Source organism: Prionailurus viverrinus, chromosome D4 (genome assembly GCF_022837055.1).
Source record: "Prionailurus viverrinus isolate Anna chromosome D4, UM_Priviv_1.0, whole genome shotgun sequence".
NCBI classification, from domain to species: Eukaryota; Metazoa; Chordata; class Mammalia; order Carnivora; family Felidae; genus Prionailurus; species Prionailurus viverrinus.
In genome coordinates, this window is record NC_062573.1 from 71,386,836 (window position 1) to 71,963,551 (window position 576,716).

General features: G+C 38.5%; 1 protein-coding gene, 1 long non-coding RNA gene and 1 pseudogene across 2 annotated transcripts; 1 reads left to right on the forward strand and 2 right to left on the reverse strand.

The window, feature by feature from the left end:
* Positions 1–37,933: 37,933 nt before the first annotated feature.
* On the reverse strand, positions 37,934–231,375 carry RORB (RAR related orphan receptor B). Its single transcript, XM_047831533.1, has 10 exons — positions 230,838–231,375; positions 95,221–95,306; positions 89,583–89,724; positions 80,521–80,922; positions 60,802–60,923; positions 59,267–59,399; positions 55,576–55,683; positions 53,956–54,066; positions 50,937–51,049; positions 37,934–38,885 (listed from the first exon to the last, which is right to left on the reverse strand). Exons 1-10 carry the CDS (start codon positions 230,842–230,844, stop codon positions 38,730–38,732), a joined length of 1,380 nt encoding a protein of 459 aa, XP_047687489.1. The 5' UTR covers positions 230,845–231,375; the 3' UTR covers positions 37,934–38,729.
* LOC125150996 (mediator of RNA polymerase II transcription subunit 6-like) lies at positions 107,252–107,982 on the forward strand (annotated as a pseudogene).
* A 560-nt stretch (positions 231,376–231,935) lies between the features above and the next one.
* LOC125150997 (uncharacterized) lies at positions 231,936–423,534 on the reverse strand. The gene is made up of 3 exons (XR_007146566.1): positions 423,121–423,534; positions 417,856–417,972; positions 231,936–232,104 (listed from the first exon to the last, which is right to left on the reverse strand). It is a non-coding gene; the product is annotated as an uncharacterized LOC125150997 (long non-coding RNA).
* Between the last annotated feature and the right edge of the window lie 153,182 nt (positions 423,535–576,716).

The following is a 576,716-nucleotide window of genomic DNA, read 5'->3' on the forward strand; positions in this document are numbered from 1 at the left end:
TGAGTTTGAACTGCGCACGTCCACTTATATGAGCATTGTTTATAGCACTGTACTGTAGATATATTGCCCTTGATTTTCTTAATAACATATTCTGTTCTCTAGCTTACTTTGCTGTGAAAACAGAGTTCATCACACATATAACATACAAAATATATGCTAATCACTGTTTATGTTATTGGTAAGACTTCTAGTCAATGGTAGGTTATTGGTAGTTAAGTTTTGGGGGAGCTAAAAGCTATGTACAGATTTTCAGCTATGGGGGGGGGGGGTTGACGCTCCCAATCCCTCTGCATTGTTCAAAGGTCAACTGTAACCTCTTTTAGAATTCTCATCTTCTCCCAGTGATTTTTTTTTTCATTGTGAAACTTTAGACATTCCATTTGCTATATTAGTATCCCAGAGGCCTTACAAGTATTATGGTAGAAACCCTATGACTAATGACTGTCCAAATGTGGACATAACAATTGCCTTTCCTTGCATGTATTTGGGGGAATCATCATTGATATCATGTGGTTGCATTTCAGCTACTAACGAGTCTTTTTTCTCTGTTTCCCTATCGGTCACCAAGTAAGAGGTTACAGAGCCTCAGGATGCTTTGGTAACCAAAAGAAACTCTTAGTGTGTGTTATAGGCTAAAATATGCCTTCCCTTCCTTCGCACCTCCCCCCAGATTCATGGGTTGAAATCCTAACTCCCAGTACCTCAGAATGTGACTGTATTTGGAGATAAGGTCTTAAAGAGGTAATCAGGTTAAATGAGGTCATTAAGGTGAACCCTGATCCGTATTACTGATGTCCTTATAAGGAGAGGAGATTAGAGCATGGACACACTCAGGAAAGATCATGTGAAGACACAAAGAGAAAGTGGCCACCTGCAAACCGAGGAGAGGTACCTCAAAGGAAACTAGACATGCCAACACCTTCCTCTGGGACTTCCAGCCTCCAGAACTGTGAGGGAATTAATTCCTTTTGTTTAAGCCACTCAGTCTGCACTACTTTGTTATGGCAGCCTTAGAAAACTGTTGTAGTTTGTCGCCATATTTGGGAACTCCTTACTTACTTTCGAAATTTTGTAGATAAGGACTTGAAGAGCAGAGAGACTGGTAACAACAAAGAGGAGGAGGAGGAGAGATGATTGTTGGATGCATTCATCTGCTGGGGGAGAGCATAGAGAGTCCTCATGGATGGTGGTAGGATTGTAAATTGTTTTATTGAGGGAGTAGAGGGCGGTGTGTTCTGGAAGTTCACATGAATGCGACAGACGAAGACAAACATGGGCTGGGGCTTCCTGAGACGGGATGATGACTGCTGAAGGGCTTCTGGGGATATCTTAGGGGATGGGTGGGGGGAGGTACACTCCTTAGTTTTGTACCACTGTTCAGTGTATATCCTACTCAAGAAATATTTATAGAGCCTTGCCATATCTTATGCCCTGACACTGAGGTTAGCCTTATTAGATAAGACCCATTTCTGTCTTCAGGGGTCTCCAGGACAAATAAAGAGTTTACAAAATGCTGATAATTATTGCTGAGCAGCAATAATTATAATGATAACTTATTAATACTATTATTATAGGTAACGTGTTGAGCACTCATTGTGTTTAAGGCATTGTGCTAAATGTATACTATGTGCAATTTCACTTATCTGAACCCCAACGTGATGGCTATGCCCATTATAAAGATTTGAAAATGCTGGTTGTAAGTTAAGTGACTTAATTAAATCAGCCACCCAAGGGAGAGCTAGGAGTTAAAGCTAGATCAAATCAGTAACAAAGAAGACTAGGCAATACTAGCCAGCATACTTGGAATTACTAGAGCATGCCTGAAAACTATAAAACACTTATGAAAGAAATTGAAGATTAAAAAAAGAAAAGGAAAATCATTCTGGGCTCATGGATTAGAAGAACAAATATTGTTAAAAATGGCTATACTACCCAAAGCAATCTATACATTTCATACCATCCCTGTCAAAATACCACCAGCATTTTTCACAGAACTAGAACAAACAATCCTAAAATTTTTATGGGACCATAAAAAACCCTGAAGAGTCAAAGCCATCTTGAAAAAGAAAAGTGAAGGAGGCATCACAACTTCGGACCTCAAGTTATATTAGAAAGCTATAGTGATGAAGACAGTATGGTACTGGCACAAAAACAGACACATAGATCAATGGAACAGAATAGAAAGTTCAGAAACGGACCCGCCACCATATGACCAACTAATCTTTGACAAAGCAAGAAACAATATCCAAGGGAAAAATGATAGTCTCTTCAATAAATGGTGTTAAGAAAACTGGACAGCAACATGCAAAAGAATGAAACTGGACCACTTTCTTATACGCAAAAATAAATTCAAAATGGGTGAAAGACCTAAATGTGAGATAGGAAACCATCAAAAAACCATCAAAAACACAGGCAGCAACCTCCTTGACCTCAGCCCTAGCAACTTCTTACTAGATACATCTCCTGAGGCAATGGAAGCAAAAGCAAAAATGAACTATTGGGGCCTCTTCAGGATAAAAAGCTTCTGCAAAGCAAAGGAAACAATAAAAGTAAATGGTAGCCTATAGAATGGGAGAAGATATTTGCAAATGACATATCATATAAAGGATTAGTATCCAAAATCTATAAAGAACTTACCAAACTCAACACCCAAAAAACAAATAATCCAGTTAAGAAATGGGCAGAAGACATGAACAGACATTTTTCCAAAGGAGACATCCAGATGGCCAACAGACACATGAAAATATGCTCAACATCACTCATCATCAGGGAAATACAGATCAAAATCATTATGAGATACTACCTCACACCTGTCAGAATGGCTAACGTCAACAACCCGGGAAATAACACATGTTGGCAAGGATGTGGAAAAAGGGGAATGCTCTTGTGCTGTTGGTGGGAATGCAAACTGGTGCAGCCACTCTGGAAAACAGTATGGAGGGTCCTTAAAAAGTTAAAAATACCTTATGACCCAGCAAGGTGCTACCAGTTATTTACCCAAAGGACACAAAAATACCGATTTGAAGGTATACATGCACCCTGATATTTATAGAAGCATTATCAACAATAGCCACATTGTGGAAAGAGCCCAAATGTGCAATGACTAATGAATGGATAAAGAAGATATAGTATGTGTACACAGTGGAGTATTACTCAGGCATCAAAAAGAATGAAAGCTTGCCATTTGCAATGATGTGGGTGGAGCTAGAGCATATTATACTAAGTGAAATAAGTCAGTCAGAGGAAGGCAAATATCATATGATTTCACTCATTTGCAGAATTTAAGAAACAAAACAGATGGGGCACTGGGGTGGCTTAGTCCGTTAGGTGTCTGACTTCAGCTCAGGTCATGATCTCATGGTTCGTGAGCTTGAGCCCCACATCAGGCTCTCTGTTGTCAGCACAGAGCCTGCTTTAGATCCTTTGTCCCCCTCTCTCCCTGCCCCTCCTGTGCTCAAGCGTGTGCTCTTGCTCTCTCAAAAATAAATAAACATTAGAAAAAAAAAAAAACAGGCGAACATAGCAGAAAAAAAAAAGGCAAACCATAAAACAGAATCTTAACTATAGAGAACAAACTGAAGGTTACTGGGAGCAGGGAGATGGGTGGAGGGATGAGTTAAATAGGTGATGGGTATTAAGGAGGGGACTTGTGATGAGCACTGGGTGTTGTATGTATGTGATGAATCACTAAATTCTACACCTGAAACAAACAAACAAAAAACAACCAGAAAAACAAAAGAATTGCTAAAGCATGCATTCCTGAATAGGCTGAAATGCATATTTGAATGTCAGGACCTAACTTAGGCCATCAGATGAGAAAATCCAAACTGTCCTCTGTGAAATGTTACCTTGTATCTTCGGCATCTGTCCATTTCAAGGGGGGGGGGGGGGAATCTTTCCTGCACAGTTAATGGCCATTTATAGACTATGTGAGTCCATGGTAAAGCCACTCCCTTTTGACATCATCACAATGTAAGTGCAAGAGGATGAGCGGGTTCTTTTAAGTTTGGCATTGTGTATGCCAGTGAAATTTTCTGCCTCTACTATGCTCTTTTTTTTTTTTTTTTTTTTGCCTCCCTAGACAATTAAATATTTTTTGGTGAACACAGCAACTAACTATTGGATAGCATCTCATGACATTCCAGTTTCTCAAATTACAGTGAAAAGTAGAATCTATGAAAACTACAAAAACTTAATCAGCCTGACCATCACACTGTGTCCCGGGAGGCCTTGGAAGATGGATTATAATCAGAGGGTTGCTTGAAGTACATGGAATTAGAACAAAGAGAGTTAGATAAATCAATTATTTAATGGTGTCTGACTAAGACATCCTGTTTCAACCCATCTCGTCCAAAGGGATGGGCCTGCTAGGCGGAGTGCAATACCAAAGTCTATAAAACTCCAGACGGATTCCAGAGGATGCGACAGAATTTCAGTTGGACTCTTAGATTAGCCTTAAGAAATATGGACCATAATTTCTTATGGAAATTTCTTATGGAAAATGTGGAAATATTTTCTCACCTCCTCTCCCCTCCCCTCCTCTTCCCTTTCCTTCCCTGACTGCAAATGTGGACCAAGAAACATCATTAATTTTACAAATAAGGCACCAATTTTTTCCAGAAATGTAGAATTAGAAAATGTGAGAGCAACAAAGATAGATGAAATAATGAGATCCAAAGAGACTGTGCTTTGCCCAAAGTTAATATAACTGTTTTCAGAAGAGAGACTAGAACTCAAGCCTTCTAAGTCACCATCATTTATCTTAATAATGGCCAAATTTGTGTTAAGGCAAATAGTGGTCTCTTGTTGTATTAAAATATTTCTCTATTTTCCTGGAAAATATGCAGGAGTTTCTGAGACTAAGTTTTTAACTTGGAAATATTTATATGGCTGTCATTAAGATGAGTCCAATAAGATTTAATTGTCTATGCTTTTCCATAATGATAATTCATGAGATATGTGATTGCAGAATTCTAGTTGCAAAATGATATTGCAAATTAATGCTTTTAACAATTCTCTTTACTTATTTGTATGTGTATATGTATGTATGTGTGTTTGTATAAGTGGAAAGTAGTTATTTGAATACCAGGCTTGGGTAACCATTGAAGATATCAAGTGAAAAGATTCTCTAACACTTGGAGTTCAGTGAATCTGTAAGATATTTCATTTATTGAGGATGATTTATGATCATTTCCTATTACCACAAAAAGCCTCTTAGCCCTATGGTATACCTTGAGTTTTCCCAGAATGGGTTACAGGGAATGGTAGAAAATTCTCTAGGCTTTGGAGCCAGATGGACTTAGGTTTGAACTGAAGCTTTACCACTGAATAGTTTGTGAGCTTGGGCAACTTGTTGAACCTTTCCGAAGCCAGTTGATCCTCTGAATATGGCAGGATAATCTGTTCATAAACTGACTTGTGTTTCTTCTTGCTATTTTCCATCCCAAGAACATAGGTGGATGCACTTGTCTCAGAGCATTAATGGCTTACTTCAGAAGTTGCAAGGTCCCAATATGCTAACCCCTTACTAAGATTTCTGGAACATTGATGAGGGCTGGAACTCGGAGTTGATGAAGCAGAGGAAATCTACCCCGGGAAAGAAAAGAGGAATTCATTCCTAGAGATAGGAAAGATGGTGGTGTTTTTGGTAAGAGGTATAGGGCTTGTGAAAGGGCTAGTTCATGGATATTAGGAGGAGTGACTGAGAACTATGGCCTGAGAAGTCATAAGGAGAAATGTATGTCCATGCTAGTCATGGACCAAATGGAGCCTCTTGCCTGTCAATGAATCACATGGGCTGGGACCCTGGGCCTGATGGCCTAAAGGTTAGAAACCCCTCCCTACTTTCCAAGTGCCCAGTAAACTACCTTTGTTATTACATGTTTTATAATTGTTTTATAATATGGCTAAGATTGATCCTTACCATTTTAGAGAGAGGGGACTTCTATCTAGATTTAGAAAAATAAGGAAATGTGCCATTTCTTGTACCTGAATGTTGTGGAGAACATTATCTCTGCAACCTAATCTCTGTCAAATAGGATTATTCTGAGAATTAGAGATAACATGCCTAGAGCACTTAGGGCAGTTTCTGGCACAAAATAGACATGCTGAGCAATTATTAATAATTATTATTTAAGATATTTTTATTTTGTCACCAAAGCAACCCCCAACTCAAGATTGGTGGACCTAAAGCTACTTCTCTCTTTTTAAAAAAAATTGACTTTATTTTTTTAGAACAGTTTTGGGTTCACAGGAAAATTGAACAAAAGATACAGAGATTTCCCATACACTCCTTGCCTCAACACATACATAACCTTCCCCATCTACTCCTCTTTTCAAACAGAAGGTAATATGATCGTTCATGAGATTGATCCTAGAATGCCAAAATTGAAGGAGTCCTATATTAGGGAATACTAAGCAACAACGGTAGACACCAAAATGTGGTGACTTAACATTCAAAAAAAAAAAAGTTTATTTCATGAGAGAGCACAAACAGGGGTGGGACAGAGAGAGAGCAGGAGAGAGAATCCCAAGTAGGCTCCGCACTGTCAACACAGAGCCCGACATGGGGCTTGATGTCACCAAACATGAGATCATGACCTGAGCCGAAATCAAGAGTCAGATTCTTAACCTGCCGAGCCACCTAGGAGACCCTTTCTTTAGAAATCTTTAATAAAAAATTCTCCTTATTTAGGAAAGGGCACACTTTTGACTAGCTGTCCATATCTTGCACCAGGCATCTTCAAAATATCATCAGATATATTCTCTTTTATTTTCCCATTATTCACTTACAATGGCAAAATCTGACACAAAAAGAAAGATGTAATTAAATGAAAGTAGGCTTTACTGAGCACTGCTAGTTTGGTAACAGCTACAAAATATGTCCATTGTAACTTTTCTTTCGCTGCTTGAACCCCACCCATTTTTCCCCTTACCATCCCTCTAAGCAACATCATGTGAAATCAAACATGTCTTGCCCTCATTTCTCAATTGCCTACAACCAGCTAGCAGGCATATAAGCAGTGAGGTAAGAGTAGAAATTTACATAAGGAGCCTATTAATATACTATACAAATGAGGGTCCTGTGGAGAATGTTAATTCATTTCTTACACTGAATGGCCATGATCACTGTAAATTTTCATCACGGCAAGAGCTAAGATGGAGGGGGAAAACTTGGGATATACCTAAGAGATGGGAATTGACTACATTTTGTGAAGAAAGTTAATTATCACCTACCATTTCCACAAAGTAGAGGGACTTAAAGGGTGCTTTGACTTCAAAGCTTGGGTGCATAAGCTTGGGAATAATTTTTAAGAGTTCTCTTGGATCATTTCTTGAAGAGCAGTGAGTGGGGAATTGAAACATTTTAATAAAATATTTCATTTTATCAGATTTTAAAAGTGAACCCATTTCTACAGTACTGTTATGAAAATTTATGATCTCTTTTTTAAGCTGCCTAAGAACCACGGCTGATAGAGCGTAGACTGGACTAGATGTTATCTTTTGTGACCCTCTCCTTCCCCTGCCCCATAGCAGCTGCTCAATTACTTTATTGGTTAGTCATTGATTCATTGATTTAACTAAGATTTATTCACTGTGCCAAGATTAGCAAGGTGGCTACTCACAGGTCTGTGGGAAGACACATGTTTAAAAACCTCACTCTACCGCAAGCTACAATTGAGCCATTTGCAAAATGCTTTTGAAGTCAAGTGAAGGAGGGACACACTCCCTCGAGAAGGAAGGGAGGGCTTCACAGAGAATGATAAGAATTTTACCTGGAGAAGGGAATGGCAGCCAGAAGAGATGCTTCGGAACTGATGAGTAGTTGTGTGGCTATTCCTAGGGCACATCATGGAATAAGGTAGGAGGTGGTAGGAAGTGCAAGTAGGCATGACCCTGTAATTGACTGAGTTCTAGCCAATGGTATGAACAAAAAGATGTGTTTCACTTCTAGGGATGACTCATAAAGCCTCCCATGTGTTCTCCTCAGTGTTCTTCTCCCCTCCCAGCGACTGGACTGTGGATACCCAAGGGCAATCTTGAGATTCATCTGTTGAACACGGAAGAACCGCTGTCAGCCTGGGCCCTAGACTGTTAAGTAAGCAAGAAACAAATGTCTATTTATTCTCCTTTCAAACAGGAGAATTTGGGGGGAAATTTGTTAAAAACGTCTTCCATGTAATTCTAAGGAGTTAAGTTTTACCATGCAGGCTAGGGAAGTTAGGAACTGTTCTCCACATATAGTTAATACTGACTTAATTAATTAATTGAGCAAACATTTATTAATTATACACTGAGTATAAACTTCTTGGCCTTAGAAGTAGGACACTGAATATGATGTAGACCCTGCCCATAAGCAAGTTGCGGTTTGGTGAGTGATTACAACCAGGAGAGATGGCTCTTAGGGTTTTTTGGGAAGCCCTTTAATTGCTCATCCCAACGACTCCTTCCAACTTCACTTCATATCACCATTACCACCATTATTTCTTTGATGTGTCTGAAGTTTTTCTCAATCTATGTCAAGCACATTTTTAGAAAATACTGCTATTTTGTTGATACCTGTTGTGTATAGGAAGTCTGAAGCAGCAACAATGACAGGTTTTACTGTCACAGGGTATTCTATGAGGTGTATACTGAGGGACACACAGACCCAAATCAATTGTCATAGCCCAGGGTCGAGAGAGAGAGCAAGTACATGCAGGGGATCTCCTATGGGTGCTTAATGTGCTTAGCAAGAGGAGGCTTCCTGGAGGGGCTCAATCTTGCGCTGAGTCCTGGGGAAATGAGAAAACTAGGGAAAGGCAGGGAGAAGGGCATGCCCAGCAGAGGGCGTGGCGGGGAACAGGAGCATCAGTGTTTTGGACCAACTGCTGTGGTTGCTTTGTGGAGGAGAGAGCGGAGGTTGAGAGTGGGAAATGATATGGTCGCCTTGATAAGTGAAAGGTCTTGAAGAAAGTGTTCAGGCTTGTTTGACCGAGATCTATTCCTTGATAACTATATAATAATTTAAGTGAGATGTGTAGGGAGAGAGGGAGCAAGGAAGGAAGCCCACTTTTATTGACTCAGCATAGCTGTCCCATAAATTCATTCTCTTGCTCCAAGAAACCTCATAAAACAATGAACATCGTGGCCCCGGTATAAACTGCCAAAGATTTCTTTGGCCACAGTCTACTTTTCAAGGTTGTTGGCACCTCTCTCATGGTCTGCGTGTCCTGGTCTGAGAAGTGAGTGTTGCATATTTGAGCCTGGTTGGTATTCCTCACCTACTGGTTTAGTAAGAGACCAATGTCATTGTACCTCAGGGTCTTAACTTGGGATTCAGGAGAAGCTTCCTTAGCAAAACACACAAAGAACTGTAGGTGCCCATGCTTTTAAACAATGAAAAATGTCCTTGCCCTGTTTCATTTTTAGAGGAAGTAATGATAACGGAGGGGTAAATCCTCTAGCAGGGAAGGAGCATTACAGCTGACCAGGTAGAGTTTCTCAAAAGGCCATGGACCATTGGTTCTCCTCATTGGGGTCATCGGCTCCACATTCTCCAGGAGTTGGAGGAATCTCCTGATACATGCTCTGGCCACAGTGCAGTCTAAGTTTTCTTTAGCAAGACAAGACCAAGGGTTTACTGGAAGGAAGGAGAAAAGTTTCGTGAACTGTTCTTAACTTTAGCATCAACTTTCCCAGCTGTGGCCATTTCAAAAATGTCCTCATCTGGTGCTGCCTTCCAGTATCTTCTCTTTTTCTACCGGTATTAACTGATTGCCTGTTTTAAACATCTGTGGGCCGTGTGCCTGATCCTTGCATCTCTGACTCCTGCCCCTGTTGAAAGTAATTCTTATATCATGAGAAAGTCTTCCCGTTGGATATCTCTGATGTACCTCCAACTCCTGCAGAGGAAGTATTTCATTAGATTTTGGAGAATTAGCAGAAAGCTCCGTCGGTCACTGGGCAAAGGGGGATTCTACTGTGTGGACCTCCCCTCACAGCTGCTCGCCTACCTGGGAAGGCTACTTTGGCCCTCTCTTCTGGGAAGAAGGAAGCCAGATAAATGAGCAGTATCTTTGTTCCTCTCTTCTGACACAGAGAGCACCCATGCCTTCTGATCTTATTTTTGGCCCCACTCAGGTACAGTTCCCTCCCCTGTGTCCAGCGAGATCAAGAAACTCACCCCAGCCTCCACACTGAGCCTTCCGACCCCACCAAAGACTTGAACTCGTGGTCCCAAGAGCAGGATGGATTAGCGCTCAGGGCTCCCACGCTGACTCTATCAAAGCTTTCCTCCGCACATCTCCATTATGTGAACAGCTCTGTTAACCAAACCTATTATCTTTCCCCCTTGGTTTCAAGTTGAGAAAGGGAAAGCAACTTCTTTAATGGCCCACAGATTGATGATTAACATTTTACATGTCCCTGCTGCTAAGTAAAAGAACTGCTTTGTGGACAGTGAAAATGCCTAGGAGAAAGAAGCGGGAGTCAGCTTGGTTTATTAAGTTGTGCTGCCTCATTAATCACAATCTTTTTTTATGGCCGTACTTAAAGGCCCATCCATTGTACTTCTCGGGAATGGGGTAGATCAAAAACAAGTGCTTTTAGTGCACCTTTGACATCTGGCAGAGCAGCCGGCTATGTGCGATATTGCTCTCAAGCAGTGTGGGGAGCTGCATTTTCTGTGACCATGCTGGCCCTTCTGATTTAAGCTACTGCAGAGGGCAATGAATTACCTTAAAGGAGCTCCACTGCCGAACTCCCAAGTTTTATGCCGGACCCCTGCCAGCTTCCCCACTTTATGAGTATGAACAATCAGACAATTGAACTGATTTGACTTTGCCACTCCCGGAGTTTCACTGCCGCGAACCCGGGGATGTAATGATGGCAATGCCATGCTAAGGGCTGCCCTGCCTAGCAGCGGTGCCCGCTGCCCGTTCAAGTAGGGCACCCATTCTTGTTAGCTGAAAACTCTTCTGATTTGCAGCAAGGGGAAAAACAGATCCCACGCAATCCGATTAACTCAGCTCCGAATGTTATTTTCATTTAACACTGTGGAACTAGGCAGTGTCCCAATTTTTGTTTTTAATGGTAAACTCATTAAAAGGCAGGGTTCTTTAGCAAGGAGTCTTCTAGCACGGGTGTGGAAGGCACCCACCAGGTCCCGATGCAGGTTGTTGACACGCACACTTAGAAACTTACGTGCATAACGCTCTGTACCTACCTGCTCCGTACACTGGCTCAGGCTTAACTTAGCATTGTCAAAAAAGGGCATCCGGTCCAGTCACAGTCTGAAAATGGGTAATTGGCAATGTTTACAACTCACGTCAGTGTATACTCATTCTAGCTCTTTGTGTGAAACTGAAGAGAAGTGCTAAGGTTTAGATCTTGTAAATTTTCTGTATCAGAGACCATATTTACTTTCAGGATTTATTACATGTAAAACAAATTTCCTCTAGAGGCACCTGGAGGGCTCAGTCAGTTGAGGTTGAGTGTCCGACTTCGGCTTGGGTCACAATCTCGCAGTTTGTGAGTTCAGGCCCCGTGTCTGGCTCTGTACTGACAGTTTGGAGCCTGGAGCCCGCTTTAGATTCTCTCTCTCTCTCTCTCTCTCTCTCTCTCTCTCTGCCCCTCCCCTGTTCACACTTTGTCTCTCTCTGTCTCTCTCAAAAATAAACATTAAACATTTAAAAAAAAAAAAACCCAAAACAAATTTCTTCTAATGTCTTTTGAAAATTACGTTATTGTATAGACAAGAACAATCCAATGCTCGTTGTGAAAAAATAAATACATAAAACTCAAACAGTGCAGCAGAGAATCCAAAAAGATTGTATAAGTAATCCACTATCTTACCACTGAGAGATTCTGATTATCAAAACTTCAGACATCTCTGTAAATGTACACTGATGGATTGTTTCATTCATTCATTTTGCATCTGTAAGAATGTAAATATAGTTAGAACAGTGTGGAAAATGTGATCCAGTGTATGTAAAATGAACACACACAACACACACATTTAAACATAAAAACACCCCTGGGATATCAGTCCCCTATGTTTAAATGTTTGCTTGACACAGACTGCTAGCCCTGGACTCCAGCAGACATCTAACACGATTTAATACCTAAACTCTTGATTTGTCCCTCCTCACCTCAAAAAAAAAAAAAAAAATATCCTCTGGTCAGAAGCTGCAAAAACTGGGGCCCGGGCCTGTGTTTAAGCTCCTTCCAGGTAAATACTGGTGACTGGGCTAGAGGGAGAGGTGGGGGAGGCATCCACTTGTCTCCCCAGTCTCTGGGGAGAATAGCAGTCAGCCACTATTTTTTTTTTTCAATATATGAAATTTATTGTCAAATTGGTTTCCATACAACACCCAGTGCTCATCCCAACAGGTGCCCTCTTCAATACCCATCACCCACCCTCCCCTCCCTCCCACCCCCCATCAGCCCTCAGTTTGTTCTCAGTTTTTAAGAGTCTCTTATGCTTTGGCTCTCTCCCACTCTAACCTCTTTTTCTTTTTTTCCTTCCCCTCCCCCATGGGTTTCTGTTAAGTTTCTCAGGATCCACATAAGAGTGAAAACATATGATATCTGTCTTTCTCTGTATGGCTTATTTCACTTAGCGTCACACTCTCCAGTTCCATCCACGTTGCTACAAAGGGCCGTATTTCGTTCTTTCTCATTGCCATGTAGTACTCCATTGTGTATATAAACCACGATTTCTTTATCCATTCATCAGTTGATGGACATTTAGGCTCTTTCCATAATTTGGCTATTGTTGAGAGTAGTCAGCCACTATTTTGATGCATAGGTGTTGCTCAGCTCCTTTTGGATTTATTTCAAAAGAAATTGTTTGCTTGTATATAGTTGTGCATTTGGTATGTCCACGCGAGGAGGGGAGCTCAGGAGCCTCCTATGTCACCATCTTGGACCAGAACTTGAAGTGGTTTATTTTTTTGAGTCTTTTCTCCTTGGGAGGTCAAGGCAGAGGAGAGGCAGGACAGGCTGTTCCCCATGTTCCAGGAATCCTGGGCCAAGGGTCCGTCTGCTGCCCTGAATCTCCTGACCTACCGCTGTTTAGCAGTTTTAGATGCCTTCCACGGAAGCTTGATTTGAACCATAGCTGGTTATCAGTGATTACATTAAAGCTTTTTTTTTTTTTTTTTTTTTTTTTTTAAAGAACATTCTTGGGGCACCTGGGTGGCTCAGTCAGTTGAATGTCTGACTTTCGGCTTAGGTCATGACATCACGGTTTGTGAGTTCGAGCCCCGGGTCAGGCTCTGTGCTGACTGCTCGGAGCCTGGAGCCTGCTTCGGATTCTGTGTCTCCCTCTCTCTCTGCCCCTCCCCCACTTGTGTGCTGTCTCTCTCTGTCTCTCAAAAACAAATGCAAAAAAATTATTTTTCAAAAGAACATTCTTGAGCCTATATTTATCAATACCAAATCATAACACTCAATTTCAATTCTTTATAGGCAATGAGTTTACTGTCTTTGCTTTAAAGATGTATTCTCCACTTTTTAATCTTCATAATTTTTGTCTGGAGTTCTGCATTGTATCATTTGAGACAAAAACTCTTTTTTTAGTGTTCAATTTTGTAATAACTGAAGTAAGGATTTAGATTCATCAGTCAACTCTTGTGATTCTTTAAAGCTTTATTAAAGGCAGTATAGTGTAAGGTCAGCCAGTTTCAAATTTGAATCCATAGTGCTGCAGTTCAAATCCTGGTGCCCCTTCTTGTTGACTGTATGATTTTGAGCAGAAAAGCGAACCTCTCTCTGTCTCAGGCTCCTCACTGGAAATGGAGAATAATAGTAGTAGCTACCTCATTGATTTGCACAAAAAGATTGGAATGGATGACTATAAGCACCCAGGAGAGTGCCTAGCATATAGCAAGTGCTATTAACTAGTATTATTTTCTCTTTTCTTTGTGTTTGGCTCATCCTTCAGTGTTTTGGTAAGTGTTTTGGGGACGTGTCTTCTACTTTATCCAGAAAAAGTATATAGTTACTATTATTCTGCAATCTTGCATATTTGAATACGATTTATTTTTATGTATTTATTTATTTATTTTTGCATCTTCACACAGGAACAAGAAATTGGTGGAGTAGGAATCTTGGATAATAATTCTTTTTCTCTGAAAGCTAGTAAATAGTGTTTTATTGTCTTTTAGCATTTACTGTTGCAAAAGTCAATGCAATTTTTGTCCCTTGAAGGTGAATTGTTTTATCTTCTTGGATTAATTAATCAATTCGATAAATATTTATTATGCTGTTTCTGTGTATGAGATGTAGTTATATGCTTTAGGTATATAACAGCAAACCAAACCTTGTGAAGCTGACCACCTCATTGAGGTATAGGGTGGGAGGAGGAATTAGCTAACTCTGGGTAATTGGGTAATAATTAATTAGCTAAACTCCAGTGTCTGAGGGAACAGTTCCCACAAGACTGCTCTCACTTCTGACACCAATTACAAGCTTGGGGTATTCACAAAACCACCTTCAGATTTGATGATTCACTAGAAGGTCTTACAGAACTTGCTACAGGCTTTTATGCTCATGGATATGGGTTATTACAGGGAAAAGATACACATTAGAAGCAGCCAAAGAAAGAGATACATAGGGTAGATACTTAGAGGAGTACAAAGCTTCTGGTTGGCCTCTCTCCATGGAGTCATGGTGGCATTACCTCCTCTTGATCATGATGTGTAACAATTGCTGAGCCAGGAGGCTCATCTATTTTTTACTGGGCTCAATTGCATATGTAGCCTGCCTTGCTGTATTTTAGTCTCTAGCCCCTCCTGGAGGTTGGGCTCCTACCTTTAGTCTCCTATCTCTCTGGAAGTTGGAACTGATGTGGCATGGCCGAAAGCCCCCATCATAACTCACATTGTTAGATTTTGTTGGATCTGGTGACCAAAACATCTAGATTAAGACACTCCTATTAGGACATTCCAGGGAGCTGTAGTTCATCTCGAGGAGCCAAGGGCAAAACCCAGACCTCCTTTTGGGTGAGGTTAATTCTTCACAGCACACCAGTATGTATACAACAAATGCAGTGAAGAGTAACAAAGCATAGTAAGGGGGGGGTAGAGAGAGCAGTGGAGGTGCTTTTTCTTGTAGATGGGGTGGCAAGAGAAGTCTCTCTTGAAGTTGTCTGTTACATCGCTTTTTTCATAGTTAACTTTTTGTCTTCTTGATAAATCTACTTAATTTTGATTAATTTCTGCTTTTGTCTACATTATATCTGTCTACTTTGTGTTTATTTTATTCTTGAGCTGAAAGCTTAGTTTTGTTTTTTAAAACATAAGAATATATATTCACATATATATTTATTGGTTCACACATATACATATTGCATCCCATTAAGTATTGGTATTTAGAGCTTAGATTACTTTCATTTCTTTTCTTTTTTTTTTTTTTAAGTTTATTTATCTTGAAAGAGAGAGAGAGAGAGAATGCGAGTCGGAGATGGGCAGAGAGGGAGAGAGAGACTCTCAAGCAGGCTTTGCGCTGACAGCACAGAGCCCAAAGCAGGGCTTGAACCCATGAATCATGAGGTCATGACCTGAGCTGAAAACCAGGAGTTGGGTGCTTAACTGACCGAGCCACCGAGGCACCTCAGATTACTTTTATTTCTAAACAATTTTTAATTTAAGAAGTTTTGATTTCCTCTTTATTCAGAAATTACTTAGAAGTTTATTTTTAAATTTCTGGGTGCTTTTTTTTTTTGGTGGTAGTGGTGTTTTTATTTTGTCCTTTAACTTCTAATTTTTTTCCATTGTGGTGAGTAATTTCTTCTTTTCGGAATTCATTGAGAGTTTCTTTGTGACTCAATACACAGTCCATGTTTACAAATGTTCCATGTGTTTGAAAATAATGTGCATTCTTTGTTTATTGGGTACAGAGCTAAATATTTATCTCTTAGATCAAAGTTGTTAACTGTCTAAATTTTCTTGAAAAACAATTAATTTTATCTTCTAGGATCTGTGATCTGTGTGATCTATTGTAGCTTTTTCAATTTCTCCTGGGAACTCTGATGGATTTTGATTTATATATTTTAAAACTACATTGATAAGTACATTAAAAAGTAGATGACTGTTGGGTGCCTGGGTGGTTCAGTCAGCTGAGTGTCGTACTCTTGATTTCAGCTCAGTTCATGATCCCAATGTTGTGAGACTAAGCCCTTCATTGGGCTCTGTGCTGAGTGTGGAACCTGCTTGGGATTCTCTCTCTCTCTCTCTCTCTCTCTCTCTCTCTCTCTCTCTGTCTCTCGAAAAAAAAAAAAAGATGACTGCTCAATCTTTTAGGTGGATTTGAAACTTAAAAAAATGCTAAATAGTCCATATTATAATGTTCTTAAATTCTGTTTTGTCTATCTTTGTATATACTTAAATGGTATTTTTGTTAGCAATTATCTAGGGCATATTTTTAAATTTCTTTATTTGCAATGTTCATGTGTCAATTTGTTTTGAGGCTCTCTTAAAACAAGACATATTTAAATTTTTACAAAAACCTGATTTGTGCCTCTACCTTTAAAAGGGAGAATTAACACATCTGTTTTAAATTATTACTATGCATAAACTTCTTTTTGAGTCATTTCATTACATTTTCTACATATTATGCTTTCTGTTGTTGTTGTTGTTGGTATTGTTGTTTTTCTCATTTTTCCTCTAGGAATTCATTGTGTTGACTCTTTTTCTGCTTTATGAGAAAGTTTGTTCATATGGGCTCTGTACTTTTATTGTTAATTTGTCACTGAACTTTATAGTATTATTAATGTAGTGAATGAGATTTTTTTCCATTTCATTTCTTAGTGATATAATTTAAAATTTAGGTTTCTGCATATTTATCATCCATGAAACTAATGAAATTATCTTTTTACTTTGAATAGATTTTTGAAAAGTAGTCTTTTGGATTTTCTAGATATTGTTTAGACTATAAGGATGATTTTGCATTCTACAGCTGGATTTTTCAAGTGCTGATTACAAATATTGATGATCTTCTTAGCACCCGTTTTTCCCCTAATGGGCTGTTGTGATGCTCAGATGAGGGATATATGTGAAAAGCATTGTAAGGTGTAAAGAAGTCTGCCATGGTTGGTCACTATTATCAGAGTGGGCCCTCAGTCAGCATGTGCTGATTCAGTCTGATACCTGACTTGGCCACCTTTACCACATGTTTCCTTTTTCAATTATCTGTGACCTTTCCAAAAGGCATATGGGATCCTGTGCCCAGAGACTTAGTAGGTTCTGTGGGAATTACTTATTCAGAAATGAATTACAACATAAAGCTTCCTTTTAGAGGCAGACATTAGGTTTTTTGGTTTTTCATTTTGTTTTGTTCTTCTGTTGATTCTGACAACACATCTGTCTAACACATGCATCCCTGTGGTCATTTGGTCAAATACAAAGCTGAGCAAATGCTTGCTTGAGCCCCAACCACCTGGCAGGACTTTGTGGTCTCAGCAAGAGTCTCTAGACTAGGAAATCCAAGGACACATTTCATTCCAGCTGAAGGCAGGACTATGATCTGATGATTTACTGTGAGACCCAAGCTTTACTATAGGCACCGTTTGGAATGGAAAGCTTGGGGATTTGCATCCATCGGGCACAAGGACCAGGAGCCAAGAGGTGAATAATAGACCAAAGCTGTTTCACCAGCTGGTGAGACTTTGTGATTGAATTCCAATGCAGGTAAAGTTGTGTTCATTACAAAGGGCAATTAGGCAAGCTGACACAGACCTTGCCTACAAGGGCTAGGGTGTTGGCCTAGAAGAGCCCTAGATTCCCACGAGACAAGTGGAAACTTGGAGAAAATATCCCCTGGCTTCTCCTAGGTTGAGTTCCATGAACTATTTCCTAACTAGAGAACTGGAGAGCCTCTGAGAGTCTTCTTCTGCTTTGTGCTCATCAGATATGTTCAGGTGTCAAAGCTGCTGTGACTCGTGTTGCTCCTTACACAAAAATAATACATTATTATCAAATATTAAGATTATTCATGAAATAATAATCATGTTTGCCTCATCCCTTGACTACAGATATACATATCAAATTATTCTGAACACCCAAGAAATCTGAGGACTGAGAGAACAAACTGAACAACTAGAGGAAGAAAAGATGACACATTGTAATGTGGAAAGTAGGAGGTACAGAGATGTGATTTAGGGAAAAAAAGAATCACAGGTGCTGTAGAGGGGAAGTAGTCCTGATCACGGTGAGGGGAGAGAGAGAGAGAGAGAGAGAGAAGTAAAGAAAGCAATATGCAAAGGATTGCATAAGAAAAATATTCACAAAAACTATTGGAGGAGGAAACATAATCTGGTATTATCCTAACACACAGAAGACAGAGACCTAGACAAAATGCCAAGATGAAGGAATCTTCCAAAGAAAGAACAAAAGAGGTCATGGCCAAGGATCTAATAAAAACAAATATAAGCAATGTGCCTAAATCAGAATTTAAAACAACAATTATAAGGATACTAGCCAGGCTTCAGAAAAGCATAGAAGACACCACGGAATCCCTTACCATAGTGATGAAAGATCTAAAAACTAGTTAGGTTGAAATAAAGAATGCTATAACCAAGATACAAATTGACTGGATGTAATGACAATAAGAATGGAAGAAACAAAAGAATGAATAAGTGATACAGAAGATACAATTATGGAAAATAATGAAGCTGAAAAGAAGAGGAAAAAAAATTGGATCATGAAGGTAGACTTAGGGAACTCAGTGACTCTATAAAGCATAATTACACTTGTATCATAGGAGTCTCAGAAAAGGAAAAGATGGAAATGGGGGCAGAAGGTTTATTTGAGCAAATTATAGCTGAAAACTTCCCTAATGTGGGAAAAGGAACAGACATCCAAATCCAGGAGGCAAAATAACTCCTATCAAAATCAATAAAAGTAGGCTAACACCAAAACATATTGTAGTAAAATTTGCAAAAATACAGAGATAAGGAAAAAATCCTGAAAGCAGCAAGGGAAAAGAAGTCCCTAACTTACAAGGGAAGACAAATCAGGCTTGCAGCAGATCTCACCACATAAACTTGGCAAGCTAGAAGGGAATGGCATGATATATTCAATGCGCTGAATGGGAAAAATATGCAGCCAAGAATACTTTATCCAGCAAGATTGTTATTCAGAATAGAAGGAGAGATAAAGAGTTTCCCAGACAAAGAAAAGCTAAAGGAGTTTGTGACCACTAACCCAGCCCTGCAAGAAATATTAAGGGGTGCTCTTTGAGTGGGAAAGAAATACCAAAAGCAATAAAGCTAGATAGGAATAGAGAACATCTCCAGAAACACTGACTTTATAGGTAATACAATGACACTAAATTAATATCTATCAATAATCACTCTGAATGTAAATGGAGTAAATGCTCCAATCAAAAGACATAGGGTATCAGATTGGATAAACAAACAAACAAACAAACAAACAAACAAACAAACAAGAAACTCATTGTAGAACTAAAGACACCTGCAGATTGAAAGTGGGGATGGACAACTATTTGTCATGCCAATGGATGTCAAAGCCAGAGTAGCCATACTCACGTCACACAAACTAGATTTTAAACCAAAGACTGTCACAAAAGATGAAGGGCACTATATCATAATAAAGCAGGCTTTCCAATAAGAAGATCTAACAATTGTAAATATTTATGCCCCCAACTTGAGAGAACCCAAATATAGAAATCAATTAATAACAAAGAAACTCGATAATAATACAAGAAGAGCAGGGGACTTTAACACCCCACTTATAGCAATGGACAGATCGTCTAAGCAGAAAATCAACAAGGAAACAGCTTTGAATGACACACTGGATCCGGTGGACTTAACAGATATATTCAGAACATTTCATCCTAAAACAGCAAAATACACATTCTTTTCAAGTGCACATGGAGCATTCTCCAGAATAGATCACATACTGGGTCACAAATCAGGCCTCAACAAATTCAAAAAGAATGAGATCATACCATGAATATTTTCAGAATACAACATTATGAAACTGGAACTCAACGGCAAGAAAAAATTTAGAAAGACCACAAAAACATGAAAGTTAAAGAACATCCTGCTAAAGAATGAATCGGTTAGACAGCAAAGTCAAGAAAAAAAAAATACATGGAAGCAAATGAAAATGAAAACATGACTGTCCAGAACCTTTGGGGTGCAGTGAAATCAGTCATAAGAGGGAAGTATATAGCACTGCAGGTTTACATTAAGAAGCAAGAAAAATATCAAATATACAACCTAATCTTACACCTAAAGGAGCTAGAAGAGGAACAGAAAATAAAGCCTAAAGCCAGCAGAAGGAAAATAATAAAGATTACAGCAGAAGTAAATGGATATAGAAACAAACAAACAAACACCACAGTAGAACACATCAACCAAACTAAGAGCTGGTTCTTTGAAAGAATTAGTAAAATTGATAAACCCCTAGCCAGACTTACCAAAAGGAAAAGAGTAAGGACCCAAATAAATGAAATCATGAATGAAAGAGGAGAGATCACAGCTAATACAACAGAAATACAAACAACTATAATATTATGAAAAATCATACACCACCAAATTGATCTGGAAGAAATGGACAAATTTCTAGAAACATACAAACTACCAAAATTGAAACAGGGAGAAATAGAAAATTTTAACAGACCCATAATCAGCAAAGAAATTGAATCAAAATTCTTCCAACAAACAAAAGTCCAGGGCCAGATGACTTCCCAGGGGGATTTTACCAAACATTTAAAGAAGAGTTAATAACTATTCTTCTCAAACTGTTCCAAAAAAAAAGGAAGGAAAACTTCCAAACTCATTCTGTGAGGCCAGAATTATCTTGATTCCAAAACTAGACAAAGACCCCACTATAAAGGAAAATTACAAGCCAGTGTCCTTGATGAAGATGAATGCGAAAATTCTCAACAGGATACTAGCAAATTGAATCCAACAGTACATTAAGAGAATTATTCACCACGATCAAGTGGCGTTTATTCCTGGGCTACACAGATGGTTCAATATTCATAAATCAATCAACGTGACATACTACGTTAATCAAGGAAAGATAAGAACCATAAGATCATGTCAATCATGCAGACAAAGCATTTGACAAAATACAGCATCCATTCTTGCTAAGAATGCTCAGCAAAGTAGGCATAAAGGGAACATACCTTAATATCACATAGACTATATACAAAAGACCCCAGCTAATATCACCCTCAATGGGGAAAAACGGAGAGCTTTTCTTCTATGGTCAGGAAGATGACAGGATGGCCACTCTCACCATTGTTGTTCAACATAGTACTAGAAGTCAGCCTCAGCAATCAGACGACAAAAAGAAATACATCCAAACCAGCAAGGAAGAAGTCAAACTTTCATTCTTTGCAGATGACATGATACTCTATGTAGAATACCCAAAAGTCTCCACCAAGAAATCTCTAGAACTGATATGTGAATTCAGCAAAGTCATAGGAAATGTACAGAAATCTGTTGAATTTCTGTACACCAATAATGAAGCAGCAGCAAGATAAATCAAGGAATGGATCCCATTTACAATTGCACCAACAACCATAAGATACCTAAGAATAAACCTAATCAAAGAGGTAAAAGATCTGTACTCTGAAAACTTATGAAAGAAATTGAAGATGACACAAAGAAAAGGAAAAATATTCCATGCTCACGGATTGGGGGAACAAATATTATTAAAATGTCTATACTGCACAAAGCAATCTACACATTTAATACAATCCTTATCAAAATATCACCAGCATTTGTCACAAAGCTAGAGCAAACAATCCTAAAATTTGTATGGAATCACAAAAGTCCCTGAATAGCAAAAAGAAATAGAAATAGAAAAAGCAAAGCAAAGCTGGAGGCATCACATTTCTGGACTTCAAGCTATATTAGTTGCAGCAATCAAGACAGTATGGTACTGGCACTAAAACAGACACATAGATCAATGGAACAGAATAGAAAACCCAGAAACAGACCCACAACCATATGGCCAACTAATCTTTGACAAAGCGGAAAGAATATCCAATGGAAAAAAGACAGTCTCTTCAACAAATGGCAATGGGAAAACTGGACAGCAATATGCAGAAGAATAAAACTGGACCACTTTCTTATACCATACACAAAAATAAATTCAAAATGGATGAAAGACCTAAATGTGAGATAGGAAACCATTAAAATCCTAGAGGAGGAGAATAGAATCAGCAACCTCTTTGAGCTTGGCCCCAGCAACTTCTTACTAGACATGTCTCCAAAGGCAGGGAAAATAAAAACAAATGAACTGTTGGGACCTCATCAAGGTCCCAAAAAAGCTTCTGTAAAGCAAAGGAAACAATCAGCAAAAGTAAAAGTGGCCTATGGAGTGCGAGAAGATAGTTGCAAATGACGTATCTGATAAAGGGTTACTATCCAAAATCTATAAAGAACTTACCAAACTCAACACGCAAAAAACAAATAATCCAGTTAAGAAACGGGCAGAAGACATAAATAGACACTTTTCTAAAGGAGACATCTGGATGGCTAATAGACACATGAAAAGTTGTTCGACATCACTCGTCACAGGGAAATGCAAATCAAAACCGTGGTAAGATAGCACCTCACACTTGTCAGAATGGCTAAAGTTAACAACACAGGAAACAACAGATGTTGGTGAGGATGAGGAGAAAGAGGAAGTATTTTGCACTGTAGGTGGGAATGCAAACTGGTGCAGCCACTCTGGAAAACAGTATGGAGTTTCCTCAGAAAGTTAAAAATAGAACTACCTTACAACCCAGAAATTGCACCACTAGGTATTTACCCAAATGATACAAAAATACCAATTTGAAGGGATACATGCACCCTGATGTTTACAGCAGCACTATCAACAATAGCCAAACTATGAAGGATTCCAAATGTGCATCGATTGATGAATGGATAAAGAAGATGTGGTATATATATATAATGGAATATTAGCCATCAGAAAAGAATAAAGTCTTGCCATTTGCAATGACATGGACGGAGCTAGAATGTATTATTGTAGGTGAAATAAAGTCAGTCAGAAAAAGACAAATACCATATGATTTCACTCATACGAGGAACTTAAGAACAAAACAGATGAACATAGAGGAATGAAAAAAGAGAAAGAGAAGCAAACCACAAGACACTCTTAACTATAGAGAACAAACTGAGTATTGATGGAGGGAGGTGGCTGGGGGATGGGCTAGATGGGTAGTGAGTGTTAAGGAGGGCACTTGTTATGATGAGCACTGGGTGTTATAGGTAAATGATGAATCACTAAATTCTCCTGAAACCAAGATTACCCAATATGTAAACTAACTAGAATTTAAATCACAACTTGAATCAAACCACAAAAATAAAAATAAGCTTTCTATTAGGCATTCCAGATCTTTTGTAACCAGCCTACTTTTGACTTTTTTTCTACTAATCTTCCACCATTGCTCACCATCAATTCAATTGTCTAAGGAGCCAGGCAGGTTAGGAAATGAGTAGAGAGCAAAACTAGAGAAAACCCGTCTTGTCTAAAGGGACAATTTTTCCAGATGAGAATATGGGAACATTGTTGTTAGATCTTCTGTTTTGTATAAAAGGATCTGGAGATTCTGATTTCATATGAAATTTACTATTTAAGAAAAGCCCAAACAAAATGTGTCTGAGGGTCATATTCAAGATCACAGCTACCAGTGCTCCATGTTATAGACTTCTCACTCTGTTTTTGCACGTTCTTTTCCCCCAACTGGAAATATTCCTTCTTCTGACAAACATCATGTCACACAGCTCAGGGCTCAGTTCAAATGGCACTCTTTCTCTGGATCGCCCCATTTTCTCCTACAGCGATTCCCAAATAGATATAATTACTCCTTCTTTCCGGTTATCCGAACCCTCTGTTTAAACACTTTGTTTGAAATGTGTCACTGCTTTTGTTAGCTGGTCTATCCACCCCACTTTGCTATGCCATGAAAATCTCAAGGACAGGGGCCATGCTAACTGCCTTTTTATCCTCTGGATCTGGTATAATGCTTAGTGCATAGTAAGCACTCAATGTTTTTTTGAATGCATGAGGGAAATAGACATGACTTCGGGATGTGAGGACTGAGCTCAGCTTTTTTCTGCTTAACTTTTATACGTTATTTTAGTTTGTTTTGTTTTGTTGATCACAATGCCTTGCCTTTTGGCAGTTGTTATCCCTGACCTCTAGGGAAAAGCATAAAAATAGCTAATACAATCTATGTGAAAAACTAGTGTGGAAAAACAATTTACTAGTTGTTTTGAGCAAATGTCTGGGCCCTTTCGTTGAAGAGTTTATCTTTAAAAAGTATTTTACTGCACAGTCCATTGAGGGCAATTGGGCAAACGTTTGTTCTTGCCAGGGTGAAGGGGAATGTGTGAGTGAGGTAAAAACTGGATATTGGACAGAACAGTCTAGATAGCACCCGGGACTCCTCTCCAAAATGTGAATTAGAAAGAGTAATCTGACTGCTACCTTGAATCTGTTTGGATAAGAGATTTAATATCTAAGAAATAGAGAAGTATTTCCCATAGAACGATTCCATTTAACTAGCTGAGGGTTGAGTCTCCACGAGTTCATATAACATTACTTGTAGGAATATAATTCTTAATTTCGGGGGGGGGGGCAGTATTTTGGAAAGGAGAATTTGGAGAGAGAAAACTTAAAACCCCCATCTCCTCACTAACCTGGAATAATCAATTTTAATTTAAAAAAATCGGGGCGCCTGGGTGGCGCAGTCGGTTAGGCGTCCGACTTCAGCCAGGTCACGATCTCACGGTCCGTGAGTTCGAGCCCCACGTCAGGCTCTGGGCTGATGGCTCGGAGCCTGGAGCCTGTTTCCGATTCTGTGTCTCCCTCTCTCTCTGCCCCTCCCCCGTTCATGCTCTGTCTCTCTCTGTCCCAAAAATAAAATAAACGTTGAGAAAAAAAAATTTTTTAAAAATCAATAAGGATGAAATTTTATTGTAGTTGGATGATGTAGAATTAAGTTATACACCAGGGGATTTTTTACAGGTGAATATTATTTTAATAATTAATATTTTTATGACTGGTTCCTCCAAGTCTCAAAACATCTTAGGGCTCAGTTGCTTTAAGAACAAAACAAAAGCAACAGTTTCCATGTGTGTATCATGTTTTTATCTTGTCTAGTATGTGCACAGGGAGTTTCACTGTGTAATGAGCAAGAATTCCCTAATGATGTGGATGTGGGGCTTGTGGAGGGAGAGTTTCTACAGACTGAGGGTCATGAGAGTTACTATTTATTTGGGGAGAGTCTTTCCTGACTCTGCTTCCCCCACTTATCTACCCCCCAACCCTCAGTCAGCTCCATCCCACCTTAAAATGGCATTCCCCAACTCCCCAAGATGTCAGAGAGCTGCAGGGCTTCAGGTTTGTAAAGTGTGGTGAGGATGGAAAGTACCAAGGAGGAAGTTGTTAACACGTTCTAGATGATACTAAATAGTATCAGTATGGATCACAGCTCAGGTAAAACTTTCCTGCCACTTGGCAGATGGAAAGGATTGTTAATTCCCTTCTCCATCCTGCTGGTTAAATATTTTTAGCTGGCTGTGAGGAAGTATAAATTCTCGGTTCATGTTTGGATAGAGAAGTGGGACATCTCATATCTGGGAAAAGTACATGGAAGGATGACGGAGGGTTTGGGATTGGCCAGCCGTACTTGAATCTCGGAATTCACACTTAATTCACTTACCTCTTAAATGCCTCCTATAGCATTCTTTAAACAACTTTATTTCTTCCCTCTACCCCGTTATTTTCTCATGCTGCTTCACCCTCTTTCCTTTGCATTATGAACAAGTTGTGTGATGTGTGGATTATTGGTTCACACAGGTGTTCAAGAAAAACCTTTATTTTCTTGAGATCAATTTTGAGTGTCATCTCATTGAGTGGGTGGGAAACTACAAAATATCATTGGAATGAACACTATATGAGAGGAAGTAACTTGTCTGTTTGTTCATTACTTCTTCCCTAGTTTTTATCAGCTGAATCGTGTCTCTTAAAAAACAAACCACAAAATATTTTGGCTTCTTAACCCCCGGTACCTCAGAATGTGATCCTTAGATATAGGGGCTTTATAGTGGTTATTGAGTTAAATTGAGCTCATTAGGGTGGTTCCCAATCCCATATGACATATAAAAAGGGGAAATTTGGACACAGATACATGCACAGGGTGCATGCCAGGTGAAGGTGAAAGCAGAGATTGGGATGATGCTTCTATATGCCAAAGATTTCCAGAACACCTGAGAGGTTAAGTGAGAGGCATGGAACAGATTCTTTCTCACAGCCCTCAGAGGAAACCAACCCTGCCGCCATGTTGATCTTGGATTTATAGCCTCCAGAACTGTGAGACAATACATCTCTGTCATTAAACCACCCAGTCTGTGGCTCTTTATTACAGCAGCCCTAGTGAACTATTATTGTAACGATTGACACACTGGCTGGCCATGGTAGGTTCTTAATAAGTAAGAGCTGAATGAATTAATAACTGCTGTCCCCCTCACAGGGGAGGTCTCTGCCAGGCCTAGAAACGGGGACTAAGTGCCTGTGTTCTAGTCAACATAATCACTGTGTATATCTTCATGATCCAAACCTCGAAGATGAACATTCTCTTCTTTGGTGCTCTGTGTGAGACAGAATCATCCTTGCTGGGACCGGGACGCAGGAGCCTGGGACTCAGCTTTCTACTTTGTAAAAATCCTTGAAGTAAGGAGTTGAGAGCCTAAGGTGTGAGTTTGAACCCGAGGAGGGAAAATGGAAAAACACAGATGAATTTCTCAAGAACAGTCTTTCCACAATAGCCAGAAATTGTTCAATTCTTCACATAAAAGGTTTGGGATCAGGTCTTCTCTCCTGTGGGTCAATAGCACAAATCAATGTGTATTAAGTATGTCTTTTTATTGTGATGCTTTGACATTTGGGGCCTTGCTGCCCCTCCAAAGACTAAAGACTCCCCCCTCCCAGGGCTAACCAATTCCTAGGATAGTAAATGATGCCCGGAAGTGATCCCTTCCAAATGTCTAGTGGCCAGTCGGAGCCCCTGCGCCAACCACTTCTTTTACTGGGTTCTCACAATCTGCTTACTGTCCCCCCCCCCCTAATTATCCAGGGGCCAGGTATGGAGGAGGACTAGAGACGGGTCCTATACCCCAGAGCCTGCTGAGATTATCCAGATCCAATGTTCTAAATTAGTCAATCCTAAACCTGCTCATCTTGCCTCATCAGTTCCTTGCCACAGAAACCACAAGAAAAGCTCTTTCCTGGTTTCTCCCCCATTCCTTCTGCCTTCTGACCAACCTGGTGCTTCCCCACATGGCATGGCATGGAATGGGTGCCCCCCTCTCTTGGGGACTTGGCAACAAACTCTTCAATGGTCACTATCTCCTGATCAGTTGGCCTCACTGTACCTGAATAATAACAAAACATAGGTTTTAAAACACAGGTGTCTACAAACGCCATGTTCTAAATGCACATATGACTGATACCATTGATATGGACAGAATCCCCAGTTGCCCCTCTTGTCACTGATAAGCGTTACTGGTTGTTCTGAAGAGGTTCTTCAAATGAACAATACTTGTCATTATGAGCAGGTTATGTTGTGAGAGATCTCTGGGATAACTGTGAATTTTTAGTGTGTGCAAAGGAAGACTGGGGTTCGGAAGTGAGAGATGTATTTTATTTAAGGCATTGATATGGTAAAGAGGTTTGGTCACACAGTGCTCGGCTTAGTCTCAATAAGCCAAACCAGCTTTTTTACTGGGGTAAAAGATAGGACAAAGAAGATTTTGTCTATTTTTTAAAATTATTATTATTTTTTTAACGTTTATTCATTTTTGAGAGTCAGACAGAGAGGGTGAGTAGGGAAGGGGCAGACACACACACACACACACACACACACACACACACACACACATAACACACACATACACACAGAATCTGAAGCAGGCTCCAGGCGCTGAGCTGTCAGCGTGGAGCCTGACATGGGGCTCGAACTCACTGACCATGAGACCGTGACCAGAGGTGAAGTTGGACGCTTGACTAACTGAGCCACCCAGGTGCCCCTGCTTTTGTCTCACTATTAAGAAATTTATTAAATAATTAACAGTGTTTTTAAAAAAAAAGAAAACAAAAAAACCAGAATGGCAATGATGAATGAATGACGAGTGATAATGACTTCAAGAGTAGAGTTAAATAGAGAATAAATGACCATCTGTAGGAGTATCCTGTAGTTGTTTTTGTAGTTAGTAGATTGGTCGTAATAAAATTGATCATTTATAGTTATTTGTATTATGTCGGTGTCCTCTTGTATATCCACCTCTCTTGGACCCTAAGAGCAGAGTCTAATCTCTATCTGTCATATTTCATGATTTGTTATTTTTGGTGAACAGTGCCCGGCATATAGTAGCAGAAATAAATATTTGTTGAATAAATGTTTGTTGCAGTACCTGGTAGGAAATGAAATGAGAGACTTTCTTGGATGCCTTTCACATTGGTGTCGGGACTGCTAAGTGTTTCTAAACCCCGGTTTCCTTTATCCTGTGGCCATATGAGTGGACAACATTCCCCACAACCTTTACTGTTGTTAAGCCAGGGGCCTAAATCTGATTGGTGGAATGTGGGTAGACCAGGTCCATCCAAACCTACTGGGTAATCTTGAATGCTCTCTCTTGCTTTCCACATCTCCTGGCCACACGCAAAGTAGCCAATGACTAAGAAGTGGCTTACCACTTTGCTGCAACGGGAATGCAGGATTACAACTGTAATAATTTCCATCTCTTAAAAAGCAGTAACTCTGCTAAAATTTCTTACTTGTACCGTGAAATAGCTAAATAAGTGATCTGTTCTCCAGATCCTCTTTCCCTCTTTTTTTAAAATAATGTTTTATAATGTTTATTTATTTTTGAGAGAGAGAGAGAGAGAGAGCACAAGCAGGGGAGGGGCAGAGAGATAAAGGGAGACACAGAATCCGAAGCAGACTCCAGGCTCCGAGCTGTCAGCACGGAGCCTGACATGGGGCTTGAACCCACAAACTGCGAGACCATGACCCGAACTGAAGTCAGACGCTTAACCGACTGAGCCACCCAGGTGCCCCAGATTCTCTTCTGTTTGACCGAGACTTTGTGATTTGATCAGACCAGACTGGGGGATTTGAGAGGGGTATACCAAGCCCGGGCTATTATGTCCAATTTGTTTTACAAATTGGGCTCCCTGGTTTTTCTGTTTTTGTTTTTTTGTTTTTGTTTTTGTTTCTTGCACAGCTGAGTCGTATGTCTAACCTCTAATAGCCACTCAGGCTCCTTCTCTTATTGCTTTTGGTTAAATCTTTTGAGAAAAGAGGGGAAAGAACATTCTTCTGGTGCCCTTTGCCGAGGGACTGCCATTTACACTTTCCCTGCTTATGGTAAAAAACATATCTAAATGGGGTGCCTCTGCAAGAAGGTGATTTGCTCAAGGGTAAAACCAGTGACATGGCAGCAAGTAGCTGGGAAGCTAAAATTACAAAAGGAAAATGGACTTCAATACATGTAGTGGACACATGTATTCAGTGCTTACACAATGCCATGCCCTGCTTCATGAACGCGGGAGATTTAAAGATCTGTGAGACATAGCTGTAAAAAATTTTTACAGTATCTTATTTTATAGTAATAGTTATTCAACCAGTTATGCTTACCAAGGTCAAGTTCTGAAAACAGTGAGAGAGTGTAGCCTGGTGTGTAGCCCGGTGGCTTGGTCATGTGAGACACCCCCTGCCTCCCACCAAGTTGGCATTAGGGGTCCGCTTCACTTCGGCTTCTCTGATTGGGTCAGGCATCTGCTGCCATGTAGAGTATGGTGACAAACCCTGGCCACTGCTTTGATCTCCCAAATGTCTCATGCACACTAGTGTGGTGTGACGCTGGGGACATGTCGCCAGTTCTTACTCTTAAATAGAGAAGAGAATCTATGGATGGAACAAAGCTGTGTGCACAAAAAATGGCTTACTTCATAATTTTTGATAATGCTATCAAAGGTTAGAAACTGTCATCCTGTGTGGTCCAACCGGAGTTGAAAAGGGTGAAGTTTCATTTTGTGTTTCACTGCTCCCTCGATCTAGGTTTCTGGAAAAAAAAAAAAGATTTTACAGTAAAGAGTTTTTTGATCAATTGTTGGTGCCAATTGGCATGAGCCTGGGATAGGTGGAGATAATATATGTGCTGTGTCTGACCAGTCATTTGAAGACCTGATCAGAAACCATGGGACAGACATGGTGCTCTAACAGAAAGATCGGGGAGGTTCTGTTTTTGTGTCCTCTGATCAGGGCCCCATGCAATCTGGAGGTCTGGAAAAGAGATGTTGCTTGAAACATTCTGCAAGGATTTCCACTGTTTCCAAAGACTGAAGTTGGGAGGAACGTTACCGAAGGCTCTCTAAGGCTCATCTTGTTGTGTGGGTCAGTGCCTTCAGTTTTAAAATCTGTTAAATCTTGCTTTAAGCTATTATTCTTGGAGCATTTCAGCTCTAGCGACGCCAACATGCAACAAACTCCAAGCACCTGAACAATCACCAGCCTCTCTCAGAATTGCCTTTTTCAGCATCTCTGAGAGTCTGTGATTATCCTCAATTACTTTCTACCACATCTCCGCATAAAACTCAGGGTGTTCATATGTCGGAGCATTGAATTTGGTGATGGAGCAGCGTGGTCTTGCTTTGTTAGAAAAAATCAGACCGAGAGACTTCATCATTAGTTATTATCTGAAAGCTTTCATCAGACATAGGGATTGTCACATTTATTGTAAACCTGCGGCAAGAGGTTCCAACAAAGTGTTTGCAGAGGCGTTGCTATGGCTTTGCTAGTTGGGGCTTTCTTTCATGAAAATTCTAGAAAAGGACGGCCACCGTCTTTGAGAGCTGCTGTTCTTATTTCTTTAAATTTCATTATTTATTTATTTATTTTTATTTTTGAGAGAGAGCAGGGGGGGAGAGAGAATGAGCAGGGGGCAGGGACAGAGGTGGGGGGGAGAGAGAGAGAACCTTAAGCAGTCTCCATGCTCAGCATGGGCTCAATTCCATGACCTTGGGATCATGACCCAAACCAAAATCAAGAGTTGGACGCTCAACCGACTGGGCCACCCAGGTGCCCTGCTGCTGCTTTTATTTTAATTGTAACTTACAGTGAAGTGTGGGTCTTCTCTCAATGAGCACTTCTAACTCAGGCCAGGTCCATGAGGGCAGAAGAATTGCCAGAAAGAAATTACCCATGATTTCTTGGAAAAGGGGCAACTCTGTAGGTGAGGGCCCATGGGATAATGTTTTGAAAGCCAAATTTATCTTTTTCATTCCCTCCTTGTTCCCTGTCAGGGGAAAGAAAACGACTAGGCAAGATTTTCATCTTTTTCTTCTTTTAATTTTGTTCAGCATTAAAGGAGGGAACTTCATAAACATTGATTGTCATTTACAGAAAACATTCAGAAATCATGTGTGCATTATCAGGGAATGCTAACAGTATTCAACTAATAATTTACAGGACATAAAATAAGGACAAAAACCTATTACATTCTAAAGTAATATAAAACTCTTTTTTTTTTAATTGTTAGGGAGTGCTGTTTTATTCTAGTATATTTATAATAAAAAAAACCCAAAACAACAACTCAATGCTTACTTCCTAAATGACTCAGGCTGCAGTTTTACTCACGTACACAGAAATTAGGGCTTATATATTAAACAAGGAGAGAGAGATCAGAAAATTGTAGATTTTAAAACTATATGTCACTGGGTTTATTTGTGGTTTGCCTTTTGCCTCTATAGGCCAATAATAATAGTAATATACGGTAATAGTGTAATTAAGCTCCAGAAAAATCAATGGTGACTATGGGAGGCATTATTCTTTTTAAAAAGGTACAATTAATATGCTTTTTAGAGTGAATGCTTTTATTTTTATGTATGTTTGGCAATGCAACTCTTGTGCATTGCCAGCAACGGTGTGCATGCTAACAAGAGATGTCAGGTGCACCTCACGGCCGCCCCTCAAGGTGCGATCCTGGTCGGTAGGTACAGCCGAGCCCCCGACAGTCCCCGGTTCCCCAACCGCTGGGGGACTTGGAGTCGTTCTTCACTTTAGACGTGCAGGTTGGAGCTAACATAAAAATTAAATTTCTGAATGTTGGAAGCATATGAAAATCATTTCTCTCAATCCTAAAAGCAGGGAAGCATTGTCAGGGATTTAAAAAATACTGGAAAGTCTCATTTAAATCTAAATATCTTTTTTTTTTATTATAAATTGATCATCATAAAATACTAGCCTTTTAAAGTCCTATTTGGGATGCAGGAAAAGCATCAGGTTCATCGGACTTGCTCCTGCCTGTGTTGTTAGAGCTCATATCACCTTCGATCTTCCTCCCTCTTGGGCTCTCCCCCAACCCTCCCCCAGGTTCTTTACAACATTTATTTGGTGAAGGTCAGTTATGGCTTCAGCAAATGAGTGATCTGACCTCAGGCTACTAATACGAAATAAACGTGTATAAAAATATTTTGTTCATCAGAAAGCAGAGTTTGTGTTCCTTAAGCTAGTCCATGCAGAAAGGATTTGGACAAAGCCATTTGCTACAAGGAAGGATGACTTATTCAGGCGATGTGTTTTTTGTTTTGTTTTGTTTTGCTTTTGCTTTTGTTTTCTTTTTAACTTTCCTTTTTCACGTCGTCTAGTTCAGATAGCGTTTGCAGGTCTTAGAGGCCAATCTTCAGTACAAATTCTTTGGAGCACATCTAATCGACAGCCCTGTCCCTTTCTCAGCTGTATTACAAAAAGAAGTGTACACATGACACCAATGGCCCGTCAAGATGCTTAACCTGTTTACAACCAGTTTCTGAGAAGTACATAACACGCAGAAAGGAAGCAAGTACATATTTGCTCTTTGTTGGTTTTCCCCCTCTAAAAAAATTGTTACAAAGTCTTAAGCTTAAACAGAGACATAGAAAAATCAGTGTATTCACTGTCTCCAGTTATTTACAGCAAAAATTACAGAGACAGCATACATTGTATTAGACCTTCCACAAGCATATATTAAAAGTAATTACATTTGAAAAAATATTTTTATTTTTCCTCTACATTTCTACAATACATACTCAGTTTTCTGTGGGTGTGGTTTTCATTCTTGTGTGTGTGGTTCCTCGGGTGGAGGAGACAGGACTGTGCTTGGGTGTGGGGTCTGTAGCTTTTCAGACATACCTAACGTGTGTCACGACAGAGGCACGCAGATGTCCTCCGTCAGCTACCGCCAGAAGAGTACGGTTTCATACAGGGATCGCGCTGCCCAGCTGGGGTGTAGACACCCCGTGCCTCCCTCAACTGGGGGCTTTTTCAATTCTGGTAACCTTGTGCTTTAGTTTTGGCCATGAGAACAATCACTGAGCTGCTTCTTCTGACCCACTGGAGGTCGTGCTTACAGTCATGCAGGAGGCAAAGATTACTATGGCCAATTCACTTCGAAGGGATCTCAGCAGCTTAGGCAAAAAGTGCACAGACAGATGACCTCCATCTGTTGCATAGGAATCTGAGGTCCCGCACTTCAGAACACGGAGGGGACTACGTTATCACGACTATAGGATAAATTCTGCAGATACGACTAAGGGAAAAATGAAACTTGTCACAGATAGTGAAGCCACACATTTAAAGAGACACACCGAGACTCAAAAACGTAAAAGTCGTGCATTTGACGTTCAGAAAAAAGTGGCAAGAAATCTAACCACCTGGCTCTGCAAAGCTAAGAGTTTGGGCAAGGCAAATAGAAATGTCCTTTATATGCCATCGTTAAATGAATTGTCTTCATTTTTAGACTGCTGTGTTTTCAATGGAACTCTTACTATGTCCTCCGGTAGTGATAGTCAAATATGGAAACCAAATTGAGTATCAGTGGGCAAGAGTTCTGCTCCCTCCCACCCCCCCCACCCCCGACTCTAATTCATTCTGAGTCCTGTCTGGCCAGACTTGCTGCCAGGAAACAGGCCCTTGGATTCAATTTTGTGCTAAACCAGAGGTTGCAAACTGTGAACCTTTTTCTGCACAGAGATGTATTTGTCTGGTCTGCATTAAGCTCTGAATCAACTGACATCACTTACAACTAGACAGATGTTATAAGATTCAGAAGCTTTAGCCACACTTGTGCTTTAGCTGACTATCGGATGTCCCCTTTCAGATGGGGCATTTCCTTGCCAGCTGGCCATTGGACCGCTTGCGCTCATTTGCATCGGCTCCCTGGCCCTTTTAGGCTCTTGGATTTTTAACCCTTGCTTTAAGGGAACACGTGCCTCTGGTCCTGAGACCTGGCCCCTGCCTGCCCCTCCAAAAATAGGTGGTCAACTCTTGTCTAAAGGCCCATGTGGTTTCCCATATCAGGTTGCTGCTTTTATTAACAGCTGGAAACAGAAAATTAAATACTACTTCGTCTAAAGCAGATGGTGGGCTTTTTTGTCTTCTTTATACAGGGGGCTTTGTGCAAAGTTTCACTACAGATGCATACTTTCAAGTTATTGCTGTTCTATTGAACGGTGGCTCTGTCAGGGCACAGGCATCCTTGCCTGAATTCACTGCCAATTGCAGTAACTTCATTGGAAGCGAAAGTGTATGGAAAAAGAGAGTCAGGGAAAAGTTATTTCTTCTAATTTCCAATGCAGTGGAATTTTTCCTTGCTTCTATAATAAATGGAAAAAAAGAACATGGAACAGAACTGATATCATTTGCATCTGACTGATGTTTTTGACAAAAGCTGGTTAAGTTTTAGGTTGTCCTTGGGACGGAAGAATCGCTTTTGCATTCAAGCCTGGTACGCTTGGGACTGTAGAGAGTGAGCGTGAGTTGACTAGCCATGTGCGTGGTTTTCTACAATTTAGCTTGACTGCTGTGAAGTTATGTGTCGAACAAGGCAGCTACGATAGGAAATGTATGGGTGTCTCCCCGGAATCTCTTATTCATGTCCAGAGTTGACTGTGATTTAGGGTGTCACAGATTGTGTCCAAGAAGTTGAATTACCCAAGAGACCACCACATTCTCCGTTTATGCCTACACTGTGGTCCTTTATTCCAGAGTCCTGAAGACCAGTATTTCAACAAGGGAAATCCAGAAAGGGTATGCTTGTAAGGGACACCTCTACTCTCAGCTTTCAGTCTCTGGGGAAAAAAGAGCCACAGAATAAGGGACACAAAGATGACCCAAGTCACGGACAGTAGGAGTTTGTGTGGCATATTAAACCAAATCTGGAATCCCTTCTTCTCCTGCATTCCCTCCAGAATCACAGTGGAATTTGAATTCACACAGCTTTACCTCCCTTGTCAGATTCAGGTAATGCCACTCAGATTTCTTATTTTCCTTGCTCAGGACTTGTACAGGAAGCTTGGGGCTGCTTGGGAGAGACATATTCCTATTAATAGGGTAGCTGGATTATTTGGCTCTTAGCAGATTTCAGAAAATGAGACTAAGTTGTCCTTATTCACGTGCAACTTTTCAACAAGTCCAAACAGTTAACAACACAAAGTTACTGCCTACTGTTCTGAAAGCCTTGTCAGAGAGGTTCTCTCCCTGGCGTATTTAATTTGTGCCATTTACGTTTTGTTGTCATTTTCCTGTTTTTTTTTTTCCCCCTCCTTTTTTTTTTCTTTTTCTTTTTTTTTAATGAAACATCCCTGAGTGGTTACAGTGCAATATCTGTGCCAAGCAGTGATTGTCATTTACGAAGCAAGAAGTGAAACGTACAGGTCACGGGTTCTTTCTTCCAGTGCCCGTTTTACCATGAAGGTGTGGTGAACATTTGTGAGTCTTCGTAGGGAAGGGACAGAGATTGCATGTGGTAAGGAAAGGCGATCTTAGCAAAATTTCAAAACGCCTCGAGATGTAGTCACAGGAGATGTTCAAAAAGGCAGCTTTTCAAGGCGTTTGTCGTTACCACTGAAAATGTGACTGGTGGTCTTTTAACGGACAGATTTGGCAACTGTGGCGAAGATGGCAATCTCTTTTCTCAACCGAAGTGGGCTGAGCGTGTACTCGTTTCCACTGTTTTGTTCTGGTTCGGTCGCTAGCTGTTTCCTGTCCCCTAGCTTCAAAAGGTTCATGCGGTCCCAGTGAAATGCTTGCACTAGTAGAAACGACAAACACATTCAAATCGAGTACCTCCTGAGGCAAATGTGGGGAGCAATCCTTTTCCTACATCACCCATGGGGCAGGGAGGAAAAAATTCTCAGCCACTTCATCAACAGAACCAATTTAAACCCTCTAAGGTAAATTGGAGGAAACAAACGATTCCCTTTGCAACTGAGCGGGAATTACAGGCGGACGATGGAAAACACTAGGCCAACAGAACAATGAAAACAAAGTTTGACATAAGTTCAAAGCTCAAAGGGAAACACCAAGCAGACACGTTGAGCATTGCCTATCACAAGCCAATCATAAAACATACATTGCATTTGGAAACGGCTTGGTTTAATTGAGCGCCTTCCATTACCCTGTTTTCCTAGCAATCAGTAAAGTAATCTTTCCATTAGAAGGAAATATGACTCTTGGAATTAATTCTTTATACAAAGAGCTAGCAGGAGTGACATTTACACCAAAAAGAACTGAGTCTCTACAGCCACATAATAAGCAGTCTGCAGCTGTCTTCTTAGACACCGAAGGTAATTTGGTTCAATGTAGTTAAATTAATTGAATATAACAGTAGTTGAGAAAGAGAGTCATTATTTTAAAGCCTTTTTGTTTTTCCCCATTGGTTTAGCATTCATCAATCATGCGGTGGGAAAAGGCTCTGTTTTCTAGAGAAAAGACTAGCACTACTGTCTGATCATCAACGAGGGGTTTTGTGGCCTTGCGGAGACAGCTCTCAAGACCACGTAACTTCAGGAGAGCGTCAGAGACTAAAAGGAAATCAAGGTTTCCACCGATGGAAACTTTACCGAGCAGGTGTGCGTGTGTGTGTTTGACGAGAAAAGGGCGGGTCCTCGGGAGCTGGCTGCTGGGCTTTACTCACAGGAGAGCGTGAATGTCACTGAGTTACATGAGGCTCTGCTCCGGCTTCCTTTTTAAAAACTCTTAATTTTGGATCGGCAAAGACCAAAGGCATAGGGCCTCGGGAGCACAGGCAGAACAAGCTGCTTGGGATTTATGCTTTTCTGGTATTCAGTTTGCTTGGGGAGCAGGTGGAGAGGTGAGACTTATACTAGGAAGTCTTAATACTCCAAGCCTCATATCCCCTCTTGTATTCTGTGTTTTTGACAAGTTGCTAAAAGAAAGAATCCCAGGCCAGACGGATGATCTAATTGCAAACTGCATAGGAAATAGTTTGGGCTTTGGGGTGTATTAGTTCTACGGAATAACTCCGATGTGTTTTCGTTATCTGTCAAGTTCTTGCTCTGTGTTTATAGTACAGCACTTTGGAGTTGAGAGAAATTAGAGGACCCCCCCCCCCCGCGCTAGAAGGACATATCACATCCTGCCTCCCCTTTTATTGCTGCTTTTTCTAACAAATGTAGCAAAGAGAGTGAATATAAAGAACCAAGCTCTTTCTACCTCTTCGTTGCCAAAAAAAGCCCCCCAAAACAAAAAAAAACCCTCAAAAAACAAAAAATATCAAACCCAGACACAACAGGTTAGAGAAAAAATGTCTACATGAAATGGCATCGGGGCCCTGGGTTCTGGTTTCCTCTGTGACTCTAATTTTATTAGAAAAAAATTGCTGGTGGTCAAACCTACAGACTGCATTTCTCTGGTGACAACACAGTGAGCACCAAAATCAGTTTTTTTACCCACCTGAAATCCAAAGGAAAAAAAAAAAGTGTTTTATGTGTCCTGGTGAAAAATAGGAAATAGTGATTGGTCAAAAAAGTCCTGGACTCCACAACGTTATCTGTGGCCGAATTCTTAAAACAGGAAAATGGCTCCAAATATTCCCCCCACCCCCCCACCCGCCGATATTTACCATCCTGACAAGGCTTTGATGTCATTGATAGAAACAGAGTTCTTATACAGAGGCCGTGCATTATATTTATTCCTTTGTAGACGTTATCTCTGAATTGGTACCATCCTGCCATCGACGATAGTTGAAGATTCTGGCTGGGAAAACAAAATCCTGATTGTCTAACATAAAGGTAACATATAACACAGAAGGTAAATAATATAAGAGAGCCTGACTGAACCTCCTTTGTTAGTATGTATGGGATTTTAGGTCACAGTGCATGTGCATGTGTAAGTAATAGTCATATATAATATTCTCAGATATTATATGCTTATTACATACATGCACAGTGCTTTCCAAGACAGCTACAAATTTACACATGCATCAGCTATCTAAAAACATAGAAATAGGTAAGCCTATTAAGTGGAATTTTCTTAAATTATATTTGAACAATTAACAGGAAAAGTAATCATGTAAAGTACCGCTCTGTTCTTGTACGTATCTACAATAAAATTCTATAAACAGTTGTCTCCCAAAACATACCCGAATAAAATAAAATTAAAAAAAAAAAAAAGATAACACCCAGTGTCCTATATTTGTATATTTATGGTCATTTCAAAAACAAACAAATAAAAGAGCCCCACTCAGGTGCGTATTTACATTCTTCAAACTGTAGCGGTGAAAAATAATTCTATTAAGTGCAGGACATTCCTAATGTTGCAGTAGTGACATTTTTCTTAAGTCTTCATGAACACATTGCTTTTGTCTTAATGGTGACGCATTCCACGACTAGGAGACAGTTCTCTCGTTGCCTTCATTTGCAGACGGTGGCACAGTCAGGATTAAAGAGCTCCTTGTACAATGGAGGAAAGAGTGTATTCACTATGTCTGGATGTGATTGTTTAAATACCTGCAGCTTCTCCCCGTGCAAGTTGCAGACCGCCGTGATGGTTGGTATCTTGGCTATTAACTGCGGAGTCGGGAGACCAGGGTCGGGTGTTGTTGTTGGGGGGGCGGGGGACGGGGAGTAGGGAGGTGGGGAGAAACAAAAGGGGAAGCTCATTAGTGCTCTGGCTTCTGAATCAGGGTCCTTCCTGGCCTGGGATGAAGGAAAATGGTTTTGGGAAAAGACGTTCACAAAGAAAGAAGGCTCACTTCCAGCTTCTCCTTCCCAACAAAACGAAACAAAACGCACCTCCTACCCCCCTCGGGAGAATAGAGAAGGCAAGCCAGCGGGGCCAAGCTTCCTGAGTCACTGCTCTTAAATAAAATGTGTATGGGAGGTAGTCGAGTTTAATCGATACGAGTGGGTGCTTTGCAGCCAGGCTGACTGAGTCAGAATCCTGGTTCCAAAATAGCTAAATGGCTGTTTGGCTGTGAAATACTCGGTCTCAGCTTTCTTATTTGTAAAATGGGCCTACTCATATTGTTGTGTGCACTGAGGTAATTCATATAAAAGTGGTAAGAACACTATAGGTGTGAAACGCAATTGGGAGCTAATATTATCTATTATTTCCCAAAGATTTTTATGATATGAACACGAGATTCTCGGTTTTGGAAGGCGACGTTGTTAGGAAAGGTAGGACCTAAACTGTACGAGGCGTGATCCATAACTGTCAGGACTAGCCTGCCTGAATCTTTCTAGTTCTTTCCCACTGTAATGCATAGAATGAAGCCTATATTTAATCAAGAGAGAATTTCAGAGGTCACTGGCACTTGCTTCCTTGAGGCATTTAAAAAACTCGTGGGGGAATATCCACTTACCATTGGTAGGTTTTATTGCATATGTATCATGCAGGACGTGATTTTATTTTATTTTTTTTGAGTTCAAATACCCAGAAGACATTTTAAAATGTCCACGGTTTGCAAAATGCTATAACGTTCTTAGAAGATGAACAGCTCTAGCTTTTCACATATTTATAATTTAGGAACATGTAGAATTCATCATTTCATGTCAAAATTAGCTTAAAACCAAGTATCATTGTGATCAAATTACTGTTGGAATCAGATGTGTTCTCATATAGAGAACACTGTCAGAAAAGATAAGCCTGATAGTTTATATAGCTGACCATAGGAACACTTGAAAGTGACGATAAAAATAAAATGAAATAAACCCCATCTAGTCATCAGTTAGGCTCATTGTGCCCCCTCCCCTATTCGGTAATAAGAAGCAATTTTCAGCCTTTGGAGTAAAAGAGCAAATAGATAATTAGTTACTTTGTGGCTCTTCAAAATCAGAAATTTCCACATTCATTAACTTTCCTTTTAACAACTCATGACTATGTAACCACACTATGAGCAATTCAAAATACCATAAGGATTAGAGCTGTTGACATATTCTTAAAGGGATCTAGAACACATAAAGAAATTTGGGGTGCGGACTTTCCATTTCCAGGGCTATTTAACGATAGGGGTAGCAAGAAGAAATGTGAAATCTTTGTTTATGGAATGGATGTTAAGTTTTAGACTGAGAATCCAGACTTTCTTTCCAACATTATGAGTTACTTAAACTCATAGCAGGCACTCTGCTAGCTGCCAAAATGCTTAAGACAGTACGGTTCTCTGCTTACAACCACCTTGTGAAGACAGATGTGAGTAACGTTACCACACACTCGAAAGCAGACTGAAAACCTGCGGTGGGTGCCATGCAGGAATGATCTAGAAGTGGTAGGTAAAAGGACATTCTGACTTCTTCTGTCAGGCCAGGGAAGGCCTCCCCGAGAAAGTGCCATTTAAGCTGAGCTCTGAAGTAAAAGCAAGAGCCAAACAGATGTTGGCGTCCATGATATGCCGCAGGGCCAGGCATAAAGATGGCGTCGTGCTTAGCGCACTGGAAGAATTGAGCAGTATGGGTGAGCAGGTCTAAGGGAAAAGGGGGAGAGATGGACGTGACCAGAATCCGCAAGTCTATGTTAAGATGCTTCGGAAGGGTTTCGGGCAAGCAAGAAAGATGATAAGAATCACACGATCGAAGAATCACTTTGGTTCCAGGGTAGAAAATGGTGTCTTTTCCGTATTTTCACAGGTAAAGATTATCCCAGTGTCCACATAGCTAAGGTCCCTTGGGAAATCATCCAAGCTCTCTCAACCAACTGGTTCACACAGACGGAGACTACAATTTGGAACACTTCTTATACATGACGGTCTCCCTGAAATAGCTATTGAATGCAGGGAGGTTTTGAAAGCTTTCTATAATCATCTGCAGTTGAACTGATGCTATGCAGAGCTCCTGAAACTTCCAGATGTGATTCTATAATGACTGCCAACCTTTACTCTGCATAAGAATCACTGGGGTGCTTCCTAAAAATGCAGATTCCTGGGATCTACCCCTAGGGACTCTATTTCAGTAAGTCTGGGTGGAGCTGAGACTCCACGTTTGAAACAAACATCTCCTGGGATACTGATGGACTCGGTCCATGGAATGGACATTAAAAGACACTATTATAGGGGCTTCTGGGGGACTCAGTCGGTTAAGCATCTGACTCTTGGTTTTGGCTCGGGTCATGATCTCACAGTTTCGTGAGTTTGAGCCCCGTGTGGGGCTCTGCTGGCAGCACGGGACCTGCTTGGGATTCTCTCTCTCCCTCCCTCTTTGCCCCTCCCCCACTTGCACTGTCTCTGTCTCTCTCAAAATAAATAAACTTAAAAAAAAAACTATTACAGAGGTTCAAATCATATAAATTTACAACTAATTTTCAAAATTGAAAAGTAAATTCTGTATCGAATTTGAAACAGTCCTGGGAGCCAAATGGAAAGTCAGCTCCTTCTCAGGAGGCAGAGACAGAATCATCATTCCCAGAGAAGGGAGGTTCCATTTGCTTAGCTCTATTAGTTTGCTGGGGGGACAGGTAATGGGATTCCCTGAGTTCCCTATGACACACAAATACAACATAGAGAAGATTAGCCTAGTGATAAAAACAAAAACAAAAACAAAAGCTATGGGTTAGAAAGCCCAACTGTTGGGTTTGAATCGCGGACCTGCTATTTACAGCTGTGTGATCTTGGGCAAGTCAGTTAACTTCTCAGCTTCCTTATCCATCAGACGGTCCCTACCTCAGAGGATTGTTGTCAGGGTTACCTGGGTCAATCCAAACTGTCTATAGCGGTGCCTGGGACATGGTGGCCATATACGTGTTAGGTGTTATGCTTCCGTTTCCACATAATGTTTCCTTCAAAGAGAGGAACAGTCAAGGCTATGCTCGATCAGGGGGCAAGAACCCAACGTAACCCTTAACTGAGCACCGAAAATGGAGTCACGTATTAATGTATGGGGAAATCAGCCATTTACTTTTGTTGAAATGAAAAAGCAACATCATATGGATGATCATTTTTTTGGAGCAATTAAAGTAACTTGCTGATCTAATAAACTGTGATGTATAAAGTAGAAGCCTATAGAATTCTTTTTTAAAATTTAATTATTTTTTTAAATTTACATCCAAGTTAGTTAGCACATAGTGCAACAATGATTTCAGGAGTAGATTCCTTAATGCCCCAGACCCATTGAGCCCATCCCCCCTCCCACAATCCCTCCAGTAACCCTCTGTAGCATCCTATATAATTCTTAAAACTTTTTTTTTTCCTTTAGTGAAGGGGAGATATGAGAAATTAGATGCATAAGAGGATGACCCTTCTGTAGTTGCTCATTTGCACTGGTAATATTTAGCCATGAGTTCGGCTTTGGAAAATGAATATGGACTCTTGCTTCCTTCCTGCTCCAAACTGGGGTTTAAGAAACGTCTGGTTCGGGTCCTAGCTCTTCCCTCTTTTATGGGATTTGGATCTTATCCCTGCTGCTCATCTGTATAATGGGCCGAGATGGTGAGGATAACTTTTTCTTAAGGGCAATGGGGCTGCTTGAGCAAAGAGCACCCTAACCTGCATGCTCTTGGAAGAGGCTGTTTTAGAAGCCTCCAGTCAGCTGTGGAAATAGAAGTTCTGACAGACAGGGGCATCCATCACTCCGGAGGCGGGAAGGGCCAGGAGGCCATGTGGACACAGCAGCAGCACTTGTCAGAGCCCAGAAGGGCCTGGTGGAGGAAGCAGCAGGCAGTCACTTACTTGCTCATTAATATTATGTACCGCAGCTGGGGGACCCCCATTTCAAAGGGAGTTTAGAGCAGCCTCCGCAGCAGTTAATGGCTCAACAACTTTTTAAACAGCTGGGGAGGTGATCCAGAAGCATTTGGAGATGGAGGGGGTAGTCAATTTCAAATCATCATGAAATGTCTTCATGTTTAAATAATCCCCATAGCAGGAGTAGACAGAGGGTCTAGAAAAAGGCATTTTCACCCTCCTCTTTCTCTTATGACCAAGCATTTCCTATAAGGAAGCTTTAGCTTATACCTACAGGGGTTGACCAGAAGAAAAAGCAGCTGTTGGAGAAGGGCCAATAATCCTATGCTTCTTTCTAGGGAGTGGTTTTATGAGAAAATCCACAATTTTATAACTAGTACATTCGATATGGAAAATGGAACATGCAGAGGGTAAAACTAGTGATTTTGTTCATACGGGCTTCCCGGCCATTGCGATGCCCTCCAACCTGAAGCAGGAAGCCAACGATGGTTTGACCAAAGTGGAAGAAACTTCAAAATCACTGATAAACACAGGGCACATCAAGTGAGGCTAACTATATCCATTTCACTTGCTCACTCGCTTTTCTATATTTTTTATTTTGCTATTTCCTTATTTCTTTATGTTTAGCTAGACCTAGACACGTGGATTAGAATTGGAATATCGGATTTGAAATATTCATCAGGTCATAAGCCTTCCCTGCCCCTCCTCACCCCATCCTTGGCATCCATGTGGAGCTGGCCAACTAAAGTGGCAGTGGACATTGATTCATCTGCAGTCGAAATCTGGAATTGGACCGAGAGCCAGCAGCTTACTTTCTAAATGTAGCGGAAACTTCCAGTAAGTGAAGAAGCTGAGAGCTAGCTGTATTTCACCACGCGGACCAGGGAAGCAGACTCAGCTGGTATTCAGGGCGGGGGAGAAGAAGGAAGGCTTTCCGATTCCTTGTTCCAGGGCCACCCTGAATGGTGGCCGAGTTTTCATCCTTAGGTTCCACGAGATCTCTCTCCGTTGTTTTATTTTTTTCTTTTTGCTTAAGCTAGTGTGAGTTGGTTCCTATTACTTGTTATTACAGACTTCTAATGAATGCACCAACTTCCAACTTGACGTGTGGGAAGTTGCATCAAGACCTCTCTTTTCATTTACGGACCGTTAGTCTAATGGAGAACCTCTGGGATGTCTGGGTGTTAGACATGTGGCGCACGCCAGCAAACTCTGGACAGCTAAAATGGACCAAAATAATCTGATCCTTCACAGGAATTCTGCAGGGGAACCGCTCAGGAACACCACCATGTGTCATCACCACTTTCTCCCTTGCATCTGGCACAGAGCACATGCTCCTAATAAACATATGCTGAGGTGGAAAACTACCCCAGAAGAAAGCTGTATTTCTTGAGTATGGATTCAGAATTTGAAATCTTGAGCGACGTGCTGAATTTCTTTCTATAGTTTTGCCTATGCATGGGTTATTTTAAAGCATAAATACCATTGTGAGGAAGCCGGAGAAGCCTAAGTAGGCCTTCTGGGGTGCCCGGTTTCACCCAGGGAAGTGGTTATGTGGGTATGTTACCTTTGTGATCATTCACTGCGCTATCTACTTATCATTTAAGAGCTTTTCAGCATGTGTTATACTTTAAAAAGCATGGGATTTTTTAAAAAAATTTTTTCTTAATATTTTTATTTATTTTTGAGACAGAGACAGAGCATGAACGGGGGAGTGGCAGAGAGAGAGGGAGACAAAGAATCGGAAGCAGGCTCTAGGCTCTGAGCCATCAGCACAGAGCCTGATGTGGGGCTCGAACTCACAGTCCGTGAGATCGTGACCTGAGCCGAAGTCGGACGCTCAACCGACTGAGCCACCCAGGTGCCCCCATGAGAATTTTTTTAACGTCTATTTATTCTGAGAGAGAGAGAAAGAAAGAGCATGCACGGAGCAACTGCACAAGCAGGGGAGGGGCAGAGACAGGGAGGGAGAGAGAATCCCAAGCAGGCTCCGCACTCTCAGTGCAGAGCCCAACATGGGGCTCAATCCCACGAACCATGAGATCATGACTTGAGCTGAAATCAAGAGTTGGATGCTTAATCGAGTGAGCCACCCAGGCGCCCCAGAAAGCACAGGAATTTTCAAGTGTGAAAAAAGCCCTAGCCAAATAGAAAGAGGAATGAGGAGGCTCATCATTTAGGTAGGGGCTCCCAAGTACTTGCTGGACAGACTGCTCTTTAAGATTAAAGTGACCCCAAATCCCTAAAGCCACCTATTAAGAATTCTAGTATAACACCTAGTGTCTTCCAAGAAGAAAGCAGACTTTAGATAGCAACATTCCATTATTAGTCAGGACATAGTCTGTTTTGACCTCATTGAGAAAACAACGAAGGTCAATGTAAATGATGCTGTGCGGTTCTCATCCATCTCTCAGGATTTGCTCCATAGACTCTGTGAATCAACATGGTTGTTTTTTTTTTTTTTTTTCTTTCTAAATCTAAATCAGAAGCACACCATTAATGTGAGAGTGACCAGGAATGACTCCTTTCAGGTAAAATTTCAATTTGTTAACATGTGAAATAGAGCTGTCTAAGCCTTCCATCTTGTAAGGTTTTATTTACTATCTTGGTTCTGTTACAGCAGAAAGAGAGGCTTCCCTCTCTATGTTGACAGTACAGTTTTGCTGCTGTTATGCTAGAAAGGGCCTCAGGATTTAAGACGTTAGTGTATCTGTTGGCTTGTACCTCTCCCAGCTCAACCCCTCACAGTTCTCTCTGGGAAGGCTAGAGCCTTCCAGATCTGAGAAAATGAACCTCAAGGAAACAGATTTGTCACCACATGGTGCAAACATTGTTCTTGTTCAGGACAATCTCTTTCCACAGTTTACCTGAGCTCTCTCCTGTGTTTTCATTAACATGGTGCAAACTTAGACGACTACCTTATGGATTGAAGGGTTGTGGTGGAACACCTTCCCTGGCAGCAAAGGCTTAAAAAGAGTGGAAGAGAGAAAGCCACAGGGGCAGGTAAGAACTTTTTGGCCATCCAGGAATAGGAGGAAAGAGAGGAGTGAGAGACATTCTGAGCTTTAGCATAATAACTAGACTCCTCCATATTCTAGAAGAATTAGAAGTTCCGTTGGCACAGAGCTGTATGTTTAAAAACACCCAGAAGGGTGGCGTGGCCCATCTATAGGGCATGACAAGGCATGAGCAATTGAACACTGTTTGGAGAAGTGAATTGAAGGCATGGTCGTCGCTGAAGTTGTGGTAAAATAAAATGGCACTCCCTCCAGTCCCTGCCTATGGCGAGATGAGTGAGCTTGGGGGTCCGACTTGCCCTACGAGCTCTCCACGCCTTTCCATTGGATATGTGTTGTTACGGAGTTTGCTACTTGTAAACTTCTCAGTACAGCCTGGGGCAAGAACATACCTTCAGGAGGGCTGCGTGTCTTTACAGGAGTGCTAGGAAAAGTAAATATACTGCCTAGTATCTCACGAGTCTGATGATCCAGGAGACTCAACAGTAGGGGCTGAAGACTTTACCAAACAAGCCTCCAGCTATGGCCTGACCCAGAGGCTGCACTTAGGGTAGGGCTGGGATGTGAGCAAGTCGTCCGGATCAAAGCCCTGCCTTTGGCCATGAGTGTGCTGCCACAACCTGGCCCAAACTAACTTGGCTCCTTTGTTTCCTTCACCCTCTGTCCTCTGGTCTGAGCAACAAAAATGGCAGATTTAGTGACTTGTCATAAAGGAAGCCCAGAGGCCAGAGAATGGAATTGTCACCAGTCTGCAGCTGAAATAGTCACTGCACCCTGGCAGTGGTCATGCTGGTCTCAGCTGAGTGGAGAAAGAACCACAGGAACAGGAACTCCCCCAGCACGCTCCTCTCCCAGGAAGTAAACACCTCAGACTGAGCCACCACGGCACCCAAAGCACAAGGTGATGGAGCCCCGGCTGAAGGCCTGACAGGAATGCTGAGCTCCGGCCGGGGGCTTCGAAAACACTGTGCTCTTTGCAGCTTTGGGGCCAGAATATCATCCTAAGCTAGATCACTGTAGCTTCAAGACTTTGAAGCTTTAAGACCTGGTGAGAGCAGTCTATTTCTTTATTAGCTGTAATGGTAGAATTACGAAAAAGTCCTTAAAATGAGTCCGTTGCACTGAGTATTAGAGGATGAATGAAGATGTCAGGAGCAAGCTTTGTTTTTCTCTCTTGGAGTCAAAGAACATTCTACAGAAGGGACCTTAATGACCAGCCAATCCAACCTACTCATTTCCTAGACAGGGAAAGTGAAATTCAGAGAACAGATGGGAGCTTAAAAATATATATGTTGTGGGTTTTTTTTTTTCATCTTTTATTTTTATGAGCTTAGCGAAAGTGACCAGTGTCCTCTTGTTTCCTGGCTTTTCAAATCCAGGATGCAGACAGATCTAACCATCACTTATGAGTTCAAACATACCTTGTACTTTCTTACCTCTTATCATTTCCCCATCACTTAGAATGCCAAACCCCATCTCCTCAGCCCTCCAACTTGCATTTTTTAAAAATGTTTATTTATTTATTTTGAGAGACACACAGAGAGAGGAAGCATGAGCAGGGGAGGGGCAGAGAGAGGGAGAATGAGAGCATCCCAAGTAGGCTCTGTGCTGTCGGCCCAGAGCCCAACGTGGGGCTCCATCCCCCAAACTGTGAGATCATGACCTGAGCCGAAATCAAGAGCTGGGTGCTTAACCAACTGAGCCACCCAGGCGCCCCCAGCTTCCATTTTTTGCGTTTTCATCCATTCGTGATTAACTCAAAAATACCACTTCCAATAAAAATGTCCCTGCCGAAACAGAATTTCTTCTGTCCACAGCTACAACAATAGCACTTACATACCGTACCTATTATGGACGTGCAGCTTGCTTGTACGTAATACCACTCGGTCCTCACAATAGCCACATGACCTTGACACTACCCTTAGTCACATTTTACAAATGAGGAAACTGAGGCACAGAGAAGTTAAGCCACTTTTGCAGGGTCACTCAGCTAGGCAATGGTTCTGATGGTTTATTATAAATATGCTACATACCATCACGATGCTGATAAGGAAAGGAAAATAAGTTCTCCAAAAGGTTTTTTTTTTTTTTTAAATATAAATAACTAAATCAGCAAAATGATTACTATATTGGGATTGAAATCGTCTAGTGAGTGGATACAGAATTCCTGAATTCTCATACCGTCCCTAGGTCCAAGTTTGGTGGAAAGGATAAGGCACGGCTACTTGAACTTTCATTTCAGGAAGTGAGCACGGCTGAAGTGTGGTGGAGACTGTTCTTTCGGGATGAAGCCCAGTGACTGCATCCGAGCCCTGCCTCTCTCACCTGATGTCCGTTACATTCCTTCAGGGGCAACCTGGTCGGCACTATAAAAAGTCTTTGCACATCACCCAGAAGGCAGATGTACCCCAACTACCGCAGACTTGAATACCACAGTCGGGTATGCGCACATTTTTCTAGAGATGGGTTTCATGATGTTTGCCAGGCTCCCCAAGGGGTCTATAAATAACAAATATTAAGAACGGTTGGCACTGTTAATAGAGGCACTGTAGAGGCCGAAGAGTTCCACGGCTATGAAGGCAGAAGGGGAATTTCTGCAAAGATGAGAATTTGTGGTAGGATAGACAAATAAAATGATTTCTTTTAGCGGGCACGATGAGAGGGCGTGCCTATACATCGATCGCACAGGGTCCTCACAGGGTTAAAGCAGTCAGGAACCTGAGACACTTACCCATCCCTCCTGCCACCCCCAGCCCTTGACAGCTGAGGAATCTGAGACTTAGACAAATAGAATGACTCAGCCAAAGCCACAAAGTTCAGGACTGGGATAAACTAGAATCCAGGGCTCATTCTGTTTCATGGTCCCTCCACCTTAGCTGGTGGTCCCTCCTTAGTTTCATGGTCCCTCCACAGAGCATCCTATTAAAATGCTGGCTTACAAGGAGGGGCCACACAAACCCCTATACCTACACATGACCTGTGGAAGCAATGCTTTGTCATCTGGCTCCAGTGAACCTTATACAAGAAATAATCCTCTCCTAACTCTTTCTCTGCTCCCCAGTTTTACAACACTTTATAAGAATAGGACTGAACTGTGTACTTCTCCCCTGAAAGATGGCGAGTGGAGAGGGGAGGTGACCCACAGTCAGTGTTTTATTTTTATTTTTTGTTGCCATTAAATATCTTTCATGCTTCAATTTCTGTCTCCTTTCTATAGCAAATACCTCCGACTGCCACCCTTAGAACACCAGGAGGTAAAAGATGGTGTAAGCGTGAGAATTTATGCACTGTAATATCTTAAACCTCAAAACATCTGTACAAAAGCAAAAAATGATAATCCTCATTATCCTCACATCAAGGCCTTAATTTTAAGACGGCAAATATGGGGAGGTCTTTGGGACATCCGAAATGCAGGAAACATCCCCTTCCATTAAGTGGCCAGATGTATTTATGGTATATTCTGCAGAGCGATTATAGAAACAGATGCATATATTTCTATAACCGTCTTTTCTGCCCAGGAGATCTGCAAGCATGTGGAAGGTTTGCCTTAGACCCAAAGAAAACTGAGGTGCAGAGACCAGGTGATTTGTCCTTGCTCACATAAAAAGTAGAAAGTTCTACCAAAGATAACTATCACTCTTCACTGTAAAATGAGGTGTTCATTTGAATAAAAATGTCACCATAATGAAACAGCATATTTGATTCATAGAGGTTTTTTTTTTTTTAAAGGAGCCTCTGTATGTGTGAAGTCATATCTGATAATATCTCCGAGAGAGTCTTCCCCCTTTTTTAAAAATAAAGAACTTTAAGAGCAAAGTGGGAGGGTTTTAATGTTTATAAATATAGACTAGGATTCTTATCATCTTTAACCAAGAATATGCCCCATTTCCTAGTTGCTTACCGGCTAAAAAAGTCCAGTTCTTAAGCAATCAAAGATACTTTATGATCTAAAATAATGCTGAGTATCAATCATGAGAATATACTTCCTCTTATGAGGATTCTACTCTGGTAAACATCTCTTCTTAAAGATCACTATTGTTAATTAAGCTGAACCAAGAAATTGATGGCATTTTGCCCCTGGGATTCTTCACCATTTTGAAGGGACCCCAGGGCATATCTTGTGTGAAAAGATTAGAACTGAAGGAAAATGTACAAGTAATCAGTCTAGTGTTCTACTCTGGGAAGGACTCTGACTTACAAGACACCTGAGAGGAAACCAAGCGGTATCTATTCGACTATGACCAATGCCAGGGAGCTCACAACCTCACCATGGTGTACCCCTCTGGTCAGCAATTTTAATCATTAAAAAAAATTTTTTTAATGTTTATTTATTTTTGAGAGAGAGACAGAGCGTGAGAGGGGGAGGGGCAGAGAGACAGGGAGATGCAGAACCCGAAGCAGGCTCCAGGCTCTGAGCTGTCAGCACAGAGCCTGACGTGGGGCTCGAACTCTCGAACCGCAAGATCATGATCTGAGCCAAAGTTGGCCGCTTAACCGACTGAGCCACCCAGGCGCCCCTCTTATCATTTTATAGTTCTCTTATTTTGAATAAATATCTACTTGCTCTTAACTTTGGCCCGCATCTGACTTCTAAAGTGACACAAAGTCTCCTCCTTCATCACATGTCAATTTTGAAGGCTTGATTCCCTGCTTCATGCTTTTGTTCTTCAGATAAAACGCTCTAGGTTTCTTTGCTTGTCTTCCTATGCCTGGGGTTCAGATCCATCAGTATCATCCTTTCCTAAGAAAGGCATTCTCCTCTCAATCTATTATAATTTACTAGTCTCCCTTTTAAAATGGCCACCTCGACATTTATGCACCTTTGGTAACTTCCAGAAATTGTTGCTGCTGATAAATGCCTTTGCTTTATAACTAGCCCTTTTTGGCCATAGTGCTTTGAGTGGCCACAGCTCTACGATCTGAGGACGTACCTTTGCCAAGGTCTCGTCATCCAGGTGATTCTTCTGAATCACATGTTGAAGTGCAAAATAAATTTTTTCCTGAAGCTTCTGGACCTTCCTTGGTTCTATCAGCCAGGCTCGGTCTGACAAAGGAAAAGAATTAGGTAAGAAGGGAGGGGATGTAACCTTTTACCTACATATATAAGTGCTTAGTTTCCGTTTACATAACCGCACATATTTTATAAGAAATACCCTGATGACAGTAATGCCAGATACACTGACACAGGACATGAGGATGGAAGCAGTTAGAACCCAATGGTTCCAATAAACACCAGTATTTTTTTTTTTTATTGCCTGTGACCATTTACATCTCTCACTCTTTTTGGGGGACATATCCTTAGATTCTTTCAAAGTAGAAGTCAGTGACTTACGAAGAAAATGAATTATAGAAGTAAGAAAATCTGCACAGGACTGTTTTTTGTATTCAGGATTCCCCTTCCCTTTTTAAACTATAATTCCCCTTCCCTTTTTAAACTATGCTATAATTCATAGAATCTGCATGTATCAGTTTCAAAAATTCAATCCCCCAAATTTAACTAAGCTGTTTTTCTACATGGAATTTTAAAATGGTGGATAAGATAATCCCTCCTTTCCTTCTTCCCATCCTACCTTCTTTTCTTTTTTCCTTCCAACATCCCTCTCTTCATTCCCTCCCACCCCCTCCCTCCTCCCTTCCTTTCTTCCAAGGAGCTTTATATGCCATGGTGACAAAATTCAGCCCAACATCAATGCCTCAGGTTGGCGCTTCAATGAAGAGACATCTAGAGTCTCCAAATGATGAACAAATACTCATGGAAAAGAACTTGGAAATGATCCATCTGAACACAGTTCAGGTCAGGCAAGAAACTCAATTCTGTAATCCTAGACAGGGTAAGGACAAGTCTAGCCAAGAGTTAAGCAAACCCTTACGTAAGTGAGCACAAAAGCCTTCAGTGACAATTGTCAATCAGAATAAATTAAGTTTCCTTCCCTCTCCCTTCCCTAAACTATCTGGAGCTGAACAGAGCGTGGCTATTAGGGTAAGAACTGGGGGAAGGGTGGGGTCTGGCATGAGATAGAGCAGGACATCTATCTGTCTTTCCTCTCTTTTTGAATGTGACACTAGGCCAGGGTGGCAGACGAGGTATTTGAGAGTTTCAGAAGCCTCTGAGTGTGGGTCTGCTACAAGGACTGGAAGATTTTCCACTAGGTAGAGTAAGAAATGTCCTGTTTCCAAACCCAGCAGAATTTGATGGCTATACTATGTTGTTTGGAAAAAGGCTTATAATTCAACTGAGTTCTGACCTATAAACAACAGGCTTGCCTTACATCTCGGGCAATTATCTTCATGGATTATTTAGGCTTAATAACACCATGTCGTAAGTATTTGCTGCTAGGAATTTACTGGCTTATTACAAACGTACCTAACAAGGACAGTGAACTTCGGCAACACGTTCTTTGAGCAAGCAGGAACCCAAATGAAGCCTCCTCCCTCATCTTAGAACCACAGGCTTAGAATGAATCTAACGCTGAACTATATTCCATAAAAACAGTCAAATGCAATAAGAAAGTGGTAGCAAGGAAAATTATTTGGCATGCGGTTGCTATCAGATATAAATCTTTCTTGTCACTTCTCCCATTTATCTTTGTGCTTCTAGGCCTGGGAAACTTGGTCAGGTTCAAAAAAAAAAAAAGAAAAAAAGTAAAACCAAAAGAGGCCTAGAGGAACAGCTTGATTGTAGACAGAGCCACAAAAGAAACTGTTAGTGATAACATGCCAAGTGATAATTTCCATTTTTGATAATGTGGTTAAATAAAAAACAGAAGCACATTAAAAAAAAACCTTCATAAGACTTAAAAATAAATAGATAAAGCCTCACTGATAGGAAGGGTAGAGGCTGGGGTTATCGGTAGATATCACTAGAATGACACGTCAATGTACCGTCACCGGTGAGATTAATTTCTTCCAGCCCCACTGAAAACTATGCTAAGGTATCAGAAGGAATCTCGTCTCTAAGGTGGATTTTATAGAAAGAATGAGGCTCTTGGCCGTAAAAATTATTAGGAATGGGTTCCAACAGAGAACTGTAAATGGCACTGCCATCTCCTCACCGAATTCTAACCGAGCAGACAGCTGAGAGACTGAGTTCTCCTTCTGGCTGAAGGAGCCACGTATTCATTAGCAATCTATACATTTTCGAGCTGGCATATACTTTTAAGCAGCATTTCAATTGCTACGATTCTGTGTGGCCTATAACCGTCACCCCTTACCTTCTCTGAAAATTTTGGTATTTTATTGCATTTTAGAGCTAGGTAGAAATGATCTTCATTATAATGAAGTCAAACCCTATTTATAGGCGAGGAAACTGCGGGTCTGGGAGGTCGAGCATTTAGGGTCCCACAGATAAATGATGACAGATCCCCGTTCTGGAATGTCCACTGGCACATCAGAGACTCTTCCTTTTCCAGTCTTTAGAGGGAGTCATTTTCCCCTCTGTTGTCCGTACCTCCTTTTAAAGCCCCTAATATCACTAATTTAGGTGGAGAAGCCAACACAAGAGGTATTTAAAGAGGAGAAGGTGTACGTTTTATTTACTTTTGTCCTCATGCTGGATCTCTCATTTAAATACATTTCTACTAAGTCTCACTTTTCTTCCTGGGCATTTTTTTTTTTTTTTTTTTTGCGATGTCTTTTATTCTCAGAATCAAAATAGGACTTAGCTGTAACTCAGGTCGCCGTGTGTCCTCATTTATCTGTTAAGAAATGCTTTCGCTTGTCTGAATCTGGAGTGACCCTTAGCACACATCCTACTCTTGCTTGTGGGGCAAAATCGGTCATTTTAATTAATTTAAGGCTACTTTCCTTTGAGTGGTCCATAAATATCACAAGCTTGTCAAAGTAAACACAGTTCTTTCAAATTTCTGCTGACTACCTAGGTTTAGTGGGGATAATCCACGTTAAAGATAGGACTTTCTTTTTTTTTTAAGACAGAGCCTCACACCTCCTTACCTGGAGATATCAGAACAGCAGATGAGAACAAAGCAATCTCCTCCTCAGTCAGCTGCAAGGAACACAAATTCTTTGCAAAGTCAAATGCTTCATTCACTAGGTCATCAGAACCTGTAAGAGAAGGCGGATTAAGTGAGAACACTTGAATGGAATGGGGCAAGAGTAAGAAAGTCCCATAGTCGAAAAGTTACTCAAGGACTTGCACACGAGGCAACAATATTTCCAAGTTCCTAATAATTATAGAATGAAGAAATTGGGAAACGTCTTGATCAAGTACGGAGTGTTGACGTCACCAATGAGGGGCTGACAGAAATGGTGTATGCTCATTGCCATATTCCCCTGGAAAGATATAAACTAAATCTAGTCTTGTAATGTTGAGATGAGTTCCAACTAGAAAAAATTTAATACGTGATTTCGGGATCCTTTGGTATAGAGACAGCATTCACAGAAAACCTAAAACATGATGTATGAGGGGCCAAGGGCTGTCAGTCTTAGTGGCGCTTGAACCTGGCAATTTAGAACGCCAAGAGGCCTCAAACTGAGATGTTAAAAACGTCTTACAGATGGAAGATGAGCTACCTTTCAATTTGGTAACTTCCCTGGAAATCTTACGGAGGGGGCAGGCGTTCTTGCTTTCTGCTTTCTGATGGATGCTTCAGGTCAGTCGCTTAGCAATTGTGAATTTTGGCAGAATAATGCTTCATCCCTACACTGATCCTTGGTAAATGTTTATTTTATGAAGCTGGAAATACAGCCAAGTTGCCTGCCAAGACTTTTCCTCCTTTCTTGAAAGTCTGGCCTTGTAGATGACATGGATGTGTATCAACTGCAGAAGGGATACGCTGCCTGTCGGATGGCCTTGCTGTTAGCTACCATATCAGCTAACAGCACAAAAGGTGAAAGGGCACTGGCCTTCCGTGATGCCCGTGGGCCGGGTATGGAACAAGTGGCACCGTCATCGTGAAAACCTTTCCTGGCATCGGCCCATCTGCTAACGTTCTTCTTATCTGCACCGTGTACTGATGACTGGATGTGAATGGTACACAACACTCCCGAAGATTGACTCTGCCCGTGCCCACCCACAGGAAAGGTCTGGGGATCATTTGGGGCAGGTTGGCACCCACTCTATCTGTGCTTCCAGAGCTGCATGACTTAACAGGAAGAATGTCAGTGCTCTTAGCGAGAAGCCAGTGAAGAAGCTCTTCTTTTAATTAAATATCTTAACTAACGATTATGGATTTACATAAGAAACTTAAGAGATCACCCATGGACCACCAGAGGTCTACCTAATATACTCTGTGGGGCAGTAAGCTACAAGGAAAATAAAAATTGATCCTTCAAAGAATGATCTAGAACACATCTCAGCTCTTCATTGATTTCTGAATGAGGTGTGGTCGATCTCAATGGGGTCTGTGGTTCGCTCCTGCCTTTCATATTAGGATGCACGATTGTGCATCTCACAGGTTGGATAAAATATTGGAGGCTCACCTGGTCCAGACCTTATCAAATGAGATACCAGTTCACATTAAAGAATCAAGGCATCTCATTTACCCACTTCGATCTGAGTGGAGAAACTGAAGGCAGCTAAGAAAATTATGTCACCACCAAAGGTAAACTTACCTAAGGCCTTGAACATCTGCATTCCTCCATATTTTCCTTCAAACAGAACAGTGTTGTTTAATGGGTTGAAGGCACGGCACATTCTCACTAACACCACTTCCAGGCAACCTATGTATAAAAAAAAAAAAAAAAAGAAAGAAAATAGGTATATATGTGCAATAGTAAAGCAATTCTTACTGTATTTAGGTCAACAGACTTAAAAAACTTTAAAACACACCCATGCAGATGCACAGACACACACATTCAGAAATGCATCAAGATGTCTTCCCAAGTAAAAGATAACTATATTAGAAAGAGATCTCTCTACATGCTTACGTGAGGAATTAAAGATAAGATACCTTAAATTAAATTAAATTTAAGATACCTTAAAGGTGGCTAAAATGCAGGGCAGCAACAGCACGTGTTGGGGAAGCATATATAGTTTTTGTTTTTTGTTTTCTGGACTAGTATTAAAGGTATTTTCCACTCATGAATTCACAAGGAGCTTTGCAGTTTGTTAACTTTTGTAGAAGTTTTGCTGTTGGGAAAACTTGCTCTCTGTTTCAGTTTTGAACATCCTCCATGTACATTTCAGCACAGGATGACTTTACACAGGAACCCCTTGAGGGTGTTTCTTGAGGGCACCATTTACATCTGATGTCTTGGAAATGAAGTTTTCTTGGTCAAATGAGTTTTGGCAAAACACTGAATATTATCTCACTTCAGAGAGTTATAATCCACATTCACAGATCAAAGGCTTGGGGAAGTCCCAACATGAAGGAACTTGTTCAACCTCAATGGACCCAGCATTTCTCTGAGTTCACTGTTAGCCCGGTGAGGGCGGGACCTTTGTCCGCAGCCACAGGTAGTGGTGCTTATTTCATTCACTAGTATAGCTCCAGGACCTCGAAAAGTTCCTGGCACGTAAATAAATAAATATTTAGTGAGTGAATTAGTTTGCCACCTTTGTTTTTCCCTCTGAACATTTATTGATGCTCTGAGGAACCAGCGCTGTGCAGTTTCTCCACATTATGGACAAATGGGCTTTTGCCCCGAAGTGTGTTGGAAGGTGACGGCCAGACTCAGAAGCCACAAATTTGCAGGAGAGCACGATACGGGTGCTTTGGTTACATCCATGGTGTTCCCAAGGGACCCGTGGTGCCTTTCTTATGCTGCCACTTAATATTTATGTCTCTGTCTTCTTTTTTTGATCTGCTGATTTCTCCTTGCTTTCCCTTATATGCCACCTAGCACAGGGGCTTACACATCGAAGGGGACTTGTCAATATTAATTAAAACAGTGTTTTTCTGACAAAAACAATAATAGGTACCGTTTATTGAGTATTTATAGGGTGGAAGTCACTTTCCTTGGCCCCTTACATTATTTTATTTGCTCCTTACAATACCATTTCAGGTGAATTTTTAAATGTTTATTTATTTGTCGAGAGAGAGAGAGAGAGAGAGAGAGAGAGAGGATCTGAAGCAAGCTCCACACTGACAGCAGCGAGCCCGACGTGGGGCTCGAACTCACGAACCGTGAAATCATGCTCTGAGCTGAAGTCAGATGCCTAACCGACTGAGCCACCCAGGTGCCTCCTGGGTGACTTTTATTAGCCCTTTCTTATAGGTGAGTTACAGGAGGCTTAAGGAGGTTACGTACTCTGCCTTTTATACTAGAGTCAACATTTTTACAGCAGCAGGGATGTTAAACGATTATATGGTGCAGTGGTTCTCCAATGTCAGTCTATGGACTGGTTATATCTGAGACTTGGCTGGAAAGACAGTGAAGTGGGTTCTGGGTTCTCTTCTAGGAGATTCAGACCCATGGGCCTCAGATGATGCCTCCGACTCAGAGCAGTCAATATTCTCCTCTGATGCTGCTGATGCAATTGTAAGTTTGGAATTCATTATTTCTGGCCCATCTCTTCATTTTGCAAATGAGGAAGCTGCCATCTACAGAGGTTAGCTCAAGGTCATGTATCAAATGTGGCAGATTTTTTTTTTTTTCCCAAGGAGAGCTGCAAAAATATGTTCCATCCCACATGCTTTTTAAGAGCCTTACCACTCCCCCATCAAGAAGGATCCATGTTCAGGGCGCCTGGGTGGCTCAGTCGGTTAAGCGTCCGACTCTTGGTTTCGGCCCAGGTCATGATCTCACGGCTTGTGAGTTTGAGCCCTGCATCGGGCCCGGTGCTGATGGTGCAGAGCCTGCTTGGGATTCTCTCTGCCTCCTTCTCTCACTGCCTCTCCCCTGCTTGCTCTCTCTCTCTCTCAAAATAAATAAATAAACTTAAAAAAAAAAAAGGGGCAGATCCAGTTCATCTACCCTTGAGCCCAGGTGAGCCGTCATGGCTGCCTTGACCAATAGAGTGGGGTGGAAATAGCACTGCATGACTTTTAAAGGTAAGCCAGAAAAATGCGATGCACTGTGGCCTTGTTCTCTTGGCGTGCTAGCTTTTGAAACCTCACAACCATGCTATGAGAAAATCCAAGAGGCCCATGGAGAGACTGACATGGATAGGAACTGGGGCCTGTGGCCCAGAGCCTTGGCCGAACTCGGGATCGTCAATCAGCACACAGTGCCAGCCGTGTGAGGGAGACAATTTAAAAGTGGATCCTCCTGCCTTCCGTCAAGTCCCTCAGTGAACACCACATGGAGCATTCCTCGCTGAGCCCTGCTCACATTGTAGCTTTGGGAGCAAAATAAATGATTACTGTCATCTTAACTAAGTTTTGGGGTTGTTTTTAGCCAGCAATAGATAACTGATAGGTCAAGTTCATGTTTGGGTCAAGGTCTGCATCAACTTTAATCACGTGGTGAGAAAGCAGCAGCGACTTAAACCTATTCTATTTGGCCCAAGTTCAAATGCCAGCTTTGCCATACGTTGGCTTTGTGATATTGAACACAGCCCTTCACTTCTGAGAATCTCCCCCTCCTTCTATAAGATGGAAATAATACTGGTGTCACGAGACTAAATGAGCTGTCATGGGCAAACATTAACATATGCAGGTGCGTTATCACACGCACACGTATACATATTATGCTTAGTACTCTGGCCCAGGTCCATGAGGGTTAACAAACACCATGGTGGCTCTTATTTTCTACTTTCAAAGCTGGGGGTCAGGGAAAGAAAATTTGTTTCCTGTTTGGGTAATACCATCTGCGAGGTCAGTCATGTGCGGAATTTCTTGAGCTCCTTCCTAAGTGTGCGTGTGTCACAGAGCATGTGTTGGAAGAAGGGGAGGGAAGGATTAGAGCTCAGGGAGTTTCTCCGGGTCTATACTGGCTGCAGGCTATCCTCATTAAAATGATTGGAGATGACCACAGAGGCAGAGCTCTGCTAGCCTGGATCCCCGCCCCCCCCCCCCACCCCAACAGAAGGCAAGTAGTGCATTTTAGAGCCAGCTCAGCAATTCAGCCACCTTGACACGCTAATTACTTGCACTGCCTGTCAAACTGGGTATCTCAACCTCTGCAATTAATAGCTCCACTTTCAATAAGCAAAATTGTGTTTGACTTCAAAGGGGAACTGAATGAGTATCAGGGCATTTTTATTACTGAGAGTTTCCTTTGGGAGTTGGCTGACAGTGTGGGTGGTAAAAATGAACTACATACTGGAAGGAAGATTTTTCTACAGCCAACACTGAGCAAAGGGTTGACCACCCCCCGGGCTAAAACAGGTGCCCCACCCATGAATCTTCTCCTCGCTTACCTGACTTCAGAAGTAGAATCTGATCATTTTGACAGAGCTCCATGAAGCCCGTTATCCGCTTTGCAAACTCTACCACATACTGGATGGCGTGAGTGATCTGGATGGCGCATTGCTGCCATAGTGCTTCCCTGGACTTCAAGAGACGAGACACACAACGTACATGGAGCAAAAGCAACGTGGAGAGTCAATGCAACATTCAGGGTTTCCCTCCTGGAGCTCACCCGTCACTTGGGGCCCAAGGTGGGACTCTACCCCATTCCTTCCAAAGAGGAAGACAGTATTTTTGAACAGACTGTTTTGCCCTGTTTGAGCCTTGCTACGGCACAAATGTCAATGTACTGAGACCGAAATAATGGAAACACTGCAATAATATGTAAAGATAGATATGTACGGTTTCTTTACTCTCTTTCTCCTCCTTCTGCTCACCTAAACAAACTCAGGCTCTTAGTCTGTTTTGTGAAAACAAACTTTTGCACTGAGGACTAGTGATTTCGTTCCCAGGCTTCTGTACGGTCACTTTTATGTGTGCCCAGCAGACACTGTATCTGTAAGATTTTTACGTTGTGTTCTTTTCCCGGAACTTACGGAGGTTGCTTTTTTGGTATAAAAAGAATTTCACGGGAAAAGACCTCAAATCAAATCACTCTCTTAAGTAATATAGAATCTCCGAAATGTATTTTGATCCTGGGGTTATTATCTTTGGAACTGGAAACATAAATCCAAGTGTATTGATTCTGCTTTTTATTGACCATAACAATACCTATGCTTTTGTTTCCTTATTTACATAAAAGGGGTAAGATATGATTGTTCCCGTGGAGAAAAATCAGTATTTTGTAATCATATGTTCAGATGTAGACACATTTATATATTTTATTTAAAATAAAATGATAATACCAGTCATTTACTAGTAGATCTTGTAATTGTGGCTATCAACCCCACAGGAAAGTAACGTGAATATATAACAGCAGCAAATTCCTTCTCTTAAAAACTTCTCTAATGGACAAAGTAGCAATCAAAAGAATAATGGTAATAATAATGAGGTGAGTTGTCTTTTTTTTTCCCTTTGGCCTTTTTAAACATGTAGGGCAAGAGAAACATTAAAGGTACTTTATTGCATATCTTTGTAGTATAGATTTACAACTATTATTACTGCTATAGTTTCTCAATCGTTTCTCTTCCTTGCCTGGCCCCAGGAAGCCACCGTGAAAAGGTTCTAAAGTCATCTGATGTGGGCACAGTCTCCCTGGTCACTTAAATAGGGCAGTGGTTTTTTTTTTTGTTTTTTTTTTTTTTACTTGGGGCGGTTTTGCCTTCCAGGGAACATTTGGAGACACCTGATTGTGACAACTGCGTGTGAGGGGGTTGCTATTGGCATCTAGTGGGTAGAGACAAGGGATGATGCTAACCATCCTACAGCGTGCAGGACAAGTCCCTACACAAAGGCTTATCCAACCCCAAATGTCAATAACGCTGAGTGAGAAAGCCGGAAATAGAGACATCACAGGGAGAAACATTGTCATAGTTTCCCAGAGTACCTTGCTCTGATAGGCTTTAATTTCCTCGTAGGTGTGGGTCTGCCATGCCAGCTGGTGCAGCTCCTCCGTGGTGTACTGACACGTCTCCAGGTGGGACTTAATGATGTTCTGTGCAATTCGATCTGTGGGAAAGAATGTCAGTTTGAGGGCTCGTGAATACATTCTCGCTCTGCAAAGAAACAAGCGCTTCACGTTTACCACCGGAATACCTTTGGAGACACTTCAGTTGTACTCGACTGTCTTTAACACTACTTACTCTCTATCTAACAATCTCCAAGCTGTTGTCCTCTTTTTTTCTCCCAATTTTCAGTCTTTTAATCAAAATTTACTGCCTTTACTTCCCCCTTTTGGTCACAAATCTGAGGGCTCATGAGTTGTAGAGTGTTCAAATAATTATTTTAAAAATAAATACAAACGACCACGTTTCCTACTCTGTGGCCTAAAATTCCACTAACAGTCTTGACATGTATGGTCCAAAGACTTTAAAATATCTTTAGAATCACTAGAGCTTTTCTTTAAAAAGGTTAAAAAGAGAAAATGATTACATTCACAAAAAAGCAGGAACAAACACCATCAAGTCTTTGGGGGCTGTTTACCTCAAATGAGTTGTATTCGGTATTAAACTTTCAATACTGAACATTCTTGATTTGGAGGTATGGAAATTGAGCAACAGAACCAGACACGGCAGATTTCTCAAAAATCTGCAGCGAGTTCCCTGAAGTTAGATACAGCTGTGAGGAGGTTCCCTCAAAATCCCCCCGCTCTTTGAAGAAGGCAACATCTTGGGAAACCAAAGGACACAGGGATTCTGTCTGGGGGGCCTGAGTAGAAAGGAAGATGACCACATTGTCTGCCTGATAACTGTTCTTGGCTAATAGAGAAATAGATTTTTTCTAGTGTTTTAGGTCATGCCATTTCAAATGCAATTTCTGTTCTTTCTAAATAGCCATATTTCATTTCTCCAGGATAACTCTCAAAGCAGTGCTTGTAAGTACCTTCCTTTTATCTCGCTAAGCTTCTGGTATATGTGGTATGAAATATATTGAGCTTTGGTGATGTAGAGAATAAAAAAACAGAAGCTTGCACCTCTAATGAACTTTCCAAAAAAAAAAAAATCTTGTAGAGCGCACTGCCTGGCATATTACAAACACTGAATAAATGGTACCCATAATTATCATTATTAGGACATTCTGTAGAATTTGTCATCAGGGAAGCAATGCGATGCCTCCAATTGGCACAAAACAGAGGTATTTAATTTTGGAGTCAGTGCTACTGAAGGAAGCCATTTCAATGTTTACTAGAGTTTCTCAATCAGAACCATCAAGCGCTAGATGTAGAAGATGCTACAAAATGCTAACTTAGGATTACAGTCATGCTCTATTGGGTTCCTCATTTAGCATTTCTAGACTTTCATTGCTTATCATATTCTAAAATCCTTTCTTTAAAAAATCCTATATGCAAATTTTATTGAATATCCTCCTATGTTGTTAAAAAAAAGGGCAGGAATTACTTTATACATCATATTAAAATAGATGTCATGGTTCATCATTTTTCAATTTCACTTGGGCAGTCTAATTACTTAGAAGCTAAAAAGAAAAACATATCTATTTCTCAGTCAGTATATAATGAAAACATAAGATTTCTATGGCTTTCTAGTTTTCAAACCTTTATCTTCTTGGTGTAGTCTGTTTTCATCTTCAAAGATATGCTGATTTGTCAGTAATTTACAGGCTTCAGGGTTTATAAGCAAAACTACAGCTGCCACTCAAAACTGCATTATGAAAAACTCTTTATCTGTTCCTTTATGGCATCTCCTGGGAACTACTGGCCAAGGTTTAAAAATTCTCTAGCCTTCTGCCACGAAAGCTTGGGGGTGTAGGGCATAAGGAGGAAGGAGTGGGCATAATAAATACATGGACAGGTTAAGGCAAAATTGGAAGTTAAATCCACACACAGGCTTTAGGACTCAGCTCAGATGTCCATTACTGGTGAAGGTTTCCCTCCTCCCCTGGCCCTTTGGTAGAGGGGTCGGCGGCTGTTACACTTGATTCTACCTCCAGAGGTCTTATTCCGCTCAGACTTGCACTGTGGTTATTTGTTTGGGTCTGTTTGTTTCTTACCCTTCGAGGTTGTGTGAATTCTTCAAGAGCTGGACTGTAGAGCCCAGCACAAGTGACTTCATATGCTCGTTCAACAAATATTTTTTGAAAGGCTATTATGAACCAGGTTATATAGATTTTTTTTAAAAAAGGACGTTGTCTCTTTTTTTAAAAGGATCTTACAATATCATGTATCATATCATATCATCATATCATATTGTATCATCATATCATAATATAATAAATGCCCTTGAGTTATTGTGGGAGCTCAAATAAGAATGTATCTAACTCAGTCTGGATCTGGGTCTGAGGAGAGGTTTGTCACATGGAGAAGAGATAGGTATACCTCAGGTAGAGGGAGTGATATTACAAAGGTACAGATAGAAAGCTAGTTAGGAGCTAGATAATTTCTCATATTACATTTCATGTCCTTACAGTCCTTACCTTTTACAACCAATTTCCCTCTTACTGAGGGAATGAGGGAGTGACTTTAGATCCATTTTTATAGAGCTAGCAAGTGGTGTTTTGAAATCAGGTTGTCTTTCCCGGCAAGAACACTATCGTGCTTACGGCACAGAGTGCATGGAGAGATGGGGAGAAATGAGACCAGGCAAGGAAATTGTCACTAGAGATCCAACAGCTGAGTAAGGCACGCCGAGGAATCTGGATTTTAACTTTAGGCAACGGGGAGCTAGTAGAAGCTGTGAAGCAGGAGAATGACACGGTCAGTTTTTTGTCTTACAAAGGTGACCTTGGCCATGGCAGAAAGATGAAGTGGCATTAGGGAGTACGTGAGATTAATCAGGGTTGGTGATCATTCAAGCAAGATATGAGGAGGTTCTGGATTCAAGACAGTTCTGAAATATTATGTACAGGACCAGAAGATGTGGCTGAGAAGGGGTGGAGAGAACATTAAATACGGAAGGTGCTCAACCAATGTTGAGTTAATAAAGGTAATATTGAAAATGTCCATCCATCCATCCACCCACCCACCCACCCACTCTTCCATTTTCTGCTTTATTTCACAAGGATTTTAGAAAGCTTATACTGATCCTGTGTTCAAAAATCTTTTTTTATTTTTTAATTTATTTTGAGAGAGAGAGAGTGTGCGTGCAAGCAGGGGTGGGACAGAGAGAGAGAGGGAGAAAGAGAATCCCAAGCAGGCTCTGTACTGTATTACGTAACTTGCTCTGTACTGTCACCGTGAGATCTTTTTTTTTTTTAACATTTATTTATTTTTGAGAGAGAGACAGAGTGTGAGTGGGGGAGGAGCAGAGAGAGAGAGGGAGACACAGAATCCGAAGCAGGCTCTAGGCTCTGAGCTGTCAGCACAGAGCCCAATGCGGGGCTCGAAATCACGAACTGTGAGATCATGACCTGAGTTGAAGTCGGACGCTTATCGACTGAGCCACCCAGGTGCCCCTCGAACCGTGACATCTTAAAGCCTAAGCACGCACGATGGCTTTGAGGTCAAACATCGAACGTGCGCTATTATTTCCCATGCCCTTGTGGCGAGAAATAGAAGGCAAATCTCTGTTTGACATAAGATTTATAACTATCAGCCACAGTAAAGACACAGTAGTGGCAGCTGCAGGACAGCCCTTCCCCACTTTGTTCCATGGGTCTGCCATGCAGAAGCAAGCCACATGCAAAACCTGACGGCCCTCTCAAGGCTCAGGTCAATAAAACACAGGGTAAAGCTAGACTTGGTCCCACGGGAGCAGGGCCCGAGGGCGCGTTCTGTCGCTGAGAAAGATGCATGGCCATTAGAGGAGATGGTCTGCCTGGACTGAGAGTCTGCAGTTGTGAAAAGGGGAGAAGGATTTAAGAGGAAGGGGACAAAGGGAGAGACAAAGAACACAGTATACAAAGTTCCTGCTAGGAGCCAAAGGAACTTTCAAGAGTCCTTGCCTGGAAAAACAGAAAAGGTAATAGTAAACGCAGTCCTCTCCAGGGACCGACCACATGAGAAGCCCAGACAAAGAGACTGAGGTAAAAGAGTAGAGGACAGAGAATCTTTCTGGGCAATCGCACGCCCTTCATCCGTTTCCCGGACTTGGATTGCAGTTGCTTGTTAGGGCCCAGTTCTCGTCGGATTCTTTAACCAGCGTGGGCCCTGGGTGGCACATGTTACAGACAGAGCCCGCCCGCACGGTGCTGGGATGAGGGGTTCGACAGCAGTATGGCCCAGGTGACTGGCAAAGGGGAAAGTTTCCCGCCCTGAGAAGCAATGTCCATGAACTCTACCCTCTGCTCTTCCTGATATCAGGGATGAGGCTAGATATTTCGAAAGTGGATAGGAACACGCAGCTACATTTTCTCAGGAGTTAAGATTGTATATGTGTTCTGTACATGTTCAGTGAGATAGTGGTTTGTCTCGCTCACTGAGAGTACGCAAGCTGCTTTGCTAGTTTATAAAACGATGTCAAGGAATGAGAAAAAAACAATTTTATATGCTCAGTCACTTCTTTTCGATCCTCATGAGGTGAAATGCAAACATAGATGCTGGCAAGGGAAAACTGGGTGTGTAATTACAGGTTAAAGTCTATGATCCTTATTTTCTGTTTATAAATTGTATGAAAAAATGGCTTGCTCTCACTTTCTCTCTACCCCTGCCACCGCCCACCGCCCCCCCCCCCCAAAATGGCTGTTGGTTTTTAGACTTTGACCCTGCTACTTTTCTTTATTTTTTAATTTTTTTTTCCAACGTTTATTTATTTTTGGGACAGAGAGAGACAGAGCATGAACGGGGGAGGGGCAGAGAGAGAGGGAAACACAGAATCGGAAACAGGCTCCAGGCTCTGAGCCATCAGCCCAGAGCCCGACGCGGGGCTCGAACTCACAGACCGCGAGATCGTGACCTGGCTGAAGTCGGACGCTTAACCGACTGCGCCACCCAGGCGCCCCACCCTGCTACTTTTCTTGAAGGAAGGCTTGTTGGCACACAAGACTTACAAGCGACTAATAGAGTTGGTAACTTCACATATTAAGTAATTTTCTTTATGAGATAGAAATAACAACATCTGAGTCAAGTGTAGGAGTCATCCTAGAAATCTTTAAAATAACTGTTATAGGGAAATGTTTATGGCACAGATTTTGGTACACATATCTCCAAACTCACCGAGTTGCATATTTAATAATAGGAACAGATTTTTGTATGCCAATTGTCCCCCAATAAAGAGAAAGTAACCGATATAAAAAAATAAAATAATAAAGAAAGTAACTGATGTAAGCAAATTACCATCGTTGATGAAACAATTCTAAAAAAAATATTTTTAAAATTGTCACACTTCTCTGGAACTCTTAGGGGGTAATCTTAAATCCACTTATGATGTGGGCGATAAGAAGAGAGAAATTAAAATTTTGCAGAGAAAGCTGGAATAAAATTGACGGTAATTCTCAGTGGTGCGTGCAAAAATTACAGAACCCTGGGGCTGGAGCTAACCTCTTTCTTCCATTTCCAAATGGACTGTATCTAAATAATTCCAGAAGTGAGTTGGCTCCCTAGTCTCTGTGCACACCTCTCCCCCATCCACATCAATGTTCATCATGATCTGTTGAATAAATCAAAAAAGTAGGAAGGAAGTCTTTCCTTAAAGCATTTAGAGATGGTTGAGATGCATATGATAAAGTTCACAAAGGTAAAGGGAGTTTTAAAGATCAATCATAACATTGGAGCTCTTGGGTGGCTCAGTCCGTTAAGCGTCTGACTTCGGCTCAGGTCATGATCTCGAGTCCGTGAGTTTGAGCCCCAAGTCGGGCTCTGTGATGACAGCTCAGAGCCTGGAGCCTGCTTCAGATTCTGTTTCCCTCTCTCTGCCCCTCCCCTGCTCACTCTCTCTCTCTCTCTCTCTCAAAAATAAATAAACATTAAACAAAATTAAAACATTAAAAAAAAAAAGAAAGGGGTGCCTGGGTGCCTCAGTCAGTTAAGCGTCTGACTTCGGCTCGGGTCATGATCTCACAGTTCACAAGTTTGAGCTGTATGTCAGGCTCTGTGCGGATCGCTCGGAGCCTGCTTCAGATTCTGTGTCTCCCTCTCTCTGTCTGCCTCTCTCCCACTTGCATGTGCGCTTGCTCTCTCTCTCTCAAAAGTAAAATAAACATTAAAAAATTTTTAAAAAGCTAATCATAGCACAATGCCAAAAATAATATTTGGAAGTAACCCTTAAAGAAATACACGAAAAATAGCTTTTCATATGTACTGCTCTGCACAGCAAAGCAGTTTGGAAACAAGTCGTCCAAATTAATTAATTCTCTGCAGAAAAAAAGGCTATGTGTGTCTATTTCAGCAAGAAATACATAAACTGACAAGCAAGGTGACAATTTCTTGTTTATAACTGTGATGCTATAAAATGAGGACCAGCTTGCAGCTTTTAAAATAGCAAGTGACCTTCTGCAACTCTGATTTCAACCACTCAGCGGGTTTTTTTCCACCAAAGGGGCTTATTTTAGCCCTCACTAGACATTTCAGCAAACGGTGCTCTCCAAAGGCTGCAGCATCTCTGACACGGATTACACAGGTGGTTTCATTAGAATCCCACATCCTGGGAGCGGGGAAAGTTGAGTATATCTTTAAAAACTGCTGCTTTCAGTGTTATTACCAAGAGCACCGTGGCCCAACTGTACCAAGGCGAGAAAGCTGAGACTCCACGCTATATATAGGACTAGAGGGGGTTGCATCTGAACTTCCTAATTCTTTCTCCTCCCCCTCCTTCTTTTTTTTTTTCATGAGAAAGTACGGCTTCTTCTTGGTGAACTATACCCTCTATTCATTTTCCTCCACAAGAGATTTCTTTTAAACTTGGAAGTATCCTCCCTAAAATACTGTATCTCAGCCTCCATCAAAATGATTAATGAATTTTTAATTTATCACTTGCCTTAAGGATCTAGAGAACCACTCAATTCTCTGTTTCTTTGGACTACTAGTGTGAAAGTGGAATTCTTAGGGGATTTACTTTGAATGAATGCCAGGATATCTCTACGGACTTGCTCAAGGCGAGTTTTAAGTGCCTGTGTTAGGTTTTTGGGATATCACAATTCCTCAGAATCCACGCTCCGAGGCAGTGACTATAATATATTAGAACAACTGGTTGAAAAGTGAAACATTGAACCAAGTGTGCATTTTGCTTTTTGACCATAGACCGCTAGGTTTGTACATTTTCTGTCATTACATAGAACAAGTGTACTGGTTAGGATGCACTAGGAGACAGTGTCAGAGAGGACAATGTCAATTTTAAGACCTTTCTGGTTTTTCTCATCTCTACTTAGTGATTATTGTTTTTCTAGCATAAATAGAATTGTGCTGTCAGCATAAAAACATCAACAACCTTTAAGCTTAATTAAAACAGCCACCTATTAGTGACGCATAGCCTCGACAGGAAAGTAGTATATTTGTAGCATTTAAGTTTCTCAAACTCTTTTAAGAAGGAGCTGGGGCATGAATAACCCACAGTCCCTTTGTTGGCGCACTTTCACCGTCTAACCACCATTACTCCCTCACCAGTGAATTAAGAGAGCTTCTGGTCTCCTTTTCGTACAAATTCTATTGCCAATTACTTTATCAAAAACTGGCATAACAGATTTGTACTTCATGTGGACTGAAACCAAAATGTTCGTAGAGTTCTTCAGAAACAATACATTAACAAAATAAGAGACGACGTCCTTAACTCTAAAAAATGATGAAAAGGTGATCCACACAGTTCAACAAAATAGGAACATAGAGAAAAACAATGAAAAAGATAAGTAATAGTATTATCTGAGCAAAGACTGAATGAATGGATGGTTAATAAAATGGCGAACATTTTCTCAAATTTCGGGAGGCTCAGGTAAGAGCATTTTAATAGAAGGAAAGGAAGCACAAAGTAAAGCGTAAAGAAAAACTGAAAGAATCTATCCAGCATTTGTGTTAAAGCCAAATGAAAAAAGCATCACGAGCAGCAAAAGAAATGAACCATCAAGGGGTGGCTTTCTTAATAATTTAATAATGGAAAGCTGTTTGGAGTCGCCAAGTGTTTTGTTTTATTGCGATGGTATATGTCTAACTTGGGGGGAAATTATAGTTTCTTTTCTTCAAACTAGCTGATAAAATTGAGAAAGAGTCTATTATGAAAACATTACATTTCAAAGTTAACTTTCACAGTGAAAGATCTCCTTCAAAGAACAATCAGAAAACATCAACTTACTTCAATGTCCTAGAGTTGATGAGTTCTAAGGGAGCTATCTTGTAAAACAGCAGAAGCCAATATGGACCCCTTTAGACTTCTCCTTTGTGCCCTTTGGGACGTCACTTAATATCTTAGAGTCTTAGTGTCTTTGGGTTTGATTTTCTATCTACAGAAGGATTTAGCAGCAGAGACATCTTCTAAGGGCTGTGTGAAGCATGGCGACTTGAGTCTGAGGGGCTACGTGGGAATTTCTCTTTGTTTTGATTCATAAGGGGAAGTCTTTCAGAGTTACAGACAGTGAGGGTACAGCTCACAGTCTGAAAAGCATTTGAAGAGTCTCAGATGGAACAAACAAGAACAAGGTAAGTCAGAGCCCATTAAAATCCTTCCCTGCTCTCTTGAAAAAAACTGCACCTCCATACCCTACCCAAAGGACAATTAGTGGGTCACAAATGATGAAAACCTAATTATGAAAACTGCTCACGGCCATCATTAGGATTGACTTTTTCTATTTGGATTTTGTTGGCATACGGACTGACCATTAGGTAATTAATTTTAAAGTTTATTTATTTATTTTTGAGAGAGAAAGAATCCCAAGCAGGCTCCACACTGCCAGCACGGAGCCCAACGCAAGCCTCCAACTCGCTAACTGTGAGATCATGACCTGAGCCAAAATCAAATCAAGAATTGGATGCTTGGCGGGGGGGCACCTGGGTGGCTCAGTCGGTTAAGCATCTAACTTCAGCTCAGGTCATGATCTCATGGTCCGTGAGTTCGAGCCCCGCGTTGGGCTCTGTGCTGTCAGTTCAGAGCCTGCAGCTTGCTTCGGCCCCCACTCACAATCTGTCTCTCTCTATCAAAAAAATGAATAAATGTTAAAAAATAAAAAATAAAAAATTTAAGAGTTGGATGCTTGGGGCGCGTGGGTGGCTCAGTCAGTTAAGCATCCAACTTTGGCTCAGGTCATGATCAAACTCAGGTTTGTGAGTTTGAGCCCCGCGTTTGGGCTCTGTGCTGACAGCTCAGAGCCTGGAGACTGCTTTGGATTCTGTGTCTCCCTCTCCCCCTTCCCCTCCTCGCACTCTATCTCTCTCTCTCTCTCAAAATAAATAAATAAATATTAGAAAAAAAAAAAAAAGAGTTGGATGCTTAACTGACTGAGCCACCCAGGTGCCCTGGATTGACCGTCAATTTCCTCCTCCTCCCCTTTAGTCAATGTACTTCTGACCTTAAGGAAAAACTAATTCAGAGGAAATATTTGGAGGTAACTTTTACATTTTCAAACATTTAATCTAAAATTTTAAAAGTAACTTGATTACTTAAATAAGGCCTTTAATTGACTAGTGTTTTAAAATAAGTTTTTTCTAAGTCATCTAGCACCAAATCGTCCTACGACAAACCTGTCTGAAAACCACAGAGCAGTTCCACAATGAGTCTTACAAATGTGACTCAAATTTAAAGAGCAAAATTTTTTCTCCTCAGCGTTGAAGGCATTTTGTCACAGGAAAAAGTTTATATCCAAAAATAAAAGCAAAGCAATAATAAAGTAAAACAAACAAACAAACAAAAAGTCTTTCCAGCTTGGAACACTTCCAACAGATCTCCCCACATTTGTGAACATCACAGAGGTAAATCCTGTACCTGTTGAGCAGAAGAGCCTCTGAAGTTGGTTGTATCTTCTGCCAACAAAACCTGAGTGTATTCACCTCCAGTCACCTGGCCATCAAATGCCATGTCTGTGTTCCATGGCCCATGTGGAACACATGGTTAACCTTAACCAGTTCTTCCCAAAATAGGTGCTTGAGACTATGGTGAAAGTGGTACATATCCACTCCAGTCAGTGGAAAAGCAACTCAGGGCTCTCACCAAGAGCCAGTGTCAAAGCTCTCAATGACCTGAAACGCTCTTCTGACATGGGGGCTATTTCAGAGGCTATCTTATAAGCATAGACATTTCCTCCCTCCACAAGCCATAGGCAGAATCTCTCTCTCCTTTCCTCTTCCTTACTGTGGAATATTTCATATCTACTATGGCTTTTGAAATTGAGTATATAAAGTGGAATTGGTTTTCTGGCAGCTTCTCAATATTGATTGATTGATTGATTGGCTGGTGGATTTTAGAGTTTTCTTACAATGTTCTGAATTCTGAATCAAAAATTAATCCCAAACTCGTATCTCTAGGAAAAGTCTACTGAGGAAGATCAATTTTGCGCATTTTTGTAAAAAAAAAATTTAATATTTGTTTATTTTTGAGAGACAGAGAGACACAGAGTGTGAGCAGGGGAGGGGCGGAGAGAGAGGGAGACACAGAATCTGAAGCAGGCTCCAGGCTCTGAGCTGTCAGCACAGAGCCTGACGTGGGGCTTGAACCCACCAACTGTGAGATCATGACCTGAGCTGAAGTCGGACGCTTGACCGAGTGAGCCACCCAGGTGCCTCAATTTTGCACATTTTCAACTGAAATTCTAAAAGGTGAGTTGGAATAATTACCTCACATAGCGAATGCTAGCACATTAGGAAAGCTGTATTACTGGGGGTACAAGCATGTAGGGATTCATGCTTGCATGAATGTACATGTATGCATTCAGGTACAAATACTTGAATTGCACGTATTTCTTTGTATTGCTTATAATGTAAGCCATATTTATATTTGTTTGTAGAGCCTTGCTGGTCACAAAGTACTTTTGTATCCATTATGCCATTTACTCCAGTTGTGGAGAATTGCTGCACTGAGCATGATACTAAAGTGGGTACAACATATCAGTGGGTGATTTTAGATCATCTTTGTGAGGTTACTAAAGAAAATCTAGAAGGATATGGATTTGAATGACCCTAGAAAAGAACTATAGTTCCCTGATCCTAGGACACTCTAGAATAATGCATGGCTACGGACTGGCCAATACAATAGTGTGACCACGGTAGAGATCCCAGAAATGTGACAAATGGAGTTGATTAGCCCAGTCCCCATACTCAGGAAATTTCTTTTAAGATAGAAAGCAGGATTCCAGAAATAGCAGCCTCTCCTGTAGGTGGCAAAGAACAAAGGGGTGTTAAAATTTCAGAGGAGTTGAGGAAGACCTGACCAAGGTGATCTGGGTAGGTCTGGGAGGTGAGGACAGGTGGATTTACCTTGAAGCTATGTCTGTACAGCATTTCATCCTTTACGTTGAATGTAACTAAACTTGGGGCATTTGGAGATTGGTTGCCACCTTCTTTTTCAGCTGCCTCTGGTTATCCTTGATTCTCATTTTAATCTGGTTTCTTGTTTTTGTTTTGTTTTGTTTTTTCAGGAGCAGGAATGGAGAGAAGACACTGGTACATAGTTCTGGTTTGACTGTGGTTATTAACTGCGTCACGGACAGGGTCATCCCACCCCCTAAGGTCTTCCTCCCTGTGAAGGAGGCAGGGCTGGCCATGGTCTCAGGCTAGGGTTTGAGCTTCTCTCAGGACAGTCTAGTTGCCAGCAAGCCCCCCTCTCCACCACCCTACCCTTCTCTTTGGGAAGTGGCTGTAACAAAGGGAATGTCTATACATAGGATCAAAGCTCCCACCACAAGGTGGGAGAGTCATAGTTTTTCAAAGTCATTATATGCAATCCACCTGATTTTTCAGATGAAGAGACGGAGCCTCAGAAAGCTGAACCAAGTTTGAACAAAGTCACATGGCGAGCATGTAGAGTAAGGACTCTCAATTTCAATGTGGTCCCTAAACTACCTGCAAAGGGCCTGTGGTTGGGGACGGGAGCAAGAGGTATTAGAGAACAGTGGAAGCTCACAAGGTGTCTTCTCCAAAAGCACGACAGGAAAAACAAACAACACTGCATTTTCCTTTTCCCCTATTGCTCGAATCATTTTTCTCATTTAGTCTATTTTTATCCATTTCAATGACTAAGCAGACAGTTGTTCTGGAATCGTGTGCGTACCTGTCTTTGCCACGAGTGCCTTGAGAGGGACGAGGGAAATACGTAGCTAGAGTTAAATTCTATTCCCTGTACCATATCTGAACGAGTAGTTAAATATGCATAGAGAAATGTATACTTATTAAATATACATGTGACTATGCATAGATAGATTCAAGCAGTTATAGAAGATTGATCTGTAGAAGCGTGTGTCATTAAAGGTGCTGCCTTAAGACCATAGCACCTGCTTGGTGTTAATAAGTAACGATTAAAACAGCAATCTTGATCGAATCCCCCAAATAAAACATACTAGCGATATCCACTCTGTCTCTGTGTAGACTTCATAGAATAAGGTGGTAGTGGAAGGGACTAGATCACTTTCATACTCCCCTCTTTTTGTACTCTCCTCTATTAATACTCAGCATCTGGAACAGGTAACTTTTTTCAAAAAAGAGGTTTACGTCTAGTTTTGATGCTTAAAATTTCAGGCTCCATAAACAGAACACACAAGAAAGATGAAACTAAATCTACATTTAAGATTATATAGGCGAGACCAAGGAGTTCATATTTCTTTGCCTTTATCTGGAGAGAAAATTACTGAATACAACAGCCAACTCAGGTAATGTGTGTAAAAGGCAGTTTATCCCCTTAGTCTCACAGCTACCTTGATGGATTTCCCCTACTGTTTTTAAAAGCATATTTGCAGGGCACCTGGGTGGCTTGGTCTGTTAAACATCCGACTCTTAGTTTCAGCTCAGGTCACGATCTCAAGGTTTGTGAGTTCGAGCCCCACACGGGCCTGTCAGCACAGAGCCTGCTTGGGATTCTCTCTCTCCCTGTCCCTCTCTCTCCCTTTCCCTCTCTCTCTGTCCCTACCTTACTTACTTGCTTTCTTTCTCTCTCAAAATAAATAAACTTACCCACAAATGTATGGCCACCTAATCTTTGACAAAGCAGGAAAGAATATTCAATGGGGTAAAGAGAGTCTCTTCAGCAAGTGGTGCTGGGAAAACTGGACAGTGACATGCATAAGAATGAACCGGGATCACTTTCTTATACCACACACAAAAATAAACTCAAAATGGAGGAAAGACCTAAATGTAAGACAGGAAGCCATCAAAATCCTCGAGGAGAAAGCAGGCAAAAACCTTTTTGATCTTGGCTGCAGCAACTTCTTACTCAACACGTCTCCGGAGGCAAGGGAAACAAAAGCAAAAATAAACTATTGGGACCTCATCAAAATAAACAGCTTCTGCACAGCGAAGGAAACAATCAGCAAAACTAAAAGACAACCAACGGAATGGGAGAAGGTACTTGCAAACGACATGTCAGATAAAGGGTTCGTATCCAAAATCTATAAAGAACTTATCAAACTCAACACCCAAAAAACAAATAATCCAGTGAAGAAACGGGCAAAAGACACGAATAGACACTTCTCCAAAGTAGACATCCAGATGGCCAACCGACACATGAAAAAATACTGAACACCACTCATCATCAGGGAAATACAACACAAAACCACAATGAGATACCACCTCACACCTGTCAAAATGGCTAACATGAACAACTCAGGCAGCAGCAGATGTTGGTGAGGATGAGGAGAAAGAGGAACACTTTTGCACTGCTGGTGGGAATGCACACTGGTGCAGCAGCCACTCTGGAAAACAGTATGGAGGTTCCTCAAAAAATCAGACATAGAACTACCCTATGACCTAGCAATTGCAATACTAGGTATTTATCCAAGGGATACGGGTATGCTGTTTTGAAGGGGCACATGCACCCCAATGTTCATAGCAGCGCTATCAACAATAGCCAAAGTAGGGAAAGAGCCCACATGTCCATCGATGGATGAATGGATCAGAAGGTGTGGTATATATATATATACAATGGAGTATTACTCGATAATCAAAAAGAATGAAATCTTGCCATTTGCAACTACGTGGATGGAACTGGAAGGTATTATGCTGAGCGCATTTAGTCAGCGAAAGACAAATATCATATGACTTCCCTCATATGAGGACTTTAAGATACAAAACAGATGAACATAAGGGAAGGGAAGCAAAAATAATACAAAAACAGGGAGGGGGACAAAACATAAGAGATATGGAGAACAAAAGAGATATGGAGAACAAAAGAGATATGGAGAACAAATGGAGGGTTAGTGAAGGGGTTGTGGGAGGGGGGATGGGCTAAATGGGTAAGGGGCACTGAGGAACCTACTTCTGAAATCATTGTTGCACTATACACTAATTTGGATGTAAATTAAAACAAGCAAACAAATCAACAAACTTAAAAAAATTAAAAAGAAATGAAAGCATTTGTTTGGTTATTTGGACTATCTTATTGTCTAGCTCCTCACAGATACATTATCAATCATCTTGGAACTTAAATGGGCTTTCGTTAAGAGTATTAGTCCTGCGGAATCCCCCAGCCCATCTGAGAGCGACGGCGGGGAGGGCATACAAGAGTCTCCCCTTTCTTCTTTGCTTGCTTGCCAGGTACCCCTTCCCCAGCATCCCCTCCCTACCACCAACCACTGCAAAATTTTACCCCGAAAGATAGAACACATCTTCATGCCAGCTTGCAGTGAAATTCCAGCTAAACCCAGTTAATACTCCTGCCTAAATATTCATCTGCAGCTTACTTTTGTCCCTGCGTTATTTCATCGCTTTTCCTCCGATGGGATTTTGAGAAACCCAAGGGTATAATTCTTGACATGTTTCATATTTTTGTTTGTTTATCCACATTTTGTTTTGCCTTACCAGGACCATGGGAGGAAGCCATCTCTGATAAGAGATATGGCTCGGGGCAAGCCATACCCCCCTCTTCCTCACCTCCAGGAGGGTTTGTGGTAACATCATGCCCAGGACTTACAGTAAAGGACGCACTGAATTGCAATGAGTTTTCTTCATGTCCACGTCGTAGCTGGTGAGGGCAGGAGCCACGGTCTGCTGGTTGTGAGTGCCTGGCACATTTCAAAAATATGTTTTTGAAAGAACGCCTGGCAGTCTGAGGTAGTAACCTACGTTGGAATTTAAGCTTTACCACTTAACTCACTCTGTTCAAGGAAAATCCCCTAATTTCTTCATCTGCACAATGGAATGATTTTGTCACTACCCACTTGAAGGCATTGCTATGAGGTTCAAAATGGCCAACATGCATTTTCTACACTTCTCTCCTTACATTGAGTCTTAGGTCCTTAACCTAAGAAGTCTGTAGTTTCTTTGGTACATTTTTAGAAAGACAAGTTTGCATTTTCTGGGGGATATTCCTGACTCTGATGATATTCCTTAAGCTTACTTTTTGGGATCTGCCTGCTTTTGCTTATACACTTGTTTGACGCTTTTTTTTTTTTTTAATTTTTTAAAATTTTTTTAAGTTTATTTATTTTTGAGACAGAGAGAGACAGAGCATGAACGGGGGAGGGTCAGAGAGAGAGGGAGACACAGAATCAGAAGCAGGCTCCAGGCTCTGAGCCATCAGCCCAGAGCCCGACGCGGGGCTCGAACTCACGGACCGCGAGATAGTGACCTGGCTGAAGTCGGACGCTTAACCGACTGAGCCACCCAGGCGCCCCTTGACGCTTTTTATAAAATATTTATTCATTTATTTTGAGAGAGAGAGTGGGGGGGGGGAGGGAAAGAGAGAGAGGGAGAGAGAGAATCCCAAGCAGGCTCTACACCATCAGTCTAGATCCCGACGTGGGGCTCAATCTCACCAAACGTGAGATCTCGACCTGAGCCCAAATCAAGAGTCGGACGCTTAACCAACTGAGCCACCCAGGCACCCCTGTTTGATGGTTCATAAACATGTATTTTTATTAAACAATTCCAAGCTGTAAGGCCATATTCTACATGAACTAGTCCGAAAACTGGTTTTACAGCTGTTTTTATGATAATTCAGTATCAGAATAGTGTCCTGCTTGTACACAGTTCACTGTTCCTTCAGAAACCAGAGGAAGCAGACCAGGGTTTCTAACAGCCAGGCACGATGTTCAGAAATCCTGTAGCGCCCTTACAGCCTTCAATTCACCCAGTCAAAAATGTGGCTAAAATCAGATTGTCTCTTTTGTCTGCATAGGGTTTGTTCTGTGACAGCTTGTCACCAGCTAGATTAGTATAGATGCTCATTAATCAAGTCAGGTCAGGGGAATCTGAGTGGCTCAGTCGGTTAAGCGTCTGACTTCAGCTCGGGTCATGATCTTACAGTTCACGGGTTCGAGCCTCTCATTAGGCTCTGTGCTGACAGCTCAGAGCCCGGAGCCTGCTTTAGATTCTGTGTCTCCCTCTCTCTCTCTGCCCCTCCCCCACTTGAGGGTCTCTCTGTGTCTCTCTCAAAATGAAAATCAACGTTAAAAAAAATCAAGCCAGGTCAGAAGGTCAGCTTTCCCACTCTGAGAGCTCCTTTGTAGCACCTAGAAGAGCAACAGGCAGGCAACAAACACCAAGCATGTTTTGCTATGGGAACGCCAACTAACTTGCGAGGGGCTCCCTTTGTCTGGTGGGAGGACATATAATATGATGGTCCAAAGAATCGCTTTTAATGTTACTCAGACCTGAGCTCATATGTTTATTATGCTTTTTTTTTAAAAGTTTTGTAATTTCTGAGCCTTTTTTTCCATCTGTAAAATGGACATAAACATACTTCCATAATAGGCATAATACAATTGTTACGAAAATTAAATATAGGACGTTGCTCAGCACAATGTAGGTGCTCAATAAAAGGTAATTATATTGTCTGTAACAGCTGGTAATGTTATTAATTATCGTGAGATGAATAAAATTGCAATACCATTTCTATTATAATAAGGCGAATGCTTGATTGGTACTGTCCTAAGAACTTAGGAATATTAACTCACTTCATCAACACACACTGGTGGGACTACTATTGTTCCAGGTTTACAACTGAGACTCAAAGAGGCTATTAGGTAACTTGCTCATGGGAAAGGGCACACCCGGTTTTGAACTCAGGCAAAATTCAGCTCTAGAATCATACCACCACCCCACACTACCGATGCCTTTCTGCCCAGCGATGCTGTTGCGGACTTAATGTTTTCGTGAAATGAGTGGCAGTTTTCTGGATGGTGCAGGAAAGAACAGTGTATCCCATTACTGCCGCTCCTCAAAGGTACCTACTTTTGATACCCATGGCAGGAGTTTGTGTCCACTAGATGGCGTTGTTGTGTTAACGAAACGAGAACCAAGTCAACACTTTGGCTTAGGAGCCAGCTAAATTTGAGACCAGCCACGACAATCTAATTCCATGCCTGACAGTCTGATGGAAGAAACCTCCAAACTTGACAGCATATCCAGAGAACTCTAAAGACTAGTGGTACCGAGAACTAGTTAGGAAAAATCTATGCTGGCTTTTTTCTGAGCATCGAAGTTTGCAGAAAATCTGGAGGCGTTCTGAAACCATGTAGTCCAAATACATCAGTTCATAAATAAATAGACTGAGGGCCAGAGAGGAAGTGTTACTTGGGAGAAGGGTACCCAGACTTGATGGCTTTGGCTGTAGTTCTCTTTCCCTAATACTTCCAACTGATTCTAAATCACAGAGAAACTGCTTTCTGAATTCTTGGAAGACTTTCTAAGTCTTCGTACGGGGCAGAAGACTGCCCGACGATGACGAGTTTTTGCCTCATTATGTCTTATACAGATGTTCAAAATCAGTAGCAGACTCAGACACTTAGCTATTAAGGAAAAAATGGAACCTATTTCTTTTTCTTTTTAACATGTCTCTTGGAAATTGAGTGAGCCCACCTTAAAAGACTGTCCCTATTGGTTGACAGTGCAGTTCGTGGATATTAAACCCAGAGCGGGTAACAGGGTAATAGATAAGCAAAAGGACTCTGGAATCAGACTGTCCTGGTGGACCCGAAGGTACCCTGGGAAGGTCATGAGACATCTCTAAGCCTCTGTGTCCACATCTGTAAAATGGGAATCCTACTTTTACTTATAAGGTGTTTGTAAAAATTAAATGTATGTGAAGTGCCTGTGACATCGTTAAAAAACAAGGTTAAAGGGAGCAATAATAATGAATAATGAATTTTTGTTGCGATAGCGGATGTTCTGTTTTCTGTGTCTCTCAGTTGTGAATGTCTTTACAGGGGCTTTGTCAATCACCTCTTCAGTCATGGTCACGTGCTAAATTGCTGAACGAGAGAAATAACGTTTCAGGTTGTATAACTGTGTAACATCACTTCTTCCTCACCCAGATGGCAGAAGTAGCCAGGATACATATGGCGTGTGCTTCATTATGTGTTCACGTCAACTTTATTTAAAACACTCGTAGGCTCCGGGCTCCTACTCACAGTTTAGACAGAGAAGGTGACTGGCATCCAAATAATAACAGCTAAGAGCAATTGAACACTTGCCGAGTGTCCAACATCCCTCTGCTTTGCGAGTATGAACTCAAAAATTCTTACTTACAACCGTGTGATCTAGGAACTAACACTTTTCTCTTTTTAAAGAGGAGGAAGCCGGGATCCAGCAACTCATCCCAGCTGAAAGAAGCCAGAGTCAGCATTTGAACTCAGGTGGCCTGGGTCTTAAGGACTCTGCTCGGCCAGGATGAGGTCAGGATGAGAGGGGGAGGTTGCTCCAAGGTTCCTGAGACCGAGCTTGCTCCCCACCCCCCAGCACCCAAATACCACAATGAAGCCTGATAGAAACATGCAGCCTCGGTACCCAGGAGGCTCATGTGTTCAACCATCAATATTTTTATAGCAGTTAGTTGATGAGCTCAACTGGTTAAACATTTAATAGACTCCTGAGCTTAACAGGGTAAAACAAAGTTGTAACAGGTCGGGAGAGCGCATACCTAGGGACAGGGCACTCTTGAGGACCACGCCTTAAGGGATCAAAGCTCACTGCAACCAAAGGAGGGTCAGGTTGCTGAAGCAAGCATGCCATCGTGCCTGTGACTAGCCCTGTTCGCTGTAACTCATTTGTTGCTCGTATGTTCCGTGACATTCCAGACTACCCTCTTTTCACTGCCAGTGATTCAGACTCTATTCCCATGTAGAATTCATGAATTCAGATTTACAAGAGGCTTAGCCATCTTTCTGGTCTACCCCTCTGCCTTTGAAAAGAAGCAAACTGAGGTCCCATTTGCTTACGGTTTGTCCCAAGTTATCTTAGAACAAGAATCGGAGCCCTGCTCATTCAGTTATCACATACCCGTTCTACATCCCTTCCCTATTTTATTTTAAATAGTATCACTCAGAATTCTTGCTGAAATTCCCGTGTTTATGCCAAATTGAGCCCAAATCCAACAGATAGGTTCTGTTCTTTAAGGATAGCATCTTTCCGTTTTCAATTTCTTCTCTCCTCCTTTGCTTGACATAAACTTTTATGGGGCTGGAGAACAATGCCATTTATTACAACACACTTTTTAAATCAGACAGTCTTATTATTATCATTTTTTTTTTCTTTAGAAGCCACGAATGCAAGTCATTGACTCTACACCTGAGAAAATGCCCGGCCTAAACAAGACCATGGCAGCTTCAAAGCGCGATTGCCAACAGCGAGGTGGGGGAGGAGACCGCCACTTACCGATTTCAGTCATCGTTATCCCGGGTGCTAGCTGCCCGTTGTTGAAAGAGCTATAGGTAAACAAGTTGGGTACGGAGGTGAGGTCATAGATAGGTTCTTGCTTTATCTGTTTGATTCCAGTCATGTCAAGTCCTGACTGATCAGGGGACGGCTGGCCGGAATCCACGCTGTAATAGCCCTCGGACTTGGGCAGGTCGATGACGTGTCCGTTGGCGTAGGCGCCGCCGGCCTCGTTGCTCAGGTTGCCCAGGCCGTTGCTGATGCTGCCGCTGTAGACCCTGGCGAGGGCTTCCGCCTCCCCGCTCTGCTGCTGCCGCTGCTCCTGCAGCCGCTGCTGGTGCTTCTGCACCTCGGCGTACAGGCTGTCCCTCTGCTTCTTGGACATCCTCCCGAACTTCACAGCTGCGTTGGAGAGACAAGCAGAAGAGGGCACTTGGGGTTATCATTCCCGATCCATCCGAGGGGTCACGGACGGTTGTCCCCTCGGCATCCAGCGCACAAAATCCCAGCACCATAGCGGAAGGCTCCATGCGTTCGCACCCCACATTTGGTGAAAGGCTATGTTCAGGGGTGTTGTGCTGGTGTTACGAGCAGAGCGAGAGCTAACCGTGAGCTAGGAAGGAATGCCAGGACTTAAGTTTATTTCTGATGGCCATGAAGTTAGAAGGCATATTTCCTGGTTCTTTCTTACGTGTGGGGGGAAAAAAAATCCACAAACCAAAAACTACAAATGGTACCTGCTGTTAAAATGTCAACCAACATTCAATATTAGCTTCCCCTACTAAGCATTAGGGTTCCTAGATTGTTGGATAGGGCCCTATTATTTCACCATTTTCATTTTTTTAAATCTCTGGACATGCCTCACCTTTTCATTATAAATGTTTATTTATTTATTTTTGAGTGAGACACAGAAAGAGAGAGGGAAACACAAGCGGGGGAGGAACAGAGAGAGAGGGAGACACAGAATCCGAAGCAGGCTCCAGGCTCCGAGCTGTCGGCACAGAGCCTGATGAGGGGCTCGAACTCACGAACTGAGAGATCATGACCTGAGCCGAAGTGGGACGCTTAATCGACTGAGCCACCCAGGCACCCCCTCACTATTTTCTACACAGCATGTTGGGTAAGACCAACGCTGTGGGCAGGGTGATAAACGCAATTTTAAGTATTTGTCTTCAGCTGGCTTTTGGGATCCAATTCAAAGAATATTTGGAAAACAGCAATCTTGTTAAGTCCAATACTCAGCAAGGAAGCCCACAGCCACCCCTCCTTTCTTGTTCTACCAGCCCCAAGTTTTATATTGCCCTTCTCTTCTGGCAAAATCCTTAGCCATCGTGAGGAAAAAGGAGGAAAAGTCTCTAAGAGGTCACAGAGTAATCTGAGGATGCTTTGATCTGAATTCATTGTTTCTTAACTGGTAGAGTTTGACCTCCTGATTTGTTATGGATATTGACATTCTCGCTCACAAACTGTCAACTCCCAGTTTAGGCTGTGAATATTTTAAGTGAGAGGCCACCTTGTCTGCATCATCAAACACCATGTCCTGCAGTTCATGTTAACGGTGGGGACTACGGCAAACTTGGAGGCTCCTGAGTTTCTATTTTCTTTTCTTTCGTGACAGTGTTCTCATCACCTGTTGGTATTTGGAAGCCCAGGGAATGTAGAAAGAAGGAAGTGGAGGGTAGGAACAGGTCCAGTTCCTGGATTCAGTTAGTCGGGTTCGTGAGAATGATTTCTGAAAATAACTACATGGTGAAGTGCTTAAGGACTCCCCAGCACAGAGGGCCCACAGAAGAGATTCCTACTGTGGAAGAGCCACCCCCCTCCCCGCTGGCCGAGTTCCATCAGTGCTCGTCTTCTCCTTCTGTTGGCTACAGTTATCAAATTTTATCTGAGCATCGGCTGTTCAGAATGGAGACCACATTTCCCAGCCTCCCTCACTGCCAGGTGCAGCTATGAGATTAAGTTCTGGATAAGAGGAGGTAAATAGAAATGCTGCATATACTTCTCAGTGTTGGGGCTCACTGTTTTCTTCTTTCCTGCCTGCTGGATTGTGGATATGAGGACTGGATTTGTAGCAGCCCAAACTTCCTGTTTTTCCTTAATCCTCAGTAAAAAAAAAAAAATAATAATGTTCAGGCAGGCATTCTGACGCTGCCTAAATAGAAAAACAAAGGGGTGATTTATCCAGTAAGTTTTCTGAATGAAGACAATTCATCTGTTTAATTCAGACCAAACTCCCCTTTCTACCTCTACTGTCATTTTAATAGAGTCTCGAATCATTTAGATCATTGTGTTTAACTTTGTTGGTAGAGATACTATCTTTATTAGGTTCTGTTTCTCAGAGACACATGGATTTGCTTATTAATTGCGGTGATATTTCCAGTTTGTCCATGGGGCAAATCCTAAAGTAAATTTTAGGGAAAGCATTCCTTTGTACCTTTCTATTATAACTTTACAAATATTATATATATTATGTAATATAATAATTTTTAAATAAATAAATTTATAAATAAATAAATATAAATTCTCTGGGGAAAAAACTTTTTATATCAGAAAAAAATAAATCATGATAACTTTTGATTCAGGAAGGACTTCCACCCCCCCCCCCCCGCCCCCCCACCCCACCCCCAGCAAGATATGAATGCGACATTCTTCTTTATTTGCTAACCTGTCTTTTGCATTCAGGTAGGTTCAGAACAGCAATTTGTTACAGAACTCCTGAGGATGATACAAAATTTCTATCTATTGGTAGATTAAGATTTTGGTGGAAGTAGATTACTTTCTGAGTTACTTTAGTAGAAGAGCTTTTGCATTTGTTTGTTTAAAATCTATTAGAGAGCAAAGACTGAGAAGAGGAGGCTCTTCTATCATGGAGACATAAATGCAGTGCCTCCTTTTAAAACCCTTTCCATTTAAACCTTGCTTTAGATTTCCATGCACTCTATAGTTAGGTGAAATATACTTGTGGTAGATTGATTTCATTAATGACCCTGATTCCTCTTAACTATTTCGATGACCTTCCTGGTGTAAATATGCAATGCCCTTTCATTCCAGGCAGGCACCCTGCCTCACCACTTGCCTCAGGGGCACGTTGATGAGGGAGCTTAAGGCAAGCTGACAGGTGACACCCCCCCCCCCCAACCCCTACCCCCAGGTGGGATATGTGTGATATTCCTCAAGCACTCCTGGCTGCCCAAGAACAAAGGAAAGGGGGAAAAATGATAGAGATCATAGTCCTGAAGGACCTAAAAGTCTCCATCAGCCCTCCAGAGTGATTGTGGGAAATAAAGGCTGAAGGAAATGGCATATAGAACTCCATTTCCTTATGGCCTGCAGCGCATTGATAAATACTGAGGCAGGCAGAGTAAAATGTTTCTCCAGGAACTAACTCCTTACTGTCTTCGTGTTAATGCTTCGCTAGAGGGAAAACAACTTTAGCTTGACACCAGCTCAGCCTCCAGTAACCAGTGAGTCTTTAGCATATGAAAATCTCTCTGGAAACTTCCCTGGGACTTTACCTCCCCCAACCCCACAGTATATAACCAGTCTCCCCTGGTTCCCTGGAAGCTCTTCCTGCCCACGGGTCCTGTCCCCATGCTTCAGTAAAATCACCTTTTTTGCACCAAAAGACATTTTCAAGAATTCTTTCTTGGTTGTCAGCTCTGGACCCCATGAGCCCCACTGTCACCCCCCAAAAACCTCATCAATGTGACCTGCTTTGGGCCAGTGAGATACTGACATACGTGATACAAACAGAAGCTACAAAAGTTCTTAGGTGACTGAATCTCTCACCACAAAAAGGATGTGCCTGCACTAGCTTGCTAGACGATAAGGTCTTTCCAGAGAAGGCCATCTACCCTCAGCAGAGGCACAGACTGACCTCTAGCTGGCAGCTGATGAATGAGCGAACCCAGTTAAGACTCTACATTTAATAATTTTAGGTCCAGAAATCTGCTGTTGACCATAGATCTCATAATCCAGGCAAACAATGTCAAATCAGTAGGCTGTCAAGACCTCTGTCCTGGTAAACATCTGAAAACCCAATGGTGAATAGTGATGCCTTTTCCAAGGTATTGACTTATCAGGTCACTGAGCAAACTGAAATATTTTCAGAGACGACCTAAAGCTCCACTACATTTTGGAACTAACAGACTTCATTCTAAATAAAGAACTTTGCTGGCAATTACTCTAATATTATTTTAGAATAGATTTTTCCATTCATGTCAGAAACAGTGATGTCCTAGTGGTTTTGTGCCCCTTTCCTATCATAAAAGTAATGGCATATTTGGGGAAAACAGTTACGGTACATGGAACAAATAAATCTACCCAACTTTCCTGACATGTATAGAATCCCTTTGTCACTACCTGTAAAAACATTTGTTGTATTCATAGGGGTATTTTTAACAAAGGCTGTATTAGTGTTCTATTTTCAAGGATTAACATTCTTCTTACCACTACCCATTAATCAGAATGGCACATGTTTTAAGTGTTTGCCCCTCTCAGACTTGAATCATTCTGTTAATGATTTTCACTTGAGTATAGAGGCAGCCTCTTGTTAAACTGCTAGCTCTCAAAGAAACTTGCACGATTCTGTATACATTGCAAGTGCCTTATAAATATTCAGTGATGGTGGTATTTACTCATGATATGCTCTTATCACTCACTCTGATCTCATACTAGCAAAGAACGATTTTATGCAAAGTATCGGGGATCTTTTCATTTTTATTTGGATTGTGGCATTCTAAGTGGAATGGAAGTTTTTGGAGTAACTGTAAAACAAAGTCATTGCTTCTTTGAAGATTTCTGCTTACCAACACACGACAACTAGATATATGCTGTTGGTTTCAAGAGAGCCCAATTGTAGAACTATCATCTGTGACTTTCTGTAGTCATTTTGGAAATTATTGTATCTCACAATCTTCTGGCTGTAAAGTTCACCATGCTCGTATCTTGTTGCTTCCCAAGTAAACTGGTCTTAATTTAACTTTTTTCAGTTTCAAGGATGTGCCTTTTTTTTATAGTGCTCCAAGCTTTGAACGTTTATTTATTTTTGGGACAGAGAGAGACAGAGCATGAATGGGGGAGGGGCAGAGAGAGAGGGAGACACAGAATCGGAAACAGTCTCCAGGCTCTGAGCCATCAGCCCAGAGCCCGACGCGGGGCTCGAACTCACGGACCGCGAGATCGTGACCTGGCTGAAGTCGGACGCTTAACCAACTGCGCCACCCAGGCGCCCCAATATAGAGCTCCAAGCTTTGTAGAAAAGATCAGATTCAATCTACCCAACCTTATTCCTAATTTCAAAATATTCTCTCACATCCCTCTCCTTTTCCAATAGAATTTCCTGTGATGGTCGAATGTCATCTATGCTTTCCAAAATGGTAGCCACAGGCACATGCGGCTATTGAGTGCTTGAAATACAGCTAGTGTGACTGAAGAAGTGAATTTTAAGTTGTATTTAATTCTATTTAATTTAAATTTAAATAGTGACATGTGGCTACCATTCTGGATATCGGACAATGCTGTTCTGGATAAATAGAAACCTAATTTGTGAAATGTGTCCTCGTAAGGTAGCTACTTACATATCGTTAGGAGGATGCCTATTCAATTATTGCAATGTGAGTATCATGTTTTCTCTTTGGGGCTCAGTATCTTCCTACGGACACCAAACATTTTTCTGGTTTTTATTTGTTTGTTTGTAGTAGTACGATTGGAAACAGTTTATCCGAAAGATTCCTGCAACTAACATTTATGAAGCTTCCAGTTAAAAAGAAAAGTAAATATGATGGTGGAGAATATGTGATGGGCATATACATGCTATCAGCTCTCACACATAAATACATGCATGTCTTCACCTTTAAAAATTTTTTTTAAGTAGTCTTCACGCCCAGTGAGGAGGCCAACGCGGGGCTTGAACTCATGACCCTGAGATCATGACCTGAGCTGAAATCAAGAATCGAACGCTTAACCAACTGAGCTACTCAGGCGTCCCGGTTTCACCTTTTTATACACATAAACACACGCGTATATATTCCAAGTGGATTTGATTTTTGATTCTCTGCCCAAACTAAATTTGAACAAATCTGTTACTGCTGAATTTTTTTGTCCACTCATCTATGTGCCATCATGGCTAATAAACCATGATCAAAGTGGAAATTCAGGACAGAATGAAAGTCCAGGGATTTTAAAAGTTATATCAAGCTATCTACAAGTAGCCATCCATGGTTTTTCAGTGGCCACGTAGGTGAAATAAACATTCTTGGTACCATGCATCCCTGACAGAAAACAAATGCGATTATCAAAATGAAGATGCCATTTTGTGTCTGAAGGAACGTGGGCAAGGTGTATGTGGAAAGAAGCTAGGTATGAGGGCATCTGAACTTGGTTACTAGCACTACGGTGAAAGCACTTTGAAAATACCTGCTCAACCAGTAGAAAGTAAATATAATCAATTAAGGGCAGGGGAAGTCCCAGCTCTCATTGCTGGGTCCTCACTACAAATAGGTAATCACCAATAAGTTCAGGGATTTTTAAGCCATCAATACCACAGGCCAGACATTACATATCAAACAGGAGATAAAACCTATTCAGCTACCCTGGTATTAGTAGAATTTATTTGGTATAAAGGAAATACTCTTTGTAATCAAGGTTCAGACGAAACTTCCTCTTGCGTAACAGGAAGAATTGTTCTCCCTTAGGAAGAATCCTTTTTTTTTTTTCCTTCTGCTGGAACCTCTTATCCTCATTTCCAACCACCGCTCCTACCCTGGAGCATTTCTCCTTGTCATTAGTTTTACATAAGACACAGTCAGGAGGTATTTTGGAGGATGTCCCTGGCATCCTCAGAATGGTCTCTGGATCTAAAACCAAGATGGGTCATTATCCTGAATCTCCAGTATCTTCAGACACTGTATTGTTTTTACTTGCAAGTTTATATGCTACACTACATTTCTTCCCCCCCCCCTTGAGAAAAGATCATGGCTCTGTCCATTAAATGACCCTCCCTCCCAACACACTTTTTTTTTTTGCCATGGTATTCAAACAATCTCCTAGATTTTGTAGACATTGGACCATAAGCCCATTTCTTGTCTATGATTCTGTTCACCAGCACAGACCAAAGATCTGCCCTTCCAAAAGAGACACTTCCTTTTATTGTAGGAAGAAGTAACAAAGAAAAATAACCAATGGCTCAATCTCTTTGCACAATTAGTGGAGTTTTTCATATACTGTCAATTAATATGCTGCCTCCATATAGCAGAAACAAAGTACAAAATCACCAACTAAAGTTCCCGTAGAATTGCACTAAATAAGTGCTTAAAACCACTAAATCCCCACCTTCCACTTTCTTCACTTTAGTTATGTGAAAGTACACACCCTAGGAGTATATTTACATGGCTAGCAAGTCTAGAAAAGCAAATAAACACAAAGTCAGGTAGTTAATAGAAAAGCTTGGAAACATATCTCTGCAGTTTTAGAAGCTACCTCTAAACTGAAGGGCTCAAGGTCAAATTCTTTTTATTTTCTGGATCCAATTTGCCTCATAGGTATACTTTTATGCAATACAAGTTTAGGTGGGATGGGAAGTAGAAAAAAAGGTAAACTTTTATGATATAAGTATTTGGAGAATGCAAGCTAAGAAGTAAGCAGTTTTTAGGTTTAGATATCAAGACTTATGCAGAACAGATTCTATCCAAATGAGTAAAAGGCTCACATTTAATTTAATAGCTCATAAAACTCCCTATATACCAAGAGATGGTGTATGCCAATTATCCCTATTTCTTTAAGATCTGGAAGTCTCCCTCTCTCCCTCCATCTCTCTGTCCCTCCCTCCTTTCTTCCTATCTTCCTTCCTTCCTTCCTTCCTTCCTTCCTTCCTTCCTTCCTTTTGTCCACACTACCTTGAACTTCATTAGAAGAATGTGACCAGGAGTAGAGAATCTACAATGATTCACATAAAGAGAATAAGTACCAGGGGAACTGTCTGTCTCAGGCTCTAGGTAAAAGAGAATTCCATGGTTCATTCAACAAACATTTAGGTGCCTGCCTTTAACCAGATCCTGAGGATACAGTGAGAACAAGACAGAAGTGCCCTCAGGACTCAGGGTGGCTCACAATCTGATACAGAAGTGCTGTAGCCAGTGTCGGGGGTGAGAGGGTGGGGGTAGGGTGGGAGATAATGAGTTTAGACGAGTGCTTAAAAATGGAAGCAACACTAGATAAAATTCTTTGTGTGTGTTTATTTGTCTTCTTTAATTAATCTAAGAAAATCAGTGGGGGGCCCAGCTCACCCATTTGGGTCATATTCTGAGAAGGACACCAGTTACACAGCCCTTTTAAGGCTTGGACTTATGTAATGGCTTTTGAAATTTTCATGATGCTTTAGAAAGTCCATGGCCAATAATAGTAGGGCTTCTGGGCTTCCTATGGAAGTAGGTTCTGCTGCTTAATATCTCCACACACCAAGCAACTCATGTACTAGTCAGACTCACCCAGTGACAAAATGGTCCTGGTTTGCCTGGCATGTTCCCTGGTTTTAGCTCTGAAAAATCTCACATCCTAGGAACCACTCATGCACATGCAAACTTTTGAACCTAGGCCAATGTGGCTTTCACCTAACCTTATTAGTACAGCTTGCTCCATGAGCTCCAGCAAAGTCTTTCCTGTATTCCTATTTCATGGGCAATGCAAAGTTTTTAGAATTTCTACCAGCACATTGTTTTCTTTTCTTTTTATCCCCAATTCCCTTTGTCTAAAATCCTTACAATGGCTTAAATAGACTCCAGCAAAGCATCCATGTGAAAGCCTTTAATTTTTTTACCAATGTTTATCTATTTTTGAGAGAGAGGGGGTGTGGTGGGGGGAGAATATGTCAGAAAGGGAGGGGCAAAGAGAGAGGGAGACACAGAATCTGAAGCAGGCTCCAGGCTCTGAGCTGTCAGCACAGCTTGAATTCATGAACCACAAGACCAAAACCTGAGCTGAGGTCAGATGCTTAACCAACGGAGCCACCCAAGCGCCCCAAGTGAAAACCTTTAAGTAAGAACCTGGAAGGCATGTCTTACCATCTCTCGACATCCCGAGGGCAAGACACTTCTGCAGTCGGCAGTGTTGGCAACGGTTTCTGTTGGTTCTGTCGATTAAACAGTTTCTCTGCCTTGGGCAGGAGTAAGAGGCATTGTTTTGTTGGCTCCTCCTGAAGAATCCCTAGAAGAAAAGAGAATGGGAGGGAGATATTATTTATAAGAAGGAAAACGGAGATAATTAACATACATGTTTGAGACAATTAACATACACATTTGCTATATTTTCTACTGTGAATGTAATGGAGTTTAATAAAAAAACAACAACAACGTTTTTTGGATACTTCTCCTTGGATATCTTACAGATGATTTGCCTGGGGGAAAATATGTACCATCTACAGAGATAGGAAGGCATCTTTCATTCATTCATTTAATCAGCGTTTACTAAAGACATTTGTGCACTGTGTTCTTTGCAAAGAAAAACAGGACAGGGTTCCGGGCATCAAAGGAATGGCAGAGGACAGTGTCACTGCTAAGCCAAATATGACAAAACTTGAGGAGGAAAATAACACAGGCTTATGTCAAGTGCTGTGGGGGACATTGGTCACAAGAGCCGTACTGAGGAGGGTGGGTTCAGCATGTGCCAATATCTTCCCGGTTTCTAAGAAGCATTTTACCCATTTGAAAAACTTTAAATACGCCCAGAAGGCATCTGCAAGGTTGTTTTTTTTAAACCAGTGATGTGCCTTATAATTAACCATATTTTTAAATAAAGCAAATATGGTATATATAAACTGTTCAATAAGAATAAGCAATAAATAGACTATAGAGATGTAGGAGGTTTTCGTGCAAGTTAGGTTTCTTTCTGGTACACAGTTAACTGCCATGAACCATACGTTACCATTCTAAATAAATCCATAACTGAGTTAATTATTAAAAAAATTTCTTGGGGCGCCTGGGTGGCGCAGTCGGTTAAGCCTCCGACTTCAGCCAGGTCCCGATCTCACGGTCTGTGAGTTCGAGCCCCGCGTCAGGCTCTGGGCTGATGGCTCGGAGCCTGGAGCCTGTTTCCGATTCTGTGTCTCCCTCTCTCTCTGCCCCTCCCCCGTTCATGCTCTGTCTCTCTCTGTCCCAAAAATAAATAAAAAACGTTGAAAAAAAAAATTAAAAAAAAAAAAATTTCTTTCGGGTGGCTAGGTGGCTCAGTTGGTTGTCTGACTTCGGCTCAGGTCATGATCTCGTGATTTGTGAGTTCGAGCCCCACATCAGGCTCTGCACTGACAGTGAAGGGCCTGCTTGGGATTCTCTCTCTCTCCTCACTCTCTGCTCCTCCCCCACTCCTGCTTTCTCTCTCTCTCTCAAAATAAATAAACTTAAAACAAATTTTTTTAATTAAAAAATTCTTTGGATACCATGTGCCTTAGCTATCTTACAGAAAACCCTAAAGGTGGGGCAGGGGGCTCCTGGGTGGCTCAATCAGTTACACATCCAACTTTAGCTCAAGGCACGATCTCGCAGTTTGTGGGTTCGAGCCCCACGTCACGCTCTGTGTTGACAGTTCGGAGCCTGGATCCCGCTTCAGATTCTGTGTCTCCCTCCCTCTCTGCCCTCCCCCTCTCATGCTCTGTCTCTCTCTCTCTTTCTGAAAAAATAAACATTAAAAAAATTAAAGAAAACGTTAAAAAAAAGAAAAGAAAACCCTAAAGAGGAAAATCTGGGTTTCCTCGATTATCAGCAGGAGGACAGAGCAGGGCTGGGACTAGGGTGTGGCTAGTCAGGCACCCATCTTGGCCGCAAAATTTAAGGATTGCCAAAAAACCTGTCAATCAGGGTAAGTAATATTTTAACACAATATATTAAGAATCAACATTAATGCAAAACACCCCAAAAAGTTTAAAGAGGATCAAGATCATCGATTTTCCTTTAGTTTTGGGCTCTCCTAGACATGGCCTGTCAGTATAAAGAGAGCTTGCCACTCTTTTCTTTTTTTTTAAGTTTATTTATTTTGAGAAAGACAGAGATGGTGTGAGTGGGGGAGGGGCAGAGAGAGGAAGAGAGAGAATCCCAAGCAGGCTCTGCACTGCCAGCACAGAGCCGGATTCAGGGCTTGAACTCAAGAAACTGCGAGATCATGACCTGAGCCAAAACCAAAAGTCGACGCTTAGCCGACTGAGCCACCCAGGTGCCCTGTGAGCTTGCCACTCTTATGAAGAACTTCGGAAATGGGTAACTCGGAAATGGGACAAGAGAGAAAAAAATGCCAAGTGGTTTTGTGTTGTAAGCCCCAAGCCATTCAAAACAAGGACTAGTTTGGTCCCCACGGACCAGTGGTGGCAGGATGAGATATCCAACTGTCCAGTGTGAATGAGTTCACAGAGCCCTTTCAAACAGAGATCCCATCCAAGCTGCCAGGGATTGAAAGGACGTACTCCATATACAAACGGTCCCTGACTTCAATGGTTCAATTTACGATTTTTCGACATTACAGATGGTCTGAAAGCAATACACATTCAGTAGAAATCATACTTCGAATTTTCAATCTGGATCTTTTCCCAGGCTAGTGAGAGACAGCACGATGCTCTTTTGTGACGCTGGGCAGGGCTGCGGCCACAGCTTCAGTCAGCCCAGCGATTGTGGGGGTCAACGACCGATAGCGCTCACAGCCATTCCGGTTTTCATGTTCTGTACAGTATTCAATAAATTACATAAGACATTCCATGCTTTATTACACAAGGGGCTTTGTGTTAGGCGATTTTGCCCAATTGTAGGCTAAAGCAAGTGTTCTGAGCACATTTAAGGTGGGCTAGGCAAAGCTATGATGTCCACTGGGTTAAGTGTATTAAATGCATTTTTGACTTAAGATGTGTTCCGCTCACAGTGAGTTTATAGGGACATGACCCCATGTAAGTCAAGGAAGATCTGTGCCAGCAAAGGTGTCAGAAAGCGAAACTTTGGCCCATCAGTCTTGGTGAAAGATGACTTGGGAATTTACATTTTCAGAAAGAATTGGTGGTTTTTTATCTTCGGATACTCCAGTGCCACTTAGCAAAAGAGCTGACAGAGAAGACTTCTAAAGTCACAGCTACAGGCCTAATTTAAGGCCAATTTGACATTAATTACGAGGCATTTCTTGCTTATCTGTTGCTCATTATTGCAAATGAGGTTTTTGGCACGAAAAAGAGATTCTGTTTCAAATGTTATTGAATGAATAGGAATTTGAATTAAGTGCGCAAGCTGAACTGATGTTATTTAAAATGGGTTGTTCATGTTGACTCAGAATGGTATTATGAAAATTCAGAGGTTGATACCGAATGCGCTGACACTGACATCTTATTCTAAACGGAATTTCTTGAGTTTTCCAGTTGGAGAAAAACACAGCATATTTACAAATGTGGGTTTTTCCATGAAAAAAAAAAAAAGTAGTGCCGCGTAAAATGTCATTTTGACTAAAACTTCAGAGTATGCTTCAAAATAGCATCATAATTTCTTTGATTGTGTTTCCTGCTTTAAATAGAAAAGATGGCCGTACCCTACACACTTGTTTTAGCTGTTGGTCTATGGAATATATTTGTAAGGTTAGTTAAACCTTCTGTGTAAAATGTTTTGCTTTTTAACAGGAACATACCTTCCTATTTTGAAATTGGGCATTTTCCAAAGAGAGCTTTCACAAGGACACAGATCTCCGCTTTGACACTGATCTAAAAATATATATGCTTGGTGGGTACTTAATAAACTAGACCAGAGGCCTTAAAAATACCTACTAAACCAACACAGTAGTGTAAATGCTTTCTCTGGAGGGTTTGGATTCCGAAATTATTAGCATTTATGAAGAAAACTATTTGCCTACCTCCTTGAGGTAGTAATAGCTTACTCTAACGAGGGTAAAAAATTGCTGATTAGGAATTTTGCTTTATTGTGTCTTCTGATGAGTTGAAAACTTTGCATCAAGGTGGATAACATGCAGTTCTTAATCATAGGTCCGCAGAGCAAACACAGGAATACAAGGAATATCTCAGGATGTTCAAATATGGATTATCACTAATCACCTTCGAGGTCAGGATGTCGATGGGCAAGTTACGTTCACGTTATTCTCCCTTCTCTGTGTCCTCTTCCCACTTTAGTTTCATTTCTTTCTTTTCCTTTTCTTTGCTTCAGTTTCAATTTCAGAATTCATACTTTTTGAGACCATTATGAAGACCTTGTTAAGTGTTGTCATAGCATGACTACTGGAGAGTTATGGTATGTTTTGTCTCATGTATGTTTGACTCTGTGAGGATTAAGATTAGTCCTTAGAATCCGTGATCGTGTTACATCTCTTTCAGGCTACTTATTTGTTTTTTTTTAATTAAAAAAATGTTTTAAGTAATCTCTACACCCAATGTGGGACTTGAACTCACAACACATGCTCTATGGACTGAGTCAGCCAGTGCCCACAGTCTACTGATATTAAATTCTTTCTGCTTGCATCTTTTTAAAAAAAATTTAAAAGTTTTAATTATTTATTAGAGATACAGAGAGAACACAAGTGGGGCAGGGGCAGAGAGAGAGGGAGACACAGAATCGGAAGCAGGCTCCAGGCTCTGAGCTGTCAGCACAGAGCCCAACGTGAGGCTCGAACTCACAAACTGTAATCATGACCTGAGCTGAAGTCAGACGCTTAACCGACTGAGCCACTCAGGCGCCTGCCCTGCTTGCATCTTTGATCAAAAATATGATTGTTTTCATCAATAACTTCGCCAACATATCACTTTTCACTCCCAGATTACACTGCATTTTGTTCCGGTGACACGTTGCCCTTTGAAATTAGGTGTGGAATTGTTTCTTATTTCCCCCTTGACACTTAGTGTCTCTTGTTTTTCCTTCTAAGGAAGAATTTTAAACACTGTGAAGTTTCAAGTTTCCCTTATTTCAGATTAAGTCTCCGTTAACTGCTATTTTCAACTTTGTATTTTAAGAGCATCTTGCTCATAGGAATTAGGTTGTTTTTGGAAGGATTGGTTCAATGTCCTTGGAGGGGAACGCTGGACCAAGAATGAAAAATCCTGTGTTTTTGGCCATACTTTTTCACTAACTAGATCAGTGATGTTGGCCAAATGACATAATCTTGTTTATACTTCATTATCTCAGTGAAAATGAGGAGGTTGGGGCAGATAATTTTTAATTACTTCAGAGATTATCTGGTATCCTTCTAACATTCCACGACTCTACTTCTTCTTTTCTGGAATGTGAGAATAAAGGATGAACATATGCATATTGCAACTGTTACCTTGAACTTCTTTTGTAAGCAGATAAGGAAACATAGGCCGTTGGCTTGCCATCTTTAACCTTTGGTTGTTTCATACAGTAATAAATGCCCTTGAGTTTACTGAAGGCAGTACAGTTAAAAGAGAGCAGGAGGCAGTATTTATATCTCTGTAAATGTGAATAATTCAAGCTCTTAAATAACAACCCATTTTCCAGTCGCGGTTGACCAGTTAGACGATCACAAAAAGCTGAAAGGCCAAGAACGGGAAGCCAACCCACCCACACACCAAGCAGAGATTCCCGAGTGTCAGCAGAAAGCACAAGAATCCTTTAGCAGGCCCTCTTTAAAAAGATGTCACCACGCGCACGGTGACATACACGGATGCCTGGGGCAAACACAGACGCTGTTGGCAGTGTCCTGTCAAAGTCCCCCTACCTTGCAGCCTTCGCACGTGATGACTCCGTAGTGGATCCCGGAGGACTTATCGCCACAAATTTTGCATGGTATCACTTCAATTTGTGCTGCAAGGGGAAAACAGACATTTTGAGCTTCTTCCTTTTGCTTGCCTGGCTCCCTCCCCACCTCCCCCTGGCACGACCTGAGTGTTGGAAGACCCTGGCGTGGGCTCACCCACCACTATTGGCCCGGCTTCCTGAATCTTCTTCTAAGTGAAAAGGTATCTGTCCATCTACCAAGGTTTGCTTTGTTTTTCGAAAACTACAAAATATAACCAGGGACCGGAAGTCTTCTAAACTCTTACTTCACTGCTTTCTCCTTTTTATTTATTTATTTTTTTAAAATGTTTGTTTTATTTCTTGTTGAGAGAGAGAGAAAGAGAAAGAGACAGAGTGAGAGGCTGAGGGGGAGTGGAAGAGATAGAGAGAGGGAGAAAGAGAATCCCAAGCAGGCTCTGCGCTGTCCGTGCAGAGCCTGATGTGGGGCTCGAACTCACAAACCATGAGATCATGACCTGAGCCGAAACCAAGAGTCGCACGCTCAACCGACTGAGCCACCCAGGCACCCCTGCTTTCTCCTTTTTAAACCTGACCCGGTTATTGGGGCGCCTGGGTGGCTCAGTCAGTTAAGTGTCCGACTCTTGATTTAAGCTCAGGTCATGATCTCACGGTTCGTGAGTTTGAGCCCCGCATCGGACTCTGCACTGACAGCTCAGAGCCTGGAGCCTGCTTGGGATCCTGTCTCTCTCCTTCTCTCTCTCTCTCTGCCCCTACCCTACTTGCACATGCTCTTGCTCTCTCTCTCTCTCAAAATAGACAAGTAAACTTAAAAATTTAAAAAAAAAAAAAGCACATTCAAAAAATAAACCTGACCTGATTATTAATTAGACTAAAAAAATCCCTTGAACCAGTGGCTTCGGTTTTCTTATTTTGCACTTCAAACATCAAGTCACTGAGAGTTATCATGCTGCCTATTTCAACAGTATTTTAAATAAGTAAACAAAGCAAAGCTGAAATGGAAGGGCGTGATTTTCTAAATAACGTGGCTGGATGTTTACTTCGAGTATGTCAGTGGTGACAATATTTATTGAGCACACTCCATACGTCCGCTAAAATAATAAAAGTTGTTGACACAAGATATATTAGTGACACAGATTATTTCATTCATAAAAAAAATCAATGCATGGAAAAACCAGGAGAAAATGATAGAAAATGCGGCTCCTATGACTTCAATACGAAGAAAATAATTTCGTGGAGATGAAGACATTAGGGTTGATTCCGAAGACTGTTGGGCTGTAGTGAAAGAAAAAGGCTGTTTCTGCAAGCAGAATGGAATGAAGGACGTCTGGAATGACTGTGGCTCGTGATCGTTGAGACAAACACCTCGGCTCCACTGGAGACGTGGGCCATATGGTTGGGTAGAGGGAGGGATAAGAGATTATGGAGCTCCTGGGAGTTAGGCAGAGGAATTTCTACCTGATACCACTGGCCACAAGGGCTCAAGGGAAGGAACGGGGTGACGACAGGATCCAAGTGGTGGTTTGGGTACCTCTGCTAACTGGAAACAGGCAGGAGACTAAAAGGCTATTCCGAACCCGGTGTCGGGAGATGGAAGTGTGGAAGACGTCAGTGGCAGGATAAGGGGAGAGGGAGAAGCAAATAGAAGGACAGTTCTATGAAGACAAATGAAGACAAAAGAGGTAGAAACTGATGAAGCCTCCAAAGATGACTTCTAGCTTCACCCTTAGGATGAGGTTCAACAGTTGGTTTGATACAAATGGAATTGTTGGTAAGGCAACCACTTTATGGAACATGGTGGGGGTGGGGGACAGGATTTCCAGTTTGCATGTGTGCATGTGCAAGCACCTGTATACAGAACCCTCTGGAAAGATGATTTTAAGGCATCAGCATTGAGGTTATGGATGAATCCACGAGATAAACTTTATTTAGAATGTAGTAATTCCTATGTCTCTGGTAGTATTCTAAGTGTTGTTAAAATTATACACACCAGGAAGATCTGCTATTCCCGTTCCCAATTTAAAATAATTATGCAAAATATGCCTCAAAGTGCTTTGTACATCAATCTGCCATGTGGATGCTTTTCTACAGTTTCTCACCCTTGAATATACAACACAGATAAATGCAAGACATAACCCTCATTGTCTTACTATTTTACATTTTAAAAAAGATAATACTTAGTTTGAGGAGAGCATCTTAAATTTTTTTTGAAATTCAATATTTCACGGTATGTTCAAATCACCTTTATAAGCAAAAAATTCAGCATTATGGCCTATTTTTCATATGAGAAAACTCAGACTCCAAGTGGTTAATGATGCCTTTGAGTTGAATTGGGAGCTGGCAACCAGAAATTAGCCAATTTTCCTGATATTTTGTTCTGTGACCCTTTCCCTGCTTACCACAGAGACACAACATGAATACAGTTTTCAATTTCTGTATTATTCTAATAGTGCCAGCTAAAGAGACAATGATAAAAATATCAAGAGACGAGACAAAGTCAACTAAAATACTTATTAGACTAATATTTCTAGTGCTTCTGTTTTTTCAGCTTTCAGATTATATGAACTAGTATTTGTTTTCAAGATTTTGTGATATGGGGAAAACATGCGAGATCTGATGTAATTTCTATTCTGTTTTCCTGGATTCCTGTCCCGAACCTGATAATGATTGGGTCCATAGGTAAGATAAAAGTCTTATTTTGTTTCCTGGTTTATAAAGTTAGCTGACAAACTTCATAGATTTGTGAAGTTTAATGAGATATTTTATGTAGAACTGCCTTGCAAATAGTGAAGAGCTACAAAATGTCAGTTTTTAACAGCGTCGGAATCATTGCTAACCGGTACTTCTAATGCTATTGGACGAGAATTATGACAAGCCACATTATTATTCCTTTACTAAAAATCTTATTTAAAAAATACAAATGAATGACACTATACATAATTTGTATTTTTTTTTTTTTAGCGATAACCTGTCACACAGTGGATTCTTTACAATGATTACAAAATTGACTAAAAATACCAGGTATCCATTGTACAGTTGTTAAGCTTATATGATATTAAGTCAGAGGTGCTCTTTGCATAAATTACTCCCCAGGGAGTAACTTACACGTGGGGAGAATCTGCTTCAATAAGTTCTTAATTATAAAATGATCTAACTCTAAAGGAAATGAAAATAGAGGTAATTTGCCCCCTAGGGTGTGAGAAGATGTTTTTGAAAGCCACAAAGGTTATCTTATACAACTTGGAAAATACAAATGGGATCAGGAATGATTCGGTAGAGTATCTGCATATTTATACATATTTATTATCTTAGCTCAACATGTAATCCTGAAGAACCATAAACATTTTAACAGTATTTTTAAAGAGAAAGAAGTCACTTAAAAGGACATACGTGTGTTGATATGTGTGGGGAGGGATTATCAGTTCAGAAAACCCATGGCCACTTTACCTATTAGGACAGAATGGGTTATATGAGGTTTGTTACAGGTGAAGATACTTTTTTTTTTTTTTTTTGAGAGAGAGAGAGCGCGCAAGTGAGCAAAGGGCAGAGAGAGAGAGAGAGAATCCCACGAGGGGCAGAGAGAGAGAGAGAGAAATGGGGCTCACCCCAAACAGGGCTCGTGTTTTACCCGAGGTGGGGATCATCCTTACCTGAAGCAGGGTTTGAGCTCACCTGATATGAGGCTCGAACTCACAAACCGTGAGATCGTGGCCTGAGCCAACGACAGATGCTTAATGACTGAACCACCCGGGCGCTCTAGCTGAAGATAAACGTAAATAATGTAAAGCACTAATCCTTTTCCTTTGTGCTCCTTTAAAATACACTGCTTCTGAGCTACAACATCATAGTTCATACTACGTATTTTATAATACTTCAAGGCGGAGTATTCCAGACAGAGATGAGGACAATGCATGACGTAATTGCTCCGATGTTTGCCCCTTCCAAATGTCTAGCCATTACTCCAGCCACTGTCTCCCGGGCAGTGATCTTGCAGTGAATGCAGACACGGTGGCGTGCTCTTTGTCATGGCTTCAGGCTGGACATCTAGGGAGGATTGGGTGGCTTGGACCCCACCAGCTGTGACAATGAAGGTGCTCTAAGGAAACTGTGGGGGAAGTTCAACTTTCCTCCTTTTGCACGACTCATGGATCAATTCAACGGCAGCGTTCTCTGAGGAACGACAAACGTAGGGGAGCCCCCATGCCCTGAGAGATGGCTCGAGGTGCGCTCTTTTCTCGCTTTCTACATTGCTTATATCTTCCGCTCCCTTATATTATTTCTATTGGTAATCCTCTGTGGAGACTATACTTAACATTGCATTTACCAATGAAATCTCTTTGTATACAAAAGCATATGTAAGTTTTGGGGGGAAATGGTATTCTTAAAGAATATCATGAGGGGCGCCTGGGTGGCGCAGTCGGTTAAGCCTCCGACTTCAGCCAGGTCCCGATCTCACGGTCTGTGAGTTCGAGCCCCGCGTCAGGCTCTGGGCTGATGGCTCAGAGCCTGGAGCCTGTTTCCGATTCTGTGTCTCCCTCTCTCTCTGCCCCTCCCCCGTTCATGCTCTGTCTCTCTCTGTCCCAAAAATAAATAAAAAACGTTGAAAAAAATTAAAAAAAAAAAAGAATATCATGAAATATTGAAACTAATTTGATGTTGTACCTTGTATTAGAACACTTAATGAAGTACAATTAATTTAACACCCTATGATTTATCAGGAAGGTCCTATTCAATAACTATAAACTAGTCACAGTTTGTGTCTTCTTTGAAGATGGCGTGTCTCTCCTCTCCCCCCAGCACCTCCTGAAGGCCCTTCCTTGCTTAGCACCCCTTACAACATTGCACAAAGCCACTGTGTGTTCAGTTCTTCCTGATTATCAAAACGTGCATGTCTTTTTGTTCTGCTCCCTCAGAACCCCCTGCTGGTGAATGCAGGTGTTAAGTGAGATGAACTAATCCAGGCTAATGCATTCACCAGAAAATGCATCACTTTGATGCACCAAAATACCTTAATTCTTTTTTTTTAAGCTTATTTATTTTGAGAGAGAGAGAGAGGGGGAGAGAGAGAGAGAGAGAGAGAGAGAGAGAGAGAGAGAATGAACAGGGGAGGGGCAGAGAGAGACAGGGAGAGAGAGAGAATTCCAAGCAGGATCTGGTGCTGTCCACCCAGAGCCCAGTGCAGGGCTCGAACCCACGAACTGTGAGATCATGACCTGAGCCAAAATCAAGAGTTGGTCACGGGACCAACTAAGGGACACAGGTGTTCCCAAGATACCTTAATTCTTAAAAGAATCCATCAGGCATGGCAGTCACAGTGGACTGTGCAGGCACTTTCTGGTCGAAGTAAACATTTTTATTGCATGTGTTCTTGTGGCTCTCATTTCCCCATTTCATCTCCTGTAACTCAACCTGGCCCCTTCTATAGTCTGGGCATTTTAAGCCCATGGAGGAAAGGTTCCAGGTCCAGTTAATACTTAAAAAAATTTTTTTTTCTATAGAGACCAAAAGAGAAGTTGTATAGCTCCTTAAAGCAGTAATCCTGATTTTCTTTCTTTCAGTACAACCAAGAGATTTGACATATTCCTTTTTATATTAAAAAAAAAAAAGCTTTAAACAATACTGATCTCCCATGTTTGGGCTGAGGAGTAATAATCAGAATCTTGAGATCAGGGTGGGTATATATTTTGGAATAGGTCCCCAAGTGATTCTGATATGGTCAGAATCTGATATGGTCAGATTCTGATCTCCCATTGAGGATTCAACGAATCAAGTCCTGAGCTAGGAATTCTCTGCAGCAGGAAAATCACCTGCAAAGGAAATAAGACCCAGGCACAAGGTGGTAATATGAAAACACAAAGGATGGGGCTACTGGGTGGCTCAGTGAGTTAAGTGTCCGACTTCAGCACGAGGCATGATCTCGCGGTTTGTGAGTTCGAGCCCCACGTCGGGCTCCGTGCTGACAGCTCAGAGCCTGAAGCCTGCTTCGGATTCCATGTCTCCGTCTCTCGCTGCCCCTCTCCCACTCACGCTCTGTCTCTCTCTCTCTCTCTCAAAAATAAATAAACGTTAAAAAGAAAATACGAGGAAATGACCAATAATTTCTCTCTGTGTCCTGACCTTTGGTTTGGGCTATACTTGTAGCATCTTGTTTTCTGCCTTTTTTTTTTTTTTTTTCCTTAAGGGAAATAAGAGGCATCTATTCAGTGCACAATAACTTCCATTCCTGGATACTGGGTTTGCTCCTCAGTTCCTGTTTCCCAGAATTTTACAGTTCTGCTAAAAGTGGGCAGTGCAGGAAAAACTCTTAGTGTCTGAAAGAAACACAATTTGCACATACGAAACTTCCAATAAGGATGACTCTTGTGGTGAAAATTCCCTCTGCGCCCGGTTTCAGCAGCCCAAGTTGTACTGTCTACCATTTGTGGGAAGCCCACATTAAAACCCCTGATTGTAGCTTCTCCCTCACTTCACTAGCAGATGGATAACTTTCTGCCTTTATGAGGCATACGATCTTCTGCTGTCACCTAAGAGCAAACCTATAGGATGAAGCAAGTATTTCTAAGATCTGGCTCCACTCTAAGTTTTGAGTGATCAGAAAAGAGCCCCAAGATTGAGGCGGAATGGAAGTGTGGGAAAAGGAGACCCTTAGGAAAAGAAGTAAGTGTCTTTGAGCTTCGATGTCATGCTAGGTGGTGAATCTAAGAGATTCCTGACATTGGACCAGGTACGTGTTCACGTACGTCTCTTCCGGGCGCACAGCATCTCAGTCCCAGCTTCCTGCTTAAATGCCACCTAGAGTGCTTGCAATTCAGTGCACTCTAATTCTTACTAGAATCCTCCAATTCCTCTATCGGCATTTGGGATCTCCCTTTCATCTTAACCTCTCCTCTCTCTCCTCTGTAATATTCTGCGTGGTGGTCTGTGTGAGTCTTCACTTCCCATCAGTTGATAGACAGCTTCTGAGCGACCTATAGATAAGATTTATTTTTCTATTATTATATCCCTGTACTACATGCCATTGGAAACTAGGGTAAGAAAAAAATTACTCTCAGATGAGAATGGCAAAAAATGATTTTTTTCAAAGGCATGATTTATAGGATTATTATGAAGGGAGTTGACTTATCTTACATAGGAGCCTTCAGCCCCGAAGAATTGTTCGCCTATGCTAACTCTTCAGAAGACTGAAATAACAGAGATTGAGACCAACATAGGACAGTAGCAGCCATTAGTATTATCATTAATAGCAATTACTGATAATAAGGGAAATATCCCCCTTGAAAGTCGTAGTGGTTTTAAACTCGTAAATTATGAATTAATTCCCATTAAACACATCTTGTCCTATCAAAGTTTTAATTATAACAAGATAATGTGTGTGTAGAACCTGACATCATTCAGGATGAAAGCAGTAATGTCTTCTGTATGGCATTGGCATGATCTGGGGGCATGTTAGAAATGCAAAGAATCAAGATTTACCTAAGACCGATTTGAATCAGAATTTGCTTTTTAACAAGCTTCCTAGGACAGACAGCATTGAAGTTTGAGAAGAACTGTTCTGTGATGTCCAGGTAATTATGGTTGTAGCTATTCTGAGAACTAATGGCATTTTTAATTTCTCCGGCATTAAGGAAAATTAGAAACTATACAGGATTCCGGAAAAGCAGTTCCTGCTATTGTCTGTTAGGTATTTCTCTTTTGTTCAAAAGGCAGGAGGACACTTGAAGGGTTAGTTACAAAAAGCCCTGGTCATTAACTGACAAGGCAGAAGAAAGAAAAGCCAGAAACATCTTGCATTGCTGTCATTAACACCCAGTGTACCCGGTTTCCTTTACAGGTTTCACGATTGTGAATGGCGTCTACATCATCTTCATGCTGTTAACACTGTGTGGTAGTACGTCCTCCCTCTTCTGTGGACTTGCTCTTGGGGTCTGGCCCATTAGCTGACTCTCTGGATACTCTGGCAGAAAAAAATCTCCCCTGAGAAGACTTTCAAAGGTAGTTTTTCTACTTAAAAATTTTAATTGCACAATTTTTTTTTTTTTTTTTTACTTCTTTTGGTGGCGGTAAGGAGGTGAAACAATATTTGAAACAGGAATGAACTAATTTCAGCTCTCCGCGGTAATTCCGGAAATGATACATTTGGAAAGCTGCCCCATCTCGTGGACGCAGATTAGGTAACACGGAGCTCAGGGGTCATGATGGCCACTCATCATATTCCTCCCATCTATCATCACGCTGTCCTGAGCCATAGTACTCAAAGCGTGGTCCCTGACCAGCAGCACAGCATCACCTGGGCGCTTGCTAGAAATTCAGGCATTTGCTTAATACCTTAGGCCAGTATAATCAGAATCTGCATTATAACATTATCTCTGTGATTCGTATGCACAGCGAAGTCTGAGAAGTTCTGGGAGAAAGAAAGGGAAGATAATCTACAATTTAAGTCTCAGGGTTGTCTGGCCCCAAACCACAACTCCATGTGAGGAGAACTTCGTATTGAAAAAAGAAGACATGTATTCTCGCTAGTTAATGTTTTCAGCCACAGAAAGAAGAAAACAGCCATTATTTTGCTTCGTGGAAAACCCTGTCTCTCGGTAGTTCCTTCGTGTGTTTCTGAGCCCCCTTCTCTAGTCTCCCTTACAGCTGAAATCTTCAACAGGAAGCTCATGTTTGTGAAACACCACCTTCACTGAAGGAGAACAAGAATGGCGAACTCTACACAGGTGACTCAGAGTGGCTCAGGCAGGCTTCATTCCCTTGATAAAAACTCAAAAAGAGAAAAAAACCCAGTTTCTGGAAGATGAAAAAAAGACAGCTTTTCTATGTTAAAAATCAAATTGCATGAAGAGTATGAACAGACAAATCACAGACAGACAGAAAATATTGTAGCACATGTATCTGATGGAGGGCTTTTATTCAAAATATTCAAAGAGTTCTCCAAATTCAAAAAAATGGGCCAAAGACCAGAACCATACACCTCAGCAAAGAAGGTGTATGGATAGCAAATAAGCGTATGATGAGATGCTCAACATCCTACGTCTTTAGGGAATTAGAAAATAAAACAACAATGTGATGCAACTACATGCTTATCAGAATGACGAAATCTAAAAAACTGACACCACCAAATGCTGGCAAGGATGCAGAGCAAAAGGAGGGCTTATTTGTTGCTGGTGGGAAGGCAAAATGGGACAGCCACTTTGGAAGGCAGTTTGGCAGTTTCTTATCAAACTACATCGTCTTACCCTAAGACCCAGCAACTGAATTGAAAACTGTCCATACAAAAACCTGCACTAATGTTGATGGCAACTTTATTCATACTTGCCCCACAAACAAGATATCCTTTTTAAACATTTTTTAAATGTTTATTTATTTATTTATTTGAGAGAGAGAGAGAGAGAGAGTGCAAGTAGGGGAGGGGCAGAGAGAGGGGGAGAGAGAGAGAATCCCCAGCAGGCACCAGCGCTGTCAGCATAGAGCCCGACGTGGGGCTCGATCCCACGAGCCATCAGATCATGGCCCAAGCCGAAATCAAGAGTCGGACACTTAAACGCCTGAGCCACCCAGGTGCCCCCCAAACAAGATGTCCTTTCACATGTGAGTGGATAAACCAACTGGGGGCCTGCAGACAAGGAGTATTATTCAGTGATTTAAAAAAAAAAAGGTGACCTATCAAACCATGAAAAATCATGGCAGAACCACATAGGCATACTGGTAAGTGAAGAAGGCAGTCTGGACAGGTTATGCACTATATAATTCCAAGTCTATGACATTTTGGAGAAGACAAAATAGAGACAGTAAAACAAAAGTCATTTGGGGGATGGATGCCTCACCAAGTAGGTGAGGCAGAGAGAATTGTTGGGGGTGTGAAATTGTTCCGTATGATATGAAGATGGACACATGTCTGTCTATTTGCTGAGACCCATAGAAAGACACAGCACAAAGAGTGAACCTTAAAGTACGGACTATAGTTAATAATGTATCAGGATTGGCTCCTCATTTGTAACAAATATATCACACTCATGCAAGGTATTAATAATAGAGGACAATTGTATGTGTGTGTGTGGGGGGTGAGTAGATATACGGAACTGTACTCAATTATTCTGTAAATCTAGAAATACATTCAACATTCAATTAGTTATTTAAAATAATTCCACAAAAGCACTTCTTTTTTCGAGGTAGTGAGGATCATGTGAGACGGCCCAACCAACACAAGTAAGGGATACTTTAAGACAATTGTTCCAGCAAATATTTATTTGTTTCAGGCCACAAACACATGCACATTCAAACTTCCATCTTCAAAATGAATACAGTGATTGGACAGCCCCACACAGGTCTAAATAATTTGAATACAGGGCAGACTCAGAGACTGCTAGATGCACATGGGGAAGAGATGTTGATTTTAACTGGGGGGAGCCTGGAAGGTTTGTGGATGAGGCGGTTTTTGAGCCACCTCTTAGACGGTGAGCAGGACTTCAAGTGGTAACTATGGAGGAAAACGGCACCCCTAAAATTGGTGACTAAAGATTGAAAGAGGAAAATTCAATGATGAGAATAAAATTCCAGATGAGGGATGTAAACTTATTTGGGGGGGGGCTCGTTATTGGGGTTAAATGACAGCAAACAGTGGCAGAATGCTTTCAGAATTATCATACAACTATGCTTTCCATACGTAGTCACAGACAACAGGCTGAACTACAGGAAATTGTCACTTTTTTATGCAAGGAAACACTCAGCATTGGCAATTTTATATGGCTCAATGGAGTATTACTGTTCACTGTGCTCTAAAAGGTGGTTTATATACTACTTTCTTAATGTTTTATTTATTTTTGAAACAGAGAGACAGAGAATGAGCAGGGGAGGGGCAGAGAGAGGAAGACACAGAATGTGAAACAGGGTCCAGGCTCTGAGCTGTCAGCACAGAGCCTGACGTGGGGCTCGAACCCACGAACCGCGAGATCATGACCTGAGATGAAGTTGGACGCTTAACCGACTGAGCCACTACTTTCTTTTCAAGAATACTTGGAAAGGCCAGTTAGCTGGGACATAGGTGATAAATATGAAAATAAAGACATTAAATTATATATCTGAAAATTCAAAGGTTGGAACAGGAACACTAAACACACACACACACACACACACACACACACACACACCCCAAGAAAATCCCAAGTGACTCAAGTGTGGGATGGAAAGCACACAATACTACTTCTCATTTTCTTCATTGGTAGAAGCAGTAGAGACCATTCCTGAAGTTCTCAGCACCTGTTCAGAGAGTTCAAAACCAAGAAAAATCTGTCTCTCTCTGCTTGGTGGAAAAGAAAGACTAAATCTCTTGAAATATGTTTAAAAAAAAAAAGAGACATGGCAGGACCACAGGGAGAAGAACTAAGTTATATTCTAAAATGCAGTGATCAGAATCCAATATCAATGCCTTTGCTCTGGAAAAGGGAAACCTTGTAAAATAAAAATGGCATGTCATCCTCTCATAAGATATTTGGGTGGATCACTGTCCCATATGAAGACAATGTCCACATATTATCAGAATGTTAGCACCATACTAACATTTTTTCCCCTAATGTAATAGTGTTATTTAACTGGCTCATAATGTCCTATAATTTGCTTGGATGACCAAAAACTAAACAGTGGCATTATTTGTCACCCTTTCATATTTATAAGCGTATCTGTTTTTTTCATATTCTCTCAGCCACTGATGCAGAAATTGATTATATAAGCAAACTTTAGCACGTAGATGAGATATTTACATCTGTTTTACGTGTCAGAGAGACAGAGGAGAGAGAGACAGAATGAAATGGAAAAGGAACAGTTACTTCAAAGACTTTCTTTGCCATCAGAGGGTTGGTTTAGGGAAAAATTTGTATGAAGAGACACTGCAACAGGACATTAGGGAGTTTTCACTTATGGGAGGACACTTTGGATGTAAAATGGCATCGGTGACTGTACTGTAAGAACTCAGATTTTAGGCGAGCGCTTTTGGAATTATGGCAGCCGTGGATATCCAAGATAAGCTGCTGGGAATCTCTTGGGTTGACTGTTCCTGGATCCCCATTTTGAACTGTGGATACGTCCCGGATTACATTTCAGAAAGAAGTAATCCTTTCTACGACAGGACATGTAACAATGAAGTGGTCAAAATGCAGAGGCTTACATTAAATCAAATGGTTGGAGTGGAATACATCCTTCTGCACTCTCAAGAGCCCATTCTTTTTTATCATTTGGAAGCAACAGCGGCAGTCTTCTACCCAAGTTATCCCACTGGCTGATTACTGTATCATTGCTGGAGTGATCTACCAGGCACCAGACCTGGGGTCAGTTATAAACTCTAGGGTGCTTACTACAGTGCATGGCATTCAATCAGCTTTTGATGAAGCTGTGTTGTACTGTCAATACCATCCTTCCCAGGTTATTGGTGGCACTTCAAAGATCGTGAAGAGCAAGATAAAGTCAAACCTAAAGCCAAAAGGAAAGAAGAACCAAGCTCTATTTTTCAGAGACAACGTGTGGAGGCTTTGCTCCTGGACCTTAGGCAGAAATTTCCACCCAAATTTGGGTAGCAAAAGTCTGGAGAAAAGCCTGTCCCAGTGGGTCAGACAAAGAAAGAGGCAGAATCTATACCAGAGACTGTTAAATCTGAGGAAAAGGAGACCGCGAAGAACGTCCAACAGATAGCGAGCACGAAAGGCCCCCGGAAAAACGAATGAGGCTTCAGTGAGTGCTGGTCAGAGAGAAGCCTGCAAGACTCCTCTTGTCCATTATTGGCACCTCATTACCATGACAGGCTCTTGAACTTTAAAATTCTTTGTCACGACCCTTCCATTTGTATAGAATGTGCTTGTTCTTTAAGAAGGATGTAAGGATCCTCATGCTTTTGATAGGAGTATTTTTTATGTATCTTTTGTAACCTTTCCCCTACTAGACTTGAGCAGCCTCTTACTCAAATGTATACTGCTATATATACATCTAAAAACAAAATAAAAGTATTTGTATAAATCAATAAAAAAACCCTCAGATTTTAGGCACTCATGTTTTGGATCATCTGCAAAAAAAAAAAAAAAACTTTATTTTTAAAGTTTATTTATTTATTTTGAGAAAGAGAGAGAGAAAGTGCACACGCAAGTGGGGGAGGGGCAGAGAGTGGGAGAGAGAGAGAGAGAGGGAGAGAAAGGGAGAGAGAGAGAATCCTGAGCAGGTTCCACACTGTCAGTGCAGAGCCCAATGCAGGGCTCGAACCCACGAACGATGAGATCATGACCTGAGCCCAAACCAAGAGTCAGATGCTTAACCGACTGAGCTACCCAGGCGCCCCTGATTTTATTTTTAAAGCAGATAATGCTACAGGAGCAAAACATATGGCAGGTTTCTGCATTGAGAATTACACTATTATATCATTTCATGTTCTAGCAAAGGCATATATAGGTTTAGTTCATCCTTACATAAATGGCCTTTTTCGAAAAATGAGGCACGTAGATTTTAAAGGAAGGTGTTCTCACCTTCACGCAGCACCAGAAATTATTTCAGGGGTCAAATGATAACTCAGGATGTCACCCTCAAAGCTCTGTCTTGTAATTTCACCCTATGCGAAATATCACAAAGGTCCCGTATCAATGTAGGCAAAGGCTTAGCCACTCAACAAATGGAGAATTATGAGTGCACAGCTCCCTCGAAGACCAAAGTGTCTGTTCTGCTGATATTGCACACTTTCCCTAAAGAGATTACCAGCATAATCCTAAACATTATAGGACCCAAGCTATCTTATTTTTGAGCTCATCAGATCCAGCATGCTGCACGTAATCCGTCCCAGCTTTACTCAGTGTTTATGTAAGCTGGGGAAAGAATTGTAGCACCAACGGTAACCAAGTACTGAGAACAAATATCGTCATTTTCAAAACACACTTTACCAAGTTTCTTTTTTTTGCTACAAGCCAAAAATGCATAATCATTGTTTGATAGTGTATGGTAACATTTGCATGGGGATGTTTGTGGCTGTGTTTCCTATACATTAGTTTCTACCAAAGGCCCTTTGAGAGGCTACCCGTGGACTGAATTGGTAGGAAAAAGTAAAGTGTTTTTTTTTTTTTTTGTCATTTCTTTAGAGGTTTGAGTTACTTTGGAGATACTTATTTTGGGGGGAAATAACGGAGGAAAAAGACTAGTGAAAATCAGAAACTGCTAAGCACAGTACTAAGTATTCTACGACAGTGACTTCACAAAAGCTGCGATTTCAATTTAGGATATTCCTTTTGATTGCACTCAAATTTAAAAGGAAAGTAAAATATTTGTTTCTCTTTGCAATACGTAAACACACATTGGCTCATATAATTCGTTTAAAAAAATGAGGTGTGTGTGTGTGCACATGCTCTTAAAATCAAAACCTGTTTTCTGTAATTTTATAACAGAGGGAAAATTCCTGTTTTTCTTTCCACCCCACCAAATCAGGAGAGAAAGGAACACTTATGTTTACCTGTCAGCCTCTGCTAATTGTAATTCAGACCCAAAGAGGATTAAGTGCATAGACGTTAATACGTCCAGTGTTATTAATTTCTAAACAACAATAGCAACAATAACCTGAGTAAATCTGTCAGTAGTGAGGATAAATAGTTGTTTAAAGACTCCATTGATGTCACAACTGCAATCTGCTGTTAATGGCTTATTTCACTGATACAGTCTTCAAATACATACATTGTGAAATCAGCGAATAATTGCATTGAAATAATATCCATTCTTGTCCAAAATTACAAGCAACAGGAGGCTCGAAGCATTGTGCAAAGATGTAATTCCGAGTTTATAAACATTTGGGGAAGTTTTAGTTTGATTAGTAACTTTTTTTGAACAATCGTTAGTTTTGTATTATTTGAACCTAACAATTATGTTAATTTACATTTTAATATTTCCAACTGTTGTTCATTGCTATTTAGTACTAGCCAAAAAATGGCAAAAAATCATACATCATATTGCCCTGAAATATTTTTAGAACAAAGGCTCAAAACCTTTCTATGTTATGAGATAATGTGCGTTTAGGGAACTAGGTACTAAGTTGTTAAAAATTTAGCAGAAAAACTCAAATAGGATTCACCTGATTGTTAATAATCATTCAACCAAATAGATCTTTTCTTTTCTTTTCTTTTCTTTTCTTTTTTTTCTTTTCTTTTTTCTTTTCTTTTTTCTTTCTTTCTTTGTTTCTTTGTTTCTTTCTTTCTTTGTTTCTTTCTTTCTTTGTTTCTTTCTTTTTTGAAACTAGATCTTTTACATAGGAGGAACTGTGTGGTATAATATATTTATGAACTGAATATTTAACAAGTCAGAAAAGTGAAATGATCATAATAATGATAATGCCAATGACTAAAATCAGAGCTACAAAATTGTGACAAGGATGTTCATAGAGTTAACCTCACGCTCGTGTAATGTGGCTGGTGACTACCTGAATTCATTCTCAAAACTCATGCATTTGGTAATTCACTACAGGGTATGATGATACTCACATATAAATATGTTCTCCAGTGTAAAATAAAGCTTGAGTGGCTTATTTATTATATACATTTGCAAGTCAGAAAATATTTTATTGTTCCCACACCTAGACCTCAATTTCTTTTGCTGAGAGCTTACAAACGCTTACTGTTGTTTTACCTGAAGGATAGTTCATACAGCTAAGCGTCAGAAGAGAGAAGAAAACGGAAAACTCACCAGTGGCGTCAGCTTTAGTTTTGAGCTCGTTCTCACACATTTTGACGTTAGCAATTAAAAGTCTAACTGAGAAATATTGCACTTTTCCCTGGAGGTCTGACGGCTGCCCCAGTGTTACTCCACAACTAGAATCCCAACAGACTGCATTAATGAGATTAAATGAAAGAGGGAGTTAAAGGCATCAACTGTTCCATTTCATTAAGTAAGGGTGAAGGGCTGCCCAGGCAAGGAAGGCAGGAGGGAGGATATTGGCTTTTCCTTTTGATAGCACTTATTCACAAAAGAATGCAGCATTTGCTAAATCACAGTCAGCAGTTTAAAAACGTTATCCAGCTGCCCCCAGAATTGTATGGAAATATATTATTTATATATATTTATTCTGCACTTAAATTCTTCTTTGTTCTCATCCCTTTGCAAACAGATCCAATAGGCATGTGCCATGTAAACAAGGGTCGTCTCTGTGATTCCAAAAGTATAATGCAATTTTCCTTCAGAATTACTTTGCTCCAATGATTCTAGACCCTCTGTTGAGGTCCAGGGATGAAGGATGGTGTGAAGGTATTACCGTGGTCCTGTTCTTCTAAATGCTGGATCATAGTTGTCTATGGAGTAATGAATACAGCATGAGATTTTAGAAGAGCATATTAGAAAGAAAACACGCATGCCTTACAGCATGTCTGTGGCAACAGAGCCTGGGAACCCGGTCTGAGGACTTAACACTAGGTGGGTCACCAACCTCAACCCTGAGGTCTAAAGTGACTTCATTCTCCCAGCATGCCCCAGTGCTCCCACTTGTAAAATAAGAATGACCAAGTCACCTAGACAGAAATTTCTGATCCTCAACCCTTGTCACCAGGAAGGATAAATATATTACTATGTAAAAATTGCGTTAACTTCCATAGAAAAGAGCATGATCTTTATGTGAGAGCAAAATGCTCCTGAGCAGCAGCATTATTTAACCTTTGCTTAGAGTTACCAGATTGATTGAGTGATGAATCTCAAACCTTTCTCTTCACCTTTTTCTTTCCTACCATCTGGGACAGTTCTTATTTTCTTTTCACTAATCATTTGTCACAAATGTTTCTTGATCTTCCCTACTATTCCTCTCTTCTCTTAAACATCTCTGTTTTTTCCTGACCTGCAGTAGAAACTGCTTTCCTTTTTTTTTTTAAAGTTTATTTATTTGAGAGACAGAGCGTGAGAGAGAGCCAGGGAGGGGCAGAGGGAGAGAGGGGGAGAGAGAGAATCCCAAGCAGGTTCTACACTGTCCGTGTAGACCCCGATGTGGGGCGCTATCTCACAAACCATAAGATCATAACCTGAGCCGAAATCAAGAGTCAGACGCTTAGCCAACTGAGCCACCCAGGTGCCCCGAAACTGCTTTTCAAAGGGAAGTAAGGCAAGGAATGGTGAGGTGGTCAGAGGAGGCTGTGCAAACCCACTCGGTATTATTGTCAGCATGGTGGAGCTGAGCCCAGTGGTTCTCAGCTTTGGATGCCCATTGGAATAATCTGGAGAATTTAAAAATATTGATGTCCAGGGATTTCTCTCTTACCTTCTTCCATTGATTTGTTTCGTGTGGGCATATGGGGTTTTTGAACAATTCCAAAGTGATTCTAACGGGCAGCCAGGTCTAAAGACCCCAGGAATGATTCTCAGAATCACCACAGACGCATGTCACATGTACAGGTTCCACTGAGTCAGAATCTTCTGAGGAGCCTGGGAAGCTATTGTAGTAAGCACTCATGTATTGGCAATGATTAGATAAGTTTTGGGAAAACCTTGGACTTTGAATTAGGACATCTGGTTTTAAATTCTTGGGTAGGTTACTTAACGTTTTCCGTGCTTCCGTTTGCATATCTCTAAAATAAGATCACAACAACTACCTACAAGATCACTGACCACTCCAACCACCATGATTACCCCGGGACCCTATGTATCTACCACTCATTGGTCCTGGTATTCTTCATTAATCCTTCTCAGATGCTTACGTTTAACCTTGACTATAAGCTCCTTAGGGATAAGCACTCTCTGTGTTTCCCAGTGTCTAGCGTAGGGATTCAATAAATGTATGGAGCCCATCAGTGGGTGAGTATATGCCTACTGATTGACTGCATCACTGGGGGATCATACACAAGTCTCACTGCCTGTCTGCTCCCACCATTTCCTTTACTTCAAGTTTCACTTTTCTGGCTATTGGATCTTTGGGGCTTACTGGCTTGCTGCTCCTTAGTGGAAATAAGAGAAGGTTAAGAAAAAAAATTTTTGCCTCTTTGTGTTCTTTATTTAATCTTAATTTGTAATTGGTTCTTAGTGTAGGAACAAGGTTGGAAAAAATAAACTCTCTTGATTTCCTCTTTTCCCTTAATCTATGACTCTCCTTCCTCCCCTTTGGGAATCATCTAATTGCCTCTTTGAACTGTTGTCCCACTGGCTTAGGTCTTTCCTCTGTCCTGTTGGTGGATTGCTTTTTCTCTGGTTAGAAGTATTATCATTAGTTGACCTCTCCTCCTGGATGACTCTCCCTGGACCCCACTCTGCTGTAGGCAGAGGCTCTTATATACTTCTCACACCAGCGTGGTACTTAGACTGTCTCTGGTATCACAAGTCATTAAGCTAGAGGGACAGAAAAGCTCTTAAAAAACAAACAAACAGGGGGCGCCTGGGTGGCGCAGTCGGTTAAGCGTCCGACTTCAGCCAGGTCATGATCTCGCGGTCCGTGAGTTCGAGCCCCGCGTCGGGCTCTGGGCGGATGGCTCAGAGCCTGGAGCCTGTTTCCGATTCTGTGTCTCCCTCTCTCTCTGCCCCTCCCCCGTTCATGCTCTGTCTCTCTCTGTCCCAAAATTAAATAAACGTTGAAAAAAAAAAAGAAAAAAAAAACAACAGACAAACAAACAAACAAACAATTCCCCAAATTCAGGGAGGAACATGAGAGAAGAAGCTTCTTAAACAAAAGAAATGTCATAACAGAGAAATGGCTTGGGGCGCCTGGGTGGCTCAGTTGGCTGAGCGTCTGACTCTTGGTTTTGGCTCAGGTCATGATCTCATGGTTTGTAGTATTGAGCCCCGTGTCCGGTTCTGTGCTGTTGGATTGGGATTCTCTGTCTCCCTCTCTCTCTGCCCCTCCCCCACGCGCATGCACGCACTTTCTCTCTCTCCCAGAAGTAAACAAATAAACATTACAAAAAGAGAATGAAATAGATTGATTTCATAGGAAACACTTCCTCTTTGGCGTTGGGGTTCTCAAAGTACAGGTCCCCAGATCAGCAGGGTCAGTAGCAGCACCTGGGAATTTGTTAGAAATGTGAATTCTTGGACCCAGTCCAGACCTACTGAATCAGAAACTCTTGGGGGGCGTGGCAGGGGTGTCCAGGTGCTTTCACAACCCTCCAGGTGGTTCTGAAGCACAGAGCCACTGGTTCACAGCATGGGTTTTTCAATCAGGAGGAGCCAGAGTTAATTCACAGCTCTGTCACATTCTGGTCGTGTGGTTTGGACAAGTTATTTAATCTCCTGACACCTCAGTTCTATCATTTGTAAAATGGCCATTAGAACACCTACCTGATGGAAGTGTTGAAGAATTTAAAGTGAGCTAATTCCTGTGAAGTACTCAGCACAGTCCTAAGCACAAAATAAGCACTCAGTTCCTCTGGGCCATTACTCTGATATTACCTCAGTGGAGAATAGAAAGTAGTTTGTACTTTAAAAACCTCCGCTCTCTGCTTTTACAAATGTCTCAAAACTTAGCTGCATGTTAAAATCACTTGGAGACCTTAAGAAAATATATCTGATTCCCAAGAGACTCACTGCAGATTAATTCAGTAAGAATTCTGGAAGTGAGGCCAGGCATTTTTATTTTAATTTCACAGAGGATGACAAGATGATTCTGATATACAATGTAATATACTGTTGTTATATATTAAAATCAATATTAAAAGAGGTGTGAGATTAAATGCAGGTAAGGATGAATCATGAGGAAAGTCAGATGTCATATTCATTATTTCCATGATTTCACCCTAATTCCATGGTACAGACGTACAGGGAAATGCTAAAATGTAGGTTCTAGACCAGGGTTCCCCACCTTGCCATTACTGACATTTTTAGGCTGGACAATTCTTTTTTTCTGGGCAGCTTTTCCATGAATTGTATTTATCTCTGGCCTCTGTCCTCTAGATGCCAGTATCATTCCTCAGTTGTGACAACCAAAGCTATACCAAGTATTGCCAAGCATCCCCTGGGGGGATGAAATAGTGACAACTCTAGTTCTAGAGTTTCCGTGTCTGGATACAAATCCAGGCTTTACTATGTAACAGCTGTATGATTATAGCAAGCTACAACTCCTTTGTGCCTCAGTTTCCCTTCTTCTGAAATGGAGGTAATAATACTTCCCTCATAGAGTTGTGTTGTGCGTTCGAAAGATAAAAGAGAAAATGCATCTAAAGCCCTGAGAACAGCATCTAGAGCATGGCAGACGTTACAGACTGAATGTTTATGTCCCCTCAAACTCTGATGCTGAGATCCTAACTCCCAATGTGATGGTATTAAGAAGTGGGGACTTTGGGAAGGTCCCCACTCATGAGGTCATGAGGTAGAGCCCGCATGAGTGGGATTAGTGCCTTTCTAAAAGGTCTCTGGAGAGCTCTCTTGCTCTCTTTTCACATTGTGAGGAGACAATGAGAAGTCAGCAGTCTGCAGCCTGAATGGGAGCTCTCACCAGACCCAACCATGTCAGCATCGTGATCTCAGACTTCCAGCCTCTAAAGCTGGGAGAAATTCGCTGTTTATGAGCCACCCAGTCTATAGTACTTTGCTATCATAGCTTGAATAGACTAAGATAGTACATATTTAGTAAATGTCAGCTATCATTTATGCATATGTGTGTGTAGATGTTATGTTATATATGTATATATAGCATATGTATGTGTTATATATGTATATATAGCATATATATATATATATATATATCTTGATAGTTTTATTTTGATTCCAAAATACTGGGAGAACTCTTTTCCTAAAGTCTTTACATGCAAGTTGTATATCCATTCATCAATTTATTCCCTGCGTAATGAATCAGAATGACTAAATACTCATATACGTCCTGGGGTCTGCAGCTGGTGTAGAAGACAGAGAGAAGAGTGAAAGCATAACAGAATCCGAGCGGGGTGGTTTCTATCCTTTTGGAACTACACATTAAAAAAAATTTTTTTAATGTTTATTTACTTTTGAGAGAGAGAGAGAAAGACAGCGCATGAGTGGGGCAGGGGTAGAGAGAGAGGGAGACACTGCCTTGAGAAAGCAGGCTCCAGGTTCTGAGCTGTCAGCACAGATGTGGGGCTCGAATTCACAAACCATGAGATCATGACCTGAGCCAAAGTCGGACGCTTAACCGACTGAGCCACCAAGGCGCCCCAAGTAATTTTTTATTTGCATAAAAAATGCTGAATATTTTATAAAAGATTTTATTTTTTAGATCAGTATTAGGCTTACAATAAATTTGAAAGAAAGATTTTCCACACACCTACTGCTCACCAATGCGCGTAACCTCCCCCATTATCAACATCCTTCACCAGAAAGGTACATTTTTTTTTTTTTTAACAAGGATGAGCTGACATTGACACATCATAATCACCCAAAGTCCGTAATTTACATTAGGGTTCACTCTTGGTGTTGTACATTCTATAGGTTTGGACAAATGTACAATGACTTATATCTATAATAGCATACTGTCCTAATAGCATATAATTTCACTGTCCTAGAAATCTTGTGTGTTCTGCCTATTCATCTTCCCCTGTCGCTTCCCCAAGCAACCACTGATCTTTTTATTATTTCCATTGTTTTGCTTTTAATATTTTTGATATTGATATTTTTGATAAATGGCTTAAATCCAAGCCATTTAGGAGTTGAGACCTGAACATTGGAAATGGCTGAAACCTAACTTCTTAAATTTGGTATTTGTTCATTTAGCAAATCCATGATTGTTGAATGCATCCGATATTTTGCTTCCCTTATGCATTCCAAGTATGTAACTGTACTTTGCAGGAGGGCCAAGAGATTTCCCTGGTTCTCATGTAGCATCTGTTTGGTTACGGTCAATCATGGGAGGTTCAGCACTTTGCAAGACATCCAGTTTCACTATTGCATTCTCCTGCTGATCAATCAATGATGATTTCCTAAAGCCCACATGTAGTATGCCCACAAGCCTTGCTGAAATGAAAATATGATGCCTCTGTTGTTCTATTGGTCTTATCGTATTATAGAGTTATAAAAGCTCTATCAAAAAGTGCTTGGCAGGGGGTGCCTGGGTGGCTCAGTCTGTTGAGTGTCAGACTTCGGCTCAGGTCACGATGTCACTGTTCACAGGTTCGAGCCCCACACAGGGCTCTGTGCTGACAGCTCAGAGCCTGGAGCTTACTTTATATTCTGTGTCTCCCTCTCTCTCTGCCCCTCCCCCACTCACGCTTTGTCTCTCTCACTCTCTCTCTCAAAAATATACATTAAAAGAAAAAAAGTGTTTGGGGTTAGTTTGCCATAACTTAATTTCTGGTGTCTCAAGATGAGTGCTGGTGATACAACTTTACCTCCCTGGTCCTATGGCTCTAGTTAGTAATTTGTTCTAAGGTTTTGCTATTGAGGGTCTTTAGTGCATATGTGTATATATGCATATATATGTATAGACATAACACATATCCATATCTGTATACACATATGGTATAAATACTTGCCTATATGTAATTCATCTTTCTCTGCCTGTTTCTGAATGTGGGGCATTTTAGTTATTTCTAATCTTCGGGAAGATTTTAGTTTGCCAGGAATCTCAAAGATTACCACGAAAGAAGAAACAATCTGCAATCTCCAATATAGCATTCATCTGGAGACTTGTCCTTACTTAAAGTAGCTAACTTCGCCCTCACAACCCTCTATTCACTGGTAAACTTCAACTCTGCCTTAACGACTCTTGTGCCTCCTTCCAGTCTGAAAGTCATTCTCCCGAGTGGAGGAGACACCATTGTTAAAAAGATGCAAAAAGATTGATACCATTAGAAGGTCTTCCAAGGTATCTTAACTTGGAAGTTGACTTCAGATAAGCTCCTCCGTAAGCCTGTATATGATGGAGACTAACATTACCCGGTGCCATGAGAGACAGTAGTAATTTTGCATGTTGCTGGACTTGCATCAGTGGATGTGATAGAGAAAAATCTGTTAGAAGATGGCTGACAGGACTGATAGGGAAATTCCAGTCCCCAACCAAAGGCTCCCCTTCTGCGTTCTTCTTTCCACCCTTCTTGCCGTGCTTTCTGCTAATGCGGGATGTGGAAGTAACAGACTATAAATTGTTCCCTCTGCTTATGCTCAGTGCTCAGACCTCTGGAGAGTGATCTCTGAGCCCGCCTGTGTAAAATAAACCTCCTGCCTTCCAAGATCTCCGAGTGCCACTTGGTTCTTCAGCCGGGTGATCCAGACCAGGTTCCATACCAGATGAGCTTTGAGGGCTTTAACCGGACCTGCATTATTGGATATTCTTGCATGGGCTTCATACATACCAGCTCAGAATTTTCTAGCAAAACCATTCTTATTTCTTAAGAGCCTGGTCTTCTTTCATTGCAGTAATCAGGAAAAATAACATTATAAACATCAGTAATTTTTCACCCTACGTATCTAGGCTCTGTTACTTACTGCTATGGCTTAGATTCTTTTTTTTCTTTCTGTATAAAGGCACCAACAGCATACCCTAATTTACATTTACATGAGAACCAGGCAATCCTGAATCCAGAATTCAGGTACGTTCATCAGGGCTAAGCCAACTCAGTTTTGCTCCAAAATCAGCAAAGGAGTTGAGTTTCTCATCTTGTATCTTCTAAGGAACATATTAGCCAAGAGACAACTTTTCAACCGGATACAGCAAATTCACTTAAAAATGTAGAGCCCAAGAATGGTAGCATTATCTCCGTGTGCAGTCCACGTTTGCATTAGGAGAAAGAAATCTGTCCCTAAAGTACCTTGCAAGATAGAACCGTGTACGGTTGTTTTCCTTCAGTCCTCCTGGGACCTCTTACACATGTCACGGCCAACCAACATCGTGAATATTTTTACTGAACAGAATAAGAAACAAATGGAGTATGTAAAACACAAACAAATCACATGTCGGTAAACTAAATGTAGATTTAGCATCCTTGAAGAACAAAATCTTTCCTCTGTAACTCAAAAGTGAAAGCAGGAGTTCACTCTGATCTAAAGTTCAAAGCAGGAAATCCAGAGGACTGATCAAAGGCAAGTAGATGGGGCGCCTGGCTGGCTCAGTTGGTGGAGTATGCAACGCTTGATCTCAGTGTCGTGAGTTCGAGCACCACATTGGGTGCAGAGATTACTTAAAATATTTTTGTTTGTTTTAAAGGCAAATATATGAAGCCATTCACAGTTTTCATGTGCAGAATCCCCCTCCAGGGCCTATAGAACTAAAGGGTCTCAGCTAGCAGAGACTGAGAACTTAGTGTGTTAAAGAGCTTCAGCTGCATTATCTTATGTATTGTCACAACTCTGGGAAGTACCGTGAGTACCCTCAAGTGGCTGGGAAAGAGACCGGGTCGCAGTGGGGCTAGGAAATAGAACCTTATAGTGGTGGTCTCAAAATGCGATCCACAGAGGAGTAGCCCCAGGATTGCCTCCCATTCCTCTGTACTTGTTAGAGTGCACATTCTTTGGACCACCCAGGATCTACTGAGGTGTGGTCCAGAAACTCCAGGAGTGAACATTATACCACTCTGTGTTTTAAGAAGCCCTCTGACTGATTTTAATGACTGCTAAAATCTGAGGACAGCGGCTTGTAGTCCACATTTAATAATGGTGAATCCATTTCTGTGTTGCCCATGCTCTAAATCATATACGCAAGGTATACAGACTTGTTCACAAAGGTGAGTGATATTTAGAAGCACCACAATGAAGACAGATGTGTTTACTGTTAAGTATTCAGCATTGCTTGTTCCTTCTATTTGAGTGAGTCCTGAAGGCCTGTTACCAGCTCTGGGGGTTTCAGCAGGCCTAGATGATTCCAGCAAAGAAGGACAAGTTGCATATTACGCAAGCCTTTCCCTCTTTATTTTTAAGGAGCAGACTGACACTGGGTTATCTCCTTGCTGGGTGCAGATTAGTGCTTGCCATGGTGGATAGCGTGCCCACACTGTGAAAAATGGAACACGTCACCACTGCTGAGGTTAAAATTCCACAAAATGTTTCTCTTGCAGACACTGCTGGCCCATAGAAAGTTTAACTAACCCATAGTGCTGTGAGTTTTTCGTTCTAAAGTTGACCTGGGATCCTCCTAGCCCTCATGAAATATGATTACCTATTATAAATCTGTGTGTCTGGATGAGAAACGAATTGTGACTTTATCTTCTCTTTCTACATTTTAATCATGATATGAAGCGGGGGTGGCATTTTTGTCACTACTGTTTTTACTTAGTATCATTAAGTGCCTTTACTACACTTCATGGGGGATGTTACTTCAGAACTCAAAGCAAGATTTAAACTCTAGTCCCCCTGAAGAAAGAAAGGGGAACAAAGAACAATGCATGCTTAAATTCATCTCTCCCTTTGCTTCCTAGGATTAAAGGGTTACTGCGTACAATCGGGAGGCTTACTCTATTTTGCCACAATAAAGGGTAAAATAATGTGTGTGTTGGGGGGGGGGATACAATTTAGCCAATGTAGTAACACTGCCCTGACATTTTTTTTATATTTTGTTTGTTGTCCTTAATACTTATTAGGTGTTCAAGTCGCTGTCTTAAGCACTATTAAGTGGTAAATTAAAGTTCTTTTCAAACTGCTTGAAAAGCATTATCAAAATATTGCTGTTTTGGAGGTCAACAAACCCTGAGGAATTTTTAGTGATAAATGTCATATCAAAGACTTAAAGACTTCTTTTCTTACCCTATTTAGGCAATTTTGGGGGGGGGGGTGCAGCTGAGATAAAATCACCAAGTAGAAATAATTGCTAGTTAACACCATTACACTTAGTAACAAAAAATAACTGGCTGATCTGCAGGAATAAACACTGAATTATTGTTTTATGGCTGAAAATTAAAAACTGTATCCCATCGGCTAAAGAATCTTTCAGATGAGTAGGGCATGAATGCTGCAGGAACATTTCAATAAATAAAGGACAATACATATCTTTGACTCTGTGACAGAAACCCTCATAGAGTGAATAACCCAATTTGCCCCTGCCCTTACAGCTAATGGGTCCAAGAATAGTGAATGCTTGGAATCTGAAAATTATCTTTTGTTTGCTAAAGGCAGTTGATGGGTGATGTGTTGGAGAAGGAACTGCCTTAGGTATGTTTCAGAAAAGTGCTTATTCTGATTTTCTGAAAAAAGACTAAATGGCCTCACTGAAGAGTTTATGTAGCTTAGGGTATGAAAAGATAAAATCGTTAGGATACCTTAAAACAGGAAAGAATTCAAACATTTACTCAAAAAACAAATCAGTATGAGACTTAAGACAGAGCTAATCAGTACCGGATGCATCGTCCTGCCTTATTTGAGATTCTAGATCATTTATTCTGAAAATAACAATGGGGCTTTTTTTTTTTTCTTTGAAGGATCTTATCCTATATAAATTATATGGATATGTGAACAACAAAATAACATTTTAGGCTTAAGCTCACATTCCATGTATAGGAAAATAATGCCAGCATACTGTGTTCTGTCCACATGTAATGGAATAAACTCTTTGCAATGGACTGAACATTTGTGTCTCCTCCAAATTCATATATTGAAACCTTAACCTCAAATATGATAGTATTAGGAGGTGCAACCTTTAGGAGGTAATGAGGTTGTGAGGGTGGAAACTTCGTGAATAGGATTAGTGTCCTTATAAGAAGACGGCAGAGAGCAAGCCAGCATGTGAGGATATGAGAAGTCTACAACCCAGAAGAGGGCCCTCACCAGAATCTGACCTTGGTCCCAGATTTTCAGCTTCCAGCACTGGGAGAAACAAATTTCTGTTGTTTCTAAGCCAGTAAGTCATGATACTTTGTTATAGCAGCCCAAATGGACTGACTCTCCCCTCTCCCTTTCCATGTTAGCATAATGGTAAAGTTGGAGCACACTTAGACCAGGCCAATACCTCGGTTCACCCTCTCCCACTTTCTAGAGGATTTCCAATTGTCTGTGGGTTTACATATGTAAAGTAGCAACTTTACAATGTCAAATGTTAATCTGAGTTTCTCACAGAATAATAAATTGGAGCCGTCTACAAGCTACTCAATTACATGTTAATTTCAGTTAATCAACATGATAAAAACTTGTAATCCACCAAGTAAGTTACTAGTCTAATGTAAAAATGAACCGGTGGAACTGTCATTTGCCTATTTTAAGAACTGGAAATAAAAAGGGCTTGTAATATTTAATTAGAGATTGGCCTTGAGGAATTCATGGCCCTCCCAGTGACTCGAGGATCACACTTTGAGAGACACTAGTTTGCAGCATGGGCTCCGGACCTGTGCTCATGTTCTAGTCCACTCAAGAGATGCATACTTAGTCAAGATGATCAACCTCGCTGTCTCTTGGTGTTCCCATCTAACAAATTGGTGTGATAACTCCTACCTCAAAGGGTTATTGGAAGAATAAAATGATATCCTGGTGCAGGGTAACTGGTCCATACGTGGCACCCAGAAAGTGGTCAGCATATGGTAGTCATTACTAAGCATGAAAACTGCCTATCCCATGGGGGACGTATATGTTTGGGGGTTGACTACCCGAAACTCCTATGACCTGGCGTATCGTGTATCAAGAAGAGCTGTCCCACTGACCACGCATTCCTCCCCCAGATGGGACCTCACCTCCCAAGCTAGTTCTTACTCCCTTTAATTCCATGACAGGAAAAATTACACCTAATGATTAATTCAGCAATAAATTCTTATCAAATGCATACTAATTGCCTAGGCCAGTGCTCATTTACACTCTCTAGTTATGCAGCTACCACGTTGCTTGTTATTTTGGGAGAACATTATAAACACTATCATTCTTACACTAATTATAACGGCAATAATGGTTATCATAAATAACAATACTTTATATGGCACATTTTTATGTACATTTCTATGTGCATTTTAGAATTTGAAAATGTTCACCATTTAGAAATGAAACCAATTTACATAGTGAATAATTTCTTGGCAAAGCAGAAGGAAAGGTATTAAATAACAGATATGGGGAGAAGAATTGTTGCCCAGACACTGGAGTTCTTCAGACAAAAATGGAGCTATGTCATTCTGGGGTCATCCATTTTTAACCCCTGTGCAAAGATGGCTAGAGACGAAACAGTTCAGGGACACGAGAGCCCGTTAACAAGGTCAGCTGCGAAGGGCGGACCCACACTTGTGGTCACATTGTACATCCTGTCATCATTAGAGCCAAATGCTGCAACACGTCTTTCTCAAGCACAACTTCTTTCCTTGTCCCCAGAACTTCCGCCTGCACTGTTTTTATATAACATAATACACAGTGCCAAAAGACAGCATGCACACATCTTTAAAAAATATTCTTTGAGACAATACAAAATTCATCCATTTGAAAATTCTTGAGTGCTTATTGGTGCCGGGTTCAGGAATTTAACCAACAGTTTATATAACAAATTTCATTTACATCTTAAGATTTGATTTGATTTTACTTTTGTTTTAGATAGTGTGTACACGTGCCTGTGTGCTGGTGTGCTTGTTGGGGACGGGCAGAGAGAGAGAGAGAGAGAGAGAGAGAGAGACTGAGAATCCTAAGGAGGCTCCATGCTCAGTGTGGAGCCTGACACAGGGTTTGATTCCATGACCCTGGGATCATGACCTGAGCCAAGATCAAGAGTCGATTGCTCAACCAACTGAGCCACCCAGATGCCCCACATCTTAAGATTTTATTTTATTAATTCTTTTAATGTTTCATTTATTTTGAGAGAGAGAGAGAGAGAGAGAGAGAGAGAGAGAGAAGGGGAGGGGCAGAGAGAGAGAGAGAATCCCAAGCAGGCTCTGCACTATCAGCACGGAGCCAGATGCGGGGCTCACACCCATGAACTATGAGATCATGACCTGAGCCGAAATCAAGAGTTGGACACTTAACTAACTGAGCCACCCAGGTGCCTCACATCTTAAGATTTTAATCTGAGGAAAAAGCGCAAAGTTTCAGCAAAAAAGCCACAGTGGAAGACATTTTATTCTGCCCGGAGGAACAGTGGGTAGGGTTGCTCTCTAAGGTTTCCAGTTTCCTGCAAGTACAGTGAGGGTGGTGGCTTTGACGAAAGGCCAGCCAGGAGTTAGATGCACTGTACTGATGTAGCTGGACCCCTGGTCAGCGTGATGTAGAGCAGGAAGAGTTGGTGCTGGGTGGCTAGCTTATGCCATGAGCTAAGCTAAGTTCAAGGTCCAGTCTTGCTTCTAAGGGGAGAATGTGGTTCTTCCTTATCACTATAGCTTGTGCCAAGCTTGGGGGGGGGGGGGGTTATGTTGCTTATTCTGCACATTTATACTAGAAGTATAGTCTTCTAGTAGCTATAGTCTAGGCTTACAGAAAGGAAAACTCATCCACTCCCATTCACCCACCGAGCCATAACAGGTTGCTGAGAGTTTGGAGTGAAAGTGCCCTGCCTGCATGACTCCAACCCCTTATTTTGCTCTTGATTACAGGTCCCTATAGACAGGTGGGCAAATAGGATTTCTAGCAATGTCACACAGTATTAAGTCTTTCTGCAATGAACATTTTGGAAATCTCATAGGAAGCTTTATAGTAAGAATTGAGATACTTAGAGTAATAATTTCTTTTCACAAATTTAATATGAGTGTCCTCAAGGGAAAGTAAATACTTTATTCACATGTGTTAGAACTTGTATGTGCACCAAATAACTCTGATATGATAAATAAGAGACTGTTTGTCTCTGATGGTTAGAGGTGAGGGGGGGGGCATTTATGGACTATCTTTTGAACTATTAAAATACTGTGTGTATATTATTTGAATATTCCCTATGCAGAATTAAATTCAATTAAAACTTAAAATAAAAACCAAACAATTGTGAAAATAGTTTCAAATAAACATTAATTTTAGGAGCTATGTAGTACTTCTTTAAATGGTTTGCCTTAATTCATTCAATTTTATCATAAGTGGTATCTAAGTTGTTTCTAAGACTTTTTTCCCTACAGTAAAATGCACATTTCTGTTTTATTTTCTTAGATTCCCATAAAAGGAACAGCTAAGAAAAAGGGCATAATTATTTTAAAGTTTCTTTGAACACTGAGCATGTTATGAGCATGCCTAATTATACTCTTTCTGACATTATTATTATTATTTCAAAACAGTAATTGCTAATGGAATAGGTGAAAAATGGCCTCTTGATATCTCAAGGTTATAATATGATAACATATTTACCCCGGATTCACTTCTATCTACCATTTAACATAAAATTGTGGTTCCTGTATAGTTTGTATCTGAGGAATGCAAATTACCAAAAGCTATTAGTCTAAGAAAATTATAATTTTAAAAGGAAATTCGGTCAAGTCAACCCTAGGTAGAAATAGTCTTTAGGTTTCTTTTGGTTTTGGTAAGATCTGCACTATTTTAGTTCTTTGTTGGATGGACAATGCAGAAGATAAACATTAGGACTGATAAAATAGGATTGTACTTCAACAAAGATTTTAATTTATTGCTGTTTCTAGTCCTGGAATTCATCTTTGGAATTTCTTACTACCTTAGTATCTGAGTCTATCTCAGTCAGAAAAGTATACCAAAGCCAACAGGAGACCTTTGAGTTGGTTCAGTTCATGTTGCACCAAATGACAGGTTTGGGACCATCTGTTGTTCAGATGAAATGGTGACTATGAGTGACAGTCTGGGTGGCCCATTAGTGATCTCAGGGACACGAAGTGCCCTCGTGAGGGACTTTGTGAAGGTTTCTGCATCCTAGGGAAGATGGCCAAAGCATCTCAGTGGTGAATAGAGAGGTTTAGCTTAATTATGAATACAACCTTCACCTACAGATAGTTTCCATAATCTGATTAAGGACACCACCAAAATCTGAAAATATCTCATTTCTCGCCTGCTCTGTGTCTGAAATTTCCCATTTGATCAGTTACTCCTTTGTTGAAGATATTCCTATCTCTAAGGAATTCCTTTTTTAAAAATTTATTTATTTTGAGAGGGAGCACGAGCAAGTGGGGGAAGGACAGAGAGAGAGGGACAGAGAGAGAATCCCAAGCAGGCTCGAGCCTGATCCTGGGCTCGAGCCCATGAACTGTGAGATCACTACCTGAGCCAAAATCAAGAGTCAAATGCTGAACCGACTGAGCCACCCAGGTGTCCCTCTAAGAAATTACTTTTAAGAATGAAACCACCTCTAAGGGCCCCTGCTCTTCTGAATGTGAACTAATTGTTTGGGGCTCAGGAGCTCAGCAAAGCTCTAAGTGAAGGATACATGGGATGGATAAGCTTTAATGGAGAAGGGGCAAGGGATATGCCTAGAGCTTCCCCAAGTGTCATCATTGAAAAGTAGTCTTTATGAAGCAGTGGCAAAGTTTGGCTATCTTGGGAGATGACATGAGACCAGCCAGGAGATAGCAGGATAAGAAGGGAAATTAGAAATCTGTGAAAGAAAAAATTCAACCCCTTCACAATTTGTCTAGGGCTGGTCCTTGTCTTCAATTGGTCTGGGGAAGTTCCATACCAGTACTATTTCAGTTTCTGAAATAGCTTGGATTTCTGGGATGTTTGACGTTTGCTTGGCATGGTCTGGCTCAGAGATGATCACGGGGCAGCCATTAGGACCCCAGAAGAAAGTCAGATATGGTGTAGCTAGAAGACAGAGCTACACCTCTGCCACAACTCACCCTTATGACCCTGGACGTGTCATTGAACCTTAATTCTCAATGTAGCTATAGTACTTACAACACACTGGCGATGATTTATTATTTCAAGTGAAAGAATAAAAGTTCTATAAACGCTAAAGTACTCTGAAATTACAGAATAAATACTATTGTCAGTTTTGCCATTATTATTAACAGTTCTCTAGGATTTTGCAATCTTTGGGAGCAGGGGAGGAAAAGAGGTGACCACATTCATAAGTTTAGTAGGTTGTTTTAGTTTTTTCCTTTAATTGTGGAAGAAATTACATAACAGATATGTTTTAAGTACATTCACCCTGTTATGGATCCATTGCCTGCATTCATCTCCAGAACTTTTCGTTTTCCCAGACTGAAACTCTGTACACTAACTCCCCATGCCTCCCTCCATCTAGTCTCTGGAAACCACCACTCTTTCTGTCTATAAACCTGATTACTTCTAGGTTTCTTATCTAAGTGGAATCAAACACCCTTTGTTCTTTTATGACCAACATAGTTCACTTAACATGATGTCTTCAAGATCTATGCATGGTCAGAATTTCCTTCCTGTTAAAGCCTGAATAATATTCTATTATATGAATATAACACACTTTGTTTATCCATTTATCTATAGGTGGCTGTTTGGGTTACTTCCGCCTTTTGATTATTGTGAATAATGCTGCTATGAACATGGCATATTGATTTCATTAAAAAACATTTCATGTGTGTGTGGTAGAAGCAAATTCCATAATTTTGACCTTGGTGGTCATTGAATAATAGCTAGCCTTTCAATTCATGGGATTTTTGTGTCTGATGGAAAGACTTTGGAGTTGGGAGCCCAGTGTTTTGCTATACACAGTAGAAACAAACCTAAGTTAGCTACGAAGAAATGTGTTTAGGAATTGCAGCCCAGTTAGAAAAGCATGTGTTATTGGTAATGTGGGCCTGTCGTGTAGACCTCTGTGGCTTAAGGAGATTCAATCATCTTTCTCTGAAGTGCAGATAGACAGTGAGCTGTCAAGGCTTTGAAAGGGAAATCTTTGGCAGGTTGGCACAACGTTTGGAAGAAAAGCAGTGGAGAGAGATTATCTCCTGGCAGTTCATCTTGTAGGAATTACAGACTTTTAGAGTGTTACAGGGCCTTTTGGAGATCACTAGTCTACCACTCCTCTCCTCCAACCTAGGGCCCCAAATAATTGATGGTAAATTGACAGTCCAAGAGAGTGAAGTTAAATTCTAGATCAGCACAGTCCAATAGAAATATAACGCAAACAATATACATAATTTAGAACTTTTCTAGCAGCCACATTAAAAAGTAACAAGAAACAGTTAAAACTAATTCCAATACGTTTTATTTAACCTAATACGTACCGAATATTATCATTTCAGCATGTAATCAATACACACATTATTAATGAGATATTTTACCTTCTTTTTCCATACAAGATCTTCAAAATTTGATATGCATTTTACACACCCATCTCAACGTGGATGTTAAATTTTTCAACGGTTTAAGTTAAATATAGTTCTGCCAAAAGAATATAGCTGAAATAAGTGGAAAAATATTTTACACTGCTTTAATATTTAAATTATGATTATATATAATTATAATTATATTAAATAAAAGTTAAATAGTTTTAATTTTTAGGGGCACGTTTCTAGTGCTCACTAGCTACGTGTGGCCAGTGGCCGCTGTCTTGAACAGTGCAGCTTTAGATAATACTTCCTTTCAGTTACAGAATCGAGGCCTGATATTCGTAGCCCCGTACTTATGCTGGTATCACTCCTACTTCATAGAGAGCGTGGTTCTCAAAGTGTGGTCTAGTGAACAGCAGCATCTGCATCACCTGAGAACTTGTCAGAAATGCAAATCTGAGGGACCTCTCCTAGACCTACTGTGACAGAAATTCTGGGGGTGGGACCCAGCAATCTATATTTTAGCCTGCCCACCAGGTGATTCTGATTCATGCTCCAGTTTGAAAACTACCACGATAGGTCTAAAGGCTTTTCTTGGGGCGAGGGATGCCAGGAGAACAAGAGCCTCCAATTTGCAGTGCTATCCAATAGAACTTTCTGCGCTGTCCAATATCACACGCACCAGCCGCATGGCCACTGGCCACGTGAAACAGGGCTAGTGCAGTAAGGAACTAGGTTTTAAATACTATTTAATTTTGATGACCTTAAATCTAAATTTAGGTAGCTGAGTTTGGCTAGCGGTTATCGAATGAGCCTCTCTTACAGGTGTGGGGTTTAGTGACTGTGCAGGGTCATTGGTCCAAACCTGCAGTGAGTTAAGGGTTAACTCAGAGGTGGAATCTGATAGGCAACAGCCCTGCCTTCTCCAGGGTTACTCTTTTAGAACAGAGATGAAGTGGATTCACTGAACCGGTGTGTGTTCTAAACCCAGGATTACTGGAATCAAAACAACCTGTAGCCCACTGCTTGCTCAAGACTTAGGGACTTATTTTTCCAGGTCAGAAGTAGAACTACAAGTTCTGACAAGGAGGCTATGACACAATAATGATATTTTGTAATTAATGATTGCACAAGCTGTTCTCTTTCTTTGGCTCTTGAGTTATCACAGTGGACAGTCTATTAATTTTTTAATGGTACAGGCAATCTGGCTGTGCTTATGGTGACCTTTTGTATTTTTTTTTTTTTTATTTGTTCATTCTCTTTTCTAGAAAATGCTTTCTGGAGCTGACAAATGTCCCTACCTTTCTCCTGGACCCTTTCCCCCTCCACAGTTCTGGAGCAATTACTATGGTTTCCTTGAGCGTCCAAAGTATAAGCATTTTCCACAGTGACAGAGAGAAAAAGAAAATGGCTGTGTTTCCAGGTACTAGATAGAAAAACCTCAGTGCTATGACTCTTCTTACTAAAAATGACAATGGATAGGAAGACAAGTGGCTTGGATTTTTTGTTCGGATCATCACATCTTCCTTCGACCAACTTAACTCCCATGTTTCTCTGGACGTGAGCCATATTTGATCATGTGACTGATGTAGGTTGTATGGAACTAGGATGTGGTTTCTGATGAACTGTACCTGGCAAAACAGAGGGACAGCGTAGCTGGCGGCACCACTGGGCCCCGTCACAGCGTGCTTTGTAACGCGGGTGCAGCCATGAGGGTAAGGTGCCCTCAAAACAACTCCAGTTCCTGAATCTCCCATCTGCCTACTCTTCCCAGAGACAGGAGACTCCGCTTGTACCTAGTTGTAAATGCTAGAACTTTTATGACGGCTGTGCCATTTTTATTTGTAAGTAGAACCAAAAACAACAACAACATATAATGCACAGAAGGTACCACATAAACTAATAAACTGGCAAAATAATTCTGTCGTTGACCAAAGGAAAGTGACACAAAGCTGTTGTTCTCGATACGTCTACCTGAAACCTTCCCGAACAATGGTCTACCTCATCCATCTGACACACCATAATTGGCAGACAGGGAAGTCTGATGGGAAAATAATGATCTCTTAAATACCTGAGAATGAAAAGCAAATTAAGTTAGCACAGTGTAAAAGGCATGTAATTACATAATGTCAATCCCGTTTTATACTGTTTAGTCTTAAACAGCACACGAAGAACGGGCATGTTTAGGAGAGAAAAAATAAAGTACCTCTTTAGCTGGGTTATGCCCTGCTTAGCCGGTGGAGCAATGATTGTACCAGCAAGAGGCTACCTGTACCCAAAGTCTTCTCTTTCTCCAGCCTGTCCTAATTTGTACCAACCCATGACAGGGTGAACATCATTTTGAGCCAAGGATTTTTTTTTGGTGCATAGATGTGTTCCTGAATAGGAAGATGACCGGGCTGCACATGGGTCAAAAAGGAAAGAGTCACAGACAGCCTTAAGTGGCCGAGAGAGACCCAACTGAAGGAGGATCCCGATCTTTGGCTGTACCCAAGTCTGGCTTTGCGACTTCAGGCTGGTTTTTACCATCCACCAAAAAGGAATATTCTCGGGGACTGGATTTGTAGAATGATCCGTGGTGATGATAGGGAAGCCGCATACAATAAAAAGGGCAGGAAATCCCAGAATGGAGAAGGATGAAGGGAAGCTGACAGGCTCAGTGGCATTTGGATCAGAGAGCCCACCTGCTCACTCTCCCAATCCTTTCCCTACCTTTCTCCCTTCCTGCTTTTCGTCCTTTTTTCTTCCTTTACTTTCTTCCTTTCTCCTTCTTTCACTGTTTCTTTCTTCCTTTCCTTCCAAATGGAAATACTAGTATTTTATATATATATAAATATACAGTATTTTATATATACATAGTATTTTATATAGTATATATACTATATATACTTATATGTAAAATAGTATACTATAGTATACTATTTTACATATAAGTATATATATATTTATATAGTATATATAGTATATATAAATATATATATTTATATAGTATATATAAAATACATAGTATTATACTAGTATTCCAGTATTATATACATATGTGTGTGTGTGTGTGTGTTCTTTGCAAAAACTTCATAGAATGCAGAGATCTAAAGAAGAAAGTAGATGCAAGTAATCCTATTTCCCAGAGAAAAACCACTGTTAAAGAGTTTAGAGTGTATTTGTTATGAACTTTTTCCTGGCATATTCCCATTTCTCTCTCTCTCACATATATGTGTGTGTGATAGTGTAATATAAAATATATATTTGAATTAAATATACTATATCAACATACATGTTAGGTACAAATTGTACATACAATTTCTGTGATACTTTATACTCAGCCCTATTTCTGCATATCCCCTAAGAAGCAGGCAAGTAAGAGTCAGGGTTCTTTTGTTTGAAGTTTAATTGAAATGATCCTTAAGAACCTGGAACCGGGTGTTGAAATATGGGAAGGGCATGTTGACATCTCTGAGTCCTCAGATATATCACGGGCAAATGCTATGTGATGTTCATAAATGTACATCTGGCACAAAAGCTTCATTCATTCCAAAGGTATACTATAGTATATAGAATAAATTAGGGTCCAATAGAGAGGATGTTCCTAATTTCAGTGTGTTGATGTTATGCTAGGTAACCTTTATCCCTTTAAAAACATACTAAAGCCTCATATATCCAGAGCGATATAGCTTTGAGCCTTTGCAAATTCCCCTCAAGTGCTGTGGTTGCTCTTTCAAGCATCGAGATTTTTCTCCTGGAGCCTCTTCTCGTGGAGAGGTTTCTAAAATAGGTTGCATAAGTTTTATCTTTCTTTAAACTAGTATTCTGAACGTGATTTAACGTTTTGGGAAGGTTCCGCTCCCTTTTAAGGATCCATTTCACTGATGTAACACACTGTGGCCTGGATCTTGTGAGGTATAGAAATGTTGGTATCGACACCAAAATGGTTTCAGATGGCTGTGCTGTCTGAGCTCTTCTGTCTTCTGTTTGCAGATCTCTGTCTCTTTCTTTATGGACAATCTATTGCCCTTCTGACTGAATCAGTGCGTTTTCCTGGGGCAACAGCATTAACTGTCCTGTCCCTTTCTTTCCATCCATTCCAACTCGCTCCTTCTAGGGAGGCCTTGGAAACCAGATAACCGAGCTTGCTGGAATTGTGTATAAAGTAGAATAAAACAGATGAATAAAAATAGACTCAGAATTAGGCCCGTCCTGATTCTACATGGAAGAATCAGCTACATGAGCTTCAGTAATTAGCTTCGTTGCCTATTTTGGTTATTCGAATTTTTTTTTAATTAAAAAAAAGTTGAGTCATGAGTACGGTGCCTGACACAAACAGTCAATAAATATGTCAAATTGAATGAAACTAAATTTCTGATGTGTATCTGCGGGTTGAGCTATCGATGGATAAAGGGCGACACTTGGACACTATCAGGATCTGGGCGGACCCTTAAAAACCACCGCAGGTAGAAAGCTGCTGTGACTGTCACCGGCTCAAGAAACAGTGTAGACCACCTGCTCTACAAGCAGTAGTACACAAGCAAGACCTTCCTAAGGTTCAGCAAGGTCTTCACGGGCCTGTCACCAACGAGATTCTCCAGTGCCCTAACTCCCTTCACCCCTGAATCGTGGCTTTTGGAACAGCCTTGACAGGCTCACAGTGTCTCCTGGCATCCATTGTAGGTTTTGAGACACGTTACTGAGACACGTTATTACCCAGCCTGAGTCTGGCTTCTCAGATTACACACAGGCAGTATCTGCTTTCCCCCTTGAGGTCCTTCACATCTACACTTCCACTGGCCCCTAAATCACCTATTCCTGGAAAATTTGCCCAGCAGTGAGTGATACAAGAATATCATTTTCTTGACACCCTTGGCTGTATCTTACTCTTCTTACTTCTACAAACTATACAGCAATGTCATGGGGATATTCCAAAAAACCTGGGGGTTGGAGCTGGTCAGCAGTCTAGGGGACCTCCCAGGGCAATGTTTCCTCAGCCTTAAGGTACACAGAAATACTCTAAAAATGCAGATCTTGGTTCAGTAGGTCCCAGGATGGACTTGAAAGTCTGCATTTCTAATAAATCCTTCTACTCCGAGTATTACATTTTCTCTACCAACAAAGCCAACTCCTGTCTTGTTATTCCTGATGTTCTGATGTTCCAGGGAAAAAAAAGCAGGAAGCAGGAGATTGAGGGCTCCTGGCAAAGTGAATATGGGTGGCGATGGTCAGTTTCCTATCAATATCTGAGCCACTGTACATAGGAGTCCACTCCCCATTTTGCTAAACCAAACAGAAACAAACCCTAAATAATGATACATTGCCAGCACACACAAAAAATCAACCGTCATCTCACATCGCAAACACACACACACACACACACACACACACACACACACACACACACAAACTTCTCAATAACATTCTAGGCATTAGAAATGATGAGAAACATATCTGGTTAAACGTAGGAGTTAGGGTCCCTTCTATTTGTTGTACATTAATAAATGAAATGTAGTTTATCTACTGGAATCCCTGTGATATAAACAATTTAATGGGAATACATTTGGCTTCCAGCTGTCAGTGAATTTAGGTAAATCCAGCCTTGAGAAAAACATGCTTTATGTGAAAAACAATTTCAAATTCCCTGAAAGCACCTATTTATTATCTCAACCATATCACTCTAGAGCAGTTAAATGAATAATCAGACCAGTCACCAGGACTTTATGATCTATGTCCACTTAGTATCAGCTTTCCACCTTCAATTAGAATGTTTATGGCTTTGTTTCATCTATGTTTGTTTGCTATAAATCTTAAGTTTTCTTTTTCTTTTTGTAACTAGGGTGTGTTTAACTTTTGTGTTCTCCTAAAACATTTTTAAAGCTAAGGGATTTCATCTTAAAAAGAGAATTAATGAGAAGACGGGATGTTTTACCTGCTGAATAGACATGGACTCCCGTCATGGAAGGCCATTCATTTACATGCAGACTATCATGGTCCCAATTCAACATTGGGGTGACTTTTTTTAAGGGCAATAGAAGGTTAGCTGAATTTTAGAAGCTCAGTCTACATTAAAGTCCATCTTATAAGATCTCAGTTTGGTTAGAAATTTCAGGGCTTTCTAGTATTTGGTGGAAGATGTCTTCACCATTCCCCTTTCCACTGCCATGCAGGGGCCTCTGAAATTTCCTTTAAAATCACCAAATTGCTCAGATTAGGAAGCTTTCCAAAGTGAAAATACAAATAACTCCTAACATGCAACAAAGTACCCTTTGGCATTCCTTGTGAAGGACAGGATACAAAGCTGGATGGGTCAGAGTTCTTACTTAGATTGACAGCCAATCATGGAAAGAGCCTTACAGTGTGTAGGTCAGTATGCATAACATTTTATTTCTTTTTATTTTATTTTATTTTATTTTATTTTATTTTATTTTATTTTATTTTAGAGAGAGAGGGAGAGAGCACAAGCAGAGGAGAGGGGCAGAAGCAGAGAGAGAGAGGGGGGGGCGGGGACAGGGAGAGAAAATCAAGCAGGCTTCATGTTCAGGGCGGAGCCTGACTTGGGGCTCATTCCCCTGACCCTGGGATCGTGACCTGGGACGAAATCAAGAGTTGGGCGCTCAACTGATCGAGCCCCCCAGGCACCATGCATAACATCTCACAAGTATTATCTTATTTAATCCTAATGAAAATCCCCATTTACTGGCGAGGAAATAGAAGATTGTGGAGGGTAAGTAAATTTCCCAAAGTGACACAATATGTAAGTGTAGAATCATAACTTGAACTAAGGTCTGGCTGAGATCAGAGTATAGACCACAGCACTATAACTCTTAGGGTATAACCCAGTCTATTAGCAAATACTGTTACTATATGACTGATAAATAATTTATGTTACATTTTAGAAGGACTCATAATTGACACAAAAGCAATCAGTCTGTCAACAAGCATATCTGAATGCCTCCTATGTGCCAGACGCAAACCTAGGCACTGAGGATAGTGGTAACCAAAAGAGATGTGCCTTTCTCTCCAGCAAGGGGTGCTGCTACTCAGTGTGCTTAGTGCGCTTAGTCCTAGAATCAGTAACGAGTGCTACTACTTCTACTATTATCATTGCTACTACGACTTGGACCTTGCTATGTGCCACGCAGGATTTTAAATGCTCTATTATCTCCTTGAAACAGGTACTGTTGTTAACTTTGTGTTACAGATAAGGAAACTGAGGCACAGATATTAAGCGACTTGCCCAAGGTCATACAGGTAGTAAGTGGAGGAGGTGGAATTAGAATCTAGGCAGCCTGACACCAAAGTCCATGTTCTTAGCTGCCACAGAAAGCCAATCATTATGATTGAAGTTGATCCTGGCATTCATATTTCATGCTATAGAATGAATTAATAGCAAATGTGCCAACTGCAACAGAAAGAATAAGGTGTGGGGCACCTGGGTAGCTCAGTCAGTTAAGCATCCGACTTGATTTTGGCTCAGGTGATGATCTCACGGTTCATGAGATCAAGGCCCGAGTCAGGTTCTGGGCTGACAGACGGCAATTGGGACAGCCTGATTGGGATTCACTCTCTCCCTTTCTCTCTCTGCCTCTCTCCCATGCATGCTCTCCCTCTTTCTCTCTCTAAACAAATGGATAAATAAACAAACAAACTTAAAAAAGAAGAAGATGTGCGTAACTAGAGACCCAACCTAGTGTCTGGGTCTGAAAATGCTTCTCTGAGGAAGACCGGAGGCTTGCAGTTTGGGATGGAGTGCAGAGAGGGCCAGCTTAATAGGTCCTTGAGAGAGGACAGAATGGGAGAGGCAGGAAGGTGTGTGAGAAGCCCCTATGATGCTCTCATCCTATGGTTTTTTCTTTTCCTTTTAAATTTAGTGTCGTGGATGTGGAGATAAGGAAGGAAAGTGAGGAAAGGATAATGGATATTTATTGAGTTAGGGTCCTTCGCTAGATGCATTCCAGACAATAAATGACTTTTAATTCTCACACATGTCCTGTGACACCATTTAAAGAATGAGAAAACTGAGGCTTCCAAAGTGACTTGCCCAGAGTCCCACAGCACGTCGGTGACACAGTCAGGTTTTAAATCCAGTCCAGTCCTGGGCTCTTGTCACTGACCATGGGGACTCTTTTTTTTTTTTTTTAATGTTTGAGCGAGAGAGTGCAAGTGGGGGAGGGGCAGAGAGAGAGAGGGACAGAGGATCCTAGGTGGGCTCTGTGCGGACAGCAGCGAGCCCAATGTGGGGCTTAAACTCACAAACTGTGAGATCATGACCCGAGTCAAAGATGGACACTCGACTGACTGAGACACCGAGGTGCCGGGGACCCTGTTTGAAGACAAAACTCTAAGTCATGGAATGGGGTCAGGACCTGTATAGTCAGGTTCCAGAAATGGAAGAAATAGTAGTGAGACCCAGAAACCCCATTACAATTCTTTTAGGGTCGCAAATTTTTTCATTCAATCACTGAAGAACCCCTCCCCCCTTCCTTAATTCCCCTTCCTGCCCATTCTATGTGCAAAATTACGAAATTCTTAGATTGAATCTAACTGAGGGAAAAATGATTCCAAAAAAATGTTATGACCTCAAACATGGATAAGTTTTTGAAAGGAATGTTTTAAAAATGTCCTATAATAGCATGTCCAAGCCATCCTGCTCTCTGAATGTTAACACAGTGTTTCATTTTAGAGAGAAATTATGGTCAGAATCACTCTTTTGCCAAACATGCATGGAAAAGCCTTTATCTCTTTCTGGGTCTCTTGTTTGTTTTTTTTTTTTTTTTAATTTTTTTTTTCAACGTTTATTTATTTTTGGGACAGAGAGAGACAGAGCATGAACGGGGGAGGGGCAGAGAGAGAGGGAGACACAGAATCGGAAACAGGCTCCAGGCTCTGAGCCATCAGCCCAGAGCCCAATGCGGGGCTCGAACTCCCGGACCGCGAGATCGTGACCTGGCTGAAGTCGGACGCTTAACTGACTGCGCCACCCAGGCGCCCCTGGGTCTCTTGTTTTTAAAAAAATTCCATCTAATGGTCAGAGCCAAACCCAAAGGAAAAACAAGAAGAAATAAGAAACGTTAACAGGGACAGCAGGCCAGAGAAATATACAACTGTTTTCCTCAGAGGATTAAAAGATATCTCGCTCTGAATCACTTTGTACCCATGCAACAAGGTAATACATGTTGTTTAGCTGACTAAACAAGATTCCATTGATAGCTTAAAAGCTCCGAGTGTTCTTATGTAATGAACTATTTCATGTACTAATGCCTCAAAAAGAATGAGAAATGCTTTTTTTTAAATCTTTTCTTCGGAAGAAAAGTTAACTGAATGATGAATTAAGAATATAATACTCTTGTTCTAAATCAAAGAATACTCAGCCATAATAAATGATGAGCTATAATAACATTAGGTCGTATATAATGCATTTATTAGGATGAGAGGTAAACTCATTTCCATCGCTAGCTTTGGCTCTTGAAAGCATTATTTTATGTGGAGATAAAAAAGCAGGTATTGATTTTTTTAAAGGCAAACATCCAAATTTATTGACTTGAGTTTGCCAAGGTCAATATTTTCCTCACAGAGCAATATATCTGTACGTTTACTGAGGCGCAGAATCAGGTTTTATGCTGTTATACATATTCTGGACACCCTGTGGTGTAGACTTTCAGAGTCCTTAGCCTAAATGCCTTTCTTTAGGTGAACAGATTGATTCTCACTGAAAGGACGCTCTAACCGATGCAAACCCCAAATCCCCAAACCATCAAATCATAAATACAGAGCACTGTGGGTCCACATGGTCAGCATTCTTTTAATTATTTTTTAGTTGTCCATAGGTTTTCCCATAATTTATCACACCACTGTCCATTTACATGAAGTTGTTAGTTTTATTTACGGAGAAAGTGAAGCTCAAAGTTAAACAGTCTGTTCTGCAAGGAAATACCAGCTAATATTGGTGCTAAGAAAATGCACACCTTGGTTAGGAGCCCACTGGAGACCAGACATGACTTTTAATATGGAGCATTAGATAAAGAAACAATGCATTCTCATTGACACAGACAGGAAAGGGCAATGCTGTTAATTTTATGATTACACTGAAGCTAAAAACTGTTCAGTCTGACCAGTCTCCTGAGTGATGCCAGCACACATCACTAGAATTTCTCTCACTATCTCTTCTCTGCTCGAAATTCAAGTACATGGCAAAGCACAAATAAAGACATTTGCCAGGCTCAGAGAGAAGATCCAACTTTGTCCATGTGGAGTGGCATAACACAGAAGCAAAAATAAGAGTTCCAAAAATAAAATTCTCTGAAAACACACATAACACACACACACACACTCGTACATACACAGTTTTATTTTTCTTGAATCAGTAAGTACCAATAAAAATAAGTGAAATATATTTCTCCGTAATATAAGCTATCTGTTAGTTCTAGAATTTCATATGCCATTGGCATCTCTCGATCATTAGCACTGTGGTAAATTATGGACATGTCCAGTGCTAAATATCCTGTATGAAAAACAGTGGTGTGGGTGGGAGTGGTGAGGAGGGATGAACAGGTGGAGCACGGAGGATTTTTAGGGCAGTGAAAATACTTTGTATTACTATTATGATAATGGGTACACACCCTTATACATTTATCCAAACCTATAGAACGTATAACACCAGGAGTGAACCCTAAGGTAAACTGTGGACTGTGGGTGATTATGATATGTTCGTATAGGTTAATCCTTGTTAAATAATGTACCATTCTGGTGAGCGAGCCTGAGAATGGGTAAAACTATGTATGTGTGGGGACGGGGAGTATATGCGAAGTCTCCGTACCTTCTTCTCACTTTTTCAGTGAAACTAAGACCGCTCTAAATAAAGTCTAAAAATAATGTCTTAAAATTGGCTGTGTAGATTTTTAAAAGTATATCTAAATGCTCATAAACTTACTTTGGGTGAGAATGAAGTGATAATATGCATACGCCTAAAAGTATTAGTTGAAAGCTAAATGTCAATAGCTTCTCATGGGGGAAAAAGAAGGGACTGATTGATAGCACACAGTAGTCCCGCCTTATCCACGGGGGATATGTCCCAAGACCCCCAGTGAAAACTGCAGATAGTCTGAGCCTTACATATACTATGTCTTTTTCAAATGCATACATACCTATATAGTAAAGTTTAATTTATAAATTAGGCACAGTAAGAGATGAACAACTAACAATAAAATAAGATTGTGATAATACGATGTAATGAAAGTTATGTAAATGAGGCCTCTCTCAAAATATCTTATTGTCCTATATTCACCCTTCTTGTGGTGGCATGGGATGATAAAATGCCTACATGATGACACCAAGTGAAGTGAACGGTGTAAGCATTGTGACGTAACGTTAGACCACTGTTGACCTTCTGACAATACATCAGAAGGAGGACGGTCTGCCTCCAGATGGCGGTTGACCAAGGGTCCCTGAAAGTGGGGAAATTGAAACCGCGGATAAGATGGGCTGATGTACCAATGAAGTTGTTCTTCTTCATAACCTAATGGTTAAGACAAACAAAAGGTAGACTATGGCTGTCATCTGACTTCCCTCTAACATTTAAAATTCAGAGAGACAGGAAGACTTACCACGATCGCTGAAAAGCAACAGATCTTCAGTTTGACAAACCTTGAGTAATTCATGATCTGGTTGAAAAATCTGATAGCAGACCCTTGCTTATATTCTTTACAAAAGCTCCATATAGAATATTGTTATTTAACTTTTGGAGAACTCCGTTAACTTCTGTATTTTCATACATTACTCTTTGGGTCCCTGATATATTTTGAAATTAGGCTAGGGAGAGTGGTTTACAAAATTTGGAATAAAAAGACTTACTTAGGATAGGCAGATGTGAGATACATCCTAACTGATAAGAATCTGTTGGGGCGCCTGGGTGGCGCAGTCGGTTAAGCGTCCGACTTCAGCCAGGTCACGATCTCGCGGTCCCTGAGTTCGAGCCCCGCGTCAGGCTCTGGGCTGATGGCTCGGAGCCTGGAGCCTGTTTCCGATTCTGTGTCTCCCTCTCTCTCTCTGCCCCTCCCCCGTTCATGCTCTATCTCTCTCTGTCCCAAAAATGAATAAAAAACGTTGAAAGAAAAAATTAAAAAAAGAATCTGTTGATGGGGAAGAGTCACAGTTATAAAATGCTTCCAATGCTCTCAGTGAAGCGTCTACATTTGAAAAAGGGTCACATCTATCTGTACAAGATAACATTTTTTAGCCTCAGGCAGGACTTTGTGTGCCTACAGGTTGGGTGACTCCGCCATTACCCTGAGGGCCTCTGGCTGGACCACTGCATTAACGCTGAGATTAAAAGGGAGAATGGAGGCCTTGTCCACCAGAGCCCCAGGCGTATTATCCCATAGCATTACATTAGTGCGGTTGTTTTGTATGTGACAACACAACTTTACATCCACGGACAGTCAGTCCAAGTGTCAGAAGCCTTCCAGCATTTAACTGGTGATCTCCCTTTGAAGGCAGGCTCCAGATTCATTCCATTTCTGCTTTCCTTTTGCTTACAGCTCCCTTAGTCTAAGGGTCTGCCACAATAGTTGCTGAAGAAAGATGCGTAACTATTGGCAAAGCATGGGTCTCCGTTACCGGTAAACAATGAGTTTATATAGAATAAACTCATATCTAGCTAAATGTGTCCTTAATGGTTTCTGTCCTCTGTGACACTGACCTGACGTGAAGAACCGTAGACTCTTGACTAAACAGATAACCTTTCCAATGCAACGAACGGCCTTGTGGAAGTCCCAGACTGCTCCAAAAACCTAGCGCACTACACTTCCCGGAGAAAGAAGAAGAAATCAACATTGAAATCAGTGCTTGCTACATGCCAATCATTATAGGAAGTCTTGTTTCATATAGTATCTCACTGCATCCTCACAACAACCCCATAGGTGGTTATAGGATCATAATACTCATTTTGTACCAGGCAACTGAGGCATAGAGAAGATAAATGTTTTGCCTAAGGTCGTCTAGCCAGTACAACTCCAGACTGACTGGCTCCAGAGAACGTCTGCCACTCCATTATACTGTCTACAGTGCTGTTGAAATGACAGAGCTGTATTAAAAAAATTAAAAAAGGACAAAACTCATGGGTAAGATTGCATAGGGATGGGAATAAAATTCTGTATGATCTGCAACACAGAGCCTACCAGGAATAGCCCATTTAATGATATCAGTGGATATCAGTGGTCTTTAATTGTCAGTCTGTGCAGTCAGAGTCTCAATCTGGAGAGAATGTTTATCATCAGGACTAGCATAGAGAGGGACAGCACAGGCTTTAATCCTCTGAAATGTCTTGTTAGCATCATGGAAGCCCTCGTGGAAAAGTTTCAGTTTGTACCAGCTCTACACAAAGATAGCATTTGCATAAACTTGAGAAAAGCCAAGGAAATTCTGAGCATGTTTCCTAGCGAATTTATTTTCTGGCTGGGCAAATGCTGAATTCTGCCTTGTGGAGGGAAAAGGCATCTTTAACTTGTAGACTACCCATCAGAACTAACACGGAGCATATTTGGAATCAGCCATCAGAGTCTGAAACATTTGAGAGGTTTAGAGCTAAGTTGTATTTACTCCTTAGATGCTACATCTCAACTGTAAGCCAATGCCCTCACATCCAGGAAGGATGAAGCTGGTTTATAGTCTGAAGGGTTTGTCTTCTGTAACTAGCAGATCATCGGCCTGGGGACAACTTTTGGCTAGACAAGCCTATTTGACTAGACAAGATGATTATTTTTGGCAAATAATTACACGTAGAATTAGCAAACCAAATAAAACAGATAATAAATACTCAGAAATAGGAACAATCTTGCAAAGGGAGAAAAAGGGGCATCGGTTTTGCAGAATTACCAGGACTCTGTACAGGAAATGGATCAGTGGATCCATAGGGACTGTCTGGATGTTCAGGGAAGATGCTTGGGGCATGTGAATCTTTGGGAATTGCCTGCGTGTGTCAATGCCCGTTCTTTAGTCCAAAGATTGCTTCATAAACCATGTACGTAGGCAATAGTAAATTTCTAAAGAGAAACACATGAGCCCTAGAATTAGAAAGTAGGTTTGTGTCAGTTCTAGAAGTGCTAAGCCTTGCAGACTTTGGGGGAAAGAGGATGGTATGGGAACCTAGGTATGCATTCCCTACCCTTCCATCTTCCCACACCAGGGTGTAGTCCATGTGCCACACAGCTGCCTTGTGTATCAACAGAGCCCTGAGGACACACAATCCCATGCAAAGATGGGAGCAAGTGGTAGAACAGCCTAAGTCTTCTCTTGAAGACATAGCAACTTTCACTTTACTAACCTTTGGAAGTAAATTTTGACATCTACCGAAGACTGGATCTATTTTTTCCCCCCAAGGATCAACTGCTGAGATCCTACAACTGTGTAACTTGTGCATATAAGAACTTTAGGAGGTTGCAAGCTCAAGTACCTTCTCAGGTTTGGGTAGGCAGCATATGTGGCTAACAGCAGTTGAGCACAAGACAACAGGGGATGGTGGAGACTGTGGCGAGCTGGGAAGCGTGTGCTCTATCCAAAGGAGCAGCTTTGCTCAGATCCTGCTGCCAGTTGCTAAGCACGGCTCTAGACATAAGGGGTGCCCCAAATTTTGTGTGACATCTTCCAATTTTTAAAAAATGTGTATTTATTTGAGAGAGAGAGAGAGAGAGAGACAGAGCGAGCACACGCACACAAGTGGAGGAGAGACAGAGAAAATCTCAAGCAGCCTGCCAGCTCAGCGTGGAACCCCAAACCAGGCTCAATTCCACAACTCTGAGATCACGACCTGAGTCAATGTCAAGAGTCGGACGCTTAACCGACAGCCACCCCGGTGCCCCTTCCCATTTTTTAACATCGGTAAATGGTTTGGGTATTTTCAAATCCTGTAGGGGTCAAACAAAATAATACTGTTGCAGGTATTTTGCTAACAGCCTTCCAATTTCTAACCTTTGTTAGGTTCTTTTTAACTTAATAATTTGGTCACATTATTAAGTGACGCTGGCATTCCTCACCCGCCATTCTTAGGCCATTTTTCTAATATTGGTGACAACTTCCACTCGTCTACTTAGCCTCTTGGCTAAGCTCTTTTTTGTACACATAGTAAAAGCCAATTGGAAATTGATATCAGAGACAAGGAGGAAGTAAATTACCACAGAAGAGCTAAAAAGCTCATAATTTCCACCTTAAACCTTGGTCTTATTCATATCATGGCCCAATAAACTTAGCAAACCAGTCATGAACTTCTCCATTTCACTTAAAATATAATGCTATTTTGGGTGTTATTTCTTCTGACAGAATGCAATATTTCATCCACGCTGGGAATTTCAAGAAGAGATATACATAGACACTGGATAGATGATAGAATGTTTATGTTGTCACCATAAGCCCAAGGAATCTGATTTTTCTTTGAACTGATTGATATGGGTGAGAATTCTTTATTTTACTTCATGAGTACAGACTTTAAGTAAGAACTAAAATAATAATGCTATTTTTAAATGTAAAATAACAACTATAGCAGGCATCTGAGTTTCTAAAGCTCTAGAGAAATAGCGGCATAAAAAATATAATCAAGTGATCCACCAGAGGAACGCCCCATGCTTTAATGCATACTGGCGGTCATGGATTCAAAACCAAATGTTGGCTCTTGGGAGGATCACTTCATGAAGAGACAATTTCATTGCAGGTTACACAGACTGGGGCCTTTGACTAGATTGATGCAGGTGCATCTGTAGGAAGAGTGGGATATTTGAAGAGATGGATGTAGGCTCACATTTTATCATTAATGCCTCTTGTGCCTTTGCATTCTGGTTTGAGGGCTACACACTTTTTCCTCTCAAGTAGATAGAGGTATTTCCTACCATTTTGGTGAAATTGCAAAGTCAATCAGTTCACTGCTGGTAAGCTTGCTAACAGAAGCCTTCCTTTGGTCTTAAGTTCCTGGGATAAGAGATAAAAACAAACAAACAAACAAACAAATCTGGTCTCCTTAGTAAATGATCTCTTCATTTGCTAGTCTGATTTTTATTCATCAGCTGATGAAGGAATGGAGCACATAGAAAACGTCTGTTTACAGTTTAAGAAAAAGGAGACCTTCTGGATCCCCCACCTTTGACCATGATCAGTTTTCTATAGAATGGTAACATTTTTGGTGCCTGATGGTGCATAAGCCTGTTTTCTAGGGCTCTGGATCTTTTAGAAGGTATGGGCTAAGTTCTCAAAATGCTGGTGAAATTTTATGAGGGAAGAAAGAAACTGGGAACCATATCCTTACTTCCACTTTGGGACCCAACGGAGATATGTAGGGTTTCTTGGGTTTTCTGCTACCAGTGGCAGGGACTTGAGCCTTCAAGATAGAGTGAAGGAGTCAGGCTGTTTTCCCATCTGAACTTCTGGCTCTTCTCCATAGCCTGATGGGACAAAACTCCATTCTCATCTGGAGATTCAATGGAGTATTTGATTCTAAAAGGGTATTTGATTCTAACTTTCCATTGCTTAATTTTGGACTTACTAGAGAAGTTGTCCTCACTACTACTTTTTCTGTTATAGAAATTCCCATTATATAGTTAGAGTGACTGAGGCATGGTTTATTTCAGTGATCTCCCCAACGTAAGGTGATATCATTGGTATGTAGAGTGTTCTTGCCACTCAACTGGGCTGATTTCTGTGAATTCCTTGGGGATTACAGCAGCTTCCTTGGGTCTCCGGAGAAAGCTACAGCTAGTTATTTGATCTACCATCCCTCACAAATAAAGTTTAGTGGCTTTAATTTCCTTCCTTGGAAAAACAGTATATTCCCTAAATCATTATAGAATTCTTTTTGAGGAGCTGCAGTAATAGGTAAGAGAAGTGACATTTTCTCTCAAATCATTCCATAGCCGCCATTAATTAGTACACCAAAAAGACTTCAATGTCTCACACTGTCTTGCAGGCAGTAATTCTCAGAAAGATGATTCTGAATCCCAGTTAAGGGGCAAGTCAGTGAAATAAGTCAGACAGAGACAAATACCGTGTGGTCTCACTTATATGCTGAATCTAAAAAACGGGACTCATAGAAGCAGAGAATAGAATAGTGGTTGCCGGGGCAGGGAGAATGGGAAATTGGGAGATGTTGGTCAAACGGTACAAACTTCCAGTTATAAGATGAGTAAGTTTGGGGGATCTAATGGACACCATGGGGACTACAGTTCACAATGCCATGTTGTACATTTGAGAATTGCTAAGAAAGACCTTAAATGTCCTCTTTATCACAAAAACAACAAAATGGAGATTTACAACAAAAACAATGGTGATGGCAATTACCTGAGATAAACTATGTGTTAACTAACCTTATTGTGCTAATCATTTTCCAATATACATGTGTATGAAGTAATCACATTTTACACCCTAAACTTGCCCAGTGTTATGTGTCACTTATATCTCAATAAAATTGGGGAGGAAAGGGGGCAAAACCACCAGAATAATTTCACTTTTTTGAATATTCATGCAAATCTTGGCAAGATGTAACATTGGCTTAGCAAATTAACATAGAACATAGAACATTCAAGTGTATTTCATGCATATTTTGGAGACTGTCACAGGGAAGTTTATGTTAAACTGTCTGATGATTGCCTCATTTCTTGTTGAGGCTTGCTACATGTGTGTCACTTCTAAATTTTACCTCCTCTTAAATAAAGGCCTTTTAAAGCTATTCTGAAATGCCTTCCAATGTTCTCTGGACAAATATGTCTATCCAAAGGGAACACAAACTGTCCCCTGGCAGAAGGGAGCCCAGGCTGACTGACACAAATTGAAATCAAAATCGAGTACTTTCAAATTCTTACAGTTGATGCTTTAGAAGATACTCCCATTGTGGTGATGTGACATGATGGGGAAAGTGCTTCTCAAGTTCAGGATTGCAATTTACATGCTTAGGCAAATAAGACTTCTTTTCCACCCCCCATTTATTTACCATCAACATTTTAATCTTGTGTGTCTATGCAACTCTTGTGCGTAACAACACGGTAGCTTTTGGTAAGAAAAAGAATGGCCCACCCCTCAGAGTCCAGTTAGCCCTGATGTGACTCAAGGAGGAAAGCCTTTGGGAATTCAGCCCTCTAATCATGCTTAAAAGAGGCCGCCAGAACTTCAAACAAACAAACCAAAGAAAGAAACTGAAAAAGAAAAAAAGTGAAAGTACACTCTGCAATATGTAACTTATTGTTAATATATAAATAAATAGTAGTCTTGCTATTACCTAACACTTAGTGTCTACTAGTTTTAAGTTCCATGTCCATATGCTTGACTTGCTCAAAGTCAAAATTGGAAACGCCTTAAGGAACTAAAATATTATGTACTAAGTGTAAATTATTATTTCAGATGAGGGAATCATGGAATAAGCATTAGAAAATCACAAAAAGAACTTAATGATCAGATAAAAGATTCATTTATATAATATATATATTTATATATGAAATGAATACAGTAAATAAACTGGCTTGCTGGGAAGAGGTACTCATCTGCTCATCTATCTATTATCTATCTATCTATCTATCTATCTATGTATCTACCGTCTATCTATCTATATAAAATCAAGGTCAGGAGTGCCTGGGTGACATAGATGGTTGAGTGTTGGACTCTTAGTTTTGGCTCATGTCATGATCCCAGGGTTGTGGGATTGAGCCTTGTATCAGGCTCCGTGCTGAGTGTGATTTTCTCTCTCTCTCTCTCTGCCCTTCTCCTGGTCACATTGCATTCTTTCTCTCTCAAAAATAAACATAAAAAAAAAAAAAAAGGAATCTACCACTTCAAATAAACTTCTAGTATTCAAAATAAAATCTTTTTCACTGCATTTTTATGGTACAATTTTTAAGAATCCATTTGAAAGACAACTGTGTCCCCTGGCTGTCATAACCAACTTCCCAGAGTCCTTCCATGCCCTGGACCTGGACACATTCACTAAACCAAATTAAATATAAAAAGGACCATCCCCAAAGAATATGTTCAGTTTGCATCTTAATCGTGCTCTCTGTAAACTGTTACTATTCTTTCTCACATGAGCATTCGAAGGCCTGATATAATCTATATTTTCCCTGACTTTCCTAGAACACCTATTTTTATCTTCTGATCTCGGTGGTCATTGGAAACAAGGCTTAAAATGTAGAAATAAGATTGCTCTTGGCTGACCCCTACTGGCCCAAGACTTTCAATACAGAAAAAGAGCAGCAAGAGAAATGAGAAATGCCCAGAAGACAGAATGCTTAGTTCCAATTTTTGTTCAGTGTTACTGCCCTCATTTCACAGGGTTGGAAACTGAGGATCAGAGAAGCCAAATAACTGGAAAGTAGGAGAGCAGTGACTTAAACTCAGGCTTGTCTTGTTTCTAAGCCTGTTTAGTTCAATTTCACTTTGGGGGTATCACTCTTTACTTAAATGTCTCTGAGGAAGTATTTGCTCTTGAGTTTTTTCAATTTTTATTTATTTATCATGAGAGAGAGAGAGAGAGAGAGAGAGAGAGAGAGAGAGAGAGAGAGAGTATGTGGGAGGGGGAGAGGGAGAGAGATTTCAAGCAAGCTCCATGCTGTTGGCACAGAGCCCAGTGTGGGGCTCCATCCCGTGAACTGTGAGATATGACCTGAGCCAACACCAAGAGCTGACCTTAACCGACTAAGCCACCCGGTTGCCCCATGTTTGCTCTTGATTTTGGAGGTGATCTACCACTCACCTCATGGTCTGTAGCACTCAGTCTCTCGCAAATGGAAATATACAAACTACTTTGCCTATTAACTAGCCTGTTCCACGTGAAGACTCATGTCCAGTGATGCCTGTGATTGTTCTCTAGAGCAAACGTAGGATGAGGCGAATGAAACCAGGTAGATTCGTAAAAGTAGACCTATGGCCACCTTGCATTTAAGCTCCTGACTCTAATTTAGGGAAGTGATAACTTAGAAAGCAAAGGGAAAAACACAAAGTTCATCCACAAAAGGGAGGTGGGACTCCTCTATAGAACCATTTGGACATAGTGAAGAAACTAAACCCGATTGATAGAATCAATTTCAGAAAGAAACCGAAGAACATAAAAGAAAGAAAACAGCAAAATCCAATTGTTTCCATGCATAAGATCCACAGATCATGCAGATACGCACACACCCGGAACCTCTGTGGCACTCGCCTGGGAGTCAGGAAGGTGTGGTGGCTGAGAGCATGGATTCTGCGACCAGTCCCCTTGGACACACAAACTGATTCCTCCCATTTCTAGGCTGTGCGACTGGAGATGAGTTAATTAGCATTAGTGTGCCTCAGTTTCCCTATGGGTTCATTATGAGTATCGAGTTAACATATATAAAGAACTTGCCAGTAATGGCATGTTGTAAGTCCTAGTTAACTGTTAGCTGTTATTATTATATCAGAATGTTCTTAATCAAAGGCATTTGGAACCCTACTGGTATGAAACTAAAAAAAAAAAAGCCTTTCAAAATAGCATTTTCTTAGTCTCTCAGTTGCTTCCATGGGCAGTTTCAAAAAATAGAAACTGATTAAAATTTTCAGTTTAAAAATGAAGCAATACAAGCTGATGGGATAGTTTTCCAAAATGAAATCCAGAGGTTTTCATGCTAGTCTTTTTAAAAAAGATATATGTTTGCATTATAATCATGGCCACATGTACAAGGACAATTCCATTTCCTCCCTCCTACTGAGCTCTCTTTTGTCCACTATGAAATCTTGAATTCCCTTTAAGTTCCTTTCTCCCTGAGCCTAGCTAATGCTCTGGTCTGCCACTGTTGCCCTTATCCCCACTTCTGTGATGTTTCCATACTTCAAGGCGGGCCACAGAATGGCTGGCATACAACTGGGAATTCCTGCAAGGCTCGCCAAGTTAATGGTGATTAGCTGCTACAGACAGGAGCCAGGATCAGGGTAGATGGTCCCAAACAATAGACTGTAACATTCATCCGCAAAAGCTTTCATCTCGAGAACATAACCTCTTGTGAGATATAACCGGAAGTCTCAAGGGTAATTGCATTTCGCTGGAATCAAACCTAACAAGTATTTTATAATTAAAGATCATGCTGGTTTCCTTTACCATCACCTGCAACTTAATCATGTACTTGAAGCTTCCCACAAATAGCAAGGCTGTTTAATATTTATTGAACATCCACAATTACCTCTACATTTTGTTTCTCTGGAAACACTCCTTTGGTCTGGCTTCTAGGGACCTTGAGGAAGACCATTATTTCATTAAGAAGGGAGGCAGAGAAATCCTGTGTGATAATATCATTAATGACACAAGCTTACATTTCACAACGACTTTTCATTTACAAAGTGCTTCCACATGTCTCATCTAATTTGATTTTCACAAATTTCTGTGTCCGATTTGTCCTCCTACTCTGTGGAATATAATATTCCCTGTATCTTCCATTAAGGAGACTGCTCTTTATCCCTTCCCCTTCTGACTTGCACTGTGTGCAAAATTTCAGGAGGCAAATCCCTAACTTGTAGACAGGAAAGTGGGTGCCAGTCAGACCTTTAAAAATTGAGCCTTTTGGGGGGGGCACCTGGGTGGCTCAGTCGGTTAAGCATCCGACTTCGGGTAATGATCTTGCGGTTCGTGAGTTCAAGCCCCATGTCAGGCTCTCTGCTGTCAGCACAGAGCATGCTTCAGATCCTCTGTTCCCCCCACCTTCCCCTCTCCCACTCGTGTTCACTCTCTCTCTCAAAAAATAAATAAATATAAAAAAATTAAAAAAAATTGGGCCTTTTGGAATAGTTAGCTTATTCCTGGGTCAATGTCCAGACATGTACAATGATTTTGGAAGCCTGTAACAGTGAATAAGTCACCGCCGATGGAACATTTTGCAAGCAACCTATAAGAGCACAGGCTTTGATGTCAGGCACATAGATTCAAATCATCCTGGCTCTGCCACTATCGGGTAGACCTGAAAAAGTTTCTCACCTTTTCTGGTTAAGGGAGTAGCAGTGCTAAGCCATGTGAACGGACATTCAGTTTAACTGAGAAAAGAGTCACAGCCACACAAACGCAGCTCTCTCCCTTCCTCCCTGAACTGGCTCTTCCAAGTGGATGTTGCCACTGAGAAATTCTAGAGCTGCCATTGAGGCTGAGTCTCCGCTTCCTCATTTGGAAAGTAAGAGGAATAATACCTATTTTTCGGGGTAATTTTAAAGACTAAACAAGGTGATTCTTTTATCACAGAGGCATAGAAAAGGCAATTTTGCAGCTGCTGTTAGTAAGAGTGAGGCATGCTTTCTGCCCTTTCTGTACCAGTCCAGGTACTTGGAACGTCCACGCTCATTCACACATGGCGCAATTGACTTTTGAAAAGAATCGGGACGTACTTAGAGTAATTTGAATTTCTTATGCTTCTTTGCTTCTGTATTCTTCTCGAACAAATACTCCTTTGCCCCCAACCCGTGCCAGGCTTCAGTCCCAGACAAGCTTTGAACCGAGCAGCGTTCGGCACTGGTTCTCCCTAACGGAATACTTCCTTTTTGGAGCACAGCACCCTATCTTTTTCTCTTCATTTATCATCTCAGAGGTCACTAGAATGAAAAGATCTCTCGCCTTCTTGCTAATGTCAAAATCGTCTCACTGTGGGCTTGGGTTCTCAACTGTATCGCTAGTTTGGGGCTTTTTCATGGTCTTTCCAAGTTCCAGATTTACATGATAACTTTACGTATCAGTTACAGAGGATCCAGGAAGGCTGAAGTTTTTACGCAATTCTGACTTTGTGAGACTTTGTTCCTTTACAATAATCTGGTTACACTGTAACATGGGCGGTGATATACGCCCAAAGGCTAAACGAATTGTGTTCTCAGCAGATACCGTGCTTAATTTCAGAGCTCTTTAAGGCTACTTCCTTATGCAATTGTTATTAACAGTGTATTTTAATGAACAGAGAACAAGATATGAAGGGAAAATGTCCATGAGGTGCTAGAAGATAATTTGAAGATAAACATTCAAGGAAACCAGCTTGACATATTAAGATGACTTAACAACATGGCAGGATGGGGGCTCTTCCTCTCATAAACTCGTTCTCTAAATTCAGATAGTACTTGATTTACTCAACATTGTGTCTACAGAGGACCTCCTGACAGTGACTCCGTGCCGGGACTGTTTGCTGACAATACAGTGGGAGGCATGTGTGTGAATGCAAGCTGTCCTTGCCCCCTTTTGGGGGAGGGGTGGGTATGATAAGGACAGTGCCAGCCGATCAGGGAAGCCACAATGGGGAGGCAGTCAGTCAAAGCTGCGGCTATCTAGCATGGACATCGTCTTCGTCTTGCTGGGGTGGTGCGGGTATCATAATGGCTCCTCTGTTCCTTTAAAATGCTGCTCAGATAATGGCCCGGCCTCCCACGCACTCGGAGAGGGTGCCTCTAGCTTTACGGAAACCCAATCCTGACCACAGACCTTATTTCCCCTTGCAGCTTTGATACCCTGTCCAGCCAAGTGACCCTCTGGGGACACAGTTGCTGTGTCTTTCGATGTGCTCCCCAGTGGTTTTCGAAATTGCTTCAAGAGCACCTGAGGACAGAGGTACCCCTGCCCGCCCTCCCCTCTCCCTCTCATGGCACACAGATATTGTCAAGAGTTTCATTAGTGAAGTTCTTTAACATTCATCTATGGAGACAAGCTGGCAGTTCGTTATCGCATTGAAAGGCAACCAAGAGAAGTTGGAAACCAGACTGTAACCGGGAGAATTTTTGCCAAGTGCTTTGTCCTTGCCACTTTCTGAAGCAGTGTAAGTCATTAGCAAGCCCATGCTAATTGAATTTGATTTAATGTCAACACTGTCACAGTCACATAGAGGACACCAATAAAATCCCAACCCTGTTTGCGGCAATCATTAGGCCCGGTTTTTTCACAACAAAAGCCCAGGCTTTGGTTGAAGGTTGTCCCATCAAGCTTAGAGAACACAGTGCTTTCCTGGCCTTCCACGGAATAAATTCAAACGCTGAAGTCATCATTTAGAGTGGACCCAAAACTGAGTGGGAAACATCCACTTGTACAAATGTCACAAGTGGCTGATGGGCCCGTCGTCAGTATCTGATGTGTCACCCCTTCAAAACAGTTATAGATCACACCTGAATTTTTTACAGGATGCACCAGTTGATCAAATGGCCAAGATGGCACCCTGTATTTTGTTCAAAAACTAAGCCTGATAGAGTTAAGATGTGGAAAAAGTGCATTTGAAAACTTGCCAATGGTTTCAGTGATCAAAACACATGTGAAACCTATAACCTCAAGTTATATATTTTATAGGTTGGGAAAGTGGGCCTCCTGACTGAATTACCAAAATAATTGAATGCCAAAAAAAAAAAAAAAAAAAAAGGTGAGATCTTAGTACTCTACAGTCAAAAGATTCTGAATGGTGGAAATCATCTGTTCAAATTCAGCTATAGTTTGCTAATTTTTAAATAGTCATTCGATAAGCAATTTCCTCACATTCTAGAAATTCTCATCCTTTGTGCCACATACATGACAACACAATGGGGAAGATATTTTAGTGGCATTGGGACCTGTTTGTCCTGTTACACCTGGATGAGGAAATATATGAAGTAATGAAGTGAATCCTGCTGAGGAAAAAAAGGAGATTTCAGCTGATTTTAGCTAGTTAGTCCCAAGACTGGCCTCGAGTGAGAAGGAAAAATATTCCAAGGGGTTTCCTTACCGGGTTCAATTTAGCTCTGGGCAGTGGCAGTGTGGTTCTGCTGGTTTTGTATCTCGTTGCCCTCAAGATCACCCTGTCTTCCTCCTGTGACCTGAACTTAAAGGGTGATACCATTGCCTCATCAATTGCCAATGCCACCAGTTCAATAACCGGATATCACTGTGGGGCATCTCTCTTGATGAGCGGCAACTAGAGATCTTGGCTTTCTCCAAAAATAGCCTGCGTGACTATGCCAAGAGCATCCCAGGTTTCCTCAGTCATCCAAGCTCAGGAAAGACTTTTCATCCCTGCACTTTCTTTGAGATGCTTTCATAGTCAACTAAAGATTGCATTTCCTGTGACTTCGGTCTTGAGACATAACTGACCATGGTATTTTCTCTAACGCCAGTACCCACGACGTCCATTTTTCTTTAAAACCAGCGACAATCGTTATATAAATAAATGTGATCTGTACTCCCCCTTCCTGTTGAATTTAGTGGCTTGAATTTTAAAAGAGAGGGGGAGAGAGAGAGAGAGAAAGAGAGAGAGAGAGAGAGGCTTTTATTTCGTCTCGCATGGCACAATAAGATTTCCTCTGGGGAACCTGCTTTCACTCAGCTCTGGCAAAAGTCGCAAATTGATATCTCGGGTGGAGATACGGTAGAATTTAGAAGTCCTTCCCCAGGTAGGGACAGAAGGTTCCCAGAGGGCTCTGTATTGTGCAACATAATGTAAGGTGGGACCAGGTAGGAGCCACAGGTGAGAGGGGGAGGTGCAGACACAGGAAAGACCTCAGCGTTCACTGAAGGAACGTCCCCTCTTAGCTCTGCTGCAGGAGATGGCTCAGAGACATTTATGCCACCCTGCATTTCAGCCTTGCCTCTACTCCAGGAGAGCAGATGGCTACATTAACATCTACAACCTCCGATTTCATCTAACAACAGGAGCAGGGCATAGTAGAGATGAGAGTTACATTAGATACCAGCACTCTCCTTTATGGAACTTGTAAGTTCAAAGTTTAAAAGAAACTTACTTCTTTTTCTATTATGAATTGAAAAGGGAATTATGATACAACACTTCTAAACTTTTGGTGATGTTAGGTGCTCCCCAGAAATGGTAACATTTGATTAAAACATCATAGATAGTTTAAGTGGAAAAAAAAACAGGATAAAATTCAGTTTTTAAAGTGCTTTTAATACTGTAATGTTTTTTAAGTAAAGAGGTGAGATGGTGAATAGAGAATTCTACCCTCTCTTTTGAGGAAAACAATGACTGTCCAACTCTAATAATTAAAAATAGTAGCTTTTTTTTTTTTAATGTACAGGAGCAAATGCTCTAGTAAAAAATACTGCCCTGTGTACTCTGCATGTAGTTCTATAACTCATCAATTCTTTTTTTTTTTGTAATGTTTACTTATTCTTGAGAGAGAGACAGAGAGAGACAGAGCACGAGCAGGGGAGGGGCAGAGACACAGAATCCAAAGCAGGCTCCAGGCTCTGAGCTGTCAGCACAGAGCCCGATGCGGGACTCCAACCCATGAACCGTGAGATCATAACCAGAGTTGAAGTTGGATGTTTAACCCACTGAGCCATCTAGGTGCCCCAATATAACTCACCAATTTTCACAAGCGGCTGCACACTACTCTAAAAGAAGTGTATAATTTAAGGGACACATTATTAGTCATGGTATAGGTGAAGTACTTTGTTTCAAATGTAATTTAGACAATATATCTTTAAGTTCTATTTTTTCTGAACAGTAATTTTGTTCCAGATTTACTGAGGTATATAGTTGATGAATAAAATTTTTTTAAAAGTATTTATTTCTGAGAGACAGAGAGACACACACAGCATGAGTGGGGGAGGAGCAGAGAGAGAGGGAGATACAGAATCCAAAGCAGCCTCCTGAGCTGAAGTCAGATGCTAAACCGACTGAGCCATCCAGGCACCCCTGATGAATAAAATTTTAAGATGTTTACAGTGAACAGGCAATGATTTGATATACATAACACATTGTGATACACATAGACATTGTGAAGGGATTCCACTCATTGAGTTCACACATCTGTCACCTCACATATTTGCTCTTTGTGTGTGTGTGTGTGTGTGTGTGTGTGTGTGTGTGTGTTTGAGAACACTAAGTTAAATCACAGAAACAGAGAGTAGAGAAGTGGTTGCCAGGGGCTGATGGGTGGGGAAAATACGAAGTTGGTAAAAAGATACAAACCTTCAGTTATTAAGATAAACAAGATCTAATTACCTAATGTGTAACATGACAACACTATATTGCAGAGTTCAAATTTGATAATAAGAGTAATTAAACTGTTCTTAGGAAACTCTCTGACCACTGTAGATACCAACATCAACCACACGATGTCACCAATAACTACAATACCGACTTAGAGCTCTGGGGAAGAACTTTAATGCATGCATTTCCCCATAGGTTAAATCATTTCGTATTTTGTTCATGAATTTTCTTTCTATTCATCAAACTACAAACACTTAATATCAATCTATTACTACATTTTTATTATTTACTATTAATTTATAACTATAGTGCAATTCTCAGAATTTATACATTTCTAAATTTATTTTTTAAAATATTAATAATGGAATTTAAAAATATCTTTTCAAAATATCCATTTGCTTATTAACTTTCACATATGTTATGATGATATAATTCAGGAGTGAGAAGAATTCATCAAAGATTAGTATTGAACACTGACTCTGCTGTGTTGCAGAGAGAGATACATTTATAACACGTGCACACACACACACACACACACACACACACACACACACAGCTGTATTACACTGTAGTCCAAATCGATACTACCTTCTGGTATTCTTTTCTTATGTGAAAGTTGGAAATAGGATAATCTTGCCCCTCAAAATTATATCAATCATGTTTAATATTTATTACATAATTATGCTTTTTGGCATAACACAAGATTAATTAAAATAATATTTTACTTCTCTTCATGAAGCAAAGCCAATCTTTTCTACTTCCAATTGTTTTCACAGATGCATTCTGAATATACAAGGTTAAAAAAAGTAAACATAATGTGATGGTAAAATCCATTTTTTTCTTTAAAATGGTTTATCATAATATTATGCTTAATTATGCAAATATGCTGGAGGATTTTTTATGGGTACATCAGCCAAATTCAAATACATTAAAGATGACAAATACATATTCATTTACACATTCAACACATATACGCCTGTATGCGAGATTCTATTAATTTAACAAATAATGACATGTAATGATACATTAAAAAGTGAGAAAGTATGGAAAAAACTATTTGACAAACTTATGTAAAAATCCATTTTACTAAAAATAACTCTAAGTTCTAGGGATTCATATTTTTTTGTTGTTGATTACTCTCTATGTCATTCCCAAAAAAGTTTCAGAGGAAGAAGGAACTTTAGTGTTATAAGATAGTTTCATTAGCCATAAAGAATATCCACTGAAGTTTTCAATTATTGGAATGTATAAGATGTTCCTTTCTAAGGTACATAAGAGAGGGAGGGAGAATAAAAAACATGATCTCAACCAAACACTTTAATAACATCTGAAAAAATGGAATAAAAATTTTAAATGCTTCCAAATATTTGGCAGGGAAAACATATAACTGAATTTTTTGTGGTTATGCCTGATGTTTGACTTTATCTGTATACAGCCAAAGAAAGAGAAATTTGCATTTGTATTATAGTTGTCAAAGAGTCACATTTGTGAAAAATGCAGTGCATGGTTTTCTCTTTATAAGTTCCCTGAGGTGTTTTTGACTTATTTATAAACAAGAATATTAAAATTTAAAGATCATTTCAAAGAATGAGTTGGGCCTCAAAAAGCAACACACATTTTATCTTTGAAGCAAAGTATCTGTGACTGGTCTTTACATGACATTTCAATGCAATACATCAAATTTATTAAATAATCTTACCCCCAGACACCATAAAGTACAATGTAAATAGTTATTACCTTTTTTGTATGTAACAAGCACTCTAGAATTGGCCTCACTTTTTATGCTGTCATCATAATGAACTTCAGCAAAAATTAGCATTGACATTTCTTTTTTTAAAAAATTTTTTTTTTCAACGTTTATTTATTTTTGGGACAGAGAGAGACAGAGCATGAACGGGGGAGGGGCAGAGAGAGAGGGAGACACAGAATCAGAAACAGGCTCCAGGCTCTGAGCCATCAGCCCAGAGCCTGACGCGGGGCTCGAACTCACGGACAGCGAGATCGTGACCTGGCTGAAGTCGGACGCTTAACCGACTGCGCCACCCAGGCGCCCCCGCATTGACATTTCTAATAAACCTTGACTATGGCCACACTATATAATTTAATATATATATATTTAATAACATACATTCCTATAAGTGTATATGTATATTCCTAATTCCTTTGAATGCAGTCCTTTTAACAACAACAAAATTTAAAAAATGGATCGCGCATTGTTATAAAAACTAAGAAAAATAAATCTGAACTTTGTAAGCTAAAGCTTAAAGTAATGGCAAATAGGTATTGCATTCATTAATAAAATCAAGGAAAATTGATTTTCCACAAATTTGTTTTTTTGTAGTCCATTAAAATTTTTCCCATTTGTGTGTTGCGATTGAAATAGGTTGATATATGCTTTATTCATATGATAACGTCTCAAGAGTTTATATTCATTTGAGGAACAAACTCTTTAACAAAAACGTTACTATTGGTACATTCACTATAATTTCTTTAGCAGGGGGATAGCTCTTACATGTGCCTAGAAGAGTATTTCTTATAATTGGAAATTTTGTGAAGTTTATGATTTTTAATATTTGGTATAATTATGATGAGGGATTTTCATAGCTGTAGAATTGTGACACTGTAAATATCCCGAGGAAACTATAAATATTCTAATAGATATTTATATTTAGAGATATAATCTTAGATTTAGGTTTGACCTGTTCATCTAATCTAGATGAAAATGCTAATTCAAATTTTAAGACAAGTTTCTAGATTTTTGGGGATGGAGAAGAAATGTTTACTACTCTCATAGTCATATTTTTTTGGCTAATTCTAATCATTAGGTGACCTTTCTTTATCCCCAATGTAATGACCTAAAAAAACCACAAGAATTTTGCTGGATTTCCATTTTCAGAAAATTTACATAAATATTTGCTGCAGGCCAATATGGAAACAGAATACTTTCCACCTGAACCAAGCAGCTTTGGGGAGTGCTGTCCAGTGCTGAATTTTATTTATTTTGTTTTGTTCAGCAAAACTGCACTTCTAACATGTGAAAGATGTTATAAAAGTTCGAAATATTTGGGTCTATTGGGAGTACTGAGAGCAGGAAGGAATGGAAAATATGAATGGAAATGATACACTCGATGATTAAACAGGAGAATTTACGTGTTTAAATTACAGATTTATGATTAGTGAACATATAGAAGGACTCTGAGTTGTTAAAACTCTGGGTTGTAAAAATAAAATGACATTAGATTTAAAAGCTCTGTGACAAATCATCTGACCGCTCCTGATGTTTGCTCTGTAATTGGTAAAAATGTGTTTTCTTTCATGGCCCTCCAGCCGAAAGGAAGTATAGATATTTGCAATATATTTGAATAAAAGCACCCGCTCACCCAAGAAAAGAGATAGGCTGTTTAAGAGTACTGAAAATCAGACTGCTGGGTCTTTACATTTCATAAGAGGAATCATTTTCCTTAAGACTGGCAGCAAAGTTTCAGAAAGAGAGGAGATGATGGTGCTGAATTAAATTTGATATGTGCCATTGCTTTGAAAAAGATGGTACCCATCAAAATTATGGTTTCTTTGTAGACCCTCATTGTCATACCTCCCCCACATTGACATACCTCTCATTGTCATAGAACCCACACGGTTCCTGTTCCTGAGAGCCGTAACATTGGGGAAGTCTACTCTTCACTCCTTGCCATTACCTCCTGTTCTTCCCCTTTTTCCTAGTTTGGTTACATGAGCTTAATTACTAAGAAGAAAATGTGAAGGCCCAATTGAACTGTGTCTAAGATGAATCTTGCTTCATCTCCTTTGGAACTCACCAGCTCTCCCAGGACTAGAAAGTCCTGTCAAATAGAGGGCATCCCTGCCCCAAATGAGGCAGGTAAGCAACAGCTTTTGGAAAGCCAAACCCACAGACCAAATTCCTTTAAGCAGAAGTTTCTGGGCTATTTTAGGTTCCCCCAAAGGCAGATAATTCATATCTAGTGATGACATCAATATGGTTCCATTGCTGAAATACTAATGACTTGTCTGATTTAATTGGGGCTATTAGCGGCTCCGTAGCTCAGGGGTTAGAGCACTGGTCTTGTAATTGGGGCTATTAGCCTTACATCTTACCTCACTTCCCACAGCTAACTTAGAGAGGGATTATCAGAAGCCTTAGAGACTTATAAAAGATGAAGATTTAGGTGGCATAAGGAACCCCTGTAGAAATATAAAACTGTTGATAATAGTATAGGCGAGATAATAAAATGAACATTACTGATAAAATAATGGAAAATAGCAGAAATAACATGTCCTTCAAAAATGACAAGAAATGTGTATGCAGTATACCATAACCTTCCAACATCTGCATGAAGCAGGATTATTTTTGAGGTTCTAACTTAAATGTTTAGATTTCATAAAGCTGGGAAAAGTTGGAGAGCTGTAAAAGCATTAATGGAGAGAGTTTTGACGAATGCATTTCTGGTCTTGAATTTTTATCATTTCTTTGCTTTCCTTTCAACAGTTGAGGTGATAAACGTTGGTAAAGGACAGAAAAGAAAGGGAACAGATTTACCCCTGGGTAGGGGACTATCTGACCTCCCTCAATAGATAACAAATACATAGGTGATTACGGTATTTTTCACTAATACTTTGTCAGTGCTTGAAAGCGAGATTATGACGCATGATGTATTTCTACAGAACCTTTTTAACAGAGAATTTTAGGACCGGAGATCATCAGAACATCTTATTCAAAGAGCCCCTGCCACTAATCAGGGCAGTTTCATCTGAATTAGACAATTCTGATATGCATGTAAGAGGAGGTCTTGAAGGGGATATGATTTATGCCGAAGTATGAAGAATAAAACTAGGAGATCTCACTGACAGAACGGCCACGGGTCAATCACATATAACACGAAAGAGACACAGTTTGCCAACACACAAACAGAAAAGCTTAAACAAAAATGTATGAAAAAGATGCTTTTTAAGAAAAAACATAAGATATTAAGACAGGTCTTTATATCGTACGTTTTGAAAGAAATGTAAAGATAAATAATCTTTATCTTAACTTGACTTCACAGTCTTTAAATTGAACTGCTTATAAGTCATGTAAGGGCCCACAAAATGGAGTGTCTTTAAAAATAAAGACAATCACATTGATCTGTAAGATATAGAGTGCTTATGATGAAGTCTGATGCTAATGCCAACTAAAACTGAATAATAAACGATAACCAAATTCATCACATGTGTGAGTTCTTAAAAGTTTATTTATTTTTGAGAGAGAGAAAGACAGAGTGCAAACAGTGGAGGAGCTAGAGAGAGAGGGAGACACAGAATCCAAAGCAGGCTCCAGGCTCTGAGCCGTCAGTGCAGAGCCTGACACAGGGCTCCAACTTACCAACTGTGAGATCATGACCTTAGCAGAGGTTGGACACTTAATCAACTGGGCCACTCAGGCACCCCTCATTTGTGTGATTTTAATCAAAGTTCTGATTTTAATGTAGCTGTCTCAACAATTCACTCCTGTAACCAAGGTCGTTAAGTGTTAAGCCAAAGAAGGAACCGTCAACAGCAACCCCATGGTTCTCTCTAGCAATTCTCAAACAGAAAATTTATTTGTGCAACTTTGTGAATAAGTGGATTTTGCCTGGGAAGCTCTCTTCTGAGGGCATATATTGTGGTGTGTGTTTGCAAAGAGTGAGTGCTAAGAATTATCCTGTTATCTGGTATTTATGTCATTAGGTCCTGGGTACCAGTTTCAAGTAATACAAATTGGAACCACCACTGAAAGAAATTTAACAATAAAATAGGAAATTTTAAAGAGATGCCTTATTTTCTTTTCATGTATCTGACAAGTGCCTATTGCATTAAAAATAAATTCTTTGTAAGAGTCACCACTGCTTGAAGATGCCAGTGAATCAATATTTACTCAATCCACACTGAGAAGATGTAAGTAGAAAGATGTTTGGATATTTTCTGCCAATCAAAAAGCTACATTTCCCTCTATGTCACCAGTCTAAGCCTAAGCTCCTGGCATCTTTACATCCTTAAAAAAAAAAGCACTAGGACTGAGATTCAGATCCTTTAAATCTCCACCTATCAGTGCTTTGTCTCATCCTATTTTTTAAAATCTTCTTTTCATTTCTAAGTACTTTTGAATCTTGGAGGATGCTATTTAAAAAAAACATGAAAACCATGTTTATATTCACTCTATTTACCTTTCACCAACTGGATATTTACAGACTATTGAAAGAATCATGGTCACTTATACAAAGTATGACTACAGAAATTCAAAAGGGGAAAAAAACCCAGAGAAAACAAGAGACGGAACAGTCAAAATAGTTCAGTTCTTTTCAGAGCTATCCCAAAATGGGAGAAAATGGTGGGTTTGCAAGTTAAAGCTATTTATGATTTATGTAACTCACAGGGAAGTAGTGATATAGTAGATGCAAGAAAGGCACACTACATGAGAAAATGGTTTTCTTGGAAAACAATTCTAATAAAGAGGCATAGCTGTCCTCACCTCGAACGTGAGGCATAAACACAGATTATGCTTCATTTATTCTTGCTCTAAGTTAACGAACTGTGGCTTTCATAGCCCCACACCTATTACATAGCTCAAAAACAATCTATGCAACTCCACCATGAAGGAGAAGGACATATGTTTAGGACGCTGACCTTACAGAGACTTAGAGGGGTTAGCGTCTGGTCTAAGGTAACATGGTGGGAAGGAGGTGATGCTAGCAAATGAACTTAGGTTTTCTGATCATAGTTTAGAATCCTTGATATTTTACGGTATAGAACATTACATATTGGAGCTTGATGGTAAGTGTTGTTTAGAAGAGGAGGAATGTGAAGCGGGAAGCTTAAATGCTGCAGTGGCAATTCTCTTTTCGTCTACGGATCTATTCTCTTTTCCTTTGTTTATGAACATCAACACTGGTCTTCTCTGCCTTGGGGCTTCTTACTGTATTTAGCCATTGAGAGGTACCTACTTTCACTCCCCCTGTTTTCTGGCACAACACTGGCAGTGATTACCTCCCTCAAGACTATCGTTTTTCTCAAATGCGTCCTCTAGGCCCTATCTCCCACAAAGTTCTAGCTCTAGCTCTTAACAGACTATCCCAAGGGCACGACTTCCTCTTTTGCCGGTTTTAAGTGCCTCTGCATCCCTTGTGGGTTTTCCTAACCCCACCCATATGTGTGAACCCTGTCCCTTCATTATGAGTCTCTTCAAGACACATCACTGTCAAAAATGCACAACTTCAATCTAATCATGAGGAAACATCAGACAAACCCAGTGAGGGACTTTCTATGAAATAATGGGCCTTTACACTTCAAAATGTCATCGCCATGAAAAAACAAAAAAACAGAAAAACAAAAACACGCTCAAGACATATTACAGATTAAAGGATACTAGAAAGACACGACAACTAAATGCAACGTGTGACCCGACTGGACTCCAGACAAGATTTAAAAGTTTTGCTATAAAGAACATTATTGGGAAAACAAGTGAAATATAAATAAGGTCCGCGCATTAGGTATTGGCAATGTATCATTGTTAATTTCTTGATTTTGATGACTGTAGTGTGAATATATGAGATACTGTCTTTGTTGTTAGGAAATGCACATTAAAATACTTAGGGAAGTGAAGAAACATCATGTCTTCACATGACTTTCAAGTGGAACAGAAAAAACTAATAATGTGGGGCCCCTGGGTAGTTCAGTGGGTTAAGCATCAGACTTCAGCTCAGGTCATGATCTTGAGGTTCAAGAGTTCTAGCCCTGTGTCGGGCTCTGTGCTGACAGCTCAGAGTCTGGAGCCTGCTTCACGTTCTGTGTCTCCCTTTCTCTCTGCTCCTCCCCTGCTATCTCTCTCTCTCTCTCTTTCTCTCTCTCAAAAATACATAAACATTAAAAAAAAGAAAAAAACTAATAATGTTTATGTATATAATATATACATGGTGATATATATAATCTCTCTCTATAGTCTTTATAAATGTCTCTTTCTATATTATATATAAAATTATACAAATTGTATATAATATAATATACATAAATTATATATATATGGAGAGAGAAAGAGAAGGAGAAAGGAAGAGAGAATGAGAAAGAAATACTGATAAAGTGTTAACAATTTGGGAATCTGGGTCAAGTGCACATAGGAGTATTTTGTACTATCCTTTTAACTTTTCTGTAAATCAGAAATATTTCAAAATAAAATCTTTTAAAAATTAAAAAAAAAGGTTTTTAAGAATTCTAGTGAGAGTGCTATCTCATACCAAGACCCTCACTGATAAGGATTCTAATCTCCATGTTAACTTCTGTCTACTAAAAAATGATAATCCCACCGTTCAACCCTTTCATTGCTTCACAGCCACATGAGCCACCATGGTGAAGGCCTGGGGAGGAGAAAAGATGGCCACCTAGCTCATCAGGTCTAAGAAGGGGTAAAGCAGCAGGAGAGTAATTGAGGTGCCTCCCAAGGCATTCAGAGCCCTAGCTTTGCTCCCAGTTGGGCTTCACAAATAAATGCAAATTTATGTTTCTTGATATTCTCGACATAAAATGTATCACTTAATGTCATGTATTATGTATACAAAAATTTATTCCCATCACACACACACACACACACACACACACACACACACACACACACACCATTGCAGAGGAGGTCAAAGTACATGATAAAGACTTCAACTTGAATTCCTGCTTCTTTTGACCTAACTCTGATTTGTCAAGAGTAATATTTCAGCACACCCTTGTAGGTAAGATACGGAGTCACACCTAACATAATTGGATTAGCAGGATAACAGATTCAAATATGCACCATATTTGGATGTAGAAGATTCACTGGTTCAAGGGTAGCAGAGTCAGGATTCCTAGTGATTTGGAAGATACCATCTTAGGCAAATGATCCAGATAACCGCCATCAGTGATATAACATACTGGTCCCTGATACAAGGTATTGAAAAGGACACAATATCACTTATATGATATTTTAGCTGAAAATGGAAATTCACTCTATTCATGAGAAAACATCAGATAAGCCCAAACAGAGCTGAGTGAAATTCTACATAATACCTGACCAAGTAGTCATCATAAGTGTTAAGTCCAAAAAACACAAGAAAGACTAAGAGATTCTCACAGGTTAGAGAGGCACATCAATGAAATAAAACACGGACTTCTGGATTCGATTTTGGAAGACAAGAACAATAGAGGAAACACTGGAGAAATTGTTAACATTAGGGGAAGTTGACTGCAGGGTCTATGTGAGCTCTCTGTATATATTTGCACTGTTCTGTCGGTCTCTAAAATTATTTAAAAATAGAAAATAAAAGATTGACAGGGATTCATTGTTTGTAATAAAACTATTGCAATTCTATCTTGAATATTTTAAGTTTTATGCATAAACATGGCACATTAAGTCCTAAAATGTTATTTTATATGAGACATAAAAGGTTTGAAATTTTAAACTCATATTCATTTAGTTGGTGCTTATAGAGAGACATTGAAGAATGATTCTAAAGGCTCAGAGTATTTATGCAAAGGCAAGATATTTACTTTGAGTATCTTTCAGGAGAATGTGGTACTTTATTCACTATCTCCCCTGATATTCAAGTCTATTTTTGATTGACACTTAGGACAAGAACTAGAGAAACATACATTGCTGGGAGGGGTTACTTGATCAGCTCAAATTCCTCTCATCTCTGGAAAGGACTCAAGGGAGAAGATTTCTACTGCTGCAATTTGGTGCAAATATTTCTTCTTCTGGTTCCATCCACTGGGATTATGTAGAAAAAGCATGGCTTATTCTTTCACACAAAAATGAAAGAAAAATTACACCTACTGGAGGCAACATGATCTTTAATTTGTTAAGGGCTGGGAGGAGTAACAGCTTCATATCTACTCCATAGACTGAAAGCCAAGACCACTGCCTGATGCTACATTTCAGGCCTAATCTTCATGACAGATGTATTTTCAGATAGCATCATGGAAATGTCATACATTTCAATAGTTCTAAGAGGATCATGTAAAGGAAACTGTAGCCTCCTGGTTGTAGTAAAAAGAACTATTTATTTGTCTTACTTTCACTTTTACTGGGGCAAATGCTTTTGAAATTATAGGTAAGTAGTAATCGTTTATACCTACTATATCGATCCTGATTATATGTAAGTTAAATCCACATATTAATAGATAGATTTCAAAAGGATGACCAAGGCCCTTTGAATCTGCTTTAAGATTTACTCAACAACCTTCAGCCTCTCTTTGGTAAAATCTCAAATGTTTTTACCCAGAGCTAAAGGTTATGAGAATATACATGTTTTTACGGATATACATACATGTATGTATAATTAACATACAGTATTCTATTGGTTTCAAGTGTAGATCATGGTGATTTAATATTTTTATACACTAAATGATTCCCGTGGTAAGTCTAGTTACCATCTGTCACTGTATGATGTTACTGCAATATTAGTGAGTATATCCTTTATGCTATGCATTACATCCCATGACTTATTTATCTTCTGAATGGAAGTTTGTACCTCTGAATCCTCTTCTATTAGGTAGAAGAACAGTAAGTAATCCTACGTGTTTGGGCTGCTCCTCAACTGTGCCCTCTTCTGGTAACCAACCTGTATCTGTAAATCTATTTCTATTCTGTTTGTTTGTTTTGGATTTGTCTTTCTCTGTCTAACTTATTGCACTTAGTGTAACGTCCTCTAGGTCCATCCATGTTGCTGCAAATGGCAAGATTTCATTATATGTATTTTCTTGAATCTATGAATAAGTAACTCTAATCATAATTTTCCCCCTGTATATTCACTTTAATAATCTGCTTTAGAGTTTGAGGTGATCAGAGCACAGCAATTGGTAATATATGGAGATACAGTGCTCTTTGGCTTGCTTTGTGTAAGATAACAATCTTGTGTAGCTGGAGAATTTAAGACATTGTGCTACAATGTGCCTTATGCTCTACCTTGGATTGAGTGCTTTCATTACGCACTCACAAGCATATGATAGATTAAAAATATCCTGCACTTTACGTTGTGACCTGCAATCTGAACTTTTTAGACTAGCCAGTAAGGGAAATAGCCAAAGGATGCTTCCAGAGATAGATTCGTCCTCTTAAATGATATGTTGTAGGAGAACCATGAGGTTTTTACATGTCATTGAAGAACCATGAATAGAAATGGGTAAATTGTAGAGGAAACAAATGCTCCAATTGTCTTAATATTTTTCAACACCTTGGCTATAGTTTTTTGAGAAATATGAGTTTCAAGAAGGATTCACTCCATATGATTATTCAGTATTAATACACTCAAATGAGATTTTGTAAATGGTTTGTAGTCTAACTTACAATGGGTTGTCTAATGGGTGTATGACATTTACATGGAATTCTTAAATTTTTCCTTAGTGTCCCTGCTCCGAAGACCGTGAGAACATCAACTCAACCACTTTCTGTATGACCTTGAACAATGTCTTTAAAAGAAGAAGGCCTTGTTTTCCTTTATAAACGAGATAGGATAATAGTATTATATCTATGGAAATGCTATAAGTATTTCAATATTGCTATCAAGGTATACTCATCTCCTTGGTGGTAAGATGTTGTAGAAAACCAGAATATTACTATTATAATCACATCTAGCTCAAATGAAAAGTAAGCCCAAAGGTCCTGTCTTTGTGTATAAAACTCCAGTCTGAAAGATCTAAATTTGCTTTTAAATTTCATCAACTTTCTAGCTCTATCAATAATGTGCAAAGTCAAAGGTGAAACTCTGGCTATATTAAAAACAAAACAAAACAAAAATAACTCACAGAGAGAAGAATAGTCAAGGAAAGGTGGTAGCTGAGGATATTGGGAAATGGGTTTCAGGGGCCAGAGGCAGGAGGGATGGCCCCCAGGAACTCCACAGGACAGCAGCCTCATTTTCACATTCTGGCCAAAGCAGCTCTGAAATTTCTGCCTTCCATTAATGACTGCACCTTGGATCTAGGAAGGCAATGTGTCTAAAGACTCATTATATTTTAGAAGCCACTACTTGGCATTCTGGTAAAGAAGGTAAAGAAAACAACTTGCTCAAAAGATGCAAATATGCAAGGAAATAGGGTTTACTGAGATCCTATGCCTTGGATTTTGAAATATAATAGTAAATTCCATATATTCTACCCCACTAGCCCATGGTGGTTATGAAATCCTATACCCCAAGTTTGGAAAAATGGGTACTAAATAATGCATTTTAAAATTGCTAACCACACTCCAGTTCAAGAGATTGAAGTCTTTATTAAATGGGTCTCTCCCTAGAATGTTCTTTTCATAATTGTTGCTAACAATGACCACTGACATATGTCTGCTTTTAATCAACCCTCTCCAAGGAGGACATTTAGCAGACAAGTGCTCACATCCTTTCTAGAGCTAAAGTCCCAGGATAACTGGCAGGTAACTTGTCTCAAGCCCTATATAAAACTACATTACAACACAAATTTGAATGGCTTGTGAAGAGAAGTGGGGTTTGCGGATTCTAGTTGTTTCTCCTCCTATTTCTTCTCATAATTGTGTTCTACCTTTCTCCCATTGTATTGCCATGATATTTTTAGTCTGTCTCCCCCAGAAGACGAGGAGCCCTGAAGGTCGGTACTCTGATTCACTTGTTTCCATGCTAGGGTGTGCTGAGTGAATGAATGAATGCAGTGTATCTTAAAAAGTGAATCTTCTGGTCATTAGAGTTCTGATGTCACCACATGGATCTGTTTAAATATAACCTGAGAGTGGAAATGACAGCTAAGGTAAGAAGGTAGAGAAAGAGGAAAAACTGACAGAAGTGATTGGGCATATCTCCAATAGGAGCCAATCCCAGGGCAGTAGATAGATTTTCAATGCTGCGTAATAGCACTCCCCAGCTCTGATGGTGACCTCTCCCCCCCTTCTTAGGCTCAATTGAATATCCTTTCAATCTGTAGGCACACAAACTGGATGGAGTTACCTGAGGTCACAAAAGAAAGGTAGCTTTGTGGGGTGTTATAATTCAAATGGAATAGAACATTGATCAAGATGTCCACATGATATGAAAAATAAAATATATAAAAATAGCATTTTTACAAATATTAAGGAAAATACATACTCCTTGACAAGAGAGCACAAACCTATGTGACCATCTGCTGGCAATGATTTGCTATTGAGAATGGGACTAGAATAGGTCATTTCCATTTTCTTCTTGTTTTAATATTTTAAGAATTTTATGTAATAATTGGTTATCACATCTGAAGTTCTAGAAGCTTGAAAGTTAATAGGAATATACAACACGAACCAATAAATGTTACTAATATGAGCAATGGGAAGGAAATCAAATATGGTGTTTTCTCCTTGTTAAAATATCAAAACCAAAATGGAAATGAAGGGGCAAGACAGAATTCCTGTGTCTATGCTTCTGATTGCTACAATTTGTAAATGAGGTTGCTTCAGTTGTGAGAAATGTCAAAGAGTTCTTTGCCATTACCACAGTTAAAGACAAAGTTCTGGAAGGCTGTCTTAACAATGACAGTGGGATCTTCTGTCAACGCGCAAACCTTCCCTTAGCCCAAATCACACATTTGGGTGTATTCACATATCTGAATACCTTACTGTGTGTTGCATGAGATGTTCCAGCGGCAAATCACAGAAACTGTGACTTATGTTGGCTGACGTGATTAAAAAATTTAGTAAGTTACTTAAAGCACCTGGAGGCAGTACAAGTTCAAAGAACAACACCATTAGCATTCTGGCTGTCCTCCTGGCACTGCCCTCCTCTGTCTGTAAGGTTTGCTCTTCCAGTTGGCTTTTCCCATGGTTTCAAGATGGCTGCCGGCTGCACCTGCGGCCACTTGCTTCCTTATTCATGTCTCCGGAAGAGCAACAGACCCTCTCCCCCCGCAAGTATGGCATGAAAGTCCTTCCTATCAGTTTATTCGGGCAAATAATGACATTAGAGAATGGCCTGTGATGATTGGCTTATACATCTTTCCAAGACTAATCCCAGGCAAGGGAGGGTGGTTCTCTTAATTGATTTAGACTGCAGATAGGAATAGGATCCACAGTGCCTGAGTCTTATGTACTAACTGGGAAAAGTTTGTCCCTGGGGTTACAAAAAAAGAAAGAAAGAAAGAAAGAAAGAAAGAAAGAAAGAAAGAAAGAAAGAAAGAAAGAGAAAGAAAAAGAAAATAGAGAAAAAGAAAAAGAAAAAGAAAAAAAAGGGCAGAGGGTTGAGTGCTGTGGGGTTCTAGTGAATACAAGAAAAGGGGTCAATAAATACCGGGTAGACAAGGAATAGTATCTACTACATGGTAGTACAGTTATAGTGAGAAAAAATTATCAAGATATAAATCAGACACCCAGACTCTATCGTGGCGGGGGGGGGGGGGGAGAGGGGGGATTGGCATTAACAAATCATTTGTGAGGAAACTCACAGAATTGCTGGGTTTCAGCTATTGCAACAGTAGCAAGCTGGTGTAAAAATAATTCTATGGCCCCATTCAGCTCCATTATCAGATTGTTACTCATTCCCTTCCTCCCCCTATCCTGGCTGCCTGCTCCCCAGAACACAAAGCACCCACTACAGCATATAGGTAAATACTTTTGAAGGAATGACTTCCTGGTGAATTTTTTTTTCTTTTTCATTTTCTTTCTTTCTTCCCCCCCCCCCCCCCCACCCCCGCCCCCCCATTTATCTCATGGCCGATCAGCCAATTGCTATGACCCAGCAAAGCAAAACAGTGTGTGGTGCAATTATCTGGGAAATATAAGACCATCTATGCCATCAGATAATGCAGGGAAGGGTGGGCTTTGTTTCCTGAACAACCTGCCTGGTCACTGTGGATGGTCCCCAAATCCTCAGATAAATGGACAGCCCTCCACTTTTCTTTGGCTGCATAACTCCGGCTCTTTGTGAATCAGGATCAAACTCCTTGCTGTAGAGATAAGATCATTTATGCCACATTTTAAAAGCAAGGGTTCCTTTTGAAAAGCTCATTTTCCTCTTTTAGTATCATATGACACTCTTTCACCATCCCAGAGAGGGTCCTAAGACCTACAGCAGAGGTGCTTGTGTTTCTACAATAGCATATATCAATAATAAGTTTAAGATATAAATGAATTGAATTCATATTATGCTTCTGTCTTCCCACAAATAGTTTCAGGAACTTACAGATATCATTTCAACAAAAGCCTTCTCATGGACGGCCATACATAATATGTTGAAATTTCTGAGAATAATTATTGTGTCTGTATAAAAATTACAAAGCAGAAAAAAAGGCCACCGATTTGTAATGGGAAACTTGATCTCCATGAAAGTGAATGAAAAACTTGCAGATACATGCAAATAAAAGAGCCATTGATAGTTTAGGACTCAACTAATAAAAAGAAATCACCAAATACATTTTTTAAAATGCAAACACTGGCTAAACTGTGGAATCGGCTGTAAGCGCTTGAGAGGGGACTTCTCTGAGAAATTTCTGCTGGGCTTACAGATGCTAATACCTTCCTATTTTCCCACGCTGACATCATATGCAAACTACCATGTCAAGAACGCATTTGCAGAATACATAAGCAGTGGAATGAAACATTATTACTTCTTATTTGCAGCTGCTGCCAGCCCCTGAGCCCAAGCTCTAATTGGAATTACAGTGCATTTAAAAGCAGTGGACACTCCAGGACCTGAATAACATACACAGAGCCGCCATCCAAGACCTACATTCTTTCAAAATGCATACTTCTGAAAACTCGAAAGTTAAATAAACCCCCATGCTTTGTGACTTGACAAATGCAGCGTTTTAAGGATACTTTAGCAGTTGTGAGTTCCAATCTTTGCAAAGTTTTGTGTGGATCGTTTTAAGCAGTGATAGATTTAAAATGGAAACATACCATACATGTATATTTACTAAGGTCCTATTTTTCTTTGATGAAAAGTAATTTTTAAAAGGCTGTTGGTTTCTTCTGGATTCTTCTCCTTCGCAATGAGCAAGCTCCCACTTTAAATGTTTCCTGATTACTGGCTGCTTCTCAGGCTAAGAAAAGCTGCTAAATCAGCTAGGACAAAGGTCCCCACTGTGGTGCATGAAAAAGAAGATTTACAGTCATATGCTATGCTGAACAGCCTTGTCAGGGCAACACAGTGCCCTGCGTCTGTGACAGGCTAAAACAAACCACACGCCAGCTCTGATTTCAGTCTTACATAAGAGGCAGTGGGGCTGTGGCCTCAGTGCTCAGGAGAATAAACTGGAGTGGGAAGGAGGCATAAGCGGGGGGAGGGGGCCAGGCTGTGCAATTAGCATGTGCCTCGTTTTAGTGACCAATTTCCTCAGATAGCTGATTCTCAATGTTGATTTGCTTCTTTGCCCATTTCTCCCCCCTCTCTGACTCCTCCTCTGCTTACCTCTTATGCACATAGACTCACTTGCAATCACACCTGCCAGAAATAACACCCAAGCATTAGGGTAACTGTATCGTATTTGGCTATATTAACAACCATAGAAAGGAGATGCCAGGTGAAGTTCTAGGATAACAAGATCTCTTTTTAGCGGGGACTGAATTCGTAATACCATCTGACCGGCAAAGAAAGGAGGGGGTACACTGCTATGGCCTGGTGCTACCAAATAGTCACTGGTCATCTGAATTTTCAGGCTAGTATTTCAACTATCTTTCCACTTCTACTGGGACCTTTGTATTAATTCATTCCTCAACAAACAAACAAACAGAAAGCTTGTATTCAAGCTATGATCAGATAAATGCTTGTGTAAATAGATAGTGGACCTCTATTCTTTTTTTTTTTTTTAAGTTATTCAAATTGCATCTGGAAGAGGCTGGACTTTGGGTAGTTCTACACTCTCTTCTAAGGTTTAGCTGTGGCTAAACAGGACTGGCTGTGCCTGCTCATTATTTATGCAGCTTCCAAACAACAAACTCCTGCAACTGTCCAAAAAGAAACGAAAGAGCCCAGGGCTTGGGTGAAGCATACCTTTCCCTGATGTAGGATAGGAGAGCGCAGACAAAAAGCAATGACGATTGGGCCCAAACTGGGCTTCTCGGGTTGCAACTGTAGAGAAAGGAAGGAAGTCCAGTTCAAGATGCAAACAGACCACACCAGGCGTCAGGAGGCCCAGGTTCTAGTCCTGGTTGTGATGCTAACCAGGGTCATCTCAAGCAAATCACATTATTCCTCTGCTTCTCAGCTGCCTCTCTTGTGCAATAAAGGTTGATCTAGGGGCTCCTGGGTGGCTCAGTCAGTTGAGCGTCCAGCCTCAGCTCAGCTCACGATCTCACGGTTCATGGGTTCGAGCCCCACGTCGGGCTCTGTGAGGACAGCTCAGAGCCTGGAGCCTGCTTCCGATTCTGTGTGTGTCTCTCTCTCTCTGCCCCTCCCCTTCTCATGCTCTGTCTCTCAAAAATAAATAAATGTTAAAAAAAATGAAAAACCCAAAGTTTGATCTAGGTCAGCAGTTCTCATACTTTAGCATAGGTCAAGAACGAGGACTGACAGATCTTGTTAAAGCACAAATTGCTGGGCCTCATCATCAGGGTGTTTGATTCAGCAGGGCTGGGGTGGAATGTGCATTTCTAACAATTTCCCAGGTGATGTTGATGTTGTGAGTCAGGGAACACTCGCTGGGAACTACTGACCTAGACGGTTTCCAATGGATCTGCAGGTTCTAAAGTACTGCACGTCATTTCATGTGCAGTCTAGTGTTATACGTGTTTATGCCTGGGTCAGGAGAACTGGAGAGTGGCCATAACTCAGCCTTCCATGGTTTGAGTAGAAAATCACAAGATTCCAGTTTTCTTCGAAGTCATTCACTTGACAGTTAAAACAGAAAGTGATGACAAATGTCTACCTGAAAGTGTAAAATGCTTTTTTTTTTTAAATTGGCAATCAATTTGTGTAGACAAATTGACCTGCAAAGATATAGATGGAAATTCATTTGTTGGCAGCTTCATGTTAATAGACTGTGCTCTCTCTTTGTATCTTCTTTTCCTGCATTTAAAATCATGTTTGTTATATACATTTCAGCATAGTCATTACATACTTGAAAGTCACTAAGAGAGTAGATCTTAAATGTTCTCACTATAAAAAAGGAATAGTAATTAGGTGATGTGATGCAGGTGTTAGCTAATTTTGTGATATCTAAGTGTATCAAATCAACACATTGTAGTCCTTAAACTTGCACAATATTCTGTGTCACTCATATCTCAATAAAGCTGGAAAAAATAAAAATCCTGTTTGTAATATAAATACACCTCATTGTTAAGGTGACTCTAGTTGTTGGTAAATAAATGCTGGTCTCTGCAGTCACTGGTGAATCACATGACGTTAATTCTGATTCTAGTTCTGTTGTTAACAAAATACAACCATAATTAAGTCATGTTACCACTCTGGGTCTCAAAGATCTTATCTACAAAATGAGAGCATTCTTGCCTTGAGTTAACAATATTTGTTTATGGTTCTGGATTTCCAAATATGTAAGTACATGAAATGTATATCTGTTTTAGAACCAAAATATAAATGAAAAAAGAGACAGACTATAGAAGTCCCATCTGGTAGTTCTAGATTTAAGGTTAGATAATTGTTTCAACAATTTCCTCTTACCAGGACGACCCCAGATTGGTCTTCCTGCTTCTGTTTCCGCTCCCTCCCTCTCTGGGTAAGATCTCCCAGTGGTTTCTCATTGCTTTCAGAATAAAATCCAAATTCTGTACTAAGGCTCTTACCCTTCCCCAACCCCACTTTTTCCAGATAGCCTTCTCCTAGTTTCCCAAACTTGATAGTGACCTTCCCTGAACAAGGCAAGTTGGTTTCCTTCTCAGGGCCTTTACACCAACAGGACCTTGCGTCTGAAATGCTCTCTAGGCTGAATCCTCCCTTCAATTCAGATCTCCAAAGAGATCCTCCATGACTGTCCAACCACTTTCTGTCACTTAGTCTTGTGTTAACTGCGTAGCATTTGTTACTGGCTATTGTTCTTGTTGGATATTTACATCTTCATCATCTGTGTCTGCGCACAATTCCTATGAGAATGTAAGTTCCGTGATGGCAGGAATCCTCTCTATACTGATCACCCTGTTCTTAGAGCCTGGTAGAGTACATGGTGAATTATATATGGTCAATACATTCATTTGTTGAATGAATGAATGAATGAGTGAGTGAATGATGCTACAAACATGATATGGGAGAAATCGTTTTGCTCTGCGTAGAAACATAAGCCTATATTAAACTAGTTAAACATTTATATTGTGTGTGCATATTGTATGTTAGGCACTTTTCCAAAGTATATAAACACTTACTTTGCATATCAAACTTAAGCTGTAGTACTATCATCATACTTCATGTTTTACAAATGAGGAGATTGAAGACCAGAGAAGTTAATGGACTTGATAAAAGTCAGAAAGCCAGTAAGTACCTGGTCAAGATTCAAATCCAGGTTGTCTGTTTTCAGCATATGTGCTCTTACCCATTATGTAATGGATGGTAAGATGAGGCTCTTAAGAGAATTACCCCCTCCAAAAAAATAAATAAATAAATCCTTACCAAATGACTATCCCATTTATGTTTAATCATTTCTACTGATAGAACTCTCACCTCTTCGGAATCAGCCCATTTTGTATATTGAATGCTCTGGTAAGAAGTTCTGCCATATCCTGTGACCCCAAATTTCTCCCAATGTTTCCTCTACCCGTTGGTCCTACTTTTCCTTAAGGCCTACAGAACAAATATAATCTGTCTTCCACATGACAACCCTTCAAATTTTAGAAGCTATTTAGCACTGCCTACCCAAATCTTCTTTCCTCTAATCTGAACATACCTTTATTCTTTCGATGGCTTCTTGCTTGGTAATACTTTAGCTCTCCAACTATACTGGTTGCTTCTTTAGTCTATATCCTCTAAAAATTCGGTGCCAGAATTAAATACAGTATTTTTCTTATGGTCTGATCAACACAAAAAAATGGATAAATTTTCTCCATTATTGATAATACAATTATATTAATGAATGTTATTAACAGAATTTATCAATGGGTATTAACAGAAAAAACAATGACTTTACGGATAGCCAAATCACCTACTGATTCCAACTTTTATTTGAAAATTTTAATTCACTTGTGATGTAGCAAAATTCTCTTTTTTTTTCATGTTTATTTTTGAGGGGAGGAGGGGCAGAGAGCGAGGGTGACAGAGGATCCGAAGCAGGCTCTGCGCTGAGAGCAGAGAGCCCAATGTGGGGCTCGAACTCACAAACTGTGAGATCATGAGGTGAGCTGACGTCAGATGCTTAACTGACTGAGCCACCCAGGTGCCCCCTATTTTCTTTAATTGTATAGCTTTGTGTTAAAATCATACTTTATTTTTTAAATAAAATCAATATCTTAAGCAAGTTAATCAGTTGAAACAATAACACCTGTGACAAGATTTCTTTTTCTACAATAGTGTTCCCTCAAACTGTGGACCACTGTTTATCAGTGGGTTATAAAAACTTTGTAGTGGATCGCTAAATCTCTAATTTCCTTAAAGTAAAAATAATTATGGAGAATGTCAAACACACAGAAAAGTGGGCAAAAGAACACAATCAACTAACAGGTGTATGTCACCCAGTCTCAATGATTATCATCTTATGGCCAATCTCATCTCAACCTCACCTACCCTCTCTCCTCCTGAATTATTGTGAAACAGATTCCAAGCATCATATCATTTCACCTAAAAACAAGAACATATAAGCGCTTTTTATTTTGGTAACTACCAAATTATTATCACATCTAAAAACAAATGCCTCAATGTCATCACATATTTAGTCATTATTCAAATTTCCCATGTTCTTATACACAAATTGTACAACCAACATTGAAAAACTTGAAGATAAAGAGCGCAGCACATGGAGTAAGGGCAGGCACTATTTTATGATGTGTAAATTTATGTGCACAATGTGTGTGTGTATCAGCACGTGTGTATGCGCACTGGGTCATAAGGAAAAATCTTTCAACAGTGGGTCCCAGTCAAAAAGTTTAAAAAGCCAGCTCTGGATGTGTAGCAATATTATTTACCAACATACTGAATTTTACCTGAGCATAGTTCTGAAACATAATTTCCTTTCTTCCGGTGAAGAGTTAACAAAATGAGTTCTAGACTCATCCATTCACTCCCTTTGTTACTATGGACAGATTACTATATGCATCCCTAGGACTTCATTTGGGAAACAAGTGGGAAGAATTAGCTCAAGTTTTCCAAACTGTGATGCTCTGAGCAGTGGGTCCACTGGGTATAGCATAAAGGTTTGGAAAATGCCACATACTGTATCACCAACTTGAAGAATCATGATGCTCATTAATAGCATTCAAGAAGACTCAGAAAGAACAGAATTCCTTTTAATATTTAAACCTTTTCTTCCCCCCAGAACTTTCTTCTTTCATAACATTAATCAACATCCCTGGATGATCTCAGGAAAGCCCCTTCCAGTTCTAATGTTCTACATACTGCAATTCTGGGGTCTAACATTAGATGATACCGAAGAGTTAATGTTCTTATATGAGAAAGGCATGGTTTCATTTGATTAGAGAAAGGTATCTGTGAAGAAAATCGAAAGCATAGCCCTGAAGTTGGTGGTGAGATTTATACCTCAAAGAGACAACTGCTTCCTTCCAGAGTTACACCCCGGATTATCCTGTGGATTGAGACAGTAATCAGAGTTTGGAGACATCCGTCTGACAGTGATTGCTGCTGTGTGCCCTGAAGCGTCCGGCCAGATAGCCTGCCTGTCCACACTGCCATGCCGTAGCTGTTTGCAGAATTTGCTGCTAACCCTATCTGGCTTCGTCCAGAGTTTGTGTTGTAACAACCCTGTCTGGTTTGCCGCATCCAGGCTGGTTATTTTCTCTGGATTCCCAGAGATTCCATTTTAGAAACAGTACTTTATTATGCCCTTAACAGTAATCTATCCTCCTGGGCTACAACTGGGCTGCCCCTTGGCCACTCTGCCTGACAAAAGAGAGAGAGAGAGAGAGAGAGAGAGAGAGAGAGAGAAAGTCTTATTTTAATATATTTGAATTAACAACTAGTTCTATGCTCGAAAAATCTTCAGCAGTTCTGTCAAATCAATTAAAAATATTCATGTTGTAAAACACAATCCACAATAAAGTTTTGAAGATCAAACAATGGTAACCACTATCATTTTTTTTTTCCAGGACAAACTTCTTGAGCTGCAATTACTCTGAGAGATTTTTATATATATTATGAATATATTATGAATATGCTTAAGATTAAACAAAACGAAATTATCTAAGTCTCCAATTATATTGTGTAATTTTAGATGCCTAAATTTCCAATAATGTGAGAGTAAATTTAATTTGCTTCAGTGGGCATGCTTTATCTCTAGATCAGTGCTGTCCAATAGAGTATAATGCAAGCTTCATATGTAATTTAAAATTTTCTAGAAGCCGCATTTTAAAAAGCATAAAAAGAAACAGGTGAAATTTTAATAACCCTTTTTAGTTAACCCAGTATATCCAAAGTATCATCATTTTAACAATGTAAGCAATATGAAAATCATCAGTAGGATATTTTAATTTTTTTTTTTTTGGAGTCCTCAAAGTCCATTGTGCATTTTATGCTTGTAGAACTTGTCAGTTTCAATTAGCCATATTTAACTGCTCAACAGCACCATGTGGCTAATGGCTGCCATATTGAACAGTGCAGCTCTAAATGTTCATGTATTTGTTTTTTGTGCTGCTCCTTTAGATTTTGCTGTTTATGACCAGCATGTAGGACTGACCCAAGAACTGCTTTCTTCCAGAGTAGTTATATAAAAGGGGAAGAGAAAACTGTTCGAAGTGACATCCTTTTCTGCCAAATGGACTGTCAAGTGGTAATTGAAAGGTAGAAGGGACCCAAGTTAGCATTGTCCAATTAAGAGGAAGTTGAGGAGAGCTAGAGATAAAAGCTACTTTTCTTTTGCTGGAAACTAATAGAAAAGCAGTTCTCAACCTGGCTAGGCTAAAAGACCACTTGTGGCGTTTTTCCAAACTTATAGTTACCCAAGCCCCCTCCTTGCTTTGCTAAATGAAAATTTCTGGAGATGGAGTTCAGGTCTAATTTGCAGTCAAAGTTAAGAACCACTTATCAGTGGTTCAGTTAATCAGTGCTTATTAAGTCAGTTAGGGCTGGAAAAGGGTACAGTTCTCAAAAGGGTGAGTTCTCTTCCTTACTGTCATCTGCATGGTATTTGGAAGTGACTTTTCTTTCATCGTATTTTAAAAGCATAGATTGGTTCTTTTCTACTTTAATTGAAAAAACACCCGAGATTAAAACAAATTCCACCCTTAAAACATCAACTGAATTAATGGTGGGAATATATAAAACACTTCAAAATAATTGAGAAAATATTGATAAATGTGTTTTTTTGGAATTTGAATTTCTATAATAAATTGATGAGAGCACTTAGTGTGGTCCAAAGAAAGGGAATTAGAAATAACACTCTGCCCTTAAAGGGGTAGAATGACACAAGCATCTCAGAGAATGTCAATGAGAATGTGAACATGTCCAACTTTCACAGAAAATTATTTGACAGTAGGTTGAAAGTCTCTAAATACTCAGCATTTGGTCCAGTATTCCCACTTTGATGTGGTTAAAGACAAAGAGTGTGAAATTTGAATAATGGATGGGAATCGCATCATTCTTAATAGATTTTATTTGAAAGAACATAAATATCCAATAATGGTACAATTATTAAACAAATAGGATGTTTTAAGTAGAATATTCTAAATGAAAGCTGCACAGTGAGTAGGCTGCTAAATTTGTTTGTAGCGTTATCTCAAATTTGCAAAACAAAAGCATGTATTTATACATATGCATAGAAAAGGCTGGAAGAAAATTCACCACTAGATGTCAAAGGGCTCACTAACCTTTGTTAATGTTTTTTGTTTGTTTTTTCGTTTTTTATGTATTTCTGCATTGTCCACACTCTCTGCAATGACTAGTTACTACTTTTGAAACAGATAGTGCTTTCTGGGTAGCTGTCTTGTGCAGGGAGCGGAGGCCACCATGTAAATGGTGGTTCCTGAGCTTGTGCAGTGCACTGCTTGTGTAACTGTGGGCGGCAGCTGAGATTATGTTGTAAATCCACTTATTCTGAAAAAAAAATGCAAAATAAGAAACACTATAAAGAATTCATCTGGAAAAAAAAATACTGAATTCCACGGGATGAAGGAAATCTTTTCTAACCAGAAAGCTCATTTCTAGTAGGTGATTTGGCCCTGTGTTATCTTGGAATCATATATTGTTGATACTTCTCAGCCAATAGGCACTGCTGTTTCGGAGAAGCTGGAGATGTGAAGACACTTTCTAAATACAAAAAACAAAACTAACCTCTTATCTCCACAAAGGTAATACCATTTCAATGCAAAAGGTAAGGTCTGCCAAGTAGAGAGGGTGACCATAAGCAAAGTGACAATAACAACAGCTACCTCACACACATGAGACGATCTCCCTTCTTTCCCTGGCCCTGTCCACCATGATCATCCCATTATTGGTAATGCTATTGCCCGAGATGCTCATGCTAAGAAAAACAGGGACTCATCCCTGCCTGATTTCTCATACACTATATTCAATCCATCAGCAACTCTTAGTTCTTTCTTTAGAAAGTATTTTAGTATACTTTTAATACATTAAATACTAAATGTTAATAACTCAGTATCAAAAAAAAAACCCAAAACACTTTCAGGGCTACGGTTGTGGTCCAAGACACTACTTTATAGCCTGGATTAACCATGTCAACTCCCCACTCCATCCTTGAGGGGATTCCCATTTTTACACAAGATAAACTTACATTCCTTGCAATTGTGCACAAGGTCCTATGTAATCATGGATTATGGTAATCATGAGCACTCTTTCCCCTTTGAATTCTCTGACCTTATCTTCTTGCACTTTGCTGTTCACTTAACACATCAGGTATTCTCCCACCTCAGGGCCTTTGCACGTGCTGTTCTCTCTGCTTGGGATGCTGCTCTTTAGCTGATATCCACATCTTTTACTCCCTCACCAACTTGAGATCTAGGCACAAATGTCACCATTTCAGTGAGGTCTCTCTAACCACCCTATTTAGAATCATGCCTCTTGAATCTACTATTAGAAATTCCCAGAAATTCCCAGCTATAACAAACCTTCCCCAATCTTGGTTCCCTTATCTTAATCCAGTACCCTTCACTCTCAGCTGCTCTTTTGTCCTTTGTTAACTGACAGAAATTTGTGTTAAAAAAAATGATTCAAGAAGACAATTTAGGTGATACAAATAAACACTACTCAACACTTCACGAAATGGACAGTCTCTGCTTGGAGAACTGCAAAATGGGGCAGCAGGCAGGATACTTTTACGGGATAAAAAATAAAGAATAAACAACAAGGAAGAGAAAATGAAAACAAAAAATCTGACTAGCTGCGGCCACACAGTTTACCTTGTTTAGGGTGAGAAGGAACAAGGAACCAAGTAGAGACCCCAGAGTTGGCTCAATGCTTGGGGAATGGCTGAGTGAATGTATACTGTGTTTCTGGTCAAAGGGAGCGTTTATAGGGACACAAAAGTTATCTAAGTTTCGATTTTCTGGTGCGGTAGGAGCAGGTCTGTTTTGGACAGGAGTGGCTCTATCTTGGGCCTAGAAATCTAGTTCAACATTTACAATCACCAAAACTGCCTTCCCACATCTCCCTACCTCTACACCTTAACGAACCTCGCCTCTTCTTCCTCTCTCTATCTTTCTTCCCTCCAAGGAAGATCAAAACTTATTTGAAGCTGTGATCTGCACTCATGCTCAGATCCCATTCCTTCCTCCCTGCCTCTGGGCTGTGCTTCATCAGGGATCACCTCACATACATTTTTCCTATGGTTTTCCATCCTCTCTACCAACCTACAACCTCTGATCTCTCCTCTTAAAAACAAATACAACCAACACAACCCAACAGATTTTGATCTTGACACTCTTCTTTCCTCCTTCTCATTGCCAAAATTCTTAGAACACAGCTCTTTGCTCTATTTTTATCACTACTAATTCATTCGCAAGTGATTTAAGATAGCTGAATCGGAACCCCCAGGTGTGGGTTCTGATTATACGCATTGCACAAAAAGAACAGAGTAACACCAGTGCCGAATCCACAGGTGATGCAGATGCACTGCGCTGGGCTGAGAACCACCGAGAACTGCCTCAGCTCCTGCCAGTCTGTTTGCTACCTCCCCAAATTTTTCCATCGAAGCTTTTCAGTGGTTAACCTTCTAATCATCAGAGCCAGTGGCTTTTTCTTAGCTCTCTGCCTCCTGAAACTCTCATCAGTTTACGAAGCCATTGATTATGTCTTCCTTCTCAACCCCATCTTTTCCCCCCACTTGCTTCTGTGATGGTGACCTACAGTGGCTCTTTGCTTTCTTTCTTTCTTTCTTTCTTTCTTTCTTTCTTTCTTTCTTTCTTTCTTTCTTTCTTTTTAATGTTTGTTTATTTTTGAGACAGGGGGGGAGGGAGGGGCAGAGAGAGAGAGGGAGACACAGAATCTGAACCAGGCTCTGGGCTCTGAGCTGTCAGCACAGGGTCCGACGCGGGGCTTGAACTCACGGACCACGAGATCATGACCTGAGCCAAAGTCGGATGCTCAACTGACTGAGCCACCCGGGTGCACCGGTTCTTCGCTTTCTTGATGCATCTTTGTTAGCAACTCTTTCTCCTGCCTCCTGAGTGCAGACAATCCCCCAGGGTTCTTACCTCAGCCCTCATCTCTTATCTCACTAGAGTCTTGAAATAGAAGCTGCTTTAGCAATTTCAACAGTGACCTTTCCGAGATGATTCCTCAAACTCTGGCATACCTCTCCTTTCTAGGTGTAAATTCAAATTTCTACCACCGTCCCACCGTCACCTTGAGTCTGCCATGGATAGCTAAAATCAACCCCATTATTGTTTCCTGTAACCCCAGTTTGAAACCTCCAAGTCCTTTTTCGATTATTTTATCTAGATTATCCCCAATAATCAAACAGAAGCAAAAGCCCACATTTTCCCTTTCTGCCAAGTCTTTGTGTCTGTCCTTTTTTTTTGCATAACAGAAAATTCTCACTACTATCACTCTCCTGGATTAAGAAACAGCCTGTAAATATCTTTCCATTGATAATTTTTATCTTTTTATTTGTATGTGTTTGCATATTATTAGATGAATATGCCTGAAACGAAATGTCGACTTTGACTCTGATTTAAAAGCTCTACCAGTGATTCATTTATAATTGGTTCTCACTAATGATAATAGACACATCATGCCCCCTGGGGGAAAAAATGATTTTCAGGTAAAATAAGAGTCACTAAACTAATTTCCATATTACAGATTATTATTCTCATGCTCATTATAAATCTCCAAAAAGGATGCATGAACTGTTTCCAAACTTACTTGACCCCGGAATTTTTTTCCTTTCAGAGGAACTGTCCTAACTTAACCAGATGATTTCTCTACAACTTCTCTCCAACCTCACCTCTCTGCCTTTACCCTGGTTTGTTCCTCTTCTTGAGGGGAGTACCTCTTTCTGTGATTCTCAAAGGCCTTTCTCAGACATTAGCTATGTTAAGAAACTTCTCCTAATTGGAGAATCGGATTCATCCACCTGCTGGAACAGAGAATGACTTAGCCATGATAATGTAAGATATAGTTACTATAAACATAGACTTGGGTCATGTCAAAGAGTCCACTGGGCTAGTTTTCTTTCTTTTCTTTTTTTTTTTTTTTTTTTTGCATAAGATAATGGAGAGATTTGATAGATTAAAAAAAGTCACTACATTATTACCTCTAGTAGATCTACCAGTGTGACAGAAATCACCATTATTTAAACAACGTTTTGGGTTATAACAGGGCATCCAAAAGGCCCCATTTGAAGCACAAAATTGGTAGGGATTAGCTTTAATTAAACCATGGGCTCCAGCCAACCTAACACTAGCTAGCTATCCCTTTGAAAAGCAAAAGGAAGGATCCCTGAAATGAAGCTGCAAGAAATCCTTGTGGCAATGGAAGTAGAAGACAAGAAGAAGAATCCACATTTCTGGCGTAAGTACATTAGGATTTCCAAAATCAGTTCCAAGACCTTTCCACGTTAAAGTGCCACAATATTCTCTGTAACGAATCCCAATTTTAAGATGAGGTAAACAAGCTTCTGAAGAGTTCAATGTCCCCACCTTCCCCATGGTACACAACCAGTTAGTGGCCATGCTGAATGCAAATTCTTTCCATTTTTTTACTGTTCATTTTTTTTTTATTTTTGAGAGAGAGAGAGAGAGAGAGAGTAAGCACGAGCAGGGGAGGGGCAGAGAGAGAGGGAGTCACAGAATCTGAAGCAGGCTCCGGGCTCTGAGCTGGCAGCACAGAGCCTGACGCGGGGCTCGAACTCACAAACTGTGAGATCATGACCTGAGCCAAAGTCGGACGCTTAACTGACTGAGCCACCCAGGTGTCCCTGAATGCCAATTCTAAAGATCTGCTTTCAAAGGTCTGTTTATCCCTGTAGATGATGAGGATCTGGCTGTGACCTTTGTCATCCTTCTGCAGGCTGGAGTTGACTCAGCTGATGGAACTGGCTAGGGGTGGGGAAGTCTTCCTCCCAGAGGATCGGGGTGCACATCGAGGGGAGAGGACTGTCTGTAGCGTTTCTGCAGGATGTGCACGGTAAAAAATCCAGAGGAGAGCTTGTGGTGATGGGGCCCCAGAATCAAGGCCTCCAGGAACTACAGTATTGCACATGAGCCTGATGAGGCAGGGATAGGAAGGGGCAGGGTAAACATGGAGGGAGGAGGGAGAAGAGGTTCAGGCTCTGAAGGCGGCCGATAGCACAGAACTAGCCCTCTAAACCGGGAGCACTCCCCTCAGTGAACGTGTGTATTTATTTATTTTGACCCACTGTGTGCAAATTAGAAAATTACGAAGCAATCAGCGGAGCACATCCCTTCCCTTCCCCCATCTTTGCTTTTAACAATTTCCAGTACAGAACTGTGCAATTGTGCACAGACATCCTGCGGTTGCTGGAAACTAAGGAACGGTCTTTGCGTGTGTGTGAGTGAAGAAAAGAGGGCTTGCTGTACCGGTGTGGGCCTTTTCAGCCTCCCTCACGTGACCAGATAGCAATCAACATCAATAGCTGTGTCCTCAAATCAGAAGGATAATGATAGAGAATGGAGCAAACAGGGGCACCGAGGCAAAGGGAGTGTGTGGAGGAGGCGGGGGCTGAGGGCGAGTAATGAAGACAGAATAAGAAAGCGAAAAGGCATTGTGCCTGCTGACAGTACATTTCACCGGCTCTTCCCCACCAAAGCGAGTCACTGGCACACTATTCTGAAAGATTCCATCCAATTTAAGCCCTAGGTCAAGGGATTGGAAACAAAATCCTCTAGCACTTGAGTCTAGCTTCAAGGTGTTCTATTTAATTGCAAGCCCACATCACATCCTCGTTTACACAGAGAGACGAAACTAGGCTCCCTATTATATGCATTTAGCTGAGACTGTCTCCCAGCAATTTCTTTTCGTGCTCAGATGAAGTGATATTAATTTCCTTCGCATTACCACAAAGGAAAACATTTCCCAACTCTCTTTTAAAGATCATTGATAAAGGATTATATTAGCTTTCGATACCAGCGATTAGGGAGACAGTATCTACTGACTCAATTTGTTTTTATTGGAACACATATGCATCATTTCGACAGTTCAAACTCTTCCATCAAAGCTAAGGTCTTTTTCACTCCAACTTCCTTGGGCTTCTAAATTAATCTGTTTTTCTTTATATAAGGTTTTTGCTTTTTTCCCCAAATATGCTCAGTCTTGTCTCTTATTTATTAGTCACATATTATGTATCACTTTTTGTTTTCTGAAACATAGTTAACAGATCCTTGTTTTGAATTTTATAATCCCAATACCTGAAGTCTTTCTGAATCTAGCTTTGCTGTCTAGTGTTTCTGTCGGAATGCCTTGTTTCCTTTAGCCGTTTGGGTCATTTTTGATTGCTAACTTACGTTTCTTAGAACTTTTTTCTGAATTCTTTGAGATTTGGATTGAAGTTTCAATTTTCTAGAGCAGATTGCATTTGCTTCTGTTAGGGATCTGAGGGTACCGGCAATTATTTAAAATACATTTTTGAGGGGTGCCTGGGTGGCTCAGCTGGTTAAGCTGCCAACTTTTGATTTCAGCTCAGGTCATGATCTCAGGGTTGCGCGATCCAGCCCCGCCTTGGCACTGAGCATGGAGCCTGCTTGGGATTCTATCTCTCTCTCTCTCCCTCTGCCCCCCCCGCCCATTCACATTCTCTCTCCCTCTCTTAATAAAATAAAATAAAATAACATAAAATAAAATAAAATAGTAAATTTTTAAATTGGATAGTGTTCCCCCCCCCACACACACATAGGTCCTATAAACGTGGGATGCAAACCCACAAAAGAACTATTTTGTGGTTATGAATTTCCAAAAGAAAGACTTTTTTCCTCTAATGCCAAGGGATTAATGGCCTTTCCCAGTTTTATGTGGGGGGTCTCTCACTAGAATCTCCATTTGGGGAAGGTCCTAAGATCATTATTCTGTCTCTTCAACTCTCTCCCCTACCCCCCGTGGTCATCAAAATGGAAGGTCCTGGGGGCTGGCAGATTCCTTGGGGTTGAAAAACGGCTTCAATGCACCTCTTCTCTCTCTCATTCTGGATTAGGTATGTTTATAAGTTTATTGAAGGCAAAGCATTTTTTTTTTCTATGTAGAACTTTATATTTAAACTCTGAAAATCATTTACACTTTAAACACATGTCAAAACGATAAACACTCCTTTTTTGTTTTTTTTGAACAGCATCATTGCCAAAACACAAAAATGTAGCTTAGGAAAACAATAAATCACAAGTTGAATAGATTCCGTTTAAGAAAATGGAAGGTGAGGGGCACTGGGATGGCTCAGTCGGTTAACCATCAGACTCTTGGTTTCAGCTCAGGTCGTGATCTCATGGTTTGTGGGTTCAAACCTTGAATCCAGCTTTGTGCTGAGAGCACAGAGCCTGCTTTGGATTCTCTCTCTCCCTCTCTCTCTCTGCTTCCTGCTCATGCTCTCTCTGTCTCTCTCTCAAATAAATAAAAGAAAAGAAAAGAAAATGGAAGGTGATTTAGAGGATAAGATGGTTGTTTACAGAGGGGATTGTCCTTTACTGTGGACACCACTTTTAGTTCTTAAACTATCTTTTAAATATAATAGTATAATAATAGCCTCCACTTCCTCTCAGTTTTGTTTTCCCTTTTTTTTTATGCCTCTCAGAAGTCTACTTTTTTGACTCTGGCAATGTACTCTTGTTTCTCGTTCTCATTGATTGCTGGTGGGGGTACAGCATGGTACAACCACTACAGAGAGATGGTTGGGAATATTTAGTAAAATAACAATTGCACTTACTTCTTGACCCAGCGATATCACTTCTGGAAATCTGTCCTACAGATTTACCTGCATGCCTACAAAATGGTGTACTTATGAAGTTGTTCACTGAAGCACTGTTTGTGAAAGAAAACATTCCAAATGATCAGCAATGGAGAGATGGTTAACCCAAATATAGGACATCTGACCAATGGAATACTTTGCATCTAGGAAAAAGGAGAAAGTTCCATGTACTAATAATGACATGTTTTAAAAAATATATTAAATAGAAAAAGCACAAAGTATAAAACAGAATACATTACATTCTTCCTTTGGACAATAAAGGAGGAAGTTACTAGTATATTTGCTCAACGTATTGATTTACTTAAGTATGTACCTAACACTTCAGGAACTCTTCTATGTATTTTTTTATGACTATCAACCCAATTCATCCTCATTTAAGACCCTTTAGGTAGATGATATTATCTCTGCTTTTGCAGGTGAAGAAACTGAAACACAGGTTATATAATATCTCCCAGGTCACATAGCTGGGAATAGAAGGATACACAAGAAACTAATAAGAATGATGAACTACAGTGGAGTAGATGGGGCGAGTGGGGTTGGAACAAGAGATCCCCATGTATACCCTGTTTATATATATTTTATGTTTTATATAATTTTTAGTTGCTTTTGGTGCTGAGGGGCTGCGTGGGTAGGTTGATCTGGTCTATGTAATTATCAAACTTCAGGTTTTTCTGGAATTGTGCTTGAAAATCATGTTTACTTTTACCCACACATGACAATCATAATAAAAGGTGGCCTCTGGTTTCCTATCCCCCTTTGTTACTTTACCTGCTTTATATTAGCTCATGATATTTACCAATAATGGTCATTTGTATTATTTTTGTTGTCATGTTTCTTTGTTCATGATTCGTCTCTCTTACTGAAATAATGAATAAAATGCTTTCTGAGGGCCAGAACCTTATCTAGTCTATTGATACTATAGCCCAGACACTAAGAGATAATGGTCCCCTTTCAATAAATATTTATTGAAGTTACTAATAGAACGTGACAGCTTAATCTCTCTACATAAGCATATACATTCGAAGTGAGTGGTTTTGTACATAATTTTCTGCTGCTTTCATTTGTTCTCATCCGAACAGTGACCAATCTTGGAATGCCATGCATTCATTTTCATGGTCTTCTGGAATTAGTTTCTCTAAGACATTGCATTTCAAGGGGTGTTACAAAGAGCAACCAGCAACTTCTCGATGAAATCTAATGCAAAACATACCTCGAGCTTTAAGAATAAAGGTACGTGCTTCTCTCTGATGTTTGCTACGGATTTCTGCTGTGGTTCTTCACTGACTGCTTATTTTCACAGGCCTTGCTCAACATATGAAACACATTCATGAAGGCCCTTCTACAGAATTTGTTTTACAATTTAATTTGATCTCTCTAACCTCATAAAAAAAAATGAACTTTTTCAGCATTTGCTTTTCTATCGATGTTCTCATGAGTAGTGGCAAAGGAAGTCACTCAGAATTTTGTTTTTGTGTCTAATTGCAAGAGTCCATCAGTAAAGACATTTCAGGAATAAAGATGAAAACAGCCACTGTTTTCTTCATGGAGGGGGGTCATTATTATCTCCATTTTTTAGATTACGGAGCTGAAGATCAGGGAGGTTGGGGAAATTGTCCAAGGTCACACAGCCCAGCTTGGATTCAAACCCAATTTTATCTGACTCCAAGGTCCATGCTCTTCATCACAACTGGACTACTTCCCTTTTACTATTTAGCTTTTCTTTTTAACCCCGTTTATTTATTTATTGTTTGCATCTTTGTCTTTTATTGCAAGCAACTCAAAATTATTTTATGAAGTAGATCATGCATAATAAATAAATACATATGTATACAAATGCCTCCCACAGTTCTCATTTTCTTTGTATATGAACTGAAATTAATAATTACTAATACAAGGGGCGCCTGGGTGGCTCACTGGGTTAAGTGTCAGACTTTGGCTCAGGACATGATCTCTTGGTTCGTGAGTTCAAGCCCCGCATGGGTCTCTGTGCTGACAGCTCAGAGCCTGGACCCTGTTTCAGATTCTGTGTGTGTGTGTGTGTGTGTGTGTGTCTCTCTCTCTCTCGCTGCCCCCTCCCCCATCTCGCCCTGTGTCTCTCTCTGCCTCTCAAAAATAAACATTGAAAAAACATTTTTTATATAATTACTAATACATAATTGAAGTAATAATTGAAGTACACAGTATTTATATTGCTATTGCTGAAGCAAAACACTACAAGAGAAAGTACTTTCACAGTAAATTGTGCTAAAGAGGTTGCCTCTTGGAAATGTTTTCCCTGCTTTTCAAATCCTAGTTTTGTTTTCTTTTATTTATCTTTAGGGTTTTTTTTTATTGTGAATAGTGGGCAAATGCAGATAAATTTCTCCAGTGATAACATTTCATTCCACTTTTAAAATTACCCAAGTGTTCTCGAGAATAAGAATACTGTGTGTTTTATCAGTTAACGAAAAATCTTTTTATTATTTCTATGTACTGCTGAAACTCATCAAATGACATTTAAAACTTCAAATGGCATGAATCTAGTCAGCAATGAAGCTCTTTGAAAATGTTTCATTTTAAACTAATGAATAAAATGCTTACTTTTGTAGCAGAATGAAGAAAGTTAAAATGTCATTCTTATTTTTAGGAAAACAAACACCTGCTTGAAGATTTCTTACATTTAACCAGGGTTGAGGGTTTCATGTGGAGGAAACAAATTAGGCTTTTCAAGTTTCAGGAGGGGACTTGCTTTTGAGTAGACAAAAGTAAGAGGCAAAAAATAAACCCCTTAAGAACTAGAAAGCCGTGCGTACAACAGTGCCTTTGCTTTCAGATGCTTAAAATATTCATGTCCCACTCACCTCTGTTTACTACATAAGTAAGAAAATGTAGTCTTTATTCTTCAAATCCCCTAAGCAGAAGCCAGATTTTTGTGCCAGAGAGCATGTGGAGGAGGTAATGATGAAGGAAGCATTGTGATGTCCTTAAAAATATTAGATTAGGAGAATAAAGGTTTCCGTCCCACTTCCAATTCTGTTCCTAGCTGGTTCTATAACCTGAAGTGAGTCATTTAAGCTCCTGGGGCTCAGTTTCCTTATTTGTAAAATGGGTTTTATATCTGCCTAATACATATCCTCAAATATTGTGGGAATCAGTTCAAATAAGTGAACTGCACGTGCAAAGAAGAAAAGTTCAGTATCAATAGGAGAGAGAGAATTCTTCCTTATGTGGGTCATGAGCATGTTCACACATTTGAGGAAAGCTTAAAAATGCTTCCTTTTCTATGCAAGTTAAAAGGGTTTTGAATGGCAAATATTAAACTTCTGTCTTTATCACTGTCTCACCAGGTGACCTTGGGCTAGTCAGCTGACACTTCCTCTTTGTAGTTTTTACATCTTCAGGATGTCAGGTCCCCCCCCCCCCCCCCGCCGCCCCACCCTTTTTCTGCAATGGGAACAATTTAATAAATGACTCCAGCTACACAATCCATTTTTGGAACCTTGAAGTTACTGACTTGGTCTTATTACTGCAAGACAGTCAGAGTTGGCAACTGATTTGAAATAGTATAGCCAATGGGTTTGCTAAAGAAAGTAAGGGAAAGGGGGATTGTGAACGGTTTATAATCTTTAATTACTTAATGGTGCTTTAATGTTCCCAAAAGGGGTGAAGAGTTTCAGTTAATGTATATTTCCAAGGACTTACATAAACTCAAAAAACTAGTTTGCTAACACAGTGTCCTTTCTTTACATCGCCCTACAAGATTATGTCAGAGTTAATATAATTTCTTTAATCTCCTCTTCCTTTTCTACCACCTCTTACATTTCTCCTCCTCCTTACCGTCATCATCATCATCATCATCAAACACTGAATTCCTACTCAATTTTAATGCAGTGCCTTAGCTCCTTTTAAGCGCAGAAAGTGTAACAGCTGATTCCTCCCTTTTTTCAAACCAAACCTAAAAATAGATGTTATATTAACTATTTAAACCTAAATTTTAACTAAGCCTGCATTTAAATATCTAAACCATCGACTGAATAAAGTCTTGTCTTTTCTTAGTTAGAAGCAAATTTGATGGAAAAATTTAATACTTTATACAAGCAGGGCAATTTTTTATATGTGATGAGACTTTGCAATAGATTTATTTTTTATATATGATTATGTTGTTTCCATTTGGGGGTTATCTTTTGGGCCAATGACCTGAGATTGTTTTCAGACACAATTTATTATTTCTTACATCTGTGACTTATAGATAATCAACAACAACAATCCTAAAACTCTACAATACTTTATTATTGAGTCACTGGTTTTTAGATTTAGTTCCTTATATTTGAAAAATATTAAATACGCTTAATTTGTACACCTCTAAACTATACATTCCAACACACATTATTAATAGGTTTCTTTTATTAGCAAGTTACTGCCTTCCTCCAAATAAGGATAGCTCTCGGGAATGATTTTCATGATATACCTTGAAACACTTCTGAAGCAGCCAGGCGTTGTGTGTGTCTGTGTGTGTGTGTGTGTGTGAATATGTTTACCATGAAACAACAAAGGGAGTCTAAAATCTGTGCAAATACTGAAATCATTTCTCAACATTCTTTTTAAATTTTTTTTAATGTTTATTTATTTTTGAGAGAGAGAGAGAGAGAGCGAGCAGGGGAGGGGTAGAGAGAGAGAGGGAGACACAGAATCCAAAGCAGGCTCTAGGCTCTGAGCTGTCAGCACAGAGCCCGACGTGGGACTCGAAATCATGAACCCATGAGATCATGACCTGAGCTGAAGTCAAACGCTTAACCCACTGGGCCACCCAGGTACCCTCAACACTCTTTTTTTTTTAATGTTTATTTATTTTTGAGACAGAGAGAGACAGAATGTGAGCAGGGGAGGGGCAAAGAGAGAGGGAGACACAGAATCTGAAGCAGGCTCCAGGCTCTGAGCTGTCAGCACAAAGCCAGACGTGGGACTCGATCCCATAAACTGCGAGATCATGACCCGAACTGAAGTCAGATGCTCAACCGACTGAGCCACCCAGGCGCCCCTCAACATTCTTAAGTTGAGAGATAAAAGTGGGAGTTTTTGATTTCATGAGGGTAAAGAGAAGGCTTCTGAGAGTGTATTTCACTGGAAGTAGGAGGAGAAACATGGGAAAATTTATCCCAAGATTTTTTTCATCTGTCATCCTAAGCATAGTTCTGGAATCCCAGAGACATGGACGTATATTCCCATTAGGCAGAGGCTCCCTTGATTTAGCCACTCTGAGTAACTTAGAAGCAATTGGGGAAAACTGGGTAGCCTTTATCCAATGAACAATGTCAATCCCTCTCCTGTGGCACAATGATTTATTTTTTATCTCCTTTCTCTACGTATTTTACTAAAGTGAACTGAACAGTATGTCTCTTTTTGTAAAAGGCACGCACGCACACGCACACACACACACACACACACACACACACACTCACACACTTCTATGTTGCTTTGGGAAAGACTGCAAGTTTTCATGTAAAATAACTGCATGTTTCACCTTGTTCTCCAGGGCTCCAAAATGCCAATCTTGTGATGTGCTGTCACAACTTATGCGTGACTGACTGGTTACAGTGCCCGCTGATCTATATGGAGAGGTGAGAATTTGTCACTGTGCATAAGCAGAAAGATCAGTCAGATACAGTGATAGATCTGTTCTTTGCCTGGATTCGTCTGCTGCTATATTAGGGTAGCTCGGCAGCTGCCAAATCCAATTGTTAGTCTGGGCTTGTGGTTGAGAAAACAGGAAAAGAAGAAATGATGTCCTGACATAGCCACTTTGGGGTGCAGTAGCTGCAGAGTGAAAATATTGTTGTGATAATTGTATCAAGATACTCCCTGACTCCACATCTACCACGGGGGATATAACAGCTGCTTCAGCATCCTTTCTCAGGCAATGCAGAGAGTTCATATGTTTGGCTTTGGGGTTCAAGTTGGCATCTGGGGTGCAAGGGGACAGACAGGGTCACACAGAACTCTGTCTGACTTTTCTAGGCGTGCTAATTAGAATTAGCATTTGTAATTAAAAATTAAGCCATCACTCTGGTGCCAGGGGCAAAATATGGCCAAATGACCCTTAAACAAGCTGCAGTAGTGTTCTATAAAAATATTACAGATTTTGCAAAACTCATTAATGATGCTGAAGACAATGTGCTCATTAGATTGGAGGGTATAAAATGTGCACAGTAGCTTATCTGCTTTTGTGCTCATTCACTCAGCTGTGTTCATTACTATTCATGTGGATTAAAGAGAGAAAAAAAGAAATAAGATCAAAGAAATAATATCAAGACATTATCAATCATATTTAACTGGTGCCCTTTGACAATCAACCTCCATTCAGCATTCCATATCTGAGAGGAACTTCTTTCTCAGAATGCTCTTTGCTCCCAAAGGGCATGCTGAAAGGCATTCTGTTTATCCTTCATCCCTTAATGAACCTGGCCATTTTAATAATAGCAAGAAAACAGGGAACACGGGGAAGAGATACGTATGAACTAGCAGGAGAAACTTCATCAAAAAAGTCACATTTGGACTCAAGTCTGTTGGAGAATACTCTGGAGAAATGAATACTTTTGTCAACAGATCAGTTATCCAGATGCCACAGTGGCCATCCGCTATTCGGATGGATTGTTTTCCCCATCACGACATGGCTAAATTAATGAGTCAATGGTAAAATGTCCACCTTTAAAGGGCCCTCTACCAAATCCATCCTGCAAATTTTTTTTTCAAGAACGTCACCAACTCATAATTCTTAGTAAGAGAACAGAATCAATATTCTTCAATGTCTGCAATTTCAGCAGCAGTGCATACATTAAAAAAGAATTAAAAACATTTCTCTAGGTCCCTTCTAATTAAGGAATCATAACTACTGTAGCTCATGGATATAATAACAAAGCCAAACTTGTGTAAGAACTGGCGCCATTATCTCCTTGGACTGACATTCAGTCATGCAATCAATTTAAATAAGCTTGACAGGCCCATCCACATTAAATGAATTTTTAAAGTTAGGGGGTAGATTAAAAAAAAAATAATAAGCAGCAGAGCTTGTTAACCCTTGGAGAACTGCATTGTGATTAAAAACAAAGATGTGGGGGTGCCTGGGTGGCTCAATGGGTTAAGCGTCTGACTTGGGCTCAGGTCATGATCTTGCGGTTCGAGCCCTGCATCAGGCTCCGCGGAGCCTGCTTGAGATTCTCTTTCTCTCCCTCTCTCTCTCTGCCCCTCCCCCACTTGTGTTTTGTTTCTCTCTCTCTCTCTCTCACTTTCTTTCTCAAAATAAATGAACCTAAAAAAAAAAAAAAGATGTGGAAGAGACCCTGCTTCCGTCTTACTGTCATTAGCATTATTCTGGGTAAGAATATTGCTGGTACTGCCACTGTTAGTAATTTTTCAGGACACTTTACAGAATGATTCACAAATGCAGATCTCATCATATTCCCAGGGTGGGAGCAGCCAAATAAGGGCTCCTGTAGAAGTATAAAGAAAAGTCTCGCAAAATTTTGCATAAATATGAGAAAAGCCACAGGAACAACATTTTGACACTGACTGGATCCTATCAGAAGAAAGTATCTATCATTTTGCTTCAAGGGGAAATTGCATTTGTGAGATAATTCCATAAAATGGATTAGAAAGTCTTTGAACGATGTTTGTGCAGAGCAGAGGTAGCAAATTCAAAGGGCTAGGCAGGTAGCAGAATGAGTGAAACAAGTCCAGTGGGCTCAGAGGACAGACAGTGTGTGCCCAGCTAAAGAGGGAAGCTGCTTCTTGGTGGCAGTTGTTGCCCTATAAGAATGGAGACCCAAAGCTCCTGATGTTTTACAAACAGAAACCGGAAATTTGGATTTTGGCGAAGTTTCCTGCTTTTAAAATGAGGGCAACTTATTTCAAAATGAGCCCAACCCTTAAACTAACCAACCAAAAAGCAGCCAGACAAAACAAGACAAAAAACGCCATTGGGATGCATCATACCAGCTGCCATTTGCAATTTACGGAGCATGTTATCACATTATCCGCGATCGTTAAGTCTCCTGAATATATGAAGAAGACTGTATACGCTGAAGACAGGGATTGTCATCTCAAAGAGTATTATTATGTATATTTGGAGAACTGACCCAAGTAAAGAAAGCAATTCTCCAACAATATTGCAAAAGTACAGTGTGCTACAGCATTGCATTCTTCCTTTTACTTAGTATTTACCTGGTAAGTATTTACTTCCTTTTACTTATTCTTAATAGTAAGAACGGATCAGATTTTTTTGAGAGATAAAGACCAGAAGGAGTGAATGAAACTGGAGAGAGAAAATAAATTCTAACCTTGGAGCGGTAGTTGAAGGTAAATATCAGACCCAGTTACTGAGAAAAAGGGAAGAAGCTGGGTAGGGCAGAGGATCTGTTTACATTCTGAATGGTCTTCACAGACATACATTTCTAGGCAGTGTGACTGCTGTGGAAATAAGACTGCAATCACAGTTGGTCATTTCCATGATGTGTAGCACAGCAGAGGAAAGAGTTATAGAAATATTCAGGTTTTGATTCTTAGAAACTCAATATTGACTGCAGAGGTCATGGATAGCTGATCAAGGATAGGTAAGCCTGAAAGAAAATTTCTGATTGCAAACAATTCCACGGCATTATATGTTCTTTTATTTTTATGCACAGTGACAGTGTGTCAGCTTAGATGAAAAGAAACACTGAAAGTTTTTCATGGGCTTCAAACATCACATAGCATTAATTCCGATGAAAAATTTCCAGATGTGACATTAAATAGCAATAATTTTGACACTGTGAATTTCAAGGCTAGGAATTCATCACCCCCTCCATGTAAATGGCACCCCATCTGCAAGAAGACTTAGTCTTTAAAACAGATTATCATCCAAGATTTAGCATGGTTAGACTCAAATTTTACTGGGGAGGCATGGAGAGAGAAAAGCTATTCTGAGTTGACTTATATTTATTTTTCTTCTTCTTTTTTAAACGTTTATCTGTTTACTTTGAGTGAGAGCACAGGGGAGGAGCAGAGAGAGGGAGAGACAAAATCCTGCTAACAGTGAGGAGCCCAGCGTGGGGCTTGAACCTACAAACCGCGAAATCATGACCTGAGCCGAGATCAACAGTCAGACGCTTAACCGACTGAGCCAAGCTCCCCATTATATTTATTTTTCTTTCAAAAGAAGATATCATAAAAATGTAGAGCTTATTTTTTTGTGTATCAAAGAAGCCAAATAATATTAAAATTTGATTGTCATCCTATTTAAAGAAGGCAATTACACAGTGGTTATACATATCTGAGGGTCAGATGTCTGAACCTAATATGTCTGAACCTTACAAACTGATCTCGTAATAGAATTGCATTTTATAGGAGGATAAAGTGGCATAAAACCATGAGTTTGATATTTGTGAAAAGGGAATGTCATTTAATCAGGGAGGGAAATTCAGCTTCCTCATTACTTCGAGATCTTCACTCTTTGCCTGGACATAATATGTAGATGACGGGGAGCTTTGGAGACACTTTTGATTTGGCAGAGTGCTGCACACGTTGGAACTGGACAGCTTTGGGGTTATGGCTGTGTCTTAAAAAGCAGAAAGCTTGAAACTACATTTTACCTTGATCAGTCATTGTCACTTTGATACAATAATCAGTGAAATCCCAGTGCTCAGGTTGTCAGTTTACATCTTCAACCAGATGTGAGCCCACTCATGCTGACTGACAACTTTCAAAGCAAACTGCCTCCCCAGCAAAGTGTTCCCATGTACCCAGAGTCTCTTTATGAGATAGTGTCTTTGTGGGGGAGGGGGTGCAGCGTTATCCTTATGTTGCAGAAGAAACGTTGAGATGAAGGACTTGATAGTCTAGTGCCTCATGAAACAACAAAAGAGAAACGAAGGGTTATAAATCAATAGATTTCTGGGATAAAAATCACACTTAATACACGGAAATGATTGGGGTGCCTGGGTGGCTCAGTCAGTTGGGCGTCTGACTTCAGCTCAGGTCATGATCTCTTGGACCATGAGTTCAAGCCCCACGTCGGGCTCTGTGCTGACGGCTCAGAGCCTGGAGCCTGCTTCAGATTCTGTGTCTCCCTCTCTCTCTGCCCTTCCCCCGCTCACGCTCTGTCTCTGTCTCTCAACAATGAATAAATGTTAAAAAAAAATAAATGGAAATGATTAAGAAAGAAGATGTCATTTAAAAAATATCTCAAGTGCTCATTGGGAAATAAACAATTAGCCCACATTAGGAATGAAAGATAGAAGAGCTGCTGTCTTTAATTTGCACCTAAAAAATGAAATAAAGGAAAATGAGTAATTTCAGGCCATAAGCCATCCGTGTTTCTGCCTGATTGGTAGACGAGTGCCTTTTGATTACCAGCAAAAATGGCAAGACTTGACAATTTCTCCTCTACTTCGTCCAACGTCCCCGGATCCAGCTGACGAGAAAGACCAAATTTCCTCTCCAGGCGGCCATCTGGCCAATTTCACTTGCAGAAAGCTTTGCAAAGATTTCACAGCAGCATCCACAACTTGGCCGGTGTCCTCTTTAAAGATATGGGCATCACTTTAGCTGTTGGGGCTTTATTTGGTTTCAAATTCAGGGTATGTCAAGTATGATAGTTTTGATTTTGCTAAGCCCAAAGAAAAGAGAATTTGCAGTTGACTCTCAAAAGGAGTGCATACAGCCATGTTTCCTTCCTTAACCACTGAAATCTAATAGGGAGTAAAATTTTACTTCTCTTTGGAAAGTATTTTGGATATGTGTAAATGCTCTTTCATAATACTTGGGCTGGGCTTGGGATTTATGTGAGATCTGTAGAAACGGAAAAGGAAGATCAGTCTTCGGAGGAAAACATGAATGCTTCCATGTTTGGGGGTGAGAGAATATTTGCACTGCACCTTTTGCCGAGGCATGACATCAGTCTGATACACTTCCATGTGATACTGCTCTGGAGTGTTCTAAATTAGTTAATATACCCGTTTAATGACAAATCCTCATATTTAGGATAGACACTAGTTTTTTCTTCTCCTAGGTATCATGGTCTTTTACACACAGACATGTAATAATAAAACTTAGTCTCCAACATTTATTGTTTACTGTGTTATTAGGCACTATTAAAAACACTTTTAAAATACTTTGTATTAGCTCTTTTAAATGAATTTCTTATTTTGATTGTCAGAACAGGACGCTCAGCCAGGTACTATTACTATGCCCATTCTGATGATAAGACATGGAGGCAAAGAAAGCCTCAACTTTCAAAGACGTAAATATCGAAGAAAATTCTACAGGGAGCGGAGGCTGTGGAGAGGTTTTTTTTATGATTAACAACTAAATCATTAAATCTGATCTTAATGTTATATTTTTCCTAGCATTCCATTAACCATTCTCAGCTTATTGGGTCCTTATGTATCACCTTTGTTCTTCTGTTCGATCTTCTTGCCACTACAAACTACCCTTCTTCCCTTCCTTCCTTTTCCCAGTAACAAATCAATCTTCAGAAGGTCTGGGGTTTCAATACCTCTTCCTTTTATGAAAAAAAAAGAACCACATTATTGTCTAAAAGTTTGTGCTTCCAAATTCTCTGATGGCATGAGGAATTACTTTTAAAATTATTAAACTTTTGCTACTTGCAAAAATACTCTCTTCATTCCTTAACCATCTTCATGGATAGAAAATATGGGATTCCCCTTTGAAAAAATGGTAACACAAAGAGAATTCAGTCAACATTTTGATGAAAGAAGCTTCATGAGTTTGAATCCTGCTGGTCTGAAATCCTAGCTCCAACAGTCACTAAGTAGATGACTCTGGGGATGTAATTTAATCTCTCGTAACTTCATATCCTCGTTTAAAACATGACAGTAATCACAGTATCCACTTCATGGGTTTGTTGTGAAGATGGAATAAAGTCACGCATGCCAATCCCTTAGCACAGTGCCTGGAACACAGTAGGCACACAAGAAATGTCAGTTCCTCTTCTTACCAGTGCAATAAAACCTAAAACCAAGCCCACAGAACTGGTGCCTCCTACCTCTTCAATAAATGCTAATTGCAACATGGCCAGCAAAGAAGAAAATCCTATCAGTAATGCTACAAAAAAGGACACATTACATTCATAAGAAATAATTTTCAGTTTGGCCCTGAATTGAATTGAATTGAAATGAACTGAATTGAAAACCCAATCGTAGTCACAGTTAATAGTGCACAGGCTGCTTTATCGGTCTCTATCTTTCTCTCATTTGATTGCACGTTACAGGTGGAAAGGGTAAGAAGACATTGGCCTGGAACACTAAATCCTGGATTGAAACATCTAGGGCTGCTGCCTTTCCCACTGCCAGACACACGTCTGTGCGAGGAGAGATTAGGAGACACTTGAGACATTGATGCCTGAGGCTTGCATTACTAACCATAATAAACAGTTTTCTTTTTTCAGTAAAGCAAATACGAAGGGAGCAGCTGTACTAGAATAGTATTTTCACAGTTACTTCTAGTAATAACTGCACTTTAAAAGTGTTTTCAACACTTGGACTACAAGAATCCGCCACTCCTTTTACGTAGATTACAGTTTTTACTGAAGTAGGGTCATTTCCTGCCCACCTCTTCCTTCAAGGTTTCTCTGCTCCTTGCCCCCACTGAAAAATGATCTCTTGTTTTGTGTCACTGAAGTTTAGGGAAAAGGAAGTGACAGATTTGGAGTGTCTTTTAAAAACAGATAGTTTAAAAATAAATTATGGCAAACTATATTTATGGTCATCTGTTGATAGTCTACATAGATCTCAGTCTTGGAAGATTTGCTCTGAAACTCCATTTGGAAATCGTGTGCAATTACGTCATCACTCACAACATGGTGTTAACAGCCATCTATCTTCAAGTGCATGAAGTCGACTGGCTAACCTATAAACATGCTGCTGGAGAGATATACACACAGAGAAATATTTTGGAAGAATGAAAATATTCTTAGTCAAAGTCTGGCCTCATTTGCAGTGACAAATGGATTTGAAGGAAATTCTCTAAACTCTTAAGAAATGCACATGGTACGTTGTGCATTTGTGTGAGTAGAGCTCGAACTCAGGCCCTGGGAATCTTAGACAAAACATGAACTGCTGTGGGCTCGGTTCTCTGTTCTGTAAAACCAGGGGTTGAACCAAATGATACCGAGTTTATGAATTCTAAAATCATTCTTGGCAATAATAAACATGGCTATCCTTTTATTGTGTAGACAGGTGAAAATAGTAATTCCCTGAAACTTCTTATCATGTTATCACCTCTATCCCTCTTGCTTTATTTTTCTTTGTAGATATGATTACCATCACAACACTATAGATTTTACTTTATCAAAATCATTATTATTGTTGTCTGTCTCTCCCTCCTGGAGTGTAGGTTTCATTAGGGTAGGGATTTCTGGTCTTTTCTGTTTGCTGCTGTATTCCCAGATCTTGGAACAGTGACTGGCACATGATAGGTGCTTAGTAAATCCTTACAGAATGAATGAGTCCTATAACTATTCATAATTTAGCATCCTGTTTTCTGTAGTAGAGTACTGTAATTAAAGCGTCCCCTTGCATTCTATCTAAAACTGCTTGAGAATAAATTTCCGATTTAAAATTTGAATAATAATCAAAGTCCTTTCACGCTGAAAGTTGTATTACTAATAACAGATAATGGTCGACTGCTCAGGCTAATAGTTTCTAGGTCCAAATTCTCATGGGTGTTATGGCTAGCTTTAATTAATTAGGATGTTTTTCCCAAACTGTGTTTTGTGAATAGCTGTAAATACATCAACATAGAATATTATGGAATAGAATTTAGATCTTTAAGCCCAATATTCCACTCAGTGAGGTTTATGTTTATAAACAGCCCTGAAAGTCAACCATACCAAGCTGTGCTTGAACATGTCAAAGATTGAGCCCAACACAGCTTTCTTAGGCAATTATTCCTCATTATGGATGGAAATCTGCTTTTTAGTAGCTTCAACTCATAAGGCTTGGCTCTACCAGTGTCATAGAATGTTTCCCTCTCTAACATTTAATCTTTATTGTCTTTGTTTTTTTATTTGGGGGTGGGAATTGGTAGGTTGATATTTATTATTGTTGTTTATTGTCTTGTTTGTTTTCTGTGTTTTATTTATTTTTTTAAGTTTATTTATTCTGCAAGAGAGAGAGAGAGCATGTGAGTGTGAGAAGGGGAGGGGCAGAGAGAGAATTCCAAGCAGGCTCCACGCTGTCAGCACGGAGCCCAGCGCAGGGCTCGATCCCACGAACTGTGAGATCATGACCTGAGCCAAAATCAGGAGTCCGATGCTCAACCAGCTGACCCACCCGGGCACCCCTGTTTTTAGGGTTTAAAAAAATTTTTTTTAACATTCATTTATTTTTGAGAGACAGAGTGTGAGCCAGGGAAGGGCCAAGAGAGACAGAGACACAGATTTCGAAGCAGGCTCCAGGCTCTAAGCTGTCAGCACAGAGCCCAACGTGGGGCTTGAGCTCATGAATCCTTAGATCATGACCTGAGCTGAAGTCAGACGCTTAACTGACTGAGCCACCCAGGCTAAAAACCCTGTTTTTAGGGTTTTAAAACATTCATTGCTGAAGAGGATAATCACCTGCTTTTTCTTCTGATCAGCCATGAGCATCCATCTCTGCCTTAGGTATTTCTTCTTGTATTGTTATAGAGGTATATTTTGAAATTAATTATAATCACATAATTAAAAAAACCAGAAATCATGGCAGCAAGACCAGAAGTCATGGGTGACAGACACGGTACTGTGCATCTAAGAAAATATACCTTTCCCAAATTTCTGGCACAATCTTTAATTTTTGGAAGTTGACAGGAAGCTTCTATTGGATGTCTCACACAAGCATCCCCAGTAGTCTAGAATTGTGAGAAACAAGCATTTGAAGAAAATGTACCCGCAGAACTGTGGCAGCCTTGGTCTACAGAAGTGAGAAAGGACAGTGAGTGCACACAGAAGAAGAAACTGGAGGACCGTGACGGACTATCCAGCTGAGTCTCAGTAAATCTTCAGGCTTTTTCTCACTGAAAAGTGTGTTGGTAAACTAGAGTGATGAATTTCAAGCTGCAATGGGGAATCATTTGGAAGTCTTTGCTAAAGGGGATGTTTGTTAAGTTACTGGGCCCCTTAGTGAGAGATTCTGATCCAGTAATGTGTGCATTTTAAATAAATTCCCCAGTAGTTCTCAGCAAGCCAGGAGCTGACCACATCTTGAGTGGTTCCAAATTAGGCAAGTCTGAGAGTCCATTTTGGTTTTCTGACTGTGAAAATAAGTACTTGTGAAAAAGCTGTAAATTAGATAGGAGCAGACGTTACTTTTTCTTAAAATTACTGCATCACATCTTGTATTTTCTAACTAGAAATCCAAAGGTCTTGACTTTTGCTGAGAAGCTGATTAACTTCTTCTTCTTCTTCTTCTTCTTCTCCTTCTCCTTCTCCTTCTCCTTCTCCTTCTCCTTCTCCTTCTCCTTCTTCTTTTCTATTTTCTCAATGTCTCTCAGTCTCAGCTTCTGTGCTGGAGTCACCTGAGATACTTCTGGTAAGAGATTCTAATTTAGTTGCAGATTTCAGTAAGCAAAAGTAAACACTCATCAGGTTGCTGCTAGAATGGGCATGGAAAACAAAAACAGTAGAGTTCTACACTGATTCTAAAAATTGAAAACAGGTCTTCTTTAATCTACTCCTCTTTCTCTAAGTACATCTGAACTAAAAAGCAAGTTTCCCACATACCTGTTCGCTTGCTGTATTCATAGAGGTAACATTCTAACATGTGGTGTGGTATCTTCTTTTTTAAGAGGGACTTAGGAATCAACATCTGGCTGGTTTAATAATTTGTGAAATGCAAGATTGGAAACGGAAGATTATTTGACCAGTTACAAAGATAAATCTCTAGCTTTCTCTAAGAAAGAATAAAAATAAAGTTCCATCACTCTACTACCTGACGATTAACTAGTCTCTATAATGGTTTGGGCTCCAGCTGAGTTCTAAAAAAGGATCTCAGAAATGACTTCTCCCTGCCTTGATGTTAGAAATCCTTTTTATATGGCATGCAAGCCTTTAGCCAGTGATGAAAAATCAATATAAGCTCCAATTCTTTATAACTTCTATATTTTACTTACAAAGGATTTAATCAGTCACAGTAGGAATTATGGCACATAGTACTCTTTTCTTTCTCCATTCAGTTGACAAAATGAGGTATTGCTTGTTTTCTGAAAATTGGAGTTAACACCATCATTCTTGATCTAAAGATGATATAGTTCGGGTTAATCATTTATGTTTATTTACCAGCATTGGGGAGGTAGATCACTGCGCAGACTCAGCTTTAAATTAAATTAAATATAACTTAGTGAGTAATTTTTAAATACTATGTAATGCCCTGAGCTTTGTGCTAAAGCAAATCCAAGGTGAAAAGTAGTAATTTCCCTTTCTAAAAGTCTTATTATGTATAATTAGGATCTAAGATATATTTTCCAAGAAATAAAAATAAAAAAAAATAGGAAAGATCAGTAGGTTTCCAGATGTTATCTTTGCAGTTATATAATTCTATTTTTTCCCTTTTCATTGTTTGAATATAAAATGAAGACAAATAATATAATTTTTTGAATTTGGCTTTTCATATTTGAGCTATGACGGTTGATCTAGGCTTTGATTACCAGACAAGGGAAGAATCAATAGTGGTTGAAAAAAAAGTATTTACATTATGCAAATAGAGAAGAGACCATAGGAGTAGCTTGAGTGAACAATAGAATAAATATTTAAACATCATCTTCTATAAATTAGTTAAACCTTTTCATGCATGTATTTAAATCACCAGCTCATCTTATGGGAAGGAAATGAAAAGGTCAGCAGAAAATAAAGTTAATTAGCTTCTCAGCAGAAGTCAAGACCTTTGGATTTCTTTCAAGATCTCCTAAGACTCTGTATCTAAGAGATGATAATGATATAGTTGTGGTATCAATTATTTATAGCAAGTTTCCCCCCAATTTCATTCTCCATCACATCTAGTAAAATTGAATTTCTTTTTGGGCATTGCTCTTGCTTGGGTTGATCTTCACCGTTCCTTTCCTTTCGCTGGAGGCATCTCACCTTTCTTCGGGCCTTTTCACATGCAAGGCAGATTAAGTCCCCCCTCCTATGACCTTATAGACCTATAGGTAAAATTCCACCCTGGCAAACCATTATGTGTTATAATTACTAGTTGGTCTTATCTCTGGCTCTCTATATATGATACGATCTTTACTCATTTCCCTTTCTTCTCTCAGAATCGAGCACGGGCCTTGGCACATAATATTTGCTTAAAAAATTGTGGTTAACCCAGTGAACGAAGCCGTGTCGATAATTTCCATGCTGCAAATTTAAAACTAGTGGCACGTGATATTTACTTAAAAAACTGTGGCTAACTCAATGAATGAAACCTTGGCAATAATTTCCATGGTTCAAATTTAAAATTCTGGTGTGTAGTACCATGAATTCTTCTCAAGAGTTTTTCATAATTCAGGAATTAAAGATGGAGTATAAACATTCAGCTACATAATCAATTCATCAAAATTGTCTGGCCACACTTATTACTGATGGTAGAAAAAAGATTTAACAGGAAACAAAAGATTGTTTATTGCTATTAAAAGAATTAAATTTACGAAGTGCAAACACTTAACACTTTAATAGTCTCCTAGAAAAAGAGTCCAGCTGGAAAGCTAGAAAACGTAACAAGTGGCTTTTTTTTTATTTCAACATTTGATTAATGGGCACTAACAATACGGTCAAAGATTTTATTTTGAAAGTGCTTGGCTGGAGTGTTCTAGCTGTGAAATGTTCATAGATGTAAAACAACACAGATGCAAGGACAAATATACATTTAAATCAGATCCTTGGCCGGTAAATATGGATTTGTGTTTTGTATCCAATCCAGTGTTCAAAGGTACAAGGTGGAGATCTAGAGATCTCTTCTTTAATCCCATGGCAATTCTAATAAACTTCTGCCAAAGGTAGAGGTGTTTAAAGAAAAGGATGAAAATGGGCAGATTAAGGAAATGCAGAGGAAGATCTGGGTCAGGCAAACTCTTTCACACGAAATAAGGGGAAAAGTTACAAGAACTGAGATAACGTGAACGGAATACAGAAAAAAGAAGAAAAGATGGAAAAACAACAAAAGAAGAGGGAAAAGGAATCAATCCCAAGGGGGAGAGATGATCAAAAAAAAAAAAATTACAGGCAAAAAGGATATATTCTCATGTAGGAGAATATAAATTGAAAACATAAGACTATAGCTTAGATAGGATTTATAGACTATATTTTATTATACATCATATAAGTTTATAATAAATTTACATATAAATTTTAAAAAATGACATGGGGAAAAAGGATATATTCTCATGTAGGAGAATATAAGTTCAAAACATTAGACTATAGCTTAAATAGGCTTTATAGACTATATAGTTTATATATAAATTAATTTATATATAAATTAATCCTACTATAGAGAAGAAAATTTGGGAAAATCAAAGCTAACAACCTGAGTCAAACATCAAGAAATACTACCAAATGCTTCCTGCTTGTTAAGTACCTAAACTCAAACAGCACCATCCCTGAGCTATAAATCAGTGTGATGAGCTAGGTTAATAAGGATTAGAGACAGAGCTGGAAGCCAGAAAAAAGGTATTCACAGGCATTTTACATTTTCCTTCCTTCTTTTTTTTTTAGGTTAATAGTGATTTGCAGTGACGCCCCTATTCATCAAAACATTTCCTTCCATTCTTTAGTTTATTATCCGGGTACAGTAGAAAACCAAACAATGACTTCAACTTATAGGTTGTTCCCTGTGAAGAATAACCTGTACAGATTCTGATTTATGCTGTTTCTCTTTTTGGTAACCAGTATAAAGAACTGAATATCAACACCATCCTCCAGGGAAACAAGTCACACACAATACGCTGCATTAAATGATCTATCTTAGCAAAATCAAAGAATTAGGCTCTCTCCTTACTGAGGAAAACAACCAATTTGTGATCGGTGCTCAGGTTAATAATGTGAACTCAATTTCTTGGCCTATATTTGACCTAAATACAGATAACTTAGAAAATAATGCCCCCCCCCCAAGAATCCATAACCTGGAGAGAATAATTTTGGTCACTATTTCCTGAAGAGAAGGTGATATCTATCATCTATTTTTCTAATGCTTGTGAAATTTTGATGTCAGGCACTTTGGATCTAAAAATGCTTGATCTCAATTATTATATTAATGATGTATCAAGTAATGGCCATTTTCAACATGCTCGGTGGAAATCAATAAGTTCAGCACAGTGCAGTTCTCCAAAGATGATCAATTTCTCAGAGAGCTGAAAATGTAAAATTGAAATTGAAGGTGTGCTGCTATATTCAGCAACTACAAATGTTCTTTGAAAAGAAAGCTATTAGTCCATCTGTCTATCCATCCCTCCATCCCTCCATCCCTCCATCCATCCATCCATCCATCCATCCATCCATCCATCCATCTATCCATCCATCTCCGCTTGGCTGCAAAAGGGGTCTTAAGTGACTGCTGAATAAATTTTTACTGAATGTATCTGTGGTGTGACAACAGAAAACAAAAGCCAGACAGGAGCAGCACCAAGGCCTGTTGGCAGCAGCAGCAGGAGACAGAGGAGGTAATACAGAACAGCATATTTATGAAAGATTGGAATATTCCAGCAATGTTGCTTTACCAGTCCTTGTGTTATCATAGTAAACCATCCAAAGGTGGGTAAATGTACTTCCATACCATCACAGACAGAAGAATGAGGTGTGGTTCCATTTCCTGGATGCATTCATTCAACATCTGTGTCGGGTACGATATTTTTCAATGGGGATAAAATGGTGAAAAATCAGTCTTGTGACAATCCAAGATTAGGGATGAACCGTAGAAACCTGATTCTTTTGGCTTACCCGTGTTACTCAATAACTGAATGACATCACCATGAAGTTTCAGGAGATTCCTATGGAAGTGTTCTAAAATAGATTATTGAGAGCTCTGCTATTTAGTATAGAGACATCATCCACTGTTGAGACTTTTATTTGCTGTGAAGATTTCTTGTAAAGTTTCTGAAAAGGCTCACTTGTGCAAGTGTTTAGAATTTATTTTGATCAGATTTTAAAATCTCAGTTTAGTTTTGCACTGCAGAGTAAATGATGGCCCCCCGTTTTATCCAATGAAAGACCCTGGGCTAATCCTTTCGGATTATGGTGAAAGAAAAGGAACACTTTAGTTAATTATAGAATGAGTTTGCATGATTTATCATCCCTAGATCTGTGATGGAAAACTTTCAAGGGATTCAATATACATGTGGTTATTTTTCTGGAGGATACTGTTGTTGTTACAGCTGGACTTCACCATCTGAATCATCTTGGGCTTATGATTAGACCCCTAAATGAAACATTATTTTGAATAAATCATCTTCCCAGAATAAAAACAAGAATTTCGGCTCAAGCTCGGTGATGAATGCGGTGGTACAATCAAGTTTTAGTTCACGGCAGGATTTAGAAGCTGGGAAGTTGTTTTGCAGATGTATTTTTCTAGCTGCTAGAGAATGCCAGCTAGCATCCGGCTAACCAATAAACTGCATACAGGTCAGTCACATGAAGATCGTTGCCTCAATGCATTTTGACCTGATTAATCCATCTGCTAAACCACAGAAGTTGACCATTTATTTTGTATTCATACCCAACAGGCCCAAGTGGTGTGGTGCTACAGAGAGCAAAAAAAACTAAAGGAGGTGAAAGACTCTAAGGTTGGTGGTAAGGCTTTAGCTGTTCTCAGATGAAATGCAACATCAACACACCACAGGCAGGTTCCTAGTACGCGGCGGAGCAAGCCAGCCCCAGAAATATGAGCAACATATGAAATGCACTGCAGGTACATGAGGCTAACTTTTTAACGCGCACACATTATACTTGATTGCTATCTATCAGATAATAATCGTATTGCGAGTGAAGTTCCTGCTATATTTGGTGTTTATTGCCTCATTTAATTCTCATACCTCTCCGACGAAGGAGGTCTCAGCCTCTCATTAGGGGAAGAAACAGAGACTCAGAGGGGAGGGACTCAGAAAGTAAGCAGGGCAGGCAGAACGACTCTTAATTTCAAAGCTCAACGTTTTCGATTTTTTTTCCTTTTCTTTTTTACATCAGTCTGCCTTCCGCTACTATCCTCCTATAGCCATCCACAGAAGTAATGTGGGCTCTTTGCACTAACAACTTTTTATTTGTGTGGCAAAAATTGCTTGTGAATGACAATCTATTAGACTTTGTGGCTGCAATAGAGGAGAAGGAATAAGAATGTCTAGGCTGTAGTCTTATCGTCCCCCTGATTGCTTGGTTAAGCTGCTGACTTTTTTTTCTTACAGCATTGGAAAAAACGTCTTTCTTCATCTTCTATGAAATCCTTAAGGGCAGACTTTTTCTTTTTCTTTCTTTCTTTCCTCTCTCTCTTTCTAAGTCTTTATGTGTTACCTACCTGTAGCAGTTAGTAAAAAAGTGGGCCTTTCACCATTGAAGAAGGTTAACAAATAGCACACTATTGTACCTGCCTCTCAGAGGTATTTTAATTGATATGTAGTTAACAAAAGATGTGGTGATGCTCCTGGAAATTGCTGTGAAATGTGAATAAAAAATGATCAACGGGACCGACAGGCACAGCTTGTCAGGCATGTTTTTAATTTGCATTTATGTAACTTTCCTATTTCTGGGCATCCGTGTGAGGACACATTTAAGAAATTAAAAGGGGAAATTTATTTTTCCAAAATGTTTGCTGACCTTCACAGCACAAAAAGCAATGAACCTGAGATTCCAAGACGACAGACTGTTGGGAATTGTAAAGATGACTCCGGCAGTGCATTGTTCCGGCGGGAGGAGCTCAGGCCTTCCGCTAACAAAAAAGTCTAAGTCAGCATTTACTTAGAAAATTTCTTTTAAAAGAGTTACAGAGGCAGTCCAGAAGTATCAATATTCCCTGTACAAACTCATATCTTTGTTCTGTTCTCTTGCTCTTGTGCCGTCTCTCTCTTTTTGAATTTCCTATAAAAGCTAAATTAGGTCTCAAGGGTTCTGCACCACTAAGCAAGGATCTCTTCTAGTCCATTGTGATGGAAGTAAATGTACTCAGGAGGGAGATGTACTTGAAGGAAAGGCTAAAGTATCTCCCTTCATTGAATTCCCTTATCTCCCACACAAGCTACCCACCCTGACTTCTCTAAATACTTCCCGCGAGTGCGCACGCGCACACGCACGCCAACTGGCCCTCAGCAAAACAGTGCAATAGGCAGGATATTTATCTTAAATCAGCACAACCTTTCTGTGCTCGCCCCATCTCAACTCCGTCTAGAGAGGATGGAAGGAGCTTTCAAGTTTACAGGCCCTTGAGGTCTCTTTGTATCCCCTATGAAAGCGCGTTCTTGGGAAAGGATTTGGTAAACTCATTTACCACGGTATAAATGATATTGAGACTAAATTTCTCAGTGGTATGTACCTTATAATAGAATTCAGGAGCAATCAGACTCTTATTTTGAGATCTGTGACCCTTACTATAGTTCTAATGAATTATTGTGTTACTGGTGCATTGTAAGATGTAAGATGTGGGGCTATGTAGAAATACACTCTAATTCTAATAAAGTTGGAGACCAGGCACATTGTGCAGGACAGACCTATTCAATTTTAGAATCACCAAGGACATTCCAGGTCAGGATTTTGGAATCTCCTGGTCCTGACGCAGAATCCCAGTGCGCATACCTTATACCTGTTTAGTGCCGAACTAATCTATAAAAATCTCTGATCCCTCAATAACCAGAACAACAGAGAACCAATACTGGTAACATAGTATTATTATCATGCTTAAAGGCATGAATCCATGGACTTTGAAAGCTGGAGGCACCCTGGGGACAATCTTATTTAGAGACAGGGATGCCAGCCCAAGAGCTGACTTGTCTGGGACACACAGTCAGTTAAGGGTAACAAAACGCTTCTTGGTTTACATTTTAGAACTCTTCCCACTAAATCCCCAGAAGACAGTCTGGATTTTGTAAGACGGCAAATCATCACCTTGTTGGATACCGCTTGCATTTGGGTGCGAGCCACGCATTCTCCAATTAAGACGGGCTGTGTGTGAGACAGGTGCAGTGTATGGTCACTGGCGGCAATTTTTAAAGATGAATGTTTATAATAGGAAGACCGGCGTTCAAGTGACTTCGAATGATCATCTTTTCATCCCAGATGCTCACTTAATGGTGCCAAAAAGGGTCATTTTAATATATTGTGTGTGACATAAACAGAAAGGTGAACTAGAACTTTTCTCCCCAGGCCACTCACCTAGCTTTGCCCTGGCCAGCGCCCAGGAGGCATCTGAAGGTCAGGCACCCCAGCAAAAGCCATTGAGACAGAGGAGACAAAGAGTAGGACATCAGCTCGTGGCATCCGGTGGCCATAAGTGAGCAATGGGGAGAGGGGAAAACACAGCTCCTAAAACCCTAGATTCAAATTCCAACTCCTCCCGGTGCTCTCTGGGTAACCTTGGACAAGTTACTTAACCTATCTGTGCTCCATTTTCCTCATCTGTGTAACTTGGATAAAAAAATTTTTTTTCTACTAATTTCAAGGACCTATTCTGATGATTAACTGAAGTAATTAATACAAAGTGCTCACAACAGTGCCTAGAATATAGTAAGTGATCAGTTAGAATTAGCTATGATGATGCAGAAGTATAGACTCATGCCAGGGGAACATGGGCCTTATAACACATTTATATTTATAGAACATATTATTTCACATGATCAATTAATTGTACTGGCATTTTAAAAATAAGTATCTTTACCTTTTCTGGAAATTCAGCCCTAAGTAGTGAAATAATTGTTTTCAAAAATGTCCACTGCTTGTAAGAATACTGGTTTTTGTTTTTGTTTTGTTTTGCTTTGTTTTAATTAGTAATGTCTGGTGAGAAAATATACATTTTTTTTTCTGGATTCAAATAGAATTCATCAAATGCCTTTCAAACATTACGGCTTTTATCTATATAAAACTTTGCATTCAGAAATAGGTTCTGCCTGAGAAAGCAGGTTTTGGACTGCTAACAAGGTGCTAACATCTGCACCACAACACTGTTCTTTTCTGCCAACCGAGTCGGTTTGTATCTAATTAGACCGTAAGATGCTAGGCTGAGTATAGTGCACGTTATATAAGTCTCACCATTTAGATCTCCCAATGTCAGTACCTTCCGTTACAGCAGAAAACTCCGCTGAAATTATCACCCTCCTGATGGGAATCTTAAAAATGAAATGATGAACACAAGCGTTCGTTTGTTTTTTAAAAAACTCGTTTGAGTTTTTTTTTTTTTTAAATTGCACATTCATTTGCAGGTGTGTATTTGCAAGTAGGTTCATATGAAATTTTTGAGTTCTTCCTAATGGAAAGCATATTTTTTTAGTGGGAAAAAGAGGAAAGAGTCGACTATTTTCGATCCTTTGTGGGATCTTTATAGGTTTGTGTGGTAAGGTGTGGTAAAACAAAATAGTGAGTAGCTCCTACATAAAAAATGGTAAGTTCCTTCAGCCCCCTCCAAAAGAACAGATCAACGCTCTGTAGCTATGGGGGGAAAAAACAAAACAAAACAAGATGGGTATAACAATATTTAGCGAGACGGTATGTGGGAAAACATTGCAATTTATATCTGGTAAATGTTGTGTCTATAAGCTTTTTCAGCTGATCGCGCTAAACGAATGTACATAAATATAAGGAAAAAAAGCACCAAACTATCATAACAATCTTGAATTTCTTCTCTGTAATTGGATGCAATACTATGCTCAGTCAGTGGTTTGAAATCAAATTCACCAGGTATGGTAGGACCTGGTAGGTGACAGTGAGGACACTTATTAAGAGAAGTTTGGGGAGGGGGGCACCTGAGATGTCAGTTAAGCCTGGTGACACCGGGGTAGGCCCCACCAAGCCTCCAGATCTCCTCTTTTTATCTAGTGACCCCTAAATTGTTAGGAGGTGAATTTTCAATGCAGAAGCAGTCATATATTTCAGTTTTTCAAAAGTTCAAACTCTAGGTCCCCAGCCTCAATTCATCTTGCGACAACAAAACTCTTCATTTGGAAGTTCAGCATCTCTCAGTTCCTTCCTTGGTCTAACCAAATTTCTACTTCTCAGAGAACTCTTTGGGAAAATTGTGCATATGTATAGGCGTTGGTCTGAGGCTCTCTGAGCCTCAGCTTTCTCATTTGATATATAGAGATAACAGCACTTCACATTTTTTTGTGACAAAAATTCAATGAGGACTAAACGCCAACGCACTATGCTAAGTACTTTATAATGCTATCTCAGGTAATTTAACCCTGGCAATGACCCCATGGTGCAAGTGTTGTTTATCTTCATTTTACAAAAGAAAGTGAGGCCCAGAGAAGTTAAGTAATTTGCCCTAGGCCACACAGTGCACACTGGAGGCTGGACTAGAACCCGAGTGTCTCACTTTTAATGCCTGAGATTGTAACGAGCTCCCTAAGAGGTCAAGAACCTAATAGAATAGCTGACACACGGTAAGGGTTGCATAAATGTTAGTTTCCTCTCCTACATTTTGATTCATTTGAGGTGGTATACACATATAATTTCTGCCTTATACTTCTGTCCCCAAACTTTTGTCCATTCTGTCCTCCCCCCTCCCCCGGAAAAGTTCTCTGCAATTCCTTGCTAATAAAATTCTACACAATTGGAAGGTTTGTTAGTTCAAGTGGCTGCCCACAAAATTCATCCTAATCACTGTTAACATTGACCTTCTCACTTCCGAACTCACCTAGCCTTTACCTTTTACAGGAATCCTTTGGCAACGTGTTGTGCTCTTAGTTAACAATTCACATATGTCCCTTTGAGACCCCAGGGGTTCACTTCTCAAGAAAAGTGACAGCATTTTGCATTGGTCAAGGACACAGAAAGCAGTAGCCTGCCCGGGCCTGAATCCCAGTATTGCCATTTACTAGATGTGTGACATTGGACAAGTTACTTAACCTTTCTGTATCTCTGTTCTTTTACCTCTCAAATGGACCTGATAATAAGCACTATTTTATCACAAGGTTGTGGTGAGGATTAACGGAGTTAGTATTTGTTAGGAATTAGACCTGAACATGACAATTATACGAGCTAAAAGTTACTTATTTTTTTTTAACAAATAAATTTTGTTCATTGGATATTTTCTGACGATTACGTAATGCTTAGAACATGCCAGATACACCAAATATTTGTTCATCAGCTAGCTCAGTGGCCATTTTTGAATTACTTTTTCTCATGCTTCATTAATTTGAAGTTTCAAATACCTATTATGCACGGGTAAGGTATAGAATTTGGAGTTGGAAGTTCCAAGTTGTCTGACCTCCAGGGGTTCAAACTATAGAGAGGATAAACATGTAAGAAGTTATGCTTGAATATTAATTAATCACTCAATATGGGAATGTGTATAAATAATGTATTGCAGACTCGTTTTATTCGTTGGGGCCAAGCTGCCTGGCACTTCTTAGAAATAGGTCTCCTTGTCTAACATCTAAACTCAATGAGGTTTACAATTCTTTTCCTATTCTCTTCCATAGGGCATTGTACAGCATGCTTTTAGTACATTATCTTTTTTTTAATGCTTAAATACTTCCATTTACTCACCATTTATTGGGTGTCTGGTTTTGTGATGGGAATACAAAGTTCTATAAAAGATGCGGATCCTTTCTTCAGGCACTGGAAAGTCCAGCGCTGGGGCCAGCAAACTATTGCCCACCCAAATCTAGCCTAACACTTGTTTTTATGAATACAGTTTTATTGGAACACAGCCATGATCATTCATTTACATATGGACCATGGTTGCTTTTGTGCTACAGTGTCAGAGTTGAGCGGTTGCACACAGAACACATGGGCCATAAAGTCCAAAATATTAACTACTGGGGCTTCATAGAAAAATTTTGCTGGCCCCTGGTCTGGCAGAATGTACTGAAATGCCTCTTTTTTGAGAAGGATATTATTTCTATCTCAGCATTGCTGGTTCTGAGGTTGGTGGTCATCCAGAACTTCTATAGAGAACTGGCACTTTAGAAACATGAGCTCGGTGGGGGCTCAGTCGGGTGAGTGTCTGATTTTGGCTCAGGTCATGATCTCGTGGATTGTGAGTTCGAGCCCTACGTTGGGCTTGCTGGTGTCAGTCTGTCAGCGAGGAGCCTGCCTCAGATCCTCTGTCCCCCTCTCTCTGTCCCCCTCTCTCTGTCCCTCCCCTGTTTGCACTCTCCCCAAAGTAAATAAATATTTAAAAAATAAGAATTTAGAAACCTGAGTGAAATGAACAGTTGGTTATTGTCCAAAGTATCTCAGAAATGACTGTGCCTGGTTATCTATGAAAAGTCAAAAGAGAACAGGATATCATTCTTGGTTCTTAGAGTTTGAAACAGTTATTGCCTAGGTACTCAACCTAATGTAGTTCCTAAGCTATTAGGATATCAGGTTAATATGGACCTGAAAAAACTTGCAACGAAATTGCAAAGGGTGCAATTTCTGAGACCTTTTAGAGCTCATATTTTTAAATAAAAGTTACGAATTTCTCCTTAAATATGCTAATGAAATCTAAATCTCAAAATCTTTTGATATCCATATCATACATTTGAAAAAAAATGCATAAATAAGGTCTTCTGTAACAGGAATTTTATAACATACACTTTCCTCTTTAAATTCATACTTCCATTTCACTCCCCCTGCTCCTTCCAGACTTTTATTTGGATGCCAACATTTTCATGTTTAAAAGACTTTTTAAATCACCGGGTTTACTTCTCACCAAGAAAAGTATGTTTATATATTCAAATTTAGCATTCCCCTCCCACCCTGGACATGGGTTCTGAGTTACGGTAACATTTCTTCTGGATTGATTTATTGCTATTGTTATCACTACCACACAACTGATACAAATTGCACAAATATATAACAAATTTTATGCTTATTAGACATAAAAATAAATTTAAAGGAAATTAGTCTCTTAATGAGCCAGATGGGGCTCTTTTTTTCTTTCACTTAATTCTGGTACCTATACTTGTCTATTATTTACTCCTAGAATATGCTACAGCTTAGCCTCACTTTCCTTCCTATTTTTGTGTTTAGCAATGTTAAGCGCTGAAAGATGTATTCACATAAACATATAGACAGAAGCGAAACTAATTTTGCCATGGCAATTTAACTCACTCTTTAAACTCCTTCTGAAGCATACACCTCAAATCACATAGCGTTCTATCATCAAAAACTATTTTTAATGATCTAAAGAAACTGATAATTTGGTTAGATCTTCCTCCAATTTTGTTGAAGTTAAAGAAATGGAAACTACCTGACTTGCAAAAGGATGTTTTGCTCCTTCATTAGAATCATTCACTTTCTCAGCATCAAATCAGTATTTCAAGTTGTCTCTGTTTTAGGGCAATGGCAACTTTTCCATCTTGGGAACCGTGTATAGCCCATAATAAGATTTGCAATGAATGGGAGTTTGGCCTTTTGTGGAGTGGAAGTGGGGCTGTTGTGTAAGGGGAGGTGGGGAAAAGGAGCCAGCTTTTTCAGAGAACACCCGTAAAAACCGAGGACCTGTAAAGTGATGCTGCCTAGAAAGCCTTCATGTTTCTCCATCTCAGCGCTGCGGGTATTTGTGACAGAATAATTCTTTCTGGGATACCAGAATAAGGTGTTCCCGACCTTTACCAATCGGATGTCAGTAGCGTCTCCCCAACTGTGGCAACCAAAACTGCTCCTAGACATTGCCGAATATCTCTTGGGACGCAAAACCGCCACCTGTTTTGAACCATGGCCCTAGGGGTATGAGTACCCATGAAGGAAGACTACCTTAGCAGTGAACATCACACTTGAATTCTGCCCTGCAGGGTACCAATGCGTTTTCAGCAGACTCAAGGGCAAACTGGGATTTCTTATCTACCTCAGAGCACAGGAATATTTATAAATTTCCCACAACCTTACCAATAGGAATCAATTAATCCTCTAGCTGCTTACATTTTGAGACTTCAGTATGTCTGTGATTGGGTTCTTTAATATCTCCAGGGATTGTAAAACTCCACAGCATTGCCAGGAAATACATACGGGCTAGTTTAGTGGAGGTAAAAAAAGCAAGTTGATTAATTTTTCTATATGCGTATCCTGATCTTTCCTCCAATATTTGAAATAATATATTTCTCAAATGAATATGAGCCTTTAGAGACAAAAAAGGCAGTATTAACCCACTCTTAATAAGATCTTAGGGAGAACCCTTCATTTCTCAGTGATGGAGAAAGCTTTTTCTTAACTGCATATTATTATTATTATTTACATTATTGCTATTTGCAGTACTTTTTATGAATTATAGCTTATGGCTTTCAAGACTAGACTCTAAGATCTTCAGAGAATGAGAGTGAATCTTATCACCCCTGTATCTTCAACACTTAGGATAGTGCCTGATAAATATTTGGTTATGAACGAATGAATAGTTGTGCAAGTATGAAATAAGTTAATTGTCTTGATGTGTCATTAAACTTTCACCTTACCCCTATTATCATCCTAGCTGAACTCAGGCAAATGGATGAGCTAAAATACAATGTGTCATAAATAAAGTACAGCCTTACTATGCCAAAGAAATTGAGCATTCACTTTGATACTAAGGACTAATCTACAAAGAATATATGGGAAATTTAGAATGCACAAAAAAAGGCAATGACAAAGAAAATAATTATCTGGTATCTTAATATCTAGAAGTGACTTTTAACATTTTTTGTATGTTTTTGTCAATTTCTTTTGTATGCATTTTATTTACTTTTAATTTTTTTAATATGAAATTTATTGTCAAGTTGGTTTCCATAGAACACCCAGTGCTCCTCCCAACAGGTGCCCTCCTCAATGCCCATCACCCTCTTTCTCTTCCCTCCCCCCCCCCCAATCGATCCTCAGTTTGTTCTCAGTTTTTAAGAGTCTCTTATGGTTTGGCTCCCTCTCTCTCTAACTTTTTTTTTTCTCCCTTCCCCTCCCCCACGGTCTTCTGTTAAGTTTCTCAGGATCCACATAAGAGTGAAAACATATGGTATCTGTCTTTCTCTGTAGCACTGCTAGGAATTTACCCAAGGAATACAGGAGCACTGATGCATAGGGGCACTTGTACCCCAATGTTTATAGCAGCACTTTCAACAATAGCCGAATTATGGAAAGAGCCTAAATGTCCATCAACTGACGAATGGATAAAGAAATTGTGGTTTATATACACAATGGAATACTACGTGGCAATGAGAAAGAATGAAATATGGCCTTTTGTAGCAATGTGGATGGGACTGGAGAGTGTTATGTTCAGTGAAATAAGTCATACAGAGAAAGACAGATACCATATGTTTTGTATGCATTTTATATAACTTAGATCACATAATATATACCATATTTCATTCCAACTTTTTTTTATTATGACCCTTTAGGTTTAGTGAGGTGAGGAATGATATTGTTCTTGCTCATCATTTTACCCCTAGAACCTAAAACACATTGTCAGGTATGTATAATCATCACCTAATACTAGGGAAGTATACTGAACACGCGGTAAATACATATTAGTGTAACAGCGACTATATACTGAATGGAAGTGTGCCGTAAAAAAAGTTTCCCTATATTATTGAAAATATCATGATGACAGTACAGTAAGTCTTCAGGCACAAGTCTTTAGGTATATAGGCTTGTTGATACTTTATTTCCTTTGGAAAGGTTCCCAGAAGGTGAATTACTAGGCCAAAGAGTATGATCATTATTTTTTTTAATGTTTATTTTTGAAAGAGAGAGAGAGAGAGAGAGAGAGAGAGAGAGACAGAGTGCGAGTGGGGGAGGGGCAGAGAGAGAGACGGAGACACAGAATCTGAAGCAGATTCCAGGCTCTGAGCTTTCAGCACAGACCCCGACGTAGGTCTCCAACCCATGAACTGTGAGATCACGACCTGAGCTGAAGTCGGACGCTTAACCGACTGAGCCCCCCAGGCACCCCAAGTATGATCATTATGAAGCCTTTAGGCACAATGACCATACCAATATAAACACCTGCTATAGAATATGAGGGTGTCCATTTCATCACACCCTGCTATAGTTTGACAGGTGAAGATGCCGTTCATATTGTTCTAATTCTTTAATAAGTGAGGCTGAGCTCTTCCTCACCCAATGTTTATCAGCCAATCACATTTCCTCCTTTTGGAAAACAGTTGTTTATGTTTTTTGGCTGAGGACTATTTTTTTAAGGCACTGAAACCATACTCTTAAACCGCTAAAAAGCACTTTGTTTATATTTGGGGGTTTGCTTTGGCCCAGCTGCCCCAGGCAAGCTCCTATCTCGCCCGTCCTGCGTGTCTCCCACGATCGCTGCGGGGATCGTCTAGGTGGCATCCACAGAAGCTGGCTGGAAACTACAGAGCACCACACACAGGTAGGAGATTATTTTCCTTCTCCCTGCTGTTACATTTGTAAAGATGTGACGCTGCGTGTGTCAGCTCCTCTCAGGTCTACACAGTCCCTTTTTAAAATGTTTTCAGAATTTTCCTTAAGAGCAGCCACGGTACAAAGACTGACAGAATTAATGAGCATGAAAAAAAACCATATCCCCATTTCTGAAAGACAGAGTAAGCAAAGCAGGTATTTTACATGAGGTAAAACACAGAATCACCTGAGATAAGCCTACAATTTCCCCCACTATGATATTATTAAACACACCAGGTACTAAATATAAGATGAAGACAACTCAAATGCAGATTCTGGTGCAGTCCATTTTCTTTCTAATAGTAGCTGTAGTCAAATTTAGTCTAGTGTGGGAGTCGGGACCATTATAAAATAGGATCAATTCGAGACCTGGAGAACGAACAACAGGGTAGGGACGGTGTTTCGAGCTCTGTGTATGGTACAGCTTACCGAAGGGGACTGAAAAATCAATAATAGTGCACTAATGATTGTGCTTTTAAAGAAATATGAATGGAATTCACTTGAAAGCACAAAAATTAACCATCTAAGTGGCAGCTTGCTGTAAGGAATACTATGGTTTCAGCCAAAATGCAAAACACGTTACACTGCAGTATTGTTAAGGCAGAGCAGAACTCTGTATGTATTTACAATTCATGTCAAATTTAATTTTTTTTTCTTTATGTGGCAGGGCACAATTAGACATGGCTCCCCCTTAAGTTGTTGAGATTTTTCCTTAAGAAAATATTTTATGCTTGTACAAAACAAATTATTGGACAGGATGACGCTTTTGATGCAAATGATGTGCTGACGGGACTTTCAATCCCAGTCAATCACAAAATTGATTAAACTCAGGTGGGTCATCGGTGGTATACTTGTCTATTCAACCCATTGCTTTGCTTGAAGTGCTTATGGCCAAAGATAGATATCCCTCCTCTAGACAAACATAAAACTCGTAAGAGAAAATTGACAAGCTGAGGGACAAATGAGCAGGTTAACATTATAAATTATGAGGCAAGTGCATGTCGGTTACTGAATGAAGAGGAACTTCATATTTAAACATCAACAGTGTTTATGGCTACCTTCCCGTAAAGTTGTTTCCTTCCTTAAAGTAGATGCAGATAACGTTGGGATCTTAGTGGAGGAAAAATCTGTAAATACAGTTTGACTCAGAATTTGACATCTCTGTAAAAGATGGCATTTAGTTTATAAAACCAATTTTAGAATCTTTGAGGAAATTTTACTCTGTCTATATTTGGAATTTGTCATTATCTTTACTGGATAGTTTCTATCGAGAATCTATAGGTATGTCCATAATACTTATTTTAATGCTTCCTGGGATCAGTAAATGTCATTCCCATTATTTTAGGAGTAAAAACAGTGGAGAGGTATTGTTTGCCCAAGGGGATCTTGTGATTGAGTAGAAAACAATTTTACTTCACGATTAGGTATTCTTTATATGGCCGAAACACTCATGAGAGCTTTGGTAAAAAGTTTTATCTCGAGGGCCAATGCTGGTCACACGGTGGTGGAAGGTGCATCTGCACTTAGCAAGTCTGAACGCCGTAATTTATTAGGCTGCTATGTAACTGATGTCCGCTGTGGGTGCAGCGGTGGCAAAAAAAGTCATACAGCCTGAGAAAGAAAACACAGAGTAACGAAAATAGAACTGGAGTCAGAGTCAGAAGCCCTCGATTGAAGTCAAATTCTGATCTCAACCTTTTTTAACAAATAATTACGGACACGTCATCTATTTTTCTCCTTTACGAGAAAAGGATGTAGTCAACACTGGAGATCTGAGAAATTCAAATGAAACAAAAAGTATCTAAGGAATTCTGAAGGAATTTTATAGGAAAACCACTTTTCTTGAGACTTAGAGGGCACCTATTACATACTGTAAGTACTCAGTAATCAAGATTTATGGAATCACATTGAAGCACCATCCACTGTTGGGAGGTCAGCTCCCTATCTGTCATGTGTTTTCTTTTACTTCTTTTGGTCACTGTAGTATGATTAAAAAAAAAAAAAGTCTTTGTTTGACTCTAAATCAACACTCATCGCCAACCGCGTTAGATTACCTTTCAAAAATCATTAACGAAATTGAGGTGGAGAGGAATTCAGTATCAATTCACTTCATTAAAAAAGAACACTTTCCACAACAAATAAAATAAATTCTGACTAACTCTGACATGGATGGCAGCCAGAACTGCCCGTTAGAAATATTAGTAAACAAAACAAAATAAAACAAAAACATAACTGGAAGGGTGTTAATGCTACCCTCCTGGCATTCTTATTATTGGTATTTCTGAGCTGTCTTTGGAAAGATAATCCTTTCCTTTGTTCCTTTGGTACTTCACTTTTTTATTTTAATCGCAAGAATGAAAATATATGTACAAGGGTGGAAGTGCCTAGAATTAAACCTTTTGAAAGATAGCACTAAAAAAAAAGAATATTAGACTGTTTTAAGCTTAAGTTTTGAGCAAACTGATGAGTAGATTAAGATCCTAAAAATTTCAAAATGAATTTATCTGTTTGTAAAAAAAAAAAAAACATATTATTGCCAAGAAGCACTGCACCTTAATGATACGATGTGTTTTTCCTGAACAAATGTTCCTCTATTTAAGCAGACTGTGTGGCATTTGCTCATATTCAATAACTGTGGAAATTTGGAACAAGGTTTCTTCTTCTTTTTTTTTTTTTATGAAAAAGTGTTTAATTCCTTTGCTATGTGCCAGGAACAACTTATGTACAAGTTAATAGGAAATTTTCTGTGTAATAATTTTATTATTTGACCTGACAATAATACTGGTGGCCAACTATTCATTAGAAACTCAAGATGTCGAAGTCGTTTCAACTTGTGTGTTAATTGTTTGATTCTGGGATCTAGAAACTAACAGCTGCTGGATGGTAAAATATGACTTGTATGTTCATTCCAGCTCAAGCGATACACTGAAATTTTTACTTGGGAATTTAGAATAGGGGTCTAATTCATGCTAATGCGGTGTTATGAAACACATCTGAAGTACTTTTATGACCCACGCCTTGGGCAAGTGAGATGAAACATATTTTAAAGGTAGCTCGAAAAAGAACTAGTTACAATGATTTTCATTACACTATTTAGGCAAATAAAAATAGTACCACTGTCTGAATTTCCTATTCTCAGAATTAATTACAGGCAACAACACATTCTGATCCCATTTAACGGGATTGTCTTCAAATAGTATTTTTAATAGAAGGATCAAAATAGGGGGTTAATGTTTACTAACTACTAGGCATATTTCCATGAGAGCCAGAGTGAAAATCTAGACTCATATTACATACATCACTTCCAAGTAAAACCACTGTTCTCCACAAAGATTCAGTCTACATTTGCCACCTAGAAAAGCACACTGGCACAGGAATATCGTGGATCTATGTGTCCACTGTTGTGTAACACACCAGCAAGAGACGAGGGAGGAGGTGTCTAGAAAAACTGTTGCCTTCTTAAATAACTCTTCAATCAAAGCTTCTAGAAGCTACAGGGGTCTCTGTGTCCCCTCTCTTCCAACCTCTCCCCTTTTAAGAAAAGCTCCAAGAAGAAATGGGGTCATTAAGCCGCCTCTGGAATTCTTCGAGGGCCAAGAAATAAACAGATCAAGTACAACAGCTGTTACATCATCAGGGTGTGTTATAAAAGAAGAGCACCCTTCCTCAGTCTAATAAAGTCCAATTAATAATCAGCATTTTAATAGACATATCTGTTTTTCAAGACTGAAAACTTATGACTCTGCCTTGCTAGCCATGTAGAAGTTTGAAGATGCATTTCATGCTAATGCAGACGGTTATGACCGAGAGAGGCAATTTGGCTGCCTGGAAGTCTCAAATGGTGAAACTGACTTTGGTGAATTCTCTCCAGCCCCGGGTCTGGTTGTGAGCTTTGTAGGCTCAGAAACTTGATCTCACCAGTGTTTCAGAGTGGATGAGATCTCTGTATGAGAATTCAAGGTAACAAAGCTCACAAGAGCGATTGTATAAGACCAGAATGCCAAATTATCACTTCAAAATGAAGAACCTAATTATGAACTGCAGTGGATACTTTTTTCAGTCTGATCAGTGATTTACCTACAGATAGTGTTGGGAAGGGCATGGCCAATAGTTCCTTTATACACTCACATTTTTATCAGGATCTAGGAGGCCAGGAATCTTCCTTCTTTAAATATGCTTAAAAGAAAGAATAACTCAAAAGTCGCCAAGACCATTATGTGTTGACTTTATAGTTTAATTTCCAGAGTTCAATCTTATATCCAATTTCTTAGAATGGAAGAATTTGAAGAATATAACTTATGGCCCTTAGACACTGCTGACATACCCTATCACTTCAGTAGATTTTATTCTCTCCGATGTCCAGTAATCTAAGATACCTCCTAGAGCAGGTATCATTACTTTCAGGCATTACCTTAAATGTTAAAGAAAACGACTCTCAATGTGTATCAGCCATTTCCTTATTTTGCAAAATTAAGAACTTCTCTGATAAAAACAAGTATATAAGGACGCCGTAAGGCGTCCCTCCTTTTTTCCCTCCCTGGTGCTATTTTTTTTCTTACGTGCTCTAGTCTTACAAAATTATTTCTCTCCTTCAGTACATTTTCTTTTTGTAATTTAAAATTACCTTAGAGGTTTCTTTTAATTGTCACTTGAAAATCATTTTACTAGTAAAAGTTTTGTATGAGAACAATACTACTACTTGTTCTACATCAGGAACGCTCTTTTTGGAATAGTCCTGATAAACTAAATTTCACATAGTACCAACTGAAAAGACAACTGGGGAATACAACAGAGAAAATTTTAATATATGTCATTCATGATGAGCCAATTACCTAACTAAACCTGGACTTCTATTCATCCTTACAGGCGCATTGCAAATATCACTTGCCCTGCAAGAGTGGTTCTGATTGTGTCTCCACAGCATTCTCTTCTGCTCTTGCTTTGACCATGGCTTTAACTCACGAGTTGCGTATTCTTTACCAACGTGGGCATGCTTAAGGCTCAGTTCTGTGCCTTGCTTTGAGTAGATGCTCAATAAATCCTGAATAAATAAATGTGAGTCGCACACATTCCTACTCGTGTATAGGTATGTCTGCGAAAGATGAAATCTTAGGCCTATACTTTTTAAAATGGAAACTGGAAATGGAAACATTTGGGAAGATGATCTTATTCTTGTATTTGAGAGTCCATCTTACTTCGGACTCTGAGAAATGAGTGGCTCAATGAGTTGGATAAAGTTTTCAGAACAGAGGAGAATCAAAATTAGCTGGTTCCAAATAAGGGAAGAAAGATGTATTTGGAAGTGGTATTAAAAAAACAGTCAGAAGATTAAAATAAAATATTTTATTTTATTTTTTTTTTTGTGTGTGGCCGGTAATACTCATTTATTCCATGCCAAGAAATGACTGTAAATGCCAAGGCCTTTTAAAAATAAGCTTTTGCAGTTTCCTTTTTAAGGATGATTTTCTGTCCAAATTCATAGAATACCTTTTGTACTTCAGATTTAATTTAAAATATTATATATCTGCTGTTGTCACATGTTCACAACATAATTCTAATGTAAAGAATGTAACAGTCTTTGAAGAAGGATGCTTTACCGAATAGCCATATGAAAAAGTTTAAGAATGTAATTTAGATTAACTTGTAATATTCATTGTTAAAAAAGCTTTCGTATGAGATAAAAATCTACGCAACAGTTTTCCTTAAGCAACCCAAATCTTTCATATGCCCCACGGTACCAGGATACTGGGCTCACGTGAGTACAAAGTGAGAGCTGGTAACAGAAAAATAATTCAGTACACAATCAGATTAATTTTCCCATTCTTTGCTTTCTGTAATTCCTCTGAATTAGAGAAATAGAACCCAGGACCACATGATATGATGAATAATCACACACAAAAATGGCATCAAGAGATACTTGAAGCAAAATACTTTGGCAAAGTGAGTTACAAAGTCAGCCTACGCAGCCAGTTAATAAAATATTCATGAGGCAGAGGTGAGCATGCCTAAGTCAGAACAAATTACTTTTGCTCTTTTATAAGAGCATGTTTTCCAACCAGTTTTTAGCTTCGTGTTTTGGAAAAAGGTGATATGTTCATTGTGTCTTTCGTAAGACCTTGCCTGAGCCAAGAACATCCTAATTTAATTCTAAGGCGAAATTTATCATAAAAGTATAATAATTATTACAAAGTTATATTCCATTCCAAATATTCATAAAATAGGCACTAACCAAGAAAAATACGTGTTATATTAAGAATAAAACAGTATACCTTCTAAGTGTTATTTTTAAATGTTTTAAATGCTTACTATGCAAGGTATTAAACAATGTAGGTAAAAACATATATATTGAATAACATTTTGAACTCCTCAGATACGCACAACTAAAATTGCACTTATTGAGGAGAAAACAAATCTGGGGCTTGAAATATTGATGGCCACATGATATATCTTTTTATTTTATTTTATTTTTTACGTTTTAAAATTTACAGCCAAATCAGTTAGCATATAGTGCAACAATGATATATCTTAAAGGGGAACAGAGCAGACCGAAATTCCAAGTGGCTTGCAATGCATAATAATTTGGTGACACTAAGATCACACCGTTTTTTCGTAAGAACCAACCCCCCTCAATGCCATTAGTTAACCACATGGTTATTATAGTTAGCTTGATTCACTATAAATGCCGTTATAACACCTGTGGTTTCCCTCATTAAGAATTGAATGGATGGGGTCAGGGGTTGAAAGGGCAGCATATGCACTATGAAAGAACTAGTTAACATAGCCTATTATATTGGTGCACTGGTAAATCTCATTTCTATTCATCAGATGATTAGTTCAATCAATATTTATTCCTCTATGCTCCCTTTGTCTTGTGCTACAAAGGAGACATCCTTCAATTCATGGCATCAGCCTTGTTATCTATGAATTTGTAGCTTAATTTGAGAGGGAATATTTTATTTATTTGGCAGTCCTGAGTTCTTTGATTCCTTTTCTCTCTAATTATCATTAGGTAGTATAATGGAGTTTTGTGTAGATTATTTATAAATAGATGCCATTAACAGTTTCTTTTTATGCGACTCAAGTACCACATGTATTCATTTCTTTCTTTTGAATGCTCTGGAAAGTTGCTTCTGTTTCTCTAAATATGTTTGAATTTGGAAGTCTGGATTGTGAAAGCAAAGATAAGAATGATTTTCTCTCTCAAATATTCATTCTTCTTGTCTGAGTGGGCGGTTATAGGCACATACATATACATATTGTGTATCAGTGTGTATCAACAGACGCCTCCAAAGACTGCTATTATCTGCTAGGGATTCTGTTAAGTCAGAGATTCTATTCAAAGTAAGATAAATATTTGCAAGAAGCTGTAATTGGAAGATGATTACAAAATTACAGGAATAATACTTTATGTGTAGAGCGCTCATTTTATCAAAGGTCATTATTCATTCCATTACAAAAGACTTATTTCATTTGTCTACTTAATTTCTATCCTTTAGGTAAGAATGGATGGAATGGTAAAACCACAGATTAATTAGTAAGCACAACGTCCACTCCTAATATTTACTTTTCTGTATATTTTAACATCACAATAAAATGTTTCATTAATGTCTTTTACATTAAATGAACAGCAATATAATTTAAAGCCTTCATGTTTTGTTGCCTTTATACGACAAACACAAAGAAAGAAATTCTTTTCTTAACGACAGAATAAGAAAAATATACGTATATACTAAGCCACCTCAATCACTAATAACTTTTGCACTAATAACATAAAGTGCTCATAACCTTTGATTTGTTTTAATCTGGTCAGAATTTGATGGCTTTAACCTGGAAATTACTTCTCTTGCTTCCTCATATAATTATCTGTAAGGCTTAGATTTCAAGAATGTACAGTAACAATGATGTTATTGTTCACAATTTAAAACCTTACCTGATTTACAAATTTGCCGAACACCAGCATATCTACCTATGTAGAATGTTTTTAACTTGATAATTTACTAGAATACTTTTAAACTCTGTATTAATTGAATGCTACAATATGGACTTTAAATTAGAGGTATATATACTCATGGCAGTGAAAAAATCTGTAAGTGTTGCGATTCACACTTTTATTTTTTAGAACTATTGTAGTAAAAAGCATAAAAACTACAATGGCCACATTATGTTTCTGAAAGGTGGACACAAGTTTATAAAATGTGATATAATGGCTGAAAAAAAAAGTTTTGCTTGTCTTTCTCTTTTTATCTACAAAAACTTGAGTCATGTTAAAATCCTAGTGCCAATTCTATATATGCTACTTTTAGGGAAAAAGTAGGTATTATTACATAGTTCGAGTGGCATTTTCATGAAGACCAACCCTAAAACTTAACATTTTCTTGGTGCTGTAAAATCCTTGGTGCTATAAAATCCTTGTTGCTGTAAAATTAGGTTTCATGATTCTGTAACATTTAAATTTGAAATACAGTGTATCCTCATCACGTTCACACCAGAATAATTGCTTTTAAGGCTATTAATAGTTTAGTATTTAACAAATTGTCACCAAAATAAGGAAAGGCTAGTATTCATATTTAAGAGTATAAAATAAACATGCTATTTATGTTAAAGTAAAGCTTCACATAAACTACTTTAATAATGATACAAGAAATCATCTTGTAAGGATTTTCTAAACAGTATAGCAAAAGCTATACCATTCTTGATGTAAAATCCAGGACTTCTAAGTTTTAAATGAATTCTAACAAAGGCGTTTTAATCTTGTATCCCTCATGTTTATGAGGCCTGCTGTTCAAAAGTTCCCCCTTTATATTTCCATCCTGGTTTCCCAGTTCCTGATTATCTGAACATCTAGACAAGTAAAGACAACCCTTGCTGTTTCTAAGACATATCCCAAAAGCTGAGGATGTCCGACACTTCTGTGTCATAAAACTTGCTGTAAATTCACTCAGGGTGTTGGAGATGGGGGGAGGAGAGAGTCCCAAGTGGTAACCACCTAGGAACATATTTTATGTTTCTGGCTACATATTTTTTTTCCCAACAATACTTGAAATACAGCTTCAGAATTTTTCTTTAAACTGTTTAAATGTTCACATTTCTAGGAATAAGGACAGCTTACTGATGATTATTTAATGAACATTAATGGACTATTCACAGACATGTCCTTCCAGCAATGTTTTTTTTTTTTTAATTGGGAAAGGTGGAATCTTGGTTAGAAATATTTAATTGGAATTTGTGGAAGAAATTAAGATAGAAATCTCGGTTAGAAATATTTAATCGGCATTTGTGGAAGAAATTAAGATAGAGAACTCGTTTAGGAAATCGAAAGGCCTGGCCAGCAGGACGTTCAGAGCTCCAGACTTCCAAAGGGCTACCATGCCTCTCAGAGCAAGCTACTGTTTTTCTCAAGTTAGCAGTTAATAAAAATTAACTACCTGAAAATAATAGATGAAAACTGGGCTTTCAAAAAGCCAAGCCCCATCCTTGTTTACAGCAAGCATAAAACCAGATTTCTAATCCATAGAGGCCACAATCACCTATTGATTGCGAGGACATCTGTGCCCCTGTTTTGGGAGGTAGGGCTTTCTGCGGAGGCAGGGCTGAAAAATCTGACCATTTCCGTGTGCCTGTGTACTAAACAGCTGACAGGTTTCTCAGGAAGGAGTCTTGAAACCCACACCTGTGCTCACCCGTTTCTCACCTATGGACAGGGTCCAATTAAAAGTCTTCCCTTTCGCCTTTAGAAGCTATTAGAAGCTATTCTTTTCGAATGCAATCTGCAAAGTAGCATCTCTAGAACTTAAGTGGTACCCTCTAGCAGACAAAGGGTGACGTGCTTTGTGTGCCAACAAATACAACCTCCTTCGCCCCAGGCCAGCCCAGAGTAAGCCACCGAGCTAGGGACAAATCAGTTCAGCAGTGGGCACGATAATGACCTCCAGGATCAGAGCCTTTTAACCCCTTTCTTACCCCTCGAGCTTCCGTTGAGATAAAGTCTCTTTTAACTACCACAGATCTGCCCGAGGTCGGAAGGAGGTGGAGGGTGGGTGGGTTTGCTGGATTGGTCCCTAGGGAGACCACTTAATCCTGGTCCAAGTTTATGTCGCACAAAGCGTCCTGACTCAGGATAGTTACCAACTGCAAACACTGAAGCCGAGGCCAAGGCACTGACAGGGACCCCTTGGAGATGGGGAGAGTGTGTGTGTGTGTGTGTGTGTGTGTGTGTGTGTGTGTGTGTGTTGGGGGAGGGGCGTGCACGGGAGAAACGGAGTGGGTACACAGTAAAGCCAAGTTCAAAAACCGTCCCCTCCCCTTGTGGTAGGCTGATTAGTATCCCAGGCACAAGAGAAAGCTGATTCGATTCAGCTCTCACTTCTCAAGTTCACACTCAAGTTCAACCCCGACTTCCACAAGACCTCTGAGTAGCCTGGATCTCTTCTCAACCTATCCTTAAAGAACAACTCCTGCCTTCCGCGGGAAGGGGCAGTCTGTAGGAAATGCACAGGGATGGCTGAGGAGAGACAGTGAAGGAAGGGTCGACAAAGGAGAGCCTGGGAGGTAGAGGAAAGGAATCTGCCACCTTGTAAGCTTGCAAATTTTTCTCCAGTGCGAATCCCCGGGTCGCCCTTGTGAGTTAGAACTTGTAAGCTCTTCTGGGCAGCCTGGCTGGCGTGACGCCTTCTGGAAAGTGGGTGTGGGCTTCGAGTGGTTTCTAAAGGTGAGCCCTAGGCGAGGCGCCTGGCTTTCAACCCTTCAAGCTGCTGCCGTCCCTGAAGCGAGCGCGGTGGCGAGCCCGGACTGCCTGGGCATACAGCTCCTTCAGGAGCAGCGCGATCAAGCTACAACCCACTCCTGCCTCATACTCCTCGGGTTTTCTTCAATTTAAGGGGCGAGTGAGCGGCTTTTACGCCGCAGGTGCTAGTGCCGGGTCGCAGCGTAGGTGACTCGTGGTTTCGGACCTTCAGAACATAAGAACACCGCCACGGGAGGAATGTTGGAAGGGTCGAAGCAAGGGAATTCCGGGCGACCTGGCAGCCCCAGACCAGAGGAGAGGAAATTGAAAGGAGAGCGGATGGTGGTGAGATGGGACAGAAAAAGGAAAACAAAGACCCGGGGCATCTTTCACTTAAAGGTTCTATACTCGCCAATTGCCCAGTATAGTTTTCTGAAAGAATTTAGACAGTGGAGCATGTGACCAAATCCCCAACTGGGCCCCTCCACCGGAACCAGCTCGCCAGCGCAGATGCCCCACTCCCAGTGCACGGGTCAATCAACCATCCCACCAGACCGTCCCTGTCCCTGATCTTCAGCCACTTCCCTCACACCCACTTCCTTGCACAACCTCTCTGTTCCTTCTCCTCCTTCCCTTTTCCTGCCACGTCCCCAGTGCCCAGCCAGCTAACCCAGTCCCTGCCCCTAGTGTCAAGCCATGGGGACTCACTATGCCCAGCATGGGGAGCCTGCCGCCTGCTCCCTCGGGGCCCTCCTAGAGAGGTGCTGGGGGAGTGAGTGGGAGGTGTGCACTGCCCGGTGGAAGGTGACGAGTGTTTGCAGTTCTTCCTGTCGGTCCACCTGTCGCCGGGTCAGGGATGTAGGGAGCCAGGGGCTGGCCGTTTCCAACTTTCTGTTACAAGGACCCGGAGGGCACGCGGAGGGTAGAGGAGTGCCCCCACAAAACCGAAGAGTGGCCAGGAAGAAAAACGGGGGGTGGGGGAGGTGAGGCAGGTGCCCAGAGGCTTGCCGTATGCCCATGGCACTCTGGCACCGGGCCCGCTCTCCAAGAAAAGAGTGAAGTTGTGGCCGAGCAGAAAGTGAGGGAGTGCGCGCAAGAAACTGAGGGTCCCAGCACTGCGCGGGGAGAGACGGACAGAGTGACTCCCTAGAGCCGGCCAGGCCATCTGCTGGGGCAGCCCAAAGGGTGGCCAGAGGAAGCGTCTCTCCCCTGTCCCCCGCGCGCTGCCCCACAGCTGCCAGCTCACCCCGAGAGACCTGCCACCGCCGTCGCCGCTGGGGGTCTTGGCTCGAGGGCTCACCCGGCACCGCCTCCCGCAGCGGCCCTTCGACAAAAGAACCTTCTCTGACGCGGGGAGCGCGGGCTCTCCTATCCTCTGGAACTTTCTCCGCACAACTTTTTTCGGGGTGGCGCTCGTCCCTGGACCGCACGGGCTCCGCGCGAGGACCTGGCCGGGGCGTAGCGCCGGCGCAAGAGAACCCGCACAGGGGACGATCCCGGAATCCGCGTCCAGTCCCGGGACACCGCCCCTCTGCCCACCACTCTCACGAAGGGACGCGTTCGCGGGCCGGGACGCCGGTGGGCCTAGCAAGCCCGAGTCTGCGTGCCCGCGCGCTCCCGGCTCGCCGCCTGCCCGTGCGCCCGGCGCGCCCCACCCCGGCAGGCCACCGCTGCGCGCCCGGCGCTTCTAGCCGCTTCTGCCGGGAGGCAGCCCGCTCCCGCTCTCCCTCCACCCAGGGTCCGCTTCCGTACCCGGGAGTGACAAGCAAACACGGCTCGGTGCAACTCGCGGACGGGGAGACCGCAACTAGCGTCGCTCCCCTCTCCAAAAAGCGCCCTCCTGCGTCCCTCCAGAACTCCCGAGAGGCATCAACACCTTCCCACAACTTTCTACGTCCAGGCCGCTCGTAGCCCACCTGCGAACGCGAACTCGAGCACTGCGCGCCGCGAACCTCTCCCCCCCCTCCCCCCGGGCAGCGTGCGCTCCCCTCCCCCATCTCCCCATCCGGCTGGAGTTGGCCGGACCCGGGGAGCCTCGGGGTCCGCGGGCTCGCTTACCTCGCATGGTGTGGCCGCTCTCCCGCTCCGCGTAGTCATGAAGCTGCTCCCAGCCCGAACCCCGGAGAGCCCAAAAATCCTGCTCAGCACGAGTGAAGAAGGTGGTCGGCAAAGAGCTGCTCCGCCGAGAAAACCATCCCTTTAGGCGGACGCCGTGGCCAGAGGGTGACGTTTGCCGCCGCCGCCGCTGCTATGTTAACAGTTTTGATGATGGTGGTGATGACTGTTTTGATGGTTGTTTGGTTGTTTGTTTTCAGGAAGGGTGGAAAAAAAAATGGGCTGTCTGGCTGGTGCCTGGGTTTTGTTTTGCTTTTGTTTTTTTTTTTTTCTTTTTTTTTTTTCCTTTCTCTCTAATGTGCTTGCTTTTTAAAAATGCCACCGCCTCCGGCTCAGAAGATTTCTTTTGTGATCACTTGGACTGAGGAGGAGGAGGAAGGGCAGCAGCGGCAGGAGGAGGAGTTGGTGGTGGTTTTGTTAGTTACAAAGAAGGAGAAGGAGCAAGGGGGGGGAAGAAAAGGAAACAGAAAAGGAAGAAAGGCGGTGTGGATGGCAGAGCATGTGCGTTTTCACATGACATCTGTGCCTGTTAGCGGATCCAGTGAATTTTCACTGTTCAGTTACAGGGAGGAAGGGAGCGAGAGAGAAAGAGAGGAGAGAGATGGAGAGAGAGAGACGAGAAGGCGCTTATACGCGAGGGCGGGCTTGGCCGGGACTTCCAGGCCCCGCCTCCTGTCAGCGCCGCCGCCAATCAGCGCCCGGCAGAGCTTGGAGGGGGCGGGGACCACGGGGGAGGGGACGCGATTCCCGGAGCGGGGCGGGGGGTTGCAGCCTGGAGCCCGAAGACAGCCGGAGCTGAAACCGGTCACTAGACACTGTCCGAACTGGGCAGAGGAGGGGGAAGCGCCCAGAGAGTGGGGCAGACCTGCAGGTGACATTCACTTCCGACTCGGGGAGGAGGGAGAAGGCACTTGACCAGTCCTTTCCAGGCGAGGGGCGCGGGGCTCCCCGGGTCCCACGTTCCGTCCCTCTCTCGAAGCGATTGCCTGCCCCGGTAGTTAGTTTTGAATTTATGGCAGCGCTCCGCGGAGTCCTCTCTCGGTAAACTCCGCATCTCTGGCGGGGGTTTCCAGGAGCAGGACGCTTCAGCGTTAGTGGCAGAATGATGCAAATCAACTTCATCACTTTGAGCATAGACCAAAATGCAGTCCCGTGCAAGTGTCATCTGCTTCCTTTGAAATCGTCTTTCAGATGCTTCCCGTCCCGAATCCTAAAAGCAAAACCCACGAAACACTAAGATTTCGTCTGTTAAAAAAATTGTTTAAAAAACATTTTAATATCTTCTTTTTGTCAAGGACATTTTTATTAGCACTTGGAGGATCTCCTGGCATTGGGCTACCCTATTCAAGGATAACAGCCTCAGTGGACAGTGTGGCCACCTCAGTGATGCAAGGGAAATGGCTGAGGCCAGAGGTATGATTGTCTGGTGCTGTTTATTTGATTGAGGTGCAGGGCTATTTAGGAGGGAAGACTTTTAAATCCACTTGCGATCAGAAGACACTTATCTATTTATTGGAGACTGGCAATTAAACGTAAGTATTTTGTATTCCTTAGGTGAAAACTGCCATTTATTTGTATTTTGATAAAAATCCAGTGCGTATTTCAAAACTGTTCCTTTGCAAGTTTCCCCTGAGTGGACAAAGTAAACATATGGTGATCACATCTACTCCCTCCCGCTGCAGTAGGGTAACTGGTCCCCTCAAAGGCAGAGGTGAAAAAATTGGCTTCTTCCACTTGGTCTTAGGCATTGAGGCTTCAATTCATTAGTCTACCTGTTGGCAGAGCGGGCCTTATCATCATTCATGTGCCCAAATAATTTGATCTTTACTGGTATTTATTCAGATTTCGTCATGTAACACAAGGTGCGGTGCACAATTGGCAATTATGTAGTTAATCACTCCACCCTATAACTGCGAAGTAGTTTGTACTCGCCCCCCCCATTTATATAAAAAATAGATTACTTGCTGAATCTTCCCTAGCGCTGAATTGACTTAGCCCTGCTATATGCCCTTCAATTTGCAAGCCAATGTGTAATTTAGAAAAATTTTAGTATTAAGACTGAAAGTTGATTGAGTCTTTAATTAAATGAAATGAACAAAAGGAAGTGACTGTTCAGAATAGTTATTCCCTTATAAATACCTTTCCCCTAGATTTGTAATTGACACAGTAGTTAATCTTTTAAGATAATATTTAAGGCTCCCTGGTTTTTATCATTTTTAATCAAGTAAAATATATTCATCATAACTACATTAAAGCTGCACTAAGTTATGCCTAATTTAGTTGCTTCATTAAAAATTACTGAATGTAAAATAGTCAAGAAACAAATTGTGACTATATCATTTTAATTTTATGTGCTTCCAACAGAGACACAGGAATGGTGAAAGTTCCCAAGTCTTTGTAAACACTATAATTATTATTGTTGTCATTATTTTAGATTTCTATTTCTGATTAAAGAGAAATTTCAGAATTCAAGAATTTTAACTCTTTCTTCGTCTCAAATTTCTGAACATTTATTGAATTCTTAAATTTCTTTTGCTGCTGCAATATCTGTAATTCTTAAAAAAAAAATTCAACACATATGTGACAAGTGCCTGTCCCCCTCCTACACGTTTTTATGTGACTTTTGCTTTGTCGGCACAACAACGCATAATTTTGCTTACGACTCTATCACATAGTTTTTAATCCCTTCTGAATACTTCTGAAAAAATTTGTCAATTAGAAATACTTAAGTTATATCATTTTCAAAACTGTATATATATACATATTATATGTGTATATATGTATACATGTGTATTTATATTATATTATATTATATATGGTGCTACAAAAGTATTTCTCTTTTAGAGTGGAATAAATGTTGATCACTGGTTATACTGTGGTGATCTGGGATATTTTGGATCTTCCCAAAAATTCAAAAACTGAGTTCTTGAGCATTTCTAATAAATTGCAAGTTATGTCAACTGAATGGAACCTATTTGTGTAAAATAAATATTCAGGACTTAAATCAGCATTTTCCAAGAAGTCATAAAATAGTTACATATAATCTGATGTTTTTGTAACCTATCTGCCAGCAACTATCCATATTTTGATTGGCATAATAATACATTAATATAATGTCCTTGCTCACATGAAGTGCAGCGTCGGTCATTACTTGAATGATTGTAGAGCTGTTTGGTTTCCTATAGTCTTGAAGCTCTGCTTTTGGCTCTGGGCCTGAAAGATGTTCGAAGCTGCTATCTAAATTGTGATAATTTTAAATGAAAATCAGTAGGTCACATAGCACTGTGCTTAATCTCAAGAACAGAGACAATTTTACTTACGTTCCTGCTAACTGTGTTCTGAACATACCACCATCCCTCAGGTTCAGCTCTAAGGACACAGAGTAGTAATGACAAGAAATATCTTGACAGAGGCAAAGGTTTGTCATGAGCCAACCAGTTAGGGTGAACACGGCATGTAGGATTATTTCGATCCACAAATGCTTCAACCAAAATAGGAAGTAATGCTTCACCACATTCTGAGCTGGCCAGTCTATAGATTCTACTTAAAATATCTCTGCATCTTGGAGGAACATTGGCAATATTGATAATAACATTACATTTAGAATGACTAAAAGACTGGGTGTTTAGGGGGCTATGTGGCTGTGAAAGTCATGACAGATACACAAAGCTACCTTAAATACTGGGAAAATGAGAAAAAAAAAGATAACTTTATATGTTTAGACCTATTAAAAAATAGAAAAGGTGAAGTACTGAGCTTACTGTTGCTGGAGGCAACCAACAAAGATTGAATGAAAAACTTTGGTAAAGATGCTCTGGTTTACAGATTTCTTTAGTGGGCTGAGAACTGTCTAGATTAGCTCTATTATCTTCCGCAACTCTAAATGTATTCACATGGAGACACTACTGCCCCAGCAGCTGCAGCAGACCTGTGCTTCCTAACATGAGAACAGGAGCCAGGATTTCCCAAGACTTTGGAAGAGTTCTGGGTACTTTAAGGTGCTTGATAATTATTGGCTGAATGAATGCTTTCTACTCTTTTGTCCCCTGGATGTGAACCAGAAATATAGCAAACACCTAAATAAGAGCTCTTCTTTCTTAGTTTCTAGTGGGGAGGAGAAGGGGAGGAAAGAGAGAGAGAGAGAAATGAGAGTTTTCTTTTTTCATTTTAAACTCTCCTAATTTGTGGAAGAAAAAAAAAAGGAACACTGATGTTTGGGTTTGGTTCCATAATTATAAAAGAAAGCAAAATCTAGTTATTGTCATATTTGTTACCATTCTGTTTTATTCTCAGATGGAAGGTTTTCATAATTTTTAAAATTCTGCTTCATTTAAAAAAAAATGTTTATTTACTTTTGAGAGAGAGAGTGTGTGAGCACGTGTGTGAGCAGGGGTGGGAGGCAGAGAGAAGGAGAGAGAGAATCCCAAGCAGGCTCCTCACTGTTGGCACAGAGCCTGATGAGGGGCTTGAACTCATGATCTGAGCTGAAGTCAAGAGTCAGATGCTTAACCGACTGAACCGCCCAGGCAGTCCAAGTTCTGCTTTGTTTTTAAGTATGAATGCAAATTCAATAACTTTTCAGAATGCAATAAGAGAAAATATGTTTAAAATGTATATCTTGTGCTTTATGTAATAAATTGGAAAGAATGCATGGGCCAAAACAAAATGAACCCCAATAGGTGGGGTAAGGTAAGCTTTAGGAAAATGGCAAATTAGATTAGGGGAAAAAAGAGCTAACATTTATTGGATGAACCACATAGTCTATCAGCCTCTCTAATTTTTATTTCCTTAAAGAATCTACATGGTGTGTATTATATCTCACTCCCCTAACCCCTGCCTTTTTTTTTTAAGATAAAGGCTTAGAAAGGTCAAGTAACTTGTCTAAGATCACAAATCTAAAAATGTTGGATCCACGATTCAAACCCAGATATAGTCTCTAAAATGCAAGTTCCATTTTATTGTTTTCAGTGCTAAATTCCCAGAATCTAGCATTTTTCCTGGCAAATAGTACATACTCCAAATGCACTTGTGGACATTTGGACTCTTGTCCACTGCACAGTACAGCATATCTATACACTCCATGACTGAAGCTAGTTATTTGCTAAATGCCATTAAATAAAGAACAGTGACTTTAGAGATCAAAGGATACTGTGAAAAAATTATTATGCCTGATTCAGGTCCATCACGGAGTCTAGGAAATACTTTTGTAATAAATATTTCAGGTCATACTAGTATGGGGCTGAATTAAAATGGTACCAGTAAGGGGCTCCTGGGTGGCTCAGTTGGTTAAGCGTCCGACTTCGGTTCAGGTCATGATCTTACAGCCCATGTGGGGCTCTGTGCTTATAGCTCAGAGCCTGGAGCCTGCTTTGGAGTCTGTATCTCCCTCTCGCTCTGCCCCTCATCCACTTGCCTTCTGTCCCCCCCTCTTTTTTTTTTTTAATTTTTTTTTCAACGTTTATTTATTTTTTTGGGGGGGACAGAGAGAGACAGAGCATGAATGGGGGAGGGGCAGAGAGAGAGGGAGACACAGAATCGGAAACAGGCTCCAGGCTCTGAGCCATCAGCCCAGAGCCTGACGCGGGGCTCAAACTCAAGGACTGCGAGATAGTGACCTGGCTGAAGTTGGACGCTTAACCGACTGCGCCACTCAGGCGCCCCTGTCCCCCTCTCTTAAAAATAAACAAAGACATAACAAAAATTAAAATGGCACCAGTAAAAATGAAAAAAAAAAGGTGGGGGGAAAGGTTGGACATGTTTTGAAAGGCAAAAGCTATAAAGTCTAGTTCATGATGATATGGTGGTACTTGTGGGCAGTGCGTTGGTTAAGATGAGAAAGAAGTCAAACCACAGCTTCATAATTAGGAAGCTGGTAGAATGAATATACCATCAATAGAAATAAGGAAGGAAGGAAGAGTAGGTTCTTGACTGAATAGAGGAAAATGTTGAGATTAATTTTCAGTTTTTGTGTATATTGATGACAATATCTAACAGATGGTTGGGTAGGTAGAACTGAAGATTTGGAAATTGTTAAGAGGTGAAAATAAAGATTTTTAAGATGCTCCAAACCATTAAGCAAAAGCAAAATAACATGAGAAGAAACCAAATGTCTCTTTTTAAGGAGTAGGAGGTGGAGGATAATCCAATGAATAAGAGGATGGATGGGTGATGGTGGACTATGTTGGTATTGTATCAGAGAAGCCAAAGTAGGGAAGAGTTTCAAGAAAGAAGGAATGATCAACAATGTCAAATATGCAGAGAACTCAAGGGCCATTGGGTTTGCTGATTATGAAGTTATTAGTGATTCCCAGGAAACCTTCAGGACAGAGGACTAAAGAGCTATTAAGTCACGGATGAATGCAGGGAAGAGTTTGGATTATCCTTTCTAGTTGTTTGGGGGATGGGAGAAGGGTGGACCATTAGCTGAAAAGATGGTAAATCAAGTGTTCTCTCTCTCTCTCTCTCTCTCTCTCTTTCTCTCCACACACACACACACTTCTTTCCTTCTATATAAATCTGGGACTGAACAAAATGGTAATTTTAAATATAAAAAGAGAGTCTGAACAAATGAGATCAGTGGTCATAGGTTAGCTTTGGTAACAACAGCACCTTTTCTTCTGAGACCAAAGTCAAGAAACAGAATGGATAGATAAAGACCAAGCAACATTGTAGAGTTAATGGGATTTGAAAGCATGGGTAGAGGGAAAATATTAAGGTCTAGGTGCCAACAATTAATTTACCTGTGCAATCCCATGCAAGTCACATTATTTCTGCATCCCAGTTTCCCCATTATACAGTGAGTATCTTTTTTTTTAAGTTTTTATTTAAGGGGTACCAAGGTGGCTCATTCGGTTAAGCCTCCAACTTTGGCTCAGGTCATGATCTCGGGTTCATGAGTTTGAGCCCCGCATTGGGCTCTGTACTGACAGCTTAGAGCTTAGAGCCTGCTTTTGATTCTGTGCGTCTCTCTCTCTCTGCCCCTCTACCGCTCTCACTCTGTCTCTCTCTCTCTCTCTCTCAAAAATAAACATTAAAAAATTTAAAAAACTAAAGTTTTTATTAAATTCCAGTTAGTTAATATACAGTGTAATATTAGTTTCAGGTATACAATACAGTGATTCAACAGTTCCATGCATCACCCAGTGCTCATCACAACAAGTGCAGTGAGCATCTTAAGGACAGTAACTCTGTCATTTTCATTTTGGTATCCAGCACCTGGTGTTCTAGAAACTGCTTGTTAAATGATTTAGTTCAACTTGACAGTTGGATCATTAGTGAAACTTTTGTCTCAGTTTAGTGCTTGTCCTGTTATATTTTGGTAAACTCCCAATTTTTTATCATGACCCTTGAAGACTTAAATATAACAAATCCCCATTTACATAAGCTAGATTGAGTGGATCTCCTTTTGTTGCAAACATACAAGCTCTACCAAAACAGGCTGATTGAAAAAACATCAAAGGCACAAACTAACTACTGGCTGCCAGTATGTTCCAGACACTACATAGTAAAAGATGAATTATGCTTTATTTTATAAAACTAGATTAAAATATTTTAATGTTTCTTTAGAAGAATAAATGCCTGTGAATAGCTAATGAAATTACTTCAAAAAATAAGGCTGGTTCAGAATGAATTTAAATGTATAATAATGCTTAGCCAAAAAAACAGAAAATACACTAACATTAAAAAATTTTTTTTAATATTTGTTTATTTTTGAGAGCTAGAGAATGAGCAAGGGAGGGGCAGAGACAGAGGGAGACACAGAATCTGAAGCAGGCTCCAGGCTCTGAGCTGTCAGCACAGAGCCCGATATGGTGCTCGAACTGACAAACTGTGAGATCATGACCTGAGTCTAAGTCGGATGCTTAACCAACTGAGCCACCCAGGAGCCCCTACACTAACATTTTAATAGAGAGTAACCTGAAGAATTAGAGGGAGAGTGAAGACTATAACATTTTTTTGCTATATATTTTGTACTGTTTATTTACAAGAGGTAAATGTGTGTGTGTGCGTGTGTGTGTGCGTGTGTGTGTGTGTGTGTGTGTGTGTGTGTGTGTGTGTGTGATAAAAAAAGATTTTTTCAAGACAACCAAAGTAGAAAAAAAGGAGATTAGTACAGGGGACTTCCCTTACCAAAACTTAATTGAAAATCATTCCAATAAAAATAAAATATATTGTTGGGGCACCGAGGTGGCTCAGGTGGTTAAGCGTCCGGCTCAGGTCATGATCTCGCAGTTCATGAGTTTAAGCCCCACGTGAGGCTGTCTGCTGACAGCTCAGAGCCTGGAGCCTGTTTCAGATTCTGTGTCTCCCTCTCTCTCTGCCCTTCCCCCACTTTCACTCTGTCTCTCTCTGTCTCTCAAAAATGAATAAACATTAAAAAAAATTAAAATATATATATATTATCACAAAAGTAGGTAAGTATCAGAGCATACATAAATGATTTAAGACTGTGAGAACTTTATATAAAAATCAAAATGGATTTTAGGTTCAGGTTAGAAAATATGCATTTTAATATCATGGGCAATGCCAGATCTCTATATCATATCACATACAAGAGTACATTTCAGATGATTAGAGAATTTAATGAAATATATAAGTAAAAGCCCAAAATAATAAAAGTATATTTTTGTGTATATTTATATAATGTGGATAGGGGCAAACTTTTCCAAAGTAGTAAACCCAGTCCCTATGAAAATAAAAAGTTAGATGTATGTCCCTATGTACAAAGTGAAAAGGTGAATATTTTGAATGGCAAAAGTCCCCCCAAAGAAAGTGAAAATACACACAGCAGACTGGAGAAAATACTGCTGTAGAAACAAGTAGTAGTTTTTATAAAAATGCATACACACTTATACATTATAAGAATTGGATAAAAAAAATCTCAAAACAGGGGTTGGTAGAGAAGAAAGGGGAGCTGCTTAATTTAGATTTTTTTCCTGATTGTTTTTGCTATAGATGAACATTTCTCCTTTGCGTTTGTATTTGTTAATGCTACTGAAAACTCCCTTTCCAAGATCACGTGACAAACTTTAAGATACTTTCTTGTTTGTTATGAACTAGATGCAAATGGAAGGTTTCGTATGCCTTCATCTTAGCTGCTGATACACTGCAAAATTTATCTTGAATTGGCTATTTTTCTCTATATTCCTGCCCCATCAATTCAAGCTACTGTCCCTCACCTACCTAGATGGGTACCAGGTTCTCAGAATTTGTCTCTCTACCTCCATTTTTGCCCCTTAATCTATATATTTTCCAACTGGCAGCTAGACAGAACATTAAAAAATGTTAAGTCATATAATAGATAACCCCTTGCAAAAAACATTAGAGTGTCTTTCTATTGCACTTAAAAATAACCTTATCAGGGCTTACAAAGAGGGTGAAAACATTCTGGTTTGCCCTGACGCCCTGAATAATTATTAGAAGTGCCCTGTTTCATTCTCAAAAGTATTCCAGTCTGAGCAATACGTAATACAGTTGCCCTAATCGTAAGCGTCTGCTGGCTTAAAGGTTATGTTTTCAGAGAAAATCGTCCCTCATCATACTATCTAACAGAGTACTCATTCATAATGCTTTTTCAGAGCATCTTTTTGTGATCAGATCATAATTATGATTATTTACTTTTGTCTTGTTATTATCTAATGAAGGGAATGAATTAATTTATAATTAATATTATTTGCCCTACGAGGCAAGGACCACATCTCTGTTATTTTGTATCGTATCATCAAGACCTAGTATGATGGTTGACACCTAGCCCATGCTTAATCGAAGTTTGTTCAATAATCAATAATTTGGACTGATTGTCAAAATTTAAGCAATGTAGGGGCACCTGGGTGGCTCAGTCAGTTTAGTGTCGGACTCTTGATTTGGGCTCAGGTCATGATCTCATGGTTGGTGAGTCCAACTCCACGTTGGGCTCTGTGTTTTTTAAAGTTTTCTGTTGGTTAAAGTTCTCTCTAGCTGCCAATTGGAAAATACATAGGTTAAGGGACAAAAATCTGGAGGTAGAAAGACAAAATCTGAGAACCTGGTCTTCATGTAGGTAGGCAATGGACAGTAGCTTGAATCCTCCTTGATGAGGCAGGAATATAGAGACAGCTCATGTGCCCCCTCTCTCTCTTTCTCAAAACAAATAAACATTAAAAAAATAAAACTTAAGTGATGTAAGTAATGCTTTTTGTTTTCTTTTTGAAAACTTGGCCTATACATTTGCTAAGATGTCTTCATGTCTCATTATGGGCACATTTAAAATATATGTGGTATTAAGTTTTTCTTTTTAAGACGATATATATCGTGATGATTAAGTATATCAGTTCTGGAGTAAAATGAGACAAAAAAACACCCCCCCCCCAAAAAAAAACCCATAAATTGTTTTCCATTCCAGATCTGCTATTTTTAATGTGAGCTGGTAGTTAACGTGCTTAAAATGCGCTTAAAAATATTTAAATAGGACTAATGAACTCAAAAGGATAAAAGGAGATATGCTAACATAGTGCTTAGCACATCATGATCATGCAAAAATCATCAACTATTTATAATTTTATGACTTGCTTGTGGAAAATCTGTTTAATGAGTTAGCGACAGCAAAGTTTTCAATTCAGGTCAATTAGACGTTGCCTGTCTATCACAGTTCCCAGTTACTTGTAAACAATCAACAAAAGCACAAATATAAACTAATTTATAATTTTATCAGTTGTTTTCCATTTCCTTTCCCCCAAATGCTTTGTGACCCTGCTTTTTTTTTTTCTCCTTTCTTAGTCTGAATTGATCAATTTTGGAGTATTCCATTTATTTTTCTCCCATTGGTTTGCTGGTTCCACGTCTTTACTATTCTTTTGGTAATCCTCCTAGAGATTAAACATGTGTCCTTGGATTATTAGAACAAATATAAATGAGTACTTTTACCACACTGCGGTCAATGCTAAGACTTGAACACGTTGAACTCTGCTAACCTTCCCTATCCCATTAGTACCATTAGTGTCATTGTTGTCATGTATCTTAGTTCTACATATGTTTTAAACCCCATAAAATATTATTCATATTGTGATTATTATTTTGCATCATCAGTATTCCTTCAGATTTGCCCCAAATTGAGTCATATAATTTTTTTTCTGCATTTTTGTGTTTCTCTTGTGGATCATTTTCCTTCTGCTTGAAGAACTACTTTTAGCATTCCCTTTCATGTCGGCTGCTGCTGCTGAACACACTTGGTTTTTGGTTATCTGGAAATGTTTATGCTGCTTCACTTTTGAAAGATGGGTTTTTTACTGGTTGCTGGATTTCTTTCTTTTTTCCACACTCTGCTCATATCATTCCATTGTCTTCTGTCTTACATCTTTTCTGTTGAAGAGTCACTTCTCAGCATTATGGTTGTTCCTTTGAAAATGATGTATCTTCCTTTTTGGTCTCAATTTTGGGATTTTCTCTTTCTCTTTGGTCTTTAGTTGTTTTACTGTGATGTGCGTAGATGTGGTTTTCTTTTCAGTTGCCCTGTCTGGAGTTTAAAACACTTTTTGAACTTATGGCTTGGTATCTTTTATCAATTGGAAAGTTCTTGACATTTTCTCTTCAATATTGCCCTGGCCCCATTTCCTCTGTCTTCTTCTGGAGGGAGATGGCATTATATGCATGCATTATGTATGGCGTGTATATATGTATGTATATGTATACTTTCATTTTGCCCCACATATCACTTTCCCCCTCACTGTGTCGTTTCTATCCTTTTGTTCTCCAGGCTTCCATCAGGTTATTTTATATTCACCTAACTTCTAGCTCACCGATGCTTTCCTTAGCTGTATCTTTCAGTTTGTTGTTAAGTCTATTCGGTCTTTGTTTCAATTATTCCATTTTTCAGTCCTAGAATTTCTATTTGATTATTTTTTATAGGTTCCTGTTATCTGGTAAAATCCTCCATCTTGTCATCTATTGTTTTAGATTTTAATTCCAGTATAGTTAACACACAGTGTTACGCTGGTTTCAGGTGTATGATACAGTGACTCAAGAGTTCTATACATTACTCAGTGCTCATGATAAGTGTGCTCTTAATCCCCTTCACCTAGTTCACTTATTTCCTTGAACATATGAATACATTAGTATTTTAATCCATAGGGACAATTTCAATATCATGGTCATCTGTTAGTTTTTATGTATTTATCAGAATTTTTGATTGAAATTATAGACACAGTCTATAGTTACATAGGCTAATGTCTAAATGGTGGTCTAAATGCTAATTTTTATGGTGGTCTGTATCTTTCTGTGTTTCAGTGAAGATTAAAATGGATAAAGAAAACAGAAGTGAAGGCAATTTTGAAGATTTGAATTTAAAAAAACAAAACAAAACCCAAAAAACGTTGACAGGCAGGTATGTGGACCAAATGACCCAGGGATTCTCCATTAAGATTAAAGAACTTCCTGTATGTTTCCAGTTCTCAAATATCAAAACTGTTACTGGCAGACTGCTGCATGTCTATAATATCACTAAAAACACTACTCTCTTTTCAACTCATTCACCGAAGTCAGACCGTTTCTCAATACAGAATGCTTTCATCTTTTCTATTGGGAAAACAGAAAATAGATGGGAATCTGCATTTTGCTTAAGATGTTCTGAGATTTCATCCTTGGTACTTAACACCACATTTCTTTCCTTAAAATAAAGAATATACAGCTAACTGCAGCTACTTTAGGGACCGAGATTATAATCACCATGCAACTTCCCTTCACATACATACATGCCATGGGATTGCCCAGTTTGAATGCCTGGCAGACCTGGAGACTGACGGCATTTTGATAAATGATGCACATACATAATTTGAAAATCTAAAATGCACTGGCAGAGATCAGGAGATGTTTGTGTTAATGAAAGCATGATTTTCTGGATCAAAGCAGACAAGGGAGGCCCAATTCTCTCAGATGAGGAGGGCTGCAGAATATGTTTAGTGAATGAAAAGAGAGGTTGATGCAAGATGAGCTCTTTAAATAAGGGCAAAGTACTTTATCAATCCAAACCAATTCCAAATAGTCCGTCCTCCTCTCTGGAGGACACTGGGAGGAAAGGTATGAAATCAGCATGCCTTTTAAAAACTCTAAGTAAGTATATCAGGCCTCTCCAGTGGGGCACTTACAATCCCAGTCAGCTGGTACGAAAATCTGGAGAAAGAAATTTTATGTTTTATTTGAATGTAAATTCTCCTCAACCTAACAGCCAGGACATAGAAGACAGAGAGAGAGAAACATGGGAATAAAGGTGGGAGAAGGGAATAAAATATGAGAGAAGGATGTGAATTCAGGGGTTTCAAAAGCCTTGAGAGGAATGGGGAAGGCACATGATGTCTTGAATACAGTGATAACTCAAGTGTATTATATATTTAGTGGCACATGTTTCAGATTAGTCATTCTGTGATGAATGAAGACAAACACTGGGCTGGGACATATGATGGAGAGCAGAAAAGGAAGAAGGGATAAGGAAAAAAGAGGTGTAGACAGTGGAAGCTTTCTTTGTTTGGACCCACTTACTGGCTTCTGGTAAGGGCAGTGGATTACTTAGGACTGGAATTGGTTGTCTTGTTTCCTGAGTAGTGCCTGAGGGTTTGTTTATTTGTTTGTATTTTTGGCAATTCAGTCCCAAGGGTGTTCTCACCATGGTACCCCTAAACTATCTGTCCCTATCTTTAACCACTATGCTCTATGGGGGAAAAAAGAGTGATGCACATTTCGGCTCAGGCTAATCTACAACATCCAAATATGAAACCAGTAATACAGGGCAAAATTTACACTCTCCAGATAAAAGTTTCAGAAAGAACTTTGTTTCTCTTTCCTGCAAAGTATACACATAGCCATTAACTAAGATGTTTTATGATAAAAAAAATTTGGTAAAGTTAATATTGTTAATTTGGAAATTACTTAAGTTCAATGAAATTAGTGCTATGAGACAGCTATTATCTTTAAAGAGGGAGAAAAAGCTCCTTCCAAATGCCAGGAAGTTGACAAAAGGTATAATACATCCAAGTGAATCATTTTTTCTCCACTGTATAGGATTGTTACACTTACAGTACAGGAAAAAGGGGAACAGGGCTTTGAAAAAAATGAATTTTTGCTGGTCAAAAGTCTCAAAGAGTTATGTAATCAAAGCAGAAAAGTATGAAAATAATTAGTCATGTCATATTTGAAATACATGTGTAAGCATGTCCCCAGAGAAGGCTGGTGTATGTCATGTATTTAAACTCAAGTTAAGCTGATAAATGATTGTAGAGTGTTGCTTAGATCCCGTATTTGCTATTCTTGCTTCTGGAGACACTGGTGGAATTTAAATGAAATAGGTAAGTGGAGGCATTCAAAGCAACAGACAAGCATGTGGTTTCTGCCCCACTCTAAGGGGCAAACCGCATTCCTTTCCTGTCCTAACAGATTTGGACAAGGGAGAATATTAGTGTCCAGCAGAGGTCGCAGTGCTGGAGTCAGGAATGGTTCAACAACCACCTACTGGCTGAAAGGAACCGGAGAACCTGAAGACCCAGAAGTGGTGATAATAAAAAGGCCCGGCCTCTTCCCATAGTTAGGAAGTCAAATCAATATTTGACCTTCAAGCCCCCGAGCTCAAAATTAAGTATACAAAACCAACCATATTCACCTGCCTTAATACTTGTGATTTTTTTTTGAAGTATCAATGAGGAGCTCTCAGCTATTAATTTTTCATAGTTGCCTTCAATCAACAAGAGTATGTCTTATATACCTGTCTGTTGAGTCAATTATTATGTGTGTGTGTGTGTGTGTGTGTGTGTGTGTGTGTGTGTGTTTCTGGCTTATTCTAGGTTTATTCCATTTAAATGTTGAGATACTAGGTCTTTAGCAAGTTGGCCGCACGTGTGAGACCAACCTCATCATCTTCATCAACCTCATCAACCTCTTCATCTTGTGAGACCACCTCTTCTGGGCAATAGTAGGTCCTTACATCAGCTCTATGGAAGCATCAGAAAGTCTAAGGAAAAGGCAAGCAGGTTTTGATCCTGTGGACAGTGATGGGTAAGCAAGCACAGTGCCTGCAAGGACAGGGATGTGGTAGGAAAATCTGGATGTTATAGTTATAATAGTTATAGTTATAAATGACTGAGATGAAGCTCAAGGAAAAAAGGAATTATTTTTAAAAAGCAGACGTTGTGGTGGCGCCTGGGTGGCTCTGTCGGTTAAATGTCTGACTTTGGCTCAGGTCATGATCTCACGGTTCATGGCTTCGAGCCCCACGTTGGGATCTGTGCTGACAGCTTGGAGCCTGGAGCCTGCTTCGGATTCTGTGTCTCCCTCTCTCTCTGCCCCTCCCCCACTCTCTCTCTCTCTCTCTCTCCCAAAAATAAACATTAAAAAAATTGAAAAAATAAAAAGCAGATATTGTGAAGCTACTACTATGTTTACAGGTAGGTTTTTCATTCATTTAAAAATTCATTGAATACAGATTAAGTAAAATCTGACATTTCAGTCACCAATACATTTCAACAGAGCTCAAACCTTGAGTACATTGTGTTACAAAGACAATAGAAATGGTTAAAAATCCAATATTTACTTAACTAGGAATGCTTCTATAAAATATTCTAAGATAGACATAAGCCTGGAAATTTTGCTTTAAAATTTACGTGGAAAATTTGTAATACTCCATAACCAAAAAGTTTAGTAAACACAATAAAAAACAAAGCTAGAATTTATCAATAAGATAATTTTTTTGTGAATCACGTTTTGTGAATCACGTCAAAATTTTATTATTATTTTATTTTATTTTTTTATTTGACAGAGAGAGAGTTCGAGGAGGGGAGAGGAGCAGAGAGAGAGAAAGAGAGAGAGAGAGAGAGAGAGAGAGAGAGAGAGAGAGAGAGAGAATCTCAAGCAGACTCCACGTTAAGAGTGGAGCCCAACTCAGGCTCAATCCCACGACTCTGGGATCACGACCAGAGCTGAAATCAAGAGTAGGATAGTCAACTGAATGCACCACCCAGATGCCCCCAGATTTCATTTTTAATGCTTTATTTTTTTATAGCAGTTTGAGGTTTACAGGAACACTGAGCAGAAAGAAGGATGTCCATATGCCCCTATACTCCACTGCCAGAAGAGTTTTTCCTTTTAATAGAATCTTGCATTAGGGTGGTAGTTTTGTTTTGTTTTACAATTAACGAAGCAATATTAATACATTATTATTAAATAAAATCCGTACTTTACATTGGGGTTCACTCTTTGTGATGTATACTCTGGGGGTTCTGACACGTGTATACTGACACGTATACACATGTGGCATACAGAGTTGTGATTTCACTACTCTAAAAGTCCCCTGCAAGCCACCTATCCATCTTTCCCTCCCTCTTCCCACCCTTAACCCTGGAAACCACTGATCTTTTTACTGTCTCCATAGTTTTGTCCTTTCCAGCATGTCATAGAATTGAAATCCTAACAGTATGTAGCCTTTTTCTGATTGGCTTCTTTCCTTTAGTGATATGCATTTAAGTTTCCTCCATTTCTTTTCATGGCTTGGTACCTTTTTTTTAGGCAGTGAATAATATTTCATTGTCTAGATGTACCACAGTTTATTTATCCTTTCCCTTTCCTGAAGGACATCTCTCTGGATTTCCACTTGGAGCTTTATATAAGTAAGGATGGAGTCTGGGAATCACAGAAAGACCAGTTTAATTTAGATGAATTAAATGGAGAGTTTTGCTGCTGTTTCTGTTTTACACTATAAGAAGCCATATGTAAGTAGGCTGGTACGATGCCTTCATGATTCCATCAGGGACACAGCTGTCTCCTATTGGTTCCTCAGACACTTACAGAATAAGGCCTTGTCCTCTTGCTTTTTCCCTGAAGACCTCCAGATATTTTCTCCCCCACCCGCATTACGTCAAGAACAAGGGGGAGGCAGAGGGTAAAAGGTGCAGCACGCCAGCTAATGGTCTTCCCTGGGAGAGAGGGAAGTGGCCCTTGGCAGCAAGAACTGGCCTGGCACTATCTACCCGGCCTTGGTGTTGCTAGGAGCTGGCTTGGCACCCACAGCTACGCCTTGGAAACTGGAGGGACAGCACTAGAGATACCAGAATAATACAAAGGGTTGCAGAGAAAAGATGTGAAAAAAACCCTCTGACTATTCACAACTTGGGCTCGATGTGACCTTACTCCACAGTATTCTGCCCGAGTGGACCACTGCAAATATGGCCAAAACGTTACATTCCCTCTCTGTCTGGATTATGTAAATAGTTTCAGAGAAAACAAACTGAGAGAGCAAGTGGCAAAACTGTGAAATACAGTTATATTTGCAAATAGGAGAACCTAGTTTTGACATTTTCTTAAATAACCAAGATTGATTCTTTAAAACATGAAATAACACAAAGTGATACATAAACACATATGCATTATGAAAAATTCAAATAATACAAAGTGTATGGTGTAAAAATGACAATCCCTTCTCCCCTCCTCCACAATCCTCTCTTTTCACTAGCGGGGGCTGCTGCTAGAATACGAGTGCATTTATTAGAAAACACCTCACCTTATGTTCATACCCACGATTTTAGTTTTTCTTTTGCATATACATATACCTACATGTGTCCCTCTGTGTGTATATGCACATATACATATATACATACACAGGTATATACACACACATATTATGTATACACACATATTATATATGTGTATATACATGTAAAATATTCTACAAATTGCTCTTTATTCCCATGTCAAAAGAATTGCTAGGTATAAGATTTAACATTTTGACATTTTGGTGGATATGGTCAAACTCCAAAATGTCCCTTTCCAATTTTGATTGTACAATGGTGTACTGAACATTCATTTTCCCTTATCCTCATCAACTGAGAGCCCATTTTCCCATTTAGCACTTTGTACCCACTGTTGTTTTAATTTTCTGATCAATGCTGATGTTGAAGATCTTTCCACATGTTGATGGGCCCTTAGGAATTGTTCTGTGTATTATTTTTATCATTTTCTTGCTGATCTGTAGAGGCCGTTTTATACGGCATGGATATTAGTCCTTTGTTGTAAACGTGTTAAGTTACGAACATTTCTGTCTGGACCTTCTCTTCTGACGTTTTATGGTGTCTTTTTTCTTCTAAGAGATTTTATTTTTATGTAATGACTTAAAAAATATTTTCCTTTCATCTTCTGGGTTTTGTGTTTTTTAATAAAGTTTTTCCTTACCCTCTCCCAAACGATTATAAGCATATTCTCCCTTGTTTTATTTAAATATTTTATAGTTTGGCTGTAGGTTGATTGCAAAACAGGAACTCTATTTTTTGGTATGCTGTAGGTAGGAACCTAACTTATCTTTACCTACTTGGTGTAATAGAGTCAGAATGCTTGAGTCCATTTTCCAGCTCTGCTATTTGCTTGTACTTCTGTATTACTTGACTCTTTGGGCCTCACTTTTAGCATCACACAATGTGGATAACACTTTTACCTACCTCATAGGATTATAGGATGGATGAAATGAATTCTTCAGATGAAAAATACTTAAAATACTTCTCGGAATAGTATAAGCCCTTCTTCATATATATTAGCCCTGCTCCATCCTCCCAAAAAACCCAAAACCTGAAACAAAAATAGCAACAAAACAAATCCAGTCCTTTCTCTAGTGGACTGATACACAATATTTACTATAATTTCTATTACATAAATGGGTCTTTTTTTTTAATTTTTAAATTTAAATTTTCTTTTTTTAACGTTTATTTGAAAGAGAGAGAGAGAGCATGAGTGGGGGAGGGACAGAGAGAGAGAGAGGGAGAGAGAGAATATGGGGCTTGTTCTCATGAATGATGAGATCATGACCTGAACTGAAATCAAGAGTTATATGCTTAACAACTGAGCCACCCAGGCATCCCTGTTTCTTGACTCTATTCTGTTTAATTGAACTTTCTGTCAATTCCCTCTGTTTTAATTACTATAATTTTAAGACATATTTGCTATCTGGAAGAGCATATACCTCTCATTATTGTTCTTTTTTTTTTTTAAATGACAGTCTTGAATGTGTTTTTTGTACAGATGAGTTTTCTTATGGAAATTATCAAGTTCCATAAGAAACGTCTTGTTGAGTTCAATCAAAGATCTTAAGTTCCAGACAAATTTTGTTTAAGATTGCATTACATTTGTAAATTACTTTAGTGAGAATTGATATCTTTATGATACTGAGTTTTCCTGGGAAGATGGGAATATGGTATATTGCTCCAAAAATGTAAGTCTTCTTTTCTGTGCCTCAGTAAAATGTTATCATTTTCTTCATATCTTGCCTTTCTGATTATAAATTGGCTGCGGTACTCCACGTGTTGTTACTGTTAAGAGTCAAGCCCAGAGGGACAATGTGGGAGTCTCACCGTGTCTCAATAATTTTGACTTGGACAAGTTCCCATCTCTGAACCAGTCATTGTAACAAGACAAATGTGATACACAACTGGCTTAAGCTTAGTTCATGTCCCCCACTGGGAACTCCTGGGTGACAGGAAAATTACCCAAGAGAGTAGAATGTATGTGATGTCAATTATTCCAATTTGGACGCATATTGATATTTGGTCTGATTTAAAAAAATTTTTTTTTTTTTACTAGGTTCTTAAGTATCTTTCTCAGGAGGGACTTCTAGATCTTATGCTTTCTGAGTCCCTGGGTGTCTAAAAGTGTCTCTTTTTTTCTTGTTTATGTGAATTATAAAATGTTTAAAATGTCACTCCATTGTCTTATTTTTCTATAGTAAATGAGAAATTGAAGACTGCCTGCTTTTCTTTATTTTCTACATGACGAACTCTTCCTCTCTCTTTAAAAGAAGCATGTAATATTTTCCTTTATCCTTGGAGTTAAAGTTTTCATCAAGAGGGCTAGGTTTAATATGATTTTTGATACATGAATCTTAAGTATTTAGCTTAGTTTCTTCCAATAGCTCTGTGATTCTTGCTTTTTTCCCTCCTCTTTCCGGAACTTCTATTATATGTATTATATCTAGATTTATCTTCCATTAACTTTTATTTTCATTCATGATTTTCACTGTATATATATATATGTATGTATATATGTATATATATGTATATATATACATATATATAAATAATCAAATACATAATCAAATATGTAATGGAATGCATGTGTAGGCATATGTGTGTTTACATGTACAACAGCTCCTTCATCTGGTGTTTGGTATCATTTAATTGGTGGTTTGTTTTATTATTTGATTCCTCTACAGAGGGTTTAAAAATGGAAATCATATCTATTTTATTTCCAAAATTTTGTTTGTTTTATTGACTTTCCTCTCCTCCTCTCTCCTTCCCCTCCTCTTCCCTTCCCTTCCCTTCCCTTCCCTTCCCTTCCCTTCCCTTCCCTTTCCTATTAAGATAGTTTCTTTAGATTCCACTCAATCTTCCTGAATAGGATCTTCTGTTCTGGTTACTAGCTTGGTCTTCCTCCTTGAAATAACTAAAACCCATTAAATAATTTGTGTTTTGTTTTTCTTTGTCAATTATGCAAGTTGGGGGTGAGAACCTCTTGGGCAGTGCTGTATTGGGCAGCAGTGGAGACAAAAGTAGTACTACATATTTTCAATAGTCTTTTTCTAGGACTGAGGATACTTTTTTTCATGAACTGAGTGGGCTCTTTTACCAATCTGTTGTAACTTTTAAAAAGTTTCAGCATTAAAGTTCTCTGCCCCATGCTTTACTATGGAGGCTGACTTCCTCTTAGTCTGGTTCTTCATGTCTTCTGGAATGCAAGAACCTCCTACAAGTCTTTTCTGGGTGCGGTTGAAACCAGATCCTCAGATGTTTGTAGGGTCTCCTTTAGGCTTTAGAAGTAGGCCACGGTTCTCCCACCTCCTTCCCACTTCCCTACACATCTATCACTGCTTGAGTTATTTTATCTATAAGCTCGCTGATAAAGGAAGCAAAGGGATTGCATTCAGACCACCATCTTCCAAGAGTTGCCTCTGATTTATCTTTTGATAGGAATATATTCAAGAGGATCTGAGGCTACTGTAAGTCCATTCCTCTCTAGCAAATGCAAGATGCATTACCTGTTTTAGTGTATTATTTGCCTTTTGAAAAATTTTATATATTCCTGAACTCTTGTAACCTCATATAATTTTTTTCTCTTTGTTCAAATCAATGCTAGGCATCTGGAAGATATAACAATTTTTTTTTAGACTATGCTATTTATTGACCATTGCTTAGTTACCATGAAAGTTCACTCTTCTGAATCATTTATTTATTCAACAAATAGTTTTTAATCCCTTCCTTTTGCCAGTTACTGCATTCAATCCTTCAATGTCTTCTAGAAATCCTCACCTCTCATTAGGTAGCACAGACATCCTGGGGAGAGGACTGTCATGTGGGCTTGTCTGTTCTATTGTTTGACTTAATACAGTTTTCATTTATCAACTTAAAGAATGTTTTGTAACTGTTTTAAAAACATGGCCAGAGTCCTCACTAATCCCACACCCCAAACCTTTACAATGTGACTTTGCAGTTCCTCCCATCAGAATGTGGGGTCTCTTTCCCCACCCTTCGCATCTAGACTGGCCTTTTCACTTGCTTCGGCTAAAACATGTGGCAAAGTGATGATGTGCTGGTATTGAGCTTAGGTCATTCGAGGTCTGGCAGGCTTCAGCTTTCTTCCTTAGATCCCTGTGATCACTGTGGGAGCCAGTCTGGACTGGCCTGCTAGAGTAGAGATGAGCCATTTCAGCTGAGACCAGCTGAACCACCAAACTGAGCTCAGCCTAACTTGCCAACTTGCCGAATTGTGAGCTAAATAAATGGTTGCTTTAGGCCATTAAGTTCTGGGATTTTTTTTTTTATGTGGAAAAAGATTACTGATACAATATTGAAGTGAAATTTATAATTTCATTCTATTCACTCCTAATAGGACCTCTGTTAGGATATAGGAAATAGATTGCAAAGTAACTTCGGGCATTTTGTTTCACTTATTTCTATCTTCATTGAATAGGTATCTATATCTATATCATCTATATCTATGTTTATAATATGTACATATATCATCTGAATCTAAATATATTTGTATCTCCATCTACATCAGGAGGGCAAGCTCAGTCTAAATTAGAATTCAGAGTCTAATAAATCTAGTAAGCAGCTCAGCTGGGGCTTATCATAAAGATACATTTGGATGGCTTAATTTGCATTAGAAGGAAGAGAGGCTCTAACGAGGGCATTTTGGAAGGAGCAAAAGAGAGACAAAAAAAAATTGTTTCTTTTCAAGCCCAGATCATGGGCCATATATGAGCCCTATGGGCATTCTCCTCATTTCTGTGGAATGTCATTTTGATTTGGTGCATTGATGCTGGAAAGGAATATGTCTGTTTTGACAACTTGAGGTTCATGTGCTGGGAGGCTCTGACTTAATGGAGGGCATCAACAGAGTGGCAACAGAAAGGTGGGATCTTAAAGTGGAGTTACAGGTGATGGAGGAGAGCTGGGGGGAAACTTGAGAGGACTCTGTGAGCCAGGTGTACCACAAAGAGTGACAAAAATAACTATAGGGGACTAGGCAGGGAGAGGTGGATAAATAGTGGAACCAGAGTTTTAATATTTATATGAATTCAATGCTTTCCATTGGCTGGTGTCTTCTGAAGGTTTTAGGTCACTGTAACAACCAATAATTTACTACCAATGCTCCTTTTAATTTTCTTTTTTTTAATGCTTATTTATTTTTGAGAGAGAGAGAGAACGAGCATGTGAGCAGGGGAGGGGCAGAGAGAGAGGAAGGCAGAGGATCTGAAGCATGCTCTTTGATGTGGGGCTCGAACTCACAAACCATGAGATCATGACCTGAGCCAAAACCAACAATCGGATGCTTAGCCAACTGAGCCACCCAGGTGCCCCTAATTTTCTTTTGACTGCATGTTAGAAGTTAAAAAAAAAATAAGCTGTTAGAGAAAAGATGTTAATAAAGAGTGAATTGCCCAATGCCAAATGGTAACAATAGACTTTTAATAGTGAAGAAAATCTGAAGTCAAAATGTACAGACAGAAGTAAAAATAGTCAGAGAAAAAGTAAAAAGTGTACTTATTTGTCATAAATGATACGGAGAACGGATTAGTGAAGGGAGAGTAATATATTATCTGCGAGTGTTGTGTTGTTTTTCAAAACTTACACTACGTATGTCATGATTTAATTTAGTTTCTCTTGAAAATTTTTAGTTCATCATTGCAGTACTATTTATGACTACTGGAACTCAATATACCTTATGGAGTCAAACATTTTCTGTTGAATTTCCAATGCTGAAAAACAAACGATTTCAGAACATAATCATTATTTGGGTGCCTGGGTGGTTCAGTTGGTTATGCGTCTGACTTTTGATTGCGGCCGAGGTCATGATCTCACCATCAGTTGTGAGATCAAGCCCTGCTTTGGCTCTGTGATGAGAGTGGAGCCTGCTTGAGATTCTCCTTTTCTCTCTGCCCCTCTCCCACTTGTGCTCTCTCAAAATAAATAAGCATTTTTTTAAAAAGAACATAATGATTATTATATTTAGGAAAAATTCCAAAGACATTTGATCTGAAAAAAGTTTACCCCAATTACATCAAGTTCTAAGTAAAATAAAAATAGCCAAAGAGGAAGGAAAACTACATCATTTGAATGGAGCTTTCTCATTTTTTGGATGGTACCAAATTGTTTTGGTTTTCCTCCTACTTCAATTAACTACTACTTTTTGGTGCTTTACTGCCCGTCAGTCATAAATATAAATGCTCTTCAAGGGTCGATCCTTACCTCTCTTCTTTTCTCTCATTATTTTCTCCATGATATACTTTCTCTATTCCTTCTAATCTAATGGTGTAACAATGCAAATGACTCCTTCCTTCCTTCCTTCCTTCCTTCCTTCCTTCCTTCCTCCCTCCCTCCCTCCCTTCCTTCCTTCCTTCCTTCCTTCCTTCCTTTCCCCATCCTTCCTTTCTTTTTATTGAAGTACAATTAATATACAATGTTATGTTAGCTCCAGGTGTACGACATATTGATTCAACAGTTCTATACATCACTCGGTGCTCACCATGATAAATGTAATCACCATCTGTCACCATGCAACATTATTATAATACTATTGACTATATTCCCTGTGCTGTAGTTTTCATTTCTGTACCTTATTTATTTTATAATTACAAGTTTGTATCTCTTAATCATCTTTATCTATTTCACCCTCCTTCCACCCACCTCTACTCTAGCAACCACCACTTTGTTTTCTGTATTTAATACTCTGTTTTTTGTTTGTTCATTTGTTTTGTTTTTAAGATTCCACACATAGGTGAAATCTTATTCTTTACCTTCACTTTTATCCCTTCTCTGTGTGTTTCCATTTCCAATTTCATTGACACCTCAGTTCGGTTCTCTATCCTACAGTGTCTCAAACACTATCCAATCTGAATTACTTAACTCATCTTTTTCTTCTTTCTTTCTTTCTTTCTTTCTTTCTTTCTTTCTTTCTTTCTTGTTTATTTGTTCTTGAGAGGAGAGAGAGAGAGAGAGAGAGAGAGAGAGAGAGAGCAGGGGAGGGGCAGAGGAGAGGGAGACACAGAATCTGAAGCAGGATCCAGCCTCTGAGCTGTCAGCACACAGCCCTATGTGGGGCTCAAACTCACGAATCCTGAGATCATGATCTGAGCTGAAGTCCGACACTTAACCATTTGAGTCACCCAGGCACACCATCCATCCTTTTTCTTTAACTTCTCTTTTGATGACATTGAATACTGATTATCAACTACCTTCAAAGCCACAGACTTGGACTTCTTCCTTTTTTTTTTTTTTTTTTTTTTGTATACCCAAACCGAAAGATTTCCAAGTTCTGAAATATCTATGGTCTATGACTACCTGCAGCTGTTCCTTCCCTTCTATTCCTTCCACAACTACCCTAGTTTAGGTATCATTACATCTTATCTAGACCATTGTATTAGCCATCTCACCTGTCACCATTTTTACTTGGCTCATTTTTTTAAATGTTTATTAATTTTTTGTATTTTTGAGAGAGAGAGAGAGAGAGCAGGGGAGGGGAAGAGAGAGAGGGAGACACAGAATCCAAAGGAGGCTCCAGAGTCTGAGCTATCAGCAGAGAGCCCTATGCAGGGCTCGACCCATGAACTGTGAAATCATAACCTCAGCTGAAGTTGGACACTTAACGACTAAGCCAGTCAGGCCCCCTTACCTCAATTTTATCCTCCCATTAATTTGATTACTACATACATATGTATATATCTAGATCGAGATCTCGACCTCAATCTCCATCTAGATCTCGACCTCTATCTCGATCTAGATCTTGACCTCGATCTCCTTTTTTTAAACCTCAAAGTGTTTCCCACTGTTTTTGAGTAAAACCCAAACATATAATCGGTCACTTAAACCTCTTCATTGAGACATACCATTCCAAACCTATTTCCAATTGAACTTCTTTGGGTACCAAAAAGATTTAGTCAAACTCTGCCACTACACATCCTTCCCTGGGTGTGTACACTGATTTCCTTCCTGCCATGGTTCTTTTTTTTCCCCTGTATTTATTGTAGTGCTGGGTATTTTTTCTTTCCATGTCAAAATATCCATATTATTATGATCCATAAAATTCTATTTCTAATATAATCTCTATTAAATTCAGTTAAAATATACTAAGCATTTATGCTATATTCTATGCTAAGTACATTATCTTGTTTACTTTCATAACAAGATATTACTGTTCTTATAATCTTATTATACACTAATATTTTTGTTATACATAGCTGTAAATATGCCTTTCACAGAACTGTGGCATAAGTTATATTTAATTCATTTGGGCATTTCTCAAAGTTCTTTTGGGAAGGGCAGATGCTCAATCAGTATGAATGCACAAATGAAATACATTAATGTTTCAGTAGTTCTACCACATTTATTCAGATCCTGCATTGTCAAGAAGGATTTAAGAGAGCTTAAATTTTTTTCAATCAAAAAAAAAATTTTAAGGGAAGTAAAAAAGGAAAAATGAAGTGAGTTCATATGTAAGATTGGTTCACATTAACGTGAAGTATGGTTTAGTATAGATTGTCAGAGGTGAACCACACATTTGGTAGTTAGCCAAGACAAAAAGATCATTTATTTAGAGTATAACCAATTTCTTTTTTTTTTTTTTTTTTTTTTTTTTTTTTCATATCGTATTGTATTTTTTTTTTTTTTTGTTTTTTTTTTTTTTCTGAAATTTATTGACAAATTGGTTTCCATACAACACCCAGTGCTCATCCCAAAAGGTGCCCTCCTCAATACCCATCACCCACCCTCTCCTCCCTCCCACCCCCCATCAACCCTCAGTTTGTTCTCAGTTTTTAACAGTCTCTTATGCTTTGGCTCTCTCCCACTCTAACCTCTTTTTTTTTTTTTTTCCTTCCCCTCCCCCATGGGTTCCTGTTAAGTTTCTCAGGATCCACATAAGAGTGAGACCATATGGTATCTGTCTTTCTCTGTATGGCTTATTTCACTTAGCATCACACTCTCCAGTTCCATCCACGTTGCTACAAAAGGCCATATTTCATTTTTTCTCATTGCCATGTAATATTCCATTGTGTATATAAACCACAATTTCTTTATCCATTCATCAGTTGATGGACATTTAGGATCTTTCCATAATTTGGCTATTGTTGAGAGTGCTGCTATGAACATTGGGGTACAAGTGGCCCTATGCATCAGTGCTCCTGTATCCCTTGGATAAATTCCTAGCAGTGCTATTGCTGGGTCATAGGGTAGGTCTATTTTTAATTTTCTGAGGAACCTCCACACTGCTTTCCAGAGCGGCTGCACCAATTTGCATTCCCACCAACAGTGCAAGAGGGTTCCCGTTTCTCCACATCCTCTCCAGCATCTATAGTCTCCTGATTTGTTCATTTTGGCCACTCTGACTGGCGTGAGGTGATACCTGAGTGTGGTTTTGATTTGTATTTCCCTGATAAGGAGCGACGCTGAACATCTTTTCATGTGTCTGTTGGCCATCCGGATGTCTTCTTTAGAGAAGTGTCTATTCATGTTTTCTGCCCATTTCTTCACTGGGTTATTTGTTTTTCGGGTGTGGAGTTTGGTGAGCTCTTTATAGATTTTGGATACTAGCCCTTTGTCCGATATGTCATTTGCAAATATCTTTTCCCATTCCGTTGGTTGCCTTTTAGTTTTGTTGGTTGTTTCCTTTGCTGTGCAGAAGCTTTTTATCTTCATAAGGTCCCAGTAATTCACTTTTGCTTTTAATTCCCTTGCCTTTGGGGATGTGTCGAGTAAGAGATTGCTACGGCTGAGGTCAGAGAGGTCTTTTCCTGCTTTCTCCTCTAAGGTTTTGATGGTTTCTTGTCTCACATTTAGGTCCTTTATCCATTTTGAGTTTATTTTTGTGAATGGTGTGAGAAAGTGGTCTAGTTTCAACCTTCTGCATGTTGCTGTCCAGTTCTCCCAGCACCATTTGTTAAAGAGGCTGTCTTTTTTCCATTGGATGTTCTTTCCTGCTTTGTCAAAGATGAGTTGGCCATACGTTTGTGGGTCTAGTTCTGGGGTTTCTATTCTATTCCATTGGTCTATGTGTCTGTTTTGGTGCCAATACCATGCTGTCTTGATGATGACAGCTTTGTAGTAGAGGCTAAAGTCTGGGATTGTGATGCCTCCTGCTTTGGTCTTCTTCTTCAAAATTCCTTTGGCTATTCGGGGCCTTTTGTGGTTCCATATGAATTTTAGGATTGCTTGTTGAGTATAACCAATTTCAAGAGATGGAAAAGAAGTAAGTTACCAAGAAGGAGAAGCTTAACTCTCAGGAGGATTATGTTTGCTGTAGTAAATTACATCCTCAACACCATACTTAACGTCCAAGGGATGTGAGTTACCTTAAAAACCAAATTTATCCTCAGTGTTACTTTCTTAAGAATGATAGGTAAGTTACCACAAAACAGAAATAACCATACATGAAATGGACTTATTTCAGGAGTGGTAGACCGGGTCATACATTATTCAGGTGACAACTGTACTGAGCTGTTTCAGTGAATTGTAGAGGGCATGAGGATATACTTCATGGACTCTTTCTTCCTTCTCCTCTCTTTTTAAACAGAAAAGAAGAGAGCAATTCAGTGTTGTGATGGGTTTTTTTTAAGATACCTGAAGTTATGAGCTACATAGGGGGTCCCTGTTATAGCCCTTCTATGCGAGGGAAGGAATGACAAATACTTCCACAGTATGATTATACATGTCTATGATACCAAAACCATAATCACGGATATTGTGGTTAGCAATGATGGCAGACAGCGGTAGTACACGCACATGCGTGTGCTCACACACGTGTGCACGGATGCACACACACGTCTATTTCAATATATATTTGCTGTTATTTCACAAAATAGTCTACGACCAGCTATTGAAACTCAGCTTTTTTCTCTCTCAAGGCTTAATCCTTTTTGTCAGATAATTGTCACTCGTAGTGATTATTCTGTTTTTGAGATGATTAGACATATTTCATTAGTACAAGTAAAGAAACTTCTTAACAAATTACTCTTTAAGAGTAAATAAGAAATTGTGTGTGCCGACTTCAAAAAAGCCCTTGAATTTCCTACCTGGTGTTTACTGTCAAAAAGCACAATAGGCTTTCAAACAGGTTCTCATAAGGAAACATTCTGTTTGTTTTGTCACACTTTTTCCATTAATTTAAAAACCAGTGAAAGCCTGAAGACACTGGGAAGTGTGACAATAACCCCCAATTTTGAGTTTTCAAAATCTCTTGGGAAGCACATTTTGTGGATAATTGCATGTGCTTTGTGAAAGAACTTCAGAACCGCATGAGCTTCTGGATTAAGTATATACTATTTTAGAAAAAAAAATATCTTTCTTATGCTATCGCACGCCCTCTGTTTAATGAGCCTCATCAATTTATGACAATGATGGAACCAATTGGTTCAGACCAACAGCTCTATAATGGTTATTGTTAGTATCTCCTAAAAATTATGACAATTAATCAAATATCTCCTAAAAGACCAACAATTAGCCAAGACAAAACAAAAAAGGTTAATAATTTATGTAAGTGTGTTTTTTGTGAAATATGTATAACTTATGCATTGCTGGTGGCATTGTGGATCGGCATGACCCATTTGGAAAGCACTGTGATATCATAAAGCATGCACTGCCATCTAGCATATGGCATAATGACAGGCTACCCATTCTTTTCAATACAATTTATTTTTTTTTTATTAAATTTTTTTTTTTTAATTTAGAGAGAGAGAGAGTGCATGTGAGTGAGTGGCGGTGGGGCAGAGGAAGAGGGAAATACTTTCTTTGTTTCTTTTTTTTTAACGTTTATTTATTTTTGAGAGAGAGAGAGAGAGAGAGAGAGAGAGAGAGAGAGCAGGGAAGGGGCAGAGACAGAAAGGGAGACACAGAATCTGAAGCAGGCTCCAGACTCTGAGCTGTCAGCACAGAGCCCCGTGTGGGGCTTGAACTCATGAACCGTGAGATCATGACCTGAGCTGATGTTAGAAACTTAACCATTTGAGCCAGCCAGGTGCTGAGAGAGAGAGAGAGAGAGAGAGAGAGAGAGAGAGAGAGAGAAAGAGAGAGAAAGAGAGAGCAGGGGAGGGGCAGAGAGAGAAAGGGAGACACAGAATCTGAAGCAGGCTCCAGGCTCTGGGCTGTCAGCACAGAGCCCCATGTGGGGCTCGGACTCATGAACTGTGAGGTCATGACCTGAGCTGATATTAGAAACTTAACCATTTGAGCCAGCCAGGTGCTGAGAGAGAGAGAGAAAGAGAGAGAGAGAGAGAGAGAGAGAATGTTAAGTAGACTCCATGCTCAGCATGGAGCCCAATGTGGGGCTTGATCATGACCTGAGCCAAAATCAAGAGCTACCAGGTAGCCCAAAAATATTTTTTTGATGACCAGTTTGTAGCCGTGGTTAGATGACAAATCTAAACCTCTCCTTATATTTCTCTTATGACTAAGTGCTACCGTCTTTCCTGAGACTTTGGGCTAGGTGTGTTTGTAGGTGTGTATGAATATGTTTCTCTTTTGGACAATAACTGCCATTATTCAGTAATTATTATTTTTATCAAACACTATGATACATACTTTACATGTATTATCCCTTTTAATTTTTATAATAGTCCTTTTTGGTAGATATTATTATAACAGTTTTAGAGTTTTGTCAAAACTTGACCTAAAAAAGATTAGTTAACCTAACTACATCACAGCTTGAAAAATGCTCCACTGACAAAATGGCGAAATTGGAGCATATGTAACTGACTCCAAGGCATATTAGCCTTAACTAGTAAACCCTCAATTATTAATTATTTTTATTTTTTACTAATTTTTTAAAATGTTTATTCATTTTTGAGAGAGAGAGAGAGACAGACACAGAGACAGAGCATGAGTGGGGGAGGGGCAGAGAGAGAGGGAGACACAGAATCTGAAGCAGGTTCCAGTCTCTGAGCTGTCAGCACAGAGCCTGAGGCAGGGCTTGAACTCAAGAACCTGGAGATCGTGACCTGAGCCAAAGTTGGATGCTCAACCAACTGAGCCACCCAAGCGCCCCTTTAATTTTTTTCAAGTTGAGCAGTATTTGAGTTATTTGTGCCAAATCTTACTTCCCCAGATGCGGATTAAAAAACATCTAGAGTTGTCATTTGCAGTCTGAGTCACATTGAAAGATAGTTGTTGAAACAACCCTATATATGAACCTTTTGTGTGTGTGTGTCTCCTTTCTCAGCTGTCTGTATATTTCCAAAAGTTTTTCTGTGTTTCTTCTAATACTCTGGGATAGAAAACATGTCATATGGACATGATATGTGCCACACTCAACCTTCTCTCTGGGACCCCTTCCCTGTACCCTTTTGGCTGTCAACGGGATCAATCATTCTTTTACTCATAAGTCTGTAGTTCCCAGGAAAATGCCCTTTGAGTGGCCTTGGACTATAGGTTCTACTTCACAGCTGCCCCATAGTCAGTGTTCACAGGGTTCCTTGTCCTGTTCTGAGACCACCTCTGTTTAAGGTCTGTAGATTAGAAGAGGCATCAGATAGATGCAAAGTAATGACACAGGACTGAGCATCAAAGAGGGACATTTCACTAAAGGTGTAAAGAAATGTAACCAAGATTTACTTGTACAGTGAGTGAATATTCTGCAATTTATATGGAATTTCTATTGCTGATGGGCATTAGGTTTGCTTCCCATTTGGGACTATCACAAATTATGCAGCTATGAAACTCTTGTACATATATGCTGCTGAAATACACATACATTTATATGGACATATATTTAGGCGTGGAATGGCTGGGTCATTAGATATGGTTACGTCTAACCTTAGCATACAATGCCAAACAATTTTCCAAGTGGTTTTGCCCATTTACTCTCTACCAGCCTTTTATGATAGTTCCTAGAGCTTCTCTTTCTCAACAACAGTTGGCATTGTCAGGCTTCTTATTTGTAGCGAATATTCTGGTGGGTGTGTACTATCATCTTTTTGTGACTTTAATTTGTATTTCCATAATGACTACAAAAGTTAAGCACTCTTGCAAATGTTTATAGGACATGTTTATATCTTCTTTTATGAAGTGCCTCTTCAAGTCTTTTGCTTATTTTTTTCTTTCTCATTGTCTTTTACTGAAGGATTTGTACTTCTTTATATATTGTAGATACCAGCATTTTCTTGATTATATGTGCTGTAAATAACTTCTCCCATTCTGTGGCTTGCCTAGTTACTATTTTGTGACTTATGGTAATCAGTTCAAAATCTTAACATGGTCCAATTTTCAACATTATTTTAGATATAGTAATTTTTGTGTCACTTTAGAAGAATCATTGCTTACCCCAAGGTCATTAAGCTATCTTAATATACTTTATATGCTTTATTGCTTACCTTTTACTTTTAACTCTGTAATTTATCTGAAATTTATTTTATGTATGGTGTGAAGTTATTTCCCCCATATGCAGATCTTATTGACCCAGAACTGTGAAGACAATTGTCCTTCTCTATTGTTCTCCAGTGCCACCTTATCATAATTCAAGTGTCCCTGTAGGTGTGGTCAGTTTCTGAATTCCATTTTCTATTCCTTTATTGATTTAGCTATCCTTGCACAAATCCCACAGTCTTAATTAATGTAGCTTTAAAAAGTAAGTCTTAATGTCTGGTGAAGCAACGCTTACCTCCTTTTTCTTTTTCAATTTGACTTCTCTATTCTTGGCCTTTTGCATTTACATACAAATTTTAGGATTCACTTGTGAATTTCTACACACACACACACACACACAATCCCTGCTGGGATTTTCATTGTGACTGATTTGAACTTATAGATCAATTTGGTGAGAAATGACACCTTTACAATGTTGTTGTGCAATCCGTGAACATATTTTTTCCATTTGTTCTGTTCTTTTTTAATCCTTTTAAACAATGTTTTATAGTTTTGCTAGAGATGTTAACATGTTTGCTAGATTTATTCTGAATGTTTTTGATGCTTTTGTAAATACTATAATCATAACATTTAATTTTCAAATGTTTTGGTTGAAATATAGGAACGCAACTGATTTTTAGTATCAACCTTGCATCCTGGAGCCTTGAGAAACTCTTGCAGTAATTCTAATATTTTTTTCTGTAATATTCTATATCTATATCTATATCTGTTCTATATTATATCTATAATATATTCTATATTATAAGAAATGCTGTATTTCTTATAATATTCTACATAAGCCCTCAAACCATTTGCAAATATCACAAATCTTCATTTCCCATCTCTTTACCATGTATGTGTGTACGTACATATTTGCCTTATGTTACTGGCAGGATGCTCAGAACTATGTTAAATACAAGCGGCGATGGTGGTCATCTTTGTGTTATGCTCAGTCTCGGAGAGAAAGCTTTTACCATTTCACCATTAAGTGTTTGCTGTACTTTTTTTAAAGACTCTATCAGATTAGGCAAATCTCTTTCCTTTCCTAGTTCTCTAAGTTTTTAAAAAAATTTTACCATGAAGTATTATTAATATTTATAAAATCTTTGAGCATACTTTTCTGTTTATTCTGTTAATATGGTGAAAATATGTTTTTTCCCTTTTTTCTGTTAATGTAGTGAAATACACTGATTAGTTTTCTAATATCAAGCCAACCTTATATTTTTGTATTCCTGGAATAAACTAAACTTGCTTTCTCTGAATTATGACACACACACACACACACACACACACACACATACACTCCACACCCATGTTCAGTATTAACATATTGAATCATGTGCGATATATATATTAATCAGTATGCTAATTTTTTTGTTAGTATTTTTTTAATTAAGTTTTGAGAAGAAATCACATATTATGGAAAATTGTGTGCTAGACATTTATCCATTTTCTCATTCAATCCTTCAGCTTTAGGATGTATATATCATCAAACTTTCTATACATAAGAAAATTAAAACTCAAATCATTGATCTAATTTTCTAAGCCATGAAGATAACCTAATTTTAGGTTTCCTGTTTCAATGCCAGTGGATGCCCACTGTTCAACCCACACTTCAATATGTTGCCTACAGTGTAAAGTCTGATTTTCTAGAATAGTATTGAAATGTAGTAAGAATACAGGAAATCTGCAGTCAGAGAAGCTTGGGGACAAGGCTCAGCTTTGTAACTCTCTGTGTAACTTTGGATAAGTGGCTTATATTCCTCAAACTTCAGTGTCTTCACCTAAAAAATGGTGAGAATAGGAACCAGTTCATCAACTTGGGATGGGGATTAAATAAAATAAATAGAACTTTAACAGACACAGGATTATTCAGAGTTTCTGTTTTGGGAGGATCAGTTTTAGTATGTTGTGTTTTTCTAGAAATTTGACTTTACTATTTCAATTTTCAAATATATTGACAGGGATATTACAATATCATCCTATCATCTTTGTAATGTCTTTAAGAGCTATAGCTTTGAACTTTATTCATTTTTCATCTTGGTTATTTGTGCCTCCTCTCTTTTTTCTCAATATGTCTCTTCAGAAATTTATATTCTTTTCATTCAGCCAACTTTAATTTTCTTGATCATCTTTATCTTATGTTTTCTTTATTTTTCTTTACTATCTGCTCTTTATTTTTCCTTTCCTTCTGCTTACTTTGGATATATTTACTGATTTTTAAAAACTTCTTGAGATGGATGCTTACATCATTGATTTTCAGCCTTTCTTCTTAAGCTAGGGCATAATGAAAGGACCATTAAGGCATTTTAACTACATTTACCTCCCTCCTGATTTTATATATGCTATTGTTGTGTATAATATGTAAATATATTGTTGTGCATGTATATTTATCACATATATGTGAGATGTGTATATATATATTTATAGAGGAATTACAGAAACAAAAATCATAGAATTTACTAATATATATCTATATCTCTATATATTTATCTCCTTCCTGACTTTATATGCTATTGTTGTGTATTATATGGGTGTGTGTATATATACATAGAGTATAATACACAATATCACATATATATTTAGTATTAATATACATATATTATATATATATTTATAATACATAAATACTATGCTTTTTGTTCCTATAATTCCCTTTAATCTGGGCTAACCCTATGACTTGATTTGACTAACAATGCAGTAGTATGACATGTATAACATCCAAGGCTAGATTTAAGAAACTTGCTCATTTCCGCTTAAGTCCAATTGCATAGAGAGGCTAAGTGACAAGAACACGTGCACTTCAGTCAGAAGCTGCATCTGATCTTCCAGTCTATCACCAGCACTTCTTTGTCAGTCGTGCGAATGGGCCATCGTCAGCATGGCCCAGTTGAGCATAATGACTACATCCCCAGAGGACACCATGTAGGACAGAAGAACCATCCAACTTAGCTCAGCTCACATTACAGAATTGGGAGAGATAATAAAAGGTTGCTTTTGATTTAAGCCATAAAGGTTTACCAACCAGCAGCTGGCATCAAGAAGTGAGTGATGGCCAACTGAGCCCTATCACACCAAGGTGAGGCAATGACAGTATTTCCTGTGGACTGGTTACCAGCGCCTAACCTTGAAAGTGTGAGTATTAAGCGCTGTTGTCCTAAAAGAGTAACATAGGTCAGTGAGGAGGTTGACATTGCTCCTATCACACTGTATGTTGACCTACTGGAATTTACATTAAAACTTAAAAAACAAAACAAAACTCAAAACAAACATGAAAGAATTGAGCGAATTTGTGCACTGTTGGTGGGATTGTAATTGGTGCAGCCACCATGGAAAACAGTATGGAGGTTCCTTAAAAAATAAAAAAACAGGGGCGCCTGGGTGGCACAGTCGGTTGAGCGTCCGACTTCAGCCAGGTCACGATCTCGCGGTCCGGGAGTTCGAGCCCCGCGTCGGGCTCTGGGCTGATGGCTCGGAGCCTGGAGCCTGGAGCCTGTTTCAGATTCTGTGTCTCCCTCTCTCTCTGCCCCTCCCCCGTTCATGCTCTGTCTCTCTCTGTCCCAAAAATAAATAAACGTTGAAAAAAAAATTAAAAAAAAAAAAAAAAAAAAAAACAACCAGAAATACCATATGACCCAGTAATTCCACTACTGGGTATTTACCCAAGGAAAACAAAAACACTATTTTGAAAAGATACGTGCATTCCTATGTCTATTGAAGCATTATTTACAATAGCTAAAATATGGAAGCAACTGGTGTCCATCAATAGATGAATGAATAAAAAGAATGTGAGATATATATATATATATATATATATATATATATATATATAAAACTCAGCCGTAAAAGAATGAGATCTTGCCATTTATGATAACATGGATGGACCTAGAAGGTATTGTGCTAAGTGAAATAAGTCAGACAGGGGAAGACAAATACCACATGATTTCACTTATATGTGGAATCTAAAAAAGAAAACAAATGAACAAACATAAAGCAGAAACAGACTCATAAATATAGAGAATAAACTGATGGTTGTCAGAGGAAAAGGGAGGATGAGCAAAGTAAAGGTTGTGGGGGTACAGGCTTCCAGTTCTGGAATGAACAAGTCATGGGGATGAAAGGTACAGCAGAGGGAATATAGTCAATAGTATTGTAATAATGTTGTATGGTGACTGATTGTAGCCACACTTGTGGTGAGCATAAAATAATATATAGACTTACTGAATCACTGTGTTGTATACCTGCAATGAATGTAACATTGCATGCCAACCATGCTTCAGTTAAAAAAAAAAGAAATTGAAAAAAATTTTAAAAAAGGGAATTGAGTGAATTAATAAATATACAACCTTCCCTTATAAATTTTTTTGGGGCGCCTGGGTGGCGCAGTCGGTTAAGCGTCCGACTTCAGCCAGGTCACGATCTCGCGGTCCGTGAGCTCGAGCCCCACGTCGGGCTCTGGGCTGATGGCTTGGAGCCTGGAGCCTGTTTCCGATTCTGTGTCTCCCTCTCTCTCTCTGACCCTCCCCCGTTCATGCTCTGTCTCTCTCTGTCCCAAAAATAAATAAAAAACGTTGAAAAAAAAATTGAAAAAAATTTTAAAAAAGGGAATTGAGTGAATTAATAAATATACAACCTTCCCTTATAAATTTTTTTTAATACTGATGAGATGTAATGGTGATTATCTGGATAAATTTCTGTCAATTCTTCATTACATTAAGAAGAAAAAAGTCAAATATAAATTATTTAAAGAAACAGTGGGTGGAAATTAGCTGGATTGTGGCAAAGAAAAAAAAAAACCCTGGAAATCCTTGAAAACATCTTGAGCTCTTTAATGCAATTATGCGTTTCTCTGGATATGGGGTCATAATATAAATATGGACTTGTAACAAACACCTTGTTATTTCCTATTAGAAGGTAAGTATTAATAGTGAATTAGGCTTTCTATTTGCAATGTAATATAAAATTAAAAGCTAGCATGAGTGGACATTGTGTTTTATGAAGTTAAGCTATAGATTTGAGTCCTTATGTTTATTAAATTTCTCAAAAAGAAAACACGTCTAGATCTTTAAGAAACATGTCAGTATCTTAATACCTATCAATTGTACTATATTTATAGATTTACAAAGCAAAGCAAGAAACTGCTTGGTTAAAATGCTGTGCTCTACATTTCATAAGTACATGCCCAGACTATCTCTAGGAGATGGTCATTATATTTATCTTCAAGGAGTAAGTGAGATTTCTTAAATTTTGCAGTGAATCTGACAGCTAGTTCTTTCAACATGGTCTAAACCTCTCCATCTATTTTAGTCCTTTTCCTCTTGCTTATTTTCTCATGGAAATAGAAAACATATCTTATAAATCACAAATAAGATGCTCAGTAATTATTGCTTAAAGAAGCAAGTGATTTAAAAAAGACACAGAATTTTTAATTTTTAGGGAAAGGGAAAGAATCAAAATATTAAAAAAGGATGCAGCCAGGGGGGAAAAAGCTAGGTACTCAGCATTTAAAAAATACATTTTTATGGTATGCCTCATTTTTCTTCACTGCCAGACTGCCTTTTGCATAAAGAAATATGATTTTTGTTGAGGAGGCTACAAACAGATTCTTCCAATATTCATTTTCTCTATGGTGTGAAAGCAGTGCACTTTTTAACAGTGACAGACCTTTCATACTTTATACAGTTTTCATTTTAAAGAAGGAGAAAAATTCAAGGAACCAAAGGAATATCAATAGTTATTTGACATCTTAAAAGACTGAACCTTTCAAGAAAATAAACATCAAAGCCTTTATTATTTTTGATGGAATAGCATCTATCTCACTTCCTAAGAGTAAGCCAATACTAGGACACATGAGATTTTTAGCATTTAAATACACACCAATATATTTCAGCACGTATTGTCTAGGAACAAGGACAGTCTCCTCCATAAACAAAATACAGTTATTACACTGTGTAAATTTAGCATTGACAATTCTATTATCTTCCACAGAGTTCGTATGCAAATTCCTCCAATTGTCCCAATGGTATCTTTTATAACTTTTTGTTGTTTTATTTGATTCAAGATCCAACCAAGAATCGTGTGTTAATATTTCATTTGTTATGTCTCTTTAGTCTCCTTAATCTGGTGTGGTTTCCCAGCCTTCTTGCGTCTTTCATGATATTGGCATTTTTGAAAACATCCAGCTATAATTGTGCTGAAAAATGCCCTTGTTTTGGATTCTTTCCTCATGATTAAATCCAAGCTAAATATTTTTTGACAGAAATACTATATAAATGACATTTTGATTTCTGTGGCTCAGATTGCTGTATTTGATTATTTTGGTTAAGGTGGGATCTACCAGACTCTTCCACTGTAATTAAAATGTACTGTGTAAGTGATACTTTGACATGGTGAATATCTTGTTCCTAACATTTCTACACCCATTGGTTTTCTTGACTGACTCAACGATTATCTTGGTGGATGCAATACAGTGATTTTCTGTTTCTATTGCCTGAGGGATTTTGCCACTTTTTTATATTGAATTAATGTGGTGCGTGTGTTTTGTTTAGAGTTATCTAATATCTTTGCTCCTTCCTAACCATATCCCCAATTTCCCTTCTCAAATTCAAATTTGAATTCAGATTTCCACTTTCCAATTCTCTTCCATGAGATGTGGAGCGCCTCCTCAGCTCTGAGGGTGTGCCTGGGTGCCAGCCTAATCTCACCTCTGACCGCGATGAGTGCTTCGAGAAGGCCTGTCATCCCAAACCATCAAAGAGATCAGTGACTGTATTTGTACTGAGGCTTTTGCAAAAGTAAAGCTTTCTCTTTCACATGAAGTATCACAGAAAACCATGACTGTCTCTCAGGAACTTCATACTATGTGCCTGGTAAGTTCACCAGCTGACTACCCAGCAAGTACTGTTGTTACGAGTTGAACTGTGTCCCTCCCTTCTTCCCTCCAATTTATACATTTAAGTCTTAACCCCTAGTAGTGATAACTCAGAATGTGGCTGTATTTGGAGGTAACACCTTTAAAGAGGTAATTAAGGTGAAATGAGGTCATATATGTAGGCCCTGATCCAATGGGGCTGGTATCCTATAAAGGAGACGATTAAGACACAGACACACAGAGAAAAGGCCATGTGAAGACAAAAGGAAAAGATGGCCATCTATACGCAAAGGAGAGAGGCCTCAGGAGAAACCAACCCCCAGCTGACCCTTTGATCTCAGACGTCGTGTCCAGAACTGTGAGGAAATACATTTCTGTTGTTTAACTCACCCAGTCTTTGGTACTATGTTATGGCAGCCCCAGCACATTAATACAGCCATCTTTATGTGAAATAATGGCAAGATCCCTGAGCTATGGAAATACTCTATGGAATCTGAGAGTGGACTCATAGTCACAGAATGCAGAACAGAAGATACAGACAAGCAGTTCTCAAATCTACATTAACAGAAGCCAAACTCCCTGCAAAAAACATTGAGTTAAGTGAAGCAGTAAATTGTCTTAATTGCTAAAACCAACTTAAGCTATTTTGTTTTTTCTCAAAATGCAGATTCCCACAGCTACAGGTAGTATAGCCTCAGCAGTCTAGCCCCTTCCTGCCTAACCGAGAGTTGCTGACCAGCTTCAGATTATCTAGGTCACACAAGGTAGAGGCAGGCTCTCAGGAGGAGTCAGATGGAATAACTTGAGTTCCCAAGGGAAAGGATGAACTAGTCTGGTGACCACTGGGGGAGGGGTGTGGGGAGTTGATTAACCTTCATGTAATGGGTGTTGTCTTCCTTGGAGACAAGGCAGAAGTCAGTTATAAGACTGATGAGTGTTATCAAAGTTCACTGGATAGAAATTGCAGAAGAAAATGTGTAGAACTGGGCTTTGCCCTTTCTTTAGTGATGGTTCTGTTATCCTGCTCCCCATTTCTCTATCACATTGTGGCTTCTATCGTTACAATCAAAGTTATCACACTTATCTCTATCTCAATGGCAACATGGGAGGATGAAATGAACAATTTGTAGGCTGTTTCAATTATTTTAGAGGAAATCCTTGACCTCTAGGTTCTGACCTGCCTTTTTCTTATTTAATGCATCTGTGGTGTTTTTTTAAGAAAAGCAACTGGATGAATTTCAGACGTAATGTAAAGATTCACTGATAATTTATGTGTTTGTTTTAGCTCCCCATGCTAATTAAAAATAAGCGAATGAGTCTTAGGGAATCATATATGAAATGAATTTTCTCCCAATTATGCTAATATTGCATACTTTTAATGAGAATAACTGTACAAACACTAATAAAATTCCTAGATTCAGCTTCTGAGAATACAGAGAACTTGCATTTACTTATGACTTAAGCATTATTTTGACTTCACAAAGAGGTATAGTTTCTTTCGTTTTATAAACCAAAATTTACCATTTTAAAAAGAATTTATTTTTATTGCTGACAAATAAGTAAACATGACACCTTATTAAGTCTACTAAAAATCAAAGAAAGGGTCTGCAAATCTAGCATACATTTTGAGTTTCATGAGCTTCATTGAGAGCTAGTACCTGGAGGAATACGAAGCAAATTTAAAAGATGTCAGGGTCATCTCAGCTCTTAGATGTTTTGTGTCAGCTTCTCCATCTTGAGGTCCCTTCTGTATGCTTAAGGACAAGGAACATGTGTACAACATAGGTTCTAGGAGGCTCTGTGATTGATAGGAAAGTTGCTTGGATAGTTCAGACTGTCCATTTTTGCTTTAGATAGAAGTGGAATCTTAGTTAGCAGAATGCTCTTGGGATCTAGTTTACCTGTATAACATTGTACCTAGGCAAACTTAGCAGCTTAAATTCCAAAAGGCTAGATTGTTAATCAACAAGCATACCTGATTTTGTGCAAATTCAAAATGTGAAAACAATTTTTTCACCAAAGTTTTTCAATGTGTAAGGCTTACCAAATACTCACAGTGGAATGACATCACCTCCATGGGTGTAACTTTGGTATTCGTGGATAACTGTTATCTGGATAATTCAGCAACCTTCTAAAGCCATTCTTCCTCTTTATCCCCCTAGTCCACACCGCAATCATTTTCCTCACTACGATCAAGATATCTTTGCAAAATACATGTAGCCTGTTATCAAGGATGAAGAGGTGATACCTAAAGAGGTCTTCTAGGTGGTGAAACAAACAGGAACACTACAGAAGGCTTCAGCCAGCCCCTCACTTGAAATTCAAGTGATACCGTCAAATTTAAATAGAGTCATAGAAATTTAAGAGAGGGTTTCATTATTCTCTGTGACTTTTCTGTAAGACAGATGCCTAGGCTTGTGACCTTAAACCTCTTTTTTCTCTGAGGACATCCTGTGGAGGTTTGCTGAGAACATCTTTCCGATCGCTTCTTCCTGTCCCCCTCTCTTTCTCCTTTGTCAGTTGCTTTCAACCAACCACTGGTTAGCATCCTCTCTTCCCATGACCCTTCCAACCATCCCTGGGCGTGGGGACTCTTCTTACTGTAGATTTCACTGAAATATGGGTGGGAATAGAGTTGAGTCCTTTGGCTCTTGAGAAAGAAAGGGACTGTGCATGGGCTCTCACCATTTGGGGTCTCATAGTGGACCACTAAAACAAATCTTTACCCTATGAAGATCATTACCTTTCCTATTCTTTATTATGATAGAAGGATTGTTTGGTTTCTCTCCTTAGCCTTGAAATTCATTACGCTATTTTTTTAAGTTTTATTTCTTTATTTTGAGAGAGAGAGAGAGAGAGAGAGAGAGAGAGAGAGAGAGAGAGAGAATGCGCACATGGTCGTGAGCATGGGAGGGACAGAGAGAGGGAGAGACAGAATCCCAAGCAGGCCCAGTCCTGATAGTGGGGAGCCTGATGTGGGGCTTGAACTCATGAACCGTGAGATCATGACTTGAGCTGAAATCAAGAGTCCAACACTTATTGGACTGAGCCACCCAGGCACCCCTACATTACACTATTTATCGTGCCATTTCTGGACTTACCAGTTCTTATGACTTGGTTAATGAAACCCTATATAACCAGGTCCCTACCACCTCACCTCTTCCATTCTCCTCTCAGCCACCCCCCTGCCTCCTCTGTGCTCTAGCTATGTTGGATTTCAAAGGGTTTTGACCACTTAACTACCTCAAGGCCTTCATAAATGTTTGCGTCCTGAAGGATTTCCTAACACCTCACACTCTGTATTTCACCTGAGCTCCTTTTTTTCTCTCAGGAATCATCTTGGTGCTTTTCAGGAATCATCCTAAATGCTACTTTCTGATGCAAGCCCCCTTAGAGACGAGGCTATATTCCCCTGCACAGGCCCCATAGCATCCTGTACAACTCCTTTGCAGCAAACATCTTTAAAAGACACTTTTGCAGTGAAAGTATATAATTTTAAACTTAGAGAAGTTGCAAGAAGATTAAGTAGAACATTCTTTACCCAGATTCACCTACCGTCAATATTTTGTTCCATTATCTTTGTCATTTGCATGTCCCTCACACTCACACATAATATTATTTTTCTGAACCATCTGAGTGTAAGTTACATACGTCATAGCTTTTTATCCCTAAATACTTTAGAATATATTTCCTAAGAATGGGGATATTCTCTTTCATAACCACAATAGACAGAATTGTGAGCTTCAGCAATCTTATCATTGATGTATTCCTTTTATCTAATTACTGTCTATGTGCCATTTTTGTTAATCCACCCACGGGGACAGGATGTAGCTCAGGTTCGTCTCCTCACTTCTTTAGTCCTTAATTCAGAAAACTTCCACAACTCGTCTTTTGTCTATTAATAAATCGATACATTTTTAAAGAATAGAGTCCCGTCTTCTCTTTTAAACAGAACTGATGCCCTTTTGGTTTTTGTCTGATGTTTCCTCGTAGTTAGATTTATGTTCTGTATTTCAGGCTAGAGTGAAGCCTCAGTGACGCTGTGTCATGTCAGGGATCTCATTGATCTTTTAATTATTTCCTTACGTCTGTTCTCTTTGCTGGAGAGTAATCACCAAGAGGGAAGGGACCAACTTCATTTTATTTACTGTTTTAGCTCCAGAACCAACCACAGGGCCTGGCACATTACAGGTACTAAGTAAGTATTGCCTGGCATCAGAAAGTAGATTTTCACCTAACTTTTCAGAGCCCCGCCTGGAAGTGAGGAACTTTGCACCATTGTGCAGGGTTGCCTTGTGACTACGAAATTAAAATAGGTCAGGATGGAAACCCCAAGGTCCCTGTATTGACCACGAAGTAAAGCTAGGCTACTTTTACCTCCTTCTAGAGCTTCTGTCTTTTACTGTTGCCAGATGCACCATCCTCAGTGATGAGTGAATATGCCCCATTCAAAGTGGCCTCAGTGTGAGACAATACATACTTCTCTTCACTTTTCTAAAAAAGCTGAAGGCATTCCCCCCCCCTCCCCTCAGACAGCAATGAATGCATATTAAACCAACTGTAATTGTCTGCTAAATGTATTTCATAAACAAGCAAACCAGAACTAGATTTTTTCGAGCCTTTAAAATACTTGGGATACTAAAAATATCCTGTCAACCTTGAGCACAAAGCTGTCAAGCCAGAAACATTAAGCATTTCTGAAAAAGAATTCGGAGGAGGTTGGTGGAGAAACATTGAAATTCATTGTGAATCTCATTTTTTAAGAATGAGTAGGCAGCTATAACATTGATGTGTATTTATCCTAAATGAAAAGAATGAATGAATTCCACTCACATTGTGGGATGCACAACTCGGCGAGGTGAGATTTTGCACAGTATGGAATTTTCTCCTTTTGCTTTTCAGGAGTGTTTTCTGTGGTTGGTTTGTCAAACGGGTATATGCCATTATAATGGTGAGATTAAAGCTAAAATATTTAAAACTAAGAATATATCTATATGTTTATATACATTGAAGAAACGTTCTCAAATAGGAAAATGTCTCAAAATGTTTTGCAGAGTTTGACAATTTTTTAAAACCCTCCCATTTGAGAAGTATCTATGGTAATGAACTGTTAGTCAGAACTAAAACTGAGAAAGATTAGAAAGAAAGAAAGATAGAAAGATAGAAAGACGAGGCAGGAATGATCCTCACTGAAGAGTATTTTCTGCTGGGGAGTCTATTGGCATTCAGTTGTCTCATTTAATTATCCCTTGTGTGATTCAACCATTATTTATGAGCCTCTTCTTGTTCTTAAAGAGCTCTGGGCTCTGCGTGCCAATGTTATGGCATATGATGAGGCAGGGGTGTGCGTGTGATAATGCATCCGTCCACACTGCTGGCATGTTTTCTATCTGAACTCATCAGCTGCCAGAAGGACGAAGAATTCTCTCTTTAAAGATAAAACACTAACTGGGGTTTCAACATTGTGTGGGGTTTGGCAGCCATCACATGCTGCTGCATTATTTAGGTAGAATACAGTCCCTAAAACGTGCGCAGGACATGTTCAATAAAAATCATTTGCATGGAATTTACACCAGTTTCTGTCTGGTAATATCTCTGCCACTTGCAACGAAGAAATGAATTCATCAGAAACAGGATGATTTTAATTAATGGAGATGTTGAACATGCAAACAATTGAAGGATTTCCACGTTTTTACTTTCAACCCAAACTCCTCTCCCCCACCCTTCATTCCCAGTTTGAGTTAAATACTCCATGGTGGACATGCCTTGCTTTCTGCTGAGTTTGAACGCTGGGATGACAAGAAAAGCAATAGAAACATCCCACTAGTTTCTGGATGGAAAAAAAAAAGAGGGGATGATGATTAATAGGAAAAAACACTGAAAAAATTCGGTTGCTGAATGTTGCCAGCAGTATCACAGATGTTTAAAACAAAATAAAATCAACTTGTAGCATTGATTTAGAATACAACATGGAGGTAAGCGGTCTTTAATGAGGTTAATCGTGATTTTTATCACGAGTAGCTGAACTTGGCTCCATTTCAAGCTAAGAACCCATCCTTTAATAAAGATTTTTTTTCTGAAAATTATTACTTCAGTTAGAAGGAATTGGTGCTTAATAGCTTTTAATTAAAATGCCATGTGTAATGAGATTTTTTTTCTCTTTTCTGTGGGAAGAGTAGATCCCTAACACTGCAAAAATCTCTGATCAACCAGGACTCGAGGATGCCAGTAAACAAAAATTGTTTGATAGAAATGACTAAGCACATTGTGGTAAACCACTGATTCTACCAGCTTTGCACAAGTTCACTAAATCGTATTCTCAAACTAGATTGGCATAATGCAATAGATACAGTTGTAACTGAGAAAATAAGTTCTTACTTATCTTTTAAAATGACTATGAATAATGGAATATGCATGTAGTGTTACGAGTGTCAGCCAATAATTACTATATTACTATCTTAGGAATAAGATACAGCCTACGTGGTGTGAGTTTGCATGTCCAACCCCTTTTAAAGAAATACTAAAATCTTCAGTATCATTAGTAAAACTGGCAGATTCCCTCATTTCTTCAGAGGTTTGATCCCCTTAAAACACTTTTTTTTCCATTTACAACATTAAGGAAAGGATCTAATGAAGTTTTAAAGCAAGAAACCCTATCTGCTCTCTACACACCTAGCATGGACAGCATGCAGCTGAACAGAACACGGGATTTCAAGTTTGACTTACTTGCTGTCTAGAGTTTTCATTCAGTCAATTGGGCCATTAAGATGAAAGATGTAAGGCGCCCACAAACAATTCCATATTTTAAAAGACTCTTTAAACTTATCTCTCTATGAATAATGAAATCTTCAATCTACCTGTGATACTTGCTGCCTTCCTCCACTATCTCCATGGAACTGCCCCCAAAGAATAACTAGTCATAACCAGCCATAACTATTAACGATAATGGTCATACCATCATTACTTTCAATTACTTAAATATGGTGGTAAATAAATTTTAGAAGAAAGAAACTGTCAATTAGGGCGATTTTATTCATTTTACCTTCAATTTGGACAAGATTCCATATCATCTATAATGATTTATTTTACAAAATATAATAGTCTTTGCTGTTTACAGATCAAATGTAAATTTCTATTATGTATCAGCTCCCTTAAATTCCTTTTGAACATTACTAAATAATAAATTATGATAAAATCTGTTCTCTTTCAGAAAGGTATTTTCAGTTATTTTTAATGATACATTTCAAATGTGGAGAAAACCACAGAGAAGGACTCTAACAACCCAGTACTAGCAAATGTTAACCTTTCCCATATCAGCTTTAGATATTTTTCAACTTGTCTCCAATCCAATACCCCTTTCTCCTTCAGATAACCAGTCCCATGAAGTTGGCACGTGTCCTTCCTGATTGTGTTTTATATTTTACTGCAATTTGTGTGCACATAAGACTGTTTTGTACTATTTTGTTTTTAAACTTTATATAACTGGTATGAGATCATGTGCATGATTCTGCAACTTGCTACGTTGTTTGAATATTTATTCATAATGTTATAGGCAGATTTAATTTTGTCATTTCTACTGCCATGTAACCGTGGCTCTCAAAATGTGGACGCCGCACCAGAGGGTGTCACTGGGAACTTGTTAGAAATGCAGATTCTCAGGCCCCATTCCATTCCCATTGAATCAGGCACTCTAGGGGGCAGGTCCCAGCCATTTATGTTCTGATAAGCCCTCCCGGTGGTTCTGATGCTAAAGTTTGAGAACCACTGCTAAATACTGTTCTATCGTATAAATTTATTTATTCACTCTTATATTCATAGATACTTCGATTATTTTCATTTTTTTCGATATTACAAGCAATGCATGAATGAACACTCTTGGGCATACATTTTCTCTAGAAGTTGAGTTGCCAGGTGTAAGAAACAGATGTAACAGGATGCTAAAATGGAACTTTTACTATCTCACTGTAGGCAGAAGTCCCAAGACGACAGATTTGCTGATGAGCAATACTGTCATGAGAGGCTTGGATGAGCTCACAAAAGCACCCATGAAAGGCAGAATTGGCTTTCCTTGCCTGTCCCGACTAGACAGCACTGATGGAAACTCATGATAGTACTAGCCAAGTAAGACCAATCCGACCCTTCTGTGGGGCCCCAGTGGAACTGTGCTCAAATCTCTTTTCCAGAGAGGACTTGCCGTGAGAAGTGCAGTGAGAGGGCAGCCTTGAGCGGCTCCATCTTCAGGATTTCCCACGGCATTTGAGCCAGAGAGTTGCTTTGGCCTGGCCATTTCTGCCCAATGAGGAACTCATCAATGGCCAGTGTTTTTGCCAGAACATTCCACTGGGCGTGCCAAGATGTTTTCAGATTTACACCACAGTCTGAGTCTCTTCCTTTGCAATCTTCTTTTCTGTCCCATCTCCTTTTATAATTCGGATCAAAGTCTGAACTCTCTCTCTGCCTACCCCTTCTTTCTCTCTTTATCTTTCACAGGTGTTATCCCTAATAAATCTTCTACCCATGGGGTCTGTTTCCCATAGGACCCAAACTGACACACCTTCTTCCTCCCAGCCTCAACACCACAAAACTATTTCCCAGAAATCAAACACTGCCATTAGAATGTTGGGGGTGGAGGTATAACAAAGAAAAAAAAAAGCTAAGGATCATGTTCTTCCTTTTCCATTGCTGACTCCTCCCCTCCCATAGGCTGGTGCTGGGGAACAGAGAGAAACAACTTTTAACTACAATTTGTAGAAAGTATGCAGTATTCAAGTATTGAATACTGAAACGCAATTGTGTCTTAAAGTAAGTAGAGGACTTGAGATTCACCAGGTATGTGTGGCTGAGTAATGGAACTTGTCACAAGAAGAAAAACATAGTTATTTTACAATTGCATTCTGCTTGTTTAAAGTTTGAATTATATACATTTCAACCTTTACAAAACATTGCCAAGTTGTTTTCCAATGTAGGGGCTCCAATATACCCTTCTGCTTACACAGGAATCAAGAATTTCTGCTTTCCCAACCAACAAAACTAAAAGCCAACCTACCGAATGGGAGAAGATGTTTTCAAATGATGTATCTGATAAAGGGCTAGTATCCAAAATATATAAAGAACTTATATAACTAAACACCTAAAAAACAAATAATCCTGTTAAAAATGGGCAGAAGACACAAAGAGCCATTTCGCTAAAGCAGACATCTAGATGGCCAACAGACACATGAAGAGATGCTCATCATCACTTATCATCAGGGAAACGCAAATCAAAACTACAATGAGATATTACCTCATACCTGTCAGCAGGGCTAAAATCAACAACAGAAACAACAGGGGTTGGCAAGGATGTGGAGAGAAAGGAACACTCATGTACTGTTGGTTGGAATGCAAACTGGTGTAGCCACTCTGGAAAACAGTACAGAGTTTCCTCAAAGAGTTAAAATTAGAACTACCTTAAGATCCTACATCACACTAATGGGTATTTACCCAAAGAATACAAGAACTCTAATTCAAAGGACTACATGTGCCCTGATGTTTATAGCAGCATTATTTATGATAGTCAAGATACAGAAGCAGCTCAAGTGTCCATCTACTGATGAATGGTTAAAGATGATGTGAGACACACAAACACACACACACACACACACACTCTCTCTCAGAACATTATTCAGCCATAAAAAATAATGAAATCTTGCATTTGCAATGATATGCATGGAGTTGGAGAGTATTAATTCTAAGAGAAATAAGTCAAAAATAAGCGAGAAAAACAAATGCCATATGATTTCACTCCTATGTGGAATTTAAGAAACAAATCGAACAAAGAGACTCAATTATAGAGAAGAATCTGCAGGTTACCAGAAGGGAGCAGAGGGAGGAGGATGGATTAAATAGGTGATGGGGATTAAGGAGTGTGCTTGTCATTATGAGCACAGGGTGACATCCGGAAGTATTAAATTACTGAAATGAATATAACACTGTATGTAAACTAACTGGAATTAAAATAAGAACTTGAAAAAACAAGACAAAACAAAACAAAACAAAACAAAAAACCAACAAAACAAGAAGAATTCCTATTTTTCCATATCCTTGCCAATATTTCTCTAATTTAATAAGAAGTTGGGGGCACCTGGGTGGCTCAGTTGGTTAAGCGTCCAACTTCAACTCAGGTCATGATCTCCCGGTTTGTGAGTTCAAGCCCAGCGTCAGGCTCTGTGCTGACAGCTCAGAGCCTGGAGCCTGCTTGGGATCCTGTGTCTCCCTCTCTCTGCTCCTCCCCCCGCTTGCACTCTCTCTCTCTCAAAAATAAATAATAAGCATTAAAAAAGTTATTTTAATAAAAAGTTATATAATGCTAGGAGTAGGCAGGCTCCATTCTAAGAGCCTTGAAAGTATTAACTCATTTATTTAATTATCATAACAATTCTCTGACACAGGTAATGTTCCCATTTGACTGACGAGAAAACAAAAATAGAAAGGTTAAGTGATTTGCTATAATCAGACAACTACTAAGTGGTAGAGTTAAGATTGATCTGAAATGAGACAAGATGTGTTACTTGTAAAATTTTATTAATGTTTTTTCCCTATCTGATAGTTGTTATCTTGCATTTGCTTAATTATTACCAAGATTGAAAAAGATCTTTTCAATGTTTATTTTTTTGAGAGAGAGAGACACAGCACAAGCAGGGGACGGTAAGAGAGACAGGGAGACACAGAATCTGAAGCAGGCTCCAGGCCCCAAGCTGTTAGCACAGAGCTCAACGCAGGCCTTGAACTCACAAACAGTGAGATCATGACCTGAGCCGAAGTCGGACACTTAACTGATTGAGCGATCCAGATGCCATGAAAAATATTTTTATAGTTACTGACAATTGAAGTTCCCTTCCTATAAATTGTTTTTTTGATATGCCCAGTTTTTCATTGAATTTTTTGTTTTTTCTCTTGCTTATTTGTAGTTCCTTATCTCTCTAGATCATTCCCTTGGTGATCATTTTCTCTGTGACTGATCTGTTTTTCTAGACTTTTTTTCATGTAGATGTAGACAATGTTATCAATATTTCTTTCTAAAATACTTTTTGTGCTTTGTACAAGACAATTGTTTTCCAACCTGAGTTCAAACAGACATTCTATACATTCTTCCAAAATTTTAATTTTTTTGTTTTGTTTTCGATACTTCTAAAAAGAAAATTCATGTAGCCTTGGGAAATAATCTAACTTTATTTTCCATTTGGAGAGTGCAATGTTATAATAAGTTTTACAGACTAACTCATCTGTTGCCTTCTGACTTGAGACACCACGTTTGTGAAATGTCAAACTTCCACAAAACAGTACAACTCTTGTCAACTCTGTTCCACTTCCCTATGTGTCTGTTTCTAAAACAACACCACCATGTTTAAAACAAACAAACCCAAACAAACAAAAACATAGCCTTACAATGGTGCACATGTCTCGTAGGGTGAATCTTCCCTTCTTTTTTTTTCCTATGTCCTTTTCCTCTAGATATTTAATGCTTTTCCTTGTAATCTTCATTTGGCCCTATGTACTAATTTGGAGTAATCTTCTTATTGACAAAATTAATCTCCTTTTCACTTTGCTTTGGTTTTCTGTATTTTTAAATACAGAAATCAGGATTGCCAGATTTAGAAAATAAAAATACAGGATGCTCAGTGAAATCTGAATTTCAGACATACAGCAAAACATTATTTAAATAAGCATATCTTAAATATTGTATGGAATTTGCTGATACTAAAAGTTAGATCTTGCTAAAGTCAGGTTGCGCTGAGGGTCATGTATTTTATGTGGCAACCCCACTATTTCCATTGTTTTGATCCTGAAATTAAGAGGATGTGATCTATATGATAGTGATTCTTCGGACATAAGACTTGCTTTATCTTCCTGTTTTTCAATTGTTTGTATGTGTTTGAAAACAACAAATATATTTTTTATTTGTAGGCTACAATGTGCCATACACATCCATTAGATGAAATATATTAATTGGGTTGTTGTGAACTTCTATACCTTATTTATTTTTTTGCTTTGTCTATCAATTTTTGGAAGAGGCATGCTATTACTGCAAATTTATCTATTTTTCCTTAACATTATGAAATTACATTTCAAACCAATTCGTTAGGTTTACAAAAATTCACAATAGTTACATCTTTCTGGTAGACTATTCTCTTTAAATTAGGTACTGTCACATTTTATCCTTACTGCTTTTTTTCTTAAATTCTATTTTGTCTGAAGTTCTTACCATTACATAAATATCCTTTTGGTTGATATTTATCTTCTATAACTTATCCTATCTTTTTATTAACTTTAGTATTGTTATTTTATGAAAAATTCTTATAAAAAATTTAACCAGATTAAAAAAATGAATCTCACAGTCTTTATCCCATTTTTTTTAAGTTAGTGAGTTTATTCTATTTAAGTACACTGAGAATACTGATGCATATTTGAATTTATTTCTACAATTTAATCTTTTAAAGAATAATATTATTATAAAATATAACTATATCAATTAATAATACAATAATAATATAAAATATTACTATTATAATATAATATATAATAACATATATTTATGATAATTCTTTTCTTTTTTCACAGTTAAATTGGCTTGATAATTTTTTTCTTTTCAATCTTTTCCTACTTTGGAAATAAGATATTTAATTTATATTTTAATGTTTACTCTAATTTTTTAACATATACTATTAGTTATTAAATTTCTGGGTTTTTTATTTATTCATTTTGAGGTGGGGAGAGACAGAGAGAGAGAGAGAGAGAGAGAGAGAGAGAGAGAGGAAGGATCCCAAGCAGACTCCATGTTGTCAGCACAGAGCCTGATGCAGGGCTCCATCTCACAAACTGTGAGATCATGACCTGAGCCAAAATCAAGAAAGAGTCGGACGCTTAAGTGACTGGGCCACCCAGGTGCCCACAGCTACTAAGTTTTCTAACAAAGTCCAAAATTATTCAGTATTTGCATCCTTCTAACTAATATAAGAAATGTCTCATGTTTCAACTACGCACTAAACAACACCCCACTTCATATTCTTTAGACCTTTTCCACATTTTTTAGGTATAAACATGTTTGTTCCCTACAGCAAATGTTTGATTACATTTACCAACACATTTTTAATGGGTTTTGTGGTTATACATTGTGTTTTATTTAACTCCTTTCTGTTCAGTTTTCTTTCTGCTGATGAACATCCTTTATTGATTCTTTCAGAAAGTGTCTATGCATGACAAGATCTTAATATTCGTATCTATGTAAAGATGAACATTTATTTTCATTCTTCATAAACAAATGTCCAAATTCATTCATTTTGTCTATTATCATCTATAATATTCATGTCAAATGTCCAGGAAGAATTAATCTAATAACTTTTATAATATTTACATGAGACTTCTAGGTCTGCATACCTATAAAATGAAACTGAAATTAAATGAACAGAACTTCGTATTACTTCCATTCTATTTTAGCCACAAAGAAATACAGGTTATAGATGACAGTATAATATTATATTATTTTGTTTCATTACACTTAGTTCTAGTTAATCATAACTTCTGAAACTGATCACTTTTTCTTCTTTGAAGTTCTCTATTAACTGTCTGTAAAAATATTTCCATAAAAGTGATAAAAAGAAGTGAAATAGAATTGTTAAATAGAAATACACACACACACACACACACACACACACACACACACACACACTTTCATTTACTACAGGTCTGAATGGCTCTGAAGCAATCTTGTTCTTACCCCTTTATAAATCAAAGCTCTTTGAACATGCATTTTTGCAGAGCTCGCTTTCAGCACCAGATTTTTCTCTCTGTATTCTCTAAGGAGAATTTTTAGGAAATAAAATATTATTTTTCTCTTAGGTGATGTACCTTTCTTGGCATATTATTTAAATTTTCAAAACCTGTTCTTAGGAGGATTCATTTTGTCAGAGTCATATGGTTTTGTGAAGAAAAACAAAGTCAAAAAGACATGTTAATGTCTATCATACCAGACAACATCTACTAGCAACTTAAGAAGAAATAGTGTATATACAGGACCTTGTCAACATGCCTTATTATTTGTAAGGTTATCTTAAATTGTGTAGATGGGGGAGCTGGATTCCCCTCCACTGATACTCCCTTTTGTGGTGACAGCTCACTATACAGAAAAAAATGCCCATATGAAGAAACCCTACTGTAATAATAGTAATAGTAATAATAATAATAATAATAATAATAATAATAAAGTTTGCTCCTTCAAATTCCTTTGAAAGAGTTTTGCTTAAAATAATCTTTTATAAAGATGATGTGACTTTTATGAAAAACTTAAGTTTACTATCTTTATATTATATTAAACCTTCCATCATGCTTTATGAAATGTGTCTGGAGTCCATGTTGTCAGAGCAATTGATTTTATTTTTGGGAATGCATCCACACTGAAATATATAATGCCATCAGAAAATATGGAAGGAAACTAAACTGATAAGTTATTCTCCATGATTTAGTAATTCCCTCAAGTCATTCTAAGACAAGCCTCCCAAAAAGAAAACAAATAAAGGTCCAAGAATACTCTAAATAGGCTATATGAGCACAACTTATTCTCAGAGGTATATAACAGTGCTATCATTATGATTTAACATTCTGGTGAGTTTTTGTACTGAAGATGGAAAGTTCTACAAACATTCCAGGCTTAATCAATAAAACAAAGGCACTGAAGCCTTGGAAAAAATAAGAAAGTAGATCTTTAAGCTAAAAATTGTTTCTTCAGTCTAAAGCACCTGGTGGCTCAGTTGGTTAAAGTGTCTTGACTCTTGATCTTGGCTCAAGCCCCGCGTCAGGCCCTGCACTGACAGCCTGCTTGGGATTCTCTCTCTCCAACTCTCTCTGCCCCGCCCCTGTGCTCACTCACACTCTCTCTCTCAAAATAAATAAACTAAAAAAAAAAAACAAAACACAAAAATGTTTCTAGGGTATCCACTACACCAAAATGGATGAGCAATTTGCACTGGCAAACTCTCAGCTTGGACCTGGTCGAGTTGCAATGTCAGGCACACTCATTAAAGACACTAGAAGATATGTTTCCTGAAAACAGCCAAAATGGTAAAGTAGTGCTCCTTCTTTCCTCTCAGCCACTTCACTCTCACCACTTCTGAAGGGAGTGAGTGTGCATCCCTCCAACCTCTCCAAACCCACCTGTTAAGCTCCTCAGAGATCTACTGGGTGTCTGCAATACTGCATGCATTGTGCTTGGTGCTGGAGTATAAAGGATATAAATGGGAGCAATGGAAGAGCAGGGCTTTTCTTTTTTTTTTTTTTTAAATTTTTTTTCAACATTTATTTATTTTTGGGACAGAGAGAGACAGAGCATGAACGGGGGAGGGGCAGAGAGAGAGGGAGACACAGAATGAGAAACAGGCTCCAGGCTCCGAGCCATCAGCCCAGAGCCTGACGCGGGGCTCGAACTCACGGACCGCGAGATCGTGACCTGGCTGAAGTCGGACGCTTAACCGACTGCGCCACCCAGGCGCCCCTGGGGCTTTTCATTTTAGTTGTTCAACTTCCCTATCTCCACTGCTGAGCACTGTCTGGAACACATTAAGGTGGATTTAATAAATACGTGTTCAATAAATGTAAAGGGGTTCAGTAAATCAAGAAAAGTCCCTATGACAGACCAAAAATGTTCATAAACTCTTTGGATTTCTACCCTTTTCAAGATGGAGTCTCATTTCCTTCCCCTTGAAACTGGGCTAGCCATAGAGACCTGCTTGAACAATATAATGAGATGGCACTTGCTCTCTGAGACTTCTGAGGTCCGGTCACAAGAAGCCATGTGATTTTTCTCATGCCTGTTTTAACAATTACTTGAGAGCCTTGAGATACCCTCAAAGAAGTCCTGCTACTCAGACCACCATGCCAAGTAGCCATTTGTAGGCATTCCAGGGGATGCTATTAGCTGAGCTAAGCCTTCCAGCCATCCCCTCCAAGACACCAGACAAATGAGAGGCCAGTTTGAATTATCCAGATCAACTCATCCACCAGCCGATAGCAGCAAGACTTCAATTGATGGCACAGAGAACAAGAAAATGGCCCAGAGGAACCCTGTTCAAATTCTTGACACATGACATTATGAGACAATAACCATGATTGTTATTTTAAGTTACTAAATTTTAGAGTGGTTTATTATATAACAGTAGATAACTGGAACAATCCCCCAAACATTACAGTTTAGGATGTAAGTGAATAAAGTTAGAAAGTTTCAGAGATTCAGATGAATAAACAGATATTTATAATCCAAATATTGTTTTCTAAATCAGAGATGATAAACCAAACATAGGAGTCTGAGTATTTACTCTTTGAAATACATGAAGTCTAAGCTAATGCACTTCTTCTGAGGGGAGAAAGAAATGAAAATGTGACATGCTACATAATAATTTTTCCTTTTTGATTTAGATTAAACTTATGTCAATGAATAGAGTAAACAATAATTGCCTTTTTTTTTTAAGTTGTATTCCTCAGGGCTTCTCTGGGGGGATACTAGAAACTAGCTGTATAACACAAGGACATCAAGCATAAAATATAACAGTTAATTATCTAGAATTGACCCATTTGCTAGGAACGAGGCAAATCACGTCTTACCATTGAGTGTTTGGTATCATGGAAGCTCCAGGTAGAGGAATGGTAATTTTTTTTTACTGAAATTTGAGGAAGAGTTTTTGTGGGCAATGTCTGGAGCACTGCTTTGGTCTTTCAAAGATTGCCTTTTATTGTTCCTTTCAAGTTCTTTTAGAGTAAAAAGTTCATAGATCTCCTTTATGGAAGATATTTGGAGTCTGAATGTGGAGGTACCATTAGTATTTGGGCAAGAGTTGAAAACTTTTGAACTAGTGTTGCTGAAACATTACAGAAATATTAAAATTTAAATTTGGATGTGGTTGACTTGCTTCTTCTATTGTAGAGTGACCTAGAATTTTAAACTATGATGTATCAGGTATCTTCCACTTCCTAATTTATGAGTCTACATGTCCCATAATTCTTAACTTGGATTGCTGTAGTACTGTGAGTGCTCCGGCCACATTTTTATGTCATCTAATAGCCCTGGAGATCCTCATATTCAACTTCCAGTGGACAAAAAAGGCTGCACTTGGGAAACAGTGGGCTCCCTCTTGAACTGGAAATCTCTGGTGGGCTCCATTAGGTATCAGTGTGGGTTTTCTCTCCTGGAACTGACACAATTGTATCATAATTGACAGTATGTGAAGTATATCTTACATCTCTTCCCAGAATGCTCTAGTGCTCTCTGATGCTGAGGAGTGACTCGGGACTAGCTATTCAGACTTTCCTAAAGTTCAGACAGTATGATTGGGTTTCCCCCTTCTGTATTTAATTTTTATATTTTATTTTTAGTGAGGTTTGAACTGGAGGTAAGTGGGGAGAAATTTTCAAATAGATAAATAAAGTGAATATAATTATATGATTATGATACTAGAAACTTAATTACTAAAGAAATACTATTCTTTTTAAAATTTTAACACTTTATTTGTATTTTTGAGAGAGAGAGACAGAACACGAGTTGGGGAGGGACAGAAAGAGAGGGAGACACATATTCCAAAGCAGGCCCCAGGTTCTGAGCTGTCAGCACAGAGCCCAATGCAGGGCTCGAATTTGTGAACCATGAGATCGTGACCTGAGATGAAGTCCAACGCTTAACCAATGAAGACACCCAGGCGCCCCTAAAGAAAGACTCTTCTTGAGTCTAAAATGTTTAGAGGAGTTTTAGTCAAGAAGCAGTGGGGAAGGGGAGAAATAAAGTTTTCTCCTGGGAATAAAAAAAAAATTGAGTTTTCACACATTAAGACTGTTGAACACAGAAGATAGTAAGAACCTTATCTTGGCTCTAGCTAAAGGCTGGCTGGTCTGGGACTTTAATAAAGGGAGTTTACCCTAACTGGAAGGGTAAGTGGGGGACATTTTGTGGGATACCTAGGATGCAAGGTAGGAAGTTATTTCAAGGTATTTGGGGATAATGGCCTTATTTAAACAAGAAAATAATGAAATTAATGCAGTATTTTGGGATAAACTCAAGAAGATACTTAACATATATTTAGCACTGAATGTATCCCAAATAGTTTTTATATGCTATCTAACATCACTGTAAGAAAATGTTAGTACCATTTGATAAATGAAGAAATTGAACTTTGATGAACAAACCTGCCCATAACATCACACACCTAACAAATGGGACAGTTGGGATTTGACCCCATTACCTAATTCCATAGATGTCGTTCTTTTATGCATCTGGCATGTATCTAGAAATGCTTTAGTTAATTAAGCCAGAGTAGATTCAGGGCAAAAGTTAAGAGATACTGGCAAGTCAAATTCAAAGAGACTTGAGACTTAACCGATGTGGAAGGCAACCTAGAAAAAAAAGAGTGAAAACTACAAAGTTTTTCCTAGGTGGCTGGAAGAATATGATTACTAGCAAAGCTCTGAGTAGCGCTTAGATTGAGGGGTAAGATCTTCCCTAAACTCTCCTCCAGTCTTCAAATCCCGCATCTCTGTGTGAGTCTGGATTTATGCAGTCTGATTTTACTACAGTGGTATGCGCGGTTTGAAGTGGTAAGTACTTAGGTTGTCATACACTGTGAAGAACACTGGGAAAGAAGTTAATTCACTATGTTTGGTTTGGTCAGATGGTTCCCTGGGGCAGACTAGCCCTGGATCAGGGATCCAGCTAATAAGAGAAATTTCGATGAAGACCGCCAATGGCACAGGGCATGCTTAGAAAGAACAAGTGGGATAGACACATCTTTTCATATTGTGATGCCACAGTCCCTCAGTCACGCTCATCCATCATTTTCTTCTTTGCCTACTGATTCTTGATGTTGGTGCCCATACACTGCTGTTTTATAGCTCTCCATTCCAGCATTCCACCTGAACACGTCTTTCTCTCTTCAACAGATTCTCAAGCTATAGTGCCCCCTCCTTTCATCAACGATGATATAGAGAAAGTCCTGCTTTGACCTACACATTTTGTTGAAAATAATTTTTGCTGATCTTTACTCTTGCCTTTATGTTCCTGCAATATCTGAATTTTAATTGACCAGCAATTGCAATGACCCTCCCAAGCTATAGGTCTAGCCCAATGAAGTAAGCGCATTCTCACGTAACTGGAATGCTAGAATGCAGGGTGCCTCACAGAAGAATCTGAATCTGGTTCTCAACAACCTTTCCCTTACTAGGGAATGATGCCTATGGTTTTAAGTCAGCCAAGAGTTGGTTTAGCCCAACACAACAATAAAGCCTAAATCAGAATGGCTACCTTCAAGGTTACTTTCTGACATGACTCCACAATATTCACCCATTTTTCTCTGATCTTGAGAAAAATAAAGAAACTTGAGACAAGATTCAAGTGGGAATTTACACATAAGTAACTATTGACTTCACTTTAGTTTGCAGCTCATGGGCAAGCAGCTTAAAAGGCATAAAGACTCTTTGGACTACAAAAGTGAGGCAAGAGGAGAAAACAAACAGAAACCAACAGCAGTACCTAAAGTTCTTCCAGGAAGTACAGATCTCCCTTGCTGTTCATTCAGAGGTTGCCCACCCTCTGGCTGATGTACTCCTGCCCAGTGCTGCTTTGAGGGTGACTAACCTATGGCGGGGGAATCACATGACCCAATTAGTGTCTTCAGGGTATATTAAAAATGTGGGGAACTGGTATGAGTTGAAAAAGGCAAGAAAATGCAAATATTTTATTAAAACTTATAAATTATTTGTGTACATTGTTCTATTTTTTTCTCCTGACTTACCCAAAATGGATTTCCACTGTATTCCAATTGCAGCTAGGACTCTAGACACTTGCTTTCCATTTTCAGTCAAAAATATCCCATTAGTGGGGCACCTGGGTGGCTCAGTCACTTAAGGGCCCCAAGGCCCTTTTGTAAGGGGGCAAATGTTTTTTTTTTCCTAAACATTGGAAAAATCTGGAAACAACCCCATACTGAAATTAGTATTAATGGAGGTCATTGTTTATTATTTGAATGCCTGGGTTTTCTTAAGGATTGATATATTCAAGTAGCTACATGAATTAAATTTAGGAGCTTCTAAGTTAAGAACTTTCCACCAGAAAACATCCATTAAGACAATAGGAAGTGGGGTGCCTGGGTGGCTTAGTCAGTTGAGCATCTGACCCTTGATTTAGGCTCAGGTCTTGATCCCAGGGTCATGGGGTCAAACCCTGAATAGGGCTCTGCGCTGAGCATGAAGTCTGCTTAAGATTCTCTCTCTCTCTCTTTGCCCCATCCCCAGCATGCAGGCGTGCTCTCTCTCTCTCTCTCTCTCAAAAAAAAAAAAAAGACAATAGGAAATGGAAATAATCCCCATCTACCAGCTTATTAGGCTTTAAATAAAAATCATAAGTTAGGCATGAAAAAATAGGAGGATGAGAAATGTGGTATGAGAGGGACCCAGCACTTGGGGCAGCTTCCATTTTTCGTTAGGAACTTGACATTGTATTCTTCCCTTGTCTGAACATACTTTTTAAAAAAGCCTCAGACACTAACGCATACCATAAGAAAATGGTTGTGTCCTTAAAGATTTTCTTCTGTTAAGTAGATTTGCATTATAGCAGAGTGTACTCTTTCAAGCCATTGTGGGAGAACCTTCCACAGAGGCATTTTCAAGCATCAGTCGGCAGCAGATGGCAGACATTCTTTTGGGTAAGTAGCCAGGGGACTTGGGGACATCACGTTCTCTGCAGAAAGGTTCCTGTGCCCCTCAGTGTGTTACGAGCTCTTGGATTGGGATGGTGATTATGTTAGTGAAAATGTATAGTCAGATGACTCAGGGACACAATCTGTCTCTTCCTTCCAATGCCTAGTCACTGAATAAATCCCCCAGAAAGAACCCTGATACAATCCTGGGAACAAGAATGAAATTAAAATTTCTTGCCAGTTGTTTTTGGAAGGGACCTTGAAACACAGTAGAAATTGAGTTGAATTATAAATTAAAAAGTGCCTTTTTTTCCTTTGCATATTATACTCCTTTGGTCTGAGATTTGCTTTCCCTGCATAAGATGCATTGCTTTCCTTCAGGGAGCTTATGTTCTAGGGTGTTTCAATATAATGATTTTTAAAGGAAATAAACATATTTATATCAACACTAGAAACTGAAGATAAGAAAACATATTTAAAACATTCTTTAGCTGGGCTCCTGGCTGGCTAAGCTGGTTAAGCATCCGACTTCCAACCAGATCGTGATCTCACGTTTCTTGAGTTCACACCCCTCATCTGGCTCTTTGCTATGAGCACAGAGCCTGTTTTGGATCCTCTGTCCTCATTGTGATCTCTCCCTCCCCGCTCGCACTCATTCTCTCTTTCAAATATAAGTAAACATTAGGGGCGCCTGGGTGGCCCAGTCGGTTAAGCATCCAACTTCAGCTAGGGTCATGATCTCGTGGTTCGTGAGTTCAAGCCCGCGTCGTTGGGCTCTGTGCTGACAGCTCAGAGCCTGGAGCCTGCTTCAGATTCTGTGCCTCCCTCTCTCTCTGCCCCTCCCCTACTCACGCTCTGTCTCTCTCTGTCTCTCAAAAATAAGTAAATATTAAAAAAAGTAAAAAAAAATAAGTAAACATTAAAAAAACCAAAAAAACATTCTTTAGTAATAACTTGCAGTGTATAAAAATTTCCATAGAATGTGTTTGTAAAAGCACACCTTTACCCTTTGACTATTGATTCTCCTTGGCAGAGAAGGGGCTCAGGAAAATGCATACACTTGATTTCAGTAGAAGGGAGCTCTGGTTCCAGACACACTCAAATGTGTACCTTTTGATCTTCTGATGGTATAAATACATACAGGGCACTTGGGAGCTAATTAACCTAAAATCTGGTTATGCTATTCATCAGCAGATGGGCTTTCAGTTTAACTTCACTGTAGAAAAAATATGGTGATACCTCAATTATCAAATCACCTAAGAAGTAAATTGCTTTGCGTATACACCTCTCCCTTGTTTAATGACTTCCACTCTTTTCTGAAAAATCTGCTTCTAAGTAAAAAGCTGTTAAGTGAAAAAAAAAATGTATTAATTCTAATACGAAAATTTATGAAGAGCTTCATCCCGAACCACAAACAAAACAAACAAAAACTTCATTGTAGAATGAAAACAATTTAATGCAAGTAAAAAATAATCACTTAGTAAGCAGGAAAACACCTTCTGTCTGAAATATCACTTCTTATAGAGTGTATGTAGTTAGTGTGTTTTGGGTGGAAAAGTCATTGTATCAAAAAAAAAAAGAAAGAAAAGAAAAAAAGAGTGTGATGTAAGAAGTTTGCTAGGGGCTTTTGAGAAAGTTCCTTCTCATTCTTCTGGGAGAGCTTCGGGAAGTGATCTCTTCTTTGTCTTCTTATGGGCATTATTGATCATGGCCACGAAGCCTAGAGCCGCAATAGGCATTTCAGATACCAGTGTGAGGATGAAACTCTCTTAGGAAGAAGACAGGACAAAAGTTCATGCAAGGATTAAGAGCCATTGGATTAAGGCAATTTTGTATCAAGTTACTTAGAGTCTAAGGCATTTGAATTCAAACAAGTAAGATTCTAGGCAAGGAACTGGTAGAGAATCGGATTGGGGGCAAATGTGAAGGACAAACAGTCACAGAGACACACATATCCTAGGAAGAAATGATGCTCATTGCACTGTACCCTCTATGTCTGGACTGGATGGGTAGACAAAAGGAGAAAGTGGAATTCTAGAAGCCAGAGACAGACTATTTACCCTGCAGATACACATGGCTGTTGTTTGTGGTTTACTTACTTCAGGGGGCTCATTCCTACACGGGGTTGGAAGTTTGTCACTACTGAGACTCTTTCTAAATTATTATTTTTTTAATGCTTATTTATTTTTGAGAGACAGAGAGAGACAGCATGAGCAGGGGAGGGGCAGAAAGAGGGAGACACAGAATCTGAAGCAGGCTCCAGGCTCTGAGCTGTCAGCACAGAGCCTGATGCGGGGCTCGAACTCATGAGCCACGAGATCATCACCTGAGCCGAAGTTGGGTGCTCAACCGACTGAGCCGCCCAGGCACCCCACTGCTGAGACTCTTTCTAAAGAAAAGAATCATTGATAAATTACACTGGGATTATGAAAAAAATGTCAATAATTTAAAAGTCAGTTGGGGTGAGTAGAATTGTTCCTGGGATCTTAGACTTTTATATAAGCCAATAATAATGTGGTAGAATCTGATTAGGGTCTTATCATCATTTCATGGATCAGGATGCTGGTGAGTGGTGAGATCAGAGGAACCAAAAGAATCGCTGTCTCCAGATAGCTCTCCTAGTTGAGTCTACCATATTGCATGAGGCAGACACCAACAGTACGTTTGTAAACAATGAACATCTCTGTTGAAATGCAGAGGTTTTTTTTTTTTTTAATTAAGTTTTTTATGGTGTATTTACTTTTGAGAGAGAGAGAGAGAGAGAGAGAGAGAGAGAGAGAGAGAGAATCCAAAGCAGGTTCCAGGCTCTGAGCTGTCAGCACAGAGCCTGATAAGGGGCTCAAACCCATGAATCATGAGATCGTGACCTGAGCCGAAGTCGGAAGTTTAACCTGCTGAGCCACTCAGATGCTCTGCAGAGTTGTTAACAGAGATAAAACATCAAGCCCATAATGCTCAAACTGAGCACTTAAGTCGTCTGGGGCTCCACTGCAAATTCAAAGAGGCACTGTAGGATATTTTAAAATTCAGGAAAAACACAGTAACATCTGTTGGACTTCCTGTGAACTACTAGCTGAAGGTAATTAACATTTTTAACATTGATTGCTACCTTCCTTTCAATGAGTGGTGCAGACCAATTTGACTCCACAGTTTGAGAAGTTTGTGTAGCAACCAATAGGTGCTGGGTTTTAGGACATAAATGCGTATTAAGGTGCTTGGACCTAAGTGTTTGACAAATGGGACTGTAAGATATTTCTTTTGGCCCAAGGATGCTATGAGACAATTAAGAATACCATCAACCAAGATAATATGAGACCCCTTGTGTTCAGCTGTTATCACGTATTAATCATTGGACAATATTTTAACCACTTAGATCACATAAACATGGCACAGGCTTTTATGAAAAAGAGAGAAGCAGGAAAGCTCCTTTGCATGTGGGTGTGTGGTTTCCAAGAAAGCTTACTTGGACAACCATGAAAACTCTGACTTCCAGAAGAGAAGAGAGGGCACAAATACAGAATGTGGTTAGTGAACAAAATGGTCGTGACCTCTGTGTTTTTTGTCTAAGACCAGGCTTCCTACTACTTCGCTGAGAGACTCCAGGTCTGGTGTGATCTGGAACGACTTCTGAAGCTTAGACTGAACTGTAATGTGTGTTTTTTTCTCCTAAATGTTTATTTATTTTTGAGAAACAGTGAGAGAGAGCAGAGGAAGGGCAGAGAAAGGGAGACTGAGGATCCGAAGCAGGCTCCGGGTTCTGAGCGGCCAGCACAGAGCCCAACGAGGGGCTCGAACTCACGAACTGTGAGATCATGACCTGCGTAGACGTCGGACGCTTAACTGACTGAGCCACCCAGGCGCCCCTGAACTGTAATGTTTTTAAACAGAGTAAGGCAAATGGTCACTTGCTCATTATAGTCTACTCTTTCTTTGGCATTGATTTCTCCAAAGCCTCAAAATTAGACATAACTTTAATAGAAAGCATTCAAGTTTAATAGCCTTTTATGAAGCAGTCATTTTTCTTTCTAAGGGAAAGTCCAAGGCACCAAAATAATACCACAGAAAGAAAATATGTCACTGATATTGTAATATCTATTGACCAGGAGGAATCTCCTTTTCTCCATGTAAGTATTATCAGAGAATCATGATCAATAACTATCCAATATTCTTAAAAGCACCCCAGCTTGCAAGACCCCATCAGGGTTACTGTTATGATATAACTCCAATTCACTCAGACTCATAATACAATTGAGTACCACCTTCATGTACTAAATTTTGGGGTACAAGCACTCCCTATGTTCAGGGTAAACACCAGGGTCATTTCTATCCATGGCTTTGCTTAAACTCTACTATTTCATCCAGAATTATTGTATAGTTTAAACAACAGAAGAACTCTTGGGATTTCTTATCAACTTATCCAGACATTGACAGAAAGCATTCATAAACTAGGAATATATATATATATATATATATATATATATATATATATTTTTTTTTTTTTTTTTTGGATAGACTGAAGAAATTCTAGCGTGTCAAAAACTTTCCTTTAGATTATTCTCTTTTAAGTTATATCATCATTACTGGTTCATCTGCACTTTTTCTCTCCATATCTGTCAAACAACTGAAATGATTTTGTGGGATTTTTTTCTCCATGTTAAATATAGGCTTTAAAAAAAATTCATTGCAATTGAGCATGTCATTTATCCTTCTGCCCATTTTTCTTATATTAAAAGGTCTCCTGCTGGAATTTAATTTCAAGTTAAATCTTTACCCCACCCTCAGGCTGTGAGACTGAATTAAATAAATCCCACTAAAAGTAATAAACCACTCTTAGCTGTGGTCTTGTGATATCAGTTGTCAGCCTGTCAGAGCGAATCTGAGTGTTAAATTCACTGCCTCTGCTAGTGAGGAAAGAATCAGAACACCAAAAAGCCCAGGAAGGCAGGGCTGCTTCTGTCACTGCAGTGTTATCTCAGCAGTGCTACTTAGGCATGCAAGAAAATATCTTTGAAGATGATTTTCTTGATGACACTCTTTTAAAATTCATATTGATGGTAAAACATAAAGGCTCAGCTATGGTTATTATACTTTATTTAGTAAGTTGTGAGCCTGAAAGATCTATTAACAAGAAGGCAGATTTCTTGTTTGGGAGGCGGGGCAAAACAGGAATATCATCCTGATGGAGACTGATAAATTTTAGATTTAAAGTAAGTTAGTCAGGATTTGTGCCTAAATATATTGTTGAAAGGCATATCCTTTGAGAGAAGGAAAGAAAAATGATACATGTCATCAATTTCCTCTTATGAAAATTTGTGAGGAGGTCAATCCACAGAACACAGACAATCCTTCAGACTTCCAAATAAAATGCTTTATAAAGGGGCACATGACACTCTCCCTCAATGACCTCCCTTCAATACCGTGTCTGTGATGCAGGAACACTGGGAACAACCCCAGTATCAGGCTGGATTTATGGGTGTGACTAATAAGAGGTGACAGCTGGCTTCAAATCTGTTGGCTTGTCATTCAGTGGACCAATTTACAAAATACTTGTTTATCCTTAAAGCACTGAGGTTGTCCAAAAAGAAAGGTCTCTTCCCCCCGCCCCCCTCAACATTAGTTTCTCCATATTAAATTCTGAAGAGTTAAAGTTTTATAAAGAGCCAAAAATCAATATTGTCAGTGATTTGGTGTTTCTAAGGAACAGGACAACAGCTCAGCAGATTAACTTCCTCCTCTCCATGGATAAGCACAATATTGCCTTCTGTAGAAATATAGCTGTAGGAATTCCCGGGGGGTGGGAGAGATGAACACAGACAATTCTCTGAACAAAATTTCAGTAGAGAATTCTGGCATGTAGAAGATGATAGACGTCTCCCAAAAATTATTGCAGTTGCGACCCTTACCTTTCTACAGATGTAACATCTTTATCCAGTCACCTGCTGGGTGTATGGTTTACACTAATGCCTAGTAATTCCTCAAGCCCCTCCTCCCAGCCTTTTAAAAACTCTTTTTACTGCCTGATTTGGAAATGAAAATGGTTCTAGGGAAAGCATGTCCTAGGAAACAGCTTTTCCCCTTATTTTGAAGTAAATATTGACAGTGAATATTGTGTTTGATTTCTTACAACTGAAAACATGGTACAAAGTCATATTCTTTCCTAGCCTCACAAAGAGATTATTTTCAAAATACAAATGTGAGGAAAATACTTTTCAAGTTCTTACAGGAAAAAAAAAACAATAAATCACAGCGATCTCTATTATAGAACTGGGACTTTTTAGATGGTGGAAAAATATGTTCACATCTGCCATTAGGCTGCTTAGCAGTACTAATTCAAATAACAGCCAATAGATTTTGTGCTCCAAGGCCAGGCCTTAGTTTTAAATCATTAGATTATATGTTTGTTAGAATTTCCTTTTCTTTTTTTTTTTGTATTTATAAACCTGTGCTAATTTTATTTTATTTCCCTTCAATTTTATTTGCTTATTTAGCAAGTTATCTGAAAAAAGGAAGGACTTGGAACCAGAGAGATTCGTTCTAAAGTCCAGCCATTCCACATACCAGTGGTTTACCCTCAGGCTAATTTTCCCACGTTGAGCCTTGGTTTACGTATATGCACAATGGGATCACACTGCTTCTCTTAGGGGATTGTTGTGGGGATGAATAAGAATAACATACCAAGCAGCTGTTGCAGGGCCTTGCATGTATCAGACCCTCTCTTCTGACTCTGATCTATAATAGGTTTTATTGCCTCTGATAACACAAACTAATAGGTTTAGCTAAAAATCTTAGAGCAAGTGTCCTCCAAAAAATTAGAGTGTAGGGAATTTTTCAGAGTATATGAGTGATGATTTGAAAAAAAAGAACAAAAAAAAGAGATCTCAAAAATATCCAAGGATTTTCTTATTGAAATGGAAACTCGATTTTGGTCTTAACAGATTTTCACAAGATCTGTCGGTTTTACAGTTAAAGAGTGAATGCACCGCTTGTAATTTCGTTCACTTATTTACTCAACAATGATGCACCACTAGGCCATGATGCGCTAGGATCTCAGCAGGGCTGAGGGGCCTAATAGTGAGCAAAATTACCGCCAGGTTGCTAACTGAACATGGGGGAAGGCAGACGATACACCTGAAAAACCACAGCAGTGATAACATGGGGAAGCAATGGGGCTATATCAGCCATCAGCAAATAGCAAATGGAGCCCACAGGGAGGTTCCATTTCAAAACTTCCCTCCTACTCCATTCCATGTTCGTAATCACTTTCTATCTTTATACCTGGGTTCCAATTTATTTAAGATTGAAATATTCACCTTTAGGGAATACATGAAGAAATCAACACTTTCTAGTGTCTTTTTTGTGAGCTAGTTGCTAATTTAACAATGATAGACTTTACACTGAGCCCCATATCAAGTAAGGCTGAATGGCACCTGTGTATCCAGTTGTCCAGAGATGAGCTAAACAGGTAGAATGCTATGCTACAAGTAATGTAAAACATCTTCTTGGTCAGTATCTGACCACGGCATGTATAACTGCTCAATATTCTGAGTTCTTTTTTTTTCCTGTGTGCTTGGAGACTTCCCCAAGTATTTACTTCAACTGCAAAGTGAAATTACACTGGAAAATATCAGGGAGCAACACTGGGAGCCCCCCGTGAAGGATCAGATTCTTAAAAATCAGAACCAAAATAATGACGGTGATGATAATAAAAATTACAAACATCTAACGTTTATCGAGCACTTACTACGTGCTGGTCATTGTTCTAGAAGCTTACATCAACTCACCGGATAGGAGTTAGTAGGCTCATTCACAAAAGATTACAGGCCGTGGTCACAAGCTTCACCTTTGTGACAGCTTAGGTAAGTTTTGCCTAATATCACCAAAATTAGAAGAGTTTGGAACCCAGAGAATAATTGGCCTTTCTGGGTAAGTATTCTTATAAAGAAAATGGAGGGTGAGACGGCTAATGGCTACATGCTCTTTTATCTGAGCCTCTGGGGGCACAATGAATGGCTTTATTTCATAAACTTAAAAACAACTCTTTTCCTCATAAACCATTTATGTTGCTGCTCAGTTAATTCAGTATGGCCAAAAGGGATACAACTGGCAATATTTTGACTTCCCCAAATCTCCTTGATCTTATTTCTTTCACAGGGAAACATACTTTTGATTTAGCATTTTAAAATCTATGGCCACTTTTCAGGAACCCAGGCACACAGTACATTTAAAGACCGATGTACTGTTAATTTATAAACTAGATGAGAAGCCCCATCTTCGATGATGACAGGCCCGTGCAATGCCTTTTTATATATTTCTCAATGTCTAGCCTAGTGGCATGCACATCACCGACGTCTCACAGACATTGATTGCTTTACGTGTGATTACAATATGAAGATTTTACTCCAGTCAGATGCTAAGGAGATGCCACATTCCTTCCCATTTTCCTTTTCCACAGATACTGATGTCTTCTGAAGATGAGAAAATCTTTGCCTTTCAAAAAGTTATTTTTCTTCCTATCAAATTGTGCGCTAGAATTTTATCTTTAATGTTTTGATGGCTCTGGGTACACATTTCAGTAATTCTAAATTAAATAATCATGGAGTATGAGAGCTGGAAGAAACTGTCTGCAGCATGGTGTCTGGGGATTACAAACACAAATGCCTCCAAGGGTCAGGCAGGTAACATAAATATGGGAACCTGACTGGGCTTAAGATCATAGCGAGGACGACAGCAAAGCCTGTAGCAAACCAGAGACTGTATCACTTGTCAAATTCAAACCCAATTCTGACCATAGAAAACAGATCTGAGGGTTAGGTTTGGTCCACCAGCTACCAGTGGTAAACACCGAAGTTAATCCTTTAATTTAAACAATTAATGCATTTGATCCTGCGTTTCTCAGTTTTTCAGGGAGTTGAAATGCCAGCTTACGGTTTGGAGTCAGAAAGAGCCACGGAAAGCACCTACCCAGCCTAACAACCTTAAACTACATGGCTGGTGGATTTAGACTTTGTGAATTATTATTTACATAAATATGCACGGGGCAAGGGAGAGAGCCTTAAAGTTACCTCTATGTGTACTTTTTTGGTTTTTGAAATAAAGATGTAAAAATACTCCAGTGAATTTCTTTGTGTGTCTTTTGCTGGCTTTGAAGCCACATAAACGAAGGTCTATCTTTTATGAGCTGTGTCACCTTGAACAATCTGCTAGATTCATCGAGACTCACTTTCCTTAACAGCACATCCGGTTTATTTACCATAAAGTTAGTTTGAGGATTAAATAAGAAAATTTCTACAAAGTGTCAAGCACAAAGCTTCGTATTTGCTGATCAGAAAATGCTGTTTCCTACCTTCTATGCCCTAAACCTCTTACTTTATCTTTTCCTGCATCTGGGCCTATAACTGCCTTTAACCAGTTGGCAATAAATTGGTCTGCATTCTATGCTTTCACTCCAGCTGAGATCATCAACAGTGTTGTGGTTTTGTCTGTAATGCATTGTTAGATGAGTCTTTTTTTGTAAGAAAATGAATGTAAACATTTTAAGGAGCTTCCTCGGAGATGCACACCCTCTGGTTAAATAACAATTTGTATTCTTCAGAGCACGTTATTATCATCACTATTATTATTTATTATCATCATTATTATTTTGGTTAATATATCTTTCCTCTTTGTACCGTTTCTTTCAAGAAAAAATAAGATGTTGCAGAAGGCCTTCAAATGTTATGGGGTCTTTAAATGTTCACAGTAGGAAATCTGGGTCTCTAAAATTAGCACTGGTGATTGGACAGGGCAAGAAGCAGCTCTATTATTATTTGAACACGTTATCAGAATGGCTACAACTTAGTGTCTCGACTGGATCCTCTGGAAAAGAAGCCCAGCCAAATGTTCTGTTTCAAGGCACCACTTTTTAGAATTTTTGAAAAGAAAAATTCATGAATTTGGTCAATATTTCTGTGCTGTTCCATCTCTCTCTCACACAACACACACACACACACACACACACACACACAGTGAAAATGGGCAACAGGGCTTCTAGAGGCTTAATTAATTTAATGTGGCACTTTGGGTGGGTAGTAGCAGTTAGAAGATTCTCCTTTTTAGACTTATTGAGTGCGTTTTCTTTAAGCATGGATTAACAGAAATATGTTCTTTCAGCAAGCAAGAGGAACCCAAATGTGTTTTCCCCACAAAACTATACTTCACTAAGAAATCTGGGGGTGCCTGGGTGGCTCAGTTGGTTGAGCGTCCGGCTTCGGCTCAGGTCATGATCTCACAGCTTGTGAGTTCGAGCCCCGCATCAGGCTCTTTGCTGATGGCTCAGAGCCTGGAGCCTGCTTCCGATTCTGTGTCTCCCTCTCTCTGCTCCTCCCCGACTCATGGTCTGTCTCTCTCTTTCAAAAATAAATAAAAACATTAAAAAAAAAATCAGCGTATCAGCATTTGTTATGTATTTGGTATATTCCTCATTATTCTGTAACCAGGAGATCTCATGTATTTAAAAAAGCTAAAAAGGTGGAGGGGCGCCTGAGTGGCTCAGTCAGTTAAGCGTCCGACTCTTGGTTTCGGCTTAGGTCATGATCTTATGGTTTGTGGGTTCAAGCTCTGCATCAGGCAGCACTCAGGCCTGCTTGGGATTCTCTCTCTGGTCCTCCCCCCACTCTCTTTCTTTAAAAATAAATAAATAAACTAAAAAAAGTTAAAAATGTGGGGTGCCTGGGTGGCTCGGTGAGTTGAGCATCTGACTCTTGATTCTGGCTCAGGTCATGGTCCCAGGGTCGTGGGATCCAGCCCCTAGGTGGGCTCTGTGCTGAGCACGGAGCCTGCTTGAGATTCTCGCTCTCTCTCTCTCTCTCTCTCTCTCTCTCTCTCTCCCTCTGCCCCTCTTCTTCATTCTTTCTCTCTTTAAAAAAAAAGAAAGTTAAAAAGGTAGAAACTAGGGACACATTTGGTGACCTTGCTGAACTTAATGGTATTCATGCCACTTACCTATAATCTGGCTGCTGTCATCTAGAGGCAGTCTGCTTTCTTCATACTGATCCACATTTGGGGTTTTGTGGATAGCTATTCAGATGAAGGGCACGAATAACCTCTCAAACATCTCTTTGTCCTTGGTGGACACTAATTGCTTTTAATTTTGTTTTACTTTTCCGGTGGGTTCCACAGTGTTGTTTGTGATTTCTACTGTATTTGTATTTCAAACAGCTTTAGTCAGTCTTTTGTTTGGCCACGTTTCTTGCCTTGCCACTTGTCATCGTTCTCAATAATTTTTCTACCCATGTGAGGAATGGGTTCCTTAACTTCTCCTCCACATGCTCTGAGTCCTTGTCATCAGCAACAGCCTCATCACTACATCGTGTCACCCTTAATTGGTTAGCACCGGTGACACAGCAGGGTGGAGAAGTGTTCTGTTATTATTTTCACATGTCATCAGGATGGCTACGACCTGGAGCCCCAACTGGATTCTCTGGAAAAAGAAGCCCAACCAAGTGTTCTGTTTCAAGACACCGTAATTCTGCCTCTCATTCTGATCACTGCTGCTCATCATTCCAGCTCACTCCTCCCGCTTCCCACCATCCCAAATCCTGCCACTCCACCCTCTTTGATGCCACAACCTTGTCCCTGGGTCTCATCCCCATTCATGTCCTCATTTCCTTGTGGATTAGGCTATGACCCTTGGGCTATCATTATGCTCTCTCCCTTGCATGTGTTCTTGACCACCTTTCTTCTCCTTTTCTTCATCACCCTCCTAGCAAAAACCCAACTTAGGTCAACCCAACTCTGGCTGCCCAGATGCTCTGTGCTCTGCCTGTGTGGCTGGACACAGCCGGGAAACACAATACATGTGTGCACCCGGGTCTCACGTTAAATCCATAACATCAGACCACAAGTGGGCCTCATACAGCTTGGTAAACCGGTAGCTGCTTCCCTTATCAACCCGCTTTCCCCGCTCATGGATGGCTACTTCATTTCTTTCCTCTTCTCAGACTGGCTGCCTGCCTCCACTGTCATCACATGCAGTCGACGGCCTTGTTCTCTGTTCCAGTCGCAAAAGAACTTCCACGAGACATCGCTGTCAGTTAATCGTTCTTAAAGGAGCTAAAACTCCTTTCTCAGGACGTTCCAAAATTATTAAATCCAGTCAAAGCGGCTATTTACATCTTTACTTGATGTTTCCAAAGATTAAAAGTAATACACACTTGTCGTTACCAAGACATTGAGTGCCTGGGACTTTCCAGGCTTTAGCATTGAACATTCTACGTCCCGAGAAACCTCCTGTTCCTAGGCAAACTGGGACAGTTTGCCACCTTAGCAGGAGGCAAAACACCATATAGGGAAATACAGTAAAACTGAGAAACGAGTAATTTTACCTGGCCACCTAGCCATCCTTTCACAGCACTATGCTCATACCCATATACCCAAACATCCACTCAATAAATAACAGGTGGTTTGTTGTCTTTTGCTTTTACCGAAATTGCATACATTTCTCTGTAACTACCATTTCTCTTTAACTCTCTTCTTTTTCCTGATTGAAAAAAAAAAGGAAGGAAGTTTCCCTTTAAAGAACACCGAGAGAACAAAACTGAATGTTGTATTTCAACATAACTGGATCTAGCCAGCTGAAGCTGATACACAACCATGATTCCAGGACACCAGACCCTTGGACCTAACTAAAGACTCTTTTCTGGGGCGCCTGGGTGGCGCAGTCGGTTAAGCGTCCGACTTCAGCCAGGTCACGATCTCGCGGTCCGTGAGTTCGAGCCCCGCATCAGGCTCTGGGCTGATGGCTCAGAGCCTGGAGCCTGTTTCCGATTCTGTGTCTCCCTCTCTCTCTGCCCCTCCCCCGTTCATGCTCTGTCTCTCTCTGTCCCAAAAATAAAATAAAAAAAAAAAAAAAAAATTAAAAAAAAAAAAAAAAAAAAAAAAAAAAAAAAAAAAGACTCTTTTCTGACCAAGGAAAAACGGGAATGTTTACCCAAATGCGTAACGGTTCCATGAAGTCATTTAGTATTGCCTGGAGTTTAGTTTTTAATCCTGATTGGTACAACCACCATTAATTCTACCTTTGTGACGCTTAGAAAGTCCTGACTTTCTCCTTCAGAGAACCACTCAGTAAATTTTATTCATTATGGAGTGCTCCATTGGTTGACAAGGCCACTTTTGTGGGGGGTGGTTTGGTAGTCTTTGTTTTGAAATTTAATACCTAACAGTACAGAATGGATATACATACACATACACACATATACCAGCATGCACCTGATTTTATATACATAGATGTCACACTTCATTTGTTATTATTGTCTTAGTAAACAATAATTGTCTTTTTGTTCTATTTCTTGCCTCTCCCCCAGTAGATTGTTACTTAAATTTCCTGTGTTAACCTGTGGGAAAATATTCTCCAATTTTCTCCCTGCTCATAATATGTATCTAAAACTTCCATAATCGTGTATGATGAAAGGTGAATTTTGGTTGCATTTGCTCAATAAAAAATGGTATATTAACTTTAGGGTAAGAAGCCTTCACAAATGTCTCCTAATGATCCCGTTCCTGGTAATCATACTCTCGGTTAATCCCTTGCCCTTGAATGTGGGCTGGGGCAGGCTCTTCGCTTCTGAGGAATACGGCAAACATGATGGCATAGAAATTCCAAGATTAGGTCATAAAAAATTGACTTCCATCTCACTGGCACTCTCCTTTGCTTGCTCATGTAGGAGAAGCCAGGTGCCGTGTTTTAAGCTGCCCTTTGAAGAGGTTCAAATGGCAAGGAATTGAGGGTGACTGAAGGTAACAGTAGGCAATTGAGGTGCTCAGTCCAACAGCCTGCAAAGAACTGAATTTTGCCAATAACTACCGAGCGGGCTTACAAGCAGATCCTGTCCCTGTTGAAGTTTCAGATAACTGTGATCCTGACCAAAACCTTAACTGCAGTCTCGTGAGAGACCCTGGGCGGAGGACCCTGTTAAGACATGCCTGGATCTCTGGAGGAAGAGAAAAATCTAAGACAATAACTGTGCTATGAACTACTAAGTTTTGGGGTAATTTGCTATGTAGCAATAGATTATTCAACATATTCCTCTAAACATTACTTTTCTCATTTAATCATACACTATGGAAGTCTTTTAAATTACTTGAAATCAGTTTGATTAATTCTTTGTAATGGCAGCATAATATTACGTGGTGGGGATTTGTCATAATTTATTCAAATATTTCTTTATGGAGAGTCATTAATTTGCTACTATATTTCTGGCATATAGAAGTTTTAGATAAGTGTTTTGAAAATATTATTGTAGGTTTATTATCTTATGTTGTCTATTTCAGATATTCATTTAAAATTGGGAAAAACACACATGCAAGAAAAAAATACTAAGCGAGCCACTTTTTCATATTGTATAAAGAAATCTAAATCAAATTATGATAAAATAATTTTAGAACAAAATGCATTGTCAGAATTATAGTTTGTTTTTTGTTTGTTTTAGAGAAAGAATTTTGGCATTTTTTTTTTAAATTTTTTTTAAATGTTTATTTATTTTTGAGACTGAGAGAGACAGAGCACAAATGGGGGAGGGGCAGAGAGAGAGGGAGACACAGAATCGGAAGCAGGCTCCAGGTTCTGAGCCATCAGCCCAGAGCCCGACGCGGGGCTCGAACTCACGGACCGTGAGATCGTGACCTGAGCTGAAGTCGGACGCTTAACTGACTGAGCCACCCAGGCGCCCCACAGAATTCTGGCATTTTTAAAAGGTGTAAAAATAAAAAGAAATACTTTATTTATTTTATTTTATTTTATTTTATTTATTTATTTTTTCAGTATAATTCGGTGATTTATTCATTCAATTATGCATTGAGCATTGACTAGTGGTGGGCATTGTGCAGACAGTCAGGGACACAGTGTAAATGAGATAGACATGACCCATGACTCCATGAAAGCTAGAAATACTTTAAATATATTAACTATATGTATTGTCTTTAAATTCCCTTCAGAAGCATAATGAAGATGAAATAATTTAATCTTAGGATGGAATGAGTGTTAAAAATTACCTAGTTTAATTACTCATTTCAAATTTTAACTCCCATGAAATCTCTGCCATTGGAAGGTATTTAAACAGTAATGTATAATTGTATAAATAATGTAAATATGTATTTTTTTGCCTAAAAATAGAAATATTATGGATAATACTGAATTTTCTCTCCTCCCTCCCTGAGGGAACCAGGGTTGGCATATTGACGTGTGTAACTATGCTCTTTTCTATACTTTTGAAGGCCTTTAACTCTTTTGGATATGTGTATAGTTATTCGCAGAAACTATAAATTATATCACATTGTAAATATCATTCCACAAGATATTTTATCAAGTGGCATTTGAAAATATAATTTTAATACTGCCTTTTACAGTGCTTCATGATTGATAATTAAATTTAAGGAATGGAGAATGATGTTTCTTCCTTTTTTGTTATTTTCATATTTATATTGAGTTATTTACTTATTTTTGTTCTGTTATCATGTGGAATCAATATTGTTTTAATTTCCCAACAACGCACTGGCCTCCATTCTAATGAAATGATGTTAGTAGCTGAGCCGGCAAACAAAGTTCCTTCCATTTAAAGTATCCCTAAGTACATTTCACCCAAGGAAACGTTTTGAAACCATGTGAAGTTGAAATCTTGCCTGCAAACATTTCTACTGACAATCATTTTCGTAGTTTAAGTAAAGGCTAGATATGTTTTTTTAACACTCGATGTCCTAATGCCTTTAAAACAAAATTTTTCAGCCTCAAAAGCAAAAGCACATTTTAGAAATGCCTGTGAGTAGAGTAAACATTTCAGCCAAAAACACATTTGGACTGCTAAATTCCCTTGGTGAACCAAATGTTTTGCTTCACAAATGGTTTTTAGATTTGCCTTGATTCAACTCTATTTCTTCTTAAACAATACTGTGAGGATTTCATAAGTTAAAAGCCCTTTCTTCTTAGAATATCTGTGCAATTTAGATTCAGTTCGGCAGATATTTACAGAGCATCTTCTTTGTGACAAATACTGATTCAATGATAAATACTACACAATCCCTGCCTTTAAGGAACATATAATCCAAGGGGAGAGGGAAAAAAAAATCATGCAATTAATTCAGTATAACATGTGAGAGTCATTAATTAATTAATAAATCAATTGATGAATTCTCATTTCTAGAAAACCTTTCGTGGATCAGGCATTATCCTAAGTACTATTACGTCTGGCCTGTCAGAATTATGAAGGAACCTGCAAAAGAGCCCAAAAGGTAGGTGCCCAATCTCTGTAGACAGAGAGATGATACATGAGCCAGGACTTAAAAGAAAAGAAATTAGACATTGTACAGGCAAAAAAAAAACAACCCCACAAAAAACCAAAAAAACAAAATAAAACAAACCACGACAAACCACATTATCAACAAACATGTGAAGTCAAGAAAAGTATTGTGTGTTGGAGAAATACTGCAACACATTTCAGCAGTGGGCAGGGCAGAGGTGGAAGACAGCTGGGGGAAGTAGCAAAGACCAGGCGATGAAGGAACCTGCAGCTTCTTCTAGGACACTAAGAAGTCAAGAGTTCACCTTTTATCTTACACATATACCAAGATTCGTGCTGAAGCCCAGCTGCTTACTAACTCGGTGATAATAAATTTAGGCTTCTTTACTGCCTTCATAAGTGTTAATAAAGAAAATCTGACAAATTTTCAGTGGACTGGAAAAAGAATGTTCAGCAAATTATATGTAGTAATTTTGGCGGTTAAACATAATATGACTCACTGTGACATAAAAAGTTAAGACTAAACACCCAACAGTCTGGTTTCCCCTATAACATGATGTTGTGGTAGGGATCTTACATGCCATTTTAATAGTGTCAGAATTTTCTGTGATGTTTGGTTTAGCTTGATGAGCAAGGAATTTGTCTAATGGTGAGTGGTATGTATAATAAGCTTATGATTATAAAATGGTTTATGTTGTGGCTAAAGTGATACTGAGTTTCAAAAACTTCTACAGAGCTATCAAAATTTAAAAACGTTGTGAGTCAAAGAGTGCACTCCAGTTTGGGGGTTAATATTATGATGGGAATGCTCATTTCAGTCAGATATGCACTGTTAAAAAACTAACAGAAATTTGGAAAAATCATGTAAGCTTTCTGGTTCTTAGTTTCTATAAAACTGTGGGGATTAGATAAAAAATCTTTTAATCTCTTCCAGTTATAAAATTATGTGAGTCAAAGTCATCCACTTTGTGGTAAACTTGTCTCACATCTGAGTGACAAAAATATGTAGTAGTTGAGTTACTGGCAGAGTTGTCCATTATCAGAACATATTAATTTATTAAGTACCTACAGTACTGAAGTGCTGTTACAGTTGGTATTTTGTATTTTGTATTTACTAAATACCTACAGTACTCAAGTGCTATTACAGTTAATGAGAATATGGTGGCTATGGTCATTTGTGCTAGCAATCAAATATTTCTGTTTCTCTGACCTCACGGGTGCTGAGAAGGGCCCATTTGTAGTTGGATAGGGCCATGTAACTACTTCTGGCTAAAGAGGTGTCAGTGAAACTGACATATGTCATTTTGGGGCCATTACAATTGCCAGTTTGAGACCCTCAAAAGCTCTTTTCCCTCTACCATGAAGATTGCCAATGTTCTAGATATCATTTTTTCCATCAGCCTGAGAAAAGAAAAAGATTTGATTTTTGGAGTTATAACATTCAGATGTCTGTTTACAACAACAACAACAACAACAACAACAAAAATACACAGCATACAAAGAAACAAGAGTGGTCCACCCGAAGAAATTAAATAAATTGACAGAAACCATCCCTTGAAGAAGTCCAGAAATTGAACTTAATAAGAAAGCATTTTAAAACAACTATCTTTAAAATTTTTTAAATGTTTATTCATTTTTGAGACAGAGAGACACAGAGAAACAGAGCGTGAGTTGGAGAGGGACAGAGAGAGAGGGAGACACAGAATCCAAAGCAGGCTCCAGACTCTGAGCTGTCAGCACAGAACTTGATGCGGGGCTCGAGCCCATGAACTGCGAGATCAATGACCTGAGCTGAAGTCGGCTGCTTAACCAACTGAGCCCCCCAGGGGCCCTGAAAACAACTATCTTAAATATGCTCAAAATCCTGATGGAAACCAGGGACAAAGAACTAAAAGAAATCAGGGAAATGATGTGTGAGCAACATGAGATATCAGTACAGAGATAAAAGTTATAAAAAGGAACCAGATTAATTCTGGAGCTGAAAATAACAACTGAATGAAAAATGCACTAATGGATTGCAACAGCGTATTTGAGCAGGCTGAAAAAAGACACAGTGAACTTGAAGATAGGACAACTGAAATTATCAAATCAAAGAAGCAGAAAGAATAAAGACAACTAAACAGAGCCTAAGGGATCTGAGGAATACCATCAAGCTGTCCAAAGTATGCATAATGAGAGTATAGAGGAAAAAGATAAAGAGAAAGAATGTTTAAAGAAGTAGTGACTGATAGCTCTCCCAGATAGGATGAAATACATACATCTACACATTTAAGAAGCTCAATGAACTATAAACAAAATAGACTCCAAGAGACCCACTCAAAGATACATTATAATAAGCTGTCAAAGATTAAAATATCATCTATCTATCTATCTACCTATCTAATCTATCTACACACACACACACACACACACACACACACACACACACAAATAGGGTACTATTCAGCCATAAGAAAGAATTAAGTTCTGATACATGCTACATTGCAGATAAACTTTGAAACACTCTATGTTAAGTGAAGTAGTTTACCCTAAGAACAAACATTCTAAATACACAATATTTAGGATAGGTAAATTTATAAAGACAGAAAGTGGATTAGAGGTTATCAGGGGCTGGTGGAGAGTGAATGTGAGGTTATTGCTTAATGGCTATAGAATCTCTGTTTAGAGTGAGGAAAACGTTTGGAAATAGATAAGGATGATTGTACAACATTGCAAATATAATTAATGTCATTTAATTGTATGCTTAAAAATTATTAAAATGAAAAATTAATATTATATTTATTTTACTACAATAAAAAATTAAAAATTGCCTTTCTGGATTGAGTTATCAGTGCAATTATTAGTATACAATTCATCACTATATATACATATCTGCATATACTATTCATATATTAATAATTAAATATAAATAGTAGAGATTATTGGAAGTATATCCTTTAAAGAAATGTATGGAAGTTTATTTTTCTCCTTTCCTTTCCTTTCCTTTCCTTTCCTTTCCTTTCCTTTCCTTTCCTTTCCGTTCCGTTCCGTTCCGTTCCGTTCCGTTCCTTTCAAGAGAGTGTGAGCAGGGAGGAGGGGCAGAGGGAGTCAGAATCTTAAGTAGGCTTCATGCCCAGAGTGGAACCTGAAGTGGGGTTCAGTCTCATGACTCTGGGATCATGACCTGAGCTGAAATCAAGAGTGGGATGCTCAACTCACTCTTGTCTCGGAAATTAATTAAAAAACAAACATGCATCTATGAATAAATATTATTTATTGCTAGAATGAGATAAAATTCAGGATCAATTTTATTTCTCTTTTACCTTTTTATGTTAAGATGCTGAAAAATATTATTGGTGTAAATTTTACAAATAAGAATGGAAGAAGTTTTGTAACGGCAACCTCACACAATTCCTTCACTGATGTTGGTGTTGAAAAGTAAATGAGAGCCACCCAGGATATCATTTCTCAATCTAAAGGCCATGTTTTGAATGGTCCCTGGAATATTTTCTCTCAAGCACAAGGTATGGAAATAAGATTAGGCATGGTTGAGGATTGCATCATCTTCTGTTTGGAAAGGCAGACAGGCGATTGTGAAAGAGAGAACAGCTTTTGTGAAAACAGAATCAATATAATACCTGAAACTTAGTCCCTTGGAAAGTCTTTGTGTACCTCCACAATCACTAGTACTTTCATGCTTCTGCTTTTTCGGAAAGCACATGAGGTCAAGATCCAAGGGATTTGCCACTATGCTAACCTCTGAGAAGATAAAGAATTGGATGCGTTTCCAAAAAATTAACTGCTTCAAGGCTATTCTCCACTGGCGTACATAAACTAAATTTCATTGATGTTCTAATACGAAGTTTCAAGAAGATTTAGCAAATAAGATGAAGAACAGGGAAACAATAGTTAGAGGTTACCTTAAGAAACCTTTCGTGTAAATTAGTGTCTATTTCCATCACACCATCAGAGTAATTTAGCACCCTTTCCTGTCTGTTTTTGTTTGTTTGTTTGTTTGTTTAGTGAGTTGGTCCTTACAAGTTCATTACAAGTAAGATATTTATGGGTTATTTCACTCTGAATTAAAAGCTTCTGACTAAGGCAAAGAATAGCAATTAAGGAATGCTGAGGTCCGTGTAGAAAGCAAAGGCAGGTTTTTTTCTTCAATTTTACAAAATTTCTTATTTAAGCTCTTTCAAAACTTCACAGAGGAAATGCTACTCTGCAAACAGTAGGAAAAGAACAGAGAAATGCCTTTTATGCTAGCATGCTTCCTTTGATCATCGGGAAACCATAAGCTTGTAAAATACTTTTGACTGGTAAATAAGAATACTTTGTCAATTAAAAAAGTTAAACAAATATGTTCATATAAATTCTTACATGAAATTTGGCCAACATGAGGGTCATTTAGGCTTTGTCTATGTTAAACAAAGACCTGAAGAAAGATCCGATGACTTCAATTGGAAGTCTCATGCTTAGAGTTTCTTTGATTCCACTAGTATCCTTTATGATTCACGCTCCATGGCAGTCAGAGAGATCTTGTACAAGTAGAGATTAGATCCTTTGATTTACCTTATTTTGAAAAATCTTTTGGTGGCTTCTCTTTGTACCAGAAACAAACTTCTCATAATGACCTTGAAGTCTCCTCCTGCCTTATCACATTGCGCTTGTCTCAGAGCTCCCTGAGTACATCTTGACCTATGTACTCCAGTTGTTATTTCTGTGCGTGTTCCCTAAACATGCTAAGTGTATTCCCAGTTGGGGTCTTTGCACATGTGTTCCTTCTGTCTGGAGTGTTCTTTCTCCAGATCTTTGCCCTATCTGGTGGCTTTTCATCCTTCAGGCCTCAGTTCAAAGGTGGTCTCTCAGAGTCTTTTCCCAAATTGTCTTCCTGTTCCCTCACTACTCTACCCTATTGCACATTAGAAAGAAGTTGTCTTGGGCGCCTGGGTGGCTCAGTTGGTTGAGCGTCTGACTCTCGGCTTCATGACTCTTGGTCATGATCTCACTGTTTGTGGGTTCAAATCCCACATCAGGCTTTGTGCTGATGGCATGGAGCCTGCTTGAGATTCTGTCTCCCTCTCTCTGCCCCTTCCCTGCTCTCTCTCTCTCTCTCTCTCTCTCTCACTCCTTCTCTCAAAAATAAATAAACATAAAAAATTAAAAAAAAAGAAGTTGTTTTCATAACATTCACCTTTAGAAGCTTTCTTGTTTAGTTATTAGCCTACTTATTTACTATTTCTTTCCTTCTCCTATGTTGTGACTTCATCAAACAAAACCAGTCTTGTTCACTATTGTATTTTCATCTTCTAGAACAGTATAGATGCATAATACACCTTAGTTCATAACTGACTAAATGAATCATCTGCTTTACTTTTCAACTAGATTATTTCCTGCCAAATTCACCCAAGGACATTTTTTCCCTTTGCACTGTGCAGTTTGCTTTAATTCTTAAAAAAAATTGATTGCCATGCCCACAGTGAAATTGACTTGAATGAAATATTTGGCTGATTGGTCTTCCACTAGAGTAAATATCAGCTGGCTAATAGCTGACGGCAAAAAACTGGAATCTACAAGTTCACTGACGTTTCTGGAACTAAAATGAGAAAGTGAATTGGAAAAAAATCATGCCTTTTATGATCTGCATTTTCATTCTTTATATTTGGATCTGCTAGCTGACCTGAAAGTCCCAGAAAATAAAGTTACTTTTTTTTCCTTTTTTTTTTTCATACCATCCTGTTTGTATTATGTCCTGGAATTTCCACTGGGGAAGGGCAGAACTGAAAGCAACGCCCTGAGCTGGGAACAAACGAAAAGTATCATCTCCTTCCTTGTCTCTGCTTGCTTAGAATTACATACAGCGAAGTTTGGGATTTCAGCTCTGGGCTAGGTTTGCTTCTGCCCTTTTGGCTGCAATCAAATTGTAGAATTTTTCCACTGACAAGATCAGTCTCTCAAGAAGCAAGTCATGGTGCCCTGATGTTTATCATTTGTGCCAGTAACAAACATTTTTCAGTCATTGGCTGTGATGGCTAATTTTGAGTGTCAAGTTTACTGGGCTAAAAGATGCCCAAATAGTGGGTAAAACATTATTTTGGGTATGTCTGTGAGGTCGTCTCCAGAAAAGATTAGCATTTGAATTAGCAGACTGAGTAAAGATCATTGTTACCGATGCAGGTGGGCATCATCTCATCCCTTGACAGTCTGAATAGAACAAAAAAAAGGGCGAGACTGGTAAATCCTCTCTTTCTGCTTGAACTGAAACATCTATCTTATCTGCCCTCAGATCTTGGTGCTCTTGGTTCCTGGGCTTTCTGACTCAGATCAGGACTTCTATTGTCAGCCCCCTGATTCTCAGGCTGTGGTGGACTTGGACTGAATTATACTACTAGCTTATCTGGTCCTCCGGCTTGCAGATGGCAGGTCACTGCTATTCTTGGCTTCCATAACCATGTGACCCAATTCCTATAATAAATTTCTTATATAACTACATATATCCTATTGGTTGTTTCTCTGGAGAACCCTGGTTAACACGCTGGTGGAAACCAGGCTCTAACAAAATTTTATTTGAAACCAAGAGTGATAAAACCCAAGGTTTTAAGGTTATTGAACAAAACCAATTTAATCATTGCTCATTCTAAAATCATTTACAATTAAAAAAATTTTTTTTTCAAATTTATTTATTTATTTTGAGAGAAAGTGCACACGCGAGCATGAGCCAAGAAAGGGCCAGAGAAAGAGGAGAAAGAGAATTCCAAGCAGACTACATGTGCTGTAAGAGCAAAGCCCCATGTGGGGCTCGAACCCACGAACCACGAGATTATGACCTGAGCTGCAGTCAGATGCTGAACCTACTGAGCCACCCAGGCGCCCCTTTTTTTTCTTCTTTAATCCAAAGTAACTAACCCTAAATTCTTAACCAACAAGACCTTTACATTTCAGCTTGGAACAAAAGTCCAGTTATCCAAGGATGCTTGCTCCTTAATAACCTATAGCTACTACTCAAACATTTAATTTAGTTACCATTTTTACTTGCTTTCATTAAATTTAAAGAAAACTCTGACCCTATCTAATAGGTTGATAATCCAACGATGGATGCACAGCTGGAAATATTCCTATGAAATTTATCCTTCTCATAGTTTAGTTACCTTTTTGTTTCATTGTTCTTTTTTTTTTGTATTTGTTTTTTTTTATTTTTTTAAATTTTTTTTTGTTTCATTGTTCTTTTTTTTTTTTTAATTTTTTTTTTCCAACGTTTATTTATTTTTGGGACAGAGAGAGACAGAGCATGAACGGGGGAGGGGCAGAGAGAGAGGGAGACACAGAATCGGAAACAGGCTCCAGGCTCTGAGCCATCAGCCCAGAGCCTGACGCGGGGCTCGAACTCCCGGACCGCGAGATCGTGACCTGGCTGAAGTCGGACGCTCAACCGACTGCGCCACCCAGGCACCCCTCATTGTTCTTAAAGTATACTTGATTGTGCATTTTTGAGCTACAGCCATTGAGTCAATTATCCCCCAAGGCCCTCCTAATCTTCTTTCCCCCTATTAATACTAAATGGGTGTTCCTTGAGGGATAATGCCATGTCTATGTGATTATGTTTGCCTGGTGCTGGGGTAGTAGATACATTCCATCTCTTATGTCAACTGCAAACAGATTGTTAGTGACCTTCCGGAGAAACAATCTTGAGGCTATGTCTGACATCACTAGGAAAAACTGTTGTGTCTGATTAGCAATGCCTGCCATGGTCGTGCAAGGGAAAACTTTGTTATCTCTGCCTTTGTGCTTAAGGAGGTCCCTATGATCGACTGGCATATGATAAATGTTTGCTAGTTAGATGAATAAAATTTAATTTTATTTGGACCATCCTCCTAAGTAGAAAGAAAATTCTGAAGTTCTTTTCAACCTAACCTTTGAAATTTCCTCTCTGACACATTAAACTCAGTTAGTCCGGAAACTATTTCCTGGACTGGCCAGTTAAAATCAATGTTTTATTTTTTTTATTTTTTTTATTTTTGCCTCACCCAAAATGAACTTCCGAAGTTGTTGATCTCTACCATTTACTTCCCACCCAAATTATGTATATGTCTTTAAACACTATTTTTATATTCCTATATATCTGGGGTAGTAATATCTGTGATCTAGCCATTCTAATTTTGTCATGTCTACAGCTATGGTTGGTTATGGGCAAAATGATGAAGTAGGCTAAGCATGCTCCCTGGGGCTCAAAGCTTAACTCTAAGGTCTATTTTCTTTCACATGGCCCTTTCCATAGTATCAAAACCTGCTTTCAGGAAAAGGTTTGCTATTATAGGATGTAATACTTTTAAGAGAATATATTAACCTTTATAGGAGCATTTAAAAATGCCTTTTCTAAGGGGCGCCTGGGTGGCTCAGCTGGTTAAGCCTCTGACGTTGGCTCAGGTCATGATCTCGTGTTGGTGGGTTCAAGCCTTGTGTCAGGCTCTGTGCTGACAGCTCAGAGCCTGAGCCTGCTTTGGATTCTGTGTCTCCCCCTCTCTCTGCCCCTCTCCTGCTCACAGTCTCTCTCTCTCAGTCTCTCAAAAAATAAAATAAAAAATGTTAAAAAATAAAAATGCCTTTTCTAATTCTAGAGTAAAAGTCTATCTTACATTTCAAATCATGTTGAACAGGCAGTAAAATAATTTTTGAACATTTGACACTTGCTTTCAGAAGTTTGTGCCCACTCCTTGTTTGCACACATCCTTTACAATCTCCCATCTTATACTCTATAATCTTTCATGATTATAACATTTATGCAATCCTTTCTGTAAGGGCCTAATAAAGCATTTATAAAACAGCAAGTTAACAAACAAATAAGACATGAAGAAAACAACAAAAATCTTGATATAAATGCCTGGAGACAATTTAAAAATGAGGTTCTTTCTGTCAATTAAAACGCCTACATCCTTAATCAAAATATGAAGAGGGTTTTAGTATTTCTTCTACCTTATGCTTGGTCCAAAAGTCAAGTAATAAAATCTACTTCATAAGCTGTAGGAGGATTATAAGGAGAGATAACAGGTTAATATAAATACACTATGATGGATACTGAGAAAATAATCGTTATTATTACCATGGGTTATTATCACCATTAACCCTAGCTTGTACCTCAAACATGCTTTCCCTTCACTACTATGCCTGTAAAAATGTAATTTATTACTATATTAAACTTGAATATCTGTAGTAGTAAGGGGAGAATGAACATGAAATTCTTCAACAAATTAATATCTATTTTTCCCACCCAAATGTTTTATAAGGACTGAGGACAAGCAGCCAAAGTGATTGGTTTGAATTTCATGTGGTTTTTCTAACTGCACTATTTTTTGTGTGTGTGTTTGTGTGTATGCAGAAAAAAAAATGTTTAAAAAAAATGGTTAAAAGGAAAAAAAAAAAAAAACAAACCAAACAAGAAAGTTTTGAACAGCTCCAAACCAAAATGGTCCTTTGAGTAATTGAAAATTAGCTCTATGAAAACTCGTAAGAAGCATACACCATCAACCTCTTTTATTTTCCCATTTAGTTTACTTATAAGTGTGAGGGAAGCTGCCTGAATGAAGAAAAAAATATTCATAACTTCATTGTGCTTTTTATAGCACTACACATACAATGAAATTCAGTACGTATTACTGAAGAAATATAGCCTACAGTCCACCAAATTTCTGTTGTGTTTTATAATATAAATTTGTCAGTGGGTATGGCTCCCCAGCTGAGAGCTTCATTTCCCATCTTCCTGGGCAACTAGAAGGGGCCATGTGACTATTTCCCACAATACGAGGTGAGTGGAAATGATTATGTCACGTTAGGGTCAAAGTGGTAAAGTGTGTTTGCTCCACGTCTCTCTCTTTCTCAGGACTCTGGATTCAGGCTCTGAGGCCCTGAGGGATATGGAGACATGAAGACAAAAGTTGCTAGGGCCTCAGTCACCCTTAGACTCATTCACGGAACTGTCACAAAGAAATACGCTTGGGGTTTATTTGTTACAGGGGCTAACAATCATCTGATGCATAACAGCACTCATTTTTCATTCATATACCCTGGAATCTGCCTAGTCCCTGGCAAATTTGCATTACTTTCAACATCAAGTCCAATTCGTGACTCCACTCCTAATTTCAATTTTTATCCTTATTTCAAATGTCCACTTTTGACACCTTAAGTCTCAAAGGTTCTGACATGCCACGTGTTAACAAATCTGGTGGAATATTAGTTACGTCGGCATTTTTAAGATGTGTTACCTTTCGGCATATCAAGACAGGATGGAGAAAGACCACAACTTTGTACTATTCTTGAGGAGTCTTTCTCCAGATTGTTGCTTAGAGTGATTATATATTTGTTATTTTGGTACATAACTGCTCTGTGGCCTATCCGGACAGTCAGCAGCCTGTCGTTTGAGTTAGAAAAGTTACTGTCTTTGTTTTTCCAGATAGTCTCTGTATTAGGAAAGGCATGATATTTATAAAACATTCCTGAATGAAAACAGAACAAAACAAAGCAAAACCAAACATCCAAAACAGAAGTTTTTGTTTGGCTGGTGAGAAGGACTAAAAATCAAAGAGTACATTACTTCAAATTGGTGTCTTTCAACTATAATTTCACAAAGTTGTTGTTCGGAGCGTTTTATGTCATATTTTCAAACCTATTTTTTTCTTTATAATGGTAAAATAACGGTCATTTGGTCTTTTTCAAATCTGAGTTGTTTTGTGCACCAACACAATTGTCCATCACTGGACATGTTATGAGAAAGGCCCAGAATGGTAAGTTTACTTTATTTCAAACACTCTGTACCTTTGTAATACTACAAATAAAACGCCGTCTTCCAAATCTGCTCTAACCACCTCCACAAGAAGTTGAAATTCTAAATTAAAAACAAAAAGTCAAATTATGCTCCGTACAGAATGAAAATATTTTAAATATTTTCATCTTCTTAGATGAGGGAAGTCTAAACAATTTGCTACCCATCAGATATTGATCATAAGCAGAAACTGTATCTAGAATATCACATTAATTCTGGGGGCTGCATTAAGTATTACGATGACTGTCGCTAGGTGACAGCATAAATGATAATGTGCAATGAGAGAGGGGAAGGTATGAACCTAGGTTCGAGTTTCAGTCCTGCCGCTTAATAGCGTCATGATCTTGGGAACATTAGCTAAACTTCCCAATTCAATTTTCTAACCTATAAGTTGATGGCTTAGAAATAATGCATATAAATTATGTCTGCACATATCAGGTGCTCAATCATGACTGCTATTAACTCTTTGAGCTCTTAATTACACATGGAAGTCTTGTCATATGAGAGATGCTTGAATTCCATAAATTTGATATTTTTTTCTTAGGTTTTAGAATAAGCTCTTGTGGTAGTGTTAGGAGTAATTTTTTTTTTTAATCAGCCAGCTCTTGCCACAATCATGCCGTGTAACAAATCATCTCAAAATGCTGTAACTGAGAATGCGATTTATTGCCGTACTCTAAAGTCTGCGGGTTAACTGGTAGATCTGAATTAGGATAGGTTCATCTGTGCAGACCTGATTTAGGTGGCAAGGTCATCTGAGTTCAGCTCCAGGCTGTGCATTAAATCCAAGTTGGCTCAATGTGTCTTTCACGCAGGGTCCAACTAAAAGGAGCAGCATTTACCTGGGGTGAGCTCTTCTTGTGTGGCGTCACCAGGCACAAGGAGCCAGGTAAACCATTCAAGCTCATCTGCTAATATTCATTCTAAAGCAAGTGACAAGGTTAAGTGTCAACTAGTGAAGTGGGAAAGTAAAGTCACGATAGGTCAGAAGACAAACAGATATTTGTGGAATACTCAAAGTATCACCAGATTTCAGACTATAGGACATGGAGGAAAGAATTAAAAAAACTGTTTTGGTCATCAGAATAGAAGAATCAGAGGGTGTTTCTAGACTTTAGTTACAGCTCAGAAGCAATAGAATAAGATGAGGAAGAGAAGAAAAATAAGGAGAAAAAGGGACAAGCAGTTCTCAGGACTGAAGTGCCATTGCACTAAGAAGAGACTTCTTTTCAACAGAAATGATTTTAAAAGCAGCAGTTAGTTTCAAAAAATAGCATGAGTATTTAGCTTCGTCACAAATTGAGACCGGCAGAGTACAGTTATTAACATGGACTTATGTACGTTCGATATTCAGACTTATTTGGGCACAAGCTAGTTACTCTTACATCATCTCTGAAAAAGATGTATTATTCATGCAATAAAATATATGGTGAGTCGAAGTCAGGAGATGATTATTTTACATGAAATAAACTGTTTCCACATAATGCTAAAACCATTTTGGCGATGTCTATTTACATGAAAAAATGCACTAATCTCTAATGACTCTATTAATTAAAACAGATCTATCAGAATACTCACTCTTTAATAAATTATTAGCTTTAGTTTCATTACTGTGCGTGCTGAAAAGTGTATTTTTAAAATTGTTACTTTGAAAATATTTATTAATTTAGATTTTTCATAAGCTCAGATTGATTCTCCTGAAAAGACTCGATGAATATAATTTTATAAGAAAAGATTACAATTAATTTTCATTTAAGTGTTCAATCAACAAATTGTCTAGATGCTGAAGATATAAAGAGGAATAAAAATAAGAATCCCTGCCCTGAAGAAACTCAGAGAGACCATATAATATACAATTTTATACAATATGTTAGGCTCTGTAATTGGAGAATACACAAAATCATTTGCAGTACCCGGGAAGTGAAGTAATTGTCACTGTGGTGGTGTTTGGGTTGACTTGGAAGGACAAGCAGAAGTTGGCTGGGAAGGTTAGGTAAGCGGCATTCAGATTGAAGGAACAATGTGGAAGTGTGCAGAAACATGACAGATGATGGCAATTGTGGGAAATGAGTCATCTGACGTGACTGGAGTATTCCTCCTTCAGGGAAGTGGTAGGAGGCATGGTTGGAAGCACAGTCTGGAGTCAGAATCAACAGACAAACCAGGTCGTCTGCCCTTCTTGTAGACCTTCTTACACTCTTAGCTGCCCCACGATGACCAATCATTTGTAGGCTCATAGAAATTTTGAAAACTGTTTCTGTTGGAAGTTTGGATTAAGAACATGTATAAGGAAGCTTAGGACAGGCATCTGCTTTCATAAGCATGCAAAATCAGCAGATAAAGTCTTCAGAGACGGAATGATAGAGAAGCAAGGACAAAAGCCAATGTGGGTCTGGGAAAAAAGAAAAGAAAAAAAGAAAACAAAAGAATGCAGCTTCTCTGGATCATAATGCTTTCCAGACACTCATTCTGGAAGCCTGTGAAGCCAGTGGTACTTTTGGCCTTGAACCACTTGGAGAGTGCCCTTTGGTTTACGTTAGCTCACTTTTAATTACATTCACCCAAACCCTCTTCCTAAGTCAATTTCAAACTTTGGCCTTTGACAGGTGAGTATTAAGAAAGTATTTAAATGCTATAATTGTATTAATAATATAATAACAATAGTGATGGTACCTCATAGTCGCTATGTATTACTGGTGACAAGGTACATGTGAGCATACTTTACAGGTTTTTTTTTTTTTTTAATTTTTTTTTTTTTCAACGTTTATTTATTTTTGAGACAGAGAGAGACAGAGCATGAACGGGGGAGGGGCAGAGAGAGAGGGAGACACAGAATCAGAAACAGGCTCCAGGCTCTGAGCCATCAGCCCAGAGCCCGACGCGGGGCTCGAACTCACGGACCGCGAGATCGTGACCTGGCTGAAGTCGGACGCTTAACCGACTGCGCCACCCAGGCGCCCCTACTTTACAGGTTTTAACTCAGCGAATCTTCCAAAGAATATGATGTCAGGTATTATTATTAAAACCAATTTATACGTGAGTAAACTAAATTAAAACATTTAAGTAAACCATTCTTACCTAAGGTTGATGTGCCAATCCACAGTAAAGCCTATTAGACAGACTAACACATTGGTTTGGAGTCTGATGCAATTCAGAAAAGCCAGTTGGTAGGTTGCTGTGGGCAAGACCCAGGCTGGCATGTACAGAATGGACTAAGGTAGTGGCAGTGGGGAAGGTGGGAAGGTGATTCAGGACATATTTAGAAAACAAAATCAACAGAACTAAGTGTGGAGAGGGGGAGAGTAGTCAAGGATTTCCCCCATATTTCTGGGTAGAATAAAGGTGGTGCTAGGTCATGCTCTGAAAGACTGGATGCTTTGGTGGAGGCTGGGAAGTGTCTGGATGCAACACTGCCTTCGTCACTATAATCTCTTCAGGTCACCCTGTCCACTTATCTCTTTCCCTCCTCAGTTCCTTGCAGTCTTCCCTCTCTCAACTTCACATCCCAGAAATTCAGAATATCCAGATCTTTCTGACTGTTCTTCATCATCATCATCATCATCATCATCATCATGTCTTCTCCAAAACCTATCATCTTCCCTTTTCCCCAGATACCTAGACATTTGAAACTCAAAAAATGTGGAGTTGTACTACATCTCACCCACCCTTTTCTGTCATTCTATTTTGTCATCCCTTATTGAAGCAGTAAAAGGAGAATGCTGCCCTAACCAAGAAGTGAAATGGCCAACAGGAAGGAGAAACTTGTAAAACAAGTAACATTAGGGATGATATTTTAAAGTATAATCTTGCCACAATAGTTTCTTTTGGGGTAGGGGAATGGGGGGGAGAGCCCATTGATGCTAGCTAGTATAAGGAACAAGTAAAGGGTACAAGAGTAAATTATAAGATAAATATATCTACTCTTTCAAGCAGTTTCCATTGGAAATGAATGGATTATGGGTCACAGTTGGAGCATGGAACTGGGTGAGGGAAAATCTTTAAGTTGAGTGAAATTGGTGAAGATTTGGACATTGACTGCCCCTACATGGATTTCTTCCTAAACCCCATTTCCTATCCCGTTATCATCTCTGCTCTTTCCTGATTCATCCTAACTCATACTTAGCTCTTGCATTCACCATCCTGATACCTTTAGCCAACATTGCCTCACATATTGATCCACTGGCTACCTTTTAGACTATTTTTAACATTTACTTTCTATCCTTTTGTAATTTATCTCACTCAGGTTCTTGGCTTCTGTCTTGCTGTACCCTACTTTGCAGATGAAATATAACAAAGCCTTCCATAAGGTTAATCTATTCATTTTCAGTGTCCATTTTCTCTTGTTCCATATTCATTGTGTATTGTGATTATCTTTAATGGCTATATATGAGGGTATTTTGGTTAACCTAAGGTTCTAGCTTAAAATTTGCAAGTGGTTCCTCCAGTCTGTCTCCCTATAAACAAAAGATTCTTCTTCTTCCTTTACCTCTGACATCCAACTACATTGACCAACCATCCTGGCTTGCCCAGGACTGTTCTGATTTAAGCACTGAAACTCTCATTCTTGTAGACTCCTCAGTCTCAGGCAAACTGAGATCATTGGTGACCCTACATCCCTCCATACCTTATGTATCTCTTATCTCCCTCTTGCACAATCACAAAACCTAGTTAAGGTACTTAATTTTTCCCTTTACTCTGGATTATTTCAATGACCTTCTAACTTGTCTCTAGTCATTCCTTATTAAAATATAAACTACCTTGGAACACCAGATTAATTTTTCTACAGGGTTGTTTTGGTATGTCATTGTTTTGTTCAAATACTTTCAACGCCTCCCTTGTGTCCATCAAATGAAGCTTAAGTGTCTTAGGTTTGTATTTGATGTCCTGCATAATTCTTCACCAGCCAACTTTTCTCATTTTTCTTTTGATGACTCAGAAGTCACTTCGGTACCTTTTAGAGCTTTGGTCATTATTATAAATAAGTGTAGTGTATTTTTAAAATTGGAATACTGAAGTGACTCAGTACAAATTTCTAGTCAATAAAAATCTGGATAAAGCAACTCTTTTTGTATATCTATTTAAATTTCTCTCTTTCCTAAATTCTTATGTTAAATTATGGAGTAGATCGTAAAAACTTGTTTCTTTATAGAACAAGTTCAGGTTAGAACACTTGTTACAGCCCATACAGTAAGAAAATAACTACAAAATAATCTGGAAGGTGACAATACTTTACTAAGCCATGATTATTTTTCTAGTCATCCTCACTGACAAAACTAACCCTGCTTTATAAATTATCATTATTTTCAAAAGTGTTCAGTTACTACCTACAACTTTTCTAAACCCTGTTTCATTATTTCTTTTGTAGTTACAGAAGCCCAACAGCCCTCAATTGTATTATTTATTTTGGCTTCACAGTCATTTTTTAATGTCCTAAAGAAAATATCCTCAGTGGGCCATGAAAACGATACTTTGTATATTTCTCTTTTTAAATGACTGATAACATAGTCTTCCTCACATGGAACAATAACCTAGAGTTTTTTCATTTATTCAAAGCTTCTTTTTTCTTTTTCCCTGGGATTTTCAGGCTGTTTCTTCTCTTCATAGTTAGCTTTATTGATGGGTTTACTTCTGTCTGTGGAGGGGTTTAGGGCATCTCTATTTATAACCCTCCAAGCCTGGTCTACACTCCTGAGGGGTTCTGCTTGCTCATCCACTTACTCTCCTCCTTGTAAAGACTTTGGTGTAAATCCAGTGCTGCCCTTCAAAGCAGGCAAGTGGCTATTAACAGTGCTTGGTATTTGCTAATATACATACTGCCATCCATCATCTCTTTGTCCTTTTGTTGCTCAGATGCCAACAATCTCACCACTGGTCTCTGCTGTGACTGTTCCTCTATTTTAGGTGCGTTTCTCATTAAGAACAAAAATGTGTAAACATTTTGTGTGTAATATGAACTGTTTTACAAATATTCCTAAGTTAGCACTGTGTTTCAAATGAAAATGCCTTTGAGTTATATATGCTTTCATTTTCTTAGATCGCTATATTAGAGTAAAAATCTGCATCAATTACCTATTCTTTCCTGCTTTCCTCCGTAATAACAATCTATGTATCTCCAGAAATAAATATCACATATTGACCTGGAATAGGGCCTCTGAATCTGTGATCGATTTAAAACATGACTATAATTACTTTGACACTTCTGCCATCGAGAGATGTGGTCTAGGTTCCCTCTCCTTGGATTTAGGTAGAGTTGTGACTCTTTTGGCCAAAGAGAATAAAAATCCCAGTACTTGTTTTATGGATATCAAAAAAACTAATTCTAAAGTTTATATGGGCGGGGTGCCTGGGTGGCTTAGTCAGTTCAGCATCTGACTTCAGCTCAGGTCATGATCTCATGGTTTGTGAGTTCGAGCCCCGCATCGGGCTCTGTGCTGACAGCTTAGAGCCTGGAGCCTGCTTCAGATTCTATGTCTCCCTCTCTCTCTGACCCTCCCCACTTGTGCTCTGTCTCCCTCTCTCTCTCAAAAAGAAATAAATATTTAAAAAATTTAAAGTTTATATGGAGAGGCAAAACCCCCCAAAGAGCCAAAATACTATTGAAGGAGAACAAAGGGGGAGGACTGATGCTCCACCTTCAAGATTATTGTCAAGCTATAGTAATCAAACAGTGTGGTATTGGTGAAAGAACAGGCAAATAGATCCATGGAACAGAATAGAGAGTCAAGAAATAGACGCACAGAAACAAAATAAATTTTGTTCGATTTAACAAAATAAGAAAGGCAGTACAACGGAGCAGAGATTGTCTCTTCCACAAATGATGCTGGACTAACTGGACATCCATATGTAAAAAGAAAAAAACTGAATCTAGACAGACTTTACCTCCCTCACAAAAATTTGCTCAAATTAAATCATAGACCTAAATGTAATGCCCACAACTACAAAACTCCTAGAAGATAACACGGGAAAAAACTAGATCTCTTTGGTATGTTGATATGCATGAAGTAAATTCCTGGGATTTTGATCATAACTATATTGAATCTATACATGCAGTTGGGAAGAACGGACATATTTATATCAAGTGTTCCTATCCATGAACAAGGACTCTCTCCATTTATTTAGCTCTTCTTTGATTTTGTTGATCACAGTTTTGTAGTTTCTCTCATATAATTTTTTTAACGTTTATTTAATTTTGAGAAACAGAGCACCAGTGAGGGAGGCAGAGAGAGGGAGACACAGAATGCGAAGCAGGCTTTAAGATCAGACCTGTCTTGGGGCGCCTGGGTGGCGCAGTCAGTTAAGCGTCCAACTTCAGCCAGGTCACGATCTCGCGGTCCGGGAGTTCGAGCCCCGCGTCGGGCTCTGGGCTGATGGCTCAGAGCCTGGAGCCTGTTTCCGATTCTGTGTCTCCCCCTCTCTCTGCCCCTCCCCCGTTCATGCTCTGTCTCTCTCTGTCCCCAAAATAAATAAACGTTGAAAAAAAAATTAAAAAAAAAAAAAAAGATCAGAGCTGTCAGCAGAGAGCCCAATGCGGGGCTCGAACCTAGGAGCTGCAAGATCATGACCTGAGCCGAAGTCGGATGTTTAACCGACTGAGCCACCCAGGTGCCCCTTGTAGTTTTTCTCACATACATACTGCACACATTTTGTTAGATTCACACCTAAGTAATTCATTGTTTTTGGTGCTAATGTAAATGGTATTATGTTTTTAATCTTAAATTCCACTTGTTCATTTTGTCATATAGAAAAAGCAATTGACTTTTGCACATTAACTTTGGTGTCCAACAACTTTGCTATAATCATTTATTAGTTCCAGGAGGGTTTTCCAGATTTTCATATAGATGATCATGTCATCTGCTAACCAGTTTTATTACTTCCTTTCAAATCTGTGTATCTTTTATTTCCTTGTCCTATTGCATTAGCAAGGACTAATCCTTGTCTTGTACCTGATCTTACTAAGGAGGCTTTGAGTTTCTCACTATTAAGTACGATGTTAGCTACAGCTTTTTTTATAGATAGTCTTTATGAAAATGAGAAAGTTCCTGTATATTCCTAGTTAACCATGAATGAGCATCAGATTTTGTCAGGTGGGGTGCTTTTCTGTACTACAATAATTCTGAGCATCGGATGTGACTAGACTATTTAATTTCTAATTTTCAGTTTCTTCATCTAAAAAGAAAACAGTAATGATGCCTTTTATTGTTGGGATTTGGGGGGGGATAATTTTACAAGAGAATGTATGTAACAGTCTGAGGAATAAGGCCTCGATAAATGCTGGCCATTATTACCATTACAGGCAATAAGAATAATAAACATTCTTTTTATTTTAGTGAGGCTAATGGTTGCTTTTTAAAAAAATATGGTAAAATACACATAGTGTAAAATTTACCTTCTTAGCCATTTTTGAGTGTAAGTTCAATAGTGTTACTAATTTTCGGAACTCTTTTCATCTTACAAAACTGAAACCCTTTACACATTAAGCAATTCCCATTAGTGTCCTCAATAACACTAGCTATTTTCTGTTTTTTTTTCTCTTTTCTCTCTCTTTCTCTTTCTTTTTTTTCCTGGTAGTAGTCATTCAAATAGGTATAAGGCAGTATTTCACTGTGGTTTTGGTTTGCATTCCCCTAGTGATTACTGATGTTGAATATCTTTTAATGTGCTTTTTGGTCATCTGTAAAAGTTCTTTGGGGAAATGTCTTTTCAAGTCTTTTCCCAATCAAAGATTTTATATTTTTGAATATTGTTCGTTTATAAGTGTTCTTTATATATTCTGGGTATTAACCCCCTTACCAGATATATGATTTGCAAATACTTTCTCCCATTCTGAGGATTGTTTTTTGCTCTGTTAACTGTGTAATAGTTATGGGTGCTTTTTAGAAAATATCTTGATATATTATTAATTCAGTCAAAACCAAATTTTAAAAATGAATCATCATAAATGTAAATATGATAGTAAAATTAACCTTGAATCAGGGATGATTCTTATTTTAAATCAGGCTTCACTTTGAGATTCACAGAATGGATAGTTTTGATGAGACAGTCAAGTAATCAAAGGAATATGACATATTTTCAAGGGTAAAGGAATATTCCTCAATCGTTGGGATTTTGTTAGTCAGAGTCAATCCCAGTGAAATGTAGAGTATCCATCAAGTGCTACATTGGTACCTTCACTGTAATTCACAGAGGCCATTACACTGACTTCTATCCACCATGCCTTGCAACTTGTTGATGGAAAACCTCTATAGTCAATGTTGTAGCCCTTGAGGCATACGCAGGGACCTAGTGTAGTAGTTATTGATCATATTTTGGCTTCAGGTATTGCTGCATAGAAGGGAGATCAGCTTTTCTTTCCCTTTAAGGAGTTTAGTTTACTTATTTTTGGTCTTGCCTTGTAATTACATACCTCACAGTCTGTTTTAATTGATCACTCAAAGTCTTCTCTATCGAGGTATCCATAAATCTCCACTATGCTTGCTTTAGGACAGATGTTTTAAATAAAGATTTATGTTCAATTCAGACTTCCAGTTAGAAAATATATTCTCTTTCAGTTAGGTAGAAATCAGCATGAAAATTCTACGTTGGAGTTTAGTAAAATAACAGGAAAGTCCTATGGAAGTTTAAAACTCACTAACCGGGGTGCCAGGGTGGCGCAGTCAGTTAAAGCGTCCGACTTCAGCCAGGTCACGATCTCGCGGTCCGGGAGTTCGAGCCCCGCGTCGGGCTCTGGGCTGATGGCTCAGAGCCTGGAGCCTGTTTCCAATTCTGTGTCTCCCTCTCTCTCTGCCCCTCCCCCGTTCATGCTCTGTCTCTCTCTGTCCCAAAAATAAATAAACGTTGAAAAAAATTTAAAAAAAAATAAAATAAAATAAAACTCACTAACCTTTGGGCAAAATCTCGACCTTTTTACATGTGAGCAATATTTGAAGTAAGCTTAATATATACATTTCGAGGCATCAGTGAACAAAAATTATTACCAGAAATTAAAAATTTCACACATTCCTCCACCCTCCAAAAGCAATGGGGTACCTGCTCTCCTGAACTTTTGAACCCTGGATGAATGAAGGTAATTTGTAAGATTTTGAATAGCATCTGTACACGTACATAGCACGATTCTTAGTAGTTTCAACTTAATTACCTTCTCTAGACCTGTAATGTACTTTAAAATACATTAATTATACACTGATCTTGAGAAACTACTGGAAATATATTAGGAGCAGATATTTGTATGTTGGAGAGAGGCAAATGGAGTCAAGAAACCTGGATCCTAGGTCTGCTCTATCAACAATTATCTCTGTGACCGTAGGCAGGTCACTCCTACTTTCAAGCTGTCATTTTCCTAATTGATCTAGGCCAGATTAAGGCCTCTAGAACTTTATTTTCCTATATGTCTACAAAAATTGTGCAAAACACACACACACACACACACACACACACACACACACACACACGCACACCCCTTCCTATTTGAACTTACCTCATGTCAATTATTAGCTCTGTCAACTCACCTCATTTGAAATAACAGTATACAAGAAGTGCTTACTTGCTCAATTACTTATATATTACACTCAGAGGGCAGTGGGCATATCATAGTGAATCCATTATGGATGCAGAATGGACAGAATGAATACATTATGGATGCTGTTTCTGAGATTCGTAATTTCTAAGGCATATCTGTATTACTCTGGCAGGGCATCAAATAATACTCAAATGTATCAAAATAAGAAAAAGGATTAATATGAAAAGAGGGAAAGTTATGACTTTGGCTGCACTCTGTTGTAGATATTAATTTCATCATGGCAAAGAAGATTGTGACAATTTTCTTTTGGTCATTAATGTCTAGATACTATCTAGAAGAAAATGACCAGACAGAAAAAAAGGTTGAGAATTACTGACATGGGTGAAAGGTTAAAATAATTAGGATTTTTAGCCTGGATTGAGAAGTCTTGGGGGAAACTGATGACTATCTGTTAGTAATCAAAGTGATGCTATTTAGATTTGCGAGGTAAAACTGAGATTGAAGATGGACATTTGGTAAATTCAATTTAGGTTTCATGGAAATAGAGCTTTATTCAATATGAGGAAAAACTTTCTAACAATTTCAACAGTCTAATAATAGGTTGGGTTGGCTTGTGAGATAGACCATTTTCCATAATGGGAATTGTTCAAGCAGAGGTCAGATCAGTAGAGAAAACTCAAATAGCTTTCTAAGGCAGATAACCTAAATAAGCAAAGTGGGTCACAGAGGGCAAATCAGCAGCGTGTATTCCACCTGAAGTTTGCCAGATTTCTGATTTTTCTAAGGAAGCAGGAAATTGGGATTTTTATGTTAGTTTTCTGATATATGTTGGCTTAATTTTTTTTTTTTTTTTTGACACTGCGTGGACTAAACAAGATCTATTTGGTTTGAACATAGCTTGATCCATGTACTTTGGTCTCTGAGCTCCATTTCTTATACCTAGTAGCATTGTCATCCGTAGACCAGTCACAGAACTGAGTGTTTGGAAAGATGTGGGAATACTAAGCTGGGGTATCAAGTCACCACACTTGAGGAATGAGTAGTATTTACAATTAACTTATCATGTAAAGTCATTGTATGCACTAAGTTATACATATGCATAAACCATATAGGACCAAGGACCAACTCTCCCAACAAAATCTGTTAGTATGGAAAGAAACACAGGCTGCCAACATCTCCCCAGGCAGTTCTCTCAAAGAAAACTATGTAAAGATAGAACAGGAGGGAGGAACTTTCAAGTAGATTCTGTAGATCTGCACAGTGCTTCAGGAAATGAAGCCTCAGGATTCAAGGGCCACCAGTTAGGATCAGTATAACTCAGGAGTTGGCTGTTGGTGATTTCCTGATTTTTTTCATCCTTATGAGGTCCAGTACTATTTATAATTCTTTAAATCTTTTAAAATAAGAGTTAAATTCTTTATTTTTCTGGGGCGCCTGGATGGCGCAGTCGGTTAAGCGTCCGACTTCAGCCAGGTCAGGATCTCGCGGTCCGTGAGTTCAAGCCCCGCGTCGGGCTCTGGGCTGATGGCTCAGAGCCTGGAGCCTGTTTCCGATTCTGTGTCTCCCTCTCTCTCTGCCCCTCCCCCGTTCATGCTCTGTCTCTCTCTGTCCCAAAAATAAATAAACGTTGAAAAAAATTTAAAAAAAATTCTTTATTTTTCTATTCTTATTCTTCTTTTCTTTTTCTTGTCTTCTTTCCCCTCGGGAGTCTGGTCCAGAGCCTTCTCCAAGATTTCCACAAATCCTCACAGCTTATTTTCTCAGTATCCCCTTTTCTCTGGGAGCTTCTTCCTTTCACTCATGTCTTGTATCCTGTGGCTCTTGTTCCTCTCAGCTCTTCATCAGTCCAGATGTGAACCAGACAGTGGGGAACCCTCAGGACAGGGGCCAACTAAAGGTGAGAGGAGGGAGGTATAGCTGCTACTTAGTTCCAGTCAGTTGTTGGAGATATGGACCTTTTCTTTTCCCACTTAATTATAGAAAGGCAGTTGTATCAGACTTTTTTCATGGAGACTTGGAAGAAATAGAGGGAGGTTATGTTTCAGAATGCTCTATAGCATAATTTTGAATATTAGACCTCCTACTGCTTACCCCAAGTTCCCCAGTTCCCCAAAAGAAATTTATCATAGGCAATTTTCCTGTTCCTTTGCATTCCAGATTTCAAATATCTTCCCGGCCCCTTCTCTTCTCTCCTCCATAGCCCTCTACCCTTCTGCTCAATCTTGAGATCAAGTGTCAGATGCTCTACCAATTGAGCCATCCAGGTGACCTTTGCCCAAACCTTCATACTCAATCTTTCATGCTTCCTCATGAAGGCCAACTCCATGCTCCTCTCTTAACTCCCTCTCATTCTACCTTTGCCTATCCAAAACCTCATTAAATTATTCTAAACAAAGGTTCTACTCTCAAGCTCAGGCCTTTTAGTCACACATCACACTGGTAGACTGGTAGAATCTTTGAAATTACTCTTTTCTTTCTCAGGACCATGTTCTTGAGTATGACCTTTTTCTACACCATCTATGTAAGTGAAAAGTAGACATCCACAGGTTTATCTTTCTCTCTCCTATGAATTAAAGTGATCCGCTTAGAAAGCAGGAATATTCAGCTGTTTTTGTTCTAAGTTGTATTTTTTTTTGTTTTCACTTACACAGAGATAGTATATGTGCATATGTTTTACAAACATTTTGAAGCAAATGGATTTCTGCTGCTTGAAATCTGCTAAAAGTGGATGGCTCAGAGTAGGTCTTAGAAAGACTAAAGACTGGGCAAGTATTCAGGACTGGTGGGAGAAGGGTCCAAAAGGAAAGCTTCAGAAGCAGAAATCATGGTGAGAGGAGAATGTGGAAAAAGAATGCATATTTTCATACTCAGGTCTAGTAGAGTAACAGTCTAGTAGAGTAACAGTTACCAACATGGTAGATGTTGAAGAGATCCTTTCTTTCTCTTTCTCTCTCTCTCTCTCTCTCTCTCTCTCTCTCTCTCTCTCTCTGGACCAAAGAGGGAAGACTATCTCATCTTTTTTCCTCTTCTTTCCTTTTTTTTCTTTCTGATTCACTTTCATTATGTGTGTTGATCCAAATTACTATTAAGTGTCCCCAGATCATGGTAGCTTTCTTCTTGGCTTGACTCTATTAGACCTTCCTGTGCTCAGATGAAGTAAGCTTTCTTCTCAGCTCTCTGTAAGTATGCTGTACCTTCATACAACTGGGAATTTCTTAATTCCCAGCTGCTCTTCTGGACAAGCAGTGTGGATTTATCTATGGTTCAGTGGAGAGACCACGTGTTCTCGTAGGTGTCTCTTTTATAGAGAAATTATGAGAGCAACCATCAGCGAGGAAGAATATATCTACTTTGGTGCTAGGTGGTCTGGATTTAGTTGTCAGCTTTTTACTAGAGTAACCTAGAAATCCTAACTATCATTTGGGAACTTAACAGATCATGGGAGTTATTCCGTACCAAACAAGTGAGTTACTGCTTCTATGGAATAATGAGCTTGGGTAATAAGGAACAGCCCCTTCTATTGTGAGAATTGTGAGATGATTCTTTCCCATCATCCTGCCACCCTCCTACTTTGCTCCTAGCTGGTTCATTGTCTAGGTCAGTCAGAGGGATCTCTCAGGTTCAATTTTGGTAATTCTGCTCATCACACGATACATGGTATCCATTCCTTACTCAAAGCCTGTGGCCCCACTAATTTTACTAGTCTGTTTCTTTCTACCTATTCCTTGAAACTCATAGAATGCAAACCCAGGAGCTGTCACCATTAGCCTTTTAGTCATGTGGCCTAGGAAATCCAAAAACCTTGCGTTAAGGGGAGAGAAATACATTTTTAGAGAGGAACAGAAATGAGAGAGGGAGAGAGAAGGGGAGAGAGAGAGACAGAGGAGAGAGAGAGACAGAGGAGAGAGAGAGAAACGGAGAGATGAAGAGAGAGACAGAAAAGGAGAGAGAGGCTTGATAGTGTTTGAGTTCCTGCTTCCAGAAATTTCTGAGGCCTGGTTAGATTTCTATCCTGAAGATCAGGCAGGCATGAGACTTTTGCCCTAACCTGGTTTGTGATGGATTTCTGCTATTTGTAAGAAAAAATGCTGGCAAAGACATTCTGCTTCCTTTAGAAATTGTCACATCCAAACAGAATGTTAAATTTAGTCATAAGAGATTTCTCTTTTAACGTGGGTCTAGAAGAAGCCTCCAGAGTTTGTGTTATATTGGATTATTTAAGCTTTTCTTCTTTGTAGAAGCTGCATTATGTGGTGAGGGGTCACTTGAAGTCACTTGGATCTGGGTTTCCATCATAACTCCATTATCTGCAAGCTTTGGAAGTTTGAAATGTCCTTTAAATTTTCTAAGCCTCAGTTTCCTCATATTTATTGAAAGAATATACCATTTATCATGCAGGGTTGTTTTAAGAATCGGCATAAAACAACTAAAGTACCTAGCACAGTCTGATTTTAATACATTGAAATTTCATACCACATTTTCTAATTTTGAAAAAGACAACCCCCAAACATGATATATATTTATAACAAGTATACCGAGCAATAAAACAAACAAATTTAAAAAACTAGGATTATACAAAAGAAGAAAAAAATCAACAGGGCACAAAATATATTTTTCAGGTGCATATGTATGTGTGTATATATGTACATATATATGTACACATCTGAAAAATATATGTATATTAAAGTAAATAATATATACACATATATATATATACATGTTTTTTTCTATTAAGGCCTTCAACTGATTGGATGTAGCTTACGCATATTAAAGAGGATGATTTGTTTCGCTCAAAGCTTACTGATTTAAATGTTGATTTCATCTAAAAATATCTTCACAGAAACCTACAGAGTAACATCTGACCAAATATCTGGGTACTATGGCTTAGCTACGTTTACATATAAAATTAACCACCATGCTAAGATTGATTTTAAATTTAATTCTGAGTCTCCTAGTAGCCAAGGGGGAAAAAAAGAGAACACATTTTTTTGTAGTCCTTTGTTAGGAAGATATTTTCCTTCATATAGATCATTTCCCCTCATACATTAAATTTATACACATGTGGCTACTTTTACTTCTTCATGGTATGAATACATCAACTTTCTAGATATCTTTGAGTTAGGAACTATGCCATCTCTGCATCCTATCTGTCACCAAATTCTTGTCATTTCTGACTCCAAATTCTTTAAAAACTGTGTACTCCACTCCCTCTTTCTTCCAGTGCCTTAGTTCAATCTCTCATTGTTTTCCACATGAACGTTGGCAATAGCTTCCAAACTTATCTCTGCTTCTGCTTTGGTCACTTCAAATGTAATCTTTACACAGCCACCAGACAGCCCCTTTCAGGACACAATTACTATGCCACCTCACTCCCTGTTTAACAGTTACCTCTAATGTCACAATGTATAAAATCCAAAGGCTCAACGTCATTCTCTTCCGTGCATTTTAATCTTTGACCATATCAAATTATCTAGAACTTTTAGAAAATGCCATTATTTCAGACATTTCTGTCCCTGTACATTGCTGTTTCCTCTGTTGAAAATGCTCTATCCTCATTTGCCTACACAAATACCAGTCGCTCCTCAAGACTCAAAGGCCACCTCCTTTGTCAGACCTTCCTTGACACATAAACAAGCAGCCACTCCTTCTTCCTTCCCCCGGAGCAACTTACACATCCCCATTACATTTCCTTGGGTGTTAAGAGTCTGAAATTGGAATGCAAAGTAAAAATCACAAAGAATTACAATCCCCCTCCAACATCCCTTAAATTAAGGCGACATACTATCCCTTAAATTATGATATGCTGTTGCTCTGTGAGCCTGATACAGTGGTTTTTTCTCAGACACCGGAGCAGTTGGTGCTTTCATTAAGTGCACCATGTCTAGCCAAAGATGACCAGGATGACCGCTGACCGCCATTTTCTGTCACATGCACACCCTGTGGTTTACGTGCTCATTGAAAGGAGCGGTGTGGGGAATTACTTGCACTGTTTAAATTGTCACTGCCACCTTCCTTCCATCCTCCCTTCCTCCTCTCCTTTCTTCTTTCTTCTCTCCTGCTACGCTTCCATAGTTTAATACAAGCAGGGTAAATTCTTATACCGTACGGTGTCTAACTTGATCGTACTTCATTAATTTAGGTATAGCACTCAATTGCACTGTGATGTAAATCTGTGTTTTACCTTCTGTCAATCCCAAGTGCACACCAGAGTGGAAAGTTCCATGAAGGCAGACCTGTATATTTCATCTCTGTTTCCTTTCCTCATGCATATTAGGACTTCAATGGCCATTGAGTGCATGGATAAGATCAGCTAATGGAAGGCAAAGGCAAAGGACGGAACTTCCTTTTCACTTTAACTATGAACTTTGCATGTGATGAGAAATTTAACATTTCTGGTCATTTGTCATCAGCTTCTGCAAAGGGATAAAACTAGTCTACTTGATACGCTTCTGAAAACTAATATAGGACAGTTAAAATACCACATAAATGCTAAATAATAAAGTGACAAGCACAATATGTCAGGGGACGCATGGCAATGCAACTATGTCTGTAAAACATTTACTGTATTTTGTCTCTAAAACGTACAACAACAACAACCCACCAAATGGCGGCATCTGTGCTTATTTCCTCCCTGGTCCTCGATATTTGGAATACTTTCAATGTTCAATGCCCAAAAACGCAATAAATATTTTTACTTTGGTACATTCTTATTTTAACATTGGAGTTGGTACCAGCCAGAATCGTGGGGTTACTTACATCACGTGATTCTCCTCCTACCATTCAACGTGTTTACAAGTGAAAACATAAAATGAACACCAAAGGCAGTTTGGGAAGGAGAATAGATGAATGGGAGGAGGCACTGAAAAATGCATATTGAAGGCTAGGTGTGGAAGGCCTAAGAGGGGTACTATTTATAGGCAATCTTATTAGAAGTGGTGGTGGCGGGGGAGGAGGTGGGGATAGTAGGTACCTATGAGCTGTCATCTCTGAGCACCAGGCGGCACTACAGCCTTTTCTCCTGGCTACCACCTCCCTGTGTCAGGGATAATTCCAGAAACCCAGAATTTGCAGGAAAAAGGTGAAGGTTGGAGAGTTATGTGGGTTGGGAGAGAAATGGGTACATAACACAGAGATCAGAGTTTCCTTGTGTATCACGTCCCGGGAATGACTAATCATGGGATCCTGCCAATCTTTAATATTTCACAAGGCATAACAGGACACAGTATGGTACTGTTAAACTCAAATTCATGAATAGGAAAAAACGTGTAGCTTAGGGTAATACTAGACTATAAACTTATTAGCAAGTTGGCTTGTAAGTTCCTAAAGACAGAGAAATGTGTAGAAAACAACCAAACCAAAGCAAACCAATCCAAACGCAAAGCAATCACCGTAGGTTACTCAGCACATATTTAACAAAGCACTGGTAGCATTCAAGAAGATCTGCTTGTAGGATCAAGAATATTCTTTCTCTTCTGCAGTTATTGGTTTCTTGAGGAGACTGAACTGTGTAGCTGATCAGATTTCCCTTTTCTAATTCTCTGTTAGTAAGCTTAGAAATGAATATGGGATCCAACTGTAGCCAGTATAATATTTTGCAGGATGGGAAAATCCCTGTCATATCCCTGGCTTCATCTCACATCTTGCTTATACATTTTCATCTATGTCTTATGTTATCTTTTCACTTTCACTTTTAATTTATGTTATGTTGTAGAAGTTTATGTTCCCTTGAAAGCTTCTCTAAATGCTTTCTCAAATAAAAGGGGAAAGGCATGTAATTGATTACACGATTATAATAAGTCTCCATTAATATACATTGCTAGGTACCAAGAATCAATAGAATTACTCCGGCCCTCAAGAACTTTACAACCAAATTATAGACTTGTGAGGAACTGTGCCCTAGATAAAGAATCGTTTTAAGATAGAAGTTTTAGGAGTAGAGGTATCTAAGAATAAACTCAAGGGAAGGAGGAATACTTGATTCCACGATTAACTTTGTAGTTCTACTGTTAGCTTTGTGTGGCCTCGGGCAAGGTGGATAACACTCTCCAAGCATCAATTATTCACTAGTAAAAGGTAGCTTCATCTTGGGACAAACACTTGGATAACGTAAGGGGATGAAAGACATGGTGTGTAATATTTGACTATTGTTATATAACATTTGATTACAGTATCACTCCCAGTAAAGCTAGTAGAAAAAAGCCTATTTAAATCATGTCCTAAAAGGAAAGATGTGTTTTCAGTGAAATACAGTACATTTTCAACAGGAAAGTGCCACACCACTGAGGACACAGGTATGGTAGATGCTGTTTTCATTTTAAGCTTCTATTTTCCGCAGCTGGAGACCAATATTTGGCATGGTGTTGCTAGTGTGAGAAAGTAAATATTTTTGAAAAAAATGCAAACATAAGCCTCTCTAGGGTTTTAAGGCTAGAAGAGAAGGAAACTGAAAGAGAGTAAAATTGGGAGTATTCTTCACAGACTACTTTTCAGTTAACTTTAGAACAATCAAGAACAAAAACCCTGTCATTTGCATTGAATTATGTTCCTGAACTTTTCCTCATTTTTTAGTTTATTGATATTTTATTCTTTAAAAAAACAAAATTTTTTTTTAATGTTCTGAGACAGAGACAGACAGAGCATGAGTGGGGGAGGGGCAGAGAGAGAGGAAGACACAGAATCCGAAGCAGGCTCCAGGCTCTGAGCTGTCAGCACAGAATCTGACGCAGGGCTCGAACTCACAAACCGTGAGATCATGACCTGAGCCGAGTTGGTCGCTCAACCAACTGAGCCACCCAGGCGCCCCTTGATCTTTTATTCTTTTCAAGCAGATATATAACAGATGTAACAGGGTGCACTGCTTTGTGCACTGAAAGTGAGAGAACATAGTAGGCTCTGGAGTCAGACAGACCTGGATGGATCCCAGTTTACTCTGTGACACTGGGCAAGTCCCCTAAATTGTCTCTGCCTTGAATTCCTTGGAGAAATGGGCACAATAACAGCAGGCTTGTGGAAAGAAAAAACAACATACAAAGTTTCTGGTTCAGTGCCAGGCCTATGGCAGAGAATCAATAGATGGCAACCTACAGGGCAGAGACGGCTCGTTCAAAATTATCTTCTTATATGCTTTTGACCTATTTAGGAGAGGCAAAGAAATGGCAGCTTTGCTCCGTTACTTTGCTCCACTGACAGTGGCAGATGATTTTAGATAAATTTAATTGTCCTCAAACTATTGCACAAGGTCAATCTCCTATTAGTCTTTCCTGGGTTTTGACAAAGTCACCCCCTCCAGGATCTCATTTGCCACTGAAATCTTCCTTGATCAATAACTACCTTCTTTGATGGCCCTATCCGCCTTCCTTATTCATTTTCAGAGGACAAGGCCAATGTTTCAGAAAAAAAAAATGTCTTAGTAGCCAGCACAAAATCATGCTAATTCACCTTTCCTTCATGACATAATTTTCCTGATGCTACCATGTCAGGGCACCCAAAGACGAGCCTAACCCCGACGCCTCTTTTGCTTTTGTTTTCTGAACTGCTTCTCATTGGTGACTAGAGAAACCAGCCAATGCCTCTTGAACACATGCTTTGGATAAAGCATCGTGCCTAGTGCACTGCACATAAAGGCGGACAGCTCAGACCCCAACCTTAGGTTTGTAGGAAAGGAGATTTTCTTAAGCTTCCTGTAATTGAATTGAATGTCTAATTTGCATCTCTAGTTTACTAAGTTACATTCACTTAATGTAAATCAAATTGGGGCTCTCCCGCCCCAGATTTTAGGTACCAGGAGATGGAACAAATTCCAGGTATCTTCATTTGTCAGTGTTGATGTCTGCTGAAATATCTTCATGCGGGTCTGGTCTTGAGTTTGGTCTACACAGGTCACCCACTGACCTCTCTCATTCCTTCCTGCAAAATCTCTAAGTGTGAGTTCCAGTCTCTCAGGACATATTTCACTGCTCTTGTACCGCTCATGGAATGAGTTTACTTACACGTGCATCCCAAGTATGCGGGCTCCCTCCTATGCTGCCCTTCAATCCTCAGGAACCTGACAGGCATGACTTCACTAAGCCCATTTGTGAGGAAACTGAGTCTCAGAGAGCCTCAGGAACTTGCCTGTGACTATATATTTCACATGCAGGGGAGCACATTTTCAAAGCAAGGTCCAACTATTTGCATAATTCGAGTTCCTTCCACGATGCTGAGCTACAGAGTTAAAATATTAGGCCTTTTCAATTCCTATGCTAAAATCTATTATCTAGTCCTATCTAGTTTAATTCATAATTTTAAGTTAAGCTTACCTTTGGAAAATAAAGACCAGAGCTTTGAAGTCAATGTTTCTAAGATACATTCTACATCAGGATTCCCTGGACTGTTTATTAAAAAGACATATTTATTCTTGGGCCCAATCACAGCCCTCCAGAACCAGTGTCTCTGGTAGCTGAGCCATGAAATCTGAATTGTTAATAAACTCGCCTCATAATTATGATTCATGCCAAACTGGCAAACCAAGTTTTAACATGTGTAAACAAATTTATTTTGATTGGTATGGAGGGTCAGAAAAGTCTGAAATACGAGACGCTACAGTTTTTGAGGCCAGGTAACTACTGAAAACTTTGGAGATGAAGGAATGGCCTTGATCCTGGGGTAGGGGAAGGGGAAAGAGGAAGAAAACTGAGAAACAAAAGATGGGTTCCTGAGACAAATTTCCCCTTCCTTCTTGATCTGGCCTACAAGCAGCCCTGTGTAAGCATGTATAAGCTGGTGAGAAAACTTATTTAATATTTAAACCCAAAGCAACTTCTGGGTTAAGAACTATATTCCCAAACGTTATTATTTTTAATTCCCCCTGCCCAAATACCCCAAGGCATGGGATGTTTGATATAGCACTTGAGGTGCTGGTACACTTTCAGAACGAAAGCAGCTTTTCTATTTTATTCTTCACATCACAGTAAAAAATGTGTTAGATGGGTTGAATGTCTGGTTTCAAAATTTCAGAAATTTGCACCTAAATTGCACCTGTAAAATATGTCCTCACACATGCAAGCAAGTCATTGTACTTGCAAATTATTGTTTTGCATATGCAATTACTTGCTTGCATCTGGATATACATTTTGTGGGACAATTAAGTGTTTATGTTAGAAAATTAGATCACTAATTTTATGTTCATTTATATAAAGCTTAGAACTTAAATTTCCAGATTTTTTTTTTTTCCGCAGAAAGTGCAATATATGCTGCATATGGTCTAAATGGGTTTGGGGGGGAACATTCTTTTATCCTGTCATTTGTTAATTTGACAAATATTTCCTAAATGCCACTGTGGGTCAGATGCTGTGCTAGATGGTAGAATTTCAATGATGAGCCAACAGCCCACAATCCGGAACATGGGTCTTAACACTGTCCAGTTGGGTTTAAAGAGACAAGCAATGTGTAGTTTATCGTTTGATAGTTTCAAAATAAGCAATTTGCATTATTTGTAATCATGTAAATCTCAAGTTGCGTCCCAGTATGTGCCATAACAAAGTCGAAAGTTGACAATTGTCATTTATTCCCCATTATGTCCAGCTGATGAAGTGACTAATAAAATGGGGAAATCATTTCTGAGTCTATTTTGCTTTCTTTAAAATTCACAGCATCACTAAGATAGTTTATGTGATTTCTGTGGAATCACTGGATTCTGCAATAGACAATACACGTATGATTCATAAAATTATAGTTTGGTTAAAATGAAAGGTTGGAATAGTCTTTGAATGAATGCCCTTCCTGTGTGACGATATTCAGGGGTTTTGTGATAAACACACTGAGGTTCTTACACTTGTCTCTGGGTATAAAATTGTATTTTAAAGGACATGGTTTGTTGGAATACTGACTTCACGATTAGAGAGATTTTATTTTGCACACTTGCACACTGCTCCCTATCTTGTTTCTATAAGGCATGTAAGAAAACAATGGTCTGTAACATACATTCAATTTTTCACTCAGAACCTAATTGCAATGATAAATTTAGAGACATTTTGAGCTGAAAAAACCTTGCCGGTATTTTTGTGTGTTACCTTATTTTACAAGTGAATAAACTAAGGCTTGGGAAGGTTAACTGAACTTCAAGATTATATAGAACCTCAGACAGAATACAAACTAAATCTGTTATATAGGCCTTCATTGTTTGGAAAACAAAACAAAACCTTTGTGAAGAAATGTAATGGAAACCAGTTAATATTATCTTCGCAGATGTTATGGTGATATTTAATGTGGACCATATTTAACTAAATGAAAACAAAAATTATATGAAGTCAGAGAAGTCAGAAAAACAGCAGAAACCCATCCTCTTTCTAGGCTAGTGTTCTTTCTAGTAACAACAAAGCCTGATACTCATCAAAGGCCAGGAAAGAGAAGCAAAGGTGGTCAGAGAAGGAATAAGAACAGACATATCTAGGCATTCTACGTGCGTACACATGGTCCTTTTTGTTTCAATCAGAATCCCAAAAGAAAACAGATGTCAAGCATAAATTAAGACAATTGCAAGAAAGTTTATTTACACAGGACATAATTACAGAAGCGTGGGCTTGCCAGAAGAACGATAAAGAATGTGAAGTAACCCTGGGTTAGTAACTGCAGAGCTGGTACCACCTCTAGACTTGAAGGAATGAGGTGAGAGAGTGGTTACTAGAAGCTAGAAGAGAATTTTTGCAGAGCTGCCTGGAGCAGCCAGTGACCTGCAGTGGAGGAACACAGCCAGCTGGAGGTGAGGGGCCCATGGGGACAGATACCCCAATATCATTCTCTCCTCACCTCTCATTTCTTGCCAATGTTTCCATCGCCTAATTGTAAGTGGAAGCTAGAGAGCAAGGAAGCCCACTGATGTCATCCATTAATTGGAAAGAAGGCTGGGTGAAGAGTTACGGGCAAGGATCTGGAGATGCAAACAGATGGTGCAAGGTACATTCTTCCAAAAAGGATTTAAGCACTCTCATAGAGATGTGCTGATGTCCCAAGATAGTATAGGTTAAAATACAGTGAAAGAAAGGAAGGGAGGGAGGAAGGGAGAGAGGAAGAAACAAATGCTATTGGAACGAAAAGACCCATTTATACTATTGCTCAAATCAGATGGAAATTTGTTTAACCCTCCTAGTACAGAGACAGACACGTGTTCAAAGGCGAGTAGCTGCTCTGCTCCAGGAGGGCATCCGCTGCCTTAGATTCATTCTCTCTTTTCGTGTTGTCTAGAACCATTGTGTTTGCGTTTTAGTCTGTAGGGAGATCAAATTATAGGGAGAGTGTGGAGGGCAAGGAGCTTCCTCTTAAGGAAGTGACTAAGAGATTGCACACATCACTTTCTGGGTTGGATACACACCTCTACCTTCCCAGATTCTTTCAATGTTGGACCCCTCTGGAACCCTCAGGTGTTTGCTTCGTGTTGGCCACCACTGGCCTGATGACTCAGGGCAGGTGGCTGGCCACATAGGATTGACCATTCTTTTGCCCTGGGAAACTTGGACCCTCTACTTGGTCCATCTAGAGAAGTTCTACACTTGAACAGATGCAACCTACAGTGACTAGCTGTGTGTCATTGAAACATCATTTTACATCTTGCATACTTCACTTCTCTCTATCCTCATCCTTGATCCCCTGAATTTGCAACCCCCCCCCCCAAAAGCATCATCACTTTCTTCTTAGCTTCAGGCTTTATGTTCTAGGGTAACTGCAATAAGACATATCCATTTACATCTAGCTGATCAGACCTGTTCTAAGATGAAACTTGAGACAAGGAATTTCCTTTAACAAGCACAATGAAACATGGATCTTAGGGAGGAGTGAGAAGTTTTTGCCAAAGGGGAACAAAATAAAGTCAAGAATGATACCAACCAATTAACTGAAACAAAATAAAATACATAATGTAGACCTTTGCACAAAAGAACTAAAGTTTGGTTTTAACTTTCATAGAAGACAACCTGAAAAAGAAAACATTGTTCATTCCTATGTTTATGTTATCTAGGAAATAGAGGGGAAAAAAAAACTTGTATCCTTAGGAGAATGCCACATTCTTGATATGAAGATCAGTAGAATTTTCCCCTGAGTCCTAGATTAGTTACTAATACTATTGGAGGTAAGTAACAACAAAAAAAATCCCAGCAATTGTGACTTCATAGTGAAGATGTTTGATGACCTCACTTAATAAGAAATCTGGAGGTAAGCAGGGCACCTGGGTGGCACAGTTGGTTAAGTGTCAACTTTGGCTCAGGTCACGATCTCGCAGTTCATGAGTTCGAGTCCTGAATCAGGCTCTGTGGTGACAGCTCAGAGCCTGGAGCCTACTTCAGATTCTGTGTCTCCCTTTCTCTGTCCCTCCCTTGTGCACACTCTGTCTCTGTCTCTCTCTAAAAAAATAAATAAACATTAAAAAAATTTTTTTAGTTAAAAAAATTTTTTAAAGAAATCTGGAGGTAAGCATCTTATTTTTTATTTAGTGGTCCTTCAATATCACTAAGAAAACAGGTTCTTGTCATCCTTTGCTGCCCCATCCTCATTACGTGGTCTTTGATCTTTTAGCTTGTCTTAATGCCACGATGTCAGTGTTTCAAGCACAAAAAGTAGGAAGCGGGGACGGAAATGCAGGGCTAGGAAGAATTTTCCTCTCATGTTTCTCAGTTTTTATGGGGACAGGGGAAATTTCCTAAACCTCCCATCCTACCCTACCCCGACCTCTGTTTATGTCACATTGGCCAGAACTGGGTCATCGTGGCCACCGGAACATGCAAGAGAGGCTGGAGTTATAAGCATCTACCTTTTTTGAACCTGGGAGCCTGGCATAGAGAAGGGGGTAGAGAAAGATGGATGGAGAGGCAGCTAGCAGTGTTTTTATAAGTTCTCACAAAGAGATACTGTGATATAGTGAATAATACCCTGAGAAATATGTTATACTATGTAGATGACATATTCTGCATGGCTATACCTTAAGTGCCCTCCATATATGCTGACTGCATTATATTACCATATGACACAATGGGAATAATTCACCACAGTGAGGATAGAGAGGGTACAAATGGGTGCAGCCTCGCTATGTATGCACCTAATCTGACTTGCATATTTTACAATATGGGAGACAGTGTTTAGACTGAGTGTTCTGAAAACCTGTTCTTGAATTTTATTCCTTTTATCCAGATTTTCAAGGCTAATGTACATAGCACTGAGCTTGAGATGATGCTCCTGACAAATGTCTGAGCATGGCTATTCAATTTTTCCAGTTGTATATAGCCCCAGGTGTAAGTTAGGGGCGTGGCTGCCTGTCTTTGGGGGAAAGCTAAGAAACCTAATGTGAATATATGCTTGCTATCTCTGCTTGGAAGTAATCTTGCCAGGGGGCCAGAATTGTGCTCAAAAATAGTTCTGAATTGGCTTCTGTGCCTGCACAAATGGGCAATAAAGTCCCCCAAGATATACTCTATACTGTATTGCAGGAATCGTTATACCTGAAGAATTTTAGGGCAGGTGAAATCAGATGCTTGCCTGGACAAAAGTAAAATATCCATAAAATCCCTGTAAAACGCTAACCTTCCAGTAGTGCAATTTCCTGGTGTACCTTCTAAGATAAACTGTTAGTGAGTAAGCACCAAAATAACTAAATGAGGTAATTCATTGTATGGGTTGTTATTTATATACCAATTAAAAGAAATAGAATGGCTTCCAAAAATAACTACTTTAGTATTAGAATAATTTTTCTGTGCTTCTCTTTGGCAATAACCAGCAAATAGAATTGGTGATTCAGTCCATTACTAAAATGAAATAATAAAACTATACTGTCTATATACAACAGAATCTTTGTCTTTTTCTTCTTAAAAGCAAAATGAGCTAACATTTATTGAGTAGTTTACCTACTTAAATCTCTCAATACCAATGAAGTAGATGCTACCTTCAAAATGTTAAGTGACTTAGAAAAGTTAAGTGATTTGTCCAAGTCATAGTTTTTTTTTAATGTTTATTTATTTATTTTGAGAGAGAGCATGAGCAGGAGAGGGGCAGAGAGAGAGAAAGAGAGAGAGAGAGAGAGAGAGAGAGAGAGAGAGAGAGAGAGAGAGAGAGAATGAATCCCAAGCAGGCTCTGCACTAAAAACCTCGAGGTGGGGCTCCATCCCATGAACCACGAGACCATGACCTGAGCTGAAATCAAGAGTCAGATGCTTAACTGACTGAGTCACCCAGGCATGCCCCAAGTCATACAATTTTAAATGGTGAATCAAGGATAACAGGGAGGCTTGAATCTACTGAGTCCAAAAAGTAGGCTAGGTTAATTTGGAAACAAGAAAGAGAACTCCCCACAATTTCAGTTTGGCATAGACCCCATGATCTTTGAGCTCAAGATCATATAGCGAAGGAGGTCTGAAGTTTGTTTTCCTCAAGTGGTGTCCACTTCATGAGAGAAAGCCTAGCAATGTCGTGAGGTGAAGCTTTCAGAAGATTTTTCACAATCTAGCTCCATCTGTTCCATAGGAAATGAAAATCCCACTTACATTTCAGCATTTGGTTGTTGGTAGCATTGTTATTTTTCACCTTTTTCTCTACTCTCCTATGTATGTTAGTGATAAGCTGGATGACACTATGTCAGGCATGACTAATCAGATATAATGTTAAAATGGAACTCTTGTTTTATGGATTTTTAAAGTGTACTGACTTTTAATTATTTACTTTGTCTTGTATTTTTAAATTCTTAGCTGTGTCTTCCAAGGCTATAACTCTAGCTTCATGCCTCATTCTAACATTCAGAACCCCCCTGCCCCACCCCCCACACATACTTCGCAGATGGCACGGGAAGAGTGCGCGCGTGCACACACAAAGCTCATACGCCAAACATACCACACAGTCACACACATTCACACGCATCTGCTTTCTTTCCTACCTAGCAGCAGTCACATGCAACTGAGCAGAAATACAGGAGCACAAAAAAAATGGTACAATGTACTCCTGGACGGGTAGCCTTTTAAAGTCAAATAATGTAAGTAAGGGAGGAACATGGAAAGCCAAACCGGCAGGGCTTATGGAGACCTTAATTTTTTCAAGCCATTCATCAATTCAGGGTATCAGTGACACAGACCTGAGTTCATTAATCACTCTGTTGGCCACACCATGGGTCATGCAATTCAAGGGACAGTGGTGTTTACGGTTAGAACAACCTGGTCTGGAGCACATTTTGCCCCATAGCATCTTAAGTGTCACTGAGTATCTACCCTACACCACCCAAATAAAGACTTTCATTTGTCTCTATACATGAAAGATTTGTTTTTGTTCAAAGCGGATGGTAACTAGTAACGTACACAACAAGGCACATTTGTGACAGCACATCATGAACTTAGGCTGAGTAAGAATAGAGTGAGACTAGAACCCAGGATACAATGAATTGGAAAGGATTCAATTATAAAAGGCACAACATCTCAGATTTATAATAGGGAGAAAAAAAAAATATATATATATGATGGAATAGAATATATAGGTAATTTGAAAGCCTGAGGATAAGGGCAGGGTCTCTTTATTCCCTCCATTTAGTAGTTTCGTCCCATAAGACAATCTCATATCTCTGAAACAAAGCGGTCTTTTTCCCTTATCTTCAAAGATTAACCTGTAGGGGCACCAGGATGGTTTAATCCATTAAACATCTGACTTTTGATTTCAGCTCAGGTCATGACCTCATGGTTCGTGAGTTCGAGCCCTGCAGTGGGCTCTGTGCTGATGGCACGGAGCCTGCTTGGGATTCTCTCTCTCCTTCTCTGTCTGCCCCTCCCCCTGCTTGTGCACGCTCTCTCTCTCTCTCTGAAAATAAATAAACTTAAAAAAAATAAAAGATTTACCTTTATATTCCACAGGATTTACTGAATGAGTTCTCACTTTGTTGATGAAAGCTGTCCATCCAATAATCAAGCACAGGAGTGATAGTTACGGAGCAACATTACAATGGAATCATTATATCCATCCAGTTTAGAATACCACACGACACTTCTTATATGATAAAAGTGATTTGGAAAACTCTTACTGAAAATGAGAATAACAATTTTTCCCAATAATTTTCCATTTAAAATTATTTTATTTCATCCTCAGGGTAGGTGTGTTGAGAGAATGTTAAAATAATGCAAAGTCAGCACAAAGTGCTGCAGCAGCAACAACAATAATATAATAATAATAGGAGGGGGAGGAAGAGGAGGAGGAGGGGGAGGAAGAGGAGGGAGGAGGAGGAGGAGGAGGAGGAGGAGGAGGAGGAGGAAGAGGAGAAAGAAACTAAGTCCATTGTCCAAAAGTTGTTTTTTGGTCTCCTGGCAAATATATCAAAAATATATCATTCTTTCTCTTATGTTCTTAAAGGAACATATGTATATACCCATAATGCCAGATAGAAATTCTAAAACTGTAGTTTAAAATGGTGGGTATGAGCACGTGGTTGAAATAAGATTTAATTCTGCCTAGCAGACAGGGTGGCAGAAAGTGTTTTGTAGAGAAGGTTAAATTTAAACTGTATCTTAGAAAATGGTCAGAATTGGGACTTCTATATAATGATGGTGAACTAGGTAATTTGAACTAAACTTTCTCTTTAAAAATATATCATTTAATTTCAGTATACTTAACATACAGCGCTATATTGGTTTCAGGTGTACAATACAGTGATTCAACAATTTTATACATTATTCAGTGCTTGTCATGATAAGTGCACTCCTTAATCCCCATCACCTATTTCACCCATCCCTCCACTCCCTTCCCCTTGGGTAACCTACAAATTGTTCTCTGTAATTAAAGAGTCTGTTTGCTGCTTCCATATCTTGACTTTGTAAATAATTCTGCAATAAACATAGGGGTGCATGTATCCCTTTGAATTAGTCCTTTCATATCTTTTGGGTAAATACTCAGTAGTGTGATTACTGGATCACAGGGTAGTTCTATTTTTAACTATTTGAGGAACCTCCATACTGTTTTTCAGAGTGGTTGCACCACTTTGCATTTCTACCAACAGTGTAAGAGGGTTCCTTTTCCTCCACATCCTCGCCAACACTTGTTTCTTGTGTGTGTGCGTGTGTGTGTGTTTAAGTTTATTTATTTTGAGAGAGAGAGAGAGAGAGCACACAAGAGGAGCAGAAAGAGAGGAAGAGAGAATCCCAAGCATGGATTTCAAATCACGAACCATAAGATCATGACTTGGACGTTTAACCAACTGAACCGCCCAGGCACCCCTCTTGTGTTTTTGATATTAGCCGTTCTGACAGGTGTGAGGTGATTATCTCATCGTAGTCTTGATTTGCATTTCCCTGATGATAAGTGATGTTGAGCATTTTTTCATGCATCTGTTGGCCATCTGACGTCTTCTTTGGAGAAATATCTGTTTATGTCCTCTGCTCGTTTTTAATTGGATTATTTGTATTTTTTGGTGTTGAGATCTATAAGTTCTTTACATAATTTGAATACTAAACCTTTATCGGATATGTCATTTGCAAATATCTTCTCTCATTTTGTAACTTCTCTTTTAGTTTTGTTGATTGTATCCTTTGCTGTGCAGGAGCTTTTTATTTTGATGCAGTCCCAAAAGTTTATTTTTGTTTTTATTTCCCTTGCCTCAAGAGACATATCTAGAAAAATGTCACTCTGGCCGATGTCAGAGAAACTACTGCTTGTGCTCTCTTCGAGGATTCTTTAAAAAATTTTTTTTAAGTTTATTTATTCTTGAGAGATAGAGAGAGACAGAGCACAAGCAGGGGATGGGGACAGAAGGGGGGAGACACAGAATCCGAAGCAGGCTCCAGGCTCCGAGTTGTCAGCACAGAGCCCGATGCGGGGCTCGAACTCACGAACGGTGAGATCATGACCTGAGCCGAAGCTGGACGCTCAACTGACTGAGCCACCCAGGTGCCCCTCTTCTAGGATTTTTATTGCTTCAGGTCTCACATTTAGGTCTTTAACCTTTTTTGAGTTTATTTTTGTGTATGATATAAGAAAGTGGTCCAGTTTCATTCTTTTTGCTATCCAGTTTTTCCAACCCTATTTGTTGAACAGACTGTCTTTTCTTATTGCATATATTTGCCTCTTTTGTCGAAAAGTAATTGACTATATAATCATGAGCTTGTTTCTGGGCTTTCTATTCTGTTCCACTGATGTATGTCTATTTCTGTGCCAGTACGACACTGTTTTGATTTTTACAGCTTTGTAGTACAACTTGAAATGTGGGATTCTGATACCTCCAGCTTTGTTTTTCTTTTTCAAGAGAAAAACTATTGGCTATTCGGGGTCTTTTGTGGTCCCATGCAAATTTTAGTATTATTTGTTCTAGTTCTGTGAAAACTGTTGTTGGTATTTTGATAGAGATGGCATTAAATCTATAGATTGTTTGGGTAGTATGGACACTTGAACAATATTTGTTCTGAGCTAAGCTTTCTCGTAAGGATAACTTAAAACTCTACTCAAAATCTTAAAAAAAAAAACTTAAATAAATCAAAGTATTGAAACAAAAACAAACAGGGGCACCTGGGTGGCTCAGTTGGTTAGGCATCCGACTTAAGCTCAGGTCATGATCTCACGGTTTGTGGGTTCGAGCCCCACATTTGGCTGTGTGCTGACAGCTCAGAGCCTGGAGCCTCCTTCAGATTCTGTGTCTCCCTCTCTCTCTGTCCCTCCCCCACTCACACTGTCTCTGTCTCTCTCAAAAATAAACACTAAAAAAATTTAAACATAAGAATAAAACAAAAACAAACAAACAAAAAACTATGAAGCCTTATCAAGTAGGATCCAGGGGAGGATAAAGATGCAGGGAAGTAGTGATGGCATTTGAGTTTGCTTTCCATTTGGGGTACTTGTCAGTTCCAGAAGGCACAGCTGAGGGGATGAGGGACTGTGCACCATTTTTGACAATCCTCAGGCTTTTGGGGCCAAGGGTCAGGAACACTCCTTTTCTTAGGGTAGAAACCTCAAAGGGCTGCACCCCAGGAGTAAAGGTAAAACAGTATGCTGCTTCTAAACTTGTATGAAGATGATCCCCCAGTGTTAATGCCCCTGAAGGACCTGGCAGATGCAGAGAGAACTCCTCTCTGGAGAAATAACATCATCCCAGTTCTCAAACTATTTTTATAAAAAAAGTATAAATAAAATATGCAGTCCAAAATTAAAAAAATAATCAGGCATTCAGGAAGAAAAAAATAGCATGCTCAAAACCCATAATAGATAACAGATGAAAGAAATGGCCTTCAGAGGTATCAGACACAGACTGATTGATTTATGGAACATTCACAGCAACTTTATTCCCCAAAGCCCCCAACTGCAACATATCTATACAATATACTGATAAGCAATTTGTGGCATATCTATACAAAGAAATACCATTCAGCGATACAAAGGACTGCACTACTGATTCACCTAAGCCTATGACTGAATTCAGTGATGTGCTGACAATTGATTCTTTGGGGTAGGAGAAGTCTTCATTTGTCATGTTTGCCAGTCTCCATGTTTTAACTATTCCCACTTCGATATTCTCTTTTCAACTTGCAGTCACCGAAAGCAGAGTTCAGAAGACACGCCCACAACTGATTCTCATCTCCTGGTTTGAGCTGGCTCCCGTGAACCACCAGATAAATGTTACAGGCATTATGCCGAGCCAACAAAAGGCCATGTACAAAAGGGTGCACACTATGTGATTTCATTTTTATGAAGTTCCAGAACAACAGTCTAAAATGAAAAAAATAGGGGCGCCTGGGTGGCTCAGTCGGTTGGGTGTCCGACATCAGCCTGGGTCACAATCTCGCGGTCCGTGAGTTCGAGCCCCCCGTCGGGCTCTGTGCTGGCAGCTCAGAGCCTGGAGCCTGTTTCAGATTCTGTGTCTCCCTCGCTCTCTGACCTTCCCCCATTCATGCTCTGTCTCTCTGTGTCTCAAAAATGAATAAACGTTAAAAAAATTTTTTAAAATAAAATGAAAAAAATAATCAGAAAAGTGGTCGCATTTGGGGAGCTGGAATGGGGTATTTCCTGGGAAGGGTCATGAAGGGATTTTCTGGGGAGACAGAAGCGATCTTTTGTGGTAAAGGTGTGTATTACCCAGGCGTAACTATTTTAGACACGGATTTTAAAAATAACCACTCTTCCTGAGTTGAAGGAGATAAAGATTCAGAAATTTAACAGAAAACAAAAGGAAATTCTTGAATGGAAAAAAATTTATGACCAAAATTATGAACTCAATGAGTACAGTTATTAGCAAATCAGATACAACTGAAATGAAGAAAAAATTAGTAATCTGAGATATAGGTCACAAGAAAATATCTAGACTGAAGCAATGAGACCACAAGGATGGAAAATACAAAATATAAGCTGATACAGAAGGAAGGTACTACATATATTATTTAGAGCCCAAGAAAAGGACATAAAGAGAACAGGTCAGATACATTTTTGGAAGAACAATAGTGGCCAAGAATTTTCCCAAACTTACAATAGATATTCAAGAAACTATTAAACCCCAAGGTGGGGAGAAAATTGTCAATTAGGCTTATAATAAAATTGCTCAAAGTCAAAGATGAAGGAAAAAAATCTTAAGAGCAACCAGAAAAGAGAGAAAGATTGCCTTCAAAGAAGTGATTCTTATATGGCAGCTGACTTGTTCACAGAAAGAATGGAAGCCAAAAGAAAACTGAATGAAGCCTACAATATTAAAAGAAAATTATTTCCAATATATAGTTATATAGTCAGTACAAGTATTCTTCAACAATGAAGCTGAAATAGAGACATCTCAAATATTTTATTTGTTGCAGTATATTAAAGTTTTTGTCATCTATAGTGTTACAGTGAAGGAAATACTAGAGTGTATTTTAGGAAGAAGTAAAATTATTCCAGAAGGAAATGAAAAGGTGTTGGTAGAAATGAAGAGGAAAGAAAATTGTATACTCATGGGCTAATCTAAAAAAAAATTTTTTTTAATGTTTATTTTTGAGAGGGACACAGAAAGTGTAAGCAGGGGAGGGGCAGAGAAAGAGGGGGACAGAGAATCTGAAGCAGGCTCCAGGCTCTGAGCCGTCAGCACAGAGCCCAACATGGGGCTCAAACCCATGAACCATGAAATCTTGACCTGAGCTGAAGTTGGACACTCAACCGACTGAGCCACCCAGGCACCCCTCTCATGGGCTAATCTAAATGAATAACATAATGTAATAATACTAACATTACTATTACATTTATTATTATAGCTTATGTATTATAATATACAATAGGACTATATAGTATATAAATATATACTTATATAATATATACTTGATACACAATCAATATTGTATATAATTACCATAGAATTAATATTATATATTATGTATATACGTAAAGTACGTAAAAATAATGGCATTTCATTTCTAAAAAGTATTAATGGAGTCAAAAGTGTCTGCATTGCCTAGATAAGGGCCAAATGACCAGCTATTAGACTTGAGTAAGTTAAGAATTCGACAAAATATAATTGAATGTAATGCTCTAACGAAAGGACCAATGAAATCATACCAGACATTAAAAAAATTACCCTATGCTGTTCAAAAAAGGAAAGATGTATGTGATATATAGGGTTTAGACAGTTGGAGAGGATAAGGGTAGGAAAAAGGATGCCTGAGCATTTATCAGGTAAGCGAGGATGGCAGGTTTATTTATGTAGCATTGTCTAAAGACTACACTTCATGCAGGAACAAGAGCAAGGGAAGAACCTTTTGTTGGCAACAGTGTCTTTAGCGTGTGGGTTACAGAATGGAAGAGGACAGAAAACACTAACATATTATGAAATATTGCCCCTGATAGATTTATGACTAAGACCAAAAAGGTGAAAGGCTTCCTATGATGAAATGTGCATTTCACATGTCTTAACTGATAAAATAACAACAAATTCCACAGGGCCAGTCCAGATCTGAGGATCAGTGATACCTGTGCCTTTCTTAGTGCCTGTACTAGGGAAAGCACACATATGTGCCACTCAGACATCATTACGTTCTCCTGAATATAAGGAAAATAAACTGTTTACTATTATAATCAGTGTATTTTGTAATGATCCCATTCGGTCAAAATTCGTTGAATTGAGAGTAAGTAATATTGTAAGTTAAATAGTAGTTCAAGCGTGTAATTTATAGCCAATTAGATAGAAACACAAAATTTGTCATGAGCAAAAATTAATGGACTTCACCTTTTGTTTATGTGAAGAATAATTTTTTAAAACTTTATTATCCATCTATATCTCTGTCCACAAGCCTGAGCTATTTTAATAACTCGTACAAGGTATTTATTACATGTAGCAATTTTATGAACTGTTTTTTAGCCACAAAGGCTATAATGGCATACTCTAGTCTTTTCCTTTTTACACATTTCTTTTAAAAAAGTTTCTCTCCTTGGTTAACATTTTAATTTAACCAGTATTGCATGCTCTTCTTATATGGTTAAGTTCATATCCATGAAGCATTTTAACTCCTGGAGTGAATACTATTAGCTGATGCAGTACATTTACTTAATGAGACAATGATACAGTTAATTATCTGTAAGAAACTCAGAACAAATATAGCAAGACCCTCCATTTTAAGGAAAGCCACTACATACATATTTATATTAATCTCTGCAGTGTGACTAACACTGGAAATTCACTGTACTTATGAAGAAAAACAATTTAGAGGCCTCTGCCAGGTAGGTTTTACTTTTCTGATCAATTGTTGATGGGTTTTTAATCCAGGAATCATGTGGTAGGAAGTGATAAGTACAAGAGGGAAGCTGATTTCCCCCCTAGAGGGGCTGGCAATTCTTGGCTGGGGGTGGGGAGAAGGAAGCCGGTAAGTGAAAACATTCAATATCGAATTTGAAAACAATAAATTGAAGTGAAGAACTCATTTTAAGGAGAAGACGAGTTGTTTTGGTTCTATGTATTTAGAAAGTTAGTGTAAATTTAAGCCGTGCCCAGTGTACGTTGGAGAAAATCTATGATAAAGATATTTTTCAGTATGTGGGAGCAAAGTAACAAACTGAAATACTCATCTGGCTTCAGAGGTATTACTGAAATCCATAATGGGTCAGTTATTGTGGTGGCAATTATGAATTGCTCAGTGGCCTAAAGATCTTAGAAATCTTTCAGAATTACCTAAAGCAGCAGAAGGGCTCCAGGGAGAGCTGCAAAGCTTCCTGCACCTGCTGATCCAAAATGTACCAGAAAACACGGCCTCAAAGCTTTGAGTGGAGCGGAAGTCTTAGAAGAGCACTTTTAACTTCCGCAACGATGGGAATTTACAGAGAAAAAGGGGAAATGACATCAGGCTGGAGATTCGCTGATTCTGGCGACTGCCGGACAGCACTCTCAGCACGCTCGCTGATGTTCTCAATCTGGGAATTGTTGGAGAAAAGACACTTAATCAAATCACTTTTGACTTCTGAAGTGGAGACATGTGAAAGGAGAAGAGGTTAATTATTTAGCCAAGTTCAGCCATGAACTCATCAGTAACTTCTGGGAAGAAGCCCACATCTTTATTCTAACACCATTTGACCCATCCAGCTAGTCTGTTTTACATTTTATGATGATATTAAGGATTTGAATGAATGGTTATTGCCACATTATATGGGTATAAAATTAAGGGTGAAGAAAATGGAAAATATACATCTTTTCAGGGTCAAGGCCTGATGAATTTTCTCTTTGCCCTTGAACTGGCATTTGTGATCTAAAATTCTCTTTGCTCATGAGGTGTTCCACTTTTCTGACAGTCCCCGCCTGCTGGAACTTTTACTCCTGCAAACATTACTAACTTGTAAGTGGCTTACACTTTTGCTCGTAATTTTAGCAAATATAAATAGATGACTCAGTCTTTTAACAAAGCACATTTAAGTGTCCTATGGAACAACATCCTGTCTTTACGTCATCTCTTACCACGGCACCCTTTGGGGAGGAGGTCAGGAAGAGAAGGTTAACACACATCCCAGTGAATCCCACGTGATTGTCCAACAGAGAAATGCAAATGGATTCCTATAATGTATTTGCCTGTATCCATGGTAAATTTCTAGATGGCCATTCTTAAGTTTTGCTTGGGCTGCAGCAGGAAACAGGGATTCATAGGATTTTGGGGGGTGAGGGGACATGGAGGGGTGAGAAACTATAGCCCTATGTCAGTGATTAACCGAAATCTAACAGTTAAGAAGGATTCTAGCCCTTAACAACCAGGAAGCAATACATAAACCCTCACATTTGTGAGCCAAATGTGACTCAAATCCTGGTAGGGGCAAGGGTGCTCTGTTACCTCACTAGAGAAATGGCATCATTCAGAGATCTGGTAGCTCTTGCTGAGTATCTGAGCACAGAGCCTACAGACCCTGCTGCACTCATGATCATCATCACCATCATTGCTGTCGTCACCATTTCACAATCAAAGACTTAATAATTCAAAAGGTTAAATTCAAAATAAAAGTTATGAACCAAAAAGTTATTATTAATTCTAGAAAGCAGTTTCACTTTGATAATGCGTTTGATTTTCACAGATAAGCAGGTGGGTATTACTATGGCTCACTTTATAGATGAGGAAATCAAGGCACAAGGCCATTAAATAATTTGCTTAAAGTCATACAGCTAATTAGTGTCAGATTGGAACCTCTTCACCATCAGACTTGAGCTCTTAATAGAAAATTTTTTCAAATAAGAAATTAACAACCTAATTTATACTCTATGCAAAGAGAGTGAAAATATTATTAATGATTTCAGCAGAGTGTGTGATAAAAGCTGGGTAATATAAATGCTTAAGAATAAGTTTATCTTATTTGGTTATGATCTTTTGTAAGGACTTTTGGGAACAATTTATTAACTTGGCCTCAAACATGGTGGAAATTGTCAGTGCAGAACCACACGCTTTTGGAGCTGCAAAACAGTGATAATAATAGTAAATAAATAATAAAGTAGAAAATAATAATAAAGATATTATTTACCAAAATTAAATAAAAGGAACATCACTGCTTAATTTTTACTTTCAAAAAATAGCTCTGAATGGGTAGCCTTCGTCTTTATCAGAATATTTTCTGTTTTAGAGGAGAAACTTGGTGGCAGGCAAAGTTCAGTTTAACGTCTATGGGTGAATGCCATGCTTAACTGCCAATAAATGTGTTTTAATCAGTAAGGACATGTCCATGTGCTAAATAATATAATTTTAATTTAAAATATTTTTTTCCAAATTTTTTTTTAATTTGCTCCAGAGGAGTGGTTCTACCAGTCGTGTGACTCAAGAAATATTATCAATGTTACGTGACTCAAAAACAATCAGTTATTTTAGTGACTTTAATTTTAGAGACACGGTTTCCTTATATAGATCAAATGCTGGCTCAGATAATTTTCAAATTTGAATTTTGCCCTAAGCTTGACAGAGAATAGAATCCTCTAGTTTTCTGAAAAAACATGATTTCGTTTTCATTATCGCTTGTTGGTGAGGAAAGAGGGGCATGGGGGAAAACTGTCACAAAAGCACTTCCTGAATAATTGATCCTTTCTCCCCTGTCATGTCTTCAAATAACAACTTTAAGAATATTCTTCTTCCTTCAGTCGGACCCTAGCCTAGTTGTCTGTTGTCACTTTTTCCTAAATGCTATCTCTTGGTTCCAGACAAGGTAAGAGAAAATGTTTTTAAGAAATCTTCAGAGATACATGATAAACTTCTAGGTGTAACAATTTTATCTTTATTTTACCCTTAGGAAAGAGACAGAGAGACACGGAAGAAGGAGAGTTTTTCTAAACATGTGATGCTTAATGAGACTTTTCTATTTTCCCTCACAGCGCGTTAATTGTTTTTAATTTTTCGAGCTATCTTGGCATTCATGTCATATGGAAAACTGAAGGAGCAGAGGGAGGCATTTATTTCCAGAAGAGGTCAGAGAGCATAATCAGGGGACAGAACTAGTAAGTAATCAAGTATGCGGCACACACTTTCATTAAGGCCCATGTGTTACAAAACCACAGTATTTTAATTTTCTGGTTCCTGCTGTTTAGGCTGAAGGGGCTCTGTTAGGGTTTATTTCGGTTACGTTTTGCAAAGGATACAAGGGTGACATTTTCAGTCTTACTAGAGGTGCAATGTTTTATTCTGAGGTTCATCTTCGTTTACACGAAAGGAAAAAGCTCCTCATGATGGTTAAATAATAAAGAAGGCTGATTGCTTACAGAGTCAAGTAACAGGACTCGACTGTGTGCCATGATCCAATCTCTCCCTAAATCTTGAAATTCTTATCCAACTTAATGATGGCATCTGCTGGGAAGAGAAAATTTCCATGGCACATCTTTGTAACAACCCCAAATCTCATGGAAAAAAGCCAGGAGAAGAAAATTAAATGAGTGTAATCCTCTAGGAAACATACACTTAGAGTTTTTCTCCTAATGGGAACTTCGTTTGCTGACAGTGAACAGTCTACCCAGATAACACCAACAACATCTGCTCCTCTTGGTAAGAACTGACCTCTTAATCATGAGCTACTCACATCAAAATGACTGCGGGCTGTTGGAACAACACGAGTTTTCCTCAAGAAGCCAGCTTCAACAATATCATGCAGACTGAATGCCAAAATGATATTTTACCTTTTCGTTTTAAATGCAATTTGCTAAGACAAGGTAGAGGGAGCACATAGAACAGGGAGGAACAACAGATCAATCAGGTGAGATGAGGGTGACCTGATTTGTTTGGCACCTGCTCTGCAAGGGTAATGCTCTGGTACGTCTTCATCTCAACTTCCATTTGTCAATTTGAGGGAATCATCTCTTTTTTCTCTTCAGTAAGTCCATCTTTACTGAGACTGTACCAGCTGTTTGTTTTGATTATAGGATGGTAGAGACCCGCTTCCTGACCAAAATGTCTGTGGGGAGAGAAGGGATATGGGGGCAGGGAACCACCATGCTTTACAGGTTAAAGGTCTTTCCCTTTATTTATTTATTTTTATTTATTTATTTTTTAGCGTTTACTTATTTTTGGGGGAGAGAGAGAGAGAGACAGAGCATGAGTGGGGGAGGGGCAGAGAGAGAGGGTGACACAGAATCGGAAGCAGGCTCCAGGCTCTGAGCTGTCAGCACAGAGCCCGACGCAGGGCTCGAACTCACAAACCGCAAGATCATGACTTGAGCGGAAGTTGGACGCTTAACTGACTGAGCCACCCAGGCGCCCCTAAAGGTCTTTCCCTTTAAATCTGTCTTGGGCCATTGACATGATAGAATATGACTTTATGTCATATACCTGGGGATTTTATGGCTGTTCTATTTTGCGGTGATCCACAGCAGTTCACTTTGCTTTCTTTCTGTTGTCATTTAAGGTGAAAGAGCAAAGAAAAATATCTTTCTGTTGATACTCATGGCTAACTTGGGAACAGCAGTTCCTGGCCTGGTATTTTAGGTTACTTCATGTTACCTAATTCTACAGTGAAATCAAAGAACTTAAAAGAACCTAGAGGTCATCAAGGCCAGTTCTATCTACGAATCCTTTCACAATACTCTTGGGAGAAAATCATCATTCCTGGTTGTATACTTCTCGTTATTGTATGTAAGTTTTTCAACAGTGGTAGGGAAAAGCCAAAATCTGCCTCCAGGTAATTTCTTCAGTAAAAGAAAAAAATTGAACCTCTCGGGGCGCCTGGGTGGCGCAGTCGGTTAAGCGTCCGACTTCAGCCAGGTCACGATCTCGCGGTCCGTGAGTTCGAGCCCCGCGTCGGGCTCTGGGCTGATAGCTCGGAGCCTGGAGCCTGTTTCCGATTCTGTGTCTCCCTCTCTCTCTCTGCCCCTCCCCCGTTCATGCTCTGTCTCTCTCTGTCCCAAAAATAAATAAAAAAACGTTGGAAAAAAAAAATTAAAAAAAAATTGAACCTCTCTTCTATAGATCATCCCCCGAGATAAATGGGAAAAACAAAACAAAACAAGAGAAGAGAAAACTTAGGTATTTCATTTTCCCCACACTTGAAGCAATTTTTCAGGACTATCAAGAGGGAATTCCTCTGTGATGATGCCTTACATGCCTTTATGTTTCTAGATCCTTCTCTGTCCTGGCATCCTTCCTGTGGACACAGCCAAGGGGCTCTAGGTTTATTTTAAAGCGTGTCATGTGAAGGACACAATAGAATGGGGTTGATAGAACTAAAGGATTTCCAGACTGAAAGGAACATGCAAATATTTTAAAAGTAGAAATGGGACCCAGAGAAGTTGGACAACTTGTCCAATATCACACAAATGGTCTCCTCTTCCCCCAAACAATTATCATTTCACCTTTCCCCCACTAAACTTAGCTTCTTATTAATTAAATATAATACTTTAAATATTATCTGATCAGCCCAGACCTGGGGATCATATGCTTTCACTTTATTAACAACCATATTATTTAGTGGTTTGTTTTATATTATTTACATGGACTGTACTTAAATCAGGTCCTATACAATTATGTTTTCCCTTATGTTTTATCTTTTGACATTTAATCAGGGTGCAAGCTTCTCAAGATATTTTTGAATCCTTTCAATCAATAAACCATCTATCCTTTTTGACTTGTGCAACTGGGAGAGCATTTTCTATGTCCTTGTTCAGATTATTGTTAGAAATATCCAACAAAAGTGGGACAGATAAACAAGCAAGCAAAAACAAACAAAAAAAACCCAAACAAAAACGCAGCCCTGTGCCATGATATTGGGATCCATTGATAATACATTAATCAAGACATTTTGGAACTGTTGTTCAACCGTGTTCATGTTTATGCTTATGATGTGTACTCATCATGTTATGGTTTTATTCCTTGCCTACATTTTATGAAGGCCGATTTACAGATACTATACTGGAAGTAAGACATTGTTTAAGATCTGGCAACTCTATTGAAAAAAGAGGTTACTGTGAAATGATTTAGTCTTAAATTCTTCCTGTGGCTTGGAGAGCTTGTCTTTCTTTTCTATGAGCTCACAAATTTGTTCAGTAACTGACTCTAGCATTTTGCCAGGAATTGATGAAAAGTTTTGTAAATCTTTGACTTTTTTAAAAAGTTTCTGAAATTCCTGACTTTTTCTGGCCTTCACATACTCATAAATACATAGTGTTTCCATTTTTAAGATTTTTAGAAAATTACTAAGAATATTTATCACTTATGGAGAAAATGATATAAAAATACCCATGTATATATACACAGTTTATAATTAGAACATTTCTAATTAACTGTAAAGTCCTTTGGGTGCTTGGTCTTAATTCCACGTCTTTCCCTCCACACCAGGAAAAAAAAGAGTGCTATGTTAATTCCTTTTTGCTTCTCATTTTTGCTTCTCTGTGACTCTGTTTTGTCTGCAGGCTCTCTCTCATGGTGTTTTCCTGCTTCATCTGATGCCAAGATAGGCAATTTTCCTTTTGGTTCCCATTGGATGGAGTACCAGAGGTCAGTTCTTGTTTACAATTTTGTTTGAGGGCTTTCCATTTTGGGAAATGCAGATTTAAGTGTGTGTGTGTGTGTGTGTCTCCTATTTGACCTCCCACCTTGGCAGCTTGCCTTTATCTACTTTATTTTCATGCCTTGAGGACTGTGAAAAAGTTCATCAGAGTTCAGCAGATGCTCACATTTCAGCCAGCAAGTGGGCTTCTATGGGATTTGCTTATCTCTAGTTCCTGTTTGCTCTTAGTTTTTACCTTAGTCAGGTTAGCGATACATTTGTAAAGGTAAGTTTTCTATGCCTTATGCAACGTAAGTTATTTTCAGCAGGAACAATGATTAAAAAATGTTAAGTGTGCTCTACACTTTTCAGTTTGAAGTAATTCTTCTTGACAGACATAATCAAAACTGGAGTAAGTAATTAATTCCCTTATTCATTACGATCACATCCTTGTGGTCTGCTTTCAACAGAGCTATTGTTTTAAGACTTTGTCTCAGATCTCTGTTTATCTGCTCATTCTACTCTTCCACTTACCCTTAATTCTGATCTTCTATAGTTGTATGTTGTTTTCAGTCTGATCTTATAATTTGTCTCATCTTTTGGAAATTTTTCCCCTTTAAGCTCTTTGGTTATGGGATCATAACTATCTTTACAAAGACACAACAGAATCTTAGAATCAGAAACTCAAAAAATTTCTTTCTAAGAATTTATATAAAATTGGTTTTTCTATTTTATAGACCTTCCTTATCTCATCACTTTCCTTCTTTATGAAAATACCTTGGTGCCATATATTGTGGGACCTGTGAAGCTATAAAGCCTTCTCTGGTAAATTATGTGCTTATATAAAACATAAGCTCTGTTTTCCAAAACCAGTGATTGTTCCTTGTCCTGGGGAGTACTTTTCAATTGCAATGGGAAAACAACAGATTTAATAAGATATTAGGGCAACATAAGTAGCCAAACAAACTTAGCTTAATAAATACACTCTGATTTGAAATATTTAGGAAAAAACTTGGGTTGATCTACTTTACTTAAGGCTCTTTTCTACAAAAATAAAGTGCTGTTGGTGATTCCCAGTTTTTAGGAACCTATAAAGATGGGTTCAGTAAGTGGCTGAATACTGCTTTGGTATAATGGAAATAATTTTTGATGTATTTCACCTAATTCAGATTTTAAATACTACTCCAACACCTATGTGGGATGGGAGAAGTTAAATAAATCAGAACAACCTAATAATTATCATACAGTGATCTTTTATAATCACTTCAAATCTGTAGAGGTTGGTTCTGAGCAAAACTTCAGTTTGGTTATAATTGATCTGGAATTTGGAATATGTTACATTGACTGATTCATCATTTTAGCAAGTATCCCTGGTTCAAAATATTTACTATCTGTCATCCAATCAAGTGATACTATTTAAGACTTATAGGAGAACTGACTTCTCTGGAAGTCTTATAAAAACTTTGGTAAAACATCATTGGCAAAAGAAATTTGTTCATGGACTTCTACTTTCCCTTCCCTCTTTTAGGAAGTTATATGCCTTCAGAGTGTGGAAACCCATAATAAATTGTCCCTAAACTTAAAGAAAATTAGAGCCTAGTAGGGGAGATAGAAATGTTCACGAGTGATATAGGGAACAAATGGCAGACTCAGATAAGAAGAAGGAGACCTATTTTGTCTCTAAGTCCCAAATTGAGACAATCGTATTATGGTTTAGATTGCTTTACAATCCCAGTCCCAGTCGTAGTCCCAGGGTGGTGATTTTCCTTGATAGAACAGTTCTAAAGAGTAAGCAAGATGGAGCGACCACGGTAAATTATGTTCCAGTGGCATAGATTTCAACATGTTTATTGGAAGAGTAGGGGAGAAAGAAGGAAATAATACTTGCAATTTGGTTTCTGTCAGGCATAAAACACCCAAGAGGAGCCATGATTCCTGTCCCCTCCAGTTGTTAGCTATGTTTGGACTCATGATTTTCATGGGTAAGGACAAAATCAAGACTAGTATGGCCACTCTAGTATGCGTGTAAATCCTGCATTCTTACTCACTACCTACCATTAATGACAGAAATCCTTAAAATAAATAGACTGCTACAAAAGTTCAATGCATAAATATGTAACGACATTATATTTTCAGTGGAGTCAAAATTTTAATCTTTGCAAATAACAGGGAATAGAACTTGAGAAAATTGTGTCTAGTGAAAAAAATGACTTTCAAAGAGAACAATAAAGTTTTCCTGACTGCAAACTAAAAATACTTTTAAACCTTTTTTTTTTAATTGATGAAGTTAAACTGACACATAATAATCACCCATAGCTTACATTAGGGTCCACTGTTGGTTTTGTACATTCTATGGGTTTGGACATATGTGTAATGATATATATCCATTTTCACAGCCTTAAATATCCTCTTTATTCTGCTTATTTATTCCCCTCCCATCTCCAACCACTGATTTTTTTTATTACCTCCATGTTTTTGTCTTTTCCAAGTGTTATATAGTTGGTGTCATACAGTATGTTGCCTTTTCAAATTGGCTTCTTTCACTTAGTAATATGTATTTAAGGTTTCTCCATGTCTTTTTGTGGCTTGATAGTTCATTTCTTTTTAACACTGAATAATATTCCATTGTCTGGATGTACCACAGTTTATTTATCTATTCCCCTACTGAAGAACATGTTGGTTGCTTCTAAGTTTTGACAGTTGTAAATAAAGCTGCTATAAACAGCTGGGTGCAGGTTTTTGTGTGGACATAAGTTTTCAAATCTTTTGGGTAAATGCCAAGGTAAATTGCTGGTTCATATGGTAGGAATATGTTCAGTTTTGTAAGAAACTGCCAAACTGTCTTCCAAAGTGGCTGTACCATTTTGCAATCCCAACAGCAAACTATGAGAGTTCCTGTTGCTTCACATCCTCATCAGCATTTGCTGTTGTCAGTATTCCAGATCTTGGACATTTTAATAAGATTTGCAGTGATATCTCATTGTTATTTTAATTTACATTTCTTTGAGGACACATGATGTGGGGCATCTTTTCAAATGCTTATTGGTCATCTATATGTCTTTTTTGGCGAAGTGTTCGTTAAAGTCTTTGGCCTATCTGTGCTGACAGTGCAGGGCCTGCTTAGGATTCTCAATCTCCCTCTCTCTGCCCTTCCTCTGCTTGCTCTCTTTCTCTGTTTCTCTCAAAAGTAAAGAAATAAACTGAAAAAATTCTTTAGCCTACTTTTTTTGTTTCTAATTTATTTTTTAAAAATTAACATCCAAGTTTGTTAGCATATAGTGCAATAATGATTTCAGGAGTAGGATCCAGTAATTAATCACCTACATATAACACCTAGTGCTCACCCCAACAAGTGCCCTCCTCAGTGCCCCTTGCCCATTTAGCTGATCCCCCCACACCAAACAACTCCAGCAACCCTCAGTTTGTTCTCTGTATTTGAGTCTCTTATGTTTTTTCCCCCTTCCTGTTTTTCTATTATTTTTCCTCTCTTCCCTTATGTTCATGTGTTTTGTATCTTAAATTCCACATATGAGTGAAGTTATATGGTATTTGTCTTTCTCTGACTAATTTCACTTAGCGTAATATACTCTAGTTCCATCCACATTGTTGCAAATGGCAAGATTTCATTCTTCTTGTCTGCCGAGTACTATTACATTGTACATATGTACCACATCTTCTTTATCCGTTCATCAGTCGATGGACATTTGGGTTCTTTCCATACTTTGGCTGCTATAAACGTTGGGATGCATGTGCTCCTTCGAAAATGTATTCCTATATCTTTTGGATAAATACCTAGCAGTTCAATTTCTGGGTCATAGGGTAGTTCTATTTTTTGTTTTTTGAGGAAACTCCATATTGTTTTCCAGAGTGGCTGAACCAGTTTGCATTCCCACCAACAGTGCAAAAGGGTTCCTCTTTCTCCTCATTCTCGCCAACATCTATCATTGCTTGAGTTGTTAATTTTCACTATTCTGACAGGTGTGAGGTGGTATCTCATGGGGGTTTTGATTTGTATTTCTCTGATGATGCGTGACGTTGAGCATTTTTTCATGTGTCTGTTAGCCATCTGGATGTCTTCTTAACACAGTGTCTATTCATGTCTTTTGCCCATTTATTCATTGGATTATTTTTTTTCTGGGTGTTGATAAGTTCTTTATAGATTTTGGATATTAACCCTTTATCTGTTATGTCATTTGCAAATATCTTCTCACATTCTTTCAGTTGCCTTTTAGTTTTACTGATTGTTTCCTTCACTGTGCAGAAGCTTTTTATCTTGATGAGGTCCCAATAGTTCATTTTTACTTTTGTTTCTCTTGCCTCTGGAGACATGTTGAATAAGAAGTTGATGTGACTGAGGTCAAAGAGGTTTTTGACTGCTTCCTCCTCTACGATTTGATGGCTTCCTGTCTTCCATTGAGGCCTTTCATCCATTTTGAGTTTATTTTTGTGTATTGTGTAAGAAAGTGGTCCATTCTCATTCTTCTGTATGTCGCTGTCCAGTTTTCCCAACAACATTTGCTGAAGACACTGTCTTTATCCCATTGGGTCTTCTTTCCTGCTTTGTCAAAGATTAGCTGGCCATACATTTGTGGGTCCATTTCTGGGTTCTCTATTCTGTTCCATTGATCTGAGTGCCTGTTTTTGTGCCAGTACTATACTATACTCGACAGCTTTGTAGTATAGCTTGAAGTCTGGGATTGTGATGCCTCCTGCTTTGGTTTTCTTTTTCAGCATTGCTCTGGCTATTCAGGGTCTTTTCTGGTTCCATACAAATTTTAGGATTCTTTGTTCTAGTTCTGTGAAGAGTGCTGGTGCTATTTTGATAGGGATTGCACTGAATATGTAGATTGATTTGGGTAGTATCGACATTTTAACAATATTTGTTCTTCTAATCCATGAGCATGGAATGTTTTCCCATTTTTTTTTTTGGTGTCTTCTCCAATTTCTTTCATAAGCTTTCTATAGTTTACAGTGAATAGATTTTTCACCTTGGTTAGGTTTATTCTTAGGTATTTTATGGTTTTGGGTATAATTGTAAATGGGATCAATTCCTTGATTTCTCTTTCTGCTGGTTTATTATTGGTGTATAGAAATGCAACCGATTTCAGTGCACTGATTTTATATCCTGAGACTTTGCTGAATTCATAGATTAGTTCTAGTAGTTTTTTAGTGGAATCTTTTGGGTTTTCCACATAGAGTATCATGTCGTCTGCAAAGAGTGAAAGTTGGACTTCCTCCTTGCTGATTTGGATGGCTTTATTTCTTTGTGTTGTCTGATTCCAGAAGCTAGGACTTCCAACAGTATGCTGAATAACAGTGGTGAGAGTGGACATCCTTGTCATGTTCCTGACCTGAGGGGGAAAGCTCTCAGCTTTTCCCCATTGAGGATGATATTAGCGGTGGGTCTTTCATATATGGCTTTTATGATCTTCAGGTGTGAGCCTTCTATCCCTACTTTATTGAGGGTTTTTATCAAGAAAGGATGCTGTATTTTGTGAAATGCTTTCTCTGCATCTATTGAGAGGATCATGTGGTTCTTATGCTTTGTCTCACTAATGTGATGTAATTTTTAAAATTAAATTAAACTTAATTTTTCTTTAATTCAATTATTGTGGTTCTAAACTCTAGTTCAGACATCTTACTTATATGCGTATTGATTAGCTGCTGGATGTCATGTCTTCCTGTTCTTTCTTTTGGGGTGAATTCCTTCATTTTGTCATTTTGGAGGAAGAAAAAGCATTAATAAAATACAGAATAAGAATTAAAAAATTTAAAAACCACACACAATTTCAAATAAAGAAACCTAGATCCTAGGTGTGTTTTGATCTGGTTGTTGAAAGAAGCTTGATAGAATAGAGAAAAAAGGGAAAGAAGAAAAAAAAGTAAGAAAAAGTTTTAAAAATTAAAAAAAAATGTACACAATAAAATAGAATAAAATGAAATGAAGAAAGTGAAATAGAATAAAAAAGTTACAAAAAAATTAAAAAACATAACAAAAATAATTTAAATTAAAAAAATGGAAATAAAAATAAAAATGTCTCTTTCTGTATCAAAGAAAAAGAAAAGAGAAAGAAAAAAAACCTTAAACAAAAGCAACAAAACAAAACGTACAGATGGACTAGCAAACAGTATGAAATCTGAATGAAGTTACATCCAGTTTTCCCTAGAACTCGACAATGAAGCACTTCATAGTCCATACACTAAGCAGGTAGTGAGACTTGTGGTGGTCCTCTAGGCATGTGCTAGGAAGGCACAGTTGGGCGGGGCTTGGTGTAATGGCTCTGTTCTCCACTAGGTTGCACTGCTTAGCTTATTGGGGTGGATTGGTGTGGCGCATGTGCACGTTTATGTGCCTGCGTGGTAGATGTGAAAATGGCCTCACCTAGCTTCCTAGTCTCTGGCACGGGAACTCTGCACTCTCCCCAACCCACAATCAAGCACCCCTCCTTTGTCTTAGGCTTTAGTCCACTCCTCGCTTTCACACTGTCCAGGCCTAAGGTGTCAGCCTGCCAGGCGGCACCTTCCTCCTGAATTTTATCCCAGATGGGGCTGTGTTTCCAAACCCCTCACTTCAGAGACTCCTGCAGCTTGGATCCTTTGGGGGAGGGTCTCATTGAGTAATAGCCAGGTGCTGGCTTGCCCCTGAGAATGTTTGTGCGATTGCACTGTGGCAGAGGTTCAGAAACTGTGGCCTGGTGCCGGCGTGCCCCAGAAAAAATTTGTGTGATTGCACGGTGGCAGAGGTTCAGAGATTATGGCAAACCACAACACACAGCAGGTGCCAGGTTTCACTGCACTCTAGAGTCTGTGTTCCAATACCAGCAAACATGGCTGTTCTTTGGGGTCCACTGAGACCTCTGCTTGTGGGGAGGCTGTATGGCCTCTACCAAATGCCCTCTGGGCAGGGGAAACACTTCTCCCCGTGTGGTTCACAGACCCCTTGGACCTCACTGCCCCCTACTGGGGATTCGCCTTTCCCCCCCACCAGAGCACCACCTGGTATTGAGCTCCCGAATTTCCAACTCTTCACTCCTCTCTTTATAGCATTCTAATGGTATTGAAACCCTCTCCTTTCTCCCCGCCACTGGTTTTGAGTAACAGATTTCTTGTTCAGTCCCTTGTGTTTCCTTTCTCTTTCTCTCCAGCTACTTTCAGGGGGAGTGCTTTTCCTGCACTCCTTCCCTCCCCCCCCCCCTTTCTCTGTACTCTCTCCACAAAAACAGCTCCTTACCCTTTACAGCTTCTCTCTCCCCCAGTTCACTTCTCTGCACTGGGAACCTACCAAGTTATGCAGATTGTTGTGTTAATCCTCAGATCAATTTCCTAGTTATGCAGATTGTTGTGTTAATCCTCAGATCAATTTCCTAGGTGTGCAAAATGGTTTGGTGCTGATCTAGCTGCATTTCAGGGATGAGAGAAGCCGAGAACTTCCATGCTCCTCCGCCATCTTGGCCCTTCCCCTCTAGCCTACTTTTTAATTGGATTGTTTGTTTTCTTACAGTTGAGCTTTAAAGTATTCTTCACATATTTTGGATAACAGTCTTTTATCAGATGTATCTTTTGCAAATATTTCCTCCCAGTCTGTGGCTTGTTTTCTCTTAACATTGCCTTTCACAGAGCAGAAGTTTTAAATTTTAATGAAGTTTAACTTACCAATTATTTCTTTCATAGATCCTGTATTTGGTGTTGTATCTAAATAGGCATCACCATCAGATGGTAGCTACGCTAATGGAAAGGAGAGCATCATGTATAGGTTTGTGAAATCATTATCTTGTACACCTGAAACGAGTGTAACATTGTACGTCAACTACAATAAAAAATAAAATAAAAAAGATATCATTATGCCCAAAGTCATCTAGGGTTTATTCTTATGTTATATTCTAGGAATTATTTAGTTTAGTGCTTTACATTGAAGTCTGTGATCCATTTTGAGTTCGTTTTTGTAGAGTGTAAGGTATGTGTTTAGATTCATTTTTTTACACGTGGATGTCCAGCTGTTCCAGCACCATTTGTGAAATACACTATTTTTGCTTCATTGTATTGCCTTTGCTCCTTTGTTAAAATTCAGTTGCCTTTATTTTTATGGGATTATTTTTTGGCTGTCTATTCCATTCCATTGATCTGTTTGTCTATTCTTTCACCAATACTACACTGTCTTAATTACTGTAGCTTGATAATAAGTCTATTTTTTAAAACATTTATTCATTTTTGAGAGACAGAGTGTGAGTGAGGGAGGGGCAGAGATACAAGGAGACGCAGAATCTGAAGCAGGCTACAGGCTCTGAACTGTCAGCACAGAGCCTGATGTGGGGCTCGAAACTATGAATCATGAGATCATGACCTGAGCCAAAGTCAGACGCTTAACTGACTGAGCTACCCAAGTGCCCCACTCAATCAAAAGTCTTAAAGATGGTAGCATCATTCCTCTAATGCTGTTCTTCTTCAACACTGTGTTGGCTACTCTGGGTCTCTTGCCTCTCCATATAAACTTCAGAATCAGTTTGTTTATATTTATAAAACCACTTGCTGGGATTTTGATTTCAATTGCTTTGAATCAAGCTGGGAAGAACTGCTATCTTGACAATACTGAGTCTTCCTGTTCATGAACACAGAATACTTTGCAATTTATCTAGTTCTTCTTTCATTGGTTTCATTGGAGTTTTGTAGTTCTCCTCATATAGATCCTCTATCTATTTTGTTAGATTTATACTTAGATATTTCATTTGTTTAGATGCTAGTATAAATGGTATTGTTTTTTTTAATATCAAACTCCATTTGTATAAAATTCCATCAAACTCTATTAGTTCCTATAGGAAACAGATTAATCTTGTACATTAATTTGTATCCTCTGACCTTGCTATAATCATTTATTGGTAGAAGTTTTTTGGTCAATTCTTTTGGATTTTCTACACAGATCATGTAAGAACAAAGGCAGACTTATTACTTTTTTCTCAAACTGTATGCCATTTATTTTCTTTTCCTGCTTTATAGCAGTACTAAGTATGGTGTTGGCTATAGGTTTTTTGGTATATAGTCTTTATCAAGTTGAGAAAATTCTCCTCTATTCCTAGTTTACTGAGAGTTTTATCATGAAGGAGTGTTTATAATACTTAATACATTAGGTATTACATTAAAAATCTTTATTAACCTGATAAGTGGAAAGATTATCCTATGTATTATAAAATGTACTTCATTACTAATAAGAGCATAATAAATCTATTGGATATTTGCTTTTCTTAAGAAGAAATAAATCTATTACTTGTTCATATACTTGGCTTATTGGGTGGGGGATGTATGGTCACATTTTTTTTTTTTTGTTCATTGGTTAAAAAAAAAAAAAAGTCATCAGCTTGTGTCCATGATGTGGAATAAGAGGGTCTTGACTTACTCTCTCCTCCATAAACAACTAGATAACTGGAAAAAGTATATGAAACAACTATTATCAACTATTGGGTAGCTGTGATTCCTACAGTAAGGAAAATAAGTGAGGTGAGCCTAATGATCACCCTGATTTTCAGTCTGGTTCTGGACCCTGTTCTAGAAAAGGAAATTCCAAGCTGAGCATTGCAGTCTTGCTAAATTAAAGAGGTAGAGACTGGGATTGAGGATGGCTGAGAGATTGGAAGTTGAAGTTTTGGAAAAGAAGAAGCTACTGAGTAAAAAGAATTTCACTAATCTGGATAGGGATCTCTTTTTAAGTCTTTGCTGAATACAAATTTGTGCATGAGTAGGATGAAACTTCATGAAGCTGGACAAAGGATGACTGGGAAACTATAAGCTGAACAATTCCCAGAGCTAACACAGAGTGGCATGTTGATTAATTTTCAATGTTTTAGAGTAGAGACTCCTCATTTTATGCTCAGAGAATTAGTGACCTCAATGAAGTCATACTTTAGTAGAGCTCAATTATCCCTAAAAGGAAGGTTACTTCAGATCACGCTATTTAAGTTGAAAAACAAACCTGAAAAAAACCCTGATTTGTAAGTAGTTTATCTGTTTTCTAAAACAAATTTCAACTGCATTTATAGAAAGACAACACAGTTTAATACACAGCATGACTGCAAATTCTACCACCCAAGGAAAAATCGCTAGACATGCCAAACAGCATTTAATTAAACAATCAGAAAATATAAAGAGACCCAGAAATAACAAATTAAAATTACTATGCAGACCTTAAAACAACTATTAAAATATGCTTGTATGCTCAAATATTTAAAGGAAAATATGAACAAATTGAAGAACAAATGGAATATATAAGAACCTAATGAAACCTTAGAAATTATAAAGAAAAAATCAACTTGAAATGACAATTTTTCTTTTTTTTTTTTTTTTTTTTTAACATTTATTTATTTTTGAGAGAGAGAGGCAGAGCATGAACCGGGGAGGGTCAGAGAGAGAGAGGGAGACACAGAATCGGAAGCAGGCTCCAGGCTCCGAGCCATCAGCCCAGAGCCCGACGCGGGGCTCGAACTCACGGACCGTGAGATCGTGACCTGAGCTGAAGTCGGACGCTTAACCGACTGAGCCACCCAGGCGCCCCAAAATGACAATTTTTCTGAATGAGGATAACAACATATTAGATATTGTAGAAGACCAAACATCAATGAATTTGGAGTCAGAGCAAAAGAAACCATCCAAACTGAAGCACATACCGAAAAAGACTAAAAACAGAACTCAGTGACCTGTTGGGCCGTGTCTAGAAGAATCACCTGCAATTGGAACCTTAGACAGAGAGACGAGAGAGAATAAGGCAGGGAAAATTTTGAAGAAGTAATGGCTAAAATAATTTCTAAATCTGATAGAAATGGTAAGTGGACAAATTTAAAAATAAAATTGCTGAGAGCCAATGAAGAAGAAAACATTACACAGGAAAAAAAAAGAGACACGTTGTGTACAGAGGAACAAACCTAAGAGGAACTGAATATTCCTTATCAGAAACTTAAATCCAGAAGTAAATATGACACCTTTAAAATGCTAAAAGACAAACTTGTCAGCCTACGGTTCTATAACCAGGGAAAATATCCAAAAAGATGACAATAGGAGTGGTCAGCAAGAGGGTACAATAAGAAGACCCAGATCTTGTTCCCCCACTGAGACACTGAGTTAACAGCAATATGGTGCAAAAAGCTTTTATGAAAACTCAAGAAATAAGTTAAGATATCACAGTACTCCAGGCAAGCACAAAAACAAGAACAATTCCATTGAAACAGGTAAAAAAGAAAAAGTTGTATTTTACCCCCTACAGCCTCTTCCCCAAGCCAGCACAGCTTGGGGCAATCAGGAGAAAACACAGACTTGGGAAGGAAAGAGAAAAGTAGAATATATACCCAATATTCCAACTTTTAAGGGACTGACTAGTTTCTGTCTTGCTTAACTTAGAGTGATGATACCCTACCAGCGTATTTCAGATACTTGGGGGCGTCACTGAGAACAAAGAAGGACTCAGCAGCTTGTAGGGGCACCAAAGAACCTGTACTACCATGGACCGACACCAGAGGGAGCAAGAGAATAAACCTAAAAAAAAAAAAAAAGGAAAAAAAAAGACAAGAAACTGGCAAACCTCTCTAATTGGGAAATAACATACCCAAGACAAGCAAAGATGAATCCCCCAGAAAGGTCTGAGAGTCTCCCAAATCTCTATCCAGGCTGACAATGACAATGTTCCTTGTACAAAGCCAGTATTGTACAAAGCCAAGTGGCTGTTTCTTCAAATGTCTACATTTCAGCAAAACAAACAAACAAAAAACAAAACAAAACAAAACAAAAACAAAAACAAAATCCCCCCACAAACCAAACCAAAATGCAAGCAAACAAAAAAGAGGCATATAGAGAAATGGAAACATAGCTCAATCAAAGGAGCAAAATTAGTCCCCAGAAACTTACCCTAAAGAAAGATATATGAATTACCTGATGAAGAACTGAAGATAGCCCTCTTAAAATGCTCAATCAGCTAAAAGATAAACAACTTAAATGCACACACACACACACAATACATGAACAAATTCAGAATATCAACAAAAATATAGAAACTGTAAAAAAGAAACAAACAGGTTCTGAAGCTGAGGAATACAACAACTGAATTAAAAATTCACTTACAGGTTCAACAAAAGGCTGTGATTAGTTAGAAAAAAAATCCTGAAATAAATGATAGGTCATTGAAAATTAATAAGTCAGAGAAACAAAAAGAAAAAAAAATGAGGAAAGTGAAATAAGTCTACAGGTGACAATAAAGTGGATCAACATACTTATTACGGGAGTCTCCGTAAAAGAAGATAAAGAAACAGGCAGAAAGCTTATTTGAGGCAATGATGGTTACAAAGTTCCAAAATCTGAGGAAGAAAATAGACATCCAAACTTAAGAACCATAATAAGCTCCAACTAGATCAAAGGCTGCTAACTATGTTAGGACCAGAAAAGTTTAACCCAGGAATGTAAGATTGTTTTAACATTCATGAAGTAAGTCAATGTAATTAACCACATTAACTAAAAAAGAGACAAAACCTATCTTTTGCTTACTACAAAAGATAAAGGAAAGGTACTTGATAAAACTTAACATCCATTAATGATAAAAACTCTCAGGTAAGTAGAATTAGAAAACGTCCTCACTATTGTAAGGGGCAGCTATAAAATTTATAGCTAACATCACATTTAAAGGTGAGATACTGAACAATTTCTCCCTAATACTGGGGATGGGGCAAAGATGCTCACTCTTCTCTATAATCTTGTACTGAATGTCATCCTAAGAAATCTATAAAAACCTACTGAAAGTAATAAGTGAATTGTGTAAACTTGCAGACACAAGGTCAATCAATAAAAATTAGCTGCATACTATCAACAGATAATTGGAAATTGAAATATAAAAAAATCATTTACAACGAAAAGAAGAAAGTCTTAGGAATAATTTAGCAAAGTATGTGTCATACCTCTACACTGAAAAGTATACACCATTGCTGAGAGAAATAAAAGGAAGTCTAAATAAATGGAGTGATACATATTTGTAATGGATCAGAAAGCTCAAAATCTTGGCAAGCTTTTGAAAAATATATAAAATAAAAACCTGATTATAAAATTTATGTTAAATAATCTAAATGAGCCCAACCAATTTTCAAAAGAACAAACTTGGATTTCAAGACCTACTATGAAACTACAGGAATGGTTTTGGCATTAGCATAATTAAGAAAATGAAAAGAACATCCCCCAAATGGGAGAAAATATTCACTGTGTATAATGACAGAGGAATTCTATCTGGAAGAAAGAACTGGCAACTTAGAAAAATAAGATGACAAATAACCCAGTTAAAAAAAATGGGTAAAATTTTGAATAAGCCTTTCACATAAAAGATGTTTGAATGGCCAATGAAAATATGTGCAACATATCTGAAAATACGCTCAACTTGTTAAACAGTTTGGGCATTTCTTATAAAGCTAAACATACTCCTAACATATCACTCTACCATTCTACTCCCCAGATATTTACCTAAAACAAAAACAAAAACAAAAACAAAAACAAAAACAAAAACAAAAAGAAAAATGTTCACACAAAGACTTGTATAGCAATCTTCCTAATAGATGTCTTTGTAATAGCTGAAAACTTCAAACAACCTAATTGTTCACTATCAAGCGAATGAACAAATCATGATATAATAGTAAAATACTATCTGCAATAAAAAACAATAATAAATGAACTACTGATACACACATGATATAAACATGGATCAATCTCAAAAATGTTAAGGCAAAAAGCCAAACACAAAAGCATGTATATGGTTCCGTTTACATGTACATCTAGAAAAGATTAATCCAATTTATAGTAAAAGACAGCAGATAAATAGTTGCTTAGGCCTTGGGTGGGGGGCTGATGTCAAGATGGGGAAATGATTAACTGAGAATGAAACTTTCATTTGAATGAAACCATGAAACAATGAAACTCTCTGGAATAATGGAAATAGATCTTGAATGTGGTGGTGGTTATAAGGTTTACAGGTGACAAAATCCATCAGGAGGTGCCTGGGTGGCTCAGTTGGTTAAATGTCTGACTCGATTTTGGTTCAGGTAGTAATCTTGGGGTCAAGGGATAGGGCTTGGCACTGGGTGTGGAGTCTCCTTAGGATTCTCTCTCTGTCTCTCTCTGCCCCTCTCCTCCACTCATGCTCTCTCTCTCTCTCTAAAAGAAAAAAAAAAAAACTTTAAAAAATTTACAGCATTTGAAACATATAAACCTCACACACAAAAAAAAAAGTTGACTTAAAAATAACCCCAGAAAACAACTTTTCCTTTAGTCATTTGTTTGTGGTAATTTTGGCACAAAGAGATTTAAATTTTTATCCAGTCAAAATATATCAATCTTTCTCTGAACGGGTTTTTAATTTTGTGTCATGTCTAGAAAAGCTTTTCTTGCATATTTCATAGAGAGGCTATTTGACTGAATGTTTTATAATGCAGATTTTGGCATCAGATAGCCACCAAAGACTGTTTACACTTGGGCAAATCAATCTCTAATTCGTAGTTTCCTCATTTTAAAATCTGTGGAAAACTATAGTTTCTACCTTAAATGGTAGACAGTGACAAAATATAGGTAAGTTAATTAGAATACTAATGACATGCATTAAAAGCCTTAATACTAGCTATTTTGATGATCATATTTTCAGAGTGCTTATTGTTTGAGCCACTACAAACATTAAGAATAGTACAGAGATAACACAAACTGTGCCGCCACTATCCAGTTTTGTAAAATCTCTAACATTCTGCCAAATTTGCTTCAGATGTCCTTTCTTTAAAGGCAACTGAATTTCTTTTTGTGCTTCTTGATTCCAATCTTTCCCCTGTCTATATATAATCACCTTACTGAAACTGGTGTGTAGTTTTCTTTTCTATAAAGTTATACTATACATTTTTACATTTATAAAAATGAACTTTTTTGAATTTTAAATTTTACATAAATGGAACACTGTAAACATTATTATGCAACTTCATTTTCTATTTTTCTTTTAATGTTTTATTTATTTTTGGGAGCAAGAGATACAGAGCACGAGCGGGGGAGGGGCAGAGAGAGAGGGAGACAGAATCCGAAGAAGCAGGCTTCAGGCTCTGAGCTGTCATCACAGAGCCTGACATGGGTCTCAAACTCACAGACTGCAAGATCGTGACCTGGGCCGAAGTTGGACGCTTAACTGACTGAGACACCCAGGCGCCCCATACAATTTCATTCTCTTAGTCAACATAATAAAGTTGAAATTTATCCATGTTTTTACATGTTAGAGTAATTTTACATTTTTATTTTTCACATTTATATTTTTAAACTACCTGAATTTTGTTTTAGTATGAAGTATGATGTCAGGGTGTAATTTACTTTTTTTTTTTTTTTAAGGTTTACTGGTTTCAAAACCATATGTGTAACATGAAATGTACTAAAAATATTTGGGTATGTGTCTTGATTCTGTCTCCTGTTACTTTGATCTATATCTTGGATTCCATGAACTACCATATTATTTCAAAATTTTAGCTTTTTTATATAATTATTGCAGGTTTATTATTTATATGTTTGAGTCTGTACATACACGAAATGCTTCTATAATCATAATGCTGTAAATGATGTTAGTGTTTAAGTTTTAATTTTATCATTTACAAAGCATGGAAGACAATTATTGTTAGAGCAGAATATAAACATATGAATCTTGACAATTTAAAAATAATATTACAAGTGGCATATTTGGAAAAAAGCAAGATTGGTGGAAGGAAGTTTAAGGGTGTTAAAAACCTCATTTTTCCAAGTGGGAAGTCAATAGAGACTGTCTAATCTTACTAAGTCAAGTAATACTTGAATTTGTTAAGTTTAAATTTAAACATCAATTATAAACAAAAATTGGGACGTAGAGGAACAGTCTAAATATACTAGACATTTTATCTTTTAAAGGACTATCAAGAGATAATATCCAAAGTGGCCAAGTCATGATATGAGGGCACAAATATATTATGTAAATTATATTAGAAACTGACAGAAGATCAAGAAATAGAATTTTTTAATAGTGATTAATGGACTATTGGATCTCTAGAGAATGGACTAGGGACTGGGAAAGAGATTTTAATTTATATTTTAAATCTCTACATGTGCTACTTTCACAATAAATATAATTTAAAAAGTTAATTATCTTCAGAGTATACAACTGGACTTTGAATAAATTATGCCAGTTGTATGCCATAACGCAAAAGCAGATGAGCCAGGGGTTGGTATGGGGCTCTTTACATTAAGTACCCAACATAAGCCTTCTGAGGAATCAGGAGGTATTTGACCTTAATGTTATACAAGAAAATAGCTCTGTAAATAATAGTCAAAATCCTAGCATCAATTTTAAAAGAGTCAATTTACAAGCTATTTCTGGCATATTTCATCTCACTTTTCTGGAAAGATCAAGAAAAGGTTTTCTGAAGATATAGTTTCTCTGATTAGGAGGGCTGAAAAGCTGGCTAAAGTGATACACACACACACACACACACACACACACACACACACTTTATGGCGTGTGTGTATGTACACACATATACTTACACAAGGTCAGTTTTAATTTGCTAGATGTTCTGCTTAGCGTATTTGACTTTCTTAGAAGACAAGGTCATCAGTAAAGAGGCTGATCTCTCAAATTATAGTCTTACATCTCCCAAGAAAGTATGAATTAGGGCAACAGTTATTCATGAACATCTTTACCTGCCATCCTTGGGATTAGAGTCATAGCAAACGGTTGCAACTTCAAACTACCTTTATAATTCTCTTTATATTATGCCAGTTTCCTCTTGTTTGACCATCTGTACGTTATCACTGAGAGTGCATTCCTTCTTTAGGAATGCTATTACCCTATCAAAACATCCGTTACACTGCACATCCACTCATTTTCAAAAGTAATTTCTTCTTCGGCTCTTCACTCAATGAAAGGTGGAACTCCAAAGTGACTTTTTACCCTCCCCCCCCACCACACTGAATTCTTGACCTAGGAATTTCCTCACTTCTCTTTCTCTTACTAAAATTCTTGGGAAATCTAAATTTTCTCACAGCTCCACTGCTAATGCCTTGGTTTAAAAAGGCTATAGATTCATCTTCTATCAGGAACTGATTGGTTAAGCTCTACTGGCCCAACTGATCTGCCAGATTGGGACACACCTCACAGGGTGTCCTCAGGCCTATGGGAAGCAATAACCTTGGCTGATGATGAGCCAAAAAGAGCTATGGAAGAATATTTTTAGGTCTGATAGAATCCCTTGGATCATGCTCCACAGTCACCAAGGATTATTTTAGAAAACTGGTTCATCAGTGTCAAAAGAAAGGAATTTTATTTATTTTATTTTGCAGGGATTTTAGAATTCTATGCTTGTAAACACATGTTAGTTTCTTATTTTCAAGGTTTTAGGAGTTTTTTCTTTCTGGTCATGCTGTGTAAAGGAGGAAGGATAGAAATAGGGAGGTACTTTGGTGCGGTGGCCAAATTTACTCTTTAAGGTTCAGGGGAACTTTTGTCAAGCTTCCCTTATCAAGTGAGAAGAGCTATTTTATTCATTTTTAAATATAATTTCCTGGCAAGCAGACTATGATCTGCCTTAACATTTATATTCTCTCTGCCAAAGCGTATGCAGTATGTTTGGACATATGGTCACATTTTTGTGATCTTTTAACCTTTATTTATTCTACATACCCTCTGGCAGAGGTAATCACTTGTAGTATTTGAATTGCCTGGAAGGAGTCCCATCTGGAACGTCTGAAAAAGAGGACTGCTTCCATGAGGGAAAACTTTTAAAGATAGATAGAATCATTTACATGCAAATAATTTAAATGCAATAACTGAAATTATTAGCACCATAAAAGACAGAGTAGTGTATGTAGTTTAGGTAGTTTATGTAGCACCATAAAAGGCAGTGGTGCTGCCCACCAACCTTGGTTAAAAAGTATTTTTTAGGGGCGCCTGGGTGGCTCAGTCGGTTGAGCATCTGACTTTAGCTCAGGTCATGATCTCACGGTTTGTGGGTTCGAGCCCTGCACCAGGCTCTGTGCTGACAGCTTGCTCAGAGCCTGCAGCCTGCTTCAGATTCTGTGTCTCCTTCTCTCTCTCTGCCTCTCCTCTGCTCATGCTCTGTCTCTCTGTCTCTCAAAAATAAATAAATGTTAAAAAAATTTTTTTTAAGAAAGTATTTTTTAAAGCTTGGTCATAGAAATCTGAAAAAATAATTCTAGTGTAATTAATATAGAGTGTTATATTAGTTTCAGGTGTATAATACCGTGACTCAACAATTCTATACATTGCTCAGTGTTCAAGACCCTAAGTGTACTCTTAATCCCTTTTATCTATTTCACCTATCTCTCCACCTACCTCCCCTCTGGCGAGCACCAGTTTGTTCTCCAAATCTGAGTCTGTTTTTTTTCTCCCCTTTCTTTTGTTTGTTTTGCTTCTTAAATTCCACATATAAGTGAAGTCATATGGCACTTCTTCCTCTGATTTCTTTTACTTAGTATTATACCCACTGGATCCATCCATTGTGTTGCAAATGGCATTACTGCATTCTTTTTATGGCTGAATAATATTCTAGTGTGTGTGTGTGTGTGTGTGTGTGTGTGTGTGTGTGTACACATATATATATATACCACTCTTCTTTATTCATTCATCTATTGATAGACACTTGGGCTGTTTCCATAATTTGGGTATTGTAAGTAATGCTGTAATAAACATAGGGGTGCATAGATCTTTCTGAATTAGTGTATTTTTACTCTGTGGGTAAATAATAAATCTTGAACCATATTTTCACAAATGGCTGACGTGTCAGTTAACTTCTATATTTGCCACAAAGAGTAGTGAACCCTTAATAATAATGACTTGAAGCAGACAGACATGTAATTTTTTTCATATAAAACAGGTCCAGAGTTCTGCAGGTCAGACCTGTGTAGTGACAATTAACTTCCATACAAGCTCCTTCAATGTTTCTGTTCTACTATTGCTATTGTGTAGCCTTTGTATAAAATAGTTTACAGATCTCCATTCAGATGTATTTCTGAATCCAGGAAGTAGAATGTGGGATATGGTAGAGTTGAATGGCATGAATTAATGTGTCCAGAGAGCATCTGTTGCAGTAAAGTTTGAAATAAAAGTAGTTACTGAGGTTATCATTGCCTCATTCCCAATCTTGAGAAATCTTTTCATATTTCATAATTATAAATGATGTTTACAGTAGGTTTAAAAATTAAAATCAGATTAAAGAAGTTCCTTTCTATTTTTAATTTGCTAAACTTAAAATTATAAGTGGTTGTTGAATTTTATCACATCCAGTTTTTACATTTATTGAGATGTCCAACACTTCATCTTATATATTGATTTATTTGGTGAAATGTTGGTTCTTTTTTGAAGATTAAATCAACCTTACTATATGGAATAAATATAGCTTAATCATACTTTTTTAATATATCACTAGATTCAATTTGCTGATACACTGTTTAATATTTTTTTAAGTTTGTATTTGTGAAGAAAACTTGCCTATAATTATCCTTTGCAAATTATATCCTAATTAGGTTTTATTATATTGGCTTTAAAGAATGAACTGGGAAGTGATCACTATTTTTCTCTCTGTTAGAAAAATTATGTAAGATTGATATGATTTCTATCTTGTACATTTAGAAAAATTTACTACTGACACCAACTGTAGGCCTTTTCATTTCTGATATTGGTAACTTCTTTCTTCCTCCTTCCCTTTCTTCCCTTTTTCCCCTCCTTCTTTCCTTCCTTCTCTGTTTTTCCCCCTTATCAGTATTGCTAGCAATCTATTAAATTTGGTAATCTTTTCTGAGTTAAATTTTGGCTTCATTGATTATTCTTTACTGTACATTTGTTTTCTATTTCATTATTTTTACTCATTTTTATTACTTCATTCTTTCTATTTTATTTGGTATAATCTACTGTGATTTTTTTCTAATTTCGGAGACTACCATTTAAATCATTTATTTTCAGCTTTTCTTCTTACTTAATATATGCATTTAAGACTATAAACTCTTTTATACGCCTTGCTTTTGTTGCATCCCACAGATTCTGGTACGTTGTATTTTCATTATCATTCACTTAAAAACATCTTCTAATTTTTGTTGTGGTTTCTGTTTTGAACTACAGATTAGTTAAAAATGTGTTGCCTTATTTTTAAATAGGTAGATATTTTCTACCTACCTTTTTGTTTATGTCTAGCTTAATTCCACTGTGGTCAGACAACATATTACATATTATTTTAATCTTTTAAAATTTGGTTAGCAATGCTTTATGGGCCAACATATGGTCAAATCTGGTTCACAAAAAGAAATCTGCAATTGTGTGAAGTATTCCATATATATTCAAACATGTCAATGAGCTGAATTTATATTGTTCATATCTTCTGTATCTTGACTGATTTTATGTCTATTTGGTTTCTCAGTTATCAAGAAAGGTATGTTAGCATTTTTACTATGATTGTGTATTCATTTCTTTTAGTTGTGTCATTTTTTTTTTTTTGGTTTATGTTTACAGCTATATTTTTAGTGCATGTAAAAATAGCATTTTAACATATTCCTTAGCATTGGCTTTTTATCATTATGAAATACTTCTCTATTTCTTTAACACTACTTCTTTTATCAAAGTCTACTTTAATTAATGGTACTTTTTTTAGTATAATTACATTGATTTCTTTGTGTAGTGTTTGCACAGCATAGCATTTTGCCATTCTTTAACCTTCAATCTTTCTGTCTTCCTATATTCAGATTTGTCTATATTAAACAGCATATAATCATGTTTAGTTGTCTACCTCCATCTTGAAATCCAAATCTTCTAATTGTAATGATTAATTTATAAGCATAATTATTAAAATGTGACTACTGCTAGATGCAGGATTATATCAAACATCTTACTAACTGCTTTCTTTATATCCCACAAGTTTTTTTTATTCACCTCACATTTAAATGTTTTGTTTTTTTTTTAACAGAGACTAGAGCTATATGCCTACAGTTATTTTTTCAAGACTTAAAAGATACCACTCACTTATGCTGTGTTTCTCCTGGGAGCTCAGCTGTTAGTTTTATAACTTCTTTATTTGAAGGTAATACGCCTTTTTTACTCTGGCAACATTTTCTCCTTGTATTTAATTTTCAAGAGTTTATGTTGTGCCTAGTTGTGATTTTTTTTTTTTTGCCATTTATCCTCTTCAGTGTTTTTATTTTTTAAATATGTGTCTTTATTCATAAGTTCTGGGCTACTGCTCTTCATTATTTCTTCAAATTTGCTTCAGCCTCTTATTCTGTCTTCTCATATTTTGTGTTTCTAGTTACAAGTATCTTAGATCTTTTCACCATATCCCATATGTCACTGACATTCTTTTTACATATATTCTACATCCTTTGCTCTCTATACTTTAGCTTGGTTATTTTTTACTATTCTGCTTTCTAGATTACATTCATGTGTGATGTGTCCCTTTTATTAGTAACCCCATTGATTTATTTCTTAAATTCAGTTGTTGTGTTTATATTTGATTCCACTGTATAGTTTATCATTGCTTATGAATTTTATATCTTGTTTATGTCCTTGTACATATTAATCACATTTAAGGTCCATGTTTCATAACTCTAAAATTTGAATTTTGCTATGTGCCTGTTTCTATTGTCTGTTTTTTCTCTTGGCCCTTTGTCTTGATATATCTCATAATTATTAATAAATACTGGATATTTTATACAAAAATTAAAGTAGTTATGGATGATAATATTTTCCCCTGAAGGCCATTCACTCTATTAACTCATAGAGCTTGTATGAAGTCAGATCACTTTATTTCACTCTGGGACTGAGTGGAATCTCAATTATAGTCTTACAAGCTTTGATTTACTTCTGGTTTGTCTCCACTATTAAAATGTAATCATTTTGAATTCCTAACTTTGGGACTGGCATATTTAATAGGATGTCTATTCTTTTTTTTTTAATGTTTATTTATTTATTTTGAGAGAGAGAAGGATAGAGAATGAACAGGGGAGGAGCAGAGAGAGAGGGAGAGAGAGAATCCCAAGCAGGCTCTGCCCTATCAGAGAAGGGATCAGCAGAGCCTGATTCAGGGCTCGATCCCATGAGCCATGAGATCATGATCTGAGCTGAAATCAAGAGTCAGGCACTTAACCTACTTAGTCACCCAGGTGTCCCTAGGATCTCTATTCTTTTTTTTTTTTTAATTTTTTAAAAATGTTTCTTTATTTTTGAGAAAGAGAGAGAGAGCAAGATAGGGGCAGAGAAAGAGAGAGGGAGACACAGAATCCGAAGCAGACTCCAGTCTCTGAGCTGTCAGCACAGAGCCCAATGCAGGGCTCAAACCCATGAACCATGAGATCAGATCTGGCAGAAGTCAGACGCTCAACCAACTGAGCCACCCACGTGCCCCTAATAGGATCTCTATTCCTAAATCGAATTATTTGTTTTCCCATCACTGTGAGACTGCTGAAAATTATCTCTGCTTTTCAGAGCCTTTCTATTTGGTTTCTTAGTTTCTTTCCTGGTGCAGTTAAAGAGGTTAACAAACACTCTAGCGATATACACTGTTGAGCGCTGGGCCCAATTCACTGCATCTCCCTTCCCTTTTGAATTTTTGCTCCATACGTCCTAGGTGCTGTGAAAGTCCTGAAGTTTAAGTTTTATCTCCTCAGCCCTATGAAAACATCAAAAGCTCTTCTGGCTTTTCTGACTCTTAGGTGCGTCCTGCTTCCCAGATTCTCATCCTTTCACCTGCACAAAAAAATGTAAAAATGTCTTGAGCAGAAAAGTAGCTCACAGAAAATATCAACTCACCTCTTTCCTACTCTACCATTTCCTTCTCTCTGAAATGCATGCCCTTTAAGTCCTAACTTTTGGGATAGCTGTATTTTTTTTTTTTAATGCTTGTTTATTTTTGAGAGAGAAAGGAGGCAGGGGACGAAAGAGGGAGACAGAGAATCCCAAGCAGGCTCGATGCTGTCAGCACAGAGTTAGACTTGGGGCTCAAACTCACGATCATGACCTGAGCTGCTCAAGAGTTAGATGCTTAACTGACTGAGCCCTCCAGGAGCCCCCCAGCATGCTTTTTTTTAAAATCCAGATTTTAAAAATATTTTCAATGGAAGTATTGGCCTGTTAAAAGCTACTCTATCTTATCTGGAGATGAACCCTGCCCCCTACTTCAAAATTAATATTATATTAATCTTTGCTGCAAGACTCAATCAAGAAAGTCACCAGAAGTTAAAAAAAGTTGCTATTTTAGTATTTTAGTGGTGGGAAAACTGAAGTTAAATAAAATATTTATGAAGTGCTTACTATAAACAGAGGGTAGAACTATGCTTTAGATGTTGTAATAATTGTAATAATGACTTACAATACCGATAATAAAAGGCAAAGTATAGTCTTTTATCTGATAGAGCTTACAGTTTTATAGGAAACACATAACCAACCCACTGAATTATTAGAGAAACATGTCAGAGTATGGTCATGCACAAAAGAGTATGTTTACATCCTAGTTCAGGATTTGGCAAATGATAGTCAAGGGCCAAATCTGGCCTATAGGCTGTTTTTATAAACAAAGCTTTATTGGAACACAGACACATTCATTCCTTTATATATTGTTACAATAGCATAGTTGGAACAGAGTTTGTATGGCCTACAAAGCCAAATGTATTTATTAAAATGCTGTATTACAGAAATAATTTCTCAACACTTTTTATACTTTCAGTATTGTTTTAGGCCATCATTGCTTCTTTGAGAGACTGAATAATTTTGGTTAATGGAAAATTCTGAAATTTCTCCAAGAATTAGAACATTTCCTCTTTTTTCCAAAACATTTCCAAGAATTAAAACATTTCCTCTTTTAAGGCTATTTTAAAACTGTTTTTCCTTGCTGGTTCAGGTGTGAGGACTTAAGACTGTGGTTGGAATCTTAAATGATTATTATTGCTTGCACTAAACTTACAACAAGATTCATTTTGTTTGCAACTGGCATGGTCTTCTATCTCCCTGCAAAATTCTTATGCCCTTTGTCCCTGCAAAATTTTTATGCCCTTTGTTATTGCATATTTTCCTGTCATGAGCACACTTGATCTGGCTGAGATTATAACTGAATAAAAAAATTGAATTGTTGCCAATTTTGGAGTGAGAAGGCTCAGTAGGGGAAAACAATCACTTTTATATCTGGGATACTTTACTTCTCAAGGACCATCTTTTAGGGAACACCAGAGGACTCCCAAAGGCCAAATGGAGTATTCCCAGGAGGAAGGGAAAGCTCAAAACAGCCAATTATAATTTCTGTACTTGTCAGTTTAGAGTTCTCAACAAGAACAGCTTTTCAAACTCTTAGTTCTTTCCTTTCTGGTATCTTCTTCTCTACCATCCCCCTCATTTTTATGGTCCTCCTTTAGTGGTAGGGCCGTTTATTCTCCCCCCACCTGTACTCCTATTTTAAGAGAATTTTAAAAGCTCTGGGTCTTTGATTTGAATTGCTCTGTGGGGTTTTGATCTGTCTGATGTTTTGTAGTACTTGGTACTTATTTTGGTTCTTTGTGTCAGTAATTGCAGAAGCCATTAAGAAGAGATTAATTGTTGACAGAGGTTCATTACTCTTTGAATACACTGAAAGTCTATGGACTGAGATTAAGAAGGCAGCAGAATAGTTTTGAGGATATATATATACATATATATATGTATATATATAGTGGGAATGAATGAGTGAGAGAGAGAAAGAGAAAGATCTCAATTGAAAAAAAAAAGAAAATGTAGAGGATAGATTTACAGAATATATTTCTGCGGTGCCAATGTTACACTTAAATATACGCAGCATAGATTCCTAAAGTTCCCAACCTAAAGTTCCTCAAATGACATTAAAAAATATGAATGGATGAAGAAGGAGAAATCTAAAACCCAAAGGAAGAAATTCATTTTCAGTGTAGCAGTTCTCATTAGGTGAGTGAGATAATACATCTGAAATAACTGGACAAAAATAAAATTCATCGTGTGAACAAATTGTTTTGTCACCATAAAGTCAAATATTAGCCTGATGAATTCCCTCACTATTTGGCCAAGCTGACTGTCTAACTTGTAATGTGCACTTAACATGCTGTCCATTCTTGTTGGTTTTCTCCTTGATATACTCAATATATATAGAGGGGGTTACAGTGATATCTCCTGATGTTTCTTTGTGGATGCATACTTAAGCTCTATTGATGACCTAAAACCTCAAATATGATTCACCATGTGAAATTCTAATAGATGATATTGCCAACACTCATCATAGTCAATTACGCAAAACCACAGGTTCAGGTTAACTAAAGGGGTTTATTACTGATAACACTTCAGTCCAACTGAATTTGGTGATGATGTTTCACACTAATTTCAAGTAAAGGGGTGAATGCCTACATAATGGAGATCACCACACTGGTTAGTCCAGTGTAGGCTAGCCACAACCCAAGTCTACATAGATAAAATGTTTCAAGTATGACCCATCACAAGTGACAGTTGCCATATTATTCACACAATTGACCATTTCCTCTTGACCACTGAATGGATTTTTATTTTTATTAGATGTGGGTGACTTAGAGTTTGGGCTTAAACTTGGACATCTTTTTATCTAAAGTACCATTTTGTTACCCGTCTTTTCTGTTTTCCTTTCTCACTCAAATGTGATTTGAATGGAAGGCAGTGTTTTGTTTGAAATAGCTATTGATGGGTTTTTAGGGTAAAAGCATCTAATTACTGGTGGGAAAATCCCTCTAGCTCTCCTCCTCTTTTGAAAGATAAATGAAGACAGTAGATGTTTAACCAACTTCAATTATGTTTCCATTTAGTTCATGCTATTGAGGTTGATTTGTATGTAACCACAGTGAATTGTTCATGTCCAGAATCAGGATTTTTTCTTGTAATTGTAAGAGATCACAGTGGCATTTACACCTGCTAACCATAGGCTTTCATTAAGATGACTGATTGCTTGCATTGATTTATTTGATATGTGGGCATTCCTGTGGTGTGAGTTTTCATTTTAAAATGTACACAGTTCATCATTTGGGCTCTTCTCTTGCATTGCTCTTAATGGAATTTTGAGCATACCTTCTTCCAAAAGGCTTTTCCTGATTAGACAAAAATGTGTTGCTTTGAAGGAATAAGATATGAATCACTGAATGCTTTTCTAAGTTGGAGAGGGGGACACTTAGTGAGCATTATTATTCTTAACTTCTACATGCTTCTCAATTTGATGTCATTGATTGCCAGTTTATTTAGATATCTGCTCCTAGAAATGGAATAGTGAGAGGGAGTGATGTAGTCAAGCAGGTACACGTATTGAAAGTTTTCAAGAAAACTTTTTGGTGAATAAGATTCTCCTTGTCTGATACAGATTTTTAGAATCCTTACTAAATTGTTAATGTAGTAACTTGGAATTGTAAGCTAGATTTGTAAGCTAATAAATTGTAATTTGGAAACAAGAGAAACTTATATTCTTATAGTGACTTGTATTGTGTCCCCTGCAACCCCCTGCCCTGCCCCACTCAATGATATATCTATGTTCTAATCCAAGTACCTATGAATGTGACTTTCTTTGGAAATGTGATCTTTGCAGACACATTTAAGTTAAGGATCTAGAGATGAGGTCATTCAAGATTTAGGGAGGGCCCTAAATCCAATAATTGGTATCCGTGTGAAAGAAAGAAATTTGACACAGAGGGAAGAATGCCAAGGGAAGATGGAGGCAGGCATTGACAGATGTTGCCACAAGCCAGGACACTTGGAGTGAGGAACCAGAATGGCAGGAGTCACCAGAAGCTGCAAGAGGTAAGGTAAGGGTCCCCACCCCCACCCCAACTAGGGCCTTCAGAGAAGGTAAAAGATCCTCAGCAGGGGACTCGTCTCTGCCAACAGCTGGATTTTGGACTTCTGGCTTCCAGAACAGTGACACTTATTTTCAGGTTTGTGGTGATTTGTTGCAACAGCCCTAGAGAACTACAGCACTCATATCATTGTCTATGTGAATGGCTCCTCCTAATATCTGTGCCATTTGCTACCTGCATGGCTTGACCCTGATCTTCATGCTTAGAAAATATCCACTTGTCTGTTGCAAAAGTTACTTCCCAAAGTTGGCATCCAGGATACCTGATTCATGGAATCTCTGTATTTTTACTTTTATTTTATTTTTTAAGCTTAGTAAAAAAAAACAATTATCACAGGTCCCTATAAATATTTCCTTCTGAAATTTCAATCAAATGAGTCCTGAGGCTTGGACACTTTACTTAGATTACTTAGTAGCTCCCTTGATGTTTTCTTTGGTTGTCTCTTTAGCTTTTACACAATGCTTACAAATTTAGCACTTCATATAATTGCATTTTTTATTGTCCTTCACACAAAATCAGTATTTGCAATAATAAAATGTGAACATCTACAAGTTAAGCCTCTAGTCCTTAAATAAAGAATAACAGAGACTTAGGAAGAGAACTCTCTCTTCTCAGAACACTTATTGTACTTATTGTCAGGATACTCAGGTGAGCACTTGGATATACAGAGATGGGCTTCATTTCAAATTGTTTCTTGGGTATGAATCTTATCTCAACTATGACACAAACCTTCTGAAAGCAGCAATCTCCTTAAACCCTGCACCTGAGCACTGCCTCCCTAGGGATATTCCCAGTGTAGTTGCTCAATAAATGCTGATCCAACAATTGATGTCTGGGCTTCTGACTTAGAGTTCGGTATTTTATATCATTTCCAGAAATTCCTACAGGATAGTGAAAAATCATCACATTCCTCCTTCCAACATCAATTACTTAATAGACTCTCAAGTTTAGTAGAGAATAAAATATTATAGGGAAGATTTTATAAGCTGTAATCAATTGTTTAGGAGGGTACTAACCCTCAGAAAAGAAAACCACGCAACATATTCCTATAGGAAGGTAACTCTGGAAGCTAAATTGTGACAAGGGTTTTTTGTTTTGTTTTGTTTTTTGGGTTTTTTTGTTTTGTTGTGGTTTTTGGTTTTTGGGGTTTTTTTGGTGGAGGGAGGAGGAAATGGATAACTTTAGTCCAGTGGTGGCTGGGGGTGGGGGGTGCATAGATCGGTCACTCTGTATTGAACCTGAGTATTTCTTATTTCAGTTGACAACATTCACATCTTTGAGCTTCTCATTTAGACTTTGATAAAATCAACTTGCAGAGGCAGATGGCAGGCTGTTATTTTTAATTCACAAGCCATGTTAAATGTATGCCATATGTTATAGAACTTTTCAGGCTCAGCCTTTTGAGTGCTACCACAATAAACTCACCAACTTACAGAAAAGGAAATCTGACAGGAAGAATTATGCACTTGCGGGTTACATTTTTGAAAACTGAAGTCAGTTACTTGTCTCTTTGCCTGATTTAAGGAGGGGGTGGGTGGGGAAGAAAAAACTCACAGCAAAATGAGAAGCCACGCATTGAAATGGTAATATCTGTGTAAAAAAGAAATGGGATTAGGGGGTTTGATTGTTGCTCTCTACTCAGAGTGATATGTCACATCAACAGTATGACACCTCCAAAGAACATACGAGACAGCCCGTTATAACCCAGAAAGGGACTGAAACATGAGTTCTAGTTTGTATTCTGCTAATGATCTTGAGGAGGGGACTCATCTCTCAGAGGCTTAGTAGTTCGTATGTCAAAAAAAAAAAAAGCTGAATTAGATAGTCTCTAAATCACAACCTGTTTGCATGGTTACTCATGGTCAATCACCGCCATCTTTATAAGGACCATATTATAGAAAATCGCTCCTTTTTGGAAAAATTCTTCAGTTGTCAAGACTCTAAATTTCATAGGCCTTCCACCAACTGCCTTAATGAAGGTCAACACAGTTGTTAAACATTTTGTGGAGTTACTCTTATGAAATCTGCCTATTTCTTCCTCTTTATGTCTGAGATGATCTCTGTCATCTCTGAGACACTATATTGTAACAGAGATATATTGTAACTAATATCTGAGACACTATATTGTAACAGAGATACAAGGAAAGATTTTGGCCACATGCCTCTGTCCATCTGGGCACAAGTCAGTTCCTAACGACATGATTCTAGGAACCTGTCTAGGATTTGGGGGAATTCAAGGATCACTATTCAATGATGAGAAAGTTTGTGTCTCCTTGTTGCAAGATTCAATGTGAATACTAATATTCATACCAACTTGCCTATAAAAAGAGTTTTTATAAACTTCTAAATTTTCTCTTTTTCTAAATGCAAATGCTTTCTGCTCCATGAGCAAGAGGTAAGAGGGGAATGTCAGATGACATCAGAAATATCTGAACTAGCCCACTGAGCATCTAGGGGGTAGAGAAGGAAGAACGCCTTGTACGAGAAACACAAAAGGTGGCTATGACTTTCAGAAAATAATTTACAAACCTCTTCCTTTCTCCTCACAGGTTCCTTATCTTTTCAGTGTTCTGTTCTTACCCTGGGAACCCGGAAGATGACAACCATGTTGAGCAGGAGGCACAGGAGGTAAGTCAGGGTTAGTCAGGTGTGTCTTAAGCAGAGTGGATGCAGGTACGAAAGTGCCTAATGCTGAGATCTGAGACTCTTTCAGAAAGCACTTATTTGTTTGAATTAAGTTGTGATTAAGGTAGAGATTGCATAAGAAATGCGCCCCTTCTCAAAACTCAGAGTCACCTTTGTGTAACACTCGGGATCTTTTCTCACCGTAACCTCCTGATTTCTACTCCAACCTTGTGTGCTAAGATAGCAGCTCCCAGAGATGGCTTGCTTGCTCCTACCTGCTTTCGCTTTGCCACCACAAACAGCACCGAAGGAGAGCATTCCTTTGCTCTCACATCTCTGCCCATACACACATTGTCCACAGCTCTCCTTCCCTTTCACATTTGCATACTCACACATACAGGGCTGTGTTAGGCATCCGGTGTTACTGTTACCATTGTTCCTTGGTGTACGAAATGCACTTACCTAGCTACACCACTTTCAAACATACCTCTTTTTATATGTTTGTCTTTCCCACTGTCTGAACCTGAACTCCTTGAAAGCAGGAGCTATGTCCTCTGTATCTTTATTTCCCCAACATCTAGCTAGACCTACCACATAGCAAGGACACAAAGAGATGCTTACCAAGTGAAAACGATGAATGGAACTGCAATAAACATCTTATCTAGTTAGGTGGAGAATGAACAGTCTCAGTTTCTAGGTCATTTACGCATTCAGTCATTCATTAGAGAACAGTTTCACTAATTGTGTTTTGGAAGAGGTTGATAACATCAGAACGCACTGTTTACTATACAGAGTTTGCTGTTTGTGTATAGATGTGTGTGCGTGCATGTTAATCCACCCATGTATACTTAGAATGAAATTAACTATTAAACTGGAAATTATTCATTTCACAGTGTTGGTTTAATCATTCCCACTAATCTCTCTGTTGCCTTCAAAGTTTCTGGAACATTTTTATATATAGATATCTGGTCAAAGTGTGCTGCAGTGCCAACTGTAGTTGAGATTTAAGAGTCCAGAATAGACGGACCAGATGGGCAGCTTCCCTCACAGCAGAGTTTCCCAAAGTGCATTGAGCAGAACACTTGTTTCATGGGGTGTTAAATGGGATGTTACTAGGTGTTATGAGAAAAGGAACAGAGACAGAGATAAAAGAGAGAGAGGGATTTATATATATGCACGCATGTGTGTATAATACATATATAATTAATTGAAAATAAACAGAAATTACACGTATAATATCTAGCATTTCTCAGATTTATTTATTCATGAAATTTTACAGTTTGAAAACATTTTCAGGAACGACTGCCCTAAAGAACCTCAGGGAATCGTTGGATTATTAAATGGTAACTAGGGGGCATACTTCTGTCTGATTGTGATACTCCCTGCCTGATTGTGCCACATTTGATGAATTCATCGTTTTATGGATCTGGCATATTTGGGAGAGCTGAGCCTGTCCTGAATTCTGGGATACATGTGTAACTTTTCTGGATTTGATTTGACATCTGGCTTTTGACCACAGTACTGATTGATTCCATTCGTCTTCTCGGTCTCCATACTTCCCTACTCTTTATCAGGTAGTATCTGACTAGGAAATCGGAAATGTCTCAAGATATTTCAAGCGGAGAAAACTTAATTCGGGGACTTGATTAAAAGGCTTTGGAAAGTCTTAGAAAGCAAATAGAAGTAGAAGGAAACTGAAAAAAAATTAGGGGGGGTCGTTTGTTTACTTTATTATTATTTTTCAAATTAATGTTTATTTTTGAGGGGGGGGGAGGGGCAGAGAGAGAAGGAGACACAGAATTGGAAGCAGGCTCCAGGTTCCGAGCTGTCAGCACAGAGCCTTATGCGGGGCTTGGACCCACGAACCGTGAGCTCAGGACCTGAGCTGAAGTCAGACGCTTAACCGACTGAGCCAGCCAGGTGCCCCTGTTTGTTTGTTTAAATTCAAGAACTCAGGATCTAAAGCTGCTAAATGATCCTAGGCTGGAGCGACCCTGCCCTCCATCTTGAGTTGCCGGAGGGGCTGCCACTGCCTCTGCTGGAAATGGGACCCCACTGAGCATCACTGAATTGGACTCATCCGGGAGGCTGGACTCCCACTGACAGTGTTGAAACTGCCATTGTCACTGCTAGAGCCCACAGTCACCTAGAGGTACTCTCGGTTGCCCATGGGGGGTGCTGCCTTTGCTGGAGAGTTGGCTAGAAGAAGGAAAGAAAATGGCATCTCCCTTCTCCCTAATTTCACATCTACTACTATTTGCTTTCCGTGGACAGACCCATCAGAAACTCAACTGGCAAAGGGGTTTTAGAGATGTGGCATGCAGGCTTTCAGTCAGAGGCATGCATGCCAGAGATTACAGAAAGGCAGGGATGGAGATGAACCATGGACACTGTGCACCGCCCACTTCTTTGGGCTCTTGACATCCAGAACCGCCTTTCCATTCATACCGAAGTTTTTACACAAGAACGAGAAGCAAGGAACCTCTACTCTACTTGACAGATACACTATCACTTTTACAAACGGACACCCTAACTTTCAGCATTGGTAAAATTCTTAGAGTTTATAAAATTATCTGCTACATGGGCCCTCTGTGTAAAAGCCTCTGCTGACTTACATTTGCCTTTTTATGTAGTTTACATTCACATCCTAAGGTTCATCATGGTAATCATTTCCGTACAAATTTTCTCTACTTCCCAGGTCTTGCCTATTCTCTTTGACACAACTCAACCCTACGTGAGCTCCCACACTAATTCTGTCTATGCCTGCTCCCTTTGCAGGTAAGTCTTACTAGAGAAGAATCATGTAAAGTAGCTGACTTGTATTAGAATAAATTAAAATCAGCAGCCTTAAGTGAGCATTCAGTATTGCCCAGGACTTCTCTCCAAAGCTCTTCCTCTACTACGTTCAATGATTATTTCAAAATCTCTGCTCCCTTCCTCACATTCATTCAATCATCTTGGGAAGAAAAGAAACCCATCAGCTATAAGTTCTGTTGTCTTCCCCCATCCCCCACCTCAAAGTCTTAGATGAATCTACATCTTTACCTAATTCCCCTTCCATCCCTCTGCCACAAAGAAGAAAGCATCCTTCCTCCTCTTTAAGGCTAATGGCTTCTAGAACCCACCATCTCTGTTTCTCAAGATCTCTGCTTCAAAAAATTCACACCACTATTTCAATCTCTGCCTCTGCATGATCCCCATCACCAGATAAACCTGATATAAAATCACAAAATCAAGCAAAACAACCCTCCATTATGGAGTCTTTCATTACCTTTTAGCTACTTTCTCTGGTACACTGTACAAGTTGCCTAACTGTACTTCCTCTGTTTCCTCATTTTCGTGTTACTCTTCTGTGGATCCCACCTTGGTTTCTGTTACCAACACCCTCTTGAGACTCTTATGCCAAGTACCCAGTGAACTCCATTTAAGGAAATTCAGAAGACAGACGCTTTCATGTTCCTCTTACCTGGCACCGTTGCCTACTTCCTTCATCTTGAAATTTATTCTTTTTTTGTTGTTTGCTTCCCAATATAGCTTCTCTCTGAAAAAGCACTTCTGTATGCTGATGATCGAGGATGTTTTCTTTCTCTATACTCTTTTCCTAAATGGTTTTATTCGTTCCCAAGGCTCTTGATGTCTCCAAAATCCCCATGTCCAGCCAAGAGCAAGCCTCTGAGCTCTAATACATAACCAAGTTCTTCACAACTCCATTTAAATGTCTCTCAGGCATCTCAAACTAATAATCTCTAAAACTCAGTCCATGGCTTTCTCTTCTAAATCTATTTCTTTCACAGCCTTCCCCCTCTCAGAAAATGACCCTACCAACTTGCAAAAACAGACATTTGAGATTCATCCTTATTTATTCCTTTTTTATCTTCTTCATTCATTTCACCAGTACGAGCTGTGAATTCCACACAAACCCATTTCTCTCCATTTTCATTGTTACTCAACTTAGCCAAGTTTCCATCACCTCCCAAATAGATTAAAAGCCACCCTCTTACCCTGCTCTACCAAGCAGTACATGATACAACCTTGATATATCTCTCTGACTTTACTCTTCTCATTTACTGCCTCTCAGCACCCTGGGATGCCTTTTGGTTCCTCAAATACATCAGCCTCTTCTCTGTTTTAGGATCCTTTGTCCTTCTGTCTTTTCTTCCTGGAGCTCTCTTCCTCTGATACTTTAAATGCTTCTATTTACTTGTCCTTCTTATCTGGTCAATGATGTTTCCTCATTGTTTTACTTAGCTTCTACCAGTACCCTCTTACAGTATTCATTTTATTTTCATCTTCACACCCATTTTAATTTGTGATTATGTGATTTTGGCTTTATTGGTTGATTGCATCACTTTCTACGTTGTAAGCAGCACAGGGCAAGAACTTTGTCAATTCCATTTAATGACAATAAGTCCAGTACCTGGCACATAATAGATATTTAACAACATTTGCTGGAAGAATGAAAGCATGAAGATATCTAAATGGAATTGTAGGTAGATCTTAGTAAAGTTGTGTGATTGTTTGAATTTCCATCTGTCGAGCTCTAACAAGAAGCCTGGATAGAAAATTGTTTGGTTTCGAAGATTAAATAGAAGAAAATAAGATTTTTCCACCAAGATTTGGACATTCATCATCTGTGACCAATATCAATCTTGTCCCCACAGAAAAAGTTGTTTTTTAGCCCAATGATGAACAGACTTTGAAGTTAATTGCACCCGAGGATATAGTACCATGAAACTGTTGGCAAGAGTCTAATAGGATTACTAGTTTTTCTTAAAATGTGTTAGCTTTTGCATGTAGCTCATTTACATTCACAGAATTCTGGGTTTTGCATCACTCTGTTTTATAACAGAGGGCTGAAATGTTTGATATTATTGAAAGTATTGGGGAGAAACCAAGACAAACTCTACTTTGAATTGTCTGTCTCTTTTCTCATGAAGTGGAAATTGAATAGAGGTAAGGATGCTTGAGGGGTAACAAAAATATATTATTCTCCTTGGCCTGCAATTCTAGGGGCTGGGCAGAGGTTGGATACTGTGCTTCTGTTAACATGAGGAGATAAAGAACTATATGAAAACTTCTCCTTGCTTTATTCTATCAAAGCTTCTTCAGTTTCCATGGAAATAAGAGCAGAAAGACCACTGACATGCAGCCATAGACAGTGAGTTTTCCCTGACATGCTTTGGCTGCTTCTAGATAAGAGCTCGTAAATCAACTACAAATTTAAAGTTTATTTAGCTTTTAGAATTTTGCCCATTTTTTATTTTTATTTTTTTAATGGTGCAGCTTTCCCAGGATCATTAAGAATACAGAAATAGGGTGGCGCAGTCGGTTAAGCGTCCGACTTCAGCCAGGTCACGATCTCGCGGTCCAGGAGTTCGAGCCCCGCGTCAGGCTCTGGGCTGATGGCTCAGAGCCTGGAGCCTGTTTCTGATTCTGTGTCTCCCTCTCTCTCTGCCCCTCCCCCGTTCATGCTCTGTCTCTCTCTGTCCCCCAAAAAATAAATAAACGTTGAAAAAAAATTTAAGAATACAGAAATAGGAAATAAAAGATGAGGAACAAAAATTATGCAAGAAGATATCTCCATGGCTTTAATTTGAGTACACTTGTCTGGGGCTTTTGAGGACCATGAGGAAAGGGTGAAGAATTTTAGAGATTTACTCACATTTTGCATCTCTTTTTTTTTTTTAATTTTTTTTTTCAACGTTTATTTATTTTTGGGACAGAGAGAGACAGGGCATGAACGGGGGAGGGGCAGAGAGAGAGGGAGACACAGAATCAGAAACAGGCTCCAGGCTCTGAGCCATCAGCCCAGAGCCTGACACGGGGCTTGAACTCCCAGACCGCGAGATCGTGACCTGGCTGAAGTCGGACGCTTAACCGACTGCGCCACCCAGGCGCCCCTCATCTCTTTTAAGAGTGATGGGAAGCACTCTTACCATCACCCCCATTTCTCCCTAGAAGACAGAATGAATGGCAGTTTTAATTATTAAAAGGAAAAAAGGACCAAATTTTGGAGAACTCAGTGGTGTTGCACAAAGAAAGAATGAGTGGAGAATAGGCAGAGAAATGCCCCTGGAGGTACAAGCACCATGAGGTCCACTGAGCTCTCCATTATTTATTGCATTTATTATTTAAATCACAGCTTTTATACTTTCTCTTGAGAGTCTCTGCAAAATGTGAGCCTGAAAACTCTAAAAGGTACCCATTCAGAGGAAATGGGACCTGGTTTTCAAATGATCAGAGTATTGCTTATCTCTTACTAATTTTTTTTCTCATTTTTTTCTGTTTCCTTAATTGAGGTTCATCATTGACCCCTGGAATTGAAGATCATTGCATTTTGCCCTTGTGGATGAAGCTTTGATAATTATTAAATTATAGCCAACTAGGAATGTTTGGAGACTATGTTAACTATTTAAAACATCACATTTTTCATTTCAATTACAAATAATTTTGAGTCCCTTCTTTTCCACAGTCCTGTGTTGAATACACAATTTGAGTCAGTGCATAAATGCAGACCACAAGTTATCTGTACTAATATAGTCAAAATTTGGCTCTAAGTTTCTTAGCATTCATAGGAATGGTGTTACCGGTATTAAAAGACAAAAGTCCTAAGTAGCAAAGAATGTCAGTTGTTCAGAAGAAGTTGAAGTTTCTTTGGTACTGGGAACTCAGATAGATGTCTCCGAGGGACTTTTACACAAAGTAGACATTCAAATAGAGATAAATATATCTGTAATATCTTCTATACAATATAGCTAGCAGTGAGTTTTGTACGCTGAATCTTATAAATCCTTCAATACATTTTGGCCACATCAAGCTAGAGTAAGATTGAGTAACTGCAAATACATGGAGACCAAAGGATGTAGTCCAAGGAATACTTTGGATTGATCTAACAATTAAAATATACAATACTTAGGGAAGTGTGTCGGATCTCAGAAGCACTATGATATAATACCAGAAAAAAAAAAAAGTAAGTTTTTCCTATTCTACTAGAAGTCCAGGGGAAGATGCACTACATTTTTAGCCTTTATTTGGCAACATTAACTCCTCGTTGTTTGCGAAATTAACAAAATAAAAGCCTTTTTATTGTAAAATTAGTTTATAATTGTCTTATTTAAAAAGAAAACAAGTAGAAACATCAGTAGAAAGATCCTTTTCTGGCTCCAATGGCTATGCATTTCAAAACACACACACACACACACACACACACACACACACACACACACACACACACAAAGCCAAACAAAGAATTGCTGATTGATGCTAAGCTGAATATTTTATTTTTAGATTATAATTGAAGGAATTTGATTTACAATTTAAACAAGTGATATTTTTATAAAAGAAAAGAATTTTTTTTCTCCTATGTATTTTTGGTAAAGGACAGAATTCCCTTGAGGAATGAAATATAGCAGGAGATCCATCCATTTTTCTCTTGCATAATGGAAACATATTCTAGTCTCTATAAATCTCACACGTCCCTTAAAAATCATGAACGTAAGCTGACTCTATTATAATACTTGAAGAAATCAACTAGAGGAAAGGTCTTTGGAGAAGTTTTGTTGAAAGGTGCTGGGCTTCCATGGAGGTATGTGTACTCCATCTATCTTAACTTGGATTGTGATATACCATCTTAGGTTTTATTGAGGCTTTGTTCACTGGATCAAAATACAGTTGGGCAAATATAAAATTTTTTACCTTTAGTGTATGTTAAAGATTTCCTCCCACCTTTGAACATCACAACATAGCTGGGATTTTCCACCTTACCCAACTTTAGTAAAAAAACCAGTATAAGTGACACACCATGAGGTTTTGGTTGTCTCAAAGTGTCATTATAGCAAGGCAATCCAGATATATCTAAACCCTCCTTTGTCAATGCTGCCTCTGCTGTGAGACTTACAAGGTAGTTGTACATATAAGGTTTAATGTGAGTGGGAATCAAAGGGTCATTCTGTCAAAACTTTTCATTGAGCGTATACTTTATGCCAGACACTTTCCCAGGTGCTACTGCAGTGAGCAAAAGTGACAGATATGCCTTGTTTGAGAGGTTACAATCTAGTAAGCAAGTCACTAAAACATGGAATACATCAGATTGACTTAAAACAGTAATAGCAACAATCTAGAATATTTCTTGCATTTCTTATTCCAAAGCAGATCTCTGTCTTAGAACTGGCTTAAAGTATGTGGCTTAGGTTTACCCTTTATCCTTACTTTCATTATACCCCCAGCTTGCACCGTGCTCACAGTGATGATTGCATTCTACCCCCAGCACGTGAGGGAGGAAAAGCAGGCTGGTTTTACAGCAGTGATCTTGCCCAGTACTGAACAGGCCCTAGAACATCATAATTGGGCCAACTGAGTTTTCAGTTCCTTCTTGGGATAGGACTGGTGTATTGGAGAGGAAGAGACCCCTGAGGTAGAAGCCAAGCAGGGAGAGCAAGCCCCTACCCCCATCCTTTCCCTGTTACACAAGAACCCATGCACCGTGGTTCTCATGCAACGGCTTCTTATCCATGTAACAAAAGAATACCTCCTGTTTTCACTGCCCTCCCCAACAAACACAGAACTAGTAACTGGAGTCTAGTAGTGTTCATTGGATTCATTCTCTGGAAATGTAACTGATGGAAGCGTGAATGCCCACTGTCTGGGATAGTTTGTCTATGTTCTACATCAAGAAAACCTCCCTTCAGCGCATTTTCATAGTTGGGGTTTCTCTTTTTAATTAAAAAATTTTTTTAAACATTTATTCATTTTTGAGAGTGACAGAGACAGAGTGTGAGCAGGGGAGGGGCAGAGAGAGAGAGAGAGAGAGAGAGAGAGAGAGAGAGAGAGACGCAGAATCTGAAGCAGGCTCCAGGCTCTGAGCTGTCAGCACAGAGCCTGACATGGGGCTTGAACTCACGGACGGCGAGATCATGACCTGAGCTGAAGTCAGACACATAACTGAGTGAGCCACCCAGGAGCCCCTCTCTTTTTAATTTGTATAGTCAATTTATTTTGCTTAAATATGGAGAAATGAAAATATGGTTTTCATCCCTCTAGGATTACAGCCCTATAGTCACGTAAAACTTTTGTGGTGTACGTGGCAATCATTTTAGGAATACGTAATTTCTCCTAAATTGGCTGCTCCTGGTGCACTCATTCAGAAGGCACTAACTCATTCACAAAGATGATCAGTAGAAGCCAAATCAAATAGGCAGCCGATTTGCCGGGTCTAGTAAAGGTAAGCTGTGTTAGGAATCCTCTCTCTCTCTCTCTCTCTCTCTCTCTCTGTCTGTCTCTCTCTCTTCCTCCCTCCCTCCCTCTCTCTTGCTTTCTTGTTCTTTAGCTCTCTTACTCTCTCATTAATTTAGTTTTCAGGGCTGCTGCAGCAGGTGGGGGATTTTATTATTTTCATCTCATTAATCACTTGTGAGTTGCTGAGGAGAGCTCTATTAATACCTGGTCAAAAGACAGGATAATCCATAACATCTTCTAGCAGAAGCAAAGCCAGCTGTGGCCAGTGTGTACATAACCAGGCTGAAGTAATTTATGCAAAGTAATATGATGCATCTCTAAAGGAAACCTGCTTGCTCAAATCAGAAGAGAGATGATTACTGTAACTCTCCCTTGCACGACTGGCCCTCTGCTAACATGATCAAAGTTAGTTTTGCTCTCAGAATATTTCTGGGTCTTCTCTCCTTTCTTACTGCTCTGGCACTACAGGATCCTAAGAGTTCTCCAGAACCCTGCTCTACCCTGCCTCTACCCCACTAAGTGCTCTCTCCAATTTTTCATTCTTATTTATTTTTAAGTATCATCGCTACCACAAATTTCACTGTGACTACATTTTTAGTTAAGATGTTGGAATTTGATGGCGAAATCGTATTAGTTTACTTGAAACTCCTGAAAACCAATATGGGCTGCTGCTCCTCAACTGTTTCATCACCAAAACCTTCCATGACTCTCACAAAAAGTTCCATGTGTTGAGCGTCAACTAATACATTTTATCGTTTTCTTTTAAATTGCAGACATAATATAACTGCTACACAGATTATCTGATGCAGGAGATCAACACACTGAGCTGATGAAATTTCAGCCAAAAGCAAAGGATCCTGTCATTCTAATTTTTATAAACTTCTCAGCGGGGGAATAGAACAGACACACTCGATCTTTCTGAGTATTGAAAATAGCTTGGGGATCCTCGTGAGTTGCCCCATGGATCTCTAGAATAGATGCAGCTCTTAGCTGAGGTGGCCTAGGCTTCCCATTTCCCACAGAATCAAACGTGTGGTTCTAACAGTGAAGAGCTTTCGTTTTGAGAAGTTCGACAAATGATGTGTATTGTTACTAAAGGGACTGTGACTGAGATCTTAAGTAAAGAGACTCGTAAGGATTAAGGTTTAAGGTTGGATTCAAGTGAGTAGAGTAGCTGGAAGCCAGTTAGATCAAGTTCCAGGGCTATACATTCATTTAAAAAAATTAAATTTTTTTCACTAAACCGAAATTTACTAGATTCGGTGTGCTTCAACTTTGGTGTGCCATAGACTACTGTGGCAGCCTGATGAAGGCCCGTGAATTCGCAGCACCACTGTGATTTTGCTCTGCAGAGGCATGATCGAAAGAAATTAGTGTTTAGTGAAAATAAGGATACAATTTTTCCCCCATCTAAATATCTGGACTCCTTTTTTTAAAAAAAATATTTATTTATTTTTGAAGGAGAGAGAGAGACAGAGCACAACTGGGGGAGGGGCAGAGAGAGAGAAGGAGACACAGAATCTGAAGCAGGCTCCAGGCTCCCAGCTGTCAGAACAGAGCCTGATGTGGGGCTCGAACCCACGAACTGTGAGATCGTGACCTGAGTCAAAGTTGGATGCTTAACCAACTGAGCCACCCAGGCACCCCTAAATATCTGAACTCCTTAAATTCTATCTTGGATTAAGGACACCTGCACGTATAATCCATTTTTTTTTTCATTTTATTAAGTTACTGAGGTATAGTGAAGATTGGGTACAGATTAAGTTGCATATAGAAAGATAATGCTTTTTTTCAGCCGTTTTCAGCTACAAAATCCACCCCATTATTTCAGAACAAGAGACACACAGAGGCAGGTCTCTAATGCTTCTCTGCCTTTACAGGCCTGGTTTCCACTCTGTATTTCGACTTCTTTCGGAGCTGCCTGATTTGGACGTCTTTATTCTTTCCATAGTTAATATACAGTCACTGTCCCTCAGACCTGGTCCTCAATAATGACTTCTTTGTTAAAAAAAAAAAAATATCTTCACTTTGTGATCTCAGTTTTCCTCTCACTTCCCCGCGTGCTGACATTCAGTCTGTCTCCTGGCCACCTACTATCACTCTCCCTCCCATGAATGGCCCATCTCCAGCTCCACAGAGGAATGTGGACAAATGAGAAGAGAATGTGTTAATTAGGGGAACTAGAAGCTTAATGAAAATTTGACACAGTACTTTGCCGTTTGCAATGACTTTCTTTTTGGCAGACAGAGTTACGCAGCGAATAATTTTAACTGTATTATGAGTTGATGCAATTTACAATACCATGTTTGCTTATATTTTGGAATGCAATAGAGAGTCCCTAATGTAGTTCAGGTCATCATCCCCATTTAAATTTCTGCAGTGGCTCCTAATAACTAGGATATAGCAACAGACCAAAGTCTAGCACCCTGAAGTGATCTGGCTCCATGTTGCATTTAGTTGACAGATAATATACAAGTCAGTCTGTTTACTTATGAGACAACAGACCTTTCATTCTCCTTGATGAATCAAATTTACTCCCTTACACATATTCTATGTGTCTCTCTAAGCTTTCCAAAATTTTATTTAGGAGGAAACATACACATATTAGTTGATTACATTGGATTTATAACTAACTTGGTTTAGGTGGTAGAACCTCCATAATAGAGAGGTATTTGCAACACACTTTGTAATTGGATCATAACCTTCCTCATTATTTAGATGCACAGTGACCAAACCAATGATGATAAATGCCCTATTATACTCCAGGCTTATCTGCCCAAATTTGCGTGAGAATGATAAATGAAAGCATATAGAGAGGGGGGACGTGATGGACCTGGAAACTACACCATGGGAACAATGGTTGAGGAAACTGGGGTATTCATCTTGGAACAGGACAGTAACATTTAAGGGTCAGAATAACTGTCTTGAGTAAATAGGCTTTAATCTTGAAGGAGCCACTTAAGGACTCCTTTGAACTATATTGCTGGTATATCTCAGTAGAGGTAAATCAGTTGGAGAGATACCTGCAACTCATTTTTGCTCGTAGGTTCAACTTACGTTAAATATTTTTCCAGCATCCCTACTTTTAGAAACATGATGGTGGGGTGCCTGGGTGGCTCTGTCGGTTAAGCATCTGACTCTTGATATTGGTTCAGGTTATGATCTCACGATTCGTAGGTTCAAGCCCTGCACTGGGCTCTGTGCTCATGGCACAGAGTCTGCTTGGGATTTTCTCTCTCCTTTTCTCTCTGTCCCTCCCCTGTTCACGATCTCTCTCTCTCTCTCTCAAAAGTGTACAAATAAACATTAAAAAATAAAAAGAAAACATGATGGCTATGGGTTTTATGTTCTCGTAGCAAAGGAATGTTTTTGTTCTCATGGCAGGGTGAACTTTGGGAAGTGTTCCCTCCTTTTCTATTTTTTGGAAGAGTCTGTGAAGAATTCATATTAATTCTTTAGGGTCTTTTTTGGAACTTACCACAGAAGAAAAGTCTGGGCTTTTCTTGGTGGCTTTTTAATTTAATTTAATTTAATTTAATTTAACTTAATTTTTTATTTTTGATTACTAATTCAGTGTCCTCTCTTTTGTTACAGGTTCATTCAGATTTCTTCTCAAGTGACTTTTAGTATTTTGGGTTTTTATTTGTCTGAAAAAAAAGAGTTTTTCCATTTCATCTAAGTTATTTAATTTGTTGGCACACAATTGTTCATAGTATTCATTAATGATCCATTTAATTTCTATAAGGTCATACTAATGTCACCTCTTTTCTTTCTTTCTTTTCCACCTCTTCTATTTCTGATTCTAATAATATGAGTCTGTGCTCTATTCCTCTACTAACCTCCTTCTCCCCTCTCCTCCCCGCCCCCCAACAATCTAACTAAAATTTATACATTTCGTTGATCTTTTCAAAGAACTAGTTTTTGGCCTTATTGTTTTTCTCAAATATTTCCTCTCTTCTATTTGATGAATTTTCATTTTAATCTTTATTATATCCTTCCTTCTCTTGCTTCTGGTTTAGTTTACTCTTCTTTTTCCCATATTAGTACATGTTACCGACTTGAGATCTTTATTCTTTCTTACTATAGACATTTATAGCTATAGATTCGTTCTAAGCACTGCATTAGCTGCATCTCATAATTTTGCATATGTTGTATTTTTCATTTTCATTCACTTCATAGTATTTTCTGACTTCCTTTTTGATTTTTTCCTTGACCCCTTGGTTAATTATGTGTGTTGTTTAATTTCCATGTATTTGTTAGTTTTCCAAGTATTGGCTTTTCATTTCATTCCTTTGTGGTCAGGTAATATACTTTGTATTTTTTTTTATCTTTTAAAATTCATTAAGGTTTGTTTTATGGCCTCACATATCTTAGAGAATGTTCCATATGCTCCTGAGAAAAATGCATACTCTGCTGTATTGGGTAGAGTGTTCTAGAAATGTCTGTTAACTTCAGTTGGTTTACAGTGTTGTTCAAGTCTTCTTTTTCCTTGTTGCTTTTTTTTCTCCAGTTCTATCTATTTTTGAAAGTGGAAACCATCCATTTTTGACTTAAGTTTCTAAATATTAATTATTAATCTTAATATTCTAATATTCCTTAGAATATTCCCAGCTCTATCATAACCTCATTGAGTTGTTTTTTTTTAATATATGAAATTTATTGTCAAATTGGTTTCCATACAACACCCAGTGCTCATCCCAAAAGATGCCCTCTTCAATGCCCATCACCTACCCTTCCCTCCCTCCCTCTCCCCCATCAACCCTCAGTTTGTTCTCAGTTTTTAAGAGTCTCTTAGGCTTTGGCTCTCTCCCACTCTAACCTCATTTTTTTCCCTTCCCCTCCCCCATGATCTTCTGTTAAGTTTCTCAGGATCCACATAAGAGTGAAACCATATGGTATCTGTCTTTCTCTGTATGGCTTATTTCACTTAGCATCACACTCTCCAGTTCCATCCACGTTGCTACAAAAGGCCATATTTCATTCTTTCTCATTGCCACGTAGTACTCCATTGTGTGTATAAACCACAATTTCTTTATCCATTCATCAGTTGATGGACATTTAGGCTTTTTCCACAATTTGGCTATTGTTGAGAGTGCTGCTATAAACATTGGGGTACAAGTGCCCCTATGCATCAGTGCTCCTGTATCCCTTGGGTAAATTCTTAGCAGTGCTATTGCTGGGTCATAGGGTAGGTATATTTTTAATTTTTTGAGGAACCTCCACACTGTTTTCCAGAGTGGCTGCACCAATTTGCATTCCTACCAACAGTGCAAGGGTTCCCATTTCTCCACATCCTCCCCAGCATCTATAGTGTCCTGATTTATTCATTTTGGCCACTCTGACTGGCATGAGGTGATATCTGAGTGTGGTTTTGATTTGTATTTCCCTGATGAGGAGCGATGTTGAGCATTTTTTCATGTGCCTGTTGGCCATCTGGATGTCTTCTTTAGAGAAGTGTCTATTCATGTTTTCTGCCTATTTCTTCACTGGATTATTTGTTTTTTGGGTGTGGAGTTTGGTGAACTCTTTATAGATTTTGGATACCAGCCCTTTGTCTGATATGTCATTTGCAAATATCTTTTCCCATTCCGTTGGTTGCCTTTTAGTTTTGTTGATTGTTTCCTTTGCTGTGCAGAAGCTTTTTATCTTCATGAGGTCCCAATAGTTCATTTTTGCTTTTAATTCTCTTGCCTTTGGGGATGTGGCAAGTAAGAAATTGCTGCGGCTGATAACCTCATTGAGTTGTGATCACAGCGTGTCCTTACAGTTTCTCAAGGGTAATACAATATTATTTAATTCAAAACTCTTGAACCTTAGTATTCCCATCTTTAAAATGTAATACTAATCTTTGTACTGTTTGTTTTGAATGGATAATGTTTCAATTGTACCTGAGAAAATACATAAAAACATTCTGTTATTACATAGACTGCTACAATATTGATCCTCAACTGGGGGCAATTTTGCCCTCGTGTGGTATCTGGCAATGTCTGAAGACATTTTTGATCATCACAACTTGGGAAGTGATACAGACAGTGGGTAGAGGTCAGTGTTGGTGCTCAATATCTCACAAGGCACAGGAGAGCTCTCTGTCAACAGTTCCACTGTTAAGAAATCCTATGTTATACATGAGTGATCTAGCTTTTGCAGAATAAAGGCTAAGAAAAGATGTTAAGTGTTGCTTACAAAATCATGGATAGTGTGGATAAGGAGATGTTAACCTTGGTCTCAAGTCATTAATGCCTTGAAGAAGGATACATCCATGAGACACTCAAACAAACAAGCAGCTGAAAAAATGTATATACTGAGTGGATTTGACATTATATGTATAATTATAATTAAACAAGTTACGTACACAAAATAAAAATTCCAGGTCCCCCATTTTTTCCCAGAATAACTAGGACCATAATAGTAAAGACACTGGGGAGAAAAAGAAGGCATGGGTTTAGATTTTAATCCTAAAGACATATGTAAAATTAGAAGTAAAAATTTAAAAAAGATTCACAAATACATTAAAGGAAACTATACGACCTATTTGTCTCTGCTCAAATCAGGGGATTCAGTTATGAAGAAGGTGGGTATTTTCGCAATCTGAACAGTAGAGCTTCTCCAGTTCAAAGGGCAAATGAACATGTACCTGAAGCAAACACCATGGGGGAGATACTTGAAAAAGCTAACTTCTGCCATGTCACGCTACCAATCGTACTTCATAAAATTAACTACTGTTAACATTTTGTGTCTTTCTAGAAAAATTTGGTCTGGTTTTAAAAAACTACTAAATGCATTGTAAACCGTGGAAATGGGTTTATGTGAGTTCAGGGGAAGATACTGCTATTCTGTTTATTAATGGAAAGCTAGGATGATTTAGAAAAGACCTTTGACTTTTTTATTACGACACATTGAAAGGCAACTCTGATATACCTCATTATGTTTATCAGTTACAGTCTTATAAGCAGAATGTAGTTCTAAGCAAGTATGGCCTTTGGTTGTCATTATTACTCTGATTTTTCTGGTATCTCTGAGTTTGCAATACCTTCAAATCTAATTCACTCCTACACCTTTATGTCCTGAGAGGACATAAACACAACCACAGGAAAATGGCAATTTCAATTACTAAACCATATCTCTGGTATATTCATTTCAGTCAAACTTCAAACTTAGCTAAGTCTTTCAGGAGCTTTAATGTTTTCAAAAGCTCCTTAGAAAATCTTTCAGGCAAAGGAGACTTAGAGTCACACATTCCAAAGCTGAGCAGTCAATGAGAATGCAGATAATAAGAACTTAGCAGACCATTAGCATGCAGCTGCTTCATTCCTTAGAGAATAATTTTTTGTACCAGTGGACCTCATTCTTTCTGGGCTGCATTTTACTGCAGAACACCTCAGGAACAGGCATCACTGGCAAGATTTTCAGTACAATGCACCATCCTTGGAACCTTTCAAACAGCTTGCCCTCCGTCTTGCATGTGATAAAGAACCATGAATTTCATGGGATTCTTTTTTTTTTTTTTATGATGGGCCACTAATCACTCTTGATCCTATGATAAATTTAAATACTAACTAATCCACTTTGAATAGGGATTAAGCTTCAATGTAGAAGGAAAGGATTCATTAGAATTCATTACATCAATTTGTAATTTGAATGATGCATCTTCTAAATAAGATACTGCTGTTTCTAGTGATTGTTAACTGGGAGTCTAAACATCCTCATTATTAATTAATGGAAAGGGTGATAAAATCTGTAATAATTGAGGGAACGCTTGTGTGCCCCCCTCCTCCTTTAGCTTCTTGAATTGTCTAACAGTTATTATTTTTAAGACAAACAATGCCACGATAGAATAATCATCATGGCAGAAGGGAAAATATAACCAATTCAAATTTCTTATGTCAAGGATAATTTGATGTGCATGAAAAATGGAATACATATTGTAGACTTCCTTATTTGATGTATGCTTTATTCTTGTTGGACTCATTGTTGTCAAATTATTTTACAAATTTGGGAGAGAAATCAGATGGAATAATCATCTATCACTGTCATATTTTCCATATCTGGAATGAAAACACCCAGCATTACTGAGCTAAGGTTGAATAATAGCTTCCAAATCTGAGTAATATTTCATTCCAAGCAATTGTTACTAATAGTACAATGATTTAACTTTTGATCTTAGGATATTTAAGCCATGATGTCTGAATGAATTAGACATTTCTCTTCTCCACTTAAAATATAAAGACTTGCAGGGGCGCCTGGGTGGCTCAGTTGGTTAAGTGTCCAACTCCTTCTTTTGGCTCAGGTCATGATCTCATGGTTTGGGAGTTCAAGTCTCACACTGGTCTCTGCGCTGACAGCACTGAACCTGCTTGGGATTCTCTCCCTCTCTCTGCCCCTCCCCTGCTCGCTCTCTTTCTCCCAAAAATAAATAAATAAACATTAAAAAAAAAAAAAAGAAAGACTTTTGTAAGTAGGCAGTCCACTGAGAACCAAGTAAAGAACATGAAATGTTCTGGGGTCTTAGTGCCTATAAAAGTATTTCACTCAACTTGAAAAACTAAATCATGGCCTTCAAAGCAGTGAATTGTCTTAAATTTTAATTCTCTACTTATATAGGGTATCATCAAACTTGATGTTTAGTATTTTTATTCTGACTTATTAAAAATGATTTTTGTTATCAAGCTTGATAGTGAAATGAATAGGAGTGTTCACACAGCACTTGGTGTATGTGAGGCACTGTCCTAGTGCTCTATGCAGTTAATTATTTAATAGTCCTCAAAATGGCCTTTTAGTGCTGTTGCATTAGAAATCTCGGGGCACCTGGGTGGCTCAGTAGGTTAAGTGTTTGACTTGGGCTCAGGTCATGATCTCATGGCTCATGGGTTCCAGCCCCGCTTCGGGCTCTGTGCTGAGGGCTCAGAGCCTGGAGCCTGCTTCAGATTCTGTGTCTCCCTCCGTCTCTGCAACTCCCCTGCTCACACTCTGTCTCTCTCTCTCAAAAAATAAATAAACATTAAAAACAATTAAAAAAAAAAAGAAATCTCACTTCACAGGTGAGGAACATGAGACTCAGAGAGGTTAAACAACTCGCTCAAGGTCACATAGAATTAATAGTGGAACTGAGATTCAATCCTAGATGACGTGGCACCAGAGTCCCTGCCTGTCTTTACTCCACCACACTGCCTTGTTGATGAACTACATCTCAGCGACTGTGTTCTCCTGTTGATCCACTTCCTCTACATTTGGGCATGCTTCTTGACTTCCATAATGGAATAATCTCCTAATCCCTCTTCAGCCCATGATGAATTCTTTTTAATCTCGTGCCTTGAAAGGAACCCAACCCATTTTCATAATCCTAAAGCAGGTACTAGTGCAAAAAGCCATCACTGCAGGCAGTTTCAGAAAATTTCTTCAGCCCTTCTATTTATCATCTTAAGTACCTCTTCCCCACTAGTTAGCTCCTGATGGATTTGGCTTCTTTGATGTTGTCCCCAGTTCCTCCACAGATTGTGGCTTATACACTCATCTCTTCATTTTTTTTTTTTTTTGCTCTTGATCTTATATATTTTTTTCTTTCTCTTATCTTCCTCGGTTTATATATATTACATGAGATTATTACACATTATACATGACTTAATAGTTTATGCGATGGTAATGGATATACCCTGAAATTTCAGTGTCTTAACACAATAAAAGCCCTCCCCCTCTCTTTCAGCCCTACTCTCAGGAGTAGGTGGTATCCAAGACCTCCATGGTAGGAGAAGATGATGATGGAGACATGCTGACTCTTAACTACCTTAGCCCAAAAGTGGCATGTGTACTGGTCAAAACTGGTCTGTGGGCCCAACTTAACCGTAATGAGCCTGGGAAACATAGGGGAGCACATGGAATATCTGCTGAGCTTTTACAATCTTTCCCACCATGTATTGGGGCGCCTGGGTGGCTCAGTCAGTTAGGCGTCCAACTTCGGCTCAGGTCATGAACTCGCAGTTTGTAAGTTTGAGTCCCACACTGGGCTCTCTGCTATCAGTGCAGAGCCAGCTTTGGACCCTCTGTCCCTCTCTCTCTGCCCCTCCCTTGCTCACTCTTTCTCTCTCAAAAATAAATAAACATTTAAAAAAAGAAGACTTCAAAAATTTTTGATGTATAAATTATAAAACTGCCTTTTAATTTTATCCTGAGAATGAGTTTATGACCTGCTCATTTTCTCTTTTTACTATTGATACATAGTGAAGGGGACCCTGTATCATCAAAAGCCTAGAATACCAAAATATTTTTTTAATTGAAAATTGTTTTTTAATGTTTATTTACTTTTGAGAGAGACAGAGTGTGAGTCGGGGAGGGAAAGAGAGAGGGAGACACAGAATCTGAAGCAGGCTCCAAGCTCTGAGCTGTCAGCATAGAGCCTGAGGCGGGGCTTGAACTTGTGAACCAAGAGATCATGACTTGAGCTGAAGTCAGATGCTTAGCCGACTGAGCCACCGAGGTACCCCCCAAAATATTTTTTAATACTAATATTATAATGGTATTTTGCTATACTTGTAATGGACATTAGAGGACTCCAAGTCAAGTAATAAAGGCACCATTTAATTTTAGATTCATGTGATATAAACAAAGAAATTAATTAAAGAAAAACCTAATTAAACCAGTGTGTTGCAAATCCTCTCTCAATCTTTCTTGCCCTATCTTCCGTAAGCTTTATAAAGTGAAGTACGTGTACCAATGAAGATGTTTTCCGTAAGAACATATTACAGATTAGAACAACAAAACCGTGTGATGATCGTGTTTTATTTTATAAGATTAGAGCAATATAATTTTTGTCACATTATTCTATCATATGCAGACTTAAGTATAAGCTATTAATGCTTTTTAAAAGTTTGTATCAAAATATTATTGTTAGAATTCAAGAGGGTAGCAAGATTATATTTTTGCCACTAATTATGCAAATGGACTCATAGGAAACAGCCTATGTAAAGTCAGGCATTCCATGGATTCACACTGACCTTCCTGCAAAAAATGTCAAGGGCTGAATACAAATACCTTCACTGCCCTGAAATTTGTCCCAGTCAAATCCTCTCTTTCAAACCCTGTACAATAGAAGCCTTGGGTCCCCACCAAGTCCTTGTTTACATATTTGAGAAGATTTTCTTTCCTTTCTTTCCCTTTTGAAAAATTGGCCCTGACTTTTGGCATCCATGTTGCCCAACCCTGTGCAGAGGCTGGTCATCCTTCTGCTTGGAAAACAGTGAGGATTATAGTTTGTACAGAAAATGCCAGACATACCACTAAATTCTCAAGCATAAGATGACTATGGATCATCTTCATTAACTACATCACAAGGCTAATTCTCCCTCATCAGAAAGGAAAATCTTTTCGACTAAGCGTTAGCAATTTCTGGATACTTACTTAGGTTGATTAATATCTGAAAGACTGACTGTAGGGAAAACCACCATAATCAAGAGCAGAAATTGCAAACTGATGGCAGGTAGGTAGGCTCCGATAGGCTAGAAGTTGTGTTTTAGCCACATCCCAATGCTGGGTTTTGCCTTTATTAATTGCCTACATCAAAAACAAAACACAAAATGGGCGCCTGGATAGTTCAGTTGGTAGATCATGCTACTCTTGATCTTGGGATTCTGAGTTCAAGCCCTGCTTTGGGTATGGAACTTAAAACTACCACTAGCGGTGGCTCAGTAGGTTAAGCATCCGACTTCGGCTCAGGTCACGATCTCGCGGTCTGTGAGTTTGAGCTCCACATCGGGTTCTGTGCTGACAGCTCGGAGCCTGGAGCCTGCCTCGGATTCTGTGTCTCCTTCTCTCTCTGCACCCCCCCCCCCCCCCCGCTCATGCTCTGTCTCTGTCTCAAAAATAAATAAAACATTTAAAAAAAACACAAAAGAAAACAAAGACCACCACAAAAACAGCAACAACAACAAACCAAGCCAGAATATTTTATATAAAAGGTCCAGATGTAAGTGTCTCTTCAGAAAACAGAAGCTCCTCCAACACTGGACCTACATTGCCTTCATTCAGCTCTAAGTGCCCAGGGTCTGCACATGAGGCACGTGTTCATCTCTGAGAGACAGCCATATTCCCATCTCTCAGTTGTCTTGTCAGACCTGCTTCTCTCTTTGGCATGAGAGACCTGCCTCTGTAGCACTGGGATTTGTGATCCTCTAACCCAAGTTATTCTTGTTCTAAGTGTGGTCTTAGAACCATTATATCAGAGTCACCTGGTATGCTCACTAAGCTTGAAGATTTGTGGGCCTCAAATTTTTGGGCCTTTACTGAATCTGAATCTTTGTTATGGTGGGAAGTCTATATGTTAACAAGTTCTCCAGAGGCACCTAAGATAATGCAAAATTTGCAAACTGCTCACAGAATTCACTGGGTATTTTCTAGAGGTAGATATGTGAGTCATTTGGTGATTTCCCTTACAAACTGCAAGGCCCAGATCCCTGACCCAATACCCGTCTCTTCCCTTCTGCACTGTTTGAATTTCTAAACTCAGAAAAAAGATCGTTTCTCTAAATATAGTATTTAAACCAAGAAGGTATTAAACATACTTTCCCCCTAAGTGTTCTCTGTTGGTATAGAAGACACATGAATTTGATGAATTATTGGACAAAACAGGATCTAGAAAAGGTGGAGTTGCTGAGCATTTCCCTGTGCATTCCTGGAACTCCTTTCATTTCTTCTCTCTCTCTCTCTCTCTCTCTCTCTCTCTCTCTCTTTTTTTTCCTAATCAGACTGTATTTGCATGGTATCATTCCCTACTGGGAAATTAGTGTGCTTGCCTGTCTTATAATTTTAGAGCAAGTCTAGATTAGCTAACTGCTAAGTTTCTTGGAAGTTACAGGAGTCCTGTATCTTTGGTTATTTTGTTCTTTTTCCTTCATCTAACAAGATTACATGCTAGAAAAAACTTTGCTTCCCACGTGGAACTGGACTTTTTAAAAACTAGATACTGAGGGTTATATAATTTATCACGTTTCTTGTTTCACCTGGGTGATCAAGAATTTCAAAACCCAATTTAAATCAAATGTAGGAACTGTAGAGATCTCTATGGCTGGAGTATTTGCATTTTAGTTTCAAGGTTTGGGATCATTTCTTGTGATATTGTTGAACTTGATTCTGAAAATTATTTTTCATGTATTATGATTAAGTATACTAAGGTCAATTCAAAAGACTGAATTAAACTGGGTGTCCAAATACTAAAACAAAACAAAACAAAAACCACAAAAACCCAACACACACATACACACACACACACGCATAATAAAACAAAACAAAAATAACAAAAACAGAACACTAACCTAAGAAGCCTGATTTTCTTCCAATAAATATAAGTTTATAGACTAAGGTACACCATTATAACTAGTTTTAACTCATTCTTTTTTTTTTGAATGCCAACTGATCACCATTTCAAATAAATACATTTTTAAAATAGAAGTTCAACTTAAATATGTAACATACAGTGTGTTGATAAATGCACTTATTCATTTAACACATAGCCATTATCAGGAAACAAAAAACAAAATATTTCCATCATCCCAGAAAGCTCCTTCATGATCTTTCCCAGTTAATCTCCAGCCCCTAGAAACAATCACTGTTTTTAATTCTGTTAAAAGAAAAAAATTCAACTGAGTGAATTCTAAAGATCTTATTGGCTTACTCAATGATTCATGAATCAGACAGCATTCATCTAGCAGATAGAAGAAAGCTCAGAGGAGCCATATATAATGAAAGACTTTTGCCGGCAGAAAGGAGCAGGAAGAAGGAAGTTGTATTAGACGAAAAAACAAAAAACAAACAAAAAAACCCACAACAGGTTGGCTACACAAGGTCACTTTCCTTTAGGAGATAGTAGAAGTCTATCCGGCACATAACCTCAGTAGCACTGATCAGGCAATTCCTGATGGACTTTTTAAAGATTCCATATCTGAAAGAACTTAAGACTGTAATTAAGTTAGGTTTCAGTTTGGTGACATGGGCTTAGCATAAACAGTTTCATTTTGGAGCTGTTGTCTTGTTTTTAACAATTCCCTCCCTTTGATCAGATTCTCAGCTTAACTGAGAGAGGAGATAAAAATTTAGGGCATTAGTGCTACCCCCAGTGACTGCTCTGGAGTTCTCACACAGTTGTTTGTTTTTCCTGATTCTCTGTGTGATATTCACAGGTCATGATGTATTTTCACTTAATTTCTTTATGGCATTCACAGGTCATAACATTGGGTTCCCATTTGGATCGATTTTTTTGATGTTCTAGTCTTAGGGACACCAATTGCTTGGTGATTAGCAGCTTCAAGCACGCACTTAAAGCTTTTAAGAGAATAAAGAACATCAAGGAGATTACTATGATTATTATAATGAACAGGATAATTCCCAATATCTAGAGTGCCCTTCAGAGACATGATGCCCAAGACCCAAACCAATCAGAATCAGTAAGTCAGAGAAAGACCACATTGAAAGAGTCACTTTCTTAAGCTAACTGGCTTGTTCAATTATCTTATGTATCTGAGTCTCAGTGTCCCCAGAGGTGTCCATATGAGTGCAGCAAATGGTGTTGGCCATAGCACAAGCACCTCCTTGTTCTGCTAAAAGACAACCAATGGCTCTGCTATAATCAAGAACAATTTTGGCCAGAGTCTAGGTATTTTTCCTTCAGCAGCAGATTCTACAATACTTTCAAGAGTTGCAGATAGAGGGGTGCCTAGGTGGCTCAGTCAGTCAAAGTCCGACTTTGACTTAGGTCATGATCTCACAGTTCCTGGGTTTGAGCCCCGCGTCAGACTCTGCTAACAGCCTGTCTCTCTCTCTCAAAAATAAATAAACATTAAGAAAATTAAAAAAAAAAAAAGAGTTACAGAGAGGTTACTGGTCACAGCCTCATTTGACAGGGGTGTGGGGATCTGCCAGGGAAAACAAAGTTTGAATCCTGAATATCTCCTGGTAGTTCCTGTTTGAGACTGTGGCTTGGGACTGGAAAGCTGACAGCCATGGAGGCCAGTGAAATGGAATGGTCTGTAGGCTACACAGGTGGTTTGATTCTGGTTAACCTTACCTTGTGTCCCTTTCTTTGCATAGAGCCTGCCTGCAAGTTTCTCTAGGTAACCAGAGACAGGGCAATGGACCCAGAGAACTAGGGAACCTGACACAATAGAGAGGGAGCTGAGTTTGTGCTACAGAGACTGAAATGTTCAAAATCAGGGGGAAGTTTGTGACAGTCAGAACTACAGTCACCAGAACCATAGCAAATCCAACAATCATTTGGAGCCTGGATCACCCCTGTTTGCACTGTCTTGAGATACATTTTCATTACGTGTCCACGCCAGAGCAGGGAAAAAAGGGAAACAAAAGATCATAAAGACATTCACGGTATACAAATTGGGGAAAGGATAATCAAAGAGGGAAGAAGAGGAGCACCTGTGTAGCTCGGTCAGTTGAGCGTCTGACTCTCGATTTTGGCTCAGGTCATGATCTCACACATGGGTTCAAGCCCCATGTCGAGCTCTGCACTGTCAGCTGCTTGGGATTCTCTCTCTTCCTCAGTCTCTCTTCCACCCTCCCCATCTCTCAAAATACATACATACATACATACAAACATGAAAGAAGGAGTCAAAAGAAATGTTCTTGATCCAATGTCTTGGCAGGAACCAGTCTACCCTGCTGTTGGATAGTTCTCTTACTAGTCAATATGATTTGAGGTCTCCAGATTCTTTCACAGAACTAGATGCAGGTGGAGTCTTCTTTAGTTGTAAAATATGCACCCAAGGTTTGGTACCTTGTAGTTTGGCAGGGGGGTCAGTGGTCAAGTATCAATTGGTAAGGTCCTTTCCACAAATCTCACTGTTGCAAAGCCATTAGAGTAAAACGATAACTATTTATAAATGACAAAAGACTTATGCCCATGGTTAAATATCCTGGGAATTTACTATAATGAAATTGGCAAGGAAATTTGGTTATTTCTGTGACATACAACATTTTTAAAAAATGTTTATTTATTTTTCAGAGGGAGTGACAGAGAGACAGACTGCAAGTGGGGGAGGGGCAGAGAGAAGGGGAGGCACAGAATCCGAAGCAGGCTCCAGGCTCTGAGCTGTAAGCACAGAGCCAGACGTGGGACTCGAACTCACGAACCGCGAGATCATGACCTGAGCCGAAGTCAGACCCTTAACTGACTGAGCCACTCAGGTGCCCCAACATTTTTTTTATAAATGTTTCTATTTATTTTTGAGACAGAGAGAGAGAGAGAGAGAGAGCATGCGTGAGTGGGGAGGGGCAGTGGGAGAGGGGGACAGAGGATCTGAAGCTGGCTCCTCGATGACAGCAAAGAACCTGATGGAGTGCTTGAACTCACTAACAATAAGATTGTGACTTGAGCTGAAACCAAGAGTTGGATGCTTAACCAACTGAGCCACCCAGGCTCCCCTGTGACATACAACATTTTAAGGTCATAACTAAAATTATGACTGGTAACATTATGCCAGGACATTTCAGGTTTATGGGAATTGTATATAATTTCTGGGACATTTATATTAAGTGTTTTGAGGATCTTTTTGCACGACCCTTTGGGAAATCTCAAAGTTACTTTGAGGTAAAAAAAACTCTATATAGAATTTGATTTGGGGAAGTCGTCAAAACATCCTAAGGTCTGAACGTTTGAATAAATAGGATCATAGATCATTATGAAAAAAAAAATTAATTATCTATTTGATCAAAGTGACAATAGAAGATATTAAAGTCAAATACAAAAAATTACATCATTGTGAGCAAAACTTAACGCTCTCAATATTGAGAAGACTGGGTTTTCTTAAGTAATCAAAGACCTGATGAAGACAATGTGAAACACAATAAATTATTTTGCTAAAACACAAAATCTTTGCTATCTCGGTGAATTACCCACAAGGTAAAGAAGCTTTTATAATGTCTTATCTAAAGCAGACCAAAAGTCTAAGAAGATTTTGCCCTTTTAGTAGACACAAAGCCAATTTCTAATTTTGCATCAGTGTCCTTTTGATATTAAAACTCATTAAAACAATAGCAACAACAAAAAACAAACTTATATCCATTCCAATTTTAGCCACTTTGACTACACATAAAATTCCCTTCCCCAGGTTGCTTTTCCATAAACCTTTACAACTTTTTTATATCCATTCGGATTGGGTCCCTTTTTTTTTTTTTTTTAATTCTGGAACAACCAATAATTTTATTTTCCATTACACAGCTGTTTCCTTTCACCCTTATTATTTCTAAGCAGTTTTAATTATATGTATCAATTAGAATTCTTAACCCTTCGAATCCTTAATTCCAAGAGAAAACTAAAAAGTAAGCAATTGTGGACTGTCTTTTACACTATCATTCTGTGGACTGACAAACTTATTTCATAATTTCTAGAAGTATATTCTTCTTCATAGTAAAGTTTTCAATGTGACACAAAATATGTTTTAATAGACCCAAATATCTTTACTTCCTCTGTAAATGGAAGCCACAGTAGGTAAATCTATGTTCAGTAATTAATGTTTCAGTCAGTGTTTTATATTATTTGGAAATGATCTAGACATTCAATGAGTATCCATTATTTAACTTATCGCAGCGTAACTTTAAGATTCTGGGTTGCCAACAATTTTGGAAGCTATTTAAATAGATACACCATAAAACATAACCATTGCTGAAAAGTTCACCTAAAAACTGTTATCTCACTTGTATCTATCTAAATTGCTTATTTTTAAATATTCAGATTGTGCATGAAAATTTCACAAAAAAGGTAGGCATATACTGAGTTATTCTTCTTGCTGACAAATTTTGTAACAGAGATAATACAAACTTTTTAAACCCAAGTAAATTAAAAGTTGTAGTTTTACAATATATCTAATGCTGACAACTGTGAAGACATACCTATTTTAATTAAGCCAATAAACTGAAACTAGCATTTATTTACCAAAGATTATCCCAGATCACACGAACCTGAAAACCATCTGGGTCAATTTCATTACTCTGAGAGTCTGAAAATACTTAATTTGCTAAGTGCTTATTTTTCCTTTAGCCAACTAAACAGAGCTCCTTTATAATTTGATTTTGACCATACCATCCAGAGGTAGAAAAATATCACATATCTATAATGTACATACATAACAGATGTGTCTATACAGATAGACACAAAAAGAGATTTATAACTTTTGTTTTTAAAGTTTTAGTCATGTGTCAGGTATAATAATACAAAACTCAACAGTTTATAAATGATACTTAAATCCAAATTGTGTTTCCGGCAGTTGGAATAAGTTAAAGTTATCTGCTCAGATGGCTAAAGCTTTTTGTTAATATTTGTTTTTTTTTTAATTTTTTTTTTAACGTTTATTTATTTTTGAGACAGAGAGAGACAGAGCATGAATGGGGGAGGGTCAGAGAGAGAGGGACACACAGAATTCGAAACAGGCTCCAGGCTCTGAGCTGTCAGCACAGAGCCTGACGTGGGGCTCAAACTCATGGACCGCGAGATCATGACCTGAGCTGAAGTCGGAGGCTTACCCGACTGAGCCACCCAGGCGCCCCATCTTTTTGTTAATATTTGTGACAAGACATTTAAGATTTTTCATTTATTTATTTTCCAAAACATGCCCCCCTGCTTTTTTTTTTTTTTTTTTTTTTTGCCCTCTGATAAGAATTACCTCCTTGAAGTTTGCACTTCAAAGACGATGGCCTAGATGAGAGTTCCTGGACAGAAGTGGTTAGAATATTTACATCTCAAAGTCTTAGTGAAAGAATGCAAGTTCTTCCAAGAGGGAATTCCATTTTCCAAGACCAGAGTTTTAGAATACTTACAAGACTTTTGAGACAAATAGGGGACGTTTGGGGATTGGTAAAAGGGATAGGTGGACTTGGAACTGCTTCTGGAGCTGTTTTTGTTCTCGTAAAGACTCAATTTATAAGATGTGGACCATTGTTCTTAAGTCCTCAAGGAATTGGGTTGCAACTTAAATGGCATCATAGGCTGATCCATTTTTGGATTTTTGTTCTCGTAAAGACTCAATTTATAAGATGTGGACCATTGTTCTTAAGTCCTCAAGGAATTGGGTTGCAACTTAAACGGCATCATAGGCTGATCCATTCATCCAACTACATTACCCTCAGTTTGCTTCTTTATATCAGGCAGAAGATCTTCAACAAAAATGGAAGTCAAAAGATTCCTATATTCTAGATTTAGAGCTGTTTGTCTTTGGAATATTTTTCTTTCCCTTTGGGTATATACTTCCATGTTGCTTAGGAGTAAAGGCCCCAAAAATAGTTCCTATGAGGCTCTAAATATCCAATTTAGATATTGGATATTGGAATTTAGATATTGGCTTCCAATTTGGCCAACTTGTGGTCATAGAGATACTAAAGAAAATCCTTTCAAATATCTTGTCAGGTTCATCCAGAACAAACAGCAAATATTTTTGGCAGTATTGAACAACTCCTAGGACTCAAGAAGCTTCTCCAAAGACAGTGCTAAGGATACTATTCTCCTGAGATCCAGAGCCACTCCCAAAGATAGCCCAAAGGAAAAAAGATAATTCTCTTGAAAATGCAACAGCTGGTAGGATCCTAGCTCTAAATGGTATAACAACACACATTTCTCTCCAGCCATATTTTTCGTGCCCCTGATCTGATGGTCGTCAAGCCAAATTCCCAGGGTTCCGGGTGGAACTGTTTGCCAGCTCGAGCTGACCTGCTAGGTCTTGGACTGGAATCTGGACTAATTTAGGATTAAGGGCTAGTGATCTGTTAAGGTCTTTTGTTGGTCTAGGTTGACCCGTTAACCCTGGACTTGAAAGCCAATTTGATCAGAAGCTCAATGTAAAGAGAGCAGAGCTCAGATGTGAGAACTTACCCACAGCCCTCAGGAACTGGAAGAAAACTCAAGGGGTCTGCAGGTAATGATGTCTGTGTTTCTCCTTGTCCCCGAAGCTGTCAGATGTCTTCTTCAAGTCCCATCACTGCCATGAGACTGTTAAAGAAACAGAATTCAAGTAGATTTGAGTAAATGTTAAAGATCTCCTTGGCTTTATTCCATGATTCAAGAATTGGGCAGCATCCAATCTAGCACATAAAATGGAGCTCTGAGGGCCGTGTGTGGGTGGCTCAGTTGGTTAAGCGTCTGACTCCTGATTTCAGCTCAGGTCATGATTGCTTGGTTCATGAGATTAAGCCCCACATTGGGCTCCCTGATGATAGCACGGAGCTGCTTGAGATTCTCTCTCTCTCTCCCCCCTCTTCCCCTGTCCCACTTGTGCTCTCTCCCTCTCAAAATAAATAAACATTAAAAAAAAAAAAAAAGGAGCTCTGGGGAGCTGTACAAAATGAAAGACTTGCCGGCAGAAAGAAGTGGAACAAGGAAGTAATACTAGGCAAAAAAGCAGGTGAGTTACTGTAAGGTCACTTTCCTTTAGAAGATGGTAGGAGTGTCTCAGACAGATTATCCATCTATAGCTGACCAGGAAATTCCTGATTGATGGTTTAAGATTCCATTCCTTTGACACCTTGATCTCAGACTCTACCCTCCAGAATTATGAGAAAATAAATTTGTTTTTTAAGTCAAGTCAGTCTCAGTTTGGTGATGTGGGGCTTAGTATAAACAACTCCCTTTTTGGCCTGTTCTTCTGGTTTTTCACATTCTTATCATAGCTTAATTTCACCTACTGTAACTCTTCATATAGGTGGAATCATAAAGTACGCACTGCTTTACAAAAGGCTTTTTCTTTTCACTTTTTTTTGGTGCATAGACATATTCTGATAATCTAGGCTCACTGTATCAGTTTTGGTAAACTGATTTTTTAAAAAAAATTCTATTTCATAAAAATTGCTAAATTTATTAGCATAAAGTATTCATGATACAATCTTTTAAAGGCCTATAAAATCTATAGTTACAACCCTTCATTCAATCCTGGTATAGGCAATCTGTGCTTTTTTTTCTCTTTTCCTTGATGAATATTATGAAGGTTTATATCAATTTTATTAGCCCTTTTAAAGAATCAATTGTTGACCACATTGATTTTCAATATTATTTGTTTGTTATTTAATGGACTCCTGTTTTATTTTTAATTACAGGTATTTCCCTCTAACGATGCTTTAGCTGCACTAGATGCTTCAGCTGCATCAACTGTATTATTCTCATAGCTTTTGTCTTTATCATAGCTATTTTCCTGGATTTTCTGATCAAATATTTCATTCTATGGCTTTAATTGTAGCATTGATATTTAAAACACATGATGTGGTGATGCTTTCAAGATACAGGCAAATAGCTCTTTTAAAATCATCTGAAACACTTCTTGCATTTTTCTGATAAAGATTTCTTTGCAAGAAAATGATCACATTTTTTTCCCACCGAATTAAAAAGAAAACTGTGCATTTGAAAATAACAAGCCACTAAGTTACATGCAAACTTTTTGGGCCATGAATCTTTTTGAACTCTTGAATCTTGAGATTAAGACCTGAGCTGAAGTCAGATGCTTAACTGACTGAGCCACCCAGGTGCCCCAAATGTAAGGCACTTTTTGTTTTCAAACTTTATCTTCAATTATTTCATAGTTATTGTTCAACATCTTGTGACTCACTGCTCCTTTGTAGAATAAACAAGAACATGTTTAATGCAGGCAAAGTAATTTCTTATACTATTTGAGAACTCCTCACTAAAGGTATTAACTACTCTTTTCCACCTCTCTGCATTTTAGAGCTTATCTGTTTGAACATTTAAATGTAAATCTCTCAAGAGAAGCAACCAGTCACTATTTAGTGAGTACCAATAGAGTCAAGGCCAGTAATAAAGAATATGCCCTTGCGTATCAATGAGGTGATCCAAGTTCTCAAATTTCTCCCTTTTCTCTACCTTCTCCTTCTCTTCTTTTCTCTCCTCCTCCTTCCGCTTCTCTTTTTCCTCTTCCTTCAACTAAATTCCTATTTCTTAAATGGAAAAGAGTGCACTTTCCCACAGAGAATATACATATGAAAAAAAGGCACACAGAAGTTTTCATTTTTGCATAATTGAATTGGGACAAGGATAGAAAGCAATGTTAAGGTCAATGCTGTTGTTTTAGTAACACATAGTATCCCTATGCACATCCTGCCACAAGGACCAGGAAAAATGGATACTATGTGGCAGTTATGCAGTTACCACTCCAGATGCCGGAAGTTGAACAAAGTGCATTTGGGAGAGAAAGAAAGGGAATTCTGTTCATTCAAACCAAAGTGGAGTAAAACCTGGAAGAAGTCATTGGAGGTATGTAAAAAAAAAAAGAAAGAAAGAAAGAAAGAAAGAAAGAAAGAAAGAAAGAAAGAAAGAAAATGTTAATATAAGAAAAACAATGAGAACACAACTGAGGGAAGAAATTTGAGAGGAGGAAATACTAATAGTTAACAAACAAGAAAAGATGCATACCTACAAAAGATGTAAGGATAATGAATATTTAAATCGTGTATCATTCCATACCCATCAGATTAGCAAAAAGTAAAATGCCTAAAAGTAAAGCATTGATGAGAACGTGGAATTTCATACACTATTGGTGGGAGTGTAAAACAATACAATTACTTTGTAAAGCAATTTTGCTGCATTTATTATGCTGGATACTTCCTGGTTATCCCTCCAGATCCAATGTCTTTCATTGCTCAGCATTTTGCCCTAGGAGGTGGACCTTATTATTAACAGTCTCCCAGGTTCTTTGGCTTCCTGATGGGTTCAGTGGAAGATTGGAAGACGAGAGGGAAGTGAGTTCATGGTATTTATTTTGTTGCTCTTCTCACACGTTTTTGTTGCATTCTATCCCTTATACCAAAGATCCTGTCATAGAACTCTCCATGGAGTTACATTTTCTTGATCCTTCTCACTGCTTCCTCCCTTTGCTATTTAAGCCTTAAGAGTAGTATCTGCTCTTGCTAATCCCAGAGTATTGCACTATTTCCTATGTCCCTAAACTCTAAAAATGCATATTTAATAGTTTTTTTTTTACATTCCCCGTAAAGTGTCCACTTTGAATGTGTCATCTGATTTTTGCTAGGATCCCAAAGGATATCTCTGGTGAAGTTTAATAGGTACATACTTATGATACAGCAATAACAATTATTAGGTATATACATATCCTTGAGATACTCCTGTGCATTAGCTCAATGTTATACATGAATATTTATTGAAACATTGTTTGTATCAAAAAAGCAATCTAAGTGTCTAAAAGCAGAAAAATAGATGAATACTTTTAAGTATAATAATACAATGTAGAATTACTCAGCAGTGAAAAGGGAAAAAAGTATAGTAACAATGTACTAACATGGATAAAACTGAAAAGTATAATTTCGAGTAGGTAAAGTTAAGTTTGAGAAGTATATGGACAGAAAGAAGCCAGGTATATAAAAACTAATACCTATATAATGACATTTTTTGTTTAACAACTATATATATATTTCCTTAAATATACATACAAATAAAAACATAGGAATATAACGAATAAAAGTATACATCAGTATGATAAACTAAAATTAAGGGCAGTGGTTATCTCTAGGAAAGAATGGGATTGTTTAGAGATGCATAGAGGTCTTCAGTTCAGTTGAAATTTTAATGTTTCATTTTTTGAGACGGTAGAGGATGCTTGAGTTACTTGACTTGACCTGTTTTGTCCCTGCTTTTGCCCCCACAGACAATGTTATTACAGTTTTCTAAAATCCTGCTTAATTACCTAAGGAAAAGGCCACCTGGTGATATTCTATATACCCTTTTGTAACATCTGTGCAGTTTTGGTTAGAGTGGAAATCCTTCATCTTTCAGCTATTTGTTCTGGACGTTAAACTTGGGAAGAACAAGTACGGATTTAAGTGAGAGCCCCGCTGCCAACTTCTTCCTTGAATACAGCTGGGGACATTTTTACTGTTGCATGAGACATGATACCAAGAGACTGATAAGGGCACTCTATGAGGACAAATGTCTCCACTGCTCTCATCTTTCAGGATAATGCCCTGGCATTCATTACAGGATTATTACGGACATGGCAGAGGGATCTGAAAAAAAACCCAAAACTTTGCAATATGAAGAAGGGATATAAATTCTACATAAACTTCATCCAAATGGACTCGTTAATTTATCATGTGCTATCTCCCAAGACACAGATTGATTGCATGAGATCATTAAGAACTTTTTTTAACCTTTTTTTTTTTTTTAAGAGAGCAAGAGGGCACTAGTGAGGGAGGGGAAGAGAAAGAGATAGAGATAGAGATAGAGATAGAGATAGAGATAGAGATAGAGATAGAAAGAGAGAGAGAGAGAGAGAGAGAGAGAGAGAGAGAGAGAGAGAGAGAAAATCCCATAAGGGGCAGAGAAGAGAAAGAAGGAGAGAGAGGAAAGAGGGCCTCACCTGAAGCTGGGCTCCTGTTCACCAGAAGCTGGGCTCAAGCTCACCCAACGCAGGGCTTGAGCTCACCCAGTGGATGTGGGACTTGATCTCCTGAACCATGAGATCATGACCTGAGCTGAAGTCAGATGTTTAACTGAGCCACCCAGGTGCTCCAATCATTTTTTTTTTTTAATTATGTTAAAAGAGAAGCCAGGAAGGGATGAAGTATCTGTATGGTATTAGCATATTACATCACATAGTAAAATGTTTATTCTTTTTGGTAGCATTGTAATATATACGGATCTTGCCGGAGTTTGAGTCTGTACTCTGCAGGAAGGTAGAAGGCATATTCAGGGGCAGTGAGTGGTACAAATGAAGTAAAAGATGATTAAAAAATATTTGTTATAGTTGGTACCAGTTTATGAAGGATCTTAAGTAAGCTACCAAGAACTTTAAGTAAGTTGCTGACCTTCTCTGTGCCTCAATTCCCTCATTTGTGAAATGTAAAAAAATAACACCAACATCACAGAGTTGCTGTTAGGGTTATATAAGCATTTAGATGAAACTCTAGACACGCAACCAGCATGTAACTCAGAAACTGCACTCCTAGGCATTTATCCTAGAGAAATGGCAGCTTAGGTTCACTAAAACCCATACACAAATGCTCATAGAAACGTTATCTATAATAGCCCCAAAGTAAAACAATCTTGTTATTATTCTGGTATGGGCGAGGCCAACAGCTCAGGAGGTGGCTGCCACTGAAAAGAGAGTTTGTTACTCACACTTCCCAAGAAGAGGAGGCATACACTGCCTTGCCATAGTGCCTTTGCAGGTGCATCATCAGGTCATACTGGGAGGGAGGCCCCCTGCACCCAGGAGGATATTCAGGTGGTTCGACCGTCCACGGCCCCCAGGGTGGCTGAACAGGACGTACTGCGCACGCGTGTTCCCAGGGTTCCGAGCCCGGATCTCCAACAGTTCAAAGGTTGTGAGAGACAAAACTGGTGAGGCTGTTGTGGACCCAAGGATCTAACTAATTCCAAGCCATACCCTCACCAACGCAGCCTGTTCACCCCGAAGGTAGATCTGGGGAGAGCTTGAACATCTAGCCTCCTCCGCTAGGCAGGGCGGAGCTGCTGTCGGGAATCCTCCAGGAGAGACGCGTGGGAGGCACGGTTGATCCAGGCGGTGGCGCAGCCTCGAGCCTCGAGCCGGAAGTGCATTGCGCATGCGGTTCCGCTCAGTGTTCTGGAACCAGGGGGATTGTGGACCAGCGGGGACCCGTATTTGGCCAGGACCCGGGTCGGAAGTGCCCGGGTCACGGTTGCCTGCTCTTGGGGGAAGTCAGGCGTCTGCTGCTTTGCAAACCCGCACTGCGCAGAGGCTTCTAATCCGCGTGAAGCCGCCTCTTGCGGGAACTCGGAGGCTTTGCTTGTTGGGACCTGTTGTCTTGGCTTGAGAGACAGTGGGAGCCTGGATTCCTGTGGCAGGCCAGATCAGCAGCATGACCAAATGGGGACTGCCTGTCGCCGCTTGTGCACAGCAGGATGGCATCGTATTTCTGCGGGTGGGAGCCCTCCGACAGGAAGATAATCCAGGTGGTTTGGCCGGGCCATGGATCCAAACGCCTGGAGGGCCCAAGCTGACCGAGGCCTGCTGAATGGGTGAGTACTTTCTATGTGTGTGCTGTGCTGTTCAGGGTAGCCAGCGAGGTGGGACAGTTCAAAGGTCATGAGAGGCAGGATCTCTGACTCAGGCTCCCAGGGGTTTGTCATGAGGCAAAGTGCATGGGAAGAAAATGAGCAAGGCTTTGTTGTGGTTCTTGCAGGAAGCAACAAGAAAGTCAGTGCAAACAGGTTTAGGATTGGTTGATTTGAATAATTTCAGCAGGTTCTGGGACCTAGGGGCTGTCCTGAGTTGCCTGGTACCTGGCCCTGGGGTGATTAGAGCAGGGGGAATATTGGTTTGGAGTGTAAGGGCCTGATAGAGGAAGTGTCCACCTGGGAGTATGGGCAGATAGGTAGATGTTCACTATCTCTAGGAATTGATTAGGTTTAGAGGGTGGGGAGAAGTTTCCCCAAGATCCATAAGGCCCCAGATGTCAAAACATCATAATAAAAAGACATGTTCAATACAAACTCACATCGTTCAATGAACTGTGGTAAACCTGTACCATGGGATACTTCTCAGTAACAAAAAGGAAGAAACTATCAATGCATGAACAAATTGGATGAATTCCACTTAAACATAGGATGGGGTGTTGGTGATGTTGATGGAATGTGTTTGGCTATAAAAGGGCAACTCTTGTGATGGAAAGACACCTTGGCTATATCAATGTCGATATCCTAGTTGTGACATCATACTATAATTTTTCAGGATGTTACCATTGTGGGCAACTGGATAATGGGTAATAGGAACTTTCTTTATTTTATACGACTGCATGTGCATCTATAATAATCTCAAAAGTAAGTAAAGATAAAAAGCCTGGCACATAGAACTTACCAAATATTATTTTTCAGATTATTTGCGTTATGATATTAGTAAATTTGTTACTGAATGCATTAGAGTCCATTGAGTCATTAATTCAAACATTAATTTAGCAATATTTACTGATGCTTGCACATGTAAGGTCTCATACAATAGCGGCATAAAGACAAGACTCCTGCTCTTATGTTACCCTAATACAAAGAAGAAAAGAAGGATGTGATAATTATCATAATGGGAAACATAGTGGAGTAGTTTAAAGCAAGGTTTAGAGCCAGGAAGACGTTTAGAATCTTCTAAACTCCTACCTGCATTTTCTCAAACAAGTTACTTGTTTATTTCTCTTGCTTTGTCTGCAAAATAAATGACAATGAAAATAATTTATCCTTTTAATATTTTTGAAGTTTAAATGAGATAATTTAGTACTTTCACTTTGAATAAATATCATTTTGCACCTATGACCTGGCTCTGTAGGAGATAATGGGGATAGGGCAGCACTTAAGAAAATGACATCATTCTTCATGAAGTCTTGTGGGGTCTTTGAATACTCAGAGAGAATTACTAAGGAAATGAATGGTTTCACTGCAAGATTGGGGGCTTTTTCTTGGACTCAAAAACAGTGATACATCTCTAGTTTGAGATAAATGTAAGGGCCTAGTGTTTGCTGCTCGATATGCTGCAAAATGCTTTCTCTGTATATTACTAAAAATGTGTGCATTAGCTAAAGTATATACTTCTGTTACAATTTCATTAATGTTAGTGTATACTTGGTTTTCATAGGCAGCAGTCCATATGAAATCACTTAGCAAATGATCAAGAAATAATAGCATGCAAATGAGTGAGATATACAATATATAGGGATAGAAATTATTTCTTTCAGAAAAAAAGCTTTTTGAAGGAAATAGAATTTGAATTGGACTTTAAAAGAATAGATAATATTCTAAGCATCATTCGGATCACATCTATTGAAGAAATTTAGCACACATCGTGTCCTCAAAATAAAAGGCTTTATGCACTTAAAAAATAATTTGTTTTTTTTTTTTAAGATAAAACAGTTTGAAATGAATGGGGAAAATTGCAGACATTCTTCTTTAGACATTAAACAATTAAATTGTTTAGAAAAACAATAATTTTGTCTAAACACATTGTATGAAGTATTGTACTATTCGGTGATGATGCAATGATCTTTAAGGTCGAGGCTGCAAGCACTGATGTTAACCACTCTATTTTTCTCAGTAGTATTTCCCAGAAAACAGCAGTTCAAACAGTCACTGTTTAGCATTATCCATTGTAAGATTGGAGGCTGATTGTATCTTTGCTCTGAAGCAACTTAACTGTTAACTCCCTAAAAGAAAGCTTCAGAATTTGTGTAAAGTATTATGCAAAATGATTGGAAGGCATTTTAATTGTTAAACCTAGAAGGTAGCTGTAAATTTCTTCTTGAGGATGAAGGCTCTTCTCATTAGCTTTACAGTTAGCATTACCCAGGTCTGAGTTCTTTCCCGTTTGAAACACAAAAATGCTTTGAAAGTATGTTTAAAGTTCTAACTCCCCAAACTCTTTAGTTTCCTTTTATATATCACGTGTATTTATAGAATATTTATTGAATGTCCTCTTGTGCCTGTCCAAGGCTATAATGCGGTTGATAGCAAGTTGAGAAGCAAGGCTGCTCTTAAAATTCTCAACACACTAGATACAAAAAAGAAATGTGTCACAGAGGGAACTTAGGAACCTAGGAGGGAAAGATTTGAGGATTTGACAATAGATGAGTTCCCCTGAAGCGACGACCACCCCCCAATTTAACACTCAATTACCAGTTCTGCATGGGGCTTGGCCTTCTGGAGTTTCTGATAAAGATGCTGAGAAATGATTATTTTCAGCTTTGCGGTAATACAAAAATCTATTAAATATCAGATGCAAACACAAAAGTCCTTTGAATCAACCTTTTTTTTATTTCTCACTTGGTGTGTGATTTGCTTGAGTCTTTTTTTAATTAAATTTCTACTGCAAAAAAAGATACTTCTTCTTGGAAAACATTTTTGGAAACAGTTTTTGTCTCTGGGGAAAGGTAATAAGTTTTTGTATTCGATTAGCTACTTAAAAATAGAAGGTGAATAACTGTTTTCTTGGCAGATTATCTTTGAAAGCTACTTAGAAAACATATCTATCAATATTGTGCATATAATAATCGTATTATATATACTTACCATACATTGTTACAATGATTTGTTTCTATTTTTTAAATTACTTTCATTGATGTCTATTTAGGTAATTTAAAAAAGATACATTATTTAGAAGATGTTCTGTTGTAATTATTGGGAAGTATGTTATTTACAGTATATAAACTATACGGGATGTCCTGACATGTCCTGACATATTATGAAATATTTTTTAGGGATTGTTTTATTCAAACCTTTATTTATTTAGATGTCTTCAGTTCAAATAAAGAACTAGAAAGTGAACCCCACCCCCACCCCCCGCCCCCGAGTCTTAATTGAACATCTGGGGCTTGTGGAATGCTGAGAACAGAGTTAAGGTTAAGAACGTGGAAATTGTAAGTCTGCTACTCATATTTGCTGTTGATCTATTATTTAAAATAGTTCTGTAACAGCTGCATTCTGCCTACCTGAACGGGCAGGAAGGGTGCTGTATTTATACAGAAGCATACCCCTGCATGTGACATAGTGTAAAAAGAGAATGTACGAAGCTTTCTTTACCTTACACAAACATCTTTTCTCCTTATTTGAAAGAAGAGAAACTTCTCTATGTGAAGTCTGAATTGTCACAAAGTTCTGTTTTACCTTTAAGTTACAGAGTTTTAAAACGCCATCATCATAATTAATAATAACATGATAATGATAATGATAATAATAATAAAGATCTCATCCTGGCAAATGTAGACAAACATATCTATATTATTTTTAACAATAAAAACAAACAACAAACAAAAAATAAGCCCCTCACTGTGAGGTAGGCATTTTTGTATATGTTTTAGAAGCGAGGAAACGGAGATGAAGAAAACTGAAGTAATTTGCACAAAATCACAGCGTGCTGAGTAGTAAAGATCTGGATCCAAAGCCCTCGCCCAGCCCACAAAGCCTGTTGCCTGTCCTGTTGGGAGTCCTTGGCAAAATTGTGGAACCCTTTCCGCGTTCTCAGACCAGAACCTAAAAACACCTTGTGCGTCGCTGACACACTGTTGAAGTGGCTCCCACACAGAAGGATGGACGAGCTGCCTCCCAGCCAGGTGGGGTCCGATTGCCACCTGTTCAGTTCAGGCGATGGAGGGAAGGGTGGGAATGATCGGACTGGTAGAAACCTGGGCCCCTTCCTTATCTGCAGTCCTATTGTCTCAGATCATTTACATTCATGGAGCACTCCAGGACTCCCGTCTCAGCAAACTGCCAGGGCTCTGCTGTGGGAATCTCCTTGGTGTGCAGGCTCAGAAGAAGCCCCTGGAAAATGGCTGCTGCCCCAGGTAGGAAGTTGACCCAAGTGAGTTCCTTGACTCTTGAGACAGGGGCTTGGTTATAAGAGGAAAGAGCGTTCTGAGACTTGAAACAGAGGAAGGAGAAAGTGAGTGAAATTGGATTTAAATGGAAATCTGATGTTCATTTGAATTTGTTCCAGTTATGCTTGGAATGCCTGATGCATTTGAATTTTCAAGTTTAGAACAGTATTATGTGAAAATGCCTCGATAATTCCAGAAAAGAATATGTCTAAGGGGAATGAGGAAGGAAAGGTGTCTTTTATTACTTTCAGCTTTTCCTTAAATCCATTTAATTATAACAGCAGCTTACATCTTTAATAGCTTTCCAGGGCACTTTGTGATATGTAACTTTATTTTATTCTCACGATAGACCTTCACTGTAGGCAACACAATTAGTATTTTCTCCATTTTGTTGATAATAAAAGTAAGAGGCAGAAAGATTATATAAATCTATTATACTATTACTCCTGATGGGGTAAGTCAAACAATAAAGTTGATTATTTTTAAAAAGTGTATCTATATCTATATATGTCTATTACTATGCCCACTTTATTTTACCTTAAAGATACAAATGTGCATTTTGACTGGGGGTAAGGTCATGTTTTTGGTGATTGAAGTCCTCTATAATTTATTTATCTTTCATAAATTATCCCCGTATTGAATCATCTATAATTTCCAGAGGTTTCAGTTTTTATTTTTGTTTTTGTTTTTTTTTGTAGGGTCGGGGGGTTGTTAAGCATTTAAAAACATTTTTGAAAGCTATGGGTGCAGCTCTTTCTATATTTTTATAGTTAATTTAAAAATATTTTGTTGTCAAACCTGGCATCTTTTTTTTTGGAGCAGTTTGCCTTTACTGAGTCTTACTAAATACTTCAATCACATTTTCATCGTGACCCACTCTATTTTCAGATCCATAGTCCATAGCCATATGAAGCTTTAATCAAGTCGTATAATTATAACAAGGGAAACGGACATAAACAGTTTTGGCACAAAAGAGACAACTGATTCTTAAACATACAATGCGACGAGTGGGGGCAGAAGTGTGGAGGTGCACTTGTGAGTGGTCCACTCTCTGTGAGCATTCACTGTGCCAAAGAATGAAGATGTTTTCGGAGATGGAAAGACAAGCGTCCATTTATTTTGATTATGCATAGTTGAGGGAAGAACAATGGGGAAGAAGGGAACTTGAATGCAGGCAAAGATTTAGCTAACGTCTGTTTGTCATAATATCTACTTACTAAACCAGTATTTAGTAAGTAACAAGTGTGTGTCAGATACACAGTTCTAGGAGCTGTAGACTCTCTTATAAAATAGAGGGGAGAAGGACATTAAATTAAATGTGTGAGTTGGTGAAGAGTGTATGGAAAAGATAGAGTGGGATTTGCGACAGAGATTGATTTTTCAGGCCTCCCTGAGAATTGGTGTTTCAGTAAAGATGTAGAAGAGGGGAGAGGGCGAATGCACCTCCTTGGCATTAATACAAACAAGATGTGATGCAGTTCAAAGGAGACAGTTTTTATGTAGGTAAGTCTGGGGATGGGTAGACCAGCTGGGGGAACAACAGGTGCAAAGGTTCTAAGTTGGAAGAACTGGGATATTTGAGGGATGGCAGAGAAGGGTGGGAGAGGGGAAAGATAATAAATTGGACCAGAAAAATAATGAGGAGGAAGCGTAAGGGTGCTGTTGCAAAGCGTCGTCTGGCCTCTTATTAGGACTTTGGTTTTTACTTTGAGTCAAACAGAAAGACTTTGGAGGATTTGAGAAGATAGGGGACATGATCTGACAGGTGACAGATCATTCTGTGTGCTCAGCTGAGAATATTCCGAAGAAGAAGAACGAGAAAGAAAACAGGCAGACCAGTTGCTAGATTACTGCAGTGTCCATGTGAGAGAGACCATGGTGGGGTTGCAATTTTAAGCAGTGGAATTAGCAGTGGAGGTAATTTTTTTTTTTTTTTTTACATTATTGTTAAAAATAAAACAACAGGCTCAAAATGGAGTTGCTTATGCTAAACCTCAAGCCTCCAAATCAGGACCTAACTTCATTGCAGTTTTGGCTCTCTTGGAAATGGAAATTAAACCAATCAGAAACTTACCTGATCAGCCCAGGTTAGATAATATGCTTGATAGACTCCTGTCATCCCCTAAAGGAAAGTGACCTTTCATTAACCAACCTTTTTTTTTTTTTTTTGATCTAATGTAACTTCCTTGTTCTCTCTCCCTTCTGCCTATACAAGTTTTTCATTTTGCACAGCTCCTCGGAGAAGCTTTCTGTCTGCCAAATTGGATGCTATCAGATTCATAAATTGCTGAATAAAGTCTATAGGATATTTAGAATTTACTCAGTTGAGGTTTGTTTTTTAACCTCAAAATGTTTCATGTTTGCAGGAAAGATGAAGACAGAAAAATGAAAAACAGTAACGATATTTAAGGGTAGAGGATTATCTGAATGATGCATGCGTATAGTTAATATTATATAAAATGCATATAATATGTAGAAAAAACTCATAATGGCATATTCAGTCAGGATATATGGTAGTGTTAAATAAATGTAGTAGGTCATAAAATAGACAAATTTTATTTTCACAAATACAAGGTACAAATCTATGTTACATGTACATACAATACAAAAAATGATAGGAAGCGTATAACATACACATGGATTATGGCTGTTTTAAAATGTTTTTAGTGTTGCTTTTCTTCATTTGCTTTTTTTCTACAATGAATATGCTTACAGATATTAGCTCATTTATTCCTTTGTTCAATCAGTTTTTTTTTTTGAGTGGGGATTAAATTTAAAATTCTGCTGTTGGCTTTGAAAAGGATTTAGGAATGGGTGACACATAGTTCTTGTCATCAGTCTTTACAATTTTGTAGGTGAAGAGAAAGAAAAAAATGCCAGTACACATTACCGATATATCAAAAAATTATACCAATGCAATTAGAGAAGCACACACAAAATGCTATGAGGGGTTATAAGGTGACAAATATTTACTTATTTATTATTTTTTTTAATGTTTATTTATTCTTGAGAGAGGAAACAGAGCGTGAGTGGGGGAGGGGCAGAGAGAAAGGGAGACACAGAGTCCAAAGCAGGCTCTGGGCTCTGAACTGTCAGCAGAGAGCCCGATGTGGGGCTCACACTCACAAACTGCGAGATCATGCCCTGAGCCAAAGTCAGACACTTAACTGACTGAGCCACCCAGGAGCCCCATGAGGTGACAGTATTTAGCTGTTGGTGGCATTTGAGTTGGGCTATGAAATATGGGAGGTGTTTTGACAATTTGTGGAATAGCATTCTTAGTTGAGAGAATAGAATTAGAATTATAGAACTAAGGATGTATATAACATGTTTGAGAAAATAAATTCTATATGGCTCAAGTGTAAAAGAAGTAGATTATTATGGTGTAAGGAAATATATATGTAAAAGTATATATGTATAATATAGTATAAAGACGTATGGAGATATGGTAGAATAGAATCAGATGTGAAATATGGAAAACTTAATGTGATAGGAAATTATTGGTCATTGAAGAGGTGTATATATGTGCTATGCTTATAGATGACACACATTTGCATAAAATATGCTTAGCCTGAATAAATTTATGTATATGTATTAACTACAGTCATTATTCAGGTTACTCGGGCTATTAATTTTAGACTTACGCCACAAAATTGATATTTATTGAGAAGAAAAATACCATTATGACTTCCCTCTCTTCCAGAAATATTTACTGATTTATTTTGAGCTCTGTTAATACAAATGTACTGTAAAAATGTATTTGTGGATTAAAATTTTTACTCTAAGCCCTCATGCACTGAATTTCTCCTAAGTAGCAGCTGGGCAAATCTGGTTTATTACTTGTGAAGTTTATTTGGAAGAATGAAAAGAATTGTTGCCCTCCAGAAGAACTTGGTAGTGACGTCTATGGAGAGGTGCTGGACATCTCCTTTAAATTCCTTGTGACTTAGGGCTATGGAATGGAGCCAAAGCCAGCATCCTGGCTGCCCTTTGTCACATTGCTGCCGTTTGTAAGTTTGCATTAGTCAACAGCACTTGGAGGGGCTGATTACTTACTTGTGAACATTTGCTCTTGGCTGTAAACTGGTAAATAAACAGAGGCTCTGCATGAGAGAGCAATGGCATTTTGGTAATTCTAGGGGAAAAAAAGTCAATTTGAGCACTTGATTATAAAGAGAGGAAACCAAGATGTTACATTTTGCAGTCGTTTGTCTCTCCCCCCCCCCCCCCATTTGTAACCGACAGATTGGATTTAACACATGGAAACTGGAAGACTACTTGTCTTTAAAAAACGGTCTAATTACACTTGAAACTTAAGGGAAATAGAAGATTCCAGGATATTTTTGTTTTGAATTTGAAATTGGGGACAGCGCATGCACAGTTGTTTGTTTTCACACTTTATGGGAATGAATCACACCATGTCGACCGTGAGATTTAATTATGTATTTAGCAGAGAAGCTGGAGCTGTGCCAGCACAATAGCTAAGCTGCTGGGATAGCCTGTGCACAGCCCCTTCCAGTTTCCAGGCACTGCAAACCTTTCTTAATGGCACAGTTAGCATAGGTGATGGGATGGTGTTGATGAGATGCATCAAGTCTCCGTGGAGTGCTTTGGCTAGGAAACAAAATGCCGATGTCAAAAGGACATTTTTATAATGCGGAACAAAGCTGCTGAGCCTCTGGACATAGGGTCTAACTGTAATTGAAGCAATTTGAGCAAAACATGTTATCTCTGCCCGTTCCTGTTGTTCTCTTCATCCATAGGTTGGTGCACAAAACTCCCTCCATCCGAAACCCTCACGTACACACAGAACTTAGCAGATATTTAGATCCCGGGGACCAAGGAGTGAACGAAAACTTGACTTATTTTATTGGAAAATTTACCATTATTTTAATGGGTTTTCTCCAATAGTCATGTTAGAACTGGACTGGCTGAGAAAATTCTTAGATTAATGGATGTTCAAAGATTTATTATTATTATTTTTTGATAACAGCTGACTAGGTTAATTTACTTATGAGGGACTCATGAAGGATACTCCCATAAACTAAAAAGAAAGATGTAAGACTGATCTGATCTTGCCATAAAAGAGATTTTTTCTTAAATGTGTCTGATACAGTGTTTTTCATTCTCAGGTTCTTAAAAGTAGTAGGGCAGGACCAGAGTTGTTGTTGTTGTTGTTTTTTTCTTAATATGTCAAAAGCCTAACAGAAGTCATATATTTACTACCATGAGAGAGCTGTAAGGTTAATGGAATATATTTTTTTCTTGTTTGCTATAATTATATCATCCTGGCTGATTGACTGTAGATGATGATGTAGAATTTCATTGTCCATGGTGGAAAATAATAAAAATCCTTTCATGGTAAAATATCTGGGATACAAAGATATAACCTCTAACATTTATATTCTTTTCTTTTTTTTACATTTTTTTTCACGTTTATTTACTTTTGAGAGATACAGAGTGAGAGCGGGGGAAGGGCAGAGAGAGAGGGAGACCCAGAATCCCAAGCAGGCTCCAGGCTCTGAGCTGTCAGCACAGAGTCCGACACGGGGCTCGAACTCACGGACCGTGAGATCATGACCTGAGCTGAAGTCGGACGCCTAACCGACTGAGCCACCGAGGCACACCTAACATTTATTTTCTTACGATTATCGTTGTCTACATTTTTTTCTTGTCTCTAAGTGGGGATGCAAATTCTATGCGAAAGCAACATATTGACTTGGGGCATAGAGTGGGAAGTGGAGAATGCCAATTCCTTCTGAATGTAGTAAATTCTACTTGGAGACAATATTTGATCTTTTGATGCTTGATTCCTTTGTGTAAAGGTATTGAATTCATTCTCCTATAATCTTGGTTATTGTTTGGGAGGGGGTTGTTGGAATTTGGTCACAGTGAGTCTTCTGGAGGCAGTGACACTGATAATGTTTTAATAAGATGACCAATGGAACATGTGTTAGATAACTTCCAGTGAATAGAGTGGAATTGCTTTTGATTGGGAATGATGCAGTCTTTGTGCTGGTGATGTTAAATGGGCACCTCAAAGACCAAGATGGGCCAAGTAGGGCTGTTATGTGATTGGTTAAATTATGTAAATGGGCCCCCTGCTGATACTGGACTATAAAAAAGTCACTCAAAGATGAGTCTTTGAAAATATGTAAAATTAGCTTAAAAAAATGGGCCAAAAGAGTCATTCGTGACCATGGATAGAATTCTGCCTCTGTGGTTGGCAGGGCAGCAGCACTCAGCTGTGAACCCCTTTAAAGAACCCCCTGTCTTAGCTGACACATCCAAGGTCATGGCCCTTTCTAGGGCTGGACATTGGTGAGGTGTGAGAAGAGGGCACTTAAAAAGGCCTTGACCTCTCATCCCAACTTGGGACAGCACCAAAATCAATTCTGTCTTGAGAACTTTTCGAGAATTTGTCCAAGGCTTTCTTTGCGACCACGTCACAGCTCAGTTTCTCTCTCTGCTCAGCCCTGTGTCTTTTCTTTCTCTTCCACAGATGTTGATCACACAGTAGCTCCCAACAGCCTCCTGCACACTCATCCCTTCTGAGTCAGTTTCCCAGGAAACCTAACTGGCAGCAGCCTCCGTGTGTACAAATGAAAGGGCTACTCCTGGCTGCTTTTATGTCTCACGTCTGCAGTCTGGGGCCTGTAGTGTAGCCTGACCTAGGAGGTGTGGTAGCCAGCCTACCCTCTTATACTTCGTCTGGGTTGTCCTTTAGCCATATGTACTAAGTCAACCTCTGTGGTTGTAACAAACCCTAAGACATTCCTGTATTCTGTTCTAACTACCTTGAGAAAGATCCCCACCCCTCCTCCACCTCTGTGTATTTAGATTCAAAGCATCTGAGATAATTTCCACTGAACTTGAACCATGACCAAAATCCATCAGCATCATCCTGGTCTTTTGGGCTACATGGGCTATTTGGGTATCTGAATTCACATATAAACATTGTTATACACCTATTCTGTTTTCCAGAAGATACTTCTCTGGATCCCAGATGTTGAAAGCATCATCATGTTAGGAGCCAGGAAATGTTTTGTCATTTCTGTTATGTGTGAAGAATAGTATTTAAAATATTTCCCCTGAATTTGTTATTTTGCATCTTGTTTTGCAATTTCTATCATTTGTAAGCTTAAGTTGGTTTTTCTATGTATGTTTTCAGTGTGCCTGATTAAACCTGTTATTGTGGTTTTATTTTGACACCCTCAGTGTCAATTTTCAGGAAACACCTGTCTAAAGAACAACTCAGAGCTCATCTTATAGGAGTGAGCCAGCCATCTCTGCCAGGCATAGTAGAATTCTAGCATCTGTGTGTTCAGGCCAAATGGTGCCTGTACCAGTTTGAATTAATTTATTTATTGTTCATATTGGAGGAAATTCACAATATAAAGATATGTTTACCAAGAGACAATTTTTTTTGCCATACTAAAACCAATTTCAAAGTATTCCTGGTATGTTTATTGATTATCGGGTCAGAACTTCTTCTCAGTGTAGCAAATCTCCCATTATGGTTTTTGGGTCACTGACACAGAACTTGGTTAACCCGGACTCTAGCTAATAAGTGATGTGTTGCATGATGCAAAAAAGATAATACACCTCTTTAAATATCTTTTCCTAGTTCACTATGATTAGTAAATATTGGAGAAAATGAGCTTTTATCTTTGGAAGAGATCCATCTTCCTAAGTCTTTTTTCTCTTTCCCTTGGCATAAAGCATGCTCACCTTTAAATTAAAAAAATGATAATAATTAATAGAAATGACTTTCAATCTGTACATTCAACTGTCCACACAATGGTCCATGTCTTTATTTTTCAGTGAGTGAACTAAAAGCCAAATTCTGAGGACCTTTCCTGCTGTGGTGATGGGCAGCTTGATTTCTTTTCTTCTTTCATTAGAGTTGTTCTTTCTTCCCTGAGTTGGGACATGAATCTTGGACCTTTTGCAAAGAGAAAGTATTAGAAAGGAGGCCTCTTGTCTTTCATCATATGATATCTGGGTCCTGGACTGAATGTTCGTGTCCCCTCCAAATTCATACGTTGAAGTCCCACCACCCCCCCCGCCCCCCCACTGTGGTGGTATGGGGAGGTACTTTGAGAGGTCATTTAGATTAGAGGTTTAGATTAAGTCATGGGGCTGCGGCCCCCGTGATGAGAATTGTGTTCTTAGAAGAAGAGGAAGAGAGACCAGAGCTGTCCCTCTTTCTCTGCCATGTGAGGACATGTCGGCATCTGCAAGCCAGGAAGAGAATCTCCCACCAGGAACTGATTCTGCTGGCACTTGAATCCTGGCCTTCACAGACTCTAGAAGTGTGAGAAATAATTATCTGTTGCTTAAGCTCTCAGTCTATGTATTTTGTTATAGCAGCCTGAAGTGACTAGTACAATCTGTCCACATTGAAGGCTGCTGAGATGGCCCTTACTTCTTTCCACATGGCCTTTCCAAGGGTGACATGTTTCTCCTCATTCTGTGCCGTGCTTGTGACCTGGCATCTGTGGTCTCCTTTATTTGTATCATGCAGCACCTCTCTAGAATTTTGTTACCTCGTTCTGAGCAGTGCACAGGTTCTCTTTCTCTTGAGACCTGAATGTTCAGTGTACTTCTGCTGGGTTCCCTGCCTCTTTTCCCAGCACTTCAAAGTCCTTAATAGTATACGTATTTGTGAAGGAAAATTCAGACAGACTTATAGGTAGACAATTTCTGTCTTCACCATTGCTTGAGGTTCAGAAATCCTGTAATGTCCTCAAGAGCAGATTACTTCCATTAATTAATAATAACAGTAGTAGTAGTAGCAATACTGTGTGTGGGGGAACCACATATATTTGAATATCTCAAGATAGCTTCACCCACAAATCTTAGCAGTCATTTATTGACAGGTGTTTTCATTGTAGTCAGGTACATGAAGGAGGATGCAGGCGACTTGTGCAGAATTTAGGACCAGCCAGCAGAGAGAACTTTTGAGTTCTCAGTGCAAGTATAGCCGGCCTGGGTCCCAGTGCTCAAAGATGGTTGGTCTTGGCCATAATACGATACAGGGATGCTCAGTCATGGGGAACCAGAGGTCTTTCTCCTGACACCTGTGTGTAAATCCTTACTAGCTGTGAGATCCGGGCATGCCGCTCAGTCCCTGTCCTTCAGTTTTCTAATCTGTAAAATGGGGCAATTTTTACTGAAGTGACTGTCATGACACTGATTGTTGAAGAAAATACCAGGACTGTTAGAAATGTAGGTCACCCTCTCCTCCCCTCCCCCATGGCAGGAAGGAGAGAATAATGGAGGGGGGGGGGAGAGAAATACTGAATTGACAGCGTATTTATCTAGATGGAATGGAATTAAAAGCAGAAGGAACTAAATTTACTTTGAATTGGTAAGATTAAGTTTCCTGACATCAGAGGAAATGGGTGTCTATAAATCTATTTTTCACAAGTGGGTCAAAGTGTCTATAAATTCATATCTTGCTATGATAATTAGATAATTACCTTTTAAAAATAACATGTGGTTTATAATGCATCAGACACAAATGCAGGATTTATTGGCAAGAACTAATTGATTCTAATTAGTTTGATACCTAATTTGGTTTTATGTTTCTCTCTACATTTTACCTTCAGATAGAAGACTCTTTACCTTAACAGCTCATACAGCATAGTCTGTTAAACATTTCTGGAAGTAGAAATGTATCATTCCCTTGAAAGTTATTCATTCCAATCATAAAGTGCCACAGGCTTTCTCCTCCCTCCATGTCACCCTGCCCCCATTCAGAATTCTATAGGGGAAGAAATGGTAGGGAGATGAAAGTCCTTTAAGACTTCTCCTTTTAAGAAATGAGACTCTCTTTTCCCTAATTTAATTAAAATAAACATGACTTGAGAAAGAACAAGAAATACCTGAAGGTTTAATTCTAGTTTCTCTCCATCTGTCAGACCCATATTTTCTGAAATGACCTAGCAGCTGTGATGCAAAGACACCTTACACTAATGTGCTCTTTTATGCACATATAAGACTCAAGTTTTAGTAAATATTTCAGTATTTTATTTATATCAGGTAGAGTCACCTTTTAAAAATGCCGTTGAAAGTTCTGTTTTCCTTTGAAGGTGGCATATTAGCAATTGAAGTGAGTCCTCTAGCTGTATCATTGACCGATGAGAAGATTTGGGAGCGTCTTCTGGCTCAGAACAAAGTATCAAATTGTATGAGGAGACAGTTTTCAGTAACTCCGAGTGGGTCTGCTCCTCTGAGTAGAGGAAAGCACATACTTTGTGTGTTCTCAACAAAAGGACTATGAGATTATAAGGCAAAGCCAAAGTAACATGATGATAACACCTGGAAATAAAGTGGGGCCTCATTGATTCATTCAGTCCTTCAACTATTTACTGAGCACCTATTCTATGCCCTATTGGAGGGCCGGGGGACACTTGTGTAGAAGCAGATCCTGTTCTCAAGTACATTAATGCTTAGAGAATCCCTTAGTAGGGATGATGTCACATGTGTCACCTGAGAAGGCGCAGTCAGAGGGTTACTTCTTAAAGAGGGTGAGAGGGGAGGCTGTGTGGTTCTTCAGGCTTCCATGGAAGAGTTTTAAATCTGACCCTTGAAGGATAGATGAAACTTTATAATGTATTTATATAATACGTGTATTTTAGGGGAGAGGAACAGCATGGGTTCCTTCAACAGAGGCAGGAAGGTAGAGGGCATATTCAGGGGGAGTGAGTGGTACAATGAAGTAAGAGATGATTAAAAAATAGTATTATAGCTGATAACAGTTTATGAAGAGTGATTTTTTTTAATGTTTGTATTTTGAGAGTGAGAGAGTGTATGAATAGGGAAGAGGGGCAGATGGGAGGGGTAGAGAGAAAGAGAGAGAGAGGGAGAGAGAATCCCAAGCAGGCTTCACATGCAGTGTGGAGCTCGATGTAGGGCTCAATCTCATGATCACAGGTTCATGACCTGAGCCGAAAATCAAGAGTCGGGTGCTTAACCAACTGAGCCACCCAGGCGCCCCTTAAGAGTGATCCTTAAAACTTCCCTGGGAGTATACAAATAACCAAGAGGAACATGACATATTGAATTGACAGCATATTTATCTAGAGGGAATGGAATTAAAAGCAGAAGGAGCTAAATTTACTTTGAATTGGTAACATTAAGTTTCCTGACATCAGAGGAAATGGGTGTCTATAAATCTGTTTCTCACAAGTGGGTCAAAGTATCTATAAACTCATATCTTGCTGTGATAATTAGATAATTACGTTTTAAAAATAACATGTAGTTTATATGGTAGTGTAGCCAGAGATGGCCAGCTACAGGATTGACATTTCTTTGAAGCCTGACCTTTTTTCCTAATAACTCATATAAAGTTTGCATTTTATTCTATAATACAAGTACCTTTGTTTTTGATATAAATAGTATCTTAAATTGTTTTCAGGAAGATGCCACTATCCTATGGCTACATACACCTTGGTATAGTGAATATGTCATAGCCCTGGGTATATGTGCTCTGGGTTTGAGAAGCATTGGTATGTACTTGCTCAGATATGAACAGCAGAAACTAAGAACAGAGAGGAAGATTAACACCACATTGTAGTTGGCCTTGAGCAAGCAGTTCTAAGACAAACTACTTGGAGGAAATTCTTTATGTAATAGTGACATGATAGAAGGTTTTAAAGCACAGCAGTCACAAGGCTTGAGTTTACTTTGGACAAGCAGGATTGGCTTGGTAGCAATACGTGTATTAAATTAGGAGAAGGAAAAAAGAATGAAGAAGACCAGTCGGTAACTGCCAGTGAAATCCAGGGTAGTGGCAAAGATAAGGTAACACAAAAGAAGAAATTCAGCGTAGACCCAGAACAGATGGAGCTTGAAAATTAATTGGATGTTGGTGGACAATGGTGGGAGAAGAACATACTTTTCATGACTGTGGTCATTGTGAGTTGGACAGTCCAAAGGTTCATTAAAAGACATGGGCAGGGTGGGGGTGCCTGGGTGGCTCTGTTGGTTAAGTGTCTGACTCTTGATTCTGGCTCAGGTCATGATCTCACTTGATTGAGCCCCCCATCAGGCTCTGGGCTGACAGCTCAGAGCCTGCTTGGGATTCTCTCTCTCCTTCTCTGTCTGCCCCTCCTCTGCTTGTACTGTCTCTCAAAAATAAGTAAACTTTAAAAAAAAGACAAAAAAAAAGACAGAGGAAATGTGAGAGCCAGAGGAGCAAAACTGAAAGTAAAGGGTGATAAGTTCCATTTGAAACCACAGAATATGAAGCAGTCTGTTCTACAGATGTATAGACAGTATCTTAAAAATCTCCATTTATCTCATTAAGGATTCATGCATTTCCAATAAAATCTTAGCCATATTTAATAATCTCGACATTTCAAACTTATTTATATGTTTGTGTAGTTTTTAATCAGTTTTTACTACTAAAAAATGGCAGTTCAAAAGAAGTTAATATTAGAGATTTAGGGTCATGGGGAATAAAATAAACTTTAAATTCCAGTTAATACATACAACATACTTTTGGCATGGATAAGTATGGTGCCTTTTCAAAAGGAAAAGGTAAAATTCCAAATGGTGAAGAGTAGCATGTTTGTGTAAGTTTAAAATAGATCGCAATGTTTATAGTTTCCATTGGATGCATTGAAAATTGATGAGAGCTTTATTTTGAAATATCAATATTTACAATATACTGGAAATTGTATGCTTTTCAGTTATTTAGCTTATAATGAAAAAATTTGAACATCAACTTAGAAAATGTACGAGTGGTACATAGATATTCAAACTTATTTTAGGGAATATATGAGCAAAAAAAAATTTGAAGAGCACTCCTCTGGCATATTATTTGTCTCACAGTTTTTCTGGAATCATCTCTTTGGATGCTGTTCCTCTGAATTTGTGTTTCTTTTTGCTGCTCTTCCCTCTATTTAGACACCAGTGTCTTACCTTGTGGCTGGTGTCAGCATGGAGCTTGTGGCTAGCAGTCCCCGTGAGTGAAGTATTGCTAACCCTTAAGAGGACTCCAGGGAGGGGCACCTGGGTGGCTCAGTCAGTTGGGCATCTGACTTCAGGTCAGGTCATGATCTCGTGGTTCACGAGTTTGAGCCCCGCATCAGGCTCTGTGCTGATGGCTCAGAGGCTGGAGCCTGCTTCGATTCTGTGTCTCCTTCTCTCTGCCCCTCTGCTTCTCACACTCTTTTTCTCTCAAAAAGAAATAAACATTAAAAAGAGAGAGAGAGAGAGAGAGAGAGAGAGAGAGAGAGAGAGAGAGAGGCCTGGGGTTGAGGGTGGAGGTAGTTCAGATGAAATACCTAACATCTACCAGGCTTCCTTCTGGGTCACAATCCCATTTCATCCTAGCTGTGTGGCCTTGGGCAAGTCATCCAACTTCTCTGTGCCTCATCTATTAATCTGTAAATAACTGATGATTTGTGTAGGTTCTGGGTAGGGGTTACTTTGCACTGCAAAGAATTCAAGAAACAGTAGTTACTCTCAAGGCAACCAGTCCCTTCAGAAGTAGGTGAGTTTATAGAGCTTATCACTTATTCTGCTGTCCCTTCGCTCTTTTAAGCAAAACAGATCTTTCCCCAAACAGTACTGAGTGCCTGAAGTCACACAAGGAATCTCTATATCCTCAGGCCTAATCCTATTAAATGGCAAAAAATTGCACCGCTGTCAATCCTCTATCAAATCTCACCTGCCGTTAACCCCAACTTACTACTAACAATAGCTATCATATCAGTCCTAGTCTGAGGGTGAGGAGGACTTAACCAAACACAGCTACGAAAAATCATAGCATACTCCTCAATCGCCCACGTGGGCTGAATAACAGCTATTATACTATACAACCCGACAATAATAATGATATATTATTGGGCAAAGGGAAAGAGAGAATCTTAAGCAGACTCCACGTTCAGCATGGAGCCCAACATGGGTCTTGATCCCACAAACTGTGAGATCATGACCTGAGCTGAAATCAAGAGCTGGATGCTCAACCAACTGAGCCACCCAGGCGCCCCCCAGCACTTCCATCTACCAACTATTAAGCACCTTTTTGATTACTAGAATATTTCTCTACTTGTGAGTCAGAGCACCCTTATGTAGAAGCCAGAAAATTTCTTGCAGGTAGGATACAAGTATGTCACTATGGCTTTACAAATCAGATGCATTTACTGATTAGTTGGGTTGGGAGGTTAAGTAGTGTGAGTCTCCTTTCAAGAGGAAGCTTTGTCAGATGCCTGAAGCATTTGTGACCAATGTCAAGTATCTGGTGTAGAAGTGGTACTGGTGTGGGACCAAGGTGATGGCAGTGGAGTCATGTTCTTGGTGGCTGTATAAATTTTAGCATATAGTTCATGATGGCAGTTCTATCAGATGATCATAAGACTGGTTTCTGGGAAATTTATACATCTTTCCTGGAAGTTTAGCTCCTAATCTGAAACTCCACCCTTCTCATCTGTCCTGTGAGTCTCTACTGTCCTTTGAACACACTTCTTTGTCTGTTTTCCCAGTCTACACTTCTCAGACTGAAGCAGACATACAATAGATATAGGACAGGCTTCTAAAGGAACAGACACCTCTGTTCTAACATCAATAACAGCTTATTCTAATTGGAGTCTTCCTCAGACTGTTTTAGAATCTCCTTTTATAGCCTTGTATGCTTCATACATAGTTCCATCTTGTTGGTATCTTCAAAGCTCTAAGCTGTGTGCTCTATAAGGAGTTAATATTCTTCTGGTCTTTTAAATTAGGAGTTCCCAACTGTTTATCTGTTGCCAGCACACTGGACCAATATGAAATCATACCATCATCACAGTGATGTTGATGGAGTAGGGCTGGTGTTGGAGTGGCAGAGGGCACTGCGAACTGGGGAAATTGGCGTAAATAGGAACATCCAGTGGATGAATGTTATTTGAAAAGGCCCAGAGAAAAATCTGATTCACTTTTGTTTACCCCTCACACTGTCCCTTTGACTCCAACAACACCAATCTACAGTTGAACTGTAAAACCTCATCAAGATGACAGGCCCTAGATAATCCTGAATAATTTTTGCACCCCCTTTGCATGGGTGGATGTTAAAAAAAGAATGATGACATTCAGGAATGTGAGTCACTGAGAGTGACTTTGTCCTATAATCCATCCATCCTTGGAAAGAACATGAAAAAAACTTGTAAACAAAAAAAAGACTGTTTTGATTAGCAGATGTAGAAGCTATGTTGTATACAACGCTTTTTTGTGTGTATTTGCTTTTGATGGGTACCGTAGTTGATGTAGTCAATCTTTTGGATTCCTCTTCACCCTTTCATTGATCAGACTATTGCTAATACCACGTGACAGTGTAACTTTTAGAAAGACTTCTTTAATTACATTGATAAATATAATATATATTTTAGTTTAAATTTGCTCTGATGTGTATGCTAATGAATTGCAACCTCTTTCTGAAAGCTGAGGGTGGAATAAATGAGACCTGCTATTTCAGAGGGCTTCAGATTTTATCTCTAATACGCAAGATTTCAAACTTGGGTATTACATTAACCTTAGATATGCCTAGTAATCAGTGTGGCCAGACAGCTGTCTCCTGATTATATATCTGAGAAGATAAATATGGCATTTATGCCAATCAAAGTCAACACTAATTCACTCGTTGACTAGTCTCAAGCTTAATAGAAGATTCTGCAAACAGAAGAAACTTAGGAGATGTCAGCTGGAAATGAAAAAATTATTTACCCCCCAGCCATCTTCAGGCTAAAGATGCACAGTCCCTCAATACATTCGTTAAATGTGAGAAAGGCTGCAAAAACTTGGCAGGTTTACTGATATGTCATAACTTATGTAAGAATTGTCTGGTCTATGGAAAAAAAAAAGTCTCTCTCTTTTTTTTTAATTGTGAAAACAATGTCACAACATTACAGGGAGTTTGGCAAAGAGAGGGGAAGATATCAATCATAATCCCAACACTCAGATATTAAACCGAGTATAACGTTTGTGGGTTTTATTCCTTTTGTTTTTCATTCGCATGGTACATTTTCCATTGTTGGAATCATGATGTAGTTATAACAATTTTGTTCCTTCTTATTAAAGTCAGCTTAAGAAGGATTTTTTTATGTGTTGCCGTATTGCCTCATAATTAATTTATTTTAAAACTCGTGTTGTTTTCAATCAGGCAGATATACTATAATTGATTTAATCAATCTTTTACCTGTGCTCACCTAATTTACTTTTAACCTCTTGAATTATAAAATATGTTTCAGTGAAAATCTTGTGATCATTGTGTTTCCCATATTTTGGGTCATTTCTTCAAGATAAGTTAGCCAATTATAGGGGAATCACAATTGTTAAATGTGGGTGCAAGTAAGCCTTCTTGGTGACAGGAAGCTGAGGGAATCCTTAGGTGATTGAAAGTCATTTGCTGAGAGGAGAACAGAGTATGCCTGAGATAGCTACTGGTAGGAATGAAAGAAAATTGGCAAGTAATAAGAGCTGTCATTTTCTTGTGTGCGCTGACTATGTGCTTCTGATTTGGTAAGTGTTTTTTGCGCTCTGTCACATAATAGTTGTATAATTATTTGCCAACCCTCTGCAGCACCAGTTTAGGCAGAGTAAAAAAAAAATATCCAGTCTGGGTGTTTGCCAGAAGAGTGTAATGGAAGGGCGATGATGAGAGGGAATTGATGATCTGGCCTGAGAGAGGCTGAGGGGAGAGATCATGCCTCTCAGCTAGACAGGAGAAGTGGTAAAAGAGTATGCACAGTTGAATATGCTGTGTGGTGCTAAGGACTGATTTTTGCACCAAAACACTGGCTGAGTGGACCGTAAGTAAGAGGACAATTGATGGGACAAGATCTTCAGACATCCTGTGTATTAACAGAAGAGACTTGGCTTGGCGTTACTGGTGTATTACCCTGCTAGGTAGGCAGTCCACTCTTTATAAATAAACATCCGAGGTAGAAAACCAAGTGGAAAGATAAATTAAGTTAGAATGTCTTGACTGGTCATCCTAGGAGGGGCCATGTAGCCGTCTTTAGCATCATCATCCCTGATGATGGATGGGCAGCCTGCTTGTGAGAGATCTCCTATTTGTCACTCGCCAGCTGGTACCCTTCAGCCAGTATTTCTATGCCTTAGTTCACTCATCTGTCAAAGGGGGATGCTAATAGTATGTACCTCATAAGACTGCTATGAGGAATACAAAGTCAATATATCAAGGCACTAATGGACACTGAGTTTGGGCTAGCCATCATCGTAGGTTTATTATTACCATAACTACCATGATTTAAATTTCCTAAGTGTGGCAATATGATACTTTATTACTTTAGCTCATTTAATTCTCACAAAAATTTTCTGTGTTTTATAGATGAAAGAACTGAGGCTTAGTGAAGTTAAGTCATTTGCCTTAATGTCATCTCAATTTATAAATGTTTTTTGTAATGTTTTTATTTTTGAGAGACAGAGAGAGACAGAGTACAAGTCAGGGAGCGGCAGAGAGAGAGGGAAGCACAGAATCTGAAGCAGGCTTCAGGCTCTGAGCTGTCAGCACAGAGCCCAACACAGGGCTTGAACTCAGGAACTGTGAAGATTACGACCTGAGCTGAAGTCAGAGGCTTAACTGACTGAGCCACCCAGGCGCCCCAGTGGCATCCCAATTTGTAAATAACAGAAATGGGATTCAAATCCAAGACTGCTTGAACTGAAAGTCTTAGACAACTTTCTTGAGAATATGAAGACTACAGTGTTTTGTTCTCTCTCTCTAAAGCTATTAAAAAAAATCAAGTTTGTTTGGGGACCTAGAGCATATAGTAGTGGTTCATCCATATTCCCTCAAATTTCTTTACCATTTCCTGCCTATCAGCTCTGTTATGTTTTCCCTCACTACATCCAATATCAGTGTCTCTTTGGTAGAGGGCTGCCTTCAGGCTACTAAAACCAGTATTATATCCATAGGCTCATTCAAATCCTAAAAAAGACAGAATCACCAGGAGGGCTTGTTAAAAACAGATTCCTGGTCCTTTTTTTCCAGAATCTATGATTTTAGAGGTCTGGGGTGGCTTCCTAGAATTTGCATTTCTAAAGACTTCCCAGGTGTTGGAATCACACTTTTGAGAACTCCCTTCTTAGAGTCTCCATTTTAATTGATTATTAGTGTTCAATGTTACTGTGAAAACAAATGTGGTTGTATCATATCAAAGAATAAAAAACTCATTTAAAAATTGTAAGATAAACAGAATACTTTTTTAAAATTTACTTTCGTCTAGTATCTTTCTTCTCATCCCTTTATTTATATTGATTTGAGTGTTTAAGCTGGTTTTTGCTTTTTAACCTAACTGTATTTTGAATACATGAGTCCAGTCGATTTTTTTAGTGTTTTGGGTTTCATCTCTTCCTATTTTTGATGTTTTCAGTTGTTTGATTCATTTTCCTTTTTCTCAGTTATTATTGGTTTGATCAAGATATTGTTCATTCAGATTTTCCCCGTTGAGTTTGGAGGGCTTACTGTCTGTATATTTTCATTCCAGTAATGGTCACCACCCTCTCCTTGCTCTCCTAATGAGGTGCAGATGACTCTAATATAAGTGAAAATTCTGCACAAAACAGACTTCTCCCTAGACCAGGCCCCTGTCTCCCCAGGGTCAGGTGCTAACATCCTGCCCTTCCAGACTCATCCCTCCTTGCCCCTCCTCCCCCAGCCCTGTGATGTCTTTGGAATACTTTCACCTTTCTTCTCTCTTCATCTACCTTCAAGTCCTAGGGTTTGCTATAGTTTGTTGCTTATGAGAATTTCAGATATGATGTTGTGTACCTCCACATGGGAGTGGTAGTGGAAGAAATATGGAAGCAGTGGGTCCCTTGGCTTTCTTGAAATCATAGCATTGAGACTTTCCTCTTGTTCCTCCTTTTTTAATTAAAGGAGAATACCTTGAGCTTTATTGTCTCAAAGGAGCTTGGCCTTGGTTGTGGGATGTTCTCTGCAGGGGTATGCCAGCAGCAACAGAGGTAGTAAAAGTTCCCAACCACAGAAACTTCCAGGAGGCTGGCTCTTGTTCCACCTATGTCTGTGCCTGTTTGGAAAGCTAACTGAAATACGAGAGGGAGGGAGAGAACCATACACACACACACACACACACACACACACACACACATATACGTATATACACACACACACATATATACACACACACACACATATACGTATATATATGCGTTTTATATATGTGTGTGTGTGTGTGTGTGTGTATATACACACATATATAAAACATCAAAAGCTGTATTTTATTTTAGAAAGGTAAAACAGTTCCAGGGATGTGTGTCATTTCCCACAGCAGCCTCCACACCCTCTGTTGCACACTGACATGTAGCCACCTCTGCTCCTTGGTAGCTCTGTAGTCGGTCCCTGACCCCTAGGCTTCCCTAAGACCCCAGAGTTCTCAACAAAGCACAGGAACCTGTCCGGTTGCACCTGAAGGAGCATGTCATCACTCTGCTGTTCTCTGTACAGTCAGAACATGCTGCCCCTAATTAAGTGAAAGGAGCTGTCAGGGGGATTCTGGATTCACTTTTTATCAGTTTGTTTCTGGGCTCTGTGGTCAGGTGACATCATTGTTTTTACTGACCCCAGTGAGCTGTGCCCTCTAGTCTGAGAGAGACAGCACCATATTTGCTTGTACAATTTTGCCATGTTTCCTAATTTTCTTTAACATTTCCGTTTGAAGGGTTTGCAGACTCTGCTATCTTCTTCTCCTACCAGATATCTTTGAGGTGTGTCCCTGACACTAGGAAATGGGGTTTGTTGAGTGTAAGGTGTATGAATATGAAAAGTGGGAAATTTGCATGATTATAGTACATTCTTCATTGAAATTCTCTTCTGTTTGAGCATACAGCCTATATTGGTGTATGACACAATTAATGAACCCCAATTGTTGAAAAAGGGTAAAATAAAAACAAAAAAACAACTAAGTGGGATTATAACTTATCTAAGTGTTTTATAGTTTAGTAACCAGTTTATCTTTGAAATAGAGTGTCAACATTAACATGGTTTTAAGATTTCTGATTGCCACCTTGTTTGGAATTTTGGAAGTTAATTCATTGGTTTGGGTATTTAAAATGACAGAAATCTTTGATTATGGTTTTCCTTTAAAAAAAAACAACAGAAAATTTTGATTATAGTCTTCCTTTTCTAAAATATGAAATGTTTCCAAAGACATGAGGCCATCAATGTTGAGTTTTAAACTCACCCTGATGAGATGAGGTGAAGTGTAGAAATTTGAGAAGAAACAAACGATAATACATGCCACTTTAATGTGAATAGAAGTAATTATCTTACGGAATACTGATATCTGCGTGAGGAGATTCAGTTTAGTGTAAACGTTTTTCTTGAAAAAGGTAAAATAAATAGTGTGAGGAGGAGAGAGAGGAGATAGAGGGACAGAGAGGAAGAAAGGAGTACTCTTCCTAGTCTATTTGCCCACTTCATTCTGGGGAAAGGAAATCCAACTCAGAAAACCCTTGGTGCCCTTTTTCCAGCCCTGTTCTTTTTAATGAGTGCACTTTTCCAAAATGTGTTATTTTTAAATATCAACCTCACAGTGTTATGTAAATTAGAAAGTGCTTTGGACCTGGGGTCAGAAGATCTTTAACCTGAAGAGTAGACTGAAGGTCTAGTTCCTGTCTAGAAAATTTCTTAAAAAAATTTTTTTTTTAATGTTTATTATTGAGAGACAGAGAGAGACAGAGCATGAGCATGGGAGGGGCAGAGAGAGGGGGAGACATAGAATCCGAAGCAGGCTCCAGGCTCCAAACTGTCAGCACAGAGCCTGATGCGGGGCTTGAACTCACAAACTGTGAGATCATGACCTGAGCTGAGGTCAGATGCTCAACCGACTGAGCAACCCAGGCGCCCCTGTCTAGAAAATTTCTTAGGTGGCCAACCTTGGGAAAGTCAGCCATTCTGAGTCCTGCTTTCTTCTTTTCACAAGGTTTTATGATGGGTGTGCTCTCTTTTCAGCTTTTTAAAAGCTCTTTCCCAAACTATTAAGTACTATATAAATCTAAAGCATTCTTTGATTTCTCCAATGTTTCTCCATAATCAGGGAGCTTTTCAGTTTTAAACGATGTATGCGCTCCTATGGAACACATTCAGAATGAGTTTACAATGAATTACTTGTTTGATTGTGCGAATAAATGAAAATACCCAAGTTTGGATCTTTCAGAAAGACCAAGAGCATTATTCCTCATCTAATATTTTCACAGAGCTAAACACACAGGTCCTTGACAAGATGGAATTACTGCTACATGACCTTGACAAAATGCTCTTGACTAATTGCCATATATATATAGGTACCCCTGTAGCTTTCCCCAAATCCTACCTCACATTCCAAGTGGCATCCTCTGCTTGAAGTCCCATCTCCAGCCTACACATATGCTAGCTTTAGAAACATCAGCCACCTGTTTTTTCCCCATCTGAAGGTCTATGTCCTTATTATTACATAGCCCAACAAAGCAAAAAAAAAAAAAAGAAATTAGCCAACTCTAAATTTGTGATGGGACTCAAAAAAGACAGTATGCTGAGGGCAGGCCTGGAATTTGGATTTTTATCTTTAATTCACACAGTATTTGTGAGGAATGGAACAAATGCTTGTTGTTGATCATTTGAATTGTGGAGGAGGTCGAATTTAAGAAGAATGGGGAGTACCTGGCATTTCTATCCAAGTCGCAAATAGAGTTTGGAGGTATTTTAATCTTGTTCTATCTCCGAGGCATCATGACCTTTGAGAGGAAACATGTGACTTAGCCCGGAACAAAATGGAAAGCAAAACAAAACAAAAAGCAAAAAACAGAAAAACAAAACAAAACAAAAAAACAGCTAAAAAAATCTTAAGAGGGTAGAGATTGTAGTTAGCCTAAAGCATTTTAGTTTTCCCTGATTGTACGTTCCAGTTCTGAAAACTAGTTTTCTCTGAAAAACAAAGAAAACAAATCTCACTGACACCTGTCTGTGACCTGCCAGATCAACTTCCTTAAGTTTCTTAATATTACACTTTCCTGTAGATTGTATGTTGGGAGTAGAAGACAGGCAACCTTCTTTGAATTATTACTTCTAATAAAAGGATTGTCTTTAGTAGTCTTATGATTTGTCACCGGAATTTTATTTCTTGTTTGATTAACTCTCAAGCATTATGGTTTGAACAGTTATCAGGCTGCTGTCAAAACTTGAAATACTCTTACTAAATTCATTTTTTTTAAATTTATCTCATCGAAAGGATAAAAAGTCATATAACATGTATATATGTAAAAAGGATTATCTAAAATTTAAGTAATATCATATGTACACTTTGGCATTTATCCTAAAAATGTTCTAAAATATATTTCTTTCTTTTTTTTCCTGTGTCACTCCCCAAATATAAAATGCTTTTTTCATTTCTATGCTGTAAGTTGATTATATACAAATCTTACTTAAACAGTGATATAAGACATATTGGGACATCAGATAGGAATGTGGCTGTCATCCAAATCCTAGGTTTTATGTTCATTGGCACCCTGAAATAACCCCATGTTCACCCCAGATAGCCAAAATAGACATCAGAGAAATTCAGAAATTGAAAATTTTAAAATGAGCATCAGATGAGACAGACAAGGGTGCCTGGATAGCTCAGGCTTGGTTAAGGGTCCAACTCTTTGTTTCAGGCCCAGTCATGATCTCATGGTTCGTGAGATCCAGCCCCATGTCGGGCTCTCTGCTGACAGGGTGGAGCCTGCTTGGGATTCCCTCTTTCCCTCTCTCTCTCTGCCCCTCCTCTGCTCATGCTCTTGAATGTTCTCTCTCTCTCTCTCTCTCTCTCTCTCTCTCTCTCTCAAAATTAATAAAGTTAAAAAAAAAAGGTTGGACAATGTTGGTTTCCTAACCAATAGCCATTCCCTTTTTAGTGAACAGAATGCCAATTATGTTGAGAGATTGATCAGAGAATGAGAAATGTGTTTCCAGAAGGCCAACCCCTCTCTAACGCCAGGAGATGAACCATTGACTAGTCTGGGCCAAGCAAAGTCATACTTTGCCAGTAGTTGTTGTAGAGAGGGAGGTATTGACACATTCTCACAAGACTCAGGGTAAGACTTCCCTAATAGTTTCAGGGACTTTGGGGAAAGAGCTCTTGCCCTGATGGAAAGAGAGGGACCTAGGAGAAGAACTGCCCCTTCCCTACTTTTTCTGTTTTGGACAGAGTCAAGTAAGGATGTGTTGCTTGGAATGGTGGTAATTATTTGGGGGGTATTCAAGGAAAACTTGGAGTGTGAAAAGCCCACTTGCTGAGGATAACAGCACAGAGAATCCTATGGCCAGAATCCTATGGCCGCCATTCTGCTGAGTTAACCTGAGCTGCCTAATTTTATACTTTTGTTATATGAAATAATCAATGTACTGATTGTTTAAGCTTCTAGTCTTTGTTTTTTTCTCTTACTTACAGATAAAAGTATCCTTATTGACAAATAAGCAGTTTTTGATTTGCTGGCTGGCCTGGCTTGAAATACCCCATTTTTCATTTGTTAGGTCTACTGACCAGTTTCTGTTGTAAATTAAAAATTTTTGACTCTGAACTCAATTTGGAAGAGGAGATTGCAATGGATGTCCTTTGTGCCCTATAGTGTGTTTTTACATTTGTTAGTGCAGGTTTCACAGTAGGTCAACTTTTATAGTAACTTGTGTCTCCACATTTCCCAGGGGTAGTGTTTATTCAGACCGACACTTGCTGCTTCAAGTGTGGGCACCCTGTTAGAAATGCAGAATCTTGAGCCTTACCAAAGTAGGGCCTGGATTTTATTAGTAAGATTTCTAGGTGATTTGTATCCAGTTTGAGAAGCTCTGCAGTAAAGGAACCTTCTTGGGTTTCTAATTTTTAACAGATGTATCTATTTTTGTTCGCGGCCTTAAGAAGAAAGAAGCATTCAGCTTCCTTCTTCAAGCAGGTAGGGAGAGTTCTCAATTCCCAGTTTCAGAAACAGAAACAGCGCTGCCCTTTGTCCTGTCAGCTCATCCCCTGCGGTGAAGCTGTGTCCTGGCCAGGCTCCCCAGGCAGGCTTTGAAACCTCAATTTCCACACCCCTGTAAGCCACCCCCAGCTTTGCCAAACAAAATAATCTGATTCCTTGGTCTCTCTTCATTTCTGATAGTTCCCTTGATGTCAACTTTTTCTAGTTTTTTTTTTTTTAAGTGGTGGGTGATTTTGTTTGTAGCATTTACATATTTTTGGAAAAGGAGGAGATCCTTTTCTGCTATCTTGGACTGCTCTATTCACAAGAAGTCTCTATTCCAAAGGGCTCAGTGAAATTGCGGGAGGTGGGAAAACTAAGCATCAGATATTAGAGAAAGACAACAGTTTTTATTTAATTTTGATGAAATAATGCACTAATATAGGCTTAATTATCACTGTTAGTAAAACTGAAGTGCACAGAAGTACTGTAAAATTAACAGGAAGGAAAGAGATAGAGGAAGTGAACAGAAAGCTGACTCAGCTGAAAAATTAATGAAAGTAAGGGAAACTAATGATAAAATGTGTTAAATAGTAAGTAACTGTTAAAAAGTAAATAAGGTGGAGTGAATAATGCCTTGTATGTTAGTTACATCAGCAAACTTGCCTATATTTTTATATCAAATAATCAGAATGGTGTAAAAAAAAAAGAAAATTCAATATTTTGTTGTTTTTAAGCAAGACCCATAAAGCAACGTGACAGATAAAGGTTGAACATGTGAAAATATTGATAGAGATGTAACAGGCAAATGTAAAAGTGAAAAAGAAGCAAGGAAGGAAGGCAAGAATTCAGACAAAGCAGAATTCAAGGTTACAATCATTAAAGGGGACGGCCGAAATAGACTTCAGGCAGGCCTTCCGTTTGGTTCGGCTGCGGGATGATACACCTGGGAGACTGATCTTTGCTCTACTTACCTCCTCCTAAATACTGAGGGATGTGCTAAAGGCTGTGTTGTACCAGTTTTGTGTATCTGGTGAGCAGGCAGGAAAGGAGCCAGATTTTCTAAACTATGGCAAAGGGAAACTCCTCTCTTAAAACAAAACAAAACAAACAAAACAAAACAAAAACAGAGAAATTCTCACTCTTGGCCCTTGATCTTCAGAGCAACTTTATGCCCCTAACTGGGGACATGAGGACCTTCGAGAGTGGGGGTTCTGCTGCGGTTGCCCCTGCTTCACATAACTTTCTCTGTGAATTTTGTTATTCTTTGCCATTAAAGGTATTTTACACCTTCTCCTTCTGTCTGATGGAACCTTTCAGTCAATCTTGGTGCCGTCTCATTTGCATTAAAAAAGAAATGATACAATGAGGTGATACGGACTAACACCAGACATTTCTGTTCTGTCAAATAACATGAGGGAAATAAACCCAATTCTAAAATAATGATATTGAAAAAAAATCCCATGTAATTGCAAACAAAACACAACAAGATATGATATACGAGAAATAAAAACACATGTCTTGAGACTTTTACTTTTCTCTGAGTTTGATTAATCAGGTTAAAAAGAGAGAGAGAGAGAGAGAGGGAGAGAGAGAAATGGAAACCTGCCTAATTTCATAAGGCCAATTAATGATTCTATCTAACTTTTTATAGGAAAAGTAAAACACTGCCCCAGAAATTAAAGAATAGGTTAAAAAAAATCTTTCTAAACAACTCCTATGCCACAGAAGAAATTAAAATAGTTATAAAATATTTCAAAAAATAAATGATACAGTACCCTGTATCAGAACCTATGGAAGAATGACAAAAAGACAGTTCATCATACCCATAGCCTTTATATAGCTATATTAAGGCCTAAAAAATTAATTATATTTGACTCAGAATGTTAAAAGCCTTTAGGAAGAAGTCAGTGCTCTAAAATACAGAAGGAAAAAAAGGAAAGAGAAAGAGAGAACTATTATGTGAATCCAAGAACCAATTCTCTTATAGAAATTAAAAATAAATAGATTTGGCTTTAAGTGACCAAATATGAAAAAGATGGATAGATAGCAAAAAGTTTTAAGAAATGATTAGCATTGGGGCGCCTGGGTGGCGCAGTCGGTTAGGCGTCCGACTTCAGCCAGGTCACGATCTCGCGGTCCGTGAGTTCGAGCCCCGCGGCAGGCTCTGGGCTGATGGCTCGGAGCCTGGAGCCTGTTTCCGATTCTGTGTCTCCCTCTCTCTCTGCCCCTCCCCCGTTCATGCTCTGTCTCTCTCTGTCCCAAAAATAAATAAACGTTGAAAAAAAAATTAAAAAAAAAAAAAAGAAATGATTAGCATGGAGTAAGATAACACTTTGGTTAATTATATGTATATATATATTTATATATATTATCTGAAAGAAATTGATAATATAAGAAATTGATGATGATAGTTTATAAAAATTGAAGTAAGCCATTTACTGTAGAAAAAAATTAATAGTTTTCAAAGGGCTACCTCCTTTGATAAAGCTTTAAACCACAGAGTTTAATAAGTGAATTCTACCCAGCCATTAACAAATAGAAATGTCTAATGTGTTCAACTTGTTCCAGAGCATAGAGAATGATTAAAGATTCAAAATCTTTGCTTTTTTTTTTTTCAAAATCTTTTTCTGAAATCAACATAACCTTGAAACTGAAACTAGGCAATAAAAGCTGCAGACCAATCCCACTTACGAATGTTAATGCAGACTTTCCCACTTATGAATGTTAGTGCAAACTTCTAAATAAAAATATTAGCAGGTTGCCATGTGAAGTCCAGGCCAAGTGATTTAAAGTTAAATAAATATTATGAAATATGTTACTATAATTACCCAGAACAATAAGTCAAAGTAGAATTCTATGACTATTTTCATGGGTATTGAAAAGATACTGAATTAAGTTTAATATTTATTCATCATAAAAACCTTTCATAGAACATGAATAAGTAGACATTTAATGAATATGTGTGTGTGTGTACTGAGCTCACTCTCAAAGCACTACTTAGAATCATTACTATTCAAGTCAGAAGCAAGACTTTTCAAGTAATAATGAGTTTGATTATTTGGGCAAAATATACAGCTGAAAAACAACTACAATGAATAGAAAATGTTAAAAATGCTTACAAGCACTGAAAGTGCTGAAGAGAGTAATGGATTTTCAGGAAAAATTCTGGGGGAGTGTCTGAATTTAGAGAAGCAAATGGATCTATTTCCCACAGTTAGTTGTCAGAGCAGAGATTTGAATGCGGCCTACTCACTTCTGAGATTACGCCCTTTGCCATTATACAATTCTAATTAAATATGCTAGGAATTCAAATAGTGAATGGAGACACATAGGGAAAAGCAGCTTTCTTTCAGTTCTTCTCCCAGGCAACCATTATTTCCAAATACCAGTGTGTTCTTCCGAAAACTGTATTTGCCTCGTCAACATAATGTATATTCATCCATCTGTCTACATCAGTCTATCTACCTATCATCTGTTATATATCTTTTTATCATAGGTGGAAAACATAGAATGCATAAAGGAAAAGATACATTTATGTAAACAGTTGCGGGGCGCCTGGGTGGCGCATTTGGTTAAGCTTCAAACTCTTGGTCTCGGCTCAGATCATCATATCATGGGTTCATGAGTTCGAGCCCCACATTGGGATCTGTGCTGATAGTGTGGAGCCTACATGGGATTCTCTCTCTTCCATCTTTCTCTGCCCCTCCCCAACTGGTACTGTCTCTGTCTCTCTCAAAGTAAATGAAACTTAAAAAAAATAATAATAAATAAGTATGTAAACAGTTGCAAAAAATTGTCTGGATTAAATTATCATTTTATAATGTCAAAAGCTGACTAAAGAACTGGAAAAAAATGAGATGCATATGTTAGAGACAATATAAGTATTATGCAAAAAACCACTACAAATTGATTATTGGAGGGGGGAACAAAAGAATGATGGACAGAATACATGACAAAACAACTTAGGAAAAAAAAGGAAACCCAAGAAGATGTATGTACAAAGATGATTTTTTCAGTGGCTAAAAACTGAAAACAACTTATATTTTCATCATTGGGGAATGGCATGCTATTAAATAATTAGTTTTTTTTAAAAAAAGCAAGAAAAACAGTTAAAGCTAGTTGTTTTGAAGTGGAATAATGTTCATGTTATATTGTTAAATGAGAACAGTTTGAATAATGTGTATTGGATGAGTCCAGTGTTTATAAAATCCCAAATCTATAAACTCAAAAATTCATATATGTGTAGATATTTTGGTAAGTTTGATTACAAACTAGGCTGCTCTCAGAGGTTACTTGTCCCTGTGATGGGAGGAGGAGGTCAGTGATTGGAAGGAGAGAGCAGGGTGAAAATAATACTATTGTATGCATATTAGTTTTGTTTCATGTATTACAGTGATCATATATTTATTTTCTAAATGTACATATATTAAAGAAAAATAAAATAAACACAGACTCCTATTTCAGTGGTGTTTGATTAGTTAACAGCAATTAAATGGAGTCTATAAATTAAGATAAATTGGAAGACTTGTTTGAGGGAAACATGCAGTTATAAAAATTGAATTGTCCGCATAGATGAGCTGGTGAAAGCAGAGTGGAAAACTAGCAACATGCTACATGATTAGGAAACAAAAAAAAAATAAACACATTTAGATTCTCTTATTCATTCAAAATTCATGATGCATATATGGCTATTTGTACATATTGTGATCACTCAGGTCAGTAGACTTGATTACCTATTGTTTTCTACTCATCACTATTTCTATAAAGTTGTGAAATTAATGAGATCTAGCTTTCTTGATACAGTTCCTGTGTTGAAAAAGGTGGGCATCAGATTTTAACTGACCATTTAATTAAGCCAGGTGTGATACCAGAGTGGTCCTGGAATAGTTTTGACAACCTGAGCAAACTGAAAGTCTGACAGGGCCTGTGGCATTGCTTTCTTCTCTTCCACAGTTAGCTTAATAGGTCCTCTAATATCCCTGTGGAGATAAAGTCAGGTATAAGCAAACAAAGAGAAACAGCAAACAAGGGCAGAAATTCCAGGTGGACTACATATTTAAATGTAATACAGATCCACAATGAACAACTAAAACCCCAAACCCACTAAAACAATCATAACAAAAACAAATATGGAAATATGGAAATATGCTTACTACTCTGTGCTTGTCATTACTGTCCTTTTTTCTACGGCTATTTTCTCTTAAAATAGAAAACTGTAACCTTTTACTTATATTAAACACCAATCGTACAGGCTCTAGCCAGGGTAATTAGGGAAGGAACAGAAGTAAAAGTCATCTAAGATTGGAAAGGTAAAAGTGAATCTATCTCTATTTGCAGATGACATGAGTTTGTATATAGAAAATCCTAAGGAATCCACTAAAAAACTACTAAGAACTAATAAATGAATTCAGATGGGTTTTTTACTATGCAAGGTGATTATACAAAAATCAGTTGCATTTCTACACACTACCAATGAACATTCCAAGAATGAAATTGAGCCAACAATTCCATTTACAACAGCACTGAAGTAATACAGTATTTCGGTATGGATTTAATGAAAACATGCAACACTTGTACATTCAAAGCTATAGAACACGGAAATAAAAAAAAGAAATTAGAGAACATTTAAATAAATGGGTAGACATTCAGTGTTCATGAATTAAAAGATTTAATATTGTTAATTTGGAAATATCTCCAAATTGATGTGCAGATTCAGTGCCAATTTTAATAATATAATTTACAAATTGGTCCTAAAATTCATATGGACATTTAAGAGACCCAGAATAGCTGAAAGAATTTTGAAAAAGAAGAATGAAGTTGGAGGACTCACACTCTCTGATTTTAAAACTGGCAGAAAAGTCAATAGATTAGAGGTTCCACAAATAAATCCATAAATATATACTTAATTGATTTTTGACAAGGTACCAGGATAATTTCCTGAGAAAAGATGATCTTTTTGACAAATAGAAGAGGGAGACCTAGATTACCTCCATGCAAAATAATGAAGTTGGATGCCTGTCTCAAATCACACCAAAAATGAACTCAAAATGTATCATAAATCTAAATATAAATGTTAGAGTTATTAAACTCAGAAAAAACCCAAGAATAAATCTTGACCTTGTGTTAGGTAGTAGTTTTCTAGATTCAACACAATTAACAAGAACAAGTAACAAAAGAAAAAAAAATCTAGACTACAGCAAAATTACTTGGATTGCAAAAATAATTTACAGCAACTTTTGTGCTGCAAATGACACTATAAAGAAATTAGAAGAGCAACCCACATAATGGAACATATTTGCCAATCATATATTTGGTAAGGGAATTTATTGAAAAAAAAAAGAAATCTTACAGCTAAATAAAAAAAAAAAAAAAAAAAGAAAGACAACTTGATTAGCAAATAGCCAAAAGGTCTAAATAGGTGTTTCTCTCAAGAAGACATACAGATTGCTGATAAGCACATGCAAACATGCTCAACGTTATTAGGAAATTCATATCAAAATTATGATGATATACTATTTTACACACACTAGGATGGCTATAATAAAAAAGACAGACGGTAACAAATGTTGTAGAAGGTGTGGAGAAACTGGAACCCTCATTCACTACTGGTGGGGATGTTAAATAATAGAGTCAATTGAAAACCAGTCTGGAAGTTCCTCAGCAGCTTAATAGAGTTATCACATGACCCAACAGTTTTGCTTCTAGGTGCATACTCAAGAAAATAGAAGTATGTCCACCCAAAAACTTGTATATAAATTCTCATTCATAGTAACATTATTCATGGTATTCAAGAAATTGTAACAGCCAAAATGTCCAACAACTGATGAATGGACAAAGAAAAGTGGTATATCCATACCATGGAACATTATTCAGCCATAAAAAGGAATAAAGTACTGATACATGCTACAACTTGAAACCTTGAAAGCATTATGTTAAATGAAAGAAGCCAATCCCCAAATACCACATATCATGTAATTCCATCTATATTAAATGTCCAGAATAGACAAATCCATAGAGACTGAAAATTGATTAAAGGCTTCCTAGGGCTGAGGAGTGAAGGTTTGTCAGGAGGGGATAGGGAGTGGTTGCAGATGGGTATTTTTATGTGTGTGTGTGGACAAAAACGTTCTAAAATTAGATTGTGATGGTTGTACAACCCTGTGTATATGTGAAAAAGGAATTATATATCTTAAGTGGGTAGATTGTATAGTATATGAATTATGTGTCGATAAAGCTGTTCAAACAGATCCAAAATAGAACAAGACAAAGCTACAGTTGAAGGCTTTAAGTCAAGAACTAACTACTGCTTTGTGGAGAACCGCCCCTGGAAGGAATGACAACTTTACACCTTTGTAGTACTCATGGGAAAAGCCAGATGATAGTTCCTGGCCGTCACACGGTGGTCTACATTTCTAAAACGAGTTTGCTTACATGCCATCTTACTTGCCTCTTCTAATAATCTTGTAATGTGAACTGTCAGTCATTATCGTACACATTGGCAGGTGAGGAAAGACAAGTCTGAGATATTAAGTGGTTTTCCCAAAGTCGTATCTCCACCAAATGGAAAATCTAAGTCCAATGTTTCTTCCTTATTTTTGGCTGACTTGGAGTTTTTTTTCCCAAGATGATTGCTAGCCAGGGTTTTTTGTTGCTATACCCACTAAGGTCAAAACAGTCCATCTGAACAGATTTGAGGTCTTCTGGCTTAATTCTTTTGTTGTTGTTGTTGTTGTTGTTGTTGTTGTTGTTGTTGTTGTTGAGTGGGATGCCTATCTTTTCTACAGTCAGTTTTGCTCATTGGAGATTAAATCTATGATTCGTGACCATGAACCTGACTCATGCAAGTAAAATGTAATAACTAGAATCATTTGAGTACAGGATCTAAGGTTCCAGTGGGAAATGAACCTAGAAGAGGGGCAGGGCAAGGAAAAGGAAAAAGGGAGACATGAGAAACTTCAGCATCAGGTACAAGCAAAAAAAGAATCTTTCATGTGAATTCATATGACTCCCCAGCACATTATACCATATCCTGTGAGGCTAGAAACCTGTCCCCATGCTCAATAACACGGCATGGCATGTTCTGGCAGAGACGGGTGTGACCATCTGACTGAGTTGGAATGTGATAGGGCAGAAGGGTTAGCAGTTCCAAACATTTGTTTCTCTCAGGGGCTCCAATTTTTCACTCTGTGAAAACTTGGCTAGGTGCCCATTTCTTGATTTTTTTTTTTTTAAACTCCTCTTCTTCCTTGCCAACTTGCATTGCACGGCAACCGGGAATATGCCTGATCACATAAGGAAAATTCTGATTGAGGCCAAGCAGTGTATGAAGCCCTCGTTCATCTTTGAGCTTTGCCTCTGGCCCAGATACATTCAGCGCAGGGACTTGAAAACCACATGTGGCAGTTGTATGCGGGAACAGGATGGGGCTGAGTTTCCGCCTCCATATAAAGACAGAGAAAGGTGCTGACAAAGAAGAGTGTGCTTCTTAGGTTTGGGATTATTCAGACATAGCTGAACTCCATTGAAATTAGTGCCACAGGGGAGAGTAATGGACCATATTTCAAGCATTTCCCTGGTCCCTTATATACGGCTTTGTGTGTGACAGACATCTTTTGAATTATGGCAAAATTCAGATCCATTGAACGTTATAAGAGTGCTCTATTGCTTTTCTTACAAAATATTTAGGTTTTGCTTCTTTCAGTTGATATAAACAACTCTTTTTTGCATTCAGAATTTATTCTCAAATTTTCAGGTTGCCATGGGTGTGTTGCTCATGTCATTTGACTGGAGGTAAAGAATTAAAACCAAACCATTGTTTTGAAATTACCAGGCTGTCATATGTGTGCTACCCTAGCCCATGTCATCTGACTGGAGCTAAAGAATTAAGCATAAACCATGGAGATATTATTTTATTCTGACTCTGTCTGCTACACACTGTTCTTGCAGGAAAAAAAGAAAAAAAGCACAGGTAGCAAAACTTCATCTCCCCCAAATGCACTTCAATACGTTTTAAGTGTAAAAACCTAATTTAAAATAATGTCAGCATCTTTGGGCTGTAGAATATAAGGCTCAGCATCTTTAAATTATTTAAGAGGTCCACAGAGAACCAGTTATGCTTATAACGTCAGATTTACTCAAAGAAAGGGGAGAGCAAAGCAAAGTGTTGAATAAGGGTTTCCTATGCAGTTTCATTGAGTTATTTCTGAATTCCGTAATTGCAACAATAGTTCTACCAAACTTTAAAACAAGACAAGATATGCATGTACATAAGGTTATGGGATCTATTTAGTGTGTTAGTTTTGTGATTTTCAAACAAATATTTTGTGTTCTAGCACTGCTACTACCCCTCTTGGTTTTATTTACTCACAGTAGAATCTATCCAAACAACATACTAAAAAAGACAGTGCCCCTCGCCATCTCTAAAACCTGTCATTTTTTAAAAAAATTAGAGACATATAATTTCTTTTCTTCTTTGCTTTTTTGTTTGTTTTTGTTTTTGTTTGAGACAGGAAATTTCTAAATGTATCCCATGCGTAACTGCCTTGGTGCCATCTTTTCCAGTGGTCTGGGAGAGAAAAGAACCTTTCTTTTTCTTAAGGCAGAACATACCGTGTAAATAATTTTAGCAGCAAATTAATGTACGAAGCTTCATTTATCATGCGAAAGAAAAATCATTAAAATGAGTAGTGTAGTGCTCTCAGGACTCTCGGTGCCCTGGAGGGATGAGAAAGGACACTGAGACTTTAGAACTAGAAGCTCTCTCCACAATAAGCATGGTAACATGGTGAGAGTTTATTGTCAATATATTCATTACTGGGAGCATTGCCTCAAGCCTTTATTGTATTTTAAAGATCATCACCAGGAATTTAGGAGATGTGCAAACTGCACGTCCCTCCTCTTCTCATGGTGACTCCACAATTGGAACTAAGTTGCGGTCACTTGACTGAGGGCCCCATTGCCATGTTAAGGCCACAGGTATTGCAGACAGAGGGATCTGCCAAACTCAGAGAGCTATTAGGTCAATGCAAAAGAAACTATAGTGTCAACACCTTGTGTAGTATGTCTGGTGATGATATAAATTTACAATTAATTCAGGATTCAAGAAGGAACAGACTGATCTCTAGTAACTCATCTGCTTCCTTTCCATACATTGCTAAGTTGTCTAAATGGACTTTGGTAAAGATACTTTCAAAATATCTGATGGCATGGTATATGCAACTAAGAAGTAACTTGCATTTGAGTGGTCTGCCTTCTAAGGATGCAGGCCAGGTGGGGTGTCTGGGACAGGCCCCCTACTGATTTAGGTAGGCTTTCTTATCCTCCAACAAACATCGTGTGGGACATGACGAATTTCACAGGACAGCCACACTTGGCTAAAATCACTTTTCTCCCTGAGAAAATTTCAGGCATCGTTTTTAAACTTACTGTCCTCTTGCATTCCTTGCTTTCAATCACAGTTTATCAGGAGTTATGGAGTCGCTTAGGTTGTTGAATCAAAATGCTCCGTAACTCTCACCACTGTCCCCTTGCTCACCTTCTCTCCTATATTCCTCGTTGCTCTTCATTGATAGAGGTCCAGTCCCCATCCCTGCCTCATTCTTTAAGTGACCCCTAAACTACTGTCGCCCTAACACAACCTCTATTTTTTTCCCCCTTACTTCATTCATTTGAGATTTCTCTGGACCTCAATCTTTTCTCACTTTTTCTACTTTAAAATTCCCTCAAAAATGCATATAATACTATTTAGCTAAATGAAGCTAAAAAATTAAAAATGATGTAAAAGATATGAGGAAACATATACAGAAAGAGAAGAAAAGGAATTGTGAGCCATTTCCATAATTAAGCCTGAAATTTAATCTGTTTCCTGGAAGCCAAAGAGGGGAAGATGACAGGTTGTCTATCTATTAATGTCTGATAAATAGAAGACTGACTCTACAGAAGTAAACATCTTTGGCATTAAACTCTACCACTTGTACTTTTATAGTAAAACACATTAAATAAAGTTAATGGCAATGTATTTAGTAGTTTTACAGCAGATGCAGAAATACCTCTGTATGGCTCTTTACTAGAGCAAACACTAATATAAAATTAAATCATAGACTAGTAAAGACACTTCTACAGGGTCTGAGATAGTACAGCTCACTCATGTTTCTTTCAGGTGACTTACTTTGCTACACTAATACAGTGTATAGATAACAGAGAGAAGTGATTCATAATCTGCGTGGTAGGGGAGATAAGGCATATATCAGTATTATCTTGAGATCATTTTCAAACTATACATGCTGCCCTGACTCCTTTCTCTAGATAATTTCTAATACAACCTTTCTAGAGAGAAGTTCCACATTTTTCTGATTGATTGTATATATAGAGATGCACTTTTCTTTAGTAAGCAGGTTTCCACACATGGACTCAGACATGTATAGGATTCATTATCACCGTCTTTAAAATGTAACCAGAAATTGAAACAATTGTTTAGTGCATCCCAATGAGCTGAAAATAGAATATATTTATAGCACACATTATAGTTTTCTAAAATGTTAACACATCACCTTGTTTGATTGCCATTATAACATTGGAAGATGGGACAAGTATTCTGACCCATTTAAAATTTCTTTTGATTATTAAAATTATATGTTATATGTCAGAAAAAAATTCCCAGGAGAATTGGGGAAAGTTATCTTTGGCAGTGGAAGGAATGTTCAAGAAGGATGACTAAATAATGGCTGAGAAAATAATAATACTTGAGTTGTAATGAATATTTACTTGGAGTAGACAAAATTTTAAATTAAAAGAGTAAAAAATGTCAGGATACAACACAATTTAATTTTTCTGCTACTGCTAAAGAGTGAGAGTTCACAAAAGAAGTGATTTCTGATAGCATAATTAAGAATCAGTTTTCAACACATGTGGTTTGGATGTGTCTAAGTCATAATATTTACATATACACACTCCAATTCATGTTCATCTACACATACAAATACATGGGAACACAATGCACATACAGTTCTTTATCCTGCTTTCTTCACTTTATATTATATCTTCACATTATAATAGGAAAATATTCTCATGCCAATTAAATTCTCTATAGAACGTTATTATTTTTTTAATGTTTATTTTTGAGAGAGAGAGAGCAAGCTCACACAAGCAGGGTAGGGGCAGACAGAAAGGAAGACAGAATCTGAAGCAGGCTCCAGGCTCTGACCTGTCAGCACAGAGCCTGATGCGGGGCTCGAACTCATGAACCACGAGATCATGACCTGAGCTGAACTTGGATGCTTAGCTGACTGAGCCAACAAGGTATCCCTCTCTAGAACCTTATGTTTAAAGTCTGTATAGTGTTTGAACATACCACTCAGATTCTCTCTCTCTCTCTCTCTCTTTCCCCCTCCCTTTCTATCTCCCCCCTATACTTCATTTTAGGGCCAGGAAATAGCATGATCACTAGTTAGGTTTTTCACCACTGAGAAGTGATTGGATTATCAGATCCCAGACTATGCCTTAGGCTGAAAACTTGGTCTTCTTTCTTTCCTGTATATACTCATTCTTTGCATTATTTCAGTTTCCTTACGACTACATCCATATCTATCCCTGTATCTGTCTTTCTATTTCTTTCTGTATACCAGGGACACGCAAATTTTTATCTTCAGCCCACACCTTTCTTTAAGATAGATTTGCTACCTAATTCTTCAGGACAACAATCTTGGACTATCCAGATTCCTGTCTGTCATAAGCCCTCCTTCATATAATCATCTGTCAGTACATTCTATTGTCCCTACCATCAAAATATATCTAGAATCTGATGCAACTACCTCTGATGTGAAACTTGTGATCATATCCACAATAATTTCTTGCTAGATTAATGTCATAGTCTTCTAACTGGTGCCCTGTTTCTATTCTTGCCAAGGTTTGTAACCATGTGATATGCAGATATTTTGCTGCAAACAGAATTTTAAGAATCTTACATGAGCCCTCACATGTAATGTGATCAAAATACATTCATTACTTTTCATGTGTTCATTAAGAGAAGAAGCATTCTATATTATATTATAGCTGAAATAAACTTTTTTTGTGCCCTGATTTCTATCGTTGACCAAATAAAGCAGAAATTTAAAAATTATGAGGGTAATTTTTATTTTTCCTGCTTTGCAGGTCAGTTCCAGGTAAGTATTCAGTCAACTCAAAGTTTGAACTCCCTATGAGGATTCTTCTCTTTCTTTTTTTTTCTTTTCTTTCTCTTTTAGTTCCCCATTCTTTGATGTCTGCATCTCTCTCCTCCTTGCAAAAGCCCCTTCCCTGGCTACAGAAGAGGCCCCAGAACTCCACTTGGCCTTAGTGAGTTCCTCATAGCTCTTCTTTCCACTGAAACTCCTTGCTTTGCTGCTGTCTCCTGAAACTAAGTTAATATCCTTGTTTGTACCAGTCATCAACAGTTTTTATACCTGTCATCCACATATGGCTCATTATGATAGCATTTCTCACCCCTCATCAGATCCTAAAACATTTCTGATGTGCCTCTGAAACTCGAATCCTTATCATCAAAATCCATTGTGTACTCAGTCTCTCATCTGATGGTTGCTTTGTTCATTTATCTTTTCCTTTCCTCTAGGTGAAATTGATTCTAGAGGACATCGTTCTCTGCAAATGATCTCCAGTGGAGTGTTTTTTCTCTTCATCTCCTTTCATTTTATTGGTTCACTGTAAGCAAAGGAACCCAGATCCTGATCCTCACTTCTGGACCATTCTTCCTCTCTTTCCTCTAAAAAGACAAAATTTACAACCTCACATTATTAGACTGTACTACTCTCTACAACACCTTGTTAGAGTCATCTATTGATTTCCATGGCATTTCTCATCATTGCTGAAAATGTTGATTGTTTCATGGTCACTGTCTCCAGTACTGCTTCTGCCTATATGTATCCTCTCTACATCTTCCTCCTTCAATTCATTTATCTGTTCTTCAATAATGGGTCTTGTGCTCGACCCCATCTGATTCACTAACCACTCCCATGGCAGACACTAGAGCTTATTCTGTTGATAACTCCAATTCGCCAGAGTCTCAGCTTCAAATGTGCTACCTCTGACCACCATACCCTGTCTTTTTGGCTCACTCTGTAGGTCTGTCTGTAGGTCTTCCACTTTATTGGGATATATAATCTATTGTCTTATTTCATTTTCATCCCTATCATCCTTCATTCACTGCCTGGTCTTCAATTACTTTCTTATGCATTTTAATTTCATGATCTTTCATTTCAGTCCCTCCTTTGGACACATTTTCAGGTGTTTTGTCCTTGCATGGTGTGTGGTACTTATCTGGCAAAACACCAAACCTTGTAAAATATAATCCTCTGACTGCTCTATGTCTACATCAGCACAGCCACATTTTGCTATGGGAAAACACACAGCCGTGTTGTCAGGGCTTCTGTTCTTGGGCGCTGATCTCACCTAGGCCCATCTTACTGCCCTGAAATCGTGATGCAGTGTTCTGATTTGTTCATATCTGTTCATGACCATGTCATACTCTCTTCTCTGTGTAAATCTTTAGCATCTCCTCTCATGTGTCACTCTCTGCTAAAGACACTGCTTTCTTATTTTTTCTGAAAGAAAATAGGGGCAAACGGAAGAGAACTTCCACAAACTCTCACCACCACATTGGCCATTGGCCATGCACTTCTCTGCCCATCTACTTCACCCTGCTTCCTGTGACTGTGTGTGGATCACTGTGTTCCTGTCTATGATTAATTCCTCTCTTTGTCCACTAGACACCGTCTCCCTTCACCTACTTAAACTATATCACTTGAAATTCTCTCCTTCTCTACTTCATTATCATGTTTTTCTCTTTACTGGATCATTTCCATCAGCACCAAATATGTTGCTCCCATATTAAAAAGAAAATGATTTTTTGACTTTATCTCAGTCTCTGGCTAGCTCCTCATTTATTTATTCTATTTTGTATTACATCTCTAAAGAAAGAGTCATCAGTACTTTCCATCTTCAGTGTCTCCCTCCTCATTCTCTTTAATCCACAACAGTCCAGTATTTTACCCTACCTCACCCTAAAAAAATTACTCATAATGAGGGCGTCTGCTTTGTTAAGTTTAATAGGCAACTTTTTGCCATCATCCATTTAGATTACTGTTTTATATTTGAGGCAATATCTTTCAATGGCATAGAGCATATTATCCTGGTTTTTCTTGCCCTTATTGACAATACTTTTGAATGACTGTTTTTTTACTCCTTTTCTCAAGCTCTAAATAAAAGAATTCCCAGTTCTCAGACTTCTGTTCTTTAAGAACACTTACTTTCTGAGGAATGTTATTCAGTGCCATGATTTCCAAATTTATATCTCATGTTCTGTCTCAGTCCTAAACTCTAGACTTGAATATACAGTCCCCAACAAAACAATTCACTTGGTTATTTGGTAGATATCTCTAACATAGCATGTATCTGTGATATTGTGATGTAATAAGAAATATATATTTTGTTTTTTATCCCTAGCTCCAAGCCAGAACTCTTAAAACCTTTGTAATTCTTAAGCAGTTAGTGCTAGGAGCATATTTTGTTGTAATACTTGGTCTTTCACCCTGGTTTCTGACACAGAGTTCCTAAATCTCTTGGAAGTTCTTGGGTGATCGGAATATTTTTTTTGCTCTAATGAGGTGATTCTTGGTGGACTCCTGCATGGGGGCTGGTAACCGGAAAGTCCAAGCCATGATTAGAAACTTAGAACTTATATCTCTATCCCCTATCCTCGGACCTGAGAGAGGAAGAAGTTGAGTTAATAAACATTCTTGCCTACATGATGAAGCCTTCATAAAATCCCTAAAGTATGGGCTTTGGAGAACAATTTCTAGGTTAGTGAACACATTCACGTGCCAGGAGGGTCGCACACGCAGATTCCACAGGGACAGAAACTCCTGGGCTTGGGACCTTTCTGGACCTCCCCTAGGTATCTCTTTATATGGCTATTTATCTGTATCCTTTATCATACCCTTTATTACATGATAAACTGGTAAACATAACTAAATATTTCCCTGAGTTTTGTGAGTTATTATAGCAAATGATCCCACTTGAGGAGGGAATTGTGGGTACCCTTGATTTATAGCCAAATCAGACAGAAGTGTAGGTAACCTGGGTACCTACTTCTTGTGATTGGCCTCTGAAATGAGTGGCAGTCTTGTGGGAGTGAGCCCCCAACTTGTGGGGTCTATGCTAACTCTGGGTATTTAGTGTCATGACTGAATTGTAGCATATGAAGTTGGAGAATTGGTTGGTGTGGAAAACCCACACATACCTGATGTCAGAAGTGAACCACTTTGAGTAGAGTGTGTAGAATATAAAGAGAATAGAGTTTTTTTCTTTTAGTTCCAAACTGAACCCTTCTTCATGAGTCATTCTGATGAGTAGTCTTTCCATCTTGGCAAATAAAAAAAAAAAAATCTATGCTTTTAGTTCCTTAAAACTGTGTACATTTAAAATCTATCTATTTATCTATAAATTTTGACATATGCATATACCTGTTGTATATTTTTAAAATTTTATTTATTTTGGAAACGAGAAAGCACAAGTGGGGGAGGGACAGAGAGTGAGGGAGAGAGAAAATCCTAAGTAGGCTCTGCACCATCAGCTCAGAGCCTGACACAGGGCTTGAATTCATGAACCATGAAATCATGACCTGAACTGAAGGTGGATGCTTAACAGGCTGAGCCCCCCAGGCACCCCCATTCCTGTTACATTATTTTGGGTTCTCCAGAGAAACAGAACCAATAGGATATATGTGTGTATATAAATAAATAAATAATATATAAATATATGTATGTATATAATATATATAAAACATACACATATATTTGTGTTATATATGTATGTTATATATGTGTATGTATATTTATGTGTATATATGAAGTATTTCAGTTTATTTAAATTGTTAAGTAGAAAATGAAACTAAATTTGTAGATAGAACAGTGAATGCACTTGACTGGTGTTTAATGAGAACAACTTCTACACAGGATCCCAAGAGACAGAAAAACAGACAAATCAGAGAGAGAGAGAGAGAGAGAGAAAGAGGGAAAGAGAGGGAGAGGGAGAGACAAAGTAGACAGGACTAGGGAAGGTAGAGAGTTTTATTATGAGGAATTGGTTCATCTGCTTATGGAGACTAAGAAGTCCCAAAATCTGCAGTCAGCAAGCTGGAGACCCAGGACAGCCAATAATACAGTTCGTCTGAGCCCAATACTGAAGGCAGAACATTGATGCAGCCAAAGACAGGCAGTCAGTGCCAATTTTCTCCTATTCAGCCTTCTTGTTCTGTTCAGACCTTCAGTGGATTGGATGAGGTCTGTCCATTTTGGGGAGGTCAATCTGCAATACTTAGTCTTCCAATTCCAGTGCTAACATCATCCAGAAACAGAATAATGTTTCATCAAATATGTGGACACCCTGTGTGGCCCAGTCAGGTTGACACATAAAATTAATTACCACATCTGCAAAACCATCACTATAAGCAAGATAATGGATATGTTATCACCTTTAAAAATTTCCTTGTAATTCTTCCCTCTTTACCTCTCCCCCACCTCTGAATAACCACAGATTTGCTTTCTGTCACTATAGACTATTTGCATTTTCTAGAATTTTATATAAATGGAATTATAGAGTATGTTCCTTTTTATCTGGCTTTCATTACACACAGTTGTTTGAGATTCATCCATGTTGTTATATTAAGAGTTCATTTATTTTTTTATTACTGAGCATTATTCTTTTGTATTAGTCATTCTTAATCTCTTTTACATTTCCACATCCAATTCATCAGTAAATCCTTAGTCTTTGAAACATATAGAGTTCAGTTACTTAACTGATTATTTCTCCTTAATAGAATGTAAGCTCCATGAGAACGTTTTTTAAAAAAATAAGTTTTGCTCATTGATGTATTCCCAGAACCTAAAACTGACATTCAGTAATTATTTGCTGAGAGAATGAGTAAATTACCCAATGCTGCAGGACGTAAATAATCCACATGGAGTTATGAGATATCAGTCACATTTTGATCTGGGGACTGTCTCTGGGTCTCAGCTAGTCTGCTGTGTGGTGTGGATGCTCTGATCTTGTCCTTGGCCTTCCAGTGCTTATCCTTGCTGAGTATGACTAGCTTGAATTATCCTTTTGGGCACCAATTGGTACCCATCACTGAAGTCATTAGTCTTGAACATGCTCTCTGGTCGTGAGGTCTCTCCCAAGTCTAGCCTTTTATTATGATTCCAGGCCTCTTCTGGCCCATCATTTGTTCACGTTAGTCCCACAACTGTTCATTCTGGGGGCTCCGCAAGCCCCAGGCCTCTTCTAGTTTATCACTTGTTCACATTATCCCCCAAACTGTTCATTCTGGGAGCTCCCCCAGCCCTCAACTACTCCATTTGTCACAGCGCAAAACTCTGTGAGGCTGCCCTCACATATCCTCTACTATATCCAGAAGGGCAGTGTGGCCTCAGGCTGGGTTTCTTAGGCTCTCATTCAGTCTATCTGAGTTGAGTTGTATTATTCTCTTAGTCTCAATTTTTGGGCTGACCTTGGGGAGGGTCCTGGATCACCAATGGACTCCAGCCATATTATGCTATGACCTTTTTTCTTATTTTCTGTTCCTCCTCCTACAAGGACATAGATTTCCCTAAGAGGGTGTAGACAACACGATGTTGCACTGACCGGTTTCCCCTTTGAGGGCTGTGCCAATCATTCCCGCTGCTGAGAGTCTTGGCTGCTGATGGTTTGTACAGTTTGCCTTTGGTGGAAGGGGGCTGTGGTACCCAAGCTTGCACCCGCACTTTGGGGCAGCTGGCATCCAGTGACTGCTTGATGTGGAAATTTAAAGACATAGAGGCAGAGAGAAAGAAATTTATTACAAGGGGACTTGAATTGAGTCTAGGGGGCTCAATTCAAGGCAACTCTTAAGAACCATCCCAGGTCCAGAGCTCGATGTAACCCTGAATATCACTATTGCTGCCGTATCGGTGTTGAGATTCTCCCTGTGCCCAGTTCTGCTGCCCTCACTTCTTTACAGGTGATTCAGAAAGTACTCCCAATAAGCCTTTGGCACACACACGTATATTTCAGGGTCTGGTTTTCAAAGAACTTATGTAAGGCAGATGTGAGCATCTGTGGCACACTAACCTATTTCCTCATTTTAAAGGTCTAATTTTTTTCTGAACCATTTCAAAGTAAGTTGTTAACCTGATGCCCCATCACCCACAAAATCTTCACTTGTATTTCCCACAAACAAGACCATTCTCCTACACAACCACAGGAAACAATCATAAAAAGTAAAGAAATTCACATTAACCATAATCCTTAGATAACCATTCAAGTTTTATAATTGCCTCAATAATATTCTTTATAGTAAATTAATTGAATTCTTATCACAGACTGTTCTTATCCTGACTCTATAGTCTCCTTTCCTTGGAACAGTTATTCAGTCTTTCTCTGATTGTTGTATTAGTTCTCTATTGCTGTTGTAACAAATTACCACAAACTGACTGGCTTAAAACAGAATGAATTTATTCTCTTACATTTCTGGAAGTCAGAATTCTGAAATCAAGGTGTTGGCAAACCTGGCGACTTTGAGGGGAGAATTTGTTGCCTTGACTGTTTCAGCTTCTCATGGTGGCTTGTATTTTTTGGCTTTTGGTCCCTCCCCTCCAACTTCAAAGCACACCACCCCTTTATTAAGGTTGTATAATATTCCATTGTGTATGTAGAACAGTTTTTAATCCATTCATCTGTTTATGGACATTGGATGGTGTCCACCTTTTGCTATTGTTGATAATACTGCTATGCACATTGGCCGTTGGTGTACAAATCTGTTTGAGTCCCTGATTTCAATTCTCTAGGTATATCCTTAGAGGTGGAATTGCTGGATCAAATGGTTATTATGTTTTTAATTTTTTGAGGAACCACCATACTTCTTTTCACAGTGTAGTTTCAATTTCTCCATACCTTTCCCAATGCTTTAAAAACATTTTTTTAAACGTTTTATTTATTTTTGAGAGAGAGACAGAGACAGAGACAGAGACAGAGTGCGAGCAGGGGAGGGTCAGAGGGGCAGGGAGACACAGAATCCGAAGCAGGCTCCAGGCTCTGAGCTGTCAGCACAGAGCCCGGCTCAGGGCTCGAACCCATTAACCGCGAGATCATGACCTGAACTGAAGTCGGATGCTTACACGACTGAGCCCCCCAGGTGCCCCTGTTTTTTTCTTTTTCTTTTTCTTTTTTTTTGATAATAGTTATGTTGGGTGTGAAGTGGTATGCCATTGTGGTTTTGACTTGTATTTCCCTAATAATTAGTGATGTTGAACATTCTTTCATGTACTCATTGGCCACTTGTATATCTTCTTTGGAGAAATGTCTGTTCAAATCCTTTGCCCATATGTATATATGAATGTATGTATTTATTTTTTTCCTTTTGCCCATTTTTAAATTGTGTTTGTAAGACTAGCATCTTGACACAGAATTGCTGAGACTTTTTATTCTATTCTAATCCTCTCTGTCACTGGAACAATGATATATCTGGCTTACTATAGATAGCAGAGGGTTTCTAGAGGGAGGAAAAAAAGATACTGACATGACAAAAATATCAAAATATGTTTTTAAAAATATTAAACCCATTAGGAATGCAAAAGGACAGTTCTGTTTGGAAAGAAATATCATTTTAGTCACTTAAGTGTATATTTAGCCACTTCTATGAGCTAGGCATTATTCTAGCCACTAGAAGAAATATTTGATCATAAACAAACAAACAAAAATATTTAGGTGAAAACCTGACCAGCTATGTTGGTAGAACTTTACATTAAGTGAGGGTACAATTTAATCATGTTGGGGTATGGCATTAAATAACTATTCCTATTCTTTCTGTAGACAAGCCAGTCCTAAGGGGGCATGCTGTTCAATCAGAATGTCATTAAGAAAAATGAACAAAAACACCTTCCTGAGGGAGAAAAGGGCCACACCACTGCAAATGCTGCTACCTAATGAGTTGGTACCAAGCAAAGTGCTTTGCAGGGTATTTCTACCACAAGTTCTCCTAAAGACCTTGGTAGCATTTATTTCCTCTCTTCTAAGAATTTGTTCTTCATAAGACTTGCTTCAGAGGAAGGGATAGATGGTGCCTGAATGGAAAGAATGGCAGGTGTTACAGATTGGAAAACCTCTTTCTGAGAGTGTGATTGGTCTGCTTTGGTAGTTAATGCTTCTCAAAGTCAGCAGGCATTTAGCTTCAGTGAACTTTGGAGAACTTTCTTTCCCTCATGTGCCACTGCTCTCTCCGGTGAGGGCAAACTGCATTTCTTGCAACATCTAACACAAGAGCATCAGAAAAAAAAAATTATCTTTTTAAAAGAAACATTTTTAATGTTTATTTGTTTTTGACAGAGAAAGAGAGACAGAGTATGGCTGGGAAGGGGCAGAGAGAGAGGGAGACACAGAATCTGAAACAGGCTCCAGGCTCCGAGCTGTCAGCACAGAGCCTGACGTGGGGCTTGAACTCAGACAGTGAGATCATGACCTGAGCCGAAGTCCGACGCCCAACCGACTGAGACACTCAGGTGCCCAATTTTTTTTATCTTAATATGTTTATTTGCTTTATTATTTCTGAAGCCTCCCTCATAAAGCCTAATCTTTTACTTAGTAAGTATGTGAACAAAGTATGTGAAGGAAGATCAATGACCTAACATATCTAGAAGTTTTATATATGCAACAGATTCACATATATTGCAAATTAAATATTCCAAACTGGCTTTTAGGTAAGGAATGATGCAAAAATCATCACTAGTCTCTGAAAATTGATCTAAAGTGAAACATTCAAATTATAACTTACATTTATTCTTAACTTTTTCTAGGTCCTCTTACACTCTAATACCTCTTGGTCAATATACAGACTCATTCAATTTTTCATTGTTCTTTCAAAAATATTTACTCACCATTTACTGTGTGATAGGTACTGCCCTAGAAGTGAACCAAAGGAGATACAGCACCTGACTTAATGGAGCTTAAATTTATATGCTACCCTAAAGATAACAGAGTTTCTCAGTGCTCTCCTAAGAGCTGGAAGTCATCCACAGATTATTATACCACTCTTACCCAATTAATCCAAGTTAATGACTTCACCAGACAATAATGACTCTGAGTTAGAAGGAGATGGTTCCTGGACATAATGTTTTAATTATCAAGCCACAACTGTGCAGAAGATATTTTAAAAATGAAGACAAATTGATTTCAGTTATAATACAGACTGCTTTATTAGTAATTGAGAAGGGCTATTAATTAGGATATATAGTTAATTCTGTAAATTTTTTTCTTTAAACATGTTCTTGGTTCCAAGTTATCATATGAAAGCATTTTCTAGTTTTTCTAATTGAAGGAGCTAATATTATGCAAATTACTTTGCTGAAAAGAAAAATAAAATCTAAGAGATCTTTGTCTATTAACGTATATTTCTAAAGCAATTTTATCACATATGGTTGGCAGAATAATGGCCCTCAAAGGTGCCCACGTCTTAATCCATGGAACCTGTGAATGGCAAAATCTTTGTTGCCTTACATGGCAAGAGGGACTTTGCAGGTGTGATTAAGGTTAAGGACCTCCAGCTGAAGTGTCATCTTGGAGTATCTGCATGGGCTCAATCTTTTCAAGGACAGGAGTCCTTAAAAGTAGAGAACCTTTCCCAACAATGGTGAGAGAGAACCTCAAGGGATGGAAAAGGGACAGGGAGGTGCCACAGTGTTTTCACTGAAGGTAGATGGAATGGCCACAAGCCTAGGAAAGCAGGCGGCCCTGTAAACTGGAAAAGACAAGGAAACGGGGTCTTTTCCAGAGCCTCCAGAACTGAATGCAGCCCTGCCGAAACCTTGATTTCAGCCCAATGAGAACCTTGTCAGAATTCTGGCTCAGAGAACTGCAAGATAGTCAATTTGTGTGAAGTTACCTAGGTTGTTAATATTTGTATATAAGCAGTAGAAAACTATAACACCACAGGTATTGGTTTTTTTTTTTAATTCTGTTTTATTGCTCTGGATTAAATATACACAATGGGAATGTTATTATTTCTTTTCATGAAGATAGCAAACGTTCATATCATTTTTTCCTAGTATAATACACACACACCTACACACAAACACATCTGTATTTGTTACCTAGGTTTACATCTCTATTGATTTCATTTTTTTATTAGTTAGAAGTTAAAGGTAAGTTTAAGTGTTTACCGAATATGACAATTTTCTTTATGCATTTCACTAAATAGTAATACAGTTGTTAAAACCTCAGGTTTTCATTGTAGCAGTCAATAAGAACAACTTTAGTTAAATTGTTGCTTTTCAAATGGTATTTAATGAAGTTTTTATTGTAATATCTAATAAGAATCATTAAGCTTATATAACAAAACAAGTCTTCCATGGAAGACTTAATTAATAATTAATACTCTTATGTGGACAGATAATCATGAGTTAGAAAATTGCTAATTAACTAGGAATAAGTCCTGCAATCCAGAGAAAATAGAGTCTATATTTTGCTAAGTATATGGAGTAAAATGTGAATTGTGGGTGTGTTGTCCAGTAGTCCTCAGAACACTTATAGTAAACTTAGAGGATTATGGGGTGGGGGTTGGGGGGGAGGGGAATTGGTGCAGGATTCAGTTTTGTTTTTTTTTTTAATGTTCACTTATTTTTGACAGAGAGACAGGGTGCAAGTGGGGGAGGAGCAGAGAAAGAGAGGAAGACACAGAATATGAGGCAGACTCAGGTTCTGAGTTGTTGGTATAGAGCCCCGTGCAGGGCTCAAACCCACAGACAACAAGATCATGACCTGAGCTGAAGTCTGGTGCTTAACCAACTGAGCCACTGTGATGCCTGGTGCAGGATTCAGATTTAAAGAAACATGGTCTACAAGGTTCAGGGCAGAAGATGGATGCAACCCCAAAACCTTCAACCCATCTGCTGTTGGAACAGAACCTTTTTGTTCTGGATTGTATAGATTTATCCATGCATTTGGTCCCAATTTTACTACTTTGTAATATAGTTAACTAGTTCCTAAATCAATTAGATTAGTCAAAATGACCCCACTCTACTTTGGGTATTAGGTACCCATCTACCAAGGAATCTTAGGATGTAATAAGGCATTTCCCATCCTCTGAGCTTTGATTATGTGATGGTTTATTTTATGGAGCAACTTGTCTGGGCCACTGATGCCCAGATATTTGGTCACTTATTATTCTGGGAATGTCCTTTAGGGTATCTGGGTGAGATTAACATTTGAATCAGTAGGCAGAATAAAGCAGATTAGTGGGCTTCACCCAATCCATTAAAGACCTGAACAGAACAAAAAGGCTGACCCTCCCACAAACAAGAGGGAACTCCTACCTTACTGTCTTAAGAGGGGGTCTTGGTTTTTCCCTGGCCATCAGACTCCAACTGAAACAGGGTTTTCTTGAGACTTGAGCCAGATAGCTTTCAGAATAGAATTGGCACCTTCAGCTACTGGTTCTCCAGTTTGCCATCGCAGGTCTTGGGATTTGTCAGCCTCTATAATCAATCTTGTGAGGTAATTCTTTATAATAAGTTTCATTCTCTCTCTCTCTCTTCCTATATGTATAGTACTTCTATTCAAACACACACACACACACACACACACACACACACACACACACACTTTATTGGTTCTTTTTCTCTGGAGAAGCCTAACAAATGCAGATAGATGGGAAATCGTGATGGCCATTCCCTATTCTCATTTGTTGAAAGTTACTTGGTCTCTTTTTCATGAAAGCCCTACTCCTCATGGGCCCAGTTAACATTTGGAACTAGAGAAAGGTTTATGCCAGTGAGAATTAAGATACATTTCCAGTGGATAAATGACATCTTCAGTAACAAAATTATTTCACCATCCATTCATAGTGACAACAGTCAACAGTTTATTTGAATGTAGTTCTTTTAGAAAGAGGAATAACTTGGTATAGTCAGGCTTGAAAATTTTGACTGTGACATTCTCTTCCTGTTTTCCTCTCATGTCCAAAGGTAGAGTTAAAAAAAAAAAGTTTCAATAATGGTAATATGTAGACCAGTGTTACAGTAGACAAATAGATAATTTGAAGGCAAAATAACTATATTAATAAATAACATTTTGAAGTGTCAACTATAGCTTAATTAATAACCCTGTATTCACACTTTGCAGTTGATAAAACAAATATAGTTAATAATTATGGAAACGAGGAGAATGAGGTCAGCAAGATTGTAAGATTGGCCAAGTGCACATTAACACTAAAAGGGTTTAGAAACAAGAATTTTATGATTTACATTTCAGTGCTCTTTTTACTTTATAACTAACATGTTCTGTGTGACTAAATAGTAGGGGAGCATCAAGAGCAGGAAAAAGGTGCTCTATGGTTCAAGAAAGGAGAGTGTAGTTCCACCATAACCCATCTTCCATAACAAATGGTCCTTTTCTGTTAGTGTCTCCATTTTGCAAACACAACCCTACCTCATAGACCTAAGCCCATGGTTTGGCCCTTGAGGTAGCTTTCATTATGTACGTACCTACCAAACATAAGACCTAACTACACCTCTGTGAAGAGAAACTTCTCTTAGAAGATCAGGTCTGTAGTCTTCACGCACCTGTGATGCTGCAGACATAGAGCAGAGCCGTAGAGTGTGTGAAGCCCGTCTGCAAAGCAGCCCAACAGTGGGGTTCTTGGACATTAATACTCCATTTGTGTCCAAGAATGGAGCAGCTGACAGTGCGATGGGATGGTGTTACGTAAGCACACAAGCCTGTGCCACCGAACCAACTATGTCCAATTGAATTTTAGAGCCCTGGGGCCTCATCCACGGCCCCCTAGAGAAATTCGCCATATCAAGAGGCAATGGGAGTGGGGGGTCGGGGGGAAGCATGCCATGCAGTGTTTTAACTTCTAAGAAAAAAATGGAAACCACATCCATGAGCGTTTGAATTGAGATAGATTCACTGTAGAATAGAATTCTGGGCAAGTTAGATTCCCCCCCTCCTCCACTACTCCCCACTTTAAATTGCTTAGTCTGTGGAGAATAAATAATTCTGTAGCAGCGACTTCACCGATCTGTTCCACAACGAAAGGAACGTTTTTTTCTTTGCTTTTAAATGCTATCACAAGGTCAAACCAACCTATTTTAGCTTTATTCCTTTAGGTTTTCTGGTTTTCTCTAAACCAGGGATCTACGTTCTGTACTTACGTTGTCACATATATTTTGAAATTGCAAACAACACTGTTAATATTTCAAATAGCTAGTTTAGTAATACAGGAATTTATGCTGACATTAAAAGCCATCCTGAATTGCTGCTAGGGATATTTTAAGAATCTCTCTATTACTAATGTGACAAATGATGACTTTAATGGCATCATAAACCAGAAATATGAAAGCATTATTAAAAAAACTGCTTCATAAAAGAGTTATCAAGTAACTATCAGTTAAGCTGTTTAGACGTGATGAAAGTTCAGTCTAAACACACTGGAGCACTTCAGATACACTAAACTAGCAATATTATAAAATGTGGAGGTAATGAATATTATTGCTTCAAAAATTGTCTTTGCTAATGTTACTCTGAATAAATTGTGTTGGTTAGGGAAATCCTTATACCTTAGGAGACCAATTCACGTTTAAAAGCCATTTTATTATTGTGAAGCATTTGTTCAATCCATTGCCCGGACGTATAGTTCACATGCAGAAACTACATCACTTACTTTGGCTTAAATATTGAAATAGTGCACTCATATTCTCTTATAGTTTAAAGATATGGGGCTCTGCACTAAAGGGTATCATTCCATTAATTATTCAGACTCTATGTGGTGGTTAAACATTTATGTCCCCTACACATTTTATCTTCTATCCTTTTTCCCCCCCTTATAATTAATGGGTCCATAAGACACTTAGGGTGATATGAGATACTTTAAGTTCTGGTAGAATATATTTTATTACAATAGTCTCCATTTTTGCAGAAGTATAGCAACAAATCTATGCCAATGCACAAGTGCAATGGCTTTAGAAATCCCATGCTATTTATGTATGGATTTACTTAAGGGGAGTGTTACCATTGTTCTCTTGAAAGCTACTTGCTTACATATACATATCCAAACAGAATGGGACATTTGGGCATTCACAAGCCTGATCACATATTCTGGCTTTTCAAATTGTTAAATTGTATTATTACATAGTGGACTTTTGCAAAAATACCACTTTAAACAGTATTCTAAATAGGTTTATTCTATAATAATATCGCATCTAAATTCTAGAGGAGAGAGACCTACAGAGAAGTAGAAGATTGTAAGGAAAGGAATGTGTATAACATAAAATGGACGGACAAAGATTCTCACAGAGGCTTATAATGTCCCTAGTGGAGACCAGCAGCAGGCATTGAGATTAAAGTAATAATAGGGTCTTTTTAGCAGCAGTTGTCAAACTTGATCATGGTTCAGAATCACCTGGAAGGCTTGTTAAAACACATATAATTGGGCCTACTCTCAGAGATTCTGAATTAGTGGGTCTGGGATAGAGCTTTAGAGTTTGCATTTCCAAGTTCCCAGGCGATGCTGATGTTGCTAGTCTGGCGACCACACTTTGAGAGTCACCTTTCTCTTGCGTCTGTCTGAATAGATGACCAGCTATTATGTTCAGTTTTATTTTCTGTGATTTCAGTAGAATGTAGAAAAATGGATAATATGTATTAAGACTCAATTGCTAAAGTTGGATTTCAGAGGGTAATTTGATGTCTGTGCACACTGTATGCCACACGTGATGAACCATGCATAAACATCCTTTGGTTATTTCTTAGCCCACCCATAAAACAACACTCGGTATTCACTGTATCCCCAGAAAAGCAACTGCAATCCGCCACTGCACTGCAGATTTTTACAAAATAAAATTTGCTGTACTTTTTTCCTGTTTTTGATTTCTTCTTTTGCCAGCAAAAGAAAATGTTCCACTTTTAAAGGGTTCGTATGCTTAGGTTATGCCCGCCCAAACAGGACAATCTCTCTAATTGTAAGGTAAACTGATTTTAGACATTAGTTATAGCTACAAAATGACTTCAGAGAAGGACCTAGATCAGTATGTGAATGAATACTCCGGAGAAAATGTACTTAACTTCTAGGTCTGAGATCCTGCGGGGGAGTGCATCTTAGAATTCTTCCTACCACGGGTGCATTCTGATTTACCAGTGTTTTCTTACACATGTTGAAAAATGTCACTGAGGATTACTCAAATAGCCATTTTATTTTGGATCTCTGTGTCCACAGCCAAAATCATTTCTGGTGCAAATGTATGTAGCCCACTTAACACAAGGAACCACCTTAGCTATGTTCCAATGAACATGAAATACATGGTCTTTGCTTTTCTAAGCGGATCTTAAGTGGTAATCAAATTGTAATTTAGTTTCCTTACATGAGTGAAACACATACTTGGAGTCAAATTTTTGAGTCAAGTAATTTTGAGTTAAGGAAATACTTTTGGGCAAGTTGAGCACATTTTTCAGATTTTCTGTTACAGCTCGTTTATATTACATATACTTTTGTTATGTTCTGGGATATGACAATATGCGTATAGTTTTATCTTTGTAATTAGTAATATAACAGTATAGTGTATGGTCTCTTAATTAACTCCCAGGTAACTGATCTTCTGGATTATTTGACGTTTTCTCATTCTTCTGTTCCAGTGTGTTCTAACATGTTGATTACCGTGTGTGACTCACTGAGTGCTTGCATCTTGTAGACGCTTTCTAGGAGATTCACATACTTCTGTGTTTATTTACATGCTTTCCAAGAGCCAGTGGCTTCTTCCCAAACTTTCTCTGGTGGTTGTACATATGATTATATTTGTATTATTTAATATTAACTACTTTATTATTTAATTAACTATTTTATAAACGTATCAGTTGGAAGTGCAGAGAAAAAGAGTTGTTTTTATGAAAGCAGGTGACTATTTCAGAAAGACTTGATAAAGGTAAGTTGCTGAAAATGCTGTTCAATGTGGATGAAAAAATGATAAAATATTTGAGAAAAAAAATCTTAGAAATCTAGAGGAATTGTTTACTCACATTGCTTTATAAGCAAAGATGATGTTCAGAATATTTAATGACTAGCAGGGCATGAGTAGTAGCTAATTAGAATAGTTGCTGTACTCATTATAAGGGCTGTTCACAGCCTTTGAATCCTCATCCCACTAAAAAATAAACAAACAAAAAACAGCTAATCCTGGAGCCTGAAAATCATGGAAGATATACTGCGGGAGGGCCCCTAGTATAAAAAGAAAAAAGCCTTGGTTCTACGTCAGAAGCTTGGCAATTGCACGTACATCTTACATGATTTACGATGAAATGATCAAGGTATTTGGATAAGCATGTATTACTTTTATGATTTTTTGTTTTAAACAACTTTTCGATTAAAATACCCAGACTGGCCCTAATTTCCCCAGCAAGAGTCTTCTTCCTGTGTTGCCGTTTCCGTTTACTCTCTGTTTTTACTATCAGAATGAGATACTTTCTAAAGAAATCTGTATTTCAGTGGAAAAGTGATGTGATAAAAAATTGGCTAGCATTTTTTAGTTCAGTTTCTCTAATAGGATCTCAAGAGCTACAGAAACAAAAGAGAAGGACTGGACCTCTGTCTCTCTTGAATTTAAAGCTTAGTTAATTGAGCTTTGGTAATGATTGTGCAGGAATAGTGTTGGTGCTGACATCCCTCTGCCATATCCTTCGTCTCTCTCATTGTTGCCTAATTCATCTGAAGTTGTTTACTTCATGCACTGACAGAAGCTGAGACTGATGACAACAGCTTAAAATTCTCTCTTATCTGTTTGAAATTTCTTGTTAGCATTCCTACCTGGTTTCCATCGGTGTATGAAAACAAAAAGGAATCAGACACAAACAGAGCATTAAACAATGCCTTCTGCCTTGCAGGATTGTTTAATACACTCCCATATGCCTGAGTTAATAATTCACACTCTGCGGAACCCCAGCACGTCTCCATTAGACTTGATGTTCTCTATTAATGTGACAGCACACATCCCATGCAAAGCCACCGTGTTGGGGATAGTAGAAAGGGCAGGGTGTACTTTAGGGCCATGTGCTAAAAGTGACCTTTTAGATAAATTTTCCCATTTGAAAACAGGTCTCAATAAAGCTAAATTCTATTAAATAGTGTTTGTTTTAAGTGGACCTACCTATAGAATTCCCATGAAGCTGGAGAATAGCAGAGCCCCCCCCCTCCCCTAAATAGTTCTCCTTTTCTAGAGGTGAATGGAAGCAAATTTTCCCTTTTTCTGCTCCTCATCACACCCTTTCAGTTGGCCATTAACACAGAAGTTGACACCACATATGGTAAAAGGAGTAGTATATGAATGGGGAATGAGACTAATCTGCCTGGGGCCTATAGGTCAGGCAAGAAGCAATCTGATGTTTTATTTAAATGTTTTTATAAAAGGAGCATAAGAAGAACCAGGAGAGTGTATTGCATAGAGTTCGAAGTGGTAAAGTAGGGAAAAAGAAGGCCGTATTCAAGTAAAAGCCCAGAGCTTTTTAATCACTCATTTTGTATTTCTGATTTCTGACAGTATTTTGTAATAAATCACCATCAAAGCTGGTCTTGAGGCTCCATAGTTGGAGAAATAAGTACGCCTCAATAACTATATTTGAGCTATATTTTTGGATGTAAAAAGTATCTTACACTATCCAAAGTTTCATGTGTGTACAGAGTCAGGTTAATTATCTGGGTTGTTCATGTAGAGATATATCATCACAAAAGGAAAAATAATATAGAATTTGTGATGATGATTTTCTGAATTATTTTTGAGGGATTTTCACCAATTATCAGTCTTCATGACACAGCCAGTTTTGGTGACTATTTGGCAAAATTCGCTCACAAAAATTTTTGTGTGTATTATACAACCCTGAGAATTGTGGACATATATCATGCTAACCATACTTTGGAACGCAGATTCCTAAGAAAATGTGAAATCTCATTAAGGAAAGTAAAAGAACGAAGAAAAGAGCATCCTATACTAAAGCTATATTCTAGTTAACACCATGTGGAAACAAAACCAGATTGGACAAAATGAGTTTAAGCTGTAGAAATAAGGAAATCCATTATGGGAATAGGGAATAAGGTTTATTTATTTATTATAAAGTTTATTTATTTTGAGAGAGAGAGAGTGAGTGAGTAGGATTGGGGGAGGGGCAGAGAAAAAAGGAGAGAGAGAATCCCAAGCAGGCTTTGCACTGTCATCGAAGAGCCCCGGTGTGGGGGGAGGGGAGGGTGGAGGGGCTCGATCTCCTGAACCTCGGGGCTCGATCATGACCTGAGCTGAAATTAAGAGTCACAAGCTTAACTGACTGAGCCACCCAGACACTCCAGAAATAGGATTTATTAAAAGGGTCTTTATAATTATATTTTTAAGCTCAAGTTTACCTGGATGGAATAAAGGAGAGGATAGACATAAGAGAATTTAGGAAACATAATTTTTGTTAACAATAGCTATTAGCCTAATAATTTCAGTGAGAGGTCAGATGTGGTGGGTCATCACCAGCTTATTTTTCTGTGCTAAAACAGCCCCAGTTGTTCCTCCCAGACTGTTTATGCCAGTTTTGGATTTCACTGTGGCATGACCCAGGGCTGAAAAGGTATTGCCAATTCTCATACATCTCCCATGTTGGTGAAGAGTAGACAGGTAAGAGAACAAACTCAATGTGAGATCAGCATCAAATTATTCTTGTTAGCTTTCTTGGAGAAAATAGTTAAAAGAATGTGAAGTTTGGTTTTGGTGTTAATATATGTACCTTTGTGGGAAAATTAGTAGTGGAAATTGTTATTGTTTTTATTATGGTAAGTGATAATGTCTTATTAAGAAAAAATTAATCACTGCCCTGGCATTGAACAAAAACCATGCTTTCTTTAATCAAATAAATGTATTTTTTTAATTTTATTTTTGAGAGAGAGAGAGAGAGAGCGAGAGCGAGAGAGAGAGAGAGAGAGAGCCAGCAGGGGAGGGGCAGAGAGAGAGGGAGACACGGAATCTGAAGCAGGCTCCAGGCTCTGAGCTGTTGGCACAGAGCCTGATGCAGGGCTTGAACTCACAGGCTGTGAGAAGTTGGATGCTTAACTGACTGAGCCACCCAGGCGCCCCTCAAATAAATGTATTTTATGTTTACCAATAGGTTTACCAGTGAAAGGATAATTCATTTTTATTTGGGAGCTTACCTTTTTTCTTTTTTCTCTTTTTCTTTTCTTTTCTTTTCTTTTCTTTTCTTTTCTTTTCTTTTTTTTTTGAGAGGAAGAGAGAGAGAGGGAGAGAGGTAGAGGCAGAGGGGGTGGGTAGAGAGAGAAATTGAATCCCAAGCAGGCTCCACACCCAGCGGGGAGCCCCACACTGTGCTCTGTCCCACGACCCAACCCGTGAGATCATGACCTGAGCCAAAATCAAGAGTCAGATGCTCAACTGACTGAGCCCCCCTGGCACACCTGTTCAGGAGCTTACTATTTGCCAAGCTTCTTCTCTGTGTTTTATATGTATTAATGTATTTAACTCTTATAAAAATCATTTCTATTTTAGAGTTAAGGAAAGAGCCTTGAAAGAGAAAGTAACTTCCCAGCTGGTAAAGTGGGAGAACAAAGTGGAATGCAGGCAGTATGACTCTAGAGCTCAAGCATCTAACCAGCGCTTCATTCTGGGTTTTGAAATAGATGATAGCTGAAATACCATCATAAATTTGTGATGTTATGGAACTACTTATATAAATAGAAATACCAGATATAAAATGATGATATTTGCCCGGAATCTTGCATTTATCTGTTTAATCATTCGTTTAGTCAAACAAAAAGATAAAAGAAAAATTACATCTCATACCAGGTGGTGGAGATGTAAAGGTGACTAAGACACAATCCCGTGTCTTAAAAAAGAGTTCTTGTCCTAATGGAGAAAAGAGAAATAAAACACATGCTTGTCACATAACCATGTGTTTTAGTGTGCTGTATATATTCACAAGATACTTGAAAACACAACTTTTGGGCATGTATTTCATTCTGAGGGGAGCCAGGAAGAGAAAGATTGTGCAGAAAAAAAGTTTCCCGGGATAGTTGGTGCTTAAGCATCATTTTAAAGAACGCAGTGTGAAGGGTTGGGATGGTGAGTGTGGTGCTGTTGATTTGATTTAGATGTCTTTCTTTAGGAGAGAAGGTAAAATTGTTGCAGAGAGCGGAATCTCGATTTGTATGCATAGCATGGTGCAAAATGAACGTATGATATTTAGTGGATTTCAGCTGAGTTGATAATAATGCTATCTTTCCTCAACAATTCCACAGTGATGAAAAATGTATACAATGGGTATGTAGTAGACACCTGATATTTTGAATTTCAGGTTAGAGTCATTTAGCTAGCACAACCTGAAAGGCATAAGTAGTTCATGGTTCACATCATGACTGTCACTTATTAATTAGCTAGTGAACTTGGAAAAGTTATTTTACCTCCAGGTAAATGGAGGAATATATATGGGGGAAAAATGGCTTCCTGCCTATATAATTGCAAGGCTTTTTAGGGAATACTTGATAAAGGGTGAGTTATATGTTTGACATATAATAGGTACTCAGAAGTGATAATTGTTATGAATACGTTAAACATTTGTGTAACAACGACTGTAAAAGTCACTGTGTTTGGTGTTTGCCCTGTGGGGCACAAACATGGCGTGCTGGAGCTGTTTCATATAGGCTCTCAGGATGATGTATTAAAATTCCAGGAGCGGATTGTTAAACACAACCATCCTTGAAATCAGCCATGCGGGAAGTATATATATCACAGAAATTGCACATGCTACCTTTCAGGGATTCCTTTCCCCTGAGAGCCAGTTGATAAGGCCCGAGCCGAATTTTAAAGGGTAAAATGTGGAGGAGGGTGGAATTGAGGGAGTAGTCGTGACATGGAAATAGCACTGGACATAAACAAGATGAAAACATATCCCTATGCTTACTTATGTATAGTGAATATCTTTACTTCCTTGTTGGATTAATTTTTATCTACTCTCCTCTGGTCAAAACAAACTATCCAGTATCTCCCCTTTTCACCCAGACTAAAAGCCAACATTTTCAGTGGCCTCTTAAAACTCGTTCCTTTGTTACCTGTCACACCTCATCTCCTTCTATCTACTCTTTATTGCTTCCCACTCTCCTCCAGTGAAGAACATAAGACGTTCCCACCCAGGCCCTTTGGCATAGCTTATCCCTCTCCTGGAAAACCCTTCCTCCAGTTGTGTGCATGGCTTTATCACTTTCTTCAAGTGTTTGCTCAAATGTGACCTGTTAAACCTGCTCTATCCTTACTGCTTTGTTTAAAAATTACAATCCCCACCATAGAATTTATAATCCCCTTTCCACTGCTGTATTCTTTCATAAGACTTATCATCCTCTAACATAATATTTGATTTATTTATTTATTTGTGGTATCTTTCTTACCCACTAGGATGTAAACACTATGAGGGCAGGGATTTTTGTGTGATGCTTATTTACTGATGTATCATAGGCATCCAGAAGAGTGCTGAAACATAGTAGGTGTTCAATGAAAACTTACTCAGTGAACATTGGTTAAAATAAAAAAAAAAAATATATATATATATATATGCATGTAATATATACATATATATTATATCTATTAATTTATAGTGTAGGGCAAGAGTTTTGATGGTTTATGATGAGTTTTAACTAAAAGGTCTAGACATGACCAGTTCAGTCCTATAAATAACCTCCCATCAAGTTTGCTATATACAAAAATGAAAATGAGAATAAGTTAGTATTGTTGAAATAGTTTTAAAGCATGTAGATTGACCTCAAGTCTCAACCTCCTTCCCCTAAACCCATAACCAAACCCTTATGGTTGAACTTTAGGGTACAGAAACTTGAAGCAAGACCAAGCATATATTGGAGGCGGGGGTGGGGGGCGGTGCACACGTGATAGAGAGAACACAGACCTGGGGTAGTCAGTCTTCAAGATGGCCCCTCATGATCCCTTCTTTCTGGGATTTATAACTTTGTCTAGTTTTCTCCTGCATTGTACCAAGTTCATTTGTACAATAAACTTAGCAGAAGGGATGGTAAGCCCCTTCAAGATTAAATTGTAGAAGACATTTTGGTCACCCTCTATCTTAGATCACTTAATTTGGGAAAACCAGTTATTGAGTAGGCCTATGGAGACACCTGTCTGATGAGAAGCTAAGGCTTCCTGACAGTAGCCACATGAGGGAGCTTGGAAGTGGATCCCCCCACCCCAGCCCAGTCGAGCCCTCAGATAGCTGGAATCTTGTCCTACCTCTTGACCACACTCTCATGAGAGACTCTGAACTATAACCATTCCCCTAAGCTACCATAGAGTCCTGGCTCTCAGAAACTGCATGAGATGTTAAAAATTCATTGTTTTAAGCTGCCAAATTTTGGGAGATGTGTTACATTGCTATATATATGTCTAATGAAAGCACCATTTTCATATCAACAGGAAGAGGCAGAAAAGCAGGTCCAATGAATATTCTAAATTTTGCCACTTCAATGATCATTTCTTCCTCTTGGAGACTACTAAAAGGTGGAAGATTTTTCCTATTTCCTTGTTCCCTGTGTGTGTCAGGCATACAGATTTGTTAATCGTACTCTTTTCGGGTGCTATAGACTATGATACCTCAGAAACAATGGTCATCCTTCCCCCTTTTATTTTACTTTATTTCATTTTTTAAAGTTTATTTATTTATTTTGAGAGAGAGAGGGAGGAGCAGAGAGAGAGAGAGAGAGAGAGAGAGAGAGAGAGAGAGGATCCCAAGCAGGCTCCATACTGTCAGCACAGATCCCATGAGCCATGAGATCATGACCTGAGCTGAAATCAAGAGTCAGACGCTTAACTGACTGAACCACTCAGACATCTGTTCCCCCTTTCCTTTTAATATTTTGTATAGGTAGGATGAACTCTTTAAATATATTTTGAATGAATGAAGTTGTCAATTTAGTGTTTATTTAATCAGGTTTTTAGTCATACTGAAGACTAATGGGGTGGATAATATTAGGGACTTCTTGTTGCTACATTACATGTAAAAGGACTAGAAGCAGAAGGCTAGGCCATGGATGTAGATACCACCGCATAATCAACTGCCAGTTACCTAAAGTAGCAGAGGGGAGCATAATCACAGATAATATAAAATGTCAGGCAATTTGCCTGGATGATCTTTTCTGCCAGAGTTGAAGCTGAGTCCCTGAGTCAAAAATTTCAAATATTGTGAATCAGAAAACAGTGAGCATTAGAAAACAGTCCCTAGGAGGTGTCCAAGGTGGAGTTAATGAATCTGGATGGTTTCTTCTACTTTTGATGACTTTTTTTTCTTTTTTTGCATCACTGGGTGAGAATGGGTAATAGTGAAATTGTTGAAAATTGAGACAACATATTCCCAACTGAGCAGACACCAATGATCTCAGTGGAAGAAGGAAAAAGTTCCATAGAGAAAACAAAGTGAAGGAAATTAGGAAATTGGACTGGAGAATGTTGCAGATGGCAAAGGCAGTAAACTTTTTGATTTTGAAATGTCTCCTATCACCCTCCAGAGTTTTCTGATAATCTACAGTTGATCCCAGTCCCAATAAATTTGACAGTATTCATTTAAATATGCAAATTTTTGCTTCAATTTTATTCCTCATCTGGGATTTAAATGTGAAAAAGGAATAAAAAATACAAGTACAAAGATGACAGAGAAATATAGGTTAAGTGGGAAACAGCTATAGCGTTTTTATTTGACAAAATCCATCTTATTAGTAGATGTTTTACTGATGGAGACTTTACCTTGATTTTATTATTAAACTTCCTTGGAATTAAACTATTTTTTTCAGTGTCTGTCAATCAATTTAAAGTGTGCCCCAAGATAGAATATGAAACAATATGAAAATAGAGGAGTTTGCATTTTGAACTAAACTCCTTCTCAGATAAGTCACACTCCACGGGCTAATACCCCCATCTGTGACAGCCTGTGTTTTGGTGACAATAACTTCTCCTGCCTCAGAGCAACAGTTCTCATAAATTATATAAAATTATCCTTCCATGGCAGAGTCTTCGAAGTGACCACCACTCCCTGTGGCAGCCTGCTCTGTTTGACAGCAATGATATTTCTGTCTTTTGGAAATAGCAATAGTAACCATGTCAAAAACTTAGGATCAGTTTCATGAAGGTTCTCTTACCTCTGCATCCTTGGATATTGTAATATAGGAAAATTAAATATGGTGTTTACTATTTTCCCTTGAAATGCTGACGCCATGCTCGTGCAAGCCATTAACTATTACGAAGAGGGCCAGAAGGGCAGTTGGGTTTCTCTGAATCTACTAGATAATCTTGCTTCAAGGCCCCACAGCACCCAGAGATTATGATGGGGCTGTAATTTTGATCATAGATTGTCAGAAAAGAGATTAGGACACGTCTCAAATCAATCTAGCATAAGTCATTTCATTACAGCTTCTGAGAGAGTAGCAACTATCCAAGTTGATAGTTCCAATTTTAGGATTGTCCATGGGGTAAAAATAAAAGGAGAATTCTTGTTGTTATGATATGGAGCCAGGGAACACAGGACAGGTGATCATATAACACAGACAATAAAGGATATTGTTAATGTGGGGGAGCCATGTAAAAGGAAGGAAGAAAGACTGTTAAAGAAAGCATGCACCATTCACATTTGTGTAAAAACATATTTTTATTTGTGCATATCTAAAAAAGGTAACATACAATTCTTACGAATAGTGACTGCATACGTGTCAGGGTCAATTTTTGCAAAACTGACTTAAACTTTTTTCTTGTGCATTGAATACTTTTGTGTTCATTGGGTCAAATGGTCATTTGTGAATTTTGTGCTTATTTGAGTCATAGGAAAGCATATGACATCTATGAATTTTACAAAATAGGATTTGGGCAATAATGGCATATAAAGACCTCACTTTAGTTCTCTTTCTGTAGACCCTGTTGTGTTAAGTGTTCATTAATGTGTCTTTAAGGGCAATATGTATGGATCTGTGAAGGATGTTGGGGGAAGGGATGAGACCCATGCTGACTAGTTGTGGCATTTGAGTCCAGCAACGTCTGCTGTGTTCTCTTAATGCAGTTACTGCCACCATCTTGAATTTTAAGCCATCTTGGCATAAATAATTGCAATGGAGAAGACAGTTGTCATTCAGATCTTTCAATTAACCTTTTATATCTGATTCCAGGCTTTGTGGGCAACCCAATTAAAATTAGCCTCCTCAGGGTGCCTGAGTGGCTCAGTCAGTTGAGCTGAAGTCCGGGTCATGATCTCATGTTTCATGGGTTTGAGCCCTGCGTCAGGCTCTGTGCTGACAGCTCAGAGCCTGGAGCCTGCTTCTGATTCTGTGTCTCCTTCTCTCTCTGCCCCTCCTCTGCTCACGCTCTGTCTCTCTCTGTCTTTCAAAAATAAATAAATGTTAAAAAAATTTTAAAAAATAAAACAAAATTAGCATCCTCAAGAAGATTTACTTAAATGAAGAGAATGGAATAATGGAAAAGCTTTTTCACAAGTAACACAGACAACTTGGCAATCATTATGTTTACAAAACATTAATAAATTGCCTTTTGGATTTACATCCTAATCTCCTATGAATTTGGCTGAATAAATCAGCTACTTTAAGTCTGTTCAGCTCTGAGTTGCCAAAAAAAAAAAAATCCAGTTTGCAGACCTATGAACCTTAGGAACACCATTGACCTGGATTCATCTTATGAAGTGAGGGGTTTATTATCTTCCTGGCTGGGAAACCAGAGGGCTCTGCATGTTTTGTATCTCTTTAACTTCACCAAAGCTACAACATTTTTCTCACTTTAATTTGGGGGGGAAAATTTACAAAAAACAATTTCATAGTGAAAGGATATGATTTTATAATTCACAAAATCGTTTTGTCAACTGTGAGGCAACAATATCCCTATCAAAATGTCCCCCCCCCCTTTTCTTTTTGAAAAACAAAACTGGAACCATCTTCATCAACATTACCATCTCTAGGGCTTCAGAGATGCTGTCTAGAATGCACTAAGGAAATATACCACCATGTCGTGATATTTGGCTTATTTTCTATTTAGGAGATATGTCTACACTAATGGTTCTTAAATTGTGGTTTGTGAGTTTTAGAAATGTTGCCAAAATCAGCTGGGGCTGCTCTAGGGGAGGGAAATGTTATGAGTTAAGTTTGATTACTGATTTTGCCTGAATATCCATCCTGACTTCAAACTCCTTTCTTTGATCAGACACTTTCATACAAGACTTTTGTAAGTTCTTATTAAATAAAAACTACCTGGGGTTTAAACACACATTCACATTATGGCCCCACAAGACTTAAAAGGATACTGAATCATATGCAGCTATTTTAATTTCAGTAAACTCTTCCTTTGAGTGGAAAGAGAAGTGCATCTCACACACACACACACACACACACACACACACACACACACACACACAAGACAATCAATACAACACAATACACACACTCATGTCACTCCTTACTTGCAAAGTGCACTCCAGTGCCTGCTAATTAGAGATCTAAGAACTTAATAGGTCTTTATATTTATAACACTTACTACTCTGTGACCAATAAGAAACACAATGTTTCAAAATACTTGGGAATTACACATATTTAAAGTTACTTTACGTTTCTTTACCATACTATTCTTTCCTTTTGCCATTTTATTTCAAAATATGCCATGTGTCTTTCCTCCCCCCTTTTTTTTTAAATTTTAATTTCCCTTTGGCAGTTAAATAATATTCTAAAATAAAAACTATGGGAATTCATAATAAAATTACTATTCCTTTTCCCCATTACCACTTCTTCAATAAAATTAGAGGAACGCCAGTGATTGCAGTAATCTGATTGGGAATTTAAATGCAAAGAAAATTCTAAATTGTGGTTCCCACAGCAACTATAAAAAGACACTCAACATGACTGCATATTTATATTAAGATATAAAACTTAACAACTTCCCCAGTTATACAAATGCTATATAAAAACAAAGGGGTGGAATTATGGTTGCTATGGGAATCACAACTCTGAACCTACTGACTTTTGGAAGTTTAAATATACTGACATAGAATTTCACACTGAATATTACATAGGGACAGGAACGTGCACGGGATTAGAGACCAACATGTGGCAAATGACATGAAATGAAATAATGAAAGAAAATGTCACTCTGGTGCCTAAATGTCTCCTATTTATGGATCAGTCCCTCTCATTCTGATAACATATCACCTCTGAAAACAGAGCAAAATATCCGTAGGTTATGCTCTGTGGAGTGATGGGATGTGGTGATTCTCTTTCCACATTGGTATGATGCCTCAACTACTCGTAAAGGAGTGAGTGTGAGCACTGTGAACACAGAGACCTCAGGATGATTCTCAGCTTAGCCAAACAGTTGTTACTAGCCGAATAACTTCTTCCTCTTTCCCTACAACCAGGGTGACAATACTCAGTTGAGAGACTTAATTTGATGAAATAAAAATGGGATAAGATATACAAAATTGCCTAGCCAAGACATGCCATTAATATGTGGATTCCTACTTTTCAAGACTCAATGCATTTCACTAGAAGGCATTTGTTAACTGTAGGAATCTATTAAAAAAAAATTTTTTTTTTAAGAATTGCTAGCTGCTGCAGGAAATTAAAAAAAAAAAGCTACTAATCCTCACCTTTGACTTGTGGAAATAATATTCTAGTTAGGTAATAAAATAAATGATATTTTCATAAAGTTTATCATTTGTAAAATACTTAAAAATGTATGATTTTTAAGAAACGTGCAAAAAAGAAGAACCGATTCCCTTCTTTGAGCTATGCCTATTTCTCATTCTTCTACAATGAGCCACGGGTAAGAAGTTTTGGGAAAGCAGAAGACAACGGTAGTTGCATAATTTCTTATTCAAAATGGTATTAAAAACAGTCCCTCTCATTCTGATAATATATCACCTCTGAAAACAGAGGTTTCAACTTTCTGCTTGGGCAATTACTTTTTTTTCCCCCCGAAAGGTCTCAGCAGTTCTGCATTTTCTCTTTTCTTGAGTGGAGGTGGAGAAGAGGCTTTTCCCCATAACTAGGAGACTGCTCCAGAGAGGAGAGCTGTTCAATCATTTATTATTCCTCATGATTGTTATCATCTCATTCTCCGTGTAGAAGTGCGAGTGCTGTGATGATCGAATCGTAACTTCAATAATGCATCTGAGGGAGTCTCGCGGGTAGTTTTTTCTCTTCATTCAGGGCCACAGTGTTTTGGACAGAGCTGTCTTGCAGAGAGAATTTTTAAAAGTTAACAAAAAAACCTAAAACATTACATGTGCCTTATAATGTGTGTAACATCTCTTCCGAGAAGACAATCAGATCATAGTGTTGCATATGTAATATTTTAGTTCATTAGTTTAAATTATTTTTTCCCAGTGTTTTAATTATATTAGGAAAGCTTCAAGCCTATACACTGGAAGTGTCTTCTAAAATACCTACTTTATTGAGCACTGCATGCTCACGATAGTTTTGAATAAACTAAGGAACAGAGGCTATTAAAATAATATAGCCTGGATTAGGGTTTCTCAAATTGTGATAGGAAACCACAGTGGGAGCTGCATTTTACATTCTGCCCCTGCATACGCAAACGCACCCCCATACTTACACATAACTGAAATTGAGGTTTCACAGAGCAAACTCACATTTGCTACAAAACAAAACAAAATAAAAGAAACACTAGTTGTAATCCACTAAATTGGTTTTACTACCTTCTAATGGACTTCTATACCTGTTTGAAAAACTTAGGGCACATTTTGAAAAAGTGGCAGAACTTAGATAATAAGCCAAATTTTCTGAATGTATCCATCCATCCATCCATCCATCCATCCATTATCTATCTATCTATCTATCATCTATTTATCTATCATCTGTCTACTGATTCATCTATCTGGAGAAAATATGACCTTAAGCAAGTTATTTACTTTTCTCTGCCTTAGTTTATTTAACATGGGAAAATATTAATACCTTCTCATAAACTGCAAATGAGTTAATGTGCAATTCTTTGACTAGTGCCCGGCACATTTTAAATGTTATACAGACTAATTATTAGCTCTTACTGTTATTAACAAACATGGAATGCTCACAATGTGCCCTATGATTGCCGTGGGAGCTGAGATGAATAGAATAAATTCTACCTTACGGAGCTGACAATATATTATGGGATACAGATTGGAAAGTAAATAATTCTGACATATGGTATGAGTTTTGTGATAGATGTATGATCAGTTTACTGTGGTAACAGCTACCTCCCCAGAAGATACACTCATACACCTTGGTTGCTTACATTCTTTTTGAAAATTCCCTAATCTTCAAGGATATTAGAGCCTCCAGGGAGGAGTACTCATGAATTAACATGTTAAGTTAAGGTTCCTCTTCTCTGCTGTTCTTTCAATGCCACACTGCTGCTGTGGTTTCTGCTTATGCAGGTGCGACCATGCTTCTCCACTGTCCTGCTACCTGTCACTTCATTCTGAACAGTCCCCACCTGCCACTGCAGCTGCCCTTATGCTCAGCTGAGCCCCTCTTCCATTCAAGCTGAGGGGCTGCCCCTTAAGCCTGCTGCTGATCCCTGCGATTCATTGAGACCCCTGCTGCTCTCGGAGTGGTGAGCTTCTTTCTGAAGCGTCTCCCCTTTGTGTCTTACAAAGAACCCATAGCAGGATTACTTGAGCATTGAGTCATTCCAGAAGTTTGTGTCTAGCACTTTTTAGTTTTCTCCAAAGCTGTCTCCTTCCAAGGTGCTGATGTGCCTTTGAGTTTTACCCAGAACACTTGATTCTTCCTGATTCAAGGAGGGCTTCTTTTGCTAGGAGGGCTTACAATGCCATATTCTGTACTCCCTTATGACATTTTTTTTTTCTCAGAGACTCCATAGTGTCCTCAGGCAATTTGGCTTCTGAATGACTCCCTCAATTTTCCAGGCATTTATGAATATATCTGAATCCCAAGTGTGATACTATATGGGTCACTTTCCAAAAGAACTTTTAAACCCAGTGGTGTGCTGGCAAATGTTTAACAACCAGCAGGCTACAGGGTGGTGGAGGAGGGCAGTGGGGAGTTTTGATTTGTCGTATTTGTGGATTTCCATGGTGTAAATACTCCCAGCTTGGACAACTTCAGGGTACTGATGTGTACATGGAGTTGGGAAGTGATGCCTGTATTCAGCTCTCTTGGACTGACAGGAGCTAGCTCCAGTATAGCACTGCTTATGCCCTGTGCTGAACCATGAATAAAAATAGATATCTGGGCGATAGAGGTGCTGCAGTACTCCGTGAGCCAAATATATCCAAGTGTAGGTAGCCTGGTCACTCTGTTGCACACATATATACACTGTCGGGCACACGCATAATAGACACATGGCAGTCAGTAAGAACTGTGTCATTGACATAGAAAATAAGGAGAATTTTTCCTCAGCAATTTGAAGGCATGTCTGTTATAATCCTTTGTATCCTATCACACTCATTTGCTGCTGCATATTCCTTCCCAACTGGATTTTCTTTCATATTTTAGCATATAGATAACATTGTTTTAGGGGAAAGAGTATATTTTTTAAAATTTTTTTCAACGTTTATTTATTTATTTATTTATTTATTTATTTATTTATTTATTTTTCAGAGACTGAGACAAAGCCTGAGTGGGGGAAGGGGCAGAGAGAGAGGGAGACACAGAATCCGAAGCAGGCTCAAGGCTCTGAGCTATCAGCACAGAGACTGATGTGCGGCTCGAACCCACGAACTATGAGGAAGTCAGATGCTTAACCAACTGAGGCATCCAGGCGCCCCTAGATAACATATTTATATAATTCACAACTATATATTTTTTCATTTAAAGTGTGTAATTTAATGAATTTTAGTATAATCACAGATTTATACAACTAACCCTGCAGTGAATTTCAGAATATTTTTATCACCCCCCAAAAGAAACTTCGTACCTATTAGCAGTTACTCCATATTCTCATTTGCTCTCCTCCCCCAAATCCTACTCAATCATTAATTTACTTTCTGTTTCTATAGATGTACCTATTCTAGACATTTTATATAAATGGAATCATTCAATATGTGCTCTTGTGTGATGGGCGTCTTTTAAGTTTTGTCTAGGCAAGTGTTTCTATTTCTTTTGGGTATTTTCTCAGGAGATGAATTACTGGGTTGTGTGGTAACTCTATGCTTAACATTTTAAGAAACTGTCGAACAGTATCTCGAAGCAGCTGCAACATAACATTCCCACCTGCAATGTATGAAGATTCCAGTTTTCCATATCCTCAGCACGACTTGTTACTATCTTTTTGGTTATAGGCAGCCTAGTGGGTATGAAGTAATATCTTGTCATATTTCCGTAATGGCTAATAACGTTGAACATCTTTTCGTGCACCTGTTTGTATATCTTTGGAGTAATTTCTGTTTAGGTCTTTTACTCATTTTAAAAATTGACATGTTTCTTTTCATTGTTGAGTTGTTTCGTATATTCTGGAAACATCTCTTATCAGATATATAATTTGCACATATTTTCTAGATTCTAGTGGATTTTCTTTTCACTTTCTTGATAGTGTCACTTTCAAATACAAACATTTTTTAATTTTAATGAAGTCTCATTTATCTGCTTTGTACTTTTGTTGCTTGTGCTTTTGGTGTCATACTTACCAAGGCTTTACCAAACCCAAGATGCAAAGATTTATTTCTATGTATTCTTATAAAAGTTGTAGAGTTTTACCTATTACATTTAGCTCTCTGATCCATTTTTTGTGTATTCAGTTTTTGTCTCCATGTAAAGAAGGGTGTGTTTTCTGGGGCATCTGGGTGGCTCAGTTGGTTAAGCGTCCAACTTCGGCTTAAGGCATTATTTCACAGTTTGTGAGCTCAAGTCCCGTGTCAGGCTCTGTGCTGACAGCTCAGAGCCTGGAGCCTGCTTTGGATTCTGTCTCCGTCCCTCTTTCTCTACCCTCCCTCACTCACGCTCTCTCACTCCTTCAAAAATAAATAAACTTAAAAAAAAAAGGGGGGGGGTGTGTTTTCTTAAAACCGTGGGTTCCATGGTAAAATTCCAGGATGAAGAATTTGGCTTTAATCTTAAAGAAAATGAAGCACAGCCTCTCCTTTTCTGTGCAAATTAACCACTGATTTTCCATTAAAAATATCCAAAAAAAGACATCAGCCACTGTAGAATTTATTTTGGTTATTGCACATTTTCTTTCTTTGAGCGCCTATCAGTCAAAATTCTACTGCCCTCAAAGCTTTTATTGTTTTCCTGTTTTCACTAGCAGGCCTTACTTGCGTAACGGACCCGGAACCGAAGAAGTATTTTTGCTTTTTTTGACAAGTAATTAAATATCTAACAATGTTCTGGATCAAACAGTTTACACTGAATTAGTAATCTGATTTTTAGCTACAATTATACGTGTAAACAGTTTCCTTTTTCCCCAAAGGTTATAAATATCTTTATAAAATAGGTGGAAGGAAAGTGGAAAAGGGAGGGTAAACCCCCCCAACTCCAAAAAAAAAAAATAAATAAATAAATAAAAAGGAAATCTATTGAAGTTAAAACTAAAAGGAGGTGTTTGATATGATAACTAATGATGAGATAATGGGTTTCTTTGGGATATGGAAATAGAATCCACAGGAGAGTGAGGACCTCAGCTAAGAGCTGGTAGGTGGATCGGCCATGAACTGAAAGTTTGGCTTGCCTACTCTACTTTTTCACAAATATTACTGGCATTTGGCAAGTCTTCTCGTGTGCAAGGGTTTCTCAGAAGTGACAGGTCATCTGGGAGCCTGAAGGTAATACTGTATGGCCTAAATTGTAGCTAATCATGTTTATATCCTTTCCTCAGTAGTTCTCTGTGAATCTTCTAGGCCAGGTGATGAGGGGATGCGGTCAGAAGAGAAGTCTGTCCTCTGTTGAAAACCTAGACATGGCTGGCTGGCAGGAGGCTTTTTAAAGGGGCTGTGCTGAGCATAGCAGGTTGTTCATGTGGAGAGGGAGGAGGCTTACCACAAATGTATAGCTGAGAAGTTGATTAAATATTATAACGTTGCTGTGTTATAAGTTGTTAAGGGGCAGTGGCTCCAGAGACCCTTGTCATACTAATGAGGATTCCAACCTGACTGATTTGACCTAATCATTAGGAGATAATAATAGATCTAGCCCTTCAATTACTGGATAACTTTGATGATTGTTCAGCAGCATGCAGACTAAAGCAGAGCCCAGCATGGATTTTACCATTTATCTATCTAATCTATTTTAGACCAAAATGTGCCAGGGAGAATACAGAAGACATTAAACTATTGAGACTTTCCAAGCTATAAATATTTGCCAAATATGACTTAATTTTTAAGCTGCCCTTTCCTTTTAACTTCTAAAATTATCTTTATAATATTTTCTTATATATTGTAACTTTAACACACAATGTTAGAAAAAAACAGGTTATGAACCATCAATTTAGTAAGTCTCTACCTTGGAATGTTTTATAATTAAATCATAACCCTACTTCAGAACAGATAACTAAATCTTTAAAGGGGAAAATACATAGATTTTTAAATTTAGGGAATGTGTTAATCTACTGCATTGATTTTATCCTCATCTCAATTAAATTAATTCTCTCTGTCACCATTTATCATGTCAGAAGTTTGCCCCTGTGCTATAACCATGTGAGTTATTCCTGCAAAAGCATGTCAGAATAATTCACACTTGCTTCTTCTTTAATAATTTCCTCTGCAAGTTAGCAAGTCTTGTAAGAAAAATTCCAATCTATTATATTTTATTTGCATGGAATATTAACACAGTGTATTAAATATAATGTAGAAATTTAGTTGCATGAATTTTTACCTTGACTTAAAAAAATATTTGTTTACTGAAATGTGATATATATGATGAAAGGGCATATATCATAAGCTCAATAAATTATCACAAAGTGAATATAGTGAATAAAATCACCCCCCAGGTCAAAAAATGAGGTTATTACTGAAACCTAGAAGCCATTCTGGCGATCCATTTAAATCTTCTAATCATGCCAGAGGAAACACTGTCTCAGCTTCTAGAACTGTAGTTTAATTTGCTTCTGAAATTTATACAAATGAAATTATAGAGTAGTAGATGTTCTTTTGTATAGGATTTCTTTCATTCAACAACATGTTTATAAAATTCATAGTTGTATGTGTTGATGTGTAGTTAGTTCATTCTAATTCCTGTAGAATATTCCATTTTTTAATAGATTTTATTTATACTTATTCTTTGATGGGTATATGAGATGTTTCCAGTTTTTCATCTTCATGAATATTTTGGTGCACATGTACACACATTAATTAGGTATGGGATTGTCAGGCTGTGGTGTGTGCATATGTTCAGCGTTACCAGATATTACCAACTATTTTTCCAAAGGCATTATATCAATTTATACTTCCTCCAAAAGTGGCCTTTTCATTGACTAAAGGTATAACATTAGCAATTTGAAATTAAATGTTATTAACTCTTCTTTAGGATTAAACTGCTACTTTCCATAACTCTCTAGGCAGAAAATATTTATAGGTTAAAGGAAGTTAAATTTGTGAAATAATGTGCACTTGAGAATCCCCACAAATAAGTGAATAATAAGAGGGATTTATAATTCTGTCCCTCTAAACTTGAATGCCAATTGAGGCCTAAAATGGCTGGGAATCTATAGATCTCTTTATCCATTTATCGTCTTTAAACTGCTGTTCCCTTAGTTGAAAGGTTGTTAGCAATAATCTTTATCTCATAGGGTTATGGGACACATAAATGAGACCATGAATCAGAAGCTTGACTCATAGTCAATGTGGAATAAATGTTATTATTCATCAATAACATGTGAATTTAGTTCTTTACATGTAGTTTTATTGTTTGAACACCTATTAGTATAGAATAACCAATTTAAGTTATATGATGATAGAAAAGTGAATAGCAGAAACACCACCTGAACTCCTGGGTATGGGGGACATTTCCTATTGTTACATACACCACAGTGCATTTCATTTCATACCTTAACTGGAAAGTGATTCCCTTCGCTGAGGGAAGTGATTCTTTCTCTCTCTCTTTTTCTGTGTCTCTTCCAGGGCTGCGGTATGACCTTTGAGGGTTTTCACCACGTTGCCTGCATACGTCTCTTCTCCACTAAAAATTAATCGATGAATGAAAGAGTATGATGGTATTAGTATAAAGATAAATATTTAAATAATAACACTTATATATGCATAAGACATAATATATTATTATATATTAAATTATTAATGGCAATTATATATAAACAATATATTAATACTTGATATATAGTAATTTTTAAGCTAAAATTTCATTTTTCCCCTGATTTAAAATAAACTAGAACCTTTTCTGGACTTTAAATGTATTCTGGGCTGTAGGCACTGTGTGTATTGTGTCTTAATAAACTTACGGAATAAGTAAATCCGCTCTTTCTCTTCCTCTTCCTCTCTTCCTCTTCCTTGTCTCTCTTACTTTAGATTTATATCAGAGTGTCCTTCTCAGGTGAGAAGGTAGTAAGACTTCACAAAGAGCCATTCTGTGTGTAAGTAGAGCAGACAGCCAGCATTTTGCAGCGCACATTAGACAGAAAATCTTCACGTAAAAAAGTAAGACTACACTGTAGGAGCACAGAGGAGGGCATCCTATGGAAGGGGAAACTGCTTAAGTTATAGAGATACTAAGAAAAATTACACCGACGAGGCACATAAAGTTAATTCTCGAAAGATGATAGAACTAGGTAAGCCATGAAATCAATGATACATTTGTAAGAAAGCATACAGGTGGACATTGAGTTCTCGATCTTATGTTCTTCTAACCCTCGTTGCATTCTCTAACACTTCTTTAATTTTCTTTCTACTTGATATTTTAAAAGCCAATGAAATATCAGTCAATGAACTCTGAATGGCTGCTGATAGAATTTTCTTACTTCTTCACAGTAATCATGAATATAGTGAACTCCCATGGTCCCTATTTAAACTGACCCTGCACCACTCTTACGTTGTCTGACCTCTTAAAATGGTGAGCTTGATGGACCATTTGCAGCATTTTTGGCATGACAGACATGCTCCATACTCTTCTTTAATACTCATAAAGCAAATTCCAGTTAATTAGTCCTCACAGAATCCCTCAGAGGAAGGTACACGTCATGATAAATCCAGTTTTAAAGGTGTCTATATCCTGTAGTCCTGGACCATATTTCCATTGAAAGCTTCGCGTATTTAAATATTTTCCTTACAATTATTTTTTGTGTTAGTAAGGTTTCTGATCCACATTGCTTCATTAAAATAAATGATTTGATGAGCAAGGCAGCTTAAGATTCATATTCTGTGCTAATTAACAGATTCTTCTAATTGTTAGAAGGCTCCTGATGTCTTTCTAATTCTTTCAACTCATTACTTTCTTACAGAAGTTACAGTTCTTAAAGGAATAGTAACAGATACTATGAAACTTCCTTTCTACATATACACACTGCCTCAAAATACATTAATTTGTGAAAGCAGGCCAATAATTTAAAATCTGTTAATTGATGTGCTTTCCTTCCAAAACCAAGTGAAATATCTTCCCTATTTTCCATTTCTACTTTCCCATCTGGGATACTAAAATGCATTTTTAAAAGATTACTTTTAGTTGAAAATAATGTAGCAAAACATATATTAAAATCTCTATATGCTTCCACTTGAATATATTTTAGTTAGATCAGTAGATCAGATCTCAGTACTCTGGATTTCTGTTACTACAGAGAGGAACGAGGAGGAGGGATCTAATTTTATTTTGAAAATGTTCTTTTCTCTATATGATTGCTAACAAATAGAGTTTATAATGTGTCAATTTATGCTTGGATCATTATGAAGTGAGGTTTCTGGCAATTGTGTAGACGGATTCTCTGCCTGTGAGGGGTGGTGATGGAAGACACATAACTTTGATTCAGACAAAGATGATGAATATTTGAAAAAATACAATAGTAACTGTATAAATAAAGAAAAGTATATATCAAAAATATCACCCAAAGTCTAGTTTGGTGAGACAAGGGAAGAGGATAGTAAATGAGTGAAACTGATCAGTATTTATGTATTGTTCTTTGATGCTGACCACATAGTACAACCTATGCAAAGGTTGTCGTGTTTTTGATTGACAGACATTAAGTAACTGACGGAATTTACTCAAACTGTTGTATTTATGCTAATTTCAAAAAGAAAACACTTAAATCCCACATGTTCTAATTAATATTAAATTTCAATTAATCCTGAATATAAATTGCCCCAAAGTTAGCTCTCCTGTGCTTTACTGTATGAAGGATAATAACAATTTAGGCTACCACTTAATTGCTTCTAAAAGGTTTGACATATGTGATTAGCTCATTGGATATGCTCAATAATACTGAGAAAGAAACACCTTTGACTATATATTATAAGTGGAAAAATGAGAAGTGAAGTGACCAGCCCAATAAAACACAGAGAATAAATTCTAAATGGGAAATAACATACTTTCTGTTTTTTTTTTAAATGCCAAATCTCAAATACTCTGAAAAAAAAAAATAATTTGACAACTGTGTTAAGTGACTATCGAGATTCAGTCAAGCAGGTTACTTTGAGATCAGTGCTGTCCATAGGAAAATGTACAAATAAGTATTTGAAAATGATTTATTCACACTTCAAGAAGATAATTAGCATACAATGTAACACAAAAGTTCTATAATACACTAATACAAGATTTTGGTTTTTTTTAGTTGACAAATCAGTCAGTGAAGGATAAAAAAGATATCATTAATCCACATTTCTTTAAAAAAATTTTTTTTTAACATTTATTTATTTATTTATGAGACCAAGGGACGCAGAACATGAGCAGGGGAGAGGGAGAGAGAGAGAGTGAGACACAGAATCTGAAACAGGCTCCAGGCTCTGAGCTTTTAGCACAGAGCCCGACATAGGGCTCAAACTCATGAGCTGCGAGACCATGACCTGAGCTGAAGTCAGACGCACAACCAACTGGGCCACCCAGGTGCCCCATTAATCTATGTTTCTTAAAACCTACTGCAATTTCCTAAAAATAAATTAGCTCTAAGCTTCCCAGCAACCATAGGAAAGAGAAAAACAAGAAGGAAGCATTTCACCTTGTCTTAGAAGCACATATGTTGTTGGTCTTGAGATCTGAAAGAAAATATCACAGAGTCTTTGTGTAAGAAGCCTTGTGTAGTCAAATATATGATATCCTTGACTGGGGAAGAGAAAAATAATTTAGATACATTCTTTATATAATGAATTCTCCCGTATCACTGGGATGCCTATTTAAATGCCTATTTATTTACTAACAGCTCTTATGTTAAAAAATATAATAAAAATATAGAAAGTAATGTGAGGTAAGTGTGTAATTTTCTATAGAACATCACTAACATGGGATTATATCTTGGAAAACTTGAGAGATTAGTATCCATCTTATCTTTGGCTTAGACTCACTCTCTTGAATGTGAGCAGTCTCAGCAAGACCATTGATGTTAGCTAATGCCTTTATTCTGTCTGTGCAGTACCTGTCCAGCGTGAGAAGCTCTCTCTTATTCCAGGCTTTATGCCCTAATGGTGTCCCCTGTTTGCCCCCAACCTCCTTCCACAAAGCCTGCCTATAACTGGGGCCATCTTACCCATGCCTTTGGCTTTCAGGGACTGTTCTGTATTTAGAACCTGTATCTATCGATCCCTCTGTCAAAAACTGTTTATCTCAATAACTAATTGTAGAGTTTAATGAGCTCTTGCACACCTTAACTACACTAAGGGAATTTCCAGTTACAATTTTCACTGTAGGTCAGGAGCTGTAAGATTCATATGCTTGCAGGTACCAGGCAAAAATATAAAGTTATTGCCACGTTAGACTTTGGGTATGATTTGGCTGACATTCTGGAAGCTTGTTATCAAGTCATGTAAACTGTGCTTTTACACTTAGAGGCTTTCCCAACAACTTCATGTAATATGCTACTGATTCAATACATATTATGTATCATTTAAATCTACTGTACCAAGCAATAACCTCATGAGCTTTCATAATAGAAAATACACTAAATTGGAGAAATAATACTTTGGTCAATTATATCATTTGATCAGTGAAAATAAAATGGAAATTATCTACTCAACTGAATAGTTGAAAAATTATATAGGTGATAAAAGTGAAATTGTTTTGCAGATTTAAAAAATGTATATATTTACAGTGTTCTTGAACTTGAATGAATGCTTATAATTATTATTCAAAGACTTTTTAAATTTTGGAATTATCCAAGTTATGGTAACTTACAATATTTAGTGAAATAGAAAACTCCCAACCATTTTGGGTAAGGTTTTACTATGTTTAATACTTTTGCTTCTGTTAAGTACTCTTTTTATTTCTTTACAAATTTCCTTCAAGCTGTTTTATCTTAAGTATAGCAGGATGTAAGTCTGGTCCCTGTGTTATTAGCCTTCATATTTAGTTTAATAATTATTTTTAGATACCTAAAACTTGCTTTATTCTTTCCCATAAGATCCTGATAGATTCTGTGTATTCAGGCTATTTTCTTCTTAGTTTAAAAATATCTGTATTCTTTCTTAATGCTATCTGGGAATATATTCCTGGGAACTAAATCTAATAATCATGTTACTCAAAGATACACATGTAAAAGGAAGAAAAGAGCAGGAAGGATATGCATTATATATTTTTAAAGGATTATCTATAGAGATTCAATTTTATTCCATACTAGGTCACTATAGGATAGAGAGTTATCTTCATCAACTTATTTCTTTTTATACTTCTCTGAGAGGCTTGTGAATGAAATTTAAAATGAACCTTGCCTAAATTTCCACTGCTCTAATTTTTTAACCGCTGTTGTTGACTTGTACAATGCAATCTCAAACCTTTAGATATGTTCTTTCTGCAGAAAACGTGTGATAGTATCCAATCAGAAATTTACCTCCATGACTTTGAGTACTACAAAACAGGACTTTGTAAAGAAATGCTTAAAATTTAGACACGTTTATTTAGACAATTAAATATTCAGCCATATATTCTTGGGAACAAAGGAAGCTTTTTCTCTCTGTAGTTGACTGTTACTTGGGCACTCCCCAAATGAACTATGCCTCTGGGAATTCATGCCTATATGGTCCCTTCCCTTCGATTCTGAGCTGGACTTGAGATGTGCTTCCCCACCACACCAATAAAACGTGGTGAAAGCAACTATTTGCTAGTTTTATACCTTAAGAAGATCTGGTAATGTTTATTTTTTGCACACTGAGAGTAGCTAGCTGCTACATAAGAAGTCAGACTGATGTCAGACCTCCGTGCTGTGAGGAAGTCTGCACAAAGCTCAGGGAGGAGTACTGAGGAACCCAGCCAATAGCAAGAACTGAAGTCTGGGACCTATGGTCCAACTAGGGAAGTCCCAGCCAGACCCCAGAGTTTAAAGCCAACAGAGCAAAGCCTCCTGGGACAAAGACAAGTTCTCCCCACCAAGCCTACCCCAAGTTGCAAGTGTGAGCAAATAGGCAAAAGGAGTTACTGTTTTAAGCCTTTATGTTTTGGGGCAATGTGTTATGCAAAAACAAACTATCAAAATTCCTCCCTAAAATTAAGCACCAGAAAAGAAGAGAGTCCTTGCAAAGTCTCTCATAATTATGGGTCAGAACCATTCTTAATTAATTAATTAATTTAATATGAAATTTATTGTCAAATTGGTTTCCATACAACACCCAGTGCTCATCCCAACAGGTGTCTTCCTCAATGCCCATCACCCACTTTCCTCTCTCTCCCACCCCCCCAACAACCCTCAGTTTATTCTCCGTTTTTAAGAGTCTCTGATGGTTTGGTTCCCTCCATCTCTAACTTTTTTTTTCCTTCCCCTGCCCCATGGTCTTCTGTTAAGTTTCTCAGGATCCACATAAGAGTGAAAACATATATGGTATCTTTCTCCGTATGACTTATTTCACTTAGCATAACACCCTCCAGTTCCATCCACGTTGCTACAAAAGGCCATATTTCATTTTTTCTCATTGCCAAGTAATATTCCATTGTGTATATAAACCACAATTTCTTTATCCATTCCTCAGTTGATGGACATTTAGGCCCTTTCCATAATTTGGCTATTGTTGAGAGTGCTGCTATAAACATTGGGGTACAAGTGCCTTTATGCATCAGCACTCCTGTATCCCTTGGGTAAATTCCTAGAAGTGCTATTGCTGGCTCATAGGGTAGATCTATTTTTAATTTTTTGAGGAACCTTCACACTGTTTTCCAGAGCGGCTGTACCAGTTGGCATTCCCACCAGCAGTGCAAGAGGGTTCCCTATTTTATTTTGAACAGTTCTATTTGAAGGAGACACTTCAGCTATAGTCCTCTCAGTCAACACTGTACCTAAGTTTAAAGCTTTTATGGTATGTTGAACCTTTGTGTGATTAAACCATTCTTAGACTTGGGTAACTGTGGCTCCTGCATTTACTGCATGCTTCTTGCTTTGTTTGTACTGTATGTGCCCTTTGCCAAACCCAGGGAAGATCCAAGACAGTTAGTATTCCTGGGGCTTGTTTTGTTTTTGTTTTTTTTTTTTTTTTTTTTTGCCTTTTTTTGCCTTATTATTAGAGTCCATAGATTCTGAATCTGTCTGTCTTTTTGTTTCACAATGTCTCTTGCGTCAGTCTCTGTCTCATTTTCTCTCTTTCCTGCTCGGTCATCTATAGTAATATCCCCATCATTTTTATCCAGTGGCTGTCTCTGTGATAATAAGTAGAGGGCCTATTTACTGTGGTGACATAGCAGATGAGCTCTAGAAATCCCATTTATGTCATTACCTGGACAAGACAATGAAATATCAGAATCTGCCAGCACCCAGGATGTGGTGTTAAGATGATATTGAGCCCTATGTCTTGAAAATCTTGATAGTCTTTTTTCTTTTAGTGCTTAAATAGAACTTCTGTATAAGGTGTATAATAGGTGAAAGATGGTGGTAGGTGTGCAATGTGTGAAGGGTAGTAAGTATTTGGCTAACATAAGGTTTGGCAGTAGGGGATATTTGTAAAAGTAAGAGATGAAACAGGAATTATTTTAGATTTTTAATTTTCATAAATACAAGAATACCAGGTATTTTGATTCATACAGAGTTTGATATTATTATAAACAGCATCTTCCACTGGAAAAAGATACACTTCACTCAGGATCAACCAATATCAACTTTTTAAAATTTCAAATCTTTTTGGGGGGGCTAGAATTAGATTTAAATTCATGTTCAGCTTATTAATGACTCATTGACGCATGCATTGGCTAACAAGGGTGAACAGAATAGAAAACAGAAAAGTCTATTTTGTTGCTAGAAATTTTTCAAGGAGGTCTTCTAATCATTTCTCAGCTCTAGAGGATGGACAAAATGGGATTCAAAGATGATACTAAGGGCCCACTCACAATTTCTCTTTCATGAGCTAATGATACAGTGTTGTGGGACATTCATGAGGAGAATTTGGCAGACATTTGTAAATATCTTAATTCCACGGGACAAAGATACGTGGGTAAATGTAGATTTGGGGGTAGGGTATATTGTGATTTCTCAGGGTGCTTTTTTTCAATACTTGGTCCCAGAATCACCTGCAACAAAAGCTCTTGGTCATGAATATCCTCTGGTTCTACCAGTTATTCTGACACAGAAGCTCTGGTCTGAAGTTTAAGAATGTCCATTTTTAACAAATTCTCTATGGTTTTTGCATCTAAATGTCTGAGAGTGATTGGGCAGGGGCAAACATAAGCCATAGTAAATAGAAACTCATAGTAAATAGAGAGAAGCCATGGTTTTTGCCAGTCTCTTAGACTCTTATCTGAAGCTGTATCAGATTACAGCATCAGAGAAGAGAGTTGAATACCTAAAATCTGGAGTAGGTCCAAGTACAAAAGCATATTTAGGAAGCTGCGCTTGGGTCAAAAGCTTCCCCAAATGCAAGGCCAAACCACAGAGTGAACATTTCCTTTTCGGGACTTCACTGAAATTTACAGATGGTCAAATTTCTGGACAACTAAATTGGTCATCAAAAATTATATCAGTTAATTCATGTCAGAGGAAGAGTCTAAAATATTTGTCAGGGTCAAGGGAGACAGAAATGGGCTTGGAGTAGGAATTCAGTATAGAGATGTGACACATATGGAGCATAAAACATTTGCCTTGAGAACATGCAAAATGCCAAGATATTTTTCATTGTTTGAGACTGGGTAAACAAACAAACGAGCAACAAAAAACAAGAATTAACATGGATTTGGTGAAAAGTTCTCCTGTATAAAGACAATAAAACATAACATTCCAGACAAACTCTCCTTATATTTTTCTATAATGGACATATCTATTCTTTTCCTAGTGAAATTAATACATGTTATAGGAAAAAAAATAAGAAAATTAAGAAAATACAAGGAAGAAAATAAACATTAACCTATCATCCCACTATCTAAGGAGGAAAATACTGTCAACATATTGATGTATATCTTTGTGTATATTTGTGTATGTCTGTAAGTGTGTGTATAACTACTTTTATTTAAAAAAATAAAACCTAAAAAAACTAAATCAAGCAAAAATAGATTTATGCTCTACATGTTCTTTTATTTTGTAACCATTTTTCCCTATTACTCTGTAGTGATATTTCATGACAATGTTTCTCTTTCAGTGAAAATAGCAACTCCATCATTACTTTTAATTGTTAGGAAAATTCAAATTTATTTTTATGTACTCATGTATATCAGTCTTTGAAAATGTCTTTATAACTCACATATGTGTGTGTTGTATAAAAGAAAAATTGTTCTGGCTCAGTTAAATAGGCAAGCAATAGTTTATTTAAGGTTGTTAGGTCAGGCCAGAGAAACTATTGCAACAGGAGAGATTGAACTCAACTCTGCTACACACAGAAGTCAGGAGGATTTTTAAATGCTGGAGCGAGTTAATAGGAAAATATTGGGACATCAGTGAGCAGGTGATCGTTATGATTTTGCATCTGTGTTTGCGAATTGGCACTTATCAAGGTGAGGCTCATTCTCCTCTCGAGAGACTGGAAGATGGGGATCCTATCTTTCTTGATTGTCTTTCAAAGGAGTGGCTCCCAGGTCAGTGAGAAATCCTGCGCTGTAAAATATTTATATCTCACAGGAGCAGAGAAAAAATTAGAATCGCAAATTGTTTAAAGTAAATGCTCTAAGAAAAGGATGTCAGGAACCTATCATCAGGAAGAAGCCTGTCTAAAGTTTAGTCCAGAGGAGGGGAATATTAAGTCCTTCTTAGTCAATTGCACTTTGGTATAGCTCACTCTTACTGGAGTTTATACATATATTCATATTTATTTTGTTCTGATATACTTACTTTTGCCCGTATCTTACATTAAAAATTCAATTCAGTCAATTTTGCTTTATACTTTTTGTATATATTTATAATACATACATGTATATTATACTGTGAAATATATATATATTATACTATATATATATTTATTGGTTTTTAAATTCCTATTTAAATTCCTATTTATTTATTGGTTTTAAATTCCTATTTAAATTCCTATTTATTTATTGGTTTTAAATTCCTATTTCCCAGAGTTTATACTGGAATTCCAATTGATGCTGAAGCTGAATCTTGACTGACTGATTTGAAATTCCATTTTTATAGCTCTTCTTTTAGCTTCTGATGGTTAATCTGTTGATCTGTCAGTACCATCATGACTTAATTTTGTGCAGGTTTAAAATTACTTTAAATATCTGTTGGGCAAAGTTTCTCCTTACTATTAGTGCATTATAACATTCCATGACTATTTTCATATGTAAAAGCCTATTGGAATTTTTATTATGATTTAATCAATTTATAGGTTAACAGAGAACTGACATATCTTAACTCTTCTACTTTCCCATCCAGAATCATAGTATGTCTGAATTTTTAATTTTCTTTCTGTATATTGCTTTCTGACATACATAAATGTATTCATATAGATATATGTTTCTTATTAGCTTTAGTCCTACATGTTACAAATTTTATATGCTTTGTTTTATCTATATATTTAATATGTAATCAGATGAGGGAAGTTATTGATTTTTTTACACATCTATTTTTATATGCATGTACCAACCTATGATGGTGGCTCTAGATAGTTGGTTCAAGCACAAATACGCCATTAAGTAATTTTTAAACTTTTAGGAAGAGTTAACACATTTTGCAACAACTACTGTGTTTCTTAGAGAAATTAAGAAAAAAAATAACTGGTATGAAAATGCGTACAGTGGTACCATGGTAGGATGACAGATCACAGGAAAAAGGGGATGAGCTGTATAAAATGAAACTATAAGGACAGAGGTAGTGCCTTGCAGAAATTTGACACATCATTATAAGTAGCAAAGACAAGAATGTGTACTAGAGAAATTCCTGTGAGTGATGTGGGAAGAAAAAGCTTGATATGCGCTCTGGAAGTGCAGAGTTGGGGGTTATAGAAATAATAAAAATGAGTGAGAAAATTACTAGTTATAGAGGGTAGATAACGGAAATTCAATACCCAGATCATCAGAATTTCTAAAGAGGTGGTTAGAGTAAATAGAACAGAAGCAATGATCAGCGAAATGATACAAGTAAAGACTGAAAAAAGATCTTAAGTTGTAAGTCCAAAGGACTCTGAAAGATTATTATGTATAGGCAAGACTAATATAAGGAGAAAAATAACATTCCCTAGTTGTATTTGAAATGTTAAAAAAAGAAAAAGATTTCCTGTAAGTTCATAGAGAAAATCAGTTATCTGCAAAAGAATGAATATCAGTTAGGGTCTCAAAATTCTCTTCAACATTCAAGGTCAGGAAAAGTAGACTAATATCTGTAAATCTTTGAAAAAATAATGAGGAAGGCAAAGATATCCTTTTCTCATTAAGGTTGACATTAACATACAAGAACATAAAAAAATCAGGCATACAGCTATATAAATATAGAGCCTGTGTTCCTTTCCATTAAGAAAATGCACAAGGACTTATTTAGGCAGATGATTAATAAAACAGTATAGAGAACTACCAAATAAGAAAGCCATGGCATAGAAGCAAATATAGTGAGAATTGAATACATTTCATAGAATTGTATATAGATAATGGTATGCCACAAATAATCCTTTGAATACAATATTTAAATAGAATATTAAATATTAAATATGGTAACAACAAAATAATGTTCCTAAATATCTCAGATTATACCTGTACAAACCAGGTGATATGTTAGAAGAAAGGAAAACTGTATTTATTTCCTCTTTTTACACCAAGAGAACCTAGTAGATATGTGTAAAATTAAGTATGTGTTATTAAATAATGTATAATTTTTAATTTTTATAATTAAAGAAGTAGGTTTTTAAGTGTGACATAGAAAAGTCACAAGTAAATGATTGAGTTAATATATATATATATATATGCACATTTATATGTATGTGTATATACATATTTATACACATTTATAAGTTATATCATATATATGTTATACATGTTATATCATATATATATATATATATATATATATATATATATATATATATGTATATATATGAGCTCCATTAATGATGAGGCTTAGGGTGAGGTTGGTAGAGTATCATATAAAGCAGAATTTCAATAAGTACTAATTAAGTGTGATGAGAAGGGTCAGATTCTTTTGGTAAATGGAAAATCTATAGTACATTTGTTTGGAGAATGAACACTGATTTGTACGGTAACATAGAGTTGAAGGAATTTGCTTTCAGAGATAAAAGCAGAGGACATAATACCAGTGAGGTTGATCTAAATAAAAGGAAATATGTCAGAAATAACAGTAGTGGAAATTATAAATACTACTAGATCCATGACACATCAAATATTACAAAATAAAGAAATAATTAGGATTTTTAGATGAGTACAGTTGAATTTGTTGATAGATACGTGAACTCTCTACCCTACACTTTGAGAATATACTTAATTATTTAAACATTATTAAACAGTGTAGTCTCTGGATCCATGGGCATTCCTAACCACTCTCAGAGCATCCAAGATGTTCACAGTAATAGTGAGGTGGTGTTTATCTTTTTCACTTTGTGGACATTTACACTGATGGTACAGCAACAGTGTATAAAAGTGGTGGCAAATTAAATAGATCAAGGCAGTGGCACCAAACTGTACTAGTCATTGTGTTCTTTGCCACCATGTACTCAAAGGAAAACAAATACTAATTTTATTTAAGAGTGTATTAGGTGAAACAGTAAAAATTATTAATTTGATTAACTCAACCCTTAAGAACATGCTTTTGTAATATTCTGTGTGATGAAATTGAGCATATTTATAAGGAGCTTATATTGTATACCAAAGAATGACGGTTGTCTCAGGAAAAGGACTGTGTGGTAGTTTGAGTTGCAAGCTGAACTATCCTTAATTCTTTTTTTTTTTTTTGGTAGAATACAATTTATGCTTGAAAAATTAACAGCAAATGCTAAATTTCAGGATTTGAGTATTTGGCAGGCATTTTATTGAAAATGAATAAAACAAATCTGATGTGTTTTTTTGCCAAAGTAAATTTCAAGTTTGTAAGTAAACATCAGAATTTCAGAAAACTTGTACTCCCCACTGTACACTTGACAACTTCCCAGACTTTTCTGATGAAATTGGTGATGGTATTAATGAATGTGATTTTTAAAAATTTTATAAATAAAAAATAAATAACTCACTGAGCCAGTATTTTTTTTAAGTGATGTTACAAATCATGCATTTGAAGTGCAAGATAGACCCATGGATTTTAACGGATTAGAGTGTGAAAAATTAGTTGATCTAGTTTCAGATCCCCACATTGCACACATTGTAACTTACCTTTAAGAAATTTGTCTCTAAGATAATTTGCCAACTTTTGATATATTAGAAAATAAAAATATCCACAATCATCTGAGAAGTCTATTAAGACTCTCCTCCCTTTCCAGCAAAGTAACTGTACAAAGTTATATTTTCTTCATATACTTCAGTCTAATAGTCAAAACTCACAATAGATTAAAAGTAGAAGCAGATAGGAGATTCCACCTGTATTCTATTGGATTTGACATTTAAAAAATTTGCAGAACTACAAACAAATGCTATACTTCCTCTTTTTTTATCATGCCAAACAAAATACAGTCCCCCCGAAATGTGTTATATTAGCATCCAACATACAGTAAGATTATTATTCTTATTTTTCTGTTTTACTTTCTAATTCAGTAATAATTGATGGATATAACCAATATAAATAAAATATCTTTAAAATCTTCTATGATATTTCAGAGTATAAAGAGATCCTGGGATCAAATATTTGTAAACTGAAAAGCAGATATAGACCTCATTCTATGGCCAAAATGGAATAAGACTAACAGTTAAAAAACACACACACACACTCACAAAACTACATTAAAAAAGAAAATAAGAAGAAATCCAACCACTTAGGAGTTAAAACTGCCTGTATTTCCCTAACCCAACTCTGAGTGAAATTGGAAATAAAAATTCAGAGCTCAACAGACTTTAGTAATAGCAATAATGAATGCCCCATATGTAAATACTCATGAGATATATCCAACGAAAAGGTTTATAGGGAGCTTTAGAGCATTATGTGTTGTCATTTCTAATTAAGGAATGGACATCAATGAAGTAAAGAGTGAAAAAAAAAGGTAAGATGGATGGAAAAAAATAAGAAAAGCAAGAGTAGTAATCTAAGTGAAAGTAGAAATAATTTTTAAATCAGAAAAAATACAGATACATGGAAACATGTTTGTCTTAGAGAATAATATGATAGATTCTATACATTTAACATATTTAAATATATTTAGGATAGAGGAAAGAAGGCACCAATACAAATGGGACTAAAGTCCGTTCTCTCTTTAGAGCACTTCCCTGGCACTCTATTCTAGCTCTGTTTGAACTGGTGAGACATGGAGAAATCACTGACACAGCTAATGTCTGTTTTACCTCATGAGTTGCCTAACTTGTAGTAAATTTATACCAAAGGGATTTTTTTTTCTTTTAGGGTGGAAATAAAGTGGTCATACTCAAACTGTGAAGTAGGTGAGGTGACTTTTTACAACCACCTTTTGGTGCCCCTCCCTACGGTCCAGATAGGTCTTTACCCCTCCTCTCTCTCTCTCTTTTAAAGTCTTTAAAAACATTCATTTATTTATTTTGAGTAAAGGAGAGTGCGGGAGGAGCAGAGATAGGGAGAGAAAAAGAATACCAAGCAGACTCTCTGAATTCTAGTGCAGAGCCCGATGTGGGACTCAGACTCATGAACAGTGAAATCATGACCTGAGTTGAAATCAAGAGTCGGTCGCTTAACTGACTGAGCCACCAGGCACCCCTGTCCCTCTTCTGTCTTAATCCTCATCATCACTTTGGACTTTTCTTTCATGGTCGTGATTGAAAATATTAAAACCCGGTGAAATCGACTGTCCATCCAGAAGTATTAAACTGTAAACAGGAGTGAAGCACTGTGCTAAAAAGAGGGAGCCTGGGTTGTAAATGCAAGGCTTTACCCAGAGTGTGAACTCTAAACGTGGACTAATTGAATTTTTTTGAAGAGTACAATTTTAATTGATGCCATTTATTAGAGAATATTATTTGTTTTTATTTTGGGGGGAAGCCAGGACTCAGAATCTATTATCCCCCCAGCATTTTTTCTGTATATGGCAGTCCACTTTTTTGCCTAGACTTAATCCCTAGTCAGAGGCAGAATAAGACCTTCAAAATGACCTCTATGTTCATCTTTGATTTCCTTTTGTCCAGTCAGTTGTGCTGACTGGGAAGTTCATCCTTCGTTACCTTTCTTTGTGCTTGGGAAGATCATTTTTTATAGACAGCATTAAAGAAACCCCTTGCCCTTTGACGTCAAGTTGGATGTGGCTAAGGGAAGCACCGATATGAATCTGGAGGATGGAAAAAAGATGCATGATTATGGCATTTACTCCTCTGAATTCCTCCCTGTCAGGTTGGTATGGCCTGGCCCCATCTCTTTATTGAAGGCCATAGCTCCTGACATGCAATCCCTTCCTTCTCCTTTATAGCTACTTATTCTGGGTTCCAGTATATATGATGTCTCCTTCCTGTCCTTTTTCAGCAAGTGGTAAAGTCTCCCTAATGTTGCTAGCCCTGGGCTAACGTGCCATCTCTTGCTGGTTTCTTCTTTAATACCGTCCTTGACTTCGTTAAAATCCCCTCTGTTAAACTCATCCCAGTTAACTTGTTTCAGTGTTGTCATCTTTTCTATAAAGGCTATAGCCAAAATATCAAATACTGAATTTCTCAATTACAGCACATCTTCTTCAGTTCTTTACCAAGATAATTATGATGTCTATAATAACAACATCAGCAGCAGCAGTAGCAGCGGCAGTTATATTAGCTAACACTTGAAATTGACACAGTGTGCGTGGTGCTGTTTTAAGAGCTTCCTGTGCATTAATCAAGACTCATAATTTCTTTAAACATTCAGGTGCTATTATTAACCTCATTTTGTAAAAGCATAAACCGAGGCACAGAAATATTAAGCTACAACTAGTAAGTAGTGGCAACCTCCTCGTACCAAAACGAAGGGCACATTGTTACCCCTCATTTTGGCATCTCTACCGCTGTGTTCCTACCCTTGTTGCCTTTTAGCGATGGCAATCATGCATTCTAGATTAGTTTCTCATTGACATTTTATTTTTTTAAACAATTTAGCTGATTATTTACTGTGAAGTAACTCATATACTTCTGTTAAGATTCCACATGAATACATTTTTAAATTGTTAAAAGTATACATCATTTAGCCTAGCTCGTTTCTCCATTACTTGCTGCTTTAGAAAATGTGGCCAAGAAGACTACTTTCTTGAGATATGTTTTTCTTGCCCTCAGGGCCTCTTCCCTCCATGCACTAGATGCTTATTAGCCCATCAGTGAGTATTGCAGGGCCTTGCTTTGTCTCCCTTGTATGCATAAACCTGTACTAATGGCCAGGGGAAGCCTGAAGAGGTTCAACAAAGGGAGATGCTCTATGGAGGGTACATATGTGTTTTTTTTTTAACCACAGATATTACTTTACTTTTCAAAATGGAAATTTTTCAATAAGGTAAAATCAATTTAACCTACTCACCTAACCTTATTAAAGTTATCACAAATGATTAACTTATTTCTGAAAAAGTCTACTTTTTCCCATCAACTTATTATATTTATGCCTTGTTTATCTAATTACTCTCTTACATAGAAGAGTGGGTTATAATGAGTAATTAAATGCTATAGGTAGGAGTCAAAAACAATGTATTATTAACTCATGAATCGCTCAGATGTCCCTTCAAAAGTAATGTCATAAGTGTAAATCAAGCACAGATAATCTGGGGAATATCCCTTAGAGATGCATATACAAAAGCCAACAAGAATAGTCAAGGAATAACAAAAAAATAAAAGTTGATACCTTGTACGTTTCAGTGACCAAAAGGGAGGACTAAAATAACACCTGCAGTAAGTGCTCTTGAAAATACTGCCTCTTCTATCAACATCAAGAGAATCTTGCACAGTTCTTGCACAGTAGTGGTGTAGGATTTATTGCAGGTGAGAGGGAGGCATGACACCAGGGAGGGTCCCACATCGTAGGCGGAGTCTTGCCACTCCTCTCCGGTCCCATCATATAGATTACTGCCTTTTTGCTTAGGCTGTTTCTGCTTTCAACCCCTTTTTGAAGTCATCTGACTTTTACCTTGACTACTCTTTCTCATCGCAGAAGGACTCAAGAGAATGACATCATAAAATATTCATGCTGGGAAATATCTTGGCGATCCTTTAAATCCTCAATATATAGCTGAGGAGGTTGAAACTCCTAGAGTCTGGGTATCCTTCCAAGGTCATACTAATCCTTGGTGGCAGAATGGAATCATTTGACTTGAAATTTAGCACCCCCCCCCCTTTCCCCAAACACACACTTCTACTTAGAAGCAAAAGGTTCACTTTCTGAGAATTTCTGTGATCACACATTATTTATAGTCTACCCAGACTACAAAGTTTGCTGGGAAATGTGTCTTATTAGTAATATATTCTCCAGCCTTGCCAATTCTATACTTTTACTTTCTGTGCTGTAGCCACTTTGCCTCCCGACACTCTGGCTTGCTAGGTTTTATTCCATATGGGATATTTGGCTTTTTGGTCGTAGACTCATCAACCTTAACTTTCATATTAGTCTTTTTGAGTATATATCATTCTAGTAGGTTCTCAGTAGACATTTATAGAACAGAGTATAGATGGATTTTTTCCAAGATTTCAGTGGTAGTGGGACTGGTGCGTATTCACTCTGGATAGTGGTAGAGTGCTTTACTGAATAGTCACTGGTAGTTAATACATCTTGGAAGATTACCAGTGGAAGTTTTTATTAGGAAAAGCCTTACATTAGCCAAACCAACTGTGCCGTTTTACAATTTTAAAATTTTATGGTGTACAAGTGCAGTGTGGAATTTTCTATACAATATTAAAATATGATTAATCACTACTCAAAAGTGTATTCATGTTATAACTGGATAGAGGCATATGTAAACGAAGAAGTGATCAGATTATGTGTATCAGCTAATGGCTGGCAGTCTGTTCCTGTGTATCCAGCTAGGAAGGTCCAGCTAGTATGAGGACATGTGGGATCTGACAAGCCAGCTGTGCTCAACAGGCTAACCAATCAGGAGAACAGAGAACTTGCAGACCGTTGGTTCCTGATGTTCAACTCAGAACATCCCTCTAGACATGTTCCTCCAGCTGTGGGTTTTTGAATAAACTGAGATGTTCTTAAAATTGGGAGATTTTTAATATCCTCTTAGCATAAACACTATGTAGATCAAGTCCTCAAAGTGGGAACCCTTAGTCCTTTTATCTTCGATGATGGCAAAACATAAGATACAAAACTAAAGATAATGGACAGATGAAAAGCATGTTGATAACGTAAAATGCTTCTAGAAAGGACATGTGACTTATTTAATCCAAGTCTTTAGGAATTTTCAGAAAGAATAGTTATGGGGGAAGGAAAGCCAATATAGTAAAGGCAGAAAAATATCTTTAAAACCCTCAAATTCTGTTCCTGGTACCTAGGACAAATTCTCCTAGAAAGGTTGGACAAAATAGGTTAAAAAAATTGGCTCGAAGGCATTTGAGAGCAAACAAAGGAGTGAAGAAATATATAAAAGACAAAAATTGGAGAGACATAAGCCTATCTCTGGGTTCACTCAGTTTCCCTTGAGGGCATTTGCAGATTCCAAACTGATTCCTGGCCAAGAGTCTGATAATAAGAGCAATGCTTTTGATAGCTTTATAAGGCTAACAGGCCAAAATTTGGAAAGGACTAAATTTTTTTGGAAGGAAAGGAGTTAAATTATTTGTTATTCACCATGTGGTCAGTTGCCATGCAAAGTGCCCATGCACTGCACCCCCCCAAAAAACAAACAAACAAACAAATGGTGGCTTCAGCGTACCCCCCACCCCCTAACCTCCTACCCTTGCTGCCATATAGCTGGTTGTGAATTCTCACAGCCATTTTCCAAACAATTGGTGCTCAGTAATTGTCTCCAAACCGCTCTGAGGTCTCATGATTAAGAACGGACTGTTTTTTAGTAGGACCAGAATGCTAATTGACCTGGAACCAGAATAATAATTGTTATACTTACTTGATTTTCAGTGACTCACTTAAAAATGGAATGAATATTCTACTTTAGTTTTATGTTATGGGAAATGAGATCTTTTTCTTGACTTTAGAAGCAAAACCTACTTGGATGATACAAAACTTTCGTGGAAAACACCAGGAGTATTTTTTTTTTTTTTACAGCTCAACAATATTATCTAACATACCCTTGGTGTTCAATGTAGTATACACACTGTATATTGAGAATAAAAACTATTTTTTCTACCTTTTATTTTAAAATATAGGGAATTATCAATATTTTAGAGTAAGCAGTATATAAATATTTGAGTCATGGTATAAGAACATTATTATATATTATTAAGACTTGATTTTATAAATCCATTTCTTTAGTTGAAGCAAATTTAGTCTTGTTTTTTTGTTAGTTATTATCCTTTGTTTTTTGTTTTTTTTTTTTTTTTACTCTATCACTTAAAGTTTTTAGTGATTCTGTTTTTCTTAGAAAATGAATTTTGCCAGTTAGGAAAGCTACTCTTTTTTTTCTTCTAGCTGCAACCAGTGTTTGATTTTAGAAATCGTATATTTTAAAGATAAGTTTTTCTTGGAATTTGAAGAGTAGAGCATTTATACTAGAACTACCTCAGAAGCAGTGGGTACAGACTGTATTTTGTTATGGGACCCTTGTCTTGTCATCCACTGTGTGTAAACTCTCTTCCTCTACGGACATCTCTCCTTGCCCTGCTACCCAACCTGGAAAACTCTAGCCATTCTCTGCAACTTCTGCCCCATCCTCCAATTCCAATCATTCAGTTATTATTAATTCTTCATCTTCAGTGTGCCTTTAATTTATTTCCTACTACAGCAGCTCTTGTCTATAGTAAATAGACCATCTGGACTATTTCAGAAACTTCTCTATTAAGTCTCAGTCACTTGATGCACCCTCTTTTATCCATTCTTTGCCAGTAACCTTTGCAGTAAACAATCTGATCATGTTCTTTTCCTGTTTAGAGACTTTTACTGGCTCCTTCTGGTCCACAAGATGAAGTAATATTTCTTTGGTTTGTCACACAAGGGTATTAAGCATCTAACCCTAGTCCATGGACTTAGCCTCACCTCCTTCTCCCCATCCCCTATCTATAGACTGCAGCCACACACTCAAACAGTCCATGTTCATCAGTAATCAGAATTTTTGTATCTGATGTGCCCTCTGGCAGGAACATCGCTCCCTTTTTCTCTGCCTGGCAATTCTTACTTCATTACCCATGCCAAATACCACTGCCTCTTGAAAGCTTCCCTTTGCTCTTAGCAGTGAAGCATTTCACAATGAGAGGGTTACAATGAAAGGCCTACATTGTTGATATTAGGAAAGAGTTCAGAGGTCTTGGAATTTGATTGTGAGAGAGAGAAAAAAAAAATTGGTGATTTCTATTGGCAAACGTTGAGACTACCTATCATAGGGAGATTGATTTTAAAAGTATTTTGAAATTTATTAACTATGCACGTCTCAAGATGTGTCTTCAGCTTTAAAAGCAATCTCTGCTTCAACTATGTATCCTAATGCTCAGTACATAACAGAGGCTCAATATACATGGATAAATTGATAATTGAATAGATGTATTAAGTAATTATCCAATTATTATATTGGAATTCCAAATGAAATATTAGAATTTCAACTGAAATCACTGAAATACTTCTTAACTTTCCCACTTGAACATAGTTCCTGATTTTAGTCAGAATTGAGTATTCTTTTCCAGTGATTATCCATGTAATATTCAAATAAATGTGGTCCTTCCATAAGAATTCTGCCCCAATGTTGGAATAAGGCTCAGCACTTCTATGCAAAGAAAATATACTCTGTTAGGCACTAGAGCAAAAAAAAAAAAAAGGTATTTTACTAAAGATTTCATAGAGGAGAAAGACAATAGGGGTTATATTATTTAACTCATAATATTTTACCTTCTCAACAATGGAAAAATTTTCAAACAACATCATTTTAATGGTCTCTCCTCTTACTCAAAAGCCACCAAACCTTTGTTTCTTTGCAACCTCACCCCCGACTTGTCCATTCAACCTTACTCCTGCCACTATTCATTCTAAGTCCTTCCAGAACTCACCATTTCTTATTCAAGGCAAGTTAACTGCCTCAACTTCTTTAGTTTTAAATTCAACATCAACCAGTTAATTTTTTTCCCACAATGCACTTTATATTCACAATCAACTAATTATTTTCCACAATGTACAGTATATTGATTGTTCTTAACTAAAGATTCTTCTCTGGATAGCAGGATCTATTTGTTAGAAACAGATTGAGGATGTGTAATTATTTCTCCAATAGTTTTTTTTTTCCTGTTACACATAGTACAAAGACTTAAAAGCTTTTTTTAAAATTCTAGTTTGAATGTGAATAAAGAACCAAATATTTTCCCCATTCTAAACTCTGAGACTGCTAAAGTCTGAAGAAATATGTATGTATTATAAATATTAGAAAGTTCCTATTTCTCCATTCTAGGAAGGTCACATCTAAGCTAATTTGATGAACCAGAGAAAAGAGGTAAACCTTAGTTTCTGCATGTTTTCAACACCGTTCTTCTAGAAAAAAGATGTCTCAATTGGAGAACAGTCATGAGAAACAAACAAAAAATCTTGTCAGTGATTCAGTACATATCTTTGAGAAGTAACTCTAAGGACTGTTCTTAAAAATTTTTTTTTTAACGTTTATTTATTTTTGAGACAGAGAGAGACAGAGCATGAACGGGGGAGGGGCAGAGAGAGAGAGGGAGACACAGAATCGGAAACAGGCTCCAGGCTCCAGGCTCTGAGCCATCAGCCCAGAGCCCGACGCAGGGCTCGAACTCACGGACCGCGAGATCGTGACCTGAGCTGAAGTCAGACGCTTAACCGACTGAGCCACCCAGGCGCCCCACTAAGGACTGTTCTTAATAGAACTAGATTAATGTATTATATACAGTCATAAAGATTTCCTTGTGTATGCTTTTTGAAAGCCTTTCACTATTTTTCTTTTCTAAGGAAGATTATTTTATAAGTGACCAGTGGAGTTAGCCAAATTGGACTGAAGTGTGGTTAACTTGGAAGAAATCACAGTGATTCTAATTCAGTTCTAAAGCACATTTGAAGCAGATCTATGGGCTTTCTGTTTGAATTTAGCCTCCTCAGTGACCAACTCCAGCCAAAGATAACATCTTTTTCCCCCTTCATCTCTATAGGGCAAATTTCCATGATAATAGCAATTCTCTGTTCTTAGAAAGTGTGAACTGGACCAGCTTGCTCACCACCCAGAAATGTCCAATTGTGAGATTATCCACAGACCACCACCCCACCTCCATCCTGAACTCTGAATAGTTTGATGATGACTCAGCATTAATAGAAGAGGGCCATTTTAAGTCAGTGTCAGCATATGTATTGCGGAAGGATTTTACTACATCAGTGATTTACAATTCTGATATAGTCAGTGTGATGTCTTTTATTTTTGTGAAGAACTAATGAAAATAGCTTTGATACTGTGTGTCTTACTCAGGACTTTATCTCTCTTGGACTGTTATTTTCCCTGTGGACATATCTGCTTGATATGCTTGATCCTTTTTTCATTCTCAAGTTTTTAAATTTGGTTAATAATATACCAAGAAGAATTAAGGTAGATCAATGGATCAAGTGATAATCGTATTGATATTTATTTACATATATTTATACATAATGTTGTGCTTCAATGATTATTCTGTTTCCAGCCTCCTTATCCAGCTAAGAAAGGGAGGGAAAGGAAAGCTTGCACTGAGAACTTTCTGCCAACCACTGTGTTAAATACTTTTATATATATCATTTAATTTTGTGAAAAAACTCTATTTTTACCTTTTGTTTTGAAGATGAAGAAAAAAAAAACAATACCAACATAGATTAATTTACTCAAGGTGATTGAAATACTAAATGATAATTTCAAAGTACATGCATTTTCTACTTGGCCATGAAAAACTGTTTACACATGTAAGCTTTTTCCTTCATGAAGCATTGCCTGCAGATGTCATGCTTTTATATCCCATCCAATATATTATATACTCTACAGAAAAAGTGGGAGAGAGAGCATTTCTGAGTGCCTGCTTTGTGCCAAATATGATCCTGAAGCTTGTTATATGTATTTAATTAGGAGAATGCCAGGTGTTGTGTTGGTTGTTTTGCTATCAACCCGTGTCCTATCATTGGGTACTAAGCTGCAAGACAGGCATTGGCCTCACCATTGTAATGGTAAGAAAACTGATCAGAGAAGTGAGTTAGTTAACATGATTTTATGGGGGTACTAAGTAGCAGTACCAAAATTCACACTTAGATATTCATGCTTACCACAGTCCATGTTCTTTTCCGCCACCCAATTTCCCCTTTCTCAGTCCACTTCTATGGATGACCTCTCCTGGACTTGAATGCATATGGCCATTTTGTATGCTGCCAGATAGTGCGATAATGATGCATCTAGTTGTGAAAAGTTTATTAAAAAAAAAAAAGTTTTTACTCTCTGGACTCTTCTTTGCCACTGTCCTGATATCTGCCATATTGTTGGGCTTAAATGTTTTCCATGGAAGGTTTCTCACCCCCATAAAAGTAACCCAAGCCCTTGTTTGTAGCTAATTGTATGCTCTTGGTTGAGAACAGCTTTTCTCAGTTTGGAAAGACCATCTTCACCAATGCAGATTTATGTTGACAGTGTAGAGATATACATGGACCAATGAAGAGCAGGGGAGACTTGCTCAACGAGCATAGATGCTAGAATCAGTTCTAGCAAATGGTGGGTTAACAAAAGTTTGGCAGATATTGTCTCCACACCCAGTTGATGTCACTAAAAATATTTCATCTCTTGGACTAGAACAGTAGAGGAAATCAATGGTCTGCTGCAACGGCATACCAAGGTAGAGGAGGGAGAAGAAATGAGAGTGCTCCATCCCAAGTGCAGGCAGTAAGAAAGTGCACTGTGTGTTGAAAATGTAGGAACAATAATCTTCCTTAAAAAGTCAGTCAGCTTCTTTACTCTTGCCAGCAGTTCTAAATAACAAGAGTGATAACGTGTATCCCCACCAGACTAGACTACTCCCACCCTCCCATGTTACACCACGGAAGATACAGACCTTCCTTTTTTTTTTAATGTTTTTATTTTTTTTAATGTTTATTTTTGAGAGAGACAGAGACAGAGTGCAAGTGGGTTGGGGCAGAGAGAGAGGGAGGCACAGAATCTGAAGCAGGCTCCAGGGCTCTGAGCTCTCAGCACAGAGCCTGACGCGGGGCTTGAACTCACGAGCTGTGAGATCATGACCTGAGCCGAAGTCAGACGCTCAACCGACTGAGCCACCCAGGCACCCCAGACCTTCCTTTTCTTGAACCCAGTTGCAAGCACCATTCACTAATTCCCAAAGCCCTTCCACAGGTTTGGGATGAAAAAGCCTAGACCATCTTTTATGTATGTATGTATGTATGTATGTATGTATGTATGTTCTTTACATTAGCTGTTGTGTTCTTTGGATTCTATATATGTATCAAAAGATTCATACAAAAATGTTTGTTACTGAAGCAGCCCACAATAATGGGATCTTAGCTGTGATAAGCAGCTGTCCTGACTCAACTGTTTTGTTACCCTGCACTTCATAGGGCTACTGTGCTTTTACATGTATTATTTCACTTTGTCCTTATAACAGCTCAGAAGAAGAAATGCAATGAAATTGGTATACTGATCAGGCAGGACATATGGGGGATAATAGAACAAATTTATTCTTTTCCCACAGTGGCCCTTCAAACACATTCTGAATGGCTGGTTCTTTTCCAGCCTCTGGATGAGAAGCCTAGAGCTGGCCCCACAAGTTTCCTTGTCATTTATGGATTTTTTGGAAGTCTGATTACTTTTAGTCATACTATGGTCTCATGTACGTCAAATTCAGTGTCATAATCACAAACTTCAAACTTTTCACATTAAAATAGCTTCCCAGCATGAGGAGAAGTGAAAATGGCCCATATCTTCTCTAATTTCCAGTCTAAAGTTTACTCAATTGGCTGACTCAGGCCATCTCCATCATTAAAAAATGAAGGGGTTGAGGAAATCAAAAAGGGCTTAACATGCCTGGCCAGGTGTCCATCTGGTGTCGGCTTCCTTGGGTCATAGTAGATGCTTAAAGTTTATGTTCTTTTTCACCAGTCACTTTCGTGGGCACTTCTGAGTCCCTCTAACTTAGGAAGTTACCACTTGTAATTCATTGAAAGTGGGGAAATACTTCTGCTTTAGTTGGTACTTATCATTCCTTCCTCGTATCTAGGTATTCAGTGTATATATCCTGATATCTTCACTGGTCTTTTCACCCCTTTAAGTGGCCTTCTTGGTTGGGTTCTAAAAGGCAAGCCTTAGCTTCCTGAACAACTCCAGCTACAACCTTTTGTACTTTTGATTTGTCAGGTAGGAACCAGATGCCTGTCCATAGTATTCCCCGAAACTGTAAGGCACATATATTATGCCCACTGTGTAGTCTCCTTGAAACTGTTTTCACTAACCTTGAGGTAAAACTAAAGTGTTCCTTGCTACTCTCCATGGGAGTGGAGGAAATCCTCTCATATTAACAACTTTCTCCAAGAAAATCCTTCCTTTAATCTCCAACTCCCCCTGGGGTGGCCAACTTTAATCCTTTTATACCCTTGAGTCATTGGTAAAAATTTCACAAGGGCAGACATACTGCAGAACTGGGTTTCATCACTGCTGTGCAAGTTCCATCTAGATGTTTCAGGAGCTCACTTTGAAAGCTAGGAGTAGTTGACCTCTATGATCCTGGGGCCTTAGCATTAACCAAGTCTAAAAAAAAAAATCCACGTTAACATATGTTGGCAAATATTATCCACATTTTATATAACGGAAGACAGAGGCTCAGAGGGTGTAAGTAATTCAGTCAAATGTTGATGTGCACCTTGTTTCACTGGATTCCCAGGCCGTTGTCTGCTTGACCAGACCTCACTTCATTGGTGTCAACATGATAGCCCACACTACAAATTTAACCCGCGAGGAAGTCCAAATTTAAACTTAGAGTGAAATCTCCAAGCCTGCCTTAGTTTTTAAAACCCAGGTCACTGCCTGACTTAACAATTGCTTAATGTTAAATCAGCTTAAGAATAACTATACGGAGCTCATGAACTCAAGCTTCCCAGGTTGAAGTGTTACTCTTTCAGACTCCTGTCTGTGACTTCACAAGCCCACGGAAGATTAGTTTAATGTTTCTCAGTGTCTGGATTCCTTGGAGGAATCCAGGAATAACAGGATCTTGGTATTAGTTTATAGGTTGTTTTAGAAGCATACTTTAAATCTCGCACTACATTCTCATTGGAACTGTACAGATGTGAATCAGAAGACTTAAAGATTTCACTGCACTTTGAGAAAAGAAAAAGCTGTAGCTCCTGTGTGTTGGCACAGACTTCCTCTCTCAATAGCTCTGATTTCCAGGCTGACGGGAGCTATTATGAGTGTATACTTGCCCACTTTCAGCAGTTCCGTGCATCAGCCACTTTAGATATGGATTCTGAAGATGGATGGGTAGATGGTAGATAGATCACAGCTCCATTTGATTAGAGCCATCGATTATGACTATTTAATTCATCGCTTCGTGATGCTCTCTGAGATGACTGAGTTGTGGGAGGCATCATGCACCAAAAACCACCTCTCCCAGTTTGATGTTCTGACACTTCCCTTTTTAGATTTGCCACAAGAGACTAGCAATGCATCAGCATATGTGATTCTTTGCCCCTAAGGCTTATATTCTCAAAAATGAATGACCCATTAGGCAAAGCCTTGAACTGAAACAAAACCAGCCGAAATAATGCAGAACACGCCGGAAGGATAAGATGAGATCCTTCCTTGACTTCCTTAACAGAATGTGGTAAATACCTTCCAAGCGCTTGTATTTTTAACTTAGAAAAAAAAAAAAGATAAGAGTGAAGAAAAGGGGAAAAACAAGCTTTTTGCTGAAAAGCAAAGTTTAATTAAGAGAAAGTGTAATAAAAAAGAAATAAGCACAAAAACAAGAAAGTATAAAATGCAAATGCATTTTTTGTGTGTATGCACATAGCTTTCTTCTATAGGAGCATATTAAAATTAGTATTCAGATCTATGGGGTAGAGATTCTATTATTAAAGCAACTGAAGAGTTTTAATATTATAAATATGTATGACTTTGTGAAACCATAAGAAATGTATTCTGCTCAAAGTTCTACTAATGCTGAATATTTTAATGAAACTTAATGCATTTTTATACAAGTGGTATAAATTATCCACTTTAAAATTAGATAAAAACTATTTGAGAAATAATTACGAGTATGTGTTCATTAGATTGGAGTTGGAGGATTCCTGGATAAGGGCATTGGGTCAAATCTGTCATCTGCCTCCAGGCACTCAATTCCACAATAATGCCCCTAAGCATATTATGGCAATTGAATCTCAATATTTAGAGAATTCTAATTCATTTCCACTCTTCCTTCACAAAACTGAGCCATTCATGGAAAGTAGATGTTTTTCTTTTTCTTTCTTTCTTTCTTTCTTTTTTTTTTTTTTTTTTTTGCCAGCTATCTAGCACTCTATGAGTTTACCTCCCCTTCCAGGGCCTTTCCTAGTTGATTGCAAATGTTGTGCAGATTGTAGTATGTACTTAATAAAGGCCTGGCTTTATCCTTGCTTTAAGTTAATCACAAACAATCCTCCTCTCCATGCTTACCGACAAGCTTCCTACGAGTCCACTGCAAATTGTCCATAGAATCTGTGCAAATAACTTATCTGCTCAGATCTTACTTTACCAACACCTGCATGATACCGATTACTCGAGGCACAATTTCATTTTTGTTGCACTTAGATATGTTTTGTTTTAAAGTGCTGTTTCTCTGCTGAATGTCTATTTTTCTTTTTCTCCTTCCCTCTTCTCAATTTTGTTCAATACCAACCCTTACCTTCCTTTGTCAAATCCTGATGCCAGTGTCAGTGAAAGATGGATTATAAACACCGGAAGCAGTATATTCATTATAGGCACAATTGTTGAGTTGTAATATATTTATACTTCAGAAAATATATATATATATTACATATTTCTATCTGTCCGTATCTATCTTATTTTTAAAACACTTCTCAGTTTACACACTATTTGGATGACTGTTTATAGACCTGAAGTAATACAGTTGTTCATTTTTAAAGAAAATAATACTACTCTGACAATACCATATTTTGTGTGAAGAACACTGTTGTTGTTTTCAAAAAGGTTCATTCTAAAAAGATCATTGAGCACATAGCAATCTGACCTGAGGGTTTTCTAATCTGTAGTGCTGGAGGGTATGCATGAGAACATTTTCAAGTAATGCAGCTTAACCCTTCTCTTCCTCGATAATAATGTGTTATGTTTTTCTGGAGTTGTATTGCCTTTCTCTGCGTATCATAATATTAGAATCCTGTTATGAGAACAGGTATGTGGGGAAGGATGTGCAGGGCACTTGATAGTTTGAAAAAAACCTCTCCAAATAATTTTAATACAACTCTGCCCTTGCTTCCTGTCTGTGAAAATCAGCAATGTAGGTTTTGTATTGGAAAAACCTATATAATTTCAAGTTCTATGTTGTCTCCAGAGCAAAGGAAATCATTAGCTATGTTTGGGAATATGGAAATGGTGAAGAAATGAGAGGAAAGGACATTTTTGCTACACCCTGACCATTTTTAAGCCTTAGCTTCAAAGTTCTTTTTGAATGAATAGGATCTTTTTGACCTAACAGGCTTAAACTCTCTTCCAGGGATGAGATTTATTTTGATTCAGTTTGTTTCTGTTTGAAGGACTCCTAGTGTAGACTCAACATTGGGTCTTCACTATGGCTTTGGATTGTTTTACAAAACACTTGCTGAATTTCAGACCATGGAAGTCATTGCCGTCACCGTCGTCATCATCATTAATGATTTCAGTGGGAAAATAAGGTTTGTTAAATTTAAAAAATGTGTCTTTAATGGCATTTGGCTTTTGCCAGCCTTTAAAGAATTCTTGTCTTTTTATTTATATCACTCAAGTAGCAAGTGTTATGATAAGAATTGGCATAATATTGTGTTCATATAGTGCCTTATTGTTGGCAATGTGCACTCACATCTCTTTAATTCTCTTGATAGCCTTGCATAAGATGTTTCGTTAGTCCCATTTTATTTTATTTTGTTTTATTTTTTAAATATTCTTTTTAAAAAATGTTTATGTATTTATTTTGGGAGAGAGGGAGAGTGACCAGGGTAGAGGCAGAGAGAGGGAGAGAGAGAATTCCAAGGAGACTGTACTGTCAGCTCCAAGCCCAATGTAGGGCTTAATCCCACGATCCTGGGATCGTGACCTGAGCTGAAATCAAGAGTCGGATGCTCAACTGACTGAGCTACCCAGGTGCCTTCCGGTAGTCACCGTGAGAAAACTAAGGTTCAGAGGGTTAAAGACTTTCCCAGAGCCATTCCTCCAGTAAATGGCGGAGACTGGAACATATCTTTTGACATAAAACTGAAGTTTTAGTCACAATGGAAATATTTTAACTTGGGCTTTATGAATATACAGTTAACCTGTCTTTGAAGTACCAAATTTTTCGTATCTTAGGAAATGTTACTTTCTTTTCTCTAATTACTGTTTGGGAACTTTAGGCTCATTCTCTATTCCTCTATTCTCTGTTCTTGGGTTACTGGATAGCATCGGTCCAGTTACACTGGGGAAGTTACATGTTTCATGTGATTTTAACATATCTAAACATTGTTACAGAGATCCCACTTGATAAGAGTTTCCTTATTCAGTCTTAATGAACATGCTTCTATATGCATCTGATTGTCATTTAAACAGTAAAAATTTATGTGATGGCCTAATGAAGGGATACACAAAATGTCATAAAGAAAATGCTTTTGACAGCTGTAATGATTCAGTTGGCTCTTGTCTCTTCCCCTATTCCTGCTCAAAAGAGATTCCAAGATCTCTTAGTGCTCACTAGAGCTAAACCTCTCCTTGCCCCCCGCAGCATAAAGAATTGAAAGAAAATCCATGCTGCCAAAGAGACAGTGATAATACATACTTCCTTTGTTTTAACATTTCAAAAATAATCAGGTTCACACCTGAGCAATGACCTATCCAAAAGAAAAGTGATGTGGTGACGGATTACATGATTTGACCATAAAGAACACAGTAGCTTAGTGTTATTTTCATGGTGTGCTCTCTTTTGCGGGAAGGATCCTCTCCGAAACTCAAAATCAGCTGTACCTTCAAGTGCAACCTGGGGGAAACAGGACACACCTGTGGTGTGTGTGATAGTGTGGTGATTTAACGTAGAGCTAAGAACTATCTGAAATCTGTTTTTTTGCTTCTCAAAGAAAGGTTGTTCATCTTGAAAGGAAGCTCAAAGGAGGTTCAGCTCAGCGTTTATCAAAATGTCATTTCTATTCTCAAGAACTTACAAAAATCAGGATTCTCAGGTTCTATACCAGACCTATTTAACCCAAATTTCTGTGGATTGGCCCTGAGAATCTGAAATTTTCTGCAAACATCGTACTTGATTCTAATGCATATGAAAGTTTTTGAGCCACCATTTTAGATCAGCCTTAACCGTAGATATGAGGGGATTGAGGTCCTGAAGACATTTTTGTTTTCTTCCAAGGTGAGAAATTTAAAAATATGTCTTTAATGGCATTTGGCTTTTGCCAGCCTTTAAAGAATGCTTGTCTCTTTATTTATATCACTCAGGTAGCAAGTGTTATGATAAGAATTGGCATAATATTGGATCTGAGGTGGTTTTAAAGCCCAGATGTTCTGATGCCCCATTGGGTGAGTTTTATTCATATCTACAGATTTTGGTCTCTCTTCTTTAATCCTTTCCAAGCTGGGCAGGAGAAATCAACACAAAATTAAATTCTGAGGTTATTCGTGTTTTCATAGACTTCTGGAATTCTTCAGAACACTGAAATAGGGGTGCCTGGGTGGTTCAATTGGTTATGCGCCCTATTTCAGCTCAGGTCATGATCTCATGGTTTTTTGAGTTTGAGCCCTACATTAGGCTCAGAGCCTGGAGCCTGCTTCAGATACTGTGTCTCCCTCTGTCACTGCCCCTACCCTGCTTGTACTCTGTCTCTCTCTCAAAAATAAAGAAACATTAAAAAAAAAAACACACTGAAATAAATATCTTCAGCAAAACCCTTTAAAGATTTGGGTGCCAGTATAAAAGTTTTAATTTTTCTCATTTTCTTAAGAATTATTACATATGAGTAATTTATCTGTGTGTGGAAAGTACAAAAGGCAATGGAATAAAAGCCAGATGTTCAGAGAAAAGAGGCAGCACTTACAAGCTGCTTCCTTTTTTCCTCTCCCGGTGACCGTGGCCAGTTTTTGGCTTGTGGAGGAGGCCTTGAGAGAAGGGAGTATAAAGTCAAAAATAATGGGGCCCAAAACTTTATAATGAGATGGTAATTCCAAGGAGTTAGACATTTGCAGTGTGATTAATTGTACTGGGACTGACTTGGGCAGTAAAGTTGCACCAGGGTTGGAGTAACACCATATAAAGAAAGAGACAAGGTGTCAGATTATTTCAAAATTCCTGATCAGTTGCCTGAATTTGATCTTTTCACTATGAACTATCTGCATACTTATTTTGATCAAAGTATTATGATTATATATATATATATATATATATATAGAGAGAGAGAGAGAGAGAGAGAGGGAGAGTATATTTTATCTATTTTGTTTTATATGTATAATAAAACAAAGTATACAATAGGTTTATATAATACACACATATAATATAAAATGTAATGTATATAATAAAATACTAGACATAAGATATTTTATATTAAAATAAATTATTAGATATACTAAAATATAAAATCTCTGAAAGATCAGATCTATACGCAGAAGGCACTTAACCATAAGACACATCTTATTGTCTTTAATTTACTTTTTTAATGTTTATTCATTTCTTGAGAAAGAGAGAGGCTCCAAGCTCTGAGCTGTCAAAACAGAGCCTGACGCGGGGCTTGAACTCACTGAACCTCGAGACATGACCTGAGCCTAAGTCAGATGCTCAACTGACAGAGCCACCCAGGCGCCCTTCTTATTGTCTTTAAAGAGTAGCATTATTTAAAAATAGAAAGACTGTTAAGATGACATTGCATGGCTTTGTGATTTATTCACACTACAATCAATGATGCTAGTTGCTTGAGTCACCAAACCCAAGTTTGCCTATAGCCTTCAGCTAGCAAGCTGCCTTCCCTACATTTGGCTTTATGATACAATATCTGCATGGATTTAATGATACATGTATGCTGGGTTCGCTAAAACCGAAAAAAAAATTGTAGGGAAAATCCTTGTGGGCAATTAAAACTTCTGTGCAAATCTGTGGTTTTGTAGGATGATATCGAATGCAAGGATCTGTCTTCATTGAAGAGCTTGACTGGAATACAGCTAAGTTGTAGCATAAATTAAAGAAATATACATAGCAGAAAAATTACTTTTAACCATTTTTTCTCCTGATACCAGTTGTTAGAGAGATTATAACAATAATCAAAGACTTAAAAAAAAAAAGGCAGGGAGGAAGTGTAGTTGTATGGTCTTACTTGATGAAGGTATGCCTAAAGAACATGTTACATGAAATCACTTAAATAGGGAAAACCCAGTGTTAAGACTTCTGTTCAAATTCACCTTGCCCTGTCGCATCTGTTTTTTGAAACTGTAGCTAAAACGTTTTATGTTGAAATTTACACACTAATAATAAGAGATTTTTTTTGTCCTGAATTTGTCTTTATAATTGTCTTTGCTGTTAAGAATATTTGGACCTGTTGCTCCCTTTCATGCCACATTGTTTAAAGAGAACGAGTGAGGGGCGCCTGGGTGGCGCAGTCGGTTAAGCGTCCGACTTCAGCCAGGTCACGATCTCGCGGTCCACGAGTTCTAGCCCCGCGTCGGGCTCTGGGCTGATGGCTCAGAGCCTGGAGCCTGTTTCCGATTCTGTGTCTCCCTCTCTCTCTGCCCCTCCCCCGTTCATGCTCTGTCTCTCTCTGTCCCAAAAATAAATTTAAAAAAAAAAAAAAAAAAAAAAGAGAACGAGTGAAACTGTTCTGCCACTCTGTTAAGAACAGGAACCCAAAGCCAGGTAGTGAGATGGAAAAACTCTGCCTAACATTTTTTTCTTTCACCTTCCCATTCCTGGAATATGACCAGGATGAGAAGCAGCAGTGTAATTCTGTGAAAAAGAATGCTTCCCCTGTATTGCTGGCCTTATAGAAAGCAGAAAGTACATGGACTTTTATGAGATTCTGGCACAATTTTATGGACCCTTGAGATTTAGCTAAACTGGGAATCAGAACTTGAGTTTCTCACTTGGAGTTATTATATAATACATTATTTACATGGTATGTTTTCTTTTGTGCTAAAGTGTGCCCTTTCATTGTATCAGTTACTCCTTTGGGCTGCTGGACTATAGTATTATAGGTAGATCCTCACTCTCCTTAATTTCCTGCTAATCTTTATCACGTTTGCTTAACCATTTCCTAGAAGATACTTTTAAAAGTGCTACTTGTACACATTTGCCAGCTTTAAATTGAAAATGTATTTATTGGAATACAGTTAATGGCAAAAACAGAGACCAAGAAGGAATAGATGATTCATTTAACTCAAGTTGATAGAAAATTCATTGGCTGGGGGGCTAATGGGTGGCTCAGTCCTTAAGCGTCCAACTGGCTCAGGTCATGATCCTGCGGTTCATGGGTGTGAGCCCTGCATTGGGCCCTGTGCTGACAGCTCGGAGCCTTCTGTGTCTCCCTCTCTCTCTGCCCCGTCCCTGCTCATGTTATGTCTCTGTCTCTCTTTCAAAAGTAAGTAAACATTAAAACAACAACAAAAAAGAAAATTCATTGTATGGAAACATTTGCTGTATTAAGAGCTAATGCCTGTGACTGGGAGTGTTCAGTACTGCGTCCAAATTCTAGCTCTCATTGGCTAACCATGTATAGTAGTTCTCAAATTAAGTGGGACATTTGCCTGGACTTGAAATTTAAATCTACTAAATCTCTTTACTCAGATTTGCTCCATTCAATTTTATATTATTATTATATTAGTTATCTCTTAATACACAACAAAATTCCCCCCAAATTAGTCCTTAAAGCAACTATTGTTTATTATCATACAGAGTTTTTCTAAGGGTCAAAAATTCAGGAATAACTAAGACATGTGGTTTTGGCTCAGGGTGCCTAATGAGTTCCTTTTAACCTGTTAACTTGGACTACAGTCATCTGTCGTCTGCAGCTTTGTCCAATACTGGAGGATCTGCTTCCAGGCTCACTTGTAGTTATTGGCAGGTGACCTCGGTTCCTTGGCATGTGGACTTCTCCATAGGGCTGATGACAGCATGGCATGTGGGTTCCCTGAGTAAAAGACTTGAAAGTGAGTGATGTCTTTAATGACCTAGTCTCTGAGTCACACCCTGTTACTTTATATTCATTACAAGTAAGTCATTAAGTTAGTCTACCTGACTGGAGGAGGCAGGGATAATTGGGGGCTACCTTAAAGGGTGTCTACTCCAGTCTTTCCTGTGGCCCCAGAGATTCACTTCCTTCCTATAGACAAAATGTAGTCATACCCCCACGTTACCTCATTGCAGCATCAAATTAAAGTCCAGGATTTTAATCAATCCAAGTGCAGATAAGGCTCCTTCTGTGAACTAAAGAAGAAAGTTTCCTACCTTATACATAATCAGCATAGTTAGGCAGGTATAGGATAACTGCCATAGGAACTCTTAGTCACAAAGGAGAAGGAGGGAAAAAGACTCCATATAAGAGTCTTTGGACCATGGAGAGAAAACTCTCTCGTGTTCTTTTCTGAAGTTGTTCTCCATTGTTTTAAGTTCTGGGGTATTGGCTCATTCCCGACACACCTGAGTCATCCCTTTTCTGTGAAAAGTAGCATATCTCTTTAGCTGAACAGTTTCTGTGCTTGCTTTTTGCCGGTAGAATTTTGAAAGTCCAATAGCCTCATATCAATTTGTACCGCCTCTGTTCCTTTCAGTCCACACGGACACAGATTCCATTGATAATAATTCTTTTAAAAAGTTTATGGGTCTTTGCACAGCAAAGGTATTAATCAACTAAAAGGCAACTGACAGATTGGGAAAAGATATTTGCAAATGACATATCATATAAGCGTTAGTATCCAAAATCTATAAAGAACTTAGCAAACTCAACACCCAAAAAAACCAAATAATCCAGTGAAGAAATGGACAGAAGACATGAAAAGACACTTTTCCAAGGAAGACATCCAGATGGTTAACAGACACATGAAAAGACGCTCAACATCACTCATCATCAGGGAAATACAAACAAAAACCACAATAAGATAACACCTCACCCCTGTCAGAATGGCTAAAATTAACAACTCAGGCAATAACTGATGTTGGTGAGGATGCAAAAAAAGGGGAACCCTTTTGCACTGTTGGGAATGCAAACTGGTACAGCCACTCTGGAAAACAGTATTGAGGTTCCTCAAAAAGTTAAAAATGGAGCTACCCTTCAACCCAGCAATGGCACTACTAGATATTTATCTAAAGGATACAAAAATACTGATTCCAAGAGGCTCATGTACTCCAATGTTTGTAGCAGCACTATCAACATTAACTAAATTATGGAAAGAGTACAAATGACTATTGACTGATGAATGGATAAAGAAGATGTGATGTGTGTGTGTGTGTATAGGTGTGTGTGTATGTGTACGTGTTTGAGTGTGTGTGTGTGTATATATATATATATATATATATACACACACACACACATACATACACGTACACATACACACAGTGGAATATTACTTGGCGATCAAAAATAATGAAATCTTGCCATTTGTAACAATGTGGATGGAACTAGAGTGTATTATGCTAAGCGAAATAAATCAGTCAGAGAAGGACAAACATCATATGATTTCAATCATATGTGGAATTTAAGAAACAAAGCAGATGGACATAGGGGAAGGGAAGGGAAAAGAAAATAAGATAAAAACAGACAAGGAGACAAACCATAACAGACTCTTAAATATAGAGATCACACTGAGCGTTGCTGGAGGGGAGGTGATTGGGAGGTATGGGCTAAATGGGTGATGGGCATTAAGAAGGGCACTTGTGATGAGCACTAGGTGTTCTATGTAAGTGATCACAAAATTCTACTCCTGAAACCATTATTACACGACATGTTAACTTACTTGAATCTAAATAAAAAATAAAAAATAAAATAAAAAGTTAAGCACACAGTTACCATAAGAACCGTGCCCTCCAAATAAAAAGTTATGGGTCTTCTGTGAATCTTATTTGGGTCCAGCACTTTAGATGGAAAACACATCCCCAAAAGTCTTACAGATAAGCCTGTTTTCAGCCTCTGACTTCTGAAGGACGGTGCCTTTATATTTCCAGGAGGCTTGATTAAACTGATTTGTCAGTTACACCCTTAAAATATTTAGAGGCCCTTTAATCTAAATCAGTGGAGTCTAAGGTGCCTTCTTTGGTCTTTCTGAAGTCTTAAAGGATTTTATAGTCACAATCTCAGTGTCATCTTTAGACTGTAATTTCCTGAGAGTTTCCTGAGTTTGACCTTTACTCAGAAGCCATTTCTTAATTTCAGCATTGTTTGCCATCTGGAGAGACTGAGAATTTTCAAAACCAGCCAGTGCTTGCTTTTTGTTTCATAGTTCTTCCTTTAGCTTATGTATTGCCTCTCACATTTCACTATTAGCCGCAAGAAGAAACCAGATGGCAACTTCAACACCGTCTGGTTGACAGTCTCCTTTGCGAGATCACCTACTCTCAGTTCAATGTTCAAAATTCTATAAACAGTTGTATGCAAGGCACTTTAAACTTTCACTAACCCTCTCCAAAATCTTTGCACCTCTGACCACTGTTTGATTCCAAAGTCATTCCACATGTATTTTTCTTCTCAGAAATGTTGGGTACCAGAATCTGCATTAATTACCTATCATCATGTAACAGATTAACCTGACAATTAACAGCTTAAAGTCGCCAGAATTTACTATTTAATGAAGCTTGTGAGGATTAGAAATGCATGGGTGTCTTAGCTCGGTGGTTTTGCTTTGGAGTCACTCATGAAGTTGCACTCAAGATGCTGCTTAGGGTTGCAATCATCTGAGGCTTTTCCTGAGGCTAGAGAATCTTATTCCAAATTCACTCAAGTGGTTGTGGGCAAAGGGTCTCAGCTCCTTGCCATGTGGATCCCTCAATAAAGCTGCACCTGACTTGGCAGCTAGCTTCCCTCAGAGTACGTGATCAAGGAACAATTAAGAGGCACACCACACTGCCTTTTATGACCTAACTTGTGGGTCACTTCTGCCTTAATCTCTTTGTTTTAAGTCAATAAGTCTAGCCCACACTCAACAGGAGATTACACAGAATATGAACACCAGGAGGCAAGGATTAGTGGGATCCATCTTGAAGGTTGGCTCCTTTAATTGCAATAAAAAAAAATTGAGGAAACTGATTTATTCTTACACCACTTGTTAACATTATTTGTATTTAAGACTTGGTACAGCATATACAGTACTTCAGAAAGGAACTAGAATTAACAGGTTGGTACAGTTGTGTGGCATCACTTTCGGACATAGTTTTGATATTGTAATATAGCAACAGCTCCTTTTTGATAGCACTACAAATTTTTCAAAATCTTTACATCTAGTACCTCATTTGGTCATTACAATAAGACTGTGAGGTGGGTGGATGAATATCATCTTCTATTTACACATCCAAAGAACTCCTTACTGCAGTCTTCCTTCTGGCCCCAATAATTGACATCCTCCCTAGAGGCCAAACACAGTTACACCTATATTTTGTTTAGTCACATGGAAACAGAACCCAAATTGTAGAGGCGCAACCCCTCTGATGGTCGATATGGTCACAAGCCTGTATGCGTGTCTGCTATCTCAACATTATGCTCTATCCAATCCGAGAGTGGAAGGGAGGTAATAAACATTTACCAAGACTGTTTCATCTGTATTTTGAAGTGATGAAAAGTAATTCTGGAAGCAGTGTATAATATAATATCCTTAACTCTGAGTATAAAGCTTATTTTATCATTAATGGTATTTTGAACACTTGAAATAGTGAGTTAAAATAACAACTTTATCGGGGCACCTGGGTGGCTCAGTCAGTTAAGTTCCACTTCAGCTTAAGTCATGATGTCATGGTTCCTGGGTTTGAGCCCCATGTCAGGCTCTGTGCTGACAGACAGCTTGGAGCCTGGAGCCTGCTTCAGATTCTCTGTTTCCCTCTCTCTCTTTGCCTCTTCCCTGTTAATGCTCTGTCTGTCTCTCTCTCTCTCAAAAATAAACAGTAAAAAAAATAACAACTTTATATATTTAGAGAAAGGTATTCTCTCACGTTTTCTTTCATATTTTATCCTCCTTCCCTTCTTTTTAAAGTTTCACTCACTGTATAAAAAAAAAATTCTCTAGAGAAGTGGTTGTGAACTGTAGAGAGTTTTCATTGATATACCAACAAAAATCAACTACTGCTATTAATAAAATTACCATCAGACTTTTTAGACATAAATTTAAAACAAATTATGGAGGCTTGAAGGTTATTTTTATAAGACCACTTTTTTAATCAAAATATATTGACACAATTTTACATTAGTTTCAGGTGTACAACATAGCAAGTCAACAAGTCTATACATTATCCTCTGTTCATCCCAAGTGTAGCTACTGTCTGTCACCATACAGTGCTATTACAGTACCGTTGACTGTATTCCCTGTGCTGTGCCTTTTATCATCATGACTTACTGATTCCATTTATGGGAGCCTGTAACGTCCATTCCCCTTCACCCATGTCACCCACCCCTAAAAATCCCCTCCCCTCTGGCAACCACTAGTTTGTTCTCTGTATTTATGGGTCTGTTTCTGTTTTTTATCATAAGACTACTCTGATTTACTGGTATTCTGATATACATAGGTTAGACAGTTTAGGTAGGTAGATAGATGAAGTTTAAATTGGAATTAGAGTAGTTTATATGATGAAAATCACATGAGTCCATAGTAAGTAGTCATTACTATTACATGATCAGTACATAAAACTAAGCTCAAGAATAAAAAAAAAATCCATGAATACTTCCTAAATAGCCAATAAAGTACACTAACTATATAACATACAATTCTTTGTGAAATCCAACAGAGTTAGTTTTCTCTCCATTATAAAAAATAGGTCCCTGACTTGGACTTGCATGCATGCGTGTGTGTGTGTGTGTGTGTGTGTGTGTGTGTGTGTGTGTGTCTACAACTGATCACAGGAATCCCCTTTAGCCCGATGAGAGGCTTATTCTAGAGCTGGAGGTGACAGAGTGGTAGGGTAGGGGTTCATGGCAACTGGATGATAGATAGTAGATGGGGACAACAAACTCATTCTTTTTCAGTCCAAGGGCTGTATGGGTCCAATGACAGGCAGAAGTCTATGGCACTATTTATATTTATTTTCATTCTGCTTTATGTTTTTCTCTCCTCTTTGGTTTTGCTGAGTGGATAGTTGAACATATGATGTAAATGCTCTGTATTATTAGCTGTGGTGTTGATTATACGTTATTATCGCTTTTAAATTCAGTGCAAAAATGTTGGCAGGTGTTCTTAATGTATGATTAAGTCCATGGAAACATAGCAAGGCTGTGAACATTCCCTGTCACATAGATCGCTTCAGTAGAAAGCAACCACTGGTACCACCAGTTACTGTAAGAAGTTACCCCCAACTTCGATGTTGTGGTCTTTGTAAAATAGCAGTTTTCTCCTGTGAGATATATTTTAAGCAGGAAAAAAAAAGTGGTTTTGGAGGAATACCGAGAAAGTCTGTGAATATGGCCAATGCACCATTGCTTGTTTAATTTGAAGCTGCTTTGTTTTCTCCATTTGACATAGAATTACCACTTCAATTTGATCAAACAGGCTTTGAATGTACAGTTGTCATTCCTCCATATCCTGGGGAGGGCTGGTGTCAAAACACTAACACTTGAGGTAAGATTTCCCCTTCTGACACTTACAACTATTTAGCTATTTGTTTCGAATGCAAGGGGAAAGGATGTTTCTTTGGCATTAACTCTCCTTTTCTGTACGTTTTTCTTCATAAGAATGAGTTATACTGATATTATCATGATTTTTTTTTTTTAGTGAGCCATAAAATAAATGGAAAAGCATGCTTGACTAAAATACTGTTAAGTCAAACACTTGTATAATTTCGAAACTCTCATTCTAAAGAAAGTTGAAATAACCTGAAAGTTTGTGTTGTAAGAGATACAGGCAATTGAGTATCCATGTATGTAATTGTTTGGGTAAGAGGGAGAGTTGATTGACCCAAGAAATTCATTAATGACTTCCCCTTCTATGCTTTGTGTCTCCAGTTTACATCAGATGCACATACATCTTACATTTTGGCCTTTAAAACAATTTTTTTCCAAGTTACATGCGTTAGAAAAATAAGTTAATATATTTTATATCATATATTAATGTTTTATAAATTCAAATAGATAGATCTACTTATATATTTATGTATAATTTATATTTATAGGTGATATATAAAATTATGTTTCTCATTTTAATATACTAAATTATTAAACAATACATTATTAAATATATATGTTTAAATACACATTGCATAATTTAACACATGAAATATAAAATTATATTTCACTTTTCCATATTTTAAAATATTCAAAATGTCTTTTAAAATATCAATCCATATAATTTTATGTTATATATTAAAATATTAAATATAATAGATACAAAATAATAAAATATTAAATATGTTAAGTATATATATTTACTTTATGTACTTAATACATATTTAATGTATTTAATACATTTAATTAATATATATTTATTATGCTACCAAATATATGTATTTAGCATATTTAAGAACCTATACTTATATTTAATATTATATATTGAATTACGCTATCGTAAGTTTAAAGACATAAATATGTATTTAAATATATTAGGTATTTATCATATATTGTTATATACAATGTGTTAGGGTCAGGCATAAGGCAGGGTAAAGATAGGAATCAGAGGCTAAAAAATTTTAACAGTCAAAGGCTTTATTTGGGAGCTAAGGTCTCAGGCGAGGTTCCGTGACCCAGGGAGGGAGGGAGGGAGGGAGGGAGGGAGAGAGAGAGAGAGAGAGAGAGAGAGAGAGAGAGAGAGAGAGAGGGAGGAGTCAGGGAAGTTGCCCCCAGGTGTGGTGGGGTGGGGTTTTTAAACTGCAGCGGGTTCGGGGGTTTAGGTCCGGGTGGGCGTTTTTCGCATCAGGTCAGGTCGTGCTGTCGCTCGGTGATTGGTTGACCTCCAAATCATTCTGGCAGCTACTAGGGGCTTTTCGTTGGGTTGCGCTGGCAAGATGGCCGTCCCCTCTAGTGTGGTTCCAAGGACATCCTAACACAATGTATACTCAATAAAGTGCTAAATGCAGTAAATTAAAATATTTCAAAACATATGAGTTAAATAAACCATATGGCTCTTATATCTTTTGTAAAAAATTAAGATTTTCAGACTTCATTTCTCTAATTTATTTTTAAAGATGAGAAAGAAAATATCTTTTTCCCAGGCACCCTTGTCTTGCATTAATGACTTTGCTTTGCTTTCCTCTGAGTAAAGGATGTCTTACTGAATGACTCACAGTTTTATGGAGAATACAAGTTTGATTTTGTTGTTGTTATTGTTGTTTTTAAAGGGAGCTTCATGGGGCGCTTGGGTGGCTCAGGTGGTTAAGCGTCCCACTTCATCTCAGGTCATGATCTCACGGTTGGTGGGTTTGAGCCCGGTGTCAGGCTCTGTGCTGACAGCTCAGAGCCTGGAGCCTGTTTCAGATTCTGTGTCTCGCTCGCTCTGCCCCTCCCCCATTCATGCTCTGTTTCTATCTCAAAAATAAATAAACAAAAACTATTTAAAAACAATAAAAATAAAGGGAGCTTCACGTGTAAACAAGTGTTAAAAGTTGGGTTAAATGGGGCGCCTGGGTGGCTTGGTCGGTTAAGCGTCCGACTTCGGCTCAGGTCACGATCGCACGGTTGGTGGGTTTGAGCCCGGTGTCAGGCTCTGTGCTGACAGCTCAGAGCCTGGAGCCTGTTTCAGATTCTGTGTCTCCCTCTCTCTCTGCCCCTCCCCTGTTCATGCTCTGTCTCTCTCTGTATCAAAAATAAATAAACGTTAAAAAAAAATTAAAAAAAAAAGTTGAGTTAAATGAAGCTCTTTGGCGTCTTTTTCAAGATTTCCTTGAGATTTTAGTAACTAGTGTATATTATGAATTACAAAATGGGAACTATAGAATTTTAAAATGTATTCACATTTTTTTTTGCACTCAGAACATCTTCCCATTTTATCCATCTTTTTTCCAGAAGTATTATTATTATTATTATTATTATTATTATTATTTCTTCTGCTGCTTCTTCTTCTTCTTCTTCTTCTTCTTCTTCTTCTTCCATGGGAAATATGTTTTTCAAAGTTTGTTCAACCAGAAAATTTTGAGCTTCCCCACTTGCAATGCTTGAAAATTCCACTACAAATTGAGCATCTTTCAGAATCATTTGGTTTATGTCAGTATCAGTACTATATATCTCTGTACCAAAGCTTATACTTAAAGCAAAATACGGGTAAGTGAAATGCAAATTGTTATAGTAAAAATTTACCTAGCATTTATTACCAAAATTATTTTACTTCTGTCTCTCTTATGTAAGATTAAATATCTCTACTATATCAATATGAATAGTTGGGTGATTGGTCCAAAGTCATAGCTAATGAGCAGCAGATCCAGAATGTGAACTCAGATGTTGGGTTTCCATGGTCAGTGATCTTTCTACACTATCTACCTAATATACTTACATGTGTCACATCAAACACACATGTTCCCATTCATTTTGCTTAATTCCCCACTGCTACTGATTATTTGGGGGAGGTAAGGAGCCTAAAATATTTTAATGAAATTGACATAGAAAATGGTGCAAAATGTGCTTAGCAAAAATACAATAGTTGTTTAATAATTTGTCTTGCATTCATGTACTAGGTTTCTAGGAAAGCACTTAGCTCATTACTGAAATATAACTCTCTGGTGTTAAATACAGCAAAAGGTCAACAACACATACATATCATAGCATGATTATTGACAGAGTGTGATAAAAATAAACTTACTTGAAGAAATTGTAGAAAAATTTTACTAATGCACGTTAGAATTAAACTTCTGGTTTGGCATTGGTAAAACAAAATGTTACATGTCTTGGGGTGTAGCCAAACTATACATTTTTACTTAACAAACATGATATAGCCTTCTCAAATTCAGCAAAATTATATAGCAGGATAACTTTAAAATTGTGAATCAGACTCATTGTATGAGGCCAGTATTACTTTGATACCAAAACCAGACAAAAACCTTAGCAAATAAATGTCTCTCATGAGCTTAATTTTAAAAATCAACAAAATGTTAAGAAATTGAATCTATCCAAGTATAAAAAGACTTTCACATAAAGACAAAAAGAGATTTATTTCATGTATATAAGTTTAAAGTAATGTTTAGAAGTTAATTCATGCATTCCATCATTTCAGTAGGCTACAGAAGAAGAAAATCATTGAGTATAGCAATTGATACAGAAGAAGCATTTGACAGAATTCAACATCTATTTGTGCTAAAAACTGTGTAAAGTAGAAATAAAGAACTTTATCATATTTGTTTTAAAAAACTATTAGGGACTGAAGCTAATATCATATTTAATGTTAAAATCCTGAATGTTTTCCTCTTAACATGTAGAAGAAGACAAAGGTGTGTATACTTACTACATTTACTTGACAAGGTACTGAAAATTCTAGCCAGCACAATAAGACAAGAAAAAGAAGCAAATGGCAGATTGGAAAGGAAGAAATAAAATTGTGCCTATTTTCAGATGCCATGATTATCTATGTGGAAAATTTGAAGGGCAGCACAAAATAATTTCTTGAACTATTATGTGAGTCCAGCAAAATTGATCACAGGAGAACAAATATTAGGTAATTCCTTTTATATGAGACCTCTAATACTGTCGAATACATAGAATTAGACAACAGAATGGTGAGTCAGAGGATGAGGGAAGAGATTTAGGAAGTTGTTGTTCATTGGGTATAAGGTTAGTTAGATAAGATGTGTAAGTTACTGAAATCTGTGCAAAATACCGTCCATTGTTAACAATAAGTGTGCACTTAAAATTTTGTTAGTAAGGTAGATATCATGCTAGGTATTCTTACCACAAAACAAACAAAGGGACACACAAATCTTTGGAAATATTTAATACCTTGATTGGTGATAACATGAATGTTTATATATATGTCCAACCACACCAAGTTGTGCACATTAAGATATGTGTAGATTTTTGCATACCAATAATACAATAAAGCTGGAGAAAAAACCCTTAAAGCCAGTACAAAAAATATCAATTGCATTTCTACATACAATGAACATGTAGAAAACAAAGTTAAAAATGCATTTGTTCCAAAGAAATGTAAATATTTTAACTAAATCTGAAAACCATGTACAGAATGTCTATGCTAAAAATTACAAAGTGCTCATGAAAGAAATTAAAAGACCAAAATAGACATAATGTACTTACCAACTTCAAAACTCAACATTAATAAAGATACCACTGTTCCCCAAATTAATTTATAATTTTAATACAACTCCTGTCAAAATCCCAGCAAATATTTTTATAGACATAGACAAACTTATTCTAAAAATTATATGAAAAAGCAAAGATCCTAGAATAGCTTAAACTATTTTATTTTAAAAAAGAATAAAGTGGAAAGAATCTCCCTATTAGATATGAAGGCTTACTATATATAGAAGCAAGACTGTGGTATTGGTAGAGAATAGAGACTTTGATCAATGGGACAAAATAGAGGACCTATAAATAGACCCATTGATTTTCCTGTAAAGTACAAAAGCAATTCATTGGGGGAAGAACAGCCTTTTAACAAATGGGGCAGTTGGATATCCATAGGCAGAAAAAAAGAAAAGGAAAGAAAAGAAAAGGAAACAAAGGAAAAGAAAATAAAAAGGAAGAACAAACCTCACACCTTATTCAAAAATTAATCAAATGAATCACAGATTTAAGTGTAAAATGTTTCACTACAAAATTTTTAGAAGGAAATATAAGAGAAAAATCTTTGGAATCTAGGACTAGGTAAACAGTTCTTAAACCTGACACCAAAAATATGATATAGAGAAGGAAAAACTACTAAATTATACCTCATCAAAATTAGAAATCTCTACTTTTGTAAGAAGGATAAAAAAGACAAACTAAAAACTGGCTGAAAAAAATTTAAAGCCACATATCTCACTTGCATCTAGAATATAATGAACTCTAAAAATTCAAAAATTATTAAAAAAAATTCCAGCTAGGAAATGGGCAACAGACTTGAACAGGTGTTTTTTTTGGGGGGTGGGGGGGACATATACAGATGAGAAATAAGCACATGAAAGGATGCTTAACTTAGTCTTTAGAATAGTTAAAATTAAAGCCCGGTGAGAGTTTAGGTATAGTGATAATCATACATAATGAGAGTTTTATTACAATGGCTAAAGTAAAAAGAAAAATTAACATCAAATACTTGTGAAGATGGTGAAAAACTGAATTATTCATACATTTATTGGGGAGGGGGATGTAAAATGGTGCATCCACACCGGGAAATATTTTGGCAGTTTCCTGTAAAACTAAACATTCAAGTGTCATATGACCTAGGAGTTGTACTCTTGGAAATTTATTCCAGAGAAATGAAAACTTCAGACAAAAACCTGTACACAGATGTTTATAGCACTTTTATTTAGAATGGCCAAAAATTGGAAACCCAAATCGCCTTTACCAGATGAATGATGGAAGAGAATTTAAGAGTATATGCATACTAGGGAATACAACTCAGCAATAAAAATGAAGGCTATATACTGTATTATTGCATTTGCATAACATTTTGATATGAAACAAAACTATAGAGGTGAAGAAGAGATTGGTAGTTTCCAGGGGTTAGGGATGAGGGGAGGAAGAGGTTGGTTTGCCTATAAAGGGTTAACACAAAGATGATTTTTGTGGGAGACTGAACAGTTGTTAATGTGGGTGTTTACACTGATTAAAAAAAAGTGAGACAGAAACTTCTTTTAACTCCATAGTTTTAGAAATTATTTCCTCAAAAAAGGAAATAAGAAGAAAGCTATGATAAACATCAACTCCTGCCAATGGAAAAGTAAAAACTATCCATGAAATAACATTGAGGTTTACTTTAGAAATTACCAGAGTGGAGTCAAGATGACATTGAATACCAAAGCAGATACAAAAATTATATTATTATATTAATAACATATTTAGAAGAAAATATTTGAAGATTTTATAATATTGGAGCAGTGAGACTTTTATAAATATGAACTCAAACAGAGATGGCATAAAGGAAAAAATGGAAAAATTGTTTACCACAAGTTTATAAAAGTATTATACAATATTTAAAAGACAAAAGATAGACTGGGAAAGATATATTTGCATTAATGGAATAAGAAAAGGCTTATTTTATTAGAAAAATTAAAAAAAATTCATCTGAAAAGCAAAGAGGAACAAGAGAAGGTTGCAAACAGTTAACTCAGAAGCAATAATATAAATGACTGACACATGTATGAGCTAGGAGAGGCCTCTGTCTGGTTCATTTTTGAAGAATGCTAAGGATAACTCCATGCTTAAGTTATTTCTATTGTGCTGGTCCAGCAAACAAGAAATTAAAAAAGGACATGCCTAGACGAGTCCCCAGGGGCCCCCCTTATTCTGTGGGGAGGTGGACTTAGGGTTCTGCTTTCCAGCCTCTTTGGTGGAAGAAATCCACAAGGTCAGAGGACCTCAGAACTGTGTGCCTGCTTATGGTTTTTATGCCATTTGGTTGGGTGGGGAGAGATTTCCTAAAGCCTCAGGGATTCATCTCTTTTCACATAAGATTGTATACTTTACTGTTCTTCTTTCTGAGTCACGATACCTATAGCAGACTCTTTGTACCATGCCACAAGAGAGGGAGGAGGATGGAGATTGGTGTATTAAAGCAAGAGTGAAATGACATTTTCCCCCCTTTCACGTTGTTCAAGATTAAAAACCCTTTAAAAGCAAGAGTAGGCAAGGGCATATTGAGTAGACATATGATTGAGGAGAATCAATCAATACAATCATTCTTAGAAGGGGCAGTGTTTAACTTTGATTAAGCTCCTGTGGTTCTAGAAAATAATTGTGATCAAGGAATCTTCCCTCTACACTTTTGTGTTCCCAGAAACAGCTTATTGCAAAGATTCACTCTTCCCCATATGATATGGATAAGACTCGCAGTTGACTCCCTCATTTCCTCATGACAATATGAGACACAGACTTTTCCAATTCATGTTTTTTGGTCTCATAAATGATTAGCTGTACTGTGTGTCCCCACTGACCAATCTGGACAAAATACCTGCTAACTTAACTTGACCAAACTTTTGCCAGGTTTCTTTCCTTCTCTAGGACCCTGAATTTTGGCCTGCCTTTGAACATTTTACCATGCAGAGCAACCTCTCTTTCTAAGGATCTTTGTAAAGAATCATCTGACTTCAGGGAAAAGCATTTTCTGGTCAGCTGTCCCATTATATCACCTGTTTAGCCCGCTCCCCAACATGCAATTCTTCATAGCCTTGTTTATTTTTTTCCTCTAAAAGAAAAATCCTCTCTGCTAGACCTTTGATATACTTGCACCTTCACTATGTTCAATAGTACTTTTGATTGGAGCTTCTTCTTACCTATGTTAGGATTTGTTTTCATTTGACAGATGGAAATTTACCAGTGTCTATAAAAACTTAAAATGGGTATATTCTTTTACTCATGAACTCCTCTCCTGGATTGTTTTTACAAAAGTACTCATCCAAATATGCAAAAAAATATGTGTCAAGAACATTCACTGCAGTCTTACTTAAAATAAATGGTGAAAACAAACACAAACTAAAACATTTAGAAAAAGTCTAAATACCAACAAGGCGCCCCTAAATAAATCATTTTATCTGTACATTAGAATATAATGTAGTTGTAAAGACTGTTACTTATGATTTTGTTAATATTGTATGATGACTATGAAGTAGTGTTAACAGAAAAAAAAAGCAGATTACATAACAATATAGTGTGATTCCACTTGTCCAAATCTGTGTGTTTGTGTGCAGACGCATACATACAAATATAGACATATGGGTATACCTCGATATGTCTATCTGTCTGTCTATCTATCAGCAGAAATAGACACTAGAAAATGTAGACACTTAAAGGGGCGCCTGGGTGGCTTGGTTGGTTAAGCGTCCGACTTTGGCTCAGGTCATGATCTCACGGTCCGTGAGTTCGAGCCCCGCGTCGGGCTCTGTGCTGACAACTCAGAGCCTGGAACCTGTTTCGGATTCTGTGTCTCCCCCTCTCTCTCTGCTCCTCCCCTGTTCATGCTCTGTCTCTGTCTCAAAAATAAATAAAAACGTTAAAAAAAATTTAAAAAAAAAAGAAAATATAGACACCTAGAAATTTTTTCTGGAACTACTTAACCTCACAGCAGCTACCAATTGAAAGTAGAATTTAGAAGGATAGAGCAAGAGGCTTTTAGTATTTTTCTTTATATACATTGTTTTCTCCTGTTTGGATGTTTTATAACATACACACAAACACATATGTAGGCATATATAGTTAATTATATAGTTATTTTTTATTTTTAAAAATCATACAGTATGGCTTGCTGCATACAGTTCTTTGTTTTGTTGTTGTTGTTGTTGTTGTTAGTAGTTTCCACTGGGTACAGTTCTATGAATTGTAACACAGATGTTAAGATTCATGTAACCCCCACGGCCGTCAGGATACAGAATACTTCTGTCCCCCTAAAAACCTCCCTTATGTGATCTCTTTACATTCACACACTTGGTTCATCCACAACTCCTAGTAACTTTTGATTTGTTTCTGTCTTCATCATTTTTAAATGTTTGAGCATGTTATATAAATTATATCATATAGTATATAAGCTTTTGAGATTTTTTTTCACTCAGCCTACCCTCGCGATCTATCCAAGATGATACATGTATCAATAGTTTTCTCCTCTTTATTGCTAAGTGGTATCCCATCGTTCAGACGTACTAAAGTTTATTCATGAATGAAACACACTTGGGCTCATTTTCAGTTTTTGGAGATTATAAATTGAGCTTCTATAAACATTTGCATGCAGGTTTTTGTGTGGTTATAAGATTTCATTTTTCTGGGGTAAATGTCCAGGAATGGAATTTTTGGAACATATGAAAAAAGTGTGTTTAAGTTTATGAGAAATTGTCAAAACATTTTCCAGAGTGGCTGTAGATCATGTATATTTTTTACAATAAAAATTAATTAAAATAACATGAAATATGTGGTTATTAATATTTTCATGAGACATTTGATCCTTAGGGATGTTCATGTCCCAGAGGACTTTGAATTCTTCAGGACATTTGAAACACTGAATTCTGGATACAGAAGAGCTGTCAGAAAGGCAGGAAGATAAATTAAAATATTTACATGGTATTACTTGAGGTGTTGACATTCTTTGGGTTCTGTATTGAAGAGCATGCTGAGATTACAGCAGTTTGGGACTGGTGGAGAGCAGTGATTCAGAGCTCCCATCCCTAAAGTCAAGTTATAATAATAAGAACAGAAAATTAGATGAAAAATTGAGTTTGGTAAGGGCAGCTGGGTGGTCTGATATTCAAGGACAGTACATACTCAGGATTATATTATATAGTATATAAGGTTTTGAGATTATTATTATTATTTTTTTACTCAGCATAATACCGTTGAGATCTATCCAAGGCAGGGTTTGAGAGATGGAGTAGAATTTCAATCCCATATTTGGAGAACTATTGTATGAGTTTTCTAGCAGTTACCTTCACTTGGTAGTCAGGCAGGGCATCAGAAAGAAATCCTTAAACCAGATTTTGTTATCCCTAAACTCGTTAGAAACTTTTGTTTGTTTTTCAAAATAGCTTTCCTCATTGTACTTCATCTACTTACTCAGGACCTGGATATCCTCTCTTTTTTAGTCCAGTGGGTCTTTAACCTCCTTCTTCTGACTAGGAGTCATTCATTCATTCATTCATTCATTCATTATTTATTCATTTATTCCAAGGTATTTCCTAAATTCTTACTATATTTTATGCCTGTACCAGTAAGCAAATTAGACAGAAAAAAAAAGTCACTTATAAAGGAATTAAATGTAGTAAGTAAAGAGAGACCAAACACATTTTGTACAGTCGTAGGCTGGATAGTGGATGAAAATAAGGTGACGTGATAGAGACTGACCGAATGTCTCTTGTCAGCTGGGTGGTCAGGGAAGATTGCTGTAAACAGGATGAGCGAATTGAGATCTGGATGACTGGAAGGAGCAGGTCTAGGAGGATTGAGATGAAAAACATCAAGACAGGCAGAACAGGTGTTGCAGAAGCCCAAATGCAGGTGTGATCTTTCCAGGAAGAGAAGACCAGTGCGGGTAACACAGTGTGGGCAAGCCAGCTGCATGGATCAAATACCACTTTGCAAGTCAGGATAAGAAAGCTGTGCTGCATGCAGTGTGTTGGGGAATTTTAAAGAAGATTTTAAGTAGTGAAATGATACGATTTGAATTATGTCTTCCAGAGATGACTTTGGATGCTGTGTAGGGGAAGCAGAGGAAGCAAGAGTCCCAGTAGGGAAGATATCCCAGTGGTCTAGAGCAGAGTTGATATAGATCTGATCTAGTGGTAGTAGTTGACAACAAAAGATATGGGCAAATTTGGGACGCAGGAAAGAAGTTAGGAATTAGAGAGATTTTCCTCCCTTTTACTTCTGTATAGGAATTCTGTAACTTAGATGCTCACGTTTTATTTTATGTTTGGCTGCAGAGACCGGAGAGAACAGAGGTTTGGATCAAGTGTTGTGCCTACTGACAGATGTTGGGGAAAAGAGATGTATCTGGAGATCTTTCAGAGCTAATTGAATTATAAAATGTCAGAGCCTGACAATAAGTGTATGAAGGCACCCAGCAGTGCCTCTCTCATCTGTGGATAAACATCAACAGCTCCATTCTTCTGCATCCTCTCTTAATAAAAGTTCTGCTTTGTAAGGGGTGAGGATTGTCATGGTGATATGCAGAGAAGCCCCATTAAAAGAAGATACGAAATCAGTAGATGTACTAATAAAGCATTTGTTAAAAGTTTTCTTCCCTGACTTGGGTTTCAGAGGTGCCATATTGCCTGCCCCAGAATGGTTGGTTGGCATTGCTCAAACAATGATTCTATGAACGATTTTGGCTCTTGTCTTAAGTTCAATATTCTAGGACTTTAGCAAGAATACATCTATTAAAGATGGGGATATAGGGCTTATAATAATGATGACATACGTAATGCTTCTCAACTCTTCTGTAAAACGGGAAGAATAATACCCAGATTATATCAATTCATATCATATATATTATATTATATTATATTATATTATATTATATTATATTATATTATATTATATTGTATTATATTATATTAATTGTATTGAGAGTATATAAAGCATCATGCAGTATACGTGACGTGCAGCATACACTTGATGAATGTTGGCTATTATTTATTATTAGACTTTGGAACATTTCTTCAGGTCTGGAGGCCCCCAACCAACAAGTAGGGGAGAAAGGGAAGAATCCAACCCAGGAATTGAGAATAGACAGGAGCTATGGAGGGCACTCAAAATTTAGCTGGGGTAAAATAGGGATGGAGAGCTAAACGATGTAATTGACACACCCAAGAAGAAATAAATGAAGCTAATATATGAAGAATTTTGATTTGGAGGCTTTTTTTAAAAGATGATAGGCCTTACCTGGTATGAAGTATCTGAGTCTTGGTAGCAGAGAGATTGGCTGTGAAGCTGGCTGGTATTCTCTGTGTAATTGTCACTGAGACACCAGACCCTGCATCTGAGAAGCATGATGTAGCTTTTTAAAGTGCTCATTTTTCCTTATTGACAAATAATGATGCTTGAGGATGCTGGCTGCTCAGGGTTGCTTAGGTAATGGGGAGGATTTTACCTGCATAAGGTAACGCATCAAAATCTCCAGCTGAGACAAGATACGAGGTTAGACAGTGGAAATTGACTCTGAGACATGACCATATGATTTCTGTCTTGAATCTTTCAATTTCAGAGTCTGTGGAGCTTCCCTAGAGGGAAAGTAGTAGTGAAGGTATCCCCTGCACCACTGGGATCCCCTCGTTTCACTTTGCCTCAATTTCACCGAAAGGGAGGGCTGCAGTTGGTTAAGGTTTTGGATAATCTCCCCAGCTTCTCTGTGTGAACTGGAGTGTACCATTTTTCTTGAGCTCTTTGGAAGAAGAACTAGAGATTCCCAGCAAAGCTTGTTCTTTGTATCTCTTCCCATCCCTGCATAGATCTTGCAGGAAAAAGTAATCTGCTTTCATTTACAGCCCCGGTTCGGGATTGGTAAGCCTAGTGGGGATAAGATCTTCAGGAAATAATCATGACTGCTGTGTCATCGTCCTCAAATTAATTTTAGCATGGCTATAATAACTGCATTTCCCTTCATCCTCACTACCTTTTTCAGCTCAACAAAAAGACCAGATGTTACTAAATCAAGATCTTCTTCATAGTACAATGCTGTGGTCTCCTGGGTTTTAGGCTCATATGCACAGTCTTTCCATAGTCACATGCCCAGGGAGTGCGGCTGTGTTTGGGGTTAGTAACTCCAAAGACATTAATTTTATTTAGCATTTCCTCAGCAATAGCTCTGTGTTCACTAATGGCACCTTCGGTCTCTTGAGACAGTTACATATTAAACCAGAAATAGACAAATTGTCACAATTGCAAAAGTGAGAGAAGATTTTAACTCTTGAGTAACCATTACACTTTTTATTGGAGGGAATTACCTGATGTACAGTTCAAAACTGTAATTTTGAAATGGAGCCAAAAATAGTTTAATAATTTAATACTTTAATTCTTTTTTAGGAATACACCAGCACTCTTGAACTTAAAACACACACACACACACACACACACACACACACACACACAACATACATACACACACACAGTGCTTTGCTAAAATGTACCCTTTTTTTGTGTTAAGAAATTTTTAGATTAAAATAATCAGATAAATGGGAAGTTATTGTGCTTCTAATTGGCCCGTAAGTAAAAATCAGTGATTGTTATTCATGATAATCCTACCATTGACTTTGGTGCACATTAGAATTATGTCAAATAGGGAAAATGAAAAGATTTTTTTAGCGTTGAAAAATATATTTGATGGCATCTAACTTTTATAGCCTCATGTAGAAAAAAAATGAGTCCCAGAGAAGACAGATGGTTACAGAGGTCATACATTTAGAGAAAACACATGAGGCATTAATGGTCATTGTAACCTGAAGACAGAAGTTTGAATCTTTTGTCTGCTTTGTACTAGCTGTGTGTCTTTGGACAAATTAGTGAGCTTCTTCTGGTTTCAGTGTAAAATGGGAATTTTTAAATTTTTTTTTTAACTTTCATTTATTTTTTGAGAGAGACAGAGTATGAGCAGGGGAGGGGCAGAGAGAGAGGGAGACACAGAATCCGAAGCAGGCTCCGGGCTCTGAGCTGTCAGCACAGAACCTGATGCCAGGCTCAAACTCAAGAACTGTGAGATCATGACCTGAGCCGAAGTCAGGTGTTTAACCTACTGAGCCACCCAGTTGCCTCTAAAATGGGAATATTAATACATAACTCATTAAGTTGTTGTTTGGAGGTCAAATGAAGTCAGTTTGGTAGAATTATTTTATAAACAATGGAAAACTGTAAAAACATGCTTACTATAATGAAAGAAAGGAACTGATAACACTTATTTGTTTATATAACATTCCAGGAGGTTTTTTTGAGAGTTTGGCATAGCTGCACCATGTGCTGTGAAGGTTGCACTATTTTCTTTTTACAATTGAGAAAACTTAGTAAGTGTCTGGCCCAAGGTCACAGTCAGTGAATGGTAGGATGCCACTTCAAGCTTGGTTTCAGCTCTTCACCTTTTATGTTATCCTTCCCCAGATGGTTCTCCTAACATAAACTCTCCATAGGTATTTTGATCCATTTCCCCAGAGTCCTCCTTTTGCTGGAATATTCATTTCAAAGACATTTTAATAAAGCTGATAAAAATGAGAAGTTTAGTGTTTAACTTATGTTCTCACTTAGAAAGTAAGTATTTCTTTTAACTAGCGAGACGACTAGGGTAGGAGAAAGTTCCAAGAAGACACGGCCAGTTTTCTTCCACACTGGACTGAGGCAGTTGTGGTTGTTCAGGGAATTAAGTGGCCCCATGTGTGGCACAGTGCAAAACGTGTCTGAAAGGGCTTTTTGTTAATCCCAAACAAACAGATACTTTTCTTTGGTGGGTCTTTGTTTACCATGTGGGTTAAGTGATATCTGCATACATTAGATGTTTTATGGCCTTAGTTCTGAAATTTTTATTCTTTGTATATATGTATGCATGTATGTATGTGTATATGTGTGTGTATATACACACACATATATACATAATAAATGTTCTCAGACTGCAACACAATCTTTCCTCCACCCCCTCAGAGGGCATTTGGCAATTTGACCTTCTGGTTGTTACAACCTAGGGGATGGGGCTGCTACTGGCCATCTAGTGGATATGGATAGGCCAGTGATGCTCCTTAAATATCTTCTAATGCACGGACAGCCCCCACAGCAATGAAAATGTCAACAAGGATACTACTTTTCATTAGAACAGGATTGCATTTTCTTCAGGACACTTTAGCATGCATTATCTTATTTATCCCCACAAAATCAGTGGGAGTTAGAAATGTTTCTGTCTAAATATGGACAAGGAAATAGAGGTTTGAAAGGGATGTGCTACCTTAGCAAGGCCATGTGGTTAGGAGAGAAAAGGTGTTAGAGCATGGAAATTCATCTTCACCTTGCTCAGATCCCACTTTCCTTATTTTTCCTTGAAATTGTGGACAAAGATGGTTGCTCTATTCTCTTCCTCCTCAAACCCAGAATGGTACTTTCCACCTGCTAGAGCTTCAAAAATATGTGTTGGTTTGTTGACTATTTGTTGAAGACCTCAAAAACAATCATCCATATTATTCCATCCTATTTTTTTTTTTTACGAGAAATGCCAACTCATACCCTTGAGCAATATTATTATGTCAATTTCACATGCATTTTCTATTTCCTATACATATTATTTTATTTCCATTTTCATTATTTTCTCTGTTGTAAATATTAGACCATTTCAAAGAATAAAAGTCTGAAAATGCCAGCTAGCAACAGGAAGCAGCCACTCTGTATTCACCTCTTTTCAACTGAAATATTCAGGTATACTTAGGCAGAGGAGCCCAGAAGCAAGCCTGCTTTTTGAGTGACAGCACGTTTCAATGGCTGGTAAAGGACACACTGGAAACAGAACTGGGGGTAGTGTACTTAAAAACAAAACAAAACCCCAAACAACAATTACAACAAAAACAATAACATATATGGCTCTCTGCCAGGATTTCCACCCCAAAAGTAATTTATTAAGGTGGTTTGTTAACACTGCACAACAATAGTAAGGCTGGCTCGGTTTTATATTTAGCTCAAGAAGCAATTAAAGACAAAAATAAAAAGAACACCCAGGCTGCACATGATGGACAAATCGCAAGATGTTCAACACATTTGTTTAGCAGACAGTAGCAACAATCCACCTGCAAATTTAAAACTTTCTTCATCCTTAGGTTGAAATTTTGTAAAGCAAAAGCAATCAGTTAATTTGGTCAATGCACTTGGAAAAAAATAAACCCATAGTTATATGGCAATATGTCAAAATATGTTCTGAGGGAGAAAAAAAAACATACTCTCAAACTGATGATTTGGCTGAAATTTTCACTTTTTAATTGGTGCTTCTGTTCTGAGACAGTCTCTTTTTTTCTCTTTCTTTTCTTTCTTTCTTCCTTTCTTTCTTTCTTTCTTTCTTTCTTTCTTTCTTTCTTTCTTTTAGAATTCTTTATCTCTTTCCATATTTATAGCTTCATTTTACTCTCACATTTTATCTCACAAAAATGTCCTAGTTACTGGTACCAACCAGTACATTTAATCCATTTTTTCTATCTCATGTTTTAAGTGTACATTGAAAATTTTTCCAAAAGTTGAGGCTTCAGTTAACTGTGTATATTTGTTGTGAGTGTTTGATATTTAACATTGAAATATTGAACAGAAAATGAGAAGCAGATTTGGGGTCAACATGGGAGATCACAAGTCTAATTTTTTTTTAAGTCTCAACTTCAGTTGTGTACTTTCACAATATTTATGAATATATAGAAGAAGATGGAATTTTCTGAAAACTGTCTTCATCAAAACAACATTATTTTTCATAACTTAAAAAAATAGTGCTGCTGTGGTATAAGGTGAATGAAAATACTCCCTCTTCCTCTTCATCTTGCCTCTTATGACCTAATTATTTAAAACAAACAAAAAGCAACTCCCTCACAAAACCCCCAAAAACAACTCTCAGCTTTGGTTTAAATGAATCAGTGGCATTTGATGAAAAATACTCAACGTGGTGAAATACTGTTGGAAAGTAAATAAGTAAATAAGCCAAACTTTCTTTACTATTATTTTAAAGCTTATGAGGTATTTCTGGAAAATCTTAAATCAAAACCAGTTGTTAGCTGAACGGTATCCCTTCCTCTCTCCCCCTCTCCTCTCCCTCTGCGTAGCCCACTTAAACTCCCAGAAAACAAAAAGCTCAACTCTTTTCAAGGTAGGACCCTTCAACTCACATACGGGCTCATACAGCCTTACTCCGTAAGGGATCCCTTTCTATTGAAGTTATTTTATAAGGCTAAGGAAATTCTGAGACCACACGTCATCCTCATTTTATATACTCCATTACACTTTAAACTACGTTAAATAAAAAGACACAGAAGCAGGGGCACCCGGGTGGCTCAGTCGGATGGGCATCCGACTTCTGCTCAGGTCATGTTTTTGCGGTCCATGAACTTGAGCCCCACATCGGGCTCTGTGCTGACAGCTCAGAGCCTGGAGCCTGCTTTGGAGTCTGTGTCTCCCTCTCTCTCTGCCCCTCCCCGGCTCGTGCTGTGTCTCTCTCAAGAATAAATAAACATTAAAATTAAAAAAAAAAAAAAGACATGGAAATGATTTCAGTGCGCAGGAGTGGGGGAAATATTTCCCAGTTACTTGATCTCAGAGGACTGGGTTGGTTGCTGCCATCCTACCCTGTTGAGAGTTTCAGCTCTGTTGACGTGATGCTCTCTCGATGCCCACCAATCAGACAAAGCCGTGTGATTGTGTCTTGTAGCATCTCTCTCACACCCCATTCCACTCTCTTCTGCCTTCCAGCAGTTGACTGTAACATCGTCCCTTCTCCACCGGGTCAGGCCAGCCGATGTGTGCCGCTTGAGTGCCGATGAGCAGGGCAGCAGCCCCTCCTGGGTAGTGACCTTGTCATGTGACATGCAGCACAGCTGTGTGATGCAAGGAAACAGCAGCAGCAGGCCAACCAAGCTCACGGCCGTCCGGGATGGCCTGGTTCATTTTGATCAAAGAATCAAGATAACTTGCAGACTAAGAGAGAGAACACTAACCCGAAGGACTGGCTTTCTAGAAACATCCTAGAGTACGACACATTCTATGTCTGTTTATTCTCATACATGTGAAAAAAAAAATCTATATATATAGTAGTCTTCTTGCTGCCATTTTTAAATACAGAAGATACTACATCAATATCTATACTTCTCAATGCCTTTCATTTTCTCTGAGGCAGTCAGAAGCTTTTGCAACTTCTGGACCATTTATCCTTCAGATCTGTGTGTGTAGTGTGACGAACAGAGATGTCAAGATGTCAGGTCTTTTGGAGACCCAGGAGACATTATGACTTCTTCCTGGATCAAAAAAATAGATCTATCTCATGCTTCAACTTTACAACTAATTTTTTCATCAAAAGTTTTCAAGAAATAAAGAACTAAAGGGAAGAAAACAGGATGAAAATAACTTCCTCTTGTTAATAAAATACTAGACATAAACTTGAGAAAGTAAAATTCCTGTGGAAGACAGAACTTTACATACACTTCTGGCTTTCTTTTCCATCCTTTTGTTTGCAGTAGTTTTTTTTTTTTTTTTAAGTTTTGTAGGATTGAATTATTTTCCCTTTTATAAATTTTTTTTAAATTTTTTTTTCAACGTTTATTTATTTTTGGGACAGAGAGAGACAGAGCATGAACGGGGGAGGGGCAGAGAGAGAGGGAGACACAGAATCGGAAACGGGCTCCAGGCTCTGAGCCATCAGCCCAGAGCCCCGACGCGGGGCTCGAACTCCCGGACCGCGAGATCGTGACCTGGCTGAAGTCGGACGCTTAACTGACTGCGCCACCCAGGCGCCCCGAATTATTTTCCCTTTTAAATATCTGTGTAAGGATCTTTCTTTTTCCCTCCCTCTCATCCTTGTTTGTTTGTTTGTTTCTTCTTCTTTTTTTAAGTAAATTTTGATGACCTTCTATATGTATCTTGAATTAAGAATAAGGCATTCAATTTACCTATTATGTCTTTGAGACGGTGAAGAGAAGACAGAGGAAAACACCGTTTGGTTATATCTTGAGTTTAAACATTTCAACTGAAATATTAACAGCTTCAAAATCAAAGTATAATAGTCATTTTTCTTTCAGTTTTTAAAAAATGTCTGTGTTCAGTCATATAATGAGTTAATTTCCTTATCTGGATTCTAACTAATTAGGTTACTTCTTCCATTTTGTAACCATTTACTAAGTGATAACTCCCCACCTGCCTCATGTTTGTCATCTTCAGAATGCAGGACACATTCTCTTAAAACAACTGGAGTTTTCTTCCTAACTTCCAAACGCCGCCATTTGGGGAAAAAATATGTATCATCCAAGTTGGCAATATCTGTATTAATCTTGAACTTCTCCCAGGTTTTATTCAAAGTGCTTACTTTTAGGTGTTTTGATATTTAATGTTTCACAAATCCACTGAAGTCAACTGAAAAGACAAATGTGGGTAAGGTGAGTGGTACCGTGGGTGAAAGGCTATGCCTTAATTTGGCAAAATGAGTTTAAATTAGGCCTCAGTCTCAGTTGGTTCCCCATTATTTTGTTCCATTAACGTGGTTTTAGAGAAAACTTTCAAACACCGACCCTTGTAAAGTCTTCCACAGCCGCTGGATTGTCTCCTTAACAGAAAACGAGAGAAGAAAAATGTCAGGAAGAGCAAGCATTACCTTAGCCTTGTACCGCACTGATCAGAACCGTGCTCTAAGTCAGTGATTGTAAAACTTGCCAGAATAACCCAATCACTCATTTTTGCAGAATGCTAATCTTGAGAATCAGGGTCAAGAACAGCGAGAGGATTAAAGACATGTCCTCATAATGAGAGTCAGCACTGAGGCTGTCTATATTTCTCTGACACAAGTCACAGAAAGCGTTGTGTGCCTCTAGAAGTCACTTTAATATCAGGCATGATGAAGAAGTGTTCCATCGTGATGCTTTTCTCTAATCACTTCCTTCTGCTTCTAATTTTTAACTCTATCAACTTAATAAAGAGCTCCTTTCAATAATGATACTTTCACCACTCTGCTTTTCTTTGTGGAGAATAGGAATATTAATTGCATGAACAGTCAGTGTGCATAGATTGATTCAGCACATGCCTTTTCTTTTTGTCATATTAATCACACAGAAATCATGTTGAGAAGGAGGAGGGTCAGTCTAGAAAAGCATCGACTGTCAATAAATACTTAATTACCTAAAACGGAAATAGAACCAAACCGGAATTTTTAGTGTGGCTATTGTTTAAAAATTAGCACTTTTGTCATCAGCCAACAGAATAGCTAATTTATTTGTTGGGGGGAGTAGGACACAACATGATTAATTAGCTTAATGTATGTGTGCTAAATGCAAATACAGAGACAGCAGTGCCAAATTATGCATGCTTCGTGTTCACTGGATTGAGCAGGAAAGTACAGTCTGGAAGCACACAGATTTCTACTGAGTCCTCTCTTTATTCTCTGGGGACTAATTCTCATATCAACCGCACAGCATTTTATTTTTATCATTGAAACTGGGAAACAAGCTGGCAAAATTTTCTGAATTTTAATTAAGCTGTTTAAAAACATTTCCTCACAGCCCACTTTTAAGTGTATTAATATTAGAGCAATATTTGCCTAAAACGTATAGTATAATTAAACAATATTAGCGTGTGATACTGTAGTAACCGTGCTTCCCTGACGTTAAAAATAATTTGAAAAAAGTAAAAACAGCAGCAACAATACTGTATGGATGCAGGGGGAAAAACAAACGCCCTTCTTGTTACTGAGGTGAGTCCAAGGAAAGCGTTGGTGACATACACTCTACATAATTAAGTAATTGGAAAGAAGTGTCCAAGTAGGGAGCAGAGCAGAGGAACACGACACAATGTTTTTCTAGGAACTGAGATGTATTTGGGGTTGGGGGTTGATATACTAACAAAAGTATAGCATATTAATTCTAATCCTAATGTGTTGTAAGGCCCGACTCTACTCTGCTGTGTTATACCGCAATTCTGGATTTATTACTACTACATAATTGTAATTATAGTCATTTTGTACTATTACCTTTGCTTTCAGTCTCTCCTTTTCTCTCTGCCTCTCTCTTAAAACCTCCCTCAGAGGCATTAAAGCAAGGGAGCTAATAAAAAAAAATGACTGGATGCTGTAACACAGATGCCACCTGACAGGTCTGAAAGCCTCGGTCACACAGACACCACTGGACTCTGTGGCTTCTGCAGTATGCGATGGCTGTGACAATTTGTCCTGAGTTACCTTGAACTAGAAAATTTTAAGTATATATGAGTGTGCTGACGAACCGAAGGAGTGGAAAAACAGCTCATTGTTTCATGAATGCCATGTTTGTGGTACCTCATTTAAAAGAAGGGAAGTTCTTCCCCGATATATAAGAGTTATCTACAAATAATTTATAAATATATATCAGTCAGGAGTTGTAGAGTCAAATGGAAGCGCTTATGATGGCCTCTGCCAAAGATTCTTAATGCAAAGCATAGGAGTCTTCCTGTAATGTCATAATTATCAGCTGGAAGTCCTCCATACAAAATGTAAAAATAACCATGTGCCATCTGGTAATTGGTTTTCCTGGCAAATACATATGCAAAAGGGAATCAAAAGCGACAACAAAATTGAAAATCCAGTGCACAGGAATGCTGTGTGACGGCCGGAGTTTTAATAAACCACTTGCTGTGAAATCAGTTTTACAATCCCATAGCATGATGATATGAAGCGTTAGAAGGTATATACTTAAGCATGAAAGTGCCATTATATTTATGGATATGGGCAGAGCTATCCCACTTAACATTTGGGCTGCCCATACTGAGAGACCTCGTTCTTCGAAGATTTTACCTGTGGTTAAATAGCAGCTAAGGAAAGCGCGCTAAAATCACCACGACACTTAGCCACAACTGAAGTTTATTTCCCCAGGTTTATTTCTCAGGACTGAGTTTATGGCTACACTGTTTTCTCTCATGAAGAAGTGGGAGTCCTTTTATAATACAGCATGTAGATTTTCGCACTGCTGTTAATGGTGGCGGACAAAAAACAGGTCTATCGGTGTGAAATTGTTCAATTCTATGCTGAAATCCTTGGGTCAATACAGAAACATGTTGTGTCATAATGACTTTGACATAAAGGGTTGGCTCAGTCTTTTTGTAACCTTGTACTTGGCTGCTCTTGCCCTTCAAATCGTAGTCTGTGAAACATTTCACTTCCTGCCACGGCAAGCAAGAGGAAGCCACAGCAAAGGAATACATGTGGGCCGCTTCAAATTCATGACTGGCATCATTCAGCAAAAAGCTTCATAAACGGCACCGTCAGGAGCAAGGCAGCACTGGACTATGGCATAAGGTGTCTTTCTTTACATATCTCAAGGCACTTCTTAGTTGCTATTTAATTCGATTCCGTTCGAATCCTTTTTTGGGGGGAGCAAGGGGAGTAAAGATGGCTTTCCAGCGAATGCCTTATAAGATACAAAGTTTGTCTTCTCCTTCCCTGTTTCCTCATCCCAAGACAGTGCATCGCTGGTGTTTATCTTCAAAAACAGAGGACCGGACCCCAGAGTTTACTTTGTGAGAAACTGAGGGAACAGGAGGCCAAATAACTTGCCCGTTGATGCAGAGGTGACAGCATACAACTTAGTGGCTGTGAATGACTGAAACTCTAGCCCCATGGTGAGGAAGAGAGCACGTGAATTTGCATTATGTCTAAGAGTGTGTCCTTTGTGGGGGTGCAGTGTCAGCCCCACCACTGTTCGCTCTATGACCTAGGCAATTTCCTTTACTTCTCTAAGCCCAGTCGCCTTCATCTGTAAACTATTGATCATAATAGTATGGTAGCTTTGGAAATGAGGCCGTGTAAGAGAACGGTCAAGAGCGTCTTGCTGGGCATAGTACTGCCTGAGTTGAATATTCAGTATTTACTGCTTTGTCATCTTGGACAGGCTACTCAGTAACCTTCTGCCTCAGTTTCTTCCTTTGTAAGATGAGGATATCAGAAACGAAAACCTTAAGGAGCTTCTGGGAGTTGGGTGTAGACTGCTTAGGATAAGTACCTAACACTTCACATGATCTCTAGACAAACTATTGCTATTGTTGTCATGCTCTTGCAATGATGCACTAAGGTGGTAAGATGAGTGAATAGAGTAAAAGTCGAGTACAGTGAGATTATCTTTTAAAATGTCTATGAAGTACTGTGTGCATGCTTCTGTGTATCCATATATATATGTATGTATATATACACACACACCCACACATACACACACACATATATGCAAACTATGACTTTATGTTAGAGTCTGTAAAAGAGAGGGAAAAGAAGAAATAAAGCCCACATGTCTGGCATAGATTTGAGTGCCATGAATGATATTAAGTTAAATGCACGAATGATGGTAACCCACTGTTCTTAGCACATAGAGGTAACTTAAGAATTAAATGAAATCCTATCTGTAATGCCTTTCTGATAGTGCCTGGCATGTTGAAAGGGTTAAATGAAATTCTGATCATTATTTGTAGCATCCTTGTAATTATTTGTATTTAGTTATATTGCAGCGTAGGTAACTCTTCCTAGGTGAATTATCATTCAACAGTCAGATCCCACCCTTAGAGCTGTCTTCAAGGAAAACTCAGGTTGTCTTCTGCTGTCTTCCATAGGCAGGGATTGCCATTCTCTTTCCCAAGCCGTCTGGTAGTAGCCATAGAAATGGTATGAAATGAGGCTTAATGGAGACATGTTTCCTGCTTTGGGAATTTCCTGCTTCCTGTCTTCATGCAAGTGAGAAAATGTTGATTGTACATTGTGGGACAAGAGAGACTTTTCTTGCTATTCAATCTTTTTATTTCATTGTCTTGCCACAGTGCCATATTTAAGCTCCGGTGATAAAAGTCTTCAAAGTCATACTTTTGTCATGAATCTGAGGTAGGAAGTGACAACTTCTATTTGCCTCTTGAAGCTTGTCTATTGTATTGACAGAAACGCATTTGCACGTTTTGATATACACAAGAGCAAGCGACGCACCTCATCCCTTGTTTGGCTTAACCTCCCACCAATGGATAGAATTTCCATATTCTTTGTGTGTGTGTGTGTGTGTGTGTGTGTGTGTGTATTTTTTAATGCACCAGAAACTTCATTATCACTGAATTTTTACTAAACTGGATGTACTTCTTCAAGTGTTGTTATGTTTTTCTACTTCCTAAGTGCTTTGTTTAATACAGATTGTTTTCAAATTCAATACGTAGGATACCAAATTCAATATTTGTTTCTTGAGAAGAGCAAAATAAGTGAAGCTATATGAAAGGTGATCATCCCCCAGCCAGTTCTGCGCGTCTCTCCTGAGTCTCCTCAGAGGCAAACGCATTCCTCGGCATGTTGCAGACAGAACCACACATGGTCGCTGAGGCTGATTTGTAGGGAAAATGAAGGGAGTTTGTTGTTATCAAGTGAGAAAGACTTCTGGCCACTATTCAGGTTTTTTCAGGTGCCTCACACTGTTAGCCTGTTTGGTAAGAAGTAATTCCAGTTCATCTGCTTAGCAATAACAAAAAGCCCCAATCACTGGAAGGAAGAAGAAATAAGATTTAGCTTTTCAGCGTTACAAATCTATGTGAAGCTCTGCCAATACAGGCTTTAACTTACTTACGGTTCTGTCCTCAGAATATGATCATTTAGCTGAGATCTATGAGTAACAAAACGAAGGCACAGAATTGTTAATTTTATTCTACACACTGCAAATTTTGTTTTAGAAGAGGAGACAGAACAAAAATATTTGTCAGTGTTTAAATATTAGTTCGTTATTTTTTTAGGAGGCGAAAAGTGTTAACCATTTTGCGTTTTGTAATACGATGATTCCAATTTTGTGTGTCAGACTTCATTTATGCTGTCATATGAATGAGACAGATTAGATGGTCACCAAGAATTGTGATTGTTTCATGAACAAATTTTGTTTTATATGACAAAACATTTTAGGACAACGCAAGGACTGTTACTCAAGAATGAATTACTCTATTGAAGAACTTCTCTTGAGGCCTTTCAACTCAGCTTATTTGAATATTGAAAGAACAGTACAGCTGATTATATAAATAACCGTGCAGTATGTTTAATTTTCCCAGAAGTAGTGGCCTTCTATGACAGAATATAAGAATTTGTCTTCTTAAAATCAGTGAAGACTATATCTGGCAAGAAATTTTGGGGTGCCTGGGTGGCTTAGTCGGTTGAGCATCCAGCTCTTGATTTCAGTTCAGGTAATGATCTCAGGGTCATGGGATGGAACCCTACTTCTGGCTTCATGCTGAGCATGGAACCTGCTTAAAATTCTCTCTCTCTCTCTCTCTCTCTCTCTCTCTCTCTCTCTTCCTCTGCCCCCTCCCTTTCCTGCTTGCATTCTCTTTCCCTCAAATTAAAAAAAATGAGGGGCACCTGGGTGGCTCAGTTGAACGTCCGACTTCGACTCAGGTCATGATCTCACGGTTCGTGGGTTCAAGCCCCGCATCAGGCTCTGTGCTGACAGCTCGGAGCCTGGAGCCTATTTCAGATTCTGTGTCTCCCTCTTTCTCTGCCCCTCCCCCACTCACACTCTGTCTCCCTCTGTCTCAAAAATAAATAAACATTAAAAAAATGAAAAAAATTATGACATAATATTTTAATTACTGTAGATCTGTGATATAATTTGAAATCAGGAAACATGATGCTTCCAGCTTTGTTCTTCTTGATCAAGATTGCCCTGGCTGTTTGGGGCATTTTGTGGCTCCATACAAATTTCCACATTGCTTATTCTATTTCTATGAAAAATGCCATTGAAAATATGATGAAGACTGCATTGAAGGTATATATTGTTTTGAGTAGTATGGATATTTTAACAATATTAATTCTTCTCGTTCCATTAACATGGACTACCTTTTCATTTATTTGTGTCTTCTTCAATTTCTTTCATTGTCTTTTAGTTGTCAATATCCAGTTCTTTCATCTTCTTGGTTAAAATTATTATTAGGTATTCTATTCTTTTTGATGCAGTTATAAATGGGGTTGTTTTCTTAATTTCTATTCCTGATATTTTGTTATTAGTGTATAGAACAAGAACATATTTTGCATTTTTATTCTATATACTGTATTTACTGAATTCATTTATTACATGTAACAGGTTTTTTTTTTTATGGAGTCTTTAGGTTCTCTTTATATGATATCATGTCATCTGTAAATATTGACAATTTTACTTCTTCCTTTTCAATTTGGATACCTTTTATTCTTTTTCTTGCCTACTTTCTCTGACTAGGACTTCCAATATTATGTTGCATAAAAATGGTGAGAGTGGACATCCTTGTCTCATACCTGACCTTAGAGGAAAAGCTTTGAGCTTTTCACCATTGAGTATGAGGTTGGCGGTGGGCTTGCCAAATATCTCCTTAATTATATTGAGATATGTTTTTTCAATACCTGCTCATTGAGAGTTTTTATCGTAAATAGATGTTGAATTTTGTCAAATGCATTTGTTGCATCTATTGAGATGATCATATGTTTTTTATATTTCATTTTGTTAATGTAGTGTATAGCATTGACTAATTTCCAGATGTTGAACCATCCTTGCACCCCTAAAATAAATCCCACTTGGTCATGGTATATGATGCTTTTAATGTATTTTTGAATTTGGCTTGCTAATATTTTGTTGAGGAATTTTTTATCTGTGTTTATCAGGGGTATTGGCCTATGATTTTCTTTTCTTGTGGCATCCTTTAGTGGTTTTGGTATCACGGTAATGCTACCAATTCCTAAAATGAATTGGATGAGTTTGAGAAGGATTGATATTAATTCTTTTTTATTTTTTTTATTAAAAATTTTTTTTTAATGTTTATTTATTTTTGAGACAGAGAGAGACACAGTATGAGCAGGGAAGGGGCAGAGAGAGAGGGAGACACAGAATGTGAAGCAGGCTCCAGGCTCTGAGTTGTCAGCACAGAGCCCGACGCGGGGCTCGAACTCACAAACTGTGAGATCATGACCTGAGCTGAAGTCGGATGCTTAACCGACTGAGCCACCCAGTCGCCCCATATTAATTCTTTTTTAAATGTTTGATAGAATTCACCAGTGAAATCTTTTCGTCCTGGACTTTTGTTTGTTGGGAGATTTTTCATTACTGATTCAACTTTTTTACTAATAATTGGTCTGTTCAGATTTTTTTGTTTAATCATGATTCAGTCTTGGTAGATTGCATGTTTCTAGGAATTTATCCACTTTTTCTAGGTTGTTCAATTTGTTGGCATATTTCTATGTAGACTTATATGTGGGAATATTGTGTTCAGTGGTAAACACTAGGGTTGATGCTTTACATATCTTAAGACATAAAAAGCATACAAGTAAATAGTAGGAACTGTCATATAAAAGTAGAAGAATTTTGGAATTCTTTCAAATACACACAAACAAGTCTGTATATAAACACAAGCTTCTTAAAAAAAAGGTATTTTGGGGTGTTTGATTGGTATATAATCAAGTGAATTACACTATTTTTAGGGACAAAATTGAGAAGGACATTACTTCTTAACACTGCTTCTTATTTCTAATCCAACTAACCATCTAAAGATGTTACCTTTCCATTTTTTGAAATATGCCACAGACTGGTGTATACCAATGACCTCTTCTTTCTATTTAAACAACAGATTTCCATCCATTGGAATTGAAACCAGACCTGGGCATTCTGTTTTCATATGACAGTACCTAGTATTTATTTATAAAATACGACAACAAACCATTCCAGTAAGCTACTTACAGGCATCATTAATATTAATTTAAATTGCCATGAGGGAATGGAGAGTCAGAGAGAGAAGGACAAGATGTAGGGTACAATATTTAAGCAATCAAAAACAAAAACATGCAGTTGCTCGATGAATGTATCACTCTAGACAAATAAATTTGTGTTCAATTATGTACTGTTGTGGCATCACGTAGCTAGAAAATGATCTCTTTACAAAGAAATAGAAAAAATGCATTCTTATTGAGATCTAATGCCAAATTTCAACTTAATCTAGTTTTTATTAGTGTGAAAAAGTAATCATAGCATCTGTGTTGTAACATTTTTTGCAATATTCTTTGATGTATCTTTGAAGAGATAGTGAGGGAAGACTACATTTATCATTAAGCAGATCCAAGAATTTAGAAGTGTTCCAAATATAATCTGGACTTCTCACTTTGTTACAAGGTTTCTAATATTCTTACTAAAATGATAATATGTTTTAACTGATATACCCTTTGGTATTTTATTTCCATAGGAGTTAGGAAATGAGAGAGGGCATGCAAGTGTAATGTTCTTCAGTCTCTCAGAAGATAGGAGTAGAAAAGAATAAGGCTAAAGCAAGTTGTCTCTTTAAGATTTGGGGGGGTGATCTTAATTTCCTTAATTTATTTGCAAGTCAGTTTTGAAGAAATAAGTCTATTTTTAGACATTTTAAATCTAATCTGTTGGCTTGCTCTGCATATGCAAACAGGTGGCCTATGGTTTGGTTTTTTTGTTTGTTTGGTTTTTTGGTTGTTGTTTGCTTTTTCTTTTTGGTTGTGTAACATGACTAAAACTCTAAAAATCAGATAGCATTATAAAGGCTTATAGGTACAAATACTTGGGTCCTCTGTCTTTGGGTTATTAAGACTCTTAGAAAGTAAGTCCTCACAAAAACAATAGGAACAGCTACAAGAAAGATGTTATGTAAAATCATCCTATCAGGCACCATTAAAATTATTATCTATGTCTCGTATTTACTCCTCAGCAGTTTTAACAGGAGGAACTGCTAGCTAAGTCAGAGTCAGTCATAGGAACTTGTTCGAGGTCACAGAGGTAAGTGGTTGAGCCACAGCTTGATTCCAGTCTGGTTCCAGATCCCACACTCTTAATCATACCTGCACACAAACATTTAATTCAAATTCTCTACAATCTACTTTTCCCTCTATATAAAGAAACCTGCATGGACATATAAACAGACTTCGTAGAATTTACACAAATGAACAAGAGCAAGTGAAAGACACTCCTCACTTAATGTGAATAGATTGTATTATAAGAATTCATGTATGAGTTAGTTTTTTGAACCTGACCTTTTCACCTTAGCAATTAGGGTAGATTCCCAGCCAGATAGGAAAAACTTATTTAGCATGTGTTATACCTAAAACATAGCACCCTTAAAACTGTACCAATGGCATTATAGATCTTACCCATTATATATTCTCATGTTACTGGAAGAACTTCGGAAATTCAAATGTCCTCCATCAATTTTGATGGGATTGGGACTTCCCTTGCTGGAAAATAGGTGACTCTCTGAGCTATAGTCTAGAGACCCTTGAGCTGTAGACCAAAGGTGATAGGTTGGGGCAGGAGCTCCAGCAGGGTCTGGGTTTTAAATGAGTTAAAAGTCCACACTCTTTGGGGCGCCCGGGTGGCTCAGTCTGTTGAGCGTCCAACTTTGGCTCAGGTCATGATCTCACGGTTTGGAGTTTGAGCCCCATGTCGGGCTCTGTGCTGACAGCACAGAGCCTGGAGCCTGCTTCGGATTCTGTCTCTCTCCCTCTCTCTCTCTCTCTCTCTCTCTCTCTCTCTCTGTCTCTCTGCCCCTCCCCTACTCATGCTCTGTATCTCTCTCAAAAATAAATAAACATTAAAAAAAAAAGGCCACACTCTGGAGTCAGGCAGAGAAAATGGTCTTTCTGACAAATGCACTTGCAAAAATTTGCTTCTGCTAATTTCTAGCTTTCTTCATCTCTTTCAGTCTCATTTAATTTTATGTAAAATATCTGTAACAGTAATATTTACCTCATAGACCTGTTAATGAAGATGAAGTTAAAATTGTGTATGTAAAGTACCTTACAGTGTTTGATAGAACAGTCATCAGTTACTTGTAGTATCAAAAAGAGTTGGAGATAAGGACTCCCTTTTGGAATGCATTTCTGAGGATGCTTACATTTCAGAGTTTCCACTCTCTATTTTTTCCAAGGCATAAGTGTTAAGAACAAAAACATAAATTTTAAAAATCTTAACATTTAACTTGGACATCTGAAAATGAACGTATCGTGGTAACTTACCTGGTTGAGGAGGTGAAGGATGATGTGCCGTGGGAATGCCATCAAGTGGCCTGTGCGTAGGCAAATGGCCAGCCGGAAGGCAGTGTGCTCTGAAAATGATATAATGAGCACTTTTACCATTGCATCCTGTGGGAAAATTATTTTTGATGTGACATATTTATAGGTTATGAAAGAGTCTATTCCAGAAACCCATTCTAAGGTATCTAAAGTTGTGCTTGAATTACACAATAGGGTGTTGAGAGGTTTTTAGTGTGTTTTTTCCCCCCTATTTTCTCAGAATCATAGATAGGCACATGAATAGGTAAGAACAAGAAAAGTCAAGATTTCCACCGATGAGACATACATGTTTGGGTGAGATGGTCCAAAAAGGTTCATTTATAAAGATTAGCACACTGATTACTGGCTGGATATCTTCCTAGGTAGTAGATCTCTTATCTTTTCCTGTGCAATATCTAAGCAGAAGAAAAGTTAAAGGAAAGATGGTGGGTCAAAAATGGTGTAGCAGTGGGGTAGCCTGTTTCAAGGTTTGGTGTAGTGAGGATAATTGAATTCCCACAGACTGAACACATACTTAAGGAAGAAGATGGGCTTGAAATGTCTTGCTAGATTCTATCCAAGAAAGCTTTCTGCCAGTTGAAACTCTGGCAGTAAGAGGTCATAATGCCTTCTACTGGTGGCAGGAGATTGAGAGTTACAGGCTATGGAAGAGGCTAAGCCAGAGCTGGATCTCCCAAATCAAGGAACTGTTCAAGATGCTACTAGGGATGACATACGGGGTTGACAAGAATCCCACAGAGGGATTGGCCAGCCAGAGAAATGACCAGGTTAAAAAACAAAAGAGCCCCAGTTCTGGCCCTCCTCCCTGCCTCAGCATACTGGAAGAGCTGGACAGAGCTTTGAATTTGATATGAGACGAAAAGTTCTTAATATAATGGATTTCACATATTGCCTGACATGGTGCTGAGGAATACAAAAGAGGTATACATGACAGAGTTGAGGACAAAGACTGAAATAAGAATAATTTTATATTTGTACACCTCCGGAGTTAAGATTTCTCAATTAACCTGTCACTTGTCAAAAACAGTGTGGAGATAAAAAAATAAGCTGTGATAATAATTTGTGTTACTGATAAAGGAAGGGTTCATTGCTATTTTCCTTTATTCAGATCACAGTAGAAGTACTACACCCATGTTCTGGGCAGCATGTTTTAAGAAATCCTGGATATCTAGAATGGTTGAATCATGAAAATCCTCACAGAACGAATAAAGAATCAGACTGTTTTTCTTGAAGAAGATGAAGAGAAAATTACAAACACTGTTTTTAAATATTTGAAAAGGATCATCCCATGAGAGAGAGAATCTTTTTTTTTTAATTTTTTAAAATATTTACTTAGTTTTGAAGGAGAGAGAGAGAGACAGTGAGCAGGGGAGGGGCAGAGACAGAGGGAGACACAGAAGCTGAAGCAGGCTCCAGGCCCTGGGCTGTCAGCACCGAGCCCATTGTGGGGCTTGAACCCACAAACTGTGAGATCATGACCTGAGCTGAAATCGGACACTTAACCGACTCAGCCACCTAGGCACCCGAGAGACAGAATCTTAACTTGCCTATTTGTTTCTGAGGACATAAACCAAACCAATAACGGGATGTTATATGTATAAAGGTAGATCATGACTTGACACACAGAAGAAACTTATTTAAGAAATTGGGGGCGCCTGGGTGGCTCAGTCGTTTAAGCATCCGACTTCAGCTCAGGTCACGATCTCAGGGTCCATGGGTTTGAGACCCGCCTCGGGCTCTGTGCTGACAACTCAGAGCCTGGAGCCTGCTTCAGATTTGTGTCTCCCTCTCTCTCTGCCCCTCTCCCACTCATGCTCTGTCTTTCTCCATCTCTCAAAAGTGAATAAATGTTTAAAAAAAGGAAATTAATTTAAAAATATCTTTTTTTAAACTCTGATTTCAATGTATGCTTACTATCGATAATTTAGAAAATACGAAATAAAGCAAAGTAAATATAAATTTACCAATCAGCACACAGCTCAGAGTGAGGACAGAAATGTAAAATACATCCACACTGATTGGAATAAACTCTCTTGCAATGGAGGAGATCCATATTTGGGGGGCAATAAAAGAAAAGGCTAATTCAAAGACAAGTGACCTTCTGTATGAGCTATCAAGCATTTCTCATCAGTAGGGAGTTTGACAGTATAAACTTTAACTGCCTTTCAGAATCCTAAAACCTGTGATTATAAAATATGATATGATAGCTAATGCTTTACATGCTTTATGTTCATATTTTTGTGTGGCTTGTTGAATAGTTTTGGAATAAAGTGAAGAAAAATGAACATTTTTAGAAAAATACATGAATTGACTTCAGGACAACAGTATTTAAGTGCTCATCAAAGTGTTCAGGATTTCCCAGTGACAGCAACAACCTCATTGGTTGTCATGTGCCATGCTATGTAATAATGCTCAGGTGATGTGAGATACAACTCTGGGAATTCAAATGTTTCTTGATTGTTTTTAATGGTTTTAGGGTAAAGCCGGGAAACTTTAGCTAACATAATCGGGACACCTCTGATGAAGAAATGATGAAAAGCTATTGCTTTTTGAGTAAAAATGGAGAATATACGTGGATTGCCAGATAAAATGTAGGGTGCCTAGGTGAATTTAAACCAGATAAACAAGGAATGATTTGGTTGTTTTTGAATAAATATGTCTCAAATATTTCATGGGGCATATTTTTGCTGAAGATATACTCATGGCCTATTGGAAATGCAAATTTAAGTGTGTATCCTGTGTTTTCATATGCTAAATCTAGAAACCCTTGTTGCCTTTGAAAATGGCCAAACGATTACCAACATTATTCCATGTATCACCTTTTGTAAATCGTAGTCAGAACAACATATAACAATGCCAGTAAGAGTGGTAGAAAGACTTCTTAGATCAGTGTTTCTATACTGTTACAGATGGAGAAAGAGGTAATTCATGATTATAACCCAGTGTTTGACTCCATTGAACATTGTAAGTGACCTTTTTGATATATCTGGTTTCAAATATAATACAACAAAAAGAGAATAATCAAAACTCAGTTTACTAGAATTCAGGATGGACTACTTTTCCTTATTGCTAGCCATTTTCTGAGACCTAACCTTCATTTAAATTGAGAACAAATACTTTTCAATATTGCCCAATAATGAGAATGAGTGGCACTTCTCTCACTAAAATTTTATCCTTTTGGGTCTCACAGAAGACACTTTCCCTCGATCTGTAATAGGAACATATGGTGAACCTTCTGGTTTATTTTTGTTATCCCCTGGATAGCTCATCACTCTCATGGTCTCCTAGCAGGTGCTATATAGCTTTGTCTATCTGGGGGCAGAATCTTGCCTTCTGCCCCAAACCACTCATTTCATCCAGACTCCTAACTTAACCGGAATACGTCCAAACATTAAAGCATCTGACAAGTGCCTTAGACACACGACTTAGAGCATGTAAATCTAAATTCAGAAAATTTGATGTATCTGTTTGCAAGGCTGCCTTAACAAAACACCTGGACTGGGTGGTGTAAACAACAAAAAATTACCTTCTTACAGTTTTGGAGGCTGGAAGTTCAAGATCAAGGTGTTCACAAGATTGGTTTCTTCTGAGGGCTGTGAGGGAAGGATCTTGGCTGTTTCTTTGCTTGTACATGGCCATCTTCTCCCTGAGTCTCTGTGTATTTCCCTTCTGTACATATCTGTGCCCAAATTTCCTCTTCTTATGAGAACACTGGTCATATTGGATGAGGGCTCACCCTAATCTCATTTTATCTTAATCACTTCTTTAAGGACCTTATCTTCAAACATAGTCACACTCTGGGGTCCTGGGGGTTAGGTCCTCCAAATACGAATTTTCTACAGACACAATTCATCTTATCATATCTGATAACGTTAAAACATTCATAAAATTACTTTAGGATAATGAAGCCAGGGAAGAGTCATAGGCTAAAGCCTTCAAAGTGAAAGACAAACAGGCAGAATGACTCAGATAAAGAAAGGCATTCAGAGAACCCCTTAGAGTTTGGTTAGTGTTGGAGTGACAGGATCATTATGGCTAGTTCACATTCTCTTCCTTTCTCTTGCAGATTATTCCTTGCATTAAAACCTCCCCCCCCCCGCCGGCCCCCCACCAACCCACCCTAGAGGTTTGTTCCTTGAGCTATAGCTGCTGTTTCCTCCTGCTCATACCTCAGTCCTGCCTCTGCTATCTCCTACATTTTGAGAAATGCGCATTTATTTATCAAGGGGTCCTGAAAACTTCCAAATATATCTGAGATAGTTCTAGATCTCTTCTAGGAATGCAGAGGGCACTTAATATTCATCTTCATGTCGATGAAGGCTGTGTGGATTCAATATTGTTATTTTTGAATCAGTGAAAATGAAACTCAGTTTCTCTATCACAGAATCCATAGCTTATAGCATCATATTTAAAGATGTATAAAATCTAACTTTTTCCTCCTGCTTTAATTAGTGCATCTATCTCTGCATGAATAATTTTATGTAGGTTTATCTAATACTGTTGTCTCTATTAAAAATTAAAGGGGGCTGCCTTTATTAGCTCTGAAGAATTTATATTTCGCTTTGGGGAAAAATGGTGGTATATTGAAAGCAAAAAGGTAGGGGTGACATTGTTAGGAACTAGAGAACATTCCTTGTTTTTGTACATGCAGCGTTCTAAGGGAAAAACAGATCTTTGGGTTAACTGCTGTTGAGCGTAAGACAACACCCGATGAGGGAGAAGTCCTCTGCTTTTTATAGTATTTTCCTATTTTATAGTATTTTCCTATTTTCCTACATACCACATGTAGGTATACTTAAACGAACCCACAGAGGTGTTAGTTTAAGAAACCACTTCTGTTGAAAGGACTTCTGGTAAGAATGGAACAATTTTCAAAGTAATACTTTGTGGACTACAAAGTACTGAATTAAGAAGGGTCATTCCAGAGCCACCTGCTACTAAAAAATAATCATTCTGGCAAATTTGGAGCTTTTCTTTCAAAACATTTTTCTTAATGTTTATTTATTTTTGAGAGAGAGAGAGAGTGAGCACAAGCGGGAGAAAGGTAGAAAGGGAGACAGAATCTGAAGCAGGCCCCAGGCTCCGAGCTATAAGCACAGAGCCTGACACAGGACTCAAACTCATGAACCATGAGATCATGACCTGAGCTGAAGGTGGATGCTTAACTGACTGAGCCACCCAGGCGCCCCCAGAGCTTTTCAAAATAAAACGTAGGAAGTTTATTATTATTTTTCTTTAGAACTACACACACACACACACACACACACACACACACACACACGTATATATATATACACATACACACACATACACCTACGTATATGTGTGCACACATACATACATTTAAGAATGTATTTCATAGATATTGCATTATATTTATATTTACATTAATATATATAATACATATAACTGTATGTATTAAAATAGACCCTTTTCTTATGGTGGAATACACATTTTGTGAAGGTAGCATTAAAATAACTAGTTATATCAATACACATATACTTTTGAAAAATCAGCCTTGGATTTTTGACCATTTTTTAAAAAATTATTTCTATTTTACTTTTTTCACCAGTGATCAAAATAACACATGTTCTACGTAGAGAAATGTTAAAAGTACAAAAAAAAAAGAGGAAAAGAAATTCAGTTTCTTTATTCAAAGCTAACAATTTTGATATATTTTTTTACTTGCAAAAATAACATTTTTAGTGAATGCATAGCCAAACTATTTTTGCACATGTTTCAGTTTGCAGTATAAAAGAGAAAAATTAAAGGAGCTGGGTCTGTAAATAGGAAACAGCTATTAGCAAATTAATTAATGCCTAGTGTCCTATTTGTTGTTTTACCATGAAGAATCATTATTGGCTTAGCTTAGGATCTGGGCTTTGATGAGAAATTCATTATGTGAGATATTGAGAGTGTTGTTATGTTTGCTTGTGAAAGTATACTGGCCTGTGGAATTCAAGTAGAGAATCATTACCAGTAGGTAGAAGTAATTAGAGAGGACCAGAGAGACCCGTAGTTCAAATAAGTAACAATAATCAATGCAGAGGTAATCACTGCATTATTAATTTTCAAGGAAAGAGAATCAAGCTCTTCTTGCTATATTAAACAAGGGGTAATGGGAGTCAGAATACAAGCTAAGGAAAATAAAACAGAACTCTAAAAGAGGGAACGCGTAAGAAATGCAGTCAGGTGTTTGGAGTGGGAGCAGATTCAAAAATTGGGGAAGAAGCTCAAAAGCATAGGAGATCAGAAATATCTTCCTCGTCAATGTTTGGGGGTAAAAACCAACCTTCGGCTCCAATAGGGAGAAGCTGGAAAACCTTAAAGACTAAGCTATGCTTTTCATGTCTCCAACCTCACTGCAGTCTCACTGACAGGCCTACCCCACCTGTGCCTTCCACGCTTTTGCTGTTTTCCAACAGATCCATACCATTCAGGAGAACTCTTCAATCTACTTCAGGACCTAACCTCACTATTAATCTCTACATAAAAGTAGACTTGTTCTAGGGGATAACATTATTTATTTTTCTATTTTCTACCTTTCTTCTTCTATCACTGTATAGTGAAGGTAAGTCTAAACATTTTCAGGCTTACATTGGCTAAAGATACTATTGTATTATCATTAAAAAGAGAAGGAACAAGGTTGTTTTCAAAGCGTGTAGGAGGATACGAAAAGCTGATAGGGGGCTATAATTAAGATTCCAGGGATGATGAACTAGGGTTTGATTTGGATTTGGAGAAAAGAGAATATGCAAACATTAAAGAAATTAATAAGATAGTTTAGACTATTTTGAGTTCTTTTCCCTAGGATTCTATTTCATTAAAAGGATTTATTTCTAAGAGGCTTTTAAAACATTTTTTTGGTGGGACAGCTAATGGTATTTTTCTCAATATCCAGTGGTGTGTATCTAAGTAACAGAAAGTGAAGACTCAATTTTTTTGTTGCTGCATTGGACAAGCACTTCTAGATCCTTATCTGGAAAGTACCGAGTACTGAGGAAGGTTGGT

Bases quoted from the DNA above. Each gene is read 5' to 3' on its own strand.
- RORB (XM_047831533.1), bottom strand. The intron at 80,923-89,582 runs GTAAGACATGCC...TCTCCAACGCAG, and splicing joins CCTCGGGATGTCGAGAGATG to CTGTGAAGTTCGGGAGGATG. The intron at 59,400-60,801 runs GTACTCTGGGAA...CGTCTCTTGAAG, and splicing joins TTAAAGCCTATCAGAGCAAG to TCCAGGGAAGCACTATGGCA.